Source organism: Aotus nancymaae, unplaced genomic scaffold (assembly GCF_030222135.1).
Source record: "Aotus nancymaae isolate 86718 unplaced genomic scaffold, 86718_ANA_hifiasm-v0.15.2.pri h1tg000033l, whole genome shotgun sequence".
Taxonomy (NCBI): domain Eukaryota; kingdom Metazoa; phylum Chordata; class Mammalia; order Primates; family Aotidae; genus Aotus; species Aotus nancymaae.
Genome location: NW_026988447.1, coordinates 51,721,330 through 52,298,045, shown reverse-complemented (window position 1 = coordinate 52,298,045; position 576,716 = coordinate 51,721,330). Strand labels below are relative to the sequence as shown.

Genomic DNA, 576,716 nt, shown 5'->3' with positions numbered 1-576,716 from the left:
CTTCCTTTTGGGAACCAGAAAAATGACATAGGGATCCTGAATGTACAATATAATGTCTGAATTTTGTATTCAAGTGATACCTTCTTCCACGTCTTTGTAAGAACATAATTTAAAGCACTGAGATGCAGAATAGTCTGAAATTATAGGAACATTGACAGCTGCATAGTACTATGCCTTTGGCAAACTTCCGAGTTATTTGGAAACAGATTGCTAAAATTATTTTTGAATTAAGAAGATAACAAATTTTTTGAAAAAACTTTCAAGGAATATATTCGGTAAAATTTTTGGAATTGTAGGTTATGGAGAAATACACACTTATGGATTTTTCTGCATTTTACATATAAACTATCAGATCCATGTGAGCCTCACCTCTACATGACACAGTGCCAATTTTGATAAGAGAGTGTCCTTAGTTCATTAAGAGTTCCAGAACACCAGTAGGATCAACTTCAGTACTTTAAATGGTATTGTGTAATTGATTTAGTAACAATGAACAAATGTTTATTTTTATTTCTTTGTTCAACAGTGGTATCAGTGTGGTCTCTGCTGAGCCAGTTCGTGGCATGATTTTAACTATTGCCCCTGACCATGTAGCTGTCTTAGCTCTCTGGCTTGGTTCTTTGGTATCCTGGATTCAGTGGCTTAGAGGTCTCATCCATGGGGCCGGAATAATGGAGCTAGAAGTCAAATTAGAGAGTTGAGGAATGTTATTTGCTTTGAAGATGATTTTTTGCTTTCTGAAAACACAGTCACTTTCAGAAAATCTTTACTAGGCATCTCATCCCCTAAATAATCCTACATAAGTGATGTTGGAGTGAAGTCCATCTAAGCTGTATGGGACATTTATTTGGTCACTTTTATAACTGTAAGTCTGTTAACTAGAGACACAACTTTTAAAAAATTGTTCCAATTCTTTATTGTTTTCAAAGAAACTCTACTTAGAAAAAATTTTTAAAATATTCTCAGAATTTAACGAGTTTCTTTAAATACTTGTAGCACTCTTTGTTGACTTTTTACCTATTGATATTTGCCTGTCTCTGATTGCAAAAACCAAACAAAACAAAACAAAAATCCATCTATAATTTCTCCAAGATGGTAAACTTCTTGGGAGCAGGTAATTTTTTCCTCACACTTCTTTGTAGTTTCAGAGTTTTGCATAATACCTTGCACATATATGATTGGAGGATGAATATATGCATGTATACTCTTTCTGTATAAGTCTTAGCTTTATTGTGTATTTCAACCATTTCTAACAGTAGACATTAATATTAATACAAGTAACAACATTGGCTGCCAGGCATTGTCTCAAGTGTGTTGTGTACATTATCTCTTCTGATCTTCCTTTAGTTTGTCATTATTGAGGACAAATTGAGACTCACATGGCTCATTTAATTGCCCACAGACTTCATCCCCAGGCAACATTGCTTCTCATAGTTCCCATAACAGTTTTGCCTTCTCTACAGACCCCAAAGGATAATTTTTAAAATTCCTTTTTCTTCTCACTCAAATCCTGTTCAGGTCCAAATAAGCTGATTTTCTTAAAGTAGAATCCATGTAAAAGGTTTAAGATGGAATTTCTCATTTAATATTTTTTATGAACTTTAAGTTCCTGCAAAATGTTCAAAAAATTGATTCTGCTGTTACCACCAAGGAAATCTGGCTTTAGAATTTCCCCCTTATTATTTTCTTTACAAAAAAAATTGATTTTTTGTTCTCATATAAGTTAATTTTTTCTTTAGCTACTTAATATATTCTCTAAATATAAAATCATTAAAATCAAAAGGAGCACTCTAATAAAGCAAATTGTCTTAAAAATATCCATTTTTTATTATTACAAAGCAAATGGGTTTATATAATGTATATTTTTACATGATAAAAAAGCTACACTGGATCCTAGAATAGACACCATCATCAAACATGAGAAGCTAAGCAAAATTTTGGAAAATAGGTATGGTAAATTTCCCCATCTTTTAGGAAAACATGATTTTCTTTTAGAAGAAGGGAAGGGCTAGAAGTTCTCATGAGGCTCCTCAAGAAGTTTGTGTCTGGGGAGGTCAATCTGCGTTGGAGGAAATTCCAGGTGTCACCAAACTACAGCCCAGGAATAATATCTTGCATTCAGACCCTTGATTTTAAATTGTATTTTTGTTTATTTAATCTCATTCTACATTTATAATTATGTGACTCAACAATGAGTATTCTCATTTTGGACATGGAAAAATTTGAGGCACAGGTAGGGAAACCAAGGTCTTATAACAATTAGTGATGGAGACACATACCTGTGATCATTGGTATGGACACCTTCCTTCCAAATAATCGTAGGCGTACTTCAGTCTTTCCCACTAAATTGTTTTACACCAACTACTTGCACTAGAGAAGTCCAAAACCCTGCTTGTCTAGGTATTCAGCTGCTGTTTTAACTAAGAGTCTTCTGCAAAGCTCGGCAACTAGTGAGTAAAGAGATTCAGATGTACTGAGAGGTTGTAATCATAATGTGGGCTTCATTCAACTATCCACCTCTTAGGCTGTTCTTTAATCAAACAAAATTTTTAACATGTCTAAGACTTAAATATAATTTCTGATATTGTTTGGTGATGTCCTTTTCAATTAGTTTTTCTTATCTATCTCTACGTTCTTCTACTTGTTCTTAGAATTTCTTGTTTCTGTCCTCTCATAAGGACTCTAGAAATAGATTTTTTTTTTCTTTTCACCTTATTCTGAGGTCAAGTGAATTCAAATAAGATGTTCTCACTTGGCATTTTTGATATCATATCTTATTGAAAATTGATTTCTACTTTTATTGGGTTTTCTTGCCTGTTTTGTTATTAATACTTTTTGTTCTTTCAGTCCTGAAAATTTTATTTCAAAAGAAGGCTTTCATACTTATAACTCAAGCATGATTAGGTGATTGTTTTATTAGCTTTTGGATTTTTACAGACCACAACTATTAATGCCAGTTGTAAGATTATATCACCATTGGTTACACCCCCAGGTTTATGGGGGTGCATGCGCCCACTGTATGCAATGATAAATGACTTGTCAAGTGTGGCTTCCAATAGTTTTTTCTTCATTGGCCCTAACCCATTGTCACAGATAATGGAATTGAACTGTGAAGAGGAAGGAAACCCACACAGTTGGCCAGCCTGCCCATTAGCTTGAATTGGTTCCATATAGTCATAGAGCCATCTTTGGCTCTGAATGGAAAGCCTCATAATGGAACATTCTGTTTTGTGTCATATGCACAGAGAAACACACACACACACACACACACACACACACACACACAGAGTGTATAAAATGGAATCCACAGTCACAAGTTTTTTTAAACAGGTTTTATTTTCAGGGGTTTTCCACGAAAATATATGCATATAGTTTTTTCTCTTTTTAAAAAATTTAATTTTGTTTTATTTTAAGTTCCAGGATACCTGTGCAGGACATGCAGGTTTGTTACATAGGTAAATGTGTGCCATGGTGGTTTGCTGCACCTATTAACCCGTCACCTAGGTATTAAGCCCAATGTGCATTAGCTCTTTATCCTGATGCTCTCTCTCCCCCTACCCCCTGACAGGCCCCACTGTATCCATGTGTCCTCATTGTTCAGCTCCCACTTATAAGTGGGAACATGTGGTGTTTAGTTTTCTATTCATGTGTTAGTTTGCTGAGGATATTAGCTTCCAGCTCCATCCATGTCCCTGCAAAGGACATGATCTCATTCCTTTTTATAGCTGCATAGTATTCCATGGTGTATCGTTCTTAAAAAGGGTCTTAATTTTTTTTCCATGGGGAGTATTACTATTTGTAATACAAATCCTTTGAAGTTCAAATGAAGGCAGGTACTTGCATTTGACAAGGAATAAGAAAGAAGTCAAGACACTTGTGTTTTTGACTCTGAAAATCAGGCCACTAGGTGATTACAAGTTTGCAGGGGCATCTGTGTTCCTTGGCACTCCAAGTTAAAGGAAATATGCTTTTTCCAGTTCTCTATTCCTCAATCTCCTTGGGAAAAAAGACGAGAATTGATGTCTTTAAAATTTTGCCCAGGTTGGGCGTGGTGGCTCACACCTGTAATCCTAGCACTTTGGGAGACCGAGGTGGGCAGATCACTTGAGGTCAGGAGTTCAAAACCAGCCTGACCAACATGGTGAAACTGTGTCTCTACTAAAAATACAAATATTAGCTGGGCTTGCTGGTGGGTGCCTGTAACCTTAGCTACTCAGGAGGCTGAGGCATGAGAATCACTTGAACCTGGGAGGCAGAGGTTGCAGTGAGCCAGGATTGTTCGACTGCACTCCAGCCTGGGCAACAGAATGAGACTCTATCTCAAAAGAAATTGCCCCAAAAGACATCACTATCCTCTATTCCAGCAGAAGTCCAACATTAAAATTACTAGTCTACAAAGTGCACACACACACACACACTCACACATACACACACACACTCATACATTCTAAAAGACAATAATATTTTCATTTATAATAAAGTAATTTTTCAACTTTTGAAATAAAATTAATACAATTATATTTTGCCTTTATTCTTATTTACCTGGGGACAGATGGTGTAGAAAGGCTAAATCCTGGTTGTCATTTTGTTCTGAAATCTGAATGAATCATGGAAGACATCATCACATCTAAAATCTTTGGTAGATGTCTCATTTATTTATCACTACACAGGCCTATCCAAGTCCAATGTGATTGCATTTTAAAGGAACTAAATTTGTAGTCAGTTAAAGCTTATAGGGGGAAAAGTAGATGGTCTTCAAGTTCTGTTAATAGAATTAGACTTCAAATTTTATATAAGAATTACTTCTTTTTCTCACCCTCTGAGTAAAAATGAAGGATAAGCTACTCTGGCAGTAAATGGTTAAAATAGTACTGTAGCATTCTGCCTCGTACCTCAAATGTTACAGCATTAATGTGTATATTCCAGAACAACTAAGATGCTCGGTGAAACCATCAGAAACCAAAATGACAATCCTTTGAGGCAAGGATTACAAGAAAAAAAAAAAAAGATAAAAACATGACACTAATTAGAACCTCCAAATAGAAACTGATTGGAAGTAATAATTCATGGACTCACTCACTCAGCAGGTATTTGAGCATCCAATGTGTGCCCTCAAACATTTGTAGGGGTACAATGATGAGGTGGGCAGGGGGCACAGAGAAGAAGACCTAGAAAGTGATAACTGAACTGCTTTCATAAAAGAAAGTGTTAATGCACACATCAGGGATCAGGGGATGACAAGTGCTATGGGAAAATAAAATCATACATCCAAGAACCTAAAAGAAATGGGCCATCTGGAAACTGAAGCATCCGGGGAAACACAGTGTGTGAAATGTAGTCCGAAGAAGAAAGATCCTGCAAGACTTATGAGCCTTATTAAGGTTTTCATTCAAAGACATGTATCCTAAGCCCAATATGAGGCTGGCTTGGGGATGGAACAAGCTCAGAATTCTGTTTTTGATTCTGAAAACATCACCCTGGTGTAGCTTAGAGAACAAGTTCAAGGGAGTCAGGGACAATGCAAAGAAAATAATTTGGAGACTATTGCCATGATCTACTCCATATAAGAGGTGATGTTAACTTGGAATGGAGTAGTGGTGGTCTGGGTGATGGAGGAAAGGGGACTGTTATAAGACTGATTAAGGACCAATTTCAGAGCACTTGATGATAATGGCCTATGGGAGGAGAGGAAAGGGGTAGTGTCAAGAGATCTCTCCCTTGCCTAACAGTATAGATAGTAACGTAACACTAATATGTAACACTAATATAACAGTGGATAAAGACAAAGATTTGTCTGTTTATTTTATTTATTTTATTTTTTTGAGATGGAATCTCACTCTGTCACCCAAGCTGGAGTGCAGTGGCATGATAATAGCTCACTGCAGCCTTAAACCCCCAGGCTCAAGCAACCCTCCCACCTCAGCTGTCTGAGAAGCTAGGACTACAGGCATGCACCAGCACGCTGAACTGATTTTTAAATTTTTTGTAGAGACAGGGTCTTGATATCTTGCCCAGACTGGTCTTGAACTCCTGGGTTCAAGCAATCTTTCCACCTCCACCTCCCAAAGTGCTGGGACTATAGGCATGAACCACTTTGTTTCTGGTTTTGTTTTTGGTTTTGGTGAGGAAAGTAAGAGATCATGAATAGCATTTGAACTGCTTGTTATACATTCCTAAAGGAAATGTAAGTGGTTATTACATCATTTGATGTAAGTGGTTATTAAAGCAATGGACTTAAATGAGACTGCCAGAGCAGTGAAGCCAGTGAAGGGGCAAAGGGCATACTTCCCCTTCATCCTCTGAAGGTTGGCTAAAAATCAACTAACAGAAAGGCAGATTAATAGGAGAAAAGGAAATCAAACGTATTAATGTACACTGGAGCCATACGAAACTATAACAACTCAAAAAAACAGCCAGATGATTGACTCCTAATACCATTTTGAGGATACAGGAAGAACAGGGGCTTGGAGGGAGCATGGCAATACAAGTTATGGGAGGCAAGGAGAATGAGGTCTGGCTAGCAAAGGAGATCTTGCTATACAGATGAAACCTCACAAGTAGGAGCCCTTGGAGAAAATAGATGGTGAATGTTTCTTTTAGACCTTTGAAGGTGTAAGACTCTCAGTTCATTTTTTCTAGATCTGGACAAGGGAGGGCCTGCAGAGAAAGCCTGGTTACATCAATGCAGATTCACTATAGATGCAAATCTTCCCCACAAGACAGCTTTGCAGGGATACTGCTTTTTGCAGGCCCTCTGAACAGCCATCTCAAAATATGTCAAAGAAGGATATTTGTTTTCTATCCAAACTGGGGCCCACTCGCCCTGTGTAGTATATACCAGATATCCACACTGAAGTTTGCAGTGGGAGAAAGGAAGGTATTTACTGGCAAGGTGCCTACAAGGAGGATCAGGCAGCTCATACGACCTCCCTGATGGCTTGCAGGTAAGGATTTTTAAAGGCAGGGGTAAATTTCAGAAAGCAGAAATTACAGGCAAGATTGTAAATCAAAACATGAAGGTTCCACATTGGTTTTGGCCTAAAAGGTTAGGATATCTTGAGGCAGGGGACTTACAGGTCTTACATAGATTCAAAGATTTTCTGATTTGCAGTTGGGTAAGGAAGAGAAGGTTTGTTTAAAAATGTAGGGTCAGCAGAAAAGAATGTTAGCCTGGGTTCATGGTTGTGACTTTTTTTAGGCCCCTCAGGAGGAAATGTGAAACAAAGAATGTTGGCCAGAGTTCAGTGCCCAGTTCCCCTTTACTGGGGGCTTCTGTGCCAGTGGATCTATTTGGTAGGGGGTCTGGGTTTCTGAGAAAGAACTCGGAGACATATGTTAAGATGTTAGCTTTTGTACCTGTAGGGGAACCCTTCATCTCGTGATTCTGGCTTCCTTGGCTGCTGTTTTAAGCTACTATTACCTTCTTGCTCATCGAGTTCCTTATTTACTTCTCAGGGCTAGCTGCGTGCCTGGAATTTCCCTCGAAGAAACTCAAAATTGTCCTTTATTTCTATGTGTGGGGGGCCTGCAGGTCTCTAAGAGGGGGTCCCTGCTTGCTCTGTCTCATATTTTGGGGATAAAATATTTTGATTTCCTTTACCAGATAGAAGAGAGTTTATGTTTTCACATTGAAGAAAATAAGATGAAGAAAATTTGAGGCATATGTCACAAAACCTGAAAAAAGTTATAATAATTGATCAGAGGACTTTGGGTCCTTAGTATAAAATGAGTAAAAGTAGCAGGCTTGAAAGAATTAAAATGAGAGCTAATCCAGTCCAGTGATATCAGCACTTGATTTAAACCTGGACTAGACAGTTAGAAGCAAGAATCCAGAGTCAGATAAAATAAGATTTAAATCCTGCTTCCATCACTCACTAGCCTTGTGACCTTTGGCGAGTTATTTACCATTTCTATGCTTCAATTTACTTATCTGTAAAACAGGTAAAGAATAATTATAGTTCACAAAATTGAGTTTTTGTGAGGGTTGAAAGAAATTATGTAAAACACTTAACACACTCCTTAGCACATAGGGGGCGCTCTATGTTAGTTGCCGTTGTTATATTTATATTTTCATTGTTAGCTTCATGAGCATGGGAAGGCTATTATAAAACCTTTGTGGGAAGCATGGGATCAGTTTTTGTTGATTCTTTAGGTCCTAAATTACTTTCCCTCCCTATGTATTAGATTTATTGATTCTTAGGAACAAGAGAACAAGGAAATCTAAATTTGCATTCAAATAAAGAATATTAGAAAGAAGCAGAGGAGAGCAGTGGAGATAAGTATTGCTCAATGAAATCTATAAGGACTGTTGATAGAAACCTGGAAACTTAACTGATGGAGAAGAGAGACAAAGAATAAACCAAATTCTGTACATTCAACTGTATCAGGATAAATCAGAGATTTGGAACTTCTTTTCATAGGCAATTATAATCTGTTTGACTAGGAAAGGATTCTTGCATCAACATGAGTACAATGAATCCAGCTAATGATAATTTGTGCATTGTTCTTGTTCATAACTCACTAACATTTGACAATTGGACCAGCTGCAAAGGCTTGAGAGGTGGCAGCTCTTTTCTTCTTTCTTGTAATGTGCCATTGATTAATAATTAAACAGCTTGCATTTTGGAGTAAAGCTCCACAGACAACATCATCTAAGATGGGCATTTTGGTGTTTTTCCTATTTCCTCAAGCTTTTTTTAGAAAGATCTCTACCTTCTAGATTAGATTGTGCTTTGTATTTTGACCAAAAATTGTGGAAGCAATAAAATGTAGACAGTGTTTTAGCTATTTTGAATATAAGTTTTCCACGGATAAATGCAAATTTTTTGCTTTACTTGGGTGGTGTAAGCCTCTTACATCCTTCACATATGGTACTCTTAACTAAATCACTTCAATGTATAACTGGAAGAGACATTGTGTCCATAACACTTACTACAGGAATTTGAAATCCACAGGGTCAAGTGTCTTGACCAAATTTGTGTCTTCTGATATCTGGTTAAATACTCCATATATTTTAACTATTTGTCTGTCGGCCTATCTATCATCTATCTATCTACCTATCTATCTATCCAATCTATCATCTCATTTATCAGACTGTCTTAACTTCACAAGTAACATGAATATATTCTGATTTTAAGCAATCAAAACAATGTGAAAGTATATGGAGAACAAACCTAATTCTCTCTTCCCAACTTTCAGCTACAATGGCCTTTCTCAGAAGTATTTTTTTGTTAATTTTTTACCGTTAAATTCTCTTTATATTGTATTATCATGCTTTATAAACAATTGCATCTTTATTGTTCCTTAATGGAGTTTTCCAGTTATATATTTCTAAAATCCTGAAAAGCATGAGTGAATTTATTGGCAGTATTTTATTCCTGCTTAATACATGGTTTGCGTAGATGTCAGACGTTGCTTTCTTCATTTTATAAGGCGGAAACTGAGAGTTTAGGTAATACCCGTGGACCAAAAGTGATTTGACTTACACCCCAAACATTGATTAATTACATAATCATTCTTGAAAGATGAAAATTAGAATCTATATTGTATCTTAAGTTTTTCAAATCAAATTTGGTGCAATTACTGATAACTGTTTTCAGATACTATTCTTTAGTATTTATTTCCTTTCTTAATTGAGAAAATATGCAAAGCCCAATAATTGACTAAACATGGTAAATATAAATTTGTATGCATGTACAATACAGTTAACTATAGCTATTAATACCTATCCAAGTGTAATCATTGGAATCCTCTGGTTATTTCTACTCCTTATTTCTACTCTTAAAGCTGAAGGAGAAGTTTTTAAGACTTTAAAATGGCCAATGATCCCTTCTGACATTGCCTGAGGTAGGCAGCATAGTGAAATGGATAGGAATGCAAATTCTGAAGCTAAGTGGTCAAATCTCAGAGGTCACATCTCAGCTCTTCTGCTTTCTACTCATGTAACTGTGTCTCAGAGTTCTCATCTGTGATAAGGGGATCATAATAACAGTGCCTTCAGCAAGTGGTTGTTATGAGATTAATCCATGTTCGGCATTTAGAATAATGCATGGCAGTTTTAAGAACTCAATGACTGTTAGCGTCATTGTTGCCAAATTCAGCACTAGTGCAGCCATGCAAGACCAGCCATTCTGTATGCCCACTGCTGCCTTTTCTTGGCACAGTGAAGAATATAACAAAGTTTGTGTGACTGGCTTGTTTCACAACCTCCTTAGAATGCTGTCAATTTGAGTATATGAAATTACATTTGCCGAAACACAGATGCCTATAGAGTTTTAAGTAATTTAATAGTTAAAACACTTATGGTATAGACATTGATTTCCTACTGACACTTGAAGCTTCAGGCTAATGGAAAAAAGAATGAGGATTCTCATCTTAGATAGTCTGGTTGGTGAAAACAGAAGTCCAACTAATAAAATGTCTTTTAACCAAATATTATTTTTGAAAATCACTTTCAGAAGGTATTTCTCAATCTGGAAAATTCTAAATGGAACATCACAAACCTAAAATGTATTGTATTTACAGTTGCTTGTGGCACAGTAGTAAAATGATTTTTGAAGTGTCTATAATATAATATATCCTAGCTAGAACAAGGTATCAGTGAGGCTAACGTCACAAGTTTAAAAATGTGAAGAACCAACTTCAAACTGCTGTTTAAAAGATATCCAATGTTCTTGATTACATGGGCTAGATTTCTATAAATGTAAAGTTCCATGCAACACCTGCTATTTGGGCAAATACTGTGTGGGCAAAATAAGTCTATGTGGGCAATTACTATGTGGGCAGCTGTCTCAAATATAAGTCTTGAGAGGGCTAATTGGTCATACTTTTATGGGTCAGTGTAGTGTTCACTATAATATAAATCTTTGATTCAATATTTTAATATTCAAATGATTCATTATACATGTAAATAATTTACATTGATTTAATATAAATTTTAATCTGCAAATATGCCCTCTAGAATCAGCCTGATATTCCTAGTTGGCTAGTTTTTAAATGTTTTCATTAATTCCAGATTAAATAGATCAATAGATTAAACTGTAATAATTATTGAAAATCATCCAACTAGGAATATCAGGTTCCTTGCAGAAGAAATATTCCAAAAACAACTGCAAACATCAGTATTCTCATTAAAGCCAGTAACAAGAAAAGGATTTTTGTTTGATACTCTTTGACATTGCAATCAATCCCTAGCCAATGCAATGAAAAGAGAAAAAGAACTATGAATATAAATGGAAAATGAAAACACAAAAATGTGGTGGTATACAGAAGTAATGATTATGTAAATAGACAATCTGGAAAAATCTACAAACCAATTATTAAAATATTTTTTACATTCACTAGTTTATTAAGACCCCGCTGCTTATAAAATTCAGTACCATGCATCACAGAGTTGTTCTGTCATGGTATTTGACTAAGATTTTCTTCAGCCTAAAGCTTAATGTAAGTTAATCTTAAAAAAAAATTATTACTAAGAGTAATAAGCAGTAAGCTTTACATATGAGCATGGTAGGTTAGGACTTTAAATATCCTATGTAAAATTAGACTCGTGAGGCACAGGTTGAAGCGTCAGAGTGTGCTTGCATGACCAACTTCAACTATATTTTTTGTTCTTTTCAAATCATTGGGAAATTTTTGTTTAATAATTTTGAAAGGCCATGAAATCATATTACTGTGAAAATACATATCATTTCACTTAAAAAAAGTGGCCCTTTGTGGATCTGCAGGAATCAAAACACATGTGAACCAACAATGTCATCAAAAGACATTCATTAACTATTTGATTGTACAGAAGACTCCCCTGTATGTTGTCTGAACATAACTAGGTACAATCTTTTAAATCATACCCCTTAAGTATGTTATGTCTCAATAAAATGTTAACTTGAAGACATGAATAGTAGAAACATACATAATATAATAAAACCTTCACATTGAAATAGAAAATAACAAAGATATATCTTGTCAGCGGAGAGCAACATAAAGACATCACTAAGTGAGGTAACTGCAGGAGCAGGGCAAATCCCACTCTAGTTCTGGATAGGAGAGGAAAGGCAATAAAATATTTTTCATTAATCCAGGAATACTACTTGCAGAGATGTGACTTCATGCAAGGGTCTGTATTCCAGTGGTTAAGAACCTCTACTCTATCACTATTCGTGTGACCTTGGGCTTATTACTTAACCTTTCAGTGACTCCATTCTCCATTTGCAAAGAAGCGATAATAGTATTTACTACATAGGGTTGATATAGAGATTAGAAAGGTTAGTATGCTTATAGTGCTTAGAACTGTCCCTGGCATGTAATAAGTGCAGTATAATGTTAGCCACTCTTCCAATTATTAGATGTATTTGTATTATCTATTTAAGTTATTGAAGAAATAAATTCATTGGAGTTGAGAACAATATTGCTCGAAATGGTTAATTGTCCATTAAGACTGAGAGATTATTATTTTCTGGAGTGGGGAGTGGAGAAAAGATTGTACAGAAGTTTCATCTTTAGTATTTTCAATGGGCTTTCTATTTGCTGGCAATAACCAGACATGATATAATATCATGTTTTTAAAACATAGTGTTTGATGTTAGATGTGTTTTTAAAAACCTTGGGGCAGCATTTTATTTTCTCAAAGACAGTTAAGTAGAAATAAAGCTATTTGGTAGTCATTCATTTAAAAAATTTTGGGAGGTATAATGTGTGAGAGAAGTAAAGAGTTATAGCTCATTCTGAGTAGTTTAATCTAGAAAGTCATTTTTTACCCTTATTTAATCAACCTCAAAATGATAGAACAATAACCAGTTAAGTTAATACTGTAGCTTAGTGCAAAATAATTTCAGGTTTATGGATTTTGCTCTGTTGGGGGAAAATAAAAGTACCCTACAGTGATTGTTATTGACTTAATTTTCTCAATGTCATAGGCCTATATAAAGTAGCCAGCCTTTTTACTTTTGATTCTTTTCTCTTGCTTCTAAGTTACTAGGTCATGTATTAAATTGCGCAATATACCTATTTTAATGCACTGGCTACATGCCGAGCGAATTATACTACATACTGAAGATCTGAATCTATAATCTATGTTGTTAGACAATTTGAAAGTCTAGAGAAGTTTCTTTAAGGAAATGTACCAGGGAATTAATTTCTATCCAATTTCAATATTCAAATATTTATTAACTTCACACTGAAGTTTCATTTCTGACATTTAGACATTTTTATTACTTTTATAACAAATTGGGTACAACTGTAAAATTTAATTTTTATTATTTAAATCATTTATTACATATAAAAAATAAAGGCATTTATATATATTGTTTTAAAATTGTGTGTGATATAGTGAGAAGCACTTAATCTAACATAAACTTAACATTTCTATTGAGAATTTAAGTAAAAGTTAGCCTTATATATACAATATAACAATGAAAACACCGTACTGCTATAATCTCATTTTGTGTTTTCCCCTCACACAGAAAAAAAGGATTTTAAAATCTCATCACTTACAAGAACAAATTGACTTTCTTACTGAAAATGATCCACCTGTTTTGTTGTAGTTTAACCTCATTCTTGATAACCTATTTTAAATTTTCCCCTCAGATGAGTCTCAGGGGCACTAAATAATATATTTTAGCCATAATAATAGTAAATTTGTTTTTCTTTTTCACTATTATTTCTGTGATATGATTTGTGGTACCCTTCAGATTTCCTGGAAAATGCTTCCTTATAAACTAATGGCAGTGGTACAAACTATATTTTGGTATATACCAAACTAGGATATGCCAACTAGGATGCCTTCAATCACAAATAAGAAAAACACTTCCTCTTTAGATAAACAACAAAAAGGGGATTTTCTTGGCTTTCATAGATAAAATTTTCAAATTTCAGATGAGCTCTAAGATTGCCTCCTGCCCCTCTGGCGGCTCATTCATAACCAAGGACTCAGAATCTTTTCTCCTCTCCACTATAATTTCTGCAGTGCCAGTTTATCTTTGTCTGGCTTTCCTTGTGGTCCTAGGATCAGAACCACACATTTTCTTGTTCAGAGTCAAAAGAAGGAAACGTGTCTGTCCTAGCTTTCCAAAAGAAAATTTGAGTTTGGTTGATTGGATCAGTTTAATTTTCTTTCCCAAACTTAAACCAGTATTACCAAGAGAATGTAATCTGCTGATTGGCTTAAGTCATTTGATAACCTGTCTGGACCTAGAAGATAAGGAGAGAAGTTCAGCTTTATTGTAATTATGTGAACTTTACTGGAATTATGTGGGGGTGCATAGGTACTCTAATGAAAAACCAGGATCCTTCCAAGAAAGAAGGAGGATTCTGGGCAGGGACCTACAAATACCCACTTCTATAGCTTGGCTATTTCATCTTTAAAAAGTCATATGTTTTCTTTTTTAAAACATTTTTATTTGTTTTCTTTTTAAATTTGTTTGCTTTCTCTATGATTTTTATTTTTATTTTATTATACTTTAAGTTCTGAGATACATGTGCAGAGCGTGCAAGTTTGTTACAATCTGCACATTCTGCTTTCTCTATGATTTTTAAAATATTCATTTGCTTTCTCATTTTTTTGTTTAAAAATCCAAAGACATAAACAAGAGAGTTATTCAGTCACAGCTTAAAGAGCTTAAATAGTTTGGCAAGGCATTTACTCATTTTTGCAAAGTGAAACAGAGAGAAAAAAATTTTTTGGAGTTATGTGAGAGTAAATAAAACATCACTAGCCATATCAACTTTTCTGTAGAATGAGGTGATGGTAATTCAGCTGTTAAATTTAAATGTCGAATAAAGGAGAAAAGCACAAATCTAAGTCACCAATCATTGTAAAGAACTGAGGAAAATAAAGCTAAAAGTAAACTGTTAGTCAATCAACAGCTATTTATTGGGCATTTTCTATGTTCTCAGCACAATGCTGATTTCTATGGAGGATTCCAATCAAGTGTAAAAGAAGAGGCTGCTTTCAAGAAGTATATAGGCTACACACAAAGTCAGGATAAACACACAAGAAATAAAGGCAAACAACAGAAGATAGTATGTGATTTGGTACTAAATCGTATGGAACAGACTATGTACTAGAGAGGAAGACTTGGAATAGGCTAGATTTTGTTGGCGAAAAACTCACAGGGGACTGGAGCCAGGCATTGACTCGTAGATAAGGTCTGCAGACAGGAAAATGAAAGGGAGGACTTTGCAGATGGGAAGATTAGTAACAACAGTGTGAGGAGGTAGAATTGAGCATGGTGAGTGTAGAAATGGTGCCGAGACAAGTTGGTCTGGAGCAACATCACAATATGTATTTAAGGTTTGTTTTTATTATAACTTACTGAGTAAAATGGGGCAAGGATATAAAAGGTCTTGATCTTCAGTTATTGCCTATGAAAACTAATCTCCAGGGCTGGGTGCGATGGCTCACATCTGTAATCCCAGCACATTGGGAGGCCGAGGCAGGCGGATCACTTGAGGTCAGGAGTTTGAGACCATCCTAGCTAACATGGTGAAACCACGTCTCTACTAAAAATACAAAAATTAGCAGGTGTGGTAGTGCAGGCCTGAACTCACAGCTACTTGGGAGGCTGAGGCAGAAGAATTGCTTGAACTTAGGAGGCAGAAGTTGCAGTGAGCCAAGATCATGCCACTGCAGTCCTGTGTGGAGGACAGAGTGAGACTCCATCTCAAAGAAAAAAACAACAACAACAATAAAAAAACTGATCTCCAGTCACGACAGTGTAGGTAAGTAGTTTGTTGACAATAGATTTTAGGAAGATTACTTCAGGTTGATGCATAGGATGCACTGGAATGAGTAACTGGAAATATGTAAAATAGTTTAAATGCTTTCTTGGTAATTTATCCTTGAGAAGTTGAAAGCAGGGATCATGGTAGACCCAGAGGGAATATAGTATTTTCAATGGTCTTTCTGTTTGCTGGCAATAACCAGACATGATATAATAACATCTGTGGAATTTGCTGTTAAAACACATGGCAGAATAGTATAGTTGAAAGAACATGAGTTTTGGAATCACTTAAACATGGTTTCGAATCCCAACTCCATGTTTTAAGTAGTGTGAAACTTCAGGCATGCTTCTTAATCTCTGTGAACACAAATTTCCTTGAGTCATATAAAGATACAATATTTGTTTCACTGGACTGCTAGCATTAAATAACAAATATAAAGTGATTCTCTCTTCTTACTTCTCTCTTTTTACTAACACCACCCAAATTTCTTACCCACTGGAAATAAAAACTGGAAGAATTCCTACGCCTAACAAAATACTTGAACATTCTTCATCAAGCAGGTCATAGGAATTCCACAATGTCACAAGGCAGAGCTTCCCAGCTCATCCCTAGTGAATGGCTTAGATGAAAGCAGAAGAAGGTTAATCATCCAATTACTAGATAAAAGTACAAGTGTTCTCTGAAACAATTTTTTTTTTTTTGAAACAGGGTTTTGCTTTCTCGCTCAGGCTGGAATGCAGTAGTGCAGTCTCGGCTCACCGTAACTTCTGCTTCCCTGGTTTGAGCGATTATCCTGCCTCAGCCTCCTGAATCTGAGGCAATTTGATTCTGGTTGAAAAGGGCAGCCGGGGGAGTGAAAGGAGTACTGAGTTTGGATCCCTTTAGTGTTCAGATCTTGGTCTCAGCACTTGGTGTGTCCTTGGGTGAATAACTATGAGCTACAGTCTCATTCGTAAAAGGGGACTAACGGCATAGTTGTGGAGAGAAAACAGGATGACATAGTAAACACTTGATAAAACTTAACCTTCCTAGAAAGATTTAGAGCATTAGTCATTTTAATGTCATTGGATAGTTTAACTATAAACTAATCTTTTAATCATCCTTGCAGAGAGGAAGGTAGTTAAAATAACTGATAATGTCCTAACCCTGGCTAAGAATTATCAACTTCAGGTTATCTGAGAAAATGTATATGATACTTTAATTAATAGGATGCCTTCTTAACTATTAATACTAAACAAGTATACAAGCATATCTTTTTCCTTTTTCCTTAAATGCTCCCCCAGAGTACACAAAGTAGTCTTTATTTTTGTGACTACAATTAGTACCCATTGGTTTTTTACATCCTTTGCAGCTGTACATTCATAATATATTTAGGGAAATAATTAGAATCATCATGACCTTAAAGCTTGGTGACAATTTGGGGATGTTTTCCAACTTATCTCTGATAATGCTAATTCCAAGGAAGAAGAAGATGCACAGTATCTGGAATGGCAACTAGAGTAGTGTTTTCCAACCAGGCATCCATCATCCATGAAATTACCTAAGGTCTATCTTTAGCTGAGTGGTAATATAATGAGTTGTAGTTATCTATATTATGTTTTGGCTAAGAGATCTTTGAAGTTTTTTTTAAATTTTAAGACCTGTAAGATTTATTTTCAAGATGCATTCTTGTATTGGCTTTTACCCATGCTAGTAATTTCTCTTACTGTTATTTCACCATTCACTAGACTCAAGTTTAAAGGACAAAATCCCCTAAGTGAAATATGTATCTGCAGCAAAGACACTCATACTTCCCCTACAAACACCACATCTTTTGAGAGACAATGGAGCAAGAAGAGAAAAGAACAATAAAGAATATTCTACTTTCTCTATATCTGCCATCTTGATTTCATTTAGACCTCCTAATTTTCTCTCTGATCTGTGTGCATGGGCCAGAATATACCTTCTTCATGGAATTAGTTGCTCAGTCTTTAGTGCTCTGATAGCATTTTATTCATGTTTCTCTTTTGGAAATTATAGTATGTCTGGAGCCTTAAATGACTATATATAGATGTATTCTGTGAATTGTCATATTTTTTACTCTTGAGAACAGGAACAATATTGTATTCATGTGTGTCACTTTCAGAACACCTAGCCCAGTGCCTAGGAATAATTTTTAGAACAAATCTGGTGCTATAAAGACTGTTCAAAATGAATAGTAATGCTGACCCTTAATATTAAGGTAAAAGTAATTTTGTACAATCACCCTTTTTAAGTCAACCAAGTAATGAATCTTCACTTGAGTAAAGTAAGAATAAAGTTATGTGTGCTGGCAAAATTAAGGCTGAAAAGTTAAGATTCTTTAAAATTAGTAATAATGACAATTCTTAGAGTTGAAATTCTTGTCCAAAACATTGATGTTAAACCATTCATTACTTTGTACATTGACAGTAGTTTTGTCTGTATAATTTCTTTGGAATGACATACAAATAACAATAAGTGAACTTGTTTTAAAGATTTTCCAAAAGCTTCATAAATCTACATCTGATATGTAAAAATATAAATTTAGCTCATGCACATTCAGTTTGTCAAGATAATCCAGTTCCCACAAGGAATTTTCACCAAAGGCTAAAAGCTGATTACTGGTTTATAGTTACATTACTAAAGTAAATAGGTATATATTTATGTAAAAAGTGTTTGAATTCCCTAAAATACAGCATGATTTCTATATTTGAAAAAAAAGCATGCTTATAGCTGTTTAATAAATCTGAGAACTATTATCAATGACTGATAAATAATACAGACTGCACTGCTGATCTTTCTAATCATGAAGTGGAAAATAAATAAATGAATAGTAAATTACACTTAAAAATACTAAAATCGTATTAATACTTGTAATTCTCACTTCTTGGGATTTTAACAAAAACTTGCTTTCCACTCTTCTGGACTATAGTCTAGCTTCCGTTTTCCAATGTATCCTCCCCATTCCTGGCCAAGTAATATCTTTAAAGAGCCAATGTGTCTGTGTCAAACCCCTGTACAAAAACCAATTCCTCCCAAGGCTTTCAGAATAAAATTCAGACTCCTCAGCAAGCAGGCAGGGACTGATTCCTGCCTACCTCAGCCACTTCTCCCCGCTAACAATGCATTATTTGTAAGTTTCCATATGCCCTCTTGAGTTGTTTCATCACATAGTGTTCCTTCTGCTTTAAATACCTTTTCTGCTTCAGCGTCTTCTAGCTGTCACTCCCAGTGACTTCCTTCAGATATCATTTCCTTATCCAGTTGAGTTCTGGGTCTTTCATCTGTGTTCTCTTTATATCCAACATATAAGTTTTTTTAAAAAACTAATTATATATGTGTTCACTAAACTGTAATACAGTAGTTTGCGAACTGTCCATCTCAGTCTCTGGGCTGTGAATTCTTAAAACAGGAACCTTGTCCTTTGTCTCTGAATCACTAAGGCCGAACACAATGCCTAGCAGTGAAAAGTCACCAAACATATTTTTGTTGAGTAAATATAAATAAATAACAAATAATTCATAGTTTATTTGTTTAATGTTCAAAATTATACAAAAAATGTATAATTTATACATTTCAAAATATTTAATAACCATTTGCTAGAGACACCTGTTCGTCATACCAGAACTACTGTAACAGCCAGTAATGCTGTTTCATTTCACCCACCCTGTATCAGCCTGGGCTATGGGTATCTTTGACGTTTTTATACCAAAAAGGAGAAAATACATATATTTTCATACCAACATGCAACCAGAGACTTTTTAGAAAAACATAGAGACATAAGGTGTTGGAAAGCACCTGGATGCATGTACACTGAAGCTAATACAGTTGTGTTCTTAAGCTATTTATATGTGATGATAAATGCTTTCCTATAAAGTTTACAGTGGTGTTAAAGTGCTGCCATGCCTTGTCCTAATTACCCAGCGGCATGTTTCACATTCCCCAGTGGGCTATTTTTTTGTTGTTAAATAGCAGTAAGTTAAGAGAGAATAATTTTCACAGTTTAAGGACCTGTAGTAAATATTTATTGCCTTACTTCCATGTTTTGTAACAGTAAACAATTCTCCCATCTCCCAGCCAAAGCTTCCTTCATCTTTTATATACACTACTGCAAAGGGTAGTGCAGGAGCTGATTGACAGCCTACTTCCATTCTTGTCTTCTAGCACCTCAAGCCAAGGCATCTGTTTTCACCAGAATGAACTTGCTAAAATGCAAATGTGATTATGGTACTCCCTACCAAAAACCATTCAACTTTTCTGGATCATCTGTAACAAACTTTTCAAGGCAACTTAAAATATCTGCTTGCTTGTTTTTTTTTTTTTTTTTCTAAAGCTCATTTTTGAGCTTTGCAAATGGAGACTCCAATTGAATAGGGACAGGGTGGTAGGGTGGTACTTAGGCACTCTTAAAGTTTTTACAGGAGATTCCATTGCACAGCCAGGCTGAAGAAAATTTATCCACAGGATGGAGTCCTAACACCATTACAGGGAAGAAGATTATTCAGAAACTGCCACCTGCCTGACACTTATTAGCCACAAGACTTTGGCTTAATTATGTAGGTATTTGAGCCTCACCTGCCTCAGTTTAAATGGGGATAATAGTACAAATGTTGCAGCACTATTGTAAGTATTATATATAGTATTAGGTTATTTAGCATCCAAACTGTACTATTTAATGTATCCAAATGCACTATTAATAATTACTGTCATCCAAAAGCACTATTAATAATTACTCCAAGATACTATGATAAACTTGGGCTGTCCCAGAAAAACCAGGGCACTATAATTTGAGGAGATGTATTCAATGCATTTTGTGTAGTGGATATAACAGAAGCTCAATAAGTCACTTTCATTTTTATCATTCTTCACATTTGCTCCTCTACTCTGCTGGAAGCTGTAGCACACCAAGGTCATGGCACAAGGCACACAAATGATGTTTGTGCCATGCTCTAACCAAGATCCTGAGTGTTTGTCTATCACTACCTTTCTTTACATATACTTGATGCTTTCTCCCTTGATTTGTTTTGTTTTGTTTTATTTTTTATTTCTATAGATTTTTAGGGAACAGGTGGTGTTTGGTTACAAGAACAAGTTTTTAGTGGAGATTTCTGAGATTTTGGTACACCCATCACTCAGGCAGTATACACTGCCCAATTTGTAGTCTTTATCCCTCAGCCCCCTTCCACACTTTCCCCCAAGTCCCCAAAGTCCATTGTATCATTCTATACCTTTACATCCTCATAGCTTAGCTCCCACTTATGAGTGAGAACATACGATGTTTAGTTTTCCATTCCTGGGTTTCTTCACTTAGAATAATGGTCTCCAATTCCATCCAGGTTGACACGAATGCCATTATTTTGTTCCTTTTTTCTGGCTGGATATTGGTCCATGGTGTGGGTGTGTGGGTGTGTGTGTATCACAATTTTTTTATCTACTTGTTGATTGATGGGCATTTGGGGTGGCTCCATATGTTTGCAATTGCAAATTATGCTGCTGTAAACATGTGTGTGCAAGTATCTTTTTCGCATAATGACTTCTTTTCCTCTGGGTAGATACCCAGCAGTCTCCCTTGATATTTTGTATAAGCCTTGATATTCCGTTCCGTTTTTTCCTCTACTGCTTTAGCTTATCTCTTTGTAGGTCCCAGGCAAGGAATGCAAGAGAGGCCCCCTTGCAATACATTTTTTAAAATTAAAGGCTACATATCAAGCTAAAATACTGTTAAGTATCTCCTACTTTGACAGATAAATCATGACAGGTCCAAAGTTAGACTTCCTGGAATCCTTGGAGTTGCACACGGGACTTTGATGAGGGCAATGCCAATCCTGGGAGCCTACAAACAACCCCTCTTCTACCCCTATCCCTGATGATCTGCATGACAGGAGCATCACGTGTAAGGGTGTGGACACCTCAACCTGTACATATTCAAGCTCTGTTCATCTCCCACTTTTACCTTCCTTAGCAAACGACTTGAAGGGTGTGTATCATATACCTGTTACTACTGTAACAAATTACTATAACACCAATGGCTTGAAACAACACAAATTTATTCCTTTTTAGTTTTGGAAATTAGTCTTACAGGACTAAAACCAAGATGTTGGCATTGCTGTTTCCTTCTGGAGGCTCTAGGTAAGAATCCCTTTCTTTGCCTTTCCCAGCTTCTAAAGCTGCATTCTTGGATCATTGGCCCCTTCCTCCATCTCCAAAGCCAGCAGCATAGCATCTACTCTCCTCTTTGACTTCTGTCTTGCTGTTGTAAAGACCCCAGTGATTACATAGAGCCTGTTTGGATAATCCAGAATAATCCCCTCATCTCAATTTTTAAAAACATAATCACATCTACAGAGTTACCTTTTGCCAAATTAGGTAGCATTTACAGGTTTCATTTATTAGGATGTGGATATATGTGGGGGCTGTCATTCTGCCTCCCAAAGGGTGTGCATACCAATGAACACTTGAGAGGATGAACCCAAGGAAGAAGTGTGAGTGAGCACTGGAGCTACACTTGGAAACACTTAGGCAGGGATTCTGGTAATTGACGAGCTGTGGGGTCATGTGAGCATGTCCTCTTGGCCCTCGGATTCTTTGCCCTGCTTAGCCAGAGGAGGTCCCTCTAAAGCTCAGGACCCAGGGCAGGGTCCTTTCTTAGGGAGGGACCTCAGTACATCTCCTTTCTCCTGCTGATCTGGCAACCTCTGCCTGTTACCCGTTCTCTTGATCTACCTACAAGACTCTGTCAGAGGAAAGCATGTTAGCAAATTGTTTTACTCTATTAAAAGTTCTTTTTCTCTTATTTTCATTCCTGCCTTTTGCTTGTCATGAAAGAGCCCCATTCTACACCCACTCATTGTTTTTAGCCATCCTCACTGGCTTTCCCTTCCTTTGAATCTTCAATTCTATCCTTCCGCCACCTCTTCAGTGTTCTTAAAATACACAAGATTTCACCTGCTTGCTGTGTTTTTATTTTTTTTTTTTTTTCAAAAATATGCTATCCAGCTAGCAAGTTATTTCTGAATCCTACAACATTGTTAATTCATTCCTCTTATATTTCTTTTTCAGTTCTAAATTTTCCTTCAGCATTTGAAGCCTGAAGATTTTCTTCTATAATCTAATTTAAAATCACTTTACTTGGTCTACTTGTATACTCTGTCTTTATATTTTGTTAAATGTTGGCCGTTTAAAATAATGTTTCCATACTTATATAATGTATATAGAAGAATTTTTATTTCGAAAAAAGTGTCTTTAAAGATGTTTTCTCCTCTTTTAAGTTTTAAAAAATCTCTGAACTTTGATCTATGTTTTTACATATTCTCATTAATGCATGGAAAGTTTAAGGAATCATCTGTGATTAAGGTCTTACATGGTTTTGAGAGCTATGAATTACTTCACAAGAAAGTTTTGTAGGTTTTTTTCCTTAATGGGATATTATATATTCCTAAGGCTCTGATTAAAAGAAAGTTTGTCCATTTAAATTTGATTTTAAACTTATATAATTTCAGTGATTTTAAAAATCGATGAGTCTAGTAATGTTACATTGCAGTAGTGTGTGCTCCGTTAGGGTGCACGTGTCTGTCTTATTTATCACTGCAGCTCAGCTATAGCCTAGCTCAGTGTTTGTATTTTAGTAAATACCTGAGTAAATGAATGTGAGAATTAATGATAGAATTTCAAAATGGCTTTAAAAAATGATATAAAGATATAAACCATGCTGCCTTAATCACAACACTGAAATACAGACTTTTAAATTTTCAATCAAATTTGTAGTCTCTCCTAGACTATTCTGCTATGAGTAATAAATTATTTCACTAAGGCTGCTAACTAAACTGTGTATATTCAAGATAACCATGGTCTGTTTAAATAGTTTATGAATGATAAATACATCTCTATAAAATAAATATTATTTTATAGAGATGCTATATATAGTGATAATTCCATATGTTATAGAATTATATAGATACTGAGATACCAAATATGCTAAAGACACTAAGAAATCTTTACACAGTGTTAGCTGATGAGAAATGTGACTCTTTGGTACTGAAATGAAGACAGGAAATGGGGAAATATTACTTCCTTAGCCCTTTTTCCTCATTGCTTTAGGAATTGTGTATGGGACTTGGTTCACTGCAATTTTCTCTAGCTTTATAATGGTAAATATGTGTATAATTTTTTCAGTATGTAAATATTTTATATGGCTTCACTATGTTGAAGGTTTACTTCTGAGTATTCTCTATTTTACAAATGATTGAAGATGTCTTATTTTATTGCTTGTCCTCAGAATGGCTTTACTCCTTTATACATGGCTGCCCAAGAGAATCACATTGATGTTGTAAAATATTTGCTGGAAAATGGAGCTAATCAGAGTACTGCCACAGAGGTAAGACTGTCAGCCCTAACATCGTGAATTCTTTGGTCTTAATATCCATGTTCTTTATATCAGGCTGCAAATAATCTCCATTGCTTTGTCTAAAATATGCTAGGAATGCTCATGTTACTATTATAATCTCAACAGTGGCTGTGAACAAATGACTCAGGCTTGTGCACAGAGTTCCATCAGTTTATGCCTTCATTTTGGATTCATTTCTATTTATTGTTACATAAAATCAGGCTTCCATCAATTTCCATCCTCTGGTTTTTTGGGAGATTTGTACCATTCTAAAGTTTGATTGCAGTAAATTTGACTCATCTCTTTTCACCAATATTTTATCTTTCTTAGGATCCAATATAATTTCTTAAAGGAACAATATTTTACCATCAGAGATAATTCATAAGTATCTATGTTAAAACAGTTTTATGAAGAATGTCACAGGAAAAACCACTGTACCTTATTGAAGCACAAATTATGACACACGGTTGTGTGACTGATTATGACAACAACTGAACAGAATGTCCAAAATCAGTCTAGTTTAAAAAAGTTTCAGGAAATCTAGACATAAGAAGTGGGAGTGGGCAGGGACCCTTAGAACATCAGTTTTCTTTCCTAAGCATGCCCACCTAATAAGTAGAAACTGCTTTGTATTTTCCTTCTCATTTTTGCCTAGGCAGATTAAGGAGCAAGTTCAATGACTATCTAGGGCAGTGTTTTCAAGTGGTGCTCCAGAAGCCCTCGTGCTTGGGGTCACTGGAAGGTTGGGAGTGGGCGACATGGAAGAGGAGAAGAAGAGAGCTCCTTGGAGACATGCCTCTCCTCACCTCTTTCAACCAGAGGATACCGGCGTGGTTTTTTCTATTTCATATTTTGTGTCCCTACTGATAAAATTTCAAAACTCCTGGCCTGAAGTGAAAGATGACTGGTGGGTGCTTGATACCCAGAAACTATCTTAAGATAATTTGTAATGTCTAATATGGCTTTCTTTCTGGGCAATTAAGTCTTTAGTACATGAAATCCCTTATATGCTGTGTTGGAAGGAGAGGTCATTAAAATTTAATAAATGCCTTTTCAGTCCCTTTGGGAGAAAACTTTTTATGGAGCCAATTGCAACAACTTTCTGACAGCTTATTCTCATTAGTTTTTTTTAAAAAACAGTTTTTTAAAAAAAATCCAAGAAATCACTATTAATGAGACCATGTTTCCTACTTATGACTGGAAAACACAACTACCTGGTGTGAAATGTTTGTGAGTTCTTTATTCAATACACGCAGATCTTATACTCTTGCCACTTGGATATGGTGTGAATTTTATGATTTGGGACATTTTTTCCCCCTCAGACACTAGTTCTATCCGTGAGTAACATGTGAATATCTTCAGGCAGAGCTCAGGTAACAATATGAGACTGCATCTTTGCATCAGGGCCTCTGAAAAATATATCAAAATAAGGAAATCTATATTTGTTTTATTTGGTTTTGATTTCTTTGAAAGCAGAATCATTTACCAGATGAAACCTTTCACTCTAGAGTGCTTTTATTTACCAAATAGACTTACTGTTTCTAGTGTAGGATTTAGGAAAACTTGGCTCGCTGGCATTCCCAGCTGTCTCATGGCTCCTGGCTCCTTTGGTGTAGACCACTCACTGTAGCATTTCCCATTTGGTTCCAAAAATACCCTTTTATGTACATTGCATTGGTAGAGACCACATTGCACTCTATTCCCCGAAAGTTAAAATCTTCTCTGATTCCACAAAGAATGTGTCTTTTGCAAATAAATCATGTGAGGCTTTGAATTTTAGCTTAGACACATTATGTACCTATTATTTGTTTCATTTTAGAAAATTGTTTAGATAACTAAAGTTACTTTTCTCTGATTGAATCTGTAAACTTGATTGAACTCTCATTGCTTGCACTACGTGGTTATAAAAAAACACACATACGGACGAATCTTTACATATTCCTTTTTAGTGTATCATTCTGTAAAAAAAATAATAATGTTTTTACAGGGCTGTATGGTTGATTGCCATTTGATATCCTGTGTTATATTGCTAAATACCTTCTACGGTCTTATGTGCACATGTGTGACTATGCCTGAAGAAGGCATTTTCCCTGAACTGGTTGGTAGCTAATTTGCAAAAGTTAATGACTAATCAAGACATTATGATCACTTTAAAACCAAGTGATTGTGAGATTATTCAATGTGGCAATGAAATTCATGATTGAGAAGAAATAATTAAAGTTTAAAAATTTTCCATAACTGTAGCACTTAGCATTGGTAAATAAAATATGAAAAATGAAGCTACTGAACTTTAATATGGATTTCCTTTTAGTTGTGATAATTGAACAAATCATTCCAAATGTTTAGCCTTATCCCATGAAGTACAGATTAAAATAAAATCTACATGGTGAAGATCCAAGGTTAAATTCTCAGAAGGGAGTTCTCAGTCTCTCCAGTACCATTTTTATATGGTATTTCTCTACTCTCTTCCTTCTTCCTAAATGCTACCAAGATTAAAGGCCTAAAACTTTTTAATGACATTCTGTTCTGTGAGCAAATACCTCATCTCTAAGAAAAAAATTAATTTCACCTTCTTTTAATGTAAACTACCACAGTGCTGCAGGAGGTAATACATTTAAATACGTATGTGATAATGAGTCTGTGCTTTTCTCATTCACAGAGCATTTAATTTGTGCCAAAGAAAGTTCTAAATTCAGGCTACTATTTTTCATCTTAAGATACTACATGCTTTACTCTTCCATTCTGTTAAGTAATGTGTTCTATTTAAAATTCAGTTATTATTAAAAAATATTATTACTGGTGCTGCATACATGATACAATACACAAGGAAAATTATTTTTTCCTCAATAGTCTACACTTACTTAAAAAAAATTATTATTGGAAAAAAATTAAGTAGTTTAATTATAGTAAATTACCATCATCTCTAGAATGCAGTCCTGGGTTCAAGCGATTCTTCTGCCTCAGCTTCCCAAGTAGCTGGGATTACAGGCACAAGCTACCATGTCTAGCTTTTTTTTTTTTTTGGTATTTTTAGGGGAGATGGATTTTCACCATGTTGTCTAGGCTCGTCTCAAACTCCTGACCTCAGGTGATCCACCCACCTTGCCCTCCCAAAGTGCTGGGATTACAGATGTGAACCACTGCACCCAGCCTAGAATGCAAGTCTTTAAATTTACCGTACCATTGCCCTCATTTTTTTCTCTATGTGAATGGAAACTTCTAACTTTCAGACTTGTTTTCCAACTTTTGTGGATTAAGGGTGGTTTTTTTCTTTCACATAAATAGAGCCAAAAATATATATATATTTTTATGTACTTGTCACCTTTCCAGGAACTGAATACTCGTTTCTAGAGAGAAAAAATATAGCCATCCAAGTTTTCTAGCATGATTATCTACTGCTAAGTTTTCTCTACCTTTTCACTTTCCATGCTACTATTTTTTAAGTTCTGTCTTTTTAAGTTTAGAATTGAAAAACAGTTTTTTTACATTACCTAGCACATGTAATTTTATATCTAAATTGTTTAAATAATATAAAATTCAATTATTAAGAGCATGATTAATAAATTAACTTAATTTGCCAAAGAGTTTTAGATCATATTGTTCCCTAAGCTTCCAAAATTGAGTTGGTAATAGACAACTCCATTCATAGGGGTTGTTTCCCTAGCCATTCACAGATATTTAGTAACTTGCTGAATCAATTTTACTTCCCCGTCTCGGTTACCATATCTTTGATTCCCAGTCAGACTTGGTCTCCATTCTTTCTGCTCTTCCCACTTTTCTGCTTAACCTACAGAGGCATTATTTGGATTGGTTCTCACTTTTATTTTTCAATTGCAATCATACATTTAAGCATATCCTGTATGTAGTATGTTTTGTTAAGGAATGCAGATGTTTTTCAAAATGCATAGAATAGAAATTAGGAGAAAAGTCTGATTAAACTATTCCATAATACGATGAATAACTGGTTATACTCTGCTTCTAATCTTCCCAGTAATATTTTATCCTTTTGCTTGTCAATATTGATCATTAAAAATTAGAGCCATTATTGCTTAGAACTAAATCTCTAGCATCTGAAGATGTTAACAGACAATTTTTATCTTCTGTTTCACCAGGATGGCTTTACTCCTCTAGCTGTGGCACTCCAGCAAGGACACAACCAGGCAGTGGCCATCCTCCTGGAGAATGACACCAAAGGGAAAGTTAGGCTGCCAGCTCTGCATATCGCTGCTAGGAAGGACGACACCAAATCTGCCGCACTCCTGCTTCAGAATGACCACAATGCTGACGTACAATCCAAGGTAAAAGCTGAACACATTTGTGGAAAGGAACTCTTTGGCTGCCAGATTCCTCCTCGGGGATGATAAAGAAGTGGGCCATGGTGATAATGCAAAATTATTTCTGGTCATAAAAAGAGATAAATGACTTTCAGAGGTATTTCAGAAAGAAGAGGACCTCTAAAAAAATTAAATGCAAGATAATTTTTTTAAAGATGAGGTTGAGCTTTTTAGAAATCTGCTTATTCTGTTTATAGTCATAAATAATATAATTTTTTTTTAAATTGTATTATGTAGTGCTTGGGGACATCTTTCAGTAGAATGCATTTTGGCATGTTGGAACAGTGTACCCAATTGCAGTGAGCAGATTGACTATTTCAGTAATTTTGCATTGTGTAATATCTTCCCTCTTTCTCCCAAACAACACTGCTTCAGATGATGGTGAATAGGACAACCGAGGTACAGTATTGTGGTTATACCAAAATTTACCTTTTCTTTATTTATTTTTAGTTTTTGCCCAGTTAGAATAAATGCTCACTAATTCCTACTAATGATTAGAAGTTCCATTAATGGGAAATTAATTTGGAAACATTTCCCATCATGAAAGCAAACTGATAATTCAAAGATATTTAATGTAACATATATTTGAAGCATTATTTTTATCAGTAAAACTATTTAAATGGTTTATTAGAGCCTGAAACGAAACTCTGTCTTAACATATATTTTAATAAGTGAGCTTTACTATTAACTTATTGCTGAGAAGAGATATAATTTTATTTCCTTAATGAGAATTCTCAGGTTAGAGTTTTAAGGAAGTGAAAATTTGGGAGGTTTTTTTGGCAGAGTTTTGTCTTTTTATCTAATTGCAGTTTCTCTTTTTTTTCTGTATGCTCCTTTTCTTTACCACATTTTAAATAATTAATGATGATATTGAGCATATCAAGAACAAACTAATTGCTTTTTCTTGTGAGTCTTAAAATATTTGTGTAGGATCGCATATTTTCCACATTCCAAAATAAGTCACATCAATCAATGAGAACATTAAGTTCAGAAACCTCTCAGTGTGGTGTGTTCGTATATGTATGTATTTAGTAGTCTCTCCTCGACCATTGCTACAGAGAGACACTAACACAAACATTGTTGAAGTATATTACACAAATTAACCTCTACTCCAAGACAAGTGACTATTTATTCAGGCCTATTATTGCTTTGCTGAGGGGATTCTTTAGACTATCATCTTGTTTGATGACTAGGTTGTGGACCTCTGAGCATTATCACAGGGTATACTTGAATTATTTGTGTTATTTCTTTTGTTCCATATCTTTGTGTGGAACTTAGGTCAGAGACAACAACAAAAAGCCCAACTGCTTGGTGAACTTGTTCACAACCGGAACCATACAATTTGATATCTTAATAACTGGTTTCAATACCTTTAATTTCTTAGATGCTTTTTGGTGGTTATTTAAGGTACATTTTTGAAAGCAATATTGGCTCTAAACACTGTGAAAGCAGGAGTTTAGGTGGATTTTTACTTAGTTATACGTATTTCCTTGAAGACAATAGAGTAAAAAGAAGAGAAACTCCTTCATCTAATCCTGCAGAAATGTGAACTCTACCTCCTACCTCCATGTTAATCAGGGAAGAGTTCCTCTGAAGGACTGATACCAGTTTTGTGCTGATCCAAGATTCACAGCCTGGGAATCATGAATGATCAGTGAGGCTGTATTAGACAATTAGGTAGTTTATTTTTGCAAATGATATTACGATATTTAAATACTTAGAAAATGATTCACTCAGAAGTCAATGTGTTCTTCTGAAACTAAATTGTAACATCAATAATAGACACACACTTAGGGTATGTCTGGGTGACAGGAAATATCAAGATAAAAATAAAACAAATTTAGTCAATTATTTCCTAAAATGTAAAAATTTGACATTTTAAAAAATAACAGCCAGATTGAGGACTGATCTTTCCCTCCATTTTGACATGAATATTGATATGATGCAAATGTAAAATAAAAATTTATTGACCACAATTAGGGTATTTGGATTAATAGTTACTGTTCTTATTTTGTGTCTTGCTTCTCTCTAACTAAGAAATCATTTGTAACTAATGTTGCTATAGAAATAGCACAAATTTTCATTACCTAAGGTATCTGAATGCTTATTTAGGGTGTTTTTAAAACAAAGTCACCAAAGCCTATGTATCTACTCAATAGAAATAAATGATTGTAATTTTGAAAATATTTCTTAAAAACAATACAGTAAACATCATAGTTCAAGTAAAAGAGAGCAGTATCAAGTAACCCAAAAACTGCAGAATAACAGTTTCTATTTTTCCCATAATCTCTTGTTAAGTGGTGAAAATTATGGAGAGTAAGAAAAATTATCAGATCTTATGTACTTTAATAAGTTAATATGCTTCAAAAAAAGAGTTAATATGCTCCTATTGTGAAAATAGCAACAATTTTCAACTAGATTTTCATTAGAAAAAGAAAGAGAAGGAAATTTTTTTATTTGATATTTTCAGAATTATTAATTTTGAGAGTAAACAGTTCTGTAATGCCCATGTAGGTGATTTAAACTGGTTGGTTAAACTACATGTTATTGTATTGATAAAATTTAATTCACATTCAAAATTGGAGTGAGTTGAACTTTTCTCTTTCTTTTATATTCCTATTGATGCCAAGTATATTGTTTAATTTTTGTTTTTTAATTATTTTATCATGATAACGACATAATCTTACTACACATTTGTAAAATGGTACAGGAATATCATGACAGTGTAAATGACGTGGAACAAACTCTGTATCATCTGTGAGAATGTTTCAACATATTTTCATGGTTCCAAAATTATAATGCCAACCAATACTGCTTTTTTAAAACAAAAATAAAACAAAAACACTGGTTTTGAATCTTTCTCTGAAAAGACATTTAAAAATTTTTATTGATACATTAATTCTATGGCTGAAACCTTATGTTGTTTAATCATATTCTGGTTTTCTTTAATATGCAAAACCAACTTAAGAAACATTGTTTTGTATAAACAACAAATCTGATAAATAGATAAATATTTAAGGTAACTAAAAATAGTGTTGCCAATCAATATAGGGTATTTATTTACATCTTTATATATTTAGTTATGTACCACCTTATAACATTAAGATTTAAGATCTTACTAAAGCATTTATTATTGCTCATATGTTAGGCAGACAGTTAGTTAACATGTGACTTTCTTTACTAATACAACAAAGAAAAGTGAAGCGCTGTACTGACTATCATATCTTTGCTTTCATAGAGTGGTTTTACCCCTTTGCACATAGCTGCACACTATGGAAATGTCAACGTGGCAACTCTTCTTCTAAACCGGGGAGCTGCTGTGGACTTCACAGCCAGGGTATGGATTAAAATGGTTTCTCATTCTACATAGCAGTAAATGAGTATTTTAACAAAGAAAAAAAAAACAAAACACCAATGCCTTTCTTAAAGGTTTTATTTCTTTTTCCTTACCTGGGTCTGTGCTAGAGATATTAGATTTTCCATTTTTTTTTCTTTAAATCACATGAAGTCATCTTGACTTAAGCAGAAAATAAGAATGTTGTAAACTCATGCACAAATCATTTCCAATAGTTAGGGAAGACATTAATTCTGACCAGTATGAATAGTTATTTTTAACAATCATGCCATGAATCCTGGTAAGTCATGTTAATAAATAGTTAAACTCTTAAAATGTTAAATATAAAATATAGAAGTAGCATGTCTTGTGATGATTGTAGGGCACACAATTTGATAGGGAATTGTTTTCAATGAATTGAGAGTTTGTTCACATGAAGTCTTACTAAAATACATAAAAGGTGTCATGTTGTTACATGTTTCATGGTATGCTTTTATTAGAAAGAATTCACTTACATGATAATTGTAATAAATCAGTATAGTTAATATACAGTTAATGCAGAATATGAATATTCAAAAATTATGACACAAAAAATCAGGTACATATTCTTGCCATAATGACATGTGATAGCCAATAAAATAAATAAATATAATTATTTGTATGCATAATGTCTTTGTACTAAGAAGTCATCTGCACTGAAACTATGTTGTGCTATTTTCAAGCTGTTTTTCTTTCTGAAGTATTCTGAAGGAGATGTTTGTTTGTTGTTGTTGTTGTTGTTTAGAGACAGGGTCTGGCTCTGTTGCCCAGGGTGGAGTGCATGGGCGCAATCATGGCTCACTGAAGCCCTGAACCCATGGGCTCAAGTAATCCTCCTGACTCAGCCTCCTGAGTAGCTAGGACTACAGGCACACACTACTATACCTGGCTAATTAAAAAAAAAAAATTTCTTTTTGTAGCAACAAGGTCTTATTATGTTGCCCAGGATGGTCTCAAACTCCTGGCTTCAAGTAATCCTCCCACCTCAGCTTCCCAAAGTGCTGGGATTACAGGCATGAGCCACCATGCCCAACTTGAAGGAGATGTTTTTAAGAATCATTTTTATATTGGATATTAATATAAATATTTGTATCCTATTTTTAAGCATCATAAAACTTAGGATTCCAGACTCTTTAAGCACATGGATATTATAGAAAGACTTTACACTAGGACTCTATCTTAGGTAGATTTTAATATGTTGTTTCTACTACACCAAAGTGTTCCCTTTGTCTCTTGACTGTAGCATGTACATTCAGTACACATTTTGCAGTTATTGACTAACTTAGTTATGCAGTTTCATTCCATTTTTCATTCTCCAATTATTGTTTTGTGGTTCATGTGTTTTCTTGTTCCTTAAAAATCAAAGTCATAGAAAGAGTAGAAACTGTGGATCAAATTACCACATAGGTCACAACCTCCTTTGTGGCCTTTAACACAAAGGCATCACCATTATGCCCTATCATACCCAATAGCTCTCGTTTGGTCTTTCTGTGATATAGAATGGAATCACTCCTCTGCATGTGGCTTCCAAAAGGGGAAATACAAACATGGTGAAGCTCTTACTGGATCGAGGCGGTCAGATTGATGCCAAAACTAGGGTAAGTGTCTGTGTTCTTTCAATTTTCTACCATTATTATTTCTTTCAATCCTCATAGAAGGCACCTCAAGACACCAGGTCATAAACATAGTCATTATGTTTTCAAGGAAATTGCTTTATTGAAATTGATTTAAATCTCATGCAGTATTTAAAGGGCTTATGTCATAAAGTGAAATTAATATTTGCTCATAAGGTCCCAGAGAAGCAAAATGTTGGCCCCTCAGTAAGATAGTTTTTCAAGTTTTTATTTATTGATTTTCTGGGAACAAAGATCAGAGACTGGGCTTACACAACTCGGTTTGGTGTAGTTATAAGTATCAGGAACCCAAAGTAATTACCTTACATTAAGCTTTAGAATGTGGCTTTTACATAAAATATTTTAACACATGTTTACAATCTTTTGCTTCTAACTATTCAATTCCTAATTCATTTTTCTTAAATGGCTATGCTATACTGACCAGAGCAGGGGATTTGCTATTATGTAGAAAAGCATACAGTTAGTATGCTAGACCTTTATTTATGTCATTTTGGTAGAAGTGCTATCCTTCATTTGTTTCAAACTTAAGTAAAATATCATTTCAAGTTTGCAATACACTACAAATAGATAATAAGATAGACAGTAGAGTGCAGTTGTTAAAAGTGCAGAATGAGGGCTAACTGCCTGATTTCAAATCCTACCTTTTACTATTAATAAGTTATGTTACGTTGACAGTTTACTTACCTTCTCTGAACTTAGGCTAATGATAACACACTTACCTCATAAAGTTGTGTAAGAATTAACTCTTAGCTATATTATTTACCTTTTTTTGAAAAAGTGGAGTAAATTACATAGCTCTTTATGATATTTGATAATATTACTGACATTATACCATGTATAGTTAATTGCTTAAACATATAAGGACTATTTCAATATTAATTCTCTGGAGTAGATTTGGTTAATCACAGACTTCAACAAACTTCAAATATGCCTATAATCCAAAAATGTTAATATGTGGTGTAAAAAGTCCTTGTTAATATGTGGTATAAAAAGTATATCAAAGATGACAAATAGAATATGTCTCTTATAGTATTTAACTTCACTTTATTTAATTCTGAGACTTCATGTTTTTATAGTCCCAGCAGTAAAGATAAAATCTAGTTTCCTTGTAAATCTGAAGACTAGCAAACACTTTTGTTTAATAAACTTGTCATTCGTAAGCTTCCAGGATCTATACCAGTCCCAGACTATAAATTATCATTTTTAATGACCTCAGGAAACCTTGCTTTCTTAATCTCAATTCTCTAAAGCTTTTGGCCCGGAATGGCTACATCGCCTCACCTAGGAGAGGTTTGCATTCTGTCAAATCTTTGTTGTGATGTCCAGTGTCTTTGCATCAGAGTTTTATGTGGTATCTATTTTTTGCTTAGTAGGCATGCCTTTTTCCTTACCATACTGTGAGTATACAGGATTTGGAACAGTATGCATTATGTTGCATGGTTTGCTTCCCTGTTTTTTATATTTAAAGGAATGAGTTTTTGCACATTACTATAGCATCATTACTAACATCACCAATGCTAGTATAATTTCTTCCTATATGCTGCCTTTATGGGATTACTACTGGAAAGAAAGCATTTTGGAAATGCAAAAAATTTTTATCTTGGCCAATGTCTTAGGGATGCACATTGCTTTCATTAATACTTTTTGGAGTAGTCATTCATTATTGAAGCAGTTGATTTTGTTCTTATTAATCGCCACAATAATTACTTAATAAAAGTACTCTAATTTGTGTGGCTTACAGATATTTGGGTATAAAATTAAAAAGTCTAACTCCAAATAGGCAGTGTATCTTCATAAAAAGAGTACTAAGAAATGAAGAGTAATGGATTCTTATACTAGTTCTGTGATTAACTTATTATCCTTGAGCAAGTTAACAATCAAATGTAAGCCCTGGTTTATTTTATGAAGAGAATATTTGGGGCGTATTTTATATAGTGCAGCCTTTAGATACAGCAAATAAATTAAAAAAGAATAAAATAGGTTTTCTAATTATATATATTGTATAAACATTCCATTCATTTATTCCTTAAATAAATAACTATTGAGTTCCTGCTTGGTGCTGTGAACCCTGAAGATACAACAGTTAACAAGACAAGACTAGGTCTCTAGACTCACAGAGATGCAAGTCAGCAGTTCAAGGAAATAACTTAACAGTCTTCTGATAAAAGTTTAATAATAGGTTATTATTTTTTTTAAATCCTTGATTTGTAGCATTGTCTTTGCTGGTTTCCATGGTATAAATCTTTCTACAGTGGTCAGTTTAGAGTTAGCAACATGGTATCACTAAATGCAGAATTGGGAAGAGGTGTGCAAAAATTGGCTCTCCTTATTTCATATGAGCTGGTTCCAGCGTACCCCAGGATTAGGTGCAATATTGAATGGTTACACTGAACTTTCTTAGCACTAAACTTTCCCCAATAAGTTGAAATACTTCTTCCTCTGTAAGCAGGAGGATTTTAAAAACATTGCTAAGTTCATTTCATTCTGGCTACAGCTAACAAACTTATATCCCTCTTACCAAATGCACAATCAAGTAGGAGGTAAATACTGAAATCAAGGACTGTGTGCTGAAATTGGGAGGCCAATTCTGGGACTATAATATTTGATTACTGAAATAAATGAGTATGTTTTGCTTTTCCTTTTGCCTTTTGAAAATGGAAATATATTTGCATGGAAAATAGAAAATAGGAAAACGTTTGAATTAGTTCTCATGCTGCTATGAAGAATTGCCCAAGACTGGGTAATTTATAAAGGAAAGAAGTTTAATTGACTCACAGTTCTGCAAGTCTGGGGAGGCCTCAGGAAACTTACAATCATGGCAGAAGGGGAAACAAACATGTCCTTCTTCAGATGGTGACAGGAGAGATAAATGAGTGCCCAGTGAAGGGGGATGCTCCTTATAAAACCATCAGCTCTCATGAGAATTAACTTACTATCACAAGAATAGCATGGGGGCAACTGCCCCCATTATTCAATTAGCTCCGACTGGGTCCCTCCCATGACACATGGGGATTATGGGAATTAGAATTCAAGATGAGATTTCGGTGGGGACACAGCCAAACCATATCACTGTTTAATTTGTTTTTGACTATACTTTTAGATAATATAATAGAGCTTCTATATATGGAATGTTTTTGAAGTATTATGTTTTCATGTTTTTGCCATTGACATCTCAATTTCCCACAGCATTTAAATTAACCATAAGTATTCTGAATTTAGTATGTTCTGTCAAGGATTTTCCTTTGATCTTCTCATTATTTTTCTTATTCATAAGGTTTTTATCATCTAGAGAATAGCAAGATCTATAGAGGCTTTTATATAATTAAAAAATAACAAACAAACAAATCTTACCCACAGTTATTTCTTTGCTCTCACCACTATTTTGGCAATCATTGAGACATTTTCTATCTTGTTGGCATTCTCATCATTGACAACTATCTAATGTGAAACTCTAACACATTTACACCAGAGCCTTTTGCTGGTATCTGAAAGACCTCATTTCAATGTGAAAACATAAATTTTATAGCTAGCTAAATTTAGGCTTTATTAAGGCATTTTTTTTTATTTTTAAGCTCATTTATTATTTAAATGTAGAGATACCCCATATAAGGATTATGTTTAAAATATTAAAAAACATATTTCAATGCAAACAATAAAAGGTTAGGCAAAAACATTAAAGGATGACGAACAAAAAGCAACACATAGCGAAAAGGAGTCACCCTTGCTACTTGTTATTAGGTGTAATAATTAAAACAATAACAATAATGTTGTCAGTTGTCATATGCATATGTTGTTCGAGGCACCCTGCTATGTACTCTACAAATACCATCTTATTTTGTCTTCCTAACAGCTTATGAAGTGTGTATCATTTTCTTGTTGAAAATATATGGAGGTCTTCATTTAAGAAATTAGACTACCAAAGGGAAAAATGAGTTTCAACAGAGTTATGTAACTTGACCTAGGACACACAGCTTGGCAATCAACAGAGCCTACCCATGTGAATATATAAACTTTGGGATACATTGTTGGAAGAATGACCTAAGCAGAGAGTCAGGGGAAATATGAAAAGATAAACTAGATAAGTGACATCCCTACAGTATTAGTTAATCTTCCTTTATCAAAGTTATCCACATCATGGTGTATAGTACATCAGTGTGATTGATTCTAGAGAAAACAAACAAACAAAAAAACCAGAGAAAACACAAAGGGTCTCTGGAAGGGGGAAAAACCCATAACCTGCAACTACAAACTTAGGAATTTAAGTAAAAAGGTTGTAGAATACAAAACCTTGAAAAGAATTTTTTTTTTTAGCATTAACTTGATAATATGCTTTGTAGAAAATATTCAAAATCGAATAAAATTGAGCCTGTTGGATAACTTGAATTTGATGTCCTTATTGACACATCTTATAAGGACAGACACCTTGCATCATTAAATGTAGGATTTAGAACTAATTTAATCCATATTGTTCTTTCATGTTCTTGTGGGTATATTAAATGTTCTCCATAAAGCTCCTATTACTACTCTGAGAGTATTTTGGAGTTTCAACATGATTACACAAATACTATTTCACATAATTTGCAGAAAGCAATACATTACCTTTTCTAAAAAAGATGTGAGGCAGCATTCTCTCCTTCATTTTTCAAATAAGACTTGAAAGTTAAATAAGATAAGAGACATCATCTCCACTCTATATATTGTGAAGCTGAGCCTTAGGGAGATTCACCCATAGTTGCTGATTTGAGATTCACTACAGGCATCCATGGCTCCAAAGTCCATACACTGAACCATTGCATATGATACCTGTGTTCACCATGTGGGATTTCTCAAACCTTAGATCTCCACAAAGCCCCCACCAAGAATATGTTTGAGAAACCGTGCTATATCTATTGTTATGTAACTTATGTAGTAACTAATGCTCTAGTTCCACGACAGGGTGCTGTTATCAGGATTCAAAAGTGTAATCATTATCATCATTTCGCCAGCATAACTCTTAGCCTCCTGTCTGGCAAACTTTAAAATAATGTAACATCCCAACTGCAGTAAATACTTTTTTTATGAGAAGGGAATCTTTTCAGGCTAATTCTTAGGTACTAAAACTTCAAAATCTGTTTTGGTTATTCAGTAATCTTCCTAGTAGCTAAACGGATTTCACAAAGCAAAGAATCATTATCAGTCAAGGTCTTAGCCAAAAACAGAGGCCCAAATTTGATCATTTTATTAGAGATTATTGAAGGGTCTATTTATAATATGGTGTAGTCTGTTGGAAAGGGATAAGGGACAGTGTAGAATCCTAGGGACTAGTAACAGTGGGACTCAATACTACTGCTCGACCTAAAAAGTGAGAAGTAGAAGAGGCTCCCAGAACTTCAAAGGAGAGAATTGCGTGGAAAGGCTGCTTTGGCAGGAGGGTAAACTTTGGTAAAGACACACAGCTGGATTTAGGAGATCCTTTGAAGTTCCTTTCGTGTCTTGCTGCATTGACTAAGCCCAACTGGAAGCCAGAGGAGAAGGCAGCTCACTGATGTCCCTTAGAGCAGCCAGTCTGTTGGGACACAAAGCAGAGTGGAGAAGGGTAGTGCATGGGTCTGGAGGGGCAAACAGAAGGCATCTAGCATAGAAATCCCAGCGTTGAGTCAGAAAGAGTGTTGCGATTCAGAGAAATTATTTTTATTTGGAGTAAAGCATAGCCTGGAGAGATGGTCCTGGAAGTAGAGAAACAAATGAGAGGCCATTCGAGTTCTGGATAAATCAGATACTGCTGAAATCCTCTTAACTACTCACCATCCATTCTCTGGGATTTCCCCACCTTCTCCACTCCTGTCATTGAGACAATCTTTTTTTCTTTTTCCTTTCAGCATCGAATCACCAGTAAATTTATATACTCAATATTTCATTTTCTCTCTCACTTCTTGCCCACCGTTACTTACACTTTGCCTCTCATTTCCCACCTGCTCTGCTTTTTGGCCATGCCACCCTAAAGAGAAATAAAATGTAAAAGACAGCGGGCACTTGGGAATTGCTGTGGAATCAGAGGCTATCTCAGAAGTGTTAAGGTCAGAAAGTTTTATAAATAATGTAGCATACAGTTCTGCCATATTTTATTTGATAAAGTTAGAGTTCTAGTTATTAATAATAAAGTTCCTCTTTGGGAATCAATTATGTGATTTTCAAAATGTTGAAATTTATTTCTGAAAACATTTAAAATAGTCTAAGAAATGACTCTTCCTTTTCACAAGCATTAGGACGCATTTTAGGAGAATTTATGAAAGTGGTGACAATTCAAAGGAAAACATATATGAAAAAATAACACTAAGAAAAATTTTTAGGTCAAAGTGTATTAGAACAAACAAAATGTAAACAGTACAACCTAATATAATCCCTGTTTTGGGTTCCAGTGAGTAGAGCTGCAAAGTTCAACAAATGCCACGTGCTCTGCTTTTCCATCTTCTTGAATATGCAGACACATGACCAGAAGCCCATTTCATTCCATTGACCCTCCACACGGGGGATATCTCTTGCTTTCTCCCTGTCTCTGTGTTGTTTGTCTTTCCCTTTCCCTCTCTTGCTCTTTCTCAAGATCATTTCTGACTTGTTTTCTCTTTCACTCATCTTCTTTCTGGTCATTTAACAAATTGCAATTCTGTTATTGATTTATTGAGTGATCAGGATTGAGTTTAGGAAACTCTCTCTTTATGGTTACAACAAATGCAATATAGATTTTTTTTAAGTGAACTGGGGCCCAATTCTTTAATTCTTTTGGCAGGATGGGCTGACACCACTTCACTGTGCGGCACGAAGTGGGCATGACCAAGTGGTGGAACTTCTGTTGGAACGGGGTGCTCCCTTGCTGGCAAGGACTAAGGTGAGTCATTATCAGTAAAATGGGATCCTAAGGAATTTTTAAGTCACTTTTAAAATTATCTCTATTCTTTTTTAAATAGAAGCATCAGCCGAGCATTTTCTACTTATTTAATAATTGTGTGCTAGGAATAGGAATGTATATCAAACTGTTTAAAAATTATTAAAATAAACAGATATATGCATTGAGATATATTGAATGTGTGCCTTCAGAGTTTTTTTCTATATTTTTACCTGTTATTCTTACTGCAGATGAAAATTTGAATACGTCTGTATTTTAATTATAAATGAGAATATCTCTTAGATTCTGAGTCTAGATTTTTATGATCCTCTCAGATGACTATGAAATGTATATACAATTATCTTTTAAAGCAGCACAATTAGCAACATGAGTTGAATCTTTTTGCTCATCCAATCTTTATCTCTTAGGCAATACTAATAAAAAATAATTTCTCAACATTGGTATTGGTTGCTTATATTGAAGATTAGTAGAGGTGATTTGGAAAACACAAGTTGCAATAGGCCACCTACAAAGAGCTATTAAGAAAGTGTATTTTCTTTATGACACAGTGCATCTAGCATTTTTTTCTCTCAATTTATCAATATGCTCAAACCTGGGGGAAGCACTTTTCCATATACATGAATACCACACTGTTAGTTGATATTGAAGACTTTTCATTATCAAATGTATTTTAAATGCTTTTATTGTTGTGTAGTTCTCCACTATCCAACCTTAAATTGGGTTATCAGAAAATATTTTGAGACACGAATTGAAGATACTCATACAGTGCTATTTAATGTGACATGCAGCAGACTTGGATCCTTAAATAAAACAAAAATTTAGACAAAGAGCTCTTCTTACATTTTCTCCCTATTCCATTCTACCTCATGCCTCCTGCGCCCCCACACACAGAGTTTATATCCACTAATGCTATTACTAGGGTAAGCTGAAGAAACTGAGGCAACCGACACAAGTATTTTTCAATTTATATATTTTAATTGAAATCATTTGAAACAAAACTAGCCCATATGTTTAAGATATATGTAGAATGAACTCAATTTGTAAAGGTGAACCCACATGCCATAAAAGAGTGGCTTCAAATTAGTAATATATGAAGAAGAGAAATCATTATCTGCATTATTTTCATTCTCATACCTGTACTGTGAATTTTGTATAAATTTGTCTTTAAAATGCAACAATTTGGACTGGGTAATGCAGACATAATTATGGAAAGTTTTGTTAAAGAAACATTGAAATTTAAATGGAAATAACAAAATTTCAGATTAATCATGTTATAACCAATACCAAAACCAATATCAAGTTGAAAATAGGCAGATAGACCTTTAAACCATGAAGTAATCTTATCTGCAGAGTTTACTTGTAGTTGTCACATCACTAATGAAGCGGGTTACCTAGAAGGAATTTTTTAAATGTCCTTCCTGTAAAATCAAGTATCATTCATATGTAAGGATCCTGTGTAAAGTGTCTCTGAGTGTACAATTATATTCATGTAGTCATGCATCCAACTATTACATAATGTTAAGATACATAGATACAATTTGCCAGGCAAGTGTTCTAGTCACTAAGGCACCATCAAGATGAATAATACACAATTTATAGCTGCAACAACATCAGAATTTAGTGGGCATGACAGAAAGGAGATAATTATAAAAATTAGAGATATGTATAGGGTAAGAAACACAGAGAAGATGAACTAATTAGGTTAGAGTGAGGGGATACTGCTCTCATGGGAGTGGACTAGGTGCCTAATGCTAGAAAGGCACATGTCACATGGCAGCAGACAAGAGAAGAGAATGAGAACCAAGCGAAAGGGTTTACCCTTATAAAACCATCAGATCTTGTGAGACTTATTCACTACCACGACAATAGTATGGGGGAAACTACCCCCATGGTTCAGTTATCTCCCACTGGGTGCCTCCCACAACACAAGGGAATTATGGGAGCTATAATTCAAGATGAGATTTGGGTGGGGACACAGCCAAACCATATTACCTTCCGTAAAACTCCTAGGTTTAAATCACCTATTCTTTCTCCTGAAGCAACCATCTAAGTGTCACCCCCTCATTCTTTGTAAATTCTAACTCTCAGCAAACTGACTCTTCATCACAACCTCTTCTTATTCTTTGTGACTTTAATGATCTTGATTAGAGCAGTAGATAATTCTTCTAGTTGGCCTCTCAGTTTCGTAACTGTACACCCTCTACAATTTCTGTGTCTAACTTCCCACGTGCCAGCCCTCCTATGTTTCAGCTCACTCTCTTCAGAGCCCCAATTCCAGAAATTCTTTTATTCTGCTGGGACCTTCAGTCATAGTTCCACTGTTCCTCATTCACATCATCCCCTCACCTCTGTCAGACACAAATTCCATAGTCATTTATGTTACTCCCTCACATATCCATATTCCCTACATTTCACTCAATTAAATTCAACACACATTCATGCAACCAAATGTGGCTACAGGAAACACACAGCCACGCTAACTGTGCTCAGTTTAGATTCATGATCACTAACCTCAAGTCAGCTGGTAATGCTGCCTGACAACCACACTCTATTTTCTAAGTCTATTCACTCTCACTTCCTGCTATCTGACCATTCTATATTTTCTTCAGACTTCTTTGACTTTTTTCCTTGCCTTCATTTCCCACAACACTGAGAGAATTTAAGCAATTGGAAGAGAATTTCCAGAGACTCCCACCTTCATATCTATCCAATGGCATGACTTGGAGCCCATGTAGTCTACGTTCTCTCCTGTTACTACCATCTGTGTGATTGCTTGGTCCTGCCTTTTTAACACACTTTCTTTATTTGCCTTCTGGGACATTACATTCTTCTGACTTTTCTTCTCTTTTCCTAGCTGCCACTTCTTAGTCTCCTTTACTAGCTCCTCCTCATGTCTCTGATCTCTGAAACTTAAATCTCCAGAGCTCAGTCTTTGTATCTTTTCTCTATCTGCACTCACTTGCTACAAAATCTCATCCAGTTCTATCTTTAAATAGTATCTGTATGCTGGTGCCACACGAGTGTATATCTCCCGAATTCCATATATAGATGTCAGCTCCCCATTGCCACTTGGATGTCTCCTGGGCATCTCAAATTTAGTAAGCTCAAAATTAAGCACTGGTTATAATACCTGCCCCTCAACCTAATCTTCCTGTTATCTTTCTTGAGATGAACCAATGGTCATCTCATTTTTTTAGTTTCTCAGGCCAAATACCTCATGTCATGTTGGACTCCTTTTTCTCACTTTTCACATTCTGTCACCAAACACTGCCATCTCTTCCTTCAAAATGTATCATTAAGTCAGCAGCTTGCCAACAATCTCATTACCACCACTCTGGTCCAGGTCACAATCAACTCTACCTGGAGGACTGCAAGAGCCTCCTAATTGACTTCCTTCTTTTACATTTTGTCCATATAGTCTATTCTCAGCACAGCAGCAAGAGTAATCCTGTTGCCCTAAACCTTCCAACAGCACCCCGTCTCTCTGAGTAAAAATCAAACCTGCAAGGTCTGTTACCACTCTGAATTCCTCCCCTTATCCATCATCCTCATTCACTCGCCTTAAACCACATTCTTCTCCTTAATGAGTATCAACATTGATCACGCCAGGAATAATCCCAACACAATATGTTTGCACTTGCTTTTTCTCTGCCTCAAGTGTTTTTTCCCCCAAATCAACAAGACTAGCTCTCTTACTTCCATCATGCCAAGACTCACCTTCTCAGTGAGGCCATTTCTGGACATCCTATCAAAATTGCACCTATGTACATAAACTCCCTTGGCCATTCTGTGCTTTAGTTTTCTGCTTTCCATTGGTGTCCATCTAACATACTATATAGTTTAATTCTTACTATTTTTAAATTGTATGTCTGTCTTCGACACTAGAATGTAACCTCAATGAGGACGGGGGTTTCCTGTCTGTTGTGTTCTATTCTGTATTCACAGTACTTGAAAAGGGCTTGAGTAGGTGCTGAGTAAATATGTGTAAAATGAAGAAAAAAGTAAATGATAAATATCTTATTTTTCACATAAATAACCTTCAAATAGGTAAAACAGCATCAATGAATGATATTTTTAAAAAGAAACATGCAACACTCTAGTCCAAACATCATCAAGGCTTGAATTTCTTCTACATTTTGCCCTTGACAATTATCTTCCCCTCATTGCATAACACCTTCTCATCAGTCTGTTCCTCCTTTCCAAACTTATTTAATGAACTTCTAAATATGAAAGCAATAGTTATTAATGAAGATTATTTCAAAATATATAATTTGCGAGTCACATATACTCTACCACTCATCATCTACCACAATTAAGAATTAATGTATTTGTTTTTGTGGCCCCTCACTGTTAAAATCACCTTTCTTATTGAGAATATCACGCTGGAGGCCTTTTCTGGCATCTTATCTGATGCAATTTTTGCTTTGTTGAATGTAATGACTGCCAAACTGGATACTTGGCCAACAATCCTTTTTCTAGTGGCCATATTTGCATTGGTTATTAAGAAAGCCCATCTTTTTAATAGGCACTTTTTTTTTAATTTAGTTTTTTCCTAAGTTTACATATTGTTTCCTGAAAGTTTGTTTAGCTTTTTAAAAATGACAGTCTTACCTAGTCTGATGAACAGTGCATTACCCTGCTATCGTGTCTTCCTGCTGTTGACTTCATTCTAGAATTAAGGCTACCACTGTTTTGGTCCATATCAATGATGGAATATTTGGATAAAATGAGGATAGATTATCCTCAAATTTAAAAGTTGTGAGGCCATCGGCACATGGCCCGCATTCGCCTCACACTCTTCTAGCTCTTACCTACCTGTTTTCTCGAAGTCCAATTCAAGTATCCTTATACTATAGGAAAAAGGAATTGTAAAATTTCACAGCACCATGGATCTAATCAAAGTTTCCTTACTCACCCATTTCCCTCTGTATTTATAAGAAATGCAGGCAGAGAGATTAAATGAATGTAGACTGCTGTGCATGAAGTTGGATACAAATAACTTAAGCATCAGCTGTTCTCTACTTTTCTGTATTTAATATTGTCCTAATAACTGTAAAATCAAGCTAAATTACCACACATACCATTCATGACAGACATACTAATTTGCCTTTTTGTCTATGGTAGCATAATCATGAAATTAAATGTTCTCTTAGTGTCCCTTTCTTCCAAATATAGTCTGCTGTATATTCTGATGTCAAATGGAAATTAGTTTTTACCCTGCCACTAACTGTGTTAGAGATCATCAATCAACTTTGCTGTATTTTGGAATTTGAAAATAATGAAAAAAAGTTGATGTTATTTTGTTTTGTTTTTATGTGCAGAATGGGTTGTCTCCACTACACATGGCCGCCCAGGGAGACCACGTAGAATGCGTGAAGCACCTGTTGCAGCACAAGGCGCCTGTTGATGATGTCACCCTAGACTACCTGACAGCCCTCCACGTTGCTGCACACTGTGGCCACTACCGTGTAACCAAACTCCTTTTGGACAAGAGAGCCAATCCAAACGCCAGAGCCCTGGTAAACTTGGCCCAGTCCACATTAACTGAATACAGATTGAGACAAGCAAACCCAAATTCATTGACCAACATGCATACACCAGCAATGCATGGTTACAGATATGTAGTTAATCCTGCTAAATTTGTCACCCTTCACAATCAGCCTGTCTACTTCACACCTTCATAGTTTGCTAGCATATGCTGGTGAGCAAAGATGTATTTAAGAGAACACCAGTATAACATTTCTGAAACAAGTGAGTTCCAGACAGATCGATATGAAACCTTTGGAGTGATAAGCAGTTTTAAATGGAAAATAGAAGTTGAAAAATAGGAAATTACAAAATAAATTCTAGATATCTCTAGATAAAGTTAAAACATGAGTGTGAAAAGTTGAAATTATTAATCTCTTTTTGGAAAAAAATAATGGTGAATACATTTGACTATGTAAGAGAGTATAAAATGTAAGCCTATCAAGAGTTCACTTGAAAATTTTTCTTATTGGCTTGATTTCTCAACCACTGGCTAATAGAAAAGTTATGCCTAGTGTGTTACTGCTTCAGGAAGCATTTTATATATACCATTTCAGGAATTGCCCAAGAGAAAATTCCAAGAGGCTGTCCCTAGAGCAGCTTTATGTCTCCCCAGTTCTAATAGTGAATAAATCTTCCTTGCTTCACTTATTTCTAACAATAATCATTGGAAGTATTAGACATGTACTAATTTATGCCTCTTGTTTCCTAATTCTCAAACTAAAAGTAAATCCTTTTTTCTATGTGTTTACGTGGTTTGTGTCAGTTAAAATTGGTCTTCAGACAATCAATATTTAAGCTGAGAGACCATTATAGGAATCATCAAATGCTAAATATGATTTCTATGAAATTTTTTTCCATTGGAATCAATTTATTGATAATTATATGAGAAGTGAATGTATTTTCTTGGTTACGTATAATTATGTGAAAATATTTCTTTTCTCTAGGGAGTCAAAAACATTAATTTTCAATTGGATAGTGGTCAACAAGCTTATAAAATATCACAGTCTGTTAATTGCAAATATTTTAAGTGCTGCATGTGCATGTGGCTATTTATATCTGGCATGTTGTATAGCTCATACACAGGGGAAATGACTTAACCAATTAATTATGTTTGTCACTATTGTGAAAAATAAGAAGAAGCCATCAGCTTAAGTAAGACCATATGCTTTCCTGAGAACTGCTAGTTTGTAAAAACGTTGATTGATGATTGGTCCATGTTGGGACATGCAAAGCTGTTAGCTGGCAGAATAGACATAACAAAGGAACAATCTTGAAATAAAAAAAATGTATAATACACAACAAGTAAACATGCGGCCAGTTAACACATTTTTCTTAATTTGCCCCAATTCCTGGGCATTAGCTTAGTTCACCAAGTTAGAAAGTACCTGACAAACTTCTCCACATTTCTTTACCCCTAGAGCGACCTCCTTGCAGTTATCCCAGAAATTCTCCATACATTTCTGGAAACTATTCAGGAACATAACAGTCATTTCTTTATACAATAAAATTTATTTGATTGGCATATATATTATACAAATGATATAAAAACATGGCTTCTGTATGTAAAATGATCAACATAATGATTTCTGCAGACTTGAAATAGTCCTTTATAAAGAAAATAGTAGCAAAGTTGAAATATTTCCCCAAAGGCAATATATTCTTAGATTTTTAAGTAGATGAATAATTCTTATGCTCTGGGAAATGGCCCTTCAGAAGAATATATGCTTATCTTCAATTCATCTTCAAGTAATTTCATAACCTGGAAAATCAATATACCTTAAAACATCTTAGAACTTCTAAAACATAAGTGCTTCTCTATTTTTCTTTCTTTAAAGAGGAGGACCATGTATTTTTCTTCACTTTTGTTTTCTCTATAACCACACAAACAGAATTATGTACAGGTCCACCACACGTAAGCAAAGTTCAGTGCCTATAGGAACACGTCGCCATTTTTCTTTTCAAATTCCAACATCTACAGGGAATTGAAGAAACGGTAACATTATGTGATAATGTAACATTATTGCCTGCAATGTGCCAGCATGGAGTTGTGTGAGAATTGTTTCTGCATGTTTTCAACTAACTTGATTGTCTTTTGCACAGAATGGTTTTACTCCACTGCACATTGCCTGCAAGAAAAACCGCATCAAAGTCATGGAACTGCTGGTGAAATATGGGGCTTCAATCCAAGCTATAACAGAGGTAGAAAAATGTTTTAGCTTGTCACAAAGCATTCCTTCTCTTACTCCTTCCTCCCTTTCCTTTTTCTCATCTTCTGTGCTCTTCACTCAAGTTTTATTTATCTGAAGAAGCCCCAAAGCCCCACGGGTGCAGAGGAGTAAAACTGCTGTTGCTTTGTTTCGCAGTCTGGCCTCACACCAATACATGTGGCTGCCTTCATGGGCCACTTGAACATTGTCCTCCTTCTGCTGCAGAACGGAGCCTCTCCAGATGTCACTAACATTGTGAGTATGGCGTGGGTCAGAATAACCCCAGGGAGGAAGAGCGAGAGGAACAGAGAGTGTGGGCGTATGTACGTGTGTTTGCGTGTATGTCATCAAAGTAAGCAATCAAGCTTTGAGAAGGGCCCTTGTAATAACATATTGTTGAAATAATTGATAGAACTTCACTGAAAAGAACCTGGATAGGTTAAGAGGTGTTATAAAGTAAAATGGAAGTTATGAAGTGAGACAGCTTAAGATTCTGGGTGTAGGTGGATTGAACAAGCATCTTAAACACATTTTTTTTTAAAACAAAATAGATTTTAAAAGCTCCTCTGAAAGTGAATGGATAATTGGTTGGAATAGAATCTTCATGACTCACTCTAGTTGCTTGAGGGAATTGTATTCCAGTAATTTTCACGAAAATATCGGATCAGTACCATAATCAATCTTAACAGAAGATTAACCAGAGATAGATCAATATCAGGGACTTTTACTTGGTATCAAATTCTTCCTTCTTCAGTTACACAGATTTCCCATTTCCTAACATTACTTTGATTTTTACTTTTGATTTGATCTGGTTTGGTATAGTGGAGGCTTCTTTTACCTGAAAGTTATACCACGTATCCTAGACTGAATGTTGTCTTCAAACCACTTTCATTCAGTCAACAAATACTGAATATCTCAGAATTTTTCTACATAATCTAAATTAGAATTTTCACTTCTAATTTCTTTACATTTCTCTCATTTTCTTGGATTTTGTCCCTTTAAATTTTGGTAATTGTGACATGACAAATTATCGAATGCAGATTTTCTCCTGAGCAAGAGAACTACTCTGCACAAGGTGCAGACATGTATTTGAAGTTCAAGAAGGGCAGTAGAGTATTGAGATTTACGTGTGCAACAGAAATAACTCCCTCAAAATAAATGTTATTGTTTATTATTAAAATGAGTTATGTTTTCAAAAGCAATTGATTGGCACTTGTTGCTAACTTTTGGTATCTCATTCCATTTAAGTTGTGAAAAGAATGTCCAATTTCACTTTTTATTTGTATTCCCCCTCATATTTCTGTTTCTCTGTATTTCACACACTGTTTCCACAGTGAAGTTTCTGCTGGCTGGAAAAATCCATTTTGAGAATTAATTTAATTGATTTAAAAATCATTTAATACTCTCTCTTCATATTATTCAGTAATCAGAGCATAAAATAATTGAAGAATTTAAAGTCTGTATTTATAAGTTTTCTTAATTATAGCTTATTGGTCCTAAGGTCATAATGTTATATGCTAATCTTTATTTACTCCATTAGGCATAAGAATTAATTTCACAAAAAAAGTGCTAATGTAAGTTTAATTTCTAGTCACTTCTTAGAACTTTAAAAGTAATCATCATCCCCTCCCCATTTTTTTTTTTTTTTTTGAGATGACCACCCTCCTTTCTTAAAAAAATTGAGACCTAAACAGACTTACATACAGGCCAGTGACATTAAAACCAAAACAAAAAACAACAACAACAAAAGAAAACAAACAACCACCCAAAAACCTCGGTGTTCCCGCCTGCCTTTTCCTTTTTTTTCTCCATCTTTTCTTATTTGCATTCCAATGCCTATAGGATCGTAGGAGCAATAGTGACACTATGTTACAGTATGTGATTAGTTATAAGGATAACACATACAAGAATATTCTGTGGATTGCTTGATTGCAATCCCCTAAATTAATCTCTTTCAGGGGAGATTTTTACAAAATCTTCAAAAAATAATCCACATAAAATGGTTGTGGGATTTGTGGCCACTCTTACTTTGCTTCTTTACTGACCAATTCCAAATCTTCTGATGGTTATGGAATTGTAATATATTCCCTTCTATTTAAAAAAGTTATATAGGGTACATGTATATTTTCAAATAAAAATAAAATAATTGAAACAACAATTTTGACATGGTTTTCAACTTGTTGAAGACGCTCAAATTTGACAATTGCTATATTAAACTTTAGCTTTCAATTGCTAGTCATTTAAAATTCTTCATTTTACCTGTTCATTTGTCCATTATATTATCTTTCCATCCAGGTCTCTCAAAAGAAATTCTTGAGAGGCACATGCCAATATAATCTCTATGTTTTCTAGCTGTTTTTATGTAAGATACATCCTTCAGGAAGCAGATACCCTATTGATAGGGTTGCCAGGTAAAATACAGGACTCTCAGTTAAATTTAAATTTCAGATAAACAATAAATTTTTGTATATGACCCATGTGATAGTTAAGATATACTAAAATAATTATTTGTTGTTTGTCTGGAATTAAAATTTAACTGGCTTTTACTTTTAATTTCTAAATCTGGCAGTCCTACATTTAGAGGAATTTAACTTTCTCTAGGAATGGGATGCCTGTGAAGTTGTGTTTTCTCAGAACATGACTGGATCCAAAATTCTTTGCAAGTTGATTAAGAAACTGTGTGAACACCGACTGCCTGCTTGCTGTGTCAGAGCTGGCCACTTCCTGACCCTAAAATACCCCACCCTTGGAGCCTTTGTGTGTTGCCTGAAATCATGTTGCATTTTTGAATGCAATGCTGTTTGTTGTGCTTTGATGCTTTTCAACTTGATGCGCCCAAAGTGGAAGTCAATGTAGCCTGTCAGCAGAGTCAGTTTTAACAACTGAGAAGAGCGGCATGAAATTTAGTACCTGCTTTGGACATGAGCATACCCATTCTCTTGCTAGTTTTGTTTTTGTCTGAAAATTCACTCCAATTTTGAGGTTTACCAGTAACTCAATCATGTACAGACTTTTTTTTTCTTTTTTACTGAAAAATCTCCAGATTTTCAGTAAAAAAGAAAAAAAACGATTAATATACTTTGAAAATTAATCTTTGAAAATTAATTTCAAAGATTAATACACTTTGAAACCTAGAATGCTGAATTGCCAGTTACAACACATCCATAATCCAAAGTATTTATCAACAACCATAAGAATAGAAAACTAAGCATTTTAACAACTATCAAGAATAGAATGCAAGGTCTTACAAAGTTTTATATTCCTTCCTATAACAAATCAATGGACTAATGATAAAGTTCACACATTATATTATGTTTAAAAATTTCCCCCAATCCTTAAATTTCACTGGCTTCAGATAAGGAAGACAAGGCTACTAAAAAATAGGGTGCCTGACAATAAAAAAACGGAAGTTATTTATTAAAAATATATATCCTGGCCTTCATTTTCTTATTTATTCTTACATTAAACAATGGTAATATTAATACAATTCTTATTATTTTCATATATAAATAATGGTAATATTTATACAAAAGACAAAGGGCAATTTACAGTAAAAATCCATTATGTCAGAGGCATTAGATAAGAATTAAACAAGACCATTATTATAAAGTGGAGAGACCATATGTATGTTTATACATAATCTTTGTTTGAATATAAGCTTTAGTCCTTTAGATTAGATTTTATATCTGACTAATCAATTTTAAGTATATAAAACCCATAAAAAATAACAAGTATAAAATAAGGGTTTTAGAAATATTGACCCGTACTGTAAATCTTTCAGATTTTGAAAGCCCCTTATTGATAAAGCTTGGCTTAAAAAATAAACATGAAGGCTAGGTGTGGTGGTGGATGCCTGTAATCCCAGCTACTTGGAAGGCTGAGGCAGAAGAATCATTTGAACCCAGGAGGCGGAATTTGCACTGAGCCAAGATTGTGCCACTGCGCTCCAGCCTGGGGGACAGAGCGAGACTTTGTCTCTAACTAAATAAATAATAAACATGAAAATTTGTCATTGAGTGGGAATTTCTGGGACCTCTTTGACTTAATTTCTTATAAGGAAATTTATTCTTATCTTCGCTTCTACCAGAATTAGTAAAATTGGTATCCTTTTATCAGACCTAGAAATAAAGATTTGAGGGATTTTATCTTTGTTTTCTGAGACAGGACCTTGTTCTGTCACCCAAGCTGGAGTGCAGTGGGCAAGATCATGGCTCACTGCAGCCTCAACCACCTAGGCTCAGGCTATCATCCTGCCACAGCCTCCCAAGTAGCTAGGACTACAGGCATGCACCACCATGCCTGGCTAATTTATTATTATTTTTTTTTAGAGAGGAGATCTTGCTCTGTCTTCCAGACTGGCCTTGATCTCTTCGCTTCAAGCAATACTCCTGCCTTGGCCTCTCAAAGTGCTGGGATTACAGGCTTGAGCCACTGTACCTCGTCTTGTTTTGTTTTGTTTGAATACTATTGGTCCTCTGTATCAGCAGCTTCTGTATCTGTGGGTTCTAAATCCATGGATTTAGTCGATCTTGGATTGAAATATTTGAAAAAAATCAAAATAAAAAAATACAATTAAAAAGTAAAACAAGTTTTAAAAATATACAGTATCACAACTATATAGCATTAATATTATGTTAGGTATTGTAAGTAAGGTGGAGCTGAATTACACAGGATTGTGTGCATAGATTACGTGCAAATACTACACCATTTTATATAAAGGACTTGAGCATCCATGTATTTTGGTATCGGTGGGGGAAACGGGGAGCCTGGAACCAATCCTTCACCAATGCAGAGGGACAACTGTAGTTAGAAGATCTTAGCCTCATCTATTCAGAGACAGGTTTAAAATGACATAGAAAACAAGTTAGAAATCATGGTTGTCCATGGAGGAAAAATCTTGCCATACATCTAAAGTCTGAAGATAAAAGCATTCCAATAATATGTCGTTTTATAAAACAACATACTCCAGATACATTTACTTTACAAAGGTCTGAATCAGTCATCAGAAAATAAGCTTCTTAGAGGATAAATGAGTCATCAACAAAGAAGAGAATATTAGAGTAGATATTCAATTGAGTGCTTTCACAGTCAAATCATTTGACATGAATTTCTCATAACTTCAAAAGAAATGGGACTCTAAAATACTGAGAAAAAGTTAACTGTGAACTACATGCCAAATTAAAGTTCAGCTCAAAGTTTCTAGATTTAAGGCGTTGTTGTACAAGGAATGAGAAGAAATTATTCACTGCAGTTTGTCAGAAATATCCAATTACCACAACCAACTTTAAAATCAATTTAGTTTATTTGGAATGGTTTACTTTACTTGGCTGAAATCAGCCTTATTTTCTAGAACAGTTGTGGTAAATCAATCTGTAATAATTTTTGTTCCAGTATCTTATTTTGTTATAACCATAAAATACTTGAGTGAATGAAACCCTGCATTCTTTAGAACTACATGTAGTTTTAAAATATGCTGATTTTTAAAAAACTCTCTCTTAGAGACAGTAGAGTAATAACCGGCTTCTTGATGAGAAAGTTCTCTTAATCTAACCCTCGTTCTTCATGCGGCACCTAAAGCTACCCTTTCCTGACAAGTGTGTCATATTTTGGTGTAGAACAAAGATACTTGAGGAATGACGAGTGGCTACCTCAATAGGTGACACTGCTGACAGTCACTTTATTCATCTTTCAGTGGCTCTCTCCAATAACTGTCTATAATTAAATATGCTCATTAATCTTCAATAAGGGACCTCCTGGGCAAATCAAATTTCTTATCTGAACAGTTTTCGTCTAGTCTCATAACACAAAGAAAAATCAGATATAAAGTAATAGTTTATTTCAGAAATAAATTTTGAATCTTGAAAAGAAATGATTTATTTATGGTACAAGTGGTGTTAATTTTTTGCAATGTGTTGATCTTCAGCATCTAGAGTTTCTCACTGAAATAGATTCAAGTTGTGATCACATAGTTAAGTGAGACAATGGCAAATTTTAGGTTTGTAGGGTAAAGATAACTTTATCACCAAAATCAATTTAAAGTGATGTTTGGCTGATTGTGAAGTTAAACCTCAGAGTATCCTGGATGTTTGGGGAAATTTACTAGTTTGTCATGGACTTAAAAAAAATAAAATAAACATTTGTTTTATCCTTATAAAAATGGAAAAGAATAATACAAAAATTAGCTGGGTGAGGTGACCTGTGCCTGTAGTCCCAGCTACTTGGGAGACTGAGGCAGGACAATCGCTTGAACCCGGGAGGTGGAGGTTGCAGGGAACCGAGATGGCGCCATTGCACTCCAGCCTGGGCAACAAGAGTGAAACTCCATCTCCGGAAACAAAACGAAACAAACAAACAAAAAACAAAGAGAAAATACAAAGCTATATTTTCCTGACTAAATAATTATGCCTTTTCATAGGTTTCTTAAATCATTGGATATATTGCTGAACTTCACAAAAAGGAACAACTTTATTCTTTACCATCCAGAGCAGTGGGTTAATTTGTGATTTAACGATCTTTGTTCCCTGGCAGCGTGGCGAGACGGCACTACACATGGCAGCCCGAGCCGGGCAGGTGGAAGTGGTCCGATGCCTCCTGAGAAATGGTGCCCTTGTTGATGCCAGAGCCAGGGTAGGTGCTGGGGCTCTGAGGTTCTCTTCTACCGCAGTTCATGAGTCTCATCCTTAAGAGAGGGAGTTGCCCCTTCAGTTCTTTGATTTGGAAATACCACGGACTGTAAGTGAAAGGATCAATTCAATAGCAGTTCTCCAGGAAAAAAAGAAACATATAAGCAAATACACACAATGAAAAATGTACCCCAATTTCAGAAACATTAACATTTGAAAAAATGTACAACTTATCCTCTAACAAATATGGCATTGACTAATATTTTAATACTTTTTTTAATCTCAGAAAGTACTTTCTCATATCTCTTTATTTTCATAAGTTTTAAATTTAACCTATAGTATTTAGGTGCTACACATAATAAAATTTATTTCCTACCACCTAAACCAATCACATTTCCACAGTCATCCCTTACTAGTTACATAAAAGTAAGTTATTCTCAAAGTTTTAATGTTTTCCCTTCATCTGGCTGACTTCCCTCCTTTTTATGATATTTACTTTTCTTCTTGCTCTGATTTTACATATTTAGACATTCCGTATTTCCGCTATTCCAAAATAGAATTTGGGCACTGAAGATTGCTTGATCAGACTTGTCCTGTTTTTAATAGCTTCTAATTCCCTCAAGAGTTGCTTTTTCCTTCTTTTTCTTTTTCTAAAATTTTACTTCCCAGCTTATTTTCTCACCCCCCTTTATACTGAATATACCAGAATACACTGAATACACTATCAATATACTTTGTCTTCTATTTCCTTTTCCATGTTGTTTGGTTAACTTTTGTACTGACATCATTGAGATTCTCATGTTAAATAGTTTCCCTCCTTCTTCAATATTTGATATACCTAAGTTAGAACTCATTTCAGTTTGAGTTGTACCATTATAGCTCCATTTTAAATACAGTGTTATATTGGAATGAAAGCATCTGGCTATGGTCATATAAATTGTAAGTGATTTCAGGCAAGTCACTTCACTTCCAAGTCTTTTTTTAATTATTATACTTTAAGTTCTGGGATACGTGTGCAGAATGTGCAGGTTTGTTACATAGGCATACAACGGCCATGGTGGTTTGCTGCACACATCAACCTGTCATCTATATTAGTTATTGCCCCTAATGCTACCTCTTTTACCCCCCCACCCCTTGATAGGCCTCAGTGTGTGATAATCCCTTCCTTGTGTCCATGTGTTCTCATTGATCATTTCCCACTTATGAGTGAGAACATGTGGTGTTTGGTTTTCTGTTCCTGTGTTAGTTTGCTGAGAATGGTTTCCAGTTTCATCCATGTCCCTGCAAAGGACACGAACTCATCCCTTTTTATGGCTGCAGGGTATTCCATGGGGTATATGTGCCACATTTTCTTTATCCAGTCTATCCTTGATGGGCATTTGTGTTGGTTCCAAGTCTTTGCTATTGTGAACAGTGCTGCAATAAACATATGGAAGCATTTCTTTTTCTTCACATCCTCCTCAGCATCTATTGTTTCCTGACTTTTTAATGATTGACCTTCTAAATGCCATAAGATAGTATCTCATTGTGGTTTTGATTTGCATTTCTCTAATGACAAGTGATGATGAGCTTTTTTTCATATTTGTTGGCCACATAAATGTCTCCTTTTGAGGAGTGTCTGTTCATATCCTTCAGTTTTTGAAGGAGTTATTTGTTTTTTTCTTGTAAATTTGTTTAAGTTCCTTACAGATTCTGGATATTAGCCCGTTGTCAGGTGGATAGATTGCAAAAATTTTCTCCCATTCTGTAGGTTGCCTATTAACTCTGATATAGTTTCTTTTGCTGTGCAGAAGCTCTTCAGTTTAATTAGATCCCATTTATCAATTTTGGCTTTTGTTGCCATTGCTTTTGGTGTTTTAGTAATGAAGTCTTTGCCCATACCTATGTCCTGAATGGTATTGCCTAGGTTTACCTCTAGGGTTTTTATGGTTTTAGATCTTACATTTTAAGTCTTTAATCCATCTTGAGTTAATTTTCATATAAGGTGTAAGGAAGAGGTTCAGTTTCAGTTTTCTGCATATGGCTAGCCGGTTTTCCCAATACCATTTATTAAATAGGGAATCTTCTCACCATTGCTTGTTTTTGTCAGGGTTGTCAAAGATCAGATGGTAGATGTGTGACATTATTTCTGAGGGCTCTGTTCTGTTCCATTGGTCTATATATCTGTTTTGGTACCATGGCTACAGTACCATGCTCTTTTGGTTACTGTAGCCTTGTAGTGTAGTTTGAAGTGAGGTAGTGTGATGCCTCCAGCTTTGTTCTTTTTGCTTAGGATTGTCTTGGCTATATGGCTCTTTTTTTGGTCCATATAAAATTTAAAGTGGTTTTTTTCTAATTCTGTGAAGAAAGTCAATGGTAGCTTGATGGGGATAACATCAACTCTATAAATTACTTGGGGCAGTTTGGCCATTTTCATGACATTAATTCTTCCTATCCATGAGTATGGAATGTTTTTCCATTTTTTTGTGTTGTCTCATATTTCATTGAGCAGTGGTTTGTAGTGCTCCTTGAAGAGGTCTTTCACATCCCTTATAAGTTGTATTCGTAGGTATTTTGTTCTCTTTGTAACAATTGTAAATGGGAGTTCACTCATGATTTGGCTCTCTATTATGGGTATATAGGAATGCTTGTGGTTTTTGCACATTGATTTTGCATCCTGAGACTTTGTTGAAGTTGCTTATTAGTTTACAGAGATTTTGAGCTGAGATGATGAGGTTTTCTAAATATACAATCATGTTATCTGCAAACAGAGACAATTTGACTTTCTCTCTTCCCATTCAAATACCCTTTATTTCTTCCTTTCTTTTTTCCTTCTTTCCTTCTTTTTCCTTCTTTCCCCTTCTTTCCTTCTTTCTCTTTTCCTTTTTTCCTTTTCTTTCCTTCCTTCCTTCCTTCTTTCCTTCCTTCCTTCCCTCCCTCCCTCCCTCCTTTCCTCCCTCCCTCCCTCCTTCCTTCCTTCCTTCCTTCCTTTCTTCCTTCCTTCTTTCCTTTTCTTTCTTCTTTTTCTTTCTCTTGCCTGATTGCCCTTGCTAGAACTTCCAATACTCTGTTGAATAGGAGTGGCAAGAGAGGGCATCCTTGTCTTGTGCCAGTTTTCAGAGAGAATGCTTCCAGCTTTTGCCCATTCAGTATGATATTGGCTATGGGTTTGTCACAAATAGCTCTTGTTATTTTGAGATATGTTCCATCAATACCTAGTTTATTGAGTGTTTTTAGCATGAAAGGGTGTTGAATTTTATTGGAGGCCTTTTTTGCATCTGTTGAGATAATCATGTGGTTTTTGTCATTGATTCTGTTTATGTGATGGATTATGTTTATTGATTTGCATATATTGAACCAGCCTTGCATCCTAGGGATGAAGGTGACTGAATTGTGGTGGATAAGCTTTTTGATGTGCTGCTGGATTCAGTTTGTCAATATTTTATTGAGGATTTTTGCATCGATGCTCATCGGGGATATTAGCCTGAAATTTTTTTCTTGTGTCTCTGCCAGATTTTGGTATCAGGATGATGCTGGCCTCATAAAACGAGTTAGGGAAGAGTCCTTCTTTTTCTATTGTTTGGAATAGTTTCAGAAGGAAGGTATCAGTCGCTCTTTGTACCTCTGGTAGAATTCGGCTGTGAATTTGCCTGGTTTCTGGGAATCTTGTTGATCTGTCTAATATTGACAATGGGGTGTTACAGTCTCCCAGTATTATTGTATGGGAGTCTAAGTCTCTTAGTAGGTCTCTAAGAACTTACTTTATGAATCTGGGTGCTCCTGTATTGGGTGCATATATATTTAGGATAGTTAGCTCTTTTTGTTGCATTGATACCTTTACCATTATGTAATACCCTTCTTTGTCTTTTTTTGATCTTTGTTTGTTTGAAGTCTGTTTTATCAGAGACTAGGATTGCAACCCCTGCTTTTCTTTTTTTTTTTTTTTGCTTTCCATTTGCTTGGCAAATATTCCTTCATCCCTTTATTTTGAGCCTATGTGTGTCTTTGCACATGAGGTAGGTCTCCTGAATACAGCACACCAATGTGTCTTGACTCTTTCTCCAATTTGCCAGTCTGTGTCTTTTCATTGGGGCATTTAACCCATTTACATTTAAGGTTAATACTGTCATGTATGAATTTGATCCTGTCATTATGATGCTATCTGGTTACTTTGCCCTTTAGTTGATGCAGTTTCTTCAGAGTGTCAATGGTGTTTATAATTTGGTATGTTTTTGCAGTGGCTGGTACCAGCTTTTCCTTTGCATATTTAATGCTTCCTTCAGGAGCTCTTTAAGGCAGGCCTGGTAGTGACAAAAATCTCTTAGCATTTGCTTGTCTGTAAAGGATTTTATTTGTCCTTTGCTTATGAAGCTTAGTTTGGCTGGTTATGAAATTATGGGTTGAAAATTATTTTCTTTAAGAATGTTGAATATTGGTCCCCACTCTCTTCTGGCTTTTAGGGTTTCTGCAGAGAGATCCGCTGTTAGTCTGATGGGCTTCCCTTTGTGAGTAACCTGACCTTTCTCTCTGACTGCCTTTAACATTTTTTCCTTCATTTCAAACTTGGTTGGATGAAATGATGAACCTGATGATTATGTGTCTTGGGGTTGCTTTTCTTGAGGAATATCTTTGTGGTATTTTCTGTGTTTCCTGAATTTGATTGCTGGCCTGTCTTGCTAGGTTGGGGAAGTTCTCCTGGATAATATCCTGAAGAGTATTTTCCAACTTGGTTCCATTCTCCCTGTCACTTTCAGGTACATCAATCAAACATAGATTTGGTCTTTTCAGATAGTCTCATACTTCTTAGAGGCTTTGTTCATTCCTTTTCATTCTTTTTTCTCTAATCTTGTCTTCACGCTTTATTTCATTAAGCTGATCTTTGCTCTCTGATATCCTTTCTTCCACTTGATTGATTAGGCTATTGGTATTTGTGTATGTTTCACAAAGTTCTCATGCTTTGTTTTTCAGCTCCATCAGGTCATTTATTTTCTTCTCTAAACTGGTTATTCTAGTTAGCAATTCCTCTAACCTTTTTTCAGGGTTCTTACCTTCCATGCATTGGGTTAGAACATGCTCCTTTAGCTCAGAGGAGTTTGTTTTTACCTACCTTCTGAAGCCTGCTTCTCCCAATTCATCAAACTCATTCTCTGTCCAGTTTTCTTCTCTTGATGGTGAGGAGTTGTAATCCTTTGAGGGAGAAGAGGCATTTTGGTTTTTGAAATTTTCAGCCTTTTCGTGCTGTTTTTTCCTCATCTTTGTGGATGTATCTACCTTTGGTCTTTGACGTTGGTGACCTTCGGATAAGGTTTCTGCAGGGATGTCCTTTTTGTTGATGTCAATGCTATTCCTTTGTTTGTTTGTTTTCCTTCTAACAGTCAGACCCCTCTGCTGCAGGTCTGCTTAAGTTTGCTGGAGGTCCACTTCAGACCCTGTTTGCCTGGGTATCACCACTGGAGGCTGCAGAACAGCAAATATTACTGCCTGTTTCTTCCTCTGGAAGCTTTGTCCCAGAGGAGCACCCACCAGACACCAGCTGGATCTCTCCTGTATGAGGTGTCTGTTGACCCCTGCTGGGAGTTGTCTCCCAGTCAGGAGGCATGGGGGTCAGCAACCCACTTGAGGAGGCAGTCTGTCCCTTAGCAGAGCTGAAGCGCTGTGCTGAGATATCTGCTGCTCTATTCAGAGCCAGGATACAGGAATGTTTAAGTCTGTTCAAGCTGCGCCCACAGCTGCCCCTTCCCTGAGGTGCTCTGTCCCAGGGAGATGGGAGCTAGAAGTCCCTGACTGGGGCTGCTGCCTTTCGTTAAGAGATGCCCTGCCCAGAGAGGAGGAATCTAGAGAAGCAGTCTGGCTACAGCGGCTTTGCCATGCTGTGGAGGGCTCCACTCAGTTCGAACTTCCTTTACACTGTGAGGGAAAAACCACCTACTCAAGCCTCAGTAATGGCCAGCGCTCCTCCCCACACCAAGCTTGAGCATCCCAGGTTTTCATACTGCTGTGCTGGCAGCGAGAATTTCAAGCCAGTGGATCTGAGTTTGCTGGGCTCTATGGGAGTGTGATCTACTGAGGTAGACCGCTTGGTTCTCTGGCTTCAGCCCCCTTTCCACGAGAGTGAATGGTTCTGTCTTGCTGGCATTCCAGGCGCCACTGGGTATGAAAAAAACTTCTGCAGATAGCTCAGTTTCTGCCCAAATGGCAGCCCAATTTTGTGCTTGAAACCCAGGACCCTGGTGATGTAGGTACCTGAGGGAATCTCCTGGTCTGTGGGTTATGAAGACCATGGGAAAAGCGTAGTATCTGGGCCAGAATGCACCATTCCTCGTGGCACAGTCCCTCACAGCTTCCCTTGGCTGGGGGAGGGAGTTGCCTGACCCCTTGGGCTTCCCAGATTAGGTGACACTGCAGCCTGCTTCAGCTCACCCTCCATGGCCTGTACCCACTGTCTAACTGGCCTCAATGAGATGAACCGGGTACCTTAGTTGGAAATGCAGAAATTTCATGCCTTCTGCATTGATCTTGCTGGGAGCTGCAGACTGGAGCTGTCCCTATTTGGTCATCTGGCCAGCCTCTGGCCACTTCCAAGTATTTATCAATAAAATATGAGTTGGACTCAGAAACTCCAAACTCCTTTCCAGACTTTCTTAACGTTCTTTGATTCAATGAATTCCATAGACATTTTCTTGTAACAGGTTCCACAGATCTTCAGGCAGAATCCAGTGATAAACGGGCAGCCTTAACATTACTCTTGCCTTGGTTTTCATCTGCCTTGCTATCCGTTGTCCACATAGTGTAATTTATGTTCTTTGGTAATCATCATTGATCTAGTATATTCTTATCTATTTAAAGCTTTATTCAACCATGAGCTTCCCCTGCCATAGGGTTTTTCTGGTTTCCTTTTAAGGTTACCTGGCATTCAGCTATTTTAAAAATATTTCTATGGTCAACCAGTGCACTCTGAGTATCGTGTACTTTACTGGAAATTGTGTTGATGTTCCTGTAAATGTTTTGTAATCCATGTTTAATAATGAAAGGGTTTCCCATTTCTCTCTCCTAAAGTAAAACCCCTTAATGTTTTTCTATTATTCAAATTAAAATTTCTACTTTTAATGGAAATTTATTCATTTTAATATATCTCTGCCAAATTTTTCTGTATTGATATAACCCATTATTACAGACTTTTATATTTTTGGATACCCTCTGAAGCCTCTTCCTTAAAAGCACCACTGGCAACAGACTCTTTCCTTTGAAATATTAATTAATTAGTTAATTTTACACACAGACTTTATTAATTCTACTTTTTTTTTTTACTTCTCATTTGCAACTACATTTAGTATCCTTGTCTACATATATAAATATCTCTTAATTCCTTATTCCTTCTAATTTAAATATCAAATTTCAGATGTTATCTTTTTTTTTTTCAGCTCTACTCCCATTCTAAGCTAAAACTGAAATCCCTTCCCTATAGCATTTTCTATTGTGAAAGAGTGCTCCCTAAAGGTCAATGCGCATACAAATTACCTAGGGACCATGCTAGAATGCATACTGTAATCCAGTTCTGCAGATCTAACAAACTCTCAGATGATGTCAGGGATCCTGATTTTGGGATTATGTTTCAAGCAGCAAGGAGTTAGGGATTTCCTGTTCACAAGTCCTATTTGAAGGTGTACTTTCACCATGAGGTTTTTATTGTCAATCCTTTTAATGTGTTTCTGGGACTCTGATTTAGTTAACATTTGAACAGTGCTTTAGAATTCATCAAGCATTTAAACACAAAGTATCTTATTTGATACCCAGAGCAATCCTGTGTTGCAGGGTGGCTTAGTGTACTGAAATTTAAGATTGTGCTGTTTAACTTGTGGTGACAGAGTTAAGATAAGAAAAACATTTCTCCTCTGATTCTGCATCTTTCTCCTAACTCTTCTAAATGTCATTACCTCCCACTTCAGATGTAAAGAGAGCCCTTCTCTCCCCATTCGAACAAATCACTGGTTTATAATTAGTCATATTTTCTCCCTGAGCTTATGACTTGGGCTCCCCTCCACTCATGTGTCCCATTTATGGGGTAGGGTAAGAAGACTGGCAGCCCTTCTAGAACCACAGGGAATATGGGATATCTAATTCCCCTAAATGAGGGAGGGCTGTCACAGAAGAAGGGTGCAGGAAGTATTGGACAGAAAAATGAGCACATATCTGCTATTTTACCTCTTGATTTCCCAGTGCACGTGCACACACACACACACACCCACAACCACACACACTTTTGAAAACTTCCTCTCTCAACCTAATAACATTGCCCTAGAATTCGCCCTTTCCCGAGGAAGAGATAGTAAAAAATTGTGCCCAGCTACTACATTGAGCTCCAAGGTCAAGATCGCTGGGTAGTTCACAATCTTCTCAATCAGGTTTAGAAATAGTATCTCATGGGTATATAATCATGGGGCTAAGTCATATATTTTGCCTATTCACAATATATAACAAAAGAAAAACCATATACTCACAATAGTATCTGTAATTTTTAAAGTACACGCAGCACACTCTATTCACTAGTCCAGAGCATAAGACACATTTTGCTGGACAGACTGGAGAGCAGGGGACACAGAGGCCTCAGTTCCTCTGTCAGCCAGTGTGTCTGCTCCTAGGTCCTGCTCTTAGGAAGGCCCTTCCTTGTCCAGTATCCTCAATGGACACTACTGAGAGGGCCACCAGAGCCTGCCCATCTGGGAGCTCTCTTGTTTTAGGAGCTGGTTTTGTTGGCACAATTACAAAGCTTGTCATTTGCTTTAGGGATCATGCAACCTCAGGGGTCCTAGGCTTAAACTCGCTTGAAACTTAGCTCATTTAGAATTTCAGTTAGATACTAGGAGATGTGCTCCTAGGAACCCTGCTAGCTAGTAACTAGTAACAGAAATTTTTTCAAATCTCTGAACGTTATCACAGCCAGTGTTATTTTTCTCTCTTTGTAAAAAGAGTTGGGGCTCAGGAAGTCTCCAAAGTAGAACGATAGACTGAAGTGGCAAAGCAAAGCTGTTCTGCTTCTGGTGCAGGCTGTATCAGATAAAATGCTTTATAATGAGGGAATTGTTGCCTCTCATTTTTGGAAGAGGTCTAGGTAATCAGGCTTCCCCCATTTCTTTTCCTTTTCCCATGAATCTTTTCTTCTGCACTTTCGCAATTCTTTGCCCTGGTTTGAATTATCATTACCCTGAGGCAGTAAATTCAACTTTTGGCAATTCAGCAGGGAAATAATTGGCCAATCCTCAAAGGTCTTATATCCCTGGTTACAGGTTGAAAGATTTTCTTTGCAAAATTTATATGTTCTTTCTTTTTCCACTTTCAGGTAGAACTTTAACAAAAATAGAAAGAAGTAGGCAAGACATAAGACTTTTTTTTTTTTAAGAAGAACAAATGCTATACAGTCTAAGAACCAAGGATCAATAGTTAATAATTAGCCAATTACTTACCTACCTCCAGGCAATAATTGCCACTTCTCAGCACTGGATTAAAAAGTCATCATCATCCCAACTATCCCTCTTACTCATGGAAAATATATTTTAGAGCGTGTCACTTGCAATACCCATCCACCTCTATCTCTGCAGGGCAGAGATCTGGGAAGGGAACCCCAGAAACAACAAGTGTTCATCATAGCTATTCTCAAGTTTCTCGGTTTTTAAATTGTCTGTTTTGCTAACCATTTATTTTTATAAATAAAAATATGTTCATTTTAATTATAAATGAAAAATGTTCATTCTCCCCGCCCCTCTATTTCCTCCTCTGTATTTCAGAGAAATTTTATGTTCTAATGTATTGTCAGTCTCCCTTCCACTTTGCACTGTCAGATCTCTTAGTGACCATCTTTTCGTAGTATTTATTTCCAAAGACAGTATAGGCAGAGAAATGTCTTTAGAATCCAATGCCCTGAATTCAAGTTCTGTTCTAATAGCTGAGTAAACTTGGACAATCCTTGAGTTCTCATTTAATTTTTCTTAATCTCGATCTGGAAAATGGTCTAATAATACATTTTAGGTTTTCCTTTTAACTCTATTAGGAGGATTGGGTCACGTATGCATCATACATGAAGAAAGCTTATCAACTGCAAATGTTCACAAAATTTCAATTCTAGTACTAAAATAATCATATTACTATTATTTATTTATTTCCTACGACCTTGAAATTCATGCAGTACTATTTTATCTCTTACTATAGCTCCCTCTCTTTTTTCTTATGACTTTAAGATACTGCATGTTTTTGGATAGATCTTCCTTCCGCTATCTACTTTTCTCCATTCCTTCTTAGCCCTGGAAGTCAGCCCAGTTTTCCCTTCCTCACTTTTATTATGACAAGCCCTTGGGCAGTTGTAAAGATATACCTCTTTTTATCACTAAAGTTACACTCAATTTTCTTTTTATAAGAGAGTGGTTTGGCCTGGTTCTCTAAACACTGAAAACATTATTTCCAACTACACATCAGAGTCAGGTGATTTTCTTGAGCCTCCTGGAATATGTCCTTCCTGTCCCTTATACCTAGCTATATTGTCTATTTTTAAATGTAAAGCACTTGGAAAATAGTCATCCAATTTGCTTCTTGCCAGAGTCCCTTTCATTTTTTAGTTCTGTATGCAAGTTCCAGAACTATCTGCAGTATTTTCTGAAACATCTTTTAAAACTAGATAACAATATCTTCTTTGTGCACTGTTTCTCCTTGTAGAAAATGACCAGCGTTTGTATCCTTGGCTTGCTGAGTGGAGTAAAATCAAAGATTTTCCAGCATCCCTTGTTCTTTTTCTCTTGATAGAGTTCCCAGAATAAATCCTGCCTGTAAGTGAAAAGTCTTGGATGAAAATCTAGGTCTTAGGACTTTTGGACTAGATTTCCTTCTTATTCAAAACAATGAGTTAGTTTGTATTTAAACATAAGTGAGACCTGAAGCCTTAATGAGTTGAGAAATACTTTGGGATGCTCAGAAAGCAATGATCAAGTTCATGGAAGTACATTCTTTTTAAAAATCGAAGGGAGACCTTGTGACCAACCAGGTCACAAATATAAAATTCCAAAATATAGGATTCCAAATATAGAATATATCATGGTCAAAGCAATAATGATTTCCTTTTGGGTAGGGTTCCTAGAGATTCCAAGAAGACATCATGAAATATACGAGTGAAACATATCACCAGTGAAGTTCTGTCTGCCTGGCACTAACTTTTTTCTTGACTTGAGTTGTAGGAGGAACAGACACCTTTGCATATTGCCTCCCGCCTGGGTAAGACAGAAATTGTCCAGCTGCTTCTGCAACATATGGCTCATCCAGATGCAGCCACTACAAATGGGTACACACCACTGCACATCTCTGCCCGGGAGGGCCAGGTGGATGTGGCATCAGTCCTGTTGGAAGCAGGAGCAGCCCACTCCTTAGCTACCAAGGTAAGGAGAATGACATCATGACAACACGGACCAAGAGGATTCCTAAGTCATGGCCTTTCTGCTCTACCACATACAGAATTAGATGTCCTTAGGCCTTGACTTACTTCTTTCTCTACATATTTAAGATTCATTGTCTAAATGATTTAAGGGAATTGTAAGATTCCATATATCTTCAATAAAGAGTGTTGAATTTCATTCTAATTAATGCCAGTGTTGTTGCTAGGACAGGTATCTAGTACTCTAAGACGATTTTCATAAAGCAAGGACTACTTTTTCTTCTTTGCATTATAAAATCTATAATATATTCTTAACAAAAAGATAAATGAAATTCCTAAATACATTGAACTGGTAATACTAATGAGGAAGAGGGTACTGCGTTAGATGTATGTGTTGTGAGTCGTAGTACCAGATCGAAACTCACTTTACTTAATCTTGCATTTTGCCAACCCTATCATTAGCCATCACTTATCTGACATTCTCATTCCCATATTAGTTTCCAGTCTTTTGCCTGAGTATTTGCAGTGTTTAAACAGAGCTGGGCTGGAAAATCACACTTCCTTAGTTATTAACGACGCCGAACAAAGAATTTTACTTATGTTCCAAGTTTCATGACAGGGCAGCATAATTTTTCCTATGCTTTATACATTCTATTTGACATTCATAATTTGGAGGTGACTTAGAATAAAACATGAATATGCTCAGCTAATTAGAGCAAAATAAATAGCGCTAGTGCAAGTAGATTTGTCATGGGGCAAAATAATTCCCTCAAATGTAACAGTGATTCAGATTAATGAAAGGACAATTTCAATTCTCTCATAGTAAGTAGGCATAGGGACTGCATCCAGGGAGAAGGAAGATTGCAAATATAAACTGAGATAGTGATGTGGCTTCTGTCCTCTGTAGCCCACTAGCTGTTATGGCTTATCTGGTTGCCTATGGCTATAAAAAGTATTTTGATAAAAGAAATTGATAATTATTGAAATTTTGCACGCTGAAAAGTTGAAAGGATTTTAAAAGTTCTTAAAAAATAGAAACTAAGCAACGAATGTGGTAATAACCTGAGAGACTAAGTGATTGTACTATCAGAGGAAGGTATAAATCATCAAAATTAAGATACATAAAATACAGAAGTAGAGAATAAAAAAATAGTTTCTCTCTTTCAAAGATTTTTAGGAGTTAAAAAATATAGCTAGACCCATGGTAAATTAGGGCAATAAAATAGAATACAATGTTAAACAGCATTTTAAGAGTTAAACTGATGAGAGCTCAACAGTGGTTGATTCATCATTATTAAAGCCATGTAAGTGTTTCTAAATATTCAACTGACTAGGGCTCAAAGTGGTTGATTCATCATTATTAAAGCCATTTAAGTGTTTCTAAATATCAGAGGGTAAATAAGTCGTGGTGGGATTAGCATAGAGGAGGAAGGTAGATGTGTGTGTGACTCAAGAGATGCCTTCGAACTTTGGTTTTGTTAGTCTACAGTATATTTTATGGAGTTTTGTCTAATAATTTTTTCTAAACTTATAAGAGTTGGATCACTATTCTAGCAAGACTATAAAGATAAGGAGATTATTTTTCCTTCCTCATCATATAGTTTGTCTCAAAGAACTACTTCATCCAGAGTATCACCCTCATCATTGTGTGCGTTAAGCGGAGTGGGGAGAGCTTTATGCTGGTTTATATGGACAATGCAAGAAGGAAGAAATACTTCCTACGTTTGTCCCACACTTGGAAAAAGCCAGAAGATTCACTGTCTTCCAAGAATTTATTAATACCAAATGTTCAAAAAGAAGCAAAAAGAAAAACGTCATCTTATTTAAAAATAATTTGTCTGGAGACACTGAAAGGGGAATACTGCTTCTTGGGGGATATTCTGTGTTTATGATGGGGGCTTAAATGGTCCCAGGATAAGCCATAGCTTAGAGCACCTAATCCAGGCATATTTGCTGTGTGTTTTACGGGCCCTGGTCAGTGTTAGAATTTCCCTACTCCAACTGTAGTGCCAGAAGAACATGTGATTAAACTGTCTGGCCAAGAGGATGGATTTGAGATCATGGTGTAGGAACTGTGCCATCCTCAAGATCTTAGTCCACAGACTTATCTGTTTTTATAACACACTGAATGTATACATATCAACATGTGTAGGAGAGCATCTTTCTAAAAAAATTTATAAAATTTCAGTGTGTTTGAATGTCTGGTGTTAATCAGCTCAACGTCATGCCAGAAGTAGAATGTATTTTACAAAAGCAATTGGTCTTTTAGACAGTTGTGAGTCCTCTGGGAAAGGCGACAAGTCAGAAAGGGAGTTACTTTTTAGTAGTGCACATTTTTTGTTCTATAGACCGTTTGTCTTGCTGTTTCTGCAGAAACATGTCAACTAATTCACAAATACTTGTTTTTACTATGGCTGCCAAAATATCCTAAAATTTAAATAAATTGGGAATTCAGGTGTTATAAAAAGGTTTAAAAGAAAGAGGAGAGTTGGAGAGAAGGCAGCTGTTGTTTCAATTCTATTAATTTTAGAGACAAGAAAAAGGCTTTTTTCTTTTTTTTTCCATTCACAAATTGGAGCCACTTTATGGACACTAGTGGCTTTTAAAAATCCCAAACCTATAAAGTCAGACTTCAGTCTCCAAGCCCTTAAAATAAAATTTCTTTTGTGCAATCTATCCAGCCAAACTTTTGCATGTTAAATTTCATTCTTTTCTTTGTCCTTGTTCATGGCTAACAGATTTAATGCTACCAGTATTTTTTCCAAATGAAGAATCAGTATAGTTTGCTTAATATGTTAACAAATAAAAAGATTTTGTGAGGAGTTACACAAACAAATACGATTTTACTTTTGTTTCTCACATTTTCAGAAGGGTTTTACTCCCCTGCATGTAGCAGCCAAGTATGGAAGCCTGGATGTGGCAAAACTTCTCTTGCAACGCCGCGCTGCCGCAGATTCTGCAGGAAAGGTAAAGATTTTCTATACATTGTAATTATATAACAGTCAAGGTGATAGATTAGGAGATCCTTAAAGACATTTTTCTCACTTCTCTGAAAGGAACGTGAGAACAACTGATGAAACTATCCCAAATAGACATGGTGGCGATGTCTATCCATGACCGTCAATGTACACACTGATTCAGAAAGCATTTTGAACTATGCCTCAAAGTCTTGTCACAACAGCGCCAGAGCGTTTCTATATTAAGAAGAATTCCTGCAATGTTAATATAGTATTTCTTACATAGCAGTTTAGACTTTTATACATTGTGACCATCAAGATGCCCTTTGCTGGTGATACGCTCAATCATTTTCAACTTTAGTTATGTTTTTAATATGAAAATTATTAGGGATTTGTTTATCTTTATTTTTTTATTGACTATATTAATTCATTAACATGAACTTAATCAATATCCAGGCATCCTGGTAGCTTCAGGGCAGCTAACCCTAATTTATTAATGCTGAAACTTAAACACACCCTTTACAGAATGGCCTTACCCCGCTCCATGTTGCTGCTCATTATGACAACCAGAAGGTGGCGCTGCTGTTACTGGAGAAGGGTGCTTCCCCTCATGCCACTGCCAAGGTGAGGACCACAGAAATAGGGTGTAAAGATCACCTGAAAAGACATGAGAATTGTCGTTTAAACACATGGTATAGTATAAGTGAGACTAGTCCTAGCAATAGTAGCTTTTGGTATTGAAACCTTTTTTTTTCTTGTATTTCTACCAGTTGCATCTAGAAACCCTTTTAAGATTTTTAAAGAGTCAGCAAATATTAAGGGCATGTTCCTATAAACCAGTAGAGATGAATCTTATTGCTAACATTCTGTGTGTTAGAGAATGATGTCTGAATTTTGAGAAATGAGAAATAGGGTCATTAACATGTTTCCCTTCTCTCCTATAAACCAAATGCTATGATAAAAATGTCCTTTTATACTCTCATTCTTTCAGACTTCAAACTTCTATTTGTTTCTTTGTTTTTTAAAAATGTTTTACCTGTATTAAATGTAGCATGGATCCCTCTAAGTCCCTAGACTTGGGGATGGCAGGGTATGCCTTTTTTGTGTATATCTATACAGCACCAAATTCCAAAACTAAGACTTGTTCTTATGGACAGGGCATTTCCCACCACTCTAGTTGGCACCTTATTACACAGAATATATATATGAATGCCATCTAATACATAAAGTCCTTATAAAGTCCTTATTGCATCTTCCGTTCACTAATTCAGCAAAACTATTTTGAGAACACATCAGGGTTATTTAAAAAATATTGATTATGAATCACGAGGTCAAGAGATTGAGACCATCCTGGTCAACATGGTGAAACCCCGTCTCTACTAAAAATACAAAAAATTAGCTGGGTATAGTGGCGTGTGCCTGTAATCCCAGCTACTTAGGAGGCTGAGGCAGGAGAATTGCCTGAACCCAGGAGGCGGAGGTTGTGGTGAGCCGAGATTGCACCATTGCACTCCAGCCTGGGTAACAAGAGCGAAACTCCGTCTCAAAAATAATAAAAAAAAATATATTGATTATGGCCGGGCGTGGTGGCTCACGCCTGTAATCCCAGCACTTTGGGAGGCCGAGGTGGGTGGATCACGAGGTCAAGAGATTGAGACCATCCTGGCCACCATGGTGAAATCCCGTCTCTACCAAAAATACAAAAATTAGCTGGGTGTGGTGGCGCAGGTCTGTAGTCCCAGCTACTCGGGAGGCTGAGGCTGGAGAATCACTTGAACACAGGAGGCAGAGGTTGCAGTAAGCCAAGATCGCACCACTGCACTCCAGCCTGGTGACAGAGCGAGACTCCGTCTCAAATATATATATATATGTGATGGGAAAATATTTATGCTGTATTAGACAACATAATAAAGCAATGGCCACCATTTATTTGCTAAACACCACGCCTAGCACTTTACAGGCAATATCTCATAATAATCCCGAGACTGGTATTCTAATGATCTCCATTTTGCAGATGAGAAAGTGAGATTTAAGTAGGTTAATTTTCCGAAGTCATATGAATAATAAGTGTAAGAGCTTGTACCTGTGTTTGACCTCAGGCAGACTGACTTTAGAGCTGGTGCTCTTAACCACTAGATCCTTTGTGTCCCAAAGCAATATAGAGAGATTTATTCCACTTTTATTATACAAATATATACATAAATCATGCCTATTTAAATTATGCATATCATAAATATAAAATGGGATATATACATAAAATATGTTCTGTAAATATCATATATTTTATATATAAAATGTTACATATAATATCATAAACATATAACTTTACACACATATGTACATATACATCTACATATATTTATATCTTTTTGATGCCAATGAACAGTTTATAATAAAGTACTCTAATTGTAAAAAGAGGGTACCAAATTTTCAGTTATCCACACTGTTATTTCTCTTTTTTCTACAACCTCCTCATCAATTCTGAACATATTTGATGTCTTTCTTCAAACTAGATTATAAGTTACTTGAGGAGTATTCATATCATATTCATATGCATATCCCTGAGGTGTTTAATACCATATTATGTGGGTTCTCAATAAATTTGGATGAAAGAAGGAAGATTGAGCAGCTATGGAATAAGAAAATACCTGCTCACTTAAGATGCCAGCATTTTTTTTTGCATTAGCTATTCAGGATAAGCATTCCTAACATAGATACAGAAGATTTCATCAGTACTCATGAGCACTTTCATTGAACTCTTATGATGTGCAAAGAAAGGATTACAGTCACTCAATCGGAGGTAAAACTATAAAACACGTGTTTTCACTCCACAAGGGACTCTTAATCTACTTGCAAGAGAAGACCTAAATTATAAAATAACGTGTATGGTTTTCCTAAAGAAACAAACATGGCCTTGATCTCTAGCCTCTACCTTGTATGGTCTTAACTCTTAGGCGTGTACATACCGAGTTCTGAAGATGATGTAAAGCATTTCTCTACTCGAGTCCACGGTAGAATGAGTGTTCTGGGAAGGCCTCTCTAGTGTCTTTCACTCATCTGCCCAGCCTGTCATTGAACATGAGCCTCTCAGCTTTGAGGCCCCTCCTAGAGGGCTCCAGGTGGTACAACCCCTGCTGTGGTCTCCACTTTAGACTCTTTCTGCTCATTATAACGACCCCTCTCCTCAACACAGAGAGTCCTTCGACCACGAGAATTTTGATTCTTTCCACCAGAGTCCAGAACCTTCTCTTAGTCTTCCTTGGGAGTGCTGCAGTTATTTGAGTCCCAAAATGTTTACTCTTTGTGGAGTAAAAGAGCCCTTTAGTTCTTGTAGGTTGAGTATATACCAGACAAACCTCGTCCATTGCCAGAATTGACACCTTCTTTGATGATCACTTATGTTGTTTTGCTAAAACATCCCTTTACCTAACCTTGATAGAGCCCATGCTGTAGGAAGGGGGTAATTGAAACTAAAGAAACACATTGTAGCAAAAAGAAGTTAACTAAATTCATTTGGTCCACAAAAATCTATGTCTCTTTTTCAATGGAGCCTATGGACACAAATACAATATTCTAAAGCAATTGAAGCATGTGAGACCTCTGATCAGACCCTGAAAAAGACTTCCAAGCTGAATTTCCTTCAGTTGCATCAGGGAAAGAGAGTATTTGTCAAAAATGAAAGATACTTACTCTTGCTTGGAGAAATGGGGACAGAGTAGATAATGTAGGGTCCTGTGAGGATCAAGATTTGATGATGGCATATAAAGACATTCAGATTCTCAAAACGCCTTTTTATTTTTTGGTACACTCGGTAGCTAACATTAAGGAAATAGCATGACCTGAAAATGCCTCTCATGTATTGATTAGAGGCTCCAGTCTGTAATCTCAGCACTTTGGGGGACCGAAGTGGGCAGAGCACTTGAGCTCATGAGTTTGGGACCAACCTGGAAACATGACAAAACCCCATCTCTACCAAAAATACAAAGAAATTAGCCAGTCCTGGTGGCGTGTGCCTAGAGTCCTCCGTACTCAGGAGGCTGAGGTGGGGGGATTGCTTGAGCCCGGGAGGTGGAAGTTGCAGGGACTGAGATGACACCACTACACTCCAGTCTGGGCGATGAAGCCATACCTTGTCCAAACAAACAAACAAACAAACAAACCTCTCACGGTAATCTCACAAGAAGCACTTGATCATTATACTGTCTTCCCCTTCAGCATGTCACTGAAGGGAAAAACCACTGTTAATGGCAAAGCCACTGTTTTGAATTTTAATTTGACTGGAAAATTCTACCAGATTTTTTTAACGAAAAGTAAAGAAAATAATGTATACTGCAGACTTACAATTGTTCCACATTTTTTTTTCTTTAAGCTAAGTATGGGGTTTAGAGTTCTGTTCTTGTAAGCAGAGCATGAGTTATTCTGGTCCTTTCCACAAACTCCCACCCAAAATGAGTATTTCTACTGTTGAAGCAGCAGGTTATGAAGAAGGGGAGATCTAGGATTTGAATGGACCACAAGATTAATATAAGCTAATTTTGTTGTTTAATGTTTTAAATTAGAACGCAGTCCATTAAAGACAAGGATTATGTCATGTTCACCATTGTATTCCCACACCTAACACACTGCTCGGCATATGCTAGGCACTCAGTAGTATCTACTGAACCAGTTTAAAGTACAATCCAATCAGAAGCATATTAGTTTGAGTATTATAGTAAGATAATAGACATAATTCCATTTTATTCAGTACTTCATATCTGAAGTACAGCCTTGGTTCCAGGTAGCACACACAATTCAAGAACAATATTGACAAACTAGAATTAGCTCAGAACAGGTCATCCTTAAAGGGCGAGATCTAGAAATGGCACTTCCACCAGGAATAGTTGAAGAAATGGAGAAAATTAGCTTGGAAAAGAAAAGGCTAAAGGTGGATATGAAAACTATCCCCGGGTATTTAAAGGATGGTCATGTAGAAGAGGAACCTGGGTTATTCTATGTTGCTCCTCAGGAGAGAACCAATATTATAAGAAAAGAATTTACAGCTTTGGTGCTTTGATGTTTCTATCTGTCTTACAGTAGAATGGGGTGCCTTATGACTTTTATTGTAGAGATTTGGTTATTGTTGGATGGAAACATGATGAGTAAAAGTTTGGATTAACTGTAAACTCATTTTTAATTCTTCTGTTGACTTGAGATCTTTATTTCCTTTAGAGATACATATTAGAGCAACTGTTAATCTTACTCTATATGCATGTATTTTTGTTTTTTTTAGAATGGCTATACTCCGTTACATATTGCTGCCAAGAAGAATCAAATGCAGATAGCTTCCACACTCCTAAACTATGGAGCAGAGACAAACATTGTGACAAAGCAGGGAGTAACTCCACTCCATCTGGCCTCGCAGGAGGGACACACAGATATGGTTACCTTACTTCTGGATAAGGGAGCCAATATCCATATGTCAACCAAGGTATTCTGTCCCTGCCTCTTGCTTCAATCGAGACGCTTTGGATGCATGTAAACGGGAACCAATCACAGATAATTTGGAACAAAAGGAGCAACATATTAAAAAGAAATGGGGATATCTTACAGACCCCAAGGACAGGAAGGGAGTCAAGCCTTATGAGAGATTAGAAAACCATAAGGGAACAAGGGAGAGACTCTCTGTATGGCAACATTTTTGCTTCTTGACTTTTCTATGCAAGTCTCATTGATCTCTATAGCCCTGCTTTCTTTGCTTCTCCATGTGTGTCTAAAGAGGCTGCCCTATAGCTCCCAATGTTAACATCACTGTAATTGCTCCAGTGTCTGCTGCTCCTCATTCCAAATTTCAGATATAAGAGAAAGAATGGTTCCATCTGGGGTTTAGCTTAAACAGCTGCCTCTAAGCTGGCAGGCCCATGTCTACCACCCAAGGCATTCTTTGGCCCTGCTGGGCATCAGAGGCCTCTGGATAGGAGGTGGGAAACTCAGTAAAATATAGATTTTTTTTGAGTCAACATAAGCCTAGCTTGAGGGGTTTGGTGGTGGTGGTGAGAAAATCTTTTTTGTTTTTTCAATAAGGCACATCAATCATTTTAGCCTTTCTCCAGGGACTGGCCTTTATAGGCCTCCGCATTAATTATAATAGAATGGCAGTCAAAAATATAAGGGAAAAATATTCAAATGTAAAAACATATATTTTTACAAGTACATGTTTTCCAATAAATCTATCCATTCATCTACATATAGATCCATAGATCCACGTAACTTTCTGTCTTACACTTATATATACTCTGCTATAGCCAGCTGCTGAGAAACACAGAATTGGAACCTGTATTTATTAAGTTAGTTTGTTATTTGATGTCTTGATGCTTTCTGTAATATATTGTATGGGCTTAGTGAAAATTAAGTTTCTTAGCTCTTTCCACAAATGTACAAATACCCTATGTTTTCTACATTTCACTGTTAATTGATACTTTTAAAGTATCAGTGATAAGTTGGTCTTAATGACATTTGTAAGTAGGTTATGTAGCATATAACCTTTAGGAAGAGCTATGAAACAGGCAGGTTGCCTTGAATACTTCTGGAACTCGAAAATGTTCCCGTACCTCCCCTACCCTTATGTAGTTTTCTGTCCTTTATAAAAAGTCCCCACAAATCCTTTTTTAAAGTATGTTGAGAGCAAATCATAGGGTTAGTCTTCCAAAGGATATTTGCATTTTTACAAGAACGAACACCATAAAGCCTTATAGTGAAATTCATTGTATCAGATGGACAATCATTACAGTCCAGGGCATGGACGTCCTTGCGGCTACTGAAGTCATATCATTCAGCTGGTCATTTACCTTGTTGGAGAAAATCTGATCATGAAGCATATAATATTTTATTTAATATTAGTGTATGAAGGGGCATATGTTTATTAATAACAAATCTTCATTTGAAAATAAACCAAAGAAATCCATAAACAAATTCAGCAGTATTTCGAGTAGGAGTAAAATTCCAGCTAGTTCATGAAACTGATCTTACAGTGCTTCTGATGCTGTTATTTTTAATTTATAAGAATGACAGATACATAGTGAAATCACTTCAGCATGCCCTCCTTTATGGTATTCTTCTAAATGCATTACTTTCTTTGAGAGCATTTTAGCAGTTAGCAAATATTTAATGAGTATTTTTGAGTTGCACACTTAGCAATGAAGAAAAACATTCAATTTTGAATCACAAAGTAACAGTGATTTCAGTATTACATTTGAGTGGTGTCCTAAACACATAACGTATTTATCACTAAAGTAAAACTTTAGTAAGTTTTCTCAGATATATCTGAATAATAATATAATATACAAAATTTTACATATAAAGCCTATAACCTTGCCTTTTGGTTAGAATTATAAGATAATGCAACTGTAAAAATATCTCAGATAAGAAGCAAAATCGGGCCGGGCATGGTGGCTCACGCCTGTAATCCCAGCACTTTGGGAGGCTGAGGCGGATGGATCACGAGGTCAAGAGATCGAGACCATCCTGGTCAACATGGTGAAACCCCGTCTCTACTAAAAACACAAAAAATTAGCTGGGCATGGTGGCGCATGCCTGTAATCCCAGCTACTCAGGAGGCTGAGGCGGGAGAATTGCCTGAACCTAGGAGGTGGAGGTTGCGGTGAGCCAAGATTGTGCCATTGCACTTCAGCCTGGGTAACAAGAGCAAAACTCCGTTTCAAAAAAAAAAAAAAAAAAAAAGAAGCAAAATCAATAAGTTTTCCCATTGCTTTTGAAGAGAACATATATTCTTTATCTTTTTAAGGCCAACTGAAATCAATGGTTTCATACCCTCCAAATGATTATTTCTCATTAAGGACTATAATATAGCAATTATATTCATTATCCAATCACCATCTATAATAAAATAAAGGTTAGTTGTTGAGTTCACTAGTGTATCTTAGGTGTCTTGAGATTTGATGATCACTTCATGTAATGATCACTTCAATAATAGTTTTATACAGATTGTCTCTGTAAAAAGAAATATTCTTATGTTTGTTATTTAAGAAAGGAGATAAAAAACAATCTTGTTTTATCCTAATACTCAGATTTTTTATACAATAGGATTATATAATACCTGTTTAGAAGTGATGAAAATTTTAATAGAAAAAAGATATATGTCCTCTGTCTCACGCTGTGTTTTATGAAACTCAAAGTTGAGCTCACCCAGAGCTCTAAGGATTAAAAAGCCCCAGGCCCACGAGAAAAAGCCTCCTCTCAAGTTGTAGAATGGGTTTCTCTCTGTAGGTTTCACTTCCATTTTTGGAATAAGGTCAGCGTACTTTTTTATTTCCGGAAGTAGCACTATGGCTTGAGTTCATGAATTTTGAAGAATATGGCTTAGCTTTCTCAGCCTAAGTGCTAATGCAGGAGAGTGGACCTGAAAAGCAGTGGTCAACAGGGGTGGTCGATTTCAGTCAGATGTGAACTGGGGAAGAGGTGCTGACTCAGAGCCCAGGTAGTCACCTCAGTCTGTAGCTGCAGTATGTCCAGGAAGAGCATAAATATACTAGGCATGTGAGCAATAGTGAAGGGAGAGAAATATATGGCATAAACAGACTGTGAGCTAGAACGTAAGCTTTTGTTTACTGCTATGTTCAAGTTCCTAGAATATGAACAGTTCATAACATATGGAACATATTCAAGAAAACACCTGTTAAATGTAAATGATGCAGTAAGGCCACCAGAGTGTGGCATTGACTGAATCAACCACTTTCCCCCTCCGTTCTCCATGCCTTCCTTTTTAAATTAATTCATTACTGTACTTTAATTGCATATTCAAATAAACCGAATAATTACTTGGTGTATGTACACCAAACATGTTGCCTAAAACTTGGCAGTTTACGGTGCTCTATAAATAATGGGGTCACTTTAAGTTAATGTTTAGAAGAATCTCCTGAAAAGAATACTCTCTTTGGGTGCCGGAGAAAGTTTTTCTGAACCCATTTCCTGTAACTGTCCATTTTTTTACACTGATGTGATATTTTGTTGATAAAATATGGATGATTATTCTGCTTATAAAATAAGTGTAATAGTTGGTTGATCAGTTATTTAAATAAATAAGTTGGTACAGCAGGAGATCCATATGGATTTGAAATAAGTGTCATTTGAAAGCTTATTAGCTGAGCTATTTTAAAGCCTCACGTCATAATATAAGTATCCAACATAGAAAATAGAAAATCTAATTTGCCTGAAGTGTTGATTGACTTAGGGGATATGTCTTAGATGAAACATCAAAAATTTAGAGAGTTTGCCTTAAATATCAGAAAATGTGGTTTCTGGGAAGAGGTTGTGAGTTTTCCAGGATTTTTTCAATATTTTATCATAATATTATAGATGATGCAATTTATTTTTTTCTTCAAATGTATCCCTTTGGTTCCATTCTTTTTGTAGAGTGGACTCACATCCTTACACCTTGCAGCCCAGGAAGATAAAGTGAATGTTGCTGATATTCTTGCCAAGCATGGAGCTGATCAGGACGCTCATACAAAGGTAAAGCAAATCATTGTCAATAGTGTGACAAGTTCTGGCTGGGATGATTCCCAGTAGCCCCCATTTGGGTCACCCTATATCCAGGGTCTTCCCTCCTCAAGAGTTCATTCTGAAATATAAACTAATCATAACCCTCTCCTATCCACAAATCTATGGCGGTTCCCCATTTTTTTGCTGGAATCAATTCCAATGGATAGCATGGGGTCAGGACCCTTTGCAGGAAGACTCCAGTTTTGCAGACTTAACTCTACCCTCTCCCTTACTGCTTTAGCTAGTTCACATGACTTGCTGTGTTCCTCATGTATTTGCTTGTCTCCATGCCCTTGGTCTGGAAATGGGTTTTCCCTCTCTATGCCATGAAATTCTTACCCATTCTTTAAGCCTGCTGTAGCTACATCTTTCCTGCATCTCCCCTCAGAGTCATTCTGTATTTGCTGTTTTCAGATATTATTTGTGCCTCTCTCTTAGTTCTTTGCAGATTAAGTCATCCATGTCTGATCTCTCTTGCCGATATGAAGTTCCTTGTGGTCAAGGATTCATATATAATCTGCTAAATAGTATCTTTAGTCAAACCAAATTCTCTGAACTCTGCCCAGTCCTTCTCCTCTGCAGCAGTAACCACTAGAGTAGGACAGTTTCTATTTTATCTATTTCTAACTTTTTATTATTATTTACAGCTTGGTTACACACCTTTAATTGTGGCCTGTCACTACGGAAATGTGAAAATGGTCAACTTTCTTCTGAAGCAGGGAGCAAATGTTAATGCAAAAACCAAGGTAAAATACTTGTAGTCATTTTCAATTCCTACAAGCAAAAAGGTTCAGCTACCTGGATGCCTCATTACTTAGCCAAAGCTACAAGTGTATTTTTTTTTTCCTTTTTAGTTCATCTAAAGTGATTTTGAAGAGGTGACGTAGTTTTGTAATTATTTGAGAATTTTCATTCTAATAACCTTGACAGCCATGCAGGTTAGCTTCAGAACTACATAAAGTTAAAGTAGCTGACATCGATTTAAAAACTTACTGCAGGACACAATAGATGCCTGCTAGAACATTTTGATGTTCTGGCAGATTTCCTTTATATTGTTTCAGGGCCTTGCCCCTCCGCCCCTGACTCCTTATCAAGAAATACAGACCAGCAGCCTAGACTGCATGCTTTTCATTTTTAATGAACTCTGTCACATTCAGAACATCACGTGGTCATGCTCAGTGAGGCAATAATGTATAAGGCCTGGGCTGGAAGTTCTCAAGGATAATGCACAGCTGACTTGATCCCAACAGCTTCCCCAGTGGCATTCAAAAGGTCCTATTCAGCAAAGCAAGGCCAGAACATAATACTTTTCTTCAGTGAATTAAATTTGGTTCAAGGTGAAGAGAAGTGCATACTGTAACTATGGCCATTATGCATAATACAACTTGCAAATTCTCCAAGTTCTTTGGTCCAAGGAAATATTTATTTGCACTTTTTTAAAGGTCATATATCAGAAATTTCTTTTTTTCTTTTCTTTCTTTTTCTCTTTCTGTTTCTTTTCTTTTTCTTTCTTCCTTTTTTTTTTTTTTTTTTGGAGACAGGGTCTTACTCTGTTGCCCAGGCTGGAATGCAACGGGCAATGGCATGATCAGAGCTCACTGCAGCCTAGAACCTGGGCTCAAGTGATTCTCTTCCCTCAGCACTGGCTAGGACTACAGGTGTGCAGCACCATGCCCAGCTAATTTTTAAATGTTTTTGTAGAGATATGGTTTCACCATGTCGCCCAGGCTAGTCTCGAACTCCTGGGTTCAAGCGAAATTCTCCTGCCTTAGCTTACCAAAGTACTGGGATTACAGTGTGAGCCACCAAGCCTGGCCCAGAAATTTCTAATTACAGCTATTTGAGCGGGCTCAAGTAAATGAGTGTGAGCACATTCAGGACTTTCCAAAGCCATCATTCAAGATTCTATAAATTAAAAATATACAGAAGTTTTATAAGTCAGGTATTCTCTTAGAAGCTGAAACAAAATCATTTCTACACATAAGCATGTTTATAGCTAATTTAAAGCAAACTTATTTTTAAACTATAAATAATAGTATTAACATTTAAGATTCAGACTTATAATCTTACTCTAGCAAGAATAGCTGCTGCCTAGTTGCTGATCAGTTTTTAAGTTCTCATGAAATTGTACTTTGAGACTTATTTAAAGCCTCCAATATGAATTCTCAGGCATTAGCTCCTAATACCTTTTCTGCTGAGCCAGCTCCAATATAAGGACTCCAGGAAAGACATTTTTTGTTGTAATCCAAGTATTCCCTCGAAATGAACAAATGTAACAATACAGTGAGATGTTGGCAGGGCTTGAAAATGCCTGTCATACTTTTAAATGTTTCATTGTTGAAATGGTTATAATATTTAGAAGGCAAACACTATATTGTCTAGAGAATATCAATGGTCTCCCTGGAGTTTGATCTGCATTGAATGAAGATTTGATTGAAAGAAAAATCTCATTTTATCATTTCAGTTTTTTTTTTTTAAGTAAACTGTGACTTGGACTGTTACATTTCGAACTGTGTATCTTCAGGGAAATAGACACAAACCTCAAAGGACAGTCTTTTAATGAACTCTTCAGATTTTTTTTTTCATCTGAAAATGACATCTTTGAGAAAGGAATTAGGTTTTCTTCCTCAGATCTTATCTGTAGTTAAGCTGTAACTATATCTTAGCTGTAGCTACTAAAAATGGTTTCATTGCTTTACAAATATAAACATATATGTTAACTTAATTCCTAAACTCTCATGATATGGTATAAAATATTTGGAAAACGGAACTTACTTTATAAGACTATTTGTTGCTTAAGATTAGAAGAAAACCCTGTTACAGCAGCTAGGGGCAAACCAGACCTGGTTAAATATATATTTAATTTGCAAAGAGGGTTTATTTTCATTTGCATATGAAAAAAAATTTCTTTATTAAAGACACTGTGAAGATTATAGAGCTCTTCAATGAGAAAAAAATAATAATCAAAACATCGAAGTGTTTGCTAAAATTTTCAAAGCTAGAAAAGAAAATATATTCATGAACATCTTATCTGATCCTTCACCAAGCTTGAAATCTTGGCCATTACCATTTTACAAATGAGGAAATTGGGGTTTAGAGAGGATTAGGGATTTGCAAATAATTGGTAGAACTGGGTCTAGAGCTTTTAGACAGATGGGCCTATGACAGTAGATTAAGAGTCAACCAAATGTTTACGTAAACACTTGAATTGCTCCAGACTTACCTGGCAAATATACTCACTGGAGATTTCAGGTAAAGATTAGATTAAATCAGGGCTGGGGAACATTTCTGTGGCCACAATGTCCACTGATCTACTGAGGGCAGGAATTTTGCTTTGGCATTATTAATTTACATATATTTATAGATAATTTAAATGTATTAGTATGTCATAGGGGTATATTATTTTATTAATTTATACGCTAAGTTATTTAGCATATAGTGTATGATTAGTAAATGCTTGTTGAATGAATTAACTTGGCTGATACTGAAGAGATGAACTAAATTCAGTGGATAAGACATTGTAAACACAATGAATAGGAAGAATTTTTATGAAAAGAAGTATCACTTAGTGTATTCTCTTTAAATGTCCGTGGATTATCTGATTTGGCAGCAGAGTCCCTGTAATAGCCAAAGGCTTCTTGGAGTCCCTGTAATTGATTTATGTTTCCAGGTTTCCTGGGGCCATCCCATTGTAGGGATTTATAAGCAGATGTAAGACTTCCAACATGACAGAGCTGAGGAAGTGTCACACTTAGGGACACGTAGGTAGACCTCGACACATGTGGGCATGTTCCTATGGGCAGAAAGAGTACAATGAATTTATAAAAGAAATCACGTAGCACCCACATATATAGTAGACAGAGCAAGCAAATATGTATGTTGGTCACAGGGCAGCAGTGACATTGTATAAAAGGGATATGTACACTTAAAAGTTAGAGTATAAAAGGGCCATTTAGAACTTAGAGCCCAGAACAATTGGGTCTGAAACGTAGATAAAATATTATGAGTGGTGAGGCAGGTACATTTTTTTTTTTAAATACTTTTAAGTTCTGAGATACATGTGCAGAACGTGCAGGTTTGTTACATAGGTATATATGTGCCATGGTGGTTTGCTGCACCCATCCACCCGTCATCTATATTAGGTATTTCTCCTAAGGCTATCCCTCCCCTGGCCCCCAACCCCCGACAGGCCCCAGTGTGTGCTGTTCCCCACCCTGTGTCCATGTGTTCGCATTGTTCAACTCCCCACTTATAAGTGAGAACATGCAGTGTTTGGTTTTCTGTTCTAGTGTTAGTTTGCTGAGAATGATGGTTTCCAGCTTCATCCATGTCCCTGCAAAAGACATGAACTCATCCATTTTACGGCTGCATAGTATTCCTTGGTATATATGTGCCACATTTTCTTTATTTAGGCTATCATTGATGGGCATTTAGGTTGGTTCCAAGTCTTTGCTATTGTGAGCAGGGCTGCAAAAAACATTTGCGCATGTGTCTTTCTAATAGAACGATTTATAAACCTTGGATTAAAAAAAAATAGCCATTGTCTGATAGCCATTGGCTGTCATGGTCTTCTGCATAGGATCTGAACCTCAACTGATTGTGGAGAAATTACTTAACTTTCTTATTTTCAGTTTAATCTTGTCTGAAATGGGGAGAAAAGCTGTTCTTGGAAAGGAATGTAAAATTTAGATTTACTTTCAATGATTTAAAATCCCTAAAGATAAGCCAAAGGTTAAGTATTAGGAGAGTCATGATGCACAGGCAGTGGTTTATATGACCCTCTGCAGCCTTCATTTAAAAACAATTTTACTCTTACCTGTTTCCCAGGGAAGAAATCACAGGGATCATGCTCTTTCTTATTTTAAATCTCTCCTTTCAGCTCAGATGTGAGCAGAAGTCAATGGCACCCACCCCCTTCACCTTTTAAGGGAGCCCTCATTTTTACTGCTAACTGGTTAAAATGTGTTAATAGTTCTCATTTGGATTATGTGAATCTTGTTTCATCAGCTGCTCTCTTCTCTTTGTTTAGCAGACCATAAGGTGTGAGGGAGTGTTTGCTGTGAGAAATGGGTTGCTGATTGTCTTGGGTTCCAAATAAAGCGTCCGTAATGGTTTCGTCGTAAATAAGACTATTTAAAATAAAGGCTAACCTAATTTTCCTCTCCCTCTGCAAATCGGGTGCTGGGCCCACCGCCACTGTCCTCCTCAGAACGGCTACACGCCTTTGCACCAGGCCGCGCAGCAGGGCCACACGCACATCATCAACGTCCTGCTCCAGCATGGGGCCAAGCCCAACGCCACCACCGCGGTAAGGCAGACTCCACTGCCCCTCACCACACTTTCTCCGTTTTCCTCCCTTGCCCTGGTGGCTTCCTGTCTGAGCTGAGTGAGGTCAGATTCATTCAGTGAGCCTTATTCCTTAAATAAGCCCCCTGGACTCTGGAAAGCCCCAGATTTTTAGGCAGGCTTTCCAGAAGTCAGTGTGACTTCCCCAGAAGTGCTTGCCCTGGGAGGGAAAGCAGTCAGCCTGACTCGTTGGCTCTCCCTGGAGAGGGGGGCCCTCCTTTTGGGCTGCTGGAACGTGCTCTGCTTACAGCTGGCTCTCAGATGTGAGCACAAATTGACTCCCCCCAACCACCGCCCCCGCCCCCGCCGCCTTCTTAAGGGAGCACAGTAAGGGAGCTTCTGGCTTAAACAAAGCTTATTGGGTTGTGGAGCCATTGAAATGTAAACTAAGCGGTGCAATTAAACAAACTGGGATCCCCCGTGGCCTGGGCTGGATGCAGCCTGAATTGCTTGCTTGTGTTACTTTGCTGCATAGTGAGCTTCTGCACAGCTGTAGCTAAATATGTTACTGTGTTCCCTATGGTAACATCTTACCTGCAGCAGATGGCCTGACCTCTGATGGGGGATAAGTGTACCTGGTACTTGCTAACAGGTTTTGGAGGTGTCAAGAGATACTTTCTTAAGCGCAATACGGTGTTTGTAGAAGATATTTGACAGCCTTAGGGTTAAAGCGTCAAGTGCTTCTTATTAAAAAGAGCAAGCAGATGCAAGCTTGTTGTGTTACCATGGTGACCTGGGCTATAGTCTGAAGAAGTTACAAAGACAGATTTAGACGTAATGGTAAAAACTAGTGATTTTCCTAAGCTGTGCCTTGTTTTGGAAGGAAATGCTGGCTCATGCAGAGCAGCGGGTGAGCTCATTGGCTCACATCGCAGTCCGCTCTCTCATTTCTCACTCTCTTTCTTTCACTCTCTCTTCAGAATGGCAACACTGCCTTGGCGATTGCTAAGCGTCTGGGCTACATCTCCGTGGTCGACACCCTGAAGGTTGTGACCGAGGAGGTCACCACCACCACCACAGTGAGTACAAGTGACTGACGATCTTCAGCCCTGTTGTCTTGGCTTTCAAGCTAAATACATGTATAGTACTTTTTCACTCACAAGATGTTTGGAGCTTTTAGTTTTGGACTTCTTTTGTTGAATGTATTGTGGCACATACATAGAAGTATGCAGAAGTAAATGAACTCACAAGGAATACAGAGCTTTAGCTCCCTTTACTCAGCATTGATCCCTATACAATGTGTGAGTATAGTTTTATAATATTTGGTCCCTTTTTCTGTGACTGGCTTATTTTCTGGCTCCTCTGCCCTTTTCCTTTAGTTGTGTGTGACACCTACCGCTGGCAAAGCGGTAACGCACTCCACTGCAGACTTCTTCCCTTAGCTAGGAGGTCAGGCCAGCCTCTGGAAAGACCCTGGTCTTCCCGGCACTGTGCTCATAACTGGATCACATGGACTCCCAGTGAGAGCAATTCATCCTTATTTGCAACTTCTTTCTGATCATTATTTTTTAATTCAAAAAGAGAATTGCCTGTGCTTTGTGGGTAAATTATGCCTCTATCATGAAAAAGTATATTTTTAAATTTTTTATTTTCTCTGTTTTGAATACAACTGCTGATTCTTCATGACAGATCTGTTATTGTTATTACTGGCCTTTGCTAAAGAAACTATAGAAGAGTAAAGACCATGATAATACTGAGTCCTGATGCTTCTGTGCCATCAGTGGGAGCAAAGTTGAAAGGAGGCCTCCTGAGAGGGGGCTCCTACCTCAAAGTGGAAGTGCTATTATATTTGTATTTATTCATTCACGAACTTTCTACTTAAGCATGGATTAAAGAATGGCTCTTCGCTTTATCTTTGTAAAGTAGAAAAGTAGAGGAACAGCAAAACGTGAGAAGTTCTTCAAAGACAATAAGACCACAGATAAACAAATAAATAATTCTGAAGGAGCTTCTAGTAAATGCTCCAAAGTAAAAATGCATATAGAATTTGAAACGCTTGGTTCATTTGACAGATATGAGGAAAAAGACAGGAATTTTAAGCTGACAGTAAGTTCCTGTTGACATACATCGAAGTGATGGAATACAGTTGGTTTAACATGCAGTTTTAGGCAGAGTGGAGTATGATTTATTAATGAGCTGCAAGACACAAACTGAATTTAGATGGGAGAGAATAGCACTGCTTGTTTTCTGAGGCAGAATCTTAAAACCTTTGGCCGGTGCACCATAATATTTTTAAAAATTTAAAGTATGGCTTTAATAAATTATATAGGAGAAAAACAGGTCTTGTCACTGCCTAGCACCATACTTGTAGGTCACTATATTTAATGGTTTTTTCCTTACTTTATGATTTCTTATGCCAGGAAAATCTTCATAGTAAGGATCCGCACATATATACCTCTTTATTTTGATATCTTTTAAACAATGTGTACATCACAGTATGTAAAGCCCGTAGTGGCAAGATTGGCCAAGCACACCTCTTCTGCCATTAGAAGTCATGTTTTCTCTAAACTTTATTACCTTTTTCCTGTTCTGGAAATCTTTTATGTTTATTTTACCAAGTCATCACTAGATGGCAAGCTTGTATCTCTTCCTATCTTGTACCTACTTTGCTTCCATTCATTTCGTTAACTGATTTATTCCTTCATTATTTATTGGATGTAAAGTATGTGCTAAGTGCCGAAGAGTTATCAGTGGTGAACACCAGCAACTTCAGCGTAGTGAGAATGGAGAATGAGGCTCAGGCTTGGTAGGAAAATAAATTCATATTTTACTCAACAAAACTATTGAACTTATATGTCTGGTGTCAAAGAGATCTCAGGTTTATATTACTCAGGTTAATGACTTCAAACACAAAGATCTCTATTTAAAAAGAGGAGGAAATAAGCATTCCCTGGTTTGTCTCTGAACACTGTAATTGCTGTTTCTAAATAAGTTTTCAGTGTCCTTGTCAGAAATCAGATACAAGATCATCTCTCCGCCACATCAAGCTCTGGGGAAGACAGGGGATGAAAGTTCTTTTAGAACTCTCTGTGAGCTTTTTTCTTTTCTGGTAACTATTATTCTCTACATTCTGTAGCTGAGCGTTGCTCCATCAAAGTTGCTATACTTAGAATTCAAGTTTCTAGGTGAAAAGCCAATAAAAATAGAAAACATAACACCATTTCTGCTTTCCGTTAGGACACTAAGAAATCATTGTCACATGAACTAAACAAGTATCTCTTTTATCTAAATGGATAGTTTTAGTGGTTACGTGTTTCCATGCTGGTCTCTCTTCATTGTCTGCTGCTCTTTGAATTGGCTTCTCTTATAATTGTGAGCTAAATTGTTTTGTGAAATGGAAATTGAGGATAAGAATTGGAAGAATAGATTTATTCTTTATGTCTATTCTGGGAGTCTTCTTACAATAAACTTCCTGTCTTTGGAAAGAGATTTTCAATCATTCTTTTCCCACATAATATTTTTCCACATAATGTGTTATTAATGATATTAAAGACAGTAATATTTAAGTTTAAAAATATGTCAGGCATTGAGGGAAGATCTAAGCTTCAAATTTAGGTTGTTGGGTTTTAAAGCTCATGTTTTTAACCTCGCTGATATAACTGACTTTGGTTTTGCTGAAAGTAGCTTAACAGGAATTTTATGAAGAAACTGTTTTCACCTGATTTTCAACAAAAAGAAAACCACTTAAATGGTGCCTTTTATTGACTTTTGTGGGAGTATCATATTCAATATCATTTTCTAAAATCTAGTCACTAAAAATGATTTGAAACTGTTGATGATCGCACAAGAGACACTTAATAGTTAAGTAAAATTAATAAAAGTTAATGTTTTTACCATTTAAATGCAACAGTCGATTACATCTGTACAACTGACACGTTAATTCGACATGAACAGTAGTTGTATGATGTGCATTACGAGCAACCATGTAATCCTTTTGATTAAAGAAGGTTTCCTTTCCTAGTCCTCCTTTTGAGTTCTTTACTACAAAGTATGAATAAAGTCATTTTGTAGACACCAGAGTAAGGCAGTCGTTTGTAAAGGAAAAACCACTTCTGTAGAATTTTCTGAGACATTTTGGAATTGTGGCTTGTTTCCTTAACCTCTGCTTTTCTAACTTTACTTTGTGAGACACAGCAGGGAACATGAGAGAGTTTAGCATTCTCCTGGGATTACAATCACTATATGTCTGCCAGAATGGATATCAGAATGTTAGAGACACATTTCTGGTGACAGAAGCCAACAAGCCCAATCCACTAATGCAGGTTGGAAGAATTGTGGCATATGACTCATCCTTCTACTAATTGATCAACCATCATCAATTATTCCTATTATTTGTGTAATCTTAAAGTGATCATGTTTTATGTTACATATAATTGATATACAGAGCATTAATCACTGAATAGTAAAATAAAAATATTATATTTATTTTTATTTGAACATTAGGGAATATTTAAGTAAACTGCAGAAAATGTGAATATTCTAAGTCCTAAATCTTATCTGATGCCATAAATCAGTTAACATGAAAATCAGAGGAGGAGGAGATAAAGAGGAGTTGTCTAATGGGTACAAAAATACAGCTAGATAGAAGGAATAAGATCTAGTATTAGGCAACACAACAGGGCAAGTATAATTAACAAAAATGTATTGTATATTTCAACCTTACTAGAGGAGTGGATTTGGAATGTCCCCAACACAAAGAAATGATAAATGTTTGAGGTAATGGATATCCCAATTACCTTGATTTGATCATTACACTTATGTTTACATCAAAATATCATTTGTACCCCATAAATATGTACAACTATGTATCCATAAAGATTTAAAAAATTTAAAAATAGGAACCATAAAAATGGCAATGCAACAAATATTTGTAAAGTCATTTGACACCTTTTGAGGTAGAGCCAAGATCTTTTCTGTAAATACAGATCCATCGATTATAAGTTATATTGCCATTCTTTCACAAACAACATCAATAATACATATTACATTGTGTGTGTATATATATATGCTGTATTATGTATATTTATATGATCTCTATATGTTCTGTGTATTTTTCTTTTTCTTTCTTTCTCTTTCTTTCTTTCCTTCTTTTTCTTTCTTCTTTCTTTCTTTCTGTCTTTCTCTCTTTCTTTTTTTTTTTTGAGACAGGATCTTACACTGTTGCCCAGGCTGGAGTGTAGTGGTGCTACCATGGCTCACTGCAGCTTAGTTCATTCTCCCACCTCAGCCTCCAGAGCAGCTGAGACTACTTGGGAGTAGTAGGTGGGCATGCGCCACCACTCCCAGCTAATTTTTGTTTTGTTTTGTAGAGACGGGGGTTTGCCATGTTGTCAGACTGGTCTCAAACTCCTGGGCTTAAATGATCTACCTGCCTTGGCCTCTCAAAGTGCTAGGATTACAGGCATGAGCCCAGCCCTGCGTATTTTCTTAAAGAGACTTACTTAGTGCAGAATCTTTTTAAACTTTTGACATGTTTTTTCAACCTGTGATAATTGTCTCAATTACATCTAATTGGATATTACTTTCAGTGACTCACCTTTGTTAAGACTTTAAAAAACATCTACCCTAGTTTTTCTAGAAAAAAACCACCAGTATTGATATAACATTTAGTTTGGTTATCAAAGTTATATTAATATATATGGTTGGTATGAATATGTTTAGAAACAGAAACAAGTTTAGTTTGAACTTCACTGATGGGAGCGATGGGTATGGCCATTAAAAGGTAGCATCATAACCAAGATTACTCAGTGCGCTGTGGTGACTTAGTGAATATGTGATATAAATGCAATTGCTGGCCAGGGGGGTTGGCTGAATGAGGGTTGGCTAAGTGAAGATCAGTTAAGCACATATTTTCTTTTTCATAGAACAAATCCAGATATTGTCTACCATTTATAAAGCAGAAAGTTGAAAACTCCTAGTTTATTTTCTACATTTTCCATATTATGATTAACAATATAAATTCATTATTAAATCTCTCATCCATCTATTATGTTTTATTTCTTTTGCCGTATTATCTGGTTTAATTATATTCCATTAAACTTGTACCTACTATCCTAATCATTTTAACTTTTAAAGTAGTTTCTAATCTTGACCATGATATCTTAGATTCTGTAGCAGGAGATGTCCATGATCATTTCATTATAGCCTTGTTCTCTGTGTACATTATAGCCTTGTTCAGAGGTAGTTTTGCATAAAACCATATTTATGTCTAAAATATCAAATTTTCAAAGGACATTTTGCTTAAAAGGAAAATATGTATTCATTTCTTGTTACGTTATACATAAGTAGGATTTGTCATCCATTCAACAAATATTTATTGATGGTCTTCTAAAGGTTAAATACTCTCTCATGTATAGATGCTATTATATTTACCACATTGCATACAGAGGCCATTTTTAGTATCTATACAGAAAAATATCCATGACCAATATGATCACAGTGTATTACATTTTCTGTTGCCACATATGTTTGCTGATAATTCTGATAGCATTCAGTGACCAAACTGAAGCAAATTATTATTTCCACTCTTCCAAGTACAAAGGAAATGTGGTCCCATTATCAGCACCTGAAAATAGAAACTGCGACTACCAGGCAATGAAACTCAATCATTTAAAAAGTATTTCCAGCAATTATTTTCAAACAGAGAAGCATATCCTTATTGAAATGTTTCTATGAAGGACAAATACTCTAAAACATTTCTGCAAAAATTAACTTTCTGATGTACTCTGATATAGTAGACAGCCTGTCACATTTTTAAATATTCCCAAAAAGTTGAATAAAGGACAGGAGCAGTAGCTCACACCTGTAATACCCATACTTTGAGAGGCCGAGGTCAGCCTGGTTCGAGACCAGCCTGGCCAACATGGTGAAACCCTGTCTCTACTACAAATACCATAATAAGCCAGGCGTGGTGGTGCGCACCTGTAATCCCAGCTACTCAGAAGGCTGAGGCAAGAGAATTGCTTGAACCTGGGAGGTGGAGGTTGCAATGAGCTGAGATCACACCATTGTACTTCCATTCTGGGCAATAAGAGTGAAATGTCATCTCAAAAAAAATAAAAAAGAAAAAAGAAAAGAAAAAAAGAAAAGTTGAATAAGATGTCATAGTAGGATAATCTCTATCTTATATTTTAAATGCAAATCATTTTCCTACAATTTGTACACTTTCCCTAATATAGGAAAATGAATCTCAAATTGAGCTGCGCAATAAATCCACCTAAGGAACTTTAAAAAAAATACCCTGGTCCCTGTTATAGCTGGGCCTGATTCCTATGGATTTTGATTTAATTGGTTCATGATGGGACCCAAGCAACAATATTTTAAAAATTATTTTAATAATTGTAATATGTAGCTATAGTTGAATACCACTGATATAGAACATGGGTTCTAATTTCTCTGTGTTAATTTTCTAAATTAAAATGTATAATATTAAAATAATAATCAAATTATATAAGAGTCTTTTTGAGTTTGTTCATTCAACAAATACTTATCAACCACTACTATTCTCCAGATTTTTGGATGGATACTTTTGTTTTTCCTGCAGCATTTACTTTCAGTGAATAAGACACAGAATAAAACTATTTAAACATCACTAGAAATATGCAGGCAAGCCGAATTTACAAACCTTGTCTCCAGTGGTGCTTTCATATGACCAGCAGGAGACTTCCTTTACTTTCTTTGTTTCTTCCTTTTAACTAAAATTCCATTCAAAAGACAATCCATTTCATCATGATGTGGATTTTAAATTTATTTTTTGCATAATTTGGTATCATCAAGTTTTTGATACATGATTGAGAAGCTCCTACTATGTTTTAGGTGCTGTGGAAACAATCTTCCTCTAAAATGACTCACACTCTCATGTGGAGGCAGATAAGCAGCGGGGCACACACAGTGCGTCGCGTATGACACGACACACATGCTGCTCTAGGAGTACATAGCAGCAGATAAACACAGTTAAACACAGATATTCACTGGGGAGGATCAGGGAATGTTTCTCCAGGAAAGTCACACCTAACCTGAGCCAAGAGAAGAGGGGAAAGAAGGTTTCTGGTAAATGAAAGAATATGTGGAAAGACTCAGAGGCGTAAGATAACATGACCTGTCAAAATAAAGGCAGCTTAACATGATCATAGCATAGAACGATAGATGAGGCTTCGCTACCTCTCCCTTTTTACTGAATCGCAGAGCTCTTCTGAGCCAGTTTAATCATTTTTCTGAAGAAAATGAGGAGCCACCGAGAAGCTTATGCAGTATCACATTATGATCACTTCCCCTTAGCACACAGATATTATATATATATATATGGTCAGAGTTGCTCAGTTGAATTTGATTAACCAATTGAATTTCTTTGTAAATATATTTGAAGTTATCTACTGCTTTTGGAAAGAAATGAATTGATGATAGGTTTATTATAGCCATTCAAATAATTCTGTAATGTTTGTGTCAAAGCCTAAAAAACTACACAACCTATTTTTTGTACTTTGATGGCTTTAGTTAAAGATGTTACTTTTATGTCAAGGGATTCATTTTTTTTTTTTTAAGTTTCCACGACAGTGTCAATTCATGCACTTAATATATTTTCAATACAGAAACTGAAGGTGTGAATTTGAGACTCAATAGTCTTTAGGTGATGCTGAAAATAATGAGATTTGGATTTCTATCTTTTTGGGTACATGTGTCTTTTATTTATTTATTTTAGTTGGCAAATAAAAATTGTACATATTTATGGTATACAACATGATGTTCTGATATACATACACACACACATCATGGAACGGCTAAATCAAGCTAGTTAACGTATCTATTACCTCCACATACATAACCATTTTTTGTGATGAGAGCACTTAAAATCTACTCTCAGCAATTTTCAAGTATACAGTACGTTGTTATTAACTATAGTCTCCATGTTTTACGATAGATCTCTTGAATTTATTTATCCTGTCTTATTAAAATTTTGTATCTTTTAACCAACATCTCCCTAATGCTCCTCCCGCTTCCTTTTCCAATACGTGGCCACCATCAGGGGTCTATTCTCTGCTTCTGTGAGTTTTTTAGATTCCACATATAGGTGAGATCATGCAGTATTTGTCTTTCTAGGTCTGGCTTATTTCTGTCATTTAAACAAATTCTGATATATCTCGTGTCTAAAATAGTGCCAGACATGCAGTAGACATTCAAAATGTTCCATTAAAAAAGTCCAGAGGCCTTCACTTTTAAGATGCATTTAATATTGAGTTACAATAACCGTAATAAATCATACTAGCTAATATTTATTGAGTACCAACATATGTCAAGCACTGTTTTTAGAGCTCTTGCATATATTACATCGTTTAATCTTCGTTTTATGAAGTACTTTTCTATCCTTTATTTATAGTCAAGGAAATTGAGGCACAGATAGGTTAGGGGAGTTGCTGAGGCCTTATAGGTAATAAATGATGAAGTTAGAATTTGAACCCAGACAGCTAGACTCAGATCTTTGTCTCTTAACCTTACACTATACATCAGGAATGAAAGGTGATGGATCTGACGACCATGGAGTGCTGTTGCATAAGGCAAATAAGAAACAAACCAGAACCTTAGCCCACTGAAATATTATAGAGATGATCTGATCCTCTGATCCCAGAAGAGATGTGTCATATTTTCTACCCAAATAGTTTGTCTTTCACATTATTTATAGCTTCTTTTCTAATGGCTTTGCTTTTAATACATTGCATATGCTCATTGCTTCTTTTTAAAGCTTTTCTGGAAACATCAGTTCATTTTAGGGAAACTTTGAGAACATCAATCTGCTTTCTCAATATAATTATTAATAATGCCATTGCTAAGGAATTTATTTTACAAATGAGAACTCAAAGAACTTTCTCTTGTACAACTTCTCTGGTATAAATGATCATTTATCTTCACGAAGAACAAATGAGTTTTCATGAAAGAAAATTTCCAAAATATTCACGTGGAAAAGATGCAGTAGTCCCGGCTTGACAGCTTGCTGCTGCTATTGAGTAGGGCCTCCTCTGTGATGCTTTTCATCTTTTGTTTACTTTTGGTTTCAACATGAACATTAATGATTTTTGTTTTTCCAGACTATTACAGAAAAACACAAACTAAATGTTCCTGAGACGATGACTGAGGTTCTCGATGTTTCTGATGAAGAGGGTAAGACTTCTATTCAATCTTCTACGACACCTGTCATGTTCTTACACAAGGGCAAGTCGTCCTTTGTTTCAGAGACCAAGCTGGTGATATGGATGACAGAATCTTATAATTTAAAGTCACTTTTTCACCTTTGTTTCAATACATTTACTTTTGACATGGCAGTGGGGGCTAGGGGGCAATTCTGTCTGATTAATATATTTTTTTCTGATATTATCACTTTTTCTGTGTGTGTGTGCATTTTTTTTTTTTTTTTTTTTTTTGACAGAGTCTCACTCTGTCGCCCAGGCTGGAGTGCAGTGGTGTGATCTCTGGTCACTGCAACCTCTGACTCACTGGTTCAAGCACTTCTCCTGCCTCAACCTCCTAAGTAACTCAGATTATAGGCATGCACCATCACGCCTAGCTAATGTTTTGTATGTTTAGTAGAGATGGGGCTTCACCATGTTGGACAGGATAGTCTCCCAAAGTGCTGGGATTACAGGAATGAACAACCATGCCCAGCCTCTTTTTCTGATTAGTATATTTTTTTCTGGTATTATCTCTTCTAACTAGCATTATAATTAGGTTATCAAATAATATGACTGAAAAAGGGGGAAAACTGTATTACAGCTATATAACAACACAATTGTTATTAAAATATATTTTAATTGTATTAAAAATCTTTTTTTTTTAATTCAAATGCCTTTGAGTAAAGACTTTAAAGTATACTCCATCAATGAGTATTCTTCATCAATTGAGAAATCTCTGTATTCTGGTTGGTTCATATGTACAGAATATATTTTATGTCCAAAGGAAAAGAGCCCAGAGAAAAAGAGAAGATTTAAAAATAGTACAGCAGGAGGCAGTACAAATTCAACATAAGAATGTATTATTTAAGTCAGAAAATATCCCTCCTATAGTTTTAGAGCTGATAAAACATGATCTAAGGCAATGGCTACCTAAGTCCCGGGAATCCTGATGTTCTAAAAGGAGCAGTGGGGACTGCCTGGAGCGGGTGTGGGACATTGTGCTAGAGCTGGAGATGGGCCAGTAGGGTGTCTAGCTCCCTATCTCTACTTCAACTAGAGTAGCTGACTTTTCTACATTGTGTATCTTGAATTTCCATGTAATATTCCATTCAGACAAAAAAAATCTACTAAAAAGTCATGAAAGCAGCATATAAGATTTGCAAGCATTTTTTATGAGAAGATAGAAAAAAGAAAGAAAAAAACACACAACCAAATTTCAGTAGTGCAGCTATTGTTCCAATATACATGATTGAAAAACTACTTCCATATATGTACATGAAAAATGTATGTTTGAAAAATTATTGCTATTAAGAGTGGCACTAGGTTTAATACCAATTGCTTTTACAGAGAAATATTAAAGATGTTTCTTTAGGTTCTTCAAGGTAGAATCCTAAGGTAAAACTTTACATTGAGATGTCCTTATTTAGCAAAAACTTGTTGAATCACCTATTGGTAATAGGTACTGAATTTTCTCAGCTTTTATAAGAGTTTATGACAAGAATGAACAAATGTTGAATCAAAGTATTTTTATGAGTAAATTCAAAGGGATTCCCAAAGCTAACATTTCCAAGTATTTAGTATAATTTTGTGTTCTATCTTAGTACTTGCCAACTAATTCTCAGCATTCCTATAGCATATCATATTTTGTTTTGTGGGATCATCTTTCTTATCTTTACTTGTGTGTTGAACAGCTCTTAAACAGTTTGGTGACCACTTTATTGATGGGGAGGCACTTAGTGATTCAGGTACCATTAGAAGAAATTTTTGGAGTGAAAGCTTTTCTTTGCTTTTAATTTTTCTTAACTGGATAGAACAACTTGCTTAAATTTGTGTGCCTAATACTAATCTTTTTCTTTTGAAATAGCATGTGTAATATGAGTGGAATTGTTTATGTGTGCATTTGAGTATGTGGATTTTATTAACTTAGAAGCTTAAAGTTATGAATTGTTTATACTGTTAATGATTTTGCAGCTATTATTGAGACCTACTAACATAATTATATAATCTAGTGAACATTATATAATTTTCTTTTTGCAACTAATATCTTTTCTTAGAATCTAATTTCAGAGAAAAGAAATTCTTTGGTCAGTTGACATTGAGCTAACATGAACATGATAATAACTAAGACCACTTGAAATGAATGCAGTTTATATTCTTGGTTGATGATATATTTTAGGTGTGATTAAAATATATTAATAGTTATAATGTGATTTTTAATATACCTAAGAATAGAAATAAAGTAACATTTAAAAATTATTTAGGTTGAATTTGGCATACAAGGAAAAATGAATAATGTAAGGTATTTTAACTAGTAAGAAGTTTCCAAAGTACACGTGGTACCACTTTTGCAACTCTATTACATGAAAATTTAAATTTATAAATCAGATAAATTGAATAGTGATTATTTAATTTAAAAATAGCCCTTTATTTACAAAATAATTGTTGGAGAATTCCATTAGTACATTTAAAGTATTTAATATTGAGTTTATTAAAAGAAAACCATTTATACAAAATAGCCTTTCAGATCTGCCTATTGCATTAAATGAGATGTTATAACATTCTATAATTTCGTTATTTAAAATGTTATATATTAAATATTGTTGGTGATAAGAACTCTTGGTTCATGGAGAATATTGGTGAATGACCAAGATTATCTTTTGTGCTAAGAGAAGTATAGTTTTAGGAATAGCTGAAAACTTAATAACATTTCTTTCCCAGATGAAAATTCAAGTTGAATAATTTTCATGTAAAGGATCTATTTGAGTATTGATAAGTAACCTTTTCATGGAGAGAACTAGTATGAATGAAATTGGCTGGTTGACATTGGCAATGTCAATGTTTTGGGAGGTTTTGTGAGGTTAATATGTTTTTATGAAACCTGATATCATCCACATGGACACAATGCAACATGTGTTTGAAAATTATTAGCTTATCCCTGTTTCCTCTACAGTCTATTGTTTTATTAGTAGTAACAGTGTACTGATACCCAAAAAGAGTATTCAAACTCTTGCCATTAAGGATGGCACTATGTTTAATACTAATAGCTTTTAAGGAGAAATATAAAAGATGTTTCTTTAGGTTCTTCAAGATAAAATCATAAGGTAAAACTTTGCATTGAGATGTCCTTACATTGAGATATCCTATCAGGTTAACTTGCTATGTACATATTAAAGTAATCCATAATATCCACTCATGAATTCAATTAACAAATCGTGAATGTGATGTTATTGATGTTATTGTACGGAACGCTCTATAACTGGTGCACAGTGGAATCAAAGGTGAGCATGAGGCATGCCTTTAGGAAGCCTATATGGAGAAATAATGTATAAATTAAAAGAGGTGTAATGGAAGGCACTATGTTATCCTTCTCATGTCCACTTGGGGAGATCAGGAGATAGACATACCTAACACAGTCTCATTAACATGCTGAGAGATGACAGATTAATAACAGAGTGCATAGATTTTAGGGATTAGATTAGAACAGTATGGGAAAGTCTTGAGATAGGAAAGTACAAGAGAGAGAGACAGAGAGTGGAAAAGTCCTCCAGCCATTTGGTTTGCTGATGCATAAAAACATACCAAGCTCAGTTGTGGACTCTTTGAATTCTTAGCTGAAAAGTCTGGGAAACAGGATGCCTTAAATATTTCAGTTAATGATTAAAACGTTTAAACCTGTTTTTATAAAGATTTAACCAGCAGTGGTACACAGAAGGAGTTTATTGGGAAGAACCTGGAAAGAAGCAGAAATCTAAGAAAAGAGAAAGCATTTATTAAAGCTCTATAATGCTAGGTACATGCCTCATTTAATCTTCATACCATCCCTGTGACACAGGCTGTGGATATCCTTCCATATATTTTTTTTTCAGGTAAGGAAAGACTTATTTTTGGAGAACAAGGCCTAGACACATTAAGTAGTTTGTTCAATGGCATGCAGCTATTAAGTGGTGGGTATGGAATTGAAACCTAGTATTACTATTGTAATAGCACAGCCACGATATAAATAACATCCTTATGGAAGAATATGACAGTGAAATGCAAGGAAAAGACAGAACTGAGAATTCAGTCTAAGGGAATTATAGCATCCAGATTTAACCAAAGATGTGAAGGTAATCCTCTAAGTCTTCGTAGGATCATGAGTTGATCCCTGTCTTCAGTGACTCAGCTTCCCAGCCATAAATGATGAGGTGGGGTCAGAGATTTTGGCATCTGTACAACCAAAATGCCTATAGAGATGTGATTCACTTATGCCTTATTCTCATGGATTCATGAATGGATGACTTGTGCATACATCTCTGCTAGTACTCTGGAATGACATGTACTAGTAATCAAGAGAACGCCAAGCTGGCCGAGTGCTGGGATGAAATATAGAGGTGCCTTCTCCTTTGATACACTCACTTCTGTTGTGAACACTTAACACTTAGTGGGACTCTTCGTCTCAGATTTCAGTCCTTTTTCCATATCTCAGCAGGAATAATATTTGCTTGAGAGGGAGTGGGTTCCATAACATTTCAGAGAATCTTCTTGCCAGTATTGTGAGGGGTTGTCAGGAAGGGGAGCCATTCCAATTTTTTTTATTTTGAGACAGAGTCTTGCTCTGTTACCCAGGCTGGAGTGCAGTGGGGTGATCTCAGCTCAGTGCAGCCTCCATCTCCCAGGTTCTTTTGCCTCAGCATCCCAAGTAGCTGTGACTACAGGTGTGCGCCACTACACGAATTATTGTATTTTTAGTAGAGACTGGGTTTCACCATGTTGGCCTTGCTGGTCTTGAACTCCTGACCTCAGACAATCCACCTGTCTCGGACTCCCAAAGTGCTGGGATTACAGGCATGAGCCACCGCTTCCGGCCACCATTCCACTTCATTTAAGTTATTCCCATGCTATTGAGACCTGTGTCCTACAGGGGTTAAAGGTACCACTCACTATCGATGAGGAATCTTGTGGTTTCCAGATATCAAAACAATTGTACGTAAAAAGCCTGCAATACACTGATGCTTTACAATTAGTAGAGAAGAGTTTTCACAAAATTGTTTGGAAACATTGGAAAATAAAACAAGAAAAAGCTAAGTCATAAACCTGGGAATCATCATTCCATTAAGTGAGTAAGTAGGTAACGATTGGAAGTTATTCTAAGTATAGGAAATAATAAAGAAATTCATTTTAGGTTTGCCCTATAATGTAAGAATAATAAAGGTTACTTTTGGTTTTGTTTTGTTTTCACATCAAATAAGTACATCGAAGAAAAGAAAGTATATAATGATTCTTTTAAAGCTGTCTGAGTTGTACGAAATTATTTCCAAGTCTGCTGGCACTCTACTCAAACAAATAAGAGCTAAAGCTTTTAATCTGAATATTATTTTAAATAATCTTTTCTCCTCTCTTGGCTTAGGCAAGGAAGTAGTTGTGCTATTTGCTCATGTAGGGAATTTTCAAAGAGAACTACATTAGTAAGGGGGTGGGTAAAGAAGATGAGTTCTGCTGTGGACATGCTACATCTGAGATGCTTATAGAAAATTTAGGTGGAGAAGAGCAGAAGGCAATTGAAATATAAATGTAGAGTTCATGAGAGAGGTCTGGGACCAATACAAACCTGTGTTTAACTAGTGGACCTCTAAGTCCACCTGATAATATATGAAATAAAAAGAAAGGGCAGATGGAAAATAACAACATTTAAGAGAAGTAGAGACAGAAAAGACTCAAAGATGTAGGGGGAAGACCAGGAGAGATTTGTGTCAGAGAAGTTAAGAAGAATAGTTTTTCAAAGAAGAAATCACTTCTCAGCCACTGATTAATTGCTGAAATTAGCAAGTCTCTGCTTGATAAGTTTGACTGTTAACAAAGAGGAGTCAGAGTGTGAAATAAAGAAGGTCTAAGAATTAGGGAAATAAGCTACCATATTTCAAAGATGGCAGAAATATGGATGTTTTATCCATGGAAAGGGAAAGACATTCATAGAATCTGTAACAGAGGAGAGAAGGTTGAAAAGGAAGGGCCTAGCAGACAAAGTATCTAGGAAGATGAGAGGGGATAAGTCTTTGGAGGCAGGGATGGGCCAGCTTTACACTAGCAGAAATCTTCTCACACACCAACGGAAGCAAGAATATGACTGTGTTATTTCAGGGGCTCATTAAATACATTTCAAGCTTTGATCTGTATGCAGAATTTTCTAGTTATATACCAACTTGGGTGATTTTTTTCAAAGTGATTTTTCAAATTCTGTTAGTTTCTACTTGCATTCACTTTCCATCTCTCACTGCTGATATATACTACTGAATAACATGATTTATATGCAACTAACTATCTTTGAGAGAAATTTTATATAGCACTGACAAGATTAGTCCCCAGAGAGGTGCCTTTCCAGCTAATGCCAACACTGGGATGGGATTTAGACATTGCCTTCAGCATTTAGGGACTTTGCTTCTTTGGATCATTTCTCTCTGAGACATAGTCAAGACATTGTCTATATATCTAGGGCCACCATAGGTGCATATAAAATACTAAAAACTTACTTTTAATATCACTCAACCTAGCGGCTGCCTTAGGCAGATAGCATCATAACAAAACCATCAAAATGCGCAAAATAAAGGAGAATGTAAAGGACATTCATTCGTGAACTCTCAGTGTAATCAGAGGTGGTTTGTTGTTGTTGTTGAGACAGGATCTCATTCTGTTGCCCAGGCTGGAGTGCAATGGTGCAATCATGGCTCACTGTAGCCTCGACCTCCTGGGCTCAAGCAATTCTCCCACTTTAGCCTCCCAAGTAGTTGGGAATATAGGCACAAGCCACCATGACCAGCTAATTGTTTTAAATTTTTAGTAGAGACAAGGTCTAGGTGTTGCCCAGGCTGGTTTCAAACTCATGAGCTGAAGTGATTCTCCTGCCTCACCCTCCCAAAGTGCCGGGATTACAGGTGTGAACCACTGTACCTGGCCAATCAGAGGTTTTTAATTTTTGACTTGTCATCAGAGTCATAAAATTTTGATATATTTGATTAAAAATATACTCTTCAAATGTCTTTCCATCTTCTAACAAGATTCCATTTACACAGGAGGGGAAGGCTAGGTTCCTGTAGTTCATTTGCATGCTCTACCTGATCACACGCTGTGCCCTGCTCCTTCAGATGTGGAGTCACTCCAGCTAGACTTCTTTTATCTTTATCTTTCTCACCTTTTCTTTTTCATCCTTAAAAACCTTCCTCACCTACCAAGGTATAACAAGAGTGAAAGATAGATGGGAGAAATAAGAAAACTTGAAATGTAGGCCCTATTTTATTAAAGGGCTTTGAGGATTTTTAAGAACCAAGAAGTTAAAGCTTATTTGAGTTATATTTATTCCCTGTGACCATCTTGGCTGCTGAGAGACAGCAGTGAGAACTGGCAAATTAGGAGAAGCAAGATGAAATGCAAAAGCCGACTTTGAGGAAGGATGGGATGCCCGAATCTGAGTAGTATTCAGAATTTGGTGCTGGAATTTTTGGGAGTAGGGATGGAGTAGGAGAGTGGGGGAAATAAAGAGAGAGTATATAAGCAGAATTTTGTTTATTATTATTATTATTATTTTGTGTTTTTTGAGACGAGTCTCTTTCTGTTGCCCAGGCTGGAGTGCAGTGACACAATCTTGGCTCACTACCTTCACCTCCTGAGTTCAAGCAATTCTCCTGCCTCAGCCTCCCAAGTAGCTGGGACTACAGGCACATACGACTGTACCCAGCTAATTTCTGTATTTTTAGTAGAGACAGGGTTTCACCAGATTGGTCAGGTTGGTCTCGAGTCCTGACCTCAGGTGATCCACCTGCCTCAGCCTCTCAAAGTGCTGGGATTACAGGCGTGAGCCACTGTGCCCAGCCAACTTTTGGTTTTTAAATAATCTTTTCGGCTTTTTCACACAAGGGATCCATAATGTGCAGCTTGCATTGTGCTTGTATTATGTGACAGATTCTGTATTCAAACATTCCCTTCACTTTTTCATGAATAAGAATAGATGTAGTCTTCTGAAATGTTGATAAAACCCAAATTTTTTTTCTGGAAGTAATGTAGGCTTAATCCTAAAGCAGATTATGCCTATGTTTTGGTAAATCTATAGTTAGAATTCATCTTAGAAGTTTTTTCTCCCAGAAGTAAACAACGAGTGGTATCTAAACTTAAAAGAATTAAAAATCAAGTGATTACTTTTTCTTGGCAAGTAGTAAGAAAATGAATCAAATATTGTATCTCTAAGTTTTAACAGTGTATAGTTGTTTGCTGGTGTTCTGTGTTCTAGTGTGCAGTGCAGTTTCATCGATGTCAAGGCAATGATGTTGGTGCATTTCACGATCATGATTATATTTTGTAGTTGATATTACATTCAACAAATAATCCTCCTTCTTCCTCTGATTGTTTCAAGGTGATGACACAATGACAGGTGACGGGGGAGAATACCTTAGGCCTGAGGACCTAAAAGAACTGGGTGATGACTCACTACCCAGCAGTCAGTTCCTGGATGGTATGAATTACCTGCGATACAGCTTGGAGGGAGGACGATCTGACAGGTATCTCATAAAGCTTATACTTGATATCAGCCAGAAGTATCTGCAACATATTTTTATGATGATGATAAAAATGTAGATGCAATTATTGAGCACTTAATAGGTACCTTGTTAATCTCAGAAGTTAGCATGCTATGTTATTCCATTCTCTAACAACTTTAAGACATGCCAATTTTAAAGAAAAGAAAACTAAGGCCTAGGAATATAAAATAACTTGACAAAATCAAACAACTAGTAAGAAGCAAACCCATCACAAATAGGAACTCTCATCGCTTAAATGTGGTGTTTTTCATCACTGGCCACTTTTTCCTCAAAAGGGCAATTTTGCCTTACAGACATTCTTACTGAGCGGTATCACAGACACTTTGAATATTCTCCCACCCCTGCTTTTTTGTTAGTAACATAATTTCTCTGAATAAAGTATGTGGTGAGGCTGAATTAAAAAGAAATACATTCAGAATAAAACTACCTGGAACTGACTTTTTCATGAAAAAGAATCCGAACAGAATCTCACGAGAGCCTGGGTACAAGAGAAAATTGGAGCAAAATCTGAGGGAGCTCAGCGTTAATAGACAAATCTGGGAGGTTTATATGATATTCTGAGATATATGATCAGTGTTACTTTTTGTTATTATTAACTAGTACTACTGGCACTTGTTATTCTTTGACACGTTAGGTAATAACATTCTGTGGTTCCTCATGGAAAGTATGACTAATAAGTGAGGCCATGAGTATGGATGTCATAGCTAGGCACAGTGGCATGTACCTGTAGTCTCAGCTACTTGGGAGACTGAGGTTGGAGGATCACTTGAGCCCTAGAATTTAAGTGCAGCCTGGGCAGCATAGCAAGACACTGTCTCACTGTCTCTTAAGACAAAAAATAGAGTCAGTTTGTCCATGTAGTATAATGTGTTCTGCTAATCAACAATCTCAGGTTTATAGTTTTAAAGTTGGCTCCATTGTAAACTATTTGATGAATATCCAGCATACTTAGAGTCTAAGAAATAAATATCTTAAAGAGTAATAGAGTCTAAGTGCATAATGAGCAAAAACAAACTTTTCTTGGGCTTTTTCCTTGAGCACCAATGCCCCCTTCCACTATCTTTTTTTTTTCTTTAGCAAGATAGGCTTGCTACTTCATAGCCTAATGGGATGGGAAAAGGTATAGGCTAGTGGTACACATAGAGGGCCACCGAAGCCCTGAGGCTCTAGGTTACTGGAAAAGATGAAACCAAACTGAGACCAAATGATGAGTAATAATGGTGAGGAAAGGTGTTGAGCAAAGGCTCGTAGGGTGTGTAAGAGAAAAGGGAGTGCAGTGTTGCTGGAGCGTAAGTGTGGAGGATGGGGAATTATATTTGCATAGTGGGTGAATCCTTCTGCCAGTGAGAAAGAGGATGAATTTTAAAGGAGAGTTTCAAAGAGCTAAACCTGGAGACTGCAACCATTCTGAGAAGCAATTGTGCGTGTATTAACTGCAGGTGCCGTGAGAGGACTTGCACTCTAACCTTGGTGAGAGTCATGGAGAGAATTTCAGAAATAAAACATTTGAAAGTTTTTTGAGACATGTCTAGGAGGCAAAACTAGTCAGATTTAATGATGAATTTCCTGAGTTAGGTGAAGAAGGGAAGGAGATTAAATTGACACCTTGGCTTCAATAACTCAGATAAAGAGTGTTCCCAGAAGGAGAAGCCCCTCTGGAAGTAGGAATAGAAGGGACTGGTGTTCCATAAGCCCTCTTGATACATTGATAGATTTGTACCTTATACTCTGTGATTCTTAAAAGATTTCAAATTTGAATAGAATGTAATGTTTATGGCATTGCACAAATTGATGGTAATCTGTGACTAGTCATACTACTGTCAACCATAAAGCTTCTATTTTTTACATGGTCTTCCTTATTAAGAATAAGTACTTGATTTGACCTATTTCTCTCCTTTCAAACTACTTAGGTTGAGGAAGAATTTAGAATAATACTTTCTATAAAACAGAATGGATGGGTCGAATGCTTCTACTTAAATTCAATACTTTTCAGCACATAAGGTCAGGGGACATGAAACAAACAGACATACTGTGCTCTCCAGGTCTCCACTTGCATTTCTAGCTCACCAGATGTATTCACCATTTCCAAATCGGAATTGCAGGCAGCATCTCATTTCCATGGTCTTCTTCTTTTATTTTTAATTTTGCTTAGGCAATTCAATATAAGTTACTTGTTTTCAGTGACCATTTTTTTCTTTGCATTATGTCTTTATTTGAATTGCTTTCACTAGTACCATGCCCAGGTAGGTATTAACAGAGCATGGAAACAAGCCCTTCCTGGATTTATCCACATTTCCCTGCTCACTGCTCAACCTGTGTGTGTGTGTGTGTTGCTGGGGGGTGCTTATATTCTAGAATTATGGATTTATTCTAAAATGAAGATTTTTATATATTAAAATGAATAGCTGAGCTAGAAGAGGTGGATATATTATTAAAATGAAAATCAGTGACATGACCCAGGTATGGCTTTGTGTCAACTATCACAGCTCCACCTCGTGGCTGATAACACATTAGCATGGCTTCTCCTAAACAACCCCAATTAGCCTATGTGTAGTTGGAGAAGATAGAAAAAATAACCTGATACCTAAAATATACATAGATATGGAAGAATACAAATGCATACAATTTAATGCAAATTAAATACAAATATCACCAAGTTATGATTAGTGGATTTTATGTCTGTTTCATTTTATTGTTGCTTACAAATTAAAAATGCTTTCCAAATTCAATATAAAATGCTAAATGACAATGAACCACAGAAACTTCTTCAAGTTTTAAAACAAATTCATTGAAAATTTTGGATTTCTACTTGTTCAATAAAGTTTGCAACTCCACTAATTGAATGTTTAATAAATATTACAGTTTACCAAGATAGTAATTATTATACTTTTCAATAAAATTACACTTTCCTGCCATCTATTTGTTCAGAAAGCAGTTGTACCATAGCCCAATAAAAGTATAAATTAAGACCATAGCAAAACCCCTATCACATCCCCTAGCTGAACAGCAAATAAAACTTTACACTTCTATGGCTATGTTATTATACATTTATTAACTGAATAGCAGAACCATTGACTTAATGAAAAATTGGTAACTGTATTGGAAAATATTTAAACTTGTTTTTAATGTCTTAAATCAGAGTGAACAGTTTCTGACCCAAGGACTTAAATTATTCCAGACCTTTGTTGTGCTGGTTATATGATTTTAGTAAGAATAATTCTTCAGTTATATTATTTTAGAGAGAATATTCTTTTAGAGAGAATAATTTCTCTGCTGTTGGAATAGTCTGTTTTTATTTCATTTAAGTAGATTATATGACATCATTTTTTTCAAAAGCAGTTAGAAACCATAAACATTGATTAAACAACCAATTAATATTTCAGAAAGCAGTAAGTAGAGGAAGTTAAAATAAAACTCAGAGAAAGGCAGAGACACTCTGATATATGATTTTGGTTTATTCATTCTTGCTTCCTCTCTCTGTCCAACTTTTCTCACTTTCTGTGTACATATCCTCATATCGTTCTCTCTCTAATCAATCTTTTGTGGTCAGATGTCACTTTGTTTCCTTCTTTCTCTTCTTATCCCTCTGTATTTCTTTCTTGTTGGGGTTTTAGAAAAGACAAAAATCACCAGCACCTCTCTGTTCCTCTCAGTACAAAACCAATTTAGAGAAAGACTCAGGTATCAACTAAATGGATATCAAAATTTCACTTTTATGACTGATACACTGATTGCAAAGTGTGGCTTTATTTTGTAGCCCAATGGGCTCTTTAATAACACATTCCTGAAATAGACAGACTTGTCTACTTAGCCATAGTCACTCCCTGAGAGTGGCAGTTGAGACTTCATTCATTCATTCAAAGTTTAGACATTTGCAATCTGGCAGCCACATCACAAGGTTTTATTTGAGGTACCATTATTTACCATTCAGTTTGTTCTCATTCAAGCTAAATTTCCATTTTCCCTTTTGAGACCAGTGTTTCTGCTATTCCAGAAGATGGTTGAGTCCATAGACAAGTCGTATTGGAAATAGAAGAGGTTGGCTCCTCTACTATTTTCCCTTCCTTGGCCAATTTCAAAACAAAATAAAGGTAAATAGAATTTAAGAGTTGCTGATCTAGTGCACCTGGTACAAAACACATCCAAGTGAATCTTAGCTATCTTTTTCATTTACAGCAGGAAAGAATTCATCCATTCCACCAACTGAGACAGACTTTTGCCAAGATTAACCTTTTTCCCAATAATTTAATTTCCCATCAAAAGCTAAATGTAAAACCAGCTATAATACAAATAGCCTCCAATTGCTGGAGCTAAAACTCTTGTTGATGAAATTATTAAGGCTCTGTCAAGAGCCTCAATCTTCTCCAAGAGCCTAATAACATAAAATAGCTAATTATCAAGTTATATTTAGATTTTGTTTTATAATAAACACAGATTTATGTATGTGTAAACACATAGGATCAGACAATCAACTCCTTTTATTCATGTCACTTACCCTTTAAGACTTTTTTTTGGAATATACCTACATGTAAAGTATGAAGGAGGAGGTCCTGGATTACTATGAATTACCTACAAAGTGATGATCCATCAAAGACAATTGATTCTGGCTATATTGACACCTCATACATATGATAGTACATGGCTTACAAAATTAAATATACTTGCAAAATGAAGATAGTTTCTACTAATAAATATGCTAATTTAACATTTAGTCCATAATTCTATAGTGCTTCATTAGCCAAACACCTACTAGCTAAAAGTAAATGAATGTTCGCTTCTATAAATATTGTGAAAGCTTGCATATCTCTTTTTTTCCCTTATGGGCTTTGGGCTAATATTTTGAACACAGATCTTTAATACTTGAACTATACTGTATAAGATATAGTTTATTTAAGATATCAATCTGTCCTTTGAGTTTACAAATTGATTTAAAAGGAATGAGCTTGCATCTATGCAAATGTCAAGTTTTACCTATTACATTTGAGTATGTAATTTAGAACTTCAAAATTCAGACTTTTCAAAAATGTAATGCACGGTTTATCAAGGCCTAAATCCCATTTTGAAGCAAAACCTCACTTTTGGTCCGTGGCCATTGGCAATTTGTCTTTGTGCTGTCAGGTGTGTCTGTGTTCTGGGCTGGAGCTTAGAAACGGTTTCTTGTGCTCATGCATCTCATCACCACGGCAACCAACACTCTGGTGCTTCACTCACCACATACAGGACATGCACAGGGGACAGTGCTCTCGTTTGAAATAATAGCATTGTTGGAGTCACCAGAGACAAACAAGAGGAACTTCACTTCCGCAGGAAGCATGCTTCTGGCCACAGTCCATTTCACTCTGTACCTTCCAGGGGAATGCACCAACATTCAGTCATTCACAGTTCAAAGAGGAGGAGAAAGAGGCATGGAGAGAAAATGGAAACTAATGAGTGAAAATGAAACTGGGCTTTCATTTTGTTCTTCTCTCTGAGGGCTGTCTACTTTCCTCCTAATATTTTTCTTAGTTGCAGGGAGATTAACATTTAGCACAGATTTAAGCAATCTATCCTGGAATTATTTCCTGTGAGAATTTCTTGTACTGGCAGTAATAAACTACAGTTGCTGGTTTCAAACATTTCTGAGAAGAAAATGAATCAGATTAGGAGTATCAAATTTTAACTTCTGGATTCTCTTGTGCTCTTGCCATTGAGCGGTAGGAACCTGTCAAAGGATGTGTTAGTTTAGCTGTTGAACAAAAAGGTAGGACAACACAGAGACTTGTGTACCCCTGGAAGTTGCGCTGTTAGCTAATAGCACGCTTTTTTCACTCTCCTGCTCGGCTCATCATTTTGTCATCCCAACCCTACTACCGCTGTTGGTATATACCATGGCCTCCTGCCCACCTACCAGCCTTCGATCCTTCAGTTCCGACAGGTCTCACACTCTGAGCCATGCCTCCTACCTGAGGGACAGTGCTGTGATGGACGACTCAGTTGTGATTCCCAGTCACCAGGTACGTGACATTTTGTCTTCATGTCTTTGCTGTCTTGAGAGCTTTTTAACATTATCAGATGCTAGAAATGTCCTGAGAAAGTTTTTAATTCTCCCCAATATCATTCTTAATTTGGTTGACAAGCTAGGATAAGAGATTTGAGGGTTTTCCTAAAACATGAAAAATGTTCACTAGTTGTTTTCCAATGAGCAGTGTTTTTCTAAAAAAGCATACTGCTTATTTCTTCGGCTGTACTGAATTCTTCTGTGGAGATTATATATAAACGTTATTTTTTTAAAAACATAAAATCTTCATTAAAGGAAAAAGTGAGGTTGGATGCATTTAAGGTATAGGATGAATGCTACAGGTTAAGTTATATCTTTCAATATTTAAAATTGTTAGCTATGAGAAAGGCTTAAAGTTTATTTTGGAATATTTTAATTTTAGTTATGGTTTTATCACTTTTGGTGGATTGGGTACAGGGAAATAGATGGATACCTACTCTCTTCAAAGGCAGTTACACAAATGTAATCTTATATAATCTATTTAATAATGCAATTCAGAAGAGAATGCATTTTAAAAGATTCATTGTAAATAATACATTGGTCTTATATTTTTTAATGAAAATTTTTCTAGGTAATACCACTTTCCAGTGACGCCACTTTTTACATTTCATTATATTTTACTTTAATTGAAGCAAAGTGTTTTTATTCAATCCAGTGTTCTTTGTGTTTAGGTGTCAGCTCTAGCCAAGGAGGCAGAAAGGAATTCTTATCGCCTAAGCTGGGGCACTGAGAACTTAGACAACGTGGCTCTTTCTTCTAGTCCTATTCATTCAGGGTGAGTAAATCAATATTATGTATCCCGATCAAGAGGTAAAAAGAGATGGGAGTGAAAATAACAGCTTTGTCCAGTAGCTTTAGCTGGTGGCTAGCTTTACAGTGGAGGTGTCGTTTGTTTAAACTTGTAAATAACATTGCTTTATCCAACATAAACTCTATATCTACACCAACAAACCAGCAAAAAAAGGTTGAATTCAGCATTAAAAAACTGACTATTCTTTTAAAACAACTAGTAGAATGCATCAAACAGCTTGCTACCTAACTGGAATGTACTGGTGGGCTTCCTACTATTCACGTACTATCTTTAAGACACCTTAAAAAGAGGAGCTGAATCATTTGATTTCCAGAAAGTTTCTATTTATTAGGATTAGCTGATTGGTTCCATGAAATAAATGCCTTTCTCAGATGTTAATGCATTTAAAATAACGTTACAGTAGCTTGAATCACACAAATGTATAGAGGAGTTTATATAGTATTTGAAGTAGGGATATAAACAAAAAGGGAAATTTGAATGCAACCAGTCAGGTTCTCAGTCATCTTCTTAGTCATTCAGAGAGTATACACACCAGTGTTGAAGTAATGCTGCCTGTTTTTATTAACTCATTAAAAAATAGGAGTTTGAGTCATACTTTCAAACATACTTAAGGTTGTTCTTAAGGTGTTCAGTTGTGTAGAATATAAATTCCTTTAGGAGTTTTAAATTGTAAAACTCTTCCAATTTTTTTCCTTACATATTAGTAGTTTCCAATAATATAGTAAAATCATAATTATATGTAAAATTTCTATTTTTATTTATTTTTAAAGCTCTATTTATATTATATATATCAGAATGTAATACTTTTGTTTTAATTATTGTCCCCAAATCCTAATCCATAAATCCCAGAACTATTTTGAAAAGTAGATCTTTTCTTATTTTTATTATTCTAAAATATTCTCCTTTCAGGAAAGAGTTCAAGATATTTTAGTTAAACATTTTAGACTTCTTCAGCTAATCTACTAAGTAAAAGTTTATACAATAATATTAGTTATATACTTACTGAAAACAATCCTAATACTCTTTTCCTTGTTAAATAAGTAGAGGGTAGTTTCTGATGGAAGAGTTATTAATGAGAATAAAAGACACTTCATTCAAATTTACTTACTTATTTTTTTAAAAAAACAATAAATTACTTAAAAAGTATAACATTGCATTCTGCTAGTAAACTTCTTCACAATGATGAGTAAGAAGGAAAAGAGGCCTGGATGTAGAATATTGAAGGAACACAGATAAGACTCTAGAACCCTTAATAAGGTGTCTAAAATTCATACGCAGCCTACAAAGTGATAAGATGATTTTAGGTAAAATGTAATTGACTAATAATAACTGAATTTACAAAAGAGTCAGTGCATGGCAGTACTTCAGTTTTCAAAATGAATCATTTATACCTTAAAAAATGAACTTTTGAAAGAAGTTCTTTCATTAGTGAAAGGCAGCAAAATAGTCTAAATACCTCAATTATACCTCAATTGTGTACAACTAGGTACTATAAGTAATTATGGTGCATTACTTATAATGAACCAACAGCATCCAGTAGTTACAGATGAATTACTTGTTAAGACAAAGATCTTTAAATTCATAGTCTTCAATAAACCAGTTTTCCTGTGAATCTCAAGCATTTAATACTGACTCTGAATAATTCTCAACTTTAGCTGTGCATTAGAATCACCTAGGAGCTTTAAAAAATACTAGTGTCCGGGCCTCAACCCAGATCAATTATTTTAGAATCTCTGTTTTGGGGGACCTGGCATTGATATTGTCTACAAGCACCAATAGTACAGATGCTTTATATAAACTGTTAGGGAAAACTTTGCTTAATAAGGCTTTGGTTATTAGAGAGAGCTAGTTAATTAAGGTATACGTAGTTCTGGCAAATGTTCTTTACTTCTTCCATTCACTTAGGTATTCATTCTTCACACATTTGTGCAGTTCTACAAAGTACCTGACATTGTGCCAGGTACTAAGGAAAATAGCTAAGTAAAATCTAGCCCTTGCCTTTAGAAAACACACTATATGTTGTTATTTAAAGTTAGAAGACATTGAATCTGTAAAGAGAGGGAAACATGGTAGTTAAAAGTGTGCTTTGGAGTCAGACCTATCAGGATTAAATCCTGACACTAATAGTCATATATGACACCAGACCCAAGTTATATAAAAATCTCTGAGTTTCAGTTTCCTTATCTATAAGATGAGTATTACATTATCGATCCCATAGGTAAGCTTTAATAACTAAATGCTTTTTAAATAATTAGTACTAATAAGTGCTCAATAGATTATAGCTATCAGTATTTGTACAATCACCATACACATGTTCCAGATTTTCACAAATTGCATATCAGTTAAGCAAAATGTATTCTGACTCCTTTAAATGACGACATCAATGTGGTTCATTTTTCAATAGTAATGATTGACTTACTGTTATTTTTAATTAGGCAAATTATTCTCTATTAGTGTCTCTAGTGTTTGAACAAACACAATGCATTTGATGACTCTAATAGGATGGGTTATTGCTATTGAAAACTCAATGATTCTGGGTTTCCTGATATTTGAAAGCTACCGTGATATTAATGTATATGAGTAACACTCATCATACCATGTCATGTAGCAAGATTTTTTATAATTTTATTCATTATATACCAGGTTCCTAAGTAGTAGCTTTTATTTATTTTTGAAGAAGTTATTTTTAATTTAATTAATTGGGTGAATTCTTAAGCCACTTCAAGATCTACCCAAAATGTAAAGAAAAAAACCACACACACACACTTTTTTTTTTCTTTTGGAGATGAAGTCTTGCTCTGTCATCTAGATTGGTGTGTGGTGACTGATCTCAGCTCACTGTAACCTCCAACTCCTGGGTTCAAGCGATTCTCCTGCCTCAGCCTCCCAAGTAGCTGGGACTACAGGCGTGCACCACCATGCCCAGTTAATTTTTTGTATTTTTGGTAGAAACAGGGTTTTGCCCTGTTGGCAAGGCTGGTCTCAAACTCCTGACCTCAGGTGATCCGCCCGCCTTGGCCTTCCAAAATGCTGGGGTTACAGGTGTGAGCCACTGCGCCTAGCCAAAAAAAAGATAATTTGATAGAAGTCATAATAAAGTTAGTTTTTTATTCACATGCCACTGATTTGTACATATAATGTTCTCTTAAATTTAATGAAGGGATTTTAGATGAATAGAAGACACTGTTTCTACCAATAAGCAGTATTGGTGACTTTATGTGACCTCTACGTTATGTTTCCAGTGACTAATGTTCACGACTACAGGACAATAGGTATCAGTGATTTTAAAAATCTGTTCTGCTCAATAGACACAGCCAATATCTGGTGAAAGAAAGACTAGTATTTTCTGTTTATGTTAAATTGTTGTCTTCTGATTCACAATGACTCTAATCAACAGTCATTTCTAGTATCCCAGTCGTGATCATAACAACATAATCTTGGACAAGAATTTTAATCTTACAAATCTTTGTCATTTCATAAGTGCATTAGAAATTAGAAAATGCAAGTCACAATTCTTAGCAGTAGCTAGCTTTGTAAATCGTATTAAATATTGTTGTTCTGAAGGTCTTTAGTTTTTATAGTGTTTTAATTATAGTCAAATGCCAACAATTAAATGTCAATTCCTGCTATTGTGCTACACGATATTACATTAACTAGGGGTCTATAAGGTGATCTTTTAAAAAACTTTTTTCCATAAAAGCATGTTGAAGGCAATTTTGTTGTTTACCTAAAATTGCTCCAGAATAAAGTCTATTTTAAAAAACATCTTGAAGCTATTCTCTCAAACAATGGGATATTTGGAATGCAAGGAAGTTGAGGTTCTCACCTGACAACATTAATGTTTATCTAATATGTATGGCAGTTAAGTTAGTTGTTCATGTATTTCACAACACCCTAGAATTTTCTTTTAGCTACATAAAGGTGAATTCTTTTAGATGAAGAAAGTTGTTTCATAATAAGTAGCAAAACAAATGTTTTATAAGGTTGGATTTCTGCTCCATTAAGCCTGTATACTTTTGTCTGTCATTAGGGTTGAAAACACAAGAGAATCACGTGAAAACTTATGGAAGGTTTTACAGAAGAGCAGACTCATAGGTAGAAGAGGAGTAAAGGTAGAGCCATAATGTGGGATTACATATTATGACCAGTGAGGAGGACAGCAATCTCTAAAGCAGGAAATGAAGTATTGACAAAAATGAAGTATTGCAAGGCTTTGTTTGCAGTTTGTTTTTGCTACAATCTAGTGGGTAATTGGTATTACCTACCCTGCCTTATAGTTTACGCTACTGTTTGTCGTTGAAGCTATACTTTAAATGGTACCTTCTCTTTTTGCATTTCTTCTGTTATAGCTCAAAAGGTTATTATCATCATTTTTAAAGTATTAAATGTCTAAAATAAATGCTTTTGCATCAAAACCATGTCTACCAAATCAGAGACTTTATGTTTTTCATCATAATACCCCTTGATGTTTCCGTAGCTTCTTGGACACTCAGACTTTGTTAAGCACCCTCGCGGCCCAATGTTGACCAAGGTTACAAATCCATATCCAGGGATTTTGTAACATCCCCAATTCCCTAAACTGGGAGTTGCCACGAAGCCCCATACCTTGCTCTTCTCTCAGCATTTGAATAGAGCTATATCTCATTTGGATTTCCATTTGTTTTCAATGAATACTGTATTGGTGTAAAAATATGTATTTCAGTTGACAGTCATTTCTGATTTCCTTCCTTATATTTCAACTTTATCCGTTCCTTCTCTGTGCTAAAGTATCTATTCTGTTGCAGCCGCGCCTCTCCATGTCTTGATCGTGACAACAGCAGGTGAACTTCTGCATAATTCTTTATCGGAACATGTTGCCTATTCCTCTCCCCCTTTACCATCTCCTTCTGCGTATTCCTTGCCTCAGGATGCTTTAGTGTGAAGATACCTAGCCAAAGAGAGAGAAAGATTGATGTCCTCCCAATCGTGGCTATTGCTGAATTCCCCTTTCTCTGTGATGAGGAGAAAGTGGTCTTTTTAATTTCAGTGGAAATAAAGTGGGGCTGTCCCAGACTTAATGTGGTCCACCTGTCTTGGTCATGGGTCTCCACATCTCCAGCTTCTTTTGTGAGAAAAAGTGCTACATGGAGATGAAAAATGTTGTTCCCCACAATTATGCAAATTGGTTGAGCTATTTTAAGGTTTTATTAAAGGTTATGATTTTAAGTGACACTTAGCAGAGGGTTTTTTTTTGGTTGTAGTTCTGGGTTTTATTTTAAATACCATATTCTAGGTGAGGCAAAGGCTGCAAGTGTATTAATAGTGCATTTCCTTGCTAGTAGTGCTATAAATGCAACCTTTTGATATTTTAGAAATTGTATTATGGAATAACTCTAGTCAGTGTTCTAAAAATACCCATTATTCTGTTATTTATTTAAAGTTACTTTTAAAGGTTCCTGTTAGACTGCTAATTATAGTGTTTTTATTATACAGCCATCCATTATGGTACTACAGATTATCAGTCTACAAAAAAGACAGTTTGTATTTTTATTTTTGAAAACTTTTATGTACATTCTTATACTTTTTCTCAAATGCATGGCTATTGTCTTTCCATACACGACCACAGTGGTTGATAACGAATTGTTTGGTGATTTTAACAAATTTGAACCAATTTTTTCAAAGCCATTTCCAAGCAATTTTTCAGTTTGTAGAATTTGGAGGATTAGGAAGGAATTAAGGGAGTTAGAGAAGAGAAAGAGCTCATGTTATGGTTTTTCTCACGGTACCTCAGAAATCAGATTTAATCTGAGGCCCTCTTGCTATGTATATGAGGATCACTGAAGCACTCTGATGATTTTTTTTTCCTGTTCTTACAACTAACTCTGAATGCTGCAATCTCCTTCCCATTCCCATCCCATGGCCCTTGATGACTTAAAAATAAAACTAAAGGAGTAGTAACTTTGGAGGTAGAGGATGTCGTCCTCAAAAGACTGGATCATGATTTTCTGCTGCCTCCTCTGAAGCATGTACTGTTTAGTTAATCAAATTGTGTATTTGTAGGCAAGTCATCTGCATAATAATGGTTGCTTTTGCTTTTATTCTTTTTAAATTGTGATAACATTGTATCTCACAATTTAGAAAATTTCAACAAGAGTTTCTACTTTGCATGATTGCTGAATTTCATTTGGAGAGTAAGAGATGCAATTAAAGCTGAGTGTTAAATGATATTTTTTGTCTGTTCAATCTTAAGTCAATGTTTAGTGCAGCGTGTGTACACAATTTCTGCAGAACAGCTGTTTTAACCATAAAGCAAAAATAATATATATTTCTTGAAGTAATAGCAGTTTATTTTCCAATTAGGAATTTTTTCAGAGCATCTGAAATATTTAAGTAGGTTTCCTAACCTACTTAACAGTAAACTGTGCATAGAATTTTAATACTGGAAGGCAACTTAGAGTCTATTTAGTAGAAGTCTCCCATTTTATGGATAAGAAAACTGAAACCTAAAGACGTTAAGTGACTTCCCTGAGGTTACAATATTAATTCAAGACAGAGATATATCTAGATCCAGGGAAGAGCATGGTACTTGCTGCATTTTCCTGTGCTTTGTGATAATAGTATGTTTTATATTTTTATTTAAGCAGTAAATTTGATAAACTAATACAAACTTCATCATCATATTAAAACCACTTAGCATAGTTCCAGGTTCACTGTACGTACTCAATAAAGGTTAGTTTCTCCATTTATTTTTCAAGTGGTGTGTATTATGTTATTTTTAAGATATTTAAAATATGTAAAATCCTATGAGTGTAGAGAAAGGAAAATGAGGGGAATAATCATTTATTCAATTCTGTACGCTTTACCCACACAAGATTTAATTCTCACCATAACCTTAAGTGGTAACAATGTTATTTTTCATTGGCAGGTGAGGCTTCAATCTTAAAGCTCATAGATGACAGGCAGAGTCATCAATCCATATTACCACCTCCTCTAAACATAGTTAATTATATGTTTTTACTTTAATTATCTTCATCTTTAGATGTTTAAAAGGATTATCGTGTCCCATTTTTAATCTCCTGCAAACATGAGAAAAATCATATTGATTCAGTCAACTCTAGTATGTGAACCACTCACTGCATGACTCATACCTTCTAACCTTTCACATTTTCCTGTGGTACATAAAAGTACATTTGCTTGCAATTTGTTTTGCACTTATTTGCGGTTGTTTGCTACATGGTAGAATACCTGTCTCCTAACTCTTACCTGTCCAAATAGTGACACTTTTGGATATTCTGATATTTTTAATGAAAATGCTCAAATGCTTACCCAATTTTATATTATCAACTATTGGGATTAACATATGAGCATACTGACTATTGTCAATAGACTTTTCATAAGCACCTAGCTATAAACTTGAGTTATTTTTCCTATTCTTTCTTAAATAAAAGACTTCTTTTATTATACAATTCTCTAAATTCAGCATTTTTATCAGTTATTTGGCAATTACATTATTTGAGTCCAATTTGTTTATTTTCTTGCTAGATTTTTAAACATTTTTACTCATTTTGACTATTAATATTTAGCTTTGTTTATATCTTCCAATATTTTTGTTTCTTTCTTGACATCTTTCTGTTTTACTTGTCTTCTCTCTCTTTTTCTCTTCTAAAGAAAATTTCCTCACTACAGCTTGGTGGGTTTTTTTTTTTTTTCTTTTGGTTTGTGTCTCTTCTTTTAGTTACATGATAAAAACACAAAGTCTTATTTTCTTTAAAAATTTAATTTAGGCCAGGTATGGTGGCTCATACCTGTAATCCCAGCACTCTGGAAGTCCAAGGTAGGAGGATTGCTTGAGCCCAGGAGTTCAAAAACCAGCCTGAGCAACATAGGGAGACCCCATCTCTGAAAAAAAAATCAGCCAGGTGTGGTGATGCTGCCTGTATTCCCAGCTACTCAGGAGGCTGACATGGGAGGATTGCTTGAGCCCAGAAGGTTGAGGTTATAGGATGCTATGACAGCACCATTAAACTCCAGCCTGGGTAATAGAGCAAGACCCTATCTTAAGGAAAAAAATTTTTTTCTCTGAATTATGCATATTGGGACCTGAATTTTTTCAGTTTGCTTTGGATTTTTGTGGAATACTTAAATATTACTTTCCAGATCTACCATGACACAGAGATACTTTTAGGTAAATTTATCTGCTTGCAGCTTCAGGCTTTAAGTGCTTTTATTTTGATTTTCCCATCTTTGGTCTTTCTTCATATAATCTTCACTTCTATTAAGATTGTTTATTTTATTAAGATTGTTTATTTTTTTAAATTCAGACTTCTGGTTTTTGCTTACTCTCATTTTCTACTAATTCTCTATCAAAGGAAATAAATTTATTAGGTCTCTCCATTTACATTAGAGCAGGAATAAGACTGTAGAAGAATATTTAACGTTAAGAATAGTCGTTCTCAACTGCTTTCCTACATCTGAATATAGTGTTTTGAATGACTTCTGACTGCTCTGACTGTCCAGAGACTAAAGAATTAAATTTTCTCCTACATGACCCTTAGACATAAATATATACAGCTCCTCACATCTTGCCCTTTTCACTCTGCCGTACACTCGCTTATTCAACAGTTATTTATTGACTACCTACTAAGTACTCCATCTACACTGTGCTGGGCTCTAGAGGACACAGGAATAAATATGGAGAAAATGCTCACTGTCATTATGGCACTTTTATGGCTCCTATGTGTGGACTTAGCCATTTCTCAGTGACCAGGCTGAGCAATGATGAAACCATCATGTGATGTCTGGGGCTTAGACCATGGACTTTTTGGCAGCAGCTGCTGTGTCTTTCCTTTCTGTATCCTCAGTTCCCAGCAGGGCACTTGACACTTAATAGGAGGGCAACAAATGTTGCATGAAAAGGAGCATAGAAATAGAAATATAGAGCAAGTGAGAACAAAAAGAGGGTTTCAAGAGAAACAGTCAGTGACACAATCAGGGCAAGTAATCTAACCTGTAGTTGCTTAAACAAGGACTTAGCTACTTCAATGCACTCTTTAGAGAATGGGCCACCATAAGATACTCTACTTCTTCTATGGAGGCTCTGTGTTATATAGGCCATAAGCCGTCACCGCAATAAATGTAGTGGAGAGGTTATAGCTTACAACATGAGTGTAGAAACTTCTTAAATGCCTTCAAGGGTATAAACAGTACTGAGGATTGATAACATTAAGCAGATATAATAATTCCTTACTAGTTTGAGTTCCTGTCTGTGCACCAATGGAGGCAGTAACCAAAAGATGAAGAAAAAAAAAAAGGAAATATTAATCTTAATTATCAGTGAGTCAAAAATATTACTGAATTTGGAAGCAGCACCAGTTGAAACTTGTCACTTTTTGCTACCTTTTTTTTTTTTTTACAATAATCAACCTAAGTAGCCTACTCAAATAAAAACAGTAAAATGGAAAGGAAAACTTTATATCCATCTAGAAGTGTTACCAGTATTTTCATTCTTTTGAGCAACAAATAGTTCATGTAAAAGTCAAATAAAAAAGAAAATTTTAAAGAATTCATACTTGAACACTAGTAATAAGAAAAGCGGCAAATACTTTCTCGATATGTTTTGGTAAAGACTAGAAACATCAACACTTCAGTACTGAACTGTTGACTGTACTTGCCAGTTTTTACTCCTTCCTGAAAACATAAGTGGGCTAGGTATGAATGGCAGGTCTAGCCTGGCCCCTGCATGTGGGAAGGACTGTGCTGCCTCTTGTGGTCTCATCCTGCATGACGTGCTTCAGACAGGCACTCTGGGCTCCTTCGCACCCATTTTTATTACTAGCAACAGGATTTTTGTTTAATAGCATGTTTAATAAGTTCTGTGTTCTGCTTTGAAGAAGACGCTAAGATATTTTTCTTCATTTATCTAAAAATAACATAAATGTTTTGTGTTTATATCCTTATAACTTGCTTTGATAAAATACCTTTCAAATGTTTTTAATGTTGTCATGGAGGCAATATCTAGGTGTGACAAATCCAGTTGGTTCTGTGCTGATCAAATTATAAGCAGAGCCATGATACACCTATATGTTGCTTTCCTCTTCCCATTTTGGTGTAAAGATCTTGCAAATGCAATAAAAATTGGAAAAGACACTAATGTGATTTGTGAAAGAGCGTACACACAGTTTGTATGTCTTTGTATATGCATACACAACGCTTAGATTGCCGTGTTGTTCAATTTTTGCTCCTTGACACAGTAAGTGCCTGGGAGACTTTATTGAGAGTTAATACTAACCAAATGACAAGCATTCAAATTAACCTGGATCAGGATCTGCTAAGACCATCCCAAAGGAAACAACTTCGAAGTTAAGACAAACCCTTTCTCTTGGTACACTTAGAATAAACAAACCAAGTCACCTCGGATTATAGTTCTCCTTTTTCATGAACAATTAGCCTAGCAGAAAAGGAGAAAAAATAATGGGGATGCTGTTGACATTTCTAAATTATTAGCTGTAATTTTTTACATTCAATTGATCATAATTTGAGGAAAATCATGATACAGATGGTACAGATATCCTCCATCAGCATGAGCCCAGGGTTTCCTACTCCTGAAATTTCACTTCAAAAATGGTGTATGGAGGGCTCTAGTTGTTCCCTATCCACCTGCTCTTTGTTTCAATTAGAATGGTATGGCAGAGAGATTCCTACTTAATAAGTAAAAAAGTACATTTTAACCAGCGAATTGGTTCAGTTCAAAACCTTTAATTATTTTGCTTTTCTCCTCCTTTAGGATGTAATCAGTTAAAATCTACATCCTGGGTAAGATGATTTTGGAACAGGATGCAGAAAAACTGCAATTTGGTCTTTCCGCTCTATCCTTGTATTATTTCAACATGTAGATATTTTAGGACATACATGTGAGGAAGCAGAAATATTTGCATTTATAACAAAAGGAAACTTGTCAATTGTTCTTTATGTAATTTCATTCCATTTTCTTTCAAAATTAGACTTTTTAATTTACAGTTTATATTGTCAGCAAAAATTAGAATTCTTCTTTACAGATTAAAATAATATAAAAATTAAAACAACAACAAAACAGAATTAAAGGCACTGGTATAAAGTAAAATAACTTTTAAAAACAAACATTTTACCACCATGCATTTAAATAAAAAAGAGAGATTTTGAGAACAAAGCATTACGAAAAACAACTTGACAAAGCTTGTTCATCTGCTCCCAGTATTTCAAAACGTATCTAATCTTCTATTTTAATTTTCAGTTTCCTGGTTAGTTTTATGGTGGATGCCCGAGGTGGTGCTATGCGAGGATGCAGACACAATGGGCTCCGAATCATTATTCCACCTCGGAAATGTACTGCTCCAACACGAGTCACCTGCCGCCTGGTCAAACGCCATAGACTGGCAACAATGCCTCCAATGGTGGAAGGGGAAGGCCTGGCCAGTCGCCTGATCGAAGTTGGACCTTCTGGTGCTCAGTTCCTTGGGTAAGGGTTTCTGATAAACCTCCCACTTAGTCACCGATGAGCTTGTGTCCTCCACATGAAATCACTAAGATGGAATGGAAAAAGGTACGTCAAACCATTTTGAAAACGGATTGGCGCCAATGACATTTTTAAAATTGGAAGTAGCACCTCAGTGCTTGACTCCACTTACACGCCTCTTACTTTAAGGCATTAATGAGTTAAACATTCAGGTTGAATACCACCTCTTCTTTTTGGATGTAATAATAGCTGCCAGACCCCCAGTGTGAATAACCATATTTTAGCCAATGGTAGGTATTTTTTTCCTCATCTGAGAATTAAGTGATAAAGTCACAAAGAAAAAAATTCTACTCTGTTCCAAACATAAATGTAAATTCTCATGTAGTTATGAAACAGAATCATTATCTTTACTTTGGAAAGCAATGTTGCCTTTACAGAATACCTACAAATTTAATCAATGTGATTTTTTTTTCTGCTATCAAAATTGCTACATTGAGCCTTATCATTACATTGGTTGGCTATTTAATCACAGTTTATATCAGGACAAATACATCAAGACTAACTTCCACCATGCTCATTTTGGCAATTTTGAACAAAATTTAGCATTTCTTCTTTCTTCTGTTTGTTTGTACGGCTGCTGTTATATTAAGTGGCATTTCAATGTGCCAGGAAATGAATAGCTACAGCTGAAATTAACAAAAGGATGAAATTTTGGAGGGGGACAAGTTTCAAAATATTTTGAAACAAATCAATTGTATTTACGTCTCGGTGCTTGAAATACTGGGAGAAAATCCTAATAATCGTGAACTCTTTTACTTTGCTGATGTCATACTGGGAAGATGATTTCTTGCTTTAGAACTCAGGAAATGTTCTAAAGCTTCGTAATTTGGACCAAGCTATTAGCAGATTGCTCCAAATTATATGCACACCCGAAAAGGGGTGTGTTTATATTTCCCAATTATAGCAACCACCTCTCATTCCTCCAATCAGACAGACCAGAGCTTTAGAAGGAGCCTGTGAAGTTCTGGGTTGCATCAGAAAATGCCGTTATGGTTGGAGTAATTCCCCAATGATTCTTTTCCTGTTCTGTGTCAGACCCTTCTTCCCTCGTGCTCAGGTAGTTTAGGCTTTTCAGTAATCTTCAGGTCTGTTGGGGAATATTCATGAAAACATCTGGCCTCCGTACAGGGCAGGGTTTTCATCATATTCCCAACAGCTTGTCTTTCTTGTGGAGCATTTTTTCCCCCTTTTTGGCTAGTGCCCTGGCGGTGAACCTAATTAGGGACAGACCAGACAGCTAAGTGCTCTCCTTGCACAGACGCGCCTCCATTGTACACTCTGGGTCTCTGTTCCTTGCTCTTTGTGACCAATGGAGGGGGCAGAACCAAACGCAGTGTGAAACCAAAGTTCACCCTGTGGATCAGCTGGTGACGCTGGGGTTCTGTGGAAAACAATACCTGAAGCTTACCTGTGTTCTTTCTTTCACTGCTGCTTTGGATGTACTCAGTAAACTTCACCTGCCAACGGCTCCTCCCCCACTTAATGAGGGAGAAAGTTTGGTCAGCCGCATTCTTCAGCTGGGGCCTCCTGGAACCAAATTCCTTGGGTAGGAGTGACTTAAAACAAATTGATGGCTGCTGGCCCCCCATTCTTCTCCTTCTTCTGCAATATGATTTCTCTTTTTGTCATTGTGCCCATGACATGTCCCTCTCTATTATTTAAATTCTGTATAACCTATCTTTAGTGGACCATTTCTGACCCTTGTGGTATGTGACTTTTATTTTTGAGTGATGTTTTTATATCTTTCCCCTTAAAGTGCTGTGACCTTCATTTTCGTTTAAGCATGAGATCTGCCTAGTTGTACTATGTGCTAGTTATGATGTTGTTATGATGAATTTGGAGTCTGTATCAAAGCAACCTGGACCCAAAAATCAAAACCCTCTATATATTTTGAGAACGAATGTGACCTAAAAATAATAGGGCGGTGCATGTTCCGGATCCTGAATGTAATAGGCATTGGACACAATTGGGCCGTCTGCTGAGGGGCTCAATTAGGACCACACTGTGTACACATGCCTATTGTTTCCTTGAATGAAGAAAATATAACCAAAAACCATGAGTGCATGGCTCTTTAGTTCACAAGTAGACGATTTTCTGACATCTCCTCATTTACGGCACATCAGATTATGCAATGTGTGAGCCGTTTTCCTCTTAAACCATTTTGTTATCTTGCACCTTGTCGAAAATGTTTTAGGAGATTGGCAGACATCATAGATATGCATGTACATTTCTTTTGGCTAAATGTGTTCTACTTACATTTATCAAAGGAGAAGTTCCAGAATGCCACATGCACTCACAGGGAAACATTATTTGGCTTAAGGTAGCAGCATGTACCTAAGGATTGGTGCCCCTGAGGTGGAGTGCTACTGTGTGACCATCTGCTAGCCAGTGGGCTCCAGAGGATGGCCCACTATGTCCCTGTCCCCAGAAAAAGAAGAATTCCAGGTCACTTTGTAACAGAGTCGAGGTGCTTGTCTTGCTGGTGGTTAGCTGCCATCCACACTAAATGTTCTGCATTGCTGTGTCAGGCCTGTGATCGTGGAGATCCCTCACTTTGCGGCCCTTCGAGGAAAGGAAAGGGAACTGGTGGTCCTGCGCAGTGAGAATGGGGACAGCTGGAAAGAGCATTTCTGTGACTACACTGAAGATGAATTGAATGAAATTCTTAACGGCATGGATGAAGGTACTTTCAAATTAAGGGTTTTAAAAGAAGTCTAAACTGGAAGCATGAAAATGATTCATTTATTTCTTATGACGTGTGTGTGTGTGTGTGTGTGTGTGTGTGTGTGTGTGTGTCCCTTGTGGTATTTTACTACAGCAGCAATCTGCTTGGCTCCTGTAGTGATGAGTTGGAATGCACAATACTTTTGCTTAATCTTACTCCTGTTACATTCTGAAAAATAAAAGCCTTTAATATAGCAAACATCTCATTAAAGAGATGCAGCATGCTTCCATTTTTAGTGGAAATTTTTTGAACTGAAAATGAGATAGAGTACATATTGTCGTTTCATAATGAATGAACTGATACTAGATAACAAATCCTTGATTTAAAAACATGACTAACTTGAAACATGAGATATTTAAGATACTGATAAAAAGTGTTAATCTATTCTGTTGGAAAACTTACATCTACCCATAACTAGTACAATATAGGATACTATAATTTTTTTTCACTTTCTATTATTAAGGGGGTAGGAAAATTAAGTTCATTCAATTTTCTAACTATAATTCAGGCAGGGAGTTAGCCAGGGTTGAATTGCATACATACACACACATACACATCTAGTTTAGGAACTTAGTTTTCCATTAGAACTTTAATCTCTGTAAATCTCAACTCTGTCTTGGGCCAGACAAGGTTGTAATATCTCAGTATGACAAGAGGAAAGTGGCTCTTCCTTAGGTCTCCATAGTTTGCACAGAGAAAAAGTCCTAGTCCTAATAGTAGAATTCGGATTCAACTTTAAGTTACTACACAAATAGGGGAAGTTTTCTGCCTACATGCCAAGAGCTACATGCCAAGTTTTGTATACAGCTATACATGCCAAGAGCGAGTATAGCCGTTTATCAGGTTCTTGAGTCTTCTGGCACTAGTTTCAGTTACGGCTTGTGAATAGGAAAGAGTAGCTTAACCATAGCTTCTTTACCATTTCTTCCTGCATCTTACCAAGGTTTCGATAAGAGTAGACACCAGGCTTATCTTATCCAAGGGGTGGATGGAGGAAGAAATTATTCCCTCTAGATGTATAAGTCAATATCTTCTAAGAAAAGTAAAAAGATCAGAGTTTTTATTAATAAAAATTGTTCCCTGAAATATTTAGCTGCTTCTACTTCTTGGAACCATTTCTTTTACTGACACTTAGGTTTAGGATATTTTTCTCTGAGATATCTACCTATCAATAACACTGCCAGTAAACATTGGTATCTTGTCCTTGGATGGAGACCCACTCTTTAACTTTCTATTAATACCTATGTAAAAAGCTCATTATTGGCCGGGCGCGGTGGCTCACGCCTGTAATCCCAGCACTTTGGGAGGCTGAGGTGGGTGGATCACGAGGTCAAGAGATCGAGACCATCCTGGTCAACATGGTCAAACCCCGTCTCTACTAAAAATACAAAAAATTAGCTGGGCATGGTGGCGCGCGCCTGTAATCCCAGCTACTCAGGAGGCTGAGGCAGGAGAATTGCCTGAACCCAGGAGGCGGAGGTTGCGGTGAGCCGAGATCGCGCCATTGCACTCCAGCCTGGGTAACAAGAGCAAAACTCCGTCTCCAAAAAAAAAAAAAAAAAGCTCATTATTAAACAAATAATCAGATTGTGTATGTCTAGAAGCTTTAAAAATAAATACAGGCTAATATTGACCAGTGTATCAGTGATCCAATCACATGTGATCAGATCCTGGGACTTACTTTTACTATCTAGCTATGCCCAATAGTCAAGAAAAACATAGTTGCTGTTCCTGCCTCTATAATGAATCATAAATGATTTCCATAAACGAACCCTTTCCACCACCTCTTAAAATTCAGTCATCCACGTAGTTCAAATTTTCGACGTTTAAAACTAGTCTGATTTTTTTGTATTGCCCTGAATATCTGCACTAATGCAATGTAAAGACCCCATGATCCCATTCTGTTGCTGTTAAATGATATATTTGGAAAGTTAATGATGTCAGGGGAATATTGAAAACCCTGAATTAATAATCACTGATTTTTAAAATATCCAGTGAGTGTCTCAGACACACCCCTTACACTGGAGTAAACATATAAACATAAATCTTACTCTTCCAAGACAGATTTTATTCCTGCACTATTCCCCTGAGAACCCAAAGGGCTATGTTACTTCTGAAAACCACAGTAACTTGGCTTTGAGCTAACTTTGAAATTTGTAAAGAAAAAGAGTCCAGAAACAACTTCCTCTTCATCACATGAACCAGGAATGGAACAGATTCATTTCATCCCATATTTGCCCTCATCCCCTCGTTTCAAAGGTGGCCCTGCAATGCTGCATCTAGAACTAAATGATCTTTCTCAGTGACCTGGAAAGTCCTGATTTTCACAGAGAAAGGAAACATGCAAACTAAATGCTGGCAGATCTTGAAAGATTGCATTTTTTTTCCCCTGGTGGTGGTGTTAGGATAGCCTTGCTTTTTAAATTTTCCTGTTGTTTCCAAAAAAAGCGGGGAGGGAATGTTTGCTGGCACTTCTGTTTATTATTAACCATGCCAATGAGTTGGCTAGAATGCTTTCAGTAGGAAATCTTTGCTGTATGAATGAAGGTGGGTCATTTCTTGTCTTAGTACTAGATAGCCCAGAAGACCTAGAAAAGAAACGAATCTGCCGCATCATCACCCGAGACTTCCCACAGTACTTTGCAGTGGTGTCTCGTATCAAACAGGACAGCAATCTGATTGGCCCAGAGGGAGGCGTGCTGAGCAGCACAGTGGTGCCCCAGGTGCAGGCCGTCTTCCCAGAGGGGGCACTCACCAAGCGGATCCGTGTAGGCCTGCAGGTATGCCCATGTTAGATGCAAATGATCCTAACAGGATTGTATTTTACTGATTAAAAATTAGCTTTGTCAAGGACTCTTACCTTTCCAATCCTACCAAAAAGGAAGGTATCGTTAATAGTATAGCTAAAGTCAAAATTCTTATTTATTGTTTATTAATCTATTTAAAAAGTCAACATATTTGGACAATTAACCAAAATCAATCTCCAGCTATAAATGTTTTCTTCTTGTTAAAAAAAAAAAAGAAAAGAAATTACCTTTCAAATTAGAAATAAATTGTTAAAGAATCAGATTATTCTTGGTAAGCAAAATCTGCCATCGGAGATCATAGATCTTATGAGTTCTTAGTAATAGCACTGAATTCATAATTACCATATTTGAAGTCCACCAAACTTATTTGTAAGATAAAAAACAATACTTTGGGTAAGAAATTTGAAATTAAATATAATGATTCATTCTTTATTTTAAAATATATGCATATATGTATTTTTTTTTTTACTTTGAAAAGGCTCAACCTATGCACAGTGAGCTGGTTAAGAAGATCCTAGGCAACAAAGCTACCTTCAGCCCCATAGTCACTTTGGAACCTAGAAGAAGAAAATTCCACAAACCAATTACCATGACCATTCCTGTCCCCAAAGCTTCAAGTGATGTCATGTTGAATGGATTTGGGGGAGATGCACCAACCTTAAGATTACTATGCAGCATAACAGGTGAGTCACATATGACTATGTTAGTAGAGAGTTCTGAAAAAGAAACTTAGATCATTGTAAATATTAAATTACCTTTGTCATAAGAGGTCTGCAGGGTCACATGCATTAATTCAGGGAATGCATTTTAATTAACTAGGGAATTGAAAGGTGAAAGGAAACAACTATTATTTACTAAATAAAGTCTGTATGCGAAACTGTTAGATAGTTTATATGTGTTGTCATTCTAATTTCCACAGTAACCCTGTGAGGAAACTTTAACCCCATTTTGCTGAAAAGGAAACCATGGTTGAAAGAAGTTCTATAACTTGCCTGAGTTACACTATAAATATTTGGTGGTATTGGGATTCGAAACCACACCCATATGTCTCCAAAGTTCAGGCCTCAAGCCTTCGTTGAAGAGATCAATACGTCTGCTGGAAAAGAAAAAATAATAATAATGTCTTGAGTAATTATACCCAATAGTTCAAACCAAACTGTTATGTCATGGAATTGGTTATGTCTTTATTATTGATCCATTGAACTAACTTTAGAAAAACAACTTAAAGTTTTTCAAAGATAACTGAGTTTTGGCAATTGTTTAGTAGCTTTCACACAGCTACCAAACTCTCCAGAGACATTCCCAGTTAGCTGGTGGTCTCTTTAAAACAACGCCGCCACAAATGGTGAGAGGCAAAAAAAATTCACAGGAATAATCTGTTTTAGGTCTAAATAATTTAACTGATAATTTCTCTATCAATGATTACATGGTGTTGGCATTCAGTAAATATTAGTTCTATTATTAGAAGGAGCAGTAATCGTCCCTGGATGTTTTGGTATTGAGGGGAGCTCCAATAAAGGGATTCTCTTGTGTCTCTTGGTCTCTCTGTTTTTCTCAGCTCAAATGTCCACAACAGCATTGTTAGAATTATTTTTTCACTTCTCTTTCATATTGGCAGAATGTTCACCTTCATTTTGTTTTCTTTAATTCTCCCTTCTTACTAATACATTTCCTTTAGTTATGATATAGAACCATGAGATTATTCCACAAGTTTAATAAGAAGACAAAATTTAAAAATATATAGACTATAACGAGTAGGGGGGAAATCATATGCTTCGCTTATGATTTCTTTCCCAATTGCTCATTTTTGGTTATTATTATTATTTCTGGGTATCTTTCCCATAATTTCTGCGCCATAGGTATATGATTAACCTTCTATAATGTGCAATATAATGTCATGGATATGAAACAGATGAGACTGAAGAATATCTGTGATTCGCCCTGCCATCATAATGATGAAATAAAGATACTATAGGGGCCTAGACACCATCTACTCTCTTTATTCCAGTCAAATGTCTTTAGACAGGTTTCTCATAAACATTTCTTAAATTTAATAAAATTATTTTGAAAATTAACAAAGAATTTTATGTATTAATTGTTTAAATACCTAGACATTTGAGTTTTTGTATTTTTCTGTGTGTATAGTTATGCTGAGTATGTATTTTAAAGGCCTACTAGAATAAACTTCCATAATCTTTCTCTGATAACTTGTTCTCTTCTTTAAGAAACTTCAGAGTCAAGACTTTTATACATTTCAAACATCTATTCCTCCTACAGCCCTTTGACGTAAAATTTTGTCCTTATCTATGTCATCTTAATTTCTCGGTAGAAATTAAAGAGAGGTAGTCACCATCAGCCTTCATGGTAGTTTTTCAGTGACAGGGGCCATCCTTTGACATTCATTTATTTTTTCATTTACCTTGCAATATTTATTGCACTCTTACTATTTTACAAACATTTTTTTGGCCAAACTTCCATTGCACATTGAAAGGAATTTTTTTTTAAAGCAATTGCATAAAATACGCTGTTTGGGAACAAAATAATATTTAGATTTTTCATTATTTTAACCAAGTGTTCAGCTCCTTAGTTGCTCAAAGGATATTTTAAAATAATCAACTGTATACAATTCAACATTATCTTCAGAACCTAGCAACAGAATATCAGGCAGAGAACAGAAGGCTTAATAAACAGTTATTCAAATAACTACCCTAAAACTTAGTTGCTTGAGAAGCAGTCTGCTGTTTGTTTTCAGTGTGCATTTTTCAGCATGTGGGTTTTAATCATTTTGTTTCCAGTGTGTCATTTTGAGGGGTGGGTGGGCTGGTGAACACAGAACCACAAAGACTTTATTTTAGAATCTAGAGTCTGGAGTTTTGCCTGATTTTTTCGACAATCATATTATTTCAGGTGGAACCACCCCTGCTCAATGGGAGGATATTACAGGAACTACGCCATTAACATTTGTCAATGAATGTGTTTCCTTTACAACGAACGTGTCTGCCAGGTATCGTTATACAGCACAGAAAAGCCCACTATGATGTTTACCCCTCAAAAAAAACCTGCCTTTTGTTTTGTTCAATTTTGTTTCTTTATTGTTTAAAAGTTGTTTTTTGTTTCATTTTAAATATGGTCTGCTTTTGCTTTTATATATTAAACTAGATCTGTCAGCAAATGGAATAGTGATAATATAGTAACAAAGTACTGCCAATCTGATTAAAATCTAAGGAAGAGGAGTGAGTGATTGTCTGCTTGGCCTGTATGATTCTGACTTAGTCCATAGCAGCCACTGCTGATTTTTCCACTTCCAAAGGCCTTAGGAATGATAATTTCCTGTTGTCAGCAAAATAGCCTGAACTGCTTTTCCAACAGAATGATAACAGTGCAAATCTCACCGTGGTTTGCCTAAAAGGCTTAGAGGCTTCAGTGGCTCTTATACATATTTCTTATTTATGTATTACAGATCTTTAAAATGCTGAAGCTATCTAGTTTTATTTTTTATGCGTACTCAATTTATTAATGTTAGTTCTCATTTGTTTGGTCTTTAATTGATTGCTAAACATTTTTCCCTCTCTTTAACTTGATATTATAACAACTTTGTGACTTAAGTAGGGCAAGAGACATTATGTCCATTTTACAGATGAGAAAACTGAAGTTGAGAGTAATTAAAACTTACATTCCCTTTTTGAGGTGGGAGAGAAAAGATAAAAGTCCGTGAATAGCTAAGTAATGGCATAGCAATAGTTGGGTGCCGTGGCACATGTTTATAGTTCCAGCCACCCAGAGCCTCAACTATTGAGTCTACAATTCTGTGTTTCGATGTGTTTTGCCAATTGAGCAAAACATATTCTGAATAAGAGGTACAGACCAGAGGGACTAAAAGAATGAGAAGAGGGTGTTCGAATTGGGATAGCTACTGGGTATCTCAGAAGAGGTGACTCAAGATGTGTTGGAACCTAATTGGCAGATAAAAGTGAAAAAGAGAATAACATGAGCAAAGATGCAAAGACAGAATGCAGAAAGTATATTGGGGGATGGTAGCAATTATCCATGTAATCTGTAATTCAAAAATAATGCTTGAGGCTGGACCTGGTGGCTCATGCCTGTAATCCCAGCACTTTGGGAGGCGAAGGCAGGTGGATCTCTTGAGCCCAGGAGTTCGAGACCAGCTTGGGCAACATGGTGAAACCCTGTCTCTAAAGAAAAAGATACAAAAATTAGCTGGGCGTAGTGGCAAACACCTGTAGTCCTAGGAACCAGGGAGGCTGAGGCAGGAGGATCTCTTGAGCCCAGGGAGGTCGAGGCTGCAGTGAGCCATGGTTACATCACTGCACTCCAGCCTGGGTGACAGAGACCTTGTCTCAAAAACAAAACAAAATAAAACAACAACAAAAAAACAAAATGCAGGACTGTTGGTTGGCAGCACTTTATAAAAGGTCTTATAGGGTAGATTAAAAAGTGATAAATCACCATAAATATATACAATTCTTATTTGACAATTAAAAAATTGCCAAAAGCCCCCAGACCTACATAAAATAAAAACACTATAAAAAAATAAGACTGGGCATGGTGGCTCATGCCTGTAATCCCAGCACTTTGGGAGGCCGAGGCAGGTGGATCACGAACTCAGGAGAGCTAGACCATCATAGCTAACATGGTGAAACCCTGTCTCTACTAAAAATACAAAAAAATTAGCTGGGCATGGTGGCATGCGCCTGTAGTCCCAGCTACTTGGGGAGGCTGAGGCAGGAGAATCGCTTGAACCTAGAAGATAGAGGTTGCAGTGAGCCGAGATCATGCCAGTGCACTCCAGCCTGGGTGACAGAATGAGACTCCTCAAAAACTAAATACAAACAAAAATAAAAACAGTTGCATTTAAAAAGTCAGCTATTTTGTGAGAGCATATAAAAAATAAAAAATAAATAAAGTAAAACTAATTAAAATATCAAAAAAGTGAGAAGGAATTATTACGTTATTGTACTAATAATTTAACCCCCAAACAATTGAAGAAACAGTGAACAGAGTTGGATCAGTAGAAAGAGGAAGGTAACTGAGTGCTTGCCATGAGCTAAGAACTAGGCTGAACCTTAGAAACATTCTGCTAATTGAAATAAGCCAGACATAAAAGGACTAATAGTGCAAGAGTCCACCTATTGGAGGTACCTAGAAGAGGCAACTTTATAGAGACAAGCAAGTTTGATAGAGATTTACAGGGGCTGAAGTAAGGGGGAAATAGAGAGTTATTTTTTAAGGGATACAGTTTCTGTTTGGGGTGATGAAGTTCTGGAAATGGATACTGGTGATGGTTGCACAATACTGTGAATGTATTTAATGCTACTGAATTGTACACTTAAAATTAGTTAAAATGGTAGATTTTATGTTATGTATATTTTAGCACAGTAAGAAAAAAAAGAGGTGGGTCAGGAACTTGAAAGAGAGTGTAAGAGAATAAGAAAATTTCATGACTTTAAGATGCAGAAATTTAAAAACAAAATAAAAAAATTCAGCAATGATAATTTCAGATTATGGGAAATGAGTCAGGGGAAGGAGATTAATCATTGGAGAAATGTTCCAAAGTATGAGAATATGGAATAAACCTTTGGAAGTATAAAATAACAGAATGAAAATATTTCCTTCTGATGACGTCTACTTCCTCTGTGAAGTTAGCTCTCTTAGGGCCTGTGGTGAGGGGTGAAGCTCAAGGAGTGTCATAAGATTCAGTAACGTTACTATAGTGAATAAAAAATTGCCAGTCAATGTTATAGACTTAGCCGAGGCTGGAAATCATAAAGTCATTAGAGCCAATAATTTCTTCTACGAATTATATTCAGCAATACTTAGGAGTTCTGGAGCAGGTTTTTAAAAATGGTTGGGTGGATTCTGCTTTGGTGATTAGAGAATTCCTTGGAAAAGAATAACCAAGGGAGGAAAAGCCAGGTAGATTTTGTTGAAGAGTTTCAGGATAATTAAATGATGGCTAGGGAGGGGGATCGAGCAAAATAGAAACCCATGCAGTGAGATACTTTTCTTATGTCGGCTATTGAGCTCACTCCACTGAAGGATTCTAAAACACTAAAGCTAGAGTTCAGAAAACTGAATATTCAGAAGTTTCCAAAAAAGAAAATTAGAAATACAATATTTAATAGTTCATCTTGAGAACCTGATATCTCTCTTCTCTTCACTCCTTTCTGCCTTCCCATCTATCCTCTTACCTTTACTTTTGTTCCTGTCTTGCTTTTTCTTTCCTTTGGCTTTCTCTCATTATCTCCCTCTCTCACTTCCTTTTTTCCAAGAAGCATTTGTTGACTACTTTGATCATATTGAAGGAACTGATTTTATTTTTCAAGCGGCATACTTTGAACTTTAGATAACGGATTTTATTTCTTTTAATAGGTTCTGGCTGATAGACTGTCGACAGATCCAGGAATCTGTTACTTTTGCATCACAAGTATATAGAGAAATTATCTGCGTACCTTATATGGCCAAATTTGTAGTGTTTGCCAAGTCACATGACCCCATCGAAGCCAGGTTGAGATGTTTCTGCATGACTGATGATAAAGTGGATAAGACCCTTGAACAACAAGAAAATTTTGCTGAGGTGGCCAGGAGCAGGGATGTGGAGGTACTATGCCAAAAATAATAATAATAATTTATGCCATGTTGTTATACCTGTATTAATAGATTACATTTCAAATATCATTTAATAAGTAGAATCATTAAAAAGTGAAAGACCGGTTCACATCTTGATCAATTAGAAGGTCAACACCCAAAATCTGCCATTTTTAGCCATTTTGGACCTATCCAATAGGAATGATCTGTGCATGTGAGAAGGTAAGAGGATTCCTTTAAAGGTTATTTGAGGAAAAATTATGAGTTATTGATAAACTCAAAGTATGTAAGTGACTATAGTAGTTTAGATGTTTTTAACTTTCCTTGTTGTCTTTATCTTTTAATAGCTAAAACAGTCTGGGAAGTATATCCTTTTGCATAAATGTTGAAGTAGGATGTCTAGTGCTTTTCTATGTTACTTTTCCTCATTTCAGAATTTTCCATCAGTGTAGATATTTGGGTATTGAAATCCAGTAACCTGACTCATTGTGATGTCAAAAGTTGCCCAAGTAGGCTGGGCGTGGTGGCTCACACCTGTAATCCCAGCACTTTGGGAGGCCAAGGTGGGTGGATCACCTGAGGTCAGCAGTTCGAGACCAGCCTGGCCAACATGGTGAAATCCCATCTCTACCAAAAATACAAAATTAGCTGGGCATGGGGGTGGATGCCTGTAATCCCGGCTACTCAGGAGACTGAGGCAGGAGAATCGCTTGAACCGGGAAAGTGGAGGTTGAAGTGAGTTGAGATCACAGCACTGCACTCCAGCCTGAGTGACAGAGCAAGACTCCATCTCAAAAAAAAAAATTACCCAAGCATAAGTTTAAATTTAGGATTTAAATGTATTTTGGGCTTGTGGATGACGGGATACAGTTTTTACAATGAGAAAATCAAATGCCACCATGCATTGAAGATTCCCATTACTAGTAAGAAGAAAGAGTGCTGGACATGTTGTGCCAAAGATTAGACAGAAGGTCAGTTGGCAATTTAAAGATTGTTGTATGTGTATTTTAAGAATTTGAAGGGCCAAGTAGTACTACCACTTCTTTGTGTAAACAAGAAGTTATAATTGCAGCTACTTTATTGTTATTTCTCTGTTTTCACTCAGGTATTAGAAGGAAAACCCATCTATGTTGATTGTTTTGGCAACCTGGTACCGTTAACTAAAAGTGGCCAGCATCATATATTCAGTTTTTTTGCCTTCAAAGAAAATAGACTTCCTCTATTTGTCAAGGTAATATATACATGGAATTTTGTGATGCATTTTATTCAAGATCAAGGAAGAATTTGACTTCCTTTAGTAATAGAAGATTTTTCCTTTTCAGTCATTTTCAGAATTTTCTTTTTAACCATATTTACAACGTTTTACAGCCTTGGGAAACCAATTTTTTTAGTTTTGAGGTTCAAAGTCAACCTGAATTTTTATAGACTATGTTTAAGGATGAGAACAGGACAAATAATAGCCAATTTATTAGTTAGGAACAGTGACCAGTCTTTTCCAAATTTGAAGGAAAGTCTATTTATCTTACTATTATAACTTTTAAATATTTACACTTAGATTTAAAGATATATATGAACTTCACAAGTGTGGAGATCAAGAGTTCTAAGTGGCAACTTTTTATAATAAAACTTCTCAAAAGACCCAGCATCTCACTTAAGCTAATAAGAAATTATCTCAGATAGACATATAGACTTGATATATTTTCATAAATTCATTCAATACACAGCATCCACATGTTCTCACTCATAAGTGAGAGTTGAACAATGAGAACACATGGACACAGGGAGGGGAACATCACACACTGGGACCTATCTAGGGGTGATGGGCTGGGGAGGGATAGCATTAGGAGAAATACCTAATGTAGATGACGGGGTGTTAGATGCAGCAAACCACCATGGCATGTGTATACCTGTGTAACAAACCTGCATGTTCTGTACATGTACCCCAGAACTTAAAGTATAATTAAAAAATAAATAAATAAATAAACAGCATGGAGACACGTCTGTGCACCAGGTATTTGTTGGCTCTTTTTAGAAATATTAATCCAAGTTAGGGATTTGAGGTGATATATACACGTTTCATTTTTGATTCCAATCTAAAAGGGACCACAAATGAATGAATAAGAGATTCAGGAAATAAAAAGGAGGCAATAATTCTACTCTGCTTTGTTTTCCAAGCTCATTTTCCTTTTTGTTTTTCACAGTTTATCTCACTAATCTAGAGGTCCCAACCTCAGTCCTCTCAAGTATCGGCTGGGTTTGTAGGCTTGTTTCCAGTCCTTTTTCACCTATTGGTTGCCAACTGTTCATCAGCAATGACTCATTTGATTATTTTAACCCCTTATTATTTTTCAAAACATGTATCTGGAAACCTCTTGTTAAGTTTTCCCAAGATCTCTACTGAGTCTCTCTCATTGTGCCACTTCTAGTTCAATTGCTTTGCCTGATTGATGATAGATTTTTTATTTTTTGTTTTTTTTATCATACTTTAAGTTCTGGGGTACCTGTGCAGATTGTGCAGGATTGTTACATAGGTATACACATGCCATGGTGGTTTGCTGCCTCCATCCCCCCATCATCTATATTAGGTATTTCTGCTAATGTTATCCCTCCCCAATCCCCCATACCCTACTATCCCTCCCTTAGCCCCCCAACCCCCAACAGGCCTTGGTGTGTGATGTTCCCCTCCCTGTGTCCATGTGTTTTCATTGTTTGACACACACTTATAAGTGAGGACATCTATTTGGTTTTCTGTTCTTGTGTCAGTGTGCTGAGAATGATGGTTTCCAGCTTCATCCATGTCCCTGCAAAGGACAGGAACTCATCCTTTTTATGGCTGCATAGTATTCCATGGTATATATGTGCCACATTTTCTTTATCTAGTCTATCATTGATGGGCATTTGGGTTGGTTCCATGTCTTTGCTATTGTAAACAGTGCCACAATGAACCTACTTGTGCATGTGTCTTTATAACTGAACAATTTATAATCCTTTGGGTATATACCCAGTAATGGGATTGCTGGGTCAAGTGGTATTTCTATATCTAGATCCTTGAGGAATCGCCACACTGTCTTCCACAATGGTTGAACTAATTTACACTCCCACCGACAGTGTAAAAGTGTTCCTATTTCTCCACATCCTCTCCAGCATCTGTTGTCTCCAGATTTTTTAATGATTGCCATTCTAACTGGCAAGAGATAGTGATTGATGATCGATTCTTACAGATCACCACATTAAGCAGTAACTGCTCAAGGGTAATGGATCTATTTAACACAGATAGCTGTATAATTAAGCTAATGTTTGATATTGTTGGTGTGCAGAATCATTCCACAAACAACCCAATACAAAAATGACCAAAGTGCTTGAGTAAACATTTCTACAAAGAAGATATACAGATGGTCGATAAGCACATGAAGAGATGTTCAACAGTGAAGGGAAATGCAGATCAAAACCATGAAGAGATGCCACTGAATACCCATTAGGATGGCTATTATTAAGACAAACAGAAGAAAATAAACAAATGTTGGGAAGGAAGTGGACAAATTGGGACCCTAATGCATTGCTGGTGGAAATGTAAAACAGTGCAGCAACTTTGGAAAACACTACAGTTTTTCCTCAAAAAGTTAAATATAAAATTAGCATAGACTCAATTACTTTGCATATCAATATTCTTAGCAGTAGCCAAAATGTCCACAAACAGAATGTGGTATACACATGCAATGGAATACTATTCAGCCTTTAAAAGGAAGTTCTGATTTATGCTACAATATGGTAAATGAAATAAGCTAGACACGAAAGGACAAATATTGTATGGTCTCACTTATATGAGGTACCTAGGGTAGTCAAATTCATAAAGACAGAAAGTATTTTTATTTTAATTTGTATTTTTGACCTCTCCTTGTAGTGAGATAAAGACAGAAAGTAGAAGAGTGGTTGCTAGGGACAGGAGAAGGGGGAATTGAGGAATTATTGTTTAATAGATACAAAATTTCAGTTGGGAAGATTAACAAGTTCTAAAGATGGAAGGTAGTGATGATTAGACAACAATGCGAATGTACTTAATGCCACTGAACTGGACACCTAAAAATGATTAAAATGATAAGTTTTATGTTACATGTATTTTATCACAATTTTTTAAAAAAGCAATGAAATTCTGACACAGGATGCAATATGAATGAACTTGGAAAACATTAGGCTGAGTAAAATAAGCCAAACAAAAAAAGGGTAACTACTGTTGGCTCCATTTTCACCTGTGCCTAGAATAGGCAAAGGCATAGAGACAGAAAGTAGAATAGGGGTTATTAGGGGCTGGGCAAGAGGGAAATGGGGAGCTATTGTTCAGTGGGGGCAGTTTCTGCCTGGGATGAAAAACATTCTGGATAGAGATAATGATTATACAACTTTGTGAATGTGCTTAATGCCACTGAATTTTATACCTCAAAATAGTAAAAATGGTAAATTGTATGTTATGTATATTTTACCATAATTATTTAAAAAGCTGAGTAAGTTCTGAAGATCTAATGTACAGCATTAAACTACAGTTAATTGTATGTAATATATTACTTACTTGAAATTTACTAAGAGTGATCTCAAGTGTTCTCATCACAAAAAAGAAGGGTGAGGTGATTGATATGTTAATCAGTTTGCTACGGTAATCATTTCACAATGTATATATATATCCAATCATCATATTTTATACCTTAAATTTATGCATTTTTTTTGTCAACAGTACTTAAATAAAACTAAAAAAGAAAGCTGAATGATTTTTAAAAAGGCTTTCCAGATGGTAAGGAAAAGAGAAAGAGGAAATCCTTTGAGTTCTTACCTAGCATTAACAAATGAATTTTACTTTCCTCTTTAAAGCATCATCTAGTTAAAGTAAATGCTGCATGTCAAATATGGGTGAATCATGTATGTCTTTCTTATTAAAGGTACGCGATACAACTCAGGAACCTTGCGGACGACTATCATTTATGAAGGAGCCAAAATCCACAAGAGGCCTGGTGCATCAAGCTATTTGCAACTTAAATATCACCTTGCCGATTTATACAAAGGTATCGTAAAATCTGCTGTAGTGCACTTCAGGTAGTGTAGGAATTGACATTTAAATCTTGTATTAGGTCAGTGCAAAAGTAATAGCAAAAACAGCAATTACTTTTGCACTGACTTAATAAAATGAGTATAAACAAAGACTGAATGCAAGCACATGTAATAATCACGTTTGATTCTCTGTCAAATTTACAATTTCCACTTAAGAAAAAAAGCAGTGCCACCTGATTTTATGTTAAATGCACTTTGATGCAAAAATTCTATTAATATTGGACACGGAAGTGAGAAAATTGGGCTTCAGATTTAACTTTTTGAAGAAATTTTTAACACTAATTGGCTTTTCTTCATTATTGTTTTCATGTGCTTTCCTGAGACCACACTAGTGCATTTGGCCTAACCGAAACACTAGAGTTCATCAACTTCTGTTTACCACCAGTTCACAGGTGGCTTACATATTATTAAATTCAGAGGCGCCTTATGGTGTTTTATTTTTTTCTAAATGATTACCTATTGATCTTACAACTTATCATGTTTTAGGAGTACATAAACTGGTGTGATGGTGCACACCTGTACTCCCAGCTACTCAGGAGGCTGAGGTGAGAGGATCACTTGAACCCAGGAGTTCAAGGGCAGCTTAGGCAAAATAACTTGTGTAACTTATTGGTTAGAATAAAAAATAGTATAAATAGTTGATTAGTTAAACATATTTGCCATGTTATGAAGAGTAGATTTAAAACATTGTTGAAAAGAAAAATTTCACTAATTTCTGACCCCAAGTCTACCTACAGGAATTACTTTCTTTTCGAACCTCTCCCCATCACGTAATTCATTAAATACTCCAATTAAATCAAATAAGACAACTAAATTAATTAAATGTTGTGGATAACTTATGTTTCATTCTTTTAAAGTTTTTTAACCAATATTTCTTTTGAGTTGGAAGCTCTCACATGGCAATCTGTAGGTGGATGCAGAAGTTGTCAGTGTCTATATGACAGGTTGGGAAGGGTGATGAGTGGTGGCTACAGAGACCTGGAGAAGTAGGGATATATTTAACATCCCAAATCTTGACATCACAAAACAAAAAATGTCCTATAGTTCTTTTCCTCCACCACAATTATTAAATTTTATATTTGCATAACTAATTATTCTTATAAATAGAGATCAACCATATAGAGAAAAGGTCATCACATTAGGTTTGACATTGTAAATTTTTATTAAATGAATAAAATAAAATATTATTTATATATGTAAATATACATGTAATTCCAAAAATTAAAATATAGAAATAGGTATATTGACCCAAATGAGCATAATTTCATTGTATTCTGATGGTGCAGAATGTATTTTGGGGTTTGTATTGCTGATGAGTAGTGAGTCACTGGAGGCAGTATGCCAAATAAGAACCACAAAAAAATACGTACTGCAAGCCACCTAAGTGTTATAGAAAGATGACTGAGCTTTGGCTGATTTCAGTGAGCTTTCAATGTGCTCTAAAGAAAGCATTGATCTTATTATTACATTTTATTTCTAAGTCAATACATATCAGACACAGCTACTAATGCTGTGATGGTCCAGCTATTTTGTAACTCATAAAGAAAAAAATGCCAGACATTGTACATTGAAAATATACCTTAGAATTTAGTACCTCTTGGCTGGGCACTATAGCTCACACCTGTAATCCCAGCACTTTGGGAGACCAAGGCAGGAGGATTGCTTAAGTCCAGAAGTTCAAGACCAGCCTGAGCAACATAGCAAGACCCTGTCTCTATTAAAGAAAAGAAAAAAAAGGAATTTAGTAGCTGTTTGTTATAATAATGCTTCTAAATATTGCCTGTGTATTGAAAATTTTTCACCATATGCTTATTTGTAGCTTTTAATATTTTCAACCAATTTCTATAATGACTGGGATATTATCATCGGTATTTCTAAAGACAAATGCCATCCAGTTCATTTAAGGTCAAACTTCGAGACTGCTGTGGTGATCTAGTATCTGAAATTAGTATATTTATAATATATATATATTTATATTTATAATCTTTTGTCTCTTAAATCTATAAACTTTGTATGTAAGTCAATCCTCTTTTCTGCCTTTCTTCTGTAAACTGTTAGTAAGAAGAAAAGAGTATGCTGACCGTATGCTTGCCTGTTGATGCTCGTTGAAAGAATGTTTATTTACTCTTTCCATTTCTTCTAAATACTTTCTACTCTTCCTTCCCTCTTTTTCCCATCTTGCATGGCATCTTGGGGTGGAAAGGAATCAGAGTCAGATCAAGAACAGGAGGAAGAGGTAATTTTATGACAGTGTCACTTGTTAACAGCTGTGTCATTGATATAACCACTAACTAATAAGAACACATAGTTAGCCTGTGTTCTTAGAAGGGGTAGGCAGTTCTTCTTAGTAAATTAAAGGGGCACAATTTTACTTAATCTCTCTAAGCCTGTTTTCTCATCTTGTGGACTAACTTAAGGGAACAGTAAAATTTCACTATAAATTGTTGCCATGTTTGTAAATTTCTCCACTGACTATTAAGAGTTAAACCATCATCTCAGGGGTTCTTAGTCTGAAGATATCTAGTGGTTGAAACTCTTTTTATACTAAGACATTATAAATGTCTAAATTTTTAATTAATTAATTTTTAATTAAACATCTTAATACTTTTTAATGTACTAATACATAATTTGCCTTTTAAACTTCTATATCCTCACAAACTACAGAGGAGTCTTCCAGAGGCTATATTACATGTGATGATATTGCCACTCTGGCAATTAATGGAATGTATGCTTGCATACTCTTAGGTTCTAGCATTTTCTCAGCTTTCATTTGTAATACAGATCTCTATTTATACATATCACACACCATTAGAAGTTTTTCAGGCTCCTCGGTAATTTTTAGGAGTGTAAGGGGGCCCTAAGACCAAAGAGTTTAATAAGCACTGAGACCAAAAAGCTTTAAGAAGCATCTGGTCAGTTCCTTAGACTATAATACTATAATGCAGAACTATTCTACTACTACTAATTTCTTATAAAGTGGGATCTTTACTAAGTGTTGCACATGCCTCATCAACATTGGTCTCTCACAACCACCTATGAGGTGTCTATTATTAAATATTACATTATAGATGAAGAAAGCAAATCTTAGAGAGGTTACCTGGAATAAATAGCCATATGAATTATAGCTGCTTCAATATTTAAAGCAAATGTGTTGGTCTCCCTTACAAAGATCTGAAAATGCCCAAATATTATAATAGAAGTGAAAAACGTAATTGGAAAACTTAATATATTTGTTTCTAAGATAGATGCATATTAGCTATATGTAAATGTTTTCAAATATAGTTTTCTTTTTTAATGTTATTCCAATGCATTCAAAATAAAAAAATATAAAGAAAAATATAATAAATACCCTTGTACCCACCCGCTTAAAATGCAAGGCCTTACCAGTTTAGAAGATGACCCTGGATTCATTTTTTTTTTTCTGATATCTTGGCAATGGAGCAGGGTGAGAGGGGTGATTATAAACTCACCGTCCTGCTGTACATAGCCATATACACAACTGACTTAAGACTGAAGTCATTCCCTTAACCACACAGATACTCTTGGTTTCATATACTCAATTTCCTTCCTGTTCTCAGTGACCCTACTACCACAGCTGTTAAAATGATAGGAAAGCCACCTTTGTCATGTTCACAAATCACTTTTTCTATTAGATAATTTTCCTACTAAATACTTTCTGCAACTATTCAGAGCAATAGATCCAGTTTATATTCTTTTCAGCATCTGGAATGCTGGCTTATTATTAATGATAATGAAAATACTTCTATAGAACATATCACCCTGGCATTGCTGTTTGTCATTAGTTCCTTTTCTCCACTAACTTAATGGATACTGATTATTTAATACTGACTTCACCCTTTTTCTGATTTATTACCTAATAAATATGTATTTTAACATCAAAACCAGCCTGGGTCAGATCTTCCCAGGATTAACGTGTTAGAAAGGACTTTCTACCTGTCATGTGTAGAAAACATAATTTTTTTTTCAAAATCAGGATAAGAATCATGGAGACTCTCAGGAAAAACTGTAGCAAAAACACTCTGACCTTCCTATAGCTATGATGTCGCCCCACGTTTATAATTATGAATAGGAGCTTTTTGTGCACGCCAGGGGCTATGAGCTAAGGCAGTATTTGTAACCATTCAATTTATCTATGTTTTCTTTCAGATCGATATGACATCAGAAAAAAGTAAGAATTTAAATAAAATTGAGTTTGTTTGAAAGCTGGCTACCATAAAAAGAAGCATGAATTAAAATGCAAGCTAGTTGCTATTACTAACCACTCTAGTAATTAAATTTTTATATTATCCTTATTAATCATTAATATATTTATAAAAGCAGCTTGGCCAGTTAAATTACAAATATACCTAATTTGTGAGCTATTTAGCAGTAAAATGCAATGATTATTCATCTAAGCATTCACTTTCTTTTGACATCCTTGTTAACCCTGGTATTGCTGTTATGCTTGTTTAGGAACCCACCCCACCGTTTTGTCCATTTGTTAGCATAACATTGTCATCTCATTATTTTTTAAGCACTGACATGACAGTATCACTTTTTATGTAATGCAATAGTGACTTCTGTAGAGAGCTAATTATTTTTGTAGGATACACCTGCAAAAGCGATACTGTCTAATAGCTTTTAGCTGATGCTAACTCCATCCAACACCTGCCCCTTCCCCACCCCTCCCTTGCACTTTTTACTGTGGTGAAGTGTAACCAACGTCTTTAGGGCTGAGGTCTAACAGACTTCTGTGAAAACTTTCTGGAAAAATCAAAACAAAAACAAACAAAAACGAAGAGCAAAGAATGCAAAAATTAAAACTCCCTGGTAAATTTACTAATCACAACAGCATTTTATTATAGGGCTTTTAAATTTTAAATAATGATGCCAATCCCAAACCTGATCTAGTAGAGAGAGAACTGGTTTTTACAGACCTTAAAAGAGCTATCTTAGAGCTTATTTCAGGTTTGTAATATCCAATTGACATTTTAGTTTGTTGGACTATTTCTAGTGACTCTCTGGCTTCTTGTGGAAACCCTAGTTGAATTTTACAGATTTCTGCTTTTGTGCCTCAAATGCTTTTAAAAATATCTGATTTTTAAAATTTATTGATTTTAAGATCAATAAACTTTAATTCAGAGTTTATTTTGATTTGCTGTATTTCGGAGTGTATTCCCAAAAGGAGAAAACATAGAACCATGTTTAATATGGTCATTTGGCTCTATACAATGATCTGGGGGCTTTTTTAAAGTCCTAGGACAATGTAATTTACTACCAAGTTACTCAAGTTGCTTTGAATGAGATTTACCCTCAGGTTAAATCATTATTCAGATCTGGAATATTTGAGATTCTGGATGTTTTCATTGGTTTATATAATTGAAAAAAATTGTATTGGTATAAATTATATTAATATATTTATATCTGTAAATTCACATACTGTATCTCAACGAATACAGATCCTCCCAAGAGAAAGCACTTTTGTTTATATGACATATCACATTGCCTTAATTGATTCCTTTTTTAAGTGATTTTACTGTATTCTCTTACTTGCTTCTTCAGAACTACTCTATTTAAATGGCCCCTTACTTTGCTCCTCTGATACAAACTAGTAAGAATTAAAAATTAATTCATCTATCTGGCTCAATTTTTAACAAAAAAAAAAGAAAGAAAAAAAAATGTTACCATGTTGCTATAATGCCATGGATTTTCCTGAATGATTTCTAGGTGTTTTGAGTGTTTCAAAAGTTTCAAATACAGACTTATGTTTGCTTTTACTTTTAAGATAATCATTAAATAATCTTCATCTAGGTGTAAACTAATCTCTATAGAAGGGCTCTGTGGAAGGGACTCTCACCCGAAGTCTTTTTATGAGTACATTTTAAAACAGTTTACTGAGTTTTCTTTCTTACCTTTAATAGGTTTAAGACCCCATAACGTAAGCCTCAAATATACCACCTTCAGCAGCTTATGCATGGATTTCTAGGGAAATAAGTACACTTCACCACAGTAACGTTTTACATATCTGTTCTAAATTCCTGCCATCCTCCTGCCCATGTGTTTCAGCAAGGCCGCCTCTCCCGGCAGTTTTACTCCACCTTTGCTTTGCATGGAAATAACTTGGCTTACATAAACTGTGCGTGTGTCCTGTGTGACTGTCTCTGACTTGGGTTGCCATGCATCACATTTTAACTGTGGACTCACATATAAGTTTAATCACAATTGTTGTTTCTGTTGTTTTTCTTTCCTTTCCTTTATTTCCCTCCTTGGTCTGTCCATTCTGTGTCTAAACAAGGAGGTTGCTCCAAGGAAAGGACCATGCCTCGTAGTACCAGACTGTTTCACTGTCAGGTGTGAATTTCCCTTAGATGAAATGCCGGTTTGCAGCTGATTCAGATATATTTTATATAGTCTTTGTATATTGGTACAACTAAACATACCAAATTTCAGATTTTTATATGATTAAAAATGTATATATATCATTAGATGTGACTCTGAGCTTGCGACTACTGGCTTTCTCCTAGAGGAAATCAACTTTCTGCAATTTCTAATGCTTTTTTTCTTATTTTTTCCCCATGGTTGTTTTTTGTTTTTCAACATTGATCTGTAACATCTGAACAATCTTGAGATACCTCTGTGTAATTTCACTGTGTTGTTTTGATATGTAAATGGGTTTTTTTGTGTATGTGTGTCTTGTTTTAGCTTTGTTGTATGTGTGGATGTGCTACAAGTGAGAAAAATTAAGCAAGTTATTTCCTGCTCATTTTTCCTTTTCAGTTTTTTTTTTTTCCGTTAGCCTTGCTTTGCTCTTGTACCCTGAGGCCTTGTGGATCTACCATTCCCAGCCCATTTTGTTGCCCCTTCCACCACAACAGGAAAAGACGCTGTGTCGTTTCAGTCCTGATTACATTTGCCAATATCTTTTTTGATTTCCATTTTACTTTCAATGTTTTTCATTCACATCAAAGATGATGAGACAGAATCTACAGAAACATCTGTCCTGAAAAGTCACCTGGTTAATGAAGTTCCTGTCCTAGCAAGTCCGGACTTGCTCTCTGAAGTTTCTGAGATGAAACAAGATTTGATCAAAATGACCGCCATCTTGACCACAGATGTGTCTGATAAGGCAGGTTCCATTAAAGTGAAGGAGCTGGTGAAGGCTGCTGAGGAAGAGCCAGGAGAGCCTTTTGAAATCGTTGAAAGAGTTAAAGAGGACTTAGAGAAAGTGAATGAAATCCTGAGAAGTGGAACCTGCACCAGAGATGAAGGCAGTGTGCAGCGCTCTCGGTCTGAGAGAGGATTAGTGGAAGAGGAATGGGTTATTGTCAGTGATGAGGAAATAGAAGAGGCTAAGCAAAAAGCACCTTTAGAAATCACTGAATATCCATGTGTAGAAGTTAGAGTAGATAAAGAGATCAAAGGAAAAGTAGAGAAAGACTCAACTGGGCTAGTGAACTACCTTACTGACGATCTGAATTCCTATGTGCCTCTTCCCAAAGAGCAGCCACAGACAGTTCAAGATAAGGCAGGGAAGAAAAGTGAGGCTCTGTCTGTTGGCAGGAGCTCTGAAAAGGAAGGGAAAGACAAACCCCCAGATGAGACACAGAGTACACAGAAACACAAACCAAACTTGGGAATAAAGAAGCCAGTGAGAAGGAAATTAAAAGAAAAGCAGAAACAAAAAGAGGAAGGTTTACAAGCTAGTGCAGAGAAAGCTGAACTTAAAAAAGGTAGTTCAGAAGAGTCATTAGATGAAGACCCAGGTTTAGCCCCTGAACCTCTTCCCACTGCCAAGGCCACATCTCCTTTGATAGAAGAAACTCCCATTGGTTCCATAAAGGACAAAGTAAAGGCCCTTCAGAAGCGAGTGGAAGATGAACAGAAAGGTCGAAGCAAGTTGCCCATCAGAGTCAAAGGCAAGGAGGACGTGCCAAAAAAAACCACCCACAGGGCACATCCAGCTGCATCACCCTCTCTGAAGTCAGAGAGACATGCACCAGGGTCTCCATCCTCTAAAACAGAAAGACACTCTGCTCTTTCCTCTTCTGCAAAAACCGAAAGGCACCCTCCAGTATCACCATCAAGTAAAACTGAGAAACACTCACCTGTGTCACCCTCTGCAAAAACGGAAAGACATTCACCTGTGTCATCGTCGAATAAAGCTGAGAAACACTCACCTGTATCACCCTCGACAAAAACTGAAAGGCACTCCCCTGTGTCATCTACAAAAACAGAAAGACACCCGCCTATTTCACCTTCAGGCAAAGCAGACAAACGTCCACCTGTATCACCCTCCGGGAGAACAGAGAAACACCCACCAGTATCCCCTGGGAGAACAGAAAAACGCTTGCCTGTTTCACCCTCTGGAAGAACAGACAAGCACCCACCTGTATCAACCACTGGGAAAACTGAGAAGCACCTGCCTGTGTCACCTTCTGGCAAAACGGAAAAGCAACCACCTGTATCCCCCACTTCAAAAACAGAGAGGATCGAGGAAACCATGTCTGTTCGGGAGTTGATGAAGGCTTTTCAGTCAGGTCAGGACCCTTCTAAACATAAAACTGGACTCTTTGAGCACAAATCAGCAAAACAAAAGCAGCCACAAGAGAAAGGTAAAGTTAGGGTAGAAAAAGAAAAGGGGCCGATATTAACCCAGAGAGAAACACAGAAAACAGAGAATCAGACCATCAAACGAGGTCAGAGACTCCCTGTAACGGGCGTGACAGAATCCAAAAGAGGAGTTCGTGCTTCCTCTGTAGGGACTAAGAAAGAAGATGCAGTCGCAGAAAAGGAGAAAAGTCTCAGCCACAAAATACCTGAACCTGTTCCGTCAGCACCTGAAGAAGAAAGCCACAGAGAGAGCGAAGTCCCCAAAGAAAAGATGGCTGATGAGCAGGGAGATATGGATCTCCAGATCAGCCCAGATAGGAAAACCTCCACTGACTTCTCTGCAGTCATTAAGCAAGAGTTGGAAGACAATGACAAATACCAACAATTCCGACTGAGTGAGGAGACGGAAAAGGCACAGCTTCACTTAGACCAAGTACTCACTAGTCCTTTCAACACGACATTTCCCCTCGACTACATGAAAGATGAGTTCCTTCCAGCTCTGTCTTTACAGAGCGGTGCTTTAGATGGCAGTTCTGAAAGCCTAAAGAATGAGGGGGTAGCAGGCTCTCCGTGTGGCAGCCTGATGGAGGGGACCCCTCAGATTAGTTCAGAAGAAAGCTATAAGCATGAGGGCCTAGCAGAGACCCCCGAGACGAGCCCAGAAAGCCTTTCTTTCTCACCAAAGAAAAGTGAGGAGCAAATTGGGGAAACAAAGGAAACCACCAAGGTAGAAACCACCACAGAAATTCATACAGAAAAAGAGCATTCTGCAACCAAAGACATTACTGGTGGCTCTGAAGAGCAAGGTGCCACAGTCACTGAGGGCTCAGAGACCTCTACTGAGGGTTTTCAGAACGAGGCCACTCTAGAGTCTCCCAAAGACACAGGTCCCAAAAGAGAAGATGATTGCACAGGCAGCTGTAGTGTAGCATTAGCGAAAGAGACACCCACGGGACTGACTGAGGAGGCAGCCTGTGATGAAAGTCAGTGTACCTTTGGTAGTTCAGCCCACAAGACACAAACTGATAGTGAGGCTCAGGAATCCACAGCCACGTTAGAGGAGACAAAGGCCTCGCTGCTGCCTGAGGCTTCTGTAAAGACAGATACAGAAACTGAATCAAAGCCTCAGGGAGTCATTAGAAGTCCCCAAGGGTTAGAACTTGCACTCCCTAGTCGAGATAGTGAAGTCCTCAGTGCTGTGGCTGATGACTCATTAGCAGTGAGCCACAAAGACTCTCTGGAAGCCAGCCCTGTGCTAGAAGATAACTCCTCACACAAAACCCCTGATTCTCTGGAACCAAGTCCTCTGAAAGAATCCCCTTGCCGTGACTCTCTGGAAAGCAGCCCTGTTGAACCAAAGATGAAGGCTGGAATTTTTCCAAGTCACTTTCCTCTTCCTGTAGCTGTTGCCAAAACAGAACTCTTGATGGAAGTGGCCTCTGCACGGTCCCGGCTACTCCGAGACCCTGATGGCAGCGCTGAGGATGACAGTCTTGAGCAGACATCGCTCATGGAGAGCTCAGGGAAGAGCCCCCTTTCTCCTGACACCCCCAGCTCCGAGGAAGTCAGCTACGAGGTAACACCCAAAACCACAGATGTAAGTACACCAAAACCAGCTGTGATTCATGAATGTGCAGAGGAGGATGATTCAGAAAACGGGGAGAAAAAGAGGTTCACACCTGAAGAGGAAATGTTTAAAATGGTAACGAAAATCAAAACGTTTGATGAACTTGAACAGGAAGCAAAGCAGAAAAGGGACTACAAAAAAGAACCCAAACAAGAAGAATCTTCTTCATCCTCTGACCCAGATGCTGACTGTTCAGCAGATGTGGATGAACCAAAACATATAGGCAGTGAGGAGGATGAAAGTGGTGTCCCTGTATTAGTAACTTCAGAGAGCAGGAAGGTGTCTTCCTCCTCAGAAAGTGAACCTGAGTTGACACAGCTAAAAAAAGGTGCTGACTCGGGTCTCTTACCAGAACCAGTGATTCGAGTTCAACCTCCTTCTCCACTTCCATCCAGCATGGACTCCAATTCTAGTCCAGAAGAAGTACAGTTCCAGCCTATTGTTTCCAAACAATATACTTTCAAGATGAGTGAAGACACTCAGGAAGAGCCAGGCAAATCAGAAGAAGAAAAAGATTCTGAATCCCATTTAGCTGAAGACAGTCATGCAGTTTCCATTGAGGGTGCAGACAGGTCTGATGATAAGCTAAACAGGGACACTGATCAGCCAAAAACCTGTGATGGCCATGGATGTGAGGCCATGAGTCCTAGCAGCTCAGCTGCTCCTGTCTCTTCAGGTCTGCAGAGTCCGACTGGTGATAATGTTGATGAACAGCCAGTCATCTATAAAGAATCATTCACTCTCCAAGGCACTCATGAAAAAGACACAGAAGGAAAAGAGCTTGATGTTTCTACAGCAGAATCTCCACAAGTAGATTGCCCCAGTGAAAGCTTTTCATCTTCGTCCTCTTTCCCTCATTGTTTGGTATCTGAAGGAAAAGAATTGGATGAAGACATATCTGCCACATCTTCTACTCAAAAAACAGAGGTCACAAGAACTGATGAAATATTTGAGAACTTAACAAAGGACTGCCCCACTCAAGACTCATCCATTACTACTCAAACAGATAGATTTTCCATGGATGTTCCCATGTCCGACCTAGCCGAGACTGATGAAATCTATGATCCCCAAATCACTAGCCCTTATGAAAATGTCCCTTCCCAATCTTTTTTCTCTAGTGAAGAAAGCAAAACCCAAACAGATGCAGATCACCCCACAAATTTTCACTCTTCTGAAGTGTATTCTGTTACCATCACATCCTCTGCTGAAGACGCTGTAGTGGCAAGCTCCTCTGGTGGAACTGTTTTAAGCAAAGAATCTAATTTTGAGAGCCAGGAATCCCAACAAGAAAGTACCTTGTGGGAAATCCAATCAGACAGCACCTCTTCATCTCTCAAGCCTACTGTGTCAGCTACAACAGCAGTTGTTGGTGAACAAATAAGCAAAGTCATCATCACAAAAACTGATGTGGATTCTGATTCCTGGAGTGAAATTCGGGAAGACGACGAAGCCTTTGAGGCTCGTGTGAAAGAGGAAGAACAAAAGATATTTGGTTTGATGGTAGACAGACAATCACAGGGTACCACCCCTGACACCACTCCTGCTAGGACCCCAACTGAAGAGGGAACCCCAACAAGTGAGCAAAACCCATTTCTATTTCAGGAAGGAAAATTGTTTGAGATGACCCGAAGTGGTGCCATCGATATGACCAAAAGGTCCTACGCAGATGAAAGTTTTCACTTTTTCCAAATTGGTCAAGAATCCAGGGAAGAGACTCCCTCTGAAGATGTGAAAGAAGAGGCTGCTGGGGCTGAGCCGCTACAGCTGGAGACATCAGTTGAGTCACTAGTGCTTTCAGAATCAAAAGAAACAGTGGATGATGAAGCAGACTTACTTCCAGATGACCTGAGTGAGGAAGTAGTGGAAATACCTGCTTCAGATGCTCAACTTAACTCCCAAATGGGGATTTCAGCCTCCACTGAAACACTGACAAAAGAAACTGGTAGTGTAGGGACCAAGGACCTCTCCACCATGCAAACGGGTGATACACCTCCTCTGTCTGATGTAAAGCAGATATCCTGCCCCGACTCTTCTGAACTAGTTGTACAAGCCCAGTTAGATTTTTCCACAATCACCAGGTCTGTTTATTCAGATAAGGGTGATGCCTCTCCTGATTCTTCCCCAGAAGAACAGAAATCAGTGATTGAAATTCCTACTGCACCCATGGAGAACGTGCCTTCTACTGACAGCAAATCCAAAATTCCTGTAAGGACTATGCCCACTTCCACCCTAGCACTTCCATCTGCAGAATATGAGAATTCACTCTCTGAAGATTTTCTATCCAGTGTAGATGAGGAAAATAAGGAGGATGAAGCAAAACCAAAGTCCAAACTCCCTGTCAAAGTACCCCTCCAAAGAGTCGAACAGCAGCTCTCAGATCTAGACACCTCTGTCCAGAAGACGGTGGCTCCTCAGGGACAGGACATGACAGGCATCACACCAGATAATAGGAGCAAATCTGAATCTGATGCTAGTTCTTTGGACTCAAAGATCAAATGCCCAGTAAAAACCAGAAGTTACACTGAGACAGAAACAGAGAGCAGAGAGAGGGCAGAGGAACTTGAGTTAGAATCAGAAGAAGGGGCCACACGACCAAAGATACTTGCATCCCGATTGCCAGTTAAGAGCAGAAGCACCGCATCTTCCTGCAGGGGGGGCGTGAGCCCCACAAAAGAAAGTAAGGAGCATTTCTTTGACCTTTACAGAAATTCCATAGAATTCTTTGAAGAGATTAGTGATGAGGCTTCCAAGTTAGTGGATAGGCTGACACAGTCAGAGAGGGAGCAGGAACTAGTTTCAGACGATGAAAGTAGTAGTGCCCTGGAAGTTTCAGTAATTGAAAATCTGCCACCTGTTGAGACCGAGCACTCAGTTCCTGAGGACATCTTTGACACAAGGCCCATTTGGGATGAGTCTATTGAGACTCTGATTGAACGCATCCCTGATGAAAATGGCCATGACCATGCTGAAGGTATTTGCCAGCCACTGGGATTCCCTGTGCTACGCATGTCATAAAATTGATATAGTTTCTTTGTATGTTTGTTTTATTTGATGATTTGTGTCTCATTTTCTTTAAGCTTTCTGTAGTGGCTAATGTGTTTGTGTAAGCCCTTTGTGTTTTGTGCTTTCTTTGTATACTCTTGTCTAAGAAAACAATCTCAAGATTGAGTAATGAGAATGCTTATGGAAAACATAAACATAATAACCAGGCAACAGTGATCTTGCCTTTCTTTAGCCTCTGCACGTAATAAGGCCATGCGAGCTTTGAGTTTTGTTGTTCTGAAGTCCCAAGCTTAGACTCAAATTAAGCACTTTTGCACATGAATATATTGGATTTTGTTTCATAGCATAAAGACTCATTGCTTTTCTTCTTACCTTTGCATTCGTTAAAATAATTTGTACGTACAATTTTGTAACCATTAGGAAGCCATTTGCTTGAGAAGATTTCACATAACATGAAATTCTAATTATTGTGGATCTGTTTTTGATTCAGAAAGGTTGGATTTCAGATACCATTGGTAAATACTTTAAGCAAACAAACCTAAGGTAAAAATATGCTTTTCATTTATGTGGTAGATGAATGGAGAATGTATTCAAATTAGATGCAGCAGACAACAAAAACTCAAACTTTGCACAGTTTAAGTTGACTGTGAGTGGATGATGGCTCTTTGAGTTATCAAAAAGGAAACCATAGATGGCTTTGAAAAGTAGCCTGTGTTCTTCCAATATCTCTACAATGAAGACTGTTACTCCTAAATTTGGGTTATGCAAAATTTCCTATACCATGGTGTAAAATGCTGCCCATCAATCTGTGGAAGTTAAAATGAATGAGAAAATTATAGTTTATAGGAGTAAGTAGTATATAAGCTTAATAGCAAACAGGCAGAAACTTTGTCCAAAAGACATGTATGCATACAAATACAATATACACATATAAATGCATGTGCTTTTATCTTCCTTTCTCCAAGATCACCAGGACCAAGGCAAATGTTGTTTCTGGCCATACTAATCAGGATGGTCTGATCAACTCATGATCGAGATCTCTTGTGACTTTCTGATGTGATTCCTTTCAGACATGACCTGGAAATGATCTATCCCTCCACAAGCAATAATAGGAGGTCCTAGCCAATTGCTCCACTTCTGCATCTCATTTATGATTTCTCTGGTGTTTCGTGAATAAGATGGTGATCTTCTGGTGGGCAGTATTCTCTCTGATAATTTAAAAGAAAAGTCATAAGACTACTAGAAATCAGCAACTTATATAATTATGTCTAGTAACTAGTCTTGATTAAAGAGATATGGAAGCAGATGGTTTTCATGATTCATATTAGATCTATTCCCCATTCCACCCCGGAAATCAGACACACAGTATGATCTGAAATGTAATATATAGTTTGTGCTTTCAAGTATTTGGAGAAGTGACTTCCTTTCTTTGAATGAATCAGTACTGTGGTTCCTCTCCTGTCATAGACAACCTTTGGCCATTCTGTTTTTGACCTTCTCCAGATCCACAGGATGAGCAGGAACGGATCGAGGAAAGGCTGGCTTATATTGCTGATCACCTTGGCTTCAGCTGGACAGGTAAAAAGAATGTGACCCAGTTTTCCAATAAAACCTGACATAGATGCATTAGTCAAGTGTCATTAACGACATAAAAGGTACCCCCACCCCTTTCTTGAGAAAGAATATATAAAAAGAAGAACAAACTAAGAACTAGAAAACCTGAGCTCTGCATCAGTTAATGGTGTAGCCCAGGGCAGGCCTTTTGTCATCTCTGAAATTTAGAATAATAAAACTTTCTATTTGAAGATTTAGAGAACATAGCAACCTTCAGGAACCTTCTTTGGCAGTTGTAGAGATCTAAATTAGGGGGAGATTATTATGTTTCATATCAATTTTAGATGTAATTATTATCAAATTTAATGTGAAATTTAACCAGGGCTACTTCTTTTAGATACCTTATGTCAAAAATCTTCATAGTAAACAACACTAAAATTTGCTTTGGCTAAGTGTTAAAACACACATGAATGAGATATTTTAATAATATTTTTGAGAAATTAGAGTGTTTAAGTATAGAAATTTTATGTTAATAATTTATTAAGAAAAAGTGAAATCTAAAATTAATATACTTTATTTATAAATTATGATTTGTAGGTTTTAAAAACTATACTTTTTCATCTACCTGGGACTTAACCTATTAAAGCAAGATTGTCAGTCTGGTTTTATTTTTTTAAGTCTTTTTTTTTTTTAATATCACTGTGACTACTTTAAAGAGACAAACATGATAAAGTAATATTATTCTCCTTTCAATTTCTTAGATTTGGTGATGAATAGGAGCCCGTAATACTCATAAAGATAACTAATAATTTAGAGTAGATGACTGGAAACAGGAGGAGTAGCCATTTTCTCACTTTTAATGATTTTAAAGTAATCCTTACATACTGATCAAACTTAATTAATTCAGGGATTTAGGGGAGACAATGGTACCAAGCTATCCCTGATTGACTTACCAGATAACATTCAGAAGTATTTCTTTTGCTCCTTAAATATGTTTGTACTCATACCTACATATTCAACGCAATATGTATATATTTGGTAAAAATTCAAACCTACAACCATATGGAATGACATAAAATGAAAAGTAAATATGGCTCTCACACCTTCTTCTGTCTTCTAGCCTGTGCCTCAGAGGTAACTGCTAATACTTTCTCATGCTTTTAGAAAAAATATACAATGCCTATATTTATGCCTGTTATTTAAAAGTAAGAAAAATATTTACTGAATAATATTCCTCATAAATAGTCTGTTAACATAGAGATATGTATTTCATTCTTTTAAGGGGCTATTTAATTCCACTATAGGGAAGTTCTATAAGTTTATCGGTGGCCTTTGTTGACGGGCTTCAGGTGGTTTCCTGGTAACGGCAAAAAGTATTCTTGTGCCTTGGTATGTTTTTGTGAGCATATCTATAGGGTATATTCTTAGAAGTAGAATTGCTGGGAAAAAAGATACATATATTTTTAATTTTGAAAGATATTGTCAAATTTCCTTCAAAAGAAGTCACCCATTTACACACCCACACACACACACACCCCATAATGTATAAGCATCCATATGTAATTGTTTGTTTATTGTTTTATTTGTTTTGTTTTATAGAGAGAGGATCTTGCTCTATTGCCTAGGTCAGAGTGTAGTGGCTCAATCATAGCTCACTGTAACTTCAAACTCCCAGGCTCAAGTGATCCTCTGGCCCCAGACTCCTGAGTTGCTAGGAGCTCAGGCAAACACTACCACACAGAGATAATTTTTTTAAATTATTTTTTGTAGAGATGGGGTCTCACTATGTGGCCCAGGCTGGTCTTTAGCTTCTGAACTCAAGCAACCCCTACTGCCTCAGCCTCCTAAAGTTCTAGGATTACCGGCATGAGCTACTGGGGCCCACCCAGTCCGTATGAAATGTTAATAGAATTCAAAGGAAGACTTTGTGTCTTCTTCCTTGGATCAATTAATGTTTCCTCGACCTCTTATTCACATGACATCAAATCAAATAAAGGAATTTATCCAACCACCATAATATAGCTACAACTAGTATTTATCAAAGTATCCAGAAAAAGGATTTATAATACTCAAAGTATCACCTATGTTAATTAAAGGGAAATTTTTTTTTCTCGTTATCAGTCATTTATTTTCCATTATCTTGCTTAAAAGTATAAGCAAATATTAATGATCTCATTTGCATTTTGGAATCAAATGGGCCTGAATTATACGTATCTTATCATCACTACCTCACACTTACTATTTTCAGTATGCAGTGATCAATTCTATACCCAGTTTTAGGGGAAAAAAGTCCACACTTAATACTAGAAGAAAAAGGCATATAAGAGTCACTTCTAATATGTAGGAATAAAAGAACCCAAATACTCACCGCAATATGAAAAACACATTGTTTACAAAATCACAAAGCAAGTTGTAGAGACTAGAACTTTGATGTTAATGTGTTTACAAAGTAGTATTTTATCTTCTAGAATTAGCAAGAGAACTGGATTTCACTGAGGAGCAAATTCATCAAATTCGAATTGAAAATCCCAACTCTCTTCAAGACCAGAGTCATGCACTGCTGAAGTACTGGTTAGAGAGGGATGGGAAACATGCCACGGGTAAGTGGGGAACTATGTGTATACTGCGCTAAAGTTGGACATGGCTTGCTCAACAACTGCATCTTGCAAATTCAGCAAAATAGTAAAGTAACAAATGCTATTAATTGAAGTGCAACAAGTCATTGAGTAATATCATTTTCTTCAATGTCATTTCCTTATAACGTTGTTGGGAAAAAAATAATCAATTCCCAGCAAGGCCACTGTTTGTGTATAGTTTTTGTATCCTCTCCATGTTTGTGTGGCCGTTTCCTCGGTACTCCAGTTTCCTTCCACATCCCAAAGATGTGCACGTTAGTTTCACTGATGTTTCTACATTGTCCCAGTCTGAATGGGTGTGGGTGTTTGCAAATGCACCCTACAGTGGGATGGCATCCTCTCCCAGGGTGGTTCCCGAGCAAAGTGCTCTGAGCTGCTAGGTTAAGTTCCAGCCACTTGAGACCCTGAACTGAATAAGGGGATTGGGAAAAGAATGAATGAATGAATGAATGAATACAAACTGTTGTCAAATAAAGTGTGTACAGTGTATGATAATTATACAAGTGCTCAGCAAGCCCACCATATTTGTTATTGTTTGTTTATGAACGGCATGGTGGGAGGAGGTGCTCCTTACGTTTTTCACTTTGCGAAGATTTATTCCTTGACTGAATCCCACCACCACTATGACCACCATCACTCATTGGTTCCTCAAAAATTGAATAATTATCTCACTTATATTTATTAATCTTTCTTAAATGTATGTGTAACTCATTTTCACTTCAGTGTTTAGTATTAACAGTGTTTGGGGTTTTATTTAGAAGTTTGACAGTGTTTTGTGACCGGAACATTGTTTTCTAAGAACCTACCAATGATGTTGAGTGAGAACTTAGTGAACTACTCTAAGCAAATGAGAACAAGTTACTGTCACATGTTGCATAAAGACTCTTGCATGATATGTGTATGAACAGCATTAAGTGTAGGAAATGATAAGAGCCCTCACTTCTAACAGTAATGTTACTCAAGCCCTAATGTTTTTAAAATGTTGATAAGCGTATACAATTGCTTTGTTTCTTGGTAGTACATTACCTCTGTTTCTGCTTCCTTTACTCATAAATAACATCCAGTCTACATTGATCATTCCTTCTCTTCACATTCTTCTAAGTAGGAGTGTCAGATTTAGCAAATAAAAACAACAGCGCCCAGTTAAATTTAAGTTTCAGGTGGTCAGAAAATACATTTTTAGCATAAGCATGTCCCATGTAATATTTGGGGCATATTTATACTAAAGAAGTATTTGTTTTTGTTCTGCAATTCAGGTATGGCAGATGTCCCGTATGTTATCTGACAATTCTATGTTTAGGGCTTGTGCCCATGCTGTGCCACCTTTTTTGTACATATCTCTTTTGTCTGTTTGCTTACTTGTACAAAGACATTTAATTAGGCTTTGATTGTTTCCTGTACAGATATCAAAAATGTAGTAAGCCAATTGAGTGAAAAAGATTTTTAAAGTTGTAATAAATGCTCTTTCTCTAATATGTCAGATACCAACCTCATTGAATGTCTCACCAAGATCAACCGAATGGACATTGTTCATCTCATGGAGACCAATACAGAACCTCTCCAGGAGCGCATCAGTCATAGTTATGCAGAAATTGAACAGACCATTACACTGGATCATAGTGAAGGTCAAACTTTGTGTGTGTGTGTGTGTGTGTGTGTGTGTGTGTGTGTTGCGTCTGTGTGTGGTTAATTGAGGCACTGGACATACTGTCTTTTTTATTCAGAAGGTAGACCATGACCTATGGTGATCATACGTTCTTTTTCTCGCTACCCTGAGGCTTTCCTCCCTGTTTTATAGAACCCTCCCACCTCTGCTTCATGCTTGTTCTTTGTTATTTCACAGGTGACGAAATGATCCGTTGAATCCCCTTTCCTCAATTCCATGGTGGCACTTCTTACACTTATATTTTTTATTCTACCTTAGCCACGCATTTTTAGGCAGACAACTAGGATTATGTCACTACCAATGACTGTACATTTCCTCTTTTATTTCTGCACCAACAGTCCTTCAGACCTGCGGGGACCTCCAGCCATTGGCTCTACCACCTTTTCAGTATCAAAGTTTCCCTAACCTATTCTCATTCATTTGTGGTCTCTAACACTATTTTTTTCTCTCTGTTTTATCTCTATTTTACATGTTCTCTTCTTCATTCAAACCTCCAACATTGTCTCTTTTCTTTATTTATTCCCAGCCCATGACCACACTTCATATTTCTTAGAAAATATGGGAATAATCAGAAGCAAATATGTATATTTTTCCACCACAAATCTACTAACATGAGTGTATCTCAATGCATATACTTACTCTACATTCCATCCTATTAAAATGGACAAAATTTCCTCACTTTGCTAAAGCCATCATCTCTTGTTTTGTACTAGATTTCATCTCCTTTTACCCAGTCAGGGACTCCATTCCTGCAAGTATCCATTTTGGCTTCTTTCCACTAGACTGTACCCAACAGCATTAAACCATGCTTTAATAGATACCATCTTTAAAAACAAAACAAAGCAAATAACTCCTTCTACCCTATATGTCCCCCTGGTATTATTGCTGTTACTCTATCCATTTTATAGGAACCCTCTTAAAAGAACAGGCTGAATTTCCCGTCTCTGCGTCCTCTCTTCCCGTTCCATCTAGAACTCTCTCTAGAATTCCCTCTAGTTAATCTTCCCGTCTCTGCGTCCTCTCTGCCCATTCCCTCTAGAGTTCTCTCTGTAATTCCCTCTAGTCAATCAAAGAACAGGCTGAATGTCCCGTCTCTGCGTCCTCTCTGCCCATTCTCTCTAGAGCTCTCTCTATGATTCCCTCTTGTCAGTCTTTTAAAATTCACCTGTTGTTTCCTCGTTGTCAAGTCTAGCAGGAAGTTCTCAGTCTTCAACTTACTTTGCCTCTGAGTAACATTTGGCATGAATATTGAAGCCTTTCTTCTTAAAACACTTTCTCTACTTAATTTTCATGACATTTTTGCTTCGCTTATTCTTTGTCTTTTTTTTCTACTTTACTGGGCGTTTCTCCTGAGTCTTTTCCTTCTGTGTCAGCTTACTTTTCACAGATGTAAATGATGATGTATCTGAGTGTTGAGCAAAAGCCTCATGGCTTTTCCCCATCTCCCACCACTCTCCCTGTCTCACTGCTCCTTCATACCTGGCCTCCTTGCCATTCCTGGAGCACCCTCTGCATTCTCCTGTTTCAGGGCCCTGGTATTTTCTGCTCTCTCCACCCTAGCATGTTCTTTCCTAGATCAACATTTATCTTTTTCTCTCATTTTATTTAGGTCACTGCTCAAGTATCACCTCCTAAGTGGAGCCTTTCCTGACAAGTCTATTTAAAATACTAGCCCCATTTATCCTCTACCTTTATCCTGGTTTAGTTTTCTCCCAATATTTATCACAAATATATATCTGCAGAAATGCAAGTTCAGTGAGAACAGAAGCTTTTTCTATCTTGTTCACTGCTATGTGTCCAGCATTTAAGCAGCACATACTACAAAGTTGATGCTCAAAATGTATCTGTTGAATAAATGAATAAATAGATGAATGCCAATCACTCCTCTGCTAAACATCTTTCAATGACTCCTCATTTCCCTGGATATGATAAAATTCCTTAGCCTGTCATAAGAGACTCTACATGAAAAGAGTACTATCCTCATAGTGTCAGAGTGAGGATTAATCAAGTTAATACTTGCAATGCACTTGGAATGGTGCCTATTAGCCATTATTTATTATGCTGATTATTAACTGTCACTCTTCTTACTCTTTAGATTCTATGCTTTGACTATCTCAGTCAATTCCTGCTTACCATTAGGTCTCCTTAGCATGTAACACACTCTGCATTTCCTTTCCAAATCCTAAGCCCATGTTAGGTGCTCCCACACTCATTGACTGGCACCTGTGGCCCAGTTGCTCTGCATTGGAATTGACTCTTACTTGTCTGGACTCTTCTACATGATCAGTATCTTGAAGGTGGACATGGTGTCTTCTTCATCTTTATAATCCGTGGGCCTATCTCAGGATGTAGCACACAGTAGTTACTTAATAAATATCCATTCAGTATAGGTAAGCTTCAACTAAATACTTAAATCATTCTCCCTTTAGGGTTCTCAGTACTTCAGGAGGAGTTGTGCACTGCACAGCACAAGCAGAAAGAGGAGCAAGCTGTTTCTAAAGAAAGCGAGACCTGCGATCACCCTCCTATTGTCTCAGAGGAAGACATTTCTGTTGGTTATTCCACGTTTCAGGATGGCATCCCCAAAACTGAGGGGGACAGCCCAGCCACAGCACTCTTTCCCCAAACTCACAAGGAGCAAGTTCAACAGGATTTCTCAGGGAATATGCAAGACCTGCCAGAAGAGTCATCTCTGGAATATCAGCAGGAATATTTGTGAGTTTCCAAAGAAAGCCTGTCAAATGTAATTCCATCGAAACAGGCTAATGTGGGTGCCAGGCATATATAAGCGTAACTGGTTTTTAAATAATTTAAAAATGACCCTATCAATCATAAGTCCCAGATCTAAAGGGGAAAAAAAGCATTAACATGTAAGAGACATAATTGTGACAGTGTTATGTGGCACAGACATGCAAGAACCAACTTCCGGAGCTGTGACTTTGAACAAGTCCTTAAGTGCTTTAAATATTCATTTCCACATCTATAAAGTATAGTAATAATACATACCTGAGTCATCTCACAGGGTCAGAAGTATAGCGTGTCTATGAAAGCATCATCTAAACTGTAAAATTCCCTGTAGATGACATGGCCATGACTTGTAATACTGCTGCACCTCGTTTGCTCTGTAGTGCTTCAGTTGTGGAGCTCATGGTGCCATTGCTGGTTGGGAGTATGAGCAGCAATGATGGAGATACCACAGCCAATGGTGCATTTCCACCAAGCTATGAGGGGACTAACCATAAAAGTGTAAATGCAATGCAAAGTAGTCACACAGAATAAAAAACTATTAAAATGAGGTAGAATAGAGTTGGGGTGGGAATAAAGAGAAGTCTTCTGAAGAGCTTCTGGCTAAAGGAAACTTCAGAGCCTAATTCTCCTCAGATTTAAGTTCCAGCCTTCATGGAAGCCAAAGAGAAAGAGTTGTTTAATTGACACTGATGGTCCAGAAAAAGAAAACAAAGCATGAGAAAGGCCAACATATCCCTCACCCTGAAGTCTGAGAATAGGGTGTCATGAGATTGTATCAAAGCATTCCCTTGTCATTTGATGAGTTTTGTGGTCACTGACATGAGAAGAGAATGAAATGCATAATGAAATTATCTCTTCTTCCTCTGAGCCACCCTTGCCCCATCATCCTGTAGGTTTTAAGAGTGAGCATGAGGAAAATATAAGAAAGAAGGAGAAGGACCAAGGAAAAGGTGGGAAGAAGAGGAGAGGATAACAGAGACATTTTAGACATTTAATATCTATGGAGTGACAAAAAATTGCACTAAATACCAAAAGAAGGCACAGAAGAGGCAAAGAATCTTCTTATTTAGTAGTTGAGATTATACAAGGTTACACTGGAGTAACTCCAGACTATATCAATGAAAAAAGTTTTCATGTCAACAGATGCCTCCATTATTAAATAAAACAGTTTTTCAGAGGTACTGCAAGAATTTCCTTGTATTTATGGTTATGAAAACTATATTAACATGGAGATTTATTTAATTCTGCCAAATTTTGATTCTTGCTTCAAAAGCCTTATTATCTACAAATCTTTATGTAAAAGTCCTCACATACCCAATATCACCCTGAGTTAGAAAAGATGAAACTATAACTTATCTACATTGTAGAGGCTGGGTAACTGTAATACATTTTAGGATAATTTTTATCTTTAGAATAATACATCACCCTCTGCCGATGCTAGATCAATGAACTATGACTCTATATCTTGTCATATTATTTTTCTTCAAATGTCCTTTCTTGGCTAAATGTACAAAAATGATTTTGACTGTCAAACTGTTTTGACTGTCATAGACTATGGAAAAACGAGTTCCATCTTGCCTTGTGATTTCCTTGCTTGAGCAGGAGGTGACATGCAAATGTGCCTGAAGTATCATTTGGCTTTTTCATTCCAGTGTGACAAGTCCAGGAACAGAAACATCAGAGACTCAGAAGCCTACGGCAGTACCCAGCTCTCCCAGCAAGACACCTGAGGAAGTTAGCACCCCTCCTGAGGAGGAGAGGCTGTATCTCCAGACCCCAACATCCAGCGAGCGGGGAGGCTCTCCCATCATACAAGAACCCGACGAGCCCTCAGAGCACAGAGAGGAGAGTTCTCCACGGAAAACCAGCCTCGTAATAGTGGAGTCTGCCGATAACCAGCTAGAGACCTGTGAAAGAGTCGATGAAGACGCAGCTTTTGAAAAGGTAAGACGTTCCTCTCCACTTTATCACCCACCTATAACAAAGCTACAAATCTTCCTCCAGTTTCTATTTTTCTGATGTTTTATTTTTTTCACTTCAAGCCAAAAAAGTTAACCAGATTAATTAGCTTGGCACATGGAAACCCTCAACCCCTTTTAAAATCTGAGAGACCAGGAATCTAGAAGAAATGGTGCAGTTTCAGTGCTACCGATTTGACCATAAACCCTGATCTTATCACATGGGAAACTCTTTTGCTAAGAAAAGTAAACACGGTGATGACACAACATATCTGGAGGAGCTTTTCAAAGTTAGTAAACTTAGGCATGAAAGCTGGTGGCAGAGATTCACAGTGCCAGGTAAGTCTGCCATGAGATGTGCTGGGACCAACCGGCCTGTAGGATCTCTGGGCTGTCAGGTGATGAGCACACAAACTGTGGATATTGGGTGGGGTTTAGTTGCCAAAATAAATTTTTCTCATTAGAGGCAAGATGATTTCCAAGTCAGATTTTTTAAAGATTTATTTTAGGAATGACTGAGAAAAAGAGCATTGTGCCTAAACTTACTGCAGTTTCTAAATGTGCAAATGCCTGTCAGTGGCATGAGAGTGCATCACAGCACCTCCTTTCTCATTATGTGAGTTTTAAAATTGTGGAGAGGGGTGGGGGATGATGTGAAGAAATTCATCAACCATTTATTCTCAAAATGTGGTGTATATAGTTCACATACCTCAGAATTGGTTGGAGAGCTTGATCCCTCCTCAGAAATCCTGAATTAGAATGAATCCCAGGGTGAGGAGAGAGAGCGAGAATTTGCCTTTTCAGTAACTCCTAAGAGGATTCTCAGCCACAAAGAAGTAAGAGAATCTGTTTGAACTAAACTTAATTTAATATAAATTAAATAATATATTGTTTTTCCTTTTAAAAAGTAATAGAATTCAAAAATGTTTCATATTTCAAAGTGTTTTTAGAGCATTAATATAAAGCTTAATAGTAAAAGAAGAGTTAAAATAAATGATTGAAATTTTGGGAGGAAAATAAAGTGAAACAGCATATCTTTGGGCTTAAGAAACACATTTGTTTTTGCTCACTGTAAAAATGAGACCTACTGCTGGGAATTATCTGAAATCACAACTAAAATTAGGAAAGATCCAGGCAGATGACAACTGTGTCCTGATTTTGGCAGTTTTCTTAAATAATAAATTCATCCCATGAATGAATTTCTATTCCAAGTTTGCTTTTGCACAGAGTTACTCATATCTCAAATTCTTGGCTTAAATGAATACTAGTAAAAATGTTTCATACGTGTTATCTGGACTAAAAGCTACCAAATTTAGCCTAAGAGTCCACAGGCTTAGCGAAGTTAGACTTGAAACAATTATCTGGATAATACATATGTTTAATCTGTACAAAATGAATACATTTTTATAAGTCATTCTGAATTTCACATCATTTATACAGGCCTGTTCAACTTACTCTTGATGAATATCCAGGTATTTCTCTTAAGTTTCCCATGTTGACCCTTATTTCTCATAACCCTAACTTGGGCATTCAATTTTAATCACTTTTCTTGCCAACCATATTCCTAGGCAGTAGATTCCTGATTAAAGTATAATTTGGTTTGGAATTTACACGTCTTCCTTTAGCAGAGATAAATATAAACATAAAAGTTGAGTTTTACAATATGTTAAGTAAACCTACTTGAGCTTTCTCTTTTTTAAAAACAAAATTTCATTAGGAAACAGTAATTTGATATATGACTCCTAAAATAATGTGTGCTAAGCTAAAATTATGTTCTTTGCTTTATGTCTGGCTTTTGGCCAGAGCCCTAAAATACTATTGACCAATTTTTCTCAACCTCTCTGCAAAATTAGTCTAATATTTCATAGTCTGTCTTTTTTCATGCCAGGGAGATGCACTGTTGGTTAGATAATAGCTACAGGAAATGTTGACTTCCTGCAAGAAGTTCTTCTAGAAACAGGGGATATTCCTGTACCTTTGGGTTAATAAGTCCAAGCCTAAGCACAAGTGTCAGTGGCTCATACGTGTTTACTCAGCTGCTGAGGGTCTGTGTTTACAGTCAGGCTTTTTTAAAAAAGGGTTTAAGTAAGAGAAGTCATGTGAGCAAGCTGCTTGTTTTTTGGAGAGATTTTGACAGATGGGTTCTCCAACAGCTCTCAGAATTCCAGAATTTTTTTTTCATCCATTGGACCAAAAACAAAAAAAAAAACAGCAAAAGAAACCAAAACACTCTATTTTTGTTGAAGTTTGAGACCAGCACACACTTGTTTTCACCTCTACCAACTTGTCCACCAAAGCCTCCATGAGTAAAAGTTTCATAATACAATGTAAGTGAAAGAAGAAACCGGTAGTGAAGTCATTCCTTAGCATGTTAAACAAAACAATGCTTCCATGCTTCCACCAGGAGCTAACAGAGGAATTAGGGGAGCTGGAGGCCAGCTCAGATGAGGAGGCGATGGTAACTACCAGGGTTGTCCGCCGGCGAGTGATTATTCAGGTACCCGCTGTTAAATTACTGCACGTCAGGGACCGTTCTGTCCCCATACCCTTAGAGAGTGATCAGCCTGGATCCATGAAGGCTTGGCATGTTCCTTAGGTAGTGCATGGCCATTCAAAAGCAGATCCCTTAACTCTCCTCAGTTCTGTTTGTAAAGAAATGCAGTAGTCATGATATTTGCAGCCTTCCTCCAAGAGAGCCACCAAGCAAGAACAAGATTTGGCTTCTTCACTTCCACCCACCTCACCTCTCGCTTACCTATTTTTTGTTGAAGTTTTGTCTAACTTTGGTCAGATTCTCCTAAGCATGTTTTTACCCACCTGCATTTTTCTTTTAAACAAACCAGTTGCCAGGATTTTGTATCTCAGCCATGCTTCTCAACATTGCCTTTGATTTTCTAACATTCCTCGTGTTATAAGCACTTGGGAGTAGTTCCTCAGAATTGGTGCCAAACAGCACAGTGACCCTTTTCTCCCAACTGTTTAGGGAGACGATATGCCTGAAATACCCCCAGAAACAGTCACAGAAGAAGAATACATTGATGAACACGGACACACTGTGGTAAAGAAGGTATTGTCTAGAATATCCTAACAGGGTTGATTACAAACTTCCTGTTTAAAATTTATCAATTCCACGATACTGCCTCACAAAAATAAGATACACAAATGAAATACATTTCAGGTTACTAGGAAAATCATTAGGCGGTATGTATCCTCTGAAGGCACAGAGAAGGAGGAGATTACGGTGCAGGGAATGCCACAGGAACCTGTCAACATCGAGGAAGGGGATGGCTATTCCAAAGTTATAAAGCGTGTTGTATTGAAGAGTGACACCGAGCAGTCAGAGGTGAGACAACCTGAATCTCTAAAACCCATTCAATGGAGAAGACCAAAATAGAGCTCAAAAAAGATGAATGAGATTGTTTATTCATATTGGCCTCACTTCTCCCTTTTATAGGTAGTTTGCTTTTAGTTGGACATTCATTTTTTTTTTTTTCATGACTGATTTTAAGACAGCCATCAGGGAGACTTGTAGACATTATACTTGTTGTTTTTGTTTGTCCTTTTTAAAAATCTCTACTCTTTATTTAATTCATGATTGACCATGGTAGACATCCAAACGTCAGATTTTGAAGGATTATAATTCTATCTGCTGGGCAATCAGTATGCTGTGGAGAGACCATATAAAGACGCACTGGGGTGCTTGTGTTGAGTTGGCACACGAGCCATCTGAAAGTCACTCCAGATAAGTATTTGAGATTCAGATTTCTGCATTGCAGAGTTACTAAAATAAGGATCTAGAAATTCTTTATCTTTTTTTTTTTGAGATGGAGTCTCACTGTCACCCAGGCAGAAGTGCAGTGGCACGATCCCAGTTCACTGCAACCTCCACCTCCCAAGTTCAAGCAATTCTCCTGCCTTAGCCTCCCAATAGGTGGGATTACAGGCATCCACCACCATTCCCGGCTAATTTTTGTATTTTTAGTAGAGATAGCATTTCACCATGATGGCCAGGCTAGTCTCAAACTCCTGATCTCAAATGATCCACCTGCCTCAGTCTCCTAAAGTGCTGGAATTACAGGCATGAGCCATTGCATCTGCAGAGTTATACTTTTGTTTATTTCTGTTTTACTTCCCTCATTCAGGAATGTATTTACTTCTTTTGACAAATAATTTGTGAAATTCTATTTTCCATTCCTTTGCATCCTCAAAATTTTATATTATGCACATGAGAATTCTGTAGAAATCTACTTTTCAGTTTCTCATAGCTTTTAGATTTCCTCCTTTGAGGGCTAATTTTATCTTTGTAATACCCAAAGAAATTATTTAAACATGAGAAAAGAGAGTTTCTTCACATATTATTATGTCTGTATTGCACTGAGCAGTCAGTTTCTTATTCACAAAACTGATAACTCTTTGTTCAAATGACTAATTAAGGTTGCTTTGATGTTGTGAAGAAACAGTCATGATGTAGATATTACCAATAGATTATAGTTTGTTTTTTTCTAACTCTGCTTCCCATTGCTGTTTTCTGGAAACGTTATATTTTTGTCCTTTGTTTTTTAACATAGAAAAAATTCATCATAGTTATGTTTGGCAGTCAGACATTGTCTATTGTGTGTCCTTCATTCATTAGGTCACTTTGTGTGAGCCCAGCATTTTGTCCAGTACCTCACAATTTCAGGCTGAGCCAGTGGAAGGCCGTAGAGTCAGCAAAGTTGTTAAAACAACTGTGGTACGTGGAGAGAGGATGGAGAAACATCTGGGGGATTCTAGTTTAGCCACTGATCTTCCTTCAGCCAAAGATGACTTTGAAGAGGTATAGAAGCATCGTCATTTTGTCTTTGTATGTGTGTGTGTTTTATGTTGCTTTGCATTTGAAAAGAAAATCGTTTGTCACTGTGTCATTCCATACATGGATTCATGGAAAGGTGTGGAATAATTCAAGAGGGTAGAACTCCTGTTGGAATAACTTACAGAGTAACATTTCCTCAAACTGTGGTGTTCCTTGGTGTCACCTTAACAGCTTTTAAAAATTCAGATAACCAGGATTTGCTTCTGCTGAATCAGACTCAGAATCTCGGGAGCTGCGGTATGATTATAGATCTTGTTTAAAAGTCACAGAAATGTCTTGCACTGCCAATTAATAAGGGAAAGAAATAAAGACATTGCAAATTGTATTTTTAGCCAGTCTTTTCAAATATCATCTGTGACTGATATTAAAGAAAATTCAGATATATTCCATGCCCATAATTTTTAAAAGCATTTACAACTATTTAAGTTCTGGTTTCCAACAGTTAGAAAATGAGTCCACAGTAACAGATCCACAAACTGTTACTAAAATCCCAAAATTCTGAAGACCAAAACAAATTTTGTAAGTTAATTTGGAAATGAAACTTGAAATAAATGGGCATGGAGCTATGATGACACAAAGTTTTTTTATTCCACTTAGAATGAATGTTTTAATGATATAAAAGTGGGTTTGGTTACAGGATGCCATCTTTACCTCCTCTGGGGTGTCAGCGTTATACAGTACAGTCATGCATCATTTAGCCCATTTATGCCAGAGGTTGCAATTTTTTAAAGTTTTGCATAAGTGGAAAATCAGACATTTGGTGATGACCTTGAGCAGTAGGATGTAAATAACTCTCACATGCCCAGCTTTCACTAGGCATATGTGGGTTTGAATGACAAGGATATGTGCTAGGAAATGCATCGTTAGGCAATTTTGTCATTGTGTGAACATCATAGAGTGTCCTTACGCAAACCTAGATGGTATCTTCTACTACACACCTAGGGTATATGGAATAGCCTATTGTTCCTAGGCTGTAAACCTGCACAGCATGTTACTGTGCTGAATACTGTAGGCAATTATAACACCATGGTAAGTATTTCCCCATCTAAAAATAGAACAGATACAGTAAACATACAGAATAAAAGATTAAAAATGTTCTCCTGGAATAGTGTACTTACCATGGATGAATCTTGCAGGACTGGAAGTTGCTCTGGGTGAGTCAGTGAGTGAGTGGTGAGTGAAGGTGAAGGCCTAGGACGTTGCTGTACACTACTGTGGACTTTATCAACACTGTGCACTTAGGCTATGCTGAATTTTTAAAAAATTTCCTTTAATTTTAAAAAAGTCTTTCTGTAATAATAAATTAACTTTAGCTTACTGTAACTCTTTGACTTTATAAGCTTCCACATTTGTTTTAACTTTTGACTCTTTTGTAATAACACAGGTTAAAATGCAAACACATTGTGAAGGTGCATGAATAAATGGTTTTTCTTTATATCGTTATATAAACTTTTTTCTGTTTTTAATTTTTTAAATTTATTATTTGTTTTTACTTTTTAAGACTTTTTTTGCTAAAAACAAAAGACCTGAACATGTGCATTAGCCTAGGCCTTCACAAGATGAGAATTCTCAGTCTCACTGTCTTCCTCCTCCGCATACTGTGCCACTGGAAGGTCATCATGAGCAATAATGCACAGAGCTGTCACCTCCTAAGAAAACAATACGTTCTTCTGCAATACCTCCTGAAGGACCTGTCTGAGGCTCCTTGATAATTAACTGTCCTTTAATAAATAAAAGAAGTACACTCTAAAATAGTGATAAAGAAAGTATCACTTTTATAGTACTTGATAATGATAAGTGACTGTTAACTGATTTATGTATTTACTATACATAGTAAATTTATTTACCGTACCTAAACCAGTAACATGGTCATCTGTTAACATTATCAAGTATTATGTACCCTACGTAATTGTATGTGCCATGCTTTTATATGATTAGCAGCTTAGTAGGTTTATCTACACCAGCATCACCACACACATCTGAACAGCTATAGCATCATTAGGTGATAGGAATTCTTTTAGCCCCATTATAATCTTATGGAACCATGTCGTATATGCAGTCCATTCTTAATCAAAATGTCATTATGTGGCATGTGACTGTATATGCATTATATTACCTTGCTAAAATCCAAAAGGGACACACAAAAAAATCTAAATTGTTGAAACACATCTGGCCCCAGAGTTTTGACTAAGGGATCCTGGGTATGTGCAAACGTCTACAAAGTATTTTTGCTATTGGAACATTTTCACACTAAATGCTATATGTGTGTCTTCTACTATACCCATAATATATATTGAAATTATATATTAATTCACTGGAGTATGAAAAGCGAACATTTTTAAATACTTTCAGTTTTCACATTTTGACAACAAGCAATCTTGAATGATCAAAAGATGAATTATCTGAGTTATACTGTTGGGCCTTGTGTGCTTGTTTTTGCCTCTGGTCATTATATTTATCATTAAAATCTTGTGAAAGGAGTAGGGTGAAGCAAGGAGGAAATTGAAAGTCAATCCATATGGATATTAGTTAGCAGCTTGTGTAAAGTAAAATAACAAATGTCCCTCACAAATGAGAGAAACTGAAAGGACTTGTTAAATAAAACTCCAAACTTAGATCTGCTTCTAGGAATTGTAATTATCCTTTCAAGTATCTTTTCATACTGACTATGAGTAAAACAAAGCAATAGATGGTTTGAAAGTCTGTGGTTTATGACGAGTTTTTCTTTTCTTTTCTTCTTACTTCAGGCTTTGAGTTACACAGGTAGCCACATGAAAGTCCACTTACCCAGTTTAATAGAGAATGAGATCCTGAAAGAGGATGGATCAATAATTAAAAGGTTTGGGTTAGCATGGGGTGATGCTTTGCCAACTAACACCATAAAAATTTTTCCAATTTTAAGAAAAGAAGGGGAGAATTCCTACATATGCCCTAAAGCCCACAGAGAACTGGCTACTCTCCTGCATTATAAGGCTTTGGTCAAGTAATGGACCCATCAGTGTATTATCCCTGATGTATCCTCTTGATACTTTAAACATAACACTAAATCATAGCAAGAATCAGACTCGAGCTTACGCAGTCTGACTCCCTGGGTTTTAGCAAGTCATCAACTTAGTTAAAGCCAGACTTCGGATATAGATTCAGAGAGCATAGGAAGAATAATCTAATCAATGGAACACAAATTAATTTTGCGACCAGCTATATTTAGCTCAATCTTAGTAAATCATTACTTTGAATGATACGTGCTTTCTTTTAACAGTTGTTTTATGATTCTGCATGTGAGTGGCAAATAACATGCGCATGAGTTTGATACCCATGAAACAAACGTACCTAGCCATGCTGAAACCTGGGGCTTTAATGAGTTAAGCAAGTGTCATGAAAGCAGTAAGCAGCACATTTTTTAATGCTTATACAAGGGTGCTGACTGCGAGGCACGCTGGTCTGCCCTGGTCTCTGTCATGGATTTGATGTATAAACCTGGGCACTGTTCCACAGATCTACTCTCTAACAGCACTGTAAGTATTAAGATTAATAAAATGTGCTCAACTTCTCAGTGAAAAGACACAATGGAAATCCAAGTTACCATTGTGCTTTTCACTTCATTGAAAAGGAGAGATTATCATTCAGAGTATGCTACAAAACTATTTTAAGCCTTTGGATCATAATAATTAGAGCAGCAAAATTAAAGGTTCTGTCACAATTCCACCCTCCAATCAAATGGGAAAACAGCAGCAGCTAGGAATTTAAAAGAGTGTAATTGCTCTCTCAGAACTTTAAAAATGCTACATGAATTAAGGATAAAATGCCTTTTATACTCTCAACTTTTAAGTCTTTTATTCAATTATTCAGATGAAACCACATAATTCATGCATGTCCCAACATCATGGGCTCTTCAAACTGGAATAGATTTAGAGACCAATTAATTCAAAGTTCTCAATTACAGCTGATGAATTTGAAACCAGAAATATAGACAATTCCATACAGTTCCACAGCTGGTTAGTTATGTACGCTAGTTAGTTGTGGAACTCTGTTTGTGATGTACAATGCTTTATATTATACATTGTTGAAGACATCACATACATGTGCATATTCAGAAGCTCATTGGCTTACATTTGCCTGCACAAAATATCATGAAATGTCCTATAATGGAGGCTTAACCCCTGGCATCAGTGCTGTAAAGGCTTCTATTAGCTCTTTGCAGAAATAGTCAGAAATGTGCCTTATTGAAGAAAAAAAATGGTTGCTAAATATTTAGAAAAACATAACCTAATTTCAATCATTGGAATCAAATTTGACCTTTTCATCAGCAAGAACAAATTTGAGTTTGCTTCCAGATGCACAACAATTCATATAGCATTAAAGAGAAAGGGAGAGTAGGAAAACAGGAGGGAAGAAGGAAAAGAAAGCTGAAAGTATTTTGGCTGAAGTAAGTTGTTTTTTAAAAGTTAGGATGATCGTCACAAAATCACAGAGGTATTGGAAGATGGCAGAACTTCCAGCTTCTGAGCACTGGAAACCTATAAGGAAAATGCTGGGTAAAGCTCCAAACACTGGATCATTTCGTACGGATGTTTTAAGTGAAGATACATGGTAAACGGTTGTGGACTTAGGCTGTAGGAATCTTTGGCTCTTGGCCCCACTGCATGCTGTTATTTTTTATTCGAACTATTGCTTAAATTACTCTAAGGTTCAGTTTCCTTACTTCTTATAATAATAGTGTCTGGCACATAAAACAGATTCATCAAATATTTGTGGAATGAACATCTGCATTTAGAAGTATATAGTGAAAAGGGCTGCTCTGCTTATGGAGTAGCCATTCTTTATTCATTTACTTTCCTAGTAAGCTCGCTTTTACTTTACTCTAAAAACAACAAAAACAAAACAAAAAAGAAATATATAGTCAAAAGAACTGAGAATGAGCAAATTATAATTATTTTTAAGTACCATTACAGGAAAATATTAGTATGACTTAAAATTAGTACGACTATACAAAAGTTATATCTGGTTAAACGCGGTTACTCACACCTGTAATCCCAACACTTTGGGAGGCCAAGGGGGACAGATCACCTGAGCTTAGGAGTTTGAGACCAGCCTGGTCAACATGAGAAAACCCTGTCTCTACTAAAAATACAAAAAATTATCTGGGCATGATGGCACATGCCTATAATTCCAACTACTCAGGAGGCTGAGACCAGAGAATTGCTTGAACCCAGGAGGCGGAGGTTGCAGTGAGCTGAGATTGCACCACTGTTCTCCAGCCTGACCAACAGAGCGGGACTCCATCTCAGAAAAAAAGGGGATATAGTTCCTTTTCTCAAGCAACCACCAGTCTTGTAAGGGAAGCAAGTAAGCACCAGACTGTTAAATGGCAAGAAATACACAAAATGAGCAACATCTGTGAGGTTCTGAGAATACAGAGGAAGCAGTTGTCTCTCAACGGCTTTTCTCTTTTTCCCTTCCTCCCCCACCATCTCCAGATGGTAAAGTTAGAGACCTGGGCAGACCTTCATCTTTTGTTAGCAGCCACCTTCTTACATATTGATAGAATAATATTTTAGTTTTTAAAGACTTATGTCTCATAAAAAAAAGCTCTCTGAAAACAATTTTGGGAGGTTTGGGTCAGGGTGTGACTGTAAGGTTTAAGCTGGCAGCTAAGGTGTTTCAAATAAATTAAAAACTATTTTTTTTAGCCTCTCAATGGGTACTCGTGGTACTATTTCAGAATGAACCAAACTCTATTAAGTCAGGGCTACATGATCAAAACATGAATGATTTTATGGTTAGTTTTTGAGAAGATCAAATTAAAGCATGGTTTCATTTATTTGGAATTTTTCTTAAAGATTCAAAAAATACTCCTTGTTCCAAAAATCTCATGAATCATTTTAGGGAGGGGAGCCATGTTTAAAAGAAAGACATAAAAATATGTCTCTAGTTTGTTATGCTAATACTTTGGTGTGAAAACATCTAAAGGTGAAGACAATAAGTACTCAGTGCAATGGCCACCTTCATACCTAACAGCTGCCCTCTAACAGTGAAAAGAGCATAATTCTCTTTATCTGCTTTTCTCCAGGACAACAATGAGTAAAGCCAGTACACAGAAGAGGACTGTGGTGAAGGACCAGCATGGAAAACGCATTGACTTGGAGCACCTGGAGGATGTACCAGAAGCACTAGACCAGGATGACCTCCAGCGCGATCTCCAGCAGCTCCTTCGGCATTTCTGCAAGGAGGACTTGAAGCAAGAGGCCAAATGAGGGGCTGCCCAGTTCTCACACCAGAAACCACACATTCACTCAATATGCAGCTTCCTGTTTCAGCAGAGGAGTGACCTAACTGGCCTAATTAATGGGATACCCCGACATTTCCACTGTTAGCAAATATATGGCATTTTGTTTTAGTTTTTCCCCATCCTCTTTAACTATAAAGCTAATTTGTGACCAAAGATGGCATCCTTCATACTGGATGCTGTATCCACTACTTTGTTGTGTCTGTGCTAACCTGGGAACTGGCCACCTCCATTGTTCTTTGCTTCTGCACAAGATCCATGAAAATCCATTGATCAGAAGAACTTCACCTGCAGACCTCTTCAAGTGACATTATATAGGAATCCTTCCAAGGGATATCTATGTACAATGTATATAGCTGAAATGCTCAGATGAACAACACATTAAAATTAAAACCACTGCCTATTATAACTACACTGGGCATCGGAATAAAAGGCCTCTAGAAATTGCTGAACAATGGTTAATTAAGATATTGCTAACACAATCGAATGATAATACAGTTTTACTGCAAAAGAAGCACTTCAGACCTAATCATGTCCTTAGAACTTCCAGAGTAGCCACTGCTCCCAGCTAAAGGTGGGTTAATAGCCTTGAAGAACTGTCCTGAGAAGTTACTGCTGGTGCTGGCTAGCCATGACTTAGGACTCTCCAACAGCCACTCCGAGGCAGGAGAGAAGGGAGCAGAGGGCACACAGAATGAAACGATGGGGTATTCAGTTGCTGGCAGCCACACTGTGTGGCATTCTAGCATCTTCAGGTCTTTAGATTTTGGAAAAGTTGGCAGGGTATTTTAAAAGCTATAACTACTGTAGTTTTCCAGTTTTCATTGCTGCTTTAGCAAACCACGCTGTCTTACTGGTGGTACTTACTTCCGGCCACTGCACTGTAGATAATTCATTGGAAACAAGATTTACCCACTACATAAAAGGTTAAACTCCTTCAGTATGTTGGAGCGGTGTCTTTTTCTTTTTCTTTTTTTCAGGTTGATATCTTCTCTAATACCTGCATGTGGCATTTAAAAATCAAAACCACGGTCCAACCCCTCTTCTAATCACATTAATGGTTTCTATTCTTTTTACCCTGAGTGAGCACTTTTCACTTTCCAGCTAGGTCTGTTTTTCAGCTTGCAGAAGAGATTGAGAAATCCTTGAAAAATTGGTTTTGGTTAAAATTTTTGGTTTATTTATTTGAAATCCACACTCCCTTGGAAACTCTTAAGTGCATTTGTGCACTTCTGTTTGTTTGTCTCAAGTAAGGGACTATAACAGTCTGAGTAATTTCCATGTCCTCTTCCTTATTCCTCTAGTGGTTGAAGCTGTGTAGCATTTTCACATATATATATTCACAAATATATTCATATAAACAGTATACATTTTGAATCAGTCATTTGTTAAAGAAAAGTATATTCAATGAAGATGAAATTTAAATAAAAAAGGACAGAGTCTATCCTCCAGGGATTGAACATTTTCCAATTATCTGGTCTTTTCCGGTTGTGCAAAAATGACTCATTGCTCTGAATGTCAAAAACAAATGCGACAAACAATGGCACTTCATCATTTAAAGTAATGTTGCCAAGAGAAAAAATTTCCTGGGAGGGAGGTTTCCCACAAGCCAAATCTCCTAAGCCTCAAATGCTAGCACTTTCTGGCAGTTGGATAGGAAATCAAACATTCTTTGGCAGCCAAAATAAGAGAGGCCGATGGTGAAACTTTTTGAGACACCCTATGGCCTTCTTGTCAAAACCTTCACTGGAGCTCAAGAAAAGCATTTCTGTTGTGTTATTTGCAGTGCAGATGATGTCTGTGTAACAACATAATGGTTATTCACCTTTTTTTGATTTTGATTTTTGCTGTGTTATCAAAAACTTGAATACTGTGAGAAGAAGTGAATTTTCAGTTGACGAATCAGCATCTTGTTCCCATGGTGATAACACTAATTGAATATATCTATGAGGGCATGTATTAGTTAATGGAAAAAAAATACAACACTAACAATACATAGCTGCAATGTGTACAATGGCTGATTTAATTAAATAAAATGTACAAGTGTTAAATGTGGCAACAGTGATTTGTTCTTCTTTATCACAAATCTGTGATTTCAGGAGAATAAGAGGTTATTAAAAAGATGAGCTAGACTTGAAACCAACAGAAAGAGACACAAATTGCTTTGTTTCTTATTGTTTTTATTTAGCTATTGAATATGCAATATATTGGAACTGGATTAAGCACTGGGATGAATAGATTTTGCCTCTGCCCTCAAGAAATTTTCATTGTTCTTGTTATGCAAAAGGAGAAAATAAGGATTTTAGTTTTGGATCACTACTAAATGAAAAAAAAAGGGAGACTTGCAGGAGATGAGAAAGGGCAAGTGGGATTGACAGCAATGCAAGGCTGGTTTGGTCCTCTCCCATGAGGCCATGGCTGTCACTAAACACCTTCTGCCTTTGGGAACAGCAGTTGGCTCTGGAGTTTTATTTCTTAGAGCCTGAGAATTTAAAATTAAATGAATAATTAATATAAATAAAGACAGGGCAGGACTATGCAAAATCAAAATCTGTTGTGTTTGGAGTTTTCTTTCATTTCTTGAAAAATCCCTTTACTGCTGCTATAACATTTTTTACAGTAAAAACAAAACAAAAAAGACGTAATTTAGAAATTGAGTAGGTTTGATCTAAATCTTATCTGGTATGAGACAGGAAGCTCACTGGATCTGATTTCTATCCCTGCTTGATTTACAGGTCTTCTGAAAGTTAAATACCAATTATGCTTGACATTTTCCACAGAAAACAGTTAAAGTCAAAAATAATTCTAAAGTAGGAGTGTCTGTGTGATCATCTCTTTCCCTCTCATTTGTTTAATGTGCTTGTACTTTCTACTTACGGGAAATCTGGGCTTGTGTTACTTTGGGTTTGATTAAGGAGATCAAAGCATCAGAGAAGATTCAGTGTCTTCTCAAGTTTAATTATTTGCTGTGCAAAACCCATTTTAGTAAAAGAACTTCAGTGACTCATATGCCGTGTTACAGAAATATATTTAAAGGTAGGGTGGGGGAAACTTCCAGACTGAGAGAAGATTATGCAGAATTCATAAATCACTTGTATTAGTCATAAAGAGGTGTAAGTGACATATAAGCACACTGAAACAGGCCGAATTGAATTTGAAATTAGTTTGCTTGTGGAGTCACTTGATTTATGTCAGCATGGAGAGTCTGGGCGTGGGCAAGTTGTCAGGCAAATGAATAAATCAGATAAAGAGACGTTAAACATAGGTCTAGTGAGAACCAAAATCACTACGAGGTTTTCCTGCATAACAGAATAAAGATGAACTGCTTGCTTTCATCATGCTTTAAAAGAAAATGTTTCAAAGTCTATGTCTTCGATTGCCACCTCTGCTTAAAAACTATGCTCCTTTCTTCAGTTAAGGTATGATTTCTCTTTCTAATCTAATTGAAGCTAGAATTACAATCATAGAATGAATCACCATAGTAAATATGTAATACAATTTCATCTCACTGTAATAGAACATTTAAGAAAATGTTTTAGATATCCGTGGGGCAGGGGTGCGAGGGAGCAGGGATGTCCTGCACAGAAATTAAAATACTCTTATTGGGTTATACTCAGGCTTTCTGGGAAAAACAAAAGTATTCCCTTGTTTTAAATTAGCACCACAGCATGGAGTAAATAGAGGATATGAATAGACTTTGGGTGAACTCATCATGTGTGGTAAACAGACATTTGACAGTGGTACTTGTAATAACTCAAGAGATGTCTTCGGTCACCAGAGACGTTCAGTGGTTAAGTTCATAAGGTGTTTCTATGAGGCAATATGACAAATTGGGTAAGTTGTGATCTTACAGTAAGACCTGGATTGGAATCAGTCTAGCTGTGTCTAGCCCCCTTATGTGACTTTGTGAAGTTTACCCACTGGATGACAATTTCCTCATCAGTAAAATCAGAGATACTGCTACTAGCCTTGGATGCATCTCACTGTTCCAGGCAGGGAAGAGCAGCCACCCTGGCCTGTCTTTCACTCCTTATGTAGAAGAGCCCCTGTCGCCCAAGTGTCCTTGATGTCTATTCATTGTGGACCTCTATTTGTGACCCTCTGCCTCTTTGTGTAGGAGTCAGTCTCAGGGTGAGTGTTAAAGGCATTAACTTACCCTCTAGGTTAGAAAATACAGTTAATCTTTTCCTGTTTGGGAATCACAGGGGTGTTGTCAGTTAAGCCCTTTGATTCACTTCCTATTCTGAGGAAGGATTCTTCAGGATCTCTTTCTGTTTCCTCAGTGGTTCCTGTATTAGGGTTCTCTAGAAGGACAGAACTAATAGGATATATATATATATATATCAAGGGGAATTTCTTAAGTATTATTAACTCACATGATCCCAAGGTCCCACTATAGGCCATCTGCAAGCTGAGGAGTAAGGAAGCCACTCCGAGTCCCAAAGCTAAAGAACTTAGAGTCCAGTGTTCAAGGATGGGGAGCATCCAGTGTGGGAGAAAGACATAGGCTGGGAGGCTAAGCCAGTCTAGTCTTTTCACGTTTTTCTGTCTGCTTTATATACTGGCTGTGCTGGCAGCTGAGTAGATTGTGCCCACCAGATTAAGGGTGGGTCTGCCTTCCCAGCCCACTGACTCAAATGGTAATCTCCTTTGGCAACACCCTCACAGACACACCCAGGATCAATATTCTGCATCCTTCAATCAAGTTGACACTCAGTATAAACCATCACTGGCCCTTATAACTCAATTCTGGTTTCCATTCCTTTTTCTCCCGACCCCCACTCGCTATTTTGAGTTTTTTTTTTTTTTTTTTTTTTTTTTTACCTTGTCTGTCAAAACTGACTACAGAATTGGATAGAGACCATTGCGGGCAGGGCCTCAGCTTGACTGGAAGTGGCTATGGATGCCTCAGCTGTCTTCGTGATGTGCAGAAACAATTATGAATGAATTATAATTGAATCTGCAAAAAAATACACATTGTACCAGTTTTTCCTGGGTGTTGATCAGAACTCAGCCTTCATCTAGGCTGTACTACAGAATTTACATGGCACTAGTATAGCAGCAACTTCTGGATGAAAGGTGCCTTGTGTGAATTTTTCAAGTGACTCACAAATAGGTGATACCTTAGAGCCTTAGAGAAACACCATAACATACCTTTTCTCCCCACAGAGTCAGGGGGACAATTTAGTCTATTGTTCTAACATTCCAGTTTGTGTTCAGATTAATGTAGTAGTTTCCTAGGGCTGTCATAACAAAATCGCCCAAACCAGATGATTTAATCAACAGAAAATCATTTTCTCACAGTCCTGGAAGCTAAAAGCCTAAGATTGAAATACGGGCAGGACTTTTTTTCCCTTATGTCGCTCTCTTTGGCTTGCAGACGGCCACCTCGCTGTCCTCACATGGACTTCTCTATGTGTGCCCACATCTCTTATGTCTCTCTGTATGTCCATTTTCTGCATTTTATAAGGATGCCAATTATATTGAATTATGGCTAATCTTAATAGCCTCATTTAACTTAATCACCTTTTTGAAGACCCCTATCTCCAAATGCAGTCACATTCTGAAGTAGTGGGTGTTAGGGGCTTTGACATGAATTTTGAGGAGGAGAGGACACAATTCAGCCCATAACAATTGGGTTTAATCCAAAAAAACAGATCCCTCTAGGTATTTTAAGAAGGAAGGGATCTAATGCAGGGGATCAGAAACTCACCCTAGTGTCAGGACTGCCACAACAATGAAGACAGGTGTAAACCAAAAGGGATCTGAGACAGGCCGAAATCAGTTTAGTTAATTTTGCTGAAATTGAGGATATACCTGGGAGATAGGTCTGAGCCTTCTTCGAAAATAGTTTTGAGGGCTTCAGTATTTAAAGGGGAAAAGCAGGCTGGAGAGGGAAAAGGGAGGGTATGATCACACCACTAAATTCACATGCTGCAAGAGAAAAGGAGCAGGTAGAGGAATTCTCAAATGTGTATTCATTTGGCACGCAATGAATTGGTGCTTTACATGGAGTAGCTACCCATAGGGATATTTAACCTTTTATCTGTAGCTATCTGCTTAGAAACAAAAGGAAAGTCTGTGTCTTTCTTGACCCAGCTTTCAGTTTAACTCTTTTCCTTGTGGCATAGCGAATTGGGGTTCCAAGTTTTTATTCTATTTTCACACAAGAAAGCTACTACTGCTTTGAAGAAATCCACCGATGCAGAAATCAGAAATCCAAGCTGCCACTGAAGGGCTCAGATTCACGTAGCAGCAAAGTGTATGTTTCCTAGGAGATTGCCCAGATGTGTCTTCTGCCAGAGTCCACATCCTTCTCCCCAGCTGCTCCTAAAGGAATAATCATTTTCCTTCTCTTTCCTTTTCAAATCTTGGGCAAACAACTTTCACTGGCAAAGCCAAATACATGACCTCACTAGAAAAGGATTCCAAAAAATGTATACTTGAGGTTCTTCCCCCAATATGCAGGGAAGGATGTCGAATAGGGCCAAAATGATGCTCAGCTGCTAACAATCAACCGCAGTGGCTGAGCCGCAGAGTAACAGTCTTCATCCATCCACCAATGCATACATTCAAGACCTACTATATTTTAACATTGAGCTAAGTGCTCAGGGTAAACTGGGCCAAGATGATTCCAGTGGATCACACTTGCTGAGTTTTCACTATTGCCAGTTACTATTCAAAGCACTTCTTTCATCTCCATCACGATCCTATGAAACAGATCCAGGTGAGGAAACTGAGGGGAAAAGAATTTGAATAACACGCCCCAAATCATGCGGATAGAAAATGACAAAGCTGGGATAAGAACTCAAGCAAATGGCACCAACAATAAACAACACTCCATCTTTGAAAAGCACAGACCCTGCCCTTCAAATTTATAATTTTGCAGCAGAGACATATTAAACTGATTATTTAATAATTAATTAAAAATTAATTTTCTTCTGGAAAAATATATTTTTACAAAGAAACAGAACTTGTTCAGTAACTTTGTCATTACTATTCTGAAAAATCTTTCTTGCGTCTCAAGCCCATTTCTCTTCCTTATCTGCTTCACATTTGGCAGTTGAACTTGACTCTGTTTATAAGAAAGTAGATGCCAATGGGCATGAATTACTATAATGTTATACTAGGGTTCTCCAGAGAAACAGAACCAATAGTGTGTATGTGCCTGTGTGGGTGCATGCATGCGTGTGTGTGTGTGTGTGTGTGTGTGTGTGTATAGGCACATAAATATAAAGAGATTTATTGTAAGGAATTGTTCCACGTGATGATGGAGGTTAAGAAGTCCCAAGACCTGCAGTCAGCAAGCTGGAGAGCCAGGAGAGCTGATACAGTTTCATTCTGAAGGCAGGCTTGAGAACCAAGAACAGCCAATGTTTCTGTTTGAGTCTGAAGGCAGGAAAAACTAGTATCACAGCTGAATGGCAGTTAAGCAGACTTTCTTTTATTTTCTTTTTGTTGTTCTATTTAGGCTTCAATTGATTGGATAAGGCAAACCTGGATCAGGGAGGACTTTACTCAGTTTTACCCATTCAAATGTTAATCTCATCTACAAACACACTCACAGACATATCCAGAATAGGGTTTAACTAAATATCTGGGCACCCCATGGCCCAGTCAAGTTAACACATAAATTATCACAAGTGTCTTTTCTATTACTACCTCCAAAATTGTCTATATTTACATGAACCCTACTACTCATTGTTCTCACAGAGAGTGCTCTCTTGTCTCCTGGATGTATGGCCTGTGTCCTTGCTATGGTCTAAATATCATGTTCAAAATTTGTATGTTGAAATCCTCACCCTTGCAAGGTGATGGTAATAGGAAGTGGGGCCTTTGGGAGGTGATTCATACATTGAAATCCTCAACCCCCAATGTGATGGTATTAAGAGGTAGGGCCTTTGGAAAGGCTTCACCTTCATTATTGGGATTAGTGTCCTCATAAAAGAGATCCCAGAGAGCTAACTAATTACTTCTGCCATCTGAGAACACAGTGAGAAGGTGCCATCCATGAACCAGAAAGTGGGCCCTCACCAGACACCAAATCTGCTGGCATCTTGACTTTGGATTTCACAGTCTCCATAACCATGAGAAATAAATTTCTATGTTTATAAGCTGTCCAGTTTATGGTATTTTGTTACAGCATCCCAAACAGACAGACATTCCTGCCGTCCCCTCCCCTGTCTCCTGTGACCTTGCTGTGTCATGGTGTGCTCACTGATGATGTTCTCCACTGGCTTTCTCTCCCAGCCTATAAGCACAGCTTACAGGAAAATACATTTATCTCCGAATCCCGGCTTTACTCCTACCTAATGCTCTTTCTCTCTTTTTCTCTCTCTTTTCCTTTTTTTTTTCTACATATGCTTTCCTAGCTTTTCATTACTCAATCCTCCTACAGTGTGGCTTCAAAAAAAGCTGAATAGTAAACATGTTAGAAACTATGAGATATGGCTAAACAGAGGTCAGAAGAAAACTAAAAGCTTCAAACTCGGGTTCTAATTCCTGTACTGAGAATGGCCAGACAGGAAAATAATACGCAAATTGTCTGGACGTAGAACATCAGGAGAGGGCTGGCCTATGGCAAACTTGAGAGAACATGCCACATATTATATATACTGAAGAAATCTTCAATTTATGAAGGTTTTAATTTGGAAAATAAAAATGTGAAAATGCAGAATATATCTAAGAGTTACATTGTGAAATAATATTGATAATGGCTAGTAACATCATCAAGAGGTAAAAGAGAAAGTAGAATTATGCAGTGTTAAAAGAGAGAATGGAGACTGAGTGCTGTGGCTCATGCCTATAATCCCAGCACTTTGGGAGGCCGAGGTAGGAAGACTGCTTGAGCCCAGAAGTTCTAGATCAGCCGGGACAACGTGGTGAAACCCCATCTCTACAAAAATATTTAGAAATTAGTGAAGTGTTGGGAGGCGTACCTGTGGTCCCAGCTGCTTGGAAGGCTGAAGCAGGAGGATTGCTTCAGCTCAGGAAATTGAGGGTGCAGTGAGTTAAGCTATGATCATACCACTGCACTCCAGCCTGGGTGACAGAGTCAGACTGTCTCTCAATTAAAAAAAAAAAAAAGGGAAATAATTAGAGAGGAAATAATAGACAATAGTTAAAAAAAAAACCTTAATTTTTAATGTAAGTAAATATAAAAACTTCAATAAAAGAAATGATTTTTAAATGGTAATTACTACTATCTGCCACAGAAGAGATAATAAAGGTAAACCCCAATAACCATAAAAGAATCTGAGAGTATGAGCAAGTATTTAACCCCACAAGAAAGAATGAGATCTGGGTACTATCACAGTGGATTCTCTTAAACTTCAAACACACAGATAATTTTAATACTGAAACCATCAGAGAGCTCCAGGAGAAAAATTTCTAGTATATATTATTTCAACAAAGGAAGTGTATCATTGGTACACAAACTGGGCAAATTACATCAAAAGAATCTCAAAATAACACAACAAAAATTCTTAGACCAATTTCACTAAGGAATCTCTTTACAAAATTTACAAATAAAATAAAATATATTTGAGAATGCATTTTAAAATCAAATTATAAACAAATGTTTTCATTACAAACAAAAATAGTTCATTAGTAAGAGCTATCAATGAAATTTCTCACATTCGAAGGTTAAAGAAGAAAAAAACACTGTCAACCATTTGGTCACTCTTATCAACTCATTATAGAAAATGTGTAACTTTCCCTAACACACACACACACACACACACACACACACACACACAATCTCCAAATTAAAAATAAAAATCTTTTATTTTATATATCATTTTATATATCATTTATAATAGAGATTCAATGCTTAGTTATACATTTAGAAAGAGCCTATTTAAAAATGTTTGAAGTTTGCTGGGCATGGTGGTGGCTCACACCTATATATAATCCCAGCACTTTGAGAGGCTGAAGCTGGTGTATCATTTGAGGTAAGGAGTTCCCGACCAGCCTGGCCAACATGGTGAAACCCTGTCTCTACTAATAAAAAAACACAAATTTAGCTGGGCATGGTGGCATGTGCCTGTAATCCTAGCTACTTGGGAGGCTGAAGCAGGAGAATTGCTTGAACCTGGGAGGCAGAGGTTGCAGTGAGCTGCAAGTGTACCACTGCACTCCAGCCTAGGCGACAGAGCGAGACTCCATCTCAATCAATCAATCAATCAATCAATAAGTTTTTAAAATTTTTACTTCCAGAAATGGATGGGCTTGCACTATCTTGTATATAGGCATATAACATTTTAAATACATCAACTCCTTCTTATTTCTTAATTTAATATGATCACCATAAAATTGCTTATATTTTAATTTGAGTTGATAGGAAGAAAAAAAAGCATGTGAATTAGTCAAGAAGATTCTATGAAAAAGAATTAGAAAAAAGGGTTAGAAAAAAAGGAATGTTGTCACCTGACTCAGTAGCTCTACTGGATATTAACATATATTTTAAGCCACCGTTTGTAAACAGTTTAGTACTAGAGTAGCAAGAGACAGTGAGAGCAATGAAATAGGATGGGGAATCCAGAGAGAAAATGGAAATTTGGCACATAATATATGTAGCATTTCAAATGAAGCAGAGACACTATAGTGTTAGGTCAAATGGCTAATAATTTGGGGCAGGAAAGAAAGCTGAATCCCTATGTGTTACCTTCACCAAAATCCTTTATAGATAGCTCAGTTATTTACATGTAAAATTTTATTTAAAAGAAACTGTAAAAGTAATAAAAGAAAGCTTAGGCAAATGGTTTATTATCTTCAGTTAGGAAGATCTTTGTAGGCAAGAGAAAAATCATGGGTAGAAAAAAATAATACATTTGACTATATAAATATTTTAACTTCCCATTCAGAGAGAATATTATATGCTAAATTAAAAGATAAATGGAAAAGCACAAATTTACTGACCAAAAAGTCTCATATGCCAACAACCTAACAGAAAAACAAAAGCAAAAAATATGAACAAGCCAAATATATAGGCACACAAAGACATTCGATGATTTGTTTACCTGGGAAAATATCCCAGTCTCACCAATAACTAAAGAAATCATAAATCAAAACAATAAGATGCAACTTTTAACCTATCAATTTAGAAACAATTACAACTTTTATAAGACCAAGGGCTAGCCCAAGAGTGGGAAAATGGGCACTCATATGCCAGTGGGAATGAAACATTATGCACAAAGATAGCACCTTTGAGAATTAAGTACTTACAGACTCCTTTGATTCAACAATTCTACCTTAGAGAATTGATCATCTCCATGCAAAAGGAAGATAACTTTTAAAAATCATGGTAAAAATATTCAAATTTTATATTTATAACAGGATGCATAATGGAACATATATAGCTGTTATCTTCAAGATGTTTCTTGGGCCAGGCACGATGACTCACTCTTGTTATCCCAGCACTTTGGGAGGCCGAGGCAGGAGGATCACTTGAGGTCAGGAGTTCGAGACCAGCCTGGCCAACTTGATGGAACCTCGTTTCTACCAAAAATATAAAAATTAGCTGGTCATGATGTTGCACATCTGTAATCCCAGCTGCTCGGGAGGCTGAGGCATGAGAATTGCTTGAGCTTGGAAGGCAGAGGTAGCAGTGACCTGAGATCATACCACTGCACTCCAGCTTGGGCGACAGAGTCACTCAAACAATTTCTTTTTAAAAAAGAAGATACGTCTTATATGAGTAAGTAAGGTCCAGAGGAGGTGGCAGAGCACATGCCCACATTTGTGTAAAATGTAATTTATATGTGTTTGTGTAAACATGTGGATTTATTCGTAGTTGTTTTCCAGGTCTCTACAAAAAGGAAGACTCATCAAGTACTATGTAGTTCCCTCGCCCCCTCCCTTCCCCCCCAGTACCCCCGCCTCCCCTCCCCCCCCGCCTCCCCTCCCCCCCGCCTCCCCGCCTCCTCCCTCCCTTCTTCCCCCCTCCCTTCCTTGCCTCATTTCTTCTTCCTTCCTTCCTTCCTTCCTTGCTTCTTTTCTTCTTTTTTTTGAGACGGAGTCTCGCTCTGTCACCAGGCTGGAGTGCAGTGGCGCGATCTCGGCTCACTGCAACCTCCGCCTCCCGGGTTCAAGCGATTCTCCTGCCTCAGCCTCCCCAGTAGCCGGGACTACAGGCGCGCACCACCACGCCCAGCTAATTTTTGTATTTTTTAGTAGAGACGGGGTTTCATCATGTTGGCCAGGATGGTCTTGATCTCTTGATCTCTTGATCTGGCCACCTCGGCCTCCCAAAGTGCTGGGATTACAGGTGTGAGCCACTGCACCCGGCCTCTTTCTTCTTTATCTTCTCTTTAATCATATGTAATTGAAGGAGGGGTAGATGATCTAGTTATTATAAATGATCAAATACAAGCGGAAATAGGTACTGGCAGTGAAATGTTGTTAATATATAACCAACACATTGGTTTTAAACAATTGGAGAGGTGAGTTAAACATAGGAAAGCTGTAAATATTCAAAAAGAGGAGCAATACCTTACGAGGTTTGTAGGGAAAAAATGCAGCTATTTGTAAATATAAATAATAAAAACACCTAGTAGTTTTGACTTTCACTGCATTATAGAGACAATATATACAGACTTTGTAACATGCCTGGTGAGCCTTCTGCAAGGTATTATGTCGTTTCTTATTGTACAGAAGATAATTTCCCAAATCAGCCACTAGAGGACAGCAGACAATCAGTCATTTGTCTTAGGAGTGGCTGCCACACTAGACTGGAACTCTGCCATCTCTGGGGCTTTGTAATTGCTGAACTTTTCTAGATCACAGTTTCGCCTGTAAAATGTGGAGGGGATTGTGGACTGGCTGACTCTAAAACCTGTGCCAGCTCTAACAGGCTGTGATTTTTACACATAGTTGTATTCTCATAGTGACCATTAAGTTAAAGTTGAACCATGTTGAAGTTCAGCCATTAAACAAAAACTAAGCTCAGACGTGTTTAGATACTATTCCTTCTTTCAAACGTCGCTAACAGGTCTTGAGAGCCTCTTTGAGCCAAATATTGTTCTAAGCACTTTGCTGGCATCGTCATTTACAAACCACTCCTGCTGAGGTAAGTGCAGTTCTGGTGTCCACTTTGCAGATGAGATTGGTGATATACACCGAGGTAAAGTAACTTGTCCAAGGTCTCACGGTTAGAAAGATAGGTCCAGAATAGTAGGGTCATATTTGTAACTGCTCCATTACACTAGGAACTACTAGTGCAATGAACAGCAATAAAACGTCTAAGAAAACGGTAATAATTGCATCTGGCTGGCAATTCACAGTTTTGCCCTTATAGAAAATGACTTTCTTGAGAGTTTTTGGGGGTACATAATCACATAATTGCATCCTGTACCTTGTTACTTAAGTAATATTTTCTTGCCAAAAAAGCAAATAATAATTTATAACAGCTGCTGATCCCTGGGCTAATCTCCATCAGCCCCCTTCTCCATCCCCCACCTCCCAAACCTCACAGGCAGGGGTGTAGCCTCGGACAGCGCCCTCTCCACAGCTGCCTCCTGCTCCGCTGCAGTTCTCACACTTGCTCCCTGAAGCGTTTCTTCCTCATCCCTTGTGCAGCTCTTCCAAGAAACACCCCGAGTATGACCTCCTCACAGGTTTCCTTGTCTCTACAAGGTAGTCTAAAGTGCTCTTTCTTGCATCTCTCTACTTTAGCAACAATCTCATTGTAGTATTATACTTTGTTGTTTTCCCAACCAGAATTAAGCTCTTTTAGGTCAGATCCTTTCTCTGTTTTCATCTTTGTACCGTAAGATACAAAAACTTTCCAAACCTTCGCTTTGAGGTCTTTTAACCGATCTGCCTCTTACATAGATTATTTCTTTTTCTTGCCAATGACTTTAATGGTTTTGGATAACTTCAAATAATTCTCTGACAGGTTTGTTTAACTGTTTGCAAAGACAATTCGTTGGTCATCTTTTAAGTCATTTTTCCCAGGTACTTTTGGATGCTGAAAACTTTATTAACCATCTTTAGGTACAGCCAGGTGATTCTGAGAGCTAGAATTAGATCTTAATTGCAGAGGGATAGGATTGCCAGAACCAATGCTGTGTGGGTGAGTCCTGATATCTACTGGGGGCATTAACAGATGATGTGAAAGTAGAGAAATAGCTATTTATTAATATATATTTTTTAAGACAGGGTCTAGTTCTGCCCAGGCTAGAATGCAGTGGCACAATCATGGCTCACTGCAGCCTTGACATCCTGGGCTTGAGTGATCCTCCCACCTCACTCAGCCTCCTGAGTAGCTGAAACTACAGGTATACACTACCATTCTTGGCTATTTTTTTTTTCTAGAGATGGGGTTTCAGTTGGCCTCGAACTCCTGGAGTCAAGCAATCTGTGAGCCACCATGCCTGGCCTACTTATCAATTTTTGAATAAATAATTAAAGTCAAAGTCACATAACTTTTATGTAGAAACACCTTGTCTATGCCAGGGGTCACTAAATTGAAAACATTCTTGCTGATGCTAAACCTTTGCTTTTTTTTCACAGGTGCTTAGGATTCAGGTTGATATTATGCCTGGGGGTTAATCACCGAAGGCCCCTCTAGGGTCAGTTGGGCTGGCCTTTTTTCTGGTTTCAAACCAGTCTTTGGATCTGCCTCCAACCTTTGGTGCTTTTTTTGTAAAATGTCTTACTAAAATGGATGCCCTTCTATGCACCAAGATATATACCATCAATTCTCAAAATACTTAAACCCTCATAATTTTCTACATGTAGAAATGCCTCCTTGGCCCATGGTTTTGATAGCATTTTATCTCACCTCCTCCTCCTAATCCTTTCATCTCTCTGCAACATAAATTTATTCCTCTTTGGCTAAAAAATATGATTCAACTTTTTCTAGCCTAAATGGAAACAACCTTCAGTGGGATTTGGTATTTCCCTGAAGTGCATTCCATTTCTCTCTCCATTCATGCCAGGATTGTCAACTAACATTCCTGGTTAGTGGGGAGAACCTGGAGAAATGAGAAAGTGCATGAGGAAAACCAGAGAGGAGAGAGCAGGTAAGGCACATTCAGGGAAGTTTTGCTGCTGGAGGAAGTTAGTTTTGGTGAATGATCCAGTTTTGGGTAAATCTGAAAAGATTTCTTTAAAACTTAAATTATGAAAATTCTTGAATGCCAAGCTGTGGTGTTGGATGTTATGTGTTTGCCATGTACGACCACAGCAGAAATGTGCTCAGGAAAGTGCTGGGTGGAACAGATTTAAAGGGTTCAGACAGGAGACACAGAAGCTGCAGTGTGGCCTAGGAAGAAGGCCCCGACCAACCCTGAAAAGAAAGTGAAAAGCCTGATGATGTTATTAAGATGAAACCTCTTGAAAATAAGATTACTGGAAAACAGATTGTAATTTACCAAGGACAGGATTTATTAAAATAAGCTGTAACTAGTTTTCAGAAATGTGTTTATACATGGGCATTACACACAGTTGAAATTTTTAAATGAGTGTTACTATGTGTAAGGTGAATGCTATTTTGCAAAGAGAAACACATGTAAGAACATAGGCATAATCAATGCTTTCAAAAAATGAAGTGAAGGGGATTCGGAGGCACAGGGTTGCCTTCACTGCCCTGTGTGTGTGTGTGTGTGTGTGTGTGTGTGTGTGTGTGTGTGTGTGTAGAAGACAGAGAGAGAGAGAGATTTGTGTGTGTGTGTGTGTGTAGAAGAGAGAGAAAGAGAGAGAGAGAGATTTGACCAGGGCCCCTCGCCCATCCCCTTCTTCTCCCTTTGGCTCTCTGGAGTCCTTGGGCTGGGTGCTAGCTTACCAGCATGCTGTTGAGGACAGCCTCTCCTCGCGGTGTCCTTATATTGAGTCCTTCTCAGGCCAGCTCAGGAGCAGTCACCCTGAACTGCCTCGTCCACTTGACTCTTGTGCATTCTTGACCTGTAACTATCTGTAAGCTCAGGCCATACCAAAGTAGACCTGCTTCTTTTCTTTGCTCTGCCACCACAGACCACTTGGGACTCCTCTGGCCTGAGTCAGACTATCTCGATTTCCCAAATCCTAGAGGGCACGCGCCTGCCTTTGCATGTGGCCTCCTCAAAGTTCTGCAGGCTTAGCTGGGGGCAAGAAGGAGAAATTCACAGGACATTAGCAATCTCCGCAAAGTACTCCACACCACCAGGCCCGGCTCTACCATTACCTTCCCCTTTTTACTAAATTCTTCCAATGTGATTGATGAGTTAGGGTTGTCAAACTGGTTTCACAAACTCTTAGCCTGTCCTGCAAGGGGGAATGGCTAACACCTAGAGTCCTTAACCTTAAGGGCTCCACAAAAACTCCAGACTCTGAGTCAACAGGACAGTATTATTTAGCATCTGATATACACCTCCACCACCACATACACATACACTCTTACACACACACACACCCCTACACATATACACACACACACCTACACACACACACCTACACATAGACACACACACGGCTACACATATATACACATACACACACCTACACATATATACACATACACACATATATACATATACACATACATACATCTACACATATACATGTGTATATATACATATATACACATGCATCTACACACACATCTACATATATACATACATATATACACATACACACATCTACACATATACATGTACACACATACATGCACACATTTACACCTACACATATACACACAGCTACACATACATACACATACACACACCTACACATACACACACCTACACACATACATGCACACATTTACACCTACACATTTATACATACCTGTACATATGTACACATACACACCCCTGTGTGTGTATGTACACACAGACATGCACATACACACAAACACATATACATACACACACACATATACACACACATCTATGCATACACACACCTACACATATATATATACATACACACATATGCCCTATCCATACACACATATACACATACACACACACACCACACATACACACATGTACACATGTACACAATTATGCATATACATTCATGCAGGCATACACACACATACATACACACACCCATGTATACACATACAATACACATATAAACACACACATACATACACACACCTACATACACACACACATACACAGAAGAAGGGCTAGAAGAACAGTAGTCATCTTTGAGCACGACACTTAGGCTTTTTCTTTATGTATTTTAGTGTTTTCCAAGTTTTCTCCCTTGAAAATCTATTACTTGTACAAGTAACAGCATAGTAAATATTTCAAAATATAACCAAATATAAGTAAGATAAATTGATATAATACATCTGATATGGTCTGGCTCTGTTCCCACCCAAACCTAATCTTGAATTCTACTCCCATAATTCCCATGTGTTGTGGGAGGGACCCAGTGCAAGATAATTTGAATTATGGGGGCAGTTTCCCCCATACTGTTTTTGTGGTAGTGATGACTCTCACGAGATCTGATGGTTTTGTCAGGAGTTTCTACATTTGCATCTTCCTCATTTTCTCTTGCTGCCACCAAGTAAGAAGTGCCTTTCACCTCTCGCCATGATTCTGACTCCTCCCCAGCCATGTGGAACTGTAAGTACAGCTAAATCTCTGTTTCTTCCCAGTCTCACGTATGTCTTTATCAAGGGTGTGAAAACAGACTAATACAGTAAATTGCTACCAGTAGAGCAGGGCGTTGCTGAAAAGATACCTGAAAATGTGGAAGTGACTTTGAACTGGGTAACAGGCAGAGGTTGGAACAGTTTGGAGGGCTCAGCAGAAGACAGGAAAATGTGGGAAAATTTGGAACCTCCTAGAGACTTGTTTAATGGCTTTGACAAAAATGCTGATAGTGATATCAACAATAAAGTCCAGGCTGAGGTGGTCTCAGATGAAGAAGAGGAACTTGTTGGGAACTGGAGCAAAGGTGACTCTTGTTATGTTTTAGCAAAGAGACTTGTGGCATTTTGCCCCTGCCCTAGAGATTTGTGGAACTTGGCAGCTTCCATGTGGTATTGAACCTGTAGGTGCACAGAAATCAAGAACTGAGGTTCAGGAACCTCCGCCTAGATTTCAGAAGATGTATGGAAATGCCTGGATGTCCAGACAGAAGTTTGCTGCAGGTGCGGTGCCCTCATGGAGAACCTCTGCTAGGACAGTGCAGAAGGGACATGTGGGGTCAGACCCCTCCACACGGACTGCCTACTGGGTACTGCCTAGTGGAGCTATGAGAAGAGGGCCACTGTCCTGCAGACCCCAGAATGATAATCCTTGCACCGTGCAAGGAATTAGAAAAGCTGCAAACACTAACACCAGCCCGGGAAAGCAGCTGGGAGGGAAAGCAGCAAAGCCACAGGGGCGGAGCTGCCTGAGACTATGGGAACACAGCCCTTGAATCAGTGTAACCTGGATGTGAGACATGGAGTCAAAAGAGATCACTTTGGAGCTTTAGAATTGACTGCCTCATTGGATTTCAGACTTGTGCGGGTCCTGTAACCCCTTTGTTTTGCCCATTTTCTCCAATTTGGTACAGCTGTATTTAACCAATACCTGTACCCCCACTGTATCTAGGCAGTAACTAGCTTGCTTTTGATTTTACAGATTTGTAGGTAGAAGGGGCTTGCCTTGTCTCAGATGTGACTTTGGACTGTGAACTTTCGGGTTAATGCTGAAATGAGTTAAGACTTTGGGGGATTGGTTTTGAAATGTGAGGACATGAGATTTGGAGGGACCAGGGGCAGAATGATATGGTTTGGCTGTGTCCCCACCCAAATCTCATCTTGAACTGCACTCACATAATTCCCATGTGTTGTGGGAGGGACCCAGTGGGAGATAATTTGAATCAAAGGGGCGGTTTCTCTACCACTGTTCTCAAGGTAGTGACTAAGTCTCACAAGATCTGATGGTTTTCTGCAATTTGCATCTCTCTCATTTTCTTTTGCCACTGCCATGTAAGAAATGCCTTTTGCCTCCTGCCATGATTCCTAGGCCTCCCCAGCCATTTGGAACTATAAGTTCAATTAAACCTCTTTTTCTTTCCAGTCTTGGGTATGTCTTTATCAGCAGCATGAAAACAGATTAATACAATATCTTATGTTTTAGTCTAATAAAACTTCTTAGAGAGAGACTACTTTCTCCCTAAATGACCCATTAGATCCTTTTTTGTTTGTGAAACTTTATAGTTTTGTTCTTTATCTTGCAAAAATACTTACTAATTTGTACATTAAAATCAGTAATAGATGTATATATTTTAAATTAACATATCTTAAAAAGGAAACGTTACAAGTGTGCCAATTTACATTTGTTTGAAGTTCAATTTGGGGCATTGTATTGCATTAGAAATTGTTTTGGTTCACAAATACTTACTTGGAAAATCTGATTGGCTAAGGTGAGGTGGCTCACACCTGTAATCCCCGCATTTCGGGAGGCCAAGGCAGGCAGATCATCTGAGGTCAGGAGTTTGAGACCAGCCTGGCGAACATGGTAAAACCCCAACTCTACTAAAAATACAAAAATTAGCTGGGCATAGTGGTGAGAACCTGTAATCCCAGCTACTCGGGAGGCTGAGGCAGGATAATCGCTTGAACCTGGGAGGTGGAAGTTGCAGTGAGCCGAGATCACGCCACTGCACTCCAGCCTGGGCAACAGAGTGAGACCCATCTCAAAAAAAAAAAAAAAAAAAAACAAAGAAAGAAAAGAAAATCTAATTAATGCATGAATATTTTTCTTTGCCTCCATGTAACTACAACATAACCCCTGAATCACATACTAACAAAATCTGTGAATTGCTCATCAACAGAATTTATTTCCTATTACAAGACTGGGGGTTCTGAATATTATCACATTTTGATTTGATGTATCACAGTTCCACCTTATCATGGCTTGTGAAATTCACCCAATGGTGACCCTGAATTTGATCAACAAAAAAACTCAACAAATAATTAAAAGGTATATTGGAATTTTTCACTTTCAAAAAAAATTGGAAACAATTTTTATAAACCAAATCTGAACCTGAGTATATGTATAAGGATGTTAATATTCTTTCTTTGTATATATGTTTTCTATTCCTGTGACAGATTACCAATGTGAATAGTCTTTCTTAATTATCTATTCTAGTTACCGTGGGGTTTGACAGTGATAATGGATCACATCGCCTGTTCTATGAGTTCTGAACCAAATGGAAAAAAAGATTTAGGAGTAAGTATCAGCTTCATTTTACTAAATAAAAATTGGATTAGGCATTGATTTGAAACCAAAATTGGGATCCCTACTCTTTCCCCACTTCTTTGTACTGACTTTCCCACCCATGCCAAGAGCTCCTCTCTTTGACAGTGTGAGGAATAAAAATATAAATATCATGCTTACTACCAAACACATTTGAAATCTTTCTTCCTGTTGCTAAAAATGAAGGACTCTAGACAAAATGAGGCAATTGGTGGATCGCCTCTCTCAGTGCCCATGGTGGTTATTTCAACAGTGCTTTGCTAAGGATTTATTTCCTTCTTTCAGATTAAATGAGTGGAATTAATGACCATCAAAATGAAGACAGTGGATCATGAGGATTTTTAAAATAAGAATTCAGTTTCAGGAGGACAGCACAACAATGTTTGTTAGTCTTCCTGTTTGGCTTAGGAATGAATAGCGTAAACAGATCATACGCCATCATCCCCTTCCCTATCGAAGGAAGATCTAGTAACTGAGCTATCCCTGAAACAACCTGAGTCCTGCAACAAATGGAGACTGATGAATAGAGGTCTTATTTGTGTCTGGCCCAGATTTCTCAGTAATGGTCCAAGATTTTATGCAGAGAACAAAGATTTGGTGTTGATCCAGGGTTTTGTAGTAGTAGCCAATGTGAATCAAAAACTAAGAGCTGAGGAGAGTTCAGTGGTCTCTCGTTGTTAGGGAAGAAGGATGGGAGAGAAGGTGAGGAAGAAGGCGTCTCTATTCTACCTCTCTACCATAGCTCACGCTCTCCTGCAGCCCCAGCTCCTGCAGTCCAGGAGTTTGGCTCAGCCTTCTGAACTCAAACCTCCCAGAATATAGACAACCCCAGATGTGAATGTGGAGTTAAAGTTCATCTGAAAGGAAAAATAATTCCATCTACGCCCCAGAAAGTTCCTAATGCCCAGCACACAGTGAGTGCTCAATAAATGCTATTCTACTAAGCGGAAATAGTTCTACTAAACTAAAATGAAATAGTTTAGATTGACCAGCAAATCCCAAATTAGTCCAAAAGATCAAAACTCCTTTGGAAGCAGGTACAAAGCTGAAAAGTATCCGCGATCACTTTGTCCAGTAGGATCTAATAGCCATGGTGACCCAGAGCTTGATGACCAGATGTGAGCTCCACCTCACTCTGTGGGAAGCCCAGCCTTCAGCATCGAAGGTCTGTTAACCCCTGGAGGAGAAAAGACATCGTGTAGATTTGCCGGCACATGGTGGGTGCCCAGGCCATAGAGTGGAACTCCCAGAAACATGCCCCAGAGAACAGCAAGCACCCATGGGAGCTGATTCCTCAGTGAGGGTGAAAGAGAAGTCAACCTATCCATCCATGTAAACATGAAGATGGAATTTGGCCTTATTAAGTCTGTTATCATTCATGCAAAGTTGTGAAACCTATAAAGGTCACTCTTGCCCAGTCTTTCGGGGTCTTGGTCTCTTCTTCTGTGTTCATACATTCCTCCCTTTTCACATGTCTTCTTCTTCCTGACACATGCCATAATAAGTTTTCAGTAAATGTCTGATTGATCATCTAAGAACAAATTACTAATAAACATAATGTTTTATGTATCTCAGATAGATTTGTCTTTTATTGGGGATGAACGAAGAAAAAAAGCCTTAATTCAAAGGAGCATATTTTCAAAAGTGAAATTCAGGGTAGGATGTTAGTTAGGATACGCTAAACTGTCATCCTAATGATTCAAACACAATGGAATTTTATTTCTCATGCACCTAACAGTCCAGTGTGGATGTTTGAGTTATTGGACAGATTTCCTTCATGTGGTCATTCAGAGCCTCTCTGGTGAGGCCTCTGGTTATATGCAGCCAGCCCTGGAGGGGAAGGAGAGTATGGAGGCCCAGCTACTCTCTTGAGAGCTCTGGTCTGGAAGAAGCATAACCACTTGGGCTGATCATTCACTGAGAGAACTTAATCACATGGCCTCCCCCTTTGCCAGTTGCCGTTGTATTATTCTGGAAGTAAATGAATATAGATTTTGGCAGACAACCAACAGTCTCAGCCCAAATCATCAGCCCAGAGTGTGGAGATTTGTTGCTTGGGAGGGGTGCAGACAAAGAGGAAGATGGTCTTCTTCCTAATGTGCCTTAAACCGTGTCCTGTAGCTCGTCACCACCTCCACCTAAGCTGAAGCCCAGTGCTGCTGACGCAATGAATTCTCAGAAGTTTTCAAATTTACTGATATCATTTTAATTCTCTGTGGCTCTGCCTAGGTTTGTAACGGTAGAAAAGTACAATGTGGACTTGCATATCAGTGGCCAGTAGGTCTTCGAGAGCCAGCTCCTCCAGGCTCCAAGCAGACCCTGAACTCAGGAGTAAATGACCAATGTCCTGGGACAGGAAGGTGCAGCTTGATCCCACTCACTAACTCAAAGCCTTTGCTTTGCTGGGGATCATCCAGGTGACTAGCTTCTCCTTTCCCCCAGTTTCTTCTCTTTTCTCCTGTCGGTTGCACTGCTGATCAGCACCTGAACCAGGTGGTGACGAGAAGGAGCTAGAGATGATGAAATAAACATCAGCTTGGTAATTACTTCTTAAGCCTGATGAAAATAGAGTTGACCGGTTGCAGCTGAAATGTATTTAAGACTGTGGCTAATCATCCTTTATCTCCTCCTGGTCTCATAAGCACTGATACTTGAGAGGTGTCTGGGATATTACGCAATGTTCTAAATTTATCACATATTCATGTTAAGAAGAGTTTAATGCATTTTTCTCAGTATAATGTGTAACCGGAAATAATTGCAACAGTGAAGATTTATTGAAAGATTATGTGTCAGGCACCATCTTAAATGCTTTAGGGTACATGGTTTCATTAAATTCTCACTACAACCCTGCGTGGTACTTTTATTACCCCTGTTTCATAGTCAAGATAATTGGGGCATGAAGGGGCTTCTTAACTCACCAAGTGTGCATACCTACTCAGCGGCGAGGCAATGCTCAGAGTCAGAGCCCAGGAATTGAACCTTTGCACTGTTCATCCACACTATACCAGGAGCAAACTCTAAATGTTCATTTCTAAAAAAAATAAGGTGCACATATATTTTTTTTTTTTTTTGAGAAACAGAATTAATCTGTGAAGTTCTTCTTGCCTCATAGGATTCGAATGGAATGAAGTATCTAGCCAGGAGCAAAGAATTCCATTGTACGTTGCTGACTCAGACATTAAAGCAATTCTCCCTGGACGGTCTTCACCAAATGACTGGGCAATAAAATGTCATGGAGTTTAGACCACCCATATACCCCCAGCCCACTATAAGGGGAGAAGAAAGCTAGCAACAAATGAAAGTGGAAGCAGAGGGAGGAAGCTATACCATCACCCCGGCCCCCATACAGAGGCAGAATACATGCTGCTCGCGCCATCGCTGTTGAATTAGTTTATGAAGAACATCTCCTGTGAGGTTAAAGAGCAACTGTGAGCTGCCATCACATGTTGTACTAAATCCTTTTCTGCCCTTTCTATTCTGTAATTCAACAAATGGTAAACATTTCTCTAGCAAGTGCCAAAGAAGGGAGCAATAAGTACCGAGCAGGCATCTTGGGTCACCTGGGGACACGCCAATAGCTGTGCCTAATGAAAATATCAGAAATCCCAATTAAGCACCAGAGAGTTCCCTTGAGCAATCACTGATAGGGCAGTGACTTCTGTATGGCCTCAGCAGTGCAGAGCACCTGCAAAAGCGCTCATTAGCTACGGGAAGCTTCTTCCACTGTTCAACTGCACCTCCAGCTCAGAAACAAGAAACTCTTGGCAGGTAGCTCTGTCAGCAGCTCAGGGGAATCTTTCCTTTGGTTTCAGTTCATAATGTTTGGCAACCTCTGCAGTCACCTGTGAAGAAACTAAAAATCCACAGTAAGCTGCAGCCAACTCACCCGCTCATAATCACTCCAGGCATGCGCACTGTTTATTGCTGGCCCATTCTAAGCATCGCAAAGCACTTTTGAGAATGTGTCTCTCTACTCAAATACAGGTTTTTTTTGGTGTTTTTTTCCTCTTCAGAGATTGCCCTTTTGTGTGTTTGGTTTTGAAAAACGCAAAAATAATGTATCACACTTACTGTCACTATTTGTTTTGGCACATTTGATTTGCCCTGCAAAGACCTTTTACGATATGTTTTCCTAGACATATAAATTAATTCCATTCATAATGAGTGACTACAGAGATGGCTGCAAAGCAAACTTTCAATCACACCAGTGCCTCTTTCCTTCCTTTAATAAGTCTTTATCACCTACAATGTGCCTGGCACTCTTTTAGGTCCTGAAAATAGAGCAACAAAGAAGAGACAGAGACACCTTCCCTTACAGAAAGGCGAAATCGTCATTAAAAAAATGAATAAAATATGTAACAACGAAGAGGATAAAGGTCCTGTTGAGATGAACAAATCAGGGAAGTGCGACAGGAACTAGAGCAGAGGGGTGGGCTTGTAGTTTTGAACTGAGTGGGCAGGAAAGGCCTCACCAAAGTGACTCTTAGCAGAGACCTGAAGGGGGCGAGAGAGAGAGAGGCTTGCAGCCACCTAGCCATGGGCTAGGAGAGTGGCTGAGGGAAGACAGGCCTGAGTGTGGGGATTTGCATCCAGGTGATTCCTTTTGATCCTGGTGTTGCAAAGGGACATGGCTGTATAGTAACTGGCCATACTTCTGACTAAAACCTATATCATTAACTAACTGGTTTGAGAGAATAAAATGTTGTGAAGAACTCATTTGGTCTTAAATGGCTATGTTTGTACAAACAGATCTGACTGTTTTATTGTCAAACATTGAATTTGGAGAAGACAAAATAAGCTATGTTTTATCAAATAGCTGATTTAACTGTTTCTTTTCAGAGCGATTATTTTTTTAATTTTTTTTGAGATGGAGTCTTGCTCTGTCACCCAGGCTGGAGTCCAGTGGTGTGATTTTGGCTCACCGCAACCTCCACCTCCTGGGTTCAAGCAATTCTCCTGTCTCCCAAGTAATTGGGATTACAGCACATGCCACCACGCCTGGCTAATTTTTATATTTTTTTGTAGAGACAGGGTTTCACCATGTTGGCCAGGCTGGTCTTGAACTCTTGACCTCAGGCAATCTGCCCGCCTCAGTCTCCCAAAGTGCTAGGATTAAAGGCGTGAGCCACTGCGCCCAGCTTGGAGCAATTACTTTTTTAAGTAACAGAAAAGATTACTCATACAGAGAAAAATTCAAGAAGGTATGAGGAGGCACTGATCAAATAAACTCAGGTAAAAGTCTCCCTTCGATGACAAACAAATCTGGCTTGATTTTTTAGCTTTTATCAGTCAAATACATCTAATAATTTGAAAGCATTTCATTTTTAAGCCTGAAATGATCCACATCCCTGACTCTGCTGTTATTAATCCAGAATATACCTCAACAGCTTTGTGTGTATATAAAAGCAAAAATTCTGGTCGTCCCTTTTATATCTCAGTAACTCCATTGGGAAATCCTTTGGTGCTTATGCAATCATTAGCCTCTTCTCAAATATAAGAAGCTGTAGGTGAGGGAAAGGGTAAGAAAACAAGGATACTATAACCCTTCAGCAGATTTTGTTCAACGATGACACGCCAAAAGCCCAGAGAGAACAGATGCGCATCCCCTGAGTCTATTCTATTCGTTCTATGTGGGGGGACCCCACTCTGCTCTGAGCCTGTAATGGGCACATCACACTGTCAGATTATTTGAATATCAGTACACTTTCTGCATTCAGCAAGAGTTTAGAAAACTTTTCAAAGTGGACACAATGATTAATTTAGTCTTCAGAGGTCAAAGGCTGGTTCTATCATTTTGCGTATGTGACAGCACAAGGAAATCCAAAGGAATGAGTTCCGGGAGCTCTGGCACTGCCCAGAAGGTTCCAGATCGAGCTCTGCACTAGGATAAGGACTGACCTTGGAGGTGCTGCCTCTGCAGAAGAATCTGGTCATTTAAAGCCACAGAAGCGAGGACTTACCAGGCATTTTAAACCTCTCATTTCAACATTGCCGGGTCCCACCTCAGAATTTGTCTTCTTTCCATTTTCCTAGCTTTCTAAAAGCACATTTAGCAATTGTTCTTGGTTTAGGACAATAACACTGAAATCTTTGTGGAGACTTCAGGAATCTGTCAGGATTTTCAGGGTCTTCATACTCTCCACTGGTTTTACATTTTTTCTTTGTTTTCATATGTTTGTTTGCTTTCAGTTCAAACTCCATTCTGTGTCTTGTCAGCTAAATGGGTTATCTCTATCTAGCGTGTAGTTCTTAATGATTCTCTGTGGCATACTTTCCATTTCTCACTCCCTGATCACCAGAAGCTAATAACAGTAGAACTCTAAACAAATGAGCCACTATTTCCAGGGGACCATTTCTGCCAGCATTTGATTATTTTTGTATTGTGCGAGGTTGTTGCCTAGGAGGTTTTTGTTTTCTGTAACCAGACTTGCTATGGTTTCTTGATTTCATAGATGGTAAAAAAGAAAGCAGTTTTGTGTTATATGTGGAAAAATTATCTTTGAAATAGCATAGCAGTTTCAAAGCATATTTGAATATATGCCAGTTACATAGCATATAATTTCCTGTAAAATTCTTGCTGTGAATCACAGAAGAGTCTTTTAACAGAACTAATCACAGGTGCTTTAATGTAAAGCTTATGATAAAGAGCTTTTTATGAGCTAAGTACTGTGCTCTAGGGTCCATTTAAGTTCAGTGGGTGAACTAGTCATAATGATATGATTTGAGCCTGCTGAAAATGATTTTCCCAACCTGTTTATTTACTGAGAAAAGTTTCTAGCCAGGGACAATGACTTTTAACCTGTGGAGATATATTTGGTTGGACCCTATGGAACACCTATTTTTGCAGGTCAGAAATGATGAAATATCAGCAACTTCATAGGGTTAAAATAGCATACTAAATATCATAGGAGAAATTAAGAAGAAAAAATACAATAACCTAGACTCATGAAAAGACCTATGGAAGAAAAGGGATGCGGAAAAATAAAATCGGGCAGTTGAGCAACCAGGGGCTAATTCTCCATTCTGAGTGCTCTTTTGCCTTTGTTCAAAATCTAATAATGTCTTGCTTTTGTGGAACATATTTTATTTATTAGAGACAGGGTCTGACTCTGTTGCGAAGGCTGGAGTGCAGTGGTGCAAATTTGGCTCACTGCAACCTCAATCTCCTGGGCTCAAGTGATCCTTCCACCTCAGCCTCCTGAGTAGCTGGGACTAGAGATGTGCCACCACACCCAGCTAATTTTTTATTTTAGCAAAGATAGGGTAAGGTTATGTTGCCCATGCTAGTCTAGAACTCCTGGGATCAAGCAATCCTCCTGCCTCAGCCTCCCAAAGTGCTAAGATTACAGGTGTGAGCCACCACCCTGACCGAGCATTTATAACGAACTAGGCACTATGCTAACTGCTCTCTCTCTCTAGCCTATATATGCTGTCTAAAGAGACATTCTTCATACAATCAATTTCCGTGAGGTATTTAAGCCTTCATTTTCCTGGACAAGTGAATTGAGGTTTCCAGAGTTAAAATAACTTTCTCAAGTTCAGGCAACATTCAAATCTAGTTTTGTCTGATTCTAAGATTTCTGCCCTGAATTGTGATGCCACTTCATCTTGTAAACAGAAAGCATGAGAAAGCCTTGGTGCTCACTCTTTGTATTAATATCAAGAGAGAATTTGTACCAATGAGCAAATTCAACAGTGTTTCTCTTTTTCTGGCTTCTTCGAGGTTTTGCCTCTTCCTTTATATTTCAGTGCTTTAAACTACCAGGTGTCAGAGTTATCAGATTTTAAATGAAATCATTCCATTTCCTGTTATACCTCAAAGCTTAGATTCTTGTTTTATTTACAGTTAGACTCTCAGTTATAAAGACTATATTTTCTTTCTCTATCAAGGATGCATCAAAGGTAGAAAATGGCTCAACTGCAAGTGCCATGGATGGGTAAGATGAAGCATTAAGATAATAAGAGAGTTTTCCTTCCCTTTTCTTGGTGGAGTTGAGAAAATGTCTTATTGTCTTCCTTCAGTGTCCAGATACATTAGGCACATTTTAGGAGATGGTGAATGATAAATTCTGCCAAATCATCAGATTTCCTCTTCCAACTTTCATCTGATTCGCATTTTAGCAAATAAATAAAAATACAGATATAGTATAAGAAGAGAAACAGTGTGGAAACAAGTAGAGAAAAGTTTCTTTAAAATATTTATAGGTTTTTAGGCTGGGTGCGGTGGCTCACGCCTGTAATCCCAGCACTTTGGGAGGCTGAGGTGGATCACGAGGTCAAGAGATCGAGACCATCCTGGCCAACATGGTGAAACTCCGTCTCTACTAAAAATACAAAAATTAGCTAGGCGTGGTGGCGGGAATCTGTAATCCCAGCTACTTGGGAGGCTGAGGCAGGACAATAGCTTGACCCTGGGAGGCAGAGTTTGCAGTGAGCGGAGATCATGCCACTGCACTCTAGCCTCGCAGCAGAGTGAGATTCTCTCTCAAAAAAAAAAAAAGAAAGAAAGAAAAAAGATATTTATAGTTTTTGAACAAATCTATATGTAGTTCCAAATGTAACTTCAGTTGTGAAGGATTAGATACAGAATCTTAATGGATGTGAGAATGCTTTTAACCCACAACACACACCTCTCCTTCCTGTTTCTAAACCTGCCCTTCACCTTGGACATTTTATATTTGGGAGGTTAGGATGATTTTAAAAAAATCTCTTTCCATCTAATCCTTCTAGAACAAATCTCGCAAAGCAGATGCAAGATAGGGTGGAGACACTGGGAACTGGCTGGGCTGCCAGGTGAATTCCAGTACGGACCCAACATCACTACAGAAACTTGGAATTTCCTAGAAGCATTTAGAAAAAACTAGCTCTACTTTTCCAGGAGATTAGTTTATTGATTCATCACCCACTTTAGGTCAGGCAGTTTGCCAAGAGCTGTGGATACACAGATGATTTTGACATAATTCCTAGCCCTCAAGGAGAAGTGAGAATGAGATTCAGACAAGCGAACTGTCAATGATGCGGTGCTTGATAAGGGCTATGATGGGATGAAGGGAGCGTGGGGTGCTAGGCTTCGCCAAAGGCAGGCAGAGGAAGTGTCCACTGGCGGCATGAAAATTAAGGCTCTGTCTATGCTGGAAACTAAGCCCTAGTGGGGGCTGGTATTTCTCAGTTTTCCTTGTGTAGGTGAAAATTTATTTAGCTAGGGTACAATGCTTCTGGCCCTAATGAGGTACTTCCCTTCATGGGCAGTATTTTTGTGATTGGTAAAATAAATGCATCTTCCTCAATTGATATCAGGCAAATGCGAAGAGAGGTGACAGGGTGATGGGCCACAGAAATGGAGAAATGAGTCCGTCTCTCTACATACAAGTGCTTTTTCATCTATATGTTGTTAGCCATAGAGAAAATAGCAATCCATAAGACCCGTTGTAATAAAGGAATTGCAGGCATCAAAGAAAAGAGGGTGTTTTCTGGGCTTCTTTAAGAATTGATGCTCATCTCTACCATTCAGGAAGAAAATCCATCAGGCTTTTATAGTTCTCAGTGCCTAATGGACTACATGAAACTCAATTTCTGTACAGCAAGTTGGACATAAGAAGTACTTAGCAGGCAATTAACATTAGCAGCCAACAACTAGAGTGGTTAAATACCTACTGGCCTGGGGCAATACTCACTGGTGATATAAGTTATTCTTAAAAGGAATCAGCTCCCATACTCTTGGTTATGTTTCTTCAAATTGGATCCAAGGATCAGCTGTATCAGAACCATAGAGGGTACTTGTTACAAATACAGGTTCTCAGGTCCCTTTTCCAGATCTTGATTCAGAATCTCTTTAAATAATGACACTATACATGCATTTCTTTCTTTCTTTCGTTTTTTTTTTTTTTTTTTTTTTTAGAAGAGGAAGAAAAAGGAAGAGAAAGAGGGAGAGAGAACAGGAGTATTGCTTTATTGCCCAGGCTAGAATGCAGTCTAAAAATGGGAATTGAAAACCTCTTTTATACCAATAATTGTGCTTAACAATGGAGACAGGAAGGAATAAGGGAAGAAAATAACAAACAAGCAGCCAACCAATATTTCATTTAAACCTATGAAATGCTATGCAATTATTGAGGAGTGATTTACTTCCAATTATGTAGTCACTTTTGGAATAGGTGTGATATGGTACTGATAAGAATGTATGTTTTGTATATTTGAAGTGGAGAGTTCTATAAATGTTTATTAAGTTTACTTGTTCTGGGTCTGAGTTCAAGTCCTGGATGTCCTTGTTAATTTTCTATCTCGTTGATCTGTCTAATATTGACAATGTGATGTTACAGTCTCCTACTATTATTGTGTGGGAGGCTAAGTCTCTTTATAAGTCATTAAGAACTTGTCTTATATATCTGGGTGCTCCTGTATTGGGTACGTGTATATATAGGCTCATTAGCTCTTCTTGTTGCATTGATCTTTTTACCATTATGTAATGTCCTTCTTTGCCTCTTTTGATCTTTGTTGCTTTAAAGTCTATTTTATCAGAGGTGAGAATTGCAACTCCTGCTTTTTATTTATTTATTTATGTTTGCTCTCTGTTTGGTTGGTAAATCTTCCTCCGTCCCTTTGTTTTGAGTCTTTGTGTATCGTTGCATGTGAGATGGGTCTGGATACAGCGTACTGATGGGTTTTGACTTTTTATCCAGTTAATAATATATGAGTTTAATACTGCCATTTGATGCTAGCTGGATATATTTTTGGAAAGGCCGATACTGGTTGCTCCTTTATATGTATAGTGCTTCTTTCAGAAGCTTCTGCAAAGCAGGCTTGGTGATGGTGAAATCTCTAAGTACTTGCTTGTTTGCAAAAATATTTTATTTTTCCTTAGCTTTTGAAGCTCAGTTTGACTGGATATGAAATTCTGGGTTGAAAATTCTTTTCTTTAAGGATGTTGAATATTGGGCCCCACTCTTTTCTGGTTTGTAGGGTTTCTGCTGAGAGATCTGCTGTTAAGTCTGATAGGCTTCCCTTTGTGGGTAACCTGACCTTTCTCTCTGGCTGCTCTTAGTATTTTCTCCTTCATTTCAACCCTAATGAATCTGACAATTATGTGCCTTGGAGTTGGTCTTCTTGAGGAATATCTTTGTGGTGTTCTCTGTATTACCTGGAGTTGAATATTGTCCTGTCTTACTAGGTTGGGAAAGTTTTCTGAATAATCTCCTAAAGAGTATTTTCCAACTTGGATTCATTCTCTTCATCACATTCAGGTACACCTATCAAACATAGATTAGGTCTTTTCACATAGTCCCATATTTCTTGGAGACTTTGCTCATTCTTTTTTATCCTTTTTTCTCTAATCTTGACTTCTCATTTTATTTCATTAAGTTGGTCTTTGAACTCTGATATCCCTTCTTCTGCTTGATCAATTCGACTGTTAAAACTTGTGCATACTTCGCAAAGTTCTCGTGTTGTGTTTTTCAGCTCCATTAATTCACTTATATTCCTCTCCAAATTGTCTATTCTCATTAGCATTTCGTCAAACCTTTTTTCAAAGTTCTTAGTTTCTTTGCATTGGGTTAGAACAAGTTCTTTTAATTCACAGAAGTTTCTTATCATCCACCTTCTGAAGCCTACTTCTCTTAATGGAACGCACTTGTTCTCCATCAGGGCTTGTTCCGTTGCTGATGAGGAACTGTGATCCCCTGTAGAGAGAGAGGCATTCTGATTTTGGGTACTCTCAGCCTTTTTATGCTGGTTTCTTCCCATCATTGTAAATTTATCCACCTGTCATCTTTGTGATTTCCGACTTTCAAATTAGGTTTCTGAGTGGATGTCCAACTTGTTGATTCCCAGCGCCTAAATCTGCGCAATCCACTGCGCCGGCCAAAACAGCGCTGTTAAGATTAATGGTGCTTTTCTGCCTGGGAATCGGCCAAAAGGGGACCCAGTCCCACTCACTCTGCACCAAGAACTGCTGTGCTGAGGCGCCAGCAAAACTGCCGCGCCGGCCACAAGAGTCGCGCTAGCAACCCGTGGGGCTCCTTCGCTGGGAATCTCCTGGTCCATGAGCAACAAAAATTCATCTGAAAGTGTGGCGTCCTCTTGTTCTCTGCACTTTCACTGGGAGCTACAATCCTGAGCTGCTAGTGGTCAACCATCTTGGATCTCTCTCCCGCATTTCTTTCTTTTTCTTTCTTTCTTTCCTTCTTTCTTTCTTTCCTTTTCTTTTCTTTTCTTTTCTTTTCTTTCCTTTTGAGATGGAGTCTCACTCTGTTGTCCAGGCTAGAGTGCAGTGGCGTGATCTCAGCTCCTTGCAACCTTTGCCTCCTAGGTTCAAGTGATTCTCCTGTATCAGTCTCTTGAGTAGCTGGGATTACAGGCATGTGCCACCACGCCCAGCTAATTTTTGTATTTTTAGTAGAGACGGTGTTTTGCCATGTTGGCCAGGCTGTCTCAAACCTCTGAGTGATCCACCTGCCTTGGCATCTCAAAGTGCTAGGATTACAGGCACAAACTACCACACCCATCCCTATAAATGCATTAAAAATAAATTTCTCAATGATTTTTATGCATGCCACAGTTTGGGGAACACTCCTATGGCAGTTTACAATCTTAGAATGCAATCTGGAACAGACATACACATAAAGCAAGAATATGTGGAGGGAAATATAAAGAACACATTTAATTCATGGTAATAAATGTGAATTGAAAGAGAAGAAATAACACTCATGACATTGCAATCCCAGAAACCATTAAAACACAGTTCGATTTTTCTTGCTAAAAAGTACCAACCACAGAGATGCTAATTGCTGACTAGTCCTAGATCCAGGAATTTTAGATCAATTTTCTAGTGGTCTTACCTGGCTCTTGTACTATATGTATCTTGCTAGGGGTAAGTTCAGGGACTATTTCAGAAGCACCAGTGGCACCTTGGCATAAATATATATTTCAAACCAGAACAAATTTTATTCTACAATAATAGCCAGGATCTGGGATGAGGGGTCATTCTATCTCAACCAGGAAAAATTGCACAAATTTTATCAGCAGCTTTATAGGCCATTTTCTCAATTGTCCAAGCCTTGGTTAACAGTCTTGCAGATTTAGAATCCCATCTCTCCTTGGCCGCTATTCATCTCATCACAGATGCTGTTGTCTCTCTTCTTCTCAGCCCCTTCCCTCTTCCCTGGGTTTAAGGACCATATATTCCTAGAAGTCCCTGCTAAACAAGTAACTGAAGGTTATAATCCACAATAGCTAAAACTAATTTAATGAATGAGATAATTGAAAGACAAAAAACAGAAGGCTCAAAAGTCTGCATCGAGTTCTTAGATTTTCACATTGTATTTAAAAAAAAGAAAGAGAGTGATGGGGAAAGGGTAAGAAAGAGGAGAGGAGAGAGAGAATTATGCAAATATGAAAAGAAAGCAAGATTGTGCGACTGGAAACCTCAGGTGGCAGGTATAATTTTTAAAAGGTCAAACTTGGAGAGGGAGACATTGTGACCAGTGATTTAGAATCTCATTGCCTCTTTTCCTTCTTGTTATGGGTTGAAGTGTGTCCCCCCAAATGAGAATAAAATCCTAACCCCTAGAAACTGTGAATGTGATCTTATTTGGAAATAAGGTCTTTGCCAGTGATCAAATTAAGATGAGGTCATTAGGGTGGGAATTTATCTGTCTAGTGTCCTTATTAGAAAAGGGAAATTTGGGCACAGAAATAGACATAGATAAAGGAAAGACATTAAAAGACACAGAAGAAGGCCATCTACAGCCAACGAGTGCCTGAGGCTACTGGGAACTCAGAGAGACCTCACAGACCCCAGGAGAAGCCTATCCGTCCAGCACTTTGATTTTGCACTTCTAGCCACTCTAGAGCTGTGAGACAAGGCACTTTCCTTGTTTATGGCCTCCAATTTGTGGCACTTTGTTATGGCAGCCCAGGGGAAAAATACATTTCTTGAAAATTATATTTAAGAATTAAAAAGAACAAATCAGAATGCTATCAAGATAGAAAACTCTGCTCTGCATGACTGAATTTTCTAAACAAGTTTTGTTTTTGCAAATGAATTGATAGAAAGAGTGGGCATATAAATGTGATAGACCGGGTTATAACTCAAAAAGTTGAAGTCAAATTTTCTGATAAACAATGAAAATAAAAACATGATTATCATATATTAAATAATAGGGACAAAATACAAAAGCCCAGGATCCTGTCATTCTCAGGCAGCTTGGTGTGGACTGAGGGAGCTGAGAGCTCTTAAAACTGGCACAACCTCTTCTTTTTCAATTGAGGAAACTGAGACGCAGAATAGTTAAATTACTTGGCCAAAAAATAGCTTTTAGTTTATAAAGCAATTACATCGGCTATATGAACAGAAGCTTGACTGACCAAAACTTATTCCATATACTTTATTACACAATGTAATTGACTCAGAGACAGGCAACTTTGTCTGCCAATATGGTTTCCAAATCAGCCTAGGACGCAAGGGCATTATATTTCTTCTGTGAGATTGTCAGATACAGTGAATAGCTGCATGTCATGTTTACTCACCTGAAAGGAGAAGAGTGATGACTATTGTCACCCTCATTACATCACTTTTTGTTTTGTTTTGTTTTAAATTTTTTATGTCCATAGGTTATTGGGGAACAGGTGGTGTTTGGTTACATGAGTGTGTTTTTTGGTGGTGATTTGTGAGATTTTGGTGCACCCATCACCTGAGCAGTATACACTGTACCCAATTTGTAGTCTTTTACCCCTCCACCCCTTTCCACCCTTTCCCCCTGAGTCCTCAAAGTCCATTGTGTCATTCCTATACTTTTTCATCCTCATAGCTTAGGTCCCACTTATGAGTGAGAACATATGATGTTTGGTTTTCCATTCCTGAGTTACTTCACATTGAATAATAGTCTCCAATCTCATCCAGGTCTCTGCAAATACCATTAATTCATTCCTTTTTATGGCTGAGTAGTATTCCATCATATATATATACCACAGTTTTTTAATCCACTCATTGATGGATAAATCCATCAATGGTGGGCATTTGGGTTAGTTACACGTTTTTGCAATTGCCAATTGTGCTGCTATAAACATGTGTGCAAGTATCTTTTTCATATAATGACTTCTTTCCTCTGAGTAGATACCTAGTAGTGGGTGTAAGGCCGGCTGCCTCACCAGGAGCTAAATGGACACACTTATCTCTCCCTGTGCCAACCTCTCCATGCTGGCTCCCCCACACCCACTTCTATCAGGCCTCTCCATGCTGGCTCCCCCACACCCACTCCTATCTGGTCTCTCTATGCAGGCTCCACACACCCACTCCTGCATTCCTCACTCGACCCCTTCAGAATTTAAAAGGCCCACCCAAGATTTGTCCAACGGCAGTTTAACATTGACCTCCCCAGCCAGTCAACCCACCAGTAGTCCTGCTGGGCAACCAATGGCAGCTTGCCCCATCAGCACCTTGACTTCCCCTCACCAATGAAACTGTCTGCTCTTTGTTTCCCTAGTGATCAATCAAACCCCCTCACCAATGAAACTCACCAATGAAACTGTCTGCTCTTTGTTTCCCTAATGATCAATCAACCCTCCTCACCAATGAAACTGTCTGCTCTTTGTTTCCCTAAAGACCAATCAACTACCTCCATTCCCTATAAAACTCCACGCCCTGAGAAGCCCAGTGCAACTTCTCTGGCCCCTTCCTGGACCACAGAACCTCACCCGAGAGCTGAATAAATTGGATTCTCATTTTCTCACACTGGCCTCAGTTTCCTCATTTTGACTCAGCAATATACCTTACAGTGGGGTTGCTGGATCAAATGGTAGTTCTACTCTTATTTCTTTAAGGAATCTCCACACTGTTTTTCATAATAGTTGCACTAGTTTACATTCCCACCAGCAGTGTAGAAGTGTACCCTGTTCACTGCATCCATGCCAACATCTATTATTTTTTTATTATGGCCATTCTTGCAGGAGTAAGGTGGTATCACATTGTGGTTTTGATTTGCATTTCCCTGATCATTAGTGTTATTGAGCATTTTTTCATGATTGTTATCCATTTTTATATCTTCTTTTGAGAATTGTCTATTCATGTCCTCAGCTCACTTTTTGACAGGATTCTTTGTTTATTCTTGTTAATTTGTTTGTTTGTTGTAGATTCTGGATATTAGTCCTTTGTCAGATGTATAGGTTGTGAAGATTTTCTCCAACTTTGTGGGTTTTCTGCTTATACTTCTGACTGTTCCTTTGCCATGCAAAAGTTCTTTAGTTTAATGAAGTCCCAGCTATTTTTGTTTTTATTGCATTTGCTTTTGGGTTCTTGGTCATGAAATCTTTGCCTAAACCAATGTCTAGAAGGGTTTTTCCAATGTTATCTTCTAAAATGTTTATAGTTTCAGGTCTTAGGTCTAAGTCCTTGATCCATCTTGAGTTGATTTTTGTATAAGGTGAGAGATGAGGATCCAGTTTCATTCTCATACATATGCTTGCCAATTATCACAGCACCATATATTGAATACAGTGTCCTTTCCCTACTTTATGCTTTGATTTGCTTTGTGGAAGATCAGTTGGTTGTATTTCGGTTTATTTCTGGGTTTTCTAATCTGTTTCATTGGTTTATGTGCCTATTTTTATACCAGTACCATGCTGTTTTGGTGACTCTGGTCTTATAGTATAGTTTGAAATCAGATAATGTGATGCCTCCAGATTTGTTCTTTTTGCTTAGTTTTGTTTTTGCTATGTGTGCTCTTTTCTAGTTCCAGATGAATTTTAGGATTGTTTTTTCTAATTCTGTGAAGAATGATGGTGGTATTTTTCTAATTCTGTGAAGAATGATAGGAATTACGTTGAATTTGTAGATTGCTTTTGGCAGTATGGTCATTTTCAAAATATTGATTCTGCCAATCCATGAGAATGGGATGTGTTTCCACTTGTTGTTATTGTCTATGATTTCTTTCAGCAGTGTTTCATAGTTTTTCTTGTAGAGATCTTTCACCTCCTTGGTTAGGTATAGTCTTAAGTATTCTGTGTGTGTGTGTATATATATATATATATATATTTGCAGCTATTGTAAAAGGGGTTTAGTTCTTGATTTGATTCTCAGCTTGGTTGCTGTTAGTTTATAGAAGAACTACTGATTCGTGTACATTAATTTTGTATCCTGAAACTTTGCTGAATTCATCAGTTCTAGGAGCTTTCTGAAGGAGTAGTTAGGGTTTCTAGGTAAACAATCATATCATCAGTAAACAGTTACAGTTTGACATCCTCTTTACCAATTCGAATGCCCTTTACTTCTTGCTCTCATCTCATTGTTCTGGCTAGGACTTCCAGTACTATGTTGAAGAAAAGTGCTGAGTGGGCATCCTTTTCTTGTTCCAGTTCTCAGAGGGAATACTTTCAACTTTTCCTCATTCAGTATTATGTTGACCATGGGTTTCTCATAGATGGCTTTTATTACATTGAGGTATGTCCCTTGTATGCCAATTTTCATGAGAAATTTAATCATTAAGGGATACTGCATTTTGTCCAATGCTTTTTCTGCATTTATTGAGATAATCATGTGATTTTTGTTTTTAATTCTGTTTAATTGGTGATCATATTTATTGACTTGAATATGTTAAACCATCCCTGCATCCCCAGTATGACACCCACTTGATCATGGTGGATTATCTTTATGATATGTTGTTGGATTAGGTTAGTTAGTATTTTGTTAAGGATTTTTGCATCTATGTTCATAAGGGATATTGGTCTGTAGTTTTTTGTTGCTGTTGTTGTTATGTCCTTTCCTGGATTTGGTGTTAGGGTAATACTGGCTTTATAGAATGATTTAGGGAGGATTCTCTCTTTATCTTGTGGAATCACGTCAATAAGTCTAGTAGAATTCAGTTGTGAATCTGTCTGGTTCTGGACTTCTTTTCTTGGTAAATTTTTTATTACTATTTCAATCTTGCTGCTTGTTATTGGTCTGCTTAGGGTATGTAATTCTTCCTGATTCAAGCTAGGAGGGTTGTATCTTTCCAGAAATTTATCCTCTAGGTTTTCTAGTCTATGTGTGTAAAGGTGTTCATAATAGCCTAAAATGATCTTTTGTATTTTGATTTTCATTTGTAATATCTCTTATTTTGTTTCTAATTGAGCTTACTTGGATTTTCTCTCTCCTTTTCATTGTTAATCTTGCTAATGGTCTATCAATTTTAGTTATCTTTTCAAAGAACCAGTCTTTTGTTTCATTTACTTTTTGTATTTATTTATTTATTTATTTTTGAGATGGAGTTTCGCTCTTGTTACCCAGGCTGGAGTGCAATGGCACGATCTCGGCTCACCGCAACCTCCGCCTTCTGGGTTCAGGCAATTCTCCTGCCTCAGCCTCCCGAGTAGCTGGGATAACACAGGCACGCGCCACCATGCCCAGCTAATTTTTTGTATTTTCAGTAGAGACGGGGTTTCACCATGTTGACCAGGATGGTCTCGATCTCTTGACCTCGTGATCCACCCGCCTCGGCCTCCCAAAGTGCTGGGATTACAGGCTTGAGCCACCGTGCCCGGCCCTTGCTTTTTGTATTTTTGTTTGTTTGTTTCAATTTCTATTAGTTCTGCTCTGATCTTGGTTATTTCCTTTCTCCTGGTGGGTTTGGGTTTGGTTTGTTCTTGTTTCTCTGGTTTCTTGAGATGTGACCTTAGATTGTCTGTTTATGCTCCATCAGACTTCTTGATTTAGGCATTTAGGGCTATGAACTTTCTCTTAGCACCACCTTTGCTGTATCCCAGAGGATTTGATAGGTTGTATCACTAGTGTCATTCAGTTCAAAGAATTTTTAAATTTCCATTTTGATTTCATTTTTGACCCAATGATTATTCAGAAGCAGTTTATTCAATTTCCATGTGTTTGCATGGTTTTGAAGGTTCCTTTTCCTTTTGGAGTTGATTTCCAGTTTTATTTCACTGTGATCTGACAAAGTGCTTGATATAATTTCAATTTTCTTAAATTCATTGAGGCTTGTTTCATGGCCTGTGATATGGCCTGGCTTGGAGGAAGTTCCATGTGCAGATGAATAGAATGTATATTTTGCAGTTGTTGGGTAGAATGTTCTGTAAATATCTGTTAGGTCCAATGGTTCCAGGGTGTAGTTTAAATCCGTTGTTTCTTTGTTGACATGACCTGTGTAGTGCTGTCAGTGAAGTATTGAAATCCCCCACTATTACTGCATTGCTGTCTGTCTCATTTCTTAGATCCAGTAGTAATTGTTTTATAAATTTGGAAGCTCCAGTGTTAGGTGCATATATATTTAGAATTGTGATATTTTCCTGTTGAACAAGGCCTTTTTAAAAATTGTATTGAAATTTGAAAATTATATAACGTACCTCCTTGTCTTTTTTAACCTCCTCTCCTTCCTTCCTCTCTCTCAGGGTCTATTTCAGACTCAATTAAAAATCGTGAAAAACATTTTTAAGATCTCAGGCTGGATGGCTGATGCAGCAAGGAAAAATAGGAAGTCTTTAATGCTGTAAGTAGAAGTAAACTGCATTTACTGAGGCCTCTGTGTTTAGAAAGACTTTGAATGTAGTTGCAGGATACAAGAATCTTATAATTTGATGGACAGTGGCTTCAATCTGAACTGTGTCAATATTCATAAACTCTACTGCCATACCATTTAGTAATTTTTCTGATAAAGGCTTTTAGCTGTCAAATATTACCCTGACTTGTCACTTGGCTCCAAGTTTTAGTAGCTATGCTACGAAATGTGGATTTCAGGTAGACCATCTCACTAATTATGGCATTCACTGATAACTACATACATAAACATATAACCAGAACAGGGATCCACATCTTTATCAATGATAAAGATTATCTATTGCAGCCTGGGCAACAAAGTAAGACTGTATCTCTACAAATAATAATAATAATCAGCTGGGTGTGGTGGCACGTGCCTGTAGTCAGCTACTTGGGAGGTTGAGGTGGAAGAATCACTTGAGCTCAGGAGATTGAGGCTTGCAGTGAGCTATGTTTGTACCACTGCACTCAGCCTGAATGACAGAGTGAGACCCTGTGCTACTTGAGAGGCTGAGGCAAGGGAATTGCTTGAAACTGGGAGGCAGAGGTTGCAGTGAGCCGAGATGGGACCACTGCACTCCAGCCTGGGAGACAGAATGAGACTCTGTTTCAAAAAAAAAACAAAAAGAAAAGAAAAAAGATTATCAATTGATAACAAAAACTAACATAGCCTCTCTCTGACATAACTTTTTAAAAAGCCTTTTTATTTTGGAAACAATTTTAGATATGAAAACTACAGTATCTGGGATGAAAATACACTGGATGGGATTAATAGCACATTAGACACTACAGAAAAAACAATAAGTGAATTTATTGAGACTATACAAAATAAAGCCCAGAGAAAAAAACTAAAAATGTATTGAGCGGTACATCAGTGTGCCATGAGCAACTTCAACAGCCTAATAAACATGTAATTAGTATCTCCATAAAAGGGATAAATAGGAGGAAGTTTAAAAATATTTGAAGAAATTATTGCCAAAAATTTTTCAAATTTGTCGAGAAATATAACCCACATATTCAGAGACTCACGAACTCCAAGCACAAGAAACAGAGAAATACATGAAGATGCATCATAATCAGTTATTAAGAACCAAGCCAGGCATGAGGGCAGGTACCTGTAGTCCCAGGTACTCAGAAGTTTGAGATGGGAAGATTGTTTGCACCCAGGAGTTCTGGGCTATAGTGCACTATGCCAATCAAGTGTCCACACTAACTTCAGCATCGGTATGGTGTCCTTCCAGGAGCAGGGGACCACCAGAGGAGTGAACCAGCCAAAGTCAAAAATGGAGAAGGTCAAACCTCTTGTTCTCATCAGTAATGGAATCACCCCTGTGCATAGCCACTCACTCTAGTCTGGGAAACATAACAGGACCCTGTCTCAAAGATAAAATAAAATAATAATAGTAATAAAGAGAAAACGTTAAAAGCATCGAAAGGGGCAGGAAAAATACATTATATACACAGGAATAAAGAAAAAAGTGACAGTAGATTTGGAAATAATCCATGCCAGAAGATATTTGATCAGCAAAGAATTGAAGAATACTATACTTACCTGGCAGGGGAGATACCATGATCATGAAGATGATTTTACCTGAGCAAGTCTTATCCATTGCATTGCACTCTGGATGTGCTGACCCCTGTAATTTCACCAAATGTGGGAAACTTGATTGCATAATTTGTGGTAGTGGGGGATTGCACTTGCACTTTACCCTGGGTGGGGGGATGGGGTAAAGAAGAACACTAGAAATGGTAAATAAGAGGGCAAAAATAAAATACATTTTTTCTTATTTTGAGTCTCTTTAAAAAATAATTGGCTGTTTAAAACAGATTGTTTAAAAATGGTATATAATGGAGTTCATAGGGGTTGTAGAAATAAAATGCATAACAGCAATAGCACAAAGGCTCATGGGTAGCAGCAGTGGGGACAGTGGTGAAAGGAAGTTTACTGTACCTGAAGTGGTATCATATTACTAGGAGGTAGATTATGATAAGCTAAAGATATATACTATAAATCTAAAGATATAGATATGTATATTATATGTATATCTTTAGATATATACTCTATATTATAACGATACATACTATAAAGATGTATACTAAAGATACGAATAAAGATGATTTTTCAGAGCAGCAATATTTATAGTAGCCAAATAATGGAAAGAACTAAGATATTCATCAATTGATTAGTGGATAAACAAAAGGTGATATATCTAAACAATGGAATATTAGTCACAAAAAAGAATGAAGTACTGATACATACTGCAATACGGATAAACCTTGAAAACATTATGCTAAGTGAAAGAAACCAGACAGAAAAAGACATTCTTGAGTGAATTAATTTATATAAAATGTCCAGAATAGGCAAATCCATAGAGACAAAAATCAGATTACAGGTTTGGTGGGAGAGGGGAAAAGGGAGATAAAGGGTTTTAAATATTCCAAGACAGTCTTTTCTAACTTCAAATCTATACGATTATTTCTTAAGAAACTTTTTCTAACTACTAACTTTAAGGCACAGATCTTAAGCAAAAAAAGTTTAACTGACAGGTTCAAATGGAAGATTACCTAAAGCTTCTTATAAGTGAGAATGAGAATTTGAGCCCTAGAATGATGGCATGGAAATAGCAAAATAAAATAAAATACAAAAAAGCAAATTACAGAAAAATGCATACAGCCCACCAATTCTGAAAATGGAAAAAATTACCAGACAATATTATACATTGTTAACGAACACATTCGAATGCATGTGGAAGTATAAAAATTGAATTAGCAGGATACACATCAGACTCATGGAAGTGGAGAACAGGACTAGAAAAGGTGGTGAGATGGAATTTTAACTTTTCTATTTATTTTATTTATTTTGTTTAAAAATTGACATAGAAAAATACATCTTTCAGGGTATATACTCATGTAATCCTCACAGCAATCCTAGGAGGTGGCACTATTATTATCCCATATGAGAGCTGAGACAGACCCCTATAGAGTGAATGAAGAGCATAGGAACACACCCAGGGTTACACAGCCAGTGATGACAAGCCTGGAGGCTGCTCCCAGATTTAGACTCATTCTTACTTTATTTTGAAATATTGAATTATTTATTTTATCTTGAAGACATTTTCTGTAAAAGAAAGCAGGGAGATGGTATAGTAACTGAAGGGATTGGTGCCAAGAATGGTGTGTTTTTTGTTTGTTGCTTGTTTTGAAACAGTAGAGCATGCTGTATGTTTTAAAGCTGATGAAAATGATCCTTAAGAACAGCAGAAAGTGGCTGGGTGCAGTGGCTTACACCTGTAATCCCAGCACTTTGGGAAGCCAAGGCAGGTGGATCACTTGAGGTCAGGAGTTCGAGACCAGCCAACATGGTGAAACCTCTCTACTAAAAATACAAAAATCAGCTGGGCATGGTGGCCACACACCTGTAATCCCAGCTACTAGGGAGGCTGAAGCAGGAGAATTGCTTCAACTTGAGAGGTGGAGGTTGCAGTGAGCTGAGATCATGTCACTGCACTCCAGTCTGGGTGACAGAGGGAGAATCCATCTCAAAAAAAAAAAAAAAAAAATTATGACACTGGAGTGGGAGGGGACAATTTCAGGAGCAAAATCCTTAAGGGGAGATGGGATGCAGTGCCCCAGAGGAAGAGGTATCCTAGAAGGAAAAACACAGGAAGACTTTCCATTTAATAGGTAGAAGGTGGGAAACTATAATTTTCTACAAACAGGAAAGTAGGTTTTGAGATGGACAATGTGAAACAGAAAGTAAAAGTCTTCAGCTTACTATGAGGATAGAGGACATTGGACTGGGCTTTTGAAGAGATGGGAGAGATAATAAGAAATGTAGTTAGGGATGGAGACAGGGAAGAATTAGCAGGCTAAGGAAATGTAAGCAGATTGATAGGAAGTTCTGAAGGCCCACTAGAATTTTTAGTTACAAATTTTAAAATAAGACGAGTCAGCATAGTGGAATGTTTTTCTCCTGCCATGATCAGCTGTGTGGATGCTGGTATTGAACATGTCAATCGTTGAATTTAGTCAGGTTAGGCAAAGCAATGATTCAAGAGTACAAATGAGTGTTAAATTTTGAAATATTAATCAATGTTTGCCAGCTGGACCGAAGAGAAGATTCAGGTAGATGGAACCAAATATGCAAAGCTATGGAAGAGTGAAATGTTACTGCATGTAGTTCCATGTTGTTAGAGCAAAAAATTAACATGCAGGAAGGGTGTCAGGAGACAATGCTACAGATACCAGTGGCCTAGTGTTTTCTGCTGGCAGGTAAATCTACAAAAATATCAGATAGAAAAAGGATTGCACTGTCATGTACGGTAAGAATATTGAAATTTACAACAGAGAACTATTGAAGGTTTTTAATTAGAAGGATGATGTGGTTAGTTTTGTATTATAGAGAGATTACCCAGGCAGCAGTGGAGCCATGTGGAGTCTATACTGGAGTTTTTACAGATTACACATGTGGATACTGTGGTAAGCAAAGTAATGGCCCTTCAAGGATATCAAGGCTCCTTCAAGGATATCAACATCCCTCAAGGTTCCTAATACCCCGAACCTGGGCATGAGTTACTACACATGGCCGAAGGGATTTTGCATATGTGATTAAGTTAAGGATCTTGGGATGGGTGGATTACCTGGGCAGGCCTAGTGTAGTATGGTTTTATATCAGATAGAAAAAGGATTGCAGTGTCATATATGGTAAGAATATATAAGTTATTAATTTTGGGGATTTATTTATTTTCATCCAAAAAAATTGGTATTGCAACTGGGATAATATTTTAATAGAATGCTAAAATATGTGTCATGGTCGAGTAGATAAAATTGATGTAAGATGTTGGAATGATGGAGAGTTGTGCTATGCAGTGGCAATAAACTTGAAAAATCTTGGCTGACAATAATAAAGAAGTACTTGCCGAACTTGTGGCTCTAAGTTAGAATATTTGTGTTAACTTGTTACTGGCCATATTTAGCAAGTTATTCAAAGAAAGATGAGCTTAGACATGAATTGATGCATGTGCAAGCAAAAATGAAAGAAAATAGACAGAATCCAGCTATTTGGGATTTCTCACAATTGGAAAATCCACATGATTCTAGAACTCGAACACGAATAGATAAAATTGAACAAAATTGAACAAAGTTGAACAAAAAAAAAATCCTTTACTCTTCTCAATTAAACAGAGTGACTCAGTCCTGGAACAAAATTTAGATTAAGGGTATTTCCTTCCCACCTAAAGCTACTGTTTCAAATAAATTTAAGATAAGCACTTTTAAGTTAAGAGAAAGGCATGGGGCAAGAAAGTGAAGAAATAAAGCAGGCCTGAAAATGGTATCTGGGGTAAAACTGTAAAGTTTTGGCATATGTAACTGCCTGGAAACAACAAGAGGAATCTACTACATTTTTAAAGGAGTTAAATTGCCAAAGAGCCCACAGTTCTGAGCAAAAATGCAGTTGAATCTTTAAGTATTATCCTCAAATCCCACAGCATGAACAAATGAAAACCTCAACAGAACCAAAGGGCATTCTCTAATGCTCATGCCACATATGGATATGGAGGATACTGAGCAAGAAAGAACCACCTAGGTGTGAAGACAGAGTCACAGAGAACAATGGATTGTTCTGGATTCCTACCACAGAGCTAGTTCAATATCTAATCAAGAATAATTTCAACTTTGCCAAGGACTGATGACTACTGTGTGACTCTCATTCCCCCCCTCCATCATTGCATTTCCCAAATGTCACCAGATAACTAGTTAATAAAGCAAAACTAAAATGTTTAGAACTTACTGCAGTAAGAGAAAATGTTATCTTGATGGAGGCTTAGCAGTGTCTCAGAAGGGAGAAGTCAGAAGTGGAATATTTCTAGGGTTTCAAAGTCTGGGCTACATTGCTTTAAGGCAAGGTCAAGATGGAGAACCATTTGAGACAGAGCAAAGTACTATGTGACATAATAGTTTAGGAATGGCTGACGCAATTGAAAGAAAGGTCTTAAACCAAAGACTTTGTAGTAAGTTGTTTTTATAAGCGAGTCATTTACCCAAGTGAACAGACTATTGTGTTTGGGGGGAAAAAATGATCTGTGGAAATTTCCTGAGGCAAACTATGAAGTTGTTTCTTGATTTACAGACTTGTCTTTCCTAGTCAAAATTTTGCTGGAACAAGCAACCAATTGTGGTTTGCAATATTTACCTAAATCATATTGACATATAAGGTGTTAATTCTCATTCTTCTAGCTATCCTGTTCCTGTCCATCCATGACAGGGGGTCAGAGGTGCCTTTTAACTCAAATGTTGCCAACTTGTGAGGAGCCACATTCAAGCCTGGCAGAGAGAACTGCTCATGACCCAGAAATCTAGGATTTTTAAGATGTAGCGATTGGAGGGACCATCTTACATAATCCAATCTTACATGGCTTCTTGGAAAAAAAGAAGCTATACTGTGTTTAGAAAGAAGTTTGCACTCAAATATTGGCTGCCCAGTTGAGTGGACATGTAAGAAACACTTCATGGTCGACTATGTAAGATCACTAAAACTGTGTGCTTCCCTTCTGTTTAAAAGAATTATCACTGAGAATCAGCTGCCCACTCAGACACCCCATTTCTCAGCTTTCTGTGTGACCAGGTGGAGCCTTGCGATAGTTCCCAACAATGTTACTATGATATGAGTGGAGATGATGTGGGTCTCTTTCAGATCTAGAATCTGTAAAATAGGTGTGCATTCTCCATGTTCTCATTCTCCATTTGGCACAGACAGCAGAGTGTTTCGGAACTCTAGGAGAAGACAAAAACACAAATGGAAGAAGCCTAGATACTTGAATCCACACATGGAATGTTGTTTGCAGAATAGAGATGCCCACATTGTTCACTACGTGCAAGAGAAATAAACTTCTGTTGGGTCAGTCACTGAGAGTTGGAAGCATATTTAGAATGGTAGGTAGCAGTATCCTAGCTAATACATGGAGATATCATAAAATGTAAACTATATAATATGAATTCATAGAGTGACATTTGATATATTAATTGGAAAAGCAACTCAAAGACATTGATGTAATCATGGTTTTTTTTGTAATAATCAAAAAGCATCTATATAAATATAAGAAACAAGGAAAAATATCCATTAAATATTCATTAATAAAAATGTATGAATATTGTGGTTACCGATAATTTCTATCTTACTATTTATGATTTTTTTTTGAATTTTCTAAATGCTTTATACTTAATATGAATTACTTCTGATTGTAAGGTATATTGCAGAGTTAAAATGAGGAAACTGAGGCCAGTGTGAGAAAATGAGAATCCAATTTATTCAGCTCCCGGGCTAGGTTCTGTGGTCCAGGAATGGGCCAGAGAAGTCGCACTGGGCTTCTTAGGGCGTGGGGTTTTATAGGGAGTGGAGGTAATTGATTGGTCATTAGGGAAACAAAGAGCAAACAGTTTCATTGGTGAGGGGGATTGATTGATTATTAGGGAAACAAAGAGCAGACAGTTTTATTGGTCAGGGGAAGTTAAGGTGCCGATGGGGCAAGCTGCCATTGGTAGCCAGGCGGGGCTACTGGTGGGTTGACTGGCTGGAGAGGTCAATGTTAAGCTGCCATTGGACAAATCTTTGGCGGGCTTTTTAAATTTTGAAGGGATCAAGTGAGGAATACAGGAGTGGGTGTGTGGAGCTGCATGGAGAGGCCAGATAGGAGTGGGTGTGGGGAGCCAGCATGGAGAGGCCTAATAAGAGTAATTGTCTGGAATGATGACTTCATTATCCAGCACGGGGGAGAAATAAGTGTGTCCATTTAGCTCCCGGTGAGGCAGCCGGCCTTACACTGATATAAGAAAAATAAGAATTTTTAAAAAATATCACTATTGATAACTTTCTCCAGATTTGGGCTTGAAGATCTTTGTTCAAAAAGCAACATTGTAGATCATTTTTTTCCCAAATAATAGTGTCCAGTAGGTAACATCATTACAAACTCAAACTTTACTAAAGCAAAGTTTAAGAAGTGTAATGGCAAAACAACAGCTTTTCAGACATGAGTGAATTAATACTGTGACTCCTAATTAAGAACCATCATTAGGGTAAGAAATTGGTTCCTGAAATCATCTGGGACCAGAGGGGAGTTGCTGGTAGCAGTATCTTTCTCCCCAGAGAAATGCTTAAGTGTCATCCAATTCTGACTACCTGTGAAAACTTGCTTCCTATCACCATGGCAGCAAGGCTGATTGTCTTGATTAAAAAGATTTTTACTCTCAATCCCATGAGGGTAAAATCAGCACTTTCAGACGCAAATGAGTCATTGCTTTTGACCTCATTAATGTGGTGGAGCTCTTCTGTCTGCTAACAAAAAACATTTAACCAAATGACTAAAATGATACAGCCAAGCAGTGAGAATTCCAGCAAGCAATTCCAAAGCCTAACTTTGCACTGGAAGTGGAGAAGGTGAGCTTTTTAGCAAAACAACGGAACAAAACAAAAACAGCTGTAGAAAAATACATTAACCCTTAAATGTGCATGTTCTTCAAAGAGCCAAAACTATCTGGTCCTTAAAGAGAAGATTAATTAAAGTATATACAGTGCATAGAAAACCAAAGCAGTATTCCATTTAGTCTCGTAGAACAAACAACATTGTTATGATGAAGAATGCCTGGTTGAATGTGGCCTTTTCACAAGATAATTGGAGACAGAGGGGAGGATATGACTTCCTGATGCTGAAACAGAAGTTGAGTAGACAGGAAATAGAAACCCCAGTGAACAGTTTTGCATGGAGAGGAGCCAATTAGGCAGTTGAAAACATTCTGGAAACAACCGTGTGGCTTTTGAAACCATAGACATGTTTTATTAAGAGAAAGAACATAAAAGAGATTGAGATGGACAAGGAAAAGAAAATGCAATTGTTCAAGACAAATTTGACTGTGAAAGCAAGGCTTCATGATCAAATTTTCCCAGGCAGACATACACCCTGCCCACCCCCCCCAAACACACACACATCACTGCATAGAAAATGCAGCATTCAGATTAGAATTTCTTTTTCTCCTCTTCCCCCTAAACATACATTAGGCAGACTTCAGGACAAACAGCTACTGAAGCAACACTTTTTTTTGGTAAAGATGACACTGTAAAATTTCACAATTTTTAATACAGCGACTCTGCCAATATTCTTATATGAAGACTCTTGCTCAATATTCTGGTTCCAAAGAGAGCATCTTTGGAATGGAGCAAGATGATGGCAGCGTGGTTCTTTAGTGGGTTGAAAGGAAAGGCTCATAACTTGTCAGTAAGAGTTACAAAAGCTAAGAGTATCTTTAGAAAGCAGAGTGAACACACCTTGTTATTTAAAACATTACAATGTAGATAAGTTTGGTGGTCAGACCGCAAAACAGAGGAAAGCACTGAGAGCTGAAATACACAGCTCCAAGTGCAGTTGGGGAGCAGCTCAGGGGGTGTCCTGAGGTCAAAGGCACACTGTAGATGGATTACAGCAAGGGAGTCCTCAGCTGCTCTGAGCAAAAGTGGTCATGATTTCTCAGACACAGCCTGGAAGAAATCCAACAAAGTAAACAAAATAGATTCAGGCTCCAGAGACCACTAACGAAATGGGGTTACTGAAGAGAAAATACCCAAATGTGAATTGTAAACTAAACAATTGCAGGAAATAAAGAGGCAGTGGCCATGTTTAGTCTGAAATGTACTGGTCAATTGAATTCACATTTCCTAAAACAGTCTGATTTTGCTTGGGTTGGATGGATGCTTGATTTTCCACAGAACAGAGCATGGTAGTATTCAGTAATAAAGGGCACACTAACACCGCAAGATTGACGGCAAAATACTTGTGGAAGTTGTAAGAATGTCTTTTAAATAATCTGTCATGCATAAGATCTACTAACAGCTGTTGCACGTTGACCATGCTAAGGGCTACTTACTAGTCTTTTTCTGATTTTTCTGGGACATCTACCCTACCTAGGAAATCCAAACAGGTCTCTCTCTAGCTCAGCTCAGCAGTCTCTCTCTCTCACTCTCTGTCTCTCTCTGTCTCTCTCTGTCTCTCTCTCTCTCACTGTTTCTTTATCTCTAAGATTACCTTAAATAAAGGCTTCAGAAGAGAAGAATTGTTCAGATTAAATTGTGGTTATTGAGTTTATTTCATATTCCATTTGTTTAAAGATGAAGGCAAGAAACTCCTTCTCATTCATGAGATACATATAGATAGATTAATAACGAATTATTTAAAATCTTCATTTTACTTATTCACAAGTTGAACTGTATAAGCCCCAAGTAACACAGGACAAAGAATTTGAGACAAGTTCAGGTCACAGGATTCAAAGATTTGGAAAATCAAGTGGTATTGAATTCCTATGTTGTCAAAGATTGTTCCATAGGATAGTAAATGAGTAACAATAAATTCTCAGATTTATCCTTTGAATTTTCCAGGTTCTTTTACCAACCCTGGATCATATTTGTCGTACTGTGATTAAGATGTGTGAAAACATGCTTCTCTGAAATCTCTCATATCTACTTTCCACCAAGGGCCATAAAATGCCACTATTCTGGATGTCTCAGTTTTATGGTTTTAAAGCAATCCTGGAAACAATGGATTAGAGATAAGGACTCATGATCATCCTCATCAAGTGGCTAATCCTTCCCCAACATCATCCTCATCCAGGAGTCTTCTAGATTGGATTACGAGTAAGGCAAGAATAAATTAGGGGCACAAGATGTTCATTAGGATCAACACGTGTGAAGAAAAGGGGAAGAAGAAGAACTTGATATAGGAAGAAGCTGAACTGCAGTGGAGTGTCAACAAACCTTGGCTAACCCAATCGGAAGCTCTCAACCAAGCATGACCCATCAGAGTGTCGCACAACAAATTGAAATGGCTGGTCTTTAGACTTCTCTGGTCCATCATGCTTTGTGGGGTGCCCCAGAAAGGGCATGGCCTTGATTCTCTGCAGCTGAGGCAGACTTTGAAGAAGCTGACAGCTGGAGGTTGTTTGAATATCACACTCATCACAAGCTGAGAGCAAGACTTTGTTTGAAGGAGATTTGGGCCATGCTTCTTCTTTATCAAAGGAGCTTTTAAAATTTCTTTTTAAAAACAGTCCACTCATATATCCACACAAAAACTTTCACATGAATGTTTAAAGCATCATCATTACATATAAGATCCAGAAAGTGGGAACAACCCAAATGTCCATTAGCTGAAGAGAGAATAAATAAAATGTGTATCCATACAATAGAAAAATATTTGGTAATAAAAATAAATGAAATATTGATTGGTGCTACAACATGGGTGAAACTTGAAAGCATAATGCTAAATGAAAGACGCCAGTTACAAAGACTACATACTGTATGATTCTATTTATATAAATAGCAAGTCTATAGAGAAAATAGATGAGTTGTGGTTGCCTAGGACTCGGGTGGGGTTGGAGTGGGAACTGTCTGCTATTAGATAAGGGGTTTCTTTTGGGAATGATGAAAATATTCTAAAGTTAGTAGTGATGCACAACCTTGTAAATATACCAAAACCATGGAAATGCTCACTTAAAATGGGTGAATTTTATTGTATGTGAAGCAGATGTCAATAAAGCTTTTAAAAAGTCACCACTAAAGTAAGGTAGGCAAATGTGCTTCCTGCTTTGCTCTGAACATGTTCCGCTAACCATCACAATCATGATCGTGATCATTGTCAGCAACGTTATCATCATCATTAATATTTATTAGGCACCTGTACCAGGCACTCTATTAAAATTGCTTTGCATCCATTATCTCATTCTATAGCAACTGACTTTTGTTACTCCCATTCCATGTACAACTGAGGTTAGAGAGAATTGGGAAATTTGCCTAGGACTAAAGAGTGAGTAATGTCGAAAGTGTGATTTAATCTCTTTTTCTGATTTCAGATTTGCTCAAAACTTTAATATCTGTGTTTTAGAAATAGATCAAAATACCATGTTAATTTAGTGGCACTGTCCTCAAATTAACCCCAATATGATATGATGATTTTATATTTTACATGCACTGTCCTCTGGGAAGTTAAAGAGAGCATAAGTCACATCTCCAAATTTTTCATTTCATTTTTCTTTAGGCAATTAAGTTTAAATTTATTTCTCTAATTCTGGAAGCAATTAATGTCCCCACTCATAAAATCATTATTTACTGAAATCTAGAGAAATCTGAAGAGAATCAGGCAGTGGCACAGTGTTTTCTATTGAAAGCCATTACATTTTTTTCTCTTTTTTGGGGGGAGGGCGGGGGGAGGTTTTGAGACAGAGTTTCACTCTGTCACCTAGACTGGAGTACAGTGGTGCAATCTTGGCTCACTGCAACCTCTGCTGCCTGGGTTCAAGCAATTCATTTGCCTCAGCCTCCCAAGCAGCTGGAATTACAGGCATGGGTCACCACGCCCAGCTAATAGTGTTTTTAGTAGAGACTGGGTTTCACCACGTTGGCCAGGCTGGTCTCAAACTCCTGGCCTCAGGTGATCCACCTGCCTCGGGAAAGCGCTGGGATTATAGGTGTGAGCCACCGCACCCGGCCAATATTACATTTTCTTTGGATGTTGTTATGACCAAATGTAGGCAACCAACACACTGAGAATGGAGTGACAGCAATGTGTGTGGGATACCGAATTGTCAAAACTTGTAGACCGGTAACTTTTGGGTTGTTTTTATGGACGGTTGTAAACTTCTTGAGGCATGTCATGGGAGCATTCCTTATACCACAGTTTTATCTGACAGAAAGTAAGACTGCAAACAAATGACCTCAGGGGATACAGCCTCAAAAAACGTGCCCTGGCCAGTTTGCTAACAGTATTTACTCAAGCGCAATTTTAACCTGTTGTAGTTTAGAAAAAATGAGTTCAGAATCCGTTGTTGGTGGATGTGCTTTACCCTGGAGTGAAGGAGGATCATTTTTAAAATAAAATAGCTGTTTGATGATAGAAGTTGCTTTCTAATGATTTCTTAGATAGAAGTAAATACAAATAAAAGTAAATAATTGACGTTACTGTCACCAAGGAAAAAAAGACAAATTACAAATATCATAAATGCAAGAGAGAGCATCACTACTGGTCACATGAGCATTGAAAGTATAATAAAGGAAAACCATGAACAGCTCTATGCAGGCAACTTTGATAACTTAGAGAAAATGGACCAATTTGAAAGACACAAACCACCAAAACTCACACAAAGAAAAGTAGAGAATCAGAATAGGCCTATATCCATTAAATAAATTGAATCAATAATTAGTTACCTTAAAAAAAAAAGATGGTAGCTTACACCTGTAATCCCAGCACTTTGGGAGGCAGAATCAAGTGGATCACTTGAGGTCAGAAGTTCAAGACCAGGCTGGCCAACATGGTGAAACCCTGTCTCTACTAAAAATATAAAATTAGCCAGGTGTGGTGGCAAGCACCTGTAGTACCAGCTACTCAGGAGGCTGAGGCAGGAGAATTGCTTGAACCCGGGAGGGAGAGGTTGCAGTGAGTTGAAATTGCGCCACTGCACTCCAGCCTGAGCAACAGAGTGAGACTCCATCTCAAAAAACAAAAAAACAAAAAACAAAAACCACCAGGACCATTGTTTCCCTGATATTCTACCAAACATTTAAAGAAGAAATAATACAAATTATCTACAATTTATTCCAGAAAATAGAAGCAGGGTGCATACATTATAGCACATTCTATGAGGCCAGCATTACCTTACAACCAAAACCAAATAAAGATACTATGAGGAAAACTATACACCAATATTTCTCATGACAATAGATGAAAAAATTCTGAAAAAATTCTTAGAAAATTGAATCCAAAAAGTATAAAAAATACTTTTTAGACACACACACACACACACACATATTCTTGAATATTTATATTTAACATGCTCAATGTTTTTGCTACCTTCTTCAATATATGAAATATAATTATAATAACTTTTTGATGTCTTTGCCTACTAATTCTATCATCTGTGTCCTCTCTGGATCTGTTTCTTTTATTTGTTTTTCTCCTGTCATGGTTCACACCTGATGATATTTTATTGGATGCCTGCCATAGTAAATTTTACCTTATTTGTTGCTGGACACTTTATACTCCTGTAAATTATTCTTAAATTTTTTTCTGGGTCTCAGTTAAGCCATTTGCAAACAGTCTGATCTTTTTTGAGACTTGTTTTTAGTATTGTTAAGTGGGATCGGAGAAGCCTTTAGTTCAGGGCTGATAGTCTCCCACTACAGGGACAATACATTTTTGAGTACTGCATCCCATGCCCAGTGAATGACAAGGATTGTTTTTCTCTGGCTGGTGAGAGCACAAACTATTCTTGGGCTTATGTGAGCCGCAGGAATCTTTCCAGTTAATCCTTTCAGTTGTATTTTTCCCTAGCCTCGCTAATCAGTACTCAGTTGAAAGCTAAAGGAGAATCCTCTCCAAATCTCCACAGCATTCTCCATGCAGTTCTCTTCTCTCTGGCACATTGTCCTATGAATTGTAGCTGCTTTGACCTCCCTGTTCTCCCACCTCTATCTCCTCAACTTGAAGACTTGGCTAAGAATGCCTGGATTTTGCCTGCCTTGTGCTGTGGGCTGGAAGTCCTTTGCCCTGTGTGCTGAGGCAATCGCCAGGCTCACCTTGTTTCTTCCCATCTCTGAGAGATCACTGTCCTGTGGTGCCTGAGAGTCAATGTCTGAAAACCATTATTTTCTAGATTTCGTCTGTTTTTAAACTTATTTCAAGCAGGAGAATAAATCCAGTCCCTGGTACTTCATCTTGGCCAACTGAAATAATTTTGGGTCCTTGATTTCTTCTTCACCTCTCCCCCATCCTCCAAATGCTACAGTCACATTGTCAATTACTATGTTTGGCGACTGTTTTTCCATCTCTGTTTCTGTCCAAATATATTTTTCATCTTTTTCTATTCATCAATGCTTACTCGTACTTTGTTCTTATTCTACATTTAATTATCTATTTAACACCCAAATCACTGTTTACGGCCCATCATCAGAAATGTATTGGAGGAGGGTGGATTCCAAATGGTCTGTCCACTGATTGTGAAGACTTCAGGTACATTATTACATTTCCGATTAGCTACTCTACGTCTCTTTATTATGTTATCTAGCAGAGAATTTCTTTTTTTCTTTGAGACAGAGTTGCTCTGTCACCCAGGCTGTAGTGCAGTGGTGTGGTCTCAGCTCACTGCAACCTCTGCCTCCCGGATTCAAGCAATTCTTCTACCTCAGCTACCCGAGTAGCTGGGATTACAGGTGTCTGCCATCACGCTCAGCTGATTTTTTTGTATTTTTAGTAGACATAGGGTTTAGCCATGTTGGCCAAGATGGTCTCAAACTCTTGACCTTAAGTGCTCTGCCCTCTTCAGCTTCCCAAAGTGCTGGGATTACACAAGTGAGCCACCATGCCCGGCCCACAGAAGTTAGTAAAGTGTAATTCAAGAACATCCTGGGGTCCCTGAGACATTTTCAAGGATTGCAACAGGTTAAAACTATTTTCATTATAATACTGAAACCTTAACTTCCTGTTCATTCTTATTCATTCACGTGTGTACAGTGTTTTCCAGAGGCTTTATAATGTGTGGTGAGGCTGGACACGGTGGCTCACACCTGTAATTCCAGCACTCGGAGAGGCCGAGGTGGTTGGATTGCTTGAGCTCCGGAGTTCAAGATCAGCCTGGGGAACATGGCAAAATCCCATCTTACACAAGATACAAAAATTAGCCGGGTGAGGTGATGGGGCATGCCTGTAGTCTCAGCTACTGAGGAGGTTGAGGTGAGAGGATCACCTGAGCCCAAGGAGGTCAAGGTTGCAGCGAACCACGATTGAGCCACTGTACTCCAGCCTGGGCCACAGAGTGAGACCCTGTCTTAAAAAACAAAATGTGGTGACATCATTCCTCTGAGAGCTAACGGACAATGTACTTGAATATTTCTGTGTTTTAAAACGTTTTTAGTTTTCATTTTTTAAAAAAATGGCAAATATCAATAAATATAACCTACACAAATAAAAGCTGGATGAGGTTACGAATTACATTTAAGAGTGTAAAGTGGTCCTGGGACAAAATTGTTCTAGGTTTCAAAAATTCACTGTTTTCATTCCGGTTTTTAAATTGACAAGGGCTATTCCATTTCTTGGGACTTCTCACTTACAAAATTAACTTTCAGGTTAGGATAGCATCTATAAGCTATCCATTTATCTGGGCTTCTGAAAATGAGGCATTTCTTTTTCTTTTTCTTTCTCTTTTTCTTTCTTTCTTTTTTTTTTTTTTTGTATATCTGCTAATACCAGTATAACAAAAATAACAGCTAAGGGGGAGTTACAAAGGAAAATGGATCCTTCTGCATTCTCATGTCATTCTCTCTGATCTGTACAGTTGTTCTGAAACTGATCATTTAGACTGAGTAATTCTATCAGGACTTTCTATGCTTGTCTAGGGCACTACATAGCCCAAATAATAGTGAAGAACAATCTAAATGATATCTAAGAAATGAGTGTGTCTCTCTTATAGGTCGAAGTGAAGTGAAGAAACAACAACAACCAAATGAAAACAGCAGTATCAACAGCACGGCCCATGCATAAGATGGTCTGAAGTAGAATGTATCAGGTATAAAGAACAAGTTCTTTGGGAGGCCGAGGCGGGTGGATCACGAGGTCAAGAGATCGAGACCATCCTCGTCAACATGGTAAAACCCCGTCTCTACTAAAAATACAAAAAATTAGCTGGGCATGGTGGCACGTGCCTGTAATCCCAGCTACTCAGGAGGCTGAGGCAGGAGAATTGCCTGAACCCAGGAGGTGGAGGTTGCGGTGAGCCGAGATGACGCCATTGCACTCCAGCCTGGGCACAAGAGCGAAACTCAGTCTCAAAAAAGAAAAAAAAAAAAGAACAAGTTGAGGACAGCATCTCAGAACTAAGGCTTGGAATAGCAATATTGTTCTGGAATTTCTCTCCCGTGTGGTGCTTTGCCCTTGTTGCCTGAGCCAAGCATGCCGGCTTAAAAAAGCTGCAGATGCCTGGACGGTGCAAAGGACACTGGACATGAAATGAGGAAACCTGGATTTGAGATACAATTTCGCCACTAAGTTAGCTTGGGCATGTAATTTTATCTTTCTGGTAATTTCTGCAGTATAAATCATGACTGTTTTTGGAAGTTAAAAATGGAATGGATGACTCAGTATTTTTGCCTCTGGCAATTTCTCTAAGGAAATAATCAAATGTCTGTGCAAAAATATTGGCTACAAGAATGCTCATTGCTTATTGTTGATACCATAAAAATGAGAAAAAAGTACACATTCAACAATAGGTGATTAATTAAATAAATTTTATGTCATTTAGATAAATATATTTGAGTGACGTCACTAGCCATAATGGAAGCATATTTTTTGTAATAAATTTTATTGTTTATCATATGCTGGTAAGTGAAAAAGCAAGTTACACAAGAGAATGTATAGTGTGATCTTGTATTTGCTATATTTATGTAATTGAGAGAACAGAACATCCCCTTTTCCTTTATGCAGATGAAGAATGATATGAACAAAAGATGCTCAGTATTTCAAAACCTCTTGTAAAATCATCATTAAAAGTATATAGTGCTTTATAGTTTTTCTGGTAAGCTTGAAGGGAAAGTAGAAAAGAAACCAAATGTACTAAAAATGAGAGCGGACATTGGTGATCATGAGGCAGCCAGAAAAGTTTCTTTGTGGATGAGAAACACAATGATGGGATTAACCCGAAAGAGAAATAAGCTTGAAGTTTCATGTTGCCGAGACCTGGAGCTTCGAAACTCTCATTCCCTCTTTCCCTCATTTCCTTTTCACATTTTCCTGCCAAGTGGCATTATAACATCAGCGTACAGATCTCACTGAGCAAGGCCCAAGCTGCTTCTCCAGCCTCAATGTCTCAACCCCGAAAATGGCTCCTGGGGAATGAGTAATAAATTGGATGGTGAAATCTCTCATGGCTAAGTGCGACTTGTTCCAAATGTAGAGCATGTTTACTTGGACAAGTTTTAAGAAGGAGTTTTGTTGGCTAAAGCATGAATCTCTCAGAAGGCAGTAGAGCCAAATTAGAAACTAGATATGATCCCAAGTGAAATCTTTCGGGAAAGGGGCTCTCTCCTTCTGGGAACATTTTTCATCATAGTGCCTGTAACACAGTGGATCCTTAATCAACGTTTCCTTTCATTCTTATCTTCTGCCTGCAAGGAAGTTTTGCTTAATTTTGATTTTCATCTCTACTTGCCAGCCAAATGCCTCTTTGCCATTCTAAAGTGCCTCTTTTTCCGTATCTGGTCATATGTACCTACATATACACATGTGTATACATTGAGTTTTCCTTCTTTTAGTAAAATGGGCCAGTCAATTTTCTTATGAACTGAAAGAGGGAAATGCAGGCATATAAACTTGTCATTTTAAAAATTAGCCCTCGTAGCCCTATGCCCTAGAGGAAGCTCTTCCCTCACAGTGTGAACAATAAATCTACTTCTTTTGTTTGGGGGTGGAAGGGTGCTCATGGCAAGATTAAAAGAGCAAACAGGAGAGGAAGGTAAACTCTGAAAATTAATGCTTTTTAAGGCTCTGATGATTAACCAACTCCATCTTTAGCAGATTGTGTCTCTGAGTCACCTATGATGAGCAATGATATTGACAAAAAGAAGCATTGTACACGTAACATCACCTAATCACCAATCACTTAGCTAAACACTTCTTCCCACATAACAGCAGATTGTTTCTTCAGACCTTGGAGGAACAGGTTCTGTGGGTGAACTAGCTGCTTATTGTTTTGTTCACTTTGCCAGGCAGAATGAAGTGGGTGGATTGTGAACACGATCATTGCTAGTTCCCCCACACACTCACTTTCCTATTCTACTTAAAGTAATAAAAAAGAAAAGCAGAACTGAAGAAAATTGATCACTTCATGTAGTTTCAGATGCTAAGCAGTCTTTTCATTTTTTTTTTTAAATTGCCATTGAACTTAAGGCAGAGCGAAGACGGTATCATCCAAAGTTGGTACGGAGCACTTCCGGCTTAACGAACCCTTCTTCCAACTGGAATTCCTACAGGAACTTTAAACTGAGTGAGACGTTTAGTTTCTTATTCCCAAAGCATTATGTGATGAAAAATTATCCAGCACTGGCTGGGCACATCAGGAAGCTACAGCAAGAGCAAATACAACAGCAGATGAGGTTTAAAGTTTGAAGAAAATAACAATTCCTTTCTTCATATTTTATTTTTTCACAACTCTCATAGTATCCATAGAATAACAACCTTAGAGGGGACAATACAAACATAATTTGTTCTGACTTTTCCTGATTCCAATGAGTCCCTAAACTCTTTCTTGAAAAAAGCAACACAATCCAGTCTCTCCCCAGGGATCCACCCTTCCCTGAACACCCATGGTCTAAAAAACGGTAGCTCATACCTAGCTGAGGATTAGGTTCTTATTAGTCTAAGCCCAATAGGGTGTGGCATGTGATCCAGTTCTGGGCCACCTGGGCTGCTAGGAAATGTTTCCTTGCTGAGGATGGGTCAGGGGATGGAGAAGAGAGCAAGCGCTTCTCTTCCAGTGGGTGTTGTCCTGTCTGGAGGTGACACGGGGAACCAAGTCGTGCATTTTGGGACCCTGAGGTCGCTTAACCTGGAGGATAAAGTTTACTCTCTTGCAAGGGCAGAGCTAAAAAATGGAAAGAACCTGGGTTCATTTCTTATGTTGTTGAAGTCACTGAAATAAATAGCCAAAGCTGATTCATCTATCTCTTGTTGAAGTAATGTGTTTTCCTTATTATTTAAGGTGTCTAAAATCTAATTTCCGTTTCTTACAGCTTAAGAAATTCTTAATGTGTGCAATGATGGCTAAAAGTTCTTTAGATACAGCAGAATTTTTCTTTTCTTTCTTCTTTTTTTTCTTTTTCAGATGATTATTATGTAAGCAATTTATAACTCTTGGGATTACTCTGTGGCAAATCACATATATGCTGGGAGCCTCAGGTTTTTCATCTGTAAAGCAAGAGAGCAATTCATTTATTTATTCAGCCACAAATATTTATTAAGCACTTATTATGTTCCAGATACTTCTAGGAATTGGGAATACATCAGTGAACAAAAGAGATAAAAATCTCTGCTCTCACTGTGTGTGTAATTTAGGGGAGGAGACAACTGACGAATAACGTAAATAAAATGAGGAAAGCAGTATGTTAAATCATAAGTGGCAAGGAGAAGAAAATCAGGGGAGGAAGATACAAAGTGTCCCGTGGGAGAGGGAGTTGGAAATTTTAGATAGGATTATTAGTGAAGGCTTGACCAAGAAGGTGACTTTATTTTGTAACAAAATAAGACTCTTGCCTCTTGCCCTTCTGAGGAAGCATATTTCTAGCACAGTAAACAGCATGTGTTAAGGTCCTGAGACGGGAGCATCGCTGGCATGTTCACAGAAGAGGAAGGGGAGAAAGTCATGGGGAGAGGGGCATCGGGCAGGGCCTCAAAGGCCCCTAGAGGGACTTACTTTGTCTCTTTAAGTGAAAGCAGAAACGATCTGATGACTTTTAGCAGAGAAGTGACACGCTTTGACATATTTTAACAAGTTGATTTAGGCTGCTGCTTTGAGAATAGACAGAGAAGAGCAGAAACCAAGAGAACTGTTAGAAGAATATTTCAGTAATACAGATAAAATGATGATGATTTGATTCAGGGAGGTAGCTTACAGTATCATGAGAAGTGGTCATATTCTGGTTACGTTTTGAAGAGATTTCAAATAGAGAGGAATTAAGAATGGCACCAAGATTTCTGGTCTGATCAGTGGAAGAATTAAGTTACCCATCCTTGAGATATGAAAAGAATTGTAAGAGAGGGTTTTGGTACAGACTTTCAAGAGCTCAGTTTATGACATGTCAATTCAGCATGCTTATTAGATATATAATGTAATTTCCAATAGGCAGCTGAATATATATGTTTGGAGTTTAGGGGAATGATCTAAGCTGGAGATAAATGTTTGAGAATCATTAACATATTTTGAAGCCATTGCAATTAGATGCAATTACCCTGGGAGGGAATGAAGATGAGTTCCAAAATTTAACAGTAAAGCTGGACATGGTGGCATGTGCCTATAGTCCCAGCTACTGAGGAAGCTGAGGTGGAAGGGTCACTGGAGCCCAGTTCAAGGCTAGCCTAAGCAACATAGCAAGACCTTGTCTCAAAAACAAACAGGCAAAACAGGAAAAAAGTAACAAAAACAAAAAAGCTTCCAAATTTAAAAGTCAGGTTGATGAAAAGGGATCAGAGACTGGAAAGGCGCATCTATAAAGGTGGGACGAAAATCAGGCGAATGTGTCGTTTGAACTGCAAGAGAGGAATGTTTAAAGATGAGATAGTGAACGACTGTGCCAAATGCTGTTGAGATGAAGTAAAAATGAGGACAGAAAACGGATCCTTGGATTTAACAGCATGGTAGTCATTGGTGACTTTGAGAACTGTTTTGTAGAATGGTAAGGGCAACTGGAGTGAGTTTAAGAGAGAATGGGAGGAGAGAAATTTCAGACAGCAATTTAAGGAAGGCTTTCAAGAAATCAGGATATAAAGCAATGGAGTACTGGTGGATACATCTAGTATGGAGGAAATCATTTATAACGACAAGGCAAGGTGAGGAGAGTTGCTAGAGCAATACCTATGAGCAGGTATGAGGGGAATGGGATCTGATGCACAGAGGTGGTGGCCTTTGTCAGGTACACGATCTATTTAAGACAGTAATAAAAGAGATGGCAGGGTGCATACACAGAGATGCAGAGATTACTTCATTTCTTACGGTGAAATCGGAAGCGAGGTCCTCACCTGAGTGAGGATAGGGGGAGAAATGTTGGAGTTGGGAAGAGTAAATGAAGTCTGAAATAGTTGACAGAAGAATGGAAGAGAGAATGGATTAGGGACATACGATTTTTGGGCAGCCTCCAGGGTTTATTTGAGGGAGGTGAATGGCCATGAATATATAACAAGAACTGGCAGCATAGGGACACGTTCTTCCAGCTACATTCAGCCATAGGATTATAAGCATGGCCGAAGCAGATAAGAGGATGTATCCATGGTTGTGGGTTTCCAAGAGTGTGAGAAATTCCAAGGACCAAGTGAGTTAGGTTCTACTAGCCTTGTAAAGAGCTAACTTAGGTTAAGCCCAGACTAGCAATTGAGTCAGGCCATGGCACAAATCATTACATCTCAAAGCAGTTTCTAAACGTCTGGTTATCGATAGACAGTCACTAGAATTTGTGTAAGTATTTCACAATTTGTCCTGGTCCTGCCTATAGACTCAGCAATAAAAACTACCCAACAGTTCTTGGCCATTCAAGACTTTGAGACTAGGATAAAATAAACTTATTTTACTGTAAAATACCTGCAGATCTTCCTTTAATAAATGGTACCATAGAAAAACTTTGTGCTTTGTGTTTATTTTTGTGGACCTCAGTTTTCTTCTTAAAATGAAGTAAAAATAATGCCAAGCTTTTTAGTAGCAGAGGCCTAGCAGGAAGACATGTTTTCTTCCATAAGTAATATGGTTTTAGGGAAGCTGAGAACAATCCCTCTACAACTAATGCCCATGACTGTTTGCTGGGGCCTGAGGTGCCAACATAGGTACTCTTTGGCTTTAAGAAAGGGGTCAAAGCTGGCCGGGCATGGTGGCTCATGCCTGTGATCCCAGCACTTTGGGAGACCAAGCAGGCGGATCACTTGAGCTCAGGAGTTTGAGACCAGCCTGGCCAACATGGTAAAACCCTATCACTAATAAAAATACAAAAATTAGCTGGGTATGGTGGAGCACACCTATAATCTCAGTTACTCAGGAGGCTGAGGCATGAGGCTTGAACCCGGGAGGAGGAGGTTGCAGTGAGCCAAGATCATGCCACTGCACTCCAGGCTGGGTAACAGAGTGAGACCGTCTCAAATCAATCAATCAATAAAAGGAAAAGAGGAAAAAAGAAAGGGGTCAAAGTGTTCAGTGTCCACAGGAGCCAGCAGCAAACTCCTGGGGTAGGCATGAAGCACAGGTGCCTGGTGGGATCGGGGTGTGCCTGCTCCCCTCTGAAAGAGGTGTTGCCGTAGTGAACACAGAAACAGCGGGACAGAACTTACACTTTTTCAAATTAATTAAGCCAGAAATCATGACTTTTACATGACATATCCAATTCTTAAATGTTGGTGACATTAAAAAAAAAACAAACATAAAAACACTTTTTACGGACAAACAGTAATTCTTTTTCCTGTCGTAAAGCCTTCTGGAGTACAATTACTGCTCAATCTGTTATCAGCTTTTCCTACTCCAGTCTGCAGGAGAACATTCCAGCTCTCTTCTGAGAATGGGTTTTGTCTGAGAGAAAAGCGGGAATGCTGTAAATGCTTCCTGCTGCTTTCTCAGGCCAGGGTGGTTTATGGTGGCTGTTGTTCAGCTCATGGACACACGGTCTAGTGTGCTGATCTTCATGTAATCTTTTTGTACATTCCCACATTTAAAAAATCTGATAAAGAGACCACACAGCGGTGAAAAGTTCATAGAAGTCAGAATTTTATTCAGTGAAATTACTCCAAAGCTGTGTCATCTATGTTTACCCTTAATTATAATTCTTTTTACATAAAGATTAGAAATTTGAGCTGCTCAAGATTAATATTTCTTGAAAATTTCCTTAGAATATACTGATTTACTACTACATTTCATTTTTTCTACTTTCAGCTAGATGACACTTCATTTGGTGTCTCTCAGCCTCCTGCTGAGACATTTGAATCCAAATATATCCTCAGCAGTAACAGTAAACCTACATAAAGAGGGCAGTCCAACAGCAAAACAAGAGTTACATACCTTCCCGAATAAAGAAGAGTAATAACAATAGAAATATTAATATCAGTGATGAGAATAGTCATACTGCTACCATTTAATATCTATCAAATATCATTCTAGTTATTCTGTACCCATTAATCATCACAATATCTTTATTAAATTGCTATGTTTATTCTCATTTTACAAATGTGGAAACCGAGGTTCAGAGGGAAGAGGTACCTTACTCAGAGCATCAAGACAATGGTGAGAGAACCGTTAATTAAACCCAGGACTATCTGAGTACACCTTGAGGCTTCTGTTATCAACAGGGGTTGGCCTCAATTCAACAACTATTTATCAACGGTATCTCCATACCTGGCCCTGGTTTGGGTTTAGGAATGCAATGATGAAGACACAGTTCTTCCCAATAGAGACATTATACTGCAGTAGAGAAGACACAAATAGAAATATAGTTTTAAAACAATGTGGTTGGCCAGAGAGATAAATACAATCTACTACGCAAGTATTGAGAGGGAAGCCCAGAATAGGGCCTAGGAAGGTTTGCTGCAGAGCATGGTGCTCTACACTGAATCTTAGGAAAGAGTAAGAAGCAGGGAAAAGAAGTAGGGGAAGACTAATTTATTCTAGGTAAGAAACATAAACAACATGAACAGCATAAACAGGCAAGTGAGAAAGTGTGATGCTTTTAGCAAATCAAAAGAAGCTGAGCATATATGCATACTCAAGTTCAAGCTGGGGAGTAGCAGGAGCAGGAGTGCTTTCCTATACACCAGGGATGATGACACCAAAGTGTTACAAGGTTAGGTTTGTGTTAAAAAATAGCAGCCATGTGAAGGCTGGATTGGAGGGTACAGTGTAGACAAGGTTTTAGGAGTCTTAGTTGTTAAATACCTTGTTCTCAGCAACATTTTCCCAGAAGACACCATTGTTTTGCTCATAGAGAACAATTAGCTTACCATTCTCACCAAGTGCAAATTGTTATGTACTAAATGAGACCAGAGTCGGACACACTGCCCTTGACAGTGGCCAGCACCATGCATGCATAAATACAGTACCTCTTCTGAAGAAATAAAGATGGACGCACTGTCAGCAGAAATCACAAATTTATTAACTCTTAAATATATCAATCAGTCATTTACCATTATGGCAAGAAATATATACAGTGTCCCATGGTAAACTGCAGTGTTTCAAAATGATAGAAGATAATAAATGTGTAATTCAATTGTGGCGGAGAGAACAAATCACAATTTCCTCACATCTTAGTGCGGAAGACAAACTTGATCTACAGTAATACTTCAACATCACATGCTAAGTTAAAAGTGTAAAAAAAAAATCACTCTACACCTATTTTTTTCCTTTAAATACATGTATGCCACATATAGCTGCTTCACAGAAAGGTAAAAGTAATTAAAAAGGGAAAAATGAGGCCATTATTTTTTCACAGATCTCATTGGCAGGTTAACATGGCTCAATATATTTACTGTATATATTTATTTTAAATATATATTGTTTTAAATTGTGTAATAATTATCAGAAAAGCTTCAACCCATCTACCCATACATCCACTAGCAATAATATCTAAGATGATTAGTAATCAACACAGAAAGGTGAGACGAGAGAAAAGAGGAAGGGTTGTTTTTCTTGTTCTGTTTTTCTTTTGCTTCTGCTTTAAAAATAGGCATCCGAGGACTGTGAATTACTATCGTTAAAATAACGATGATGGAGATTCCATGCACTGTAAAGCATTTCCGGGAAGAGAAAAAAAATCACAGGAATTGAATCAACAAAGGAAAAATAAGAAGCATAAAGAAAACCTAGGACATTTCCCTTTTTGCTTTAAACTGGAAAATCCTAACTCCTCAAAGGAAGATAATGATACTTTGACTCAAGAGAGAAGCTAAAAAAGCACAAGTCACAAAGAACAAGTTCAAAACACTTATGAGAATGGCAAACATTTGTAAGCCTCTCTAACTCTAGAAAACTAGCTAGTGATGATGCAGAAGTGACCCTCTCATTCCTCAAGATGGAGGTGAGTGTGTTTACATAAAACCCCCTCTGCTATCAACTTGGCATCCTCCTGGTAACTGTCCCAATCAGTAAGACATTGCAGTCACAGGAGGAACTTTATTTTATCTTAAGTTTAAACAATTCTAATACCTCCAACATATTTAGGATACCTAAGTCCAAACAAGAGCTTAAGCAGAATTATAAACCTTTAAAATCTTGACAACATTTTTTGTGGGTCCTGAAGATGATCAAAAGTGCTAGTTTAGCTACCTTCAAAAGACCTTTATTTCCCTTTTACCTTCATTATGCAAATTTCCCTTTCATTCTTTTCTCACACACTACTAGCCTGCTTCCCCAAAAAAAGGAAAAGGAAAAAAAGTAAGAAAAGAACGGAACAAAAGAAAAATAAAAAAGGAAGCAAATAAAAGGAACAAAGAAACAGGATAAAGAAAAGAGACCACAGATTTAAGAAAAAAAAATTCAATTCAGCAAATTCACCAAAACAATGTGAACATATCCTAAAGTGATTAAACTCAGAAATGATGTGCATTTTTCCAGTTTACACAGTTTGACCAAAAACAGCATGGCTTTATGTGGTAGCAAACCAACTGCTTCTACTTTCATAAGTGATTTTGCCCACATATCAACCCACTTTAATTGTTAAACAGCAAAACTTTCAATGAAAAATCATTCATTTTAACCAGGATCACACCAGAAAACTGAAGGTATATATGTATATATATATATATATATATATTTTTTTTTTACCATTTTTTAAAAACAAAAACAAAAACACAAATAAGCCAAAACAGATTAACAGCAAAGAGTTCTAAAAAATTTACATTTCTCTTACAAACTGTCATTCAGAGAACAATAGTTCTTAAGTCTGTTAAATCTTGGCATTAACAGAGAAACTTGATGAAGAGTTGTAATTGGAATATCGTGATTTTTTTTTTTTTGTCTAATCTCCCCCTATTGTTTTGCCAACAGTAATTTAAGTTTGCATGGAACATCCCCGTAGTTGAAGTGTAAACAATGTATAGGAAGGAATACATGGTAAGATGATGCATCACATATGCATTACATGTAGGACCTTCACAACTTCATGCACTCAGAAACATGCATGAAGAGGAGGAGAGGACAGCCCAGAGTCACCATCCAGGTGCCTTGAGAACAGAGAATGCAGAAGTGGCACTGTTGATATTTAGCTGAAAGGAGAAAGGGGGAGGAAGAAATAAATTATATCGTTTTACAAAATATCATCAAATTGTTTTGCCATAGATTTGACTAGGCTACAGTTTTATAACTTGGCTAATGAATAGACTGAAAACACTATGTATAAGAGATGTTTGCTTGTGATCATTACAAGAAAAAATACAATGTTACACAAAGACAATATTAAAATAGAAAATCAGTATTAATTATTTTTTCACACAAAGCTAAGCTAAAAATAAAGAGACAGGGACACAGGCTTCAATCACATTATTAAATCTAAGTATACATCTTAAGCAACTGGACAAATTAGTAAACGAATATAATCCTTTTGTTGAAATAGACTCCTCCTTAGCTTTTGTTATTAGTATTAGATTCCTTGGGAAATTGAACTTAGAACTCAATTTGACAAGGAATATAGTCTCAAAAGTAGAGAGAACATAATTACTCTCTTTAATTGGAGCTCTCCTTTGTTGAAAACATCAGAGCACTATTTGTTAAAAGCTCTGAAAAGGTTTAGTTCTTTGAATGAGGCAAATATTCACAACAGCACCATACATATCTGAATACTTGTAACCCAAATCTAAGAAACAAATAGTTAAAAACAACAACAAAAACATGAAGTTAATCACAGTCAACTTTCAATTATCCTCTGGAATTATCCACTTTGTGAGTTCTAAATTTCAGCTTGACTTCCTCATGTGGCCTGTCCTCATGGTCAAGTACCATTATACTCAGTCAGACACAGCAAATTGACTTACACATTTGCCACAGCCAGCTGCTTATAGGAACTGCAACCTTCTGAAAGAATGGTTAATACACCAAAGGATCTTAAAGCTTCGTACAATTTAAGTCTGGATAATTGAGAGTTATCTGAATTGACCCAGACATAATTTACTTTTGATGTGAAAACTTCAGGATTCTAATGTGACACAATCCACATGTTGGAAAAAATTATTTTCAGTGTTTATTAGGATTATGCTACCAAATGGGGCTGAAGGTTAGACTCAAGAGTTCATGCAAAATTGCTATGAATTGTCAAAGATCTTGTATGTTTTTCATTGAATATTATGCAAGAGAAAATATCTTCAAAGGGAAGAAAAACAGCCATGCAGCTTTTCATTCAGCTCCAATCACCAAGTATCACGGAGCAGGATGCTACTTACAAGACCAATATGTGAATGGTTTTCAGGCCTTAGATGTTTTGCCACAAAGAGGTGCCTCCTGAGAAGTTTTCTTTCCCATTTGGAATACAGAGTGGCCTATTAAGAGAAGCCCCATTTAAGCCACCTGGCATAAAATGAAGTCATCTTGAATAGGCTCTATCCCAAAAACACTTTGGGGAATTGCAAAAAAACCTAACCCCCTGGTACTGTATGAATGTAATCCCTTCTATATTAATTGGCAATCAATTTGTGCTGTACCCCTTTGAGGTAAAAAACAAAAACAAAAACAAAGTTGTCTTCATTATATTCATATTCCTTTTGTGTTTTTCTCTTAATTACATAGCTATTGTTTCTGGAATAAATTCCAGCCTATCGCTTGGTTTGTTTTTTGTCCCTGTTGACTCACTTTTTACAAATCCAACAGTGATATATAATTATTAAGGCTACACAGAAGGTCTCTGAAAACCACTGTGGTATGTTATCAAACTAAGAAATCGTGATGGATTCTATGGAGTGAGTTGAATGCCTGTTTGTATGAACCCCCATTCCACGTCCCAAATATTAACAGGTGATCCTCGTGAGAGAATTTGGAAAGAGATCAACAGTGGACCAAACTTCTACACCGAGTTTAAACTCTTCTTGTTTTCATCTCACTCCACTTTACCAATAAACCTATTTTTAATTATTCCTCTTTATCTAGTTGTAACTAGACTTCCTTACCAATAATGTTCTATCATATTAAACTAAATCCTGATAGTATACTTTTATTTCTGATGCTCATTTAGCTTGGACTATCCTCCTTTGTTTTTTCTATATTTCTATGTCTCTAAATTCTACTCATCATTTAAGACTTTGCCCAAAATTCTATCTATACACAAAGTGTACTTCCAAACTGTTATGAACAGTTTGCTACACTGTACATTAATTTTACTGTATTCTGAAGTTGATTATAAACTTTATTATATCAATTTTTTTCTTTGGAATCAATGATTAGCTAAATGAGAATACATGTTTTTTGAAAGCAATATCTTTTACCTTGTGTTGAATCTGGCACAGGTTAAGCACCTAGGAGATTCACAATAAATATGTACCTAATCACTGACTGGAAAAGCGAACAAGATATCCGAGGTAGAACGGTGAGGTGAGAAAGACATTGCAATACCTAACAATTGCCTTTTAAATGCTGACTCTGTAAATTTTTCCTAATATCTATAATTGAGCCCCAGGGGATCATCTATGAAATGAAACTCCTGATAATATATTGGCCATTTTAGAAAGTCCTCCCTATGCTTTCCTCTGATATCCCCTTCCTCTGTCAATTGAGTAAATGAAGTCACAAATATACTGCCTTATGATATAAATCCCCTGGATTTAACCCTGTGAGATTTTGATAAGGTAGTCTCTAGTCCTATCTAAACCTATCATATACTGCTCTATAGCAAAGTTCAACCCACAAATGGCTGATCTGACTGATCTTTCCAGAGAATCTTAAACTTTTCCAGTGAAGGCATTTATTTCTATCAATGTAACCAACCACTAGCATTAAATAACATATGCCGTGCTATCAACATAGTAGAAGGAGCTGACCATGGGTGTATTAACAAAAGAAGCTGGAAATATTTACTTGATGGGTACTGTTGGTGACCCCGAGCGATGAAAATGAACATTCTGCCACTTTCCATCCCGGCGATGCCACACACGAGTCTCTTCTGACTGCATTGTCTTTGGCATTCCACTGCCATCCATGTACTGAGTGAGCCTAATATACGCTATGCAGGCGGCATCATCCCCTACCAGATGTACATGAGGGTTTAGAATAATAGTGTGGATTGGTTTATTGCTTTTGGACAAAGCTGAAAGAGAAAAACATGAAAAGCAAAATTTAGTTCCTATGTAAAGGAAACTAAAACCAGTCATAACTTCAGGTAGGACCAATAAATGAAATGCCCTTTATTCACTCACGAATTAGGTAATTAATCTACAATTTGCACTAATCGGGTGCTGGGCACTGTACAAAACAACAAGAGATCAGAAGTGGACACAGTCTTTATTTTATCTGATTTCCTTTACAGGCAATTTACATGCTCCTCTGGAAATTCTGATTGGGTGAAAAAGCTGTAGAGATGTATTAATTTATAATGGAAAGTAGTTAGAAACATAAATCACAATATGAATAGAGGTGAAGAAGGCCTGGCCCAGGTGTGCCAAGCAGTTCCTGTCTTTCCAGAAACGAACTGCTGGGACAGTTGACCGGGGATTTTGTGGTGGTGTTTGTTTTTGTTAGCTGGTGAAGTATGTGGGACAAGGGAAATACATCAAGTTTCAGGTATGGACATCACTGTCTCCAAAATAAGGCTGGTGGTAGCCTTTGAAAAAGCCTATGAACTTGTTTCTCATCTCATCTTCTGACTCCTCCACATACTAGAGTTCATTGCATAATAGTCCACTTGTGATCATTTGATAAACATTCAAATTGTGTTGGCATATAGCCTGATTCTGATCTTCTAGCTCTTTCCTTTGACTCAGTAGCCCTCACTAGTCTCTAGCCTCTGATGTTTTGACAGTAGCTACTAATTCTAACGATTCAATTACCAAGAGATATGAGGATGATTTAGTGCACATTACTTACTGATGATGTTCCTTTCTTAGATCACTAGATTTTTTATTTTTTATTTATTTTTTATTTTTTTATTTTTTCTGAGACGGAGTTTTGCTCTTGTTACCCAGGCTGGAGTGCAATGGCGCAATCTCGGCTCACCACAACCTCTGCCTCCTGGGTTCAGGTAATTCTCCTGCCTCAGCCACCTGAGTAGCTGGGATTACAGGCACGCGCCTCTATGCCCAGCTAATTTTTTGTATTTTTAGTAGAGACGGGGTTTCACCATGTTGACCAGGATGGTCTCGATCTCTTGACCTCGTGATCCACCCACCTCGGCCTCCCAAAGTGCTGGGATTACAGGTGTGAGCCACCGAGCCCGGCCTAGATCACTAGAAAAGGTTGAATTGTTTTTAGTTGTTATCCAAACATGCTTTCCACTCTCAGAAAATATCTATTCAAATTACATGAAATATTATTAGAGTCACCTAAATACCCCATCATGGAGAATATATATTTATGGAACATGATGCATGTATATGTATATTAGTTTCAAGCTGAAAAAGGTTAAAATATTAATGGGTTAATTCTTTCATTAGGGATCAGATGGTGTCGATAGAGAGTCAGTTGGAGGAAACATGAGATGCTATAAGAGCGCTGGAATATAGGGAATGTGACATTTACTGAAACTTTGTTAAGAGAATTTATCAAATGGTTCTTTTTGTTTGTTTGTAAATGCCTAATGCACATAAGAAAAAGTAACTCATTCATCACATCTTAACTTGAAAATCCATGCCACGGCAGACATTCTTATCAAAGCTTATAATTACTGAAAGAGACGTGATTATCCTTGTCATTACTATAATACATCTCATCTTTAATTCAAAAAGATCTCTGCAAAAGGAATGAATTCACTTTATGCAATATGTAAACACAGTATAATGTCTAACGTCATTAGGTATAAGGAAAAAGAGAAGAATAAACGGAATTCCTGGTTTACACTTTTCTTGATGACCTGACCAAGGATTTCTGCAGGATGAACTCCATTTGTCACCTTCTTTGGAAATGTCTCTTTCTTCTGAAACTACAAGAAGTCTTAAAATTTGAATTGAAAAATTTCTCTCACTATTCATCTTCATTTTCATTTTACTTTGACAATAAGCATCACATATGCTTGAAAGCACTCTTCTATGTTGACTATTTTGGCATGCTGTGGTTTTAAAAAATTTTTTTCCTCCTATTTTTTCTTTTCCTTATTTTTATAATTTGAGGCAGGGTCTCATTCTGCCACCCAGGCTGGACTACAGTAGCATGATCATAGCTCACTGAAGCCTCAACTTTCTGGGCTCAAAGTGATCCTCCCATCTCAGCTTCCCAAGTAGCTAGGACTAAAGGTGCTTGTCATCATGCCTGGCTTCTGTGTAGAAATGGGGTCTCCTTATGTTGCTTATACTGGTCTTGGATTTCTGGCCTCAAGCTATCCTCCCACCTCAGCCTCCTAAAGTATTGGGATTACAGGCATGAACCACTGTGCCTGTCTATATAGTTTTATGAAAAGTTGAAATAACATTTTTTTTGGTAATTGATTTATAGCTTATATTATTGACTGAGACTTGCATGAAGTGTATTTAATCAACATTTCTTATTTATTTATTTTTTTTTGAGATGAAGTTTCACTCTTGTTGCTCAGTCTTATGGTCTTGGCTCGTTGCAACTTCTGCCTCACAGGTTCAAGCGATTCTCATGCATCAGCCTCCCAAGTAGCTGAGATTACAGGTGTGCGCCACCATGCCTGGCTAATTTTGTATTTTTAGTAGAGATGGGGTTTCACCATGTTCATGAGGCTGGTCTCGAACTCCTGGCCTCAACTGATTCACCTGCCTTGGGCTCCCAAAGTGCTGGCATTGCAGGCATGAGCCACTGTGCCTGGCAAGCATTAATTTTTATACAAAGGTATTTTTCAAAACACACCAAAACTGTAAGCCAAGCCTGACATTTTTTTTTTTCAATTTTGAATACAAAAAAAAAAATTGTATGGTTTTCAATGCTGGATGAAGGTAAAAACTCTCATTGTAGAAAAGAGCCAGAGAATCTGCAGATTTGGGAAAAACTCAGAGTAGTTGAAAAAGGGCATGTTATTAAATTAGGAATAAATGTACCATTTTCAAAGTAGAATCGGTGAAAATCCATCCCTTCCACTAAATTACCCAAAGCTTCAGGTTCAAAAGCGGTAAGGCCTGGGTCACAGATTTTTCTGTAAAAGAAAAATAATGAAAACAAGCAATTAATAGGTGCTTTAATGTGTTTTGTTGTTTCACGTGTAAACATTCTTATTCATCAGTCACTGAAGGAAACAGCCTCTAAAAACACTTAAATGCAAAGTTTTATGACAAACCTTAGCAAGGTGTGTTGAGGAGCAGACTCTAAAAAGACATTTTGCAGAGAACTCTGATAGGAACAAACTAATTTAACCAGTTCAAGCAGATGATAATATACAATATTTTAGGAGGCCTCTTTTTACAATTTCTACTTTTTTTTTTATTTTTAAGGTGAATTTTCCAGTTTTTTACACTTGATTGAGGTTTATTATTTTTAAAAAATGCTCTCCAGGTCCTATAGTCCAAGTTTAAGACACTCTCCAAATCCTATAAACCTATCTTTGGTTCTGAAATTACATACTTCTGGAATAATTTTTTTTTTTTTGAGACAGTGTCTTCCTCTGTTGCCCTGGCTGGGGTGTAGTGGTGCAATCATGGCTCACTGTAGCCTCAACCTTCCATACTCAAACAATCCTCCTGCCTCAGCCTCCCCAGTAGTTGGGACTACTGGTGTGCAATACCACACTAGGTTAATTTATTTTTATTTTTAGTAGAGATGGAGTTTCCTTATGTTGTCCAGGCTGGTCTCAAACTCCTAGGCACAAGTGATTCTCCCACCTTGACCTCCCAAAGTGTGGTATTACAGGGATGGGTCACCGTGCTTGGCCCTGGAATAATTTTTTGATGGACCACATCTTCTACATTCATGTTAAACATGTATATTACAATTGGCTTGAAATAAAGTATCACACCCTATACTTCCTGGCAATGTCCATAAGACTTATGTAGCTTGTGTTTAAGTTTATTTTACTTTTAAAATGAAATCAATAGGAGGTTCAAATGCACATATTGGTTTTCTTTCTTAATCCTAAAAGTATGATTCAATAAAAGGGTACACAATTTTAAATATTCAGGAAAAACTAATGAGCTTTCTTTGGAGAAATTTATTTAATCCATAAAGAATTGTTGAACACCTACTATATGGCAGATATTCTTCAAATCAAGAAATTACAATATAATAATAAATACTAGAATAGATAGAAATGCAAAGCACTCAAAAAACAGATGACTAATAGTGAACAGGAAAGGTTTAAGAGAGGAAGAAAGTGTGAGCTGGGCTTTGAAGAATGCGTAAGAGTTTTCCAGGTGTGTGGGAGGTGGTGGGCAGTGAGAGGGCAGCAAGTGCAATGGTCTGCTGCTGTGAAAATGCAAGTACATTTGGAAAATGATGGCTGGTTGTTTGATATGGAAAGCAGGGTCACTGTGTTATGTGTGTAAGGCCCCTGGAAATGTAGAGAGGAAAATATTTCCTTTGGGCCTATGGTGATCAGGGTAGGCTTCTCAGAGACGGTGACAAGATCTGGATTTGAAGAATGAGTGGGAGTTCACAAGGTAGATCAAATGGAGTACAGCTCAAAGGATTTTGGACTGTTTATTAATTTGCCCCAAATGGTAATACAGTGGATGGGGACACATATAATTTCATAGAGAAATTCTCCATTTGGGGGGCAAAATTTCACAAACATTCAATAGAAATACCCATTTCTAAAGTCTAACTTACTGTAATTCCTCAAAGTGCAGTACAGTTTATAGAATGCGGAACTGGTGTTATTTAAAGAATATTTTTAAAAAGTAGAAATCACATTGGATATCTTTTGTACCTTAAAGATGGCGGGGGCAAGGGTTACAACCTTCACTTCAGACTGCCTGCTGGGCAGGCATTCTTAAGCTTAAAATCAAATATATATAGTCTCTTTCTAAGAAGCAAAATGGGAAGAACAGTGTTCCTATGGTAACAAGAATTTATTCTGCCAGAGGCTATTACTTCCTCTATAAATATGGTTTTTAGTTGTCATTATCAGTGAACCAAAATTTCTTACTAGCTTACATCAGTACTAACATAATTTGGGAATAACTGTGCCGTGATGGATCTTTTTACCCAGCCATGAAAAGAGTCAATATATTTGAAAATCTATCTGTCTATCTGTCTATCTATCTATGTATCTATCTACCTATCAATTATCTATCTATCTATCTATCTATCTATCTATCTATCTATCTATCAATCATCCATCCACCCTATAAAAGGCTTTGGATTAATGAAAGATTCACAAAGCTGCCACGTGACATGTGGGTGTGTGTGATCTGAACAGGTGTTCCAAGGACCAGCTGACAGGGCTACACCAGTACATTCTACCATCCCAAAAGTTCTCAAATGGAAGCCCTGTTGGATTAGCTCTAGCTGGAAAGTACAAAATCAGGCCAGATTATAGGTCTCCATAGGCAAAGATATTAGTCAACTGATGTGATCCCAAGGTTTAGCATTATTTAAAACACCCTATTTTAAACTGTCTGAGAAAATAGAAAATACGTACTTTTGCCTGGCTACAATTGTTTCCTATATAAAAATAGTATCTGTTTATATAAAATTTAGAAAGAATAGAAAAGCAGGAAAAACTTAGAAAAAAAATTCACACAATTTTACCTCTCAGAGGCAACTTCTTTTTCTCTTTTTAACAACAACAAATACAAACTTTTTTATCCTTCCACAAAAAAGATTTTTTTAAAAGAGAATATTCTTATTCTTTGGAGAATCATACGTATCTAACAAGGATATAACAGCAACAAAGATTTTTAAAAAGCAGGTTCCATGGCACAACTATAAACAATTGCTTAATAGGAAATCATTGTCTCTGAAAACAGACTGTTCTTTTTAACTCCATTTCTTTAACTATTTCTTTCATTCCAAGTATGCCTTACTAGGTCATGATAAAGAAGTGATACACTCAAACACATGCATATGGATCTGTTTATACACATATGCACACGCATTTAATTTATAAGAAGCTCCTGATTTAGTTTCATTCTTACATTTAGCTAATCTCTTCCATATTTTATATTTGGTATTTATTTATAACTAAAGATAAAAGTAATACTTGCTTATGTAAAACTTGGGAAGAATAAAAAAGCAGGAAAAAAATTCACACACAATTTTACCTCTCAGAGGCAACTCCTTTTTTTTCCTTTTTAAAATCTAATTTGGCATATTTCGTTCCACTTTTAATATTTTTCACTTCTGTAGTTGGAATAAGTATGTACGTACTCTTTTATGTCCTGCTTAATATTCAGTAAAAACATATTTTTCCAGATCGCTAGAAACTCAACATAACCACTGTACCAAGATGACTTAATGGTAACCATACTGTTGGGCATATACATTGTTTCTAATTTTTCACTATTATGAATTTTGCTTCAGTATATATCTTCATTCACAAATTTTTGACCATGTTTTACATAAAAAATTTATACTCATGTTAAATTCTTATAAGTAGAATTAGAGTATTACAGTAAAATGAACCTTTATAAAAACTTTCAGGTATATAACAGATTATATAACAAAATATATTAATAATTCCCCCATCCCTGTTGCCACCACTATCTTGAAAGTTAGCACCCATTTATGTTTCACCCATGGTGTAGGAAAGTCATCACTGTCCTGCAGTATCTGTACCTTGTTGGCTGTCAGCAGAGTTTGTATTTCTGCTGATTTCATAGGCAGAAGAGGCTCTTGCATTCAAGTTTGCATATACTTGATTAGTAAATATAAACATGCCTTTATTAGTTCACTTGTCATTTATATTTCCTCCTCTGACAATAGATCATGTCCTTTACCTATTTTTCTACTTTTCAATCATATTCAAGCAATATAAAAAATTAACTTTTGATACATGTTTTGCAAATGTTTTTCTAAGTTTGTTTGTCTCTTACTTTTATTCTTGGATTTTTAATTAAAGTATACATGTTTTACCTATTTAGGTATAGTCATATTATGTTCTCATTTACGATTATTTCTTCAGCTTTTGGATCTGTCTAGCCAGAGATCAGATTCAGTCTCTGTTTTGCATTTAAGCCTTTCACTGGAGTGGAATTCATCCGTTGTATGGTGTAAGAAGGCCCTATTTAAATTGAATGCTTTATTTTTACTTTGGCAAAGTAATTTCTTTCATAGTTCCTCTGATCCAGGAGTTTTGTTTTTTTTTTCTTTTAGGTGTTTATATATTGACTTATTTAATTCTCTTTTTTTTAAAAAAAAAAGGAAGAAAGAAAGAGAGAAAGAAAGAAAAAAAAGAAGGAGAGGAAGAAAAAGGAAGAGAAAGAGGGAGAGAGAATGGAGTATTGCTTTATTGCCCAGGCTAGAATGCAGTCTAAAAATGGGAATTGAAAACCTCTTTTATGCCAATAATTGTGCTTAACAATGGAGACAGGAAGGAATAAGGGAAGAAAATAACAAACAAGCAGCCAACCAATATTTCATTTAAACCTATGAAATGCTATGCAATTACTGAGGAGTGATTTACTTCCAATTATGTAGTCACTTTTAGAATAGATGTGATATGGTACTGATAAGAATGTATGTTTTGTGTATTTGAAGTGGAGAGTTCTATAAATGTTCATTAAGTTTACTTGTTCCGGATCTGAGTTCAAGCCCTGGATATCCTTGTTAATTTTCTATCTCGTTGATCTGTCTAATATTGACAATGTGATGTTACAGTCTCCTACTATTATTGTGTGGGAGTCTAAGTCTCTTTATAAGTCATTAAGAACTTGTCTTATGTATCTGGGTGCTCCTGTATTGGGTGCGTATATATTTAGGATCGTTAGCTCTTCTTGTTGCATTGATCCTTTTACCATTATGTAATGTCCTTCTTTGCCTCTTTTGATCTTTGTTGCTTTAAAGTCTATTTTCTCAGAGGCGAGAATTGCAACTCCTGCTTTTTATTTACTTATTTATTTTTGCTCTCCATTTGGTTGGTAAATCTTCCTCCATCCCTTTGTTTTGAGTCTTTGTGTATCGTTGCATGTAAGATGGGTCTGGATGCAGCATACCGATGGGTTTTGGCTTTTTATCCAGTTTGCCTGTCTGTATCTTTTGATTGGGGGATGTAGTAGATTTAAATTTAGGATTAGTAATAATATATTTAAGTTTAATACTGCCATTTGATGCTAGCTGAGTGTTTTGCCCATTACTTGATGTAAATTCTTCATTATGTTAATGCTCTTTACTTTTTGATATATTTTTGGAAAGGCTGATACTGGTTGTTCCTTTATATGTGTAGTGCTTCTTTCAGAAGCTCTTGTAAAGCAGGCCTAGTAGTGGTGAAATCTCTAAGTACTTGCTAGATCCAGGAGTTTATAAACTTTAAATAAGCATTAGAACCCATTCTTCAAGTAACGTTTTCCTTAAGATACGAACATATAAAAGAGATGCAGATAAAGTTGAGCTGTACTGGCTGAAAAGCGAAGGCTGCCTCAGGTCCCCTCCTAATCTCCTTCTCTGCCCCAGAACTTCTGCAGAACTGCAAGGGGAGACATTTCTGAAGCTGAAATGCACATTTTATGTCCTTTCCTATTTTTTTGTGTTTTTGTTCACATGAATTGCTCTGCCTAGAATGCCCTTTTCTCATCTGAACTTGTGTGTGTGTGATGTGTGATGTGTGATGTGTGATGCGGGAGTGGTTATACAACTGCATATTTACAAAGAAATCTCCAATTGTTGGGTCAGAAGTCAAGTCTTCTCTCTATGAAATCTTTTTTTCTTTTTTTCTTTCTGTTTTTTTTTTTTTTGAGACAGTCTCACTCTGTCATTCCGGCTAGAGTGCAGTGATGTGATGATGTCTCACTGCAGCCTCGACCTCCTGGGCTTAGGTGATCCTCCTGCCTTGGCTTCCCAAGTATGTAAGACTACAGGTGTGCACCACTATACCTGACTAATTTTTAAATGTTTTGTAGAAATGGGTCTTGTTTTGTCACCCAGGTTGGTCTTGAACTCTTGGACTCAGGCAATCCTCCCACCTCAGCCTCCCAAAGTGCTGGGATTACAGGTGTGAGCCACTGTGCCTGGCTTCTGAAATTTTAAATAAACTTGTATCTCCTAGGGGCACTTAGTCATTTATACTATGAAATAAAACTATCGTTGACATATCAAATCTTGAATTAAACATATGTGAATTCATATATATTGAAGAATGCATTCATATGAAGAATACATTTTCATATGCATGAGAGCAAGGTAAACATCTGCTACTCACGTGTAGGCTTCAAAGTCCCCATTGTTGATAGCTTCGATCAGTTGTTCAGTGACTTTGATAATCTCTTGCTTTCGTGCTAAAGGCAAAAATATAGCTGGGTGAGAATAAAAGACAAAAGTCTTATAAAATATTCCTTTTCATTTTTATTTTTTGAGATAGGATCTCACTCTGTTGCCCAGGCTGGAGTGCAAGTGTGATCACAACTCCCTGCAGCCTTGACCTCCTGGGCTCAAGTGATCCTCCCACCTCTGCCTCCCAAAGTGCTGGGATTACAGGTATGAATCCCTGTGCCCAGCCAGAATCTGAATTTAACATGACTCTCAGGTAACCCGTGCATGTATTTATGTTTGAAAAGTACTGCTATTTTCCACTTGTTTGAAAACAACAGTCACCTGAAGGATCAGGGCTATGTTTTTAAACATTAGTTTTTACTACCTTAAACAACTTGCTTGTATTAGTAAACATATTTCGATTCATAGTTAACAAATGTTATTAAAAACAATAACCTTAACAAGTATCATTCTAAGCATACACATCTATCTTGCATTGAGATATTGAACTTTATATAATTATTTGCATTTTCTTACTATTCTGCTTGACTAACCCTACACGAGGATGCTGACACTGTGATTGGCCTTCGTATTTAGACAAATGGCCTTTAGTAAACTCTACAAATTGAAGAAGTGACATATGAATCAATATTGTAGACGTAGGCAGATAATCAGATGAAAGCCTCCAGGTATAGCTGTCAACCCAACACCAATCAGGATTTGTTTCTATTCCTAGCCCATAATTGGTAAAATTATTAATAGTTGGTTTGGCTCAAAACAAATTCAAATCAGTGAATTTGTTTCTACTGACATCTGCCTCAAGTGTTCTTTCTCTTTTTTGAATGCCTGCAGCATCTGTATCACTCACTTGGCAATTATGTATATGCTAACTCTTGATACCTTCTTCAGTTTAAAACACATTATTATTTGTTTTAAACTGTTATTAAACTTTTGGAACTGTGTAATGTGTCTTCCTCGTTAACTTAAAAGCTCCTCGAGGGCAAAGCACATTTTATTTTCTTGTATAGCCTAAAAAGCTTTGTTAATGTCTTTTATGGAATAGATGCTTAACGTTTGTGAATTTAATCGAGTCTAATAATAACCTTTTGTCAATGTCAGAACAGTGTTCTCTTACTTATAAAATTACTGCATGAAATATTTTAGAAATCAAATTTTACTATATTTTGTTTTACGAATATTGTGATATTCCCTTAAAATCACTGAAGATAGACTGGAAATCACAAAGTGTTACTTCCCATCTTATCTTACTGAGGTAGTGAGGCTGCTATTGATCATGGAAAAAGCTGATCTGGCTTTTGTTCTTTATTGAATAAAGGCACTAGTTTGTATTTTTTAATGAATCTGATCTTCATTAAGCAGATTTTAACCATATGCTTAAATGCTTACTTTCACTTTGAAACTTCAGGTTACCTAGGTGATGACATTATTTAAAAATGAATTTTCTATAAACCGAATTTTACTTCATTGAGACGATATGAGACTATATCATAACAAATACAAGTAATAAACTATCTTATAAAATGTGATTAAGTTAGTCCATAAAATGGTTGCCAACAATGTCAAGGTCTATAATGTTAAAAAATCACTATATGGGTTAGAATTCGTATTCAATTATGTAATTACTTTTCATTTATATAAGGTAACATCACTCCTACAGAAGTCTAAAACATTTCTTGCTGTTGCTCATTTGATTGATGACTATCAATAATACATTCAACAGCAGAACATATGGACAGAAGTGGTACCAAGGCACAATTCTGTAATAATGATGCTGCCAGTGACACATTTTAGCTGAATTCAGTTAGGCAATAGGTGATTCATCCATCTGTGGCCTCAACGGTATGAACGTTTGGAAAAAGCTAATGACAGTTGACCCGATGCTGGAATATAAAGGACACGGGTGCAGAGGATTTCAGAAAATGAGACTGTAAAATTGTGGCCACCAAAACTTCCTTCTCACATGAAATCCTCCTTTCAAACTAACAGATTTTTTTTTTTTTTTTTTTTTTTGGTCTGATATGTAGCTGATAGGAAAAACTACAGTTTAGAAACATGGACAATTTTTAAAAACTAACAAAAAAGAAGAAAGAGATGAACATAAGATCAATGTCCTTTGTGGGGCTTCATTAGGGTAAGCATCAGTTTATAGAGTGTGAAAAGTTTAGGATCACTTCCTGAAGTTTCTGAAAGTCTCTGCACTGCCTCATAAGCATAATAGGGAATTAGAACCATTGGATGTACACGCATTCGCTCTTCAATATTTTGCATGCCACAACTGGCTTAAGATTTGTCTTGCATAAACAAAGAAAGACAAATTGCCTTCTCTCTTACTTCTCATGCTTAGAAATGATGGTGCTTTTACCGGCAGGACAACAAATGGGAATTAGCCAGGGTGCTTCTGTGCTGTATCATCATAAAAACAACGAGACTCTTCTGGCTTAGGAGGGGCCTGGAACTCAGGAATCTGTAGAGTGCTTATTTCCCTGGGGCAAAGGAGCTTCAGTGAGTCAGAGGCGGCACATGACAGCTGACTCTTTAAAGGAAAGCAGAAGGCTGGAAATGAATCATTTGTATATAGTAGTCAGCTTGTGGTTGGAACTGTTGTCACAAGCTCAGCATCTGACCTAGAGGCAGAGTGAGGGTTTGGTGCTAGCTAGCTCCACTCCCAATCAGCAGTGAGATTAAGGAACAGTTACTGTGCCAGGGGTTTGGACAGACAAGTTGTGTGGGAAGGGGCTCCACTCTCATCTGGCCTTCCCTCTTCCTGAACGCTAAGTAATAACCACTCCAAAAGTCAAAGTGGGGAGAGCTTGTGACGAGGTTTATATTATACCATGATAAATGGAGAATGTACCAGTAAGGTGTTCCCTGAATACCAGAAGCTTCTTCCACTCCACAGCTAGCCATTTAATCACAGGAAACTGTTTACCTACTAAGTTTATTTCTAGAATTGAAGTGCTCAAGCCTATACTCACAGGACACAAAGTACTTTCTGAGGATTTCTGGATTCTTAGGAAAAGGAAAAAGAAAATCAAGTGGGAGAGATGTTCCAGGTTCTGAGTAGAATTACTTTCCATGCAATTATGCAAAAAGAATGGAAAACATTTTCACTTTCAAATTCACGTATTTTTGGCTCGTGTTCTAAGAGGCCTGGAAGAGTAAGATAAGGGTGTGAATGATCCCACAGTGTTTGAAAACAAAATAAAACCCAGAACTGAGAGTAATTACATAACAGAATAACTTACAGATTTACATTTCCTCAAACTTCATTAGATTTGGTTACTACAACAATACTCAGATATGAAGTCATTATTCCTTGGTTTAACAGATAGATAAAGGGATTATAGGCATTTCCCAAAGGTCTGGAATTTGCTGATCACTCTTTCTCACCCTCTTGTCTTAGAATACTCTCCTTTTACTTAACTCTATTGCGTTTCTACATGTTCTCATTCTCATTTGCTGTTATCTTTCTCTACCTGGATATTAAATGCCTCAACTCCTTCTAAAGACTCAATTTGAGGCCCTCTCCTTATCTCATGCTGCAACCCTAATGTCCTGTGCACACCAGTCTTATAAATTGTCATATATATTCCAATGACTCCCAAATGGTTAACCTCCTTCCTAGACTTTTCCTTCCCATCTATGTGTCAAGGCCCATTTTTGAGCCTCCATTTGGGTATTTCAAATGTAACTCAAACCCACCATACCCTGAACTGAACTTAAGAACTTCCACCAGTACAAGCCTGCTTGCTCTTCCATGGAGCCCCATTCTGGTGAATGGCAACATCATATATCAGTTGCATAAGCCAGAAAGAAACCTGAGGATCATATTTGACTCCCTAAAACCAGCACCTTAATCCAATCCATTGAGTTCTGTTGAATTTGCCTTCCTCTTCTTTTTCACTTCTTTTCCTTTTCACCCCCACTCTGGGTACAAGCACCCATCATGTCTTGTCCAGGCTCTGTAACAGCCCTCCTACTGGGTGTTTCTGCAACCAATTTTGCTCTTCACTATTCTGTTCCCTACAATGCAAACACCTCTCTTTCTCTCTCTTTTTTTTTAATGCCCATCTCTTCAGATAAACTTGTATTGGAACTCTTCTAAAACCTTCTCTCTGCTCTCAGGATAGGTATCTGAAGAGAGACTACAAAACCTTGCATAATCTGGACTCTATCCATCTCATCAGACTCATTCAAAGACTCTTTCACTTTACCCTCTCCATTCCACTCTTGCTCTCTTGTTTTACCAATTCAAAAAGGACATGCTGCCTCCTATTACCAGCCCTTCACAGGTCCTGTCTTCTCTTCTTAGAAAACTGCCCCCCATTTTGCTCCTACTTCTTTTATCAGATCTCAACTATTATTTCTTCAAAAATGCCTTCCCTGACCCTCATGTTAGTCAGGTCCCTGAGATGTTATGAATTCATACATAGCTGACACCTACTTTTTAAAAATACTTAGTACACTTATATTTACATACTTATTTGCATGTAACTGATTAATCAGTTTTCTTTATTAGTCCTATAAGGGACAGGTACTGCACCATTCCAACTCCAGCAGATAAACACAGTACATGGCATATAGGAAATGTTCAGTAAGCATTTGAATGAATGGTAGGTCCAGAGCAAACTCAATTGGTTTCTGATTCCCAATCCAATGACCTTTTTTAAATATATGATGCTACATTATTTGGTGATAACCTGAGAGCCTTTAAGAAATATAAAATTGACAAATGGAAATAATTTAAGTATAAAGTAGCATATCTTATTGTTTATTGACAATGAAAGAAAAATACTTTTCAACTTGTCTAAAACTGATCTTTGAACTCATTTCTCTTCTTGACTTCCTCATTTTTGCTATTGAAACCACAATTTTGCCAGTTTCCCAGCTCAAAACCTTGGGTTTCTTGTGGACTCATTTCTTTCCTCTGTTTCCATATCCAATCCTCCATGGATCGTTATTTTTCCTTAGCACTAAAGATGATGTTTCCCAGGGTTCATCCTTAGCCTCTTAATTATTTCATTTACTTACCCTTGGCAATCTCATTCTCTCCTCTGGCTCTGACCACATGCTGAAGACTGCCAACTCTCTATCTCTGAGACTTTAAATCTTTCTAGACTCCATGCTCATATTTCTAACTGCATTCTAAACATCTACAGTTGTCCCGGAATTTCAGACCCAGGGTACCCAAAATGAACCTCAGTTAGTTTTCTCACAAACTCTGTTGCTTCTCTGGAATTTTTCATCTTGGATAGTGGCATCATAATCTACTCAGTTGCCCAAACTGGAAGCCTTGCTATTTTCTTTTCTTTTTATTCCTCACAGATCATAAGCCATTCTACATTCTTCCAACTCTTTCTCAGAGCCATTTCTTCTCTAGACTCACTGCCACTGCTCTGATTCAGGCTCTTGGAAGTTCCTGACCCTTCCTGCTTCCAGGTCTCCCACACTGGCCTCTCTCACTCCTCACTGTTGCAGAATCATCACTCTATAAAACAGAGCTGGCATTGCCCCCCACCCCTTTAAGGTTTTCAGTGCCCCTCCTCTCATGGTCTAGAAGTTGAAGCACGAAGTTCTCTGTTTTAAAGATCTTCTTACTTCTTACTTTTCCAGCTTTATTTCCTGACAGTTTTTGTCCTCCAGGGATTTTATATATTCGCCAGCCACACCAAAGGGCTCACTTTTCCTCAACTAATCCTGGCTCTTTAAAACTCCGTAGTTTCCTCCCATTTTCCCTTCGGCCAGAAACTCTCCTTCTTCTGCCTGAAAATCTCTTTCAATACCTTGCTCAAGTGTCACTTTCTCTGTATTGCCATTCCTGAGTGCCTCAGACCCAGCTATTGCATATTACTTTGATCTTACTGCATCATCACAGGATGTTCATATATCCAACTAGAACCTGACTACTTTATACCCTGAACACCTAGTACTGAGTTGATGTCTGTAAATGCATGCATGTATGAATGGATAAATATCAATATATGGTTAGACAACATATAGAAAATACTGTGTATTTTAAAACACGAGATAAATGCCAAGTATGTCGACAATGATCATGTATGGTAGCAGTCTGTATGTGGCGGTGCTGAAAAGGCACCTTGGATACTTCAGAGTCTGCATCAGGACCATAGTATATGAGGTTACAGTATTTCAGATGCTGGAATAGAGCAGATTTAATCTTAAAAGTCTAGTAAGAAAAACTAGATATTTCTAGTCAATGTTTACATTTAATATTTCTTTTCAAGAGGGTTGAGTGCAAAGAAATCCTAGTATTTAAGCTTGAGCTTTTCAGTTGTTTGGATTTTGAATTAATCAGTTTATTGAAGTGAAACTACTTGATGATAAGCCCTATTGAGAGGTCTGGCTCAATACAATGAAACTTGGACCACAAAATAAACTGAATTTATACCTGCAAATGTATCTTCACTGGGATGTTCGCAGAATGTCATATTTTGAAATCTTTTAGTGAATTGTGCCTAAAAAGCACATATCCAATGATCAGAAGCGGTGCAATTAAAAGTGTTGTTTAGATTTTTTGGGGTGTATCATCTTAACAATTGTATTTATTTGCTTTCTCAATATGTCTAGTTCTATTTAATTTAAACTCTTCTTTCTACGTTTCTCACAGGTTATTGGGTACTTGGCTGCCAGAGACTTGAAGGACAAGGAGGTTAAGTGACTTGCTCAAGTCATCCAGCAAATTCAGAGGCTGTGCCAGGGTTAGAGCGTTATTTGGCTAAGGCTCCCCTCTGCTGTTTAATTCACTGATCTATGTTCCTTTCCAGCCCACAGTGCTTACTTCAATATTTTGAAATCATAAACTTAAATGAACCACCTAAACGTCTTTGAACTTACTCTGGCAAGGTGATTGACTACTTAATTACTGGACTAAGGGTGTAATTAATTATTACATCAGTTTCACACAACTGGGTGTCCCACGGTTTTATTGTCTTTTTCCATGCTGCCATTAACAAAATTAACCCTTGGGAATAGTTACTATTTTAGGCAAATATACAAATTACACTCTTGGTCGTTTTACAGAAAAAGGTACCTATCAACTCAGCTATGTTTGGCATTCCCTGTGCAATTAGCAGCTTGTTTCCAAGTGACTTTATTTTTACTTCACTAGGCTGATACAGTAGTTAATATTGAGGAGAGTGATTTCCATAATTTTGGCTTTGAAAATCAAACCTATTACAGATTCTAAAGTTGACTGATTTAATATCTATAATATTTTATTCAAATACCAGACCTGGCAATTACCAAATTTCTACTCAAGAATGCTTTCAAGAATTTACTGTAAACCTCTTTTATCCAAAAGTCACCTGTTGAATAACATCAACTTTTCAGCCCTTTAATTATGACAGGCTTTCACGATTGAAAAATAATCTTTTCACAATTAAAAAATTTATTAATAAATAATTTAAGCCACCTTTGAACTCTGCTATATAATATAGAGTAGTACAAAATGATAGTTAATTGGGGAAGAAGTAATATCAGTCTTAGCCCCGTTAAATTGCTATGGCCTAATAATAAATATTTAACAAATATTTATGAGCAGAAAGGTCTAACATTGGGATCACTTAGAATAAGTGCAAATAGGTCTATATTTTTTTTAAGTTTGCAAGGATATCACTGGGTTACAGCAAAATATGGTCATGTTATTCCTAAAATTACCTTTGATCTGAAAAGGAAATAAAATATTTACTATTAAAAAAATAAGGGAGGTGTAAAGTATTTATAAAGACTTTCATTAAAAAATGACTTAACTAAATGTTTTAGAATCCAAAGAAACTATCTATGGTTACATAGAACATTTGCTTATGTGAAAGAATTCACCCTAGCCACATTAAAGTAATTGGGTAACTATTCTGCCACCCCCAGCTGACTTGCAGAAGCTAGAAATAGCACAGCATTGTGAATAGCATTGAGTATTTCAAGTATTAAGATGTTCCATGAATCAGATAGGTGTGGTACCATTTCCAGTTAAGAGCTGATGACATGGAAGAAAAAGATTTAAAAAAACTGGTCAAAGACTCACATTATCTGCTTGGATTTAAGATTATTCAAGTTTACACATTTGCATGATCAGAGAACTCCTAAGCATTCTCTAGGGGTATCTCTTCTCTCCACTGTGTAACCAAGGTGATGGCCATAGTTATTTTCTTCAAAGAAAAAAATTCAGAGTTGGAAAAGAGACAATGAGGCCAATTAGACTTGAAGTTGAAAAATATTTGGAAAGTTCTTTTTTCCCTTTTTTTTTTTTTTTTTGGTCATGAAAGCAATCCAGTTGCCCCTAGGTACTGTAATGATTTCAACTAACTCTGCTAATCAATTTTATATTAGTCAAAACGAAGCATGCATCTTTCAGGTCAAGAGTTATCAAAGTGTTAATGTTCTGTCCACCCTTCAGTAGTGTGAAAAACAGCCAGAAGTATAAAACATGAGAATGGTTAAAATCCTGTACAGCCATGATAGTAGGTTTTAATTTGTTTCAATGATTTCAATTGCTATTGTTTAGCTTACAATTTAGTTTCTTTTCAATAACTGATTTCATCCCTTTATGAAAAGTATATTATTTAAATTTTGTAAGTAATAGAATTTAGTTGATTCCTGGGTAAGTTTATTTATAACCACATTTTCCTGAGTAATTCAACTGATAAATTTGTGAGTGTTTTCTTGGATCAAGAAGGCAGAAAGAGCTGAAGAGCATATCCTCTCTGCCAAATAAGCATCATATCCCTTTGCTGGTTTTGAAAAAAAAATCAAACAAAACTCCATAATATCAACTGAACTGTGACGTCCTTGAATTTATTTTTTGAGAAAGAACTAGGCTGACTATATTAAGAATACTCAAAAATGCTATTCTGCATCCATAATTATTGAACTCCATGTGATCTTTTTAAAGGTATTTTCTCCACATCTCCTTGCTAGTGCAGGCTGTCAGTCATATTTCAGTGTTTCTCACACCAGTGTTGCCTCAATGGGGTAGAAGCTAAGTAGTTTTACTAACAGTCTACGGATATTTCAACTATAAGAATGTTATTTCACTTCTTTGTGTTAAATACTTCTTATCTTATTTTGACTCAGGAAGTCTCTTCTCCTGGAAAAGACTTTTAAGATAACAAAGCAGATCTTTTACTATTCAAGAATATGCAGCAGCATCTCCTGTCATTGTACTTCCATGTTTTCTAGCTTATTCTTATCTTCAGCAGCTGCAAAAATATTAGCTTGTGCTTTCATTACAAGGTCCATCATTATCCAGTTCATAGCTTCCTGAATCAATAAAAGATAATCCGACTTTGCAGATTATCTTCAGTGAAGTGGGAAGAAGAAAGTCCAATTTACAAAACATTTGGGAAAATCAGTCTCCTCCTATGCATTGTTTAAAACTACTATAGCATCTATAATCAATAGTAAGTAGGGAATTAGTGGAAAAAAGTTTATAAGACAAATAAAATAATTAAGAAATATTTTTCTAATTTGGAAAATTATGAAAAAATGATAGGACTTCTTGGTATGTCCAGAGTATATTGCATTCCTCTATGGCACAGTAGATCAAAAGGCCAGGGCTCAATGTAGTATGTGTGCCTATATGACCAACTTTGATGATTACTGTAGCTTTCTCAGATGTCAGCCCGCTGGACTGAAAAGGCACAGCAGCAGTCAATCTGTGTAAATTTACAATGGTCTGTCAAAACTTGCAAGACTTATTTAGGTTTGGAGAAAAATTATTCATACTTCCCCTTTTTACCACACACACATTCACATAGTGATGTTAAAACTGTGCTTGCAAAAATTATGACAATGAGAGAAATCTGACATAACTGATTTCATCTTACTTTTATCCTCACAAGCTAACTGCCCTTGCTCATTCCTGAGTAGAGACCAAGCCAGCTATGGGAGAAATTTACTTTACAGTTTAACTTTAAAGCAAGGATGATTATAGCCCTTTCCCAAAACTACACTCTCTTCCTTGTTCAGGGCTGAAACTACCTTCATGAAACTAATAAAAGGCTACAAGGTTAGAATTATGGTAGAGCCTTGAATTTGCTAAGATCTATGAATAGTTAAGCAATAACCAGCTATTGTTCCCTAGTTTGCTTACTGATCAGGAGTCATGTAGCTGGAGGTCACAGGATTTGTAACTTCTTCAATTACTTCTAATACATAACATTACTATTGTAAAACCTAAGATTGGCCTTTGAGATATTTTTCAGACTTTTGCATTCCGGTGAACCAACTGATGCTACCCAGAATTGTGACTCATACAAAGGAACTGACTCAACTGATCCTGCAACCCTCACCCAGAAACTAACTCAGCACATGAAAACAGTTCTGACACTCCTATGATTTCATCCCCACCCAATCAGCAACACCCTTTCCCTAGCCACCAGTCTGCCAAATTGTCCCTAACAACCCTAGCCTTCAAGTTCTCAGAGAAGCAGATTTCAGAAACATGTCCTGTCTTCCTGCTTGGATGCCTTGTGATAAGTAAACTGTTTCTCTACTGCAACATCACTGTCTCCGTGTATTGGCCTTATCTGTACAGCAGATGAAAAGAATCCATTGGCTTTACCCATGTGAACTCCTACAACTCTTCCAATGTCCTCATGCATTCGACAGCAGTGATAAGACTCCTAGGCCCAAAAGCCATTTCTGTGCTTAGTTACTGCATTGGTTAAAGCTTTATTTGACAAGATGAAAATATCCTATCCCACCAGAAATTACTAAATGACTCACAGTAACACATGCTTTTTAATAAAGGATACCTCACATTGGTACTGTATAATCAGCTTAACTCTGGGATATTCATCTCTAAATTCAGCTTAGATAATTAATTAAAAAGTTATTGTTGAAATATTGGGGCCCAATTGGCCAGGTGTAGTGGCTCACACCTGTAATCCCAGCACTTTGTGAGCCCAAGGTGGGTGGATCATTTGAGTAAGGAGTTTGAGACCAGCCTGGCCAACATGGTGAAACCTCGTCTCTACTAAAAATACAAAAATTAGCCAGGCTTGGTGGTGGGTGCCTGTAATCCCAGCTACTCAGGAGGCTGAGGCTGGAGTATCACTTGAACCTGGAGGCAGAGATTGCAGTTGAGATCATGCCACTGCACTCCAGGCTGGGTGAGAGAGCAAGACTTCATCTCAAAAAAAAAAAATTGGGGCTAAGTTTTACAGGTCTAGTAAAGGTGTTCTTAATTTAACCAATGTGACTGTAGTAAAAAATTAAATTTATGAGCCATATATTTCAGAACCAACAATATTATTCTCATTTATTCTAACATGTATTATAAATATAAATTGCCATAAATTATCAATTTATTATAAAATATAATGTATAGTAAATACATATTTGTATGAATATATTACTTTTCCTCTATTTGTTGAATTCAAAAGATGAACATCTTCAAAGACACCATTCAAGTTACTTAATAAATAATTAATATTCCACACTTTGGAAATTGCATTTATATTATATTAACTGAAATTAAGACAATAGTAAGAATTTTACATAGAAGATATCCTGGAGATAACATGAAGGAAGGTACTGACTTGGAAATTTCAGAGAGGATGACTACTGGGAATGTCTACAAAGGTTATTATCTCTGGCACTCGCATAGGCAGATTACAACCACACAGCACTCACTGAAGTGAGGTTAATTTAAATAACCCAGATAATGAAAATCCTCAATAACTCACAACACTGCTCCTTTTACAAAACTCTAGTACAGATTTTAAGAATACCAACTCAGGTACAGACGTTTACACACATCCCAAATAAATGTGTTTTTGTTTGTTTTATTCTCAGTGACAGGTAAACCCATTTCATGTGTATTAATTCTTGATGTTTTTAAATAGCCCTAAGTTCCTTCTTAGGCTTCCCTTTTCCTGTACAGATTATGAGTGAAGAGCTTATATTTCTTGAAGAGAGATTTAAATATATAATCTCATATGCTCACACTCTTCCTACATTGGTCAAAATACCACTTAAAAAAATCACAGCAGTCTTTTGGAAGTAAGTTATTTTTTCTGGCATTACAGACCATTAAACCTTCCGGAGTATTTCTTTACTATTTAGGGATATGTTTACATTTTTGTGTAGCTTAACTTTGTGTAATGTGATACAATATTTAATCAGAATACTATAATTCTGTGTGAAGTGGCCTAGGTATCGAGTAAAAATACTCTACTTAAAATACTCACTGCCCCAAAATGTTATTTTCTCCAGTTGAAAACATTTCCTAATTCAAATTGTAAAAAAATGACATTTGGATCAGGATTTCTTTTTCTTTCTTTTTAAATTTGAAAACACATAATAGTATAGGTTTTTGTCTATTACCCCAACTTTTCCTGAAATCCAAATTCTCTCCATAACATTTACCATCTGTGTTTTGCTAGACAGACATGCCGTAAATAACCACATGCAGTGATGTTAATAAAGAAAGCAATGATCCTGTACACAGTCAATTCAGAAACAAATCATAGGTCTTTCACATTTAATCTGCTAACTTCTATCAAGATAGTTAGTTTCTTTTGAGGAAATACTGAAGAGGGTAATCACAATTTCTAAAAGGGACATTATATGTTATCGTTTTTGAGATATTTTGCTTGAGAAGTGTTTAAATAATTTTGCATAGATATGCTCCTTTTTAGATTCACATTTTACTTTTGTGGAAAACAATCAGTCTACATATTTTTATTTTCCTCCCAGAAGTGATAATCAAGACACAGGCAAAATTGAGCCAATTTTTCTTAACTGTTGAACATATCCAGGGAAAAAAGGATCAGTTCAAATGAGAAAAGACTTTCAGTTATTACTTAAAATATGCTTAATAAATACAGAAATGTCTCAACTCAAAATTAACTATGTAAAAACCTCATAACTAATTCATTAATCTATTAAGTGCCTATTATATGATACTATGGATGCAAAAAGTAGTGAATTAAAATACTGTCTAAAATTCATTATGTCAACGAGAACAAAGACACAACATACCAGAATCTCTGGGACACATTTAAAGCAGTGTCTAGAGGAAAATATATAGCAATAAACGCCTACATGAGAAGCAAGGAGAGATCTAAAATTGATACCCTATCATCAAAATTGAAAGAGCTACAGGAGCAAGATCAAAGAAACTCAAAACCTAGCAGAAGACAAGAAATAACTAAGATCAGAGCAGAACTGAAGGAGATAGAGACACAAAAACCCTTCAAAAAGACAATAAATCCAGGAGGTGGTTTTTTGAAAAGATCAACAAAATAGACAGACCACTAGCCAGGTTAATAAAAAAGAAAAGAGAGAAGAATCAAATAGATGCAATAAAAAAAAAAATAAAGGGGATATCACCACAGATTCCATAGAAATACAAACCACCATCAGAGATTACTACAAACAACTCTACGCACATAAACCAGTAAACCTGGAAGAAATGGATAAATTCCTGGAGACTTGCACCCTCCCAAGCCTAGACCAGGAAGAAGTCGAAACCCTAAATAGATCAACAACAAGGATTGAAGTTGAGGCAGCAATTAAGAGCCTACCCACCAAAAAAACCCCAGGTCCAGATGGGTTCACAGCCGAATTCTACCAGACATAAAAAAAGGAGCTGGTACCACTCCTTCTGAAACTATTCCAAATGATCCAAAAAGAAGGACTCCTTCCCAAATCATTTTATGAGACCAACATCATCCTGATACCAGAACCCAGAAGAGACTCAACTAAAAAAGAAAACTTCAGGCCAATATCCATGATGAACACAGATGCAAAAATCTGCAATAAAATACTGGCAAACCAATTGCAACAGCACATCAAAAAGCTCATCCATCACGATCAAGTAGGCTTCATCCCGGGGATGCAAGGCTGGTTCAACATACACAAGTCTGTAAAGGTAATCCAACACATAAACAGAACCAAAGACAAAAACCACATGATTATCTCAACAGATGCAGAGAAAGCCTTTGACAAAATTCAACATGCTAAAAACTCTCAATAAACTAGGTATTGACAGAACATATCTCAAAATAATAAAAGCTATTTATGACAAACCCACAGTCAATATCATACTGAATGGGCAAAAACTGGAAGCATTCCCTTTGAAATCTGGCACTAGACCAGGATGCCCTCTCTCACCACTCCTATTCAATATAGTATTGGAAGTTCTAGCCAGAGCAATCAGGCAAGAAAAAGAAATAAAGGGTATTCAATTAGGAAAGGAGGAAGTCAGATAGTCTATATTTGCAGACGACATGATTGTACATTTAGAAGACCCCATTGTCTCAGCCCCAAATCTCCTGAAACTGATAAGCAACTTCAGCAAAGTCTCAGGATACAAAATCAATCCCCTGAAAAAAATCACAAGAATTTCTGTACACCAATAACAGACTTAAAGAGAGGCAAATCAAGAATGAACTGCCATTAACAATTGCTACAAAGAGAATAAAATACCTAGGAATAAAACTAATAAAGAATGTATAGGACCTCTTCAAGGAGAACTACAAACGCCTGCTCAAGGAAATAAGAGAGGACACAAACAGATGGAGAAACACTCCACGCTCATGGTTAGGAAGAATCAATATTGTGAAAATGGCCATACTGCCCAAAGTAATTTATAGATACAATGCTATCCCCATCAAGCTACCAATGACCTTCTTCACAGAACTGGAAAAAACCACCTTAAACTTCATATGGAACCAAAAGAGAGTCCGCATGGCCAAGTCAATTCTAAGCAGAAAGAACAAAGCTGGAGGCATCATACTACCTGACTTCAAACTATACTACAAGGCTACAGTAATCAAAACAGCATAGTACTGGTACCAAAACAGAGATATAGACCAATGGAACAGAACAGAGGCCTCGAAGGCAATGCCGCACATCTAGAACTATCTGATCTTTGACAAATCTGACAAAAACAAGCAATGGGGAAAGGATTCCCTGTTTAATAAATGGTGTTGTGAAAACTGGCTAGCCATGTGCAGAAAGAAGAAACTGGACCCCTTCCTGACACCTTACACTAAAATTAACTCCAGATGGATTAAACACTTAAACATAAGACCTAACACCATAAAAAACCTAGAAGAAAACCTAGGCAAAACCATTCAGGACATAGGCATAGGCAAGGACTTCATAACTAATACACAAAAGCATTGGCAACAAAAGTCAAAATAGACAAATGGGACCTAATTAAACTCCAGAGCTTCTGCACAGCAAAAGAAACAATCATTAGAGTGAACCAGCAACCAACAGAATGGAAAAAAAATTTTTGCAATCCACCCATCTGACAAAGGGCTAATATCCAGAATCTACAAAGAACTAAAACAAATTTACAAGAAAAAAACAAACAAGCCCATTCAAAAGTGGGCAAAGGATATGAACAGACACTTTACAAAAGAAGACATATATGAGGCCAACAAACATACAAAAAAATGCTCATCATCACTGGTCATTAGAAAAATGCAAATCGAAACTACATTGAGAAACCATCTCACACCAGTTAGAATGGCAATCATTAAAAAATCTGGAGACAACAGATGCTGGAGAGGATGTGGAGAAATAGGAACACTTTTACACTGTTGGTGGGAGTGTAAATTAGTTCAACCATTGTGGAAGACAGTGTGGCGATTCCTCAAGGATCTAGAAATAGAAATTCCATTTTATCCAGCAATCCTATTACTGGGTATATATCCAAAGGATTATAAATCATTCTATTATAAGGACATATGCACACGATTGTTCACTACACTGTTTACAATAGCAAAGACCTGGAACCAACCCAAATGCCCATCGATGATAGACTGGACAGGGAAAATGTGGCACATATACACCATGGAATACTACGCAGCCATCAAAAACAATGAGTTCATGTCCTATGTAGAGACATGGATGAACCTGGAAACCATCATTCTCAGCAAACTGACACAAGAATAGAAAATCAAACACTGTATGTTCTCACTCATAGGTGGGTGTTGAACAACAAGAACACATGGACACAGGGAAGGGAGCATCACACACTGGGGTCTGTTGGGAGAACTAGGTGAGGGACAGTGGGGGGTGGAGAGTTGGGGAGGGATAACATGGGGAGAAATGTCAGATATAGGTGACGAGGAGGAAGGCAGCAAACCACATTGCCTTGTATGTACCTATGCAACCATCTTGCATGTTCTTCACATGTACCCCAAAACCTAAAATGCAATAAAATATATATTTAAAAAAAATTCATTATGAGTTAAAAGAACATGGTCACTTTCATAAACACTTTAAAAACACCATCATTTTCTATTTTAATGCAAAAATGAACTTGTTTTCTGCACTTGGGCAGCTTTATGTAGTTTGGGCATTTATGTACATAGGTTGGCTGGATGTAGGTCTTAAAATTTATAGATATTTACCTACTTATCTAAAATAAATGCTTCAGAAAATAGAAACAATGATGTTCAAACAAAACAAACACAGTTCTCTTTGGATTTATGGACTCTTTTAAATCACGGGTTAGGAATTATACTAGGCATTTAATAAATAGTGTCACTATTCAACGTAAGCATGCTCTACTATTGCTATTATTATTGTTAGGTTGAGCCATATGAAATTATTACTTTCGTAAGTAAAAAATGGTTGGGTAGTGACATATTATTATCACTAATGTGTATATGACTCAGAATAGTTTACATGAGCAGTCAGAATGTATATTCAATAAAAAGCTGGGCTGGTATATTTGACACCAAAGCACATGCTCCATTCCAATAGGAAAAAAGATCCTATGACTTAATGCCATGATTTGAATGCATGCGTGCCTACAAAGCCCATGTTGGAACTTAATACCCAATGTTGATGGTATTAAGAGGTGGGGCCTTTGAGAGGTTATTAGGATGGGACTAGTGCCCTTATAACAGGGCTTGAGGGCCACGTGCAGTGGCTTACACCTGTAATCCCAGCGCTTTGGGAGGCCAAGGCAGACGGGTCACTTGAGGTCAGGAGTTTGAAACTAGCTCGGCCACCATGATGAAACTACATCTCTACTGAAAATACAAAAATTAGCTGGGTGTGGTGGCAGGTGCCTGTAATCCCAGCTACTCAGGAATCTGAGGCAGGAGAATTACTTGAACCCAAGAGGTGGAGGTTGCAGTGAGCCAAGATCGTGCCACTGCACTCCAGCCTGAGTGACAGAGTGAGACTCTGCTTCAAAAAACCAAAAAAGGCTTGAGGGAACTGGCCAGTCCCTTCCATTCCTTCTGCCATGCGAGGACACAGCAAGAGGTGCCATTTTGAAGGCAGAGAGCAAGCGTTCACCAGACGTCAAGTCTGCTGGTGTCTTGATCTTAGACTTTCTAGCCTCCAAAACTGTGAAAAATCAATTTCTACTATTTATAAATTACCCAATCTGTGGTATTTTGTTTAGCATCACAAATGGACTAAGACATTTAAAACATGCATTTTCTGTGTTTTTAACTCCTAAATTATGGAGGGAGGGTAATCCTATGTACAAAAACCCATGCAGGAACAAAAGTTGTGAACAGAACACAACTTCAAGAGAATTCCCATTATTTTAGTGGCTGCTAGGACATGGCATGGTTGGTATCCATTATGCTTCCTTCCTCTACCAATTAAATATTTATTATTCCTACTGTTGCCCAACAACTGTTCTAGATACTGTGGATATGGCAATAAACAAAACAGACAAAAATTCCTGCTCTACAGAAACTTACATTTTAGTAGGGGGAAGAGGAACAGGAAACAAATAAGTAAAAGAAATATTTCAGATGATAAACACAAGGTGAAAAGTAAAACAGAAGAATGGAAAGTGCTGGATTTGGAGGGATATTATTTTTCCTTTCGTTTTATTTTTTGAGACAAAGTCTCACTCTGTTCTGCAGGCTGGAGTGCAGTGGTTCCAACTCGGTTCACTGCCACCTCCGTCTTCCAAGTTCCAGTGACTCTTGTGCCTCAGCCTGCGAGTAGTGGAGATTACAGGCATGCACCACCACACCTGGCTAATTTTTGTATTTTTAGTAGAGATGGGGTTTTGCCATGTTGGCTAGGCTGGTCTAGAACTCCTGGCCTCAAGTGATCTGCCTGCCTCCCAAAGTGCCGGGATTATAGGTGTGAGCCACCGCACCCTGTCTGGAGGGATGTAATTTCAAATAGGGTAGTCAAAGATCTCACTGACGGGGTGAGATATTTGTTTGAAAACATTTGGTCAGAGACTTAAAAAGAGAAAGGGCAGTAAGCCACATGGAAATGTGTATCAGGACATACCAGGCATGGAATAGTAAGTGCAAAGGCACTGCGGCAGGAACCTGCTTGATACACTTCAGAAATAGTTTTCCTGATGCACACATAATAGGACATAGAGTAAGATGGCCAGGCAAGGCATGTCTGAAGGGGCCCTGGTCATGGAAGGCCTTTTAATGGATTCTGACGGCTTTGACAGCCACTGGAGAATACACAGCAAGAGCAGCACATGATCTGATATATTTGAAAAGTGTAACTCTGACTACTCTGTTGAGAATAGACTGTAAGCAGAAGCAGGTCAATGGCTAAGAAGCTATGTCAATAATATTAGCAAAAGATGATTATATCTTATTTCAGAGTGATGGCAATGGAGTTGGTGAGCAGTAGTCAATTCCAAAAAAAAGTGTGCATTTTGAAGGAGAAACTAGTGGGATATTCTGAGAGATTGCATGTGGGGTATAAGCAAAACTAAGGAGACAAAGGAAAAGAGACTAAGGACAAAAGACAAACACACACTAAGGATGATGATGCAGGTGTGTTAAAAGCTCTAGAATATAACGTAGTCATACCAATTCAGTTTTCATAGATGCATTTGAACACAAACATGTTCAAAATGGTTGAGACACACTATACAGGAGTAATGCAATGAGTAATGCAGTAATGCAGACTGCACTGATAGTACTATGGAAGTGAGGAGAAATTAAAGAAAAATGTTCTTTGGAGGTATCCATGTGCACTGACATTTAAAAAATATAATTTATAACTTATGTAAAATAAAATAGTTGTATAGATAGGTTTTATTTGTTTAAAAAAAAAAACACAATTGAGTAGTTTGGAAATGTCTGAACATAGTTTTGTGGTTATTTTTTTTGAAACAGAGTCTTACTCTGTCACCCAGGCTGGAGTGCAGTGGCACAGTCTCGACGCACTGCAACCTCCGCCTCCTGGGTTCAAGCAATTCTCCTGACCCAGCCTCTCAAGCAGCTGGGATTACAAGCACCCACCATCGTGCCTGGCTAATTTTTGTATTTTTGTAGAAACAGGGTTTCACCATGTTGGCCAGGCTGGTCTTGAACTCCTGACCTCAGGTGATCTGCCCACCTTGGCCTTCCAAAGTGCTGGGATTACAGGCATGAACCACAGTGCCCAGCCTATAGTTTTTAAATTTTGTTCTAATCTAAAGAGAAGAAATCAACTATCCAAAGGTATTTGCATATTGCAAAGAATTTCCTTTGAGTACTGACGTACCCACATATATGTAATCAGTAGGATAACACAGCTTTGGCAGAGAAGTTAGTTTTACCACAGTAAATTAATCATAGCAATCCCGATACCTAAATCAGTCTCTTTGTACTAAACATATTGCTCACTTTCATATGATGAATTGGCAAATTCTGCTCAACAACATTGGCCAAGGAAAAATGTTACACTATTCCATTTTAAAAGAAATAAAGATGGACTACCTAATTCACTGAGTTTTAAGAGCAAGATACTTTATCCATTCATGTATTCTGGAAGAAACTTTATTTAACATATAACAAAATTTTAATGCAAAGAAGAGCCATTCACTGGGGAAATGCACTAGTGGATATAATTTCATTGAGGAAGATACTATAAGACTAAAATCTCCCTTAGGGAAAACTAAGCCTTTTTAGCCTCAGTCTATTTTACTATATTCAGCACATAGAGGGTGCTCAATCTTTTTTTTAAAAAATGAATGAATTCAAATATTTCAAATAGAGGTCTCTTTGTTAGGCATTACATATGTTACATGCATCTGAAGCATTCTGTATTTGTTCACATATGATGGCAGCTATATCTCTGTTTCTTTCTTTTTTTTTTTTTTTTTTTTGAGATGGAGTTTCCCTGTTGTCACCGAGGCTAGAGTGCAATGGTGCAATCTTGGCTCAATTCAACCTCTGCCTCCTGGGTTCAAGCAATTCTCCTAGCTCAGCCTCCCGAGTAGCTGGGATTACAAGAGTGTGCATCACCATGCCCAGCTTATTTTTGTATTTTCAGTAGAGATGGGGTTTCACCACATTGGCCAGGCTGGTCTTGAACTCCCGACCTCAAGTGATGTGCTGGCTTCAGCCTCCCACTGTGCTGAGCGGGCCATGTTTTTTTTTTTTTTTAATGTACATATTAATATTATTTCTTGTTTAGCCATTGCACTCCATCCTGGATGACAGAGAGAGACCTGTCTCTAAAAAATAAAAAATGAGAAAATAATAAAAGGTCAAAATCAAAAGCAGAAATACGTAAGTGAACTAATATGGAAGTTGAAAGAAAAATTCCAATTTTTATTTAAATAAAAAGGGGGGCATCTATGAGAAAATTTGTTTTCTATACAAACAATAATTGGCTAAATCAAGTAAACAGAGTCACTTTATGGATAGTTTACTAAGAATCTGAATTTTGTGTTTGGTAGGGAAGATACTGAGAGACTCGTGAAATCTGTGGGACATTTAGAAACAAAGAATTTAATTATAGACTTGTTGAAAATTACACATTTTACTCAAAAAGCTAAGAACTTTCTCTATATGCCCATTCTATCCAAACTTCCCTTCCTTTCCCACTCCCATCCTGGGTCCTGGGTCCACTGTGATATTCACAAGCCTCATTCCCTCCACCTAGTCATGGAATTTACTAATCCAATGTCTAATTTCTGAAGAGCAATTTACAGTCCTTTTTCTACTTCTCTTATATATGACTAGTTCAGGAATAGCTTAAAAATGTCTCTCTCTCTCTCCCTAAGAATGAGTCTAGATCCCTAATTCCTGTCAAAGCGCTTGGTCTTCTCTGAAAGGAGGCCATTAGGGCTAGTACGGTTCCAGATCTCTGCTTATAGCTACATAGCTGCAATGTTCTGAGTCCCTTCTTTATTGTATTTCTTGATTTTAGAAGCTTGCTATACAGATGAAATCAGGTTTAAAACAAAGCCCTAAAACACAGTGTAAAATGTTTTACAAATACAATGGTACAGCATTTTATATACAGACACAAGACACCAATTGGCTCTATTCAGTAGAACTAACTCCACAAAAACTGACAGATAATCTACTGTTATCAATCAAGTCAACATATTCCTTTACAGCCTTAGAGCTAAGCTTTTATAAATAGCAATGGTTTTAAGCTTCTTTGGGGGCTCTTTACAAAAGATAAGCTATTATCCTGAATTATGTTTCATCTCTTCCTCATTATTTAGGACCTCACACCTGATCCCAGGAGCAAAAGATGATGATTCCTGCAGACGTAAGATTAGATTGTGCTACCTAACTTGGGAGCCTTCATGTTTGATAAAAAACCTCTCTGGCAAGTGCCTTTGCCACTAACCTTTCTGGTTGAAAGCCTAATCCTAGCTCCTGTTAAAGCACTTATTGGTTATATGACTTAATCTCTCTAGGCTTCAGATTGTTCTTCTGAAAGATTGGGTTAATATGACCTATTTAATAGATGGAGTTTTTATCAGGATACTGTAAGGTAAAGTCTTTGGCTAGTCTGTGATCATTTTTATCTCAAGGGTAAGTCTTTGGTAGCAACTATGAGCCTTGTTTATTAGCTATTTCTCCCCACTAAAACATTCATGAAAGTTAAAATCCTATCTATGTTGTTGCTTGTGAATATCCAGTGCTTTTAACAGGGTTTGGCACCCAATAGTCCCTCAGTAAATATTTGCTAAAAGTGTAACTTACTAAATAAATGTAAAAATGAACAGCAAATTTCTTCATTCCTACTCGTCCTTTATCGTTAGCCAACAAACTTGATCTAGACTCATCATCCTAAAAAATGAATAAAACAAAGCTCAACTCTCCCTTGACTGTGTATCTCCCTTTAGACATAGTCTTTAAACTGGTCTTATCATTTTTAGTCTTGTTGCTGTCAAATGCATATGCCTCAGAATTGCCAGAGTGTTCTACCTATGGAGATCTTACCACATCTTTCCTCTGCTTAAAACTTTCTGATATTCCTAAGGAGCTTGGTACATTATCTTGCAGAATCATCTTTGTCTATGATGTATGTCTCTCATCTCTTAATATCAGATCAGCTCAAGCTCGTTCATATAACTCAATGCTCCCATGACTAGCTCCTTCCCTCCTCTAAAGCTTCATCTGCTACCACTCTCCAACTTGCATTTCACTCTTCAGTAATATCCTGACTGCCTGCAGTACTTCAGACATACCATGCTTTGTTTCTGTGTCTTCTATTGGGAATGCTTCTTCTCTCTCACCGTCTTCACCTGGTTAATAGTACCTTACCCTTTAAAGCTAAGTTCAGGAGTTATCTTTGAGAAGTCCTTCCAGAATGACCCTTGGTGAAGAGATAGGAAGATATAAAGAGTGAATGAACTCTCTCAGACTAGGCCGGCTTTCTATAAACTCAATTTTCAGAAGAAAGTCACAAAAAGAGAGACTAAGTAGTTCCTCCTTTGATTTTTTTTTTTTTAAGAGACAGAGTCTCACTGTCATCCAGGCTAGAGTGAGTGCAGTAGTGCAGTCATAGCTCACTGTGGTCTCAAACCCCTGAGCTTCTCTTGCCTCAGCCTCTCGAGTAGGTGGGACTACAGGTGTGTGCCACCATATCTAACTAATTTTTATAAATTGTTTTTTTCTGTAGAGATGGGTCTTGCTATATTGCCCTGGCTGGTCCAAACTCATGGCCTCAAAAGATCCTTCTGTCTCAGCCTCCAAAAATGTAGGGATTACAGGTGTGAGCCACCATGCTTGGGTGATTATAATCTTTTCTCACCTCAAAACCATTAAGAAAACTCAAGAATTCAGTTTTAATATACTACAGAACTTTGGAAAAGAAAAGTCACAGCACAGATACTGACAAAATGTGTGCCATTCCATCTATTCAATACATTTATTGCATTATTACCTTATGGCCCAAGTAGAAGAATATTAAGCCTGAATCTTTGGCATGTTTATATTGTCCTTGTACCCAATCTCTGCTTCCTAATACTACTTATGTGACAGCCAATGCTGTTAAATTAATTTTTTTTGTATAACAACAAAGCTTGGAAATGTTTAGAAAAGCCGCCTTGTTGAGTTTCCCTCCCTGGACTGACTACAACTATTGTAGTTCAATTAAGTGCTATTGATCACAATTCACTCTCTATAGATTTATGCTAGAATACAGTCACCGTAATCCATTCAGAATTAGCCCAGTCCATTTGAAACTCTCTCAGTCATTTGTGTCTTGGCCTACAACATTATCATGCAGAATCATCTTTGTTTTCAAAATCTTCTAGAGTCTAGTTAGAATACTATACATTGTGGGTGTTCATAAAATATTTGTTGCACTAAATTGAAAAATGAAAATATCACTGTTTCAGATGTAAAAAATAAAAATTCTTTATTTCTGCACAGTCTCTTTCATTAAGCTCTTCATTGAATATTACCTTCTCTGCTTTTAGTTGCTAAGGTCTTACTTTTTCATGTATCATGTTAGCCTGAAATCATATTACCTGTAACCTGGTAGAATATTAAAATTGAACAGGACAAAGATTAATTTCTAAAATACCTTAGATCTATTTTCTTCTGACCAAATCAAGGGGGTTACAGCAGAAAAAAAAATAGGGCCATTCCACTTACAAAAAGAATCATGATACAGACATATAACCTTACATAATTTATAGATATATTTACTGGTATAAGATAATACAAACTCAGCAAAGGAGACATTATTTCACTCAAGTAATTATTTAGTCTAATAAATAATTTCAGAATTATATAAAATTCACAGTTAATGAAAATATAGCAAATAACTAGGATTTAACTTCTATATAGAAATGAATAAGCTCAAATATTAATTTTAGATATGAAAGAAATTTTGTATAGAAACTTTAGAAACATAAAATAGAACCTCATAATAATTCTCACTGAAATGTGTTTAAAGTAGAAATTTTATAGTCCTGTAGTGCTACTGATAACATTTTGGATTTTCAGGTTAGTGGACACCATTTTTTCCCAATTTTAATAAGATTTCCTAAAACTTGCAGCAACATATTGTTTCTTTCAACTTGGAATTAAATGTCTTTCTATGACTGCTTGAATAGTTTATATTATTAACATCTAATTGTTTTATAATAATATGTATTATCTTAGAATGTACCATTTTATATATTTTAAAAAGTAGAAGAGATCTTACAACAATCTATTAATAGTATTGCATCATAGTAAAGTAGAAAAAGAGCTTAGAAGTCTGTATTATTGATTTCAATATCTAAATTCAGCTGCTATGAGGAAACATGAGCCACAGGGAAGTTATGCAACTTGCTCAAAGCAAGTTAGATAAAGGTTAGGAGTAGAAACAGTATAGATTTCAGATTCACATCAGATCCTTGCTGACATTTTATATTTTACATCAGTTAAAAAAGTGATAAAGACATAATCTGAAAAAATAAAGAAGACAGAAGGAGTAGTATTTTAAAATATAAACATAACCTTAAATTTAGTAGCTTATGAAATTGAACCATTTTTATAAGGTAATAGGAAAAATAGATATGTGAACAAAAACAAGGAAGTTTTATACTCAACAATTATGTAACTATATTATAAAGTAAATTATATGTGGATAACTATGAAATTTTTGATTACACAAAGTATGAGTCTGATTACCTCTTGTATTTTTAATTCCCACATAAAGTAATATCTATGAATAGTTAACCCATTTATGCTGGAGGTTGCAATTTTTTGAAATTTTGCATGAGTGGAAAATCAGATCTTGGCGATGAACTTGTGCAGTTGGATATAAATAACTCCCACATGCTTAGGGTTCCACTGAACACTAGGTATAAGCAGGTAAATGTCAGATTTTTAAAGTCTGAATTCTTAAAGTGAACTCAAGAGCTTAAAAACTGATAGCTTAATCGAAGTTTAGAAACTGATAGAAGGAACCTTACCAAATATGCCTTTAGAGTTTATGCAGTATTTTCTAACATAAGGGTTTCAGTAACTCACAAGAAAAGCTATTTATAGAAATTTTGAGCAGAGAAACTTTATTAATATAGAGTGAGCTGATGTGTTCCTAATGTTAAAATGAGAAGTTACATGTTTTTGTTTGTTGGTTCCATTTGACTTGCTTTGATTTTGGACCCTGTTTTAAAATGGGGCTCGTAACAGTTTTGATCCTGTATTTTGTCAACAGGGCTAAACAAGATTGAGGTTATCACTGACAAACTTAGGATAACTTGTCTGAGGCAAGGAATAAAGAGAAAAATAGAGTGAGTAGAGAGGTAAAAGAGAAGAAATGTAAAAACATAAATAAAGAAAATGAAACTGTGTTATATTAGTGGTGGAGTAGAATAAATTCTGCATCAGTCATATAAGCTACTAATTCTGATATAAAACTTAAAAAATCAGCAGGTAGAAATATGGAGACCAATTTTTCTAAATAAATTGTTGTAAAATCAAATTTTGGATTAGAAACCTGAAAGAAATTATTATACACTACACTACAGTTTCCTCTAAGACACTTTTAACCTAATGGAATGACATAATTATCAAAAGTCTCCAAATAAAATATCCAAGAGTTTCTTAATTTGCAGATTTTCTAGAAGTGAGAAATGAAGGCAAGTTCTGAAATATAAATTATATGCAGATACCAAGACCAGTATCATGAGATCATTTGCCTTAGGAAATCCTACGCAGGAAAGAAGGTTTTCACTAACCAAAAGGAACTTAAGAATAGTTGAATCTGGGTAATTAGTCATCACATTATTTACTGATATACGTATTTATAAAAGACACACACAGAAAGCTCATCAATCAAGCGATTCCATAAATTAGCTGAGACCATGATATCCAGGTGTCATCAAAGATGAATCGCCATTCAAGTAATAAGGGTGCCAACAACTTTGCCCTTAATTGAGCCTTTTGCAAACATCCAATGTGGCCTCATTATTAGGTAGTAACCTACTATTCAGGAAAAGGAAAAAGGAATTCAAGATGGATGAAGTCGCCACACACAGTCTCATAGCCAGATTTCTGCTTGTTGTAAAGGGCTCCACTTTCTTAGATCTGTAAGAAGGATCAAACGAAGCAAGAGATCCAAACTTGTGGTGAATGGTGAACTGAAGTGAGATACTGGAAACAGGATGGTGACAGAAATGACACAAGGGCCTATAGGAGCCCAACTTCAACAGGTGCTACACAGGAATGCTGGGAAAGAGCAACAGATGGACCACATGGACATGCACCCATCAGGAGGAAGTAGGTGACTCTAAACAATGGTGGGGGATGGGTTATGAGGCAGAGAGGCATTGTGGCATACAGCGACAGGTCCTGCAAACTGTGGCTATAGCCACAAACCAAGGGAGAGTCTTCAAATGTATAGTGTGAAAAGAACTCCTGCTACACATCACTGACACTAGGCACATCTACACCTCTGGAGAGGAGTGCAGTTTGTACTGTCAACTGCTTATTAAGGGCTAATGATAACAGCTGTTTGATAACACCTTAAATTAATGAAAGTAACTGTTTTACTGGAAATGGATTAAAAATGTAAATGACTATTTCAACCATTTTTGGCCTAAAGAATTGTATATTTTGAAAACACCAGTTAGCTGTAATGAGAAAACTTTTTTCTCCTAGTGTAGGGTGGGCAGTTGTTACCACAGTGCTTCCATGATGGTAATTACGCTTGTTAGGACTCCCATTTGCTTTCTTTTTCTTTTTCTTTTTTTTTTTTTAAGACAAAGTTTCACTTTATCACCCATGCAGTGCATGATCTCGGCTCACTGCAGTCTCTACCCACTGGGGTCAAGTGATTCTCATGTCTCAGCCTCCTGCGTAGCTGGGATTACAGGCACCTGCCACCACACCCAGCTAATTTTTGTATTTTTAGTGGAGATGGGGTTTCACCATGTCAGACAGGCTGGTCTTAAACTCCTGACCTCAAGGGATCTATGTGCCTCTGCCTTCCAAAGTGCTGGGATTACAGGTATGAGCCACCATGCCCAGACTCCCATTTGCTTTTAAACTATTAGTAACTCTCCATGACACTGAGTTTGCTACTGAGTTTCCTTACATAGCATCAGAGATAATATTTAGTTTTAAACACAGGACAAAATTAGAAAGTTTCTCAAAAGGTCAACACTAGGATGTCAACACATCACCTTGGAGAAAGAAAACAATGAACTCTGGAAGCCTTTTACAAACAAGAGTTGTAAAACAATGCAAGATGCTTAGGATGATTATGAGCTTGGGAAGAAAAATGTGGTTACAGCCAAAAGTTGAAGGTTTTTAAGAAAAAGAAAATAAAAGAACTTTTAGATTTTAAAAATGTATTTATCTTGGGTCTCACTTTTTTTCTGGGTTTCACTGAGTTTTTTTTTTTTGTTTTGATTTTAGATAAAACATGCATTTATGTTGGGTTTCACTAATTTTTCCTGATAGTTATTGTATTATGTAAGATAAATGGACCTAAATTATAGCATAACAAGATTCATATAAAGGGTAGGAAATAGCATTTTGACTTTAAGGCATTCAAATCTCTTGAAAATGGCTAGTTCACAAAGAGAAGCACGTGGAACTCAGGTAAACAGAGAGCATTCAATAAATATTTGCTGAATGAAGAAACAGCCTAGACCCAATTCAAAAGTATTACACAGACTGGGTCATGATTTCTCAATGGAAACTAATAAGAAGAGTTGAAGGAAAAATGGGCCTTTAAATCCTGGCTTTCCAAGGTACTCCAGACTGAAGAACCATTAACCTCTGACTACTTTTGCTTTCTTTTGTCTTTGAGAGCAGCTGGCCTGTCTGCCTTTTCCCCACTCAAAAAGGTCAGAAACAAACAAACAAACAAAACTAATAACAACAACAAAAAAAAAAACCACCCTGTTGTTAGTTTACCTTATTTCTTCCCTTGACCAGGTCACCAGAGGTTTAATCCCCTCGTCCAGCAGCTCCATGTTTCTTTACGTTAAAGAGGACACAGAAGCTGTCCCTGCCAGGTTAGTCCTTGGGGACAGGGCAGAATGTGCACTGCCTTGGCATGGGAGGCATGTGACATGGTATTCAAGGAATCATGTGCCACCATAAAACAATGTAAGTCTAGGTGCTGGCGTTAGCTGCACTATATCCGAGGCAGCCAGCAGCAATGGGTAGAGTGTGTGCTTGCATGCAGAAGTATGCTATGGGGGTATTTTTTAAAGAATATGTCAAAAAGTGTGGTGTCTCACTGGTAACAATGTTGTCTACAGAAAAGAAAAGGTTGAAAATATGTGTGTGGAAGACACACAGTTTTGTAGATATGACATGGTTTTGTAGATAGGATACAGTTTTGGTCAGGTTATATAACTGATAGTATTTGTGAGTTCTTGGATGTTAGTTATATGATATTAGATATGGGTGAATTTGGGTTTCAACAGAGCTGAGCAATAAACATATTCCCTACCAAGCTACTGAGAGCCACAGCAATTCTAATGTAAAAATAAGAGAGCATAATTATTCAAATATAGGGTCTTTCTTGACGACCATGCACTGATAAATGGAGAGATTCCCATACAAACAGATCATCAGCATAATAAATAATTTAAAATCATTTAAGACCATTTCATGTACCATTTGTCCCAGTAAAAATGATGGCGCCTAGGTAATCTTTCAAAGTGTCTTCTAGTCTTAAAGTTTTCTGATATCATTCAATATTAAAAGGGTGAGTCTCCAAAAGGCTGTCTGGGTCTTACAGAGAACACAAATGAGTCCTAATGAGCTATATCTGTGACTTTTTGGCCAGATCCACACCAGTAAAATTAAGCAGAAACTTAAATAATGTACTTATTAAGGAAATAAACCAAAGCGCTTTGGGCTAAATTATCAACTGGATATTTATTTCTTTTGATCTCAATATGATGCTGAATTTCTCTAATATTTGTTGTATATAGAATCAACATAACTATAAATACAAATATTATCTCAATTTGTGAAATTTCAGAGGCAAGATGAAACCCATATTATTGTTATGATTTGAATTGAAGAACTGTTTTCTAAGAAATGACATTATTTCATTTTATCAAAAAGAAATTACAGACTACAGGGTAATGCTGACGGGAACTCTGTTTATGCATCAATATTTACATAGATTAATAGCAATGATCCTGAACCAATACTTAGTACAGTCGAGTGTCAAATTCAGGTGAGAAAGATCACTTATTAAAACCATTATCGTATCACTTGGCAGATGAACTGCATATAGTGAGGTGCTGGTATTCTCCTAATCTTATTAAGTTATTTACAGATTCAGTTTCTCCAGTGGACAATGAACAGGTTTTCTTAGTCTTGTTCATGGGAAGAAGATAAAAATTCATATGAAACATCTAGCTTAGCTTAAAGAAGCTAATGAGTCCAAAACACTTACAAAGATAATGCTTCCTGAATCACTGGAAAGCTAAATGGCATATCTATTTATTTGGCTAAAAAAAAGAATCTTTTTATCTAATATGACTGGTATCAATGATTCATAAAACTACTTCAGTTCAAATTTTAGCTTAAGTGCAAAGAGTGAGATGAATAGACCTACTTAATAAAATTCTTGACACAGCTATCTACCTTTCCACTATAAAAAATAATGGCTGACTACCTCTAGCAGAGTTAGGTCAGTGTGCTTAGTTATATAAATAGAGAGTATACTTTAATAGCATCAGCTGTTCTATTCAAACAAAAAGGAAAAAGTCATCAGAGTTGACTGGCAGGTTGTGATCTACAATCATTTTTATTTCCTAAATTGACCGTATGTCTCCTTGACCTGAGAATTTCCAAGTCCTTTATTCTGTAACACGAATACAACTTTTCAAGACTTTATCATATTAATGCTACCTTTAGAATTAAAGCTTACGGTGATACTATTAGGTAAGTAATCTTTTCAGATAGGTTTAATTAATTTATGGATTATTGCTCTCAATTCATATTTCTTTTCCTTTAATATTTCTATTTCAAATATCCCACTGTTACTGCTCTTCGTCAGAATGTCTTCTAGACAATTGGTCTATAGAGATTGTATTTACATACAATAAATTACAAAAATAACATAAAACTGCAAATGCAATTGACACAAAAATAATGCTTCCAAAACAATGATGTGGTCAAAGGAGGTGAGCTAACTGCAAATGTGTGCTCAGTATGTGTGTGCAGGGGCAGTAGGATGTCTGTAAAAACACTGCCAATGACTCATACATGTAGCCAAAAGAACCTTGGCAACCACAGTGAATGGAGGTCAAGAATATCTTTGGAATGTAAACAGAAAACTAGGATAAAAAGGTGGCCAAATACAAAATTCTATTGATACTTATTTGAGATGACTAAATGTTAAAAAGTTATTTTTATACTGTATCCTTGAATATAAATTGTTTTCCAGATAGCTTTTATGAATGTACCCAATGTGTATACATTTTATATTACTTCTTGACTGACAAATTTACAATTTGTTATGTTCCTATAACTAGTAACTCATTATTAGTTGTCATTACTGCAATGTGCCAGAATATGCTACATATCTACAGTTTCAAATATACAAAAGAATATGTGGGAAAACGACAAAATCAACATACATTGTTGAAATAATTATTTAGCAATAATTTTTTTTTATTCACAAACAAAATATTTTTGTGTTTTAGGATAGGCCTACTTCCTAAACTTATTAGTTATTTGAAGCACATTTTTGATATATATACATATATATATGAAGCTCTCTGAGTTAGGATTTTCCATTTCTGGTTAAATCATACCTTTCACATCTTCATCCTCAATTGTTGTATTTGAACTCTCAGTTGACTCCTGATGAGAAGAAAACACATTTTCAGGTTGCATGCAATGAAAGCTTGATTTCGTCTTTAAAAATTGGCTAGTAACACACATATCATGCAAAATTCTTCAGCAGGCTATGTGCATATGCTGACATGCAAATGGACAAAAACATTAAGTGGTTTTTAACAGAAACAAAATGTCTGATGCTGCAAACATTTCAAACAGGGAGTACTCTGGTTGCCTAATCTCCAAAGCTGTATAAATCTAGGTGATTTGTGGAACCAGCAGAAGTATGCAGTTTATTTTAAAAACTGTGTAAGGATGTGTTTGTGTTACAGTGCCCTATAAGGTGTGCTTTTTCTGTGTGTTTACAAGCAATTGAATATATTAGCTGCATGAATTTGAAACTTAAAATAGAACAATTTTTTATTTCCAATTAATTAATCAATAAAGTATCTAATTTTTGTCAGGCACTATGTTAAGGCCTATGCCTTACTCCTTTACAGGGAGAGAAAGCATTTTACCATATCATTGGATGAAGAACTAAGGGGATTAAGCTGAGATATGCTGAAAGTACTTTTGAGAAGAATTTTCATGTCTGTCATCAGCACAATGGAATTATAATGAATAATTTACTTTTGATGACAATTAGATTTTTTTTCATTCTTTTCAAAATTAGAAACTGGCTGTTATTGACAAGAAACCTACTTCCATAATAAAAAGACAAAGTTCTTTCTTTGTAAAACTACAAATTAAGTGGAAGATTGTTAAGCACACTTAAAAGTACACTGTAACTGCCAAAATTAAGATATATTTCTTAAAATGGTATGATAAATGTGTTTATTAATAATGTATGAATAAAAAATATTCTAGCAAATAAATTTTGCAATATTGATAAGAAAGACATAGTTTTCTACTTGGAATGATTTAATGCTAGAATCAAAAATAACTGGAAACCAACTTCCAATCAATAGCTCAGTAATGCAAAACAGATTCTGGAAAATAATGCAAACACCAGTCAATGTCATTTTAGAGATTCAATATTCAAAAAAGTGATCAATTTATATAAACATCATATACAATAATTAAACCATGGGAAAAACTAATTAAAGATGTACCCAGAGTCTCCATACACACAAAACCAAAGAAAGGAATCTTCATGCATTTCTTAATGTGACCTAGTATTCAAATTTAAACTGAGAATGAAGGTAAACCCATGCACTGTAAAATTAAACTAATTCATGTAAGCAAGAAATATCATGCAGGAACTCTTACAAATGATATAGCTAGAACTACTGAAGTGTCCATTCCAGCTGTTACACTTGGCATGTCATTTGCTAATGCTATTAAAAAAATTGTTCTCGAATGTGATGGTCCTGACTATCTCAAGGCTTTTCGGGACTTAGATCATTTTCAGTGTCATAACTATAAAATAAATCTTTAAATATTAAAGAACATAACACTTCATGTTTTTTATTTTAATGGCTTTAATGTTGATCAACTAAATGTTAACCAGAGAGAAAATGTGTTTTCTAAGTCTGAGGATAAAATGTGCTTTCTAAGTCTTAAATATCATTGATAGGAGTATGGAGAAGATCCATGACTATACCTAATATTGGAGAAAAGTTTAGTACAGTATATTTTTTTTCCCCTTGGAGACATAATAACGTACAAAAAGTAATAAATTGTATACATGGAATACATTCAGAAAAGGTCTTTCATCCTATAGACATGTATGCTAGTGCTGTTATTTAGTTAACATGCTATGCAAACAATTTAAAATGTATAGGAAACATTTAGTCTTCTTTTGGTATCAGTAGTTAAACTCCTGTTACTGGAATGTATACTACTCAACAACAAACATATTTCACAAAAAGTGAAACTCACTTATTCTCCTCAAATTCATGCCAAACAACAACAACAACAATAATGACAACATCATCATCACCAACAGGGAATTAAGACACAAACAAACAAACGAAAAACATAAAAACCACTCTGACAACGGAATAGAATAAAATTCAAAAGTAACACTAAATTAAAAAAAAAATCTATGAAGTCAAGTTGATATTTTTGAAGACAATGGAATGATGTAGTCAGAAATTCCACAATATCATGCACAATATATCTACAGTACAAAGCACAAAGTCATGGGGAAAAAATGACCAAATGGAATTGCTTAGACACACAGTCATCTTGACATAAAGACTTCCTTCATGTTTAGCCTGACTTTTATTGACTCATGGTAACATTAGTTTCTCTTTCAAGATGTCATTCATTTTTATTTGCAAGAAGTATGTCCATAGTTCTAAACAAATTAGGCCCAAAAGGAAGTGTGGTAGAAAATGGCTAGAATTTTCTTTCTTATTTTTAGATAACGAATTATTTTTTTGAATATCTGATGGGATGTATAGTCTTGTTAAAGCAAGATGATGTTGATTCTTTCTGAATACCTTGTTTCCATCAGGGTTGTGGATTACAGTAGTTTGGGGCTCCTGAGTGAGAACAAAATAGAGAAAGAAACAGTTCGCATTGGTAAGTACATTCTTTCTAGTGTGAGGGACAGAGCAGAGTGAGCCAGCTGACAAAACAAAATAGTGACAAGAGCTAAAGCGATGTTAACTGCTGTCAGAGTTTTCGCTGACAATACCTCTGATGAAAGATCTCCCTGGCGAGCCCATGAGATAGGAACCTCCCTACCCAGAAGCAGCATGCAAAAGACCTTATTCTTCATCAGCTTTCAAACAAGGCTTCGATATTTAGAGACCTAAAGAGGCACTCACTGTTTCACCTAATCCTATGCTTTCCTTTCTTCTTTAATGAGTGGCCTGTGAACGTCTGTACCATAGAGAACTGGGCAAGGACACTGGAGTTAAAACTCCGAGATGATTTCAAATTCTTGAAGAAGATTTTTTTAGTTGCAATGCTTTGAAGCTTGATTATGGTATCATTAATATAATTAATATGTAACTGAATACCCTTGTAAAATCTAGAACCACTGGACAACACTTAAAAAAAAAAAGACTATACTAAAGAATCCATTTCAAATGTCCATAAAAAATTTTAAGGAGCATTTTTAAAAGTTTACTTAAAGGGTTCTAGAACTAATCATGTAATCACTGTAGTTTGAGGCAGATTGCTGTCAAATCCTGTGTTAATTCATATCTAAAAGAAAACTTCTACTTTATGGACTATATATACAGGATATTTGGCTAGAAAGTCATGCTTTTCCATGAAGAAAGTATTGGTTTTTCTATTGTTTTCTATTAGAAAACAAAGAAATATTCCCAAGTGGAGAATAACACTCAAATAACTGATGTAAAGAAAAGATTCAATATGCACACATCAGCGACATGCTCAGCACTTTCATTATGTGGTATCTTGGCAATGGGGAGGTACTGCAACCCACTGGGAGTTCTCAACCATGGGCACTCCCACACCACTATACTTTACACTGCTGTAATATTGAGAGATAACATACTCACTGCTTCCATTCTCCCTTTCTCTTGGCTACAGCTGTGATCAACATTGATATTTACTAGTAATCTGCATCTTGATGTGTCCTTCTTTTAAAATGTTTTTAAATGGAGCCTCACAGTTAACCCAAGTAAAATAATTCCCTAACATTTTAAAATTTATTTAAAATAACAGTATGAGAAAAGCAAATAATAGGAAAAATTTCTGAAAATCATATATCAAAATATGAAATAGTTTAGGGAAAATGTTATGGAACTCAGAGAGCACTGAATGCCAGTATTCTTTTTTTTTTTTTTTTAAGACAGGGTTTCACCATGTTAGTCAGGCTGGTCTTGAACTCCCGACCTCAGGTGATCCGCCCGCCTTGGACTCCAAAGTGCTTGGATTATAGGTGTGAGCCACCATGCTCGGCCGCCAGTATTCAAATTCTGAATTTTAACATAATATCATCCAAAGTGTTAGACTAATTTAATTATTAATTGTGTGGATTTAATTGAGATAGACATAACTGGTTTCCGCTGATAATTCAAAGTTCTGTTATTTGCAATTTCATTCTTTGGATTAAAGTGAAACAGTGAAAATTTAATTTAAATCACAATAAACAAAAAGCTCTAAATTATCCAGTGCCTCTTTATCTCAGAAAGTGAAATCTTACCACACCCTGTTGTGTTTTAATAAGAGGGAAACGAGAACTCTGAATAAGGTCTACTTTTATGTTGTCTAGCAACAATCCCATTAGCTCTTCTTGATGTCAACATTTGCAACATGAAAAGAAAAAACCATTGTTTGTATAATCTAGAACTATCATCATCAGAAGAGCTAAGAGCAACCAAAGCACTGTATTTTGAATGCAGCATGCAACAATTCCAGCTACAGAGATCACAGCTATCAGTACAATGTTCAACAATGAAATGAGATAATCTCATGTTAGACCACACTGCTTGACGACTAACTTAACCAAAAAAAAAAAAACCCAAAAGAATGAACTTGTCATACTGTAGAAAGCAAAAAAAAAAAAAAAAAAAAACCCAACACCCAACGAAATAAAATGTTTATATATATGTATTTATATCATGAAAGCAAATGAGAGAAACCACAAAAAGAGAAAACAAAAAGATCTTAAGAAGGGTTACAAAGAGTCCAGGTATACCAGCGCCGGGGTAGGAATATTTTCTTTGGGGCTGGTTACCACGTTGGCTTTGTTGTTTATCTGTGGGTATGCAGAAAATAGAAACAGAGATGCCTTAAACCCCTTGGTAGCCAATGTCTCTAGACGCAGCATGTCTACATGGAGATGTAGACACGAAGATAAAGAGCCACTGAAGATGAACGTGAAAGACACTGTGATGATTGACAGGAATGATGATCGCTAGTCTCCGATGGTCACAGACAGGCTGGACCATGTGCGTGATGGTGCAATGAGAAAACAGATGTGGCTGCTGTTGCTGTGCCACCTTAGCAAACAAAGAGCTGCTTCATTGGAGCTCAACTCAGGTGTCAGAGTATGAAATGAATATAACAATTCTTATACTTTTCAAGCTGGATTCTGTTTTCAAGCTTCCAATTGTTCACTGTTATATTCCTTTTGGTCCCCCATTTTATTCTTTAGCCTGAAGTCACACATAGACCATCTTTCTCTAGTGAGCCATTATTACTTTTTTAGGAGGTATCCAATTAAAATTTAGATCTTCTGATACAATGCTGATGCCACAATAGCTTTTAAAAATGGTAAGTGTAGATCTCCTTTAAAAATTACATCTTCAATTATTAGTGGGGAAATCAAACTTTTTATGTTGAATGTAAAAGGACTTTAATTTTTACAGTTGTGTAAGAGGAAAATACTACATTTTCTGTCAAAGTGTTACTGCTATCATTGCAGAACATATTTGGTAATATCATTCCCTTGCTTTAACATAACCAGGTTTGACTTTAAAGAAGATACGACTCTACCACTGTGGAGGCTGTGTGGTAAAAGCAACTCAGAGAATCAGAGAGTATTCTAATGGTCCACAGAGAAGACTCTTTGTAGACAAGTGGCAACCAGAAACTACAACTGAGTCAGGGCACTAAGAATCAAAGACCAAAAAGTAATAATCAACATTCTTTTAAACTCATGCATAACAACTTACATTATGGTTATCAAAAAAAAAATGTTAGGTAACATTCATTTCCTTACACTATATTATCTAGGTACTGTATTATTTTTTAAAGGAATACATCTCAGTGATTTTAATATAAATATATGTAAGGACTTAAAGAGAAACATACACTGTATAAAATAAATGAGTATCAAATGGGTATTTACAAATGATGACACCAGTTTAATTATTTGGGTTTTCTGGGAAGACTATACTTGATACCTATATATCCTGTCAAAACTAGTATTGAGAGGAAGATAGAAGGTAACATACATTAATTTAAATATGTAATCTCTTTCCTTTCTTTTCATCCCTATTTGTGTTTACTGGTATCATTATTTTTACAATAAGCTGTAACACTGTGCTGCGTGACCTGAAGGAAAGGATGAGAAAGCATCTAAACTTTCCTTTACTGGAAAATTCTGTAAATGTTGTCATCAATATATACTCTGCAGATAGTCAAAACATTTTTTTCTTTAAATCAAAGTGCACAGAATTTTACATGATATTTGTACAAGAGCCAAAAAGAAATAAGAGGTAATGAAGTCTATTAAAGAGGGATCAAAATTCAGAACTTACGTTAGTACAGGGTATGCAAGAAAAGGGGAGGGATGCACACACAAATAATTTCCTATTCAGGAGGCATGTTGGGCAAAACATAGCTGGCTTCCTGTCAAATGAATAGGGGCACTTACGGTTAAAGCACCACGTGTTTTTAATATGCAATATTTAGTTTATATCAGTGAATGCAAATGAAAGAAATATTCTGAGATATTTTTATTTCTGTTTTGAGATATGATACTTGATTTTTTTTTCTAGGATGTGGTTGCCAAGAACTGCTTTATTTTAGTGAAAATGTCCCACATGTACACCTATGCACACAAACTTATCTGTACAAGTGCACATGTGCCTCCCACCCACGCACACACCTACACACATTCACACATAGATACACAGCATACACGCACCATCATCTCTTCCAGATGAAGGCCATTCTGTCTGGGTAAGCCATTCTTTATTGTTAGGTATGGGAAACACGAATTAAATGAATATGTGCCTCAACCACACTTTTGGTCATGTTTAATGTGCAGTTAAACACTTTTTTGTTAATGTAAAGATTAACTTAATGATTTTTTTCCTATGGAAAATCTTTTGGAGGTATTTATAATATTAATTTATTGAAAAATAATAGGAGAATTTCTAAACAAAAGGCTAGAAGTAGTTCTTTTGAAAGAGTCAAATATCAAGTATGGGTTCAGCCATAGATGTCTTAAAAAAATTTTTTTTTTGAGACGGGGTTTCACTCTTGTTGCCCAGGCTGGAGTGCAATGGTGAGATCTTGGCTCACTGAAACCTCCGCCTTCTGAGTTCAAGCAATTCTCCTGCTTCAGCCTGCTGAGTAGCTGGAATTACAGGTATGGCCACCATGCCTGGCTAATTTCTGTTTCTTTTTTTTTTTTTTTAGTAGAAATGGGGTTTTACCATGTTGGGCAGGCTGGTCTCTAACTCCTGAACTCAGGTGATCCGTCTGCCTCAGCCTCTCAAAGTGCTGGGATTGTAAGTGTGAGACACCATTCTCAGACCATAGATGTCTTTAAACATACAAGAACTCTGGTACTTTTGTGTGATATAATTATTTTATATTAATGGAAGCAGGGTATTTTTCTTTTTTAAAAAACCTGAATCAAATAATCAAATCAGGTAATTGTATGATGCACTGAATTACTTTTATGAGGCATGGGCAAGATATTCCTATTTCTCAGGTGTTGAGTTTATTGTTTTGAAGTTAATAAATATTTCTTTTTAAGGTACTTAACTAGGATTAGTACATTGTAAGATCACTTTTACACCTTTATAAACTCCATGGTGAATGTATTATGGTGTCCTATAAATCACACCTATTTTAGCAACCATGAAGAACATTTAAAAAATAATCATATAGTATTTTTTTACTTATCATTATACATAAATTCTGTCATAGTCTTTTTATTTTCAAAGAGAAAATTGCACTTTGTCTTTGTAAAAGGGCAAGCTTGTTAATATAACTTTTTACATGGTTAACAAATTCAACTTCAGAGAAAAACAACATAGTATGTAAGACGAGTACCGTGTTTTGATAGTTGATTAACACTGACCTGTAATGGTCCTACACCCTTTCCACTTACACTATCATAGGTAAATAAGACTTTTATTCCTAAGTGTGAAATTTCACAGGAGGAGAAATCTGGCAGATAGAGATCCTCACCATCATCTGAACACTCGAACTGGACTTCCTTTTCTGAACTGACCAGTCAAAGAGAAAGGAAAAGAAAAAAATATGACCGGTTGAATTTAGAGTATCAAAGCATGGAGTACAGAATAATTTTGTTTTTAAAGAGGAGCTATAAATTGAATGGAAGAAAAAAGTTCTGGAAATGTTTTCTATGTAAAAACAGTAATGAAAATAAATATCTCAATAAGAACCGTGAGCTCTCCATCACTGAATGGTACAGGAAAGTCCAGGAGAAGAAAATATTTGGAAAATGTAAGATACCACATTTCTACTATTGCAACATTGGGAAAAAGGCAGTCATCAACTATCATTATTAAAATCTAAATGGAATAAACAAATCAAAATGAAGACAAAATTGCAGGTTGAGGAAAGCAATTGGTAAATGGAAATGGCATCCCAAAGGAAATCACAAATGCATAACCATCAGTGCTCTGGAAATTTCCAAGTTGCACACAGACAGGTGGTAAAGAAATGACTGAATGACTGAACGTGAACATTTAAAGTGACAAACGATTTTCTATGTTATGTTTTCAATATGAACTGACCACCTGACTTTGGGTCAAATTCAAATGTTAGAAAATTAATTAATTCCCAAGAATATTGAAGTATTGATGAAGAATGTATAGCATCTGCCCTTGGAAGAGAAAGAAAAGGATTAAAGAAATAAAACATTTAGGTGGTACTCTGAAAATATAACAAACATCATTATGCACATATGAGGTTACATTCTAACAAGAATAAATCCCCTTGAAACAAAAGACAATCAGTAGGAAAGAAACTGAATTATTTTGTTTAGAAAGCTGGAAAGTAAAAATATCCTGCTGTTATTTTTCTTGCAAGATTTTTGTAATATTTGTTCAAAACATTCATCTTGAATATATCTCAACACCTTATGATAGAAACACAGGGATAATTAAAACAGGAATAATTATGACCTTCATAAAAACTGCCCAACCACATTATTTTAGTCATCTGACATTCTATTTTCCATACCCCAATATGAGTATTTTTCAGGCTATACACTTCAGCGGTCTTCACATATGCAGCATAATTATTTGGAAAAGCATTTGGTTTTACAGACTTTTATGTCACCATGTTAGTTTGGAACTGTAGTAAATCAGAGAGAATTTAGACATTCTATTTCTACAGGAACTCTGTATTGTATAACAATATTATTTTTTCATGACTATTTCATATATAATCCAATAGAAGAAATACAGCATTTCTTGGTATAAATGTTAGTCATCTTTGTACATTAAATCATTTCTATTTCAACCTGCAACGTTTATCAGAAACAATAAAAAATAGAACTTGCAAAGACTTAGGAATTATATTTAACATTAAAGATTATCCAGCATCTGAAAACAAGAAATGGATTAGGGGCATCTGTTTAACTTACCTTTACTCCATCTGGCTTCTTCAACAAACTCTTGGCTGCTGTAAAATGAGAGTAAAATCAGTTTAGTGAGTTATCCATAGAAACCCACAGCCAGGCAACAGAGCAGTCAGGTTATCGTCTCCTTCCACCACCTTTGCTGAGTTATGGCCAACATATGGCAAGTTATCAAAGTCACACTGATGAGCGCGAGCTTACAGAACATTGAAACACAGTATCACTTTTCTTGGTTTGCCACAGCAAATTTAGAACTAAAGAGTAGTTCATTGTATATAATTGAATACTTTGCCAGTTGTGTTTATTGGACTTTATTTCACTGTTGGTTGCGAAAAGGATACTGGAACTTTAACTGGACTATCCTTTTGTAATCCAGAAAGTTGATTTCAGTCTTTGAACATCAGCTGACACATTGTATTACATGTTCATTCACACCACATGTATGGTGACCATGTCAGTTCTGCCATTTAAGCCCCCTCTTTTTAGAGGTTGAAAACTCATTTGTAAAATTTGCTCTGGCTAAATAACATCTTCATTATATTCTTGAAGTCAGACAATTTGGTTTTACAAAAAAAATTACTATTAAAATAAAATGGCATATTATTGGCCTAGAGCAAATTTTTAAAATGTTTAGCATATGATATTTAAAAAAAATGGCACTATGTATTCTTTTATACTTTAAAATCAGAATACAAACAAAAGCCTTCACAATGAAAAAGTAAAAATAAAATTTGAGACAACATAAAAAAAATCTTCAACTAAATCAGAGAAATCTTAAAGCATATGGTCTTATATAAAACTTCATTTTTCTTGGCAGGGAGCTTTTAACATTCCTTCTGTTACTAAACTTCTTGAGTATATTAAAAGGTGAAGCAATCCTTGCAAAAAAATCTACTAATGAACGTGTATATACACAGTGAACAGATAATATAAGTGTCAATGACAATTAGTACACCAAGAATAGAACATTCACAAATATGAAGGACACGATATACACTTATGCTTCATTTAATATTAATTACATATACTTCTTTAAGTATATCAGAATAGAATTTAGCTCAAAAATGGAAATACCTAGCTAGAATAGAACTGCATGAACACGTAATTTACTGACGTTCATTGATTTGGGGCATTATTTCAGTATCATATTGGTATATTTATAAATTTACTTAAAAGATACAAAAATGTTAATTTCATTTAGTCTTTAGCAACAAAGCTATTAATATATTATTAATTGAGATTGTAAGAAATAGTTGCCTTAGCTATTATATTGTTTGCCTGGAGCTAAAAAGCAATATTAAATCAATCCCGTGGCAGTTAATAGGTTAGAAAGCAAACTCAGAATAATTGAAATTGCAATAGCAAGCAAAGAGAACACAATGATTCAGGGTAAGCAGGGATTTGGCCTGGGAGATGCAGAAATGTCCCTTTTGGTTACTATTCACCTTACCTCACAAGAAATACATTCCACATAAAGGGAGAAAAGAAAAAATAAAAGCAACTTTATAACCATATACTTATGGACAAATTACTTTAAAGAGCATGTTTGCAATGAAGTAGAATGAATAAAATACTGAAAACTAAAATGCAGTTTCAAGTACAAGATGTTATAACTGGGTCTAATGTTATTCAGTTGATTTTGAAGTGATGGAGAAAAAAAATTTGCTCTTTCATGCTAAGACATTCAGAAACAATATAAAATCACATATTAGTCATGAGTTTTTAGTTTACAGGATGATGAAAAGGCAACTGTGAGGTAAACAGAAAGCTTCTATATATGGGTACATACATTAATAAAGGCCCAATTTATGTCCAAGATTGTATTTAACACTTTGACAAAATGTACAATTTTAAATCTGAAGATTTTTAAAAGTTTGGGTTAGGTTGCCATTAACAATTATGCTACATAAATCATCCTACCTTTTAATGATTCACTAATTATTGGGCCACAGTGAAATTTATTCGAATATAGTATATATGAATTAATATTTAATGAGATGGCACTGAACTCACCCATATAACTGTCAACCATACTAATCAACTGTTTATGAAACAGGTAACTTGACAAAGGCAGCAACAAGGTTTTATTACACTAAACAAATTGGACAAAATACATACAACGGACCAACACAATCCCTTAATTTGTAGCATTATTCACTGTACTACTGTTGTTGTTTAACAGCCTTTGAAAGGCCTCTTATGGTTTCCCACTAATTGTAACTAAATGCAAAGGTGGGGGGAAAAATGACCACAATACAGTTGTAAATAATAAATAGAAGTTGGTTGAAGAACACTTAGCAATGATATGATGGATTATTATCTGATAACACTATAACACCCAGGCTACATATGTAGCAGAAAATAAAGAATTGAAAAAGTAGCTGGATAATTTGATGCTGCAGATCACTGTTATGTAAACAATACACAAACTAAAGTGGTAGTATTTTTGGCACTAATGCTTAACAAGTGTTCCAAGTCTAAAGGGCCAAAGGTTACCAAGTGCAGCTTAAATGCTGCTCCAGTCCTTCCCCCCACATAACACTGCTTAGCATTGAACAAGATTTGACTTTTGGGAACGTGGTCCTTTGAGATAATCTATCAAAGAAGGAGGTTGCAAAACTCAAGTAATTTGTTTGAGTAATATAAACTTTATCTCCATTTTTAGAGAGTGACTCTTACAATAAAGAAATGGTTTGCTTCTTTTTTTTTTTTTTTTTTTTTTTTTTTTTGAGATGGAGTTTTGCTCCTGTTGGCCAGGCTAGAGTGCAATGGTGCAATCTCAGCTCACCTCAACCTCTGCCTCCCAGGTTCAAGTGATTCTCCTGCCTCAGCCTCCTGGGTAGCTGGGATTACAGGCACGTGCCACCATGCCCGGCTAATTTTGTATTTTTAGTAGAGACAGGGTTTCTCTGTGTTGGTCAGGCTGGTCTCAAACTCCTGACCTCAGGTGATCCGCCTGCCTCGGCCTCCCAAAGTGCTGGGATTACAAGCGTGAGCCACCGTGCCCAGCCTTGGTTTGCTTTCTTTTAGCTTATTATTTAACAAACTTATTTCAACCATGGAATCATTTTGAGGAACACTTATAATGCACTGATAATATTGTGTGTAAATGCTCTGTAAATTCTTGGGTTAGATACCTTTGACAGTTGTAATCATTCTTATAGCATGCCAAGAAACTACTATACTTTCGAATGAACTTAGGTCTAAGAGAACTGGGTTCCTCAATAATGGTCTTCTTTTAAAAACCTTGCATACTGGGATTCCCTACGAAAATGAGACCAAAAATAACTTATTCATAGTTATTACTTTATGAAATCTCAATAACAAATTCTAGGTGTGAAATGCTGAGATTGCAAGTGAGGGAGCATTTATTTCCACAACTTGTACGCACACCAGCATTTGACAGGTGAGGCTAGTCCTGCACCAGCACTGACTGGTGGCCAGAGCTGTCAGAAGCACTCTTGTGAGGGGTGCAGTCACGGAGGCTCTGCGGCAGACAGCTCCCAGGCAGACTGCTAATGGCAGCCACAGGTGTAGAAGGAATCTGTGCCACACATTTGCCACCCCTGAACAATGAGGTTTTTCTAATTATTATATTTTTAAAATTCCACAGACAAAAAACCAGAGACTACTTAAAAAGAAGAGCAAAGGATAAGAAGCAGAGTAATCAATGCATGTACCTGAGAAATTCCTTGTAGCCAGCATAGTTGTCAAGATGGCACCCTGTCAAAAAAATTAGAACACAAAAGTCAATGTTGCCTATGCAAACTCTGGACCTAACAAATATACAGTCTTTGATAACAAATCTTTTCCTGACCCTACTTTCAGTTAGGGGATTTTTGATTGTTTGTTTTTGTTTTTTGGTTTCCTGAGAGTCAAAGGCCTCGGTCTTTCATAATGCTGGGACCGCTCTCATGTGCGGGCCAGATTCTCATTATCAAATTGCACAGCTGTTTTCCACTGAAGAAAGGACCCACAGCATGTGTTGCCAGAATGATTCTAGCTTTTCATCATAGTTTTGATTCTGGTGTATATTCCATTTTCCCAAGACCCAAAAAAAGAATAATGAGAGTATTGAGGTCTACATAATTGAAAGTCTTTGCTAGAAGTTATTTTCCTCACACAGCGTTTCACTTCTCAGTCTGCCAAATCTACTTCCCCACAAAAATGTAAAATTTCTTACCTTTAGTTTTCTTCTAGCATTAAATTTCTTCAAGCAGTCTACAGTTTCCTGTCTGTGCATCATGGAAGCAACAGTAGAACGTTGCTAGAAGAAGAGGAAAAAAAGTGACTTAATTGAGAATATGTAAAACACGCTAAATATAATATCCCTGACTTCATCAAATCTTTATTAATGGTGCTGCACCCTGCATGATCAACTTCTAAGTATTCACTTGCCAAACTTACCTAAAAATAAAATTTCAGTTTTGCCAAGATTACTTGTGACCGAGATGCAATATTGATGTACAGAAAGTACAGAAATCAGTATTAATAATTTCTCAAATTGTCTTTATTTCAATGTATTCATCACATTTTGACTGGACTACCTTTCATTTACTTAGTGCCATATCTGTTACCTTAGCAATTGACACATTAGGAAATTTACTGAAGTCTCCAGATCCCGCTCAAATTTCACACTATTTTTCTTAATATTTTTAAAATACATTCAGACTACTATGACCATTCTTTTATGCCACTAAAACTCTACTCTCAGCTACCAAACTTCATACTTGTTTCTAAAGTTGCCTAATGACAAATAATAGAACTTTGTTAAATCTTTTCTTCTGGGACACATTTAATTTTGGTGTTATTTTCTTAACCTCATTCATGAGTATTGATATGGAGAATACTCATTCCTTTGTTACTGCAAGCAATGTTTATTTAGCAGTCTATGCAATTCAGAATTTGCTTGCATTTCTACCACCATAAAATTCATTTTCTTAAATACCTTGAGTCAAAAATTCATTCATTCTGAGTTTCCTCTTTTTTTGCAAAATTATTTTAAATCCATAAACAATATATTAAAGGAGAGCTTATTTTTCATTTTAGCTCTTGAAGTTTTGGAGAATTTTACTTACACAGATCCATGGGTGTTTGAGTGCCTCTGAGGCTGTGATACGTTTGGCAGGGTTGATAGTAAGCATTTTATTGATGAGGTCTTTGGCTTCAGGAGTCACCGTGTCCCATTCCGGTGATGGAAACTTCAAAATTATAAATTTATAAAAAGTTTTAAAAATAGACACACAGTCAAACACGGCAGCATCAACTACATGAATCATTCCCTCAAGTAGTGAATTTCTTCATAAATTTATTTTTTATATAAGTTAAATTGTATTTAAAATAAATAAAACCATTTAGATCTATTCACCCCCTCTATGCAGAAAACTACACATATTAAAGAGTATCAGATAAAGGACCGACATATGTACTAAGCTGCTTGCCACATATAGTAAATACATTTTTTAAATTCAGAAGAAAAGAACTTAAGAATCTTCTGTTCTTCTCAAAGTATCTCTGCTTTAATCTGAGAATGAATTTTATACAATCTTTCCCATAACTGTTTGCAAAACTTAATAAAAGCAAAGAGGTTGCCACATGTAGCAATGTCATCATGATATTATGCCAAGGTTCAAAATGAGGTATTATATACTTTCACAACTCATAGGCAGTAATAGCAGAGGTAATAAAACAGCGTCAATTCCTGTGCCAAAACTGACCCATTAATCATGGCTACTCGGAGTGCTGTAGTGAGAAGAAGCTGAGACCTAAGGCGCTTCAGCAAGGTTTCATTTTAACCCATTGAGAAGTTTAATCTGCCCAATTACAAATTTCACCAAAGTATATGCAAGTAATCAAATCTGATAACTTCCCATTATTAATTCTTTTTTTACATTAAAACTATATAAAAAAGCTACTTCTCCTTTTCCTTTCTTTATGTTATTTTTTTGTACTGATAATTATTAAACTTACTTTTATATGATTAGCATATTTAGTAGAAATACCATCCTTCAAAGGTTAAGGGAAATTTACATCACATTAGTTGCAAAATGATGGAATATTAGATTATTTTCCAATTCATGAATTTGTATAGACAATCTTGAAAAACAAAGCCATTGTCACTGTGTCATGGAATTAAATCAGTCTACTTTTAGTAGTTTTAAAATGGGGAACTTGTGGCTCATTGGCAAAATAAAACATGAGAAAAATGATATTGACTCTAATACCTGTACTTTTTGCCAGTTTAACAATGGTCATTTTTTAAATTTCTGAAGCTTATCTTTGGCAGTTGTAAAAGCTTTCTAGCTATAAGGAGCTACTAAAGAAAAATGCAAGGCTGTTTCTTAATGTTGTACAGATCTTCTGATAGCAAATGAGGGGTAGGTTCAGCCTGAAGAAAGGCGAACCTTTTCCTCAGTTTTCTAATTCTCATGAAAGCACTCCTCTAGGTTTACCAAGCAGCGCATTTGCAGGGCTGTGTCTGCCCAGAGAGGGGCTGGTTCTAGTCTGTAAAGAGGTCAATGTGCTAGCTGTTGCCATGCAAATAATAATTTGTTCTAATTACTAGTCTGGGAATAATGGAATGCTTCAAAATTCAAAGAATATACATTTTAAATTCTTGCTAACTGACACACACATCTATCTACATACAAAATTTTATCAGAAATGGATTGAAGAGTTCATGAGACATGATAGAATACAGACATTTTATATTTTCTCTTCTCACTTTCACATTGCACTTTCAACTTGTGCACAAAAGGTGAATCCAGTATTTCTACTCTGTAGTTACTCTATTTAATAACACATGGAAAGCATGCCCAGACCCTGCACACGAATTTCCAAAGGGCTGTATGAGGGGAAACCAGAGGAAGTGGTAAATCATATTTACAAGAATATGCATCAAAGGAGAGCAAATGATATCATAAACACAAAGTTAAGCCATAAAGAGAAGTAGATAAAGCCTTCTGCCTTCCTCTTCAGATTCTGAACTTAATTCATGAATGTGTGTGTGTATATATATATATACACACACACACACACACATATATACACATATATAATATGTATTTTCTACTTTCAAATATTCTAATTATAAATTAAATATATTAGAATCATGATTTTCAAATTTTTCAAAAAAGCTTGCATAGTAGCCCATTAGATAAACAGTACAAAAACAAAAAAACAAAACCCAGAAACTGGTATAGTGGGATAATGTTCTATTTGTTATAGGATCACTATAAAATACTGTTGGTATATATTTGAAAATTATGTGATAGATATTTGAGAATATAAGTCAACTAAATAGGCAACAATTTCTATAGTAGAAATATTTTAATTTTCATGTTTTCAAAATGCACTAAGATCCAAATATTTTGAAAAAGTCCTTCTTCAGAGACTTTACATTGCTTTTCTTTCAACCTTAGGAGATAGTGAGCTAAAAGGAAACATAAAGTGAATACATATGCTGTATTTCTTTTTCTCTTTCTGTAAGAGAGAGGAAAATAATAAGAGAAAATGGTAAAAATTGTGGTTAAAAGAACAATGCAAAGATCTGACACTTGGTCAAGAAGCAAAAACAAATCTTCATCTAAAGTGATATAAATAGTTATTACATACATCATAAGCTCCAGCCTTGATCTGCTGATAGAGTCTGTGTTGGTCTTCATCCCAGAAGGGTGGATACCCCACCAGTAGAATATAGAGAATGACACCTGGAGGAGATTACAATGTTAACATAATTTAAGTCAAATAGATAATAATAAGTTAAATGTGGCTGATTCACAATGGTATTAAGCCACAATCGTTAAAACAGAGAAAACGGGATTGTAGGAAAACTTCAGAGAGACGCGTTATGTTCTATTCTAGAACAGTCTTGGGAGGGTGAATGCTTTTCCTCCTATGCTCAAGAACTCTGACACTGTGTCAGTCAATACATGCACCAAAGAATTTTAAAGAGGCATAGCAGAGCAGCTCTAAAGATGAAACATACCTGTCATTTAGGGCAACATTCTTTGGCCTCCCTGAACTCTTGCCTACATAGAGTCTCCCTGAATTCTTATCTACATAGAGACTATGATTTTAGTCACTGTGAGGTTGAAATTTAAAAACCAAACATGTTATTTATTTCCTCATAGTTGTTTTGATGGTAATCAGGACATTTTGCTGAGCGATGGTGTCCCGGTTATAAATTCACCTTCTAAATAGCCAGAATCCCTGCAAGTGTGGATACCACATAGAGACAAAACCCTTTTCTTTTCAGTAATCTTAGTCTTCAAAAATTTCAAGTTCACAGTCAAACAACTAAACCAACAATACTACAGAAGAATATATATTATGGGAGAGGAAAAAGGAAAAGAAAGGCAAAATTGCACAGAAAATTCAAAGTAATAAACAGTTGGCTGTAATATAATTTGCTATATTTTTCACAAACTTTTAATTATTTGCAAGTTAATCAACATCTAATTTAACTTTTAAAATTAAAAGAAGTTCTGTGTTCACAGTTTTTAAATTTCCCTTAAATCATATCTGCTGTCTAAATGTCTGAGATCGTTTTTTTACAATGGTTTTCTCTGTCATCAAATGTTTCTCCTGCCACTTTTCAAATATTTTGTCATCCTACTTAAGGCCTTTGGTTTCTTTCCTAGCTCATTATTCTGGAGGAAGACAGTCATTCCTCTGACCTCTTCTGTTTGCTTTTCTCTTGCTGTGTTCCCTTAATTCTGGGAAACCTGAGAAAGAAGAGTAAGACGGGTGACACTTTGCCAGGTGTACTCTGAGACTTATTTTTTTTCCCTTATCCAAGGTGGTCTCTTGATCTCTGTACCAAGGAGACCTATCCCTGATCCTGTCCACCAGTCTGGACATCTTTACACGATAGACACTGTTGCATTGAAATATTTTTTAAGCAATGGTTTAATTATTGTATAATTCTACAGCCTGCTTCAGGAAGAGACAGTTCATAAGCAGATTTTTCAAGTTATGTGAATCAATACAAGGATAAAAAATTTTAAACAACATTCTTAAGGAAAAAAATAGACTATGAAGAAAATCACAATATACTGGTACCTCACCTTCAGGACATAAAAATAACTTTTCCATGCGTCTAATGAAAATGATGATAGTAATGATGATCATGAGTGTGTTTGTGTTCTCAGGATGCAAGTAGAAAAAAAGCTGTACCTGAGTACTTGTAACCTTCAGCTATATAAGGTTCAATGAGGTTAAGAAGAAAATTTGCTTTGCAACAGTGATAGTTTCCATTGAATATGAACATTTTCCTAATACACATCTGGAGTTAGACTGTTATAAAATTATAAAACAGTCTCATAATTGAGACATTTAGCATTCACAACATAGGCTGCTTGTCCTTATGAATTATGTCTGCAGTTGACCATTGCTGTGGTGCTTCTCTGGGAAGAGGAAGCTCACAGTGGTTCATTCCATAAGAAAAGCAGCCAGTACATACATAGATGCCCACAATTTAGTTATTTGATGGAGGAGTGTCTACAAAAACATGTACTTTAAATAAAATAATAGCATAAATGTGAAGATTAAAAAAAAAAACACTTTCAGGCCCAAAGACATATAAAAATAATAATAAAAAAAACTATTATGGTACTATTGACTAACTTGATGTGCAATTGTCAATGCCTATTTAAATAAACACTGTTTTGTAAGTTTACTTTGACTTGATTATTAAACAAGCATCTAAGACCTTTCTGAGTTATGCTCTTTTGTAGTTCTATTTTCTGAATGTATAGAACAAGTATGAGACTCATGGCGTAAGGATAACGTAATATTAATACATTTTATTATAGATAACATTTATTGAGAGTTATGTGTGCTTTGATGAATTATCTCATTTAATCCTTATACAATGCTATGAGGTAGATATTGCTATTATCTGCATTATACTACAGATGAAGAAACAGGCTGAGAGGTTTAGTAACTGTTTCAACCACAAGCAGGACAGACATAATGATGCTCTAAACGTTCCCTGCAGCCATTTTTTCTTTATCTATGAACTTTAGTAGGAATGGCAACTTAAAATTTAAAACTTTGTGTTGTCTAATTGAGAGACCTTGACTTACTAGCAAAGATGTCCGTTTGGTCCTATCTTAAATGTTCCTTGCAGCTACTTTTTCCTTTAGCTAGGTCTTCTAAACAGTTATTTTTAAAGTGTTGTTCCAGGCTGGGCGTGGTGGCTCACACCTGTAATCCAAGCACTTTGGGAGGCCAAGACAGGTGGATCACTTGAGGTCAGGAGTTCAAGACCAGCCTGGCCAACATGGTGAAACTTCGTCTCTACTAAAAATACAAAAAAATTAACTGAGCATGGTGGCACACGCTTGCAGTCTCAACTACTCGGGAAGCTGAGGCAGGAGAATCACTTGAACCCTGGAGGCGGAGGTTGCAGTGACCCAAGATCATACCACTGCATTTTACCAGCCTGGGTGACAGAGCCAGACTCTGTCTCAAAAAATAAAAATAAAAACAAAAATAAAATAAAATAAAATAGAAGTGTTTGTTGTTCTGAGGGTTCTTGTCTCACGAGTAAGCCCAATTTACTTTTTTCTTATAAAACTAATATTTTACCTTTTTTTCTATGTCAGAGAAAAAAGAAAGGAAAAAAAAAAAGCCCAGCTCTTTTTCTATGCCCATATACCTAAAGTACTAAAATCATTAAAAGCCAATGAAGAGGTCTTTTTTATTTTTTTACAAGAACACTTCGGGGTGATGGTGTGACCTCCAAATGTTGCGTGTCTCTCATGACATTAGCAGCCTTTGGTGATCGCTGCCTACATAATTTTACTGGGGTTGCAAAATAATGATGGCTAGGCATGGTGACTCACACTTGTAATCCCAGCACTTTGAGAGGCTGATGCTGGCTATCACTTGAGCCCAGGAGTTCAAGACCAGCCTCGTTGACATAACAAGACCCTGTCTCTTCAAAAAATAGAAAAACTTAGCTGTGTGTGATGGAATGCACAGCTAATCCCAGCTACTTGGGAGGGTGAGGCATGGGGATTGCTTGAGCCCAGGAGTTCAAGGCTGCAGTGAGCCATGATCACATCACTGCATTCCAGCCTGGGTGACAGAGTGAGACTCACAAACAAACAAAAACAAAATGATGATACTCTAATTATATCATGCCTTCTTTAGACTAAGAAAATTTTACTCCTTATCCAGTTGGTTGGCGTAAGATAAAGGTCATATAGGAAAGACAGGCTAATTATTTTTTTATTTTCCTCTTTACTAGCCAGTTTTTAAAACAATGCATTGGCTCCCTAACATCCCCCAAAGGTTAGGACTTCTGTTGAATTTTGATTATCACTACCAACTCCTGGATTTAAACTTACTTGATGTATTTCGATCTATTATGTTATTTTTCTTATTGATTCTCAATTGCCCCATCTTTGGCCAGTGCCAGCCTCCTCCAGGTGGCTCTTGCATCTGTTAATACAAACTTGTGGTCCATAATAGTTTTCTTTGTGGTATGACAAGATGCTCCTGGATTATTTTGCTTTTTTCCTGCTCCAAACTTGAAATCAGCTGCTACTACAAAAAGTTTTGGTTCCTTTTAATGGTAAATAGTATCTAGAGACCAAGGTTGAGCACTTACATGTGCTCTCTTGGAGCTACAGGTTTCTTTGAAAACAGGAAAATGCCTAGATATTCTGATATTAAGCAATAATTATTAAAAATTTTTAAAATTTTATTAAATATTAAATTTATTAAAAATTTAAAACTAATGTTACTGTCATATTTAGAGTCCTTTTCTTTTAGAGATATACTTTAAAACACTTACAGCTGTATTGATACAATGTTTGAATTTGGTTAAGATAATACTGGAGTGAGGAATGAAAGGGTGGAAACAAATGAAGTAAGATTAGCCATCAGTTCATTACATTATTTTCTCCTTTTTAATGTTTCACATTTTCCATGACAAAAAGTTAAAACTATTTTTGATAGAGTTGGTTCCATATAAAGATAGATATTAAAACTAATTTTCATTATCTTTTTTTTGGCATATGAAAATTTATTACTACAGTGTTTTCACCATTAAAATTTATGATCTTGGTCTTTCCTTCTTGCCTTTGTATAGGGCCAAAAGAGAGACACTGGCTACTTTGACAACCTTAAAGCAGACTCCAGAAATATCATCAACAGCATGACCTTTGCGACCAAATCCAGCAACCAGAACTTCGTTTTCCTCAATAAAGTTCAAGCAACCATCATTGGGTACAAAGGCTGTGATTTTCTTGCCATTCTTGATCAGCTGGACCCTGACACACTTCCTAATGGCAGAATTTGGCTGCTTGGCTTCAACTCCTACTTTTTCTAGCACGATTCCTTTTGCATGAGAAGCACCTCCAAAAGGGCTGGCCTTCAGGGCTGTGACCAGATGGGCTTTCTTGTACTGTTTATCATGCCACTTCTGGTCTCGTCAGTGGCTACAGAGCTTCCTAGCAGTATGAAGTCCATGACACTTGCCCATCCTGCTGGCGTCACAGGCCTGAGCCTTCATTATCTTATGAATATATCTGTGCTTGGGAGATGCTAGAGATGTCCAGTTAATAAGAGTTTGAGAAGCACTGATTACAATTAGGTAGAAAGACTACATCATCAAGAACATTCAAAATTGATTTTAATAAAAATTAATGTTAACAAAGTTGTTAAACGTACCATCATGTTAATGCTGTTCTTAGAAAAGGAGATATGAAGAAGGAATGCTAGACAACTCTGAGAACATAGTGGGAAGTTAATGGAAAACTCTAAGACAGTTACTGAGTATTCTCAGTAAACAAAGGGGTACATTATAAGCTAAATGCATGTGGAATTTGGAAATACACAATTAATTACATGAGTGATAAGTATGGCTCTCTCTTACCCTATTGTAATAACATTAATGGAAAATCATCATACATTTCAAATAGAGAAAGTGCCCAACTAACACTCTGTGACCTAAATGGCCAACAACGGGTAGAACAAATAGCCAGAAGATCAATGCCAGCAAGATAGGAAGGCATGTTGCAGAGGATGGAAACTATCTATGCCATGTAGTAGGAGTGGCAAACTGACTGGCCTTCTGGCAGCAGGCAGAGATAAAGGCCTGCACCTGTACTGTATATGGGGTGGGGTGGTTACCCGGGGCACAGCTGTGTTCATGTGTCTGACAGATACAACTAGTATTTAAGAACAAGAGCATTGCATCACCTGTTCGTTATTATTTTAGAGAAGCTAGAAACATTTTTTTTATAGAAATTACCTGCTAATAAATTATAAAGATAAATAATTAATGTCAACACTCCTAAGAATAAAATGTCCACATATCTGGCTAAGACAACAGACCACCTGCAATGGACTGAATGTTTGTACAGCTCTCAAAATTCATATGTTGACATCCAAATCCAATGAGATAGTATTTGGAAATGGGGCCTTTGGGAGATAATTAGTTCATGAGGATGGGTCCCCCATGAACAGGAATAGCACCTTTTAGGAAGAGGGCAGTTAGCTAGCTAGCATTCTCACTACCATGTGAGGATACAACAATAAGTTGGCATTCTGTAACCCTGAAAAGGGACCTCACCAAAACCTGACCTGACCATGGTGGTACTCTGATCACAGACTTACAGCTTCCAGAACTACAAGAGAGAAATGTAGTTGTTTATAATCCACACAGTCTATGTGACTTTGTCACAGCAGCCTGAACTAAGACTTCATCTGTTTGCAACCTCTGCCATATCCTGTAATAATCCTAAAACCTGCTCTCCTAAAGGAATTTGCAATTAGCTAGGGTAGTGTTGCCTAGCGTTGGTGTTGCATCAGCATCACCTGTAGAGCTTGTTAAAATGCAAATTCCTGAGCCTCCTCTCATTGAATCTTTTTTTTTAACTACTGTAAAAAAAATACCTAACATTAAATTGAAACACATGACATTGAACTGTACATAAAAAAGGCCCCGCGCAGTGACTCACACTTGCAATCCCAGCACTTTGGGAGGCAAAAGTGGGCAGATTGCTTGAGCTCAGGAGTTTGCAACCAGCCTGGGCAACATAGCAAAACCCTGTTTCTACAAAAAGTAAAAAAATAGCCAGGTGTGGTGGTGTGCACCTGTAGTTCCTGCTACAGGGGAGACTAAGGCAGGAGGATAACTTGAGCCCGGGAGGCAGAGGTTGCAGTAAGCCAAGATAGTGCCACTGCACTCCAGCTTGGGCAACAGAGCCAGACCCTGTCTCAGTAAACAAATATATAAATAGTACATAAAACAGATCGTTTTTTAAAGGCAGGGTCTCACTCTTTCTCACTCAGGCTGGAGTGTAGTGGCAGGATCATGGCTCACTGAAGCCTCAACTTCCCTGGCTCAAGTGATCTTCTGCTCCTCAGTCTCTCAAGCAGAGTAGCTAGGATTACAGGTGTGTGCTACCTAGGACTACAGATGTGTGCTACCATGCCAGGATAACTTTTTCTATTTTTGTAGGGGTAGGATCACACTTTATGTTGCCTAAACTGGTCTAGAACTCCTGAGCTCAAGTGATTCTCCCACCTTGGCCTCCCAAAGTGCTGGGATTACAGGTGTCAGCCACCATACCCAGCCAGAGGTACAATTTTTAAGTGAACAGTTTAGTAGTACTAAGTATACTTACACTGTCATGAAACAGATCTTCAGTCTTTTTTCATTTTTTAACACTGAAACTCTATATACAATGAAACACTAATTTTCCCTCTCTCCTCAGTTCTTGGTAATCACCTTTCTACTTTCAGTTTCTATGAATGTGACTGTTTTAATATTTCATATGAGCAGAATCATACAGTATTTGTGCTTTTGTAACTGGCTTATTTTGCTTAGCATAATGTCCTTGGAGTTCATCCATGTTGTAGCATGTGACAGAATTTCCTTCTTTTTTAAGGTTGTATATTGTACAATTATATGCATAAACCACATTTTGTTTAAGCTATCTATCTGTCAGTGGACATTTGGGTTGCTCCCACTTCTTGGTTGCTATGAATAGTGCTGCTATGAACATAGGTGTACAAATGTTTCTTCAAGGTGCTGCTTTCAGTTTTTTCAGATATATAACTAGAAGCGGGATTGCTGGATCCTGTGACCCCAGAGAATCTGATTCAATGGTCCTGAGGTAGATCTCAGGAGGCTGTACTTTAGGTCACTCCGAACCATGTGGCTTATGGTTCACAGTTTGAAAAACACCAAGTTGGGGAAACCAGACATAGTAAATGTAGAGAAATTTAAGACAGTGTATAAGTTCGGAGTAAGAGAATGTCGGTAAAGACTATGATTGGGAGTAAGGCTACATGAACTGAAGACTGTTGGAGATGTGGGTAATAATGGAAGAGGGCAGAAAGCCTTCTGATTTGGAGCCTATCTGTGATTGGCCAAGTATAAGGTAATCCCAGGACTGGTTATAGCAACAGAATGTCCAGTAGGCTTGAGATTTCAAAATTATTAAAGTACCTGATAATGACTTATCCCAGCTGAATATGAAAAGGCGAAACCCCAGAAAACATATCATTGCTGAACCTAAATTCACCATACAAGAAAAGAAGAAACATATTCCATAAAATTCCCAAGGTTTGTTCAAAGTCAAGGTATATTCTGTGACAGTCACTAATTTATTATGACTCATAACTGTTGAGAGTGATATCTAAGTAAGGTAGAAAAGTAGCAAGACATCACATATGTACATAGGGTGGAGAGAAACCTATATTTATAGGCTTGTATTTATTTATTTATTTTTAGGCCAAATTGTAGAAGAAACTCTGTTAGAAATTAGTGATCCAGCGACATCTACAAACATTTCCTCATTTCATTAGGAAATTACGGAAGCAGTTATACATACAATTAAGTCATAAAAATCAATTTACTGCTGTTAATGGCAGAACACAAAGCTATGTTCTTGCTTCATTAATGTTTATTATTTGCTTTTCAGTAATTGGCTAGTTGCTTCCAAAGAGAGAGTACAGGTCAGACCATACTCTGTGTGAGCTCACAAAAGCAAGGTAATGTTGGTATTTGAGATTTCCTGTATGCAGATAATTGCATGATTCTAATGAAAATAGTGTACAGGCTTGTTTTAGTCATTATACCAACCCCATGCTTCACTCTGCTCTGCTGTAATGAGGGTTCAGAGCTTGATTCACATAGAAGGCTAGCTGCCATTCTGCTAAATGGCTTGTTATGCATTTCTTTTGTTTTCTGAGTAGTGTCATTTTTTACCACTCAACTCAGTGTCTACTCTTGAAAATTAGTTACTATTTAATTGGTAAGAGAGAGCGCAAATGAATGGCTGAAAAAGAGTTTCCCTCAGGATAAGCCACAGTCTAAAAGCAACTGAATAGTGTGTCCATTACTGTGGCGGTTATTACGATGGCAACGAGGAAGGGTACATAATCTTACAAATAAAGTGAATTAATGTTACTTTCATGTCACATGAGTAAGGTGATATATAATAAAATGGTAAAACAATTCCAAACCCCACAACAATGACCAAGAAATGTAACCAAAGAATATATTATAATGTTCCTAGTGGGAGTAATTTCCCCCAAATATGTAATACTAGAACATTTAAAACATTTTCATAGCTGTGTGATCCTAAGTGCATTTCTAGACAAAGGCTCCACACAGTCTCTAAAGAAATGGAAATTGGTGGCACATACATGCTCCAACTGGGCATGGCTCGTTGCAAAGGAATTTGGCTGTTTGCATAGTATCATGTGAAGAAAGGATAGAATACAGCAAGGTGAAAGGTGGCAAAATTAGGGTTAAAAATCTGTGAGATGCCTTATGGCTATACATTTCCAAAGAGTCATTCTTGATATCTGTGTGTGTGTGTGTGTATGTGTGTGTGCGTGCACATGTGCATATGCATGCATATAGTATCTATCTAATATTTGCTTCATAGCTAAAAAAAGTTATATAATTCAGAAAACAAAGATGGAAACTACTCTCTACCTATCCTTCTTCCCTCTTCCAGCCAAGAAAGTTAGAGCTTCTACCTTATAAGTTCTCTCATATTTCACAGATATGAAATCTCACTATTACAAGATATTCCATTATTTAAAAGGTTAGATATATGAACTATATTACAGAAATGTACTCAGACAAGCCAGGAATCAAGTGAACTCAAATTTACCAAAGTAATATTAAAATTGAACATGGCGTTTGTGAGTCTAAGACAGTGAATCCAAACTCTGATACCATAGGTTATTAAAAATGCAATTGCCTGTGTTTACCACAAATTCGCTAAAGCAGAGGACCCATGCAGGATCTGAGCATTTTGATATAAAGGCATATGTTGTTTTATTGTGCTTTTTTTTTTTAACTGTACTTTGCAGATATTGCATTTTTTACAAACTGAAGGTTTATGGTAACCCTGGATTGAGGAAGACTGTGGTGCCGTTTTCCCAACAACTTGGGATCAATTCATGTTTCTGTGTCACATTTTGGTGAGTATGGCAAATATTTCATGAAAGGAAGAGTTAATTGATGTGGCAAACTTCATTGTTGTCTTATTTTCAGAAAAAATCACAGCTACCCCAATCTTCAGCAACCACTATCCTGATAAGTCAATAGACATCAACACTGAGGCAAGACCCGTCACCAGCAAAAATAATGCAACTTGCTGAAGGCTCAGATGATGATGGTATTTTAGTAACATAGTTTTGTTTTGTTTTTTTTTCTTTTCTTTCTGTATAGCTGGGTCATCCTAGGTTGCCAAGGCTGGTCTCAAACTCTTGGACTCAAGGGAATCCTCCTGCATTGGCCTCCCGAAATGCAAGGATTATAGGCATGAGTTGCCATGCCTGGCTATTTTAAAGTACTTTTTAGGTAAGGTATGTGCATTTTAGACATAATGCTATTGTATACTTAATAGACTATACTATAGTGTAAACATAACTTCTGTATGTACTGGGAACCTAAACAATTTGTGTGACTCACTTTATTTTGATATTTGTTCTATCATGAGACCAGAAATTAAACTTAAAATATTTCTGAGGTGGCCAGGCGTGGTGGCTCACGCCTATAATCCCAGCACTTTGGGAGGCTGAGGCGGGTGGCTTACAAGGTCAAGAGATCGAGACCATCCTGGTCAACATGGTGAAACCTCGTCTCTGCTAAAAATACAAAACTTAGCTGGCCATGGTGGCGCACGCCTGTAGTCCCAGCTGCTTGGGAGGCTGAAGTAGGAGAATTGCTTGAACCCAGGAGTCAGAGGTTGAGGTGAGCCGAGACCGCGCCACTGCACTCCAGCCTGGGTAACAAGAGTGAAACTCCATCTCAAAAATAAAAATAAAAAAAAAAATCTCTGAGGTATGCCTGTATATGTTTCATCATTGATTTTCCTGCACAGCCAGAGAAGAGTCCTTAGTATAAACTATTAGCTTTTTGAGTTTCTTTTTAATGGGTCTGATATTCTTCAACACCAATAAAACTTATACATTATAAAAAAAGGTTTTAAAATTTTAAAAAATTCTTAATTTTTTTTGATTGTCAAATCATGATTGAATACATTTATGGGGTCTAATATGATGTTTTGATATGTACAGATTTATGATGTGGCATGATTAAATAGAGCTAACTCACATATCTGTCACCTCACTTGTCTATCTTTTTTTTATGGTGACACATTTGAAACATGAAGAAATGTTTTTGATATGAGAACAAATGGATAATTTATTTAAATTCTTTGCTAGAGTGAAATGTTATTCAGAAGCTGTGAAATCTGTTCATAATAACACCTTTTACAGAATAAAACAAGATAAAATAACTTAGAAGTTAAGAAAGAAAGCAGAGAGAGGGAGAAAGAGAATTTGGTATTCAGGTCATTAGATGAGGGCATTCTGCCAATAATCACAAGTATAATACTGAGTTATATAATACACTTTGTTTTTTAAGTCTACTATAATGCTATATCAGTTATCTAGAAACTTCATTTATGAAGAAAGACTTTATATAATAATAGCAATGATAACTATCACTTATTGTATTTAAAAAAAATCCTCTCTGCAGTCCCATGAGGCAAGAACTTTGATGATCTCCATTTCTAAGAGGGAACTGAGACACAGGGATTAAGTCATGCAGCAAGTGAACTGAGAAGCTAAGTGTGTTTTCTCTCTCTTTTTTTTCTTTGAGATGGAACCTTGCTCTGTCATCCAGGTTGAAGTGCAGTGGTGTGATCTCCGCTCACTGTAACGCCGACTCACGGGTTCAAGCAATTCTTCTGCCTCAGCCTCCCAAGTAACTGGGACTACAGGTGTGTGCCACCATGCCTGGCTACTTTTTGTATTTTTAGTAGAGACAAGGTTTTACCATATTGGCCAGGATGGTCTCAAACTCTTGACCTCGTGATCCGCCTGCCTCGGCCTCCCAAAGTGCTGGGATCACAGGTGTGAACCACTGTGCCTGGTCTAAGTGTGTTCTCTTAACCATTATACATACTGGTTACCTATGAAGTAGACGGGAGGGATGAAGAAAAAAGAAGTGGAAAATAGGAAGGAAACTAGGAAAACGAAAGATAAAGACAAAGGCAGAAGAGGCTGGAAAAGGCCTTTTGATGAAGTTGGCAAAGAAAGAGTAGGAAGTTTTCCTTATGCTGAGTCCTGCTTCCCCTGGTAACTGATTATTGTATGCCATACTATCCCTTTGGTGTTCAAGGCCCAAGTGCAGCATTTTAGCTGTAATCTCCCACCTTTACAAAAATATAGCTCTATCATATTTTAAAAATATTTCAAAAAATATGATTGTATCCTTCACAAAACCTATCTGTATCTGCCTGAATCTCAGGCCACTCTATTGCTTTTAAAATTCATCAGCAGAAACAGATCTATGTATGCTGGGAGCTGATTTATTGCAAGGAAAATATCAGTTATCTGCCATTAACATTTAGATTTGAACAAAGATATTTTGCAACAATGCTCTAATTCAAAGGCATTTTAGAGCTCATACCTTAGAGTTCATGCTTAGAAGATTCTCTCAGGTAGGCAGGAGGAAGACAGAGCTTGGGGCATTCCTAAGACCTTACCCATTAATTAAGTAGCAATTGTCAAATGTCTTCCTTTAAAGTGCACTGCATTTGACCCACCTACAATTCAATGAGGATTACATATTCCTATTTTACAGGTAAAGAAGCCAACTCAGATATATTAAAGAGACTGGATTAGTAGGTACAAAGTAAAGACTCGACCCCAGGAGTTGAGACTATAAATATAGTCCCCTGTTTCACCACTGCCTTCCCAGGCATGGAGGTAACTCTGAAAGCCCAAGATCCAATCAGTTTAAGATCAAACATCAAGTTGTTGCCAAACAGGTTAAGCTGACAAGAAATATAGTGAGGAATAATCTATCACTATAAAGTAGTCATGATGAATTTATTAACTGTTTAAACTAAAAGCAAGTCTAAACATTGTTTTCAGAATCAAGTAAAGTTTTTTAAATCAACTTTTTCCAGGCTTGCTAACAAACATCAAAGGCATTAAATCTGTCTGCAGAACACTGAAGTCAAATTATGATAGCTGGGTAAATATCTACTTGTAGAGTGGTAGCAATGACATAGTGTCAGGGATTTAGGTGATTAGTTTATGTTGATAGTAGGGTAATACCACAGTATCCTTTCAGTCTTTCCTGTATTCAAAGTATATGTTGAAATATAAAAATTCCATTATAAAAACTGTGGGTGGAAATCCTCCCCATTATAGGTCTTTGGGCCTGCACAGGATACTTTTTTGATTTCAGGTGGCTGATAGAGGCCTAAATAAGACTTTTGTCTCCATAGGACAATCAATTTCATTATTTTCTGATATTTATTAGTTCACTATTAATCTCTGTCAGGTGTCTTAGGCAAACATAATATTGATTGGAAGGAGATAGATTGAGAAAACAGCAGCATAAATGCATAACTGCTAGGAGCAATGCTCCACACTCCTGTTACCAAAGTGTTCCAGGAAACAGCAGCATTAGCCTCACCTGAGAATTTGTTAAAAGGGTAAATGTTTCTACCCTAGATATACTGAATCAGAAACATAGGAATTTAAACACCTCTCCACGTGATCTTATTGCAGACTGAGGTTTGAGAACTTCTACTCTAAGTTGATCACTAGAGAATATCATCTTCCATTTTAAAAGATATTACAGGTTGAGTATCCCTCATCCAAAATGCTAAGGACCAGAAATGTTTCAGATTTTGTAGTATTTATACATACATAAATCGAGGATGAGACCCAGGTCTAAACATGAAATTCATTTATGTTTTATACACATCTAGACACATAACCTGAAGGTAATTCTATAAAATATTTTAAATAATTTTGTGCGTGAGACATAGTTTTGACCATGTCTGACTGTGACCCATCACATGAGGTCAGGGGCAGCCTTTTCCACATGTGGCAATCACGTTGGCACTCAAAAAGTTTTGGATTTTGGAAGCATTTTAAATTTCAGATTTTTTGATTAGGGATTGTCAAATTATATTTTAAATTATAAAAATTGTGGTTGTTACAGATAATATTTGTGCCCTTTGCAAAATGCATGTGTTAAAATCCTAACTCCTAATATGATGGAAGGAAGGAAAGTGAGGCCTTTGGTAGGATGGAGACCTCATGAGTGGGATTAATGCTCTTATAAAAGAGATTGTGGGAGCCCTCTCTCCCTTTCTGCCATGTGAAGGCACAAAGAGAAGATAGCTCTACAAAACTAAAAACAGGATCTAACCAGACACTGAATCTGCTGGTACCTTGATTTTGAATTTCCCAGCCTTCACAACTGTGAGAAATAAATGTTTGTGGTTGGGTATGCTGGCTCACACCTGTAATCCCAGCACTTCGAGAGGCCGAGGCAGGTGAATCACTTGAGGCAGGAGTTCAAGACCAGCCTGGCCATCATGGTAAAACCCTGTCTCTACTAAAAACATAAAAATTAGCCAGGCATGGTGGTGCGCACCTGTAATCCCAGCTACTTGAGGCAAGAGAGTCATTTAAACCCAGGAGGGAGAGGTTGCAGTGAGCCAAGATTGTGCCACTGTACTCCAGCCTGGGAGAAAGAGCAAGACTCCATCTCTAAATAAATAAATAACATATTTTTGTAATTTAACCCACTTGGCCTATGAAACACTGTTATAACAGACCAAATGGACTAAGACACTAGCATATCACAAAATTTGCTTCAAAATACAATTGCTTACCACATGCCCACATATCCACTGGTTTTCCATAAGGATCTTTACGTAAAACTTCTGGAGAAAGATATCCAGGTGTGCCAGCAAAACCTAGGGAAAAGAGATATTAATGAGTCACAGTTGATTTGACAAAACAATATGAAATGGAAAACTAAGAAAGAAAATTTTGGAGGGCTTCTTTATCTGATATGTTTTTCAAGATACAGCAAGGTTCTCAGAGCACTAAATAGTGTAGACTTTCTCTTTATAGAAATATCAACATTAGTTTGTCCTGTCCTGTAGCTCATTTGAAAAAAATACATCTTTTTTCCAGATATGAAGGCCAATCTACTGTGCTGCAAAGTCACTGTGCATACTTAAGGCCACTTTTGATTAGCAATTCTTATTGTCCTTTATGTATATGAGAGTTAAAATTACACCTGAAAAGAAATATGGAGAACTCACCAGGAGAAGAGGTAAGTCCAAAATGTATCAAAGAGTTCACTCTGTACTAATAAATAATCAGTATGTACTTGTAAATGGCAACTAAAGAGAAGATGCAGAAATATTCAGATGAATCACTATTGAACAAGTATCAACTAGACATTTAACTTAAGAAGGAGATGTCGTGAGAAAAACTAGATGGCGAAAGAAAACTTCATGTTATATATATTGATATAGAATTCAATAAATTACACTTAAAAACAATTTATAGCTAGAATCTAGAGTAAAATATTTATTTCTGAAAATAACACTTTTTAAAATAAAAATATTTACTTGAAACATACTGAAATAACTATCCTCATTTGGAAGTTTTCTTTAAAAGCACAAATACACTTAAAAAAAATCTTTTTAAAAGGATATATAACGGAATTTCTCCAACCACAGATCACTGATGAAACACACTGTATACTTATTGAAATGTGAAGTGCCCAAGAAAGGAGCTTTCTTTCCCTCATTTCTGTGACAAATTTATACTTATTAAGTACAAATAACATGCAAAGATGTATTAAAAAGACAATATATACAACAGAGTTACTTCTCTGAACATTATTAGAAAATGAGGAATAAAATATTGCAATCTTTTTTTTTCTATTACTATTCTTCTTTTTCTGTTTGTTTTGGGGGAAGATTGGATAGACAATGAGAAGGAACTCCAAGAAAAGACCTGAATGTGGAATTTAATCTTCAAATGCACCCTGGGTAATCCACCTGTACCTCAAACTTGACTTGAAAAGAAATAGTTGTTGGCAGTTGTGAGGTAAAGAGAATTACTGAGCAGTAACAGTGGTTCACTGCCTAAAGCTTGAAGATTTCCTCAAAGAGTGATAAGCAGTCTGTCAATTCCAAGGCAGAGATGGGTACAACTGTTAAAGAGTTTGTCAGTGCTTCTGTCCTCTCCACTCTCACTGTCCTTCTCTAACTCCTCTAGAATTGACAGGCACTGAAACTCCAATCAGAAGCCGATTGCTAAAGTCCAGATTAAATCCAACATCCTCGGTGTGCACTTTGAGATCCTCTATCACTGGTTTCCCTTCATTCATCCAACATGAATTCATTCTCCTTCTGAGCCCTTGACCTGACTAATCCTTTTAAGGTCTTTTAAAAATGGACTTCTCATTGTCATCCTTGATACCACTTTTTCTGTTCCTTGAATCCTCAATATTTTTTCTCTACCTGTTTTCTAACAGAGAGTGGCTCTAAGTTATTTCCATCTTAGAACTCTCTTTAGCTACCTACAGTTCTCAGTGATCCCTTCTCACCCTGAATTTCAAACATTCTTTTCTATACAATCTGTACTCTGCTGTCTAAATCAATAAACCTTTAATAATGTACGATTTCAATAACTTAGAATATATGGCCAGAAATAGGAAATGTTAACAATATTTCTCCTAAGCTTTATAAGATAAGGAAGTGAGTAAGAAATGAAAAGATCATTTAAAATGTAAATTATTACAAACCTCTTCCGGAGACTAAAATTCTAAGAGAACACCATCATGCTCATTCTTACTTAGTTACAACCAGTGGGGTCCTTATTCCAAGAATAGTGAAGCATGTATCTAAATGCATGGACATTAGGAAACAATGTACAGTACAATGTGACCTCATAAATATAGACATGGGGACGTAAAACAGATAAGACCTTCTTGTGGGAAATTAAACTTGCAGAATCTAGGATTATCATAATACATTCCATCAAAAGAAAAAGCAATGAGAGCTTGCCTTTTTTTAGGAATAGCATATGTTTCTTACTTTGAAAAATCAATAGGAATATAAAAATAGGTAACACAAAGAGAAAAGAGAATTACTGATTGTTAGAAATGTATCCATTGTCACTTAATGGCATAAAAAGAACCCTAATATCTTAAAAAAGAGACATAACAGCAACCAAGCAAAGTTAATTCTTCCATGAACCAAGATGTTGGTAGTTATCCTTTTTTTTCCTAGCAGCAACAAAAATGCTAGAAAGGTATTGCAAATAACATGTCCAGTTCCATAAGAGAAACAGAATATATCTGAATATTTCTTTTTGGTAAACTTTCTAGCCATCTTATCAAGTGTATTGACAGGGTGTTTACTTCTACCATTTTTGGCCAGTATTCCCACAGACCAGACTAGAAAGTGAAAAGTAAATATGGGAAAGAACAAACATGTTTGGACTTGAAAAATAATTTTTTGGCTGGGCATGGTGGCTCGTGCCCGTAATTCCAGTACTTTGGGAGGCTGAGGTGGGCGGATCACCTGAGGTCAGGAGTTGGAGACAAGCCTGGCCAACATGGTGAAACCCCATATCTACTAAAAATAAGAAAAATATTAGCTGGGCATGGTGGTGGGCACCTGTAATCCCAGCTTCTCGGGAGGCTGAGGCAGGAGAATTGCTTGAACCCAGGAGATGGAGGTTACAATGAGCCAATATGGTGCCACTGCACTTCTGCCTGGGTGATAAGAGTGAGACTCAATCTCAAAAAAAAAAGAGAATTTTTTAAAAAAGAAAACACAATAAACATCTTCCATAATGCTTTGTATTATCTATCATGTTGTTTTGTATATATATTATATTTTTCTCTTATTTGTAATAGACCTTGCATATTTATTAAAATAAAATGATGTAAATGCCTGAAGCTCTGGTATTTCACATAATGAAGAAAGAGTCCTGCTCTTTATAAAAATTAAAATAACAAATCTCTTTCTCCCTAAACACTGATATTACATTTTAAAAGATAAAATTAGTCAGTCAAAATATATGGGACTATAATGGCAGATAATAATGAATAAACATCAAAACAGGTCATTCATTAATAAAACATGCCTTTACTTCTAATACTTAAATATATCTGGCAGTTCATCTGAAAGAAATGTAGAACACCACATGCCTCCTTTTCCCTCAGGTTACCAGGAAGATTTCTTGAACTTGAGAAAAGAAACAGACAAAAGAAGTATACTCTGAAGTTTAGATACTCTGTTTTTCTATACTTCTAAAATACTGAATTTCCTTAGAACTTAGGATGTTGCTTCTTTTAAAAGTTATTACTCTAATAGGTCCCTTAACAATAACTTAATTGTTGATAGCACCATACTTATGAAGTGGAAATTTCATTGCTGAGCTGTCATTGCTTCTTTGGGATGAGCTTGTTTTTAGATATCAGTAACAATTTGAAAATCTCTGCACTTTTATTCGAATGCTATTGCTTTTACTGACCTGATATTCAGTCTTCTACTCACTGATTCACTAAACAACTTTGACTGAATATTCAAAGAACTATGTCATTGCTTCATACCAAGACAGTTTTGAAAACTTATTGAACATCTTTTACAACTCACTCAGGTTCCTATAGACTATGTCACTCAATCTTATAACAGTCCTGTGAAGAAGTGCTTATTATTTACAAAGAGGATAGTGATCTCACAGAGTTAAAGTGACTTGCTCAAAATCATAAAGCTGTTAAGAATCAGAGCCAAGATATAAATTCATATATTCTCGTTCAAATAGTAGAATTTTCCCAGTACATCTAGCCCTGTTCTCAAACCGTATGTGACCTAGCAGAGGAGGTAAAACATGAAGCTCAAAAACAGAAGAGATTTAAGGAGCTTGACTCCAACATTCTTGTAATCACCAAACATAGCTGCCGAAGTTAATTTGAGCCTCAGACCTCAATACAAAGACTTCTGTCTTACTCTTGACATCCAGTCATCACCTTATACTAATTTTTGGCAATTATATCCTTGGGCCTAAGTCCCCATTTTTGTATCTTGCCTCATATCCCAAGTCTTTCATGAAGTGGGGGTCCTGCTTTGCTCTACACAGGACTTGAGTCCTGTCTTTGAACCCAGTGTCTGGGACTTTCATGTTTTCTAAATGGATTCTCCTAGAGTTCATATTTCCTGTCTGCTCTGTGTGTTATTTGGAACTTGCTTGCTCCTACATCCTCCCTAGTCAAAGCTATCATCATGCATAATTTGAATGATTGCCTTAGCCTAACTGGGTCCTTGCTTTCAGATTAACTATCCTTAAGTCATCTTCTTTATTTTTTTTTTTATTTTGAGACAGAGTCTCATTCTGTCACCCAGGCTGGAGTGCAGTGGCATGATCTTGGCTCACTACACCTCACCTCTGCCTCCCAGAGTCAAGTAATTCTCTTGCCTCAGCCTCCCAAGTAGCTGGAATTACAGGTACCCACCACTATGCCCAGCTAATTTTTTGTATTTTTAGTAGAGATGGGGTTTCAACATGTTGGCCAGACTGGTCTCAAACCCCTGACCTGGTGATTTGCCCTGCTTGGCCTCCCAAAGTGTTGGGATTACAGGTGTGAGCCACTGCTCCTGGCCCATCTTCTATACTTCTACTGAAATCATTAAATAACATACACCCAGTTATGTCCCTCTCTTCTAAAAATGTTTCACCGGATCCCAAAACCTCTAAGGTGAAATCCAAACCCTTCAAAAAACCATAAAATCCTTTCCTGCCTCATTAAGTACTACTCACCCCAGTATACTTTAGCTATATCAAACTTCTTGTTTTATTGAAATAGAAAAAATAGTTTCATGCCTCTGAGCCTTTCCATGTGCAGATCTCTCTGTCTGGAATATCTTAATCTCCTTGCATGATGGTGAACAAAGTCCCATTTATCCCCTAGGCAACCATAGTTGCAAAGGCAATTAATTATTGAACCTCTCTCCAGAGGCAGGTTTTTGTACTTCCTGTCTTGTGTTCCCACAGCACCTCATACATTCCTACGTTAAGATACTCCCATCCTGAATGGTAAATAGTTATTGATACAAAAGCCTCAGATCCTTGAGGGTCAGGACTTCCTATTTAATATATGTATCTCCAGTATTTGCTTTGCCCATCTCTGTGATAGCCTCACTACTTCTGGTTCAACCCCTAACTCCTGTTACAATATATTCTTTCCATGTTAACTATACTCTTTTCTAGGATACAGAAATCATCCGAATTTCTAATTTACAGACCTAATCTTCTTTCAGTTTGCAGTTAATGGGAACAAGCTTAGTAAAATGTTAAAATATTACAAACCAAATGACAAGTTTGGAAGTATTAAGTTCTTTTGGGATTTGAGGGTAAAAAAACAATGTAAAAGGTAATATTAAACATGGAAGGGACTTCAAACAAGAATAACTGTCAGGTACTACTGAAACAGGACAGGCAGCAGAAACTGGGGTCCCACATTAGGCTGTCAGGAAGGCTTGGCACACCATCCACTCCCAGTAACAGCTGGGGCAGCTAAGAGAGATGTGGTGAATCCTGGAAGCCATATATACATTTTGGGAGATGTGTAAGTTGGGGATACACAGAAGCATTTGCATATAAAACAAAAGAAATCGCATGTTTTTAGTCCTCTTTCTACTTGTTGTTGTTGCTCAGAGGAAAAGAAATCAGAAGTGAAGGACATTTTAAAAATTAACCTCAACACATTGAAAGTCAGAAGAGAAGTAAGATAGGCTTGGGGAAAAGCTATATTTTAGAACTCTACCTGAGAAGTGGGTTGGATATTGGGAAATGGCAGAGAGAGGTATAGGAAAATTAATAGGTAAAATAATTTACTCAGGCTGAATATTAAAACAAAACATAAGTTTGGTTAGAAATACTATAAATTAATTTAGAGTTAATTTCTTCCTTAATTGTAAAGAAGCAGAAATTTCATCATATAAAAATTTCCGAATTATCAGAATTTTTGAGAGGAAACTGGCATGTTGAAGAAATATAAAATAACTAAGTTGAAATACACATATACATATATGCTTCATAATTTTGAAATAATCTTTAATTCATAAATCATAAATTATCATATGTGAAATATCCTGTGTTTCTTGAGCATCTAGTATTTACATAGCAGTTTTTGGCCTCATATGAGGTTGTATGTAAACAATCAACTTTCTTTCAAATAAAAAAAGTACTCTCTGAATGTCGTAATCCTCTAATTAATTCTTACTACATAATCCACTTTCTCACTCATCCTTTGAGAAAAAAAGTATATGTCTTGTCGTTCTCCCGTTATTTTCCCTTAAATTATTTCTAGATTATATACTCTTTCATGTCAATAAAATTAAGTGTTTATAAAAGTACAATATCTTAAAATTAGTCAAATCATTGTTAGGATGAACATTTCCATTTTATTTTGGCCTGGAAGTGGGATTAGGAGCCAGAAGTTGGAAGCCAGAAGACTACAGGCAGCATGAAGGAGAGGCCCTACTCACCAAACCACGCCTGCTGGTCGCCTTGAACTTCTATGGCTAAGCCAAAGTCTGCCAATTTCACAGCTGCTCCCTTGGATTTGCTAGCTAAAAGCAAATTCTCAGGCTTTATTTAGAAAGAAAAAAAAAAGAGACTGAAGTGAGAACCTATTTTAAGAGACTATTCAAAACTAACAACATTTTACAGGATTAGGGGGAAAAAAAAATCATGCACTGTCATCTCTCCCGGAGACTGCCATTCCTAAATCCCAGGGAAAATGCAGTTAGAAAATGATTAAATATTATCATGTGTGCAGGCTTCAGACAGATGCATAACTGTCCTAGAGAGATACTGGGTAGAAGAGAGAATACACTTGGGGAGGGATCAAATGAATGAGAGCACCTGTCTTGACCTGCTCACATGTTTCCAAGGACCGCTCAGGATTCAGACTTGGCCATGGACATTGACTTAGAAGCCTGACAGAACACAGACATTTTCAGCAGAAGGAAACTTGGCAAAATAATAACAAGAGTTGGACCAATCTACAGACATTTGGCAAATGAAACTGTGCAAATTAAATCCTAGTTAACTTCAAGAGTTTGGACCCAAATGTAGTGATTTTGATTCCTCAATGTTTCCAAACAATTTTGGTACAAATTTTGGATACTCACTCTGAATTATGTATTAAAATTGCTGTCTTTAAGAATCTGTTTATTCTTAAAGACAGAAAGAGTATACTACTATTTGCCAAATGTTATAGTCAGCTTTTTTTTCTTTATAAGCCAGCTTTTTAAACATAATTTACATTTCTTGAACGTATGAAATAGATGCAGAGCATTACTTATATATTTATTCTTCCATCTCAGAATACTATGAGAAAGATATATTTTTATTTTCTTGGGTATTTATCATTATGCAAGGGCTGATAACTCAGTCTTGGTATAAGGCTGTGTCTATACCACTGTTTCCCAACCAACGCATCAAGACACATTAGTACTTTGAGATAAGCACCAGGGCCCAGTCTTCAATTTCCATGAATCTCCTTTGTGGATTTTAAGAAATGAAGATGGTCAGGAAAAGGAGGCTGATTAATATATACAGTTAAGGATATACAACCCCAAACTCGATAAATATATTGGGTTAGAATGTATATGGGAGAGTGGTTCAAAGTCTTCCTATTTGGGGACAAAACCCAGCGAATTTAGAGGTGTGTCTCAGACTGAAAGAAGTTGGGAAACAATGGACTCTACAAGTGCCAAAACGATTGTCTGAAAATCTAAAATTCAGTCAATCAAATTCATTTTGTTTATATGTTAATAAACAAGTAATGTCATGCTTTAAAAATCAAATTGGCTCTATTTTTCTTACTAAATTAGTCAATTCTGTTGGTTGTTTTGACCTTGTGTAAACACAGCCTAAACCAATATCTAATTTATTAATTAAGCCAGCCATGCAAATTAGCAAAGACCCATAACCGGAACTTGGAAGAAATTAGGTTAAATCTAAAAGAAATTAAGAGTGTTGGTGAGTACGTTTTAATCAAGTACCAGAATTCTTCAGGCTACAGTTGCTCACTGCCATCAGATTCATTACTATTATGATGATTGGTAAATGTGAGAAAACTCTTCTAATTTTGTGGGCTGATAGGATTTTTAACCACCTTAACACTAAATACATAATTTAATTTGGAGTATGGGATGAAGATATCTCAAGAATATAAAAGACTTTCATACTGAAATTACTTTTAGTGAAACCAAACATTGGAAATTATTTGGAACTCTGTTTATCAATATGCTACAGTATCTACTTATGTTAAATTATTTTCATTTGACATTTTATTTTTGTAACTAAAATTTATGATCTACCACATTCATGTATTTTCTAATTTGATCAAGAAGTTAAGTTTCAGCTATTATTGTGGAATAATTAACTTGGAAAAAACCACATCAAACTGTAAGCAATAGTTGATTCTAATTCTTTCTTCACTTTCAAAAGCACTGGCATGTCAGAGATTTCTGTTAATACACATCTGTCCTAATTTGTCAACCACAGACTCACTCAAAAAAAGAGTTTCGATCACTTTAGAAATAACATTTTAGGTATTTGAAGTCAAGTGCTAAGTTTGTTGAGCAACGGTCAACGTCACTGGTAAATAAACTTTTAAAAAATTGAGTATGTTTTTACTCTTATCACTAAATGAAAAAGTTGCTGGGCAGGTCTGTGTGCATTATGCCTCAGGCACCAAGTGTGCTGATTCAGAAGAAATGGAAGACCTTGGAGTTTTATCATGCATGACCTCTGAATGACTGGGGCAAATATTCATAACTAAAGAAGACCTCGCTGTAGGAACTTTGTGAGCGATCCAGAAAATAGTAAATCCATCTGGACCAGAGTTGCACCTTATACTCATGAAGACTGTTCAGCTGCAGTTATGTACAGGAAAAGGCAGGGCTATTTGAAGGTGACTGTAGATTTAACAATTAAGAGACTAACATGATTTCATGTTTATGTATATTTTTAGGCAAACCTAAAATACAGAATTATATAATGAAAATTAAAAAATTAGGATGATTACTAAAATTTAGGATCTAAAATGAAATTATATAGTGAAAACTAAAAAGTTTAGGATGATGAGCTTATGGGATTATTTACTTTTTAATATTTCATCACAAGATTGCTTTAAAGGGCAGCTCTAATGAAACAAAAAGAATAATCACACAAGTTTGATTTCTATATAACTCTGGTATATATTAGTTTAAATAATCCTCCTACTATGTTCTTTGAGAGTGTGGGAGGCTTAATCACTAAGACTTTCTAAGGCAACATTTTAATCAGGACAAGCACATTTATTCTAATTTTCTTGAATTACTACTACTCATATAGCTTCCAAGTTAAAAATATATTGTACTACAAATTTTGTTGGCAAGGTTAGTTTAAATTCTGAATGCCTACAGAAAGGAAGATGATTTGCAGATATAGTCCACCCAAGGTGAAAGGGTAGAATTTATCATCTAATTAATGATTACCTCCTTAGAAAAGACCACTACTATACAATTATTTGCTATTACTCCACTATTTTGATTTTCTGACACGAATCAGACAGGTAAGATCAGAAACCCAGGTTTTCCAATGTAGTTAGCTGACTATGGAGCACAGCACCGTGAGGGAAACAGGGAGGGTGATGATCTAGAAAGAATGTGAAGATCTGGGTTCATGTCCTGGCTCTAGCTGTTATTACCTATGTGGACTTGGGCAACTCACAGATGCCTGGAGTTAATTGATTAGTTCCTTAATCTCTCAAATGAACATTATAAGGGTACCAAATTATATCTCATAACAGTTTCTATGGAATGATAAAATCACACTGGGTTTTATCACAGGAGCTCTGTCCTCTGTGGTGACAACATACACATTAGTGATTAGCAGCTGGCCATTTCACTGTGGAGAACATTTAATATTTATAACTTGAGGAATGTTTTTATTAATGATGCCAACTTAATGGAATCTATTATGTTAGTCCTTAGATATTGAGAGGATCTCTAGATTCTTACAATGCAACCCCTTTCTAGGTTGGTTTTTAAATAGAGTGTACAGACATTCTTACACATAGGTTCCTTCCCCACCCCCATTGCTTCCTAATGATGCAGGATTTTCCATGACATCTGGTCTCAGTGTCAACAACCATTTATAGCATATCAGCTGTAATGAGCAGCAACTGTTTGCAAGTTTTGTTCTGTACTTTCATATGAATACAAAGGCAACTTCTTTCAACATGTTTCAAGGTTTTCTTGAAACTATTCAAATGCCTGAAAGTACACAGGCAGATTGTTGGAATCACTTTCAGAACTGGAAGAGACTTGGGAGATAAAGTAACTCAAACCTTTCTGTTTCTACATAAGGTAGGGAGGCCCAAAAAGATGAAGCTGAGACTTGAAGTTAGATTTTCTAATTCCTTCCTTTTAAAGGTGTGATACTAAAGAAATGCCTCCAACTGTATAAAGACAGTTATTTTTAAAAGGTAGTCCATTCAGTAGATGTTTTTAGAAGAATTTGAAGCACTCAAAAATATTTATTACCCATATCCGAAACTTATGAAAAAAACATAGTATTAACCCTGCTTCACCAATTATCATGATCTTTATTAAGACACTGATTTGGCAAAGGCAATCACCTTTAGCAGTAACCACATTAGGTTTTTATTTGTGCATATATGTGATAACCATCTAAAAGACTCAACCATTAGGAATATATATGTAAAATCATGTGTGTTTTGCTTCTTTTTAAATTTTTGAATATTATGAAAAGAGCAAATTACTAATTTTATTATTCTGTATTATTTAATTCTTACATTCCTTTGGGTATTAATTTTTAAGGAGTAAAAATTGTCTTTTAAAATTCCTTTCCTTGATTGGAGAATCTCACTCTTTTAACAGAAAACCATTCTCTGCTTTGGTGTGTTTTCTGTCACTTATCCTTTGCCAAAGTAGGCGCAAATGAAGCTCCCCAAAATAAACTGTATTTTCTTTAGTTTTGCATGAATTGAAAAGCTTGAATGTCAGGCTCACTTGTCTCATTTATATACATGGTAACAGTTATTTTAGCTTTTATTTTTGTAAGAAATTAATGCCTGAATTCATGTACTTAGCACAAGGAGTTTCCAGCAGATGTATATGCTATAAGTTTGCAATTAGAAAGTACTCTTTCTATTCATAAGATTCATTCTATATTCCATTCCTGTTTATTCATTTATTTCTACATTGTCAGCACACACTGTTGGGTAGACTCAAAGAACCACAGTGTAACTCCAGTGGGATAGTGCAATTACCTACAGCTTCTCCACTGCCTGACAAACACTAGGCACTCAATAAAGAAACATTGGAATGACTACATAAATTATTAAATTTATCAAATACATACTTAGTCTCAAAAATATCAACACACACACACACAGATGATGCACTCCTTAAACTTTTATCTAAACATGGCTCTGAGAAAAGTATCATACTTGTGATTTTATAATTATTCAAAATATAAATTTCACAGGTTGACATATCTACTAACTACCCACGGTTAACAAGGATTTACTAAATACTTCTCATCTTTCCCCTTCCCTGAAAATTAATTCCTTTGTACTCTGGTCATAAATTTCATTTATTTCTATGAAAATCTCCAAATTCTCTTCATTAAAACCGCCCCCCCCCATATCCATCTATCCATCCATCCAGTGACTTTTCCATTAAATAATGTTGTTCTTCTGATTAGGGGCTAATACTAAAGGCAGCATTCTCTGCTGAGGCAATTCACAGGGTGTTAATTTGTTGCTAAAAGATTCAGTTGTGTGCATAAAGTCTCCTATCCAGATTGTTGTCCATGAAGTAGTTTAGTAACCATTTCTGGTACATTTGAACTGCAGAAATGTTATTACTTTGTTTGAAATACAGTTATTTGAAAAAGCATAGCTGTATAACTATCTCCTTTTACTTATTCTGTCAACTGAGTCATAGAAATTGTATTCTTTAAGTTCTTAAATGAGGAAACATATCTGATCTGACATTCCTTCATTTCTTGTGACATTAAAAATTGTCATTTGTTACTGCAATGTCTCTTTGACCTAATATTTTCCTGAATGCAGTACTTGTCTGATGTACTTCCTCCTTTCTGGGAAGAACATCATTAATACACTGTTCACATAGGTATATATATTAAACATTTTTTTTGTAGGGATGGGGGTCTTGTTATGTTGCAATCCCCCTGCCTCGGACTCCCAAAGTGCTGGGATTACAGGCATGAGACGCTGCACCTGGCCTACATACATATTTTTAAATGATCCTTAATTCAATGGCCAGCAGGGTTTCATGCACACAGGTCTGTTCTTGTTCTGCTCAGTAACGTATGCTCACATTTAAAATGGTGCCTTATTAGCTGCTGAAGAAATATTTGATGAATATATGTTCTTCTCTTTTTGTATTTGAACTTGAAACCACCAATTCACAAATATCCAACACTGAGTTACAGCACTCGGCTCCTTATAAATAATCTGTATTTTTAAGCACCCAGTACTAATTGTCTTGATGTGGCAATTACTAATTAAATGTGGCAAATGCATTTTATTTTTTATTTATTTATTTATTTATTTTTTAAATCAGGAGAATTTTGGCTATTGATTAAGTCTTCTTACTAATTATAGATCTATTCAGATTCTTATTTCTTTGTCATTTAGTGATTACAGTGCTCATGCTTCAAAAATTCATCCATTTTATCTAAGATATCTAATTTGTCAATGTAGAATTATTAACTATAGTCTTTTTTTAAATTTTTTTTTTTTTTAAGAAAAAGAGAGAGAGAGAATAGGAAGGAGGAAAAAGGAAGAGAAAGAGAGAGAGAGAACGGGGAGGAGGGAGAAGGAAAAGAAAGAGGGAGAGAGAATGGGAGTATTGCTTTCTTACCCAGGCTAGAATGCAATTTAGTAATGGGTATTGAAAACCTCTTTTATACTGATAATTATACTTAATGATGTAGTCAGGAAGGAATAAGGGAAGAAGATAACAAACAAACAGCCAACCAATATTTAATTTAAACCTATGAAATGCTATGCGATTACTGAGGAGTCATTTACTTCCAATTATATAGTCACCTTTGGAATAGGTGTGAGGTGGTAATGTATGTTTTGTGTATTTGAAGTGGAGAGTTCTATAAATGTTTATTAAGTTTACTTGTTCCGGGTCTGAGTTCAAGTTCTGAATATCCTTGTTAATTTTCTATCTCGTTGATCTATAGAATCGTTAGCTCTTCTTGTTGCATTGATCCTTTTGCCATTATGTAATGTCATTCCTCGCCTCTTTTGATCTTTGTTGCTTTAAAGTCTACTTATCAGAGGCGAGAATTGCATCTCCTGCTTTTTGTTTATTAGTTTATTTTTACTCTCTGTTAGATTGGTAAATCTTCCTCCTTCTCTCTGAGTCTTTGTGTATTGTTGCATGTAAGATGGGCCCGGATGCAGCATACCGATGGGTTTTGGCTTTTTATCCAATTAAAATATATATAAGTTTAATACCGGCGTTTGATGCTAGCTGGCTGTTTTGCCCATTAGTTGATGTAAATTTTTTATTGTGTTAAAGTTCTTTGCTTTTTGATATATTTTTGGAAAGGCTGATATTGGTTGTTCCTTTATATGTATAGTGCTTCTTTCAGAAGCTCTTGTAAAGCAGGCCTGGTGGTGGTGAACTCTCTAAGTACTTGTTTATTCGCAAAAGATTTAATTTTTCCTTCGCTCATAAAGCTTAGTTTGGCTGGATAGGAAATTCTGGGTTGAAAGTTCTTTTCTTTAAGGATGTTAAATATTGGTCCCCACTCTTTTCTGGCTTGTAGGGTTTCTGCTGAGAGATCTGCTGTAAGTCTGATAGGTTTCCCTTTATGGGTAACCTGACCTTTCTCTCTGGCTGCCCTTAGTATTTTCTCCTTCATTTCAACCCTAATAAATCTGGCGATTATGTGCCTTGGGGTTGGTCTTCTTGAAGAATATCTTTGTGGTGTTCTCTGTATTACCTGGAGTTGAATATTACCCTGCCTTGCCAGGTTGGGAAAATTTTCCTGAATGATATCCTGAAGAGTATTTTCCAACTTGGATTCATTCTCTTCATCACATTCAGGTACACCTATCAAACGTAGATTAGGTCTTTTCACATAGTCCCATATTTCCTGGAGACTTTGCTCATTCCTTTTCATCCTTTTTTCTGCATTCTTGTCTTCTCGTTTCATTTCACTGAGCTGGTCCTCGACTTCTGATATCCTTCCTTCTGCTTGATCAATTCGACTGTTTAAACTTGTGCATGCTTCGCGAAGTTCTCGTGTTGTGTTTTTCAGCTCCATCAATTCACTTATATTCTTCTCTAAATTGTCCATTCTCGTTAACATTTCGTCAAACCTTTTTTCAAGGTTCTTAGTTTCTTTGCATTGGGAACAAGTTCTTTTAATTCACAGAAGTTTCTTATCACCCACGTTTTGAAACATGCTTCTGTTATTGGAACACACGTGTAATCTATTAAGCCTTGTTCCGTTACTGATGAGGAATTGCAATCCCCTGTAGAGGGAGAGGCATTCTGATTTTGAGTATTCTCTACCTTTTTACGCTGGTTTCTTCCCTTCATTATATATTTGTCCGTCTGTCGTCTTTATAATTACCGACTTTCTAACTGGGTCTCTGACGTCCAACTTGTTGATTCCCTGCGCCGAAATCTGAGCAATCCACTGAGCCGGCCAAAACAGCGGTGTTAAGATTGATGGTGCTTTTCTGCCTGGGAATCTCCGGACTCTGCCCCAAGAACTGGCGTGCTAAGGCACCAGCAAAACCGCCACGCCGGCCACAAGAGTCGCCCTGGCGACCCGTGGAGCTCCTTCACTGGGAATCTCCTGGTCCGTGAGCAACTAATATTCGTCTGAAAGTGTGGCGTCCTTTCGTTCTTTGCGCTTTCACTGGGAGGTACGTGCCCGAGCTGCTAATCATCAGCCATCTTGGATCTCTCTCGCATTTTATTATTCTTTGTCTCATTTTTCAAAGGCTGTGGTCAATGCTACCTTACTGATTTTCTAAATGAAAAAGTTTTACTTCATACACCAGTCTACTGCCAAATTATGGTGCTCCTCTACTCTACATTATATCTTATTTTCTTTATTCCTAATGATACAGATTTTGTTTATCTCTGGAAAACCCATAAGCAGGACTATTTTAACCTTTCGATTCACTAAACTTAGATTAGAACCATTTTCCCAAATAATGCTAAATGCTGCTAGCAAAATTATTTTCCTATTATTGTTTTGACCCATTCTTTGGTCTCTAAACCCTTTTAATTCATCCAACTAACTAAATTGAGAAGTAGTAGTGATTAAGCATGCAGACTTGGAATCAAATTTCTTTGGTACAAATCATAGCTTACTAGGTGAGTGATCTAAAGTTCTTTCACTTGTGGTTGCTAAATTTTTCTTTATGTACCATGGGGATGATCAGAGTGCCTTTCCCATAAAGTTGTTCTGAAAATTTGCATGATAACACAGTGCAGGGTACATGGTAACTGCTTGATAAATGGCATCTTTTTCCATTTTGATTATTAAGATCCTGACTTGATTTAAATGCTCCCAAAGACTACAGTCCTATCCCTGAACTGTACTATACTGTATATCACCAGCACTAGATCCCCCTAGTATTATCTAGAGCTATGTTAATTGGCCTGCCACTGGATGCACCTTAGACAAAACGCTGTGGTCCATGTATCTACCAGGTTCTGCCTGGTGCTGACAGATGGACCTTCTTGATGCTCATATCCCACCACCCTGACTCTTCTCCTATTGCTTGTTTCAGGGACATCCTGAAATTGCCTGTTGTACCTTGGCCTTGTTTATAGGTCCTCTTAACTTCCCACTGTGTAATGAGACCCAATAAGCACCAGTTATTCAACTAAATAGTGATCTTTATTCTAAAGATATACTTATCTTCTTTGTGTTATTCAAATATTAATGAACGCTTAACCTATTTTATTTAATGCTGCCTTTTATATTATAGATGTACTTTGATTGACCTTCATCATTTCTAAATTGAAGGAATATGCCGCAGGTATTGGCCAGGTATAAGGCCCTACGTTAGGTACCGCGGAGTATCGCATTACGTTAAACAGCTATTGTTCCAGAGGGCTTATATACAAATTGTACAGCACTTATATGCTCATAGTTGCTTTTGATCATTATAAAAATTACATTTACTTTGTTTCTTTTTCTCACCGATGTAGGCAAATTAAACTATGTGCATCAAACATTTCAATTGTGCGTCATCAATTAACATATTAATTAGTGTATGAACATAAAAATACATGGCACAGGAATAATAAAGGCAACGTTCTACTTAAAGCATGGTAATAAGAAATTTCAGTAGTTGGTCTTTTTAACTTTACTATATTAGTAAAGCTGCCAACACAAGCAATATATTTATCAGAGTATACATAATGTGTATAAAAGGCACAAAAGCAAGCCAGGGATTTGATACGTTAAGGGGTGCATCAATTGCCTCTAATGCACATGTTTTGAACTCTCTCGGTGTGTTTATGAAACGGCCTACTGAAGCAAGCACAGAGAACCAGACTCAACTGAAATCCAGCCAAGTCAGCAATTTGACAGAAACTAGGACAACAACTACAGAAATTATAACAAGCTCTCTCAAAAGTTCATTTCTGTTCTCTCCCAGAATCAGAATAAGAATGGAGAGCAAAAGTACTTTCTCTGCTTTAAAGAAATCTGATGAGGAAAGCTGCAAGTTATTTCTTTTGGTGGTAAGCCTCCCTAAGAATCATCTGCTGAAGTTTTATTGGTGATTTTAGCTCATATGTCACAGAATATATTTTTCTTCACAGCCCATGTTCTATTAAAGTTCCAGTCTTTGAAGGGCTCACCTGAGGCCAGATGCTTAGAGAAGTCCCATATTATGATTTCACAAAATATAACTTTAAAGTCGTGGAAGATAATTCACATTTTTTTGATACTTGACTTTTAAAGTACACTTATGGTTATATAAGGTGGAGTAGAATGTTTCAAATAGTAAATTTATGGAAGAATCTGAAAAAATTTCACAACTGATTGCGCATGTTCACATAGGTTCACTTAAAAGGAAAGTGGTGCTGCGGACTCCGAGGGGCAACAAAAAGGGCTCTGTCTGTAAATGGCCAGTAAAGAATTTTTGAGGTGACTGTAAAATACATGAATTTTTAAAGAAATACACTGTTTTTGCTTTATCCTAATGGGTACATTTGGTAAGTGTTAGCAGATATACAGTCCAATCTTGGCTTTTCAGAAGAAAATGTCCTTAACCATACCTTTGCCTTTGATATTTAAAACTCTCAGTATTAAATGAAATCAAAAGAAGACTGCAGAAAACTAAGGCAATGTTTTGCTTATAAATCACATCTTCATGTAATGGGTTTAGCAATACAGTCTTCCAGAATATTGAGAGACTGGAAATATGGATTTATAATTTTTTATAACAAGAAAACTCTGCACATGAGAAATAAGTCTAGTTCCTCTCACTAAACACACAGTTTTAGACACTCTAAATCATCCTGCCCCCTTTGTCCTAATGCCTAGAAAATGCTGAGTTTGAAAGAATCAAAACCATATAGTGCTCACGTTTGCTATTTTACTCAGCTAGTAGTTTTTCATTTAAATTTCTAGGTCTTCACTATTTTTCTGAAATTCCACAGGTAAAACTAGAGTGCTGGGAGATGCAGACAGAAAATTAATGAAAAAGTACTCTCCTTGTGAACTATTTCATTTCTAAATGATCTAAAAATTCTTTGTCCTCCAGGGTATTAGAAGCTGAGTGAAGTCTTAAAGGTATCAGTAGGCAATCAAATGAAAATTCATATACAGGGATATACATATCTATTTGCAACATCAATATTATTTGATGATTAAATTTGTTTTGCTTTTTTTTACATCTGTAGTTTTAGAAGACATTAATATCTTGGCTTTTAGGAATATAAACAAATAAAAAACTAAGAGGCCTCAGTGTCCTCAGAATTCCTAGGACTACTGTTAAGGGAAAGAGAACGTCAGAATTCAAAATAGAGTTCTTTAGCACACAATTGTTTAGACTAAAACTTCACCTAATAACTTTACTTCTACTCACTTTGTAATTTTGCTATTTATATAATATTGGGCATATATCATATGAATATAAAATGTTTGATCAAGGTCCACAGAAGTTTAGAGTGAAGAAGAGATCATCAAGCCTTACTGAAAGTCACGTTAAATGCTATATCCATTCTTACGAGGACAGAAATAAAGCATCCTATTTATTGTTAATGTTAGGAAGTTATTTCTCTCTGGATAAATCAAGATTTATATGTCTCAAGTGTGTGTTAGAGATGAAATAAGAGAGATTGTGGTGAAGGAAAGTTCCTGAGTAATGTCCTGGAATAAGTCCACACAACTTTATTGCTCATATTTTTGCCTTTACAGGCATAATTGCAGCTGAACAGTCATAAAGAACTGTGTGGTGGTTTATCTTCTCCAAAGGCATTACTCACCTTCAGGTCCCGATGGACCACGCCCATCTGATGGCAGTGTAGCACAGCCTCCAGGATCTGCTGAATGCAATGACTGCATGCAAACACCAGGGGGCGTGTGTTAGTTCCAAGCTTACACTCACTGTCTGTATACCCTCAGAGAGACTGGGTTAAAGTGCAGAGCTAGCAGACAACTGGGGTTGTATTGTACCACCTTCAGTCATGTAAACATATTGCTCAAGTAGAGTGACTACTACCTCAGAACAATCAGATCTTGCCAGATGTGAGCCAGAATGTGGATCCATTTGTTCTAGAAAAATCCATTTTGAAAATATTTCATGTCATTCAGGAGCTCATTTCCTGGTTACAAATTCTTCCAGGAAATAAACTGGAACACAAAAATAATGTGTATAGCTCTTGTGTTCTGCCTCCACCCCATCACATAAACTGTTTCCCTTTTCTCTCCCATTTTTCCAATATTGTTCTAAAAGCTGTCACATTAACAGCCACAGTACCATTAAGGTTAAATTAAGATACCTAATGAATTTTTGATAAATCATTAACTTCTTGTGCTTTAATTTAGCTGGCAATTATTATCTCTTGCCTAAGGGTTCATCAGACTCAAATGGAGCAATGCGTAACCAGTTGTTCTGCTACAGCAACCCATGGTCTCAGAACAGAAGTGGTGTTTAAATCTACAGGCGGACATACATCACAGGCCAAGTTTATCTCCAGGAAAATGCTGGGCAATTCAAGAAAGCCTGCCCCCAAACCCCTTTTGGTAGTTTACTGCTTGGAAAATTAACAGGTTGTATTCTTTAGTATTCTTCCCTTTTTGCTATGATGTATATTTAGCCTGTAGATGAGCAAACTGGAAGAGGCATCATGCATTATCATTTTCATCATTTACTCATTTTAGAAAAAAGTTGGGAAAGGCAAGGGAACCATTTTAAATACCCACCCTCTGCCCTTTCCCCAGAAAAAAAAATAAAACTGCTTTGATTCAGATTTATTGACTCCATATACTGACCTTCAGGTCCCTGTGAACTATGCCATTTAGGTGACAATGATTTACACTTTCTAGAATCTGCTGTATACAATGACTGCAAAGATACAAGGGCAGAATGGAAGGGAGAACATTTTAAAGGCACATAATCACATTGAATATGAAATAAAATGAAAGTCCCAATGAAACAAACAAACAAACAAAAATTATATTTCTTCTTTTTTTTTAGCTTTACATGGGAATCGAATAATGCTGAATAAAGCTAATTTTGGTTCTAACAAAAATGACATCCAACATAGAATTTGTGACATGTTCAGATAAAACAATTTGAGCTGTGTTGTTTTCATTGTAAGTATACAAATTAAGTCATATGTATAAGAAGGTAAAATTTCCATATTCAGAAAGAAAAGTTTATAAAGAATTCCCATAATGTTCTGGGAAAATTCTTCAGAGATATAAAATTTCCAGGTATTTCTTATACACATCTAAACTGTTTAAAATCTGAGGTCACAATTAAACAGGTGTTGAAACAAGAGGGTAAACACAGATGAAGTGGCAGGTGAAACAAGGGTCAAAAAAAATGGAGGGACACATTTACCATTTCGCCTTAGAAGCGTTGCTTTTTGTAAAGTACATAACAGGAAAACGAATGCAAGTCTCCAACAATAAAGGGAGAATTTAAAGTAAACCCATAAATAAAATAAACCCCTTTTTATTATAAGATTACTTTGAGGAAGAGCTAGGGAGCTTTCAAAGAATAAATAAATACAAATTTAAAATCCCCTGGAGCGCTGGTAATTGTTAACACTTTTTCATACACTTCAGTGAAGAAAACACTTCATACACTTCAGTGAAGAAAAACTTTTCTTTTTGCTTAATACTATATCGAAATGCACATTTTATGGTATTCTTATTAAAGGTTCACTGATGTCAAACGGACAGCTAATTAGAGAGGAGAAATCATTTTTTGGCACCTATAAGGCCCCATGAGCTGTCATCTGACATATAATAACGTAGAACATATCACACTGATGAATTTTGTATAAGTTCACTGTGCAATTCAAATGCAAGTATGATGTCCTGAACTACATTTATTCATTGAAAGATGAAGCAAACAATTTAGTAAGAACATTTTCAACCGTTTAATGTATAAAATAATATTATTCTAAAGAAAGATTTTGAATTTAAAAAACAATCACCATCTGATTTATTACAATGTAAATATTTTAAAAATGGATTATGATAATGATTTTTCTAGCTCACTTATTAACAATACCACTAAAAGGATCTCATATTCACTGCTGTTGACTACATTGCTTATTTGAGTATTGGCCATTATTTTTAAACCATAGGAATCTTTTTTCTTTTACAATAATATTCACTTTCCACTACTCTTTAGGAGTATTTCTCTTACGGTTCTCAAACAACAATCATAAATTATTAAATATTGGGAATAACAGAAGATAAAGAAGTAAACAATAATACATATTCAATGAACTTCACCATTTTTTACTAGTGGGAATGGATTCAATTCTTAAGTTCTTGAGAACTAGTAAAAAAAGTTTTACAATTTTTTTGACTAATCAAATAGCCTCTTTTGAGAGAGGGTCTCACTCTGCGGCCCAGGCTGGACTGCAGTGGCATGATCTCTGCAGCCTCCACTCCCAGGTTAAACTGATTCTCCAGCCTCAGCCTCCCAAGGACTACAGGTGTGTGCTGCCACACCCAGATGAGTTTTGTATTTTTAGTAGAAATGGGGTTTCACCATGTTGCCCAGGCTGGTCTCAAATCCTCCCACCTTGGCCTCCCAAGGTTCTGAGATTAGAGGAGTGGGCTACCACATCTGGTGGAGAAATAGCCTCTTTATGCTTCTAGTTAAAAGGGAACGTTTCTTCTCTTTTATTTTGTCTGAGACCTATCCTAAAAAATATCTTAGGGCTCTTTAGCACTAAAAATAGTCTCTATTTTAATTTCATCCTGCATTTTTCAAACCAAGTAACAGCCTGCTTAACATAACTTCAAAAGGAAAAATAAATGAAATACCCTAGTTTAGTACCTTGATTAAAAGTATTACTGTTTCTTGGCGAATGGCCAAATACCTAATTCCAAGGCTTCCCTGAGGCCCCTTTCAGGACCCTAATGTGAGGATTTGGGGTAAACTGAGCAAGTGATGATTCACTCATCATAGTATAAATTACACAGACTTTTCTACTTGACTTTGGCCATAAAGATTCCATTAAAAAATTAGAACGTAGTCATGTACAGATAGATTCACAAAATGGCATAAACAGTGCATTAAACCAAGAAGAAAAATTAGAAACTTAGAAGTGTGCCTCTGAGTGCAAGGAGGGGCTGGAAACCTCAATATCAGCTGAACATCTGTTGAGGATCAGTCTACAATGCGATTATCAAGCCTTGGGAATCTCTGATGACGTTGGAGAGTGGGGGCAGAGTCAATAACTGAATTTTCCTAACATCTCATTTACATTGCTTAATAATGAGCCAATCACTCTTGATCACTTTTAAAAATAAATGACAGTTACAGAATATATGTAAGTACACAGGAAAATTAACACCATGCAGTCTAAGTAATAGCTAAGCAAGTGATTTAATGTTACTCCACTCCAAAAACATTGCCTTGGGTAGCCTAGGAAGTTTCAAATTAGACAAAAATCGTAGCCCACTTTTTAACTTTCGTAAAGATTTTGTCAATGAACAAGATGGAAAAATTACTCTTGAACTCTCTTAAATACCTGAATAAATATTTTTCACTCAGAGGTCTAAGGGTTTTAATAAAATTTCCAGAGTTAACTAGCTAATAATAGTTCCTTAAAGAGACCACTGAGACTTTTGTCAGTCTGTTTCTGTGTTCTGTCTTCTGACTAGATATTCATTATTCAGTAGAACTTTCTGTGATGATAAAAATGTTCTATATCTGGTCTGGCCAATTTGTAGCTGATAGACAATTGTGGGTACTAAGCAGTTGGCTACACCAATCACGTGATTAGATCAACTGAGAAATAAATTTTTAATTTCATTTAATCTTAATTAATTGAAATTGCAATAGCCACATGTGACTACTGGCTACCACTGGGCAATCTAGAATCTACATAGGGATTAAATAATTTCAATCTTTGATCTCTGATCTTTACTAAAACTATATTGCTTTAGCAGAAGTCATTCCGATTAAGTGGGGTGTTTTGGTTTGTTTTTTCTTCTTGTTTTTAATAATACGTTATCTAACTGTAGATGCTAGATAAAAATATAGACCAGATTCATAGAGGGTTTTTTTCCCTAAGAATCATCCAGAAGACCCTTAAAACATTTGCTTGTACAAACATGCATTTGTAAAGAAATACGCTGAAAAAAATATTATTTGAATGTTGAGTCTTGTATCTTGCCCAGGGCAAGTCACTTACCTGGCGTCGGCTTCACTGTAGTATTCCCTCGCCACTATGTCTTCAAACAGTTCACCTCCAGTAACTCTGGGGAGATAGAAAAGATAATCACATTTAAAAGGAAGAAAAAAGATAAGCATCAACAGATCTGCAAATGTGTTCATATAGATTTTTTTCTTAGATTATTTAACAAATTATCAATGAGACAGTGTTCATAAGTCAAATCTATATTACACTAAACATTTAAATCTTTTCTATTTGTCTATCATTAGACACGAGGTCAATTTTCTGTATGCTATAAATATATTCAGCAATATCTTTTACAGAAAATGGTTTTCATAAGTTTTCATTTCAATTCTTCAAATGTTAATTGATATCCGACAAAATTTTGGCACAGTTTAGAAACAGTTTCTGAACTAAAGGAGATGATACACATCATGGCCATGAGTATGAGTTTGCAGGCTGCATCTTTCTGTGTAACCTTTTGCTATTTTTGCATGTGTGCATCCTTAAACATACTGTTTTTTCCCCTTGAAAACACACACATAAAAATAAATACTTTTCCTACAAAAGTGGGATCACACACTATATGTAAATAACTAAGCTAATGGTATTTTTCATTTTACATTAAATTATGGCACCATGTTATATCAGAAGCATTTTCCCCTAATTTAACGTAATATGGCAATCAACAGATATATGCATGTGTGTACATATAGGCGTGCACACACGTATGTGCATATTAGAGGGTATTTCTACAAGAGAAATTCTTACAAGTAAAATTACTGGGTAAAAGAGTGCCCACATTTAAAGTTTGGTCGAGCGGACAAGGCAGGTCATCCAAAATGGCTGCACCCCCAACGTTGTGAAAGTGCCCACAGGCCCAAATTATTACAATAATAGTTACTATTAATAAATAAAAACACCATTCCAATTGTGGAAAATTCATGTTAATACGAATTTCTTGGTTATTAGTGAGGTAGACCATTTTCTCATTTATCAACCATTTCTTCTTCTGCTATGATCTGACTTGATTTTAAAAGGACATTTCATCCTTGGGGTTCAACCTTATAAGAACTAAGATTTGCTGAGTTTTTAGAATAAACCACACAGTGTACTAAGAATTATATTAACTCATGAATCCCCACAATTGCCCTGTGAGCAATTGCCCTCCCAGTTTATTGATGAGAAAATGGAGGTCCAGAGAAGTTAAGTAACTTTCCCAACATCACACAGCCTTTAGTGACACAGGCAGGCCATCCACTCCACAGCTCGTGCTCTCAACCACTCCACAGTGCAGACTTTCCAGTAATGACATTGCCAGTCTTTCTAGTTTAGAAGCCATGAGTCATTTGGAAAAGCATCAAGTAGAGGCATAGAGCTTCATGTATAAACACTATAGAGTGAGATAAAAGGATGCTAAATTAGTTTTTCTTTTTGTTCACTTGTTTGCTCTTTTGCTTTATTAACTTTGGAAACATCATCAAAGATCGTTATGTTTTAGAGACAGCCAGTTAGTATTCACTTCCTTATTCTCCTTTCCAAAGGAAAAGATGGGATACTAAAAATTGTAAATATGTCTGAACAGTTATGCAACTTCTGCCCCTCTTAACTGCATTCTGGATATTTCAAAGTACTTTAATGTGAGTCATTATTTCCAGTTCCATTATTTTTACATATAAAATGTTTACCTAAAGTTATCATATAAAGCTTCATATAGGCATGTTCTGAAAATCATGGTTACATGTACATAATTCCATTTAGTAACATAGTTATCTCTCCAACTAGAATCTATAATAATAAGGCAATCACACAATGTGCCTTACATAAATTACAATGCAAATTAATTAGACAAAAACACTTTCAACAAATCTATTGTCTGTATAGCGATGACAACAATTTTGTGAGATTTCTTCCTTTGAATGTGACTAATGTATTATAGATATATACTCATATTTATCCTTGTTTTTGACCATAAGTACCTAGAAAATCTGCATACATTACAGACAATTTTGGATTATTAAAATGTTTAATAAACATTGATTAAAGTCTATTGACATTAACAAACTTGCTGCTATTTATAGGCTCCTTAAACATATTATTTGCTGTATGAGAAATACCAGATTTTGGATCACTGGGCTCTTGACTTCCTGATCTTTGTTACGTTAGCATCCAACCTAGCATTAATACGTATTTGCTTAATTACTGACTCTTGAAGTAATGATTAAATAAATTAACCCAGTTAGAAAATCATGCTATCTATTTCATTTACTGTAAGTCTGGACTTTATATGAGCTTAAAAAAAAATCATATACATATCCAAGTTTAGCTATCCATGGCAATAGGTTTTACTTTCTAAGGGGTTCATATTTAAAGGAGAATACTGAAAAGTCAGGAAGAGCAGCATTCTGGTAGTTTTTAATGAATTATAATAGCTTTAAACAAATTTGAGGGATGTAGAGTTTTATGCCAAGTTTTGGGTTATGTAGTTAAGTGTGTCTGACAACATTCTCTCTCCTCTTCTAGCATTCATTCTTCCCATTATTTAAAAACATCTTTACACAAATGAAATCATTTCTTCTATATGTATGATAAATGTCTGAAAAGAAAAAAAATGGCAATTATAATAAAATTCAATGTCGTGAAGAGAAGCTACTGAATTTTCTAACTTTAACATATTTCTATACTCACATTATTGTTTAACAGAACACAAAATTAAGCCATAGTTACTACATATTTTTGAAAATCTTTAGTGTGTCATGTGAAATTTCATATAATGTCCAAATTAACTCAGTCTCACGAATAAAGTGTTAGATTAATTAATTAATTAGAGATTTTGTGAACAAATTGATGTCAGAGTTCTATGATATGAAACGTATCAATTAATAATCTGAAGCATTAATTACCATTTATAAATCTCAAGAACATTAGGAAAAAGAAAAGAAAACTCTAGAACATGAAAAGATGAGACTACATATTAGAAAGGTTTGTGCTGTTGTTGTTATTTATAGTGATGCTGATTCACACTGTTAACCTGTATAATGAATTGTTCTTTTGTTTCTAGTGTACAATTTGTAACTTACATCAGAAACGTTCAAAAGTAGTTTCATTAACAATATAACATTTGTAAAATTTCATCAGTAATATACCTTTGTCCACGAGGCTGAGCAGCAAGTAGAGTTGGCTTTAAAAAATAAAATGGTGCCACATTAACCCAAGAAATAGCACTGACTTGGAGATTAAAAGCAGTGCTCAAGGTGGTGGGGGAAAGCCAGGAACTTCAGGTTGGAGCTGATGGAAAACAGGAACCAAGAGTGGCACCTAGCTAATGCACAAGGAGGAAGCGATCTTGCTAAGGTAGGACTGGGACTCCCTCCTGGAAAAGGAGAAATTTAACCTGGGAAATGAATTTAAAGTTGAAGAACAAACCTAGTGAGATGAGATAACTAGACCTGAAATCCAAGCCTCTGAGCAGAGGTAACAGAGGTTCATCAAGCAGTTAAGCAAAGAATCACTACCATCAGATTTTTGTTTGTTTGTCAAAAAACATATCTTGTGCCGCCTTGAATTTAAGCAATTTGTATGTCTTCATTTAGTGATGAAGGCAGAAGTTGTAATTCTGACACATTCATCTGTGTCACCTGCATGGTCATCCAACATACTGTCTTTCACTTGTTGAACAAACAATAACAATAACAACAAATATTCCTTGGGTGCTTACTATGTGTGCAACTACCTGAATATTTGTGCCTCCTTCCCAATTAATAAGTTAAAATCCAAACCCCCAAAGTGCTGATATTAGGAGGTCAGGCCTGTGGGAAGTAATTGGGTCATGAGGGTGGAGCCCTTATTTGGCGCCCTTATCAAAGCGACTCCAGAGAGCTCTCTCCTCTCTTTCCTCCATGTAGAGATACAAGGAAAAGTCAGTAGCTTGCAATCCAGGAAACAGCCCTCACCAGAACCAGACCATGCTGGCACGCTGTTCTCAGACTTCCAGCCTTCAGGACTGTGAGAAATATACGTCTGTTTTTCAAGCCACTCAGGCTATGGTATTCTGTTAAGCAGCCCGAAAAGACTAAGAAAATGTGCCAAGACCAAGTGCTTGCTGTTCGAAGTGCTCTGTAGGTGGTAACACAGCAACCCTATGAAGTAGATACTAGTGCTCTTTCTGTTTTACAGACAAGGAAACCAAAGTAACGGAGATTAAGGACATTTCCCAAGAACATGCACAAGAGAAAGGAAAAAAACCTAGTTTTTTTTGTTGTCTATGCTGCTCTACTAGCTTGCCCTTTGGACACAATTTGGGAGCAGAGAAGGGTAAGACAAGGGGCTTGGAATAGCTCAAAGGATCATGCAAAAAGACTGGGAAGAATACAGACATAAGGAATTCCCACTTAGATGGTCTTTAATCATTGATTAAAGTCAGACAGTTTGACTACTGGTGAGGGTAGGAGAGTAGTCACTGGTCAGTGTGAAGCTGATCAAGGCTCATTAGTAGGAGTGTTACTGGCTGTCTCAGCTGGATGATTCTGCGTTATGAGTGCGAAGTTGTCCCGTATATGGCAAGACTGTTAGCACCAGGCCCTGTTCTAGGTGCGGCAGCACTACCTTGTCAATGTGCCAACCAGTGTGCCAACTCCATTCATTCCTAATTACCCCAGGGGCTCCCTAAGGACCTCTGAAGAGAACCACAGGTCTAAATGAACAAAGTCAGTGGGGATACAATGAAAAATGTAGGTCTCCTCAGCACCATGTTCTAAGATATAAAGTAAATCAAGCCAGCCACTGGTGTAAGGGTCTGTCAGGCTGAACACATGAATGATGATGGAACATTGTGTCTTCAGCACCTTACACAGTGCTGGCACACAGAAAGAGCTTAATAAATGTTTTCTGAGGGGATAAATTATTACATAAATAAATGAGCAAATGAAACTATAAGCATCCATTCACGATTTTCTGGTTTGACCTGTATTTGAGCTAGTACCTGAGAGTAAAGAGGCCTAACCACATTTTATATTATGTATCTACTGATCTCTAACTAACTCTTGCTGATTATATCTCCAAAACAGAACTTGAATCAAGAGTTCTATCTCCACTACAATGTCACCAGCCTGTCTCTGCTATCACTCACATGTACCACTGCAATAACCCCAATGGGTCCCATTTTCTATCTTGCCCCCTGTTGTCAGCTCTCCACACAATAGCTTTAAGTGTACATCCAATTTTGTCAAATGCCTGCATGAAGCTCTTAAACAGCTGTACACTGATTTTTTCTGGCCAACTCCTGACATAACCTTCATGTCTCTACTTAATTTGGACCCCACCCATCTCCCAATTGAGGCCCCTCTCTGTCTTGCTCTACTTGTGATGGCCTTCCTCCAGTTCCTCAAGCATAGCAAGCTCCTTCCTGCCCCAGATCTGTCTTCCAGGAGTTCCCAAGAACATTCACGGAGAAGCAGAATGTCAAATTTGGAAGTAAGTGGTCTTTCTGCAGTGTCTGTGAGGTGAGAGTCACTTACAGTACCCTTTCTATGTCCTTATGGAAATCTTAATATTGAATTCAGGACTGTGCAGGCTGTGTTTTGGAGACTAGCTCTTATGTTTCATCATAGTACTTATCGTTTTGATTTGAGCCTTGTTTACTGAGTCAGATTACCTCTTCAGAACCGTATAATTTGTAATTGCATAGTTTTGTACCAGTCCTACCTTTAGCTCCCCAAAATCCAACTTGGCACATACATGTATCTTATGAACATAGATGAGTTGGTATAATAATGCATTCAACTCTTTGGAAGACACAACAGCTAATACCAGAGTACCTGTACAGATATAAAACAAATTTTAAAAATAGAAAAACACTGATAATCCACTCAGGTAGACTAGTGAGTGTTCTGTTGGGACATTAGGCTTCTCTGCCAAGCATGACATTTGGTTCCTGAGATATACAGTCCTTGGAGTTGAACCTGGGCCTGGACCTAAAGATGCAAGACCTTCTTTTGGAGGTGAGGAATCTGGCTGAAGAGAGTTGGTTACACATCAGACCCAGAGTTGGGCAACAATAATCTCCCATTAAAGTAGTGAGACAAAAGGAGAAATAACACACTCAGGTAACTCACAATGTAGTTAAACCATATATACAAAAATTCAGTTTTCATAATCACCATTTAACTTTCTGCTTCATCTATCCAAGCTAACTGAATAACAAAGTCACTTATTTATTTGTTTAGAGAAGGAGTCTAGCTCTGTTGCCCAGGCTGGAGTGCAATGGCATGATCTCCACTTACCACAACCTCTGTCTCCTGGGTTCAAGCGATTCTCCTGCCTCAGCCTCCAGAGTAGCTGGGATTACAGGTTTGTGCCACCACACCTGGCTAATTTTTTGTATTTTTAGTAGAGACAGGGTTTCACTATGTTGGCCAGGCTGGTCTTGAACTTCTAACCTTGTGATCCGCCTGTCTCAGCCTCCCAAAGTGCTAGGATTACAAGCGTGAGCCACCGCGGCTGGCCCTAAGTCACATTTTTAAAAGTTAATTTTCACATATGTATAGTAAGTGTTTTAATTACTAAAGTCACTAATCTTTACTTGGCTCCAATATTTTCAGTAATTTGCTATCAATAATTTTTATTATGGCTGCAATATTTTTAGTAATTTGCTATCCTTAAATACAGTTAGGCCTCTGTATATGAGGATTCCACATTGGCAGATTCAACCAACTAAGGATAAAAAATATGGTATTTAAAAATAAACAAATATCAATAAAAATATTAAAAAAAAGTATACAGGAAAATGTGCCTAGGTTATAGGCAAATACAGTATTAAGCCATTTTATATCAAGGACTTCAGCATCTGCAGATTTTGTTATCTGAGAGGGGTCCTGGAATCAACCCTCTGTAGATAGTGAGGAACAACTGCAATGTATACACACACACACACGAACACACACACACTGTTATATGTATATGTGTATGTAATTTCACTTATAAAATATTGATTTTGCTGGGTGTGGTGGCCCATGCCTATACCCCCTGCACTTTGGGAGGTTGAGATGGGAGAATTGCTTAAGCCCAGGAGTTCAAGACCAGCCTAGGTAACATAGTGAGGGCCTGCCAGGTGGGGTGGTGTGAACCTGTAGTTCCAGGTACACAGGAAGCTGAAGTGGGAGGATTGCTTGAGGCTGGGAGGTTGAGGCTGCAGAGAGCCATGATCATGCCACTGCACTCCAGCCTAGCTGACAGACTGAGACAGGGTCCCAAAAATAAATAAATAATAAAATCAAATATTTATTTATAGAGGTGAATGGAAGATTTCTAACATATTGGACATTTCAAAAGATATCTGACCTATATACTCTACTGTGCATTAAAAAAGAAAGAAATCACGTCACTGTATATGGTTTTACAAACACCACAGATATTCTAAAGAGTAACAGTAATAATTACAAAATATAGTTTTAAAAGAGTAGAGAAGTCCATCTAATTAGAAACAATTTGAGAACACAGAGGAATTCTGTATTAGCTATTGAAATTCAGTAAGCCTATTGGAAGTCTTGCTGCATAAAAGATAAATTAAAATCTCTATACCTATACTATCTCTTGTCATTCACTAGACTAAGCTTCAAACAATATAATATAGACATGACTATTTATCTATATGTTAAAATCATTGTCATTTAAAAATCCCTTGTAATATCACATTTTTTGCTCATATTTTGTTATTTATTATGTTTGGGTAACTCTTAGAGAAAAATGATAATCACTTTAAAAAATATCTGTCACTGGCCCACTGATGAATGTTACTGAGTATCATCACCTGATAAGCTACATATTATTAATGCCACATGTACATTTCAGGCTTTCCAGGGTTAGGATGAACCTTCCTGTTCAGGTAAGTTTTCACTGTTAATGCCAAGGCAACTGCCTTTGACTGAAAATATCGCCACAGTTAAATTTTTTTTCACATGCTAATTGGGATGAAACAGTTTCTGTATATCAGTAACTCACCTCAAAGTTAGCTTTGATCATCAGAAAAATGATCCTTTGTTTAGCCACAAAATTTGTAGATCATGTTATGAAAGCAGGAAAGCTACTGTACAAAATGTGTACATTTATCACCCAAAGTTCAGATTCTAACATATTTCTAATCACCAATACTTCAGAAAGAATCCCCAAATAGAGGTGACAGATTACTGAAGCTGCTGATTTGTTGATACACCACTATAAGACAACAGGTTTTCTAGGTCTGGGACATTCTACAATTTATCGGTCTTCAACACTCAGAAGACCAACAGATCCTCTGCTGGAGAGGATATACTGCTACTGTTTATCCCTGTGAGTGTGCAGATGTTTACAAAGGAAGGGCTAAATCTACAGGTAGCTGCAAGCTCTTGAAATGGTCCTTCTTGTTTTGAGGATACCAGGACATCCCCTACCAAGTTCTCCAGTGGACTCATTTGTTTGCATAGCAATTTTTTTTCCTGATAACACAAATAACTTCACGGAGAGTTAAGCTTGGTCAGTGTCATATACTAATTCTACAAATATTACTCAACTATATTCCTAATATGTGTGAGCTTTGCCCATCCTAATGGACAGGAATATGAAGAATCAAGTGTAAGTTCTATCATCAAGCATCTAGTCTAGTGGAGAAAACAGAAACATAAATAAAATATTATGTTCCTGTGGAACATGCTTTAACTAAAGCATAGGTCTATTTTTAAAGCCATAATCTTTAAGAGCTAGCAAATCCTAGACTCGGGAATCATCCCATTGACAGAGGAAATATGTATACCTGTAAGTAAAAAAGTTTCACCCAATACTCACCTTTTTGGCATGATGAAAGGAAGAATTAGCACAAATGGGACATATGTGGACTCTATCTGTGTAAACTCACTGATGAATACACAGTAACATCCACACTAGAGCGTTACACCAATTGGTGCCCCATGCCAGCCAGGAGGGCTGGGAGTCCTGTTGCATCTTGTCATTTATTGCAGCTTATGAAGAATTCTTGCTATTTCCCCTATTTCCTGTGCTTCCTAGAGGGCTCCACACCACTACTATATAGATTCAGGAAGTTACTCTGTACAAAAGAAAAGCAAAAAATGAAGAGGAAATAATAGTCTCAAAAAGACTAAGAGTAAGAGAGGAGAGAATAATGAATCTTTCTGTGGGTCAGAGAAACTTTCACAGAGGAGGTGCTATCCAAGGAGGACCTTACATAAATGACAGAAATGAGGAAGAGTTGGTCAGGAAGAATGTGGGATACGAGCACCTAGGAAGAAACAGGAGTTCAACTGGAAAGAGGAGTGAGAAAAGGAGCGAAAGAGTTGGAAACAGCAATCTCAATCTCCCCTTATTTGTTCTCTAACTTTCCTCTCACCTCTCACAACATTCAGGATATATTTTATTACTACAGGGACTTACAAGCCAGGCGTGGTGGCTCAGGCTTGTAATCTCAGCATTTTGGGAGGCCAAGGCAGGAGAATTACTTGAGTCCAGGAATTCAAGACCAACCTGGGCAACATAGTGAGACCCCCTATCTATAAAACATTAAAATATTAGCTGGATGTGCCTGAGCATGCCAGTAGTCTGAGCTACTCAAGAGGCTTAGGCATAAGGACTGCTTGAGCCCAGAGGGTAGAGGCTGCAGTGAGCTATGATAATGCCACTGTACTCTAGCCTGGGATATAGTGCTAGATCCTGTCTCTTAAATACAAACAAGAAGGCTTACAAACGCTACCTTCTCCCAAATGTGCTCAACATTCTTTTTGGTATATGCTAGTGATTGTGCTTTTACAATGAAAACTAGTAGCTCATTTCTAGTTACATAACATTTTCCCATTTATCTGAATAAAGGCTTAAGTCAATCTAGACTTTTTAAAAAAGATAATGCCAGATTAATCTCCACACAGGCTTAACAGAAACAATGCTTTCTGAAGGGATGTCTAAGATAGTAATATCATTTTATAAAAATGTCAAGAGTTATTACCGGTTTTATTCCCAATCTTTTGATTTTGTCAATAGCTAAGAAGTGACTTAGTAACTGTTGCTGGGTTTAATAGTCATTCTCACAAGTTCTTCATGCTTCGGTTTGAGTGTTGTGTTGCCATGTACTGCACATATCATCAGACAACAGACTTTTATCTTTAATGGCATTTTAGTTGGGTCTCTGGAATATTATTGAATGGTTTATTGAATGTATGCATGCATACACATGTACACACAAGCATACACACCCACTTAGGAAGCGTAAAAAAATAAGCTTGATTTGCTCTAGTAATTTTAGCTGACTCCTTACTGGATATAAAATGTTCAATGAATTAAAAAAATAAGCATCATAGTAAAGCTGCATTATTTGATTTAATTTGAAAAGAAAGGACTAGTCTGAAGAGCCACATTTCCAAATTATGGAATACTTTTCTAAGGAAATGAAAATATATATCTTTTAAGTAAACGGTGGTAACGTCTTATTTGACTCTTTTACAAATTAGAAATTCTGCCAGAGCTCCATTAAGAAACAGCTAAGCAGAGGCATGCTACATGCAAATTATTGTGTTAAGTAATTATCTGAAATCTTATTTATGCTCACTTTCTTAGCACATTGCCTATTTAGAATAAAGAGATTGAACTACGTCTAGATCATTCAAATTATTGTTAATTTAAAAATTATTCACTTATTCATGTATTTGTGTGTTACTTATACTACATTATCTTCTTAAAGAGATTTGAGACAACTTATCTGTCAAATTATCTAAATTATCAAATTTCCCCATGTGATCTCTAGGGGCATGCTTTTGTTTTTTTTCAGGATAATATATGAAAGAAGAAGCAACAGATTTATACTTAACTGCTGCCTACAAAGACCTATACAACCTTACATTGCTTCCATTTTTAATAATTGTGACAGTTCAGTAAGACAAATGTGCTTGATTTTAATAATCGGTTGTTGATTGAATAAAAAATATTTGTTGCTTAATTATGTGCAAGTATTAGGTAACTAATTTACTGAAACTTGGTTTAACAGTTTGGTTCAATAAATTATTTTTTAAAAAACAGATTATTAGGTCCATTTGTATATACGGCTTTATTTAATTCCTGCAAAATTACAAATTCTTTTTTCTCACTTAGTAGTAGCTTTGTCACTATTCAACAATATGACTAGATGATCTTTAGTCATGTACTTAAAAATAAAATGCATTATGGTTGGGTACAGTGGCTCACACCTGTAATTCCAGCTCTTTGGGAGGCCAAGGTGGGCAGATCACCAGCAGTCAGGAGTTTGAGACCAGCCTGGCCAACATGATGAAACCCTGTCTCTACTAAAAATACAAAAATTAGCTGGGCATGGTAGTGGGTGCCCGTAATCTCCACTGCTTGGGAGGCTGAGGCAGGAGAATTGCTTGAACCTGTGAGGTAGAGGTTGCAGCGAGCTGAGATCACATCATTGCACTCCAGTCTTGGTGACAAGAGCAAAACTCCATCTCAAAATAAAATAAAATAAAACGAAATGCATTCTTACACACATAATAAACACAATATTTGTAGGCATCATTGCTGACAAATGTTAAGTTACTACAATGCAAACCAGGCTGCAAACGATGGCAAATGGAAAGCATACAAAAACACTCTGGATCTGGGTACTTAAAGACTAATGTGTGGGATTTCTTTCACTGAGAGCTTTCTTTCACTTTGTCTCTCATAAAATCCTCACTTTGGTTCTTCCTGTATTTTCTTTCTCCTCTCCCTCTGTCTGGTTCTATAGGGTAGGGGGTGCTGCCAAGGTATTGAACATTTTGCTGGATCCTAAGAAGGAAACACAAGGGTGTTTCAGTGTTTTCAACTCTAAGATAGTTGTTTGATGGGTAGTTTGGTGGATGGTGCCATCCCAAAGATTTCTAATGTTGGAAAAGGAAAGGTGATTTTCTTAAAGGTACTTCTTGGGATCTATGGGAGGAGAAGTGATGACACAACACAATTCTTTTTAGTTGATCACCTGGAGACTGTCTATTTACTCACATTATTCAAGTCTGGAGTGTATCTGTACTCAAATATTGTGTTAAGAACAGTACAAATAAACAGCTTCAGCACAGTATCCTATTCCACCCAAATATACTTCATGTCAAGATTTATGTTTCACGTAAGCAAATTTTAATGGTAGGAATATTTAAGGAAAGGGGGAGGGGGAACTTAGTGACAAATATTACAGACTGTGATTAATGTTGAAAGTAGCTAACCCAGAATTTGAAAACTCCTTAGAGAATCTGAAATAGAGACTCTTGATGGAGATAACTAGCTTCTTTTAAACTCTCATTTGTGACTATTAAATATCTACTTTTCCATTTATAAAATGTTTCCTACATAAAGAGTTCTTTATATTGAAGCAATTTTACTAGGTTCATTTGCATACATATACTTAAAGCTCAATTTCAAGGTGTCAGTGACCTCCTTCTTGGAAAGTTAACACTGATAGGCCTAGAATACGTAGTTTCAAGTCCTTACCATGTCATGCATGAACCTTCATAACCTGGAACACACTTACTGAGCTCTGTAGCTTTTTAATTCCTCACCAATTACCTTGAACTTTGGTGAGTTGCATATTTCACCATGCATTTTTAATGCAATTCCTTGTTGGTAATGCCTAGCTAGGCAATCTTGATTTAATTTTCCTTGAGCTTATATATTCCTCAAGAAAGAGTCCATGTTTCCTCCAGAAATACTTCTCCAAAATCCACCCACTGTGCTTTCACAGCATACTGTGTTTGATTTAAATTTCACATCGAGACCATCTGCTTATATACCCATATCCCCTACGAAACCTCAAGATAGGGAAAGGCAAGGACCGTGTCTTACTCATTTTTGGTATCCCTTGAACCTAACATGAGCCTAACATATTGCCTGAGACATATTAGTAGCTCAATCAACATTAGTTGAATTAAACAGTATGTGAAAGGGAAGATGCAATATGAAATTAGCTAAAACAGAGACATGGAACTGTGGATATCTTTTATTATTAACATTTTCCTTTAAAAGGAGGACTTAAAATTCCTATTTTTCCAGTCATTTGAACATTTATTCTTTTAACAACGATATACGAAACGTCTATGTACTAGAGCCTATATTCAACAAGGAATATGACAGTCCCTAAATGTTAAAAAAGCCCAGAAAATACAAAATGCAATAGGACATCACCAGATATACAGATATCCATGTGATACATAAAGAATATTAATTCAAATTTTCAAAGCACAAATGCTTGGCTATTACTACAAATAAGTCAGTTGAAATATCAAATGAAAGCAGTTAAGACAGTTCAAAGAGTCTTCAAAAAAAAAAAAAAACTGAACCACAGGATGTGGTCAATCTCCAATCAGACCACAAATATCTTGCCATGAAGTCACTAGCTGCAGATAAGTCTATGATTAGAAATGTTTTCAGCCAGCACCACAGTGTATTGGTTTGTGAAAGAGAACAGACTAGGTATGAGGTCGGTGATTAGAAGTGAACCTGGGTGGCCATGATCCTATAAATTTACCTATTACAACAAATTAAAGAGGGCTTATTCAAAGGGCTGTACAATACTTTTCTATTTTGGTTGCCAAATGCTTAGAAGAGTTGCTTTTTCACACAGAAGTCACATAAAAGGCCAGACGTGGTGGCTCATGCCTGTAATCCCAGCACTTTGGGAGCCCGAGGCAGCTGGATTACTTGAGGCCAGGAATTCAAGAACATCCTGCCCCACATGGGGAAAGCCTATCTCTACCAAAAATATAAAAATCAGCCAGGTGTGGTGGCACATGCCTGTAATATCAGCTACTCAGGAGGCTGAGGCAGGACAATCGCTTGACCCCAGGAGCCTAAGGTTGCAGTGAGCTGATATCATGCCACTGCACTCCAGCCTGGGGTACATAGCAAGATTCTGTCTCAAATGAAAAAAAAAGGTCACACAAAAAATGAATAATTGAATGCACATGTGCAAGACAAGATGCCATAGATCATGCATGATCTTTGTCACCCAGATGACAGAATCACCTTAATTTGAGGTTTAACTCACTTTTGGAACGTTGAAACATGGAGAAAAGACAGAAAAGTAGGATACATTCCTTTCCCTGGCCTTTTCTGAGCTTAAGAGTCTACTTTCCCACAGAACAGAAGAAAATTTAGCAGAGGCTATTAATGAGTTCAAATGCATTTTTGAAAGATTTTGTGGTGTTATTTGACATTCTAAAATACCAATCAGAATTTCTACATATTTTCATCATTGTAAAATGTTTTACTTTCTATTATTTATTCTGTGAAGTTATTTTTTTTTTCTTTTCAATATTATCTTCAGTTGCCACTAAGAACAGGAGAGTTTCATGCTAAAGAGGGAAGGCTGAAGAGAAGAAAGGTCTCTCTCTTTTTCACTACGGAAAGTAGCAAAAGAGATTGCCTTTTAGTTCTAGTAATACTGGTCCAGTTCAAAGAGCAGGAATCCCCTTCTTTTAAAACCACATATTTTCCTAACACTTTGAATGTTCAATTCTTTGTACATCTGCAATCTATGTGTACAGTTCAGTCATTTTTAAAAGTCCAATTTACCATTTGAAGATGAAATGTAAGTTTTCTCCTCTACTGCTGTCACTCATGCCCAATTCACTGCCACTTTTTCTTTGACTCTTCTAGTATCTGTTTTCCTCCACTTCCATTCTGTCCTCCTATAATCCCTTGCCACACTGCAGCAAGAGAGAGCTTTGTAAAATGAAATCAGATTATTTCATATGTCTAACCTTTAAACCTTTCAACGCCTTCCCAGAGCACACAGCATAATATCTAAATTCCTCTTCCTGGTCAACAAGGCCTTTGAGCTCTGGCCCACACCTATCTCATGTGTAATTTTATGTCCCTGAACCCTAGTCCTTGGGGTGTTTCATGCCACGCTGGCCTTTGTTCTGCTCCTCACTGAAGCCACATTTTCTCAGGGCTGTACTCATTGTTCACACTGAGTGGAATCTCTACTCTTCTCAACATTTAGGTTTCTACTCCTGAAACATCCTAGCAGCCATTCCCAATCACCCTGTAAATTAGCCATCAGCCCCTAGTTACTCACCAAATATCACCCTGTTTTCTTCACAGCACTAGAACTAAAATGATTTTCTGGGTTTATTTACTCATTATCCATCCCCTCCTCCCTCAACTAATGTCAGTTCTGTCTTGTTCATCACTGTATTCCAGGGCTTGGCAGAGTATATGCGTATAGCAGGCATGCAATAAATGTCTACTGATTGAATTAGTTAAAAAATAATCAGATGCGGGAGGCCGAGGCGGGTGGATCACGAGGTCAAGAGATCGAGACCATACTGGTCAACATGGTGAAACCCCGTCTCTACTAATACAAAAAATTAGCTGGGCACGGTGGCGCGTGCCTGTAATCCCAGCTACTCAGGAGGCTGAGGCAGGAGAATTGCCTGAACCCAGGAGGCGGAGATTGCGGTGAGCCGAGATCGCGCCATTGCGCTCCAGCCTGGGTATCAAGAGCGAAACTCCGTCTCAAAAAAAAAAAAAAAAAAAAAAAAAAAAAAGAAAAAAAAAAAAAAAATCAGATGCAATAACATTGCGATCAAACAACCAAAAAGGCAGACCAGAGCCAATGAATGAACATTGTACATGTTCAGATCCCACAAATAACAACTGAGATCTTTTTTCTTTTCTCTTCCTTTCTCTTTCTCTCTTTCTTGATGGAGTCTCACTTTGTCGCCCAGACTGGAGTGTAGTGGTGTGTTCTCGGCTCACTATAACCTCTGCCTCCTGGATTTTCCTTTTCTGTCTTTCTTTTCTCTCTCAGACCCCACACGTAACAACTGAGATCTTTTTTCTTTTCTCTTTCTCCCTCCCTCCCTCTCTCCCTCCCTTCCTTCCTTCCTTTTCTTTCTTTTCTTTCTTTCTTTCCTGATGGAGTCTCATTTTGTCGCCCAGGCTGGAGTGTAGTGGTGAGATACTGGCTCACTGTAACCTCTGCCTCGTGGGTTTTCCTTTTCTCTCTTTCTTTCTGAGTCTCACTTTGTCGCCCAGGCTGGAATGCAGTGGTGCGATCTTGGCTCACTGTAACCTCTGCCTCCTGGGTTCAAGCAATTTTCCTGCCTCAGCCTCCCCAGTAACTGGGATTACAGGCACCCACCACCATGCCTGACTAATGGTTGTATTTTTGGTAGAGACGGGGTTTCACTTTGTTGGCCAGGCTGCTCTCAAACTCCCAACCTCAAGTGATCTGCCTGCTGTGGCCTCCCAAAGTCCAGGGATTACAGGTGTGAGCCACTGCACCTGGTCAACTGAGATCTTTTGATCTGACATCTAGTATCCTGTTATACAGGGGAAAATCTCAGATCCCCATGTAAAATTTTACATTCCTATACTTTATAATTCTTACAAGACTATATAAAACAGTCTATGCTCTTTCAGGTATCTCAAAGCAAATATGGATGAAATTTGAAATTGGTTAAAATGACAAGCTTAGAAGTTAGTCACCTTGTGTTAGAACTATGTCTTCAATACTTAGCTATTTAGCTGTGTGACTCAAGTGTGAAGTGATACTTTATTATAGTCCTAATTTGCATTTTCCTGATGATTAGTTATGTTGAACATTTTTTCATATACCTGTTGGCTATTTGTATGTCTGCTGTTGACAAATGTCTATTCAGATCCTTTGTCCATTTTTTAATCAGGTTATTTGTTTTCTTACTGCTGAGTTGTTTGTTTCTTGTATATTTTGCATATTAACCCATTATCAGATATATGGTTTGCAAATATATTCTTTCACCCTCTAGGCTGTCTCTTCACTCTGTTGATTGTATCACTTCACACTTGATAGAACAACTACTATCAAAAACACAAAAGATAAGTAGTGAGACTGTGGAGAAAAAGGGAACCCTGGTACACTACTAGTGGGAATGTAAATTACTACAGTCATTATGAAAAATGTAACAGCACCTCAATAATTTCAAAAATAGAGCTACCATATAATCCAGTAATTCTGCTACTGGGTATATATTCAAAGGATTTGAAATCAATATGTTGAAGAGATGTCTTCACTTCCATACTCACTGCAGCATTAACAATTGCCAAGAAATCAACCAAAGTGTCCATCAACAGAAGTGTGGATAGAGATAATATGGCATACAAACACAATGGAATACCATTCAGCCTTTAAAATGAAGGGAATCTTGTTATTTGTAACAACATCAATGACCCTAGAGGATACTATGTTAAAAGAAAAACGCCAGGCACAGAAAGATAAATACTGCATGATCTAACCTATAATGTGTAGCATAAAAAAGTCAAACTCAGGTGGGCGCAGTGACTCATGTCTGTAATCCTAGTACTTTGGGAGGCCGAGGCAGGTGGATCACCTGAGGTGAGGAGTTCAAGACCAGCCTGGCCAAAATGGCAAAACTCTGGCTCTACTAAAAAATACAAAAAATTAGCTGGGCGTGGTGGCAGATGCCTAGAATCCTAGCTACTGGGGAGGCTAAGCCAGGAGAATCACTTGAACCTGGGAGGCGAGCTTGCAGTGAGCCAAGATCATGCCACTGTCCTCCAGCCTGGGCGACAGAGCGAGACGCCACCTCGAAAAAAAAAAAAAAAAAAAGAAAGAAAAAGAAAAAGAAAGAAAATGCAAACTCAGAAGCAAAGAGTAAATGGCAGTTACTGGAGGCTAGAGGTTGGAGGGGTTGGGGAGTATTGATAAAAGGACACAAAATTTCAGTTAGGAGAATAAGTTCAAGAGATCTATTGCACATATGTAATACAGTTAGCAATGATATGTTGTATACTTGAAAATTGCTAAATAGTAGATTTTAAATGTTCTCACCATCACACACAAAATTAGTTTGGTGAAGTAATGCATATAAAACAAATGCATTAAATAAATAGCTTGATTTAGCCATTCTACAACGTATACATATACTGAAACACCATTTTATGCACCATAAATATATATAATTTTGTCAGTTGGAAAAATAAAATTTAAAAATTTTTAAAAGAGCACAGTCCTGAACAGACAGAAAATTCCCTACTTATGCATGTAATACATATGCCTATTTCTTTTCCATAACATTTTTATTTTTTGAGATATAATCTCATTCTGTCATCTAGGCTGGAGTGCAGGGGCACAATCTCGGCTCACTGCAACCTCTCCCTTCCAGGTTCAACGATTCTCCTGCTTCAACCTCCTGAGTAGCTGGTATTACAGGCATGCACCACCATGTCTGGCTAATTTTTGTATTTTTAGTAGAGACGGGGTTTTACCATGTTAGTCAGGCTGGTCTCAAACTCCTGACTTCGTGATCCACTCACCTCAGCCTCCCAAAGTGCTGGAATTACAGGCATGAACCACCATGCCCGGTCCTTCTTTTCCATAACTTTACTATTTGAAGTCTAGCTCATAATTCCTACAATTTCAAAATAGCTGATGTAACTTGCTGACATCACCAGGTGCACTTTAAACTCCTCATTGGAAGAATCATCCCTATTGCAAACTTAAAGCTGTACTATTAAGAAATACATAAGTTTCCATCTATTTCTCTCCCTATGAGACACTAAAATATAAAATTATAAAATATAAGGCTATGATATCTCATTCTGCAATCAATTAATTTTAAGATAACATTATCACTCTTTCCATGAAAAGATTTTAAGCAATTATTGCAGTATAAAAAACAAAATAGGCTGGGTGTAGTGGTTCACGCCTGTAATCCCTGCACTTTGGGAGGCTGAGGCAGATGGGTCACCTGAGGTCAGGAGTTCGAGATCAGCCTGGCCAACATGGTGAAACCCTGTCTCTACTAAAAATAAAAAAATTAACCAGGTGTGGTGGTGTGTGTCTGTAGTCCCAGCTACTGGGAGGCTGGGGCAGGAGAATTGCTTGAATCCAGGAGGCAGAGGTTGCAGTGAGTACAGATGGTGCCACTGCACTCCAGCCTGGGTGACACAGCGAGACTATCTAAAATAATAATAATAATAATGATAATAACAATAAAAGCTGTTTGAGGTGACTTATGAGAAGTGATGCTATCAATTAGGTAAAGTGTGTTTATATTTAAAGTGGCACCTATAAGTATAGGGAAGAAATGAATAGAGAATGTGAAGATGAGTACAATCTAGAAATGATGCAATAATAGGCCTTAGATATTCTGAGTAGTGTCTGACATCCACAGAGTTCTCATCAAACTTAGATTGAATTCTTGCTCTACCATTTATGGTTCTTAAGCAAGGTAACTTAAGCAAGCAAGAACTTGCTTAAGAAAGACTCTCTTAAGCAAGTTAACCTCTGTAGCCATCATTTTTTAAATAAAAAGACTAATAGTTGTTTTGTGTTTACATCTAACAAAACTTACAATGTATTCAGCAAAATACTTGGCAGGCATTAAGAGCTCAATAATTTTGTCTATTTTTATTATGATAATGATAGAAAACCTTGGGCTTTTAATGTGTTAACTATTATGTCACCTTTATTTTTGAAGGTAATGCAGTATGAATAGAGATTTGCAACAAAAAATCTATGTATAAAATGGAGAGAATGAATGTGTGAAGAAACGACTTTAAAAGAACACCATACCTTGTTCTACATAAAAATACAGAAAACTTTCAGAGCTTTCACCTGAGATATAATTTATACCAATTATCCTATTAATAGAGACATTGTGACACAGAGAAGACAATACATATAAGATCACATAAATAGGCTACACATTTATAGTAAGCAAATTTATTAAACCTCAATGTTGCAAACTTTCACAATCTTTTGGAGGGTGATGTCGGATTATTGCAATAAGAAGTATACAATGTAAATTCTTGCACTGCCTGGGATCCGTCAACAAGAAAAGTTACAAATGAATATTCATGCTTAATAATTATAAACATACTTCGTAGCATAAGAATTTATCTTCCATCACTAGGTTCTTCCATCACTATTAATACTTTTTTGGTATCCAATACTACATCTTTCTGTCCACACATTTTTCTCATTATGTTTGTTCTTTTCTTTGCTAAATACCAATCAGTTGCTTGGAGACAAGAATTCTTAAATGGTTCAAAAGAACTAATACACCTGAGACTTGGTCGTCTGAAAAATTTGCCTCATCCTTAATGGGAGATACACTCTCACAGCTGAAGAGCTGACTTGGAAATATCAAGGTTCCTCAATTCCAATTGTGTGACTTTATGCCCTGAGGATGTTTGCCTTAATAGTGGACATTTAAAGTAATGAGTAAGATTGATGAAGCACCAACTTTACTGGTCACTTTATGAACACTGTTTCATCTAATCTTTGTAAACCCTTTATAAAAGAAATAGTATCTTCATTTTCGAGATGAAAAACATGACATGATGCAGGTAAGCTGCTCTCACTCTGTCGCCAGGCGCCAGGCTGGAGTGCAGTGGCACAATCTCGACTCACTGCAACCTCCACCTCCTGGGTTCAAGCAATTCTCCTGCCTCAGCCTCCCGAGTAGCTGGGACTACAGGCACACGCCACCATGCCCAGCTAATTTTTGTATTTTTAGTAGAGACGGGGTTTCACCATGTTGGCCTGGATGGTCTTGATCTCTTGACCTCATGATCTGCCCGCCTCGGCCTCCCAAAGTGCTGGGATTACAGGCTTGACCCACCACGCCTGGCCTATATATAATATTTATTTTACGCCAACCATATGGTAATATCTTTGATGCCTAAAAATATAAAAAACAATAAAAAGGAAAGAACTGCAAGTTCTAAAACGGAACAGAGACACTGTAAGACAGTGACAGACATTCATGTCAAAAGCTTGGGCTAATGCCAAAAATAAGATTTCAATGTCTGAAAAGAGAAATAAAAAAGTAATCATCAATCAAAGTTCTAACCATAAACAAATTTTCTATAAATTTTTCCCCATATCTTGGGAGGGAATTTGATTTTGGAAAAGAGGACATGTGAAGAAGACTCCACGGAGTTAGCTACAGGTAATTTGTCTTCGAGGGTTAGGCTGACTTTGACAATAATCTGTTCTGCATCCCTCCCTATCCATGTGAAAGATTCTGGGTTTCAAAGGAATCACATGCCCAGTGACAGTGCACAGATATTGAGTCCTTATTCCCTGCCACCTGTCTTGTTTCCCTCATATTTCCTAAGAAAAACATATTTATAGAAACTTCTAGGTCAGGTCGCTTCAAAGTTGCCTTGGAGACAATGCCAGTCACACAACCAAAAGATTTCAGATTAAAATCTTTAAGAAAATAAAAAAGAAAAAAATATTTGCACTTTAATATAAATGAGCAAAGATAACAAATTGTTCATGAGATTGAGCCCCTGAGTATAAAGAGTGCTAACTTCAGAAAGGCTTACATTAACAAGAAAAGGGAATTAATTAAAAACTTGCTATTTATATTAATATGCTTTCTTTTATTAAAGTTATTCATTTCAGAAGTGAGTTCAAAATTGTTAATAGTTCATCATCTAAGTTAATAGAGAATAAGGCAATTCAATTTGTAAAGTTTCACATTAAAAAATACTAGAGGTTGGGTGTGGTGGCTCACGCCTGTCTGTAATCCCAGCACTTTGTGAGGCTGAGGCGGGTGGATCACGAGGTCAGGAGTTCAAGACCTGACTGGCCAACATAGTGAAACCCTGTCTCTCCTAAAAATTACAAAACTTAGCTGGGCATGGTGGCTGGTGCCTATAATCCCAGCTACTTGGGAGGCTGAGGGAGGAGAATTGCTTGAACAAGGACCCCGGGAGGCAGAGCTTGCAGTGAGCCGAGATTGCGCCACCGTACTCCAGCTTGGGCTACAGAGCAAGACTCCATCTCAAAAGAACAAAAAAACTAGAAACTACATGAAGCTAGACTAATGAAATATCATTTTTCTCAACAATATTCACTAGTAGAAATGACAAATGAGAAAAATAAATTATGTGATTTTAATGTTTTAAATATTATTTGTGAATAGGTTAGTTTCTGATCTTTTTCTATAAATTCTCCCTATAACCAGCTGTCTATCTCAGAGTCTAGTTATCTATATATATTATATTCTTTCGGTGTGAGACACGAGTTTCATACATGTAATTAACAGAACACAGACTGCACTAGAGAAGTGTGAAAACCATTTTGGAAACAATACATTCAATTAACTCAAAAAATATACTCTCAAAAAACTTCAAGAGCCAACATCAATCTTGTTTATGTAGAGAGACATGTTGGGCCTAATTCCTGAAAGATTATTTTACTTGATGATGGGTAAAAACCTGGAACACAAAAACAATTTTCATAGAAAAAATGGAAGAGTTTCACTATTTTAAAAAAATATGGTTATGCTAAACTTCCAGAGTTTATGCATTCTTCCTCTTTGCCAGGACAGCTTACTAAACCAGAGACTAAACTGTTTAAATAAGAGCTCATTTACATAAGAATTGTGTTAATAAAAATGTTGAGGAAAGGGAAAAGTACCTGGAAACATATCATTAGCTGACAAAGATTGATTGACCTTCAATCATTATTTTACATTAAAAGCCCTCTGAGACTATTTAAAAGATTCAAGAAATATGTTAAAGGGGGCCTAATCTCATACGCAGGAAAGGATGCTTAACGTGTTTACTGATGGCAATTTTAATCTGGTACACTGGAATGAGATTTTTATTAAAAAAAAAAAAAACCCCAAAACACATCTCACACCAGTCAGAACGGCTATTATTAAAAAGTCAAAAAATAACAGGTGCTGAGAAGACTGGGGAGAAAGAGGAGCCCTCATACACTGTTGGTGGGAGTGTAAATTAGTTCAATCATTGGAAAAGCAGTATGGTGATTTCTTAAAGAGCTAAAAGCAGAACTATCATTTGACCCAGGAATAACTTACTGGGTATATACTCTGAGGAATATAAAGCATTCTATCATAAAGACACATGTATCTAAATGTTCACTGAAGCACTGTTCACAATAGCAAATACACATGAAATCAACCTAAATGCCCATCAATGACAGACTGGAGGAAGAAAATGTGGTACATATACACCATGGAATACTATGCAGCCATAAAAAAGGACAAGATCACGTCTTTTGCAGGAACATGAATAGAGCTGGAGGTTATCATCCTTAGCCAACTTATGCAGGAAGAGAAAACCCAACACCACGTGTTCTCACTTATAAGTGGGAGCTAAAAGATATGAACTTATGAACACAAAGAAGGAAGCAACGGATACTGGGGTCTACTTGAGGAGGGAGGGTGGAAGGAGGAAGAGGAGAGGAAAAGATAACTATTGAGTACTGGGCTTAACACATTGGTGATGTAATAATATGTACAACAAATCCCAATGACATGTGTTTATCTATGTAATGAACCTCCAAATGTAACTGCAAACCTAAAACAAAACTGAAAAAAAAACTCCAAACAACAAAACACACATATGGGTGTACATGCACAAATACACACAATCTCTAAGTCAATAGATTTCATATCAAGAACTAGGTTGCTCGTTTCGTTTGTTTTTTGAGGTAATCTTTTAAAAATGAACTTATTCAGAAGCTACAGAAACTTATGTTTCTGATTTTCTTGAGCATTTAGTACTGATGCTCTCCTTTCAGGAACAAACATGACATATGAAAGTTTTAAAAAATCGTCAACCATTTCTTCGACTAAACTCAGCCCACATGGCCTACTCTGGATATTCCAATAAAGCACACTATGTCTGTTGAGAATCAGCAGGTGAAGAGGCAAGGAAATATCAAAAACATGGGTGCAACAGTGAATTGAATAATGAATACAAGTACTGTTGAGAATCTGCAGGTGAAGAGGCAAGGAAATATCAAAAACATGGGTGCAACAGTGAATTGAATAATGAATACAAGTATAACCTTCAGGCATTGTATAATAAGGCAACCAGAAGACTCCAGATAACAAATAGAGAGGCTTTATAAAATGATCTCCATACATTTTCCAATGCATACCTTGAATTGATGTAAATTCACACTTACTATATCCTTCTTTCCTCCTACCTAAAAGAAAGAAGTCTTCTTCCTTGAAGATCAAAGTCTCCATTTCTGATCTTTGTTGCTTCTCTTCTGAGTTTTACCCTTTAGTTCTCCCTGACTCCCCCAACTTTCTCCTGGCTTTTCACTATCTACTTCTTCACTGGCTTCTTCTAATCTGCTTATAAATAAATCTCCCATCAATATCTCTGTCTACCTTCATTCTCTCTCCATCTATTACTCTCTTACCTTTTAACTATCTTCAATAGATGTTTTGTGGACATTCTGTAGGCATTTCAAAGTATGCAAAACATATTCATTTTTTTTTCTTTTGAGACAGAGTCTCGCTCTTGTCACCCAGGCTGGAGTGTAGTGGCACGATCTTGGCTCACTGCAACCTCTGCTTCCTGGGTTCAAGCAATTCTCTTGCCTCAGCCTCCCTAAAAATATATTCATTTTAATCTACATTCTTATATCACACCTCCTACCCCTGCACCAATCATGCTAAATCCTTAGCTCCACTTTCAATTCCTCACTGTTGCAGTCAATGGTTTACCACCTTCTGCAGCATTCTGTCTCCAAAATACTCCTGGACCTGATTCCCTCTTCTTCACTCCCTATCCCACAGAGTTCAGTGTTTCACCATGTCTCACATAAATTACTAGACAGCCTCCTAATCAATCTTCTAAGTCACCTCTCCTTTCTATAGATATATTCTTCATATTGCTGTCATGGTTATTGTTCTAAAATGCAGTGCAATCGGGGCATTTCTCTGATCAAAAGTATATTTGATTCCATAAATAGCATCTGAATAAATTATAAGGTGTTAGAGCTCAGAAAGGACTACTGAAATAATCTATTCTAGCACAGAATAGTGGGATAATCTTTCCAAGGTCATCAGCCACTAAAAAAATGGGCTAGTATTAGAACCCAAAGGCCTGATTCCTCACTGCATTTAGGCAAAGCTTATTTCCAAGTTTGAGTTTCAGTTTACAAATTGAGATACTTCTTTTTCACTTTTAATGCCATGCAATCATTAAATATTCTTTTCAACCATATGTCTGCATTATAAGGAAGTTGTGAAGCAAGATATGCCTCAGATCTTAGTAAGATTTTGACTAAAGTGCTTCACTGGACAGATATTATTGAGAACAACATTTTTCTCTGTTGATGTCAATGGAAAAATGCTAGGCATATTTGCCAACTCTCAAACTCTGTTAAATGTTAAATATGTGTTCAAAATGGCTAGAGGACACATAAGCAAAAACATTAATCCAATAGGCAGCAGAAAGACCCTGTCACTACTGAATTTGAGAACTCCAGGAAGGTTTTATAAGCCCAGGTGAGTCTTCCTTTGTCAGCACCATATGGTATGACACACAGGTGAAATCAGTTGAAGAAAAAAATGAACAGAGCATCTGTGCACTCATTTCTTCAAGTTTTAACAGCCAATTAGGCTTTCTACAGTAATATTTATAGCTCCACAAAACTCAGGTAATAAATGCAATCACTTTTCCCCTCTGGAGAATGTAGGCTGTTAAACTGTAGAAGTGAGGGGGTTTATTCTACTCATTTGCTGTCTTAAGGAACTTAAAAAGAAGGGTAATTGTTTATTTCAAGATTGCCATCCACTCTGTGGACAAAAAGAGAATAGAAGAGCTAATATTATGTGCCCGTATGATAAATTCCAGTGTTTTATGCAACAATATGTAAAACAATTAGAGAAACACCTCATTTACTTGGTATCATTAGGGAAGGGGCTATTTGCTTAAAATTATTTTTCAAACAAAAGATCCTTGAAACTACAAAACATTACTTAATTTTGATGGCTATATCAAAATATACTTTAAATTTCTCTAATTCCTTAATTTAAATATATAAAATATAATTTTCTTAATGACTCAGGATCATAATTATGATTATAGAATTCTATGTTATGTACAGTTTTTGGTGCTTAAGAACTACAGAGGTGAGTAGAAATATTTGTCCCCTCACCAAGTCCTCTCAAACCACAATGATTTTCTAGCTCTTCTTTCTTTGTTGTTTCTTTTTTCCCCCTTTCATTTAAACCCTCAGTCAGCTCTTTATCCTTCTTGTTACTGCAATTAGTGTATCTACATCTTTGTCTTTTTTCGTCTGTTTCTCCCCTTTAATGTCTAGTTTCTCATTTCCTAAATGCTTGGACATTCAATTACAAAACCTGTTAAAATACATGAAAGCCAGTATGTTCTGATGAAGGGCCTGAGATTATTCATGGAATAAAGTGCATGAGCCTCAGTGAATAAATTTGTTGACAAATATTTCAGTTATGTAAAGTTTTTTTGTTTGTTTATTGACTTCCTAGTAAGTAGGAATTTGAAGCACAAACTATATTGTTGTTTTTTAAAAGAGAAGCCTCACATATTTTTTATAAGTATCTTCTAGCTAAAGTAAGAAGATACCTGGATATCAATTATTAAGCTCTTCTAGCATATATATTTAGACAGAGGTTCTCACTCTGTCAGCCAGGCTGGAGTGCAGTGACAAGATCATAAGTCACTGCATCCTTGAACTCCTAGTCTCAAGCAATCCTCTCACCTCAGCCTCCTGAATAGCTGGGACTATAGAAATGAGTTGCTACACTTGTACCCTTACAATATTTTTTTTATTTTTGATATTTAAAAACATACATAAAAGACTGAAAATCTATATTCACAGATCTCCAGGGTTTAGTCCTGTTAACTTATGGGCACATTTGCTTCCAATCTGTTTTGCCAACCCCCACCTTTTTGAAAAGTCAGAATTATTTTAATAACAATAAGATAATCTCAGTATAGAGAATTAAAACAGTGAAGAATAGTACAAAACTGAAAGCAAAAAGAAGAAAAAACTATCTTAAACACAAACCAGGAATAGTCATCAATATTAGAACATCAAACCAGATAATAATCCAGAAGAGTGTGTGTGTGTGTGTGTGTGTGTGTGTGTATGTGTGCCCACTCGTGAGCACATAGAAGGGTACACAGATGACAGAAACATAGACATTTAAAAAACAAACTCATCCTTCATGATCTGCACATGTACCCCAGAACCTAAAGTACAATAAAAAATGGTAAAAAAAAACCTCATGATTATTAATCTTAATTTACTGAGCATTAAGTTAACTTTAATTTAAAATTAATAGAAAAAAACAAAGTGAATCTTAAAAATAAATACCTTTTCACTGCAGGTATATTTCTCAAAAGATCACTCTACATTTTTTAAAAAGAGAATTTTTGGAAAAAAATTAAAAGGCTAGAATAATTTGTTAACTATGTGTTTTAATTTAGATGATATCAACTAACTTGCTGCCTTCAACAAAAGATGAAGACATGAGTATTCTCATGCATCTTTGTAATTCCCTTCCCTCACTTCCCTATTTTTGTTAATTATAATTGTGAAACTGTCCAGATTTACACATTCACATTCTCTTGGTTTTCCTAATTTTCAGAATTATTTAGTATTCCTTTCATTCTGAAGAGGATTAAATGCTTATAGCCAATCCTTTTACCACAGGTTTTTCATTAATAAATTCTTTACTTTCATTGATTTGTATTTCGGTTTTTCTTAGTTCTCCTTCCCATCTCCCCAGTAAGAATCTAATAAATTTTTTACTCTTGGGTTTTTTTTTCACATTTGAGAATTTTTACTGCTGTGATTTCCCTTAGATACTATCTTGCTGCCTGGATGCATAAAGAATTCTTTCCATAATCTCAAAAGTTTATCAGCTTAACTAGAACATCTCTTGGATTCATGTTCTGATTCAAAATTTCCTGGAATATGTTGTGTTCTTTTAATATACAGATTCAACCTTTCTTCATTATGTAAAAGTTCTCTTGAGTTACATATGTTGTTCCCTATTTTGGGTTCTATATTCAGGAACACCAATTACCCTTATGTTGAATTAGCTTTAGCTGTGTTCCACAACTATTAGATTCTCTAAAACTACTCCATTCTCCCCTCCTTCATCCATATACAGTATACTGATCATGTCTTCTCACTGTCACTAATGACAATCAGTGCTGTTTATCAAATACCTTGTATATTTTGTCTGTTTTTTATTAGCTCAATAATGATGTTAGCTTGACCTTCAATTTGTTTTCTTATATGTATGATATGTCTTTTATTTTCTAGGCTTTGAGCACACTCTTTACTGAATATGTGTTCTTACTAAGTTGTTCTTTCATGTGACACAATTGTGAAATTTTCTTTGGCTCATTATTTTTTCCTTTGGGTTCTTTGTACACTATGCTCATGTTTTATTTAGCTCTAATAGGCTCATGTAATTATTTCATAAATGCTGTGCCATGGCATGTTTTCTCCTTATGTTCCATGTGTTTGGTCATTTCAGATAAGACTCTGTATTTGCTCTGAAAGAGTGCACCTGATTTAAGTCTTTCCCCTCCATAAATAAGACCATGTGCTTTTCCACCACTGTGAGCCACTCATGGAATGCTGGGAGTTTCACAATCCTACCATCCTTCTATACCTTGAAAGACTGATGGGAGAAGATGGTTGCAGAATCTGGCTACGTATTGGTATTGTGTTTTCGTTAGAATAGCTGAGCTCTACTCCAAAAGTAGATTAGATGCTTTGTACCAGGGTTCAACACATTTCCTTGAAGAAAGATATTCTATTCTCAAGGAACAGTGTCTTCACATTTTGGATCATTTTCCCAATGATGAAATGCCCATTCAATCCTGTCATAGTCAACCCCTTTGTCCATATTTCCCCTTTTATTCAAGTATCCTAAGACTCTGTTTTTAATTATTGTTGGCCAGAAGAGAAAAAGAAAAATGACTCAGTAAGAATGTCTCTCTACATATTTGGTTATTTGTGAGAATTGTCAGGATTGGGTCAACTCAGTGGTATAGCTCTAGAATTACAGAGTAAGTTAATGACCAAGTCACACCGTGCCGCTCTGTTCCATCTCAGAATTATTTGTTTTTTATACTGGAGACAAGTTTTTCAAGTATATTGCTTTAAGTTATGCCTCATTCCCTACTTGTTCACATCAGTTCAAAAAGAAAATGTTTTAGCTAGTTTTGCTCATTTGGTAGGTATGGGGAAAAGATGGCCATTGGATTTTATGTTACAATTTAAATACAGTACCCTAAACCAGAAATTTTACTCAAGCTTGTAAATAGTTTTTCACAGAACTAAAGAGATACTTTAACAATACACAGATGTATCCAAAACTTGCTCTTCTCGTTTCTTTCCCCAAATAGTTACAAATTTTAAAAATTATCAAAATATTTTAACTGAGTTTAGGAGTAAAAAAACCCGTTATCTTCTAATGCAGTAAAGAGCAATTTGAAGAGGCGTGTCCTGTCCTTTGGCAGAAAACAGCATTGAGCTACTACAGTCTGTTACCACTGCTATACAATCAAATTCTTCAGTAAAACTGAGTACATTTGGAGAATGATAAATTATTAAAAATTATGCTAGAAAATAAAAACTCCCCTCTTCCAAAAAGCAGAGACTATCTCTTAATTTTAACTATGGAATAAATGGAAAAAAGAAAACTGTACAAATCAGGAGACAGGCTGAGTGATAACGTACCAGCCACTTACATTATCTCCTCTCCTAAAACAGACGTAAAAAAAGGCCAGTTTAAAAACTATATTCCATTGAATGTTTGTGGAGACTACGCTATAAAGGTGAATTTTTCTGTGAGAAGAAATGGCTAGACAGGTGCTATGTGATAGCTGAGTCTTTTCCTAGAATTGTTGCTTCTCATCCAGGTTCAGCTGCTCTTTCTCTCTGGAATTACAACACCCACTCTTAAAGTAACATGATGCTCTTTCTTTTACTTTTCCTTAAGCAAGTTTTCCCTTAGCATGTTAAATGGTTTGGATATTTGTCCTCATCAAATCTCATGTTGAAATGTGAACGCTACTGCTGTAGATGGGTCACAGTGGGAGGTGTTTGGGTTATGGGGGTGGATCCCTCATAAATAGCTTGGTGCCCTCTTCCCACTGCCCTGCCACTACAGTGACTGAGTTCTTACTCTATTAGTTCACAAAAGAGCTGGTTGTTAAAAGAGCCGGTCATTTCCTCCCCTCTCTCTTGTTCCCTCTCTCGCCATGTGACTCTGCCTGTTTTTCCTTCACCTTCCAGTATGATTGGAAGCTTCCTGAACCCTTCACCAGAATCAGATGCCAGCACTATGCTTCTTGCACAGTCTACAGAACCACGGGCCAAAATAAACCTCTTTTCTTTATAAATTATCCAGCCTCAGGTATTCCTTTACAGCAATGCAAAACAGACTAAACCAGCATGCTTAAAAGAGCCTGATATTTTAAAACAGAACTTTATTAGAAACCAGAAAAAGAATTATTAAAATATTTACTGAAAATACAGCCACTGTTTGAAAAAGTCAGCTTTCCAAACACAGGTTTCTCATCCCAAGACTTCCAGTTGATAGTACAGAAGAGTTTTTCTTCAACCAACAGTTTCATATCCTACCCACATGTAAGGCCACATTTGGCCTGGGAGGCTACTTACATAGCTACGTGGTTTCCTCCTGGGTCCCAGATTTTACAATGAAAGATACTATCTAATTTTTTCAAAACAAAAGTGTAATCTGCCATTCATTTTCTTCTATTTTAAAGCCAAATACCATGACCTTATTAATGAAGCTCTTTCAAACTTTGACATACTTAATTAAAAAGCAATAGAAAATGACATGTTTGATATGCATGAATAACTTAACACTCCTCGGTTGGTTCATTAACTTTTGGGATATTCTGTTATGCCACAGTTGCTGAGTGTTCACAAATACATAGTTTATACTCTCACACGAACCTAAACAGAAATGAGCTTTCATATTGTATTCATTAAAGTGCTATATCAACCTTTTAAATATAGCATAATGTCACATATTTAGTACTGATTTAGTACTGATTCAATAAGATGTACCACATTTTCTTAAGCATAGCTAAAACTGTCTCTCTAGTTAGACAACATATTCAGAAAACTAACTGAAAATCCCCAAATTACCTCATGATTTCTTCCTTAGCTGTAAAATACATATACTTTTTGTTGCACATCCTCTTTGTTGTGATTAAGAGATCAAACTCAGAAATAGGTCTGTTTGGTATCAAATTCAGGTGTGAAAACTTACTACTCTAGAGCTACAGCTTTAACTCACAAAGGCTTATCTGTAAAATCACGATAATAATAGCAACTACTTAATAAGATGATCAGGATTAAATAAAATAATGTATTCAGGGCTCTGAGTGCAGTGGCTACCACGTATTTAAGCACTTAATTCAAGTTGGCTATAATTATTTTTAAAAAGCTATGCTGCAATATACAGAAGGGAGTGACCTTTCTGTTTTTTAAAAATATATTAGTCATAAAAAATGCAGTGTGGGGTGAGACTGGGGGCGGGAGAATATTAGAAAAAAATAGCTAATGCATGCTGGGCTTAATAGTTAGGTGATGAGTTGATATGTGCAGTAAACCACTATGGTACACGTCTAGCTATGTATAAACCTGCACATCCTGCACGTGTACCCCAGAACTAAAAATAAAAATAAAAAATCAGTGTAAAAGTAGAGATAAAATAATTTTCTCACAAAGAGAATCATTTTATTAACATAAGGAGGTAGCATCAATAATTGTTATTCTGTTTAACCTTTTCTATACCTAAATAACCATCTGGGAAGGAAGAACAAAAAGAAAGGCCAAGTAAGGTGTCACATTATTCCTTCGAGGAAACTTGATTATTTTCTTTTTCTTCAAAAGATCTGAAATTTTCAGGTGAAAACTGAGCTCACAGAAATAGCCCAGACTGCTTTAAGATTCTGTTCTTCCTTCCAACTACCACAGCCTTCTACTTTAGAAAATAAAAGCGGTGGTGATAGCAAAACTTTGATACCTGCCTGTGATTTGGGATTAAGAACACTAAATGTCATCGGGTAATTTTCCTGTCTTTTCATGAAAACTGGAACTCACTCAAGCCATATTAAGTAAAAGTAGATCTATAGGGGAAAGTCAGAGAATTCTATTACAAGTTCAGCTAGGCCTCTGAGAATCTAGAAAATCATCAAGGTACTATGCTCATCACTCTTTCCATAAAGCGACAGGGACTCTGGCTCAATGATTCTCTGTCTGTCTGCCCAATTCTTCTTCCTTCTGATTGGCTCCTTTTGCATAACTCATTTTTGCAACTCCCCATAACTCTCACTTGACCATGGCTTTTAGAGAGCATATTTTGACTCTGGCCCCAAATCTCCAAGACTTTAGAACTTTGGTCTGTCTTGATTTCACACCCAGGTTGACCAGTTAGATGTTTACAGTCAATCCAAGAAACTGTCTGGGTCAGAATCATGTGACACACAGGGTGGCCCATTCTGGGGTATGCGTAGGATTTGTTCTTCATGAACAGGATAGGGGTAGGAAGGAAATTTATATATAAACCATAAGACAAATAAAAGCATTTAAATCTAGGACACATGTTTCTATTTAGCAGAGCTATCTCTTTAACCTGAATTTATTGAGGTACAATTTACATACTCCAAAATCCACTCTTTTTAGTGTACAGTTCTATGATTTTCAGCAAACACATATCATCATGTAACCATCATATGATCAAGACAAAGGATGTTTCCATCATTAACTCGTATCTAAAAATTCGGAAAAGTGTATATACCTTAAGTATCCCTTCTTTCATTTTAAAGAAGTGAGCTGATAAGCTACTCTTATTGAGAAACTTCTTTTTTTTGAAAAAAATCTGCCTTTAAGAGGTAATATAAAGATTATGTATATTGATACTGAGACCTGAGTATTTTTACTCACGGCCTATTTCAGTCTGTTATTTAAATAAATATTAAAGGGACTACTTTGAGCTAGAACTTCATGAAACACATAATGTATAAGGGCTCAGGTGAAGCATCTCTGTATAGTATATACAGCAGACATTTATTGTTATAAGCTTTAGACAATATCTGAATTTAGACCACAGCTTGGCGATAGACACTCTCCCGTGGCATTCTGCCAGTGGAGGGGTGGAAATGCTTGGGAGATAATCAAAGGTCACAGCTTTATTTAACACTGTCACACACCAAATCGGAAGATAGGCATTCCCTATTGGGGCAGAGACAGTCTGTCCTCCCGTGACTGCTCAGCTCTTCAGAGGAGTCAAATCCTGCCTTTAAAAGGTGGGGCTCACCAAGTGGCCTAAAACAGGTCTCATCTTTCATCAAGGGCTTCTAATTTTAAATTGCTGCCATGCTAAATTTTATCTTGAGTGTTGCCCGCAGTCTCCACCCAGTTTGTTGAGATGTACCACTGGTTTTAAACAAGAATTTCCCAGGGCTTGAATTCCAACGTGCATTGTTTAGCAAATAGCCTTCATAGGGCACAAAGAAATGCAAGTTGATTAAGAATTTGAATAAAAGCCTCAATTATCAGTGTTGGATGTATTTCATGTGGTATACTGAAGCTAACCTACAAAAATATAAATCTCTGCTGATATCACTCTCTGCAATAACAGAATCCGCTAAGCAGAGATTAAAAACAAAACCAATCATTGCCTAGGATAAAAGGTTAAAGTTCCAATTTAAATGCTACCTAGAAATGTAGCAGCCTTATGAGTTGCAACCTGGACTCAACTGGGAAAAATGGGTAATAGCACGTGCTATGAAACTCGACTAAAGTATGCGGCAGCAGGATTTCTCTGGATAACTTTGCCCAGAACCAACATATCTCTAGTAATACTGCCAGCAGGAAAAATCTAGCTGATTATTGCTGTTCAAAGCACTTACAGTTTGAAGTGAGATCCCTTAAAAATAAAATTTCTCATTTAATTATATACAGTTAAACTTAAAAAAATACAAGGGTGGCCGGGTGCGGTGGTTCATGTCTGTAATCCCAGCACTTTGGGAGGCTGAGGCAGGTGGGTCAATCAAGAGATTGAGACCATCTTGGCCAACATGGTGAAACTCTGTCTCTACTAAAAGTACAAAAATTATCTGGGCATGGTGGCAAGTGCCTGTAGTCCCAGCTACTCGGGAGGTGAGGCAGGAGAATTGCTTGAACCTGGGAGGCAGAGGTTGTAGTGAGCCGAGATCGTGCCACTGCACTCCAGTATGGCAACAGAGAGAAACTTCGTCTCAAAAAAAAAAAAAGGTTACAAAATAAAATGTGCTTACAAAGATTCAGTTATTTAATTAGTATATATAACACACTACATGCAATTTTTTTCTGTGTTATGGAATTCAGTGTCTTTCATGTAGATTAACTTCACCTGCACATGCATTTTATTCCCATTGTGGACTAAGGCACCAGTGTCTCAGTGTTCAGTGCAGATAGACTGAAACACCTGAATCAAAGCCACCATTTACTGAAGTCTTTACTCTGCAGTAAAGGGTTCACATACCTTTACAGATCAGAAAAATGCAAGCCACTTGTCCATAAAGCTTAATCATTGGCTGGGGTATGGAGAAATCTGATTCTTGCATTTACATGATAAAATCCCAACATAATATAAGAGTATGCCTGGGTATCTCAAGTTATTTCTAACAGTCTTTCCATTGTCAGTAGAAAGGTGTTTCTTATCTACAGAATGTGGGTCAAGAGTTGCTGCACTGAGTGGATGTGAATTCTGGGATCTCATGTTTTCAGCATTAGGGTTAGGTTGTACAAAAATCTATGGGGACTAGAGGGTGGAGATGGTGAATGATTGCAAAGTGTGAATGTTCTTGGGGTGATTACCATAAGCAAAAATAAAAAAGGGATAATGAAGTGAGTCCAGATGGGTTCAAAACCCAAAGGCTGTGTGAGTTGTAGAATGTGAAGCATGGGAGCTGGAGATGTTTCTGAGTTTCTCTTTTAACTCATGATGAGGAGAGAAAACAGGACAGGCAGGCCTTCCTGGTTTATACTGGAAGAAGATAGGTTTCTTGGCAGGTTATAGGGTAGCTCTCAAAACCGAAAGGTAAGTCTGAGGAGGCAGGTTCAGCAGTCATGAACCAGAGAGGCTTCCTGGTTTCAGGTGGTAGGAACCCATGTGTCTCTTTCAGGCACCTCCACTAGTCAAAGCTCTCTCCTATTTTCAGTCCTTTAGTTACTGGGCTCAGGTTACAAATTCCAGAGAAGGGGGTGCATCTCACAGGCTTAGTTCCAGTTTTATGCTCACTGCTTAGATAAGGGAGAAAAAGATACCCATGGCAGACCCACCAGGCTACATATAATGAGGAAAGGTTGATCCTACAGTTAAATTGTGGTGTTTCCAAAAGAACAGAATAAGTAAGCAACAAAGTAAAAGATATTCATGATGCCTATCTTTTATCTTAAAAAAAAAAAAGGTTTCTGGTTCTTTATGTATTTTTGCCTAATGACCCATTAAAAACTGAAGGGCTTGCTCATATTCACAGATCCCTGCTGAAGCTGGGAACCAGAGGGCTGAGTCACTCTCCCCTGCTGTTTTTCCGGGTCCCACACCAGCTTGCTGTCCTTTCTCATCATCTCACTTTGGGCCAAATGTAACTAGAGACTTCACAGCTTATTTTTAGTAGCTGTTAGATAAACACGATGTGTTCAATTCTTTAATTAATAGCCTCCACAATTTTTCCACTAGAGGAGAGGAGACAAAACAGGTTAAATTTTTTACTTCTGTGCATTAAATTATCTATAGATAAAATAAGACCAGGCACTGTCTGAATTTCAAATTCAGCAAAGAGTAATCAATTAATTAATTAACAAAAAAGACAACATTTTGGTATAATCAATGTGAGGAATTTCAGATTTGCAATTGAACTTCTAAAGTGATTTCTTTCCCTAGACTTCACTAGTTGTCCTTCCCCAGCCTCATGTGTGTGCACATACACAAACATACACGCATATACATATATACATGTGTGTATATATGCACAAACATATTTATATACATATGTATTTTGTATACAATGAAACATAACATACACAGAGTAATTCACAGGTGTTATCTGATTTCATAAAATTGCATGCTACTTTATGCATCTTTATTCTTTTTCACCTTCTGAATCAGAAAGCCATATGATCAGAGGAAAACTCAGTTTCTCTGATAATGATGAATTAAATATGCAAGATTTTAAATTCACAGTATATATTAGTATGCAGAACTTAATGCCAGAAAAATAAAAGCACTTTTTAAAAATGTAGGTCCAGTTTTATAAAGATAACTTTTAAATATTGCTTCCAGTATTAAACTGGGAGTACCTGTGTTTAAGAAAAGAGCATTAAATCGCATGTATATGTCTTGCTGCTATTCACCCAGACTATCCCTTTTTGGCCACATTATTTCCTTTCCTTCGAAGGCAGTTTTGCTCTTGGCTTGAATCCTGGCTGTCTTCTCTTTTTGTCTGACTGTAGTGGACCTATGTCGTTTGTTTATTTTTTGTTTCACTTTCTTCCTTTAGTAAACTACTCTCCTACTTTTGGTCCATGTGTCCTGTACTGGTTTGGCAAACACCTGTTTCCAGCTCCAGAGGCTAGCATGTAATTCCCTTGGTCTGAGTAATTTGTTCAAGGATAAACTATACAACTGAATTTCATAGAGTTGTTGGAATTAACTGGCAAAAGGCTGTCTTTGCAATGACGCTTGTTGCTGTAAGAATGATGTAAGCCTGGAACTGCTAGGGGCCACCATATTGGGTAAACGTGCCTGACAATAAAGTAGAAAAGAAGACATGGGACCAGCTGAACTTGGGCCACCATTAGGCAACATTTGAAACCAGGTCAACTCATTCATTTTTTTCAATTATTTGAGGAAATAAGTTAACTTTCTAGCTAAAGCTATTTTGGATTGCTGTCCCTTGCAATATAAAGAGTCCTGAAGAATGCACTAAATTTTACATGTTATTGTCTACCACTTTTCAGCAGAACATCCCGACATCAATCTACCATGTGATTCCAGCTACAAACGTTTTGTTCACATTTCTTTTTTCAACAGAACAACCTAGGATGTAAGGCTCCACTCAGTTCTGTTACCAAAACACCTTCTGATTATGCTTTGGTCCAAACAGAATCAAGATAAGCCTAGGGTTTATCTCTGTATTTAAGAAACAAACCCACTACAGTACTCTTGATTGAGAGCCTATAACATCCAGAAGCTTACGGAAAAGACTCTATGAGCATTTGCTGGCTATAGTAATAAACAGACAAAACTGATGTTCTGTTAGCTCCATGTTCAGGGCATGCCGGTAAAAGAACAGGGCCATGGAACAAGGAAGAAAGACAAAAGATAGTTTAAATAAAAATAAGACTTCAGAAAGTCTCTTGTTAACTTTTGTATTAAGGGAGAAGATAAAAACAAACTATTCAGAACTAAATACAAGCATGTAATACCCCATCATCTAAGTTTTGCTAAAGAGTAAATATAAAGCAATATTGTACAGTTGTTCATAGGACTATTTTCAAGGTCAGGAAAATCTAAGTTTATATCCTAGCACAGCCACTTACTCTGTGACCTTAGGTGAAGCAAATAAACTCTCCTGCCTCAATTTCATCTGTAAAGAAGAATTAGAATAATACTATATACCTTATGGAGTTACTGTCAATGAGACAATATGGATACGCTTGTCAGTTTGAGAAGGAGGAGTTAATGGTAAATACTTAGCAAGGCCAGACATTCCTTTACAAAAACCAAATGACTTTCAAATAATTTCATGTGCTGATGAAGGCAATTCAGTAACATGCACCTGAGGCAAATTTCATTTGAAACTATGGCTTTTTATTCTTAGGTTTTATTCTCATAGTTTCGGTTTTCCAGCATAGACATCATCCCAGTCTCTCAAACTCTCTTTTACACCATAACACTCAAAAAGAAGAGCAGGGTCTTTATTCTTAATTCTTTTTTACTTTCTTTAGGAAGAGATTACCTGAACAACTAAAGACAACTGAAGTAATGAGGTTGCCAACAAGAGAAATAGTTAATATTGAAACACAAAGTTACAGAAACAATGCTTTAAATCTAAGTGTATATGGAAAAAGTGTTCTTCCTTCTCCAGACTATGAGTAACTGTCATTTATAAAGTTTTTCTGAACTCTGGGCATAAATTTTAAGGTCTTAATATTGCAATTCCTATGGCATTAGGCTGTTTATCATCATTCCATTCTACTCACAGTCCCCAAGTGTTTTGGGTTTCACAATTATCAGCTAGGCATGCCCTTAGAAAAAGACTGTATCATCAATAATACCAGGACAAGAAGCCAAATATGATGATGTTGTCATCCACATCAGTAGGTTTCTTTGTTCAAGCAAGAGCAGGCAGAATATATTTCTTTCTGCCCATGAAAATGCCCCATTTGGGTCAACATTTCTGGAAAGGGTTGAATAGTTTTCAGATTCCAAAATAAGAGATTAAAAAAGCAAACAAAAGAGTCTTTCTTTCCAGGCACTCCAACGAAGAATGCTACCACTGAGATTAAGCCATGCATATACATTGCATGTTTCAGTCTTGGCACCTTATGGGTTTGAGAAAGAAAATGACAGGAATGACTTCAATTGTTTAAATGATTAAGCCATTAGTATCAGGCTCCCAGGGTAATTGAATATCCTACTTTACTTGCTGGCTAAAAATAGGTAACCAAATGTTTTTAAGAAAAAGATAAGGAAAATGGTACATACTGATACTTCAAATAATTAAGCACCATAACAATAAAGAAAAATCAGTATTTGAATTTAAGTACATCATAAATACCATGTGTGACAACATTACATCTATTTAGACCTTACAGGCATAACTATTTTCATTTCTTAAAATGTATCATGATATCTCATATTGCTCAAAAGTTGACATTTGGCTAAACTAAATCTCTAGTATTAGTACTGACCAAAAATCAACTTCTATGATTTTGAGCATACTAACTATTACTTAGGCAATAGTTGGCACTGAGGCACCATTGTGTAACGAAAGTAACAAGTAGATGAAGAAAAACCTAAAACATTCACTTACAACTCTTTAAACCTTTTGCAAAACAAGGCTGTATTCTTCCCAGAAGTTTTCTCATGTGTTCTTCTGCAAAAATATTTATTGAATATATGCTAGGTGCTCTAGGCACTGGGGATAATACCGATCAAAAGACAAAAAAGTCCCTGCATTAATGAAGTTAACATTATAGTTGGTAATACAGAAAATTAACCAGATAAATTAATTAATGGTAGTTTAGCAGTGACAAGTGTCAAAAAAAGAAAGAAAGAAAAACAAAGACAAGGAAGAAATTAAGAAGAGTTGGTGAAGAAAGCAGAGCAACTTTGATTGGGTAGGCAGGGAAGGCCTTTGTGAGCCAAGCCCTGAGGGGAGAGCAGGGGGAGACCATGCAAGTTTCTGGGAGAGGAACACTCAGGGCCAAGGAAAGAGGAAGTGCAAATGCCTTGAGATGCAATATGCCCAGCACGTCCCAGGCTGTGAGGCAGGCAGTCCAGGTGGAGCTGAGTGCATCAGAAGGAGAGTAGTAGGCAATGTGGCAATAGAGTGTTTTAAGCAGAGGAGTGGCATTCTTTTGGAGTTTGATAGGATCTCTCTGGCTGCTGTATTGAGAGGAGACTATAGGAAGGTGAGTGTAGAAAGAGGGAAACTAGTTGGGATACTTTAATAGTGATCCAGGAAAGAGATGACAATGGTTCTGGCCAATGGGGTGCTATGGAGATTTAAATATATTCAAGTTCTAATAGATTAAAGTTCTGAATATATTAGATTCAAATTCTGAGCATATTTTGAATTCAGGGCCAAGGAAACAAGAAGTGTAAATGTCTTGAGTTGCGATATGCCTAGTATGCGCCAGGCTCTAAGTAGGGCAGTGTGGCTGGAGCTGAGTGAAGTATATTCAGTTTTTGAATGTATTTTGAATCTGATGAGTCAAATATGGTAAGTAAGAGAAGTGAGCAATGAGTCAATAATTATTCCAAGGTTTTTGGACTGAACGCCTGAAAAGATGGAGTTGCCACTAAGAGGAGCCAAGTTTGACCTTAGAGAGACGAGATGTGTTTTAGACATATTAAATTTGAGATGCCAGTTGCAAGTAGAGATAGTGAGTAGGCAACAGAATGTGCAAGTCTGGAGTTTGGGTAGAGAACTGAGTAGCAGTTGTAAATGTGGATAGCATTAGCTTAGAGATGGAATTTAAAGCCATGATACTGTATGAGAATCTTAGGAAGCAAGCATAGGCAGAAAATGCATGATGCCCAAGGAGCAAGCCCTAGTGGTACTTCAACGTTTAGATGTCTGGGAGATGAGGAAGAATCCGCAAAGAAGATATAAAAGAGTGGAAGGAAATTACCTCTATGGTATGGCCAAATTCCTCTATGATATTTTGAATATATGCATGTTAATGAGGTTACATGAATATTCAAAAGACTTCAAATACCTTGAAGAGAGGCACAAAATCTTATTCATTTTGGGCTTCAGGGACCAGCACTGTGCCAATTACATAAAAAACACTAACTGTATTTGTTGAATGAATAAGTGAATGGATAAATGAATGCAGGATCTTAAGGAATCACTTCAGCTCGATGAATATTTACTGAGCATTTTCTAGTTCCAGGAACTGAGCAAGGCACTGAGAAAACAAATATACATAGAGACCTATCTGATAGGAAGACAGACAGGTTAATTTGGTAGTACATTGGCTGAATCTCTTGCTAAGAGAAACATCAGGCAATTAAACAGAAATATATCATGCATAGATGAAAAAAGTATGTTATTTAGGGGAATGATAGAGCTCCTTTTAAATAAATTTCTAAAATCTGATTTCTCATTCTCCTTTTTAGCAAGATATATAAGAAATTACAGTGAAAGTCAATGGATAATCATGATTCAAGATAATGAATTTCCTATACATAAAACTTTTAATAAACACATCTGTCAATACACTAAAACAGCAAAGATGAACAACATCATAAATTATAATTTTCTTCAAATTCTATGTTGAAAGCTTTTTTTGAGACTGCAATAAGAGTTCTGATTAATTTTAGTTTACTGATTTGTAATTCAAAACATAAACTTCAAAAGCATTTATGAAAAATAAATTAATATTTCTCTTTTGAATACTTCTTAAAACAAAAGTAACATCTCACTTAAAACAACTGGGGCAGAATAACTCTGCCCAATTAGATCTTTGCCCTCACTACCTCACAGAACTGACACACATCACACAATATGAGCATATATTAGGTAAAATACACGTATACATCAATAATGAATACATGAAATTTCAGTTAATGTATGCTCAATAACTGCTTCTACTTTTTACTTACTTAAAATATGAAATAATAAGTCATTTATTCAACAGATATTTGTTGAGTACCTGCCTGGCATGTTTTAGTGCTGTTTACATCCTTGCTTTAGATAGTAAAGGGAAGGAAGGTCTTCTCTCAAAATCTGCTTGTTTGTCAAGTCACATACTTTCCTGGGACCTACTGCCATTATCTTTCCTATTTTAGAGGTTTTATTTATTTTATTTACATAGTCAAAATTCAAAAACAAAGGGAACTAGTACCCATTTCTGAGTCTGCTAAATGTCTACTAATATAATGTAATTGTGTTAACTTCTCAATAACATAGCTATCAGCTAGTCAAACCACTGTGAGAGATAAAATCTTCTTTAATCAGATTATTGTAGTTATTTAGAAATGAAATGTTCTAAACAGACAGAAGGCTTCGAGAGAAGAGGTTCAGGTCCCATTAATCATCATATCTATTACTTTTACCACTTTACTCTCTAAACTTTCCACTTTTATTCATTCCCACTGCATTGCTTAGTTCCAAAAACTAGCATCTCTCAGTAGGATGCCAGTGTTCTTCAACTTGTAGCTAGAATGATTTCTCTAAATGTGTATCTCATCAGGTCACTACCCTTAACTCTATTTTAAAAAACCAGGATCAAGTTTTAATGCAAGGAATGATAAAACTGGAAGGTGCTTTAGAAATTGACCCCAGCTGGTTTCTTCAATCCTCAGGGCCTTACTGTGCTCTCCTTTCACCCTTAAATGTAATAGCTCATCCACACTAAACTCTACATTTCTACAATTTTCCTAGTGTCTCTCCTCTGGTGCTTTGCACACGTTGTTCCTCTTGGCATTGCAGGGAGGAACTAGAATCTGTGACTAAGTGAACTCTACTCAGTGTAGAGTCTCTTGTGTCTTCCCATTCCCCAGCTCATTAGACACCATTTCCTTCTGGAAGCTCACCTTGTATTAGGGCTCACCATAGTTTATTGTTTTTTGTCTCTATGAGGCTGTAAGCTCCTTGTGGGCAGATATGTCTTATTTATGGGTTTAGCTCTAGTATTTAGCAAAGTTCTTTGCACAAAATTAGTACTTAGTAAGTATTCATTGTATGAATGTGTTATAATAGCAAATCTATTTGCAAAGAATGTCTAAAGTACCAAAGCGGAGCGGGGTGGTGGTGGTTGTGGTTAACTGCAAGCCAGCAGCAGAATTTGCCAAGTTTGGGTGTCTCAAGTAGAAGTGAAAAGTAAGCAGGGATTAAGTGGGAGTTGGGCTTCCTGCCTGCAAAGTCCAGGCTGGGAGATGAAATGGATGAGCGCATGGCAGAAAATATCATCACATACTGAAGAGGCTGACTGCTAAACTTAGTCTAACATCTTTTAAATTGTAACTTTTCCAGATTCTCTTTCATAGCAGAATGTCACTGACAGTCCACAGACACTGTCTCCAAAATGACAGTTAATCGTGAAGATAGCAAATTCTAGCCTTTTTCAAGGAGAACCATCTGACCCAGAAGCTGAAAAGAATTTACTTAAGAATTTACTTAAGAAGGCAGCAATTTAATAAGAATTCATAATTTTACATTTAATTAACTTTTTGAGAAAATTGTGCTTTCAAAATCTAGTTGAACAAAAGAGGTAGTAAATCTCTTTAATGACTCCACATCAAATTCCAATGGAGTATGATTTTTTTAAAGTTTCAGTTTTTTTTTTTTTTTTCTGAGAAACATCAAACTACTTATTTTATCAGTCTTGCCTACCTGTAATATATAAGAAACACTTAGGTGAAACTAATAATCTTAAACATGTCTTAAAAATGTAAATTTCTAGTCTTGATTTCTGACCTCCAGCTAATGAATTACTATGCCTTGCTTGTATTTGCAAATCCAAACGATTTAGTAATTTATAATTGGATTTTTATAAAATTTGACATTTATTTATTTGTTTATGACAGAGTCTCTTGCTCTGTCGCCCAGGCTGGAGTGCAGTGGCATGATCTCAGCTTACTGCAGTCTCTACTTCCTGGGTACAAGTGATTCTCCTGCCTCAGCCTCCCGAGTAGCTGGAATTACAGGTGTGCCACTATGCCTAGATAATTTTGTATTTTTAATAAGGATGGGGTTTTGTCATGTTGGCTAGGCTGTTCTCCCACTCCTGGCCTTAAGTGATCTGCCCACCTTGACCTCCCAAAGTGTTAGAATTACAGGTGTGAGCCACTGTGCCTAGCCTAAATTTAACATTTTAAAGAAAGCATTGTGAGGACTTCTGGTTTCTGGCATGGCATGTAAGGAGCTTAGAAGTCCATCATTCTGTAATTAGAACAAGTAAAACACTGAATAAACTGAAAATTAACACTCTTCTTAGTTCTGCATAGAAGTGAGGTTACATTGCAAACTGCTGCCCCTAAAATTGGGGAGTAAGACAGGTGGATAGGGTGTGGATAGGGTGTCACAATTTATCAGAGCAGAAATCTATGAGCAGAAACCTCCTCAGAACTATCATGAGGTAGGAAAACGTAAACTTTAGCTGATGAATTGCTGAAGGCTTAGTGTGGACGAGTCTGAAACATAAAAACTTTAGGGGGACCCAATCTTAAGGGGATCCCCACACTTGTGTGAGTTTTACTTCCAAGAGCTGTATCAGATCCTCACAGTGAATACCAGGGGAAAAATCTCTTTCTGCTTCTGGCAGGAGGAAGAGAAAAGAAACAACTTTAAAGTATGGTAGAGAATGGTGTTTGTCTTAACAAGGTCTGCTCTCAGGAAAAAACTACTTTAGTACAGCCCATCTTGCTGGGGTTTTGTCAGTCTAACAAAATCTAGGGAACCAGAAATCCCCAACTCTACCCAGCTGTACCCTTGAGCACCAGTGTAGATCACAGTCTAGAGGTACAGGCTTACGAAAAGACCGAGATTTAAATATAGGACTACAGAATGCTTCCTCTTTCCCCATAGCTTACCACTATATAATTGAAGGCTTATTTACCAGAGTTGTGCTTTTGTTTTCTTTTTTCTTCCTAACCTAGTGTATTAGTCCATTCTCACATTGCTATTAAAAAAACCTGAGACTGGGTAATTCATAAGAAAAGAAGCTTACTTGGCTCTTCTTCAGGCTGCACAAGAAGTATGGCAGCATTTGCTTCTGGGGAGACCTCAGGGAGCTTTTACTATGGCAGAAAGCAAAGCGGAAACAGGCACTACACATGGTAAAAGCACGAGCAAGAGAGAGGAGGAGGGCTACACACATTTAAATAACCAGATCTCATGAGAACTCACTCCCGATCATGAGGACAGTACCAAAAGGATGATGCTAAACCATTCATGAGAAATACACCCCACCCCAATCCAATCACCTCCCATCAGGCCCCACCTCCAACATTAGAGATTATAATTCAACGTAAGATCTGGTGGGGACACAAATACAAACCATATCACCAAGTGTATCATGCCCACCTTTCAATAAATTATAAGGCATACTAAAAGGCAAAAGCACAGTTTGAAGAGACTGAACAAGTATCAGAACTAGAGTCAAATATGACAAATGTATTGGAATTATCAGACCAGAAAATTTTTAAAACTATGAATCATATATTAAGGGCTTTAATGGAAAAAATAGACACCATGCAAGAACAGGTGGAAGATGTAAACAGAGAGATGAATATTCTAAGAAAAAATCGAACAGAAATATTATCTTGATGGTCAAAAACACTAAAACAGAAAAATGAAGAATGTCTTTGATAAGCTCATTAGTAGACTGGACAGGGCTGAAGAAAGAATCTCTGAGCCTGAAGATATGAAAACAGAAACTTCTAAAACTGAAGAGCCAAGGGAAAAAAAAGACTGATAAAAAAAGAAAACAAAGAATATCTAAGACAACTTAGATTGTGGGACAATGACAAAAGGTGTAAATATGTGTAATTTGTGTAATGGGAATAGTGGAAGGAGAAAAAAAGAGAGAAAGGAATTATAACAATATTTAAAGCAATAATGACTGATAACTTCCTGAAATAATTATTGTGAGACAGCAATAAGTTTGACAGTTTTCTCAGATCCAGGAAATTTCAAGAACACAAAATAGGATAAATACTAAAAATCAATCCCCAGGCATACCACATTCAAACTTCAGAAAAACAAAGAAAAAGTAATTCTTATCTTTATATCTTCTTAACTTTGTAAAGATAAGAATTACATCTGAATTCTCAGGAACTAGGCAAGGAAAGAGAGCACGGAATGAAACAAAGTGTTATGAAGAAAACGAAACCAAAAAACCCTAGAATTCTATCCTGTGAGATTATCCTTCAAATGTGAGAAGTACATACTTTCTCAGACAGACAAAAGGAGAGAATTTGTAGACCTGCCTTTCAAGAAATGTTAAACAAAGTTTTCAAAAGAAGGAAAATTATAAAGATCGGAAACTCAGATCTACATCCAGAAAGAGCATTAAAGTAGGAATAAGTAAAGATAACAAAAACTATTTTTCTTATTCTAAGTTGATCTAATAGGTAACAGTTTGTCCAAAATAATAATAGCAACAATTTATTCAATTATGTATGTGTGTGTGTGTATGTGTGTGTGTACATACTTATGTATAAATGAAATAAATAATAGCAGTGATACAAGAGACAGGAGAGAAGAATAAGTAACATTTAGTCATTATAAGGTACTGGAACTACCCATGAAGTAGTACAGGATGTATTGTGGGTTCAGTTCCACACCATCACAATAAAGTAAATATTACAATAAAATGAGTCACAGTTTTATTTCCCAGTACATATAAAGTTATGTTTGCACTATACTGTGACCTATTAAATGTGCAATAGTATTATCTCTAAAACAATGTGACATACCATAATTTTAAAATACTACTAAAAATGCTAATGATCATCTAAGACTTTAGTGAGTTGTAGCCTTTTTGCTGGTGGAGTCTCTTGCCTTAATGTTGATGGTGCTGTCTGATGGGGTGGCTGTTGTAGTTTCTTAAAATAAGGCAACAATGAAGTTTGACTTTTTTTCATGAAAGATTTCTCTGTAGCGTGTGATACTGTTTGATAACATTTTACCCATAGTAGAACTTCTTTCGAAATTGGAGTCAATCTTCTCAAACCCTGTTGCTTTGTTATCAATTAACTTTATGTAATATTCTAAATCCTTTGTTGTCATTCAACAATGTTCAGAGTATTTTCAGTAGGAGTAGATTCCATCTCAAGATACCACTTTATTTGTTCTTTGATAAAAAGCAACTCCTCATCCATGAAAGTTTTATGCAGAGATAAAAATTACATTATTATCAATGTATTGACAATATATTGATGATTACATCAATGCATTCACATCTGTAGATTCTGTTTCCAATTCTAGTCTCCTTCCTATTTCCACATCTGCAGTTATATATTCCAATGGAAGTCTCAAACACCTCAAAATTATCCATGAGAACTGGGATCAACTTCTTCCAAACCCCTGTTAATGCTGTTATTTTTACCTCCTCCTATGAATAAGTAATGTTCTTAAGTGGCATCAAGAATGGTAAATCCTTTCCAGAAGGTTGTCAATTTACTTTGCTCAGATCAATCAGAGGAATGACTAGGCAGCTATTGCCTTACAAAATGTATTAATTAAATAATAACACTTAAAAGTCAAAATGACTCATTGACTTGCAGAATGGATGTTGTGTTAGTAGGCTTGAAAACAACAATCATCTTTTTGTACAACTCTATCAGAGCTCTTGGGCAACTAGGTCAATTGTCAGTGCATAGTAATATTTGAAAGAAATCATTTTTCTCCACTCCGGGCAGTACGTCTCAATGTTAGGCTTAAAATATTCAGTAAACCATGATGTAAACAGATGTGCTGTCATCTAGGCTTTGTTCTTATATTTACTGAGCACAGGCAGAGTAGATTTGGCATCTATCTTAAGTGTCCTAGAATTTTTGAAATGGTAAATGAGCATTCACATCTCCTTAAAGTAATCAGCTGCATTAACCTCTCACAAGAAAGTTAACCTGTACTTTAAAGCTATCCTTTAAAACTTCTTGTCTCTAGCTATTAAAGTCCTAGATAGCATCTTCTTCCAATAGAAAACTGTTTCATCTACGTTTAAAATCTGTTGTTTAGTGCACGAACCTTCATCCCTTGTATTGGCTAGGTCTTCTGGGCAAGTTGCTGCAGCTTCTCTAGCACTTGCTGCTTCACCTTGCACTTTTTTGTTATGGAGATGGATTCTTTCCTTAAACCTCAGGAAAGAACCTCTTCTAGCTTTCCACCTATTCTTCTGCAGCTTCCTCACCTCTCTCAGCCTTCACAGAATTGAAGAAAGTTAGGGCCTTGTTCTGGATTAGGCTTTGGCTTAAGGAACCTTTATAACTGTTTGATCATCTATCTGGACCAATAAAACTTTCTTCTTATCAGCAATAAGGTTGTTTTGCTGTCTTGTCATTTGATTGCTAACTGGAATAGCACTCGCACATTCCTTCAAGAACTTTTCCCTTGTATTCACAACTCGGCTAACTGGAGCATAGGTCTAGCTTTCAGCCACTGCTTTTGATATCCCTTCTTTTGATATCCACTGCTTTTGATATCCCTTCCTCACTAACCTTAATTCTTTCTAGGTTTTGATTTAAAGTGAGAGATGTGTGACTCTTCCTTTCACTTCAGTCACTTGAGCACCTAGAGGCCAACGAAAAATTAGTTACTGGTTTAATTCCAACATCTTTGTGCCTCAGGGAATAGGAAGGCCTGAGGAAGGGGAAGGAATGGGGGAATGGCCAGTCAGTGAGGGCAGTCAGAGCACACACAACTGATCTACAGATTCAATGAAATCCCAATCAAAATCTCAGCAAGTTATTTTTGGATATACACCAACCAATCTAAAGTTCATATGAAAAGACAAAAGGCCCAGAATGGTCAAGAGAATACTGAAAGAAAAGAACAAAGATAGAGGACTGACACTACTCAACATCGAGGTTCACCACAAAGCTACAGCAATCAGGACACTGTGCTATTAGCAAAAGAACAGACAAAGAGATCAATGGTACAGAACAAATCTTTGAATACAGAAATACACCCACGTAAGTGTAATCAACTGATCTTTGACAAAAGAGCAAAGGTAATACACTAGTAAAAACAAACAAACATTCTTTAATAAATTGTGCTGAAACAACTGAACATTCACATACAAAAAAATGATTTCAGACACAGACCTTACACTCTTCCCAAAAACTAACTCAAAATAGATCACAGACCTATGTTTTATGTAAAACACAAAACTCTAAAACTTTCCAGAAAACACAGGAGACTATTTAGATGATCTTGGGTATGCTGATGACTCTTTAGATATAAGACCAAAGGCATAATCCTTGAAAGAAACAAGCTGATAAGGTAAACTTCATTAAACTTAAAAATTTCTACTCTACAAATAACACTGTCGAGAGAATAAGAAAAGCCACAGACTGAAAGAAAATATTTCTAAAAGACACATCTGATAAAACTTCTGTTGTCCAAAATATACGAATAACTCTTTGTTCATTTGTTTGTTTGTTTTGAGATGGAGTCTCACTCTGCCACCCAGGCTGGAGTGTAGTGATGTGAACTTAGCTCACTGCAACCTCTGTCTCCCAGGTTCAAACAATTCTCTTGCCTCAGTCTCTCAAGTAGCTGGGATTATAGGCATGTACCATCATGCCCAGCTAATTTTTGTATTTTAGTAGAGATGGGGTTTCACTATGTTGGTCAGGCTGGTCTCAAACTCTTGATGTCAAGTGATCTGCCTGCCTCAGCCTTTTGAAGTGCTGTGAATATACAAATCATTCTCAAAGCTTAACAAGAAAATGAACAATGTAATAAAAAAATGGATGAAAGACCTGGACAGACACCTCACCACAGAAGATGTGCAGATGGTAAGCAAGCATATGAGAAGACGTTAATCGTTGTACGTCATTAGGAAATTTCAAATTATAACAATGGATATCACTGCATACCTATTAAAATGGTCAATATCAAGAACACTGATAACATCAAATGCTGGTAAGAATATGGAACAACAGGAACTCTCATTTAATGTTGGTGTAAATGCAAAATGGTATAGCCACTTAAGAAGACTGGCAGTGTTTTACAAAACTAAATATACACTTACCATATGATTCATCAGCAGCATATTTAGGTATTTACCCAAAGAAGTTGAAAACTTATGTCTATGCAGAATCCTATATATGGATGTTTATAGCAGCTTTATTCATAATTGCTAAAATTTAAAAGCTGCCAAAATGTCCTTCATTGGGTGAGTCAATAAACTCTGGTATGTCCAGACAATGAAATATTATTCCACAATAAAAGGAAATACACTATAAAGCCACGAAAATAAATGGAAGAAACCTAAATGGGTACAGCTGATTGTTGAACAACATGAGGGTTGGAGCACCAAGCCCCCAACAGTTGAAAACCCTTGTATAACTTTTGATTCCCCACAATTTTAACTTCTAATAGCCTTCTATTGACTGGAAGCCTGAAGGATAACAGAGTTGATTAACACATATTTTATATGTTACATGTATTATATACTGTATTCTTACAATAAAGTAAGTCAGAGAAAAGAAAATGTTACTAAGAAAAATCATAAGAGATAATAAATTTACACTCATTAAGTGACAGTGCATCATTATAAAGGTCTTCATCCTCATCATCTTCACATTCCGAAGGCTGAAGAGGAGGAGGAAGAGGGATTGGTCTTACTGTCTCAGGAGTGGCAAAGGTAGAAGAAAATCCATGTATAAGTGGACCTGTACAGTTCAAACCCATGTTGTTAAAGGGCTGACTTTATTACTAAGTGAAAGAAATTAATCTAAGAGGCTATATACTGTATAATTCTAACTATATAATAATATTCTGGAAAAGGTAACGCTATGGAGATAGTAAAAGATTAGTGATTGTCAGGAGTTAGGAGTAAGGAGGACAGAACAGGCAGAAGACAGAAGATTTTTAGGGCAATGTAACTATTCCGTATGATCCTACAATTGTTATTACAGAACATCATACATTTTTTAAAACCCATAGAATGTAAAACATAGAGTGAACCCTCGTATAAATTAAGGACTCTAGGTGATAATCATGTACCACAGTAGGTGTATACAGTAGTATGTACTACTGTAACTAATGTACTAATGTTGGATACGGATTTTGATAGTGAAGGAGATTGTGCACTCGTAGAGATAAAGGTATATGGGAACTTTCTGTATTTCCACTCATTTTGGCTGTAAACTTGAAACTGGTCTAAAAATTAAACTTTATTAAAAGTTTAAAAAGAATTGCCAAAGTTTCAAAAAGTCCTCTATTCCACAATATTTTCTCTCACTTCATGAAGATGAATATAACAAATATGGAAGTAATATAACACCAAGAAATCCAGATTTATATTCAAAAGGGCAATAATAATAATAACTACCATTATTATTTTAAATTGAGACATAGTCTTGCTCTGTCAACCAGGCTGCAGTGGCACAATCTTGGCACAATCAGCCTTGATCAACTGGGCTCAAGTGATCTCTCACCTCAGCCTCTCAAGTAGCTGGGACTTCAGGTGCATGCCACCACATCCGTCTACTTTGTAAAAATGTTTTTGTAGACATACAAAACATTTTGACAACATCAGCCTGTTGCCCAGGCTGATCTTATGGTCCTAGGCTTAAGGAATCCTCCTGCCTCGACCTCCCAAAGTGCTGGGATTACAGGCATGAGCCACAGAATTAATGTGATGGTATAGATATATTAAGAAGAAATCCTTATTCTCATCAAAGAATAAAAATTACTGAAGTGAACAAATAAAATAGAAATAGGCCCTCTGGAATTTATGACAATTATCCCTGACAAAAATTCTGATATCAAATAGTATTGATCACGAAGCAGCTTCCTCCTTCTGTAGGTTGTAACTAAAGAGTCCTTAGCAGACAAGCTTACATCTTATCCCACACGCACTGAAAGTGCTCATGAACATAAAGGAAACACGATGCATGGGTAGAAGGATTTAGTTTGCCGCTGTGGAGCACCATAATAGAGAAAACTTAAACTTGTATTTTGCCTTCCACTCAGGAAAGAACCAAAAGTATATGACAGAGTATCCCTTTCTATTAAAAGGACAGAATGTTATAACCATTTAAAATGTTCTTACTTAAAATATATAATAAAATCATTAATTGTTTTATTCATTTTTCAATTAAAAGAACACTATTCAGATGTGTCCTTTCACGAGGCAAAACAAAACAAAACAAAACAAAAACACATACTAAAATTGTTAGTATAACTACTGGGAAACCAGTATTTTTCCCACATGAGACACACACAAATTCTAGATTCATGGGTTTTCACTATAAGGAACATTAAATTTCATTTAAAAATAGCCCAGATGTTAAGTACATTTACAGCATCAGGGTTTGTTACTTAAAATGTCTTCCATTTTGTGTAGATTAACTGTTTCTTCTTCTTTATTTTTTTTCATTTTTTAAGATAGGTTCTTGCTCTGTCGCCTAGAGTGCAGTGGCATGATCACAGCTCACTGCAGCCTCGAACTCCTGGGCTCAAGTGATTCTCCACCTCAGCTGCCCTAGTAGATAGGACTATAGGCACGAGCCATCACCACTGGCTAATTTTAAAAAATTTGTAGATACAGACTCTTGTTATGTTGCCCAGGCTTGTCTTGAACTACTGGGCTCAAGAGTTCTCCTGCCTCAGTCTCCCAAAGTACACCTGATTAGAGGTGTGAGCCACTGTGCCCAGCCTGTTTCTTAAATATAAATTACCATCACAAAACAAAATTCATAGACTCAGCTATGTTCTATAAAGTATTTTCAAAGGGATTAAACTATTTTAGTTCTTTTTTTTATTCCTACCAACACCTTACTTCAGTGACTTCTAACTTGGCTAAGCTATGTCTAAACCAAGTCCATCTTTGCTTCAAGCTGTCTACACAGAATAATATCACGGCACATGGTGTACTATACTGTAATTATTGATTTTTTGTTTTTTAGTCTCTTGAACAAGTATTCATTCAACAAACACATAATACTGATTTTCTCTGACATACAGCTCCTGAAATCTATGTCGCTAACGAAGGGTAACAAAATATGTCATTCCAAAATATGCCACTTGTAAAAATTCTTTTTTGCTGAAGGCAATTGCGAAGAAGCAGATAAGAAAAAGTTCTTTGCTTTCCCTCTATTTGCCTAAAACCAGGCCATAAATTTGTAGACTTTTCTCTCCTGCCTTCTCTCCAGGGAAGGCAGAAGTCAGTGACAACCCCCAGCCTGAGCCTGGAGGCTGCACCAGAGGAATCCACATTAAGAAACTTGACTAAAACCAGCCATTATCTGTCATTAATTATCCTCATATATTAACCTTCACACAGCTTGCTGTTCCTATAGACTCAAAGTCCTTTTCCTTTGTTTTGACTCTTATCTAAGAATTTATTGTTCTTTTAAGATGATATATAAGCCGAAGTTCTAACCACCCCTTTGAGTTACTCATCTCTGAGTGCTTCCATATAAACACATAATACACGTTAATAAACTTCTGTTTTTTTCTTCTTAATCTGTCTCCTGTCAATCTAATTTACGCAGTCCCAGACGATGAACCTAAAATGAGTAGAGAGAAAACAACTTCTCAATGCTAACACATATGTTCAGGTGACTGCCTGTGTTAAAGCCTTATTTATCAACTGCCCTAGAAATGAACTTGATCTGTGATCTGTCTTATCTGCTTAAGCCTAAAGTCTCTGCCTGAAGGTCTCTCCCTTGGGGACTATAATCTAGCTCCATTTCTTCACTTTCTCATCTTATCTTTCTCATCTTGTCTTAGATAAATTGGAATCTCTATAAACTTAGCCCCTGCTTATTCTCCAGAGCTGTTGAGGTATGCCTAGAAACCCTGGTAGGCACAAACCCTGGAAAAGATTGTTTAAAAAGAATCAGGGCAGTTCATTATTTGCTGTGAAGATGACTTTGCTTTCATAAAAGCCTTTTCCACTCATTCCTGAATTTATTTGCAAAAGAGACTACTGATGCCTTATAGTTGAAAATGGTTAGATATCTGAATAAAAATATATAAATTTAAAGCAAGAAGAGGCTGGGAATGGTAGCTCAGACCTGTAGTCTCAGCACTTGGGGAGGCTAAGGAGGGAGGACAGCTTGAGACCAGAAGTTTGAGACCAGCCCGGGCAGCATAACAAGACTCATCTCTATAATAAAATAAAATTTAGAAAGAAAAAAAAAGAAGAAACTTTTTTCCCATAGAACTCATGTGCTCCTTTGTTTTGCTTTTTAGAAAGTAAAAACCATTTCATTAGAAGAAGACTCAATGCACCTATAAAAATAGAACTTCCATTAGATTCTGAATAGCTAACATTCCACAGGAAATATGTGCAAGTACCACAATGCCAAAACTGTCATCAAAAGGAGGAACACAAGGAACATCCCTTCTTTGGGAATTCAAGTGGTTATTTTATATTGGAACTGATTGGGTAAATGGCTGCACTTTTCCATACGACTATTTCATTGGTATCTTTAAGATATCAATGTATGTTTCTTATCTATATTTAAAATGTGCATTTTTCGAAAGCTGTTTACCTTTCCTTTTCATAGATCACATAATTTTGAGAAATTAGACACTTATATCTATTATGCTCTCTTTTCAGTTATTGAAAATGTATACTTTTAACCATGGTTTTTCAATTGTTCTAATGCTGGACTGTGTTTAACTAGTTTATTAATCTCGTTTACTGGTAGATCATTTCAGGATAAATGCTCCTCTTAAACTTTAAATACTAAAGAATAATCAAGAAGAATTTGAGCCCTTCGTTCCAGAAGCAGAAGCTCAGTTGTCTATTGCAGCATATTTCAAGTTTATATGGTTTGCATGTAAACTTTCACCCTCTTCACTTCGGTTTCAGAGACATTAATAACCCAAACAAATATGATTGACACAGACATGATCCACTTTAGTTAAAAAGCTTATTTTGCTTTCATGTGAACTGCTTTATGTTCTTCAATTATTGTGCTGAATTTCTAAAAAATGATACAAGAAAAAATAAACTATGTGATTCTTATCATGCCCTTAATTTAATAAGGAGTACAGAATCTATACATTTTAAAGTGTAGATAGAAATAGCTTGCTGACTATGGAAAACTGGCATAGTAGAAGGATTTGACCTAACACTGAAGTGCTTCTTGCAGCAGAAGGAGATCAAAATATATCACCCCCAAATATATCACCCCCAAATATATCACTTTGGCATAAGGATTATTTGGAGCTAAAGCTAAGTGAGAATCAACAGGTAATAGAGAGAATTACCTTCCCTCTCTTATCTGCCTAAAAGCAGGGTATAAATTTCCCTTTGAGGAAGATGCTCCCTTTCCCAGATACCAGTGAGAAAGACAGACTCATCGTAGAAGACAGGGAGTCGACAGCAGATGAGTTTGCATAAACAGATCTTACTAAAATAGCCCTTACCTTCCATTAGTTCCTTCATATATTTACTAGTCACTTTCCATAAGTCAATTCTCCATTGTCTCTTGAAGCCCAGATTCTCTTTCCTTTGTTAAAATGGTATAAAAGCCCAAGCCTACTGCTTCTTTGAGTTTTGCTTCTTTTCTGTGAACTCTCATGCACATAAACATTAATAAAAATTGTATGTCTTTTCTCTTGTTAATCTCTCTCTTGTTAGTTAAATTCTCATGCCCCAGGCACTGAACCTAAAAGACTAGAAAAAAAGTGTTTCCTCCCTGAGCTATAATCAAACTCAATTCAGAATGATATTACTTAAGTAATGAGAACTAACAGAAGTGTTAGCATGAAGGACACATCTCTGTTTATAATATCATACCTTATCTACAAAGCAAAGGAGATCTGACAAATTAAATCTATTGAGAAATGACAACAGGTCTGATGCTTAAAAAAAAAAAATACGATACGTGTATTTCTCCCATTAAATATAGAAAAACGAAAAAATCCCTGTGTTTCCATAACCTCACCCAGCAGCAAGGAGACACCACCGGGCATATTAGTGGAGGCTGCGTGGGGAATCTGGACTTCAACCCCTGTCAGTCAGTAATAAGATGGCACCTTCTTACACTGGTATTAGAGAAGGTCTGCTAAAGAGAAGAGTTAATTAAATCTAGAGTATTATAAAATAATACCCTAAATGTTCAGGATATAATCCAAAAATCACTCATCGTATCAAGATCCAGGAAAATCTCAATTTGACTGAGCAGATAATTAACAGGCAGCAATACCAAGATAACAATGCTGTCAGAATTATCTGATATGGATTTTTAATCTGCCTTAATAAAAAATGCTTCAGTGAGCACTTATAAACATATTTGAAACAAACAAAACATACTTGAAACAAACAAAAGGGAATCTTGGGAAAGAAATAGAGGCTATAAAGAAGAAAAGGGACTGGAGAACTGAAAAATACAACTGACATAAAAAACTCAATGGATGAGCTCAACAGCAGAATTAAAAAAAAAAAAAAAACAGAGGACAGAATTAGACAATCAGACTTGAACATGGAACAATAATAAATTACCCAAACTAAACAACAGACAGACAACAGACTAGTGAAAACAATAACAACAAAAAACAGAGCCTCAGGGATCACTTAGACTCTAACAAAAGATCCAACATTCATGTCATGAGAGTTCGAAAAGGAATGGACGAAGAAAGTGGGGCTAAAAAGGTACTCAAAGAAACAATGTCCAAAAGTTTCCCAAGTTTGGCAGACAAAAATGTACACATTCAAGAGGCTAACTGAACCCCAAATAAGTAAACTCCAAGAAATCCAAGCCAAGCAAGATACATCACAGACACCTGAAAAAAACAACGCAAAAGAAAACAACAACAACAACAAAAAACTTTGAAGCAACCAGAGAGAAATTATACATTATCTTTAGGGGAAGAACAATTAGAATGGCAAAGATGTCTCATCAAAAACCAAGGAATCCAGAAGGAAGTGGCACAACATTGAAAGAACTCTCAACCTGGTATTTTATATCTGGCAAAATATCATTCAGGAATAAAGCAGAAATCAAGACATGCTCAGAAAAAGGAAAACTAAGAATTTGTTGCTAGCATACCTACCCTAAAAGAATGGCTAAAGAAAGCTCAAGAAAGAAAATCATAAAAGAAGGGACGTGAACATTGGGAAGGAAGAAAAAACAATGGAAAAGGTAAAAACAAGAGCTGAGAAAGGACTGAAGAGGAAGGACTATTAGAACAACATAGAGCTATACGAAACTATGGCCACATAAGGAAGCCATGGATGGACTGGGTCTGTGGAGAGGAGCCTGTGCAGTAGCATTGTGCATGAGTAGAGCTTTAGTGTCTATTCTAAATATGGCAGACATACTTGGCTGCCTACCCCAAAGACAAAACTTTCATTCTTTCTTAATAATGAAATCACAATTTTCTTCTGGACTAGGTATCACATGATTTGGAGGAGGCCAGTTCCCTCACAAGATCCATCAACTAAATTATGGTTTGTCAATGCCAGTTGTAATTTCATTCCCTTAACAAATGCCTGGTTTAGTGTGGGCTTGAGAAGCAGTTCCAGTTAAGGATTCTTGAACAGATATCTTCTGAGAGGCTCTTGAGAAAGATTTCTCCATGAATAAAAACTTACGCAATAGAATTTCAATTCCCCTTTTTCTGCCTTTGGAAGTCACTGTGATAACTGAAACTGTGGCAGTCGACTTCAGACCATAAGGGGAAGCCAAACATGAAGACAAACCCACATACTACTAAAAACAGACAGACGGAAAGAACGTGCTTTCTTAATGACATCATTGAAATATTGAATTAACCAAACTTAGTATTAGCCTACATTCAAACTCATATTATGTGAAATAATTTTTTAAATCTTTCCCAAAACCCTTTGTGGCATCACACTAAATGCTAGATAGTAGTCTATTACATGAATATACTATAATTATGAAATTATTTCTCTATAATTGGATCCTTAAGTTCGTTTCTTTCTTTTCTTTTTTCCTCCATTATAAAAGATGATGCAATGAACATCTTTTGGCATAAAATTTTAACTGAATTTAGGGTATATTTTTCATGGAATGTGTTCTGAGAAGTAAAATTACTAAGTCAAGTGATACAAACATTTTTAAATTCCCTTTGATGAGCACAGTAGCACCAAATTGATTTCCAGAAAGTATGTTCTTATTAAACTCCTACCAACCATATGTGTGGCCTGCTTTACTATATCCCTGCCAAGAGTCATTATTTTCCCTTCATTCTTGCTGATGGCACCTTACTTTAAAAGTCTTGAATAGTTTAAATCAATTTTGGTAATCCAAGTTTCTTCCTTGAGTCTTCTTTTTACATTAAGACAATAAATTATATATAATAAAAAATTAAATGGAAAATTCTGCTATGTCAAACATTTTTATGCTACAAGCTAAAACTGAGAACCACTTATGGCATCACAATAGACAACACAAAGAAAAATAACTATTTCACTTAGGTTAAGGTTAATTCAAATTAAGCTTAATTTAAATTTTAAGTAAAAAAACGCTGAGTAGTATTCTCTTTTCAAAAGAAGAGTTGAATGTTACTTGAAGAATATTAAGAAATATTGTAGCAGTCAGTAATTTGGACTGTACAATAAGAAAAATTATTAATTCAAAATGGTCCTCAATTAGATTGCAAAGATAAATGAATACAGAATATATACTTACAAATCAAACACCAAGTAGTGAAAACCCTCTTCTGATATGCTATCATGAAGTCGCACTAGAAAAAATAAGAGAAGAAAAAATACGTTAGACCTTTTCCAGTGATCAATGTTAAACCAGACTTCACATGAGCATCTGTCTCCTAGCTAGAAATGTTTGCATCACATTTTATTTTTGCCTTTGATAAGTCCATATTCTTTACAACATAGCTTGGGTTCAGATAGACCTAAGGTTTGGGTTCTGGTTCTGAAAATTGGTAACTATGTGATCTTAAAAAAAGTGCTTAACTTATAATGACATTAGTACCTATGCTTTATAAAATGGTTGACATTAAATGAAATAAAAATAAATCCACAAATTTTCAGGTTAATACTAAACAAATGTTGAGGATCATTGTACTATATATTCATATACTCAAAGTTACCAGGTTCTGGCAATTCTTCCACTTCCTTGCCATTCCCTATGCTATCATCTTAGTCCAAGTCCTCGCCAACTCATGCTTGGTCACTACAATAGACAGTAAGAGGAATGATTCCAAATCTAGGAAATGGTTTCCCTGACTGCGTTCTCCCTTTTGTCCAAGAAGTTCTAGGTGGCACTCGCTGGTCAACCTGGTGAAACACAGTTTTTGTTATGTTACTTATTTACTCAGGTCACCCAAATCCATTGACCAACTAATTAGCCCAAAATGTACAGCTAGAACTTTTGCTAAAATAATCTACTAGTTTCTCAATATTACTTTAAAATTTCCAATGAGCTAGACTTTAACTGATAACTCTAAACTAAATCACGTGTAGACTTACATACAACTTACCGTCTCTGCTGTTTATTTTTGCATAAGCCCCAAACCTTGTCCCAGTCATCCTTCATAAATAGTAAATTCATTTTTTGGGTTATTTATTTGTTTTTAGTTTTTTACTTTTATTTTAGCTTCAGGGATACATGTGCAGGTCTGCCACATAGGTAAACTCATGTCACAAAGGGCAGATGTACAGATTATTTTGTCACCCAGGTACCAAGCCTAGTACCCATTAGTTATTCTTTCTGCTCCTCTCCCTCTTCCCACCTTCCAGCCTCTGGTAGCCCCAGTGAATTCTTCCTACATATCTAAATCACTGCAAATGGTGGCTTGACCTTCATTGGAAGCAAAAGGAGGCAGGGAAAGCAACAAAGTTTTAGGACACAACTACTTTTACAAAAGTCACCACAAAATAATAATGATTTTCTACTTCAACCTGTTATGTTTCCCATGCACTGATGACCACCACGTGGAAAATGTGAATTTATAAGAACATTTAGGCTATCACACAAATTAAAATTATTTATAGAGGGAGACTGTAGAACCCATTCAACAACCAAGCTCATAGACTTAAGATAATCTCCATGCTTTATCATCTAATTTCATCCCCTTTGGAGCTCATTCCTGGCATCTTATTAAAATCTTTTCTGAATCCCTCTCTAGATAGGTAATAGTAAAATGTGAATTTTCTACTGTTATTAACATGAGGAGGAGGCCTATACTGTAGGCAACTGAGAATGAAGCCAACAGTTCAGTCTCAGATCCTCTACTTAGCTCCTGAGTGCGTGAGATGTAAACACACTGCAGAACCTCCGCCCTGCCACCCTTATCTTATTTGTTTGTCACAGTGTCACCTTTGAGTTCATTCACACAGCATATTTTATGTTTATTTACTACCTCTATTACCTTTCCCTTCTTCAGTATATAGAGTCTCCTCATCAATACTCCCAAACAGGAACCATATTTTATAAGTCTTGCATCACACACAGAGATCTGGCCCATAGTAGATGGTCTTTCATCAAATTTTTTTTGAACATTTACTATAGAAGGTTTTTGGACAGAAATTTTCACCAAGGATCAATACGTATATTATATATACACATAACACATACAAACACACACACACACACACACACACACACACACGTACATAAATAAAATAAAATGATTGCTACAGAAGCAATTCTTCCACCACTTTAATGGTGTGAAAGGTATTCTTCAAGTTGCCAGTATCAGAGACGCTTGCTACCTTTGCTCAAACTTACGCTGTTGAAGAAAATAAAGAGTTTGGTTTGATGATGTGTCTTTTAATGATCGTTTAGTACAGTAATGAAAGCTGGGTCATGGACAGTAGCTCACTGGCTTTCTTGAATGACAGTTTCAGAGATACCTCACTTAGCAGCTATAACACAGTATATATTCAAATGAGCTTAAATAATGGCATGGCTTCTTAAAGAATTCATACAGTTATTCTGAAAAATAAGATGAATTCTTAAGTTATCAAAGTTACACTGAAAAGTAAAATCTACAATGTGAGCAGGAGAAAATCGCCATGACTTTCTTCCATTGTCTGAAGGTAAAACCTTCAGGTACAGGTGGGATGTTGGGTGTCCAGATCAAAGGGGTGTACAGCTGAACAGAGGAGGATATTTCAGGTACAACTGGAAAGTAGTGATGATTTCTGACTATCCTGGGAATAATATTTTCTTAGAATGATTACCACTAGTTTATTAATACTAAATATCATCATTCAGAAATTATTTTTTGAACAAGTCAGTTGTTCAGATACAAGCCTGATAATCAAACATACGATACAAAAACACTTAACCAGCTAACATGTGATAAGGGTTTGAGACAAATCATTTAGCCAAGTTTACTTCTTTTGCATCACCCAATTCCAAAACAACCTCCAATATATCTAACCAGCCACTTGACCATGTGATATTATGAATGTGTTATTGATGTAGCAGAAAAAAAATCAGCATCATGTTTACTGGATTAATATATAGTTTCTTCCTTTCTTCCTTCCTTCCTTATGTCCCTCCCTACCTCTTTCTACTCTCTTATTTTAAATAATTAACTCAAAAATCAGAATTACATGAAATTGTCATGATTTTCACTTACTATATTAACAAAATCAGACAATATAGTCTTCACAGAGATATTCCACATATTTATAATCACTGTGAGGATGGGTTTGTTTCCTTTAAAAATTTTTAACTCTTCAACTTTTATTCTCAGAGTTGATGGTATGTCTATATAGTCTGGAAGATAGCGTTTTAGTCGTAGACATCTTCTATTTCCCTTCAAGCCTTTTCTGTTGGTCAAAAGTATCCTTCATCTCCTATCATCTTTCTTTCCTTTATAACAGATTCTCAAGGAATGAAATCGTGTTTACTTTTACAAAATGTTACATTAATTATTTGCTATAAATAACTGTCAATTCATTTTCACTGCAAAGGAAATAACACAACATTCTGTTCATCACAGCTGTTAGTTCAAGTTTGACAGCGTGGCTGGACTTGACAGCACTGCGCATGCTGCATTTTAAAACATACTGCACCTCGTTCTTTCTATGACTGCTCTGTTATTGCCATAAGCTTCACATATGAGTCCATGCAATTAGCCTAATGACAGTTGTCTCTATGATGTTTTTAGAGAGAAATTTTAAAGAAGATAATGAGAAAAACATTTGAGAAAACAGGTTGTGATACATTTTGGCAGTCGTTCTTTTTGAGGTTTGGTCAAAGGTAAAATTAAGTATATGAATAAATGAATTTTCACAACCTGAAACAGCACAACAGTTATCATCTGGAATAGAATTTTAGATTCTGGAACTTGAAGTATGGAATTTATAAGGGGGATAAAAGCTTCTGAGGCTAAAAATAGTTCCAAAGGTTAGTTGACCCATGACCTCATTCTTTTCCTTTCTACCCTGCCTGTATTATCACATTTGAATGATCACAGGATCACTGCTTTCTCTTCCTGTCCTTTGTTCTTGCATTATTTCATTGCAGTTTCTAGATAAATATTAGCTCCATAAAGAAGGGGTCAAATCAACCATGGTCCTTGTATGATCTGAGAAATTTTAATTGAATATGCTGGAAGTTTTCTCTTTATTTTAATTCTTCATTTCACCTAAGGGGTTAAAAGATATAATAAAACTTATAGTTCTTACTGTCAGGCACAATGCAAATAATTTGTGCAAGAGTTATTGTATTTAGTATATGCAAGCACCACAAGGACACTTTGCCATAAGCTTTTGCAAATGAATGTTCACAGGCTTAGAGGCATGGAAGAATATTCCAGGTTAACAGCCAATAATCAGCCAGGCGAGGACCAGAATGTAGAGCTGGATGATTCCAAAGTTGTTCTTACTGAGAATACTATGGGGGTTCCCTAAAACCTTTTTGTCAACAAACTACTTGCCAAATACCTGGTGGCATATGAACTGGTTTGTCAGGGTGAAATAATATTCAAAAGAGAGGAAAAGAAAAAAAAATATTATGGTGACTAGAGAAAGAAAAATAGTAACAAGTAAGTAACAGACAATTTCCACAGAAAAAGAAAAGCATTTTGAGTGTAGGTTTAAAATGGGATGCTATAATTTGAGGGCATAGAGATAGCTAGATGATGTCTAAGATATGAGGCCACATTCGTCTCTCTATACAGTTCGTAAAGCCCCAGAAAATTGTTATTTTTCCACTTCAAATTAGGAGTATGAGAATTTCCAGTGATTCAGCTGTTTTATCTGACAGAACATTTAATGTACCAAAAATGGTAGTAAGTTGAAGAATCTGGAAGCTTACTCAACATACAAAATATCATAAATTTAAATTATTTCCATTTCCAATAATTAACACTTTCACATCATGAGCATTATGATAACATGGGCAAAAAGGTGTGTGTGTGTGTGTGTGTTTCTGTGTGTGTGTGTTTCTGTGTGTGTGTGTTTCTGTGTGTGTGTGTGTTTCTGTGTGTGTGTGTGTGTGTGTTTCTGTGTGTGTGTGTATGCATGTTCATGCGAGGGAAAGAGAGAGAGGAAATGAAAATGAATGGGCAAGGGAGAAGGAAAAGAGAAGGAAAATCAAACTCCAAGTAGAAGCCATGTGAATGGTGATTAGGTACATCTTATCCATTTTGATGACACATATTAGAAACACTTCTGTCAAAAGAAAAGGAATATATTATTTTATAGAGACTTATCTTTCATAAAAGACTAAAAGGATACAAAGTCAATGTTTTCTATTTCAGTACTACTTCCTTTCTCCTCCATTTCTTAACAGTAACCCCCACATAAAATAAAACTAAGACTGCGAATTATAATTTGTATATGAAATTATTTATACAAAATACTATTTGGTTCAAATTATACTGATTCTTACTCTGCCATTCAACCCAAACTCACTGTCTGCTGTTTTTCACTAAATTTTGTTATGGAGATTGGTGGATCCCAGTGGACTATGTCTATCAATATTCATGTCCTTGTACAGTCCCCTTCCACATTCCTTCTGGGCTTGGCTATGTGATTTGCTTTGAGTGATTAGCATGTGTGATGAAAGCAAAACCTTAATAAGCTCTCTACATTGGAGCTGTACTCTTGGAAACCACTTGCTGTGCTAAAAGAAAAGATCAGGTTAGACTGACAGACAAGAGGCTACACGGAGAGAAACCCCGAGGATGAGAGATAATCTTGACATTCTGTTACTAGCAGAGCTCATAGCTGAATGCAACTGCATGAATGACCTCAGTTACACCATGTGAGCAGAGCAGCCAACTGACTGAACCAAGTCAACTCAAAGAATCATCACAAATAATAAAATGATGTTATTTTAAGCCACTAAATCTGGGGAGAGGATTGTTACCTAACAATAGATAGATAAACAGAAAAGACTTAATCTGAAATGTGTGAATGACCACATTGTCTTCAAATAAATTTTCCAATATCATACACAAATTTAGCAGATAAAAAGAATGAGTCTGACCTCAGAAAATATGAAAGAATTAGTAAAAATGTCTAAATCTGAACATGGTAGGGCAATGCTGCCAATATTATCATAATACTAATAGAGTAATTCATACAGAACAGATTGTATAATATCCTCATAATCATTGTTTGTCAGCTCTGAGAAATAGTCCTGGTTATTAATGAGGCAGAATTTGCATTTTTAGCTTTGCTATGTTACAAAGATTGAGGTAGTTGGATTTGGTTCACATACTGGGATGCAAAAATGGCAGCTTGTAAGTCAGATCCTTTTTATACTCCCATCAGTAGTTAATTATAATTCACAGCTAGAACAAGCACTAGCCAAGTTAGGCCATGCAACATGCCAAGGCTTCCTCAAAAGAGGGAAGCCAACATTCAGTTCATTTGTAAATTAAAAATAATAAATATATGCATATATTTATTCATTGCATATCTATATATACTTTTTTCAATATTACATTAAAATGTAAAACACACACAATAGTATTAGAACATTTTAACAGTCAAATTACACCACTCTGGAGAGAAATTTCAGCTCAACTATTACTCTCCTGGCTTTATTTATGACAAAGCTGCTCATTTCTAGAGAGGAAACTTTTCAAATAGAAAACACAAAAGCACTGAAAACTAAGTTCAAAATCAAACTAACACTTATAGAAAAGTGAAGGCAAATCTGCCTATATGTTTTTCTAAAAAGTATTTCCTATAACACAAGTAACACAGTTAATAAAATGACACCATTTGTTTTTAATTTTCCCTGTATAAAATGTATTAACTTGAGTACATTAGAAAAATACATGCTGTTCTTTTTTGAAATATAGATGTTCATTTTTAAAACACTGAGAGATAGCATGGGGAGAAATGCCAGATATAGGTGAAGGGGAGGAAGGCAGCAAATCACACTGCCACATATGCACCTATGCAACAATCTTGCATGTTCTTCACATGTACCCCAAAACCTAAAATGCAATTAAAAAAAAAGAAATATAGACAGATATAGATACATATTCATTTTTATATTGTTATTAAGGTCAAGAGTCTATATAGCATTTACAATTTGACTTATTTTACTTGTTTTAATGTGACACTTTAACATTTGAGCATAAAAAATTTGTGAGTTTGATTAGCTGCCTAAGGCAAACAAACTGGCAGGCTTAGAAGCCACAGTCTGTTCTAATTTTAGCTATTTGAACACATAAAGTTACATAAGGGTCATGTATTTTTGAAAAATTATTTAGCAATATGCCCCATTAATAAATGCCAAATAAGTCATTATTCATTACTCAAAAGTTAAAATTAAATTCTGTATAGAAATTGAAAAATTATTACAGTAAAATTTCAGATACTTTTCCTGTAGTGACAAAAAAATCTACTTTGTAACTTAAGATCAACTAGACATTAAATTCTATTTCAAAGCAATTCACTGCTTACACTTAAGAATAGGAATGAATATTAAGTAAGTACTTTTTAAAATAATCAAATATAATTAGTATATGAAAACTTGATAGGGAACACCATCCATATTACTTTAAAAAGTATTATAAAAGTATACACAGAAAGTCACTGGATCCCAAGACAAGTTCTGAAGGTCAAAGCAGATCAACTCTGGTGACTATGGTCTCCATTCTTATTCCCAAATTCTCACCCAACTCCTGATTCAAGATTAAAAGCCAAGTTTAGATTATCTTCAATATCTACAGGATCAGAATAGTATAATAATATTCAGTACTGACTAGAAGAAATCATTATGCCTTTTATAAGCCAGCACTGATTACAAGCCTAGATTGTCCAACTGTGTTTCTGATGGGCCAAAATAGTTATTACTTGGGAGAATTTCAACCTGGGTAGAAATTATAAAGTGTGAGATAGGATCCGTAACTGTTGACTGTATGAGTATCAGCCACACCGATTATATGACACCACAAACAGCATGAAAGAACAATCAGTTCTTTTGCTTGAAAGAAAAAAGTCATTAATGGTTAAATATAGAAGCTCAGAGAAGATTAAAACAATAAAAAAGTAAATAGGTAATTCATTTAATACCTTGTCCTGCACATTTTTAATAAAAATATAAATGTAAGGGGAAATTAATAGACTCAGTAATATCTGGAAATGTTCTTTGTTTTCTTCAAAAAATCATTAGAAATTATCTTGTTGTATATTTTAATTGAATAATTCCATTCTGCTTATTATGTTTTCTAAAAAGGTAATTCCATTTCCTGGAAAAGTTGATATTCATTTCAAGAGTATTGAAACCATATTCATTTATATAGAAAAATCTTCCTTCCCTCTTTCAATTTGGCATTAATATCATTTCTTTTATGTATTTTAATCAGTGATTTCAACTTTCTTTTCTTTTCTTCTTGACTTATGTTTTTGTTATTCCATCTTCCATTACGTATTACAAGTTAATCAGTGATCTCTCATCAATATCCTTAGTGATTAGGAATATTTAAAAAGGGCCGGGGGCAGTGGCTCAAGCCTGTAATCCCAGAACTTTGGGAGGCTGAGGCAGGCGGATCACTTTAGGTCAAGAGTTTGAGACTAGTAACATGGATCACTTGAGGTCAGGTCTCACCAGCAACACGGTGAGACTCCGCCTCAACTAAAAATACAAAAAATCAGCTGGGTGTGGTAATGCACTCCTGTAATCCCAGCTACTCATGAGGCTGAGGCAAGAGAATCACTTGATTCCAGGGCGGTGGAGGTTGCAGTGATCTGAGAAATCACCACTGCACTCCAGCCTAGGCAACAGAGCAATACTGTGTCTTCAAAAAAAAAAAAAAAAAAAAAAAAAGAGGTCGGGCACAGTGGCTCACACCTGTAATCCCAGCACTTGAGGAGGTTGAGGCAGGCAGATCACCTGGGGTCTGGAGTTCAAGACCAGCCTGACCAACATGGAGAAACCCTGTCTCTACTAAAAATACAGAATTAGTCAGGTGTGGTGGCACATGCCTGTAATCGTAGCTATTTGGGAGGCTGAGGCAGGAGAATCACTTGAACCCAGGAGGTGGAGGTTGCAATGATTGTGCCATTGCACTCCAGCCTGGGCAACGAATGAAACTCAGTCTCAAAAAAAAAAAAAAAGAATATTCAAAAAGTCAAAGAGATGGCTGTTTTGGTCTTATCTTACTGTACTCTCTGAAACTTATCAGAAATTTTGGTGAGTATGGGAGAAGTAAGGGTAGACAGACAATACATGGAAAAGTAAAGGTATTCCTGAGATGGCAAATACCTTGCTGATGGAGAAATGACTTCTGTAATAAAAAACATAACAATTTTTTTTGTTCTTAATTTGAAACTGGGTCTTCCTATGTTGCTAAGGCTGGCCTCTTGATCTCCTGGCTGAGGCAATCCTCCTACCTCAGCCTCCAGAACAGCTGGGATTACCCAAACACCACCATGCCTAGCTAGAAGAAACAATTTTAAAAGATAAAAAATAACAATAAAATCAAACATGGTGAAGTGTGTTTCACATTGAAGGTAATTATCACTTTGTGAAACTTTTGCTTGGGACACACACACACACACACACATAATGTACATTGGGCCATGATATAAAACATTTTTTATACTTTAGGTCACAGTAAGTAATACTTGATAAGCACTGGATTAGATGATCCTTCAACTTCGAAGATCCTATAAGACCCTTTCTAAGTTTTTACATTTCTACATTCCTGGATGATTATGGCTAAGAAACAGTATGAAAAATAAATAAGACAGTTATTACTAATATAAAGCTGAACATGATTCTCTAAGTATAAGACTTTTCCCTCTTCAACACTCTAACAAGTTAAAGTTTAAAACATACTTCATTTTATTTTGAAATTTTTTCATCAATAACTAGAGAGAAAACATAGAACATTTATCTTGCCAAATTAAAAATATGCTCTTCAAAAAATTAACTGAGCAGATGAGTTCCTTTTCTAACACTAGCCCATGGAGAATAGTGAATGGAAAAACTTACTAGGTCATCTTCTCTTTGTAGCTTACTACCATATTATCTTAACACTTGCAACTGTATTTTCCCTAGAGACTCACTAGCCCAAATGGTCTCATCTTTCACTTCCCTTTTTTGAAAATTCATTTATTGCATTTTTCCAAAGTTGATATGTCATATAAGCAGGAAATCTGTGAGTTTAAAATCCTAATACATGTTAAGAAATGCAGTGTAACCGGCTTGTAAACATGTTATATTATTATATTATCCAATAACATTTGTCTCTATATATCTACTTTTATGATAAAGCACTTAAATCAGTTTATTTCTCCTGTATAATATTCACAAAAGAAGTACATACAAAATACATTCTGTAATCTAAGGTTCATGATCTGGGAAAAGCATGGGAGTTATTTATAAACTTACTCATGAATTAGATGCCATTGGAATAATGAAGAATACTAGCAATATAGCCACAGGCACTGTGACACCAGTCTACATCTATCAGGCACCTAATATATTTTTATCTAAGCCTTCGATAGAACAGTTAGTTCAGCCTAGGTCAATGTTTTGCTTTTTGTTTTGTTTTGTTTTTTACTTTTTTTTATGAGATGGAGTTTCACTCTATTGCCCAGGCTTGAGTGCAATGGCACTATCTCAGCTCACAGCAACGCTCACCTCCCAGGTTCAAATGATTCTCCTGCTTCGGCCTCCTGAGTAGCTGGGATTACAGGCATGTACCACCACGCCCGGCTAATTTTTGTATTTTTAGTAGAGATGGGGTTTCACCATGTTGGTCAGGCTGGTGTCGAACTCCTGACCTTGTGATCCACCCACCTCAGCCTCCCAAAGGGCTGGGATTACAGGCATGAGGCATTGTGCCCGGTCTGATGTTTTAAAGTAAAGAATAATTGTCTATTTATCATGAAATCAAGGACGTTATAATGAATGATAGACATCTCAAATGTGTGATGCATTTGCTTATCTCATAGATATCTCAAACCAAACAAGCTTAAAGAACTCGTGATCTTCCCCCTAAAACCTGATTTATCCATGGTCTTCCATCTTTCCAGTTGCTCGTAAAAACCCCACTGTAATTCTTGACCCTTCCTCTGAAAGCAAAATCTAATCTGAAAGCAAATCCTTCAAAATATAATAGGGCGAGATAGAATATACATACATACATGGAAAGAATCTGACCACTTTACCTCCTCCACTGTTAGAAGCCTGATCTATGACAAGTCCAGTAGCCTCCTGTCTCATTTCTGCCTCACTGCTTTTACTATGGAAGCTAGAACAATCCTGTTAAAACTTAAATCTGATTACTGTCCTGTTTGGAATCCTCCAATGGCTCTTAACTTACTGTCTCTGAGTAAAAGCCCAAATTCCATTCATGGCCTAAAAGGACCTTCTCTCCCCTACCCCTATTATCCCCCTAACCTCTCCTACTGCTCGCCCCTGGCCCACTGTGCTCCAACCACACTGGCATCCTTGGTGCTTCTGGAGAACTCTAGGCAAGCTCCTGTCTCAGAGCCTTTGCACTTATGTTCCTCTGCCTGGAATTCTTTCTCCTGATATTCACATGGCTCACTACCTCATCTCTTTTAAGTCCCTAGGCAACTTTTCAGAGTACTCGTTTTTGTAAATAAAGTTTTTTTGGAACATAGCCACATCAATTTGTTTATGTATTATCTATGGCTGTATCAAGCTAGGACTGCATGGTTTAACAATTGCAACAAAGACATGTCCAGAAAACCGAAAATACAAATGCCTTTACAGAAAAAGTCTGTTGACCCCTGGAGTAGAGGGTAAGACTGCTGAAAGAGAATATAGGCTCTGAGAGGCCAGAGTGTGGCATGTATAATCTATGTGGCTAATTAAAGACATGAAGAATGATGGTGGAGGTGGAAAGGAAAGAATGTAGTTAGTCAGTTACTATATAATACAACCAATAATGGGAATCACCAAGAGAATGGTAGAAAATTGCTGCACTAAGAATGTAGGATGTTATAATCTGAGAAAGTGTGTCTCAAAGATAGGGTTGGTAAAGGATAGAGATAGGGGATGTTGAGGGAGGAGGTGTTAACTATGGTTGTACAAAAGCAATGAAGATTCAAGGAAACTCCTGTCCTTTTCCTGGTTCTGTGGGCTGTGGAGGCCCAAGAAAACAGCCAACACCTACAGGTAGAGAAGATGAAGCAGCTCCCTCAAGAGAGTCAGACTGCAGTCAGCACAAGAAGAAATGAACAGAGATCATTAGAGACTAGGGGGCAGTCTGCAAATATTATGATACCAGATTTATTACTGTACAATTAAAAAGAAAAGAAAAATAATTAAAAGTGTGAAAAGTTGGCAACTTTCTCACAGTCTAGGTACTAACCCAACAATTATTCAAATTGCTTAAGATTCATACTTGGTTAACTTTCATCTTTTTTAGAAGTGAGGTTTTTTTTTTTTTTTTTTGGGACACACAGTCTCGCTACTAAATCAATAGTCTTTATCCACTGACAAACTGATTTCAGCAAACATACTCTTCTGATTTTCTTTCTTTTTTTTTCAAAATTAACTTGCTATTGAGAAAGTTTAACAAATTGTTTAACCTGAAAGACAAATTTCCTGGTAAACGACCATTTAACATCGTTGGTGCCCTTGCCTCAGATCCATTACCGACAAGGCAGTCACCCTTTCAAAATGCAAATCTGATCATATCACACTTGACCAGTTTAAAATTTGTCAACCCTTCCTATTAATTTTATGTTTCAGAGCAAACTTCTTAACATGACCCATTTATCATGTATCATCCAAACTGGGACACTCTGAAAGAGAGTGATTAATTTTTATATCAGTAAACCAGGACAGCCCCTAGAAAAGAGGTTAGTGTGGCCATCCCACCCACAAGTCCCTACCTCTCCAAATTCCTTCACATTCTCCCTCATTCTTTCCCCTCTCACTCCTTTTAGCAGGCATCTTTGCTAAGAAAAAAATAATAGAGCTGGGTGCAGTGGCTTATTTGCTTGTAATCCCAATGCTTTGGGAGGCTGAGGCAAAAGAATCGCTTGAGCCCAGGTGCAGGAGGCCGGCTTGGGCCAAAAAGTGAGGCCCCATCTCTATGAATTTTTTTTTAAAAAATACCAGACATGGTGTTGCATGCTTGCCTTTGATTCCAGCTACATGGGAGGCTGAAGAAGGAAGATCGTTTAAGCTCAGGAGGTCAAGGCTGCAGTAAGCTGTGTTTGCACCACTATACTCCAACCTCGGTGACAATGAAACCCTGCCTCAAAAACATATAAATATGTATCTCCATATTCAAAACCTGCAAATGGCCAAAAGAACAAATACATGTCCATTGAATGACATGATAAAACACTGTCTGACTCACCCAAGGATTATCTAATTATCTAATTCTCTAGAATAGGTATCTTTATTTTGTTTTATTATTTGCTATTGATTAGGCTTTAATCAGGAGCCAAATTGGGATAGCAGAGTGTTTTTATATAGTCCATGAGCGTAAGAATGATTTCAACATATTCAAGGAACTATCAAAAACAAAAAACAAAGGAAAACAAACAAACAAGGAAACAAAAATGAAGGATACATAACAGAGACCTTACATGGCCCACAAAGCCTCAAAAATTACTCTTACCAAAAAAGTTTGCCAAATTCTGGATTAAGAAAACTGATGACGCTGCAAATGATTCTCAAAGGTTTTAGCCTTGTTGTCTGTAAAGCAATAACCAGTTTAGTTTTATGGCAATTACATGTTAGCATTCTTCTCTTTCAGAGACTATGAATATTTCTGTTATTCCTACACTTTTTTTGAACTAGCCTGCCATCTTGCTAGTTCTCTCAATAATAAAGTATTTTGTAATAAGTATTCTATATGAAATAAAATATAAAATATTTTGTAAATAGGTAATAATGATTACAGATTAATGATCAATGATCTATCATGATGATAGATCATAACAATGATATCAATGATAAATGTCTTTTTATATATACATATGTATGTGTGTGTGTATATACACACACAGACACACACACATGTAAACACTTAAAGCATTTGTCACTTAACTATAGAGACACATGCTGAGAAGTGTTGTTAGGTGATATTGCAAATATCAAAGTGTACCGATACCTAGATGGTACAGCCTACTACATACCTAGCCTATATAGTAGTCTACTGCTCCTAGGCCACAAACCTGCACAGTATGTTACTGTACTGAATAGTGTAAGCAACAACTGTTAACGTAATGGTAAGCATCTGCTTATCTGAGCAGAGAAAAGATAACAGTAAAAATATGGTATTATAATCACCATCAATACAGGCAGTCTGTTGATAACTGAAACATTGTTATGTGGTGACTCTGTGTGTGTGTGTGTGTGTGTGTGTTATATATGTTTTAATTAGTGAATATATCATGTATATGAATGTACCATGATCTACATAATCAGTTCTCTGTGGAAGGACATTTGAATTGTCTTCAGTCTCTTGTTCTTCAGTCCTGTCACTCTCACTCACCCTCAAGGAGCTTCTCCTTGTTTAGTAAATACATATACATCACCAAGCCAGGATTTCAAGGTCTTCTTTGGTCCAGAAGTATTTAACTGAGAATCTGTTGTTTCTAACCTCTGAGACCCTTTTCTAGAATGCTACCTACTCCAGTCCCTACCATAGAAGCCCTAACCTTCACGCTCAAATACCAGCTGCTCACAGTTCATGGCTCAATGTAGACTCTTCTTCTATTTTCTATAGTTACTGGAGCCTCACTTCTAGTAAATTTAAGGAAAATAGGAGACTTAGTCAATATTGAATAAGTTTAACCATCTTGGAAGTAGCACATCTTAAGATTTGATATGTAACAGGTAAAGAAAATAAAAATTATGCCAAATTTCCATCCACAGCCAAGATGGAAAGACATCTTGAATATAACTTTTACAAAAAATAAACAAACCTGAATCTTTTCAATCACCTTATAACATGCTTGGTATAAGATAATATTTTTGCTATTTGGCAAAAAATAGACAAACGGAAAATAAGTATTTGCTGCTGTACTTACATGCCTTAATCATTACAATGAACATTCTTGCTCACTTGACAGGAAAGCTGGGCATATTCCTTTGCTCTGACTTTATAAATATTAAGTAACTTTCTGTTCTTAACTTACTTTCCTATGTGAACTTTCGTACAAGTGAGATAACACATGAGCAGTAAACATAGTAGTACCCTAAAAGGAACTGTGGTCTGTAAAACATGGTGGTGTATTTCTGGTTTCTGCAATTACTGTGGTGAGTATATTCTGGCATACATAAGAAACTGCAATGAAGGAATACATGGATTGTGGTATCAGTGTCTATCAGTGGGTTGATTTAGGTTGAGTCAGTCTCCTGAACCAAACCATCTCTGGTGAATGATAAGCCCAGTTTTGTAATTATAAAATAAATGGAAAGTCCAAACTTTGGACATATGGTAATCTATACTCAACAAACAGGCACCATAATAATTGCAGAGAAAGCTGACTTTCAACTGTATACAAAATTTAACATGGTTTTAGCTATAATAATACTTATCCAACCTTGCATTGTCCTGAAGTTTTGTGTATGTCCTTGGTAGAAGCAGTTTTCTTTTCTTTCTGACCAAGCACTTGGAATCAGGAGGAAGAGACCACCTGCCTAGTCAGCCAGATGTCTGTTGATCAATGGAGCAGACACAGGAGGTAGCAGCAGGATCAGACTTATCTCCTAGTTACATGTACATACCATCTTTAATCCATGGAATGTGAAAGACAGGGAGCAGACACTTAGTAAATAGTTGTTGGTGATAAATTCTTCATGCTTCCAGTGAATATTTTTTGAGTCATATACTAGGCAAAGTGCTATAGGTACAAAGAATAAAGTACATAACAAACTACTGTGCCTGACCTCACAAAGCTTATGTGCAAATGTGAGAAGACTGATCAATATTAAGCAAATAGGCAAATATATACATAGGAGAGTGATAAGTGCTCTGAAAAACAATAAAGCAGGATAGGAAGGAAGTGAGTACCAGGAGAAGGAAAATAAAGAGTATTTGGGAAAAGCATCACCAATAAGATGTATTTTTAAGAAGAGACCAGAAGGAATGAATAGCATGGAGTCATGGAGATGCCTCAGGAAGATCATATGGAAGACAGGCTAAAGCAAATACTAAGATCCTATGAAAGACTTCACTTGACCAGTTTGAGAAACAGTGTGTCTGTAGAAGAGGGAACAGGGGAGAAGGTAGTAGGACATGAGATCAGAGGTGTGACTGAGTATCGTGAGTGTGAATATGAGGGGTTATGCAGAGCCTTAGAATAAGCCATTATTAAAGGCTTTGGCCTTCCTCTGAGCTAGATGGGAATTCACTGTAGGATTCTGAGGAGAGGATGATGTGTTCTGCTTATTTTAAGAACACAACTGTGACTGATGTGTTGAAAATACACTGTAAGGAAGCAAAGGTAGAAACATAGAAACATGCATGTAAAAAGTCAGGTGAAAGATAACAGAGTTTCAAACCAAGGTGATGACTCTGAAGGTGCAATGAGATTAGATTCTGAATACATTTTGAAAGTAGAGCTGACAGGAACTGCTGACAGAGTGGGATGTGAGAGGAGAGGAATAATGAATGATGTCAACGTCCTCAGTAACTGGTATACTGGAATACATGAAGATGGAGGTGTAATAGGTTGAAAAGATGGAAGTAAACTGGAAATGCCAAATGTATCATCTAATGGAGAAATCAAGAGAAAGGAATTCATTCTTTAGTGGATGAAATCTACTCTTGGTCTACTTGATCATGGCACTTTAAAATTAGGTATCAGAACACTGCATGTTGTATTGGAGAGCAAGAGCTCTGAAGTTGCATGAACTATTAGTCTTGTACTATTGTTATTATTACATGATTTTCATATTAAATTACATTAAAGGAAATTATTAAGGAAATGAAATAAGTCCTTTCATACTAGGCAGTTATTTTACCATGTGGGACAATAAGCTTTCAGAGAATGGATAGCCCAAGGAAGAATAGAAGCACTTCACTGGATCAGGAAGTGTTGCTTCAGACCCTGACTACCAATAGCTTGTTCTCCAGTCTTGGCAAAGTAGACCTTGGATCTGAGCCTCCATTCCTTGCAGGCAAATAGAGGGCTTCAGTTAGACGGGTCTCAGCTGTTTTCTTCAACTGGAACAATCCACCATCATCTAATTTTAAACAACACTTCTCATAATGTTGGCTATACAAATGAAGAATTAAGATTTTTCATAGAGATTTGTAAAAACGTCTTTAAATAATAGGCTGGTTTTATCCACGAATAAAGCAGCAAATTATTACATGTAAACTTTCCATTATTTCCCTTTAATCATCAACTGCCTTATGATGCTCTTTGAGGTGAAAAAAAGTAGAGAAAAAATACCTTTGAAAATAAGATATTATCCCATTAATGAATGCTTGTGTCTCTATACAGAAATGTGTTCCTTTAAAAATGAAGGTAAATTTGATTCTTTCAATTTATATCATTTTCCCATTATATTCCACTGTAATAAATTTTGGACTGCTTAACACAGACAATTCGTATTATCTGCAGTAGTTGCATTCTATAAAGTCATCATGAACATTGAATGAGCAATATCTTAAACCACTGTTCCTGGGGGAAATACAGCGTTATTTTTCTGTAAGCTCCTAGTCACAACATTTCTGTCAACTAATCAATACATAACCTAGTTTTATGTGTGTTTCTGTTTAAAGAGATCTTAATTGATACACATTGTTGATTCATTGACATTGAACCACATCAAAAGGCACTATAACTCATGCATGAATGAGTGCCTTATCTAACATACAGATACTTTCCATAAGGCACATCACAACCTTCTTGAGCTCAAAAACTGTAGACAGCACTGAAGCTTTATATTTGGGGCCATTTTAAATAGGAAAATTACCAAGGAAAAGCACCAAAACATGGCATTACATAGATGGTGAAAAGGGCATTTCCTTAGTGTTATAAAAGCTTAAACAAGAAGGTAAAGTGTAGCCTTATTAGACCTTAGCTGGGTACACACATGCACACAGTGTGACACAAACATCTTGCTGTTCTGCATGTCTGTGGAGGCCCACGGGTCACCACAAAAGGGCAGCGAGTACAGATGGGATTATGAAATAAATTTTCTAAGAGCAGGTAAACTCACAGTGACAGGAACTGCAAATAATGAAGATCAACTATATTTATTTCTTATCAACTGATCTTGGCTCTTAGCCCTTTAATTATATTTATCTGCTCTTTAGAACTACTATCAAGATATCATTGATTAATAAACACAAATACTTAATTGTCAATGAGGAAATCAAATCTATATGGTTAACTACTCAAAAAATTTTTAATAAATCAATTACTACATAATCAATCTACTTTATAAGTTTGCATTTTGTAGATATGATCTTTCTAAATATTTAATATTGCATGAATTATAAACACTATTAAAAGAGTATCAACAAATTACGACACTGTGTTAGAGACTACATTAGCAAATTACACTACAGTTTATAACCTACTATAAGATTGGCTTCCATTCAGGAAAGGAAATAAAAAAGAAAAAGGAAAGAATAAGACAAACAGCCTTGTTAATTTTAAAAAGCAATCTTTAATATTAATATACACCCTGATTAACACTAATGTGAAAATTATATTTGAAAATGAGCAGTAAAATCAGAAGTCTGGGTGATCTTTCTTCTGCCTGCCTCGAAACAGTGAAGTTTGAAGTGATGTTGATATCTATCACGCTCTCTGATACTCTCAAAGGACTTATCTTTCCTGGTACAAAGCCTCTGGGCATTAAAATTATTCATCATTTCATGACATATTTGGGGCTGCCTGGCAAAAACAGCTCTCTGAAGATGATGCACGTAAATAAAAAGGGTATAAAAGAAAGTCTTGTATTATGCAATGAAAAATGAAAAGAAATGCCTTCTTGCTGGCAAAGGTGATTTTTTTTTCCTTTTTTTAAGAACAATAAAATCATAGAAAATAATATTATATGAGTATCATTTTGGAAAAGTTTCTATTCTTAGTATCTCCTAAACAAAAAATGCTTTTGAACTAAGTTGAAGGTTTGGCTGAACAATCTGCAAACAGGAAAAAGAGCTGCTGTACTTGGTCATCTTGCTTCAAGTTGCCAGTAATACAAAGCCAAACTACACCCAACAATGCCAAGCCCAGGTGGAAGAACATTGCCACCAACTTAAATAAGTATTTAGTTCTAGAATTGAACAAAATGTCTAAACAGTTATATATATATATATATATATATATATATATCAGCAGTACACTAGAATTAAGGGACTAATGCTTTTTATCTGGAATATACTTCTTCAATTATATAATTCATTAAACACACACACACACAAAAACAATGCAGAAGAAACTGTGCTAAGTACCAGGTTGAACAGAACTATCCATTGGACGGAGCCTCAGAAAAGCTTTCAGAAACTAGTAATGTAATTAAATCATCTGAATAAATAAGTTTGTATCAAAATCCTAGAAGCTAAGGTAATAACAATTTCTGAATAACCATTTTTGCCATAGTCAATTTTGAAAACCAAAACTGCATTCAAAAAATTTTTAATAATTTTTTTAAGGAAAAATGGCATTAATTGACAAAAGGTAAATTTCTGGTCTTTACATTTTTTAAAATAAGAAACAGTCAATAGAGTGAATAGGCAACCAACAGAATGGGAAAAAATTTTTGCAGCCTACCCATCTGACAAAGGGCTGATATCCAGAATTTACAACGAGCTAAAAAAGATTTACAAGAAAAAAACAAACAAGCCCATTCAAAAATGGGCGAAGGATATGAACAGATACTTTTCAAAAGAAGACATACAAGAGGCCAACAAACATATGAAAAAATGCTCATCATCACTGGTCATTAGAGAAATGCAAATCAAAACTACATTGAGATACCATCTCACGCCAGTTAGAATGGCGATCATTAAAAAATCTGGAGAAAATAGATGCTGGAGAGGATGTGGAGAAATAGGAACACTTTTACACTGTTGGTGGGAGTGTAAATTAGTTCAACCACTGTGGAAAACAGTGTGGCGATTCCTCAAGGACCTAGAAATAGAAATTCCATTTGACCCAGCAATCCCATTACTGGGCATATATCCAAAGGATTATAAATCGTTCTACTATAAGGACACATGCACACGAATGTTCATTGCAGCACAGTTTACAATAGCAAAGACCTGGAACCAACCCAAATGCCCATCGATGATAGACTGGACAGGAAAAATGTGGCACATATACACCATGGAATATTATGCAGCCATTAAAAACGAGGAGTTCGCGTCCTTTGTAGGGACATGGATGAACCTGGAAACCATCATTCTCAGCAAACTGACACAAGAACACAAAACCAAACACCACATGTTCTCACTCATAGGAGGGTGTTGAACAAGGAGAACACATGGACACAGGGAGGGGAGCACTATACACGGGGGTCTGTTGGGGGGGAGGGGGGACAGCGGGGGGTGGGGAGTTGGGGAGGGATAGCATGGGGAGAAATGCCAGATATGGGGGAGGGGGAGGGAGGCAGCAAATCACACTGCCATGAATGCACCTATGCAACAACTTTGCATGTTTTTCACATGTACCCCAAAACCTAAAATGCAATAAAAAAAAAAAAGAAATCTTTCAGTAAATATTACATTCTACATAGTAACTCAATGCACATATAAACAAATAATATATACATACATAATTAAAACATGAGTTACATAAAACAATACTTAACCTTACTACATGTAATATACTCTGACATTTAATGAAATTTATCTCACCACATTTAGTGGTCATTAATGGGTCATAATGCACAGTTTGAAAAAATCTAGACAACAATATTTGTTATACCTCTTTCAGTGGGGGGCCTAACTGCTAGTAGTAAATTGACTTAGCAGTGAAAAAAAATTTAATCTCTTCTTAAGTTCCTTAGATGATAATACACGTCAAATAAATTTACTCTTGTCAATTGGATCATGTTCTTGGTTAAAAAAAAAAAAGAAAGAAAGGGAGGGAAACACAAATTCTCCATTCTATTATTTTATTTTGATAGCTTTCAAATCGAACTTTGGGCAGACATACATGCAGGAAATGACATATAATTCACAATGTTTTAAAAATAAAAACTCTTCAGTGGAGATTTAGGATATTGATTAAGAAGGGCAATTTAATTTAGCAGTATGATGAATCAGGCTCATATTATCCACAGACCAGGGAATTCAGATATAAATTCAACATTTTACTTAGGTTCACTTGTATCTTGCTTCCTATTCACATCTAATTCAAATCACTATACCACAATCCATTTGTTGGTAGCAAAAAAATGAATGCATAGTTATTTTCAATGGAAAGAGCTGTTTAAATATAGTTGAGTTGTTTAGGAATGGAGGACAAAGCATAAAATAAAACAATTTTTAAAAATGCCTCGAGAAACATTATCAATGAATGTTTCATAACACTATTGATCAGAGGTTTTGCAGATGCATATTTATGGTTAGTTTTCTACTTTGTTCATTCACTCATTCTCACTAAAATTAATGAATTATTAGAGATGGGGAATGTGGTCTCTGAGAAAAATCACTTGCACACTTGTTCAGTCAGGGTTCTTAGGATTATTGACTCAAACACTTGAGTACACTCCATCAATTCTAAGAAATGTATTAAACCAATATTGAGTAGCTTCCAGAATAGGTGGGAGGGCTTAGGAATAAGTTTCTAGAAAAAAAAAAAAAGTCCCCCAAGACTAAGCTCTAAAAGTAGCCTGATGGAAAAACAGCTGCCACTACCTCTGCTGCAATTAATACCAATAATATATGCCAACTGCCAATGCCACCAGGACCAATGTCACTTTTGTATCAAAATTAAATGTTATATTGCTCATTCCCCAAACCAGAGCCCTCTACCACCACATTCACTCAGAAAAATGTAAAGTCTGTGCAAAATCTGCCTTCTGACATTGATCAATCCCCAAACGAAGTACAGCAAACATCTGTTAGATTGGACAATTCTACAAGCCTAGTGACGTGCCTGCATCCTAGCTGCAAGAAAGGCTAGAAATTTGACTTTGACTTCTAAGCTGCTAAGACATAACTCAGAGTGTTGTAATTTCGTGAATTTAGAAAGTCTACTCAAATATTATGGGATATGGCAATTGTCTACCATATTGGCATTTTGTGTAACATATCATGGATCACAACAAATTTAAAAAAAATCAAATCCCAGAATTTCAAAAGTGATAGGGACTTTAGAAAACAATTACAATCCAGCCCTTCTGTTGTACAAATGGAGTCCAGCGGGTACTTATTTAAACCAGAACCACAAATTGGTATTCTAAAGCCCGTGATGGCCTTTTATATTTGACCATTCAAAAAATCACCTCTTCTTATCTCCCATCACTAGTGCTATTTGTGAGCAGCAGAGAATGGCTCAGCTGAAAAATGCAGACTGAGCACGGTGGCTCATGCTTGTAATCCTAGCACTCTGGGAGGCTGAGGAAGGAGGACCACTTGAGCCCAGGAGTTTCAGACCAGCCTGGGCAACATGGCAAAACCTCGTCTCTCTTTTTTTTAAATTAAAATAAAAAATAAAATGAAGAAAATGTAGGGAATTATTATGTTGAAGGTGGGACATTTGATAATTTTAAACATCATCCAGACAGGCTGCAGTTGACATCTCCAATATTAAGTGAACATTCCCTTTAACAGTGAGAATCTGCTAGCCAGTGATTTTATATTATTGCCCATTAGATGGAGGGCTTCTGGAACACTTCTAATCCTCCCTACACACCAACATACAAAACACTAAGTCATATGCTTCAGAGGGGTGACCCAGACCAAAATCAAAATGTTAACTGGGTAAATATTGTCATTGGCATCTATTTGCTTTTCATTAGGTTGGAACTGAACTAGAGCTTCAGGGAGATCAATGAGCATAGGGTGCAGTGGAAAAAATGTGGCACCATGAAGCTGCTTGCAATTAGCAACAGAATCTGAAAATTAATTCAGAAAGTAGATACATATCAACACTGAGTGAAGAGACAAGTGTTCTGGATGATGACCATGCTTTCCTACCATGATGGTGAACCTAAGGTGTCCTTATAGAGTTTATATACACTTGAAAGTTTTAAAAGGACATTTGAAAGTTTTGAAGGAAAATGTAAGAGAATAAGGAATCCAATGATGAAACTGTAGATACAGGCGTGCTTTGGTGGGTTGAAACACTATTATGTAGAATTGGGAAGATAATAGGCATATGTATTTATGATCCTCTCTTAGAAGCTTCAGGTTAAGGAGTTATAGACTAACAATACTTGCTATCACTTATTATCTAATCAAATCTATATGATCTGATCTAAGTGGAAACATTCTCCAAATTCAAAATGATAAATTATCAAACTTCTCATAAATTCCCTTTCATTCTATATGTGTGTGTGTATTATTATTATTCTTTTTTGAGATGGAGTTTTGCTCTTGTCCAGGCTAGAGTGCAATGTCACAATCTTGGTTCACTGTAACCTCCATCTCCTGAGTTTAAGTGATTCTCCTGCCTCAGTCTCCCAAGTAGCTGGGATTGCAGGCGTGCATCACCACTCCCAGTTAATTTTGTATTTTAATTTTAATTTCTACTAGAAACAAGATTTCACCATGTTGGTCAGTCTGGTCTTGAATTCCTGACCTCAAGTGATCCACCCGCTTCGGCCTTCCAAAGTGCTGGAGACAACAGATGCTGGAGAGGATGTGGAAAAATAGGAACACTTTTACACTGTTGGTGGGAGTGTAAATTAGTTCAACCATTGTGGAAGACAGTGTGGTGATTCCTCAAGGAACTAGAAATAGAAATTCCATTTGACCCAGCAATCCTATTACTGGGTATATATCCAAAGGATTATAAGTCATTCTACTATAAGGACACATGCACACGAATGTTCATTGCAGCACAGTTTACAATAGCAAAGACCTGGAACCAACCCAAATGCCCATCGATGATACACTAGACAGGGAAAATGTGGCACATTACACCATGGAATATTATGCAGCCATCAAAAAGGATGAGTTCGTGTCCTTTGTAGGGACATGGATGAACCTGGAAACCATCATTCTCAGCAAACTGACACAAGAACAGAAAATCAAACACAGCATGTTCTCACTCATAGGCGGGTGTTGAACAATGAGAACACATGGACACAGGGAGGGGAGCACTACACACTGGGGTCTGTTGGGGGGAAATAGGGGAGGGAAAGCAGTGGGTGGGGAGGTGGGGAGAGATAGCATGGGGAGAAATGCCAGATATAGGTGAAGGGGAGGAAGGCAGCAAATCACACTGCCACGTGTGTACCTATGCAACAATCTTGCATGTTCTTCACATGTACCCCAAAACCTAAAATGCAATAAAAAAAAAACCAAAGTCCTTGAATTACAGACATGAGCCACCATGCCCAGCCCGTATGAGTGTATTATTTGATCACGCTACTGCACTCCAGCCTGGGTGATATCCCATATTACCCATATAGAGATGAGAAAAAACTCCATATAGTGATGGGAGTCAGCCAGGTTGGAGTGCAGTAGCTCGGTTAACAAAAAACAAAAAAAAAGCAAGAGAGGCAGACAGAGCTAATAATGTTCACATGACTTGTAAGTCATTGTCCTGTCATAGTATTATATATAATGTAGCATAACATGGTAAATGTTACCCTGTTAAATCTTGGTTTCAAAATCTATAGACACTGAAAGGTGCTTTTAGGGAGAAACAGAACAGAAGGCGAGCAGTTTCAGATCCAATACTTAGGTCCTTGTCACCTTGAACTGAATCTCAAAGTGCTAAAAAGCAGCATAAAATAATGTTCAATGTACATTTCCCTAGGATTGAGAAACAATCTATTCCTAGGCATAAAGTCAGTCTTAGGGCTTTCACAAGGTAATTGGTTTCATTATCTGCTTTAAATGAAGAAATAGTTGTTTTCTCATCCAAAGGCAAAAATCAAGATAATCTGGACATAAAGCTATAAAGTAAATTCTACTGAAGAACATATTAGGAAATTTGCAAGCAAATCAATATGAGGAAACTAAATGTAGGCATTAAAAGGCCTATATGTGAAGAGTCTTCATGGGTTGTGAGATTATCCATGTATAAAAATACATTTTAAAAATCATTATCTACCTATCCATTTATCTGTCTCTGACATTTGTATGCACAATAACCAAAAGATAATTCCTATTGCAGGTCATTTTTGGTTATTTCCACTCAAAGGCTACCTCACCATAAAGTTACCACAATTCCTTGGTTTTCTTCAAAAAGGTATTAATATTTTCAAAGGACATGATTCAGACAGCTTAATACAGAAAACAATGTCAATGCAGGGAAGAAAAAAAAAAGCAACATAGAGGGCAACAGGACACCAAGTCCAATACCAGCAGTCACTGCTCCAAATAATGTAATTTGTAAATCAATTAAAAGCTGCAATCATAGAGATCAGACACTCATTCACTTTACCAAACATAATCAAGTTACACTTCCAGGGGGAATAAGTGTCACAGTATATTTGGTCATTGCTGAAACTGTCATTTCCAAAAGGATAAACAAATAATCCCAGACTTCCATAGCTGTTACTGAGATAGTACAGAAGTGACTGCCGGCTCCACAGGCAGAATGCCTGGCATGCAGTACCAGTTCAGCCACTTAAGGGGTAACTGTGGGCAAAGTGCTTAGTATGTCTGCCTTCTTTCCCCTAATTTGTAAAAATGTACATAATATAATGTGCCTAGTTCAGGAGGTTACTTTGATTGTTAAACAAGATAATCCATCAGAGTGTTTAGTATCATGCCTGGCACGAGACTTACATTTGATAAATCTTTAGTAGTTGTTATAATTTGAAGAATTAGGTTCACAAACTTACAACCACATAATAGTTGGAAACAGCAGCATTATTGTGCAGGTTTTATTGAAAATATTCCTGGAGAATGTCTTTACTTGCTTTTAAAAGACAAAAAGCACAAGTAGACAGCATAGTCCAATCTATAGTACAGTCCCACAAAACACTGAAAATCATTTCCCAACCTTCCAGACTGTTGTTCACAAAAGAGCAGCCTTCCAGGTTTCCCTGTTCTTTCCTCCCTATTCTGATCCTCTACAGCTGTCCATATTTTCATTTACATGTTTTAGGGACTAGACAGTTTTCAATCATTCATAGCCTTGTCCACTGCTAGGTTCTGACATATTTATTCGGGCTTGTCTGGGAAACTGGAAAAGGTATCAACTTTATGGAGAGATTCAGAAATCTCTTAGGCAAGAATTCTTTCAAAGAAAAGGGAGAACTGGGTAAACAATATTGACCTACTAATAAAATGAAGAGTATGGTATTTTTTCTATCTCTTCGGCAGGGAGAGAAAAGTTGGTAAGAAAAATCCATAATTTAATGAGGAACAGGGAAAAGCATTATTCAGCATAAAAGGACACCAAGTCCAATGCTGGCAGTCACAGCTCCAATAAGTGTCATTTGTAAATCAATTACAAGCTGCATTCACAGAAATAAGATATTCAATGTCCGCTTCCCTCAAAATTCCATATGACACTGAGGTACAATTAGCACTATAGCATTTTGCTTCTACATATCAATTTGACATCTATTTCTTGGGCACCAATTCTGTGCTAGAAGACTTTCTAGGTACTGGGGAATCAGAAGTAAATGAAACAGTCATGAAATAAAACCACATGGGCTTGAGGGATCCAAGATGGCCAAATACGAACAGGTCTGGAGTGCAGTCCCTAGCAAGAACAATGCAGAGGGTGAGTGATCACTGCATTTCCAAATGAGTTATTACTGCCCACAGACCAGGAGATTCCTGGGCTGAAAAGCACTATGAGTTTCCAGTACAGCTGTTTTTCAGCTGGCGCTGCGTGTCTCCACACAAAAACTCACACAAATCTGGGCAGCCATTTCAACTGGCGCCTGAAACACCCATTCAACTGAGAAAAAGGAAGCTGAAACAGAGAGCCAGGTAATCTGGCTTGGCAGTTCCCACCCCCACCAAGACCAGCAATCTGAAACACTCTGGATTGAGAGTTTCACAGCAAGCTCAGCTGGACCTGGGACAGTTCAGCTTTGTCGGGGGAAGGGTATCCGCCATTACCCTACTGAGGCAGTTCACCATTACTGAGGCAGTTCACCATTACCAAGGCAGTCCACCATTACCAAGGCAGTCCACCATTACCAAGGCAGTCCACCATTACTGAGGCAATCCACCATTACTGAGGCAGTCCACCATTACAGAGGCAGTCCGCCATTATCGAGGCAGTTTGCCATTACCGAGGCAGTTCGCCATTACCAAGACAGTCCACCATTACCAAAGCAGTCTGCCATTACTGAGGCAGTCTGCCATTACAGAGGCAGTCCGCCATTACAGAGGCTGTCTGCCATTACTGAGGCAGACCATCATTACTGAGGCAGTTCTAACTATAACTCTATAAACAAACCACAAGGAAGTTCACACAGCAGCTGGGCAGAGCCCATGGCAGTGCAGCAATGCCTCTGTTGTCAGACTGTGACTAGGCTACCTCCTTGCTGGGCAGAGCATCTCTGAAACAAGGCAGCATTATGTCAGGAACTTATAATAAAGCCCCACCTTCCCAGGACGAAGCACCTGGGAAAAAGGGTGGTTATTGGTTCTGCTGCAACAGAATTAAATGTACCTGCCCAGCAGTGCTAAACCAAACAACAGAGCTCACAGCTCAGCACTTGAGCTCCTATAAGGGATCAGACTGCCTCCTCAGGCAGCTCCCCAACCCCCATATATTCAAAGAGATACCTCATAAAGGAGAGTTCAGGCTGACATCTGGTGGGTATCCTTCTGAGACGAAGATAACAGAAGAAGAAACTGGCAGGAACCCTTACTGTTCTGCAGCCACTGCAAGTGATGCCCAGGCCAGCAGGGTCTGGAGTGGACCTCCAGCAGTCCTACAGCAGAGGGGCCTGACTGTTAGAAGGAAAACTAAGAAACAGAAAGAAGTAACTTCATCATCAACAAGAAGGATGTCCACTCAGAGACCCCATCCAAAAGTTACCAACTACAAAGACCACAGGTAGATAAATCCACAAAGATGGGAAGAAACCAGTGCAAAAAGGATGAAAACACCCAAAACCAGAATGCCTCTCCTCCTCCAAGGGAACACAACTCCTTACCAGCAAGGGAACAATGAGGAGGAGAATGCATCTGATGAATTGACAGAAACAGGCTTCAGGAAGTGGGTAATAACAAACTTCTCTGAGCTAAAAGAACATGTCCTAACCCAATGCAAAGAAACTAAGAACACTGAAAAAAGGTTTGGTGAAATGCAATGAGAATAAACAGCTTAGAGAAGAATATAAATGACTTAATGGAGCTGAAAAACACAATAAGAGAACTTCGTGAAGCATACCCAAGTTTCAATAGCTGAATCCACCAAGCAGAAAAAAGGATATCAGAGATTGAAGATCAACTCAAATAAAACAAGAAGGCAAAATTAGAGAAAAAATAGTGAAAAGAAATGAACAAAGCCTACAAGGAATATGGGATTATGTGAAAAGACCTAATCTACGTTTGATAGGTGTACTTGAATGTGACTGAGAGAATGAATCCAAGCTGGAAAACACTCTTCAGGATATTATCCAGCAGAACTTCCCCAACCTAACGAGGCAAGCCAATATTCAAGTAAAAGAAATGCAGAGAACACCACAAAGATATTCCTCAAGAAGAGCAACCCCAAGGCACATAACCATTAGATTCACCAGGGTTGAAATGAAGGAAAAAATGCTAAGGGAAGCCAGAGAGAAAGGTCGGGTCACCCACAAAGGGAAGCCATCAGACTCACAGTGGATCTGTCTGCAGTAACCCTACAAGTCAGAAGAGAGTGGGGGCCAATACAACCTTAAAGAAAAGAACTTTCAACCTAGAATTTCACATCCAGCCAAACTAAGCTTCATAAACGAAGGAGAAATAAAATCATTTACGAACAAGCAATGCTGAGAGATTTCATCACCACCAAGGCTGCCTTATGAGAGCTCCTGAAAGAAGCACTAAACATAGGAAGGAACAACCAGTACCAGCCACTCCAAAAATGTACCAAATGGTAAAAAGCATCGACACAATGAAGAAACTGTGTCCACTAATGGGCAAAACAACCAGCTAGCATCAAAATGGCAGGATCAAATTCACACATAACAATATTAACCTTAAATGTAAATGGGCTAAATGCCCCAATCAAAAGACATAGACTGGCAAATTGGATAAAAAGTCAAAACCCATCGGTGTGCTGTATTTACGAAACCCATCTCACATGCAAGGACGCATATACGCTCAAAATAAATGTATGAAGGAAGATTTACCAAGCAAATAGAGAGCAAAAAAAAAAAAGCAGGAGTTGCAATCCTAGTCTCTGACAAAATAGATTTTAAACCAACAAAAATCAAAAATGACAAAGAAGGGCACTACATAATGGTAAAAAATCAATGCAACAAAAAGAGTTAACAATCCTAAATATATATGTACCCAATACAGGAGCACCCAGATACATAAAGCAAGTTCTTAACAACCAACAAAGAGACTTAGACTTCCACACAATAATAGTGGGAGACTTTAACACTCCACTGTCAATATTAGACAGATCAATGAGACAGAAAATTAACAAGGATATCCAGGACTTGAACTCAGATCTGGATCAAGCAAACCTAATAGACATCTACAGAACTCTCCACCCCAAATCCATCCTCAGCACCACATCACACCTACTCTAAAATTGACCACATAATTGGAAGTAAATCATTCCTCAGCAAATGCAAAAGAATGGAAATCATAACAAACAGTCTCTCAGACCACAGTGCAATCAAATTAGAACTCAGGATTAAGAAACTAAGTCAGAACCGCAGAACTTCATGGAAACTGAACAACTCGCTCTTGAATGCTGACCAAATAAACAATGAAATGAAGGCAGAAATAAAGATGTTGTTCGAAACCAATGAGAATGAGGACACAACATACCAGAATCTCTGGGACACATTTAAAGCAGTGCCTAGAGGAAAATTTATAGCAATAAATGCCCACATAAGACGCAAGGAAATATCTAAAATCGGCACCCTATCATCAAAATTCAAAGAGCTAGAGGACCAGGATCAAAAAAACCCAAAAGCTAGCAAAAGACAAGAAATAACTAAGATCAGAGCAGAACTGAAGGAGACAGAGACACAAAAACCCTTCAAAAAATCAATAAATCCAGGATCTGGTTTTTTGAAAAGATCAACAAAATAGACAGACCACTAGCCAGATTAATAAAAAAGAAAAGAGAGAAGAATCAAATAGATGCAATAAAAAACGATAAAGGGTATATCACCACTGATTCCACAGAAATACAAACCACCATCAGAGATTACTACAAACAACTCTATGCACATAAACCAGTAAACCTGGAAGAAATGGATAAATTCCTGGACACTTCCACCCTCCCAAGACTAAACCAGGAAGAAGTTGAAACCATGAATAGGCCAATAACAAGGGCTGAAGTCGAGGCAGCAATTAATAGCCTACCAACCAAAAAAAAGCCCAAGTCCAGATGGGTTCACACCTGAATTCTACCAGACATACAAAGAGGAGCTGGTACCACTCCTTCTGAAACTATTCCAAAAAATCCAAAAAGAGGGAATCCTTCCCAAATCATTTTATGAGACCAACATCATCCTGATACCAGAACCCAGCAGAGACTCAACAAAAAAAGAAACTTCAGGCCAATATCGATGATGAACATAGATGCAAAAATCTTCAATAAAATACTAGTAAACCAATTGCAACAGTACATCAAAAAGCTTATTCATCACGATCAAGTAGGCTTCATCCCGGGGATGCAAGGCTGGTTCAACATACACAAGTCTATAAACGTAATCCAATACGTTAACAAAACCAAAGACAAAAACCTCATGATTATCTCAATAGATGCAGAGAAGACCTTTGACAAAATTCAACAGCCCTTTATGCTAAAAACCCTCAATAAACTAGATATAGATGGGATGTATCTCAAAATAATAAAAGCTGTTTATGACAAACCCACAGCCAATATCATACCGAGTGGGCAAAAACTGGAAGCATTCCCTTTGAAATTTGGCACTAGAAAAGGATGCCCTCTCTTACCATTCCTATTCAATATAGTATTGGAAATTCTAGCCATAGAAATCAGGCAAGAAAAAGAAATAAAGGGTATTCAATTAGGAAAGGAGGAAGTCAAATATTTAGAAGACCCCATCGTCTCAACCCAAAATCTCCTTAAATTGATAAGCAACTTCAGCAAAGTCTCAGGATACAAAACCAATGTGCAGAAATCACAAGCATTCCTATACACCAATAACAGACTTAAAGAGAGCCAAATCAAGAATGAGCTGCCATTCACAATTGCTACAAAGAGAATAAAATACATAGGAATGAAACTAACCAAGGATATAAAGGACCTCTTCAAGGAGAACTACAAACACTTGCTCAAAGAAATAAGAGAGGACACAAACAGGTGGAAAAATATTTCATGCTCATGGATAGGAAGAATCAATATTGTGAAAATGGCCATACAGACCAAAGTAATTTACAGATTCAACGCTATCTTCATCAACTACCTGTGACCCTCTTCACAGAACTGGAACAAACCACCTTAAACTTCATATGGATCCAAAAGAGAGCCTGCATAGCCAAGTCAATTCTAAGCAAAAAGAACAAAGCTGGAGGCATCATGCTACCTGACTTCAAACTATCCTACAAGGCTACAGTGATCAAAACAGCATGGTACTGGTACCAAAACAGAGATATAGACCAATAGAACAGGACAGAGTTCTCGGAGGCAATGCCACATTTCTTCAACCATCTGATCTTTGACAAACCTGACAAAAACAAACAATGGGGAAAGGATTCCCTGTTTAATAAATGGTGTTGTGAAAACTGGCTAGCCATGTGCAGAAAGCAGAAACTGGACCCCTTCCTGACACCTTACACTAAAATTAACTCCAGATGGATTAAAGATTTAAACAGAAGACCTAACACCATCAAAACCCTAGACGAAAATCTAGGCAAAACCATTAAGGACATAGGAATAGGCAAGGACTTCATGACTAAAACATCAAAAGCATTGGCAACAAAAGTCAAAATAGACAAATGGAATCTAATTAAACTCAAGAGCTTCTGTACAGCAAAAGAAGCAATCATTAGAGTGAACTGGCAATCAACAGAATGGGAAAAAATTTTTGCAAGCTACCTATCTGACAAAGGGCTAATATTCAGAATCTACAAAGAACTAAAACAGATTTACAAGAAAAAAACAAACAACCCCATTCAAAAGTGGGCAAAGGACATGAACAGACTTTTCAAAAGAAGACATTTATGAGGCCAACAAACATATGAAAAAATGCTCATCATCACTGGTCATTAGAGAAATGCAAATCAAAACTACATTGAGATACCATCTCACGCCAGTTAGAATGGTGATCATTAAACAATCTGGAGACAACAGACGCTGGAGAGGATGTGGAGAAATAGGAACACTTTTACACTGTTGGTGGGAGTGTAAATTAGTTCAACCATTGTGGAAGACACTGTGCCAATTCCTCAAGGACTTAGAAATAGAAATTCCATTTGACCCAGCAATCCCATTACTAGGTATACATCCAAAGGATTATAAATCATTCTATTATAAAGACACATACACATGTATGTTCATTGCAGCACAGTTTACAATAGCAAAGACCTGGAACCAACCCAATTGCCCATTGATGATAGACTGGACAAGGAAAATGTGGTACATATACACCATGGAATACTATGCAGCCATAAAAACTGATGAGTCTGTGTCCTTTGTAGGGACATGGATGAATCTGGAAACCATCATTCTCAGCAAACTGACACAAGAACAGAAAATCAAATACTACATGTTCTCATTCACAGGCAGGTGTTGAACAATGAGAACACATGGACACAGGGAGGGGAGCATCACACACTGGGGTCTGTTGGAGGGGAATAGGGAGGGACAGTGGGGGATAGGGGATTGGGGAGGGATAACATGGGCACTAATGCCAGATATAGTTGATGGGGGATAGAGGCAGCAAACCACATTGCCATGTATGTACCTATGCAACAATCCTGCATGTTCTGCACATACACCCCAGAACCTAAAGTGTTATATATATATATATATATATATAAAACTGAATGTCTTAAAATTTATATATATTCTTTTTCTGAGGTGAAAAAAAATCTAAAAAGTTGCTATCTATTAAAAAAAGTAAGTGGTATAGACCTTTCTTTCAAACTTTAGAAAACTAGACTTACTAAATCTCACATAGTCAGTCGAAGGACAACACTGTTTATAAGCATTTAAAACATTATGATTTTGGGGCATTTGAACATTTGAATAGGAATAAAAGCAAAGAAAAAAACAACACATGGAATTTATATTACCATCTATCTCTGAATGCAGCTAAGGCATTCTCCCCAGATTTGCTCAGAACACAGAGGTATCAAGGACCTGAATGTATAGGATCTTTGGAAGCCTAGAAGGCCAGACTCCCTTTACCTAAAATATGCATTACCTAGCCTTGTACTTATCCTCACAAAATAGTATACCTGCTCAACCCTGAAATATCAGAGCAAGACAGAAATGTAATTTTTGTCCTATGAGAGCTTATCAAGAAAAATGAGGGATTAGCAAGTCACTTGGTGTCATAGGCAAATATTTATATAAAGTTATAATTAATCACTAATGTGTATGAGAAAGCACTTTTTTCTGGGTTTTTACAATCTGACCTATGAGAAAGAACTAATCAAAATCATTATTTCCTTTGATAACGACTTATAATTCCTCTTGGTAAATAAGGTGTCCAAATGCACAAACATTTCTGGATGTAGCTTAGAGTTTAAATCCAACATAGATTTTGTGATATTATTATAGTGATTTGACCACTTTTTATTAAGAATATGAAGCAAGTGAAGGGCTTTCCAAGCTCTAAAATCCTACAATTTGGGTGGGAAATTGCACTACAATTAATGGGCACTGTAATAGATCTTTTACATATAGAATTTCTAATCCTTATAACAACGTGAGGTAGTCTTATTTCCAGCTTTACAGATTTATTTTCAGAAAAAGGAAGGAATAGAAGATTATTTCGGCAAAAACAGATGGTACAATGGAGAATCCAGGATTCAAATACAAGTCCATTGTACCTGAAAGCCAGTACCGTCACAAATATGTTAGTATTAAATACTAACTTAAATACTTGTATTTAATGTGAATCAGGGAGTGAAGAAATATACTGGTGGAGAAAATAAATATGCCCTGCTTATGATTTCTAGTTAGTGCCTTTTTGGTGTTAATGGGTAATCTGCACTTACGGTATATTGATAAAGTTTGTAGTTTATCTGTAAAGGTTGAATGACCAACATAGAAAGATATGTTTTAGCAAATGCAAGTGCATATTGGACTGATAGCCTGCTGATAGGGAACTGTACAGCTATGCCTATGATTAAAGCAAGCATCTGCTTTGATTGGTTGGCTCTCAGGTCATACTGGCTGTCAAATATTTTAAATACCATTCCTGGTTGCATGCTGTCAACTTCTGATTTTATATTTCCAACCCTGACCTCTCCACCAGATCTCAGACTCATAGCCAATGACTTCTTCGGCATCTCCAACTCAGAAATCTAATAGGCATTTTAAAATTAATGTTCCAATAACAAATCTTTTCATCTTCCCATCACAACATTCTATCTTACTCCCAGCTGTGCCCATCTCCACAGAGACAACTCTATCCTCACAGTTTCTCAGGATTTACCCTTGACTTCTCTCTGTCTATAACTCATATCCAATCCACCAGTACATTCAGCTCTACTTTCAAAGCACATCCTGCATCTGACCACAGTGTTCCATCTGCATTGCTGCCACCCCAATTCAAGCCACCAAATTACTGCAACCGTCTCCTAGCAGGTCCTCCAGCCTCTGCTTTGGCCCTTGCAGTCCTCTTGCAGCATAGTAGTCACAGTGATATTCTTCAACCGGAAGTCAGATCAGCTCACTCCTCTCTTCACAACTTGCCAAAGTCTTCCTATCCTTAATAATCTACTTGGACTTCCATAACAAAACACCATTAGACTGTTGGCTCACACAGCAGACATTTATTTCTCACAGTTCTTGAGGCTGGGAAATCCAAGATGAAGGTACAGGCAAATTTGGTTTCTCCTGAAGACTTGCTTCCTGGCTTGCAGATGGCCCCCTTGTCACTGTGAACTCAAAATAGTGGAGAGAGAGCTCTAGTCTCTTCCTCTTCTTATAAAAACACTCATGCTATCAAGGGGGTCCCACCTTCATGATCTCATCTAAATCTAATTACCTCTCAAAGGCCCTATCTCCAAATACCATTGCATTGGGGATTAGAATTTCAAAATATGAATTGAGGAGATGGGCACAAACATTCAGTCCACAAGAATCTCACTCAGATGGAAAGTAAAGGTCTTCACCATGACCTAGGGCCCCTGCCCCTTCTCCTCTGTGGTGGCATTCCCTATGACTTCTAGTCCCCTCACTCCACACTGCACTATGCTGCATGGCCTGGAAGCTGCTCCCATTCACGCCAGACCACCCCCATCTCACTACCCCTTAGAAGCTCCTCCCTGAGGTGTCTGCAAGGCCTGCTCCCTCACTTCCTTCCACGGTTGGCCCACTTATCATAATCGGACCACAATCTGACCATAATCTGACAGGCTTTATTTATTTGTTTATTCACAGTCCCTGTTCCCAGAATAGAAGCAATATAAGGGCAAAGAACTTTGTCAGCTTTGTTTACTGGTGTCTCACAGGTGTACAAGATTTGCTAAATGGATGAATAAGTGTATGAGGCCAATTTTGTAGGCCAAGTGTAATTCTAAATATACAATGGTTTTCCTACAATTCTCAAAATAATTCTTTATCCAAAATGGAACATATTCCCCCAATGTTTCATTTTGCTTTTTGAAATAATGTAAAATAAAATATGTCAAATGGATTAAGAAAGTTGAGTGAGAACAAGTCTAGGAGGGAGTTAATTAAGTCCCATTAGCAAGTTTCGTAAACTTGTGAGTCCTTATCTTTCTTCTTGTGGTCTCATTTGTATTTGGTTTCAGAAGGTCTCATTGAGGAAGCTAAATGCAATCTTTTGTTTTGGTTTGGGCACATATTCAAAAATTTTTAGCAGCAAGAAAATAAAAATCCAACTATTCAGGAGATTCCCTTGAAATCTGTCGTGTATAGATTTACTGTGGTATAAACTTGGATTTGAATTTCTATAAAATACCTAAGAAGATATAATCTGAATTTTTTTTCCTAGAAACGATAAAACTATAAAAATGTACATTTTTTTAATCCATAGGTTGGTTCCCAGGCCTTTACCATGCAGAGATAGGCTGCCTGGACATACCAGGGTTGAAATGCTTTTGAAATAATAATAAATACTAAATCTTTATACAAGTACTCAAGGTTTCAGGACCAATTTCCAGGATTTGACACCAGTTTGTGGACCAAAAGCAAGAAAGAATAGCAGCCTTGTCTATGCCCAACCTTAACTAAACATATAGCTCTTCATCCTCTCTCTCCCAAATATGGTATTACACATCCACTCATCTCTCAGTGCCTTCCAGTTTGTAGGTTTAGAGCTGACTTCCTTGATCTCTCCTTTAAATTCTGAATCCTTTCTGAAGCTAAGAGCTAACAGTGCACTCAAATAATTCTGTGTATTTACCCATGCGTAATACAAAGAAGCTAATTCAGGTGAAGAAAAGGGAAGGCTGACTGGGACAATGAGGTTAAAAACTGGAGCTTGAACAGGAACACAGAAACAGCTCTGACTAGAGAGACAGGTGTGTGTGTGTGTGTGTGTGTGTCAGAGAGACAGAGACAGAGAGTGAGAGAGAAAATTTGAGAGTGAGAATCCTGGAGCAGAGAAGAAAAATGAGGTAGATGTTTGGAGAATATTAGCCTGTGAACAGTAAGAGAGGTAGGCAGGAAGTGTATTATCTTCTTTTCTGAGGTGTGTTTCCCATAGAGAATATCTCCCTTGGGGATAGGTTAGATACTTACAAGAGGCAAAACACAATGTGCTCTCAGTTCTTCCAGGTACACATTTAAGAGAACAGTTTGAACTTAGAGGTAGAATGTAGTTGGACCACTTTATAACCTTAGTAAATCAAGGTTTAAGTAAATAATAGAGGAATTTTACTCTCAGCAAACAAGGACCTGTTTCTCTAATGTGAACTCATTAGTGCTATGCTACTACTCAGCTTTCCTGCAAGCAACTCTAGATAAAGTGCTACTCAAATATCCCCCAAATCTGTCCCCAACTTAAGTCAGCCACCAGAAAAAACGTAACTTAGAGAAACAGAGACAGTCCAAAGACATGTTAGAGAGACAGTTGTGGTAAGGGTGGAATTTCTTGTGTGAATTTAAAAGTTAATCTAAAAATCTACTTCCTCCTCCTCCCAGGTGGTTAATAATCTAGCTTTATTGTGAATCAGAATATATATATATAAATGTAGGCTAGGCATGGTGGCTCCTGTAATCCCAGCAATTTCAGAGGCCAAGGTGGGAGGATCACCTGAGGCCTGGAATTCAAGATCAGCCTGGGCAACACAGCAAAATTCTGCCTCTACCAAAAAAAAAAAAAAAAAGCTGGATGTGGTAGTGTGCACCTGAGCCCCACCTACTCAGGAGGCTGATGCAGGACTGCTTTAGCCCAGGAATTTGATTCTACACTGAATTATAATCTCTTCACTGTACTCCAGCCTGGGCAACAGAGAAAAACCCTGTCTCTTAAGGAAAAAAAGAAAAAGGAAAAAAAAAAACTGCATAGTACATTGTGAAAGCAGTGCATATGAACAGGCATGATTATTATACTGTACTCTGTGCTCGATCTAATGATAACTGGTGTGCTAGGCCCTGAAGATAAAATGTGAATGAGGTCCCCAAGACCAAATGACTTTTTTGGAGGAAATAAGGATATGTAAATAAGTAATGTGGTATCAGAGCCACTACTACTGGCCTGCATAAGGCCACCGTGCAAATGAGAAAAAGGAAGCCCTGCACCGCTGACTCACCCCTTCAGCCAGGCACCTTTGTATACTACTACACTCACCCTAATACCAATTTGGGTGTCAGGGAAGGCTTGGGGGTGATATCAGAAATGAGGCTTAAAGAGAAAGGAGGAGATCAGCCAGACAAAGTGGGAGGGAGAAGAAGAGCATCCCCCACCAGGAGAATGTAAGTGAAAAGTACCAAGAGAAGATGGAAAAATTAGCAATTGCAGTTTTGGGGAGGTGGTCTGTATGGCTGGAGAGTAGCGAACAAATAGGGGAACTAAAAATGTAAAGGACTTTGCAATGTCAGGATTTTAGAATTTAGCCTGAGGAATTAGCCATGGGAGGATTTTGAGAAGAGTGACAAATCCCAGTTGCATTTTTTAAAAACCCTGTTCTTCATAGCAAAGGGAAGAATTCAGAAGAGGGAAGGCTTATTAAAGCATGTGGGTTAAGGAGAAGGGGACAGGGTTAAAAGCCATTAAGAAAGTTGAAGTGAGAACTGCTAAGTGCTTATATAAGTTGGCAAGAGAAGGAGAGGTAGACAGGATGACACCAGATTTCTAGCTTGGGCAAGGCTTATAGCAGGCAACAAGGCTATAAGCAGAGGAGTAGCTTTGGGTAGGGGCTGGGTGGGGCAATGGTGGAAACAAGTTCCATTTTATGCACAGTATGATTACTAAGGTACCAGAATAGCATCCAAGTGAATATTCCACTAGCTAGTAGAAAACATGTCTGGAGAGAAACGTTAAAGCCTCTAAAATAGATTTGGGAATTTCTAGAATATTAATGAGATGCCCTGGGGAGGTTTAAGAGGTAGGCAGAAGGGAAATTCATGGAGACTAGGAATGAATGGTTGGAGATAAAGAAGAAATCTGGAAAATACTTACGTTATAAAAACCAAAGGAGGTAAGTCATATGGTTTCCTTGGCCATATGGTTTCCCTACCACAAGACAGACTCAATCCCCATCCTCAGAGAGCTTACTATCTATCAGAAAAGACAGATGATTAAGTAAATAGTCGTAACAAAATCTAAGTATTATAATGGGAAAGGTATGGAGCATTCAACTACAGAGAGACGTCAAGTAAGACCAGAACAAGAAGGTTCCATTTGACTTAGTAATAAGGAGGTGATAATAATCATTATGAGAGCAATTTCTTTGGAACCCATAGCAGAAGCCTGAAAGCAGAGGATTAGAAAATAAATAAGCATTAAGGAAATGACAATAGAGTGCTTGTCTTTCAGAAACTGTTCAACAAGAAAGGAATGAGGGGGAAATTACTTACACAGCTAATTGTCTTTTGACGACTTTTAAAAGGTAGAAGGATAATTACCTGGCATTGTCCATAGACCGATTCATTTCAACTTTCATAATTTGGAGACAACATTGGTCCTTCCTTTCTAAATCTTATCCTTCCAGATATTTAAATGTGTTCAATGCTCTGCAGAAAATATTCCACAGACAATATGAGCCTCTCTCTTTATATCTCCAATTTGAGCACTTAATTACATGCTTCTTTGAACTGCTGAGTATTTTCATGTGTAAATGTCCTAACTCCCCTTACAAGAAGAAAGCCCCTTACATGTCAACAGTGTTTGGTATCATGTTTTTCACATTCTAGTGCTTTATTTAAATAAAAATTGATACAGCTGCACAGAGAGCTCTCATAGCTTTGAGCAGATGAGGAAGTGAAGAACAGAAGGCTTGCAGAGTAGAAATGTGAACTTTGGAATCAAACAAATGTATTTGAATTCTGGTTCCACCCTTCATAAACTAAGCAACCTCAGTCAAATGAATAAATCTATTTGAAACTGAGCTTTTTCACAGAGCACATAGAAAATGCTAATATTTTTTGAACTCAGTCAAAAAAAATTGATATGTTAAACCTGCAGAGTAGTTGGGAAAATTAAATCAGACAGTTACATTAAGTGTTTAGATACAATAGGTTTCAGGTTGGCACTATCTAAGGATCTTTCTTTCTTGCAGATTTCATTCTCTAGACCTGTTACGAAAGCGATAAAGATGACAGGGAGGCTAGAGATCTGTAGAGCTGAACAGAAAGTTCCTGGTTCAAAGCTTTACTGGGAATTTAGTTTTCTAAAACATTATCACAAGAACAATGGTTTTTTTAAAAAATAAATTGTGGTTTTGAAAACATATCACAATCACCAGGATGCAATAAGTCAATAAATAAAATAAGCAAACAAAAAATTAAAAAGTGGTAGATTTCTAGAGCTCACTCCAGGTCAGTCTGTAACGCTGAAACCCATTTTATCAAGGGAATCTAATATAGAAGAATGCTTCAGAACCACCTTCTAAAAGTCAGACTCACCCCAGATGCATTTTGCCAGTTATCGTATTTCAAAAACAGGAAACAAGTTTGGTCTTCAGACTTCCCTGAATATATTAATTATTAATTATGACTCTAATTCAGGTTGGGCTCTGTAGAGTCATTTTTATCTCAAGGAAGCTATAAGCTATAATCTTAGTAAAGTGAAAAACCGAGAGACAGGTGGGACGATTCCAGAACTACTCCTTTTCAGGGTTAGAGAAAATCAAGGCATATCTGATCACTATCTGAATCTCTACTCACCTCCATTCCCTGTCTCTCACATTCCTCATACATACAAGTGTCATCAGAAGTGGACAGATGGACATGGTCAGGCTGAATTAAACCCAAAATGATACCAAATTGGCAGGGGAGTGAAGCTATTTATCTCTCCTCCCTTTTTTGGGCAACAATATCCATCTAGGCTAAAGACTTATTTTCTTTTTCATAAAGAGATGGCAAAAGCATACTTCTCCCCTCCTAAGGCTGTCTGGCTAGGTTAGAATAAGAGACATTCTTTTTTTTTTTTTTTTTGAGACCGAGTCTCACTCTGTCACCCAGGCTAGAGTGTGGTGGCACGGTCTCGGCTCATTGCAACCCCCACCTCCCAGGTTCAAGTGATTTTCCTGCCTCAGCCTCCTGAGGAGCTGGGATTACAGGTGCCTGGCCACCATGCCTGCCTAATTTTTGCATTTTTAGTAGAGACGGGGTTTCACCACGTTGGTCAGGCTGGTCTCAAACTCCTGACCTTGTGATTCACCTGCCTCGGCCTCCCAAAGTACTGGGATTACAGTTGTGAGCCACCATGGAACATTCTTTATACTTTCCTTCATTCATAGAGCCTTGGAAAACTTCATGACTCCAAATACAAATGCAGGACCCCATTGATCTCTAATAAAAAGGATCATGCATTTGGTAGGACTATACTCATGACAACATCATGGACCTTATAGCGTATAGAATAGTTCAAGTTCCTTTTTGTTGACTGGCTGATACAGATTAGAAGATTCATGTAATAAAATATCATTTGTTGGAATTCATATTTCTTCATTTCTTCATGCCTATTTCTTAGTTTCTTTACTCAGAGAGCTCCTAGCCTTTCAAATCCCAAAGTTACTAGGTCACTCATTGATATAACCATTTGAATATCATGTGATATGAAAACATTATATGAACTATTTCCATACTCTCAAAGTATTTTTCAAAAAAGAATGTTACCGGTAAAAACGAAACTCTGTTAAGATTCTCTAATAATAGAAAGATACTAAGGCAGTAAATTTTTCATTAACAACTTAATAAAATCAAGCTACAATTTGTGTTGAGCTAAGTTGTGATCCACTTACAGTGTGATCATTAAAGTCTTTGGTTTGCAAAATGAAAATAGGAGTTGTCTTAGTCCCTTCAGTGTCATTATAACAAAATACCTGAAGCTGCACAATTTATAAAGAAAAGAGGGTGATTTCACTCACAGTTCTGCAGGCTGGGAAGTTCAAGAGGCACAGCACTAGCACTGGCTGAGCTTCTGCTGAGGACCTTTGTGTTGTGTTGTAACATGGCAGAAGGTCAAAGGGGAAGCAGATACCAGTGAAAGGGTCAAATACAAAGGACAACCCACTTTTGTGGGACTGAATCCATTTCCGAGAGAATTAATTCAGTCTGCAAAGAAGGAGAACTTATACGACTAGAAAGGCACCAAGCTGGCCCCCAGGGCAAGGGCAAAGCCTTCATGACCCAAGGCCTCCCATTAGGCCCACTCCCATAAAGTGTCTACCCCCAAACTTGATGCACTGGAAATTATGGTTCCAATAAGCCACATCCAAATCATAGTAGGAACCACGTCAAACTATTATCTATAAAATAAAAGAAAGGTAATACAATTCAAAATGAAGAATTAGAAAAAGGGAATACTTGAACAGTATTACTAAATCATTTATAAATAGATATGTAACAAAAGAAGAGCAGAAATTATCTCTGTCCTATAAACTAAGATTAGAAATTAAACAATCAAAATACCAAATTTTTAAATCCACAAAAATGAAAATCTTTCCGAGAAGACAAGTGACATTATATTTCTTCAATCTATATTCATTCAAATATATGCTAAAAGTATGATTTCAATGGAATGGGATAATTCTGCCTTCCAGGATATAAGATACAAACATGATAAAAACAAAACAAAAGAATACAAAACAAAAAAGTCCAACGAGGGCAGAAGCACTAGCGCAGAGGTGGGAGGCTATAAGGTCAAGGCCAGAGGCAAGTATCATAGGTTCAGGTCAGAAACAGGGCTGTCTGTGAAGTCATATCTGGGTACTCATGTACCCAAACTTGAAGTGTATAGAACAAACAGTCCCGGGCCCAATAAAAGCAAGTTAAAAAACAAGAGCTAAGTCATCTTATCAATCACCAGTCATAAGAACAGGGTCTGGACTGTGTTCAACATTTTTGGAGGCCAGGGGATTCTGATTCCTGCAGACAGAAAGTGAGAATTGTTCTCTATTTTGGCAGCTCACAGTCTACATCTATCTACAAAAGTAAGTGAATGAGAGTAGGTCAGTATCTCCCACGCTTAGCAGCGGAAACCATCAGACTTTCCTCCCACTGACCATCTTGATAATCTGCTGGATTTGGCTCTTTGCCTTGATGCCATTTGCTTATTTCCCTTTCCAGGGGAAATTTCTATTATATCTGATAAGGGCCAACAAGTTCAGAGTTGTATCACTCTCTCTGAGTAAAATCATACTACTCCTCAGTGTCATGTTTCTCCATTCAAATTAAACTGGACGGAGTGTTTAAGGGGACGCAGGCCAGCTTTACAAGTGAAAAACAGTTCCAAAGAATAAAGTAACTCTCCTCATGAGAGATTTGCAAATCAAGATGAATATAATATGCTTTTCTGTACTCTCAGAAAAAGGGTCTTAAATTACATCCAAATTACGTCATTCTAGTTTATTCCTATTATTGTCGGAAGGGGTTTGTGCAATTAAGAAAGGCAAGCTCACAACTGAAGCCATTTTAACTTTGACTTTGTAAGAGGTGCAGACCCTGGTGTACTCAGGGTGTTTTGAGAGAGATGGGGAAAGGGATGGGTTCAAAAAGAAAAAGACCTCAATAACATCAGAAGAAACAGAAAAAATAATATCCTGTCAGATTCCTGGCTTAGATGGTTGCAAATCTACCAAACAAAGACAAAGCTGGCCTATATCATACATGGGACAAAAGTTTAAAAATATGAGCAAAAGTCAGGAGTCAGAATTATTCTAGAAGTAGCACCTGTGTGTAAATTCAAAGGTAATCTGAAACAGATCATCAGTTCCCAAGGAAAAAGAATAATGGGAAGCCTGCAGTAGTCTCAGCTTAAGTCCAAAATTCATTGGTTACCTAGGTGTGGTAGTTGCCAAATGAAGGCACTAAGAGTTAGGCAGCCGTTATCCAGAACTTTATCATGAGGCAAGAAATCTAGTCAATGGGCAACTGAGAAGGTAAGCAACAGTAAGACCAACAGCAAGACTGAACCAAAACCAAGCAACAGTGGTAAGGCTTTTGGTATCACATTAGACCTAGAATCAAGAGCAGAGCTAAACCAGAAATCAGAGCTGAAATGACACTATCTTCCAGAATTAGAGAAATTCAGAAGTGGGAAGCAAAGCAGGCCATCACTGTACCCAGATATTTTAGCTTCTCCCTTCTAGGATTCAGAATCTACAAAGTGGCCAGGAGACACAAATAAAGCTGTTTGCCAGATCAAAAAAAAAAAAAAAAAAAAAAAAAGCATTAGGGAGTTCAGCAGACTTCCAAGGTTCAAGTAACCCACAAAATAAAGTCACCTCACTGTAGAGCAGGCCAGAATCAGCTCACCACCTATTTTTGAACAGCCTGTACTGAGAATGTTTTTTACATTTTGAAATGAACTTTTTTAAACTTAAAGAATAATATTTTATGGCATGTAAAAGTTAAATGAAATGCAGATTTTAGTGTCCATAAGTAAAGGTTGATTGGAACATAGCCACACCTATTCATTTACGGAGTTTCTGTGGCTGCTTTTGTGCTACAATGACAAGGAGAGAGCATGGCCAGCACAGCCCAAAATATTTACTATTGGGTGCTTTACAGAAAAATTGTCAAGCTTTGTCCCAGGACAGAGCTCCCAAGTGACAGTGAGAGATAACCAACTCTTTTCTTTCTTTACTGACTACTGTAGTTTGGTAATTTCATTTGAAAAACAGCTTTTTGCTTGGAAGGGTAGAGTAGTCAAATCAGGGGCTATCCTAGAATGAAGTTTATCCAACCTTTTCTAAAAGGCAAGGTAATCTAGCAAGGAGAAAAACAATGCCATGACATTTATTGATAGTACTGTTCTGCTTTCTTAAGTATCATCAAAATGCTTCCCAGGAAGGTGAGGAAGCAGCTAGCAGTTTTAGGTGGCTGCCAGATAAAAAGAGTCAGTGAATCCCTCACAATCCTAACAAAGATGATTCACATTCTGCAGGGTGTATGAGAAACACATCAAAGATCACCAAAAAGGTCTGGGCCTAGCTTCCAGCCAGCAGACTAGGAATTTCAGAATATGATAAGGAGATCTTTTTTTTTTTTTTTTTTGAGACGGAGTTTCGCTCTTGTTACCCAGGCTGGAGTGCAATGGCGCGAACTCGGCTCACCGCAACCTCCGCCTCCTGGGTTCAGGCAATTCTCCTGCCTCAGCCTCCTGAGTAGCTGGGATTACAGGCACGCGCCACCATGCCCAGCTAATTTTTTGTATTTTTAGTAGAGACGGGGTTTCACCATGTACCTCGTGATCCACCCGCCTCAGCCTCCCAAAGCGCTGGGATTACAGGCGTGAGCCACCGCGCCCAGCCCGATAAGGAGATCTTAAGAAAGGTCAGGCAGTAAAAAGAGGTATGCTGACTCATGTGGTTTGTTGACTTGGCAAGTTAGGGGGAAGTCAAGTGTTTCCTCTCCCGTTTTACAATCTTTGTTTAGGTGTGGGCCAGACCAGGGCCATTGATAGTCATTTTAGCCAGAAGGAAAGCAAAATCCTGCAGATTAAGTTAAATAAAACAGCTGTGCCATAATTTAAAATTTATGCTTTTCTCTTATAGAAGTGTTTGTTCCTCTTCAGATAATCTAAACTTTAACTTAATAAAAATATATTTACCCATGCATTGTTTAATTCCTATAACATTTCTTTATTGAGCATAGACTCTATGGCAGGTGCTTTTTTAGGTACAATAATAAACAAGAAAAGTCCATGCCCTCATGAAGTTTTACACACTAGTGGGTAGAAAATCAAATCAACAAATAAATACACAAAATCTTGATAAGTGCAACAGAGATAAATAAAGCAAGAAGGATGCAAGGGAGTGCTGGGTGGGGCATGGGAGAGGGAGGCTGCTCTTTCACACAGAGCTGTCAGGGCAAGCCTCCCCTCTTAGATGAGCAAAGGCCGGCAGAAAGTGAGCCAGCATGTCTCCCTGCTGTATCCTCAGAAAGAACTCCAGGCAAAGGCCTGCAGCAGGCAGATATCAGGAACAGGTAAAGAAATGCAAGGAGCCCAGGGCGGTTAGAGCAGAGCAACTGAGGAGGAGAGAAAGAGCAGAAGAACGGGAAGTTGAGAAGGGAGAGAGGATGGTTATTGTGGAAGGCCTTGCGTGCCATAGTGAGGCCTCTCCTTGTCCTCTGAGTGCAGTGGGAAGCCACTAATTAGTTTCCGAGCAGAGCAGAGACATGGTCAGACTTGCAGTAGACAGAGTAATTCTGTTAAAATTAAATCGGATATTGTCACTTTACTGTTTAAACATTAAAACCTTCCCAAATTAAAAACAAATAACTGCATCATAAACATCCAGCCTATTTATTGTCTCAAAAAATAATATTTTGTAGTTTACAGAAAAATCTCATGATAACCTTACATAATTTTAAAAAAATTTCATTGGAAGGTGTTTTGCAACCATAGTAACACATCACTGATTCAGATTAACTGGGGATAAGACCTGTAAAAATTAGTTAAAAGACTAAATTATTCTATTTTATTTAAATAGGCTTCATTACCTTTTGTGTGTGAAGGAACAGGCTTGCCAGCGTTGCCTAATAAAATTTGTTTTGATGAATAGATTTATAAGGATTGTAATTAGCGTATGTCAGCATCATACTATGCTACCTCGGCTTTGCTTACATTGCAATTTCTATGCTTCAATTAAATTAGATACTTATAAATTGTTTCAAAAGTAGTTTGTTTTCTTTATTAGACTTGTCCTTTACTTAAGAAGATGGACTGCCTACTTTTTTTATATGTATAAGAAAATTGCATGGCTCCAGAGCTAAATCAAGTAAGGCTGGCTATTTGTCTTTTTGTTGTTATTGTCACTCTTTAAGTCACTGAGTTCCTCAATATTAGCACTATGGCATTTTGGCCCAGATAATTCATTATTGTGAGGGGTTCTTCTGTACACTGTAGGATGCTTAGCAGCCTCCACCCAGGAGATGCCAGAATGGTTCCCACAACTGTGACAGTCAAAAATGTCTCCACACATTGCCAAATGTCTCCAGAAGAGAGAGTAGAGGGGGTAAAATCATCCCAGGTTGAAAACTGTTACCTTAAGTGAATGATCTTCTATCTTTCTGTGGGGGAAAAATGGTTCCATCTCTTTTTTCTCATCCATATTATTAATATATTCTTAGAAAATGACTGGAAGATGTAATTTAATTTTGAAAGGCAGATTTATATAAGAAATATCAAAAGAAAAGGTCACTGGAATAATCGACACATATGAGAATGACATTTGAAAACCATGTTTTATCAGAGTTCTCTTGGAGAGTTCCTAACAAATAAGCTTAAATGCACATTTGGCACTATCAACTTTTAAATGAGGAATTATTTGGAAGAGGGCGATTGGCAGAGGGAAAATAATGATCTTCAAAATAGTAACATTACAGTTTTAGCAAAAGTAAGCCTATAGGTAAAATTTATAGTCTTCCTACTTTTCTAAGAGTCTAAATTGATAGAACCCTATTTGGAATCAGGATAGTTAGATAATTATTATGAAAAGAAGCCTATGCTGCATTTCTGTATATCCCAAAATATTTTTTCCCCAAATATAATTTGGCTGTTTTATATATTAAATGTTTTAAAATATATTCAGAATGAAAGTAATCTAAGAAAATGGCTGTTGTTATTGCCCCTTAAAAAAGTCCTATTTTTACAAATAAGCATTTTTCATCATTCTGTTTATGGCCCCCTTAGTAATATACTGCTGGCACATTCATACACTCTCACTATCCCATAAATGTAGATGACTCAAAACATATATTCACACTCTCTAGAGCTCTATGTGGTATCCCATATGCAAGTCAGATGGGATATATACAAATTAAAGCAGTTGAGCCAACAAAAGATACATGTTTGGGAAAGGCACGAGGGACCAGTAAGAAGTGAGCTTTACTTTAGCAGACAGAACTGGGGGAAAAAGCACCACCCTAGAAATAAGTACTCAACTAGAGTTAGGTGGTGATGGAGGTGCTACAGACATTATGCTGCTTTTTGAAAAGATACTTTGAGAACCCAACTTGACTGCTCTTGACTTAGCAGCACTCAGTCTTAAAGAAGGATGAGTACAGTCACTACCAAATATTTCCATCCTAAAGAGGATGCCCACATGGTAAGAAGCTTATAACTTCTGCCAAAAAGTGAAAGATCAGGGGTTTGGGTAGTGGCATTTCTATTTCTAGTCTTCTTTTTTTGTCCATAGTCTCCCATAATGGATATTTTCCAATCCTTTAAAAAGAAAATGTTTTCAAATTAGTGAAATTTCTCATTTTTCCCAACTATTTTTTCCTCCTTTGTTCCCTATTGTCGGTTAAAGGGATCAACATCTCTAGTCATGCAAACTAGAAACCACAGAGAAACCTCCTAGCCCATCTCCCACAAGTTAACTGCTGCTCAAGATCTGATTCCATAGCAACATCTTTGGTAGCTTTGCCCTGCTGCCATCCCTGTTCCTATTGCTATGGTTGAGAAACTCATCACGTCTTACACCTACATTCATTCCAGAGGCTTTCAGATGCTCTTTCAAAACCAACTTTTCCTGATACCACATAATTATGCTTATTACTACTAAATCTGTCCTGAAAAACTGATATAATAATGAGTCAACTAAATAAATTTTAAATTAATTATTTTTTTCCTCCAGATTAAAAATCAAATTCCTTCCCAGGCTCTCCACTATTATTCTCAACTTTTATGTCTGAGACACACATAATACTCTAATCATTACAGGTTTTCAGTCATTCAACTGCAACAAAGATTTTTAACTCTGATGTTTTTCTTTTGTGAGTCTGTCTTTATATAATACTCTTCAGTCCAATCCCTACTTCGTTATGGCAAAATTCTGTTCACCATCCAATATATTTCAGTTAAGATTCTTAGCTTGTATGTTGGTGCTCCCATGGCACCTTATTAATAGTTTCATTATAGTATATAATCACACTATATTTCAGTTGCATACATATTTGTCCTTTAACATTGTGAACTCTTTTTTGGTCAAGGAGTATGTTTCATTCATCTTCGTAGTCTATTAATACTTTAGCTACAACAGAGTTAGCACACAATCAAGCTTAATACTAATCATTAGAAATAGAAGACAACTGGCTGGGCGTGGTGACCCATACCTGTAATCCCTGCCCTTTGGGAGGTCGAGGTGGGTGGATCACCTGACCTCAGGAGCTCGAGACCAGCCTGGCCAACATGGTGAAACCACATTTCTACTAATACAAAAATTTGTCGGATGTGGTGGCACATGCATATAATCCCAACTATTTGGGAGGCTGAGGCAGGAGAATAGCTTTAACTTGGGAGGCAGAGGTTGCAGTGTGACAAGATTGTGTCATTGCACTCCAGCCTGGGTGACAAATTGAGATCTCATCTCAAAAAAAAAAAAGAAATAGAAATAGAAATAGAAGACAACTTCCACATTACATATAGTTTTATTTTTCTTATCTTTAATTTTACCTTTACCCAGATTAATATAATTTTCTTTAATTTTGACATAAATATGGACATAAAACTAATCTAATGTTTCTTTAAGAAATTAGAGGATTTCTTAATTACAGGCTCACACCTGTAATCCCAGCACTTTGGGCAGCCAAGGCAGGTGGATCATCTGAGGTCAGGAGTTCAAGACCAGCCTGGCCAACATGGTGAAACTCTGTCTCTGCTAAAAATACAAAAATTAGCTGGGTATAGTGGTGCGTGCCTATAATCCCAGCTACTCGGGGGACTGAAGCAGGAGAATTGCTTGAACCCAGGAGGCAGACGTTGCAGTGAGCTGAGATCCTGCCACTGCAGTCTAGCCTGGGTGACAATAGCAAAACTCTGTCTCAAAAGAAAAAAAAAGAAAAAGAAAAGAAATTAGAGAAAAAAATAATGGGTGGAAAGGAATTAAATTAACATATTTCCTTATTATATTTTTTCAAAAGGTTTTGAGAAACATTTTCAGATCTAATCAAGATATAATAAGATGTTCATCACTTCAATTTGAAAGTGAACATTTTGCTCTTAATGAAAAACAGGTAAGATAAAGCATAGTATGTTTTTTGATAAATATTCAACACGAATTCATTTCAATGTGCAAAATTACCAGTGCCCATGGAAATAATAATTATGGATGTCCCAAGGAAACTCTTTACAAAATATAAGATTCTGCACATATATTAGTAAGTAATATCATTTTCTAAACAGAGCAAATGAAAGAAAAGACATCTTACACTTCAAAATAATGTGCTCACGAAAAATCCTATCTCATCTTCTTTGGTGAACAACTTTGTGTGCTACAGAAATTCTTCCTCTTATTTTATGCATTTGGTTAATACACACAATAAGCCCATCACTGAAAACTGAAAGTAATCTTTGGAGACTGAATTATAAAAACTACGGAACTTCAATAGTGTGAGCAAAATCTTCTGTCATTTCGCAGAATATGTTATAAATCACTACTGAAGTAAAAATCATGAAAGAATATTTTAAGAGAATTCAAGTCATAGCACTGTTTACTTTCCTTCAACATGACCATTAGCCTTCTAAGCTTAATCATTAATAAAATTAATAAGTTATTTCAAACTATAACCTGACATCATCATAAATCCATGGTGAGCTTATTAGAGCTAGGGATAATTTTGTTAAACTGAAGCACTATAAATCAAATTGAGAAAGCAAACACTTCTACCTATGATGTATCTTTAAAGAAAACAAATTCCTATGTTCAAATGTGTAAATAATAAGAATATGAAGCTATCTTTTCTAATGTGGCAAATTGCTACCAAAGCAAACTGCAACTAGCATTATAAAGTGACAGAAAGAAATGCTATAATTGAACTCTAAAGTACACTTTCAAAAGTCATCTCAAACCCCTAAATTGGTATTCCTCTTTATACTTTAAGTAAGTTATAAGCAATGATTACTTTTAAAAAATTGAGGGCTTATCCAATGTAAGAATTCATCATCACATTACTATCTGGTCCTGATGATTTCTTTTTCTACTATGTAAACCATAGTTTTAAAATGTTTTGTCATACATTGTATAAATTATATTAATTACTATTGTTTCCTTAGCCTTCATTGTTTTCTGATAATTATTTTATTCATTTTTCAGATCAATAAGAGAGAAAAGTAAAAGACTATCTTGTACAGCAAGTAAATAATTAATTAAGGGTCAAATGTGACCACTTAAAAGACATAAAAGATAAGTCAGCTTTTTACCAAGATATTAAAAATTGTCATTAAAGTATAATTCGTTCTATAATATCTGTATTTTCCATAAGCGTTTGAATAATAATGTCATGGTAATATTTCCCTCCGGAACAAGGACTAATAATAAATACTAAAATTATGTAATTTCTCTAAGCAAGGACTTTTTAGTCAATCTTTATAAAATTTTAAAATTATTTTCTCCACTTATTAAAGAATAGGGTGACCAGTCCAGAGTTATACAGCTGTGAGGAGCAATACAGTCCCGTATTGAAGAGCACAGATTGTCATGCCAGAATATGCAGGTTTGGATTCCAACCCCACCATTTACTAACTGCCTGACCTTGATGAAATTGTGTAACCTCTTTAGGCTTTAGATTCCTTGCCTGTGAAATGGAGACAAGAATGATATTTGTTTGTTATGAGAATTAAAATAATTAATGCATGGAAAACACTTAGACCAGGGCCTGATAACACAGTTAATAGTTTATCATTAGTTCTAGTGGTGAAGTTCTTTTTCCAATCTAATTTTTTTTCTAATTCAGTGTACTTCACATCTTAATACAAGCACTTACCATAGGCAAGTTTATTTATTTTCAATGCTACTAGAATAAAGGGAAAAGAGGAATAATTTTTAAGTGATCAAAAGGTGTCATCAGTTCCCCAGCTCTCTTCCAGGCTCCCTAGCTACGTGAATTATTCTTCCCCATGGTGATAAAAGGGAGTGGAGGTGGGATTCTGCACAACTCAAGCCCCAACGGAACAAAGTGCTCTTCATGCTTGGGATTATTTTTCTTTCAAATATCAGTTTACGGCACACTTCTGAGCTGAAGAAATTCTTATAAACTTCCAATACCCTGTTAGGGGATTCTACCCTAACAGGGTATTGGAAATTTGAATGTAGTGTAGACAGAGCAAGATGGAAATAAAATAGGCTTAGTAGAACAAATCAGAACTATTTTAGTAAATATTATGTATTGACAGATCAAAGTGTAATATATGTACTATAATTAAGTCTAAACTGCAAATTATCCTTCATTTGTAACAGAAGGACCCTTTTTCTCAAGTTTCATGTGTAAATCTACCTACTTCTAAAATAACTTAGTTAAGTGGCTTTTTCATTGATACATAGAAAAAAAATATTTACAAAGAAATCAGTAACAAATGTACTTGAATTCAAATTCACTAATGGAAAAGATATAAAGTATTACCTTCAATATGCAACTTTTATATCCATATTTTATCTTCTTAGTAAAATAAATATTTACTTAAAAAGATGATAAATTTAACTTTCTGTCAAGAATTATAAAGAATATATCACAGGCACAATATTGTATAAACAAAGAAAAGAAAGCTAAAAGGGATAATTAGAATTTTTGAAAATATTTATTTGAAAGGAAAAATATAGCCCTGTGCTGGTTCTCACATTTATTAAAAAAAAATAATCAATTCTGCAGACAGTAATATATTCTAAGAAGTAATTTGGTCTTCTCACGAAACAATCATGATAAAGAACTGAGATTTAATCAAATAAGGTAAATATAAGATAATTAGCTTTTTACTACTAAATAGTATTAAAATACTTTTTATCTGTTGGACAGCCACTAGCAAAAGTAGTTAACAAGAAAAATTACTTACTTTTTATTTGATTACAAATTATTGTAATTATTAGGCAGAACCATCAATAAAGGGGAGAGGTCACAGAAAAAAATCTGCAAGTGTCGCTTTCTTAGAATGTTGCTCAATTTCTGATACCACTAAGAAAGACCTTTAACTGTCTTTCATAAAACTATTAACTTTGTTTTCTCAGCAGATCAATTAACATTTACTCTGCATTAACTCTATTCTCCTTTCCTATGTGATTTTTCCTTCAAAGGGTTCAAAAACTGGAATGTTGTAGCAATAAACACAAAAGGCAATTTCCTCATTTAGAAATAAATACTGGGCCTATTTAAGAGGAATATTTAGTAAGCTTAACCTGTACAATGTGATTGTATCGGTTCCTTACAGAACCTGAAGAACCTAGAAGACAACCGCATGCAGAGAGAGATACAAAGGAAAAATCTGTGGTTAAAATCATCTGTTAAAAGACAAAAGAACAAACAAAAAATGACAGTTAATTTTATTTCACAAAAATTTGAGGAATAGTATTTGAGCCAAAAAATTTCTTGCAAAGACCAGGGAGATCTAAGATTGTGGTTAAAATATTACTTTTACAGGATGACATCATACCTTCAAGGTCAGTAAAAATAAGAAACGCTACGTGCTAAATGAAGTAATATACAGGTTGTGTGTTTTTTCATCTCTTTTTAGATCTGAGTATGACCTTGGACATATTACTTTACTATTAAAATCTTCAATTTGTAGAATCTAGGTTGATCTTAGGTAATTCCTAAGAGCCTTCCAGTTTTAATTTTTTTTTTTTTTTTGATGTTGCCCAGGCTGGAGTGTAGTGGTGTGATCTCCACTCACTGCAACCTCCACCTCCTGGTTCAAGTAGTTCTCCTGCCTCAGCCTCCCAAGTAGATGGGAGTGCAGGCACCTGCCAGCAGGCCTAGCTAATTTTTTGTATTTTAAGTAGAGACTGGGTTTCACTATGTTGGCCAGGCTGGTCTTGAACTACTGACCTTGTGACTGCTCACCTCGGCCTCCCAAAGTGCTAGGATTAGAGGCATGAACCACTGCATCTGGCCCAGTTTTAAATTTTAGAAAAAAAAATTTATATAGATCCTAAATACCATTATTACTCATAGAAATGGGAAATCTGCTTTTATAGAAAGTAAAGGTGGCTGGACGCAGTGGCTCATGCCTGTAATCCCAGAATTTTGGGAGGCCAAGGCAGCGGATCATGAGATCAGGAGATGGAGATCATCTTGGCCAACATGGTGAAACCCCATCTCTACTAAAAATACAAAAAAATTAGATGGGCATGGTGGCACATGCCTGTAGTCCCAGCTACTCAGGAGGCTGAGGAAGGAGAATTGTTTGAATCCAGGAGGCAGAGGTTGCAGTGAGCTGAGATCACACCACTGCACTCCAGCCTGGCAACACGGCAAGACTGTCTCAAAAAATAAAAAAAAGAGAGTAAAGGCTCTTATATATTCTTTAATCTTCACCTATCAGCATATGAAATTTTATGTACTGTTATATATGTCAAACAATCAAATCTCTTTAAGCAGAGCATCTTTCTGAAACATAACTGGTTCTCTACCAGGGCTAATATATATGGTACGTAGCTATAACTTATGCTCTCTAAAATATAAAAGGCTTTCTCCTCCTGTATTAGTATTGAACTTTTTTTTAGTAATGTTTACCTTATATGAGAGGAGGAATTGATTTGAACCAAAAACAACCTCAAAACTCTCCTCAAAAGGGAACAAAAACACTGGTTTTTCAACCTTGCTGCTTCAAGTTAGGTTCCCTAAACATCACCATCGCATTACAGAGGCAATCAACAATTTAGGTCTGGCAATATCATTAAAGGACTGTGATTTGGACAAATCATATACATTTGGAAAATTTTAGTTTTCCCAAATATTAAAACAGAAAATTAGAGTTTATGCTAGATAATGTATAAGATCTGCTATTGCAATACAATGATTCTCTGAGTATGTGTAATACATATAATATATACTATATATAACATATATATCATATACAATGTATATGATACTTAAAAGTTTCTGAAATATATTCCCCATTGTTGAATATACACATCTCAGAAACATATTACTACATGCTGAGAAATGAATTAATTAGTTACTACTTGGTAAGTAGTACTCCATAATAATCTACTCAACTGTTTATTTAGATTAATCATCTTACAAAGTATATTAACTCCTCACCAAAATAAGAGGTATTATCTAATTCTCTCTACTGATTCTTGGAAGGAAATAAAAGGCAAATATTTTCTCTGCTTTACAAAGAGAGGAACTAGAACTTAGTGAGTGGATGGGATTGTGTAGCAGATCACAGAGCAGGCCAGTGTCAGAGGGAGAATAAACTGTGGCCCAATGACTCTATAGAGCTTTCCATTAATACTATGTCTCTCATTTTCTGTTACACCTTATAATATGTGAGTGAGTGTGTTTATGTGTTTTGGGGTAGTGGGTAGGAAAGCCAGTGGAGAGGAGGTAATCATTAAGCTATGATGTGATTTCAGAAAGGTTAATTCATTCACTGCATTAGGGGTTCCAGGGTATCACTAAAGACTAGATTCAAAAGGTTACATACATAGCTTTTCCATTTGTTCTCTAGCTACTGAAGTTCATTAAGCCATATTATAATGGTAAATGCTTACCTTATAAAGATGGTGTTAATCTACAAATATAAATGTTGCTTCAAACGTTCAAAAAAATTATCTTGCTCTTTCTAAAGTCTACACAATGTGTAAATAAAAGTCTTTAGGGAATGGAATAACCCAGCAACAGAATTCATCATCCTATCAACTGCAAAGTTGTCTCAAATATTGATCTTTTCCTAAATAAAGGCCTATACATGAATATCTTCTCACCTGGGACATTAAATAACTCAGATCAAAGTTTTCAATATTTTTTTCTTTTCATTCCCTGGCCCAGTTGTTTTGGACTCCTATAGTTGAATTAAATGAATGTGTTTTTTGAAACCTGTTTTACTACTTTCTCTTTATGGTTATTTGTTATTTGGGCTTCACCATAGGTTTCAATAAATCCCTCAAATCAAAGACCAAGAATAAAAAGTTTAAATATCAAATAATTTTGAGAATTTGGCTATTATCTCAAATATTTTATTTCAATACCAGAAAGGCATTTTTCTCTTACTTGTTAGATACCATATTGACATATAGCTCAGAATTTCTGGCTTACAAAAAATTTGTTAATACCTCAAAGAAAAATAAGCTCGCTTTATTAAAATAAAAGGTGAACAGAGTGATCAAACATTAACTAACCTAAGCACAAAGTAAGATGTTCTCCCCAAATTGCTTCAACATCTTATTGTCACCTATAATCTTTCCAGTTTGAGGTTCAAACAAAAATTGCCTGGCTAGAGCACAGCAAAGAAGGAGCTTCTTTAAAAATGGGCTGTCCTCTCAAATTCGTTGAGCCAGAAGATGCACAGTACTTTCCTGGATCATGTGGACCATGCCAAAGAGAGAACCAGCCTGGAGCTGTTTAAATTCTTACCCAAAAGGATGTAGTTGAGGGGTACCAGACTGATAAGACTAGATTCTGACATCCTGACTGAACACTATTATCCCTGATTGTGCTCATGTGACTAGAAAACCATTTTACACACAGCAGACACAGCAAAACAGATTATGATACACCCTTGTTTAAAATCTTACTATTGCTTTCCCATTGCATGTATAATGAAACCCGAACTCCCTAATCTGGTTAAAGAAACCCTACATGGTTAAACACTTACCTACCCTGCTCAGTCACTCTCTTTCCCCCATGGCAGTCCATCTACTGGTTGCCCCTTTTCCTCTAGCCAAGAAAGCTCTCTGTGTCTGAAACTCTTTCTCTCTTTTTTATGGTGGCTTCTACATGCCATTTAGATATCAGTTTAAATGTGACCTCCATAGATACATCTTGCCTGACAAGCCACTCTAAAGCAGTGACCAAGATGCTCTCCCTAAGGAAACATTAGGCAAATTCCTCTTTTCAACTAGACTTCATCCTTGGATGTCCCTAACCTTCCTAAGCCAGTCTAAATGAAGAATCCTACTAAGCGATTTCACACTTTTGATATCTGATCAAGGTCTTCATCTTCCACCCTTAATGTTTAAGTCCTTGGCCTGCCTTTAACAAGAATCTTGTTAGTCCAGTTCAGCAAGAATCTCCCTATCCTTGACTTCTCCTCTTAAAATTCTTCCATCCATTGACCCCCTCACTCTTCTCCTTGACTATAAACCTCCAGCTGTTGTTGCTGTGTTTGGAATGAAGTTCAGTTCTTTCCCCAATTATAATAGTACAAAATAAAATCTGTATCACCTTTAACTGGTGTCTGGCTCTGTTTGTTGTTGATAGTAACCACCTAGTTCCCTGGTATCAAATTACCCTATTTTAATTCTCTGCATAGAATTAATCTTATGACATTATTATGGTGCTTTATTTGTTTATACACTAGGATGCAAGGCTCTGGGAAAAGAGGGACATTGTCTCTCTTGATCACTGTTTCATGTGATCAAGATGTGCAGATAGCCTAGAACAAAGCTTGGCAATGGCTATACACTCAAGAAATTTTGTTGGGTGAGACCATTTTCATGGTAGATCTAAAGGAGTATGAAAATGCACACAAGAGAATCCTGAAAATTAGCAAATATATAAGATAATAAATCAAATATTAAAAGTCAATCCCTCAGGTCTCTTCTTTATATAATGTTGTATTTTCCAAATTTTCCACTATTACTTTTAAATCAGAAAAACACAAAAAATAACACAGAAAAAAAGTGGTTTAATGAATCACCATTTTTAGTTCGTTTCAAATGTGTTTCTTAGGGAGAAACCTTTTACTTGCTGCAAGTTTTCAAGATTATTGATTCTGTGCCAAGAAAAAGACATATACAAATATAAAAATGAAACAAGCACATTCTCACAGGGGAAAAATTGTCAAAAATAGTTATTTCCTTCCTTACAGTTCTAAAACCTAGCAGATCTTAAAACCAAGCCAATAATAAAATAGAGAAAAGGGTGAAGAGGATAAGAGTCTGATATTACTTAGATATCACATTACCTGTGTCAGGGAAATCAAGCACAAATGCTGTTTTCCCTGTGTAATCTGATTCACTCATGCATGTGTGCTAGTGATTCACGTGGTGCTGTTAACTAGTGCAATGATCTTGACAGGAACTGCAGTACGCTGCTCACAACCCTGTGGGTCTCTACCCTCCACTGCACTTGCAGATGTTCACTTATGGCATTTGTCTTTAAAACACTTCTCCTTTGTTGGCTGTTGTTTACTATTTTATGACAGTCACTGTTGTTATTGATGTTTTAAAATCGTTCTTTACATGACTAAATATAACACTGTCAGATTACATGGCATGGAGATTCATCAATTAAGGTAAGATAAAATGAAAAAGAACTCATCCCTATTTCTCTCATTAGATAAAAATCTTTGATGGAATCTACTTACTGGTTTTAGAGCCCTTAAGCAGGCCGTTTGTTCTCTCTGCCTACAATGTTTTTTTTTTTTTTTTCACCTTCTCAATGAAATGGTCCTGACCAATTATTTAAAATTGGAATATCTCAACACTCTGTATTTCCCTGCTCTGCTTCCTATTTTTCCTCAACAGTTATCACAATCTAATATCCAATACTTTGTTTACTGTCTGTCTCCCCCCAAAAATGCAAGCTCCGTGAGGCAGGGATTTTCATCTGTTTTGCTCCTACTATACAACTTGTTGACTGAGTGAATGATACAGGTGAATTTACCAGTGTTATAATTTTTGAGATTATGTCTCATCAGTTTAATCCATCTATGATTTATACCCTGAGCAAAAGGAACACTTGAAATCTCTTTTGTGATTAGAAATGGGTCCTAGATTCAAGGACCTAGAGTTGCCACAGTTCCTTTTGTACTCCTAAAATCCAAAAAGATAGAAGAAAATCTCCAGTGAGGTAACCAAGGAGTCATATATGACATTTGGCTGCTATGGATCCCTGAAAAAAGATGTACACTGTGTCAGAATGTGTTGATGATTCTGTCTAGGTCACAAAAGTTTAGAACTTTCCCCAGCATACTTTCTCTTTTTATAAGTTTAGTCTGTATGCAGTATCAAAAAGAAAAGAGTTCTTGTTTTAGTGGCAGTGTTTTGAATGTTTGACTTTGGTCTCCTAGAGGAAATGGAGGAAACTAGTTTCATTATCCACAAAAATTTAGTCTCATAGGAGGACCTGATACAAACAGAACCAAGCCAAAACAAACAAATAACAACTTTCTGCACAGGAATTCCAAGTTCATTAAACAAAGATTTGATTTTCTCTTAAACCTGAGCAAGAAAAGTACTCTTTGAGCTATTGTGGTTCATTGGGTAATTTCTCTTTAGCCAATATTATGGGCAAATGATGTCCTCCCAGAATTCCTATGTTGATATACTAACCCTGGTACTTCAGAATGTGACTGTATTATTTGCATATACAGTGTCTAAAGAGATAATAAGGTGAAAATGAGGTTATCAGTGTGGGCTCTAATCCAATATGACTGGTGTCCTTACAAGAAGAAATGTGGACACAAATATCACACAGAAGGAAGACCATGTGAAAACAGGGAGAAGACAGCTACCTACTTGCTAAGGAAGGAGATCTTAGAAGAAACCAAACCTGACAGCACCTTCATCATGGATTTCTCACTTTCAGAGCTATGAGAAAATAAATTTCTGTTGCTTAAGCCACCCAGTTTGTGGTACTCTGTTATTGGCAGTCTTAGAAAACTAATATAGCCAATCAAAAAATGCCATAAATTTTTGTCAGAGTGAAATGCTTGTAAAGAGGTAGATTTATACTTCAGAGTTGTTTTGTTCTCACTTTAAAACAGAAGGTTCCTTTTAGTCAGCTGCCAGTATGTTAACGCTTCAGATTTACTCCACAGTATCCATTTACTTAAGACCCTAAGACACACCCCCTAAGTGCAGGATACTAAAAATGTCAAAGCAGGAATATAAATTGAATGCTCCTACACACAAAAATAAAACATCTATAAAGTTTTCAGTGAAAGATTTTGCAAATTCTACATCACTGTTACCCCTTTTCTTACTACTTATAGATCAGAAATATTGAGGTTAATAATAAAATTGAGGAAGCTGGGACAGTAACATTTTTCCAAAATAATCAAACCTATTATCACAGAATCTAGTTTACACATATTTTTGGATTTACTTTTTCTTTCCTGTGCGTTTGTTCTTTGTTTCTTATATTTATCACTTTTAAAATTTTTGAAAACATTTGTGCTATTTTATAATTCATGAGGGATGAATACCATAAAGTCATCTTACTATTTCTCGAATCAAATCAATGACTATAACATAAACTTTTTTATTTTTGGAGACAAGGTCTCATTCTGTCACCCAATGTCTGAAGTGCATGACTCACTGCATCCTTAACCTCCTGGGTTAAGCGATCCTTCCACCTCAGCTTCTCTAGTAGCTGGGACCACACATGTACACTACCACGTCCCGCTAATTTTTATAATAGTTTGTAGAGATGTGGTCATGCCATGTTGCCCAGGCTGATCTTGAACTCCTGGATTCCAGTGATTCTCCTGCCTCAGCCCTCCAAAGTGCTGGGATTATAGGCGTGAGCCACTGCGCCTGGCCTAATGTAAACTTTTTACAGGATATGTGGAATGTAATTTAGCTGATTAAAGTAATTATATAAATCCTGTCTTTCCATACTTCAGAAGCAGTAGCTGAGTAATTGTTAAAGATACATAAAAGTACTATTCAAATAAGACCTTATATTATTTTTTAAAGTATTAGTTTATACATAATCACTACCTTTTGAAAAAAATATATATAACTTTTCAAAAACTTGTCATATTTGCTTTACTTTTACCTTCACAACTATTTTCCCAAGTAGGTAAAGGATTATCATTTTCATTTTATACAACTCTAAGTAAAGGACATTGAACTGATTAACATAACGGACTCCAAAATATGTGGTTAAAATAAAGCTAATATCATCAGGGATTACCTAAACTTATTTATTTATTCTTTAATTACACTCAGGTTTTTCTACTGGTTAGTATACAGTCAACTTTCAGCACAACAAGAAACATACACTATTAATTTAGTGTCTTTATTGGTTTCCACAAACTAAGATTAGTTTAATTTTTCCCATTTCTACTTCAACGATTATATCAAAAACAAACAACACACACAGAAAAACTTTGAAGAATCAAAGGTAACCAAGATTGAAAGTTAGGAACCTATTTTATAAAAGTTATAAATATTATAGATTATCAAATTAACATTTTTATTGTGGCATATAAAATAAAATTTTAAATTAACATTTAAAAAACATTAAAAATATGTTCTCACCAATATTAGGGTGCTTCAAAAGACGGCAGATTCTAGCTTCTCTTTCCAGTTTCTGATGATCTGTTTAAAAAAAAAAACAGAATAAGGCAAAAAATAAAACACAATAAAAAGCATAACAAAATCACATAAGGCCTTTGCATTTACTCATCCTTTGATTTCGTTTTGAAACAAGAATAATTCAAATTTAGAATTAAGTGAATAGCACATAGTTCAACATCGAATTTTATTTTTCATTGACTTGATGTTTGACAGAGTGTAGTATAAAATAGTGCTAAATTTGCTCTTGGGGAAAATAGCAGAAATGGCACAAAACAATACTATTATTTCTCATCTTTACATTAAGTACATATTTTAAAACAATTTTTTTACTTTTTTTATTTTTTTGAGATGGAATCTCGCTCTGTTGCCAGGCTGGAGTGCAGTAGTGCAATCTCTGCTCACTGCAACCTCCGCCTCCTGGGTTCAAGCGATTATTCTGCCTCAGCCTCCCGAGTAGCTGGGACCACAGGCACGGGCCACCATGCCTGACTAATTTTTGCATTTTTAGTAGAAATGGGGTTTCACCACATTGGCCAGGATGGTCTTGATCTCCTGACTTCGTGATCCACCCACCTTGGCCTCCCAAAGTGCTGGGATTACAGGCATTAGCCACCGCGCCTGGCCAAGAATGTATTGTTATAACAACTTTAATCCAATATAGACATACCAACTTAGAGCAGAGGATGCATATATGGAAATTGGATTGCTAATAAAGTAAGTGCTAAATCAGGTTATTGTAGTTTATCCCTAATGGAGAAGTGTTCTCAGTTCAGTCATATGTTCTCTCAACCACTCTTCTTACAACTGTTGGTTCAACTTCCTAGGTATATGATACTCTTCCTAATACAAAGATTTCCCAAAATCCCTAATTCCTTGCCTATCTTCACCGTTCTATGTTTCTGTAACCATTTCTTTGAAGAAACATGTGTCTTAATGTGTGCTTTAAGAATTATCTTAATTCTTACACAAGAAGAAACTTGTAAGAATTATTTTAATATTCTTTGATTTTTTGCTAGAGGTATATATACATATAAATATAATCAAAATCATTCACTAACACACAAAATAAATAGTAGAGAGAGACAAAAACATGGTAGAAACACATGTTGCTGATAAGGGTAGCAGTGTAGAGTGGTCATTAGTTGAAAACTTATACACAGAATATCTAATTTAAATCTTACAACAACCCTCTAAGATTGGCAATATTATTATCCCTATTTTAAAATACAAATTCCAGTAGTTTAACACCACTGCCTTGATTAATGCAAAGCCTCCAGCAATTTCATCCTATTTCTTTTGCATTATGATGCAACACATGTCAACACATGTAAAAATGTCAACACTTTTTAAAATAAAACACGAATAATGTTTTAGTTTTAATTTGGAAATAGTTTTGACCTGAAGATCCCCTAAGAGAGTTTCAGGCACTCCCAAGATCTGCAGATACGCTCTTTGAGGACCATTGGTGTATTCTATAATTAACTGTTGTATATAATGTATTTTTTTTTGGTCATTTAAGAAAATATTTTAAACACATACAGTGCTATTAATAGCTCAAAGCATCAAAAAACGGTGTCTTAATAAATCAGCACAGCATTAGATAGGCTCTAATAGTATATCTCCATTATATCTGGATTCCCAAATACAAAGAAAGATACTCTGTGGACCTACCATTATCTAAAACTATACTGACTTCTAATAAATTTAATTTCTTCAAACTCCCTTTTTAACAAGTCTTTATTCTTAAGACAAACTACTTCTAACTTATTTAGAAGTATACAGCAAATACAAAAAGTTAAGGTAGATTTTGAAAATGCCTCTAACAGCAATATCATGAATAAATACTGCAAAGTGTTTCATGTAAAGTATATGAAAGAGGCTGGGCACAGTGGTTCACACCTGTAATCCCAGCACTTTGGAAGGCCAAGGCAGGTGGATTGCTTGCAGCCAGGAGTTTACGACAAGCTTGGCCAACATGGCGAAACCTCATCTCTACTAAAAAAAATATGAAAATTAGCCAGGTGTGGCGGCGGGCACCTGTAATTTCAGCTACTCAGGAGGCTGAGGCAGAAGAATCACTTGAACCCAGGAGATGGAGGTTGCAGTCAGCCAAGAACGCAACACTGCACTCCAACCTGGGCAACAGAGAGAGACTCCGTCTCAAAATAATAATAACAAAGTATATGAAAGACATATGCTTACAGAGATTAGAATTTTGTTATGGAGACAGGGATATGCAAACATATGTGCTAAACTATGTGATTACTATATATATATATATAAAAATATAGTTTTATATATATGGTAATTTATATATATATAAATCATCTGAAAAATAATTATATTAAAATAAAGAATAAAAAGGAAGTAAAAAATCTTTACAGACAGTAAGTTATACAGAGCTTTTGCTATAGAGATAAACATAATTATAGAACTTTATATAGCCTATTGTATGGGCTCATCTGTTGTTTCCCTGTAAAATTCATATGAAGCCATCCTAATCTTCAGATCCCAGAGAATGTGACTGTATTTGGAGATGGAATGTTTAAAGAGGTGACTGAGCTAAAATGAGGTCATTATTGTGGGCTCTAATCTGACTGGTGTCCATATATGAAAAGGGGACTGGTGCACTGACACATGCAGAAGGAAGATCATGTGAAGACACAGGGAGAAGACAGGCATCTACAAGGCAAGGAGAAAAGCCTCAGAAGAAATCAATGCTTCTGACATCTTTATCTTAGACTTCTGAGCCTCCAGAATTGTGAGAAAATAAATTTGTCACAATTGGTTGTTTAAGCCACCTAGTCTGTGGTACTTTGTTGTAGTATCTCTATCAAACTAATAAACCGAATGTATCAATTTTCTATTGTTATGTATCCAACACCACAAACGCAGAAGCTTAAAACAACACACATGTATAAACTCATAGTTTCTGTGGGTCAGGAACCTGGGAATACCTTAACTGGGCTCTTTGCTTTAAGATCTCTCACAAGGCTGCAATCAAGGTGTCAGCCATGGCTGGGGTCTCATCTAAAGTCTTGGCTGAGGAAGGATCTGCTTCCAAGCTTGCATAATTGTTGGCAGTACTCAGTTCTTAGAGGACTTGTTGAGGTGAGTGTCTCAGTTCCTACCTGGCTGTTGGCGGGAGGATGCTCTCAGTTCCTTGCATGTGCCAATATGGCAACATGTTTCATCAAAGCCACTGAAGGAAAGAGTATGGTAAGCAAAAGGGAATGTCACTATCTTATCTAACCTAATCACAGAAGTTATATCCCATCATGGTTTCCATATTCAATTGGTTAGAAAAAAAAGCTAGGCTGGCTCAATTTTAATGTACAAGGGCATGAACACCAGGAGGCAGGATTACTAGGACATCTTAGAATTTCTCTGCCACAGTAGACTTTTTTTTTTTTTGAGATAGAGTTTCACTCTTGTCACCCAGGCTGGAGTACAATGGCGCAATCTCGGCTCACTGCAACCTTCGCCTCCCAGGTTCAAGCAATTCTCCTGCCTCACCCTCCCTAGTAGCTAGGATTACGGCACCTGCCACCATGCCCAGCTAACTTTTGTATTTTTGGTAGAGATGGGGTTTCACCATGTTGGCCAGGCTGGTCTCGAACTCCTGACCTCAGGTGATCCACTTGCCTCTGTCTCCCAAAGTGCTGGGATTATGGGAGTGGGCCACTGCGCCCGGCCCACAGTAGACTTTATAACAACAGTACTGATGGGCTTTCTCTGACAAGTAGCTTCACTTACCTTTTCTTCCATATAATCACATAACTTAGTGATCTATGAATCATAGGCATACTGCATTCTACTGCTGGGACATGTTTTGACATCCCAAACATGATGATATAACTTAATTCTAGTTTCCATTAAAACTAGAAATTAACAATAATGAAAGTGCATATCACCTGGTATGTTTCACATTCAACATCAAGTCCACAACTTTACTTTTAGAGAGAGTAGGTAGGTGAGGAGTGATTAAATACCTATTACAGTACTGCCAAAAAGCACATTTCTGTATCTATCCTGCTAAAGAGATGGATTACTTTTAAAGTCTCCTTTACTTTTAATTCCATCAGAAACAAAAATTACACATCCTACCTTATCATTCCCAGCTCTGACAACTATAATGGTAAGAGGCAGACAGATTATAAAAGGCAAGACTGCCATAATACTGTTTGGCACCATTTGAAGATTTTCTTTTATTATCCACAAGCCCTGAACCTAGTGTGGAACCAGCCTCATTTATCATTTAATATTTATTAAAGTACTTGAACTATAATAGTTTGGCTTTATTATTCCTTTGAAGCTCAAGTCCATACTCTTATTGAATCAAAATATAACTCTTCAGGCTGTAATCTTGTCAGGTCTGATTAGGTACGTACTGTTAGTAATATATGGTTGAAGACCTGCCATATAAACAACGCCTTAAGGAAAATGCATCATCATTTGGTTTTGACATGAAGTCTGTGGGGGAATAATATTATCAACAGAGAGACTTCTGGATTTTAAAACATTTCTCGAGAATTTTGTTGAAGTGTTGTTATAATATTTCTTCCTAACTGAGATACTATTTTAACTTACAAAATATTTTATTTCAAATGAGGTGGAAAATGTGAATTCAGACCAAATGAAGTAAATCCTTGACTCCTGTTCTAAATCAAATTTTAATCTTTATGCAAAAGAATAATTCTGATCACAAATGGAAATTAAAGTGCTAGCCTTGATTCACTTTCACACAGCGATAGAAATAGCACTAAAGCTACATAAAGTAACAATATATCTACTCTGGCAAAATCGGGGAATAAGCTCTGATCAATAAGCAAATTTCAAAAGTACTTATTTATTCCTCCAAATACCCAAGTTTAAACTATTAACCTTGTTGGGGGATTGGAGGGAGATCTAATAGTCATTGCTTTCTTACATGAATGACATATATAAAAGAATTTAATCTTTCTTGACATCACTGAGTCCTCATTATTAACATTAATTATTACTCTGCTGTAATCCAGTGAAATCCTCAGAAGCTACAGAGGTGTGAAAACCCACAGCTACCTGCACCACCTACCAAATGCCAAGGGAGAGGTTTGGGCAAAAGGAGGAGCTGCCTTCTGTCATAATTGGCCAGTTACTACCCCTTTGTGTACACACACACACACACACACACACACACACACACGCAGGCAAACACACACAGAAATATAAACATAAAACCTAAGGAAGGCTTGAGTTTGCCATGACCAAGAAGGTTTAGCTCTTCTAGTCTCCCCTCCCCACAAAGACAATCCCACTCCTAAAATAATCTTTTATCAAAATTACAGAGGAGTTGCTTGTGGGCGCATGAAAAATTGAATGTTTAAAATCCAGCTCTATCTCTAATTTTTACCCTGCTGGCCTTTCAGCTTGTCCACTTAAGCTGCTGAGCTGCTGTGTTCCCTATTCTTATCTCCTTAGTCCTTACCTTTCCTGGCCTTATCCTCCAGTTTGAGATCAATGCCTCAGATCTATTTTTGAGGGCAGGTTAATCCTGCTTCTCTGGCTTCCTTACTACAACCAGCCCAACTCAATTTTTAAAATTTTCACATTTGTTTCATTTCCAAGAAACTACAGTTCTGAGTAAGAGATATTCTACTTGCCCCTCTGGAAGAAACTTGGCTGGCTACTCATTCTCAGAACAGGGAAGATAAAACTAAATTTACCTAAACTATTTGAAGTTTTATACTGTTGCATCTGCTTATTACATTTTTTAAATCTCTTCATGAGTTTTTGCTGTCAGCTCTTAGTGCTGTGAATATCTCCAGTACATAAAACTGTTTCAGGTGCACATAATAGGCATTAAATAAATGTTTGTTGACTGAATAAATAAATAAAGGATGGATGCCCCTTCTTTTTTTCACAGTTGCTGTGAATGAAGAACCAGGGAAAACAAAGGCATAAAAATATAATCATAAATAACCTGGAAGTGAGAACCCAGAGATCCTCTGTTAAAGAAAGATTCACTTTTTAGTGCGTGGATTCTGGAGCACTATAATGTAGCTACTCAGAGGCCTTATTCCTGGATGTTTTGGAATTACGTTCTGGATGCATTTTTCTTGTTAGAGAAATTGTGTCTCACTAAATGAGGTATTCCTCTGGAAAGAATATAGAATCTATCCATTTAAGTAGGTCACATTTAAAAACAGACTGCAAGGTAGAAGGAGGTAAGGAAAGAGCCATTTCACTACAAAACCTGAACAGGATGTATGTGAATTTAAAGCTGTCATATTCATTTAACAAAAAGTTTTAAAAATTCACAATTAAATATTACAAAACTATGCCATGTCGTTATGTCATAAATTTGAATTTTTAACTATTTGACCTAGAATCTTTTTGACATTAGGGATCAGTCACTCCTTATTACTTCTGCTGCCCACTATGCCCTTGAAGAATCAGTAAGATCCTACAACTATATAGGATGATGTTCTTATCATGGCAAAGTAGAATAAGACATAGATGCTGAAAGTTCCTACATCTTAATTTAGAACGAAAGTTTCTATATCTTAATTTAGAAGTGAAACCTTTTTAAAGTCTATTCTGTGCAGGAAGCTCATACAAACATAGATTATGAATTATGATGTGAGTCCAACCTTGATTCTATATGGACTGGAAACCATAGCTTCCCTGTGAAGAAGCTCCACTCGATCATTTGAAAAAAAAATTACGTGAAGAAAGAATCAGGCCTCTACTTCATTTTACCTTCTTTCTGCAGTTTCATCTATGAAGGAAAATGAAATTTTCAACTGACTCCAGAGGAATAAAAACCTATAATGAAGATCCCTAATTTTGTAGAACACTAGACACATTGTAAGACACAAGCCAGAGAAATGGAAAGACCTCTGGCTTCAGACTGGAACGGACAAGAATTGCCATCCTGAGTCTACCACTAACTACCAGCTAGGTGTCCAAGTTACTTGACCTTTTGAAAGCTCCTTCCATAACACAGGCATAGAATATCTGGCACAAGCCTGTATCTGGAACAAAAGAGGTCCTCAAAGAAATTACAGTATCATCATTATTATTGCTAAAGATGTATCCAACTTTAAAATAACTAAGTTCCTAAAAGCTACATTAAAAATTATATTGATTCCATCAAAAATTATTTATTTTACATGTATCCTAACATATTATAAAAATAACTGTATTTCATAAAATCAGATGATTATGCTATCCAGGCCACTGATAACAGAAATAGTGGGAGAACCACTGGTATTTACGTTCAGAAAGAGACAAATTCAATACAGTAAAACACAAACTAAAACTCACAATTATTCAGTTTTATGGTATATGCTAAACATCTCAAAAATAAATAATATAGAAAAAACTCTTATTTGAGTGTAAAATTTGTAAATAAAATTGTACAGTTTTATATACAAACTTACTATATTCTTTTATTCATCCATTTTGCATATCTGAAACATATCTCTTCTGATTAATAGTTTATCATAAGATGGTTTAAGAGGGAGCTACTGTATATTTATTCTCTTTCCAAGGACTGTAAAGGAGTAAATAATAAAATTTGACGGCACCATTCTTGTGTTATCCTACAGAAGAAATTATTTTCCCTCTTCCACTACAATAATGGAGTCCATTCAGAGATACAACATTGTACCTGTTATAAAAATATGCTTTATACAAAGTTATGAAAATATAAAGCAAAATCTACATTTTATAGGGCTCTTGTTCAGTTGCAATTTAGGTGAGGATACAACTTATTGTAGACCTTTTAAAATTATAAACTATAGTGAATCCTAATTTATACAAAATATTTTTATATAAATGTTTATTTAATGTCTGATTATATAGAATATCTATATAGCTATTAAGAAGGAGATGGGCATACTCTGCTAAGACCTAATAAAAGTTTTAACAGAGTCTCTTAGTAAGCCTTATACTACTTCTAGGTGATAGGCTAAGGGGAATTTGAATTGAGCTTTTATCCCTTGGGTGGGGTGGAATGGGAGCACAATTGTGTAGAACAGGGTATGTTGCAGGAGGTATAGTGTTGAATGGAGACTATGGCTGAACTACAGATTTCCTTTGGAAGATCAAGGAAGGAGATGGGCAGGAAGCCTTGATTATACTCCTTGTAGCTCTACCTGACATTAGCTATCTCCTCTCAGTTCTCATAGCTTCTGTGATAGTGTTGCTGTCTTCCACTCACAAGAGTGCCTCTGCCTGCCTGTGTGTCTGTCATTTTGCTAACATAGCTACCTCACTCATTACATGTTCCAAGATATAGCACTTTTCTTATGAAGGTCATCACAGGATTTAGGCAGGAGGAGTAAACCAGGAAGCATAAGAAGAGGAGAGTGGTATGCAGAATAGCCAGACAGCCAGGACATGTCCCTTCAAGAGAAAGAGGATTCAAGCAGTACTCAGTATGTCAGAGTCAAATCCTGTCCAAAGGAGGAAATGAAAACCTTCCAGATGGCATAAGGACACAAGGTATCAGAGTTTACGCAGAACAGATGATCATTTAAATAGTACCATTTAAAACTATTATGTCTGTCAATAGTACCACTTAAAACTATTATGTATCAACTGATTGTTAATATTGTAAAAAAGAAGCCCTTATATAAATCACTAGTTATAAGGATATTAGTTGGTGCATACTAAGAATTAAAGGTTTAAATTTGTCTATATCTTTAACTGTATATCAATAATTTAACTCACATAAAATTATTCAAATTATACTATTATAGAGGACTAATGAGATAAATTTTGTATAATATATTAACTCTACCCTCGGTCGACAATCAAATAGTACTCTTCCTTAGTTGTAATTTTGCTTGTGAGAAATTTGCTGCACAATTCCATTTTCACTTTTAGGCATAATAGAGCTAAGTCACTTGAGACACTTTGTATTAAAATCCTTCAAGCTTTGGCTATCTAGAGATTAGAAGGACCCAGAATGGAAACAAGGCATACTAAAGATAAACACAATCCACCCTTAACCATCTTTTTTAGTGGCCCCACTGATTTTTACAGGCAATTGCATAGTAACAAAAGAGAACATTCACTTCAGGGATTTTGCTTTTCTTTCTTTTGTTTTCTCATTGTGGCATGATAAACATATTTTGCTATCCTCAAGTATTGCTTCCTAAGAACTAAGAACACAAATTTATTCAAAACTGAAAAGTATAAAATATTTATATGGTTTTCCACAGGAAAAATTTCCTTAGGTAATTTAATACTAACACATTAAAAATATAGATGAAAGAATAACTTTGGATAACAGTTTAGAAGAATAAAGGGCATGAAATGTAAAAGAACAAAGTTTTTTTAATGGTTCCTTTAAAGCATCTGGAATATGCAGTTATTCATTTTTCTGTGACTGAGTTCTCCTGAAGAGGTAACTGTGAAGCTAAAACAGCTTAGGCTTCTGGGCCCTTCATAAGCACAGACTCCTGAAAGGACCTTAGCAATGTTTATAGGATCATATGTTTTCATAAAAGTTGCAAAACGGGATATCTTAACAGTAATCAGTTATGGTCATTGTCATTATTTCTTTCCACTCTCCTTTTTCCTTCATCACACTTTCCTTTGTGTTGGCGACACTGGAATGAGCATGGACATTTTTGAGATCTAACAAAGGCGAAGTTGAGCTGCACTGAACATACATTTAGTTTAGGTTTAATAAAACATATTTACCTGGTTTGTAGTCACTTCTATGTTGAGGTATGCTATTGCTAGCCATCCCAACGTAGGGATGTTTTGGGAATACACCCACCTCCCAGTCTGCAATGAGATAACGATGTGATACCCCAGAGGTGGTATCACCATATAAACTAGAATTTCAGATCACCCTGCAAGTGTGCACAGAGGAGGAGGAAAAATGTTTTTACTATTTTTCTGGAATTTGTTATACTTTGTGGTATTTGTCAGCTTTTTAAAATTTATAATTTTTTATAACTATTTCAACCTAAATATATATTCTCTTTTGAGTTTAATATTTTATTTGTAATCTTTTCTTTTCATTAAGAAGAATCTCCCAGATGGCATACATTGAGGTGCTACTAAGCCTGAATGCATGTTCCTTGTTATGCTTATGAAAAAAAGTAGAAGATGAGAACGTATCGTTTAAATTCTAAACATAAAAAAGACTTGCACATTAAAATACCTCAGATAATTTATAAAATTAACATTCTTCTTTAAGTGAATAGAAATTCATTTATGCTGCTAAAACAAGTCATTAAAATCCCATATATATCTTATATTGCATTAGTCATGAGTGACCCACCATAGTAAAATAATCACTAAGTTGAAGGTCAAGGTAAAGAAATTAGCCTCCAGTACAGACTCTGCCAGGAATGGCAAAAAAGCAAACCTTATACACGTGTAAAGTTATATTTATTCCTTTCTATCCTATGAAGATACTATAAATTTTAGATACTGTATCTTTATTTTTAAGGGAAAAAGTTCTTATATCAGACATACTACTTAACACGTTTGTAATTAATATTTTATTAAGCAAACACAAGGGAACTGATAGCAGTTTGGAAGATGAAGTAACATGTTATGGTCTAAGTACTTGCAAACTAATAATTAAACTAGTAATTATAAGAATATCCTTTGAATGGAAGAAAGAAAATAAAGCTATTATTTATTGAACTACACTCCCCAAGTTAAAAAATTTAAGACAGTTAAAGTCTTCTCTCTACATATTTTAATTCCATATTCCTTGTTTACCACATTTGTTTTTATTTCCTATACATGCACCCACACAAATATACACATAAATGAGGTTTAATGCAGTCACCTAAATGAGAAAATACTACTGAGTCAAGATATTAAAATGAAACTGTCCCATGAACCTCAAAAATATGTACAACTATGACATCAATTAAAAAATACAAAAAGATGAAATTTTCTCAGTTTTAGCTGAAACCTTGAAGGCGAAAAGCAAAATAATTCTCAGATACAGGTGCCAAATCAGAACTTGCCGAGGGTTCATTTGAAGCCGTTCTGTCATCATGAGCCCACTGTTCGCTTTTGACTCTCCAAGAGAAGGTAATGAGACCCCCAGAGAGGACTACTCTGGATAGAGTGGTCAGAACATTCTGAACCACCTCCTACCTCACATCACAAAAGAGCTTACTCAAGGGTACCAAATTGGAAGGGAAGGAGTATCTCTGAAAGAAGTATTTAAAAAAGTACATCTCCTGGAGTTAGAGAAAAATAACTACAACCTATTTTTAAATCTGACTTTAAAAGCATGAAATTGTAGCTGGCTAGCTGTCCTGGAATTGCAAAGCCTGGAGGACTCTGTTGTGATCAGGCTATGCTTCCACCAATGGCAAGAAAAAGATGCACCTTTCCCATGGACAGGATACAGACCGACAGGAGGAATGATCTCACAAGGGACAATGCCCAAAAGGACCACCTGGCAAGGCAATGTAATCCCCAAAGAGGGGTATAATGCCAGAAACCCAGGAGCTGCGAAGACAGCTAAAAACAGTCAGCCAGGGGCAGCATGACTATCATCAGGGGAACTATCCCCAGAGGTTCCTAAAAGGAATTATCCAAAGAGGAAGTCAGCAATCATGCCTCTAACAGAGGGTAGCAGTGCAGGTTGGAACTGCACCAGTGACTCAGACTTGCCCAGTTCCGTACAGCTCTTCTCTAAAGGGCCCTAAGGACAGCCAGTGAATGGAAGAGGAAGTCAGGTGACAAAGAGTATCAGTGCCACACACTTCCTGGACCAAAGAGGCTGTCAAGCCTGAAACAGGCCAACCTGAGGAAAGATGTCTTTAATGATTACTTTTAGAATCCTGAAATGAGACTGTTCTTGTGACTAAAAGGCATTGCAAAGCTCTGAGATCTAACTAAGACGTCATAAATGGCTGAAACGAATATATTCAGTGGGTTTCAGGAAGCTGAAGAGGAATAAAGTAGTTCCCACTTGCATCCCACTAAAGCTAGATGGTTAGAATTCTGATTACAGTATTTTAATAAAACAGTTATAAATTATAAATATTTAACAAATACATAACCATCTAGTGTCTGAATTTACTGAATATCATTGCCTTTACAACACTTCCCTCTGCTTTCACAGTTCCATGTCCAATTCCCTTTGGAAGTAGAGCTAGGAAAAACAGTCTAGGTAGTTTATACTAGAGGGGTTGTTAAATATGCTTGCATACTTTATAATTACCTCAAATTTGTCTAGATAACCTATATTTCAGGAGTGTGTCATCTTATTGATTCTGATATTGAAATTACGATACATCTGAAATGCAGAATAAAATTCCCCATACTGAACAGAGTGATATTCTTAATTCATCATCATTCTAAATGTCATCTTTCATCATTCATTGGGAAGGAACATTTACCTTTCACCTAGAATGCTCTGTCTCAAGTAAGTACTGCATCATTTAGAACATGCATTTGGCATTGCCATGGCATTACAAGTGGGTCAGGTCTAAAGCTAGAGCTTACTGCAACCCTGCCTGGCTTGATGCCCACAGTTTACAAGGAAGCATATTAAATACCACTTAAATTGGCTGTGGTTCCTTTCAGATTCTGAAAGAGGAAGATTCCTCTATGTGACAAACTTTAAAACTGGCAGACAAAAACCTGTCCAGGCTAGACAGTTAATTTCCTCTCCCATGTGAAATTAACAGACCTACTGCCCACCTGCTAAATGTCTGTCTGCAGAGTGATAGCGAAAACAATTTCTGACTTGTGTTAATCCACAGATATTCTCAGAGCTTAAAGAAGGCTTCCTAACAGATGGAAAGGGGGCAAGGGAAGTCCCAGGTACTTGGCGGGTTTTTTGTATCACAGTTAACAGAAATCAATGGCTACCTCCCCCGAGAGAATAAACAACAGAGGCACTAAGGAGGGACTTCTACTATTTGCGCCTTAAAACTTGAGACTCTAGGAATTCTGCCAAGTGACCTGGAAATAAGGGACTGTGACCAAAAGCCTCTGAAGAGAGCATCAGGTATTAGCTTCTTGCAGCAGAATCAAACATAGTGCTAATATCCACGCATTCATATTCCATCTTTGACAACTCACCTATTTTCTACAGAATCAATCTTTTTCTTTTCATATAGCCTAATTCCTGACTTTTTCCCTACCCTTGTTTTACCTTTTCCTCTCACCTTAATATTGTTTTTAAAAATCTTATTGTAAAAAATGATAGATTCCCACTGAAAAACAGATATATTTCAGCTTAAATAAATTAATTTGATGTAAAACTACTCCATTACCTAGATATACAACTATTTACATTTTGATGAGTGTCTTGCCAGTCTTTTCCTATGCATATATATAGCATATTGCTCTTGTCTTTAAAATCATAACTTACATATTTTCATAAGCTGATTAAATCCCTTAGCCAATTATTGGTACAGCGAGATTGCTTGCTGGCCAGATAAACAAATGAAAAGCAATAAAAGTTCACAAACTTGAATGGAGGTGTAGATAGAGGAAGATCCCTTCCAGACAAGATGTATCCCCATCATATCAGAGAATGCCCATCAGTGCAATTTCTGTCAAAAGGATCTAACTCATTGGATTCTCAAAAAGTTGGCATAAATAGTAAAGTTCCTATGGAATCAGAGGAAAAGTAATCATTCTGATTAAAAAGTTCACCTCTGAAAGAAAATAAACATGTGACTACTATGTAATTAAAGTAGATGCAAAGGTAATTGTAGTCAGGGAGGTAAAATTCCATGTAAAGTTTATAAAATTTATACACTTGCATAACATTAAAAACAATAACACCGTCCATCTAAAAGAGCTTCACTATTTCCTTCATTCATAATTTATTACTATGCTTTATTCATCAACAGCTACCACTTGTCTTTGGGTAAGCCAAGATATGTACAGCTTCTACCCAAGTGATTATGACACAGTTCCTATCATCTTGGAATATGCAAGCCAGGTGAAAAGACTCTTTTAGTTCAGATTTTGATATATCTGTATAATGGCCAAAATATAACAAACAATTGGGAAAATATAACATTGAAAATCTAGAAACTTTATCTCTATCATACAAACCATTCAAATCTTATGAAATGTTTATTAGGCACACTAAGTGGTTCTCTCTCCCCACCACCATTCAATCTTCCTTATGTATTAAAGACTTGGCATCTATCCAGTTTTCTACTTCACTGAAAGTCTGCCAACATTCTGGGCTATTTCAACAGACACAAGAATAACTGGTCCAACACTCAGCTTCTCAGTTCCTTGACCTCCCTGTCTCCAGTAGTCTTCATTTCCACTTGATTTCAGTCATCACTCTTGCAGTCATTCCTTGAAACTTGATCATCCTCCTCCAGAATCAGGCAATTAAAAATTGCAGGTGCTGACCATAAACTGCTCATTTTCTAGATTGTTCAGTGTCTCCTAGAGTGACTTTTTTTTTTTCAAACTATCAGGAATACCAGTCCACTGACTCCTCCACTATTCTCAATCCATAAGTCTCTTTATTTACTTTGCTCCACACAACTCTATGCACTCTTTGACTCAGTCATACTGGACTTCTCTGAGTTTTTCAAATGTGCCATTGAAGAAGTTAAAAATATGCTATTCTGGCATAATGACCATTGTAAATTAAAAGTACTTGAAAAACAGCAGGTACAAGATCATTCTGACCTCCTTTCTGTTTCTTAAAAGCAGGGACTGTGAAACGTGCTCTCCCTATACTAGAAGGAAAGCAACATTCTTATCATCAAGGATGGAAAATTGAGCCAAAGAAAATTCTGTACAGACCTTGCTAAAATAGCTCTTGTCATGAATTTGCATGTCAGTCGGGGGGAAACAGGGGAGGGACAGTGTGGGGTGGGAAGTTGGGGAGAGATAGCATGGGGGAAAATGCCAGATATAGGTGATGGGGAGGAAGGCAGCAAATCACACTGCCATGTGTGTACCTATGCAACAATCTTGCATGTTCTTCACATGTACCTCAAAACTTAAAATGCAATTTAAAAAAAATGAACAAGTGACAATAAATAAATAAATAAATAAATAGCTCTTGTCTCTTAAACCTCTCCACATAATTTAGTTGCTTTTTCACAACTTACTATTCTTTGTCCAATTCAGTCTATAACTGATTCACTCTAATTACTCCTTTGGGTCTTCATTTCTTCATGAAGGCTCCCACTGCTTTGTAAAAGTTACATTAAATAAATTTGTGTGCTTTTCTCCTGTTGTTCTGTCCTATGTTTATTTAATTCTTTGACCCAGACAGAAAGAACCCTAAAGACAAAGAGCTAAAATTCTGCCTTGTTTCCCTATATTATTAGGTTGCCTTCAAAACCTTTGTGCATGCTATCCTGGGTGCTAGAATACTAATCACGCCTGTCTGATTTATATCTATCACTCATTCTTTATATCCTAAAGCAAGTATCTTTCCTTCAAGGAATCCAGTCCCAATATAGTCAAACTCCTTATCATTGGCTCCCGTACATAGCACAAATTCCACCTCTATATTGTACTTGACCCTTTTGTGATTTCTATTTAGTTGAAAGTAACTAAATAGAAATCACAAAATTAAAAAGATTTTTTTAATGCTCAGTTTCTAACAAAATAAGGCCTAAGACATCAGGATCTATGTTGACTTTTTTTTTTTGTTTCACCATTTTTTACCAGCTCCTAAGACAGTACATGGCGCATAGCAAATACTCATAAATATTTATTAAATGCATCCGGAATAAAGAGGAAGAAGGGGTATCAACAGGAAAGTGAACGCAACAGAATGGAGACTATTGATCCAACTTGGCTTACTTCCTTCTTAAAGGAACTTGCTTGTCTTACTTCCTTCAGACATAAGGATAATCTGTTAATCATCTAGAGTCTGCTCTAAGAGTCAGGAGATACAATACTATCTGAATAAGAAGGCCCATGTCAGTACTGGCCCTTAGATAAGAACTGGGTAGATTTTAGAAAATTCAGTGCTTACTGGATTGAAAAAAATGGGATTATTTATTAGGCTATCAGAAATCTCATATATGTGATATATATGATATGATCTGAATGACAGGCATTGAATTAAGGAGATAAATCAATCATGTAAAAATAATCCCATGTATACAGAGGGAAAAAAGTGGCTTTTCATGGTAGCAGAATAGCAGAATACATACAAATCTAAAGGTGATATTGTACTGGTGTTAAGTGGAAAATATGCATAGGATAGCATCAAGTAGCATCCTGATAAAGTTTCAGAGATCAAGCAAAACTCTTTTAAAACAGCTATGCAATAATAGCTACTTGATAAAATAACTGTCATGAAAATAAAAGTTTTTAAAGCTATCGATGGTAACATCTCAAATAACTGGAATATTTAATAATTTGATAGTTCTGGTCAGCTAAAAATCAGTCTGGCTGTGGGTTAAATGAAAAATACCTTTTCTGTAAGAGTTGTCATTAGAAATCTTCATAAGCTAGGTTAACTCAAGCTCCCTTTTTAATAAGAATAGTCCATGAAGAAGCTGCTATTAGAAGACAGACTAAGCCACACAGTAGAAAGAAGCTGAGCAGTAGAGAAAGGTGGATCTGGGAGTTCTTCAGCAGGCTCTAGAGGGACCCTGGGCAATGGACCTAACCTTACTGATATCAGTTTCCTCAGCTGTAAGACATGAAATCATCATGCCCTAGGATCCTTGAAAGACCTCAAAGCCTTTTAGGCATCTATACTCTTCATGACATCAGTGGGCTAGACTAAGACCTTTTCTGTTTCTGTGATTCTATAGTTGGTTCTGTGATTCTTGTTTTTTCAGTTTTAAAATTTTAGTTGACACATATTATAATAATCTGGTCATCAAATGATATTTTGATATACGCATATAACGTATAATTATCAAATCAATGTAATTAGCATATCCAACACCATCACATAAACATTTGTTATTTGTTTATGTTGGGAACAGAAAAAATCCTCTCTTTTAGCTATTTGAAAATATATAACAAATTATTAACTATAGTTACCTTACAGTGTTGTAGAAGACTAGAACTTAAATCTGACTATCTGTGGTTCTGTGATTCTTAAAGGTCTAAGTGAAGCAAAGTAAATCCAGTCCAATATTTATTTAAGTATAAAATGCAAAGACAGAAAATTACATATTTTTGTCATGAGTATATTGCACAACGATCTTTCATAAAATTATCACACCCATGTGACCAACACACAGATAAAGAAACAGATCTGGGTTCCATTCAGCACCCAGAAGCCTCTCCTGCTCCCAGCCCCTAACCAGAATAACCACTATTCTGATTTCTAATAGCTGAGATTTGGCTTGTTTTTATATAATACTTTATGTAATAGGAATAGCACACTATGTACTGTGCCTTGGATTTATTTTATCCCTGGAATACATTCCACTCAAATAATGCTGCTCTGGGGTTCTAGTACAGCAACACTGCTAAGCGCTGCAAAATTTAAGATGAATGAATGGAAAGGTGAAAAAACAAATAAGGAAGTATGAAAGGTTGTTAATGCTAAAGAGCTAATTAAACTTTCAAAGGCTTGTTGTAACAGATATAATTAACTCTGTGACCACAGCATAAACAAACAGTGTGCAAAGTCAAAAGTAGTAGGTTTACTAATACATATATGTCAAAATTTAGCCTCTTATCCTCTTCTCTAACACATGTGGTTGTTTTTTAAATACTTGCCTCTCCCCAGCCATTTTCTTTTCTTTCTTAATTCTTCCCTAGATGTCCATCATATATTCTAGACATAAATTCTCCAGCCTCTGCTTTTCTATCCTGATTTTAAAAATCAGTAATAACATGTAAAAGAAACCCATAGAAAGAGTAAGTCATATATCTTAACCATGGGTAGAGAAAAAGCAAATTTTTTAAAAAACTAAATTGAGTTTTGACAACTCTAATTTCAGAACATAAAATAATTTTAAGCAAAATCTCTAAATGTAAACTGAAAATTAAAGAACAAATAAAGAAATACTAGCCCTCCATTACAATAGGAAATGCTCAGTATACAACTTACTTTATCAGATCAACTTCATAGCTGGTGTCAGACTTAATCTTTTTTTTAAGACAAAGATAACCAAATCTAAACTATTTAAGAAAGAATAAGAAAAAAAGGAAAGGAAGAAAGGAGTACAGGGAAGGAAGGCCTCTCACAATGATTTATTTGAAGACCAGCTACAGAACATTTACCTATAGTGACTGAACCTTTCTTCTTGGGCATGTTTTGTTTCAATATGAAAATACAATTTCCGAAGTAATAAACTATAGAATATGAAACAAGCCTATTTTAAAGAAGTCTAGTAATTTGTGACTTGAGGATTTCCCTTCTACTAGTCCTTTTTCACATTATTATTATTTTCTTTTTTTAAATAGATACAGGATCTTGCTACATTGCCCAAGCTGGTCACAAACTTTTTTCACATTATTTAAGTTCTCGTCATTGTTCAGATTCTATGGAAGCAAATGCTAAGATGGCTTATAGGGTGTAAGATATTTATATGAAAACCTATAAGGTTTTATCAGATCTTTAAAGGAAAGGAGAAGGAAAGGAGATCAGGAAGCATGAGAAGCAACCATGAGACAAACCTAAAGTCCCAAATCAGTGGAGCGCTCTGGAACGAACACTGTTCATCAGAGTTGTCTAGTGCTGGGCTCTTAACTTGGTCATCAGATGTGAGGTGCCACAAGAGGGAGATGACTTTGGGAGGACCAGCTCTGTGCAGCTGAAGCTGACCCTGACTGCTTGAGGCTCTGCCTTTCTCAGAGAGGCATCTCAGAGAGGCCTATCTCTATGTCTATTACAGTTTTTTCATAGGACATGAGCTTAAAGTTTAATAGGTTCAAGAAGCTGAGTGGGACAAACAAACAAAAAGATATAAATTAGAGAAACTCTAGGGTAAGTTCCCCTTAGGAATTATCTGGCTATGACCACTGCTTTGATAGATGAAGACACTGAAGCACAGAGAGGAGGAAATCTACCTAGTCATATAGAACAAACATTCTTTGTGTCATGGAAAAACCTGTCCTTGGCCTGAATGTGGGTGACTCCCATTAGGATATGGAGTGATGGCACTATCCTGTGCAAGGACTAAAGACAAATGAAAGCCTTTTAATGATAGGTCTGATTTATGGATGCCTTTCTCTGGGGCAGCACTGGGAACTTGGCTAACGTGGGCTAATTAATCTTCACCGTCTCCCTGTGAAATAGGTAGGGCTCAAAGAGCATTCCCCTAAATCAGGAGTCAGAAAGAATGAAGTAGAAAAGGATTTCTGTAATTTTCCTATAATCATTCATTAAATTACAAAGTACTGGAAGACCCAGATATTTCATAGCTTCCTGTTGACTATATTTACTGAAGTAAATGTTATATTTTACTAATAATCATATTTAAGCTGTATTTCTTTCCCTTTTATTCTTCCTATTATGTGCAATACTTCTGTATAAAATGTGAAAAATGAGATGCACTGTATGATATGGTTTGGCTGTGTCCCCACCCAAATCTAATCTTGAATTGTAGTTCCCATAATCCCCACATGTCAGGGGAGGAACCTGGTGGGAGGTAACTGAGTCATAGGGGTGGTTACTCCCATGCTGTCGTGATAGTGAGTGAGATCTCAGGAGATCTAATGGTTTAATAAAGGGTTTTTCCTCCTTTGCTCAACACTTCTCTCTCCTGCTGCCATGAAAAGAAGGATGTGTTTGCTTCCCTTTCGACTATGATTATAAGTTTCCTGAGGCCTCCCCAGCAATGTGTAACTGTGAGTCAATTAAACCTCTTTATAAATTACACAGTCTTGGGCAGTGCTTTATAGCAGCATGAGAATGGACTAATACACTGTATATTCTTCATTTTCAGTGTAAAGATAATGAGTAATATGGCCAGTCCCAAGAAAACATTCACTAATCACAGAAAACATCAAGATTATTTTGAGTAACAAAATCTCACATCAAATTTTATTCTAAGTTGATTCTATGCTATAAAAATAAGTGATCCCACATTCAGAAGCAAAAATCATGAATAAATACACCCAGATAACCCACTATTTAATCACTCTCTACTGAGATTAAAAGACAACTTAAATATGAATATTTTATTTAGATGACTTCTGTTTAACACATGCCAGAAAACATACTCAATTAAAAAAAAGCCCTTTTCCATTCCATTTTGTCATATGATTAGTCTGTAATTCCAGTTTGCTGGTTTCTCCAGCACAAGGATATCTGTACTCAAAATTGACATTCTCTACCTAAATATACTAGAAAAAGCATGGGATACAGGAGCAGTGTACCTGAGTTTAAATTCTGTTCTGCCCCTTCCTTTCTGGGCAAATTGCTAAGTTTCATTTTCCATGCATATATGATAGAAGATAATAATGCTTTACAGGTAATGGCAAGAATTAAATCAGATTACATATGTTAAACTTTGCATCACAGAACAGGAGCTAAATGTTTTAGCTGTTTTGATATAAGAGAAACAGCAATCCTTAGTTTTAAACAATTTTCAAATATAACTTCTTTAAAAGAGGAAGGTATATGAGAAATTTATAAAAATGTATTTTTATATAAGAAAAATAAATTTCTCATATAAATTTATAATTTCATATTTTGTTTTATAAAAAATATCACTCAGATTTTTATAAATTAAATTTTAAAACATAGCTTCATTTATTTTCTCAAATTTCAGAATATTATCATTCATTTCTGTGAATTTTCAAAATTTATAATGATTACTTTTTTCTTCTTTTGAATTTGAATCTTTCATTTATTTCAGTACCATTCAGACTTCAACATCTTGTTCAAGACTTAAAAAAATTACAATGCAATTATGAGTAGGGCATTTCCTCCTTCTTTCTCCTCTACTCCAACTTAAGTACCTAGAATCTTCATATAATCTCCATCTTTCTCACCTCTATTTTACTAAAATTATGCAAAAATTTATAATTTAAGATTTATCTTATTTAAAATTAGGAATTGTGTCATCTTAGCATTTGGTTCAGTAAACACAAGAGAAGTATTTCTTTAAAATGACTATTATTCTAAGCAAATATTTTAAATAAAATTTTTTCAATTAAAGTCAAAAGTAGTCATCAAAATTTTGCTGGATGAAATAAGGACTAAAGTACACGGGGCCCTATGACTATAAGAAACCCATCTGCATTCACTGCTTTACTTAGAGAAATAAAAGACTCTTAGTTTCACCATGTTCAATCATCTGCTAGTTGCTCTAAATACACTTGAGTCACATGATCTATAATACAAAAAACCAAGTAAGAAGGTATTTGGAAATTAGTCAATGCTCATCCAACATATGAAAACTGCCTTTCTAAATTAAAGTGAAGAGTGAATAGAATCTAAGGAGCAAAATATTTAAAACACAACTAATATGTGTTATTTTACCCTATATGACATTTAATTGATGATCTCAACTCCAGGTAATAGGCTGTGTGCACTTATTTTTCTCCACCCACCTCTTATCGTACACAGACAAAAACTATCTCACGTGGGTGTAATGGTTCTGTTTCAAGCATTTCAAAATCCTCCACCACCTGCACAGGAAACTGTGACTGAAAACTAGACAGGGCACCACAGAGCAGCACCGAGGACACAGGAGCATATGCGGCTGAGAGGTGAATCTGGTTACTAGACAGTTGACTGAAATCAGCAGAGGGGACATGGTACTCACAGTGAAGGGCATATGACACTTTTTCTTGTCAGTAAAAGTTTCCAGCCAGATTTTCTTGATTTTACCTTCCTGCAGTTCTAGAGGGCAAACTGATTCAACACTGAACTCAAAATACTGACAGCATTTCACAAGTGCCATCTCAAGTGCCATCTATGAATCAGGCACCGAGCTAGGTGTGCTGAGGATACAAGGATGAGGGGAAAATCTCTGACATCAAGAAGGCTTGCAGGTCAAAGGAAAAAAACAAACAAACAAACAAACATAAACAAACACCACCATACAACGAGAGAAGCACCAAAACCAGAGGTACTTATTAAGTGCTACGGGAACACAGATGAGAGAAGATACAATTTTACAACAAATGCATAAAAGAGGTGAAGACTGATCTGGGCTTTGAAGAATAAATTGGGGTTTTCTGGTTAGAAAAAGATGAAGTAAATTTCAGACAAAAGGAACAGCATGATTAACATCATAGAGTCAGAAAAATACTTGGAAGATTTGGAGAACAGCAATAGTTTGATATACTTGCCTGGGGACAACAACCTCAAATGTGAGCCAGGGAGAACCATAAAGAGCTAACAAATACATACTGTGCTAATATGCTAAGACTTTCTGCTGTAGGAAATATGGGCTTTAATCAGCAGCATGAGGACCCAGATTCTCTGTGCAACACAATATAATAGTTAAGTATACAGATTTTAGAGTTAGACTGCCTGGATTCAGACAGACTAACCTAGGGCAAACTTTTTTAACCTCTCTGTGCCTCAGTTTCTTCTTGTGTAAAATGAGGATGTTAACAGCACTTACTTCACGGAATTGTTGAGAGATTTATATATAAAAAGTTAGAACAGTGCCTGCCATATAGGAAGCAACACAAAAGTGATGGCTATCAATGCTATTTTTGAAAAGCAGGATTGATGATATTGTGGAATACACAATGGAACAAGAGAATGAATGTTGACAGGAAGGGATTTCAATTAGGAAGCTAATGAAAATTGTATCTGTAAAAATTAAATGAATCTGTGAGTGCATTTCTTTGTAGAGATGTCCATATTGTATAGTCATGCATCATATAAATTAACACATCCTACAAAAATATATTTACATAAAAAGGCAGCCACATGTATGTATGCATGTGTGTGTATCTCTGACTCTCTTAGGAAAACTCATAGATATGCCATAATACAAGATATAAAAGCAAATATACTCCCAACTGATAACCTTGTAGGTACTGTATGTATAATTATAATTTCAAATTTAGTAAGTTGGAAGGTAAATAACTGAAGAGAATGATTGCTTTTTTCTTCTTTTATAACAGAGGACTCGCTCACAACAAGGGAAGAAGATGACTATGCAGTTGCTCAGTAAGAGCGTCTAGTCACACTCTCAGAGACTGAGGTCAGCAGGAATAGAGGATGCATACTACGCCCCATCTCACCTTTCTGACCAGAAGGTCTCAGTTACTGGAAAATCTTCAGAAATCTTTATCAAAAAATCCATTTAAAATCGTGAAATCCGACTTCTCAGAAAAATAGTATTACTCTTGTCTAGAAATAACACTCAGGCCTCAAAGTGCTATACTGTCATTACTTCTAAAAATAAATGGAGCAAATCCAAGTCTTGAGGTCAGTTTCAAATAATGTGCTGCAGCAATGATACAAGCAATGGGCCCACTCTGTCCCACTGGAGGCAGTGCATTCCCTGAGGTCCTGAGAACACAAGCCTGCTGCTCCCCATCTCTATCTGGAAAGAGCTGGCAGCAGATGACCAGACAGGCCTCTAAGGCAGAAGAGACTGAGCAAACTCCTTCTCTCTTTGTTGATTCTCTTTAGTAAGGCACCTGGAGAGAGTAAGCCAATGATAAGAGGGAGTCGTCAAATCCAGCAGCCTCTCCAGATGGCAGCTCAATTTTTCTCCTAGCATCCTCTAAATGATTTTCTAAGACCACCATCATGTGTAAGAATGCCTGATACCACCTTACATCATGTGAACAGATACAAATGACTTATATTTCAAATGTTTTTTTCTTTTTTTGAGACAGGGTCTCACTCTGTCACCCAGGGTGGAGTGCAGTGGTGTAATCTCTGCTCACTGCAGTCTCTGTCTCCCAGGGTTCAAGAAATCCTCCCACCTGAGCCTCCCGAGTAGCTGGGACTATAGGCGTGCACCACAACACTCGGCTCATTTTCATATTTTTTGGTAGAGATGAGGTTTCATCATGTTGCCCAGGCTGTTCTTGAACTCCTGACCTCAAGTGATCCACCCAACTCAGCCTCCCAAAGAGCTGGGATTACAGGCATGAGCCACTGCACTTGGCCACATTTCAGACTTTAAATATGAAACACATGAGCCCATGAAAGGTTATAAATTAGGTCTATAAATTAGGAAAAATTAAAGAAAAACAAAATTAGGTAATATTACAAGAAGCGACAAGTAGAGACATTTTAATTGGGGTGTGTGTGTATACATGTACCTGTACTATAAATTTTAGTTTTAATTTTATGTCAATATAATTAATATAACTGATGCTATAATATAACCAGTGCTATTTTTGAGAAATAGGGCTGATGATATTGTGGAGTATGGAACCAGAAAATGAAAGTCTACAAGCAAGGGCCAGGTGCGGTGGCTCACATCTGTAATCCCAGCACTTTGGGAGGCCAAGGTGGGTGGATCACTTGAGGTCAGGAGTTTGAGACCAGCCTGACCAACATGGTGAAACCCCATCTCTACTAAAAATACAAAATTAGCTGGACATAGTGGTGCATACCTGTAATCCCAGCTACTTGGGAGGCTGAGGCATAAAAATCACTTGAACCTGGGAGGTAGAGATTGCAGTGAGCCGAAATCGTGCCATTGCACTCCAGCCTGGGCAACAAGAGTGAAATTCTGTCTCAAAAAAAAAAAAAAAAAGAAAGAAAGAAAGTCTATAGGCAAGGATTTCAATTAGGAGGTTAACGAAAATTGTATCTGTAAAAATTAAATGAATCTGTGAGTGCATTTCTATGCACAATTCCTGAAAATTGCTCATTTACTATAATCAATAATGGATATCTTTGGTAACCAGTAAAGATAAACATTTAGTTAATATTTCTTCATTTTTTTCTAAGAAAATTGGCAATTAAAATGATAAACTAGGGCTGGGAATGGTGGCTCACGCCTGTAATCCCAGAACTGTGGGCAGATCACAAGAGGTCAGGAGTTTGAAACCAGTCTGGAAAACATGGTGAAAACTTGTCTCTACTAAAAATATTTTAAAAATCAGCTGGGTGTGGTGGTGCATGCCTGTAATCCCAGCTACTCAGGAGGCTGAGGCAGATGAACTGCTTGAACCTGGGAGGCAAAGGTTGCAGTGAGCTGAGATCGCTGCACTCCAACCTGGGTGACAGAGTGAGACTCTGTCTCAAAAAAAAAAAAAAGTGATAATAAATGAAAAATGAATAAATGTCATGTCACCAAAACATACTTGATTCTAAGCAAGATCTTTGCTACTAAAATTTAATTTTTACCTTGAAAGGTATGGGAAAAAATATATCTACATAGAAAGGTGTCCTCTCCTACCTTTGTAGTAGTGTCAGTATCTGTATGTTTTCTCAATTCTCTGTAAAAATACCTAAATATTGCTCACATATCTGAAAAGGTACAGAGATATACCTGTGTTCCCAAGTTTTCTCTTACAAACGTAAAGTAAATAACTTTTTACTTCTCCTTTTTGCTAGCAACAAAACTCTCAAAATATTAAGTAAGGTATCTTTCTAATTGCCATAATGATTCAAACATTTCTTTAAGATCTCTAATCGTAAGAGATAATTTTTATCACACCTTTGATGCATTAACCTTTAAATTTAAGAAGGAAGTACACAACTTATTCTGGAATAACTTTCTTCCTGGAGTAAACAAATTTTGGAAATTCATTCTGTAAATATTGTGAGCCAGAACCCAAGCATCTGGAGTCTTACAATACTCTCAGTATATTTTTAATACGATAATTGAGAAAAAAGCCATCAGCCTTTAATTCTCGATGATAGCCATTCTCATCCATATTGATTAGTGTGAGATTTTACACCAAGCTTTCATGAGTTTTAAGACAAACTTATTAAGCACCTTTCTTATTTATAATACAGGTACATACACACACACACACACACATACACACACATACACACACACACACACATCCCCAAATGCTCAATTTTAAAATAAAGATATATTTTAAAAATAATATAGGTAGAAGAGAACAAAAAAAAATAGCTCCAAAATATAAAACTCCAGATTAATGGATAGAAGTTTCCCAGGAAGGGAAAAAAAATCAACTAAGTATATAATAAAATGCCTGCAAAATTCACCTGGGAACCAGCCAGGAGCACATTCATTCTCTTCTTTGAATGTATATGATTGTGACCTTTCTTAATCTGAGCACGGAAAATTATTAACCTTCTTCTCCCTTCCTCATTTGAAAAAAAATAATTTCAAAAGTCCTTATGTTAAGATTTCCATTTATGTGCTACTGAAGTGGAGGAAAACAAATTTTGAAATATGTGGTAACTCTTTTACATGTTCCCAGGTAAAAACCCTAGCAATACAATATTCACACAAAATGGGTGATGGGATGTTTTCTAACTTACTAACCATCAATTGGCTTTACATGTCGTTTTCTGTGGCCGGTGGTAACAAACCATCTTCTTAAGGGCAAGCCAGGTCATCAATCAAGACCAATTCAAATGGCTTAAACAATTAGCATGCAGACACTGACAGCCTAAAACTCTGTCAGGTCTTTTATTATGAGCACTAGTGACTGAAATGGACCAATGGACATTGCCCTCCAACTCAAAATTAACAAGTCAGACAAAGGGTAGTAATTTGGTTTGCTACATTAAAGGAGCAAGTTTTTCCTTGTGACTAAACAAGGAAACTTTCTATCTCTAAAAGCTTTTATTTGGCACACGCTTCAAACGAAATTAGAAACTCAAGAATTCCTTGGACACCCAACCACTAGCTGAAAATGGGTAGCTTCTGACTGTTCTTGTCAGTAACATAAAAGCAGCCAAATACAAATGGACTACTTTTATTCTCCTTTGTCCTGCCTGATGAAATATTAAATCATCAGGCACCCTACCTGTCTCCTACATTCCTCTTGGTTCAATCATCACAGAAAATCTTGTACAAACATTATAATTTTAAGATACTTCTCTGCTACAAAATGATATGTGAATAAAAACTAATAAACCAGTACCTAGAATAATACTTACATTTGCAAAATGAAACATAAACACAGAGAGAAATAAAAGTCACTAGGTAGATCAGGCTCAGCAAAATAAAAGTATTTAATTCCCTTAATTACTAAATAATGACTGATTTTCCATGGTTCCTAAATCTGAAAAGGTCTTCCAGAAAATTCTGCACTCTAATGCAATCTATCAAAACTATATCTACTGTAAAACAGTACAAAATTCTTGCTATCAAAAAACAGCATGAAACAAACTAATGGATCTCTCCTTAACATTATATATCTGCCAAGCCTGTGTCCTTCACAAGGAGGTTTGTGTGTTCCCAGAATTTCATCTGGTACTAACCTCATTCAAAAGGGCTTAGAATCTTTAGTGGGAGGGAGGGTGCATTCACCTTTCTAACTATGCCAAATCTTTAAATATGTGAGAATAAAATAGCTTTCTACCATTTTTCAGTTAAATGACATGCTCTCTGTCATATGTACTTGACATCAGAAATGGCATAGTAACCTTCATCTATTTACAAAATTATCACCTTCATACATGTTTCTAAAATTTGTGTGTCTAGCCTGACCTCTGTTCCAATTTCTAAACATTTCCAGTTGCCAGAGGTCCATCTCCAGATGGCTGTCTTACAAGGCACTTCAGAAGGACCCTCCACAGAACAGAACTCATCCTCTTCTAGTTCCTACTGCCTCAACTGATTTCCTCACCTTTAACTCCTTGCTTTCCTTCATCCATGTATTCAGTCACAGAATTGTCAACTTCCTGACTCTGTAATATCACTCAAATCCATCTCATCTTTGCTTTCCAGCGTCTACTAACCTAGGCCACCTCATTATTGCTTCTTGTCCGAAAAGCTAAGAGAGATTTTTAGTGTCTTCAGTCTCTCTCAAAAATCAATCCTATACCCCAAAAATGATCATTGAAGAAAAAAGAGCAAAAACAGATTAATATACAAAGAAGATGCAAAAAAAGAGGAAGGAACACATTTTCAAAAAATGATTAAAAGGATAAATTAGAACAAAAGACAAGATTATTTTTCCAATAAATTCCTACTCTTCTCAGTCTCTCAAGAAGCTGACCTCCTCCAGTCTTACCCTGAGCATGAACAAAGCTGTTTGATGCTGAGAAGAAGAGAACTCCCCAGTTACATTTGTTCCTACAAATCTCCACTCCAGAGTCTGTTTCATGCAGAACCCAACCTAAGATTCAAGGTCAGTAAGTTCCTATTACCACTAGCTACTCCCTATCTCTCCAGCCTTATCTTTCTACTTTCCCTTTTGCTCATTATACTCCAGATACATTAGTGCCCTTTCTTTGCCTCCATCCTGTCCTTCTTGTACTTTCAGGAACTTTGAACTTCCTTTTTTCCCTGGCTTAAATATTCTCCCCTTGCTTTTTCCATGGTTAGCTCCTTCTCAGCATTCAGGCCTCTGCTCAAATGTTACCAATTCACCTTCCCTTACTGTTCTTTCTGAAGCAGCCCCACTATCATTTTGTTAATCTGAATCATATCACCTTTGTTATTTCCTTTATAGCACTTACCACAATCTGAAATTATCACATTTTTATTTGACAACTTGCATAAAATAGATTTGTTCTCATGACCTACCATTTTAACATTCCCAGGAGTACACACTAACTTCTTAAAGGCAGGGAACATGTTGTCTACTACTGTTTCTTCAAAGTCAAGAAAAGTGCCACACACATAATGAGCACTCAATAAATATTTTTTGAACGTATAACCAAGGAACTACATAAGAATTAACATTAAGTTTGAACACCACTAATATTATGGTGGGCAAATAGGTGACATGAGAGAACCTCCAGGTAAAAATGACAAAATGAAGCCAGATCAGGCATGATAACAAGAACAAAAAGTAGTTAAAACAAAGAAAAGAACAAAACCTTGCAAGCCTCAAAATTTGATGACCAAGGAAGACAACAGAAGATTCTCGAAAAATTTAACATGACTTATAATTCACCTCCAATGCAACCCTACCTCCATTCCTGAATTCACACTAATGAAGGTGTTGGTAACATTGTGATGGAAGAACACGAGGTCACAGGTCTATAACCTCTACTACTCAGACCAATAATGCATCTTATCTGAATTCCAATATTTTCTAAGAAAAAAGAATCTATGATGCCTATATTATTGTGTTTTTCCCACCTTTCTTATCTTTTTACCATGTATGGTGATGGTCAGACTTCTCTCCCATTTAAAAATATTAATGTTGAGCAATTTCCAGATCAGTCCTAGGCAAGTTTTAATTTGAATTAATATATTCACACATATTCATTGACTTTATTATGCACTGTGCAATTTGCTAGATTTATAGGCTACTGTGAGACTAAACTCAAGAATAGCTGTTCTGTATATATTAGTTTCCACACAGTTTGGGGCCAGTTGTCTTCTCTTTCTGAACACTTATCTTGATAACAGTAACAGATCAGACAGGAAATATGGAAGAGATTGTTTATGAATGCTCTGAGACCCAAAATGAAATAAACTTATAAATAAACTAAGATTAATTTATTGCAATAAAGAAGTAATTACAAACAGAGTAATTAAGATTCCCAATTGTCTTGGGACTTACAACACAGAATATTCCTTAATAAAACACTCTGGATCTATAACATCCAGAATCCATGACAGCAATTCAGCATCATTACTGTCATAAAAAAGATACTAAAGGGTAGAACACCCTCAATTAAAATTAAAAAGGCATGGGGGGCACCTATTACAATACTTCAACTGAAAAATTACAAAACTGAAAACTACCTTGTTTGCATGGAGTCTTAGATGTACCTAAGTACCATGTTTGCTCTATCAGCAGTTTAGAACATGAAGGAATATACTGTAGAAGATTACAGGTTGGGCATGGTGACTCACGCCTGTAATCCCAGCACTTTGGGAGGCCAAGGCAAGTGGATTACGAGGTCACGAGTTCAAGACAAGCCGGGCCAAGATGGTGAAACCCCATCTCTACTAAAAATTACAAAAAATTAGCTGGGCACGGTGGCACGCACCTGTAATCCCAGCTACTCAGGAGGCTGAGGCAGGAGAATTGCTTGAACCCAGGTGGTGGAAGTTGCAGTAAGCTGAGATCATGCCACTGCAATCCAGGCTGGGTGACAGAGCGAGACTCTGTCTCAAAAAAAGAAAAAAAAAAAGAGGATTATAGCTATCTGTGCCTCCTGAACTGGAAAACTAGCTGGAAAGAAGTGCACAGGCTAATGGAGAGAATAGAGGTAATGCTATCCAGCTGAGTAGATTTTCCTGAGCTACAATCATTCTATGGATATATCTACATCTAAATGGAGCTAATGGGTCAGGGACATGGTGGCTCATGCCTGTAATCCCAGCACTTTGGGAGGCCACGGCAGGTGGATCACTTGAGGTCAGGAATTCAAGACCAGCTTGGCCAATATTATGAAAACCCATCTCTACTAAAAGTACAAAGATTAGTCGAGTATTGTGGTGGATGCCTGTAATCTCAATTACTCTGGAGGCTGAGGCAGAAGAGTCACTTGAACCTGGGAGGCAGAGGTTGCAGTGAGCTGCGATCATGCCACTGCACTCCAGTCTGGGTGACAGAGCGAGACTCTGTCTCAAAAAAATAAATAAATAAATAAAAATAATGTTTCTGAATGGTTGGGGAAATCCCAAATACATTGGCCACACTATTTAAATGGGTGGTGAGGGAAACTGGCCAAATTATGCAATGAATCTTCTGTGAAGTGTGGCCAATGAATATAATTCGGTGTTGTGCTTTAACGAAATTTTCTTCCTATTCCTGAGAAAAAGACAAAGAAAAATAGCAATATATGAGAAGAATAAAGTCAACCATGAAACAATTACATAAGCAAGAATTAAAATGCTGTTGAGGAAACCACTGAATAATTTGAGTCCTTGCTAAGTACCTCAATCTTCAACCTCTTGTTCTCTAAGAAAAGACGATCTCTAGCACTCAAGTTCCTTTCATAAATTCCAGGTGCCTTGTGTCTGCAGAACAGTTCTCGACTGACCATATTTCTTCCATTCCTAAATCAAAATACCAATTCAACCCCATATAAGGAGAACGCAAACAGTTATCCTTAGACCACCTGATAAAATACATTTAAAATAAGTAACATCAATTTGATATCATTCACTACATTAAAATATGGCCATAATTTTCTAAGTTGGTGAAAATTTTGAGTAATATTAAATTTTGATGATTTACATTTATATGGTACCATTGTAATTCCTGTTGCCCTAAATATTCATAGAAAACATACATGCACAAAATATTTGGGACCAGGGAATATATATACATATATATTATATATGTTATAGATATAAGACATATACACTGAATATATATACATATATATGTTATATATATATATGACATACATGCACAAAATATTTGGGAATAGGGAATATATATACATATATACATATATGTATATATATATTAAGTGTATATGCCTGTGTGTATATCTATCAATCTATCTATCTTGATATAGTCCCTGGATATAAGTGCATAAATTTTACATTATTCTTAGATATTATCTCTATTGACTATCATTTAATACAAATCTTTACAAGTTCTATTAATATAATTTGAGATTTCCCCTCTGAAGTTCCCTTCCACACATCCTCCTGTGGAAGCTTTCTCTCTTCCTCTCCTTCTTCTCTTTCTCTACCTAAATAAATCACTTTCTGCAAACACTGTTTGGGATCCAGTATTTATGAGCACATTGCACTGTGGTCTTCTCTCCCATTCTTGGGCGAATGATAGACCAAGAACCTGGAAAAATGTCCTCTCAGGGGAGCCAAACCCAAAACCCTTACATTCGGCAAGCCAGCCAGGAGAAGAAGACTTCAAATCATGGGTGCTAATCTTCCCAAGATCAAGTCCCTATTAAAGTATATACTGGAAAATTGGGACCAATTTGACACACGAACTTTGAAGAAGAAGCGGCTAATTTTCCTCTGCCAAACAGCATGGACAGATTACCCCCTGCCGAGTAGAAAAACCTGGCCTCCAAAAGGATGTATAGATTATGATACTATTCTACAATTAGACCTGCATTGTAAAAGTGAGGGTAAATGGTTTGAGGTCCCCTATGCAAATTTTCTTTTCCCTAAGGAATAAGCCTCAGCTCTGTTGGGCCTGTACCGCTCCTCAGAACTACCTCCATATGTCAACTACCTCCACCAGTGCCAACCAGGGCTCCTCAGCCCCTGTACCCCAACAGGAGCCAGGAAGTGCTGAAACGGCCAGGGCATCTCAGGCTACCCAGATGCCCCAACTCTGCCCCTTATAGGTAGTAGGAGGAGAAGTGGGCCAGACCTGCAAAATAACTCTAGAACTCAGATTATCCTTTTCATAGTGGAAAGGGAACCTGCCTCTTTCTAGGAATATGCTGCTACTTTGTAAACCAGTTAAGTGTTGTTTTAAACATAGTTAAAGAACTAGGAATCACTCACACAAACACAGGGCTAAAAACCTTCAAGAAACAGTATTGTGAAGCTTGTTTAACAACTGACTGTCCTGGCTCTGTTCTCTCCTAGACCCGTTTATGCCCGTTCTGTGTCTGTTGGCCTCTGGGACTCTCATCTCTAACTACCTTGTCACATCATTTCTTCTAGAACCATAAGGTCACAAATAATCCTGCCACTGAAACGCCGAATGTCCTTGGCTTGTGGGCTCCGTCATGGACCTCAGGATCAACCTGCACCTGAAAAGTCTCCCCTCTGGAGGAAACTTAACTGCAGGGCCCCTTCTACACCCCATTTCAGCAGGAAGTAGTTAAAGAGCAATCGATGCCCATGTTCCAACAGAAGTTGAACTTTCCTGTTCAGAGTGAATAAGGGAATGTGTTCTCTTTCCCGGTCCACAAGGGGCATAGTTTTAAGGGCAAGAACTTCCCAGTGCCATGCTCCCCTCCCATGCCTCTCCATCCGGGAGATTTCACGGTTTCTGTTTTAATTTTCACGGGCGCGGGAAAGGGTCAAAAGTCAATCACTCCAGAGGAAGTTTAAGGGAACTCTTTTCATTGGTCAGGGAACCTGGAGAAGGTGGGAATTCCTCCCAGGTTAAAAGTCACTGTCTCCCTCATCTGGACCGATTTCCCCTCTGGGGTCCCCTTCCACACACTGTCTTGTGGAAGCTTTCTCTCTTCCTCTCCTTTTTCTCTTTCTCTACCTAAATAAATCACTTTCTGAAAAAAAAAATTGCAGAACTGCTTATAATGGTTTTCATAAAGACACAGGTTCATGAAAGGTTTTACTTTTACTTCCTAATTTAGGCAAAACCCCACAATAAGTCATTTATGTTCCCTCTGACCTACAGGAGATGTGAAAAATAAATAAAACAAGTCTACAGCAGGTACTAGAAGCTGGTACTAAGCAAACATTTCTAAGGGATACTGTCTACAGAATACAAGGCAAGGAAGTATTCTGAGTAAGGAGTCATAAGAAAACCAATCCTAAAATAATCTCCTCAAGCAGCAGTCTTGGCCTGTGTGGTTTCATTACGTTGTCAGAAGCAACATTTGTAAAGTTTATGAGCCCCAAAGCTCCCATAAAAAATTCCTAGGAGACCAGCCTGGAAGTCAAGAAAGCCAAAGAAGGTCTTAGCTAGTTCTGCTAAATTCCAAAATGCTAACAGATTTTTTTTTTGAGAATTTATTAGTGTAAGGTATTTAAAATATTGCCTTTTATTGGTAGCTTCAGTTAAGACCTTGCTAAAGATTAGCTAATTCACTTGCCAAGACCAAAAACTCCTCGAGTTCTAATCCTCATAGAGAAAAAGGAAACATCAAGTAAAGGCAGCAAGTTGTCAGCGGAGAAAGAACTAACGCTCCGTTTCCCTTCTCGATGTGTCTAATTGTTTCTCATATTCCCTACATTCCAAATAGGATGGAAATGTTTGTTCTTTGAAAGGTTATTAGGGATTTATCAGAAATTTTTGCTCAGAACCTAGTAACTTAAAAGATCTACTTATTTAGTGAAATATGGCTATCACTAAATAAAATATAAAACAATATTTTACTATCAATAAAAATGCTTTCATTTGTCTAGATAAAAATTGGAGATTATAGAAATATTTTTTACTTTTTATACTATCTAAATAATATTTTCTAATTTTCATGTCTATCAAAATGAACCCAAATAGGAAGACATATCTGCCACAAACCATTCTATAAGCATCCCAAAGCTAAATGAAAATGAGTTTTAATATATCTACTCTCCCTCACTTATTCATGCTACAGTAGCACTACCAAGCTAAAACCAAAATACTCCTCCTCTATATACAATCGTCTCATGTTTGTTAGTCTTTAAAAACCTCATATGAAAATAAAAGATGAATTCATTATCCATATCAGCTAACCAGTTTATCTGGGGGTAGGTGGATTAATACAGGGGTGTAAGAATCAGCCAATTTGCTCAGAGAATGGAAATACCATATGATATCATCTGACCTCAAATGTTAGGAGTTTCCTGACCCCTAGATCAATGGAGCATGAAGATACATTAAAGACTTCAGGAAAAGGAAGATCTAGTTTCTTATCCACTGCTGATTTATTAATGAAGCATTAATACAAACTCATTAATGCTTTCAGCTCTTGTAATGAAGCTGCCCTTTAAGTGCCACCAATGTGTTTATGTTTTGAGAAGTTAATAATCAAGAAAAAAAGGCATCCTACAAATCACTAAAAAATGATTTATCTATTTCTCAAAAAAATAGCTATCTCTACAAATAAAAAAGCCAAGATCGTAGTTTGCAACAGGCTCTTATTTAGGGAATGTGGGTCACATGTCCACTAACTTTAGTGAGAAGTGGGAGGCAGGCTTGACTGGAACATTGCCCAAGGTTATCACCAAAACCTGCGGGGTATTGGGCAGATACGAGGGGCAGAGCCCCTCTGCCGTGCACTCTATCTTATTCTGTGCTTCATCTCATCCATATATGATAAAAAGAAAGTAATTTATAAGAACATTGTCAAAAATGTCAAAAGATCAATTTTAATAAGCTTTTCCTTATAAGTCACACCATACAACGTAAGGCACAATTCAATGGTATATTATATTGTGCTCTAATTGGTTTACTATGTGAGACCAGGCTCTTTACTAATTAGCAAATGTTTTGAGGCCAGAAACTTTTAGCAATATTTCTCTTATATCATTCACAGTGCAGGCACACAGTGTTCTGTGTTTATAGACTGATTCATGAATTATTAGCATATGGTTGATGGAAAAAACAAATACTGCTAACAGAAGGAACATGAAAACAAGTTTCCAGCTTTCTATTTAGAACATGACTTGATCACAACCTAATAGTCACCAAGAAGATGCTGTCACCTTACTACAATAAGTTCTTACTCGGATTACATCACAAGGTGAGAAAAGAAAAGTAGAATGTTCCTCCACATCTCCCAAGCTGGATGATAACTGATAATACTAACTTCCACTTTGGAATTCGTGGGATAGAAGGATGGGTGAGAAGAGTAAGTAAAATAAAGAAAAATAAACTAAGGGGGGAAAAGGTATGACAGAAGAAATTTTAAAATCATTCTCTATTCAGTCTTGATGATTCAAATACTATATATTGACAAGCCTGAATCTACATTTCCAAACTTGAGCTCTCTACTCCTCCCCTGAATTCTGGACTACATCCAAGGATCAACTCTCTATCTCCATTTGAATGTCTAAAAGGCATATCAAATTTAGCATGTCCAAATTTAGCTCTTGTTCCTTCCCTCCAAACCTATTGTTCCAGCAACTTTCTCCATCTCAGTAAATGACAACTCCATCTTGCTAAATTGCTCAGGCCAAAAACCTTATCTTTGAGGCCATTCTTTCCCTCACATCCCATTTTCAATTTGTCAGTAGCTCCTATGGGGTGTGCTTTCAAAATATAATCAGAATACAACTACTTCTCACCACTTCCCCTACAACCACCCAGGTCCAAGCCAGCACTGTCTTACCTGGATCACTTCAATAGCCTCCTAATTTGTCTCCCTGCTTCTGTCTTTGCTTTCCTGCAGTTTACTTTCAACCAAGCAGCCAGATTGACCCCACTGCCTCCTAAGGCATATAACATTATCCTGACACACAAAACTTTCCACAGAGTCCCCATAGCCCACAGCATAAATGACACAGCTCTTGCTATGACCTGCAATGTGATGCCTGAGCTGTACCCCTGCTCCTTGTCTTATCTTCTGTTAGTCTCCTTCTGACTCACTGCTCTAAACATACTGGTCTCCTTGCTGTTCTTTGAGCATATTACGTATGCTACTAACTCAGGACCTTTGCACCTCCTGACACCTCTGCTTAGGAAGCTCTTGCCACAGATATCCACACGGCTAGTCCTTTACCTCATTCAAAACTTTTCTTAAATGCTCCATACTAAATGAGGTCTTTGCTAAGACATCATGTTTAAAATTGCAATGTGCACTCCTTGACAGACAGACAGACAGACAGACACACACACACCCACACACACACTCAGTCCCCTTTCCTTGCTGCATTCTTCTCCACAGCCCTATTACCATCTCACATACTTCTAGTTTACTTATGACTAAAATGTAAGCTCCATGGAGTCAGGCATTTTCTTCTCTTTTGATCCCTGCTATATCACCAGGACCTAGAATGGTGCCTAACACATATAGCAATCAATAATTATTTGTTAATAAGTTAGTGGATCCATTAAGAAGCAAGAGAGATGAATTACAGTCTCTACATAAAAAATCATCCAAAATCAATCTTCAGTGGTCTCCCTTGCCTTCTCAAGGGCTGTTATTACCCACCTTCTAATATTTATTGATAATAGTTGTTAGGTAAGTGTATTTGTGGGGGCCAGGAGCAGCCCTTGCTTTCTCATCTTCATCACAGATGAGATAAAATATACACAGAAGCAACACAGTAATAACTGCTAGCAGGTGAATGCTTACAATATGCCAGGTATTGTTCTAAGCACTTTAATAGATTATTCAGTCCTCACATGAGTTCCAAAAGGCAGCCTTCTATTTCACTCTTTTCCAGAGGAGGAAACTGAACTGCAGAGACTTTAAGAAACCTTCACAAAGCTAGGAAGTAAAAGAATTAGAATTCTAATTCAGGTCATCTCTCCAGAAGTCATGTTCATAACCCCTGCATCTAATGGAAAGATGGTCTCATTATGGAGTACAGAAAAGGTAATGCATGAGAACATTTTGAGGTAGTATGAAAAGCAGCTAAATAAGAAATAACACTTTGATATACAAAGAAATACAATGTCTCTTAATGTCCAAGGAGTCTTGATTTGGTATAGGAAGCAGTCGTACTGGAATAGGGTCTCACTATAGGTACACTAACTCTGGCCTCAAGGTTTTGAAGAAAGAAAGGAAGGCAAAATCTACATATGAAAACATGTATATAAAAGAGCATGGAGACCAAAAAGAATGTATTCATTCACTCATTTATTCACTAGCCATTCTAAGCCTCTTATGCTATAGGCACCGGGGCATTAAGAACCAATAGATAATCCCTGTGCTTAAGGAGTTCAACTCCCCATATAGGTAGTTACAGAAGAGTGATCGAGAAATCCAATCCTAAATAGATGCAGTTTGTTGGAAGAGTGGAGGAAGAGCTTAACAGACAAAAAGGGAAGAGATTATGGAGATTTTTAAAGAGCCAGGAGTTTGAATTTGAATGTAAAAATATATTAATTATAACTTTCTGAGGTACACAATAAATATCTGTCGAATGGAGGAACTGCTATTCTAAAATACTTTCAAAGACCTGGCCTACAGTCTATTTTCTTCTTTCTGTACTTGGGTAACTATTGCAACAGAGGAAATCATTTGCTAGCATCTCTCAACTCACCAATAATCTTGGAAAATATGAGAAGGAGTCTTTTTACTATACTAAGCCAGTTCTTAGGAGAAATGACTCATATAATACCTCTCTGTTTTAAGATACCTAAAAAAAATTCTAAAGCACAGATGATTTTTTTCCTCTGAAATGACTCCCTCAAATAGAAGTCCTTGTAATTAATCAAATAGCCCCCTTTCCTCCATGAATTAAACTCATAAGAACAATTGCAGAAATCATGGTGTTTAAAAGAACCCAGCTTCTTCCTTTATGCTCACAAAACTAGCCAGCCATAATGTTTACTCTTCTGGTTCACACGAGATAAATCATTTAAAAATGGCAATACAGATGTTCCTCATCTTATTATAGGGGTTACATGCTAATAAAGCTATGAGAAGTTGAAAGTATTGTTAAGTTGAGAATGCATTTAATACATCTAACTTACTGAACATCACAGCTTAGCCTACCTTAAAACATGCTCAGAACACTTTCATTAGCTTACAGTTGGGAATATCATCTAGCACGAAGCCTATTTTATTATAAAGTACTGAATATCTCATGTAACTTATTGAACATTATACTAAAAGTGAAAAACAAAATGGTTGTATGGTTAATCAAATTGTAGTTTCTACTGAATGTGTATTGCTTCTGCACCACAATAAAGCTGAAAAATCGTTAAGTCAAACCATGATGGGTACCATCTGTATTCCATATCAATGCTCTTACTTCATCCTTTCCTCAAACACTGACTTGGACATATAACCAAAGATGCCTCTGTGCCTCAAATTCATCATCCATAAAATGGGGATCTCAATAGATGTACCTCATACAGTTTCTGTGATGATTTAATGAGGAAAAGCATATGCCACATGTATACAATAGTGCCTGGCCCATTGTAAGTATGCAATAAAATGTTAGCTATCCTCATTATTAATATCTGACACACTTTTACTTTCTAGTGGCTTGTATTTTAATTTAAAATATTTTACAAACCTATTTACTGCTAAAGCAATTCAAACCGTAGAGAAAAGAAAAAGTAAACAAGACAATCCCTTCGTCTCCACCCCTGCATCCTTTAATCCCATTCTCCAAAGGTATTACCATCTGTATGTCTTTCCAAACATATTTTGTGATAGGTATATGACATGTTAGATGAAAGAAGCTAATTGCAGAACAGTTTACAGAGTGTGATCCAATTTACATATATTAACAATTGGGTATATAGCTATGTTACCTGTCATAAAACATGGCTGAAAAGACATGCAGACAGTAATTTCACTTTGGAGAATGAAATTAAGGAAGCCAGTGGTAGAGAAGAAGAGATTTTCATGCTTACTTTTCCTATGCTTTTGGGATTATGCTTGGATAATAAAGTCTAGAAGTATGCCTGCTGGAGCAATGGTTATATCTATATTTCCATTGGATAGGTATTGCCAAATTGACTAGAGGAAGTGATGTTTCTCAGTGGTATTCCATCAACTTGAGAACACATGTAATGTGATCCCTGGGCTTATCTACTGGCAAAGGCAGCTAAAAAGGATTGACTGAGGAACCAACCTGAACAGAGTACAGAAGATGTTAGCTGGAAAATAGTTAGCGATGGTGTATCTGTCATAGGCCGTGGAATTAAAGTAAAAGCCATCACGAAAAATGCTACTTTTGTTTTGTTTATCTGATAGCTTTTTCTTTTGTTTAATGTCTATGACACCACTCACATACCTGAACTACTAAGGCTTTACCTTTCCAGACAATGTATTCTCAGAAAAAAAGTGACATATTTAAGTGCTACTGATTCCTTTTAACATTATGCTGTGGATACTTAAGTACATAATCTAAGGTTACTAAGAGGTCGGCTCTCAGAGAACGTCATCTAGAAGCTCTTGAAGACAAATGACACTCCCACATTTCTACTCCCTCCACTCTGCCCCACTTTCCAGTGTCCCTCCATGCCTTATCAGTGATTTACATGATCCATAATCATTTTCTGCCCATTATCAAGAAAAATAATCAGATCAGAGTTATAGGGAATAAAAAACAGCCCCACGTCAAAATGACAAGACAAAACACATTGGGAACTCCAACGTTTTATGTACATATATATAATGTTCATTTTGAATGTTGAGACCAAATTGTCCTAATGCAAACTGAAATAAAGAAACTCATTCCTATGCATCTGCATTCATTATGATATAAACAGGTCTTAACTTGTATTTTGATAAACCAAGGCAGCAACTATTAAAAATAAATTTATGAGCAAGAGACAATCATTTTCTTAGAAAACTACTAGGTACTTGGATAATGCAAATGTTCTTTGGGAATTATGAGTTATGTTAAGAAGCTAGTTCTACTACTTGTTTATTTCATTTCAAATGACTATGTATTGAAGCATCCTACATTCCTGCTTGTCTATAATATCTCCATCTGGTACTTTTTGAATATCAAATTTTACTAAATTGTTTCTGTGTAAACATAACTATGTAATCTCCAACGGGCAACTAAACTGAATTTATTTCACAAATACTGATCAAAGTCAGTCAAGATTGACGCTACTTTTTATAAAGGAACCAAAGAAAATCTGCTAACTTTAAAGAGGCAACCACTTCCCTGCCTCGTAGAAGGGTTATTTTTAATAAGCTCATAATTGTATGTTGTCCATCTTTACTTTTGTCAATAAAATTTAAGTACATTCCACCAATTTAAAATAAAGACCAAGGAGGGATAAATTCTTTCGGGTTGAGAAAAATCACCACATACTGACAAAATATTTATTTCTTGTAACAGTGATAAGAAAGTAGGCTATTTTAACTCCTACTGGCTCTGTGTACGATTCTAAAAGGTAGTCTTGTGCCACACTTCCCAACCTTGTTAACAAAGGGCCCTCCTTCTTAGCTTTAAATAGCAATATCAAATAACCAACTCCTTCAAACTAAGAAACAACAACAAAAATAAAAACACTTTCCTCCAAACCAGAGTAACGTACAACTATGAAGGAAACACACACAGGAGGTCCCAGGTAAACTGCTTCAGCTACCTCTCTAGGTTGACCTCACAATTCAGTATCCCTCCTCCTGATGCTGGCTGTGGGCAACTCTGTTTCCTCTGCAGAAAAGGAAAAGAAAGTGGTCACAGCTAACTGGCAAGAATAGGCTCAGCTGTGTCTCCTGGTATTTGAAAAAACTGAAGTAGGCAAGATGCCAGGCTGCTCTTTAGATGAGCCTAGGACACCCTAGAAGGGCACCCTTCCTATCCTCTTCAGGAATAGACAGAGGGAAAGGAACCTGATGCAGCCTTCACGAAAGATCCAAAATGGTCCATCACCAGAGTGATTTCAAATTCTCAAAGTTCAACTAATTAGGTTTTAGTTAAACAACGTATTCAACTATCACTTTCTCATAATGCATGAAATCAGGCACTGATAAAAAAATTAGCAGAGAAATGGACATATTTTTCTTTAACAATTTCTGTTCCATATAATCCCATTTCTCTTTACCAGATTAATTCTTCTAAAGCATTGTTTTCTTTATATCACATCCCTGCTTCAAAAGCTTCCTGCTCTACCCAGGACAAAGTCCTTCACGTACTCTTACAGCTTATCATTTCAAATGTAGACACTGTGTGCCATTCAAGTCATTAATTTCACTCACCTCAAAAAGGACTTCTCTTTATTTTTTCCCTCTGTTTCTTTGTTTACTTAACTCTCAACAAATGGAATGCTGTTCACTTTTTTGCCCATTGAAGGTTGGATTCTACCAGTAATAGCAGACTCTGAGATGGAGTGTGGTGTGCTAAATGTAGATTAGAGAATTCTCTTGGGATCAGAACCTCAGTAAAGAAGCGAAAGGATGAAGAATTGAGCAAGGAGAGAAGCTAGGCCAAAGCGCTGGTCCAAGGAAAATCGGCCAACACCTTAAGGAATTGTGGAGCTTAAATGGCCTCTCAGAGTTGTCTCAGGCTAGCTAAAATAACGAGGCCTTTACACCTTCCCTGCTATTCGTCACTGATTATGGGCCATCCTGGGAAGGTTATGATCTTGGACAAGGTGGCTCTTTACAAAGCAGCTGAGATAGTAAATAGTTGGTGGTGGTTGTTGGTTTTTTGAAACAGGGTCTCATTCTGTCGTCCAGCCTGATATGGCTACATATATTTTGTTTGTTTGTTTGTTTGTTTTTAGAACCAGGTACTACTGCATATGGCAAAATGATAGCTTCTTAAATCTCAAATACCTGAAAAGCTTTTTCCTTGTTTTTGTGCATTCACATTTTGTGGTTCTTTAGAAAATATGATTGATATAAAGTAGCCTTAGAAGCACAGTATTACTCTTAAAAAGAACCACAGGGCCTTCTTTCCCCAGAGTGTTTATCCGGAAGTCAGAGGAATACTAAGTGAAATATATTTCCTATAAATATATAATATTATCATTTCCATCAGTTTCCCTCTCAATAATCCAACAAGCTCCTTAGACTTTAAGTCCTTAACTATTCTAGAATGAAAATAAGATAATCTTCAATGTTTTTTTCCTTCATGACTACTGAAATTTCATTATTATAAGCTATTTGATTGTACTGGGATATTCTGGCATATTTTATTAACTGTAAAAAAACTGACTTTACTGTTATAATGAAAGAACAAGAGAAAATTAACTTTCTTGAGTAGAAATTTAAGTTTTATTATCCCAAATTCATTTTACTTAAAGCAAGTCTATAATTACATGTAATTCTTATTAGAAACATGTATATTGTACTGTATACTAATAAAGAATAAATACACATTTAAATCCCATTAGTACTGTGGAACATCACCCTAATTTACTTGACATTTTCTGAGGAGAAAGGTTACAAATTTGGGAAGGAAGTGAGAAGGTAGAGTGATTGCATTCACTCTTGAAAAATTTCATAGAACCTATAGATCCTCAGAAAAATTCAAATTTTCATACACACTATAAAGCCCACCATAAATCCACAAAAGTTTATTTACTCTAGGTTAAGAATCTTTTCACTAAAAACTAGATCAAATTTATCAGTGAAAAATAAAGCACTGAAATTAAATGACCAAGAAGGCATTATTAACGAGGCTTCTACACTTCTGCAAGTTATACTACACAAGAACAAGTTGCCTGAATAAAGTAAGAATTGTCTATAAGTTAGAACAAGGGTAAACAACTATCGCAGGTTAAAAAAAAAAAAAAAAAAAAAAAAAGAGTAGATATCTTTGGCACTCAGTTGCTATTAACATGGTATATTTGATTAGAGATCAGGGTGGTTTCCAGAAATATCTCTTCCCCATAAAAAGTGGTAGATGGAGCCCAGCACTCCCTCCTTCAAAAGCTTGTTTAGATGCTTCAGAGTCTCTCATTTCTGCATTCAGCAGGTATATATTCCACACGACAACCACTTACACACAGGGGACCACCCAAAGGCCTTTGCATTTGCTTTTAAAAGGTAGTCAGTGTCTGGCCTTTAAGCAGGAGACAATGTAAGCTACTTGGTCTTGAAGTTTTTAGTTCTGAACTAAGGGATGGGTGTATGAAAACATTCTATACTAACTTTTCAGCTTTCTCATAAATTGTTACCAAATAAAAAGTTTTTACAAATGTGCTTTTTTTTTTTTTTTTTTTTTTTTTTTTAAACTCACAAAAGCACTTTTTATTTGAGGCAAAGAGAAGCCTTGCTGAAAGGATTACAGTTCCAAGCAGTCAAAACTCAGCTGTTAGTGGCACTATTTTGCCCTGGAAGATTTTGCTTCTCTTTGGTCAGAAAAGGGTATTCAGGTTGTACTTTCCCCAGAGGGGCAAAGAGAAGGGCACAGCAAACTGGAAGAGACTTCTACTGTACTGACAGGCCTCGTCAGATCCAACATTAAGCTAGACACACTCTCGCTGGCCACTCTATAAGTTGCTGTCCCACTGCTGAATGACACAGGCTATACTACATTTGCAAGGAAAAAAATGAGGCAGGAAACACAGGTATAGGTCACTTAGGGACAAGCAGGCATCCACAGCTTCAAAACTCTTCATGGAAGGGGTAATCCTTGTGGGAGATACAGCTCACCAAGGCACAGACCCTCCAGTTCCTGTCGTAGCTGAGTAAGGTAGTCATATCCTGGCTACTGAGTTCAAAGTCAAAGACCTTTCAAGTTCTCGGCAATGCGTTCTGGTGTCACAGACTTAGGGATCACCACCAAGTTCCTCTGCATGGGGAACTGGATCAGCACCTGGGCTGTAGTTTTATTGTGCTTGTCTGCGATTGCCTTGAACCTGGGATCCTCCAGGAGGGAAGGGTCCTCGGGCTTGGCCCAGGGCCTATTGGGAGAGCCGAGGGGGCTGTAGGCGGTCACCACGATGCCTTTGGACTGACAGTACTGAATTAACTTCTCCTGAGTGAGGTATGGGTGGCACTCAATCTGGTTAACTGCAGGCTTATACTTTAAGACAGGTTTGTTTAAGATCCTCTCCACCTTGAGATGGTTGAAGTTGGAGATGCCAATAGCTTTCACCAGCCCTTCAACCACCAGCTCTTCCATGGCCGCCCACGTGTCCAGAATGTTGGTGTCATTGGGAATCACATTGCCCAACTCATCCAATGGGAAAAATTCCTTCACAGGCTTAAAGCCAGTTGGCCAGTGAATAAGGTAGAGGTCCAGGTAGTCCAGCTTCAGGTCGCTGAGTGTTTTCAGGCAGGCTCCTTTCACCAGGCCCTTCTCATGGTACATGCACCATGAATTGTTAGAAAATAAAAAGTTTTCACAAATGTGCTCTTCTGAGAGACTATTCGGAGGTAGCTTTTGCTTTCTCCATAGATCTCCTTAGTAACCCAAATATGTCATTGCTTTGATTTAAGCCATTTTCTTAATGGCTTAGACTAGAGACTGTATTTTCTTAAAAATTGATAGTGAATGAAATTTAATGGGAAGAATAATAAGCCTCTGCAACATTTTAAAAGGAAGTTAGGAATTATGCATCAAGAATGCAAAGAAGAAAACCATTCTATCAGTCTCACTGAGGTTTTCTAAAGGAAAAGAACCTTGGCATAGTTGTGAGGAAGAGCTCCAAAAACCTGTAACACCATACAACTCTCTGCATGTGGTTGGGGCGGGAGAAGAGAGAAACAGGCAGTGTGTCTCATGTTAAAATCAAGGATAAAGAGAGAAAGTTGGTCTTCATGAGTAAAGGAGCTGCTAATTGACTGGTAAAGTAGTTAAGAAATTTTGAAGTACTTTTCCAATAGTTGCACTGAGCCACAAATTCTCTTCTATACGAAACGGCTAATTTTAGGACAACATGTTACAGAGAGAAGCTAATGTCTATCAAGGACTGAATTAATATTATTAATCCAATGATGATCGTCCTCTCAAGTACTATATAGCACTTACTGAATGAACATAAACTTTTAATTAAATTTAAAAAGCATGTGTGAAAAACTCAAGAGACAAAATGAAAAATGGTAAGTCCACTAATTCTGTTTAAGTCAGGTGAAAATAGGACATTCCCTAGCTAAATAAAAATGATAACTTGACCCCTTGTCTATAACTAAAATGTTAAATTACTGGCATAACATGGGGTAACAAAATGAGAAAATTTTAAACTGATAAAAGTACTATGCTAGTACCTCCTAAAAAACAATGAGATTTTATAAACTATAAAGGTTCTGAAGTGAAAAGGAAAAGTGTCTCGCTATTTTAACAAAATACGTACATTTTGGAGTGAGGTTTAAAGGATGGCACAGCTACAACTTTGCCTACTATTTAGTACTATTTTAACATTTTCTTAGTAAAATAAGTTATGTAATAAATGGCAAGCTTATTAAATTCCCATCAACAAATAAAATAGATACAAAGAAATAACTGGTGGATTAGAAGAGTATTTAAAATGGGGTTAGTGTATTAGAAAACTCACATGTAATTAATGAAATGATTCAGACAATTGCATTATCAACTATTCACGCATAAGTTATTTTCCATTGTATAGAAAGAAAGCATTGTTAACAACACAATCACTTTGAACACATTAAAATCCTTTAAAAGGTTTTTTTCCACATCAAAATACTCTTCAGACTTATGCAAGTCTTTCCTGTCAGTTTTCAAAATAGAATGTTCTGAAATATAAGGCACAGCATACAAGGTAAGGGCTGGTCACATTCAAGAATGGAAATACAGCAGAAAAAAACACACCTTGTACCATAGCAGACCTACAAGTGAAATATGATAGCAAGCCACCATTCTTGTTGGGTTTTAAGCTAGCACATTACTGGAGTTCATAAATAGAAAATTAGTTTAGAAACCCTGAGGTAAGCTTCTTATTTTACTCTTCACTGCTTGACTCATGCTGGCTATCCATGCCCAGTTATGATCTCCACATCTGAAAGGGAATGCAGAGAAATAAAAAGGAAGGAAGCCCACACAGATGATGAAAGGGTTGGAAAAGAAGAAAGATCAAAGGATAGAAGGAGTCAGGCTGTGAAGAAAAACCTGAGGGAATGCTTTATAATGTTCTAGAAATATATGGGTTATTATATTGGGAATGGTAACCAGCTGTTCTTCATCTCTATTCAGGACAAACCAGAAGAAAATGGCTTAAATCAAAGCAATGACATATTTGGGTTACTAAGGAAAATTGTGGAATCTTTTCTAGAATTATTTAAACTAGACAGATATTTAATGTACCTAGGCTGGCTAAGGAACAGGATTGAGAACTATAATCCGATTTTCAAGATCCTTTTTAACTCCAATTTCTGCATATTCTTTATCAAGAGAGATATACTAAAATGCATAAAGAGAACTATTAGATTTTATTGAACACAGTCAATTACTCCGAATGATAGGGGGTGATGGAATGAAAATTGCTGTAGATCAAACTATAATGTGAGGCAATGGGTAAGATTTTTAACCTCAAAATGCCTCAGCTCTCTAGTGGCATTGTCTGTAGAAGGGGATTATAACAGTATCTACCTGTCTAAGTGCTGTGATAATAAAAATGAGACAAGCAGCATAAAGGATCTGATACCAGTTGTCTGTCATATTAGAGGCTCAGTTAATGTTAGTTCCTTTGCATTCCCTGGTGAATGCGATACACGAGATTTTGAATTTTCCCAAAGGAATGGAAATATAATACCGCGAAACTTCCTTGAATTTTTGCTCATATTCTTCACACAACTGAAAAGTGGGAAAGTACTGACTTTGTCGTGAACCACTTAAAAAGTGAGTCATGATGACTAGTAACACAAATGTGGAACCCTTTTGGATGACCACAATTTGCTTATAATACAGAAGCATGGTGATATTCAAAATAAAGTTAAGACCTGTGATCATCAGGGAAGGTAGAGAGAATGCAATGGGAAATTATAGACTGGAGAAAGGACTTTTTTTTATGGTTGGTACACTTATACTTTCCCACTTGTCAGTTGTGTGAATAAAGTTGTGCTATAAAGAGAGAAAATTATTTTTCCATTTAGTTTTTAAGAATAAATCACTCTATCATCTGTAAAATAAATTACATTCTCTCAAAATCCTCTCAATTCTTTGAGTATCCATATTATAATCTAGTTTTTCCTGCAGAAAAATTTTACTTATAATCCAAAATAAATGTTTTTTCTCAATTCCAGACAAATTAAGATCTTTTTATATGATTTGAGTATTATGTATTTTAACTGAAATACATTAATATTCACTGAATTATATCAGAACCAGAATTGAAAAAAAAGTGTTTAAAAATACTTGTCCCATGTCTTCCAATTCCATTACAACACAAGACAAACAAAAAAAAATTAGCAGAGAAGGGAAGGTTGTTTTTAACATATGGGTATATGTACCAAGAAGATGAAAGGTACAGGGTGGAATTATTTAAATATTTTGGGGGCTGATTGGCTGAATGTAAGTAGGCTGTACCAGAGAATCACTGCGGTCTTACAGTTTTCCAAATTACTTATGTCCTTGGTTCCAAAGAGTCAGAAATATCAAATGCATAGGGTTAGTATATGAATAAACACTATTCCAATCTGCTCTGCTTTCAAGGAGGCTTTTACATGTGGAGTGGAGTGAATAGTTAAAAGCTGTGAGATAGATATATCTATATCTATATCTATATCTATATCTATATCTATATCTATCTATCTATATCTATCTATCTATATATATACACACATATATATACACACATATATATATCACGGCTTTTAACTGTTATCTGACGGCATTAATATTCAGTCTGAAGTACTTCAGACTGAATATTTGTACCCTAGAAAATAAACAGGAGTTAACTAGGTAGAACTCCCTTTTCATTTATGAGCAAAAGCAGCTCCAGGTTTTAGATAGGCATTTATTTTTAATTTAATGCCAGGCAGTGGGTTAGGGGGACTGGCAAATCTGCACTTTTGTCTTTAATTTCATTTATTTCCATGGTTGGATTCTGTTATGAGAAACAAAACAGAGAAAGAAATTAGGATATTTGGAAGGAAACTATTTAAATCTCCAATCTTTTTGGGTTCACCAGAATCTCAGAACTACAAATTTTCTTATATTTCTTATATTTAAGGATATTTAAAAACTAGGATACTCTGACAAGACTTGTCAAAAGCTCTCAATGACATATATGTAGATAATAGCAGGTTAAGTCATATTTATTTCCTAGAGTATAGGACCTTAGCTGGAAACTCATCACTAACCAGCCCAGTGAAAAAGGGCAATTGTGGAATTTAGAGGATATTCACATCAGGTTTCTGGACCAAATTCAAGATATGCAAACTGTCTATTATGACTGGAAGAACAAAAGCTAAGGAACTAAAATTATTAATATAGAGACATTCTGAGCTCCTAGGACTATTTGAGACCATGTATTTCTAACCGCTGACAAGGACAATAAACTTCCTTGCTCTTTGGCACTCACCTGGAATTACTGTTCAAAACACACAACATCAGTCACAGGTATTAATCAATTATTCCTTTTCCTTTTATTCAGGAAAGATTGAAAATAAAGGGATGATAATTAAGGGATAATTATTTAGATTGATACAGCAAAGCAATATCTGTATTAAACTTTAGACAAGTCTTAGATCTTGTGTGTGGCTGCAGTTCCATCCTACAGACTATTTCTATTGATATATTGCTGCTATCTCAGCTGTTGCTGCCACTACAACTTCAGCAGCTAGGCAAGGCAATACCAGAATTGGAAGGTGAGTTTGTGCTATTTTCAGAGAAAATAAAGAATCAAAGACTGCTGATTTAAGGTATACCAAGTTCACACTGAAAAATGGGAAACTGCTTTAATAAGCCCTCAGGTATTGACCAAGTACACAGCTTCCATAGTAACAGATCAAATGTTTCCCTAATGCATGTCTTCTCTGGACTAATTCTAGAATGTGCTCTACATAATAAATACTTTCTAGATCAAACTCTTTGAAATCTGAATCCTGTGGAATTGCCACAAAGTTGTGTTATCTTGTTTTAACTTTTAATACCTAGACATATGTAAAAGAGGCTTTAGGTTGAATAAAATTCACTTTTAGATTTCAACGAGTTTACAAAAAATACCAATTTATTATATTTTATTAAATATAAAAATATAATTATTTCTATATATTAGTGAATATATATACTATATACATCTGTTTCATTATATTATCTATCATGTATACTTAAAATTGAAAATATATTAGCCTATATCTATGCACAGTTTAGAAGTTCCCAACTTATCCTTTGCAATTAATTCTTAAAATACTAACATGCACATAGATGATGCCACTAAATCTCTCTTTACCCAAACTGTATCAATGAAAACTGTAATAAGCTTTAAAAAGAAAATAATACTGAGGAATAAATTCAAAATCTATATGAAAAGCTAAAATATCTATTTGTATAGATGTGAACAAATTTCTACTTAGGAGGTTGTGCCTGTTTGAGTTAAAGGAGACTTTTAAATGAGCTGATAAAAGTTTGGCCTCAAAGCAACTGCAAAAGTAAATTGAAATAACACAACATTACTGGTTTAAAATGAAATGATTATTCTGCAAAGAGTCATATTAGCATGGAACTAGCCTTTATGTTGACCTATGAAAATAAATGATCTAGGAATTTACTTATGATGGCTATCACAGAGAAATAGACCCTATAGTTAACTTATTGAAAACCTATCACAGGGCCTTCACTACCTCTCCATAGTAACATCTCGGCTTAGACTTCAATCTATGCTTAGAAAGAATATCTGAATACAAAATATTTTTCAGGGTGATAAAGTTGTGTGATTTTTAATTTGTCTCTATAATTTTTAAAAATAACACTACCATTTTCACTAAATATACTTGTTCTCTCACTTTATTTTCCAAGGTAAAAAGAAAAAACATGGGGCACCTAAGTAGAGCAGATTAGGAGATGGAACTGAGAGGTTTCATGAAGGCCCTTGTCTAAACACCTACTCCCACCCACCACTCTAATGAAGGAAACCTTAAACTTCCACGTTTAGAAATTCATTATTTTAGTGTAAGTCATTGAACTTCCTTAAAATTTAAGCATCATTTGGAGACAAAATTCATTATGCATCCTGAGTCACTTACACTTTCAAGTATGTGAATGTATCACTTACTGATGCAGTCACCAACCTCTAAGGGATAGAGGCAAGCTTGAGAAAAGCCTGGAATGGCCAAGAATTAACTTTGACCTACTCAAAAATGTATCTAAGAAAGACCCAGGAAGACTATGGTTGTTTATTGTTATTTTAAATTTCTCATATCTTTAGAGTAAGGTTCAAGTTCATACATTATTTATAGAGTTATGCTTTAAAGCTGATGGGAAATAGTGTTTCCCAAGCTGGATACTAAACTGGGTACTGTACAAATAGACTTCTATTTAAAGACTTTAACTGTTCCTGGCCCACTTAAACATAACAAATCAGCAAAAGCTATATACCATTACTTCATTCACCTCAAATTACATAATTTGAAATGTTCAAGGGACATTCATCTTCAAGGCACTAGCTATAGTGATCAACTGAAAACGGCTTCTCTTCTATGTCTATTTCTGAAACTATAAAAACTTTGTTTATTGTATCTGCACCATTTATTCAGTGGTCCCTGTTTCTACTAATTTATGAGACCACCTTTGAGAAACATCAAGTTTCCACATATGTGGATCCATTTACAGTGCTCTCTTCTATTCTACCATATCAGTATGTTTCCTTTTCCCTGTACCAATACCACATTCTTTTATTTATCACAAGTAAGTCTGGGCATCTGGCAGGACAATTAACACTCAATTCCCCCTCTTCTCACTCCATTCTTCTTTTTAAAAATCACCTTTGCTATTTTTGGGCCCTTTATTATGCCACATGAATCAACTTATCTACTGAAAGAGTTCAGGATGGCACCCCAAAATACACCATTTGACATGTTGATTATTTTGAGCTAAAGACACCGGAAAAACAGCAGGTGGAAGAGATCCACTCTGACTTTCCCTTTTCTTCATAAAGCAGGAATTGAAACTCCCATATCTTCCTTATACCAGGAGGTGAGAAATATTCTCATCACAAGAGGAGGGGAGTTGAGGCTGAAAGAAATCTGTACAAACCTTCTGAAATTAACCCCTCTCTTCATAGTTACTTTTCTACAATTGCCACTCTTTGTTCCACATGGTATATAAGCACTTAGAGCTAGTCATTTAATTGGGTCTTCATTTTTTTGTGTGAGAGCATTTTATTTACAAGAACATGTAAACAAAATGTGTATGTTTTCTCCTCTTGATCTGTCTTACATCAGTACTAGCTGTAGACTGTAGGGGATTAGAGAAAAATTTTACCTTCCCTACATTATCAGGCTATATGAAAACCCTGATGGTATTGTGCAACTAAAATTTTATTGAATTTATAGATTAATTTGGGGAGACGTCATTTTAAATGTATTGACTCTTATCCATCCATGCAGACATAGCTTTCAATAATACTTTAAAATTTTCTTCATAAAAGACTGTCTACAACCTTTATTAGATTTCTTCTTGATTACTTTACATTCTTTTATGTAATTTCTACATGGTCTCTTTTAAAAATTATCCTTTGTAATTGTATGGTTAGGTTAATAGAAACAGTTAATTTTTTATATTGATCTTGCATCTAGCAACTTTTGTTGATACTAAAGGTTGCTCTGTACATTCTCCCGGACCCCTGCAAATACTGATAAATTTGTTTCTTCCTCTCCAGTCTTGAAACCTTTTAACAGTGAGTGTTCTTCTCTTATTCCTTACTAGAAAGAAATTGTTTCTAGGTTTCATTTTTAAATATTACTTTTTAGAGTTTTTCGTAGGTACTATTTATTAAGTGGTATTCCTTTTAGTCTCATATGCTACGACTGTATATCATGAAAGGCTGTTCAATTTTATCAAGTTTTTTCTACCAATATTTTTTAAACTTTGAATATAAATTAGGTTCATCAGTAACTAAAAAGTATATATTAAAATACAGTTAGGTTTTTAGGTAACATTCCTCAATTTCTATAGAGCATTCTCATCTTTCTAGATGTTATAGGTGGTTTCCAAGATTAAGTCAGTTTGGGAAATGCTATGAACTATATACCTCCTTCTTAGCAATTCACAATATATGTAATTAGGTATTGACTATGAGATATCCTGTAGTGAAACAGTATACAGCTGATGGTGTAACAAAACGTTTCTCAAATTCACTTGATCAAATAATTTCTCTTTTCTCAGAACAATTTATTGGTATTTCCAGGGCACTACCATTCCATAAATCACTGATTGAGAGACCTTGTTTTGGAGTAATTTCAAGAGTCATAAAAATTTATTACACACCTAGAGAGCCATTACTCCCATTACTTTCTCTGAAAAGCCTAACACCACAAACAGAGGAAAAAGCCATATTTGTGCCACATCACAGGAGACTGAAGTCACTGAAGAATTTGCTCCTCAGTTTACTTCAGGTACAAGGCTTCTAAGTATGTATTTTCATCAACTTTCTCTGAAATTGTTCCATTTCAGTAATCTTCTGATACTAGCAAAAAAAATAATTAGGAACAAATTTTCTAAGAATCACAGATATGGATCACAACTCAATATGCTGTACTAGTTAAATTTAGTCTACGATTTCTATCAAGTTCCCCAGCTTTTACTAATCAATGTGTTGACTGTCATGACAGCATTGTACAAAAAACAAATGTAAAGAGCCAAGTATCATTCTACTTTACATTAGAAGAAAGTAATGTGTTACTTGATTGACATTTTCTTGTCATTTGATGAATTTTAAACAAATCACAAGCCTGGGCTCGGCATGGTGGCTCATGCCTGTAATCCCAGCACTTTGGGATGCCAAGGCAGGCAGATCACTTCAGGTCAGGAGTTTGAGACCAGCCTCGCCAACGTGGAAAAACACTGTCTCTACAAAAAATACAAAAATTATGTAATCCCAGCTACTCTGGAAGCTGAGGCAGGAGATCGCTTAAATCTGGGAGGTGAAGGTTGCAGTGAGCTGAGATCACGCCACTGTACTCCAGCCTGGGTGACAGAGTGAGACTCAGTCTTATTAAAAAAAAAAAAAAAAAAAAAAAAAAAGACAGACACACAAGCCTATAGAACTCACCTCTAACCTGAAATGTTTCCTTTCATATACTTAATAAAATTACTGCATAAAAGTAATAATATCCAGCAAAGTGAACTTAGCAATGCAAGGGAGGACACGTGGTAATGAGCAGAACGTTTAGTTTTATGTGTTTCTAAAACTGAATCCCTATAAATTCATGTTTGGTACCACTTAGGAATATTTTGCACACCAAAAGAAAAGCAACCCAAAAATACAGTTACGAACACAAAATTGAACAAGTGAATAGAACTCTTCATGTTCCAATTATTTTCATTTAGTATTGGGAATTAAACATTTGAAGGAATTCCTATAAAAGATTACATCTTCCTGACCTATTTTACCTTTTCTAAGTTTTAAAGGTGATCAGGTTCAAATAAACATTCTAGTGTTTTGCTAAATAAGCCAAGGGGATATATTTTTTTCTGTCCCTCTCAGGACAGCAATTTCTGTCACAAATAAAGAGGGAAAGGCAGATGTCTCAAAGAGCAATAAATTTTAATTTGTTAGTAGTTTATTTTTTCCAGAATTGTCTGATCTTTTCTATTTGTTTACAAAATCAATTAGAAATAGTGTCTATGTAGCCAAAGAAAATGCTTATTAAAAAATTAAGAGAAAAATCTTACTTGCAGAAAAACTTTCTTTGCTGGTCTCTACCCAATATGAGTTTTTTAAATGTAGGTGATTAAGTAAGATTTATAGGAACATTTTAGATAATCTCATATAATAAATTTTTATTGCATGCTCATGATTGAAATCTTAAAATATTCCAGGACTTGGTACTGCCTGAAGCTTGAGTTATAAATATATAACTCAACTGTACTTTTATTAGGAAAATCTTTATCTCCAAAAGTGAATGTTAAGGTAAAGCCAAATGCCTTTTTGTGAATACCACTTGAAATGATTCTACTAAATCTCTATTTTCTAGTTTTTTAAATTACAAAGTTGGTGGAGAGAGTTGAATTTTCATTCCTAAAATCTTTGATTACTGGAGAGAGGATTGTTCATATGCTTAACTATTTTTATATACTTCATAATAGTCCTAGTTAAATAATTAAACCTTAAAGCTATACTTACAGAATTATATTAATATAACTATATTAAATTTATACTCAGACTGCTGACCTCAATCATAATATAGACTTAACAGTATAACCTACTATATCACAGTTATTTATATTGTTAACCCTTAGATATATCATGCCCTTGAGGTTCCATTAACTTTTTTTCACAACAGTCTTCAATAAAATTAATACTGTTAAGTGGTACAAGGAGAAGACTTAAATTTTTAAAGCAAATCTATGGGAATTATTTTTCAAGTAGAATAAAAACAAAATGTATATAAATACTATAACTGTCCCATGGATTCTCTTTGCCTGCTGCCTAGACAGAGCAAATTTACCAAGACAGGGAAATTGCAATAGAGAAAGAGTTTAATTCATGCAGAGCCAGATATTTTTATTATTACTCAAATCAGTCTTATTTGAGTTGTATTATTACTCAATAATCAAGACCAGAGTTCCATTATTACTCAAATCAGTCTTCTCCAAAACTTGTGGATTGAGTTTTTAAGGATAATTTGATAGTTAGGGCATCAGAAAGTCAAAAGTGCTGATTGGTCAGGTCATAGATGAAATAATAGGAAGTTGAAGTTGTACTCTTGTACTGAGTCAATTCCTGGGTGGTGGCTTCAAGAGTAGATGAGCCAGTTTGTCAGTCTGAGTGGTCCCAGATGATACATCCAGTGCAGGGTCTGCAAAAGATCTCAAACAATGATCTTAGGTTTTACGATAGTGATGTTATCACCAGGAGCAATTTGGGGAGGCTTAGAATCTTGCAGCCTCCAACTGTGTGACTCCTAAACCATAATTTCTAATCTTATGGCTAATTTGTTAGTCCTGCAAAGGCAGTCTAGTCCCTAGGCAGGAAAGGGTTTTGTTTGGGAAAGTGTTGTTTTATCTTTGTTTCACAGCTAAACTATAAACTAAGTTCCTTCAAAAGTTAGTTCGGCCTATGCCCAGGAATGAACAAGGACAGCTTGGAAGTTAGAAGCAAGATGGAGTCAGTTAGGTCCAATCTTTTTCACTGCAATATTTTTCTCTGTTATAATTTTCACAAAGGTGCTTTCAAGAAAATACTGTCAAACTAAAGCATATAAGATTTAAGATTTTAATCAAAAGCATATAGTGACAAATTCTTTGAGAAAGAAAACTAAATACTATGAAATATTAAGAAAAACCAGTGAAAATCTCAATTAAAAATGAATAAAATAAACAGATAACTTAACAAATAATATGCTAATTTCTATTCTCAAGCAAAAAACGGAGTGATAACAAAGTAAATACAAGATAAACATAAACTGTTTATGAACAATTTATGTGATTATTTATATAGCTTCACATGTTTGTCATCTTGAAATTTTCCTGTGTCTTACATCCTTTATTCCTGTTAAATAAAATTTATGGGACGCCACTGATTTGGGCTGAGACCCTATGCTAGGTCCCAACAGAACAGACCAAACCAAAATGGAGTCCCTCATACTAAAGTTCAGAAATCAGGAGAGAGATGATGGCCAAATTCCCAAATAGGACAGTTCTAGCCAACATGGTAAGTCCCCTCTGCTTTAACCCAGTAACCTGAAGTAACCTGATGGTACCCAATCTGCTTTTTGTATTACGCTGTTTCTCTGTTCTTGTTCAAGTTATCTTATAAAAACTGACCATTCTACCATGCCCTTCAGAGCAACTTTTCTGAATTTTTCAGCGAGAAGCTACCCAATTCGTGAATTGCTCATAAAAGCCAATTGGATCTTTAAACTAAATTTGTTGAAAACTTGTCTTTTCACAATCCTCAAAGCACTACTTTGAAATAGAATGGAAATAAACACAATTGGTAGTTAACTAGCTAAATACATGTGATTCACAAAATGCTATCAAGCTAACTCTAAAAATTTAAAGCCCCCTTGGGGGATGGGAAAGGAATAAACTTCTAAGATCCCTGTTCTCAATTTTAACATCTAGTTCAAATCCCAAGTTTAGTCACATTTCATTATATGAGATCCCAAACTAAATAAAAGAAAAATGAAGCCAAGTACCTACTCAAAGTGCTGATCTATATGGGATCTAAAACATTACCTACAATGTAACCCAATAGAAATATACTGAACTTAGAGAAACTACAGAACTCATAAGAAGCTGGAAAGAATACTTAGATAAGTAGCTTAAAGGCAGAGATTAAAACCCTTCAGGCTCTTGGTAACCATAGGTGACTGATTAGAATAATCCTATATTATATTCTAAGGATCACAGAGATTTTAACTGTAAAATTTTGGTTTGGACAACAGAGTTGCAAAAGTAAGGCAAAGCTACGTTGCTCATGATAGCAGATGACAAGCTGAGTTGCTATCAGCAGTTCTCAGATAATATTAATAGTTCAAATGTCTAACATTTGAAGGGGCCACAAATCATTAGTCTATTTGGGGATGGTCACATGTCTTGTACCTCCAATTAAAGGGTTCTGACTAACAACTCAGTGGTAGGAACCAAATTTGAGTTGCATTTTAAAAGTATATCTCTAATCAAATACTGATTTTTGGTAGAGAAAACCAACAATCACATTCACACACACACACACACACACAATACACTTTCTAACAGATTTAGCAATTCAGAATCAATGCATCCCACTACTGAGAGCAGTAAACATAGTGAGAATATTTAGAAGTAGGAATGCATTAAAATCATCTTCAAAAGACTGGTGATTTGAATCTGATATTGGCCGTCTAGAAATGCTAAAAAGTATCCTCAAATTAAAAAAAAAAAAAAAAAGCTGTATCAAGTTAAACAGAAATGGGTTATTGTCTGACCAGATTAATTCAGCTGCCTATGAAAGGGCATGTTTAGATGCAAAAGCAAAAAAAAAAATTTTAACAATAGAAAGCATAATAACAGCAAAAAAAAAAAAAAAAAAAAAAAATCCCACTATCCTTTCAAGCAGAAACAAGTTATCCCAGCAAATACATTAACTTCAAAATAACTAGCATATTCTCAATATGAAATTCTATGACAGAAAAATTATCACATTTAGCATACTCTGTTTCATCCAATTAGATATGATGCCCAATTGTATTACTGGTCCATATTTTATTGAATACGCTCATTATTACAACATATTAAGTTCAAGTGAATATTTTGTTTCTGGCCTACTCACCAGAAACAAATGTTAAGATGTAACTGGGTTACATATACAGGGATAAAAAGGCTGAAGTACGCATAAAAAGCTACATTTCCAAATTTCACTTAGGTAAATATAAAAGAATTACCTATGCTTACTCATTTTAACGCTACTTCTATAAATATCACTACTAAGCAGTCAGGAAGGAAAAAAACCCAGGTTCTGCATCTAAGGACCTCATTAGAGATAATCACCTGCAGCAGGTTGTCACAGAATAAGAGGGATGAATTTTCAATTTAATTACCAGTAATAAGAGAGTGGAAAGGTGACTTCTGAATAAAATTCTACAGATCAAGTTGACATATTAAAGTGATACTCAAGAAACAGCAAATAAAGCTTTTCATACAAACGTCAGATTTACTCTTCTAATTCAGCTACCTAAATATAATTCTCACTCACTGTTCCCTATTCCTACCCTAAAAGGCAGTGAGAGGATATTATCAAAAACACTTTACCCAGGAACCTGAGGACTAGTAAATTCTACAACAAATTGTGTCACTAATACAATATGTAACTTTGTCTAAGTCACATCTCCAGATTTTCTTTTCGTAAGCTGGAAAATGAGACTGTGTCAGTAAATGAATACCAAGGTTCATATGGGGACCCACTTGGGACTCCATGGTTGGTATAAATTTTATTTTAAGCAGAAGACACCTGAGATTCAACAGATAGATAAGCCTCCTCAGAGTTTCTCTTATCTGAATAAAAGCAAAGACTTCTAAGAAATAAGAACTGCCATAACTTATCTCTTTGGGGTGGATTCTAATCCCAGCAGGGAGTCCATGAGTAAATTTATCATAAATCCTCTCTTTGGGGGCATTTTCTGGCCCTAAGAAGATATAAAGACCACTTGTACCTGTATAGTCAAACATTGTAAAAAGCATTATCTTCTGTTTGTTCACCTAAAAGAACCCACTTGTCTTTCTTAAATAAACCTATTTGTTCTTCCTACAGGAGCCTTTTCTCCCCACTCCCTTTCCCTTACTAAGTTAAGAATGTAAGCCCCAAGTTCTAATGACCCCTTTAAGTTAGTCATCACTTAGCACTCCCATGTGTTTGTACGTTGCATGCATAAATAAATTTATTTTTCTCTTATTAATCTACCTATTGTCAGTTTAATTCACAGGTCTCCATGTACAAACTTAAGAGAGTAGAGAAAAAGTTTTTCTTTCCCTAAACTAAACCTTCCAACATTCCTCCAAATGTCTCAAATTCTAAACCAAAACAACTAAAACGTGAAAATAGCCAATCAATGTATTCATCTTTATGATCCCAAATACCTTAAAAGAGCAAGTTGTTTGGAAATTAAATTGATTAAAGTGACCTCTAATTTGATATCTCATATGGAATGGCACAGTGTATTAGAAAGTTTACTAAAGCAGTAAAAGACTGAAAGTCTAACCAATCAAAAGTTATTGCTAGGTTTCAAAAATGCTCCTTTTACCTGCCCAGAATCAGAAATTGAAAAATAAAACAATAGAGTGGCTGATTGAGGCCAAAATAATACTTATTTAGACAATATTAAAGGACACAGTTTTTTATACGCAAACAATGTGCTTTCTTAATACTAAACCCTAGAACTACGCAGCTTATTAATGTGAACATATAGCTTGTTATTCCAACTGGGATACTCAAGAGAGTGAAATATGGTGCTATGAATACTCATACTGAGGATGACATCAAGTGGAAGTGTCCTGGGCAAAACAAGATACACAGTCATCCGGCCAGAACCCAGCTTTCCTTCTGCAGAGTTGAAATCTGTTCCTCTAGACTATGGAGCCCAATCAGTGCTCCTTACAGTTAACCCTTTTCCAAAACCCCTTGCCCAATACATTCTTCCCAAATTTATCAATCGCATTAAGCTATTTAACCTTCACCAAGGCACAGTTGAAGGGGAAGTGAAGTAGGAGAGAGAGCGGGGATCACTAATTGCACTAATTAAGATCCCTTTACCTTGAAGGAAATATTAAAAATGGGGAAGAATTTTTTTCTCTAATAACTTTGTAATTTATTAATTCTGAGCTGGTCCCTCACATACAAAATGAAAATAATACTGTAACTCTTAAGAAAGAGTTGTTTGGAGGTTTAAAGAGAAAATACATATAATTGCTTTATTACTTTATTAATCGTTAAGATTACAATATCTAAACAGAAGCTTACTGAATATTACTTCATGCACATCTTTACCAAAAAAATTTTTTTGTTGTTTTTTCGAGACAGAGTCTCACTCTGTCACCCAGGCTGGAGTGTAGTGGCATAATCTTGGCTCATTGCAACCTCCACCTCCCAGGTTCAAGCAATTCTCAGGCCTTTGCTTCCCAAGTAGCTGGAACTACAAGTGTGCGTCACCATGCCTGGCTGACTTATTTTATTTTTAGTAGATATGGAGTTTCGCCATGTTGGCCGGGCTGCTCTCGAACTCCTGGCCTCAAGTGATCTGCCCACCTTGGCCACCCAAAGTGCTGGGATTACAGGCATGAGTCACTGTATCTGGCCACTTTACCAAAAATAATTGTAACTACTTTTTCTACAAAATAAAATAAATCAGTGAGGTTTCATGCTATCCTCCTTACCTGAATTGGGCTAACTGGCCAGTGTTGAAAATTCTGATCAATTAAAAATTTCAAAACCCTGCACAGAAATTTAATATATATATATATATATATATATATATATATATACACACACACACACACACACACACATATACACACATATAATATTTTGTGTATATATATATATGAGCAAAATTATACAAATGGAAATTACACATTTCTAGTAACTGTTTGTGACATTACTTACCACAAAAGACATAGGTAGCATTCAGGCAACATACAAAGAATGGGGTAGAAAAACAGTGAAGGATATTAATTTACAGGATTGTTATTAAGGTTAAAGTACTTTTTAGAAACCTTCTATTTCTGTAATTAATATTTATTTTTTTCTTTATGAAGAGAACAAATTTTATTAATTTCCTTTTCTATACCTATCAGGGTAAGACTTTTTGTTATATAACATACTGATGTTATATTATGTACTATGTTAATAAAATTTCTAATGTTAAATTAGATTTGCATTCCTGAGATTAACACTACTTAATATGTTATTTCATGTGCTCTCACTTTAGATTCTGTGTTCATTCATGTGAACTGTTTATATTTTGGAATACAGTCACTTCCTTCAAAAATGAAACAGAAATGTTTCTACTTTTCATATGTTTTGAATTACTTTATATAATATAAAACTGGGCTTTGATAACAAAATAAAAATACATATTTGTTTTGTTAATGAAGTCTTAAAACCATTCTTTTTTCTTTTTTTGATTATCGGCATATTGTTTTACTAGTTATTGTGTCCTTTTCATCCTGAAAATTATATTTGGAATTGAGAATTATACTTTGCTTAATATATAAATGTATACAATATTCATTTATAACAGTTCATCTTTTTTCTCTTTATTATTACATTCTGCTTTCATTTTCAATCATTAATCTATTAAAAATATGTAAGAAATATTAATGTATTCATTAAATATTTACCGGGCATTTACTGCAGGCCAAGCACTTCTAGACTCTAGACATAAAGCACAAATAAAGTAGGAAAAAAAGCCTCCAAAGCTCTTGGCTTTTCACTCTATGCCTTTGGTTATTTGTTCATTATTTGTTTGAAATCAGTGTCTTTGGGTTCTACCATAAATACTTCTGATATTTTTTCTATTACCTGCTTTTGTCTTGTTCTTTACAAGCTTTCTTCTTGCTTTTCTTGGTTAATTTCTGTTATTATACTGCCTTAAGGAAATGATAGGTAATACCTTTTTCCCTTTTGTTATTAGGTCATTTAGCACATACATTTAACATTATAATAGATTTTCTTTTTATTACAGTTTTAAACAATATAAATATTCTCCTATAATTTTTGTTTTAAAATTTCTTCTTCTTTAACCAATACACTGGTCAATTTTCTTTGCCTTTTCAGATTTTGACATACTAAATCTGTTTTTCCATTCATTTTACTCTATCTTGCATTTAGCTATAAAGGTCATGTTCCACATTCAAAGATTTAATTTCCAAAAAATAAATTTCTGAGAAAATGTAAAAGTAGATATGCATTAAAACTCATTTTAATTCAATAGGCTTAAGATGTGCGATTAGGAATTCACTACATCAAATGAAAATAAACTACGTAAGAATTCTGAAGATTGTGGGAGGAAGGGTCTCAGACTGAGTAGCATTAAAACCATGTATATATATACCTATGTATATATATTAGAGATTCATGCTAAAAAGATGAATGCCCACATAATTCTGGAAAGATACAGTTTACCACTAACAGATAAGCAGTAACTGTTTTTGCAGAGTGGAAACAGGGTGTGAAGAAGAATATTTTCAATTTTATTTTGTAACTCTAGCCTACCGAATTTTATTAATGAAGATAAATTACTCCTAATAATATAAATTATACTTTAAAATGTGAATGCACTCTCTGTTCTATGTCAAACTTACTTTGCTTATAAAGGAACAAGTCCCTCTGTCCTTTCTAAGCCAGTAATGTAAGGTAAAACTCTCTTGCCCTAAATAGTTCACAAATAGCTTCTAGTTGCTGCTAATAGGTTTAATCTGCTTATAACAAATCACTTTTAAATGTATTGTCAACAAACCTAAGTATATTTAAATGTATTATCAACAAACTTAACACTAAAATATATTTCAGTGTTAATGTAATAACAGTAACCTAACACTAAAATATATTTTAACAAATCACTTTTAAATATAGTGTCAGCAAACCTAAATATATTTAAATGTATTATCAACAAACTTAACACTAAAATATATTTTAGTGTTAATGTAATAACAAATGCCATGGTCTGTAAATTAACTTCTGCAAATGGATTTAGAAAAAAAAAATTACTGAGTTTCATTCTTCTAAGTTGCAACAGTAACAAGTCCGGTAAAAGTAAAAATATTCTTTATGTAAAATGAACACTAAATTTATGTATACACATGCCATCTAAGCAAGTAAACCATACCACATACATATACACACGTGTATATGTATGTGTGTGTGTATATATATATGTGCTTAGAAAGTAGAAATCAAAACCAAATTAATATTTAAGAAAAGTGGTGCTTCTGCAAGATATTTGAATACTATGGTCAATAACAGCATTCTAAAGTGAAAGCACAGAGATGAAACAAGTTAAAAAACTGCACCTGCTCCCAGAACTTGTCATGGATCTAGATAAAGATGAAAAGATATAGTTTATTGAGATCCTTCTTTATGTCAACCAATGTGCTCAGCACTTGTCATATTTTCTGCTGCAATCCTCGGAGGTAAATATCATATTACTCCTGCAAAATTAAGTACTGAAGATGAGTGTTCTGCACCCTATTGACTTATTACCATTGGAAAATTCAAGTCCCAACAACTATTATTTTCATGAGTTTTGTTGTACACATTTCCCCTAGACTTAGAAAATGCAGCTCTATTCACGACTTTAAAGCACTTTCTGACTGCCTCCACATAAGATAACTTGTTTTGCTTGAGTTTTTTGTGTTTTTTTTGAGTTGGGGTCTCACTTTGTTACTCAGGCTGGGGTGCAGTGGTACAATCCTGGCTCACGGCAGCCTCAAACTCCTGGGCTCAAGTGATCCTCTTGCTTCAGCCAACCGAGTAGCTGGGCTACAGGCACACATTACCATGCCTGGCTAATTTTTGTATACGTATATTTTTTGTCAAGATGGGGTCTCACTATGTTGCCCAGGATGGTCTTGAACTCCCTGGGCCTCAAGCAATCCTGGAACCTCAGCCTCTCAAAGTGCTGGGATTATAGGTGTGAGCCACTATGCCTGGCCAAGACTGCTTGTTTTTTATGTAGTGTTTTATGAGAATACTAGTGATCACATAGCAGCTTATTAGGGAATTGAATTACACTATGAGAGATCACACTTTTACTAGTACAGAAAATATTCTACTAGTCAAAGGACTGCACATTTTTTTTGGAAAGCAATCTTTTTTGGAAACCCAATACAGTTGTGAAGTTTTAACTGCTCCTCTTAATATAAGGAAGTATAGCTCACTCACTTTCACCTGAGATACCCTCTCTTAACACCAAATGAATATTTTCTGAGAATAGATGTTTAAATAGAATTTAAGAGAGAGAGGATACCCTATATTTGCTAGAGGTAATTGATCAAATAGTCTTTGCTCATGAATTCCTTCTTGTGCATCATTCTGGGCTATGAAATAAATGAAGAGATAATACCATGTATGTATATTGAAAGACTCCGTATTAATAGGTTCATTCTCACAAAATTAATCTAGAGATTCAATGCCATTCAAACAAACATCAGGACAGGCTATTTTTTAAAGAAAGACAACTGTCTGTAAATTTATATGAAAATGAAAGAAGCTCAAATAGATAAAACTAGCTTGAAAAAGAACAAAATTAACTACCCGATTAAGGGACAGTAAACAAGATGATGTGATAGTGCCATGAAGATATACAAATTTATAAGTATAGTGTTCAGAAACTCACTCACACATACAGAGCCAATTAATTTGACAAAGGTACCAAAGCAATTCAATAGGGAACGATGCTGGAATAACTGGACAAACATGAAAAATAAAAAAGAACTTTGCCCTTTACCTCATATTATACACGAAAATAAATTCCAAATGAATCAAACACTGAAATCTAAAGCTAAAGTAAATCTTCTAGAAAAAAACACAAGAGGAAATTCTTTGTAACTATGAAACAGGCAAAGATTACTTAGGAAAGAGAAAGCAGTAACTATGAAAGACAAAACAGATTGGACTCCAGTCAATATTAAACATTTCTACTCATCAAAAGACACACTGCTAGAGAAACAAATAGGCAAACCACAGTCTGGAAGAAAATACTTATAATACATATATCTGACAAGAATTTGTATCTGGAATATATAAAGAATTCTTAGAAATCAGCAATAAAAATTCAAATAATACACATTTTTTTAAAGGGCAAAAGTCCTAAATATTTCAAAAGAAAAGGTATACAAATGGCCAATAAACACATTAAAAGGTACCCGACATCATTTGTCTTTAGGGAAATGCAAATTAAAACCACAATGAGATGCCAGTTCACACCCACTAGAACAGTGAAAATAAAGACTGACAATATCAAATGTTGGGATCGATGCAGAGCAACTGCAATTCCCGTACATTGCTGGTAGGAAATTGAAACGGTACAACCACTGCAGAGAACTGTTTGGCAGCTTCTTAAAAAGGAAAACATACATCTTACCTCATGATCCATCAATTTTACTCCAAAGTATTTATCCAATAGAAATGAAAACATATTCTAGTACATAAATGCTCATAGCTGTTTTATTCATAAAATTGCTAAGATCTGGAAACAATCTTAATGTCCCTCAACAGGTGAAATGAACCTATACTGATATAATAAAATATTACTACTACTCAGCCGTAAGAAAGAATAAGCAATAAGTAACAACACAGACGAGACTCCAAAAATTATGGATTGTTTTATTCCATTCACATGAAGTCCAAGAAAAGGCAAAACTAGCATATGGTGATAGAAACCAGATAGTAGTCTGTAGAGTAGGAGGATGTTGGGGGAAAACTGACCAGAAGGAGCATGAAAGAACATTCTGTAGTGCTAGAAACATTCTGTATTTAGTTTGGAGAGGTAGTTACATATGTGTGACACAACTGCGAAAATCCACTGAATACATTTAAGATCTGTGCATTTTATCATATGTAAGCAGTTTCTCAATAAAAGATATTTTAGTTTTTTTTTAAGGTTTGAGCTGTGGTCTCAGAAACAACTGGGTTCAAATTCTGATACATAATTTTTTATCTTTGTTACCTTGGGAAGTTCCTTAACTTCTCAGTCCCCTGGTTTTCTTATTTTCAACATGGAAATAATAACAGCACCTATGTCACAGGATTTTTGTGAAGATCAAACAAGATAATGGATAGGAAACACTACAATACAAGAGAGTCTACTCAGAAAACCTTCACTATTATTAATTCATTATTAATAAAAGTCTTACAAAGAATGTTCCTAATACAATCACACCTAATACAAACACATGCAATTCTCTACCTAAAACTAATTTCTTGCCACAATAGCTTACAACTAAAAGCCTCTTATGGAACCGTAGTTACTATTTTTAAAAAGTGCTATTTGTAAAATTTCTTTTAAAGGACAATGCAAAGGCACAGAATTAAATTTGCAGCTACAATAATTATAGATTATACATTAAAAAACAACCTCCTGTCTAAGTCATCATCATCGTCTCTTTCCTGCATGATTTCAATAGTCTCCTAACTAGTCCCACAGTTGTTACATCTTTCCTTAGCCTATTACCCTAGGGAAGCCAGAACAATTTCTTTTTATAAACATGATTTTGATCATGTTATGCCCTGCTTAAATTTGGCTGGCCATGCTCTTAAGATAAAATCCACATTTCTTACATGACCCAGAGGACCTTCCGAGACATAGCTCTTGCTTACCTGTCCAATTTCAGTCATGCTCTTCCACCCTCACTAAGTGCGCGTCAACTACACTGGCCCTTTCTTTCATTCTTCCAGCATGTCAAATTCTGTCTAATTTCCTGACCTTTGCACTTGCCATTTCTTATGCCTCACGTGCTTTTTGCCTGGCTGCTCCTCTTCTCTTGGGCCTCAATTCAAATGCCTAATTCTTAGTGAAACTTTTCCTTTCACCCTATCCAAAGCTGGTCTTTCTGAATCAATTTCTATTATATCACCTTGATAGCACTTTATCTTTGCTACACTAAAAGTTTGTGTCCTCTCAAAATTGACATGTCAAATCCTAATGCCCAATGTGATGGTGTTTAGAGTTGGGGCCTTTGGGGGGTGATTAGGTCATGAAGGCAGAGCTCTCATGAGTGGGATTAGTGTCCTTATAAAAGAGGCCCCAGAGAACTCCCTTGCCCTTTCCACCACATGGAAACACAGAGAAAAGATCTCTCTCTATAAACAAAAAAGGAGGCCCTGACCAGATACCAAATCTATCAGAGACTTGACCTTGGACTTTCCAGTCTCCAGAATTGTGAAAAATAAATTGCTGCTATTTATAAGCCACCCAGTGTATGGCATTCTGTTACAGCAGCTTGAAGAGACTAAGACATCCATTCCATACACATCTTAGACGTATGTTTATTGTCCATTTCCCATCACTAGATTATAAGCTTTATAAAGACAGAAACTCTTGTTCACCTGGTATCCTCAGTTCCTAAGAAACAGTAAGTGTTCAACAAAGTTGTTATATTAATTAATGAATTCACAAGATTGACTACAATTCTTTAACTTTTCAGATGGCATTAACAGCAAATTCACTTCAACAACATACTTATTGTCAACTTTTTTTTCTAAGTTCCTCATTTTATGGTTCTGTTCACTTCTTATTTTCATGTCTTTTGTTTCAATAGTAGCTTTTTCAAAGTGATATGATGAATTAAAATGAGAGTAGTAAGGATAGAAAGTCTCCTGAGATGAAATAATTTTATATACATAGCAGAGATATTTTCCTGTATTTTAGAGATATTTAACTATGGTACTCATAGATACTATTAGCCACATATACCATAAAAACATTTGCTGTAGGTAGATAGATATCTTCTACCGAACTGAAATATACATATATTATTAGAGAAACATTTACACTGAATATCAGGTTCATCAAGAATTAAACTACAAAGGAACCAAAACCATATCCTTCACATAGCCAAGCCTATGACTGAGACATTTTCCGCCATACAACACCACTTTTTTTACTTCAATTTATGGAACTTTAGGGCCTTATAATTCCTTCACCTGGCTATAGAAAAGAATGAAAGTGTTACTAGTTAAATCACTTCCCTCACAGCAACTTTGTTCTACTCGCTCATTGGTTCAACTCATTGACTTAACTCTCCTTCTGCAGAGTGAATACATGACTTGACTTTTTCTACCCTTGTTTATTTTTATATCACCTGTGCACACAATGTACCATGTATCACGTTTTACAACTTTTTTCATCAACTTATACAACGGCTATACTACTCACCACTGAACTAGTAGAGTCTTGTAACCAGAAACACAAAGTCACTTATTTAGCAGTTACTGTGGCATCGCATATTTTGAATGGCTTACTTAAAAAATAAAACTCATATAACCCTCATATTTAAGTCATTCATTTCAATCTTCACCAAATGAATATTTCAATAAGTGCTAGTGAAAAGCCAAACTGAGTGACTAGCATTTCTATCTCTCTCCCATAAATCTGCTCTTTCACTAAAGCAACACCAAAAAGCAAAGATATACCAGAAAGTTAAAACACAGATAACGGACATAAAATAGAACTAAGGGCTAGGAGACCTAAGAAGGTCAATGACCGCAGGCCATTCATTTAATAACTCTGTATATCGGCATTCCCAGGTCTAAAAAGGCACTCACCAAATCTTCCCTAATAATTTCTCAGGCTTTATAAAGAAATAAAATCATAATTGTAAAAATAATGTCAAAAAGTTTGATACTAGTTAAATGATGCTGCTATTATTGAGTTTCTGAAGAATTAAAAATTGATAGTGTAATAGATGAATCTATTTTCATAAGCACTATATAACATTATCCTCATTAAACAAGTTTTCCTATTATTTTATTTCTTGATGATGAAAAAGACATTTCAAAGTAGAAAAGATGATCTAAGCCAGGGTTATTGCTCTTTTTATATGGCCCTCTCTCATAAACTTCATTCCTCTTTGTTATATTGATAGTCATATAGAGAAGTAATATGATTACAGGGCCATAGGAACCAGATCTGGTTCTATGTTAAACACTCTCTGGGTGATGTGAGGTGGGTCATTTCATTCCTTTGGGCCCAGGTTTCTCATTTTTAAGATTAGTCAACTAGATTCCAGCAGGTGTCTAGACTCTTGGGACATAAGCATCCTTTTCTTTCTTCTTCTTTTTACTTTTTTTTTTTTAAAGACGGGGGCTTGCTCTGTTGCCCAGGCTAGAATGCAGTGTTGTGATCATAGCTCAGTGTTGCCTCAAACTTCTGGGCTGAAGTGATCCTCCCACCTCAGCTTTCCAAGTAGCTGGAACTACAGGTATGTGTCAGTATGCCCAATTTTTTAATTTTTTGTAGAGACAGTATCTCCCTATGTTGTCCAGAATGGTCTCAAACTCCTGGCCTCAAGTGATCTTCCTGCATGGGCCTCCCAAAATGCTAAGATTACAGGTGTAAGCCACTGTGCCCCACCCAGCACTCCTTTTTAATGTCAAAACACTTGCATTACCACACAACAGCAGCGGTGTTTCTAACATTATTGGTTGAGCTATTATGAATTCACTAAAACTTTTAACAAACTTGACTTTAATCAAAATAAAATTAATTCACTATGGTATCAATTACATGATAATTCACATATTTTTACCCATTTTAATCAGTGTGCATGAATTCAAGACCTTTAGGAATAATTCAATGACGAGAGTCCTACACTCACAATTTAGGTACTTTATAACTACAGCAACTTCAAGTTATCTTTGAAGTGTGACTTTTCACACATTATTCAAATAAAAGGAGCTAAATATGAGTTTTCTGCAGCTCCTCTGACTGACTCCTTGAAAAGTTCATGCCTATTCATTTAGTGCTAATAGTTATCTCATCTTCATCTATTATGCAGTGTATCCTATCAAAAAAAATATATATATATAAGGTATATATATATTTATATGCTTTACTAGAAGCACTGTACAATATAAATGAAAAAGACTTAAGAGCAGTTATTTCATAATTTCCAAATGATTTCAAATGAACTCAGGGTAAAAATTAATTTAAATAGGTAATGAATATGAAGTAAAAAGAGTTTTCGTAGGACAGCTTTAACAAAAAGTTGGCCCCTGGAGAAGTTTTGAGGGGAAAGATGAAGTAGATTAGTGGAGAGCTGGAGGTGTGAGAGTTGTATGTGCAGAGACAGAGACTGAAATGATAAAGCAATGTGCTTTATTTGGCAAACCAGAATCAGCAACGAAAGAACCATTTAATGTGGCTTCTGAAATGATTTCAAAAGAAATCTTTTGAATACTTCCTAAGTTCCTAACAGTTGCCTTGCATTTATTAAAGGAGTCTTGGTCCTCAGCGTCTTACTCCTGAGTAAGCATTTTTACTTTAGTTAGTTTTAAAATGTCTAGGTTTGAACACCACAAACGAAAGATCAAAGAGTAACTAGATGCTATCTAATTTAAAAAACTGTTCTCAGCAAGTGTAAATCCTTTTTTAATTGCTAAACTAAACATCTGGGTTTTTTCTCTACTTCTTTTCAGCCTGTGACTTAAGTGAGTTAAATATCTTCAAACAAAGGGAAAAGTCAAATTATCAGGCAGAAGTATTACTCCAAATTAAATACCAATAATGTTAAAATTATCAGAAATTAATTTACCCTTCTATTGATGCTCTGATATCATTCTAAAAGCAGAGCTATGAAAAAAGATATAGTTACTTAACATATTCTAATACAAAAATAAAAATCCATTTCGGTTTTTAATTATAGAAACATAGACTCAGTTCAAGCATGTAGCTTTTAAATTCTGAATTTACATAAATGCATTTTCTTCATGAGTAAACTGTGACACATATACCTAATTTTAATGAACCTCTTTATAAGGTGATTACTTGACATCTGACTTTTAAAATACATACGCAAACTAACTTTGCTCATGACTCAACCATTAGTAAGCCAAAGGGTAGGTCAAATATGTACAAATGAGAGAACAAGTTTTCATTCTGCCTTTAAGTTAAACCAAAAAAAAAAATGTTATTTTTAAGGAAAACATTATTTCCATTTTTAAATATGAGAAGGATTTTCACCTGAGTTCTGTAATAAAATGAAAGAAGAGGAATTTTGTTTAAAATGCTCTTGTTGAAAAATCTTTTTTTTAATAATAGGGATGGTTGATGTGTTTTAGCCTTGAACTGAGGGCATAAAATAAAATCTGTACACATGGAATGCATAAGAAACACAGAAGATCAAGAGTAATTTAAAAGCTTTGTTCTGAATGTTGGTTACAAGAGATTAGTTCAGTTGTTTCAACTTACTTTTTTTCTTCTTAGCTCTTTTTAAAATAAAATATTAAATGGGCATGAAAAACCCTGTGATGATTTTCATTTGATCTAGTTCAGAGTGTACAAATGGAAAGATAGGTCATAAAAATATTTTGCAAATCACAACTTATACAAATTTACAAAATAATATTCTCCTACATTCTAAGGTAGCAGAATTTTTACGTTGTTCTTTTACATTTCTATAGTGATTTTTTGGATTTATCAACTTCAAAAATAATTTTTCAAATAGATGACATATATACAGATTACTTAACAAGTATGCAAATCAAATACTTCAAATTGTTCAGTGTTACCTATTGACAATAAGAGAGTAGGAAGTCCAAGCACTAATGTCTAAGCAGCTTCCCTATTTCAAGAACTAGCTGACAGCCTAGGTATACTAGTTATTAAAATGACAACACTTTCATAATCAAAATACAACAAATTTGAAAAGCTGATAGGAAAACATTTTACTGTGATCATATTTATCCAAATGCAATATAGGCCTTCATATTAACACAAAGTAAAAATCAAAGGAAAAAATATAATATGACCATTCCACTAAATCTTCTAAAATGTCTCAAAAAATTTTTTAAACCAGTTTTACTCCTAACAACTTTAGGAAAATGGGGGGGGGGGAAGCAGCAGAAAAATTGACCCAAACGAACTAGAATATTTTACTATCTTATATGGTAAACTTCTAAATTTATAATCACCAGATTAGTAAAACAGATTTTGAAAATGATCTAAGACATTTTAAAAAAGTAAAACACACACACACACAAAACACAATAAAAATTTTTGCCTGTCCGAGAAACTACAACACCCATAGCATATAAGATCTCAGAATAATACATAGAAAACTTACATAAAATTCTGCCTTTAAGAAACTTGTACAGGCAAGATGTGATGGCTCATGCCTATAATACTAGCACGTTTGGATTTCGGAGGCCAAGGTGGGCGGGTCACTTGAGCTCATGAGTTCGAGACCAGCTGGCCAAAATTGCAAAACCTTCTCTACAAAAATAAAATAATAATGCAAAAACTAGCTGGGCATGGTGGTGTGAACCTGTAGTCCCAGCTATTCGGGAAGCTGAGGCGGGAGGATTGCTTGAGCTCATGAGGATGAGGTTGCAGAGAGCTGATATTGTACCACTGCACTCCAATCTGAGTGACAGAGTGAGACGCTGTCTCAAAAAACAAACAACGGCAAAAAATTTGTACAATATGCAACTACGTATAAATTACAGAGATCAATAAAGTATATTCGGCGCTTTACAATTTAGTGTTTTCATAATAAATCACTTGATTCTTACAATAAATGACTGAGAGATGGACGGGAGAAGGATTATTACCCTAGCTTAAGTAATAACATGAAGTTCAAAAAAATTAAAACATACTGTAGTAATTTAAAGAACAGTAATTTTGTAAGAAACAATAAGGTGGCTCAGAAATTTTTACATTTAATGTGAACAATTTGAAAGAAAGGAAAAACAAAAAGGAGACTAGAGTAGCCAGATAAAAGCCAAATGGCATTAAAGCATATTTATGTAAATATATTATCATTGTCATCTTTGCAAATGGCAACAAAAAATAAGGTTTCCATAACTTTCTACAAAATAAAGTACCTAATACTTTAAACATCAGATAAAATAAAAATGGAAATATCCTTTTGTTTGTCCTCTGGGTTAGAGCATCAGAGACACTTAAAAAGGCTCCACCATCTTTATATGACTACTCAGCAAGGAAATACAGATGGGAAATATTTACAAAGAAGTATGTAATCTACAACCCATATTGAATCTGAAATCTAAGACCTATACTTTCAATAGAAAGAACCACCTGATTCACCACTAGAATTTAAAAAAAAACAGTTCCACTCACTGACATCCCCACAATTATATAAAAGTGTATTTGATATTACTGCCATCTTTGAATAATAAACCTAGAGGCAGTGGAGCTATATATAATCTGATCACTTGGACAGATGGGCCCTTAAAAATACAAAAACAGAAACTAATAAAATACAGACCTCAAGCAGAGGGTTTCTCAAGCCTTTCGTTTCCATTCATAATTGTAATTTTACTTCAGAATATTCACATAAAATCAGATCTTCCAAGACATCCAACTTACTCCAATGTAATTTTTAGATGCTATTCTTCAATGCTGGTATATTTTGAATAGAGTTTTACTATATCTAGTGTTAGACATTGAGTGTACAAAGAAACATATTAACCCCTATAGTCTTCATCTAGTTAATCCCAGAAACCAAAACTGTGCATATCATAACTCAATATTTAAAATATACTAATGTAGAAGGGCAACTTATTGTAAAAGTTAATCAACTGGATTCCATCAAAGTCTGTTTGTGCTTTGTTGTATTGTTTTAAATCAAGTGAAATACAGGAAGAAGCAAATAATGCAATGGCATGTATTCCACATTAATATCTTTCTAAATTAGTACTCATAGAAGTTCAATGAAGTTTGCAAATTTCCTGCAAGTATAGGACACTGACAGCACTCCATATCACTCCATATCACAGGGCATTTCATATGTGAAAACATAACAAACACTGTGGTCTTTCATTCATATTAAAACTAACATGATAAAATTAGTTAAGTGAAAAGTAATTATGAAAAATAGTTGAAGGGCTAAATAAAAAAGTGTATATTACAAAGCTAAAAGTTTTAAAACCCCCTGGTTCCTTGTGATTCATTAAATCACATTATCATACACTAAAAAGTCAAAATGTAAATGAGAGTTTAGAACTGGCAATGTCCGGTTCATCAGAATAACCAATAGGCGCGTTATAAAGAATTCCATCTTTCCTTTCAGGTAAATAAACATGCATCATGATGCATACTCCAACATCTCTCTTTATGTAACAGAATATTCAAAGTAAGCAGTTGACAACATAATATAATATTTGGGGGTAAAATGATCTCACACTTTCCTGTGTACAATAAAGAAATCAAAATTATAAACCATATCACTGATATCCTTTCTTTCTTTTCATTTCATCCAATTAGAATGTTCAGTTTAATAATCATATATACCTTTGTAAAGATAACTCTTAAAAATCTTGACTGTTAAAAAATGCCAAAAGACAGATGCAAACTAAGTGTCCATCAACAGATGAATGAATAGACTGTGCTGTACACATAAAATTAACTATTATTCAGCCTTAAAGATAAATAAAATTCTGATACATGCTACAATATGGATAAACCTTGAAGATATGCTAAGTAAAACAAGCCAGATAGAAAAAGACAGTAGTGTATGCTTCCACCTACATGAGGTACCCAGGGTAGCCAAATTCACAGAGACAGAAGGTGAAAGGGTAGTTGCCAGGAACTGAGGTGAGAGAAGAATAGGGAGATATTACTAAATGAGTATGGAGTTCTAGAGAAAGAAGACGAAAAACTTCTGAAGATAGATATTGGTGACAGCTGCACAACAATGTGAATGTACTTAATGCCACTGAATTGTACACTTAAAAACAGTTAAAATGGTAGATTTTATGTTACAAATCTTTTTCCATAACATAAAAAATCTTTATTAACTGCATTTGTCCTTTGCTGTCCTTTATATTTTCATTAAGGCATAATAGCATTTTTATAATGCTTTAGTAAACATTTCATATCATCTGGTTGTGAATAATTATCTTTAAAGACAGCATTTATTTATAATATTAAGTAAAATTGGAACTAGATCCAAAACAAAACATCAAGCTCTCAAGTGAATGAGAATATGCATTGGGAAAGAGTGAAAAGATGTCATTTGGGACAACGAATTTAGGCAAGGTCTAGAACCACTCATTTTTAATTTTTAATTTGTTCTCTCCATCTGGAAAGTCATAGTCACATGGTATATATACGCCTAAGAAAATGTGCCTTTCAGGTTCCCTCATTATTTCTCACAACCTGAAAATAGGCTTTTTCAAATCACAGTAAGTTAACCAAATTGCCTAAGGTCATTTTGTTAATGTTAGAAATCAAAGTTTCCAATTCTCTATAAAAGAAGTGATAAATCACAGCTTTTATATAGCACAACCCCACAAGAATGAGTGAAGAATCTAAATATGCTCTTTGAAAAAAAAACTAATTAGAAAAAATTAAGATAGATGAAATAATAAACTCCTATCTATAAAATCACTATACTTAGTTCTCTGATGGTTCTGCCTAAAGAAGACCTAAATATTACACAAGATGGTCTGTAAATGTTCCCGTCCAATCCATCGCCCACAAATAATGGTTTCATGTGGCTGTTTAAATATACCTGTATGAAAACCCACAAGGGAGAAAGAATGTGTGGGAAAGTTAGGCAGTCTCATATTTCCAGTAGACTTACCAACCTAATTTTTTTTAAATGAAAATAGGATATTGCACAATGAGTGAATGCAAAAAAAAATTTTTTTTAATGTGTTATTATCCCTTTTAGTGGATTCTGGCAAAACATAATTGGTACTTTTCATGGTTCCTGTAGCTCTTTCTTAAGAATCCTGTCTGTGTGTGTGTGTGTGTGTGTGTACATACATATACTAAATATATATATAAACATATAGCCATATACTAAATATATCGCTGAAAACATAATGAAATATTATTAGTAGATATTCACCATTCAAATTTAAAGGGAAATTTTCCCAATATGAATTTTCCCATGTCACTGAAAGTTTTTTGGGAAGAGTCAACTCTGAAAGGCTTTAAAAGGCTATTAATCCAGCCTAGTTTTAAAAATGAATCGAGGCATTTATGAATGATGTAAAGTGGGGAACAGTATTTACTATCTCACTTGGAAATACACATCAAATTTTAAATATATACAAAAATAAATAATCCATCCCTAAAATGGGGTTTTGATTTGTAAAAGTAATTATTAACTGTGAATTCAAATATTCCTTCAAAAAATGCAACTTTCTTTGTTCTTTTCCATTCCTTACTGTTCATAGCGCTTAGAACCACAGTGTATACTTCATAGATGGGTTAATCTTGTTTTGTCAGGAAGGTCAAGAAAATACAACGCTGCAAAAGAATTGAAATTCAACATTAAACTTTCCCTGGAAAGAATGGCAGGGTATTGCATTATTAGGCCTTCAATGAATCCTAAATTTACTCTTCAATTTAAAAGATTAAAATGGAAACTTCTCACTGGCCATCAAACTAACCCAGGTTTTAGCGAAAGACAATTTTAATCTACTTCTCAGTCCCCCATCCCCTATAAATCCCCAACACAGCTTCCTACCCCAAAAGCAAAAGCCTAGCAAATTTTATGCCAGTGTCAACAGGCTGTGGGCATCTGCCACAGCCCAGCAAGTAATATGCAAAAACAGCCACTCGCCAACAAAAGGGGAACAGGAAGGGATGGATCCAGTATAAGATTTATGAAACTTTCCACTCAATTAAAAGAAAAATAGCCATCCACATCAACAGTATAACAAAAGTCTATGATACAAATGAAACTCCCATGCCAAATTCTTTCTAGTAATAATTGACATGAGTAAAGAGATCATCCAATAATAGGTTGATGTGTCTTTGACATGAAATATGTGTTGCTTTCAACTCCAGGCACAGCTTATTTAAAATCATGGTTAAATAAAAACTTTCCTACATGGTATCATAATACTTCTTCTCATTCACAAAGTGAAAATGGTCATAATTTACTTTCTTATTCTGAAACTCAACTTCCATGTCCCGTTTTTTCAACTTTTATTTTAGATTCACGGGTTAAATGTGCAAGTTTGTTACAAAGATACATTGTGTGATGCTGAGGTTTGGGGTATGATTGAACCCATCACCCAGGTACTAAGCATAGTACCCAATAAACAGTTTTGTAGCCCTTGACTCCTTCTGTCCCTCTTCACTCCATTTCTTCTTCACATTTCAAAATATCTAAACTATTGAAAGTTTCTTGGCTATTAATTACATGCACATGTGTTATAATGCAAATCGATCTGTTTAGTAATAATTGATTCCTATATTATACTATAGAGTACTATCTCATAAACTATTTCCTTTGTATTTCTTGAATATGTGTATGTACAGTACTTCCTCCATTCCTAGGTATATACCAAAGAGAAATAAAAAATGTCTATACAAAAAACTTGAACATAAATGTCCACAGCAGCATTACTCAGAACAGACAAAAATGGAAACAACCCAAATGTCCTTCAGCTGATGAACTGATACCCATATAGTGAAATATTATTTAACAATAAAACATGCTATACTATGGATGCACCTTGAAAGTATTATGCTAAGTGAAAGAAGCCAGTCAGAAAAAAAAAAAAACAAAACTACACACTGTATGATGCCACTTATATGAAATGTTCAGAATAAAATCTATAGAGACAGAAAGTAGATGAGTGGTTGCCTGAGTTTGAGGAAGAGGAGGAGAGGTGAGAATGATGAATAATTGCTAATAGGTAAGATGTAACAAATCTCACATTTAAGTCAAAAGCTGGACTCTTGATTTCCCACACCAATCTCAGTATACTCTACTTTTCCCCTCCTCAGTTACAGCACCACCATTGAAGAGTTGGTTTGACTGTCTACTACAAGATGACTACTAGATTTGGTAGTAGATCAAGTATTCACATCTCCTTACTTTCCCTCACACCTCACAACCTTTCCATCAGCAAGTCCTAAATTTCCTTCTTCCAAAATCTGACCTCCTCACTATTTCTACAGCTACCTTCACATATCCCACAGACTGCAAGAGTCTCCTAACTAGAGTAGTCTGCTCTTAATTCAGTTTGCTTTCTGATTTTTCAGCCACCTGCTGTCAACCACAGTCCAAATTCCAAAATTAACAATTCATAAGTTGTAAATTGAGTGCCAATCTGAGAAGCATGATAAAATCTTGTAACGCCCAACTCTGTCTAGCCCAGGATGTGAATCATCCATTTGTCCAGTGGATCCACATTGTTTATGCTACCTGCCTGTCAGTTACTTAGGAGCATCTTGGTTACCATAGACTGCTGCAGTATCACAGTGCTTGTGTTCAAGTAACCCATATTTTACTTAATAATGGTCCCAAGGTGCAAGAATACTGATACTGGCAATTGGGATATGCCAAAAAGAAGCTGTGAAGCAAAGGAAGCTGTGCTTCCTTTAAGCAAAATGGTGAAAGTTCTCCACTTAATAAAGAAAAAAAATGTGTATGCTAAGATCTGTGATAAGAATAAATTTTCTATCTGTGAAATTGCGAAGAAGAAAAAAGAAATTAATGTAGTTTTGCTGTTGTACTTCAAACAGCAAAAGTTACATGCACAGCATGTAATAACTTTTATTACAGTATATTATTATAATTGTTCTATTTAATGGTACTTGTTAATCTCTTACTGTGACTAATTTATAAATTAAACTTTATCATATTTATGTTAAGTATAGGAAAAATAAAGTATATGAGAGTTTCATACAATCTGTAGTTTCAGACATCCACTAGGGGTCTTGGAACATATCCTCCATAGATAAAGGGAGAATACTATAGTCTTGCTTTCACTCACACTTCCTTATAATGTATTCTCCACATGGCAGCCAGAGAGAGATTTTTTAAAACAAAATCCTATCACATTAATTCCCTGCTCCATATCTTCAAATGGCTTATCAAAGCATTTAAAATAAGATCCAAATTCCTTAACTTGGCTAAAAGACTCTACACAATCAATCACCTGCCTACCTTCCAACATCATCATATACTTCTCTCCTCCTTGCTAATTACACTCCAGCCACACTGACTTCCTATCTGCCTATGTGCAAGCTCACTGTTACCTTGGTGCTTTGGCCTGGAATGTTCTTCCTTCATATTTTCTCATGGTTTGCTTCTTCTCATCATTACAGCCTCAGTTCAAATGCTTCATCCTCAGCTCTATCTAAACTCCACCGAGGTCATTATCTAATTTATAGTCCTGCTATATTTTCTTCATAGCACTGCATGGTACTTATCCATCCAAATGCCTTTTCCCATATCTCTCTTCTTAACTCTGTTCATCAATCTACCCCCAGAATTAAGAACTGTGCCTGCACATAGCAGTTACTCAATAAATATTTGTTGACTAGGTAAGTAAATAAATGAACAAATAAATGATGACTGACAAAATGAGGGCAATAAAAGACATGAGAGCCCCTGGGAACTGGAAAAACAAAGTCCAAGGTTTACAAAATTTACAAAGTCCAAGGGTTACAGCATTAAAAATATCAAATTTTTCCTTATTAGATAAAACCTAATAACCGAGGAAGGTACAAAGAAGATGCCTTCTGGAACCTTGAAGTCTGAACTCAAGAAACTGTTTTGTTTGTGAGAAATAGGGTGGTAGAGAAGGGAAAAGTCAGGAATAATTAGATTTGAAAAATCAACAGTAACAGCAGTAGGAGAAGGAATGGGCAAAAGAATAAGAAAGTGGAAAAAACATTTTATGTAAAAAGACAAAATGACATCAAACACATTCTAATCATACCTACCTTAATAACAATTCTTGAGTTCACTGTTTTTCTCAGGGAGCAAAGTAAGTCTTTGCAGTGAACTTGGAAAAGCAAATTTTAAAAAGAGACAGACTTTTTTAAAAAAAAGTATAAAGATTTCCCAATGCTTTTGGGAAACATACCAAACCAAAAGCCCCAGTCATCACGGCCATTGAACCAGAGACATGTAGACAGGAATGTAAGCAAGGCATAAGAAATAGAATATTCATGATGATGAACCATATTCAACTTTGATAATATGACACCCAGGATCAACCAACTTATGTTTACATAGAATGTACTACCTATTTCTGATCTATGATAATTTTTCTCTATAAATGGTACTTTCCTGTTGATAAAAACTATGTACAACCCTGAGCCATCAAAAGTTGCCTACAGAGGCCTTTGTTTACGCAGACAAATTGAATGAATAGAATAGTAAGAAGGGAAATTTGGAGCGTAAATTAAAGATTTCCCAGGTTTCACTTTCAGGTAGAAAAAGAAATATGTTACTGAACATTCCAAAACTACTTCATTCTGGCAGTTACTCCTAGAGAATAAAATTTTCTTTTCAGTTTTCTATTTTCTTTCCTTTTTTTTTTAATTGCATTTTAAGTTTTGGGGTACATGTGAAGAACATGAAAGATTGTTGCATAGGTACACACATGGCAGTGTGATTTGCTGCCTTCCTCCTCATCACCTATAGCTCGCCTTTCTCCCCATGCTATCTCTCCCCGACTCCCCACCCCTCGCTGTCCTTCCCCTATTTCACCCCAGAGAGACCTCAGTGTATGATGCTCCCCTCCCTGTGTCCATGTGTTCTCATTGTTCAACACCCACGTATGAGTGAGAACATGCGGTGTTTGATTTTCTGTTCTTGTGTCAGTTTGCTGAGAATGATCAATTTTCTATTTTCTAACTGTCTCACTCACCTCATCTCTCTGCTAGATGCAACTTGGAAGGAACATAATAGAATGACAACAAGGGTTTTGCTATTAGCTAGTTTGGGTTTACATTCTATTTGCACTATGCTTACAAGCCAGGTGAATTAAGAAAAATTAATGTAAACAAAAGATACTTTTCTCCTTAAATCTTTTAAAACTGCCAGAATGTCTGCAGTCATCTTGTTGAGCTGCAGGTTCTGAGAGCTGTTTTTGGACACTTTGGTGCTCGATTCAAGGCCTGTATCTGCTAATGATTCAGGTTGTTACCACTACTGCACAATGCTTTTGGATGTCTCCTTTCTACAGTCTCCAAAGACCATCCGACTTCTCAACCCCACTTCTATCTCTCTTCTCAGCAGAACTATAACTGCCCTCTTCTCCACCGCAAAAATTCAATATGTGCTGTTTTCTCACCTTCCTGCTGCCCTGAGGAAAAAGAATGCATTTTCCCCAAACTAATCTCTTGTTCTTACTCATGCTCACAACCTCAATGCTGCACAATAAATACTACCCTCTTTCTTTGCATTATCAGTCCTTCTCCTCCTTACTTACTCTTTTTCCTCTTCTTCCAAATAAGCTCTGGTTTTATTTATCCCTAAAGTTAATTCCCTCGACCTGACAAATCCCTGGAATTATTCTCAAATCTCTTTTTTCTTCCCTATTTTCTTAAACAAGCAAGCTTTTGCATGTTGTCTCCATGTGTTCCTTAATCCCAAGAAAATCATTAATTCTCTATCCTTCAGTATTAAATACCTATTATATTGTATGCAATGTGCTAGGTTTCTGAGGCTATGAAAATGAGTAACTGTCTAATGACCTAATTCTCATGACCTTGTCCTAAATGCTATTGAAATTCTGCTGTATGGAAAATCAAGGCCTTTTTTCTTGGTCTTCATTTCTCTCTACTTCTCTACAATTTTGACCAATACTAGCCATCTCTTCCTTTGCAAAAATTCCCTCCCTCAAAATTCAAATCACTGTATTATCCTAATTGCCTTCCTACCTTTGTGACATATCCTTCTATTTATCTTAAACTAGCCCTCTTTTCATCCATTAAGATGGCAACACCACTATCCTAGGCCCTCTTTTCTTTCCTTTCTATACTCTCCTTTGTTATCTTATCCACTAGCATAGCTTCTACTATCTTCTCTGTACAAATGAATCACAAAATTGATTATCATGGCAGCAAAATTGATTATCATAGTTTTATAGACAAGAAAACCAAGGCTTGGCAGGGTCACAAGAACTTGGATGTGGTAGAGCCAGTTCTTGAATCCTGGCAATCTGATTTCATAGCCAATGCTGGTAACATATACAGTACATTGCATGGTCTCCAGAGGCACTTTCTCAAGGACCACACCCAATTTTCAAAGGTCTTTTTGATAATTCAACTTGAATATATTGTGTATACCTCAAACACATGTCAATTAATTATCAAAATCATTCTTGATTCTCACTTCTCAATTTGTTACATGAAAGCTAATTCTCCTGATTTGACTCAACTTTGAAACCGCAGTCCTCCTTGTGTCCTTCTGCCTCATCCCTTATTATCTTAAGGTTTCAGAATCTCAGTGTCTCTCATACTCTAGGCCAATCCATCCTATTCATTCAATGCTACCAGGTAACATTATAGAGGCTCTCTTTAATGTGTCTCTGGTATACTGAAGAGTACATTCTCAATTTGGTAAACAACCTTTACGTGTTTTTAACCCTTTCTTTCCTGATTTCCCAAACAGATTGTCTATCCTTTGCCCAAATAAACATTTTTGTTTCTTCCCCAAACATTAGTGACTTTGCTGCATTCCTCTTTGTCCTTCTTTCTTACTTCTATGCACAACAACTTCTGCTTCCTCAATGTTACCTTTCTTGCTTCTACCATTAAATGTCATTACTAGGTTACACTGAATTCTCATAATACTTTCCTCTGATACTGAAGATACATATATATCTTCTCCATAATTATCTATGTGTGTCTCTTATTCATCAACCCAGTTTTAAAGTTTTGGGTGGGAACTGGTCATATGTTATTATTTTCATGCCCCCCATAGCTTACTTTTGACAGGCATAATACAAATAAATTGTTCTCCTCTAATATCTTTTAGATAAAACACTAACTTTGCTTTCTTTCCTCATTAATAGTAGATAGAGTCTGTCACATTCCTCAATATTAATGTTAGGCTCCCAAAGGTATTTGAAGAAAATAAGTGATATACAGTTTATTTCTTGGGGATAAAGCAGGATATAAAATGTTTTAAAGATAGAATATTTTTATAGGAATAGGGTTTCTGACCCAGAACGCTGGCCAAATTCCAATCCAGGTAGTTGACTCCTATTTCCCTAATTCTTCTGGTATGTCAGCTGGATAATGCTGTCTCTTCCATTCTCTGGCCCAGGAAGGAATATGATGTACCCTACAAAACAGCTGCAACATGCCACTCAGGGATAGCAGGCCTTACAGCACTGGGCACAGGAGTCTCTGAATGTCCCTTACCCACACTCCAGAAGTACTACGGAACTCAATTAGGAAATGTCTGAAGGTCCTTGAATGAAAGATGCTAAATAAGTATTAGCGTGAGTTACAATAATTTTCCAAAGACTCATTTCTGATGCCCTTTCCCTTTTTCATCACCTAAGCTTGTTACAGAAGAGCCGAATAAATCATTTGCATGCAGGGTGAAGGAGAAATTATCCTCTCAAAGCTAAGTGCTATTTTTAAAATTGACCTTGTGTGTGTTCACTGTATATTTCTAATACTGGTGTTTCTAAATTTAGATTTATTTGGTTTAGATTATTTCAAAACATATACCATAAAACCTTCTATCTATTTTAAAGTTTGTAGAAGGTCAACAAATATTAACTCCATTTCTATAAATCATTATTATTTTAAAAATAATCTCAGTGATCCTTTAGCCACCCTTGTTCATGCCTCAGAGCCTCTTTATTATTTTATGTTATTGGGAGATTATGGACATTATGATTATCAGCACTAAATGGAGGATACAGTGTTGTAGGTAACACAATAATTGGTTCTCTGTCAATATAAGACAGTATATATTTTTTCCCTTCAGACTTTTTAAAAGATAACAATTAAATCTCGTTTTCCCTTTTCCTGATTGCACAGATGCATTGGGTGAAGGGGGCAAAATCAACCCAAAGAATTTTTCCCAAAAAAACTTCAAAAATTACAGAAAAGCAGGCTCAAACCTATCTACAGGAGGTAAATAGTCCTTCTTGACAGCTTTTGTTCTTCTTCTTCTCTATTAGAATGAAAAATGGCCTGAAATCAGGAGATCTACATTTAGAAAACAGGAGTGACTCTGATACTAAAATTCGACTTGAGGTCTGGAATTAGGATTTTTCCCAACCTGCTTTCTAATGATTACACCAACCGAGACACAATTTTTGAAGTCAATAGGCTTTCTGCTCTACTCCCAAAGTTCCTACATCACCTCATAAAAAAAAAAACTACCATTAATAATATATATATTTTGAGTAAAACAATGATCTTTTTCCCCCTTTAAACTATAAGGCAGGCAGTCCTCAATACTAATAAAACCAGCAAGATCTCACATATTAATTTTTTTTTTTTTACTGTTGCTAAAATCCTTCTAAAAACAGGGGGGAAATTGCATGGCTGGGCCTTGCTAGAGAGGCTAAATATTTAAATTGAAATTGTCTTCTAAGTGAATGGAAGATTGTTTCATTATTTAAATTATGGGAATAAAGAAGTGATTATCTTCCTATTACCAGCTTATGCTAAATTATAAACTATATCACAAAATTAATCTAACAGTAGAATTTTTAACTTTTTAAAAAAAATGCAATAGAAAGTGTATGCAAATCTTACTGCTAAAAGTTCTAGGTCCTCAAATGTGTATTCATTAATCATAAGATTATACCACTTGGGAATCATTTTATTCCTTCGTGTACTCAATAAATATCTGTGATGGGTACCAAGCACTATTTTTGACATTGGGCATTCAAGCAGTAAATAATGTCAGTACCATTTTTAGGTATCTTAGTTTTGGTTTTGAACAGAAACCTATGCACTTTTTTAAAACAGTCATTAATCCATATTGCAACTATAGGAACTATCTTTTCTTATTTATAAATACAAACAGGATTGTCTAGTGCACTTTTAAAATATTAGTTGATTTTTAAAAATTTCTAATTACCCTCTCGTCCTTTATTTTCTACTTAGTCACTCTTAATTTTCTGTATTGCCCCAAGCTCACTAAAACAAAATGTGAGGTAGATAAGAGATTATTCCTCTCTTATCAGCTGTACATTTCAAATAACTCAGTGTTGTAAAATTTCACAATCTGCCTTATATAATAACCTCCAACAGATCTTGCCATACTTAATGATTCATTGGAAGAAAAAACTCCCATTCTTTTCACCCGTTTTTACATGCTTTCATGAAACTCTATACCTGGTAAGTGGATCACCAAGAGTTAGAAAGTGCTTAACTCAAGTTCAGTCTTTATTAGTATTTTCCAATTTTCTAGCTTCTCACGAGTATTTTTTCATCATATCCTTTGAACTTTTTTTCCTACTTAACTTTCAGTTCAAAACTGATACTTTTGGAAATCCAGTTCAAATATTAGCTCCTCTAGGAAGTTTTCCTTGACCTCTCATCAAGGCAACAGTTATCTCCTATTCCTCAGAAGTCAGTAAACACTCCCATTGTTAGACTTATCAACTCGAATGGTAATTTTACTTGACTTTATATCTGTTCACCTTGAGAGGAGGGATCTTTGCCCTTTATATCTTCATTTATCCAGCATCTAGCAGGACCAGAACATGGTGAGTAAGCATTTTTTGTTAAATTGAAATAGAAATTTAGAATCACATTCCTTGCAATTCAATTTCTCACTTGCATACTTTGTCATTGGTGGAAATATACAAAATTTAAAGAAAATAATTAGCCAACAAAAATTTTGATTATATTTAATCCTTGAACCCATTAATTCACCTCTATGAATATTTCCTAAGAAACCAATGAAAACTATAAAAAAGTTACACAGAAGAATGTGTATAGTAGTGCCACAGTCATCATAGCGAAAAGCAAACATAAAAATAAAAAATACTAGGAATACCAAGATAATTGGTGTTCTAGTCACTTACTGAAGTATAATTCATTTATTAAGAATTCAAAAGATTTGTAGTAACATCGGGAAATTTTATAATTTTAAGTTTTTTACTTAAATTTACTTTTTTAGCAGGACACAAAATTGTAATATTTTAGTCCAGTATTCTGAAGAAAAAGAAAGTGACAAAATGTTAACAATGCTTGTTTGGGGAAAATGAACTACAAATGTGCTTTCCCTCTTTCTATTTTTCCATATTTCCCCATATTCTGTAATTAGAATATATATATTTTATGATACTAATATTTCTAAATGTATTTATATAAAACTGTAATAAATAAAGATTTATTTCAGAGGTATGTCTGAAGTTTAGAATTCTCTCTATACCTAATAAATATTAATATTTAGTATTAAAGCATATAAAATTCACTTTATGAAAGTAATAAAATATTCATCATGGATACAATTTCTACAAAACTGCCAAAATGTACACCTGAACATCCCCAAATCACTATTACCACTATGATTAAAGCCTTTAAGTCACCATTTAAAAATATGATAGGAACATTTTATGAAAAGAATATTTTCTCATATGTAATAGCTACAAAATGCAATATATAGTAATAGAATAGATATTAGAAAAATGTCTCTAATTTAGTATATATATTAGCACTGTAAAGCTATGGAATTATAAATGCCCCAGCCCAGTGTCTTGCAACATACAACACAAGAAAATTTCCTGGAGGAAGGAACACAAGTAAGTGCTTTTGAATACGGATTCTGTTTAAAGAGCCCTCCAATACAGAAAAAAATACACTCTCCCTCAACAAATTTCTCAACTGACAGACACAGCAGTTGAAACAGCTGGCCTCTAACTGCCTTTACTAAAAAAATCAAATATCCTCCAAGCAAATAACATCCATGATGTGTATATCTAAAACTCTAAAATGTCACCATACTACTTAAAAATGAGCTTTGTCAAAAATTAAATTAAAAAGTAATCAGTTACCTCTGTAGAATGGATCAAAATATTTTAAAACTCAAATACGTTAAAATAATGTAATCATGACATGAGTCTAGCATTATTAAAGTGGTGCTGATGGATACACAGATCATGAAAATGTTAGCACTCATTAATGAGCCAGTTTATTAGACATGGTTTTAAAAAAAAACAGCAATAAGAATTTGAAAGTAGTTGCTCAAAAAAAATTTTTTTTGAATTACACAAAACTCCTTCCAATAAAGCAGAATTTGTGATGACAAAACGTATGATATAATTTGTGAATTAGAAATTAACTTATGGATTTACTATATGCCATTTGACATGAAGTCTCAGTCAATTTTCATTTACTTTACTAGTCATATGTTTCTCTTTGAAGCATGTCTATTTAAGATACAGAATCTTACTTGCTCATGCATTCATTTGTCCACTTATTCAACAAACATTTACAGGTATCTGCAATACTGTAATTACTGTGCCAAGCACAGACTGAAAGATAACTGGCCGGGCGCGGTGGCTCAAGCCTGTAATCCCAGCACTTTGGGAGGCCGAGGCGGGTGGATCACGAGGTCAAGAGATCGAGACCATCCTGGTCAACATGGTGAAACCCCGTCTCTACTACTACAAAAAATTAGCTGGGCACGGTGGCGTGTGCCTGTAATCCCAGCTACTCAGGAGGCTGAGGCAGGAGAATTGCCTGAACCCAGGAGGCGGAGATTGCGGTGAGCCGAGATCGCGCCATTGCGCTCCAGCCTGGGTATCAAGAGCGAAACTCCGTCTCAAAAAAAAAAAAAAAAAAAAAAAAAAAAAAAAAAAAAAGATAACTAAGAAATGTCACCAAATGCCTGAAGGCCACAACATATATGACTACAATACAAGGGGAGAAATCTGGCAAGCTCCATTAAGATATGAAAGATCTATTGAAAGGACAAAGAAGAAGACAACAATCTCTGTGGCTAGAAAAAGTAAGGAGAGGTGGGAGAGGAAGTTAGAGACACCATGGAGGAGCAGCACCTGAACTGGATCTTAACGGAGAGAGTACTGCAACAGTACTAGATGTACTCACTCCATCAGGAAGATAGATCAGCAACTTTCTCCCTCCCTGTGACAGGCTGCTTACTCCCTTCTCTAGCAGCCTCACCTAACTTATTCAAAATACAACCTCACACGTCAATATTCTCAGGAAATCTGTCAGACCAACCTCTCTGAGCTTGTCTCTGCATGGTCTCAAAGGCCCTGTGCATGCGTCTATCACAGGACTTTCACAAACTCTATTAAGTGCCAGGCTGTCATCCACACTCATAGGCCACAAAATACTTTAGGACAGAATGCCTGTCTTTCACCTCTGTATCTCTAAAACTTATCAAGTTGCCCAGCACAGCAGGTACTAGAAGATCTAATGATGAACTGAATAAATGAATAAAAATGTGGCAGCTATCAGCTACCAAACCCATTTAGGAAGCAATCTAAAAGAAAGAAGCACCCAGGCACAGTGGCTCCTGCCTGTAATCCCAGGATTTTGGGAGCCTGAGATGAAGGGATTGCTTTATGAGCAGGACTTTAACGCCAGTCAGCCTGGAGAACACAGAGAGATCCCATCTTTACAAAAAATAAACACAAACAATTACCTAGGCATGGTGCCTCATGACTGTAGTTCCAGCTACTCAGGAGGCTGAGGCAGGAGGATCACTTGAGCCCAGGCATTGGAAGCTGCAGTGAGCTAGGTTCTCACAAATGCACTCGAGCCTGGGTGACAGAGAAACCCTGTCTTAAAAACAAAACAAAACAAAACAAAGAGTTGAAGCAAAAAGAAAAGGGAGCTCAAATTAGGATGGTGAAAAATAAGGAAGACATGAAAGAGGTGCTGACATGGTAAGAAAAAGAAAAAAATCAGGCATGCTTGAAAGCCTAGGAAAATTACTGTGCCATTCACAGAGGGAGAAAGTCGGTGAGTCCACTGGGAATATGTCGAGTTTGGCGCTGTATTACTAACAAATACCCCTCAGCAAAAATTCAAATTATCCAGAACACTGCCTCCAAAAAACGCAAAAGTATTTATTTCCTCACCAAAACATCGAATTTTAATTTAAACACTAATAGCATAATGTGGCATATCTCAACTATCCACCATTAAAACAGAATAACATTTTAATACATTTTCACTTACTATATTTATAATTAATAAGTTACTTTTACATAAGTTATTTATGCTTTATTTCAATGCATATACATTATCATTAATAAAATTTCATAAAAAAGACATAAGAAGAAAATAATTTCCTGCTACTAAAATATTCTGAATAAATATTGCCTGTACTTTAAGAGACAGGATAAAATTATACACTAATATATGAGAAGTAATGTGTTTTATTCCATAAGTTTATACATATACCACATAAAATAAAATACAATTTACCTAGAAAATAGGTACATAGGTTTATTCGATGAATGACTGATTGGTCCACTAAGATCAGCCAGTTAATTAAAAAACCCCAGAATGTGAAGGAAAAAAAGAAGTTTCTCTCCTAAAAAAAGTTAGAGATAGTGATTAGCTCTCAGAGAGATACAAAGGATGGGAGTCAACAAGAAGCACACGGGTAGCTTCAAAAGTAGGGAGAATGTTCTAGTTATCGGGTGGAGGCTTATTGGGTGCTTGATTATTGTTATAAAATTAAATATATATGGTATAACTACATATATCAAATTTTATGCAATAAAAGTTTTAAAATTCCTATGCAATCAATTTAACTAAAGGAAAGTAGGAAACCTTTCATAAAACAGTTAACTGTACATAAATATTATATCACAATGCATTCCCGTGTCCTTTTATACTACTTGCTGCACCTAACTTATTTTTCCAACAAATACAGAACCTGACAATTTTATGTTTTTCTTTAAATTGCCAAATTTGTAAGAATTTGCCACATACAGCAATGCTGTTCAAAAGGAAACTACAAAACAACAAAAATTTGTCTTCCATTCTTCACTAGTTAAACGAGATGAACCAGAAGAGTGAAGGCTTTCTGAATGGGTTTCTCTGGGCTTTGGTTAACGGCTAAGTTTTTGTTTGCAGTAACAACTGAATCGTTTAGAAGTAATCCTAGAAACTTATTGTATAGTGAGCTATTTTAAATCAGTTAATGAATTAAGTTTACCAAAATACTTAACTCCTCTTTAACCATTTTCCTACCATTTTATAATAGTAAGATTTTTCACTATATTGTTTTCATTCCAGAAGATAGCATGGAGGGATTGTCTGAAACTTCACTTTGATCTTATGTTACCGTAGCTTTTAAAAGACTCTCTTCTCTCCCAAGTTGGAACTCTAAATGTATTTTCCCAAAGAAATACTCAATTCCCCACACTGCAATGGGAAGATAAAATGTAAGGCATAGTGCTTTCTATGAAGGACTCTGAAGTTTGTAAGATCAGTCAAGCACACACAGGTAAATACAAAAGGTTAAGATAAGTTCTCTGTAATGGCAATCAATGGGAAGTGACAGTGGAAAGAGTCAGACTTTACAGTTAGAGAAAACTGGATTGAAACTGTGACTCTATTACTTACTAATTTTGAGCCCTTATACAAGAGCCTCAGTATCCTTTTATAAAATGGACATAATATTGTTTTAGGAGGCTGCAATGTGGATTAAATAAAACAAAGTATCTTGTAAATATTATCTATTGTCTTACAGAAGGGGTTCTTCAAATAATGGCTATTAGTATTTACATTTTTCTAAATTATTATTAATGATGAAAATGGTATTACCGATTTTGGTAGTAATAAACGCAGTTCTAAGGAGTTAAAACGAGACCATAACAACAGAAAAGAGGTTCAGGTAATAAAAAAATCAATGATGTCATTGTGTATAATTACAATGATAGTTAAGAGAGTTAAAAACAAAATCAACAAACTTAACAAAAAAGCTACCCTCTCGCCTCTTCAAACCTACCAGTTTTCCTGTGGTAGAGTTAAGAGAAGTTACGGCAGATAAAAGGTCTATGATTTCTCTTCAAGTATTACTATATTTCCCTTAACTGGAATTAGAGGAATTTTGTCACTTAAGAAATAGCCTACTTCATTTAAAAAGATTTTATTCTAAAAATAACTGTATACTGATAATTACAACAAATTTACCACATGAAAAACATAACATTTTATTATAATCAGACACTTTAACTACTTTGAGCAACTTCCCCAAATTGTTTATTTAGACATTTTTTTTTCAGTGGTGGGGGTTAGTACTTGAGCCCCATTTACATTACTGCTTTCAAAATTTCTTTAAATCAATACTATATGAAAGCCTTTCTTTATCTCCCTGGGAAGAAATAATCTTTTCCTTCTTTAAAAGCCCATAGTACTTTATTCATGCTAGAATTGTAACACCATTTTGTCTTCTAGGATGTCTATTTGTGTAGATAGCCTTTATGTTTCCTAACACTGTCCTCTGCAATCATTTAATATTTATTAAATAAACATATAAAGTCATGTGAATATGCTTAATGATCTATAAAGTGATTTGAAATATAAAGATATGTTTTAGAGTTAAAATATGACTGATACTCCATTTAATGCATTGCAGTATAGTTTACTAAAAATACTATTGTAACTTAAAATCTTTAACACAGTCTCTATGTAAGTAATCATTAATTGCCATTGCCAATGATTTATTAAAACACTGCATACATTATACCTCAATAAATAGGGAAAGACTGATGTTTAAAGTCCTAGAAATATAATAAGTTAACCTCAGTATAAGCATAAGGAAAAGACTTTAAAAATAAATTAAATTCTAGTTAACAAAAAAGTTAGATGCCCAAGAAAAGCCCAGCACATTTGAGATTTCTAGTAATTCATGATTATTACCATTAAAAAGATCCATAAATGGTGATTTATACTAAATTTTAATTTTTATATTCAGTTTATTCAACATTTCAATGGAAATAGGAAGTATTAATCTAGTTGTCTAAACAAAGTTCTCACACAATCAGGTAGAAGTTTACACTAGTTATTAATATCACAGTACAGTACCTGACAACCACATTCTTTATTGTTTTCCTTATTTAATAAAATATAGAAAAGACTTCCATTATTACATTTTTAAAAATTATTTGTACCTCCCAATTAGTTTTGAATAGCAGTAATGTTTTCATTCCACGAAAGAAGAAAACGAATGTTTAATATCAAAACCTATGAAAGAATGTAAATACAACTAAACATAACTAAAGGATACAAAATAGTAACAATGACACATGCCACTTCTAGGTTCATAACTGAAGAGCTGTAGAGAGTCCATGCACAAAAGTAAAAACGATTTACTAATTTTTTTCTTAAAACCATAGTTCTTGCCAAGGAAACTTCAAATTTTAATTTGTTCAAATTGTTCCAATTTGCCAAATCAATAATGTATAATCAGAACTTAAACCACTGATATAGTCTTAGTTCTACTTCCAATTCAAGACAAGTAACCACGAAGTTGAGAAATTACAGTACTTTCTTGACTGTCTGGATGCCAAAAATAAAAGTAGCAAGAATTAGTTTTTAACATCCCTTTTATAACATAAAAAAGGTTACATAGGGATATATATATATATCTCACAATATTTAGATTTTATAGGTGAGGCCTTATTTTGTATACATGGTCAAGTAATTTTATAAAGTCTTGATTAATGTACTACTAATATCACCAATTTAGGAATTAATAAAACTAGTAAAATCAAAGAATATCAAAATGACTTAACTGATTAAACCTGAAATTTTACAGAAATATAAAATGAAATTCCTTTTAACTTTAGTAATGGAATAGAGGTAAAATACACTTGTAATAACTTATTTTTCAAGCCACTGTAATATAGTTTACAAAAACAGTCACTGTGGTACATCAGACTTTATATTAACAGTAAGTGGTTTCTAATGATCAAGAAATACACTGGAAGATGAATGTCAAGAAGCCATTACTTCCACATAAAATATTTAACCACCAGGAGGCTTTGAAATGCAAAGTAAATCATATGTACTATTTCTGAAGATATCTGCCACCAGAACCATCAATTCACTGGAGTCTCAACTGCAATCTCAGCTCTTCTTGGACTTTATATAATTTGACAACAGTATACAGTTCTAAACATGTGTAAATAAATAGAATATCAAACAGCAGAGAAAACTGGCTTTTGCTAAGTACTAACCTAACTGTGTCTGGGACAAAAACGATGTAATTTCTAATTCTCATGGTGAAAATATAAGCAAAAATTCTATTATCACTATTCAACATTTACTAAGCATGCCCTCAATGCCCAACTAACAAAAACTTATTAGAAGGTAGAAATTACAGATAAAATATCAGATGCTTGAGCTGCTTCTATACTACTACTTATTTTCAAAATAAGCCAAATTATATATGATGAGTATATTCATCTACCTGGTCAGTATAGTATAATGAATGTTCTATGTATGCACATGCTAACACAAAAGGTAAGAAATTCTTCAATTGACTCAGAGTTCTCCAAATATGTGTATGACTAACAGCTGAGAGGAAATACAACTGAAACTGTCTGCTGAAAATCCATTAAAATCTAAACACAGAAAAATGCCTGGTTGACAGTATAGTTGGATGTGCAAATTTATGTAGGAATGTAGCCAAATTTTTGGCAATTCCCTCATGGTCTTAGATTTATTAACAATAGCCCTTTCTTTCTCAGTTGTAATGTTATGTTTAAAGAACATTAGTTGAGTTGGAGGACCTGCCTGGTCTTTAAAACAAATAGGCTAAAGGCTTGGATATACAAAGGCATGGAATTTCAAATACAAACAAAAATTTGCACAAAAAAAAGTATGTTCTACAAAAGCTGACATATGCGACTCTCAAAAATCAGTACCCCAGAAAAGCTAAGCATACTCTTTTGTATTTCATTCCACATTTGCCTTTGAATACATTCATTATTTTTTAAATTTTTCTGCAAAAATGGTTTATTTGGATCATTATTTTCTGAAATGAGTTTTATTAAAATAATTCATATGTTAACACATATGCTCTTAATATACTACTTCACAGATTTATTTTCAGTATTTGCTTGTTCTTAGGAGTAAATTAAGTACTTAACTTTTACAAGTCATTTAACAACCACATTTGATTCTAGTTACTCTGTACTGAGCCCCTTCTATGCCCTCAATTCTGTGGAATGTTATGTCAAAAAATGAAAGCATGGTATTTTTTTCTTCAAGAGTTTGTAATTCAATACGAGTAAAGGTTAAACAAATGTATGCATTCAAAGGCACAAATATTCTACAACCAGTTCTAATTAGTGTGACAATATAAAATAAAATTAATTGACCATTTTGAAGAAAAAGTATTGTATTTTTCAGGTGAACAATAATGAGGTAAAATTGACACAATACTTTGCAGTTTACTTTGCACAATTCTCATTAAATTCGCTGCATCCTCAGAACACCCCATGAGACTCCATGAGTATGATTTCCTATTTTACTGATGAAGAACCTGATATCCAGAAAAGAGAAGAGACTAAACCAAATTTACACCCTACTTCTAACAGCTAAATCAAAGCTGCCACTGGACCTATAAGTTCTTCCATAAAAGTAATCTAATTTTATCATTATAACAACTCTATTATATAATAATAGCAGCTAATATTCACTGACTGCATACTATGGGGCAGGTGCTGTTCTACACTATGTTAATTCATTCACTCCACACAAAATCCTAGGAGGAAGGGTTCTGTTATTACTCCCATTTTACAGATGAAGAAACTGAGGCTAAGAGAAAATAGGTAACTTGCCCAAGATCACATAGCCAGTAGGCATGAGCATCATAAGTTAAACTCAGAGCCTCTGGTTGCAGCATTAATAATGTTCTTCACCACCAGCTTACTCTTAGGTAAGTTAATATATAGCAGGTTAAGAAACTTGCCCAAAGTCACAAGGAAAAATAAACTGCAGAGAAACAGCAAGAAGAATGTCTCCTAACTTCACCCTAGTTCTTTTTCTAAATGTAGAATAATTAAAATCATTAAATCCAGAAGGGGCAAAAAGCTTTGGGACATGTAGGTGGTTCTTTGAAACAGAATATGAGCAGGTAAGGACCACTGATGGAGTAGCAAGGAGAAGAGATTCCATCAGGTCAAAGAGGACTTCTTCTCCAAAGATTGAAGGGAAAAGAGAGTGTGATCAGGGATAAGTATATTTGTTATTCTGATTTAGGGAGGACGAATTCAGATGAGTGGAGAGGGAAGGCTCTAATTAAGAAAGTTAGTAAAAGTCAAGCACTACACAGATTTCTTTTGAAAAGAACACTACTTAAAGACTTGGAATAGGTATTGTAATGCTTTCTAAAGAAATGATACCCCCACCATAGCCGAAAGTACCTAGCACACAGAAAGAAATGATAGAACCACTGAAAGACCCTAACTACACATTCTCATTTTTTTAAATTAAAATGTCACGTATAGTTTAGCAATTTCTTTTCATTGTTAAAATCTTCCTGTGCAGTAGGAACTAAGAGAACATAATTAACATAATATCATTCTCATTTTTTTCATACCATGATTCTATGGTGCTGGTTACTTTATAAATCTTCCTCGGAATCACGTCAAAATCGGATAAAGGAAATTAAAACTACATCCCATGTGAATGGATAAACTAAAATACCAACCTAAACCTAAAGTGCATGTTAAAAGTAGAATTTGCAATAAATATGGAAAAACGAATCATGGCAGAGACCAAAAGCAATGATGCCAGGATTTTGGTAAGAAGCACTTTTGAAAAGACATATTAAATGAGGAAAACTAACCTTAATGGAATTTCTTCTCTCATTACTTAAAAATAAACCAGGTCACTGAGATGAGCTTACACTATGGTATTTTGTTCATTTTAATTTCATTTTTATTTCATCAAACCATAAATTCCCATGGAAATACCTCAGACACGTGCCCACAATAATTGGAATGCCTAACATTTCAACATAAGTACTTTTGCATGAGTTCAACAAAACAAAAAGAATGCAGTGAGAGCCCTCCAAGTTTTTTACTTATGTCAACAGCTATTTTACGAGTATGAATTATCTCTGTAGCTATAAACTGCATGTGTAAAATACATTACATGAGTCTGTGTGAAACCTTAATGCGGAAGACCAAGTAAAGGTCTGAGCTGCACATAGAAACATCAAAATAAAACTAAACTTCCTAGAATATAGCAATCATAAATTTTTTTCTTCCCTAAGCTACTACTGTTAAATATACCTTGATGAATTAAGTTCAAGTGTAACTACAATTGAAATATATGATTCAACTGAGCTATGACCTATTTTCCTCTCAAAAGCAAAAGGGAATTATGACAGTTGTGAGACTTACATTTTTCCATTCCATGGTCCTTCTAAAAGTTATTTTATACTAGAACTATAAGCAAAGTACACTTAAGTGACATTTATTTGCTTTAAAAAATAGTTATTCATGCCATTGCTCATACGACAGATAGAATTTTAATAGCAATGTATCAAATAATATCTGTCCATTTATTTTTAAACTGTGCAGACCAAGAGGGATTCAGGAAGGAAATAATCTCAATATGTAATATGACACCTAAGTCTAAAATTCTGTTATAATTACATGATACATTTACATACAACATAACCTATAATCAACATGACAAACACAAAATTAACCAATATATGTGGTTGAAAATACCCACCCCTAGCAGAAAGCTTTTTGGTGTTGATAATTTTGGCAGCATATTCTTGTCCAGTAGGAATTTTCATACATCTTCTCACCACTGAGAATGCTCCCCTGGAAACCAATAATTAGCAGGTCATTAATATAACAGATAAAATATTCCATTAAAAATTTATAAAATCTGAGAATTTAATGGATTTAGTGGGTTGTCAGTGAAGTACAATGATATCCAGTAAATGAACAATTCTTCCTGGAAACCCATATTTTCTTTAATGTTGAAGAATAAAAGTAAATTTCATTTCACTGGAAGCACACATTATTAATCAACAAAATGAAAGGAACTGCCAATTATGACCGTTCTTGTTTGCATATGAAATCTGAAAATATTTTATAGTTCACACTCACAGCACCAAATGCTCTGAGAAAAACCCTGCACAGAACAGAGCAGAGGAGGAGCCACAAAAAAATCTGCTGCCTACTTGTTTTGGTAGGAAACAAAAATTAATGTGGTTCCAAGTAAGTCAACATGGCGATTATTTTCAGTAAAATATAAATCTTGAGCACATTAGTGTGGTTTAACAAATCCTGGTATAGTGATTTCTCTATGCCTTGTTTTGGTCGGGGGGAGGGGAGAGATTTGAATTAAGCTGCTCTTCCGACATATTCTCCATGTTTTAACAGCAGACAATATATACATATATAATTTTCATTACCTTTAAAAAATATTTACCTTTCCTTTAATTACAGTATACACCAACAACATACATATAAACGCACTCCTTTTAAAAAGTAACAGTCGAAACTAGTGAAAGAGGAATTGGGTTTGGGTTCGATGCTACAAAAATCATCATTCAGGGCTTGGCCCCTAGGTTCCTTTGCACAAGTCCTCAGTAGGGTCTCCTGTCTCCTTCCCTAACATCTCCAAGTAGTTCTGCCAGTCAGGTGAAGCAGTGGTTTTACACAATGCTAGGCTACTCTTAAGAGCGCTCTCAGTCTCCAGAGGGCTTTTCCGCTGCCTATATAAATAAATCCTCCTAGAGAATGCAAAGATGCACACGTAATTCCTAGGAAGAATGATGGTTAGCAAGTAATCTGGTGCAAAGAATAACAGTGGATATAGGGCAAGGGGTTGGGTCCTGTTGGGTGGCCCTCTTCCTGGACAGAACAACTACTGGATGCGAAATAGACTCTATGCCAAGTAGAACTTTCGGCATCAATAAATATGGCACCGTCTGAGGCTGTGAGTTCTCATCAGTACGTGGGTCATACGGCCGACACGCCGGCTAACCAGGAGGCATCTCTATTTACAGAAAACATGATCTATGTTGCATTTTACATGGGTTCTAATTTCCTCTCCAAACACATATTACACACAGGCGCGCGCGCACACTTCTCAGGATGACAGCTACAACTGCAGAGATCGTAAATTCACCAAGTCTCTCAGTGCAGGAGGGTGGGGAGCGGGAGAAGGTGGGCTAGGGACTATCAAAATGAGCCACAGTCAGGGTAAGGATCCTACCCCTTCTGTGCTCCCTCCCCTTACTAAGCACCTTCCCCAGAGCTGACAAACGAGGGGCCCTCCTCCCACTCCTCTCGTCTCCCAAACTCCCTCGCCCCACGACGGAGGCCCGTGGGTCGGGGGCAACGCGACCCGCCCTCAGCTGGAAAGGGGACATGCAGATGCCGGGCAAAGGCGCTTACTTTCCAAGCTCCTCGAAAAGCTGATACTCGTCCGTGAACCTGGTGCAGGTTGTGGTCGAAGCCATCCTCGGTCCGGGCTGTGCCCTGGCTGGGAGTGCAACGGAGGAGAAGAGAGCAGACACGCGGCTAATCCTGGGACTGGCCCCGCGGCGCTGTCACCCAGGGCCGCCCTTACTTTCCTAGTCCGAAAGTAGCTCGCCCGCGAGGGAGTGTGCGCAGGGGCGGGGCGGGAGGAGAGATGACCAGAAAGGGTGGCGTGGGGTCTCCTCCCGACAGTCCGCCGATCCTCCGCCTCCTCCTGCGGGCCTCGCTTCCTTCTTCTCCACTGGACGGTCCACCCGCCCCTTTTCCAGTCCCTGTCCCCAAATGCAGGGGGTAAAGTACTCAAGAAGAGGGGGCCAGGATATGGAAAAACAGCCGGGCACGGGGCAAGTGGCGAGCAGTTGCGAAACGATCCGCACTGGGGCAGGAGGGGCAGAAGCGAGAGGAGGGAGTCCGAGGGGGCGGAGGCGGAGTGCAGCAGGGCCGAGGCCGTGGAGCCCGGAGCGGACAGCCGGAGCCCAGCGGCAGCTGTCAGCAGGCTCAGGCGCGGAGCGCGCCGGGGCTCGGGAGAGCGTGCGCGCCTAGGACCGGCTTCCCGTCAGTGGGCAGCAGCGGCTCCGGCGAAGACAGGCACTGTGGCGGCCTCGCGCTGCTCACGAGCCCGCGCGGCTTCAAGACGGCGCGGCAAGAGAAACAGCGCTCGGCTCGGGCGAAGCCTCCTCTGCCGTCCCCAGGCCTCCGTCTCCTCCCCCGGCGCCTCCTCCCGCCGCTCCCTCCGCCTGCCAGCACCCCTCCCAGGCGAAGCCCCCTCCTCGCTGGTCCCACACCTCCCTCTAGCGACTCCAAGCCTGTCCCTTCGTGGATCTCTCGCTCTCCCTCCTTCGGTTGCACACACGAGCACACCCGTCTAGGGAGAAACCAGGTGGATGGAGGAGGATGTGCGGGGGAGAAGCCTGGAGGTTTGGGTGAATGAGGCGAGACGTCACAGTTGCCCATTTAAACCTGCTCCCAGAAGCCTCCTCAATCTGGGACTGACTGAGCAGAAAGATGCGGGGCAACTCGAGTACGGCCCGGGGCTGCCGCCTAGGGTCGTGGAAGCTCACGCCCCTGTTTTGGGCGCCGGGCAGCAGGGACTTCTCCAGGCCGGCTCCCGGGCTACGACCCCCGGCGTGGCCGAGTAAGGGAGAGCAACCACTTCTCCGCGCCGCTCAGTGTTGACACAGCAGGGGCCGGATGTGGGCAGTACATTGCTCTCAGAGAAGGTCCCAACCCTTCCCACAGCCTCCGGAGACTGTCGGGGCGCAACTCTGCCTCAGCTGCGTTCACTGCGTCGCCCGCTCCCCAGCGCCGGGCGCAGGTTGTCTCCCTCCCCCGCAGCCCCTTCTGCAAGGAGCAATGACGGCCCTGAGCCACATTTCACTTCAGATTTGACTGCCACCTCCAGGCCCACCTCCCCCGCTGTTTTCCAGGATGGTGGCTGAGACCCTGGCAGTCCCCAAAGGTCTTTGCTTTGGCTGTGAACGTTAAAAGAACGAAAGCAAAAACTCCGCCACTCCACCACACCTTCCCTTCCCTTCTGAGTAACTCCCCAGTAACCTCAGCAAGTTCTGATAGTAAGGCGGGTTCTCGCGAGATTTCCCACTCCAGCGGACGGGGCGAGGTAGTAGGAAGGTTGGGTGTCGGTCACGCGACTCGGTGGGGGCTGACGTAATTCACATCACGTGAACATGTCTAGCCTGTTTCGCTTTGCAAAGGGAAAAGGAAAAGAAGAGGTCGTGTGTGCTTTGCTTTCGGCCAGATAGTGGCAATTGAGTGCACTCCATAAATGGCTATCTGAAAAACCACTTAGCAGCTCAAGAATGTGTCCATCTCTTTAGCGTATCTGCCATTGTTTTAAGTAGGAGGGAAAAAAGTATGCATTACATTTAAAATAGGTAAGTTATTGCCGATTGCTAGAACAACTTATGGGCCCTCTCTCCAGTTCTCTTTAATAAAACTGTGCAGTACAAATTTAGATGCAGACCGAAAACAGCGTTATGGAAGATCTTTTTCAAATTTTTGCCTTTTGTTCTACAACACGGAACTATAAAAACCTTGCAATCCTAATGCTAATTTGCTCGTCTTATTCATGGACTTAAAATTTCACAGCTGAAAAATAAAAGATAACTTGCAGATACAAGAGAATCTAAGATTTAAAGGCGCTGCTGTGTACTCCCAGAGGCTGCTATTAATTAATGTTACTTTGTGGTCATTGATAATCCCAATTCCTTTATTTCCTGATCTGAGGGACACTTCTGCCAATGACTGAGCTTTTATTGAAGTACTAAAAATGTTCACAAATTTTAACGTTTATTATAACAAAATTGAAGTTCGTGTGTGTTTTGATTTCCAGCCATAAAAGGCAAGGAATAACTTTGTGTAAAATGTAGTGCTATAGAAAACGATGATACCAAAAACTGCGTAAAAGAAACATGGTCTCTAAATATTAATAATTTGGCTATAAATTGGAAAAAAAAGAACAATTTGGTCTTGGCTAAAGATTTTTAATATCTGAACTATTTACCAATGTGGCTCCAAGGTGATAACGAAATAATATTTCTCCCTGAATCTAAAAATGAAACAGAAAGAGTAAAATTGAAACAATAAATAAAGATAATATAAAAGTTTACATCAGGGAAGAAAATTGTTTCTTAAATATTCAAGTAATGAAGTCTACATAATTACAGTATTTATTTGTTATTTAAACTACCAATAATTGTAAATGGTTTTAATTGTGCAGTACAATAAAGGAAATATAACTGAGTTTTAATACTGATATATTATTAGACAATAATGTACATTTTTTATAGCAAACACTGCTTAATCTGTAGTGCTCTTTCTTTGAGTTATATTTTAGACTAATTAAAATATTTCTCTTTTTGAACAAATATTTAGTTATTTCTGAAGTTTGAACCTCCTTAAGAAAGTAGTCAGATTGGCTGGGAGCAGTGGCTCATGCCTATAATCCCAGCACTTTGGGAGGCCAAGGCGGGTGGGGGTGGATCACCTGTGGTCAGGGGTTCGAAACCATCCTGGCAAACATGGAGAAACCCCATCTCTATTAAAAATACAAAATTAGCCAGGCATGGTGGTGCATGCTACTTCAACATTATTTCAGGAATAGCTACAAAATAGAGTTAAATTCTGAAAAGTGTAGATCTATAAACAGAATAACACTGAATGTTAGTGCCAAATGTATTTACATTTCATTATACATGCCTTACTAACTGCATGTCTGATGAACATGCAGTTAATTAGAACAGGCAGTCTGATGAACATAGTAAGGGAAGTTAAGAGGGAGAGTTAGTAAAGAAAAATTAAAGTTGTTAAAGATAATGAGGCAGGCTTTATTCAAGGGGGTCCATGGTGACCGGAACCACTGCAACCAGGTCTTGCAGGAGGAGAGAGAGATTGGACTCTATTTTAACTCTTAAAAGGTCAAGTGGGGATTTATAAGCAAGGAGCAGGGTAAAGGGTTGTGGATATAAAATAACTATTCTCTCTCTTTCCTCTTTGGCAACTTGGAATTTAAAAAATGTAAGTCTTCAGTAGTTTCACTCAGAAAGGACAAGTTTCTAATGCAGAAGGAAACAAAGGCAGATATTAACAGATACTAACATTCATTGATTTCCCTTGCTACAAAGTTATAAGATAAGAAAACAACGAAGAGATAATATAGCTCCCCAAATCGCAAAGTCCATCAGTAAAAAGCAGATTCCTGTGAAAATTTTGGCAGTCACTGTGTTGAAGCCATTCTTCACTGCAGATTTGGAGGGTAGGGAAAAAAGCAACAGCAAGTTGCTGCCTTTCCAAACTATGGCAACTAAACCATATAGAGACAGACAGATAGTCTACTGGTGAGCAGATAATCTATTTACCAGACCATCCATCAGTGCAAGATGAATTTGCAGGTAAGGAATAAACTATTTATAAAAGCAAAGCGAATAACAGAAAATATTTTGTTTCATGTGCTGAAAGAATTTTTTTTCTAAAAATAAAAATAAATGTACAAATAAATAAGAAAATAAGTGATATCTATAGAATGAAGAAAAGTCTCTTTTCCTACTTCCAAGTACATTGGTCAGCATGCTTGACCCTCCATGAGTATACATGTATCCCTGACACGCTGCTAAAAGAATTGCAGTAGGAAGTTACATTAATAAGTTGTATAATTCACAATGACTGTATAAAAAGTTATGGCATCAGTAATCAAATAAACAGATTTTGACTCTTCTATGTACCTGTAATGATTTTCACTGACTTTCTTTTTTTTTTTTTTTTTTTTTTTTTTAGAGAAAGAGAGAGAGAATAGGAAGGAGAAAAAAGGAAGAGAAAGAGAGAGAGAGAATGGGGAGGAGGGAGAAGGAAAAGAAAGAGGGAGAGAGAATGGGAGTATTGCTTTCTTGCTCAGGCTAGAATGCAATTTAGTAATGGGTATTGAAAACCTCTTTTATACTGATAATTATACTTAATGATGTAATCAGGAAGGAGTAAGGGAAGAAGATAACAAACAAACAGCCAACCAATATTTAATTTAAACCTATGAAATGCTATGCGATTACTGAGGAGTGATTTACTTCCAATTATATAGTCACCTTTGGAATAGGTGTGAGGTGGTAATGTATGTTTTGTGTATTTGAAGTGGAGAGTACTATAAATATTTATTAAGTTTACTTGTTCCGGGTCTGAGTTCAAGTTCTGAATATCCTTGTTAATTTTCTATCTCGTTGATCTATAGAATCGTTAGCTCTTCTTGTTGCATTGATCCTTTTGCCATTATATAATGTCATTCCTCGCCTCTTTTGATCTTTGTTGCTTTAAAGTCTACTTTATCAGAGGTGAGAATTGCATCTGCTGCTTTTTGTTTATTAGTTTATTTTTACTCTCTGTTCAATTGGTAAATCTTCCTCCTTCTCTCTGAGTCTTTGTGTATTGTTTCATGTAAGATGGGCCCGGATGCAGCATACCGATGGGTTTTGGCTTTTTATCCAATTAAAATATATGTAAGTTTAATACCAGCATTTGATGCTAGCTGGCTGTTTTGCCCATTAGTTGATGTGAATTTTTTATTGTGTTAAAGTTCTTTGCTTTTTGATATATTTTTGGAAAGGCTGATATTGGTTGTTCCTTTATATGTATAGTGCTTCTTTCAGAAGCTCTTGTAAAGCAGGCCTGGTGGTGGTGAACTCTCTAAGTACTTGTTTGTTCGCAAAAGATTTAATTTTTCCTTCGCACATAAAGCTTAGTTTGGCTGGATAGGAAATTCTGGGTTGAAAGTTCTTTTCTTTAAGGATGTTAAATATTGGTCCCCACTCTTTTCTGGCTTGTAGGGTTTCTGCTGAGAGATCTGCTGAAAGTCTGATAGGTTTCCCTTTATGGGTAACCTGAACTTTCTCTCTAGCTGCCCTTAGTATTTTCTCCTTCATTTCAACCCTAATAAATCTGGCAATTATGTGCCTTGGGGTTGGTCTTCTTGAAGAATATCTTTGTGGTGTTCTCTGTATTACCTGGAGTTGAATATTACCCTGCCTTGCCAGGTTGGGAAAATTTTCCTGAATGATATCCTGAAGAGTATTTTCCAACTTGGATTCATTCTCTTCATCACATTCAGGTACACCTATCAAACGTAAATTAGGTATTTTCACATAGTCCCATATTTCCTGGAGACTTTGCTCATTCCTTTTCATCCTTTTTTTCTGCATTTTTGTCTTCTCGTTTCATTTCACTGAGCTGGCCCTCGACTTCTGATATCCTTCCTTCCGCTTGATCAATTCGACTGTTTAAACTTGTGCATGCTTCGCGAAGTTCTCGTGTTGTGTTTTTCAGCTCCATCAATTCACTTATATTCTTCTCTAAATTGTCCATTCTCATTAACATTTCGTTAAACCTTTTTTCAAGGTTCTTAGTTTCTTTGCATTGGGTTAGAATAAGTTCTTTTAATTCACAGAAGTTTCTTATCACCCACGTTTGGAAACCTGCTTCTGTTATTGGAATACCGGTGTAATCTATTAAGCCTTGTTCCGTTACTGATGAGGAATTGCAATCCCCTGTAGAGGGAGAGGCATTCTGATTTTGAGTATTCTCTACCTTTTTACGCTGGTTTCTTCCCTTCATTATATATTTGTCCGTCTGTCGTCTTTATAATTACCGACTTTCTAACTGGGTCTCTGACGTCCAACTTGTTGATTCCCTGCGCCGAAATCTGAGCAATCCACTGAGCCGGCCAAAAGAGCGGTGTTAAGATTGATGGTGCTTTTCTGCCCGGGAATATCCGGATTCTGCACCAAGAACTGGCGTGCTAAGGCACCAGCAAAACCGCCACGCCGGCCACAAGAGTCGCCCTGGCGACCCGTGGAGCTCCTCCACTGGGAATCTCGTGGTCCGTGAGCAACTAATATTCGTCTGAAAGTGTGGCGTCCTCTCGTTCTTTGCGCTTTCACTGGGAGGTACGTGCCCGAGCTGCTAATCATCAGCCATCTTGGATCTGATTTTCACTGACTTTCAACTGTTGCAACTCTTATTACACTGGATTGTAATTAGACTGTCAGGCCCTTCCTGGCAGGGACTGTCATTCAGTCCCCCCACCTACAGCCGTAGCATAGTGTTTTTCCCATAACAGGTGCTCAAAAATACCTTTTTAAAAAATATATATATGAATATATGGTGTTAACAGTCTTGTCTTTCAAAATATTAAAAATGCCCGATTTTTAATAGGGTATAATGAGGCCCCTTTTTTGCTATATTTAGCAGATTCTTTATAATCCTGAATTAACTTGACTTCTCTGTATAATTTAATACTCTTGACCTGAAATTCTCTCTGTTGGTTTTCATGTCTGATATCACATTTTCTATTCACAACACCTCACCCATTCCACAACATTTCTGCCTCTTTTCTTCAATATCTTTCCTGGGCTCTTTTTTCTCTGCCTTTATGGTAAATGGTAATGCTTTAACTGAGGATTCCATCTTAGGTTGCCTTTTTTCTCATTTTACGCACCTTTCCTAGGTTGCCTTAATAACTCTTCCTTTGTTAATCATCATATGTCTTAAATTTAACTCTCTAGATGTAGACCCTAAGACAAGAATGTATGGAAAAGGGATTTATTGAGGTAGTGTTTCCAGGGACAAGGATAATGTTAAAGAAAAAAAAAATCATTTAATGACACTTGCTGAAGTATAGTAAGACAGATTTTATTCAGACTATCATAGTAGGTATAGTGATTACTGCAAGGGAGTTTTGCAGTAGGGGTGAGAGATTGGGCTCAACTTCAAATGCGAAAAAAAGAAAAGAAAAAGTGGAACTTTATATTTAAGGAGTGGGAGTGGAGAAAGGTAGGTGAAAGGAAAATTTCAAAGAGGGAACTTCTATGGTAAGAGGATAGTCTGGCTAAACCTACCTAACAAGATTCTCACTGAAGGCAGGCTGGAAGAGTCTGGATAAACAAACTTAGCAGGATTCTTAATAAAATTGGGCTGATGCAAAGATTTGACATGGAAATTCAAACATCGAGGGGAAGGAAGAGAATTGAGAGAAGCCTAACTAAAATTTGGTCAAGGAGAGACTCTTTGTCAGTACAGAAATAAAGAACATGAGACAAAAACAGTGCAAAAACAAAACGCAGCATGTGTCTTCAAGCAAACTCTCAGCATCACCCTTATTTTCAGGGAGCTCTGGAGCATATGTTATACCCAGTTTTGTTCCCCTGAAGGCGAGGGCTTTTCTGTTCCTTCACCAGTCACTCATTGATCACCAGCAACAGAGGAGGGAAACAAAAGAGACATAAACTCCTTTGGGGCCAGGGTCAGGCCCTGCTTCCTGGCGTGCTGAACAGCTCCAGTGGCTCCAGAGTATGCCATGGAGGAAAAAGTCACAGGTAGAGGCTGTTACAAGAAAAGACTGCAAAAGTGGGGTATGCTGGGGTGTGCACACAGAACTAGGCCATGGGCACAGAACTGGGATTCCAGAGAATGGGGAAGCACCAACAGAATCAGCTGGATACCAAAATGCTAATGACCCTGTAATCTCTGTCTGTAGCAAAGATCTCTTTCTGAGGTTCAGACTTTTATTTCCAGCTCCCTACAGGAAACTTCCTGTTGGACATTGCACCTCTGATTCAACATGTCTAAAATTAATATGTCTTCCTCCTACATCTGCACCTCCTCCATATCTCAGTGGAATTTCACGGTCATCCTACAATCAATCACAAGTCCATATAACTCATAACATTCCCACTGCAAATGCCTTAGTTTAGGTCACCATCGTTTCTCACTTGGATACAGGCATGACATCACCCTTTCTGGGGAATTCGTACTAGAGAAATCTAACATATCTTTTCTCAGAATAGATTTCATTATTAGCTCCCCATATATTCATAGGAAAAAAGTTCAAAAAGTCTTTAGTACACCCTACCAGGCATTCCGAAGTCTGGGCCCTGTTTTGTTTCATACTCATTCCTTGTACCCACACATACACTAACTCCTAAACATTTCTAGAATCTAGCCATTTCTCATCACCAGCATTCTGGATCAAACTGTTGTCTGCTCTCAACCAGTTAGCGGGAACAACCTCCTAACTGCATTAATGGTTGTACTCTCTTCCCTCTCCTACACGCAGCTGAGAGAATCACCTTTTGAAAATAAATTTAATCCCATCATTGCTTTGCTAAAATGTTTCAGTTATGTCTCCAGTGATCTTGAAATAAAGACCAAAATCTATCATGGTTTAAAAAGCCTTACATGATCCTCTAATATTATTATACTTACTATGATTAGTATTTTAACCTGTCTGAAAATTATTTTTTGAATGGTATGAGGCAGGCAGGTATCTGCTTTCATTTTTTTTCCCTCAAATGGATAGCTAGTTTTGCCAATACACTAACTGAATAGTCTATGTTTATCTTTTCCCAATTATTTGAAATATCTTTTTATTTTTTATTTTTTTATTTTTTATTTTTATTTTATTTATTTTTTTTTTTTGAGACGGAGTCTCGCTCTTGTTACCCAGGCTGGAGTGCAATGGCGCGATCTCGGCTCACCGCAACCTCCGCCTCCTGGGTTCAGGCAATTCTCCTGCCTCAGCCTCCTGAGTAGCTGGGATTACAGGCACGCGCCACCGTGCCCAGCTAATTTTTTTCGTATTAATAGAGACGGGGTTTCACAATGTTGACCAGGATGGTCTCGATCTCTCGACCTCGTGATCCACCCGCCTCGGCCTCCCAAAGTGCTGGGATTACAGGCTTGAGCCACCGCGCCCGGCCTCTTTTTATTTTTTAAAAACAGAGTCTCACTGTTTCCCAGGCCCTGGAGTGCAGTGGTGCAGTCCTGGCTCACTGCAACCTCCACCTCCCAGGTTCAAGCAATTCTTAGGCCTCGGCTTCCCAAGTACCTGAAAAACAGGCACACACCACCACGCATGGCTTTTTTTTTTTTTTTTTTTTTTTTTTTTGTATTTTCAGTGGAGACGGATTTTCACCATGTTGCCCAGGCTGGTCTCTAACTTCTGAGCTCAGGCAATTCACCCACTTCAGCCTCCCGAAGTGCTCGGATTACAGGCGTGAGCCACCCTGCCTAGCCTGAAAGATCTTTTAAGGAAAAAAAAATCATATATTCATTTACATTGAATTGCTTCATTGCTCTTTATTATGTTCAGTCTATCACTTTGTCAATTCCTTTAACAATACTCTTCTCTTGATTCATGTAGCTTTAGAGGAGGGTAGCATTTCTCTCAACATTCTTCATTTTCAAAACTTAACTTTTCCTAAAAGCCAATGGCTTAGCCTTTAAATTACCTTGGTCAAAAGTTGAAAATTATTTTTTCATCATGTAGGGGCCAATACCAAGGATTCACTATATGCTATGTATCAGCTAATACAAACTATACTCAAAATAGATTTTAAAATATATTTTTTAATCTATTATCACTAAACCTACAGAATTACAGTGCTTTTGTCTCATTTACATAATGAGAGGTCCAGCTAATTTATTATTTTTGGTTTTTTGAGACGGAGTCTCACTCTGTCAACCAGGCTCAATCTCGGCTCGAGAGCAATGGCATGATCTCAGCTGACTGCAACCTCCAACTCCCAGATTCAAGCAATTTTCTCCTGCTTCAGCCTCCTGAATAGCTGGGATTACAGGTGCCTACTATCATGCTCGGCTAGTTTTTGTATTGTTAGTAGAGATGGGGTTTCACTACGTTGGCCAGGCTGGTCTCGAACTCCTGACCACAGGTGATCTGCCTGCTTCAAGCCTCCCAAAGTGCTGGGATGACAGGCATGAGCCACCTCGCCCTGCACTAATTTATTATTATTCAGGTGCTACGTATCATTTCCTACATCATCAAGGGCCCAGTTGTTTCTTATTCCTTTGCTTTTCTATTTCCTAGAGTTGGCTATAGATTTGCTGATTCATTCCTTCAAAAAGCAGAAAGAAGTTTTAAAAATCTGTTTGCCTAATGACTTAACACATGTGGCTAAACCTAACCACCAAGGTCTGTTTCATCCTGCTACACAAATAAGGTTTGGGCTGAATACACAGCTAGAAGACATCTACCATATTTTCCTGTGTTGAGATTAAATTTTTTGGCAAAGAAATGGAGCAGAAGTGATATATGCCACTCCCAGACCTGGTTCATGAAAACCTCCCATGCATGTTCTCTAATGTTCTTCACAGTTTCTGAACAACTGGGATGGCAATTCCTAGGGCAATCTTGTAAGTATCATATTGAAGATTGCAGAACCACTGTCATCCTGGGTCCCTGAAAAACTTCATACAGCAGAACTGCTGCTAATATGGAACCCTTGCTGTCATCAAATAAACTTCCTTTTTTTTAAAGAACTGAATTTTGAGGATTCTATTTATTTCTGTAATTTGGCCTCCCCTATCTAAAACAAAGTATGAAAACCAATTTTTAAAATGAAAAGTGCTATACAAATATTTATTATAACTTAAAGCTTAAGAATGAAATTACAATTAAATGAATAAAAATATGTGATTTGGATTAAGGCCATATTTTATATTTCTATATTGTGCCTGTGTCCATTAGTTTGGTAATTGAGAGTGTAGTATGGCCCAACTCCAACCAGAACAAGTCTCTGTATACTTAAATAAAAAAAAAATAAAAAATAAAACAAAAAAAACCCACTACATTCTCGCTTCTATTTCCCCCACCTTCTCCCCCCACAGCCACCACACACGATTTCCATTCAATGAAAAAAACAGATATTTAGAGGTTCTGAAAGCTATGACAATACCATTAAAATGGGTGATGCATCTTTATCTTTAAAGCCCTCCCATTTTTAATGCTTTTCTGTTTCATTTATTGTGTCAGTGGTAAAAAAAAAAGAGCCTCAATTAGCAACTTGTATGTGAACAACACCTCTTTTTCACAACTGCTTGGTTTGTTTAACAAGGGAAGAGTGCTTTCAACTTAAGAGTGAAAAGGTGTTTTTGAAGGTGGAGGCAATTATGGCGGGTTGTCAAACAACATAGTAATCGACAATAAAATGAAGGACCCTGCAGCTTAAATATGAAGACTGGTGTAATTAACTTTGCAACATTTATTCTATAAGTGTCTGTGTGTGTGTGCATGTGTGTGTTAGGCTGGGTGCTCTGAGAATATAATGAGGGAAAAATAGTATCTCCACTTTTATAGGGTTTATTTTTGACTGGACAAATAAGCATTAAATCAATTACTTATTAAAATATTAAGTAATATAAAGGAAGAATATGGGGAACTATAAGAATGTATAATATTTGTCTTGGTGAAGTAGGCACAGAAGGTTTTTCTGAGAATGTATGAGCAAAATAAGATCCGAAGGACCCTATTATTTGGTTAATAAGAATTAACTAAATGAAGGAAAAAGTACAGGGAAAAACATTCTAGTAAATGGAACAAATTCAGGGAACCAAGTGAGTCTGATGTGGCTAGAATGTAGTAAGTAAAATGAATCTATAGAATTGAGCAGAAGAGTGTCTATGGGGCACTTAAAATTATATGAAGAACTGTGCAAACACTGAAAGGATTTAAAAATGAGTGTGACATGTCTGTATTATAAAGCTCACTATTACTGTCTAGTGGAAAATGAATTTTCCCTATCAACAGTGACTTTAAAAGGCAAGATAAGAGAAAATGATAGCTAGAGTTTAGGTGGTGGTAATAAAAATATAGATCAATAAATATTTAAAATATATTTGGAAAATTAATAGTAAAAAAATAAAAACTTAAAAAGTTCTCAATGGGCAATTGAGAACTTCTGTGTTAATCCAAATCAGATAAAACTGTAGTGCATTTATGTTGTCATGACTGTTTTTTTTAAAAATTCTGCCCAGGAAATATAAAGCTACAAATTAATAATTATTGTTTGCTTCAGATAGTTCTGTCAGATGAAGTTATTAGAGAGAGGAACCTGCCACCTGGTCAAGTAGCTTGCTATCAGTTTAGTTATCAAGGCTTACTTTACTGTAGTCACCAATTTTAAACTAGTGTATCATAAACTCTGGCAAATTCTCAATCAATTCCCCTTCAAGAAAGACTTTCTTCTTCTTTTTTTTTTAATTGTATATAAGACAACTTCTTTTTATTGAACATTTGGGTTGTTTTCAATATTTCTCTAATTGGGGCTTGCAGTATATGTCTTTGTACTGAAATGGAGTTCAGATGTTTTAATGTTCATTCCTGAAAGTATCTTACTGTGAATTAAGAAGATATCCTGAGTTAATACACAAATGGAAATGCTTTTTTATCTCTGGTTCTAACATGTTTTCTTCTTAGCCCTTATTTATTTATTTATTTAATTGTACTTTAAGTTCTGGGGTACATGTGCAGATCTTGCAGGATTGTTGCATAGGCACACACATGCCATGGTGGTTTATTGTCTCCATCTTAAACCACTTGAGGCCAGACTTTAAATGCTATACATATCTCACCTCTAGTTTACTTCTGAAACACTAGGACTCCATCAAGATGATATTCTGTTTATAGCACTTTATTAACAGATTTTTAAAGTTATTTTAGGGAATTAATGTAAACACAGGAGGTTCACAAACACTGGAATAGTCATACAATAACATGTATAAAGCTATTATTGCATTGAATCATGCTGTAGGGAAGTATTGGGATAGAAAAGTGTCACAATATATTAATAAAGTTATTGAAGAGTTTACATATTTTACCTTCAGTTTTGTGTTTTGTTGTTTATATAGATAGATGATAGATAGATACTAAGTTCTCCAAGTAAAACTACATTTTAATTATGATTATCTCTTATGGGGGTAAAAATATAAATAGATGTTTTTTAGATTTTTTTTTTTTTTCCTCGAGACAGAGTCTGTCTCTGTGGCCCAGGCCTGAATGCAGTGGCACCATCATGGCTCACTGCAGCCTCAATCACCTGAACTCAAGCAATCCTCCCACCTCAGCCTCCTGAGTAGCTGGGATCACAGGCTTGCACCACAATGGACCAAATGGCTAATTTTTTTTCTATTTTTTGTATTTTTCTCCCTGTGTTGGCTAGGCTGGTCTTGAACTCCTGGGCTCAAGGAATCCTCTTACCTCAGCCTCCAAAAGTATTGCAATTGCAGGGCTGAGCTACTGCACCAGGCCTAGAATTTTAAAATGTTTCTTCATTGAATATGTTTTACTTGTACAATAAAAGCAAGGAGTGCTACAAAGGATAATGTTGGATTTACATTTATTTCTATATTAGAATGTAGATTCCAGAATCATAAGTGTACAATTTGTAAGCGCTGTGATTGAGATTTGGTGATGGGGAAATAGGATAGGGACCAGGAATAACTTCTTTGAATGGCCTAGTTTCACAGTAATCTTGTAAGATGTACAATAGTTTTTATTTTATGAATGAGAAAACTGAGGTACTAAATGTTAAAATAACTTTATCTCTCACTGAACACATGGGTCAATTCAACTTTTATGCTCAAGAATAACTAAGGTAATAATAATGGGTAACATTTGTTGAGTGTTTGAGGTATGACTCAGAACTTTCTGAGATGGTTTTCTATTACCCTCATTTTATAGATGAGGAAACAGGCACAGTCATGTGTGTTCAAAGGAAGTGACTGAGTAAGGAAGCAAACCCACGTAGGCTGAGCCCAAAGCTTGTATTTTTAATCACTGTACATTACCTTCCATATTTTTATTCATTGCCTATGCCACAGCTAGATATTCATAGATATACTATAATTTTCAGATGGGCAATGCTGAAAATATTTAGCTACTTAACTTTGGCTGTTTTTTAAGGGAAAGAGCAGTGTGAAGTGAGCAAATTGACTATAGAAGCAATTTGTCTTCTGAAGAAAATCGGCTGAATTTGCTTCTTTGTTAATTAGCAACCCTAGTCCCTAAGTGTCAAATAATATTGCCAGTCGGCACTGCTTTTCCAGAGAGACTGGTGACTTGTTTTCTAAACGCACTGCTTCTGTAGTTACTACAATACCTCCTGCTACAGAAGTTTGACTAAGCCCATCTTTCCTCTCTTCCTTTAGGGATCACCTTCAGTTTTTACTTCTCCCTGATTCTGGTACCTCCAAGCCTCAACTTAGTATTCTATTTTATATTAGGATAATCCAAGTAAGGGTCTGCAAATCTGGACTAAGTCGTAAGGTGGGGAAAGGAACAATAAACTCCTAAATCCTCAGTAAATATCCCAGCAACTAGAAACAAACTCACTTTCTTTTTTCTCTTCTCTTCTTCTCATCTCGTCTCATCTCTTCTCTTCTCCTTCTTTCCTTCCTTCTCGTCCTTCTTTCTTTCCATTTTTCTTTCCTTCTTTCCTTCATCTTTTTTCTTTCTTTCTTTTTTCTTCTGTCTTTCTTTCTTTCTCTTTCTTTCTCTCTCTCTTTCTTTTTCTTTTCTTTCTTTCTTTTTTTATTTTTCTTGGACAGAGTCTCACTCTGTCACCCAGGCTGGAGTGCCATGGCACAATCTTGGCTCACTGCAACCTCCGCCTCTCAGGTTGAAGTGATTCTCCTGCCTCAGCCTCCCAAGTAGCTGGGACTACAGGCATGCACCACCACACCCAGCTAATAAAACTCATTTTCTTAATGTCTTCTGGCTTCACACCCAAGCCCCATCTCAAATCCTTATCCCATTTCCAAGATCTGTTTCCTGATCTTTAATCCAGGCTCTTCCAACAGGCTGGCAAAATCAGAATGTAGATATTGTCAGAAATGTAAAGGAAAGATTCACATTCATGTGGGTTCTGTCAATAGCTGTCACCACCCATAAGTCTGTGCGGTCTGGCTTCCATCCTTCTACTACTTTGAGGATTCTACTTATGACCAAGGACTCCCAATGACCAAATCCAGTCAACTGAGTTAAGGCTCAACTTCATGTGAATCTGTAGAAATCTGCCTAGCCAGTTACCACTTCTGAACTGTTTTGACTCGATTCAGTTTCAACATGAAATCATCAAATGTTAGCACAGACTCCGCGGGTTAAGGGCTCAGCTCCACAAAACTGTCCCCAATTCAGACTTCTGTCCCAAGTCCCAGGTTGCCACGTGTATTTATGACTAACTGGCTATCAATTATAGGGAGGAGTTCCCATAATCCCCTCCACAGGTTTGATAATTTGTTAGAACTGCTCACAAAATTCAGAAAAACAATTTGCCAGTTTATTGTAAGAGATAGGAGTTTTCAGTCCTTGGAGTAATAATGTTTGATTGCTGTTTCCTTGTTTCTCATTTCCAGCAATTTCCAAGTCCTACAATTCTGTAATAAAAGTATCTCTTCCAACTCCCAGTAGAATTTATTTCTTCCTACTTACATGCCATCATCATGGAGGATGTCTTTATTAAAGAAGGCAAATGAACAACCAGGTGAAGAGGCCCAGAAGGGTTGCCAATGCAGGAGCTTCTGTTCTATGGAATTGGGGGTGCGCTACCTCCCAGCACGTGGATTTAAGTGTTCATTAACCTGGCTGTTCCCCCAAACCCATCATTTATAATTTCTTATGGAGGTTTTCAATTATGGAGGAATGATTGATTAAATCATGGCCATTATTGATTAACTCAATCTTTAGCCCTCTCTGCCCTCCCTGGAGTCAGGGGTGGGGCTGAAATTTGTAACCCTATACTCATGCTTTAGTTTTTCCAGTGACCAGAACCCATCCTATGTGGGGTACCACAGCCACCAATCATCTCATTAGCATTCAAAAGACACAACTCCTGAGATTCTAAGGGTTTTAGAAGCTGAGCACCAGAAACTGGGACAAAGACCAAATATATATGTATCACACCACCCTTTTTTGAAACTGTCTTCCCTGGACTTTCTCAATTCCAGTTCTCCTGGGTTTTCTACTGCTATAAATTATTTCTTCATTATTAATTTGGTTGCCTTGTTCTTCTTCCTTTCCTTTTTTCTTAAACTTGAGTCATTCCCACTGCTTTGGAGCGTATAGCACTGCCGAAGCCCTTAGATATTATCTCCATATAGATAACTCACACATCATGATCGTTAGCCTCAGTACTCCTGAGTAGCTCATTCTTATTTTCCACTTCTTGTTTGTTGCCAATGGGAATCCTTTCTAAAATTTCAATATCTATTTGTGGTACAATTTTCCCATTTATTCAAATTCAATCCTTGGAGTAATAATGCTTGACTCTCTTCTCTTGTGTTCTTCATTTCCAACAAGTACCAAATCCTATAGATTCTGTATTTAAAAATCTCTTTCATCTGTCCATTAGGATTTATTCCTTCCCACTTATATATTATCTTGGTGCTTAGTGACTGCCATGTCTCCTAACTGTTTTACCTATTAAGCCTCCTCCTCCAAACTACCAGCTCACTGCTTCAGTGTTCTATGATTCCCATTAGTCACCTTCTATGTTAAAAATGAGGCCAACTTAAAAAATTAGGTCCTAAAATAAGTTTCCCAGCTTATGCATTCCTTCCATAATAACTATTACTTATTTAGCATCTACCATGTGCCAAACACATCATTAACCATGATGCTGATAGAGACAGAAGACAGTCAAGGGTCCCCGGCAAAACCCCACCTTCAAGCCTACAACAACCTAAAGACTGAAAAGCCGGACTGTTGGTCCTGGATGAAGCCGGTCCTTTCCCAGCTGATTCTTTCTGAATAATGCCCACCTGCACACTGGGAGGATAGGGTGGAGCCTTGTGAAGTTCTTGCCATTTGCAAGGGGAAAGAGCCTGACCTTTCCTGTTCCTATGTGGTGACCTAGGATTCAACCTTTGAGGTGGAAAACCTGCTAGCAAGACTCTCTCTCACTTAGCTGAAAGTTATTTTTCCTTTTTTCTTTTCACACCATAAATGCATCCACAAGCCTAAATTTTCCTGGTCGGGTGACAAGAACCTGTTTTTTTAACAACATTTTCCATATCATTTTAAACCTCTTCAACAACTCAGAAAACTAAAGCTTATTATATCAAGATCCAATTAATGATATATTTACTCCCATAATGTCACACCTACTAGAAGGCAGAGAGCTCTGTCATTTGATCCAGCTCTGTTGGATTCCAAAGCTCATTCTGAGAATGCAACATATGAAATGCTATGAAAATGCATGCATTAGACAATCACTAAATGAAAATAAAAATATTTGTATTATATGTCACTATATATTAGAAAAAAATTAAAAATTAATACAATGAAGTTAGGAAATTACTCTTTAGGGATTTTTTTTAGAATAACATTAAGTATAAAGCAAGAAAATATTGATACCTTAACCTGCTCTAAGTTTCTTATCTCAGATTAATGAAATGGTAATTTCTATGTCAGCCAAGTATTTATTTAGATCCAAACTGTGATTGTAACTGCAAGAAGGAAAATATCTTACTAAGCTGCAGACAATGTCAGGGACATCCTCTGGAAGGTATTATGTGAAATGCATGCTTGTAAACCCATAATTACAGAAGATGTCTCTAATAAACTACATGCTCAAGTGAGTTTGCCTCTCATGAACAATAATGAAGAAAGTAAGTGCCGACTCCCTACTCCTCCAGCTAGAAGGAAACTAAGTAAATATATGAAAATGGTTCTGTGAATGACCAAGATGTCACAGTGTGTAAAAAAACAAGGCTTTCCCCCACAACTATCATAATAAAATAAAACAGAGCAAAACAAAAAACTTTGGTAAACTATAAGCTACTCCTCAGAGAGGTCTTACTGTAATAACATATTCCATGGTTCCACTTGTTTGTTCTTGTTTATCGCTCTGTTTCCATCTTTGTTTTATTATGTCATTAATATACGTTTGTATGTAAGTTTCTGATTCCTTCTTTTTGTACCACCTCTCCAATTTTATGTTTACGAATTATTCCAAAGGGAAAAAAAAAAAGGCATTTTATGTCAAACTACACGGCTTATGTCCAGCCTGAGGAACCCATTATACATAGAAAGTGAATGAAAATTAAACTCATTCTGGATGCAGTTGAAGACAATCCTTTGTGATTCACTGTATTCAAGAAGGATTTATCAGTCTTTTAAACCTTAAGAAACCCAGAATCTGAAAGGGATTTCAGGAGATCAATCTAGAAGTAAAAGGAAGGCACTTTGATGTATTCAAATGTCAATTCAATATAGGTTATGGTCAGAATCTTATCAGAATCTGCCAGTGATTCCTAGACATTACTTTAAAGCCAGCATTTATGTAATTAATTACAATTCTTTGATTTCAAGTGGCAGAAAGAAGTTTGAACTACAATGGAATAATTTATTATAACAATTCAAGTATATTTTACAGAATGCAGTGACAGGAATAATCCTTGTCTCAAAGAGATTCAGAATTTAGAAACGGAAAAACATCAAAAAGCTAGCAGTATTCTGACTCCATCTCTCATCTGTACTTCTTTCTGTGCTCTACTATTTATTTTACATGACATAAAATGGCAAGGATACCCCATAAAGGCATGGGGGTTGCTTACTACACAAGGATATCCAGCTGAGGGAGTTAAAATACAGTCCTAGTTCTGCTAGCCATGTAGTGAACCCTGAGGGCTGAGTTGTCCTAGAAAGGGTAGCTCTTCTAGTTTCCAAAAGGCAGCATATGGTCAAGTGGAGGCCCCATCAGATGGTCATGGGTTTGCATGTTTCAGATCCAATCACCCAAAGAAAATTAATATGAATAAAATGAATAAATTGTAAATCACCAGGGAAGAGATTTTGATTGAATGTGATACTCATTCTTGGCTCAATTAGCCGTAATACGGAAGGTAAGCATATGTCAATTGGATAGAATTTGGTAGATGGGGTAGTGCTTCACAAAACCTCATTTTTTTTTTTTTTTTTTTTGAGACAGGGTGTCTCACTCTGTTGCCCAAACTGGAGTGCAGTGACGCAATCATGGTTTACTATAGACTTGACCTCCTGGACTCAAGTGATCTTGCAAAATCTCTGCTTTCTTTTCTTCTTCTTCTTCTTCTTCTTCTTCTTTTTTTTTTTTTTTTTTTTTTTTGTTTGAGACAGGGTCTCACTCTGTTGCCCAGCCTGAAGTGCAGTGATGCAATCATGGTTTACTATAGACTTGACCTCCTGGACTCAAGTGATCATCTCATTTCAGCCTCCCAAGCTTCTGGGACTACAGGCACATGCCACCACACTTGGCTAATTTTTGTACTTTTTGTAGAGAGAGATTTCACCATATTGTCCAGGGTGGTCTAGAACTCTTGGGATCAAGCAATTCTCCCACCTCAGCCTCCCAAAGTGAAAGTGCTGGTATTACAGGCATGAGCTATCGCATCCACCTCTAAATTTTTATATTTCAGACTGCCCACTAACCACACAAATTTCCTAAGAGTCAATTATTTATGATGAAATGTTATATTAGAATGAGAAACATGACAAGTAGAAATGATAGAAATGATCTAGATTTGGAGCAAGAGCTAGTATGTGTGTTTTTTTCTCCATGTGTTTAAAATTCTTTATAGGTTGGCTTTGCATTTCTACAGGACTGGAAATTCATTTATTTTTCAATTAAAATATAAGGTATGATTGTTGAAATATTTCTTTTGTATGTTTCTCCCAAAATAATTTTACTCTTTCTTTTGAGGTTACCAAGTTTAGCAAATAAAAATACAGGGCACCCAGCTGAATCTGAACTTCAGATAAACAAGAAGTTATTTAGTACATGCCCATGTAATATTTGAGACAAAGGTATACTTAAAATCACTACATGGGACATATTGATGTTAAATAATTATTTACTGTTTGTCTGAAATGCAAATTTAACTGAGCATTCTTTATTTCATCTGGCATACTTATTTCTTTTTTATTAGGTTGAACCCTATAGAATTACTGTAGGAGGAGACCAGAATATGCAGCCCCCAAAATGTGGACTGTTCACATTTTGCTGAAGACAATTATGAAGAAGCAAGTGCAGAAAAGCTTTCTGCCCTCCCTTTTTTTATTTTTATTTTTTATTTGCCTAAAAGTGGTGTACAGATTTGCAGAGATGAAAGGTTTAGACCTTTATCATCTGAAATGCCCAAGGAATCTACATTACTAAGCTTTACTGACTATCCTTCAGCCATCGTTTATTTGCCTTTCCCCAAGTTCCTGCCCACAGAGACTCAAAGTCTTTTTCCTTTGCCTTATTTCTCTAAAAAATTTAGTGTTCTTTGTTGAAGATACTACATAAGCTGGGATTTAAAGCCACTCCTTTGAGAATTACTCACTCCCTGGGTGTCTCCTATATATACATGAAATAGTCATGTTAATTTTTTTGTTGTTTTTCTTTTATTTGTCTTTTGGTACAGGGGTCCTTTCCAACTAAGAATCTATGTAACTTGAAGTAAAAATCTTATAAACTATGTTTACACATTTCTCGATCTAAATTTGGCAGAGAAATGAGGTCAAGAAAATAGACATATGTCCCTATATATAAAATTCATTACAGCTTGACTTGGTGACTTTACAGTAAAATATGATAAATTATTACCTGGTCTATATAAGTGAAAAGATCTATATGTTTTCTTTAATGGAAAAAAATGAGAGAAGAATAATATGTTGTTTTATTTTCATAGTATTATATGGATACTCAATCACACAATACAGCAAGGATATTTTACAAATAAAATATAATTAAATATCACATAATTTTTATCAAAAACTGATTTACCTTTTTAGAGATTAAAAAGTCAGATATAATTTCCATGCATTACTATTTTTATGTCTCTACTCTTTCTTTTTAATTTTAAATATTTGTAATAATCTTACATTAACTACCTAGAATCATGGCAATTATTTATAGCTGGGCATTTTTTTAGAAAACTAATTTTGTTGTTAGTTATTGAAATGGAAGAGAGGTATTTCTGCATTTTAAAAAAAACTGTGTGTTAAATTAAAAACTTAAATCATAGATTTTTGCAAAACAGTAACTATCTTATTAAGTCGTTTACAAGTTGGAATAATTGTTATTAAAATGCACACAAAATGCACTTGATTTTAGATTTAATCACGTAATTCCAGTAAGAATCTGACTTTCATAAGACATTAGAGAAATGTTTTAATTTTCCTTTATTACTAAAAAGTAATGACACCATGATTATTTTATGGATTTGATGAGCACCTATTCTGTTCCATGTAGTAAATTAGTCAAAATCTCCATTTTAACCTTGTTTCCTTCCAAAAATTCCTATCAGGTAAATATTATAGTCTAGGGTTTTTAAAAAGCCGTTAGAAGCTGGTGCTTAGAACTTAGATCCTCTAAGTAACATATGCAAATAATAAGTGGTTACCTCTGGTCCTAAAGCCAAAAAACTAAATTTATTGTATTTCTAAAATATTTTATTCACTTTCAAGACAGGAAGAACTGATAATTTATTTTGTTTTTATGATTCTTTCTTATTCCCAATAAAAATAAATATATTATTAAAAATTTAACATTGATAGCCAACAACTTTTTTGGTGTAATAAATAAGTTGGCTTCATCTGTAGTATGTTGAGAAGGGGACATGGATAATATCTAATCCTCTCTTGGAGGAAATATTTTTGCAAGTTATACTAATTTTTCAATTTATTTGAAGACTACTGTCAGTCTTAGAGAATGAGCAAGATAGTGTTGACCACTAGAGGGCTTGAAATTTGTGATCACCGTTAGTAATCTAGAAATACTGACGGATAATTCATTAAGGGCTTCTGGTAAATTTTGAAAAGAAACAGATACTTTGACTCCATTGATCTTATATAAAGAACAAATCTTGTAGTTAAAATTAATTTTAATGTTTATGTTGATTGGAATGTTTACTTCTAAACAACTGTAGTATTAGGGTGGTTACTTTACAATTATTACTTGATAAATTTCCCAAAGCATCTTAATGAAAGTGGAAGACAATATAATTAGAGTGAAGTACTAGAATGAACAAGAGGGAGAGGCTCTTAGCATACCCACTTAGAAGAGAGGCCAATAGAAGACTGGAAAAGACTCTCTGGAGAGAAGAAAATAAA

General features: G+C 36.4%; 2 protein-coding genes, 1 non-coding gene and 2 pseudogenes across 74 annotated transcripts in view; 2 read left to right on the top strand and 3 right to left on the bottom strand.

Annotated features, from left to right (window-relative positions):
- Nucleotides 1–175,247, top strand: part of ANK2 (ankyrin 2) — a 678,679-nt gene extending 503,432 nt beyond the window's left edge. For 3 of the 50 annotated variants that reach the window (XM_064383965.1, XM_012473883.2, XM_064383959.1), the window contains 41 exons: nucleotides 23,993–24,091; nucleotides 28,213–28,398; nucleotides 28,810–28,833; nucleotides 31,673–31,771; nucleotides 33,307–33,405; nucleotides 40,208–40,306; nucleotides 45,646–45,843; nucleotides 47,954–48,052; nucleotides 48,217–48,315; nucleotides 54,589–54,687; nucleotides 65,882–66,079; nucleotides 68,944–69,042; nucleotides 69,558–69,656; nucleotides 74,302–74,499; nucleotides 78,441–78,539; nucleotides 79,217–79,315; nucleotides 83,779–83,877; nucleotides 84,836–84,934; nucleotides 93,995–94,067; nucleotides 102,456–102,600; nucleotides 108,530–108,632; nucleotides 109,348–109,451; nucleotides 120,736–120,960; nucleotides 122,465–122,563; nucleotides 123,546–123,700; nucleotides 126,311–126,522; nucleotides 127,028–127,232; nucleotides 129,457–129,553; nucleotides 132,940–133,168; nucleotides 134,261–134,386; nucleotides 138,084–138,206; nucleotides 140,456–140,488; nucleotides 142,420–142,441; nucleotides 152,996–153,070; nucleotides 155,515–155,646; nucleotides 157,164–157,307; nucleotides 159,778–160,063; nucleotides 161,749–162,040; nucleotides 165,038–165,121; nucleotides 165,233–165,397; nucleotides 172,977–175,247. In XM_064383965.1, coding sequence (XP_064240035.1) covers nucleotides 23,993–24,091; nucleotides 28,213–28,398; nucleotides 28,810–28,833; nucleotides 31,673–31,771; nucleotides 33,307–33,405; nucleotides 40,208–40,306; nucleotides 45,646–45,843; nucleotides 47,954–48,052; nucleotides 48,217–48,315; nucleotides 54,589–54,687; nucleotides 65,882–66,079; nucleotides 68,944–69,042; nucleotides 69,558–69,656; nucleotides 74,302–74,499; nucleotides 78,441–78,539; nucleotides 79,217–79,315; nucleotides 83,779–83,877; nucleotides 84,836–84,934; nucleotides 93,995–94,067; nucleotides 102,456–102,600; nucleotides 108,530–108,632; nucleotides 109,348–109,451; nucleotides 120,736–120,960; nucleotides 122,465–122,563; nucleotides 123,546–123,700; nucleotides 126,311–126,522; nucleotides 127,028–127,232; nucleotides 129,457–129,553; nucleotides 132,940–133,168; nucleotides 134,261–134,386; nucleotides 138,084–138,206; nucleotides 140,456–140,488; nucleotides 142,420–142,441; nucleotides 152,996–153,070; nucleotides 155,515–155,646; nucleotides 157,164–157,307; nucleotides 159,778–160,063; nucleotides 161,749–162,040; nucleotides 165,038–165,121; nucleotides 165,233–165,397; nucleotides 172,977–172,991 — 5,235 coding nt within the window. In that variant the 3' untranslated portion in view covers nucleotides 172,992–175,247. Of the gene's footprint in view, nucleotides 1–23,992; nucleotides 24,092–28,212; nucleotides 28,399–28,809; nucleotides 28,834–31,672; nucleotides 31,772–33,306; nucleotides 33,406–40,207; nucleotides 40,307–45,645; nucleotides 45,844–47,953; nucleotides 48,053–48,216; nucleotides 48,316–54,588; nucleotides 54,688–65,881; nucleotides 66,080–68,943; nucleotides 69,043–69,557; nucleotides 69,657–74,301; nucleotides 74,500–78,440; nucleotides 78,540–79,216; nucleotides 79,316–83,778; nucleotides 83,878–84,835; nucleotides 84,935–93,994; nucleotides 94,068–95,766; nucleotides 95,821–102,455; nucleotides 102,601–108,529; nucleotides 108,633–109,347; nucleotides 109,452–114,271; nucleotides 114,308–120,735; nucleotides 120,961–122,464; nucleotides 122,564–123,545; nucleotides 123,701–126,310; nucleotides 126,523–127,027; nucleotides 127,233–129,456; nucleotides 129,554–132,939; nucleotides 133,169–134,260; nucleotides 134,387–138,083; nucleotides 138,207–140,455; nucleotides 140,489–142,419; nucleotides 142,442–145,220; nucleotides 151,461–152,995; nucleotides 153,071–155,514; nucleotides 155,647–157,163; nucleotides 157,308–159,777; nucleotides 160,064–161,748; nucleotides 162,041–164,458; nucleotides 164,552–165,037; nucleotides 165,122–165,232; nucleotides 165,398–166,687; nucleotides 166,871–169,653; nucleotides 169,746–172,976 lie in introns of all 50 variants that reach the window. The other 47 variants (XM_064383960.1, XM_064383956.1, XM_064383964.1 and 44 more) reach the window with 43 other exon arrangements.
- Nucleotides 175,248–214,447: 39,200 nt separating this feature from the next.
- Nucleotides 214,448–214,616, top strand: LOC135277881 (U1 spliceosomal RNA). The gene has a single exon (XR_010345456.1). It is a non-coding gene; the product is annotated as a U1 spliceosomal RNA (small nuclear RNA).
- A 23,181-nt stretch (nucleotides 214,617–237,797) lies between these two features.
- CAMK2D (calcium/calmodulin dependent protein kinase II delta) lies at nucleotides 237,798–554,942 on the bottom strand. 23 transcript variants are annotated; one of them, XM_012473885.3, is made up of 22 exons: nucleotides 554,207–554,942; nucleotides 552,525–552,619; nucleotides 456,632–456,691; nucleotides 395,656–395,710; nucleotides 337,757–337,822; nucleotides 334,362–334,434; nucleotides 321,308–321,410; nucleotides 314,621–314,704; nucleotides 300,042–300,136; nucleotides 297,506–297,628; nucleotides 296,611–296,694; nucleotides 296,108–296,150; nucleotides 292,434–292,471; nucleotides 291,008–291,040; nucleotides 287,775–287,834; nucleotides 285,601–285,642; nucleotides 283,129–283,177; nucleotides 252,100–252,175; nucleotides 245,852–245,946; nucleotides 242,721–242,949; nucleotides 241,097–241,192; nucleotides 237,798–239,926 (listed from the first exon to the last, which is right to left on the bottom strand). In XM_012473885.3, exons 1-21 carry the CDS (start codon nucleotides 554,269–554,271, stop codon nucleotides 241,126–241,128), a joined length of 1,635 nt encoding a protein of 544 aa, XP_012329308.1. In that variant the 5' UTR covers nucleotides 554,272–554,942; the 3' UTR covers nucleotides 237,798–239,926; nucleotides 241,097–241,125. The 23 variants fall into 23 exon arrangements, with proteins under 23 accessions (XP_012329308.1, XP_012329310.1, XP_012329309.1 ...); XM_012473887.3 differs by having other exon boundaries at nucleotides 292,434–292,468; XM_012473886.3 differs by lacking the exon at nucleotides 334,362–334,434 and adding an exon at nucleotides 333,353–333,425.
- Nucleotides 304,420–304,983, bottom strand: LOC105731932 (small ribosomal subunit protein uS12-like; annotated as a pseudogene).
- Nucleotides 495,511–504,073, bottom strand: LOC135277798 (aldo-keto reductase family 1 member B1-like; annotated as a pseudogene).
- Nucleotides 554,943–576,716: the final 21,774 nt, after the last annotated feature.

Excerpts from the sequence above, each read along its gene's own strand:
- CAMK2D (XM_012473885.3), bottom strand. The coding sequence starts at position 554,271 with ATGGCTTCGACCACAACCTGCACCAGGTTCACGGACGAGTATCAGCTT. Across the intron at positions 314,705-321,307 it reads CGACCAGCAGGCGTGGTTTG|GTTTTGCTGGCACACCTGGA; the intron begins GTGAGTAGGGCC and ends TCTTTTCCCTAG. Across the intron at positions 296,695-297,505 it reads TCAAACACCCATGGATCTGT|CAACGTTCTACTGTTGCTTC; the intron begins GTAAGTAAAATT and ends CTCTTCTTCTAG.